The sequence below is a fragment of the Periophthalmus magnuspinnatus genome, chromosome 20 (genome assembly GCF_009829125.3).
Source record: "Periophthalmus magnuspinnatus isolate fPerMag1 chromosome 20, fPerMag1.2.pri, whole genome shotgun sequence".
NCBI lineage: Eukaryota > Metazoa > Chordata > Actinopteri > Gobiiformes > Gobiidae > Periophthalmus > Periophthalmus magnuspinnatus.
In genome coordinates, this window is record NC_047145.1 from 8,748,334 (window position 1) to 9,279,192 (window position 530,859).

Below are 530,859 nucleotides of genomic sequence, written 5' to 3' on the forward strand. Positions count from 1 at the left end.
GCAGCTAGGTAGACTTGAAGAATGACTTTGAGTGAATTTTTTCATTGAACTTTGCTTAAAGGAGTTGTACCTGTTTTAAAGTGGTTTGAAGTTACTCCTCACTTACCTTATACAAATCTTCACCACAAGTTTAAAACCACTTTTCACAAGCACTTCCTAATTCACAGAGGATACAACACTTTATAATTAGATGTAGACAGTTCGCTAAACAACAAACTTTTTTAACCTCAAGATTTTCTTATACAATATATATTCGTATGGGGACAAGAAATGTGGGTACAAGTCGTCTAAAATTCAAGAGAACTTTCCATTAGGCAAGTAAACCGAACGTATATTTTTGTGCTTTTAAATCCGTACATGTTTTCCTGGATCTTTCTGTGTAACCTCACTATTTGAATAATGAAGTGGAGCTCCATAGCTGGGAGGCAGGTCGGCCCCCTGTCATGTGCAGGGGACAGGAGCTTAGCCAGGGCTTCCTGTCGGGCTGGGGGGCTCCGCTTCCACCTCTGCTCTGAATTAGGCCCCAGACGGCCACAGTAACCCCCACGCCGCTCTGCCACTGCCCCGTACAGACCGCCACACATGGGGAGGGGTGAGGCTGCACTGTGGACAGCTATGGAACAGAGCAGAAAGGGAAATAAGCAGGGCATTCAGTTACATTCATGCACAGTCTACTATTTAAGTTGGTATAGTTACTCGTCCAATAACAAAAAACATTGGAGTTTAAGGCTCGATGGCAGCACGTTGTAATTATCGTTATTTCCTCACTCGTGGTAAATGAAACTCTGTAACTTTAAACACTGGATGTTGCTTGTTTCAATGGAGATGTTGCCTGGAATGTTTCACAGTATCGTTAAACATATTGCCATGGAAACACACAGGAGACATCATAGGTAGTTATACGTCAGATCTGTGAAGAGGCAATCCTGCTCACAAAAATAATAATGTTTACAAGGTATTTTTAGCAGTTATAATTGAATAGATGGAAGATAAATATGTTAAAAATCATACTGTGGAATCATCTTTGCAAAGTAATACAGGGTGTAATAAGTTGTATAGAACATAACCTTTGTTCTATGTTGACTGAAGCAGCAAAACCACCAGCCTTCTTAGCCTTTCCATCTTCTCCTGATAACCGTCCCCTGTCTCTAGACCCCTGGGAAGTTTTTCTGAAGGAGAATATTACTTGTTCCCTCACCTGGAGTTGTATCTTATGTTGATTGTTGAAATGTAGATGCCAAGATGACCAAAAACATGTTTAAAACAACATAAAAATTTCTGTTTGAGTCCCTGAGTCCCTTTGCTCTGGCCGCTAAGTCACCCCACCTTCATGAGCTGACCAAAAACATGTTCATGACCAAAAACACCTTCATGAGATGACCAAAAACATGTTTAAAACAACATAAAAATTTCTGTTTGAGTCCCTGAGTCCCTTTGCTCTGGCCGCTAAGTCACCCCACCTTCAGATTGCTATCACAACACAATCCCCATGCATCCCGCTAATGAAACTACTGCACATCGCATCAGGTTGGTCACATTGGAGTGTATTCTTTTCGTATCATGGGTTTCCGAAGCTTATGGGCGGAGTCTTGGACAGGCTCATATTGTTAACTGCAAGGAGTGTTCAAATAGGGCCCGAGAGAGATCGCTAGATTACTCAGACATGCATGGATCTAAAAGCTCTTCGGACATGTTTTTGATGAGGAAACAATGTTATAACATAGTGGAAAGCTCAACTTGATTTTGAATAACAATTTCCCTTTAAGAGCAAGTATAATGCATAATATGTTCACCAGTGTTTTGTCTCGTAATCACTGAGTCTCTGTCGAGGTCTAAACGCCAAAGTTTATTCATTCAATTATGTGTCTGTTTATTTCTCCTCTGGTTGAAATGCCTGGAACACAAGAGCTCTGTAATGTGGCAAAGTCTAGTCTCCTTACTGCTAATACTACACAGATGACCCCAGCCTTAGCGCCACCACGCAGGATGCTAGTTAGCCACAGAGTTAGCCCTAGAGTTAGCTAGCGTGTCCTGGAGCGAATGCAGAGGCACGCCACAGTAAAAGGTTCTCTGTCAAATCAAAGAGGGCCAGGATTATCACCAAGATCTCTGAAAAGGGCATGACTTCAATGCTAAAAGCCCCTGCTCTGCTAATGAAAGCCAGAGATCAGAAATCGCAGGTAAACGTAAGGTCTACTCAGCAAAGAAACTCTAATCGAATAGCAATAAGTAGCCTACTACACCAAAGTACTGAGTAATAGTAATTTTGATAGAAGGAGCCTATTTACTTTGCTAAATCTGGGCTAAAAATGAAGTCTATTAGAGTCTATTAGTCTTGTCTCCATGGAGATGTTAATTACTTTACCTAGAACAGTATGGCATTAAAAGTATCGTCATGGAGACAAGCAGATGACACCACCAGACTATGTTTAGATCTATGGAGAGGCGAGCCTGCTCACACTAAGAATCAAAGTTTTTCAAGATGATATTTTGATAATAAAGAGATAGAAAACAGACTTTTTTATCATAAATCTAAAGTAGGGTTGTCAAAAGTATCAAAAATCAGATGATACAAGATAGTAAAACTATTATTGAAACTAGATACTCATTTGAGCAACTATCAATACTAAAAAAGACAGCTTTAGAATGATCTTGAGCTGTATGAGAAAAGTGTAAAACTTTATACGCCCGTGGACCACTATGGAACCAACCTGGACGACTGAGGGATTACACAGATATATATTGAAAATCGCATTCTATTGTCTAAAGAAAGAGTGTTTTTGTCAAGTTTAAAATTTTACTGTCATGAAAACACTAAGAAATAAGTAACATAGGCTCAAATATATGTACAAGTTCTCCTCATTTCTAGACAGTCTTGTTTATTGTTTTAAGGCTCACCCAATCCACACCACGTGACATTTAAGCTGCCTCTCTCAAAGGGGAGTGAGCCAGCAGAGATGTGAGATAAGGACTGGCGCATGTGTGTGACAAGGGTACGACTCCCTGCCCTGGTGCCTTTGGGCAGGCTGCTGATACCATCTGCACTGTGCCTCTTGTGTGTCGGCTCTGGGCTCTGGAGCTACAATGGCTCTCCACACACACGGCTGTAAACATGTGCTGGGGCCTTGACCTGCAGTAAACAGTCCCCACCTGATGATGAAGAGCAGAGCCGGGCTAGAGCAGGCAAGGGGGGGGGGGGGGGGGCTCCGTGTGTGTAATGATGTGTGTTAAAGATACTACTGCGATTGAAAAAATACAAAAACACTATCCCGATTCAAACATTTAAAGGAGACATATTGTTCAAAATCAACTTTAAAGCGTGTTTAACCATATTATAGATGTTTCTGTTCTTGTTTATCCTCTCAAAGTTGTGTTTAGAGTGATTCATGCAGCTTTGAGTAATCTTTATTCTTCTGTTTTCAAGACATCAGTGCTCCGATCTACCCCTATTTTCGACACCACGGTATACACCTACACCTTCTGATTCGGCAGCGTTGCGTAACCACTTTGGCACTTTTTTTCTTTTTTTAATTCTCTCCTTGCTACGGTGATCAGCATAGTCCAGTCGAGCTTTGTTGTGATGACATTTATGACGTTGTAATTTAAAAGGGACATTTAAAAGGGTGGGTATCAACTCCTAATTAAACCACAAGTCTGCTTATTAGATTATAAGTGCATAGCAGACAAAAGTGTATGTCTTCTGTTCACTGAATACATGTAGTGTCACAGTTTACAGTGGTTGTTTTTGGTGCTGCACATATCATTCACGCTTACACTGACACTGTCTGGAGGCAAGGTGGGTGAAGTGTCTTGCTCAGGGCCATAACAGAAATTCTGTCTTTAGAGTTCATCGGGAAAGGCACCTTGACTGATATACAGGCAGAACAGGCGTCCATTTTGACAACTTCCAATCGGCTGCATTCATGTTGTAGAATTTGATGTCAGAATTTCACATAGAGGGCATGGGCATGTATAGTTCTGTGGGAGATTCACAGTTTTTGGAAGATATACTCCAAAATCCAACTCAATTTTAAACAACAGTAATTCTAATGCCGTGATGCTACATAAACGCAGACAATTCTGTTACATTACAAACAACTGCACCCTTACGATTTTGCCAACTCTATTTTGTCCATTCATTGTCATCAGTTACTTACCTGTCAGCCGCATAGTTGATTGATCTCAGGTTATAATCCCAACGCCTGAGAAGTGTTAACCACTACACTCCAACTCTATTTAGTTAATCCATAACCTACAAACTGTACCACACACATCCTACTCACATTTAAGAACACTGACCCTGAGAGCGTGCCCTGTGCAGCGAGGGAGTGAGGTGGTAGAGGAAGCCCGCGAGTGTTTGTTTGGCCTGACCTTTTCCATGGGCCTTCCCTCAGGACCCCCCCCCCCTCCCTCTACACCCCTCTCTCTTTCTCCCACTCCTCTCCCCCTCCCCTCACCCCCCCACACATACACTCATTAACCACCGCTCCGAGTGTTATCTACCTGTGTCAGCGGCTAATGGTACTCAAGAATGCGGTTGTCCATTTTGATTTACGGTCCCCTAAAGTCATCAGGTATAAGTATGCGTGGGTACAGAGAGAAGGAGGAGGAGCTGAGCTTAGGACAGGTTTATATGGACAACGTGATTCACAGCTATTACAGTGTAGTAATAGTAGCAAGTTACTAGTTACTCAGCACAAACAGGATTTAAAGCCTCTGTAGTTGATTTTTCCATGTATTTGAGCAAACTTTGTCTTCCCTAGTACAGGTATAAGCAGAAATTACTCTATAATCAGGAAGTGTGTGGTTAGCATGCTAGTTGTGGTTAGCATTACTGTGATGGCAAAACGTCTCATTGCCGTCTGAAAGTTGTGAAAAGTGTTTGTTTGGGGTTTTGTGCTATATTTTTCCAATCTATTCCTTAGTAGCCCTTAGTATATTTGTATATGATCTTCAAACATATTATTAATAACAGATGATGAAAAATAGGACTGTTGCCATAGCGATTAACAATTTAAAATATTTGAATAATTTTTGAATGGAGAAAAGTCCTCATAATGTTGCAGAAATGTAACAGGAAAGTGAAAACCTTTGAATATTCTGAATATTTGAGACCATGGGGGACACCGGATTGTCCAGAGGAAACCGACCCACACAGGAAGTACTTTCTGCTTTTCTGCTGTGAGGCTCTCAGCCCCTGTATATGTATTATTTTATGGAGTTTATGATTTTAGCATTTCATATTGTTTCATGTACTATTTAAACAGTTGGATTATGTGTCTCTATATAAGCGTAAGTCTCAAAACGCAGATAACTCATGTTTAATCAAGACTAAAACTAGTATCGAAATTAGATACTCATTTGAACTAGTATTGATACTTAAAAAGCCACATTCACAGGACAGATATTAACCTTTCTGAATAGCTTTAGAATGATTTTGAGTTGTATCAGAACAAGTATAAGACCAAATAGACTAGTATGCGTCTCCTGGACCACTATGAAACCAACCTGGACAACTGAAATTACACTGATAAAAGGTGCTATAAAAGAAAGTACTATGATTTAAAATGACATGTCTAAATAAAGAATCACACTTCTGGTAAATGACACTATTGCCAACCTATAGTTATGATTGTATTACCTTTTAAAAAACGTAAGAGCGCAGGTTGCATCCAGTTCCTTTAAACTCTTTGTCTCTTTTACTCTCTCCTGGTAGTAGTTTTCTAGTCATTAATGTGTTTATAATTTCCTGTTGGACTGACTGTAGGAGGCGTCCTGTGGAGACCTCCTCACTGGGGTCAGCTGGAGGTCACAGTCTTGAGCACGAGACCACTGAGCCTGCGGAGAATAACATTACTGCTACTACTGCAGAGGGGATACAAACAAACTACCTATGGAAACTCACATACCAGACCATGGCACGGGAAATCAACCATAAAACTGATGCGTATGAATGAGTGTGGGTATGATTGGGTTTGTTTTGCAGTATTGAAACAGTATTTTAGTTTAGTTTTAATCCACAAATACTGAGCTAATGTTAACAAATGCAAGATTAACTGTGTCTAAAAGTCTTTAATATGACATGAAACCAACCGTCATGTTTTAGCATTTGAATAATTCCACCAGTTTTTTGTTTCATGTGGATAGACCCAGTAATTACAGAGATATGAACCATAAACCAAGTGAACAAATCTGCAGTTTGACAGTTAAACAGTTAAACAGTCAGACACATGACTTGTCCTCCAGCTCAATTTTAAAGTGCATATGACATGTTAGACTCGTTTTCACATATATGTTTTAAGTTAAGGCCAAAGTATGTATTTTTTTGTGTTTTCATTATACATTTTTTAATTACACTGACAAACATGCGTCGTTACTTTAGAAAGTTACACATTAGCATTTTAACATGCCTGTGGTTGTTTGTCTGTTTTTTTGTTTTGTTTTTTTGTTATTTTGGTGAAGTTTATCATTTTACTTGGTGAGAGATGAACATCAAATATCACAATTCCATAACTGTTACCCAGAAATCATTATGTTAACAAGGTCCAAAACGTCTAGACTAATAAAAATAAATGACAACATATTTATTTTGTTAAAGTTTAAACTGCCAGAAAAATGTCTTCCTTGTGCGTAAATTGTCCTGCCTTTTGGATAGACTTTTCTGCGTTGATGACATAGTAGGTGGAGGTATTCTGGGTTCACACTCACCACTACTTCCTGTATTTTTGTACTTTTCTTCCCAACTTTTTTCCACAAACTGCCACTTAGCTGATGTAAAACTATGATAAATATTTACCACCGGCCCTATCCCGTCAAACTAAGTCATAATTAGAAAACCATGAAAACCTGTCAAATGCATTTTAAACTACGTAAAGTTTAAAATACCTCTTGAATCTAACCTATTGTTCCAAAATGGTGCGTGACAGACGTAATTACATTGGTGTGAACAGGGAGAAGAATAGGCAGTCTGACAGTGACATGCAGCTAATGATATGGTATGTTTTCACGGAGCACCATTAGCGTAGCCAGTTTGGGAGTTAGTCTTGACCCCTCACATTTGACCTCTGACCCCTGATCCCTATAACTTCCTCATAGTTTCTTTCATTTGTTATATGCGCTTTCTGTTACGAGCTGTTGTCAGATGTGTAAGTTCCATCTCCTCAGTTGTTGTATTTTAAGAGTAAACATTTGGAGAGTTTTGTCCAGAAGAAACTGATTTTTTATTTATTTTTATTAAGTTGTTTTAAAAGAATAATGCAATTTAAAAAGTTATAACATAATGATCCACAAGTGTCGTAGATTTTAACTGTATAGAAGCACAAGCACAAAATGTCTTCTTTAAAATGTACGACTAATATGACAAAGAGTTATTTAAAGGGTTATTTTAAAAGTCTGTGTACTTTGTCTTCCAAATACAACAGCACCTGTGAAAGTCCACTGATTCACCAATACATGTGACCAGGTGTTTTTGATGATCAGATTTCTCTTGTGCTGTAAACACACACTAAAAACCAGATCTAATTATGGCTTATCTGATTACTCGAGTGATCTGATTTTCGCTGACTATGTGAATATACCCCTTTAGCCAATAATAGCCGTTTACCTTTGCCCCTCAACCAATCAGCTCTCAAGACATTCATGCTTTAATCTCTACATGATCCTGCTATCTCCTCCGAAGCAGCGGGGCCATCAGCCTCCTCAGACTCTCCCTCTCCTCACTAATTGTCATTCTTCACTGTTGATGTCTCTACTTACCAGGGTCTATGCAAGTCTGAATTAAAATCATCCTTACTCTTGATAAAGGAGTTGTATTGTAAATGTATTTTTGATATTTGATTCAGCGTTTTTATGGTTTTTGAGACAGTTTGAAGGTTTTCTGGTATTTGGTATTGAATTATTAAGAAGATTATCAATTTATATTTTATCTAAAACGGGTCCATTGACTTCTGTAGCAACCGCCTGAGTTTATTTTACGCATTTTAGTGTTGAAAAGTGGCGACATGTCCCTATGTTTACTTAAATAATCACACAAGTATAGAGATGAGGGCAGAGACAGGGGGAAGATGAAAACAAGACGTATCTGAGCCTCAAATACATGACAACGCAAGATTGATCAAACAATGAATATAATGTTGAGTAAGCTAATGTGAGGGGACATTGATAAAACATGGTTCAAAGCTCTTTTCAGTTAACGTTGCATAATACGTCCCCTTTAAAACCGCAAGCAGTGATAAAGGCTTTCATCCTGGCACCCAAATACAAAACTGATGTATATTTACTCTCACATTCCACATTCTCACACTCACTCAGTGAAGCAGACTTGTGTATAATGTTAACAGGACTGAGCCTGGGGAGATGTTTAGACCAGACTCTAGTGAGTGTGTTTTTATCCACGCCGGAAACAGACCCGTAAACATGACATGGACTTATACAGAGGAGGTCTGCTGATAACTTCATTCTCCATCCGAGCATGCTAAGTGGTGCGTTTTATTTACGGTAAAAATCTGCCTTTCTCAGCTCTTGAACCATGTTATAATAGTGCCGCCTCACCAATTGTTTACTCCGAATAGTATTTAGAGTCATGGGGATGAACATTAGCTATTGTGCTAACGCCACTATATTTATATTGAAGCTCCTTGCTGACACATTTATTAGGGTGCACCGTCCTAATTCAAATAAATAAATAAAGGAAATGTTTGAGTAATTCTGTCTTGTCCAACGTTAGAGGCTTGAGTGGTCAGAAATGTTTAGTCTTCACCTATCCCCTATCCCCGCCCACTCCTCTGTACCTACTTACAATTAGTCAAAAAGTTTATACACGCTGGGATTAAAACTTTCGCATGGACTTTTGCAATAGAAAAAATAAACATAAAAAAATATTTCTGGAGGTTTGAACAGGAAGACAATGTAACTGGTTCTATTGAAGTTCAGTTTATAATTAACAAAATGTATAATAATGATCTATGTTACAGTTTACAGTTTAATACCAAAAAAAAAGCAATACTAAATACTAAAAAAAAAAGAAGCATAATATGTCTTTAAGTTTATTGTGGTTGGAAGGTTGCCCTGCATTTGACCCATCTCCTGGATTCTCAGTCAAGACTACAGTGTTGTGAATGTTTGAGGTACTTATAATTATTTTGGCTTTTAGTAATTAATTAAGCAATATATAAATGTATGCTATTTTTGACACAGTAAAAAGTAACACAAAATAAAAACAGAGATGTATAGAATATATTATAGGAACCAATCGTGCAGTCAGTTATATTTTTAGTCTAAATATTTGTCTTTAAAGGTACAGTATGTAACTTTCTGGTGGCGGCACGTCACCTGCATGATTCCAATAGAAAGTTAAAACGCAACAGTAGCTCAGTTGGAGTGTTTGTCCACTGATCTGAAGGTTGATGGTTCGAATCCCACTCTCGACATAAACATTATTGACCTTTACTAAAACAGAAAATGGCAAAAAAGAAAAAAGAAAAAAAAATATTACATACCGTGGTTTTGAGGCTAAAATTAGGCTAAAAACAATAGCTGAAAGATTCCAATGCATTTTATCTGTTGGCAATTTGAATCTTGTAAAGGTGCATGAACTTTAAAAACATGGAGGCGCAATTGTTATATTTGCTGTAGTACCACCACATAAACCCATTCTTGCCCCATAGAAAAACACTGAACCCGTAGTCACATGCACTGGATTTTCATACTTTTACATTTGCCAACTTAATCTAGCACTTCCACCCATGCATTTCTGGTCAATCATTGTCCAGTTTAAAGACTCAGTAGTAAATTTAAGCCCTGATCATAAAATGTCTGGAGTGGGGAGGACGCAGCATGGAGGAGCCTAGAACAAATTGCTGCTCTTTTGGTACTTTTTGTAGGAGATGTCATTTATCTGCATGAGAATGGCTCCAGCCCGACCTCCTGGGGGCAGACAAATGGCCGACACTGACTGGGCATGCTAGTACTGGAGGAGGAGGGCTTTTGTCATGGTGAAGAGAGTGTTTGTGTGTAGAGAGGGTGTAAGTGGACGACTCTTTAATAAACACGAGAGGGGCATAATTGGTAAAGCGGTCAGGAGTGGTTGACTTTGGAGGTTTCTATGGAAAGTCAAGAGGTTCCAAGTTTGATTCTGGTTTATGGTAGTGACACTTCGCACCTGATGTTAGCAATACTGTATTTCTTGGAGGGTGAAGCTAACTAGAGACACCGATCAGTCAAGTTAGACTTTAATCTGAGCTTCGTTTTAACACAATCTGACCAGAAAGAGTTAGTTACGGTCACCTTTTTAGTTTTAAATCAAACGCCTAAACAGGACCTTGCGTCAATATTGTTGTTATTTGGGATTTAAGTGTCTGCAAAAGGCACTGCAATGTAGAGACTTTCCTGGAAACAGTCTGGTCCATCCATTAATTCATTCATTTTACAAGACAACTCCGGTCCATCTGAAATAAAGACTGCGTTAAGAAAGGGTAAATAATTCTGTCACCATCAGACTAAAGAGAGCCAAAGAACTGGTGAGCCTTTGATGAACAGGAAAACACTAAACCCTCAGTACCACTAAGGTCCTGTCATTTTAGGATACACTCGTTTAACTACTCAAATGCCAAAATAAGCTGTCATCTTGGTTCAAATGAATTATGATGCACTGAAGTGGAGGGAGTCTTGTATAGAAACTATAGGGTCCTAATTAGGGAAGTGGTCAGAAGGGTTTGACTTTTAGGTTTCCGTGGAAAGTCAAGAGCTTGCAATTTGTTGACCATAAATGGAGTAGACAGGTCCGGATAGGCCGACAGGGAACAGGTGAGTCTTTGGTAAGGTGGAAAACACTTAACCCACAGTAACACTACAGTCCTGATACTTTAGGATAAACTACTTTAGCTGCTAAAATGCCAAATGACATGTCATCTTGGTGAAAATGAATTATGAAATACTTCCACATATCCTGATACATGTCTACGTAGGAGAGAGGGGTCTTTAATGGACACTGTGGGGCATAATGGGGAGGTGGTCAGGAGTGTTATTTGAGGTTTACCACTACCAATGTAGGGACGTTCCTTAAAACGCACTCTGGTCCATATATATTATTTATTTATTTGTTTATTTTTACAGTCTAGGTTCGCTGCTTAGCTTTTCTATTGGTGTATTACCTACTCCATGCAGATGTTTTGCTACAATTTTTCGAAGTATGGCATTAAATATATCTATCTCCATGGCGCCACCAGGCCAAGTTCCAGGTCAGATCTATGAGAGTAAGATTAGATACATATACTGTATTTAATGCCATACTGAGGAACATTACAAAGCTACAACATCTCTATGAAGACAGGCATGTGCAATACTCTCCATTACAAAAGTTACACAGTGAACCTTTCAAAGACAACTACTGCATTTCATTTCCCTCCAAAACTGCAGACGTCACTTATCATTTATAATACACTGTTTATCCATGTCGTCGTGTGCAGCCGCGCTAAAGCTAACTGTAGCATTAGCGGTCAGGCGATGCGACCATGCGGGGGACAGTGTTATGATAGCAGGCTAATCGTCCTGTGGGAGGCCCAGTTCACGCTAATGCTAACTGCTTTAAGTGGCTGTGTGCTAATAGTGTTTTCCTGTGCCACTAATGGAGCTACATAAGCCTCTCTCTCACACACACACACAAGCCTCTCATACACACACACACACACACACACACCCCAGCCTCTCTCTCTCACACACACACAAGCCTCTCATACACACACAAGCCTCTCATACACACACACACACAAGCCTCTCATACACACACACACAAGCCTCTCATACACACACACACACAAGCCTCTCATACACACACACACACAAGCCTCTCATACACACACACACACAAGCCTCTCATACACACACACACACAAGCCTCTCATACACACACAAGCCTCTCATACACACACACACACAAGCCTCTCATACACACACACACAAGCCTCTCATACACACACACACACAAGCCTCTCATACACACACACACACAAGCCTCTCATACACACACACACACAAGCCTCTCATACACACACAAGCCTCTCATACACACACACACACAAGCCTCTCATACACACACACACAAGCCTCTCATACACACACACACACAAGCCTCTCATACACACACACACACAAGCCTCTCATACACACACACAAGCCTCTCATACACACACACACAAGCCTCTCTCACACACACACAAGCCTCTCATACACAAGCCTCTCACACACACACAAGCCTCTCACGCACACAAGCCTTTCACACACATACACACACGGCTTAGACAGTTTAACTTGTTCGAGGTTACCATGGCGCCCAAACTTGAACTTTTCAATCCAAACTTCCTGTGTGTGAGGAATGAGGTGGAACAGTAAAAACATATTGCAATGATATTATTTGTAGAAGCAATAAAAGTATTTGTACCAGAGGGCTGTGGAAGAAGTACGTCTAGTTGGTGTAGTGTAATTTGTTACCAGATGTGAGTAGTACTCAGTTAGGCCTACATTTAGCTTACTCAAGTACATTTAGACCTACTTGAGTGTGTTTTTAAAGACTTTAAAGATTCTTGGAGTAGTTTTTTAGCACTTGACTTTTTTCTCATACTGTTTCCTCATAAGTGTTGGTTACTCTTCTCACTGTGATTTAGTCTATGTTGAGTTAGTAAGTAATGCTACATTTACTTGAGTACAGATTTGGGAACTCTACCCATCTAAGCCTATATCTCTCCAGCAAGAGTTTTATAGTATATACATTATGTATTCCTGTTTAATTTTGTAAGTATATTCATAAGAAATGAAATGAAAAATGAGAAATGAAAAAGAAACATTATCATTTATAATAGAGACCAGTTGGTGGTTATTTATCCAGTTGTATTTATCCAATTACACGACAAAATCTGCAAATATAGTCATCATAGTTACTACTACAGCTGCAATTATTTTAGCAGTTGAGTCTGACATTTTGATTTAATAGTCTTTGTATTATATAAAATGGATTTTGTATGCGTCTGTTGATAAAAATTATGATAATAAAAACTACTAGTGACAATAATACAATAATTTTTTTCATACTTGATTAGGCCTGGTTAGTCCATGAATTGTTGCAGTCCTACAAACCTTTGTATAATTAATAATAATTCAAATGTTCACAAACAGCACACGAGTCAACATGTTAAATAAAAAGTCACCTTTAATGGTTTTTCTCTCACACTCAAGCTTAAAGTCTGAACAGCACGCTTCATCAGACAAAAATAGATAGATCCACTTTTACAATACCCGAGGAGTGAGCTCTTCAGTCACAGCAATGGAGCTGTACTCCTCCTCCTAACAGTCTGTTTGTACCCTGGTCAGTGTTGGGGGAAAAAAAAAAAATCAAACAACTTTTTTTATACAAATGTGCAAATAAGACGACGTAATCCTTGCTTTCTGAGTCCTGGATCCCGCCTCAAGTTTAACGCTCCAGGTGTGTCGCGTTTCGCCGCTAATATTCAAGTAAAGTGCTCCACGAAATTCAGTCCTGCTTGGTCCGCAAAAACTTCCCGTAAATCCAAAACTGGGAATGTCTATAAGTCGGAATGCTCCAAAACGAAGCTAGGATCATACAAATTCCAGCTTTCCGTGTCCACTGTACATCCCCCAATGCACTAGTGATAAAATTTTGTCATTCCCTAGATCGGCTTGCCGCATTTTATCACACGTGAGGCAACAGTTTTCATGGCCAGTTACCGGAACCATGCATTCCAGATCGAGCTTGGCGATGTGTCCCTTTTTGGTGTGATGTCCGTGGAAGCTGTAGTGCAATCTGGATAACATCTGTTGGCGTTGGTCCTGGAGGCGTTTGTTTTCACTGCGAAGCATTCTCAGGGCTAGCATGATGAGGAGGACGAGGATGAGACCCCCAGCGATGGGCACAGCGATGACAGCTGCCCGGAACCACACCTCCTTGGCAGAAGCGAGCTCCTGGACTCGTGTGACCAGGCTGCGGCTGCTGTCCTGCGGGTAGCGGCTGTGGTCTGGACAAGAGAGGAGAGAAAGGGTTAAAATGTGGAATTGGTTAAATGATTAGGGAAACAATATCTAATTGCGACAAGTGTCGCAATTGGATTATCAATTTGTTTCAATAGGGTTGAGTTCAAAGTAAAGTTGTCAAAAGTATCGAAAATCAGATGCTAGTCAATACTAAAACTACTAGTGAAACCATATACTCATTTGAGCGGGTATCGATACTAAAACGTCACATTCATAGGACAGAAATGGACGTTTCTGAATAGATTTCCAATGATCTTGAGCTCTATCAAAACAAGTGTCAGACCACATAGACTAGTATACATCCATGGACCACTATGGAACCTAACTGTACGACTGAGGGATTACACAGATATAAGACCACATGCAATATAAAAGAATGTACTGTGATTTAATGTTGAAAATCACATTCTATTGTCTAAATAAAATTTTATTATTATCCTCGTGGAACTGGTAATGAGTATTGAGAAGAGATAGACCGATATGGGCCATAAACTCCAGCACTGGCTGGTATTCTGTTTTGGTGAACCAGCTGCCTAAAGAATACACACAAATCTTTATTTGAACACTTTAGTGCAAATTGATAACTGCAGAAAAGGTGATTACACTGCTTTCTTAAAGGTTTGTGGTAAAAAAAATGGGTCATGGGTAAGTTTGTAGTAAATTTACATTATATAAGTTCGGGGACACTATGAAAATTGACTCCAATCAAGCTTAAAACATTGGCAGAACTGCCATTGATCTCTCTGGATTCTAAACAGTCGGTATCGGCCATGAAAAAAACAAAAAAAACATCGGCCAATCTCTAGTATCACGTCTATTTCTTAGTTTTAAATTTTAGTATCGTGTCAGCACTAGTTCAAGGTTTACATTTTAAACACATCTACAAGAATTGACAAAAAGACTGAAACATGAACTGACTAAGATGGGAGATTTTGATGTTTGTGGAGGAAATTTTGGTACTTCAAAAACTGCAGCCTTTGCGATTCGCTGATTGCGCCCAGTCAAATGGAATTACCATTTGAATAATGGTGCAGCCCTAGAACATGTTTTATATTATGATAAAAGATCAATTTCAATCTTTATTTGTCTTTAAAGGTGCACTGTGTAATTTTTTTCTGGTGGTAGGTCCGTCACTTGTATGGCTCTCCATGGAGACAAGAAGGCGACACCATCATGCCAAGTTACAGGTCAGATTTGTGGAAAGGCAAGCCTGCTTATCGAAATAATTCATGTTTTTCAAGGTAGTTTTGAGTAACAAAGTAAAATGCTAGAAATATATTTAATGCAGCACTGAGAGATTTGGGTAAATAACATCTCCATGGAGTGAAGCTGAGTATCTGCCATGAGAAATGTTACGCATTGCACCTTTAAAAGAACCTAAACCATATAAATTTTGACTTTTATTTTCATAGTTGAGCATGTTTCCAATTATATTAACTGACTCATCCTTCTGAGAACACCGCACTGTAGCTTGTAGCTTTGTATCTTTTGTTAGCGCTAGCCCCTACCCTGTTATTATTACCGTCCCTTACACGCAATTTACCCAACAGCGCATGTCCAAACGTAAAACCAGCAAAGACACTCCAAGATCAAAGCGAGTGCTAAACAAATGAGTCACTGTGTCCTAGCCCGTAGCGCACGTATAATTTGGGCTAATAAAATGCTAGTTTAAAAAAAAAAAAAAAAAAACTTAAAATGGCTGCAGGGGGAGTTGCTTTCCTCTGCCTCCTGTCTTCTTCAAAACAAACCAGCATTAGTGACTCTACACAGCAACATTCCTGCTCGGTGGGAAAATTACATGGTGCAAGTGTAATAAAAAAAAAATACGAAAAAAATATGTGATGTCTTTCCAAGTGCAGAGGGAAGGGGAGAGGTAAGGTCCAAAAGGGTGTGAATTGGAGAAAAAGCAAAACAAAAAAGTGGTTTATGTACTTAAGTAATGTCACAGCCTTATAATATCCAATACAATATCTGTGTAATCCCTCAGTCATTCATTCTACCATCCAATACAATATTTATATGATATAGTGGGTAGGTTAGCTAGGTTTTGCAAATGCTAGTTTCAAGTCAAAATCCAATTTAAAAAGTGTTTAATGATAATAATTTATTGGTGGCACTGAAATGGAGCAACTGATTATGGGATATGAGCTATGAACTGCAGAACTACAACAATTATTACAGTAACTACTACAGCTACTACTACTACAACAACTAGTACAGCTACTTTTACTACTAAGCCTACAACTACAACAACTACTACTACATCAATCAATAGTCATGGGCTGCTAATTACTTTGTTACCATCTTGTCAACATTGGTCAACTATGATTACCAAGTTAGTATAATGAACTCCCAAGAAGTAAAAGTAAATTCAGCATATTAACCCTATGACTCATGGTACTTTTAACATACTTCAAAAGTACCAAATGCATGTGATTATCATATTGGCTTCAGTGAAAAGGACCAAAGCATCATTTTATGTGTAATTCCATCAACTTTTTTTTACCATATGCAACAAAATCATGCATTTTAGAGACTGAAAATTACAACTTGATCTTGAAATGTTCATGTAGGCCTATATACAGTAAGATTTATAATAAAGTCAATATCATTTATAACACTAAAACCAAAGTATTGTTTTTACCTGCTGAGTCCCTCGAATGCGCCAGGTCATGGAGGCCTCTGTAGTTGCACATATCATCATGGCAACACTCCAGTGACGTCGCCACAGCTCCGTTCAGAGGGTCCTTACTTCTGCTATTACTACTGCTGCTAGTACTACTGCACACATCGGCAGCGTTAGCCACCGGGTCGAGGCAGCCGTGTGTGAGGGGTGAGTTGGCGGTGTATGGATCCAGGACTTTAGTGAAGCAGGCGTTGAGTTCGGACTTGCACATGTATCCAGTGGCTACGCAGTGAGGTGCATCGCAGTAACACCGGATTTCACCTGCAAAAGAGGAGAAAAGGGGATTTAGATTTTAGATTTTTGTAATGAGTGGGAATTGTTTAGGGGCTTGTAGTTTTAGACTTGAAATGAGTAGGGTGTTATACATTTTTACAAGAATCAAGTTGGGGTTTTCTGGGTGTTTTTTGGCTGAAAATTGTATGTAAGTAGGTAAATATGTGCTGATATAAGAATTTATGGCAACAATTACCTTATATTTTTAAGTTGTGTAAAAAAGACAAACATAATTGATATCTGCCTAACTTCTAAACATAGAAAGAACATTTAAAATCAACCCATAAATCAGGTAAAAGAAAGCCTATTCCAAGACTAGCTTTAGCTTGCTAGGGTTTAACCAATAAATAAACCAGAGCTAAACAAGGCTCAAGTAAGTCAGTTATGAGAATAAACCAGGTTCAGTTCCAGTTTAGCCCTGACTTGGTTTGGTCTTGGTCTAGTCTTGGTTTAGTCCCAATTTTGAAGAGGGACGTGTGAGAGTGTGAACACAGCCTTAGACCTGATATACGCTCGCTTTAGTCCTGCTTTAGTCCTGCTTTAGTCCTGCTTTAGTCCTGCTTTAGTCCTGCTTTAGTCCTGCTTTAGTCCCAATTCTAATGAGGTGTGTGAACGTAACCTGTGCTAATAAGTATCACTAACATCCGTAGAACTGAAGAAGCGGCTTGGATGAGCAGAAAAATGTCTTCACTCCTCCAACATTTTGTCCAGTTGACAGATTTAACTTTGGCTTTTACTCACTAACATTAACTAAATACTGGAAGTGGCATTAGTAACAGCTCAGTAATGCAAAACAGCTTTACAACACTAAATAAAGTAATCCATGTTTTTTTCCATTTCCCTCTACACAATAAGTCTACACATAATACTTTTCTAACTAAATACCCTAAGTAACAACCATGGTGTTTTCAAAGACCCCATGGGAAAATACCCTGTTTTTAATTCAACAACTCCAAACTCCATAACAAAATTGCTCTTTCTTTCTGTCTCTTTCATAAAACAGGAACCGAGGAGCTTATAATTAGCGGTTTGTTTGCCAAAGTCAATTTCTTTCAACCCGAATGGAAAGTCGTAAAGAGCAGGAGAGAGGAGAGGAGAGGAGAGAGGAGAGGGAGGAGAAGCAAAGGAGAGGAGGGAGCAGAGTTTTGCACGCACAAGTTTGACTTGTGGTTCGGAGCAGGGCTGAGGGGCAGGGAGTACCCAGGTCCGTTTTAAGGTTATCATTAAGAATTTGGGGCATTTTGGGGTTTCAGACAGAGGTAGATATCAAGATGTGCCAAAATACAACTGGGTAGCCTATAGATATTTTTCTTTTGAATTTGACCCATTTTTGAAAAGGTACTGTTGCAAATTACCCGGGTCATGTTTAAGGTTATCCATTATGAATTTTGGGTATTGTGAAGAGTTTGGAATACGCATAGATATCAAGTTGCACCAAAACTTACGAAAATTGGATAGTGATATTTTTGTTCTGCATATGATCCAAGTAATTTACACGGAGTGACCATATCAGGTGATCCTTTGTCAGGAGTACCTAGGTGGAAGATTGGAGTATTCTGTCTTTAAACATGGTGACAGAAAGCGACTTGGATACAGGGAGAATGTGCCAACTCCACACAGGGAATCTCCTACCCATTCGCTTATTGGTTTTATGAGAATTTATAAGATTATAATGAGTGTTGTAAGTCTTAGAAAGAAAAAGTATTACAACACAATAAAATACCTTAGAAAACTTTCAGGACTTTCAAATCCAGCCTGAGCCAGGAAAGATGTGACAGAAACAAAAACTAACTAAAATAACTAGTCTTCATTGGTCCTGGTTTGGTCTTCCGTTAGAGTAATACTTTAAAGTCTATTAGCAGACTAAACCAGGACTAAACCAGGACTAAACTTGAGGCCAACGACAGGATTCAGTTTTTTATTAAACACCATCTTTGCCCAACAAGAACTACGACTAAACTGGAACCTAAAGACTATACAAGGATTACTATCCAAGGGCTAAAGAAGCACTAAACCAGGACTAAAGAAATACTAAACCAGGACCAAAGAAGAATTAAACTAGGAGTAAAGAAGAACTAAACCAGGACTAAAGAAGAACTAAACCAGGACTAAAGAAGAACTAAACCAGGAGTAAAGAAGAACTAAACCAGGAGTAAAGAAGAACTAAACCAGGAGTAAAGAAGAACTAAACCAGGAGTAAAGAAGAACTAAACCAGGACTAAAGAAGAACTAAACGACAAGATTCAGACTGCTATATTCTGCCACAAGGACGAAACCACAAACCATGAAGAAAGCGGATTAATTGGCTACAACACCAGAATACATGAACAAGAACTTGAACTAGAACCGAAATGTAGAGAATATACAAGCTCTAAACCAGGACTTAATCCACTGTAGCCCCCTAACTCCCTCAGCTCCAGGGAGCCAAAGCAACGCCGGTTCCCTCCCTCCCTCTCTCCACGGCAGCAGCGCGGTCATCAGATCAGTGTTTTCCCTGTGAATGATTGGAGCGGCGGGGCCCAGCCAGGTCATTTGGAGAATATTTCATTAGAGAAGAGGCCCCGCTGTGGGAGAGAGGAGCGAGGGGAGAGAGGGGAGGAGGAGAGCGGGCGCAGGAGCTCAGGGGCCGGTGCAGTCTGGTATGAACGGCTCGGGAGAGATAAGCGAAGCCAGAGGACCCGAGAAGTCTGTGGAGATGGTAGTTCTAGTGCTTGCTTCATTGAGAAACAAAATCTGGTAGTAGTGAATGCTATTTCAAATGTCAAAACGTATTACATACAACTAGCCTACCTGAAATCAGAAGTAGTTTAGACTTTGGGGGAAAAATTTAAAACAGAAAATTGATTTAATACTAGAAACTCCAAACTTTTACGCACGCACCCAACTAATAGAACCTTATGAAATAAAGTTTACTTTTCAGGTTTTCTTAACATAAAGTCTTTAGACTACCCCAAAATTAAATGTTATTGTAGTAGGACTATTACACTTGGCATAAGTACTTTTTTACCAGAATATTTGGATGTTTGTCTAGTTTCAAATAGAAACTTTCAATTTAAAAGTTTGTATTTTTGAACTTTTAGTGGCATATACTTTGTGCAATTGTTACAAATGTTAAAAAGTAAGCCTACCACTCCAAAATAACCTGGTTAAATGAAATATCTACAACCAGGTAATAACAGTAACGGCCAATTTACACGAACCGGGAATTCCTCAGCGAGTCTACGCCGCTTCTCCTGCGCTCAAGTCACCCCTATATGCCCCATCATCAATTCAGCAGGGCGAAGTCTAATGTGTTTTAACCCTGCGTTACCTTTAGTGAGGAGGATAGCCATGGCACAAAGTTCCAGTTGAAGCCACAGCGAAATGAAACTGGACTGTCGCTCCATTGACCCCCGGGTGGATGATTACGCACGGAGCCTTCGTCGTATCCAGTCGCAGCGGCCACAGTAGCTCGAAGAAGGCTTACACATGGAGCAGCCGAAAAGCAGCCATTTCGACTCCAAAACGACGACTGTTTGCAATCCGAAAGAAACCAAGATTTCCGAAAACACAGCCAAGGCGCTTCCTTTTACGCACGAACACAGGAAAAAACGTAAAAACTTGTCCGTGGTTAGAGAAGACGCGTAACGAGCACTTCACTTTCTTCAGGGCGAAAAAAAAACTGGGAAGAAGGTTATACTCCGAAAGACTGCAAGTAATCGTGCAAAAGTCGGTCGTTCCTCGTGATGTGGTCAGATACGGAGCGCTGCAGTGTCGCTTTTGTATTCCTGCGCGATGCAAAGTTTGTAGAAAAAGAGAAGACGACTCTGAGAAGACTGCAAGCGAACTCCGCACAGACAAGGGTTACCAGGGAAATAGTTGTGGTCGGACCAAGTACCTCCCACTGCGCTCTGATTGGACAGAGGAGCGCAGGGAAAGCACCGAGGGGGGAATAAAACTGTATCCGAAGCGTTTAACCAAAATAAAACAAGGCCAGTTTGATCTGCCTTATTTCAGTAATTCAGTAAGTGATTTAAAAACAAAATCACATTATTATTATTATTATTATTATTATTATTATTATTATTATTATTATTATTATTATTATTATTATTATTATTATTATTATTATTATTACTTCCCCACATTTCAGGGCAGGTATTTGTACTTTCTATTTATTTATTTATTTATTTATTTATTTTTTCTTTATTAAATAACATTTTACTTGTATAGTTTAGGTTTGATAAAGCATTTTAATTGTTTTCATCCTTATTGGGTCGATATGTTCCAGTCAAGTCTATAAAATAGTTTAGTTTAATCTAATTTTATCAAATCTTGACCAAATAAAGCTGCACTGTAACATTTCTAGTGTGAGAGCTGCTTGTCTCCGGAGCTGTTATTGTGTTTTCTGGAATGTTTCACCATATGGCATTATCTAAGACCCCAGTGGATCAGTATGTTATAATTTGAACATTTAGTCGCAAGTCGCAATATTCATCTAAAACGACTTAATAAAACAAACGTGTCCTGTCTTATGTGTTAGAAAACTGTGGTGCATAGTGGAAGCAGAGGTCCGCTTTTTTTTTTTTTGGTACCAAATGGATTATGCGATGCTGCTGAATCCTACATGCATCACTGTTTTAAAAAATCAAATTAGAAAATGAAGTAAGTCCGTCACAGTGGGCGTGTACCGGTGACGGTGAAAACGGGGTTGATCAGCACTATGGCATCTTGAAAATAAGCGATTAAAGATTGCTCAATGTTGCACAAATCACTCCAAATATAATTTTGAGAAGAGAAATGGAGATAGGCTAGAGACAGGCTGGATAAACTTCATGCTATACTGTGGAACATTTCAGGCAAGTGACCTAATGCGCCTTTAAAACGTTACATTTACTCCATGCTTTTATTTTCTGACCATTTCCGGTTGTATTCTGGAGATCTACATCGGGCTTGACACAGTATCTTGGAAAACACTTCATTCATTTCTTTTCAGGATCATAATACAGATCTGACTCTGTTCAATCACTGTGAAACTTGTGGTTACGTTTCATGTCCACTGCACATAACAAATAAAGAAACACAAACTTTACTCTACGACTTTATTGGCCCATTTCATTTTGGACTGGTCAGCATTTGTCACTGTTACCTGCCCCTGCCCTGCCCCACACAGGAGCCAGTCTGACGCCTCACTGACGCCGGGGCAGGTCCGCTTCCCTCCGGGCTACAGACTGCTGAAGAGGAGGAGGAGGAGGAGGAGGAGGAGGAGGAGGAGGGAGGACATGACAGGAGGACAAACCAACAATCAACAAGCGCCCGGACAGAGACACAGAGACAGCGATCATGGGACAGGCGCGGCACAAACGCACGAGGGACAAGGCGCCACGCTTCAGGACTCAGCAAATACGCGCCACGCCAAAACAAAACAAAGCGTCCAAATAGTCCTTCAAATAAATGAATATGTCTGCAGCTGTTGTCCATTCATCAGATGTGGGGAATAAACAACTGTTATGTCACTGTTAAAAATAATAAAATAAAAAATATAATAATAATAATAAATATTCTCATCCAAACTGATCATGTTCCAACTCCCCCTAAAAATAAATAAATAAATAACAATACAAAAAAAATAAATAAATTAAATAATAATAATAATAATAATAATAATAATAATAATAATAATAATAATAATAATAATAATAATAATAATAATAATAACAACAAGAAACATTGTTGGATAATGTGGATAATAATAATAAATGTTCTCATCCTAACTGGGCGTGTTCCAACTTAAAAATAAATAAATAAATAAATAAATAAGAATAATAACAAAATAAATAAATAGCCGGACATGCGTGTGAGAAGTCCAGCTCTTGCTTGGGGGATATTTGGACTAATGAATAGCATGTGTGGACTGGGAGTGCACATAGGGCACATAATTGTAGCGGGACAAATGAACAGACAGACAGCGGGATGGGGACAGTGCTCCAGGCTGCACTCAAAATGACGCTCCAGTATTTGCCTAATTATCAGCCATTCCACTGAGGCGCCATCCAGAGGTCGCCTCAGATCGCTTATCTGCGGCTGGGAGAGGGAGCACCCATGGGAGACACTGACAAACTGCTGCTACTGTTCAAACACGCTACATGGAGGCCCAATCTTAGGCACGTACATGAATGATAAAGGGTTTGGAGTGATTTTGAAGAGACAGTGAGGGAGAGGCTAGTCAAAGCTGTATTATGCACAATCCACCAGCGCCATCTGTCGGAAATATAGGAGATAACCTGTAAAATAAATCTCACCTTTGATGTGCAGGGAATTCGTATGTAATGCAATGTAAAATAGTAAAATATTCAGCTTCAATTTCAAATGTCTTATTGATTAAAGCAAGATTATTAGGGTATTCAAACAGTTAATTGTGATGATAAGGTCATGGCCTATTTCTGTAGATTAGATATTATATATAGGCACATAGCAGGGCATGCAATAACTGTTTTAGCTAAATACATTTTTCTATATTTGTTGTATAAGCTAAATCTTATTAACTATTTAGTGTGTATGAGCTATATTTTTTACAGCCAGTGGTCAGGGAGAGAAAAGGTACAGTGGCCAACAACAACAAACCCTGTATTTCACAAGAAATGTCCTAAAGGTCATTTGGAAAGTAGGCAGTGCAAGTTTATTTGTATAGCCCAATTCGTACACAAAGTATTTCAACGTGGTTTACTAGAAACATACTAAAATCACAATACAAACATAAATAATCATCATAAATTTGGCATTAAAACAGAAGAGTGCAGAATAACAATCTTTCAGTCATATGCACAATGACAGAACAGAACCGTTTGGAGTCTGGATTTAAACATTGTCAAAGTAGAGGCCATATCTTCAAGAAGACTGTTCCAGGTTTTAGCTGCAGAAAACTATTTAGTCCTGACTCTGGGCACCAGCAGGAGGCCAATCCCTGAAATAGTGATAATGTCCATGATCTCAGGTTATATCCAACCTAACCACAGGGCAGTGCAATTCATTACATTTGAATGGAAATCAAGATTCAGTAATGTCTAATGATCAGTCATCAACTTGGGGCTCTTTAGTTGAGAGGTCTACAGCCAATCCTGTCAGTAAAAGCATGTGGTTGGGATCATCCTTTCTCTGTTAACTTAATTTTGTCACATTTCCAAGCCTTACCATAAACTCTATAGATTAGCAGCAACCCCCAGAAAGTGTTGCTTAATTTTAATGTTTTTTTTATGTGCCCACTTTACTCTGTTCTCTCTGAGTTTCCACGATCTGCCCTCATTAGCAGCCCCGGCTCTGTAGTGGTTGTGAATATCCTGTGTTGTCTCTATGTAAATGATATAAGATCTACTTCAAACCCCAGTATCAGTATTGACTAAAGTGTGTCTTTTCATGCTGAGAGGATGAGCGTCTACGACAGTGTCCCGGGGGAGGGGGGGTGTCCCATGGGTGGAGGGTAGAGGGGTCCTGGGAGTATATTGGCCGTGCGGGGGTCATTAAAGGGACCTGGGTCGTCTACTTTGGCGCATTAGAAGTGTTAGCAATAGGGCGAGGTGTGAGCAGGTAGAGACAGGACTTATTTGAATAACAGAAGAGCCTCTCCCCCTCCGCTCTTTACTATCAGGACTAAAACTGCTTTGTGGGCTGGTATGGGGGGGCTGGGGTTTACCTGTGCCAACAACTTAACGATTTCATGGAGGTTGGAGATTTGTGCTGCTGAGTTACAAAATATTTAACTTTTTGTGGGGATAGTCTTCAGTTTGTATTTCAGCCACTGGGATAAGTTAAAGTGCATATGACACATTAGACTGGTCATTTCTAAAACATAGTTAACATCATAATAATTCAGATTTTACTACAAATGTTGCCTATTTTTGCTAGTTTTTTATTTCTATTTTGGTGAAGCTAATAAATGTACTTAATGCTTGGACAAAGGTGGCAAAATACATATCAAACATAGAGGTAAACTGTAACCAACAACCATGATGTTAACACCCTCCAAAATGTGACCAAATAGTTCTGATTAGACTAATACAAATAAATGATGTTAAATTGACATTTAAACTGTCAGAAAATGTGTACCTTGCGCTTAAATTGTCATTGCATTTTGGATGGAATTTTCCATGATAGGTAGTGGGATTCTATTTTAAAAATCTTGTACTTTTGTGTTTTTCATTTCTTATCCATGCATTTGTCTCCAGTAGGTCAGACTACTGTAATGGCCTGCTCAAAAAAAAGTGTTAACACAGCTGCCATACATCCAGAATGCTGCTGCTCGGGTCCTGATTAGAAGCAGGAAGTACGAGCACATACTGTAAGTCCTGCGCTTGGACTGCTCTGCTTGTGTAAAAGTCTCTCCATGGACCAGCACCAAAGTACATCTCTGACATGTTAGTGCCATATGAACCATCTCACACTCTGAGGACTTCAGGGACCGGCCTCCTGCTGGTGTCCAGAGTCAGGTACTACCCCATCCATCTGTTGCCCATTGTCCAGTTTGCACTCCATCTTATATACACAAAGTGGGAGAAGTGTCTTGCCCAAGGGCACTTCAAGAAGTCCATCCAATTGCCATCCACCAATGAGCTTTCATCAAACCTCCTCTTAACTTTGCTGAATCTTAACATTATTTTTACAAACTTGCCATTTTCATTACGACTTTAAGATCTATTAACTGACGACAATCACGTCTTTTGGAACTGAATAATGGCACCACTTTCTGAAGATGTTGTATTTTTTTTCTAATGACAATGAAAACATTTAACTTTGTCTTTCATGTGGATAGGCCCAGTGATTACAGGGAAATTAATCATAAACCAGGTCAGTTACAGTTACACAACAAATTCCACCATAGAACTATGACCTGTCTCCAGCTCAGTTTAAACTAGACAGATTCATGTTGTGATGTCCATGTGATCACAACCAGATAAACAGAAGAGACAAACGACAAACACACATGCACACACGCACACACGCACACACACACACACACACACACACAAGAAATATTTACTGTGAACAGTGGTGGAATGTAACGAAGTAAAAGTAGTAAAGTAGAGTATTTAAGTAGAAATTTTATGTATCTGAACTTTAAGTAAATTTCAAAGTGGATAACTTTTACTTCCCTTCATTTGAGAGCAGATATTTGTACTTTCTACTTTTTTGAAGAGGAGTGAAAAGTAAACGTATTATTTATTTATTATTGTTTGAAACTTGCTGAAAAGGCTGCGAGGTTTATTTTTTACACATTCGTAACTTGAGCAAACAAAAATATACAAATAAAAACTGCTATTATAACTATTGATTAAATTGTTTCTGTTGAGCATCAAAATGCAGTCTTATAAGACCTCAAAATTTGTGCAAAATACTTCTACTTTTTACTATTTGCATTTTTAAGTACATTTAAAAATATTTTTTACTTAAGTAGATTTTTCTTGTGATACTTTTACTTGAGTTTTTTTTTTTTGTTCCAGTATCTGTAGTAAAAGAAAAATTCAATTCACTCAACTAGAGAGTATCTGTACTTAAAAAAAATATGCTGAAAAAAGTGAGTGTGAAGGACCGGCCCTGGCAGACGCTCTTCCTCTGACACCTCCAGCTTCCTCCTCCTTAGGGCCTTTGAACTCCACTGAGGGCCCCATCACACACAGACTGACAGGCTCTTGGGCCTCAGACTGTCTGATAACATCTGACTGGATCAAACGTGTGCATCCTCGTGGGAAAGTAGGTCTACATACACGGCTTTAGGCAGTAACTTGTGTATTACTGGGTTTCAGATGACATCATAATATTCTATAGGGCAATAATATTGAATACAGAAGGGGGCAGCTAAAATTAATATTACAATCATATTACAAAATAAACAATTGAGAAAAAAGAAAGAAAGAAAGAAATTATCACGTTCAGCATGTGTGAATTTACCTTTGGGATATTTCATGGCAAATACAATGTAATTACTGCAAGAGGAAGCGTTCATGTTCTAGGATTTGATGATGTCATGATTTTAGATGGAGGGCAGAGGTCTATATAACTCTATGGGAAATGTACTGTTTTTGAAAAAAGTCTCAGAATTTTTAATCCACAAATTACTATTATATTACTAAATTACTATGCTTATTTGGGATTGGCTCCACAAACTTGCCATATTAATCTCATGTCTTAAAGTCCTTTCAGCTGACAACAATTATGTTTTTGGGGTTGAGTAATGGCACCACTTTATTTATTTAAAGTGAAGATGTTAAACTTTGTGCAGGTGTTTGTTTCATGTGGGTAATCTCAGTAATTAGATAGGAAGTAAAAGCATCACATAAAAAAATCTACTTAACTAAAAGTATATAAGTGTCCATTTAAATTGTACTTTAGTGTTAAATGTAGTGATATTAGTTTAAAAATACATATTTTCGTCAACAGTAACAGTACAAATCAAGTTCTTAATTTGTCTTACGAATTTTACGAGTTTATTTTTGTTTGCTCAAAGCCAAATCATATGAAAAGTACTTTTTAATTTTCAGCCCAGTTCAAAAATGTAGAAATGGAGAAGGAAGTACAGATACCTGCTCTCAAACATAGTGAAGTAAAAGTAAAGAGTATCCACTGTAAAATTTACTTCATCTCAATCATTACCAAACTAACAGGCCTAATTGTAGTAGTAAAATACAGACATACCACACCTTAAATAAACAAGTCAGTCTAAGAATACCTATAAATAATCCAATGCAATATAAAAATAACAATCATAAGTTACCTATTTTACCTTTGAACAGTTATGGCACAAGTTTATTAAAAAGTGGTCATTTTTTTGGGCTAAGAAAATTCCTCATGCAGCTGTCTCCATCTAGAGGCTGTCAGTGGAACAACAAAAACATATGTCCACCTGTGGCTATGGCGTGTACAAAGCTATTGCAGAGTATTGGCACAGCTCCTTACTTGGGAGGTGGCAGCTATTTATTTTACTGTAAAAGTAGATTAAAAATACTAGATGTGAAAGAGAGAGTGAAGGATTGTAATTTGAAAATCGTTCTAGAACAAAGCATGTGAATCAGTGTTGGAGAATGCTAAACTAGAAAACTGCATTGTTTTTCCTTCCATTTACTTTTATCTGCTCCTGAATTTCTACAATAATATGATTAATCACAATTACCTCATCATTTAAAAAGGGGGGCAGTTACTTCTTCACACAGGATCATGTAGGTTTGGATAGTATATTCTGTTAACAAATAAAATCATCATAGAAAAGCTGCATTTTATGTTTACTTGTGTTATCTTTGCTTAATATTTAAATTTGTTTGATGATCAGAAACAGTTAAGTGTGCCACACATGAAAAAAGGAAATTATGAAGGGGGCAAATACTTTTTCACAGAACTGTACTTAAACCAGCTTTTACTTTAACCTTTAATGGTGTATCCTGTGGAGGTCATTGTGTATTGGCATATATGTATTGAACTTGTATTTCTATAGTGACTGCCTTTGAACACTAACAATTTCATTTCCCCCATCATGCAATATTGGGTGCTCCACAAAAGAGGGCAGTATACACTACATATCACATATGAAGAGCCATCAGTGACAGCACGTGATCACGACATCAACTCATGTTTTAAACTAGAGTTTAGACTATGGTCAACTTGATAGACACCCACAAACCTCAGGTCCCAGAAAACAGACAGCTCACACATTAGTTGAATATGTTTATTACAATACATACATTTCACATTTGACCTTTGACCTCTCGTTGCCCTGCGGACTGTTGAGGCGCTTCTGCCCACACCTTGCCTGTGACTGAACTCTAACCTGTGTCATCATACTGCCATACGAAAGCATTCATGACAACTGTGTTCTGTCTGTACAAAGGAATGACCCAGATGCCCCGGCCAGTGGGGCAGGTGCAGAGGCGCGGCAGGTGCAGAGACGCTGCAGGGCGGAGAAGGCCGGGGTGGTCCAAAAGCAGCACGCCCAAACATCTCACTCACCGTTTAAAATCACTCACTCTAGCACACCACCAGGCACTGTAGTTTATTCAGACTGGAAATGCAGGGCCACCAGAAGCTAGAGCAGACCACTGAACCAGAGGAGCACCCAAGAGGACCTGTCCTGTGCTACAGCAGGACGCAGGGGCAGGAGTAGGAGCAGGGACACTCCTGTCTTTGTAATGCAATTCACCTGCTGTCAGTAAAGTCTTCATTCTGATGAACTTGGGCACTATGATCAAATGATTACAGTGCCCCGGTAAAAGCAGTATTTATGATGATCAACAGTAGTTGGTACTGTAATTGGAAAGTGCTCGTACCACATCTTTGGTACTAAGATAAAAGCAGGATGTGAACTCAGAGGTTTAGGAGCAGGACTAGCTTCTAGCTTTAGTGTTGAGGTGCAGATAAACAGCAGTATTGTTACAGGTCCTCCTTGTGCAGATAACACTGGTTCGGTGCTCCACTGACTGACAGCATGAACTCTCAACTGCAGACAAGTGAACATGAAAGAAAGGCTAGCTAATGAACGTAGCCGCCTAAGCGTTGATTAGTTTGGATGTCAAAAGCTTTGATAGACATGGCTTTCCATGGCTTCAATCTACAAAACATATTTACAACATAGATAATAACATCTACACAAATCTACAGGTTTCCGCCATTAAAGTCTTATGTCCCCTGGCCTCAGCAGCTCCTCGCGCTCTCCTGGATGCTCCCAGCCCAGCGGTCCAAAGAAGGCCAGAGCAGGCCTACTGCAGCTCCTGTGTGCGGGCTGGGCTCCAGAGAACTCAACAACTGCTCTGCCTCCAGCTCCTCTGTGCAATATTCTCCTTATACACGTCTACAGCCAACAGTCCTCAAACCATGAACGAATTCTGGTTCTTCAGCTTTTCAAGTTCTTTGATTTGCTGTCTCAAAAACAGTATCCTGTAAAAAAAGAGACACAGCTGAGTATATGTGGGGCATGCTTTTACCATGAATAAGAGGAGCACACAGTACCTCTGCTCTCTCAGCGTGGCCTGCACCTCACACACTCGGACCAAAGACCTCAGGTTCTTGAGCTCTGTGCAGTTGTCTGAGAGGCAGATGCTCCCCATGGTGTGGGCCTCTTCACGTAGTCTGGAGGCCTACACATACACACACACACACGACATGAGCACACGCTTTTGTACACAAATATACAGTGATGATATCATGCAGTAGTACCTGCTTCTCGACGTGCTCTGCGGGCCAGCCCTGCACATGCTTGATGAGGCTGTCGTTAAAGTGTGCAGATAGGGAAGGGGTGAGGGAGCAGGAGGCCCGAGAGCCTGTGGCAGAGGAGGACGTGCTGTTGGACAGCTGGTTAGGGCCTGGAGAGGGACTCCTCTGACTGCTGTCACACACAGGACAATATTCTGTCAGTGCACTCAGCCTTTACTCCAAGCATGCAATTACAACCATAACTATAATCTATGAAAACCACAGTTTAACGTTACTAAAACAACTTTTAGTAACTTCACTTCGCCTAGAGAGAGGCAGACAATGTAGTAGAAAGAGGACTTGGCCAAGAGACATTCCATTTTACACACTAGAAGAGGCGGTGGGCTCTTAGTTCAAGCTAGAGAAACCAAACAAATATCGTCTATGAAAACAAGCCTAGTTTAAAATGACCAAAACATCCCAAAAGATTACAGCGGCAAAACACGCATTTTCCTATGTTGGCATTTAGAAATATGTTCTATGACTGTGACAATTACAATTTTGTGTTAACTACAGTGTGCTGGTCAAGCTGTTGTCATAATACAAGCCTTACCAACAGAACAATATTCCTAAATAGCTATTTAAAAAAAAAGACTCCCTTTGCTGGCCACTAGATGGTGCCATAAGCCCATGATGTAGGGGGATGAACCACGAAAGCCATAAAGGACTGTCACTTCAACACATCTTGAAGCACAATATATTGTTACAGAGAAATAACACAATAAACAATTCTCTTTGTTACATATATGGCTCCAGCTTTTATATACTTAACAAGTTGATATAGTAATTATCATCACAGGACTATAGCCACACACAGTCCAGATACTAGTAGGGACTTAAATACAGTCATTATGTTTATATGCACAGAACTCTGACAAGTTTGGGGGCAAAGAACTGAATAGGTAGAACAGGGGCTACGAGACTAGTGATTTAGCATTGGGACTAAAATCTGCAGCCATGATAAAAGCAGCTAATAAAAATAAAATCATACATATAGCCACACTTTTGGCAAAAATGGATTAGTGACAGACAAACACATTGAATCTCCAGTAGGTTTTGCTTTCAGGCCAGAACAAAACATGTGCTAGTCCGCAGTGGAGACTGTAGTTTATCATCAGGGCTGGTCTAAAATGAGTGAGTAAAAGTCCACAGTTAAGTAAAGAGGGTTTGAAAAGCGTTGCTAAAATACTCCAACTTGCATGGATGACCTTTAAACCACTTCAGGCATGATTTTAAATGAGGAACAGCATTATGCAAAATCTACTTTTTTAACTTTCTACCATGTTAGAATTTTCCCTCTTTAAATTGGACTAGGTCAGTGACAGGGGTGATGCTGGGAGGACGTACCCCTGGCGCTGCAGTGTCCGAGGGGAGGCGTTTGTAGCATCGTGGCTGTGCTGCTTCTCACTGGAGGCAGACGGCTGTGAGGAGGGCTGAGGGTGAGACGACTGCTTCACTGAGGAGCTCACCTGCACAACACAACAACAAATATACATGCATGAACAGCTGCACTCTAAACTATTCAGGGTAGAAGAGGGCATATTAACATTATTCTGAATGAATGAATTTGAAGATATGCAACATTTTAATATCAAGTTTATCATTTAAAGGTGCACTATGTAACTTTTATGGTCAACAGTCTGCAATCTATTAGTATTAGGAACCATTATTGTTGCCAGTATTTGTATCAGCCGATATAGATTCTAATTTGTAGATTTTTTTGCACTGCTCCATTCACTGTGTGCCCCTTTTGAACAGCCTAATGAGTCAAAATGGAAACAGAAAAGCTTTATACGGTTGTATGTTTACACAATTACTTAACCCTATAGAGGCAGATGCTATCGTCGCCGATAGAGTGCGGTTGCGGACTTTCCATTACCGTAACTCCGCAACCAATTGTGCTTCATGTAAATTCAAATGGCATCTCAAAGCAGAGGCATTGGGCTCTTTAAATATTTTACTGTCATTACGGTGATCTGCTTCCGTTGTCCCTCGAAGATGACGAATGAGAGTGCAGGTGCCGTGAGGATTTTCCCAGTCAATTATCCATCCATATTTTTTCTTAGACGCAATGAATATGTAAAATAGAGGTAGTTGTGTGAAAAAATTGAGTACATTCTTCATACTTCCTTTAACATGATTTTTATGGCTAAAAAAAGAAAAGTCTAGGCGAGTCTAAGGCTCAGTCATTAAAGGGTTAAAAATAAATTATATATATAAATCGAACTATATCAAACTTAACATAAATTTGTGGTCCGTGCTTTGGATTTTACACAAAATATCAGTATCATACGGCTGCAGCCGTGATACAATTATTTTAGTAAGTGAGTAATCTATCATTATTTACTTTGATCAATCGAATAATCCATCAATTTTTTACCTTCCATAAAATATCTTTAAAAGCATACTAGGGTGCACTCACACTAGCCCAATCGAACCGTGCCCAGGCACGATTCTTTTGGGACATTGGTCTGGTTGGAGGAGATTGGCTGAAGCACGGCTCTGTTGCTCATGTAAACTCACACACATCATTTATGTTTACAAGCCCTGTTTTTTGCACAGAGGATGGAGGATAAGAGGAAAGAGTGAATGAACTCTGCTCCAAACTCACAGCAAATCGGGAAGATTTGAAGCCTCGTCTCCTGTTGTCCTCGCTGCTCCACCCTATTATTTAATCCATAAACTCACAAAGGAGAGTATCCCAAAAGGACTCTTATGTGCCTTGCTGTTTAAGAGGTATTTCATGCCTCTGGTCTTATATTTTCTGCTAAAGCGATAACAGGGCTGCGCGACACGTAAACAGTGCCGTGTGATGATGTCACCGGACTGTGGCTCGGTTCCGTTGTGCAGGTGTGAGTGCGGGCCATAGCACTTTACGCAATCGTGCTTGAGCACGGCTTAGTTCAAAAGACCTAAATTCACTTGTGGATCTAAAATACACAGCTCTCCACTGTTCTGCAGTCGGTGCCATGCAGGCTTTGTGCATTACCCAATTTACTCGATTAATTGCTTCAGTCCTATAGTACTGGCAAATATTGGCCACAACAAATTCACAATGGAAATCAGACTATAGAGGGAAGCATTTCATGAACAAATACATTATAGAAACCTTTTGGCACAACAAAGGGATACTACAAAAACATAAAAATAATCATTGCTAATAAATATACTATACAAAAAAGATCTTCATTTTAGTCAGCATGGCCCAGCTCTAGTGCGGCACTGTTACCTTCGCCTGTGCAATGACGGGCTGTGTGTTGAGCAGAGGTTTCAGGGGCCCGGCGTTGGTCTGTGGCGTGCTGATCCGAGGGGACACGTATGACCGTGGTGACGAGGCATCTGACGTTAATGACATTGGCGACTGGTTGGACTGCTGAGCAGCTGCAACACAGGAAAACACCATGTAACAGTACAGATTAAAGTGTATATGACAGGTTAGGTCATTTCGCTAAAACACAGCTAACAAGACATATCTAAGATATTACAAAAAATCTTGCATAGTTTTTTCTTTTTAATTTTGTTGAGGTTTATCATTTTACTTCCTGGTTGGACACAGGAAGAAGATGTGACATATGAAACGGTAATTCAGTAACTTACCTAGCAACCATAATGTTAACAAGGGCTAAAACTTGTCAAAGTTACACAGTAGTTATGATAAGACTACTAAAGAAATCTCTATATTGTTAAATCAAGGTTTAATCTGTTGTGTGTAAATGGTCATCAACACTGAAAATTCCATCCAAAATACTGAGACAAATGTTGGAAATAATGTCATTATTTTTTACCCGTAACAAGTAATCTACCTAATGACCCTTTCCTCTGCTGTAATGCCGTTATAGTTACTGTCAGTGTAACGGGGCTCATTATTTTGCTGAAAGTCTCAGCAGTGATGACAGATCAGACTTAACTCTGAAACAATTTTCCTTTGTTTTGGGAAGTAAACAAGTCCAAGACAAAGAAGAGCCAGTGATTGGTCCTTTACAGTCAATCTCTTACAATAACTAATAACATTTTTGAAGGCCCTTACCCTACTGCATTCTTAGTCATAAGATTTGGATGAGATTTATCTTGGGCTCATGATCCAACTATTTTATAACTAGATCGAATTATTTTTAATTGATCCGAGCGTTAGAGTTAGCATGTTTTGGTTGCTGGGTGACGAGAATGGCTCTGTGGGCCAGACCTGCCCCATTTTGGCACACCCTTTGTGGTCCATGGAGGCTACATGGAGGAGGAGCCTTCGTCGACTGGGTCCTTCGAAGGATACAGCTGTTGAATTGGGACACGACTGCAGAGAACCGCTATTCCATTTTAGAACTCAGCGTTATTTCCTGTATTTTTTAACCATCACTAAAACCGATGTAAAACACAAATACTATTCCACCAAACCAAGTCATAATTAGAAAACCTGTCAGATTCCTGCCTTTCTACCCAAAACCACAAGCTTTGACAATACTTCTGGAACAGCATCCTGTCTCCCAGATAGGACAAACAGGATTTTACCAGTAAAAAAAAAAAAGAAAAAGCAAGAAAACAGGACAGAGAAATGGTGTGGATTTCTGCAGAATAACCAGTCAAAGCATCACACTGTTATTCATCTCAGGTAAAAAAAAAAGTTATATGAATGTTACGAGAATATTCAGATGTATCATGTGTCTCTCAAATGCTCTCAAATTCGTGGCTGTGGTTGGACCATGCCAAAGTAGACAGAGGTTTGACGCTCTTTATGGTCCTGTTTCAGACCCTTATGCATTTGATATACACTGCTCAGGTAAATCATGTGCAAGTGCAGATCAGTTTGCAGAGTCTGAGTCTTACCCTGGCTGGAGAGCTGAGCCGCTTGCGAGAGGATAGTAGTGATGTTGAACGCTGAGGGTCCGGCAGTGAGGATCTTATGAAGCATCGACTGCAGTGACGCTTGTGTGACCGCAGCTGTGAGAACTGGACACAAACACAGACCATGATAGAGCAAAGCAACTAATGCAGGTACAACTAGTATCTGCCAGGACCAGTGATGTAGCAACATGTGTTTGTATAAACATTTATGAATCTAATTTAGCTCAAACAAATTACAAAAAGATCTCACATTAACTTTTAAACTATTTATAGTAATTGATATTCAATATTCTATTTTAAAGCTACAGTATGTAATGTTTTAGTCAAAATTATGCTTTCAAACGTGTTCTAAAATAAAAGCACGTTTTTGTTTATTTTATTTTAGTTGTATTTATTGCAATGAAAAAAGTAGAAAACTATGTATCCTTAATGGGTGGGCTTGCATCGCCACAAACCTGACTCTTGTTTGGCCTGCAGAAGAGCCTCCTCCTGCTTGTTTCCTTGGAAATGTTGTTCCTTTGGCTATAATCTTCCACAGAATGGCATTAATCCATGGAGAATGTTCTCAAATATGGTTTTAACTTTCCATTTCCATTGAATAATGCAGGTGTCATGCCACCTCCAGAAAGTTACATACTGTATCTTTAAAAGATTGGGTTGCTGAAATTCTGTACTGTCCCCCAAACTAACTGCATGACAGCAGTTCTGAAACTGCACTCTGCCTATGTCATAGATCTCTACACTACCTCTTCCCTAAATGGGTGCCCAAGTCACCTGAGCAAATTTGGGGGTCAATGCAGTCTTCAATAAAGAGGGTTTTGGCAACATAGAGACAAAAATATGTTCCCAGATAAATCATGAACAGTTATGATTATGCACAGCAGAAAGCCATATGTAGCTGTGATAAATACTGACAGAACTATAGCAGCTTCTGTGTGATGCATAGAAGTCTCCAGGCTCATGTTCATATGATCATGCAGACTAACATGAATGTAACCATTCACTTGTGGAGAATGCAATGTTTTAGGTGAAGTATAAGATGCTTATGAGGGATTACAACCATACAGATAAAATGTTGGTGTCCATGTCAGCTGATTATAAACTAGAAATAGACAACAAATTCAGTTGGCCAACATTAGCACTTTTTAATGCATCTGAAAATTCACATCATATTTTTTGTGAAAATTATCTAACTCTCTTCTACATATCAGCAGAGCTTATCGGCCATTGGCTGCTGCTGGATTCTAAAAAATTAGAACCAGCATAGGCCATGGAAAATAATGTATTGGTCAACCTCTATTGAAACTTGAATCGACATGAGAGGAAATCCATAAACCACACTACGTAAAGCTTTGGGGATTAGAAAAGCTGATGAATTGCTCAAGACTTGCACACGTGTCCAAGCAAACTTTACAAAATGCATGTTACCTTCGTTGATTTTGGCCATGTCCACACTGGTGTTGTTGAGCTGGAGGGCGGTTTGCAGGGCAGGGAGGAGCTGTCGCAGAAGGCTGGGGTCCTGGAGTAGTGGAGGGGTTGTGGATTGAAGCACGGGAGACACAGGGACAGTAGAGGCGGAGGAACCAGAGGGTGCGCTGGAGGGGTTCAAGGTCCCAGAGGCAGAGGATGAAGACTGGGCCGCTGCAGAGGGCTTCTCCCCCTGGGCAGACTCTGGCGGGACACACAAGAGGACGTGCGAGCTGTTAGTGTCAGAGCCCAGCGTTTCCCATAATTTTTTCCCTGACTTTTTAATATTGTATTGTGTATTCTGCTATTGTAAGCAGTCTTTCAGAACAGTATTAGTTACTTTTTATAAAAAAATAAATAAATACACGTTGCGATTTTGTTATGCCAAAGTGTAATTTAGGTTGTTTTTAGATTATGGGGAGAATTTTAGTATGGATGGGCGATATCTCAGATCCAGTATCGGTATGAGCCAATATTGATACGGATTCTTCAAAACTCTACAGAGATACTCAATACATGCACTGCCCCATTCTCTGCCCCAAGACCGTAATATGGCTGTATGTTTCCATGAACATGTAACAATTTTATATCCCAGATAAATCTTTATCAGATCTTCGGTTACTTACAATGGTGTCGGCAAATATTGGCCACAACAGCATTATCGATTATTGGTATCTGCTCAAATTATTTTTTTTTATAAAGAAATAAAAATCCATATTGTTCAATCCCTTAATTTTAGACTATGGTGGGCCATCACATTCTCCTTCATTAATCGGAAGCATTGAGAGCCAATAGGACTAATCTGAATGTTTGAATCAGCAATTTTTTGGGATAGTACAGACGTTATTCAGCAGTACCAAACTAAAACAAAGTGTGTACAGTTTTGTGGCATGGGTTTGCATAATTATGAAGAACTGTTGTGTAGGAGCATGGATGGCATAGACTTGTGGGCTGCACATTGGACGGAATCTTACTGCTAACTGTAAGGAGAGTTCTCTGAATCCATTAGCTTGGTGTAGCAGTGCTGATAGGTCATGAGACTGGGGGTGGGAATTCATCTAACTTATCTGGTTCATTTATCTAATTGTATTAAAAAGACAAACCTACTCTTAACAATTTAGGCCTTGGCATATTGCAGTAAGAGCTGACAAAGTTAACGCATCAACTCAAGCGATTTAACAGTCATTCACTGGTCCTCACATGCATGAGGTTAATTTTTACAAGTGCAGAGCAGTGCAGCACTGCTACAGAACAAAGACATGTCCAGTTAAATGCCTTGTGCTCAAAGAGGAAAATAAGGTAAAAAGGGACAAATAATTTTACCAAATTAAAAGATATCAGGACATATGCTACTATCCTTCTAGCCTGTCATGCATCTCACTGTGAGAGCCAGTTACACCTGCAAGCAACAATAACCCAACCAAAGCTGTTGCTAAATAAACCTGTGACCAACACAGATTCATTATGAATTATTGTTCAAGACAGTGGGGCTTATTTGTAATATTTTACAGAAACATACAAAAATACTTAGTTTAAATAATTACAGTAACATTTGATTGTAGGTTCATGACTTATTTATACCAACTAATTGCATTTCAAAAGAGTTTTTGTTAAGGTTTTTGTTTGTTTAATGGGACTAACTGAATAGACCTTTTTCTTTTAAATGAAGCCCGCTTTTGAACGGCACTCTGATTCTGAACTCTGACTAATGCAGTTAGTACATAGCATAGCATAGTACGTAGCATTCTTTAGCTGCAAAGCAAAACACCAAGTAAAAGTGATTAAAAAGTGATTCCTAAAATTCACCACAACCTCATACAAGTTCTCTCTCCCCATGCACAAAAGAATGTAGCATAACTCCCACAATATAGAAATAATCAATGAAAATATAAAAACGATAATAAGCAAATATGCATTGAATGGAAAGCGGGAGAGTCCCACATCCTGGTAAATCTTGACTGATTTATGAAACCTTCCCCTCTTCAGGAACTAATACCCAGTGAGAATGTAGTACCCCATTAAGTGACCCATTTGTTTGTAATAACCCACATCATGAGCCCCAACTTAAAATCACCATAAGTGAGCATTTAGAAAGTTCTCAACAGCACAATCAGTCACATACACACTTTGAAAACATTGACTAATTCCAGCACTGCAGTCAAAATGCACAACAGGGATTTTACCCACTCTAAGATAATGACCATCAGTACAGAAGCATGGTGATGAGACCTTTTAGCCAGACTGATTATGCTAAATTAACTTTCCAGAGCTTTTAACCATGTTATAGTTGTTTCCCCTCACCTGCCCTCTCGTTGTATTTGGAGTGATTTGTGCATGTTATTACCGACTTATTTTCAAGGTGCCATTTTGCTGATCAACCCCATTTTTAACTGTTCTTTCAACAAATTTCATAATCACTGATACGCATAGGATCATTTTGGTACAAATGGGGGAAAAAAATCCACGGGTCACTAGTATATGCGGCTATCCAATGGAGGTGCCGACAACTTTATTGTGTTGTGTTTACAGCAACGTCAGCTCTCACTGGGCACCGCAGTTTTCTAAACAGCAGACTTGCTTCTTTTTTTAAGTCAGTTCAGATGAATACTGCAATTTAAAACGTCCAATATATAACAATGATAGTTTTTGAATTTTCGAAATTAGAAAATTGCAATGGCTGCCATTTTTGAACCATCACAAGTTCTGCCTCAAACAACAATGCATCCTGTCTTATTCTGCATAAAAACTGCTTACCCTGTAGTTTAGATCTGTACAAACATGTTCTGAAATGTAATTCTTGTATTTTGTAGTTTGTCACTTCATATTTCAGTGATTTTGTCAATTTTTCTAGAAGCTTTTAAAATTTGAACTTTGAACAGAATCTTATTAAAACATAAATCACAAATCTAATCACAATCACAACACAGAAAATCTCAAACATTCACTCCGCTACTTCACCAGTAAGGGCCAACACTATGTAAAATGGACTTTTTGACCATGCTAAAAAGTTGTCTCCTCATCAAATACATACCTGGAGTTGAGGTTTTATTTAATTTGTGTGCCCCAATTCATTCCTTTGAGTTTTTACAATTCTGACAATAAATCTCAGTATCCCTCTGTAAATCTGATCAGCCAGTTGACCTCAGTTTTTAAGCTTTCTAAAATGTTGGTGTTATTTTATACTACTTACATGATACGCAAGGCCAACCAAGTGTTTTTCATGCACATACTTCTGAACTACAGGCAGTACCAGGGCTAGAGGTGTCCTTATTCTTTTAAATGGCTCATAAAAGCATGCAAAGTCACTGTTTACATTTACATAGCCAGTAAAATCAGATAACTGAAGATTTGATTATTGACACGTGATTACATTCAAATCAGACATTAGATGCATTTTACATACTGTATCAGAATGTAATCAGGTTACTCGGATTTAGATCTTTACGTGTCATTTAATAACTGACAATTCCAGAAACAAGATATTGATCAGATTATTGGTGTACAAGTAAACACAGCCACTGACCCACTAGAGCGGGGAAGTCTTGGCAGCATTGCCATAAGGAGTAACTATTAAAGCCAAATTGGTTTCTTGCCATTGATAAGTCACAGCAGAAAAACTCCAATGCCACTGGTATGATTGTTAAGTGTTTGGGAGGCCTAACTCTTGTGCATGGCCACGTGAGGCTGGTGTGTGTGGTGTGTACATGCACACGAGGCTGATGTGTAATGTGTGTGCGGTGCACATGTGGGTATGTGAGGTTGATGTGTGTTCGGTGCATCTGCTCATGTGTGTGCAGTGAGAAGAGACTCACTGGTTCCAAAGCTGGGGGCTGCTGCTGCCTGCATGGCCTCTCTCCTGTAATCTCTGTCTTTGGGAAAACTATTGACAACTGCGGTCTTTGTGGATTCCTTTTGTCTTTGCTCTCTGTCAAACACAGTAAAAAAGAAACTCAGTACAATGCCATTGCAGACTCACATTTGAGGGCAAAACTAAGATTTTGGTTACCTCTCAAGCCACTCCTTGGGCTTCTCCCACTGGGACACCTCTGTCCTGCAGTTGTAGTAGTACTTCTTTCCAGAGGAGCTGATGTGTTCGGACCAATCGTCGCCTGGTTCGTGAGGCTGGAGACAGAAGAGGCTTAGACACTATGGGCCACCACATACTCAGAGGTGAGGCTGTGCTGAGGCTCTGATGCAACTGCGTGCAACTTCATTTCACATGGACCACAGATACAGTTAAAGGGCACGCACACGCAGTGTTATCAGGCCTGTTTCTGACAGGATTTTAACTGCTTCTACCAAAAATAATGTTCTGATCACTGAAATGTGTAACCTGCTTTGGACTTCAGACAAGGTGCAGGAATAAATACATGAAATGATAAAAGAAGTTTCATAATAATGCAAAATTTCATTGAGAGGTGCAGAACACTTACTGTGTCTGAGGTTTTGCCAGGGTTTGTGTGAGAGTTGGAGCTATGAAGGGAACTGTGGTTGTGAGAATTTTCTTGTGGTGAATTACTGGTCCCTGGAAAACAGAAAGACAAAAAGATCAGCTAACATCTCATACAAATGATAGTTAGGCCCACTGAAAGACAGCAATTACATTAAACATAAAAGTATTTTCAGACACTGAAAGATTATTTTTAGCTTTGACAAAAAATAAGTAATCCAAAAAAATTCAGCCTCTTAGTACAGCGGTGGTTCTCATGCACCAAATGTACAAGTACATGAATGGTCACTGGTCAAAGGTAATATTTTTATATAATGCTTCCACCTTCAGCACTCTCAAAGCGTTTTTCATCAAGGAACCACTCACCCATTTACACACAAATTCATACACCAGGGGACAAGGTGGGTCAAGCGACAGTATTCATCTGCGGGAGCTGGAATCGCACTGACATCGAAATGACTAGTGAATAGTATCTTATCTTTGAGCATAGAACTGCAATAACCAAAATCACTGAATCAATATATGTGAATAAAACAGCAATTAATCACAGGAATCAGCCCTGTACTAAAGTGGTTGACGTGTTTCTCAAAATCTATGAACAACAAATATTGCTGCAGTAAATTGACACCCGCGAGTACAAGGTAGAGACTGGCCAACCGATATACCGGGACAATATTTGTCCTTTTTAGCGCATCAGCCATCAGCCATAAATCTCCAGCACAGGCAGATATTTTGTTTTGGTCAATCTACTGCCTAAACAATACGCACAAAGCTTAATATGAACCCTTTAAAGACTGAGCACATTATTGACCAGCATAGCTCGCCTAGACTAGACTATTCTTTTTAGCCATAAAAATCATGTTAAAGGAAATATCAGCATGTACTGCATTTTTTCACACAACTACTTCTATTTTACACATCCATCCATATTTTTCCTTTGACGCATCGAATAACTGACTGGGAAAATCCCCACAGCAACTGCTCTCTGATTCGTCATCTTCGTAAGCAGATTATCGTAATGACAGTAAAATATTTAAAGAGCCCCATGCCTCTGCTTGGAGATGCTGTTTGAATTTACATGATACCACAAGTTACGGTAATTTAAAGTCCGCAACTGCGCTCTATCGGCAACGATAGCATCCGTCACAATATAGTTAAAACGTTAGTGCAAAGAGAGAGCTGCACAAATGTCTCTGCTCTCTGACAGGTTTGTGGTAAAAAAAAAAGACTTGTTTGTAGTAAATTTAAATTACATAATTTGGAGAAAATAATTTAAATTGGCCCAAAAATATCGGCAGAGCTTATTGGCCATTGGTTGTTCTGTACTCTACTCTACAACAATCACATTGTTCATTAAAAAACCCATATCGGTCGATCTCTAGTACAAGGTGGTAGGTCTGGTATGTGTGGTGATCAACTGTGTATTCGATTCATGAATTTAATTTTTGTCTGAATCTCAAATTCTATCATATATATGAACTGAAAATATACAGCTGATTTCATTATAACTAACAAAGACAGAGACTTTACAATGGTACAAGCAAGACCAAACCTGTTTCTACATACTATTTAATGACAGGTCCAATGCCTTTTCCGGAAAAGGATATAATGATACAGCAGGAGGTACGGATTAACCGTCCTTCACAAGCAGCAAAAGAAAAGAATGACTAATACAAAGCACATGTGAAGGCATTTGTGGAGAATATAAACCCCCAAACAAGCAAATCAAGAGAACAGTTTCTACAGTACAGAGCATAGTATGGCTTTCTTTTGACATTATTCCCATGCTGGATCATAGTAATGGTGGTGCCACCAAAAACTATATTACTAGGTTATCACTGGTCATGCTTGGTAAATGTATGTACACAATACGTGTGTGTGTGTGTGTGTGTGTGTGTGGGGGGGGGGACCTCCAAATTAATGTACAAACAACTGAGCTAATGTCAAGAGCAGGATTCAAACTGCCAACCTTCAGATTAGTGGATGAACACTACCAACATAGTACCCATCTCGGTTTGGACATCCTTTCACACATCTGATGTGAAGTAGAGTTGACATGGCAAAGCAAACTACGGACCAAAAGTGATTTAAAGTAGAGCCGATATCCCATTCATCTCTCCTCTGTTTCACAGTCTCCTCCTCTGTGTGTGGTGCATTGTGCGTCAGCGCTATTGTCACTACCCCCCCCCTCCTCCCTCCTGTCGCTGTCGAGCTCCAGTGCACAGAGCCAGAGTCCAGCGGCACAAGATGACTTAAAACCACTACAACAACTGTTGAAACTGAAGTGCACAGAGCATGCAAAACCACTGCCATTTTAGCATGGATTTTATTTCTGCATGAAGCTTGTTTCTGCACAGTGCCTGCACCGCACTGACTGCAAACGTGGAGAGAGCAGTGTATTTTAGATCCATTAGCGAGTTCAGGGAGTGAAGTAGCTTAAAATGTACAGATTGTAGCTTTAAAACACCCCAAAAAATTGATTATTCACTTATTATAGTGTTATTATTAGGAACTTGTTGTTGTTTCACTTTGCTTGATTTTATTCCAGATATTCAGGACAGACGTCTTTAGGAATGGCCAAGTTATCGGTTCCAGTATCGGTTACAGCCAATATCAAACGGCCTATGTGTCATTCAAAGTTTGTCCTTGTGCATCAGATTTGTCTTTTTGAAGTAAAAATGGAAATACAAGAGCATCATATGGCTGTATATTTCAATGTTTCCCATTAATATATTAGTTCACGGCGGGCTGCCATAGTGAGTTTTTAGCTGCCATGGTCTTATTATCTCAAACTTTTTTTTTTTTACTTATGAAACTTAGGAGTGCCTGGAGTTGTCTACCGTTCCTATACACGTCAAATTCATTTTCCAAAACTTCAGTTGCGGGATTTCAGCTTTGCTCACATATCTGCTAAACATTTTCAGCCCCAGATACCCCGCCACAGGTAGGACAGGCAGGCGACAAATAGCACTGCTGCGCAGCTCATTCACGTCTCATCCCGCACTGTAACCCGCTCTCTCACTTCATCCCAATTTCTGCTGCGGGTCAAAATTGTATTTCTGGGAAATGTCCTACCTGCCTCACCTTACTGCATGTACGGTAGATTCTGGGCCCGAACACTATTTCTCCACTATGTTGACAGGCTGGATTCGGATTTAGTGCATAGGAACAGGCCCATCTACGTTCCTTTGCCATCATATGCACTGACCACAGTCTTACTTTTTGACAACTTGCTAGTAAATAAAGTGCTCAAATATGCGTTGTAAGGGGAGAAATAACGAATGAATGTGTGTGGCTGATACACGAGGAGAGGAGTGGAGAAGAAAAAGATGCAGACTCCCTCCCCATTGGAGCAAAAGAAAGATGCGAGGAAAAGACAATGTGGGTCAACGGCCAGGCAGGGACAAGTGCGTCTGGAACTGGAGGCACACAGGTAGACCACTACAAACATGTAGGTCTAAACATTAAGCCCCATCAGGCACAGCACGCTTTACTCTGCCCCTCCGCAGTCCTCATGGAACATATATTTAACATGGCTCCGGTTCTATGTGTGCACGGCCCAGACATGTAGGAAATAATTTGGATCAAGGTCAACTCTGCCGTACTGCTCCAAGCCTTTCATCTCCCTCTCATCCCGTAGCGTGCATATCTCCTTGCCACTTCTTTATGCACAGATATAAGAGCCTACAGGCCCCTGAACTTGAAAATATAGTGATCAAAACTAATGCTACAGTGTCCAAGCCTAGGACAGAGGGATGTGATGCAGAGTTTCCTTATTAAACATGCACAAAGGATTGTAGCTTATCCAAAAAGAGGTGAGATTGATTTTTGCAGAGACTGAGAAATGCTTGTAATTTAATAGAAATGCAGGTCTTTGGATGCATTGACAGCATTACAGCACAAACATGTTTCAATTACAGGGTGAAACAATTCTCATTAAAGTGCAGGTGAAAACTGGATTAGAGTATTGTTTCTCAAACTGTGGGTGATGGTTCAGAAAGGATTGTAGAGATCTTAGATGCAGCACAGTTCTTTAACTTTTCTGAACCCATATACTCCATTAATCAGATGAAATGATGCTAGTAGAAAAAAAATACATACAGTATATTTTTATGTCAAATGGTCTCATTTTATATAGCGGTTTTCCACCTTCAAGGCACTCAAAGCGCTTTACATCAAGGAACCACCCATTCACACACACATCCATACACCATAGTAAACAGATACTGGGAACTGGGACCTGGGACCTCACTGTCCCTCCTGCCCGTCTTATGGGGAGCAGAGCCTTCAGCTGCTCTGCTCCCCAGCTATGGAACTCCCTCCCCCATGACCTCCGCAACACACACTCACTCCCACACTTCAAATCTAAACTCAAAACTCATCTGTTTAGAAAGGCCTTCTCACCCTGACCACTCTGACCATAACTGCTCTGTCTTTTAATCTATATTTGTTTTTAAATGTATTTTTAATCATTTTACATTGTTCTATTTGTATTGTGTATGTGTGTATATGTGTACGGCGACCTTGAGAGCCTTGAAAGGCGCCTAACAAATAAAATGTATTATTATTATTATTATTATTATTATTAACAAGGCGGGTTAAGTGTCTTGCCTAAGGACAAAACAGTATTCATCTGTGGGACCTGGAATCACATCGCCAACCTGTGATTCAGTGGATGTGACTGCTCTACCAATGGTGTTTATGATGAGAGCAGGATACGAACTGCCAGCCTTCAGCTCAGTGGACAAACACACTACCAACTGAGCAACTGTCGCCCACTAAATGATAATACAATATAAGCAGTAAGAAATGGGATTTAAAGCCTATATGTTAATTCTTCGTGTTATTGTCACTGTCATATATCCATAGAAAAGTCTGCTCATGCTGTGCATGTTTTTCTGGAAATACTCCATTCAGCCATAAAATCTGTAGAAATGCTCCAAAATGCAGGAATTATGCGGTTTCCCCAAAAACATAAAATCTAGCAGCCCCTGGCCTCTAGTTTCTAGTAACTCAAATACATTTTCATTTTTACAAAAGTTAAGTTAATTTGCAAACTTTACCATCACAAATATTGTCAAATATCAGTCATCGGCCAAAGCAGCACACCAAATATCGGATCAAAAAATACCTCGTCTTTTTTAATCAGAGGCCAAAGAAATTGTTACATTATTATAATTTCTATGCTTATCATCTGTGCAAATAATATGTTTAGTTTGCTCTTTGGTTTAGCTATCAGACACAAAATAAACCCCAATGTGGACTCCCTCTTTTGTTATTTAAAAAAAAAAAGAAAAGAAAAAAAGCTTGTTTTTCCAACCATCAACATTTAGTTAACCAAAATACACTGTGGATCTGTGGCTGGGCTCATCACAGTAAAACAAAAATAGAGGCAAAGTTTTGTTAAGGCTCTGAGATTTAGACAGGGCCAGTTCAATCCTCATACATAGTTTTGATAGGGGACAGGAGCCACATGCTACTAGTGTGATGATGAGTTTGTTCCCATCAAATAATGTAGGTGACATGCCACCTTGACTTTTGGTACAGTTAAAAAAAGTTAAAACCATCATTCATTTTCTGCTATACTGTGGAAGATTATAGCCAAAAGGAACACCATTTCCATGGAGAGAAGTAGGAGGAAGCCCTACTCAAGGCCAGAGTCGGGTGTTGTGGAAATGCTAGTATAGAATGTCACCATAGACAAAAAATAAGATACGGTATTAGGTAGGTAAGACTTACATGACCATGAACATTTATATTGAGAATGTTGCATTAAAGATAAGCAAAAAAAAAATCCTCAAAGATTATAAACTTGTCATCCTTCCAAAAAGGGTATACAGTGATATTTCTGCATTGTAGATTTTCTGTGCCTTCACATTTATACCATACTGATATGAATAGCATATTAGATGCAGTTTATCTGTGTGTGTTGCTGTCGTAAGTAACCAATGTTAGTGTACTTAAGGAAAAACATATGGGGATGTGCATATTGAATTTCGGTGCAAATTTGGTTCTGGCTCAAATTGGGAATGGCAAGGCTCAGTGCGCTGCCACATGCACCAACATGTGGACTGTCCGCAATGTGTGCAAAGCATTAACAGTAAAAGACTGTTTTTTTAAAAAAAAAGGAGGGAGGCAAAGCCATGCACTGCTGGTGAAGTTGGGGACAATGCGCTTGCAGAAAGGTGCTTTTAGTTAAGTCTCAGCCCTATATGTTTAAAAAGGCAGTGGTTAAAGCTGAAATTTAGTGTGACAGCATTTCAAGTTTTAAAAGGCACTGTACCAGATTTTTTAATTTACTTTAATATAAAGATTTATGGATATCACATTTCAAGATATATATACAGGAATATAAACCTAAGAAAGCACAAATTCACACTGCAATGGTTCACACGATCAGCTGTGGCTACAACCAAAGTTTGTTTGGCGAATATCAGGCACTAAGCCTCATATGGGGAGCCACTGGTCCTCCACACAAGTCACTTTCTGCTTCGTTTCATCACGCGCCTTAAAGCGGTGTCTTTACTTGGCCAAAAATATCAGAAATGGCCCAAAACTTCGGAAAGGTTCATAGCGTATGATGCTATGTCAAGCCTTTGCTGACATCTAAGCACTTCCCATGGCCCTTTCAAAATAAAACCATATGCATTGACGAGCTACTCAAATGGACCTTATTGAAAAACGACAGTGCACTAAACAAAAACTTTCCGGTCCAGAGTGACAGCTGATGTCATAGGCAAGTATGCATTGGATTGAAAACATAATACTTTGAATGATAGAGTTAACGTTACATTTAAAAGAACAAGCCCTGGGGGTCCTGGATGGACTGGTAAATGAAAGAAATGGAGACAAAGGTCCACAGCTAACCCCTTCTGCTGTTACTTTGACAGTACACTCTTGTTTGCTGCTGGACTGGTTTGAAAGAGATCGTTTAGGGGCCCACTACTTTTTAATTAGTTTGATTGCAATATGAGAGAAAGCCTCATACATTTATATATCAGTCAGCCTATAAATATCTTGCATTTTGGCTTGACAAAAACTTATCCTTTCTTGGAATTATGCAACAGTTCAAAATTCAAAATGTTATTATGGAAACAAATATTATATCCCATTGAATTACAGAAAATAACTATTCAACAGTAATCTGTAACAGATTATGGAGATAAAATATACATAAAATATGCATCAAAACTGCACCTGTTTTAAATGTTTTAAATGTTTTAAATTGAACCATATAGTCATTTGTTTTGTTTGTAACGTTCTGCATTTTAAAATGCCGCTCATGAAAAAAAAAAAGTCTGGTACTCTCATTGGGCTCTCCCTCTATAAATAAAATAGGGCTGCAGCCATTGATTATTTTAGTAATGAGTAAACAATAGATTACTCATTAATCGATTGGTGTAAATAATCTTTTCCCTACTAATTTACTCGTCAACATAATCTACTGCAGTGTGAACTAGTGTTACAGTATCTATGACTTAATTTAAGTTTTACTCAAGTCACATAGCTTCTGCTAAGATAAGAGTCAACATCGACATGTGTTTATCCTGTAGATAGTGCTTTGAGCACAGCGCTAGCTTTGTGTGTATTCACTTTAGCCTCCGTGTCTTCAGCCCTTGTTGCAGTCATTTATTTATTAACTGGTTTGTTTTTGGCATTGCTGTCCTCGGTGCTCTTGTGCACAACTAAATTCTGCTCCCTCAACTGACTCGTGGATCTAAAATACACCGCTCTCTCCACTGTTGCAGTGCTGTGCAGACAGACACAAGCTCCATGCAAAAACAAGCATCACAATGGTTACGTACGCTCGGTTGCACGGACGCTACGTACGCACGGTTGTATTTTATTATGAAAATTAATCGAATCATCAAGGCAATATAATAATAATGAAAACATTTTTGTAATCAAATTAACTTGGTTACTTTGTTCCCATCTCACAGAGTACAGATCTAAATTACAGGGTCAGGGTTTTTGCACAGAATAAGAGGATACTGTATTGTTTGTGGAAGAAATTAGAATGCTTGTTCATTATGTCCATTCTATGTGATTTCTATTTGATTTCAATTAATCTTGCTGCCCTATTAACAGCGCAACAGCTTTACTTCCTGGTAGCAAAGACTTTTTTTTTTTTAATGCCATGAAAAATATGAGTCGGGTCCATCTAAGTAGTGTTGACAGTCATTTGACACACCTGAAATAAATTTTAAAAAGTGAACAAAAGCACATGGTGGAACGCATAGATCTTTGTGGGCACACTCAGACACCAGAGGCAGCAGCAGGTTTACACTAAAAAGGGCCAAAAATATCAATGCCATTAAAAAGCCACGTAGACAGAAGGGTCACACAAAACAAAAACTACCTGGCCGGCAGGGATGGGTTGACATACGATAATATCGCTTAATCCCAATCAAAATTTATCGTTTTTAATAATCGTGATCATCGCACACGATTCTAATTCTAAGTTTCAATACAATCTTAAGATGTTAGTTCTGGTGTTCGCCCACAAGGGGGTCCTCTATCATAGCAATGAAACTTGTTAGCTTCTGACCCTATGGCTCATGGCTAGTGGGCAGCCAGTGAATCGGCATCCGGATTACGCTACACATTTAAATTCTCCACTCCACTTAAGTTTGATGTGTGGAATTATTATGGCTTTGGAAAAACAAAACCAACAAGGTGATGAGCCACCGATATACAGAGCCTGCCGAAAAAAAAGTTGCGGCAACTTGCATTCACATTTGAGCCAAAACTGTCCATTGTAAGTAACATACCATGTGAAATAAACTACTGAACGTAGTTTGTGTTAGTTTAGGATTTGTATGAATAATGGTACATGTTTGTGTTAACTTTGCTATCGCTAGGTTAGCACTTGCTAAATAGCATTTTGCACAGCTGATGGCTGAGATGTCAGCATATCCTTTATCATATCCTTTTTCTGGGGGCTTTCTCAGGTTGGTTCGTGTGTTTTTTAATAGTCACACATTTATTATTCATTCATTGTTAATTTCACTTTCAAAAAAAAAAAAAAAAAGAAAAAACGATAAAAATCGCTCAGACACCTACAAATTGATCTTTTAGTGACTTTTTTTAACTGTAAACATTGCTTTAATAATTATCGTGATAATATCGTGAGTCTAAATTTTAATATCATCCCATCCCTACTGGCCAGTCAAAACCACATACTTTGACAACACTCCAAAGATGTCGGGGTCTGGAACGGGGTCCTGAATTCAAGATTTCCGACTGGTGTGACTTTAGTATCACCCAATCAGAGAAATACATGGTTAGTTTGAATTTCATCAGAATAAACAAGTGAAGAAGTAAACTCTTATGCAGCTGGTAAATAGTGTTATACATTTTGTTCAAAATAATACAAGAATATTCAGAGACGCATATGACAAATTAACATTGATTGGACAGTCCCAAGTTCAGACATTTATCATGCTCACTCTTCCCCTTCTACATTAGATCACAACGTAGCACAGACTAGTTGGACAGGTGAGCACAATCACAATATATCACAATCAAATCGAAATCACAATTTCAGCTGATGCAATTATCAAATCAAAATGATTGCAAGTCTTTAAATTGAAAAAACAAAATATTTCTTGTTACACCTGCGATTAAGACCATAAACACGTTCTAAAATGCATGGGATTCTCGTATTAGTTTAGCAGTTCTTATTCTTCTCTCAAAGGTTATTGTTTTTTGTTACCAATGTGCACTCCAAACCAACTACTAAAACATTGCAAATCTAAATGCAATACTTACTAGAATCGTGTCGTGCAGCCCTAGTAATCCACACTACCAGTCAAAAGTTTGGACACACTTTTTCATTTATTTTTCATCTTTATTATCATTGTTGATTCTGGCTGAAGGCAACTGGATGAACATATATGACATCTAACAAAATATAAATAAACTCAAGAGTTTAAAAAAATTTAAATAGCCACCCTTTGCTTTGATGACTGCTTTGCACTCCTGGTATTTCTTAACCCTGACAAGGCACATCTGTGGAGCAAAAATCATTTCAGGAGACTTTATCAAGGAGCTCATTGAGAGAAGGCCAAGGGTTTGCAGCACTGTCAACAAAATAAAGGGTGACTACTTTGAAGATCTGAATACAACATATAAAAAACTATTTAGTTATTTAACTTGTTTTCTTTGCTACATAATTTCATATACCCTGCATCTTAAATTTGATGACTTCTGAGTATACTGAAAGTAGAAAGTAGTAAACAAAATTGAATGAGACTGTATGTCCAAACCTTTGACTAGTAGTGTATATCAGTAAACTGAGTGCTGTTTAAAAATGTGTTTAAAGCTACCATCTGTAATTAGATTAGTTGACCCAGCCGTGTTGCATTCTCAGATATCATCACTAGATGCTATCTACACTACTCCTGTCTTAATGTGCCAGCTCTGGCCTGACAGAAGAGCAGAGAGCACAGGTGAGCCTGAACAAAGGCCAGGTGAGGGTGGGAAAATCTAATTAACAGATGTTGGCCCTTTAAAACAAAAAAAAGCTCAAAACTTGGTAGCTTTAAGACTAAATAATTGCTATGTATTTGAGTAAAATGTGTCTTACCCTAATACAAATATATTGTATAAGCAGCTCTTCGAGTCAAATTAAGTCTTGTGTACTGTCTGAATCTACATATAAATGTTTCATTGTCCAAGTACCAGAGTGTGTAGTTGGCATGCTAGTTGTTGTTAGCATTACTGTGACGGCAAACCTTCGCTCTGGTCTCTGTAAATTGTGAAACGCATAATTTACCATGGTGGATATCTGAATAATAAAGATGCTCAGAATGCACACGTGTGAAATAACTTTGGACCATTACAAACAATTAAAAATGAACTACTAATTTTTCACACTTGAGTGAAAGATAGTGAAAATCAGGAAGAGCGCCTTTAAGAAAAAAAAAAAAAAATCTGGACATTTTCACAGATTACTGCGCTTTGTGTGTGTATGGTAGATTTGGGTCGGACTTGTTCACATGCACAATGCATCATTCACCCCAAACACCGCACCATGAGCCCTAGCGCTATATGCAGTGGTCTTTTCTTCCACGTGTGGCTAAATACATCAGGAGGACTATGTGTAAAGACATTTTTTTTTCTGGACAGCACAGACAGACAAAGGCTTAGTTGTGCAGACAAAGACACGCCAAGAAATGTCTCACTTATTGAACTGATCCAGTTTACCTTATCAGATGCACGTTGGAAACGGACAGCTCTGCAGCACCAAGTCAAACATTACAGCCTTAAATCTGAGTGCTTTTACTTTCACTACGGACTGCGCAGTGAAGTAAGTCAGCTTGACGTCTGACATTACACCCGCTCCAGAGAGAGATGAACCGCCCCAGAGCGAGAGAGACAAGCCGCCCCAGAGCGCGAGAGATGAGCCACCGTAGAGCGCAAAAGGAGCCACTCCGAGACCTCCCATTTCAAGTGCTCTTGGAGCGGCCTTTACTGCTCATCAGAATGTAGCTCTGGCTCATAGTGGCTCAAGAATACTGCGCTCATAACAAATGCTCTTCTTTGTCAACCTAACTTGTGTGAAAACAACCTTTGCAATGGTATCTGTTGATTTCACAAAAAATAAAAACTTAAAAAAAAAATCAATACTAATATTGTATTAGAACTTAAGAGCAGTTCCTCATAACTGCAGCTAGTCATCAAAAGCATTATTTTTAGCCATCTCACCTTGTTGACTGACCCTTCCCTCTATAATGCTTTTAATTTTTACAGGGGGTACAAGAAAACTAACAGAGGCCAAGCCTCAAATTCAGGACTGATTACTCAAAACAACTACACTACAACTACCAATCAAAATCAATCAAAATACAAATCTTGAGTAAGCAAATGATGAGGGAGAACAATTATGATGGTTAAAAGCTCTTAAGCTTGAAAATAAGCTTGCGATGCTTTGCCTAAAAATCCTTTAATTATGCATTGACAGTATTTAAATTGCATTGCTAATTCAACATCCCAACAAATTTCCACTCTTTTTATAATAGATGAACAAAGCACAATTATGACAGGTTGGTAAAATCTTCTCATAATAAAAAATATCCTCCAGACTTCAGACAAATTGAGCCATATCAAATAATTCCACTTGTCTGTGGTCTGAGCAAAGTATGAAACCAGCAGCCAGAAAAAGTTCCTTCTCAACATGTATTTAACTATGAGAAGCACAATGTCTCACCTCCATCCCTTTCCCGGGCCCGATGTGCATGGACGGCCTTCCCTCTGCTGTGCCCGGTGCTGTCACTGTGTTTGTTGTCAGGGCTATCAGACCTCCGCAGCACTTTGCATGGAGGAGTGACATCGGAGTCGCTGCGCATCTTATCATGCCGGTGGTCTCCTCCTGGATGGCTCTTAGATGAGTATTTAAGGGTCTGTAAGCAGAATACACATTGTGTTTTACTTATTTACATAATATGACTTATTTGTATTAATAACTATTGAGGACCTCTACAAGTGGTTGTAAGGCAGTGTGAGCAATTGTTTAGTCAAACAACGTACTAAAAGCCTATAGGACACTTTGACATGTCTTGCTGTTATCAGATCTGATTGTAAATTGTTTGTGGACATTTATAATAATCATATATTAGATCTTAGTAGAGCAAAAAACATAATGTCAAAGCTAAAAGCAAGTCAGTAGAATAACACAATTATTGAAAGGGTTTACTTGTAATTGCGATAAATAAATAAAAAAAGACAAAATTACTGACTTGAATCATACTAGATTTTGAACTGGATTAATTAATATCTATATTAATTAGAGCAGTGAGGCCCTAATCGGCTATGCTAGCAAACGCTAATGCTAAGCGTAGCAGCAATAAAAGTCGTCACTACTTTTTCAAGCCGATTCAATTCGACGACTTTCCACGATTAAGATCAACTTTAAGCCGCATTATTCATTTTCAGGATCACTGAAACATCTCGGCTGCCAATTTTCTCCAATTAGCACGTTCTTGTGACTTTATTTTCCGCACTGCCTGGGGCCTTCTGCGCTCTGGAAGCCTCCACTACAGTGTCCATTTTAATCTGATTTGGTGCTAGCAAGCTAACTAGTGAGAGGCTAAGGCACAAACCTGATAGGGCTGAGAATCTCTTCGGTCGCACCTGCAAAGAAAGAAAACTGCGGTCAGACGAACTTGCACGTCATTGTTTGTTTAGAACAGAAGGCCCTGCAACAGCTGTACATGCAAGTTTCTACACTTATTTTGGTTTCGATAAAAATGGCGGATTGTCAAAGCGTAGCTACGAGGAAAGGAAATCGGTAGAAGTAAAGAGAAATGTTTACCCATCGCCGAGTCTCGGTTGTTTCCTTGCATACATTACCATCAATGCCGTGTTAGTGTGATTGAGTGGGATGTGAAAGACTAGTAGGGATACTAGGTTTTGTCGTGTTGGTAGCAGCCTGACATTCGTCTCTGATTTGACTGGAGCAGTGGGTATCTCGATGCTAACGGCTTGGCTGTTGGAGAGCGCCCTCACTCAGTCCATCTCCCACTCCGACACACAGCCGTGTCTCTGAGCTACTGAGAGAAAACCCGAGCCCCAGCGCTGCGGACGGGTTGCCAGGTTTGACTAGATAGGTATGGTTGTCTCTCACATAGACTTTGTCCAGACTATGGAGGCACTAATAGTTTCTGTATTCATAATTCTCATTCATAAAATTTATGGCGTTTGAATGTCTCATATTACATCAGTCTTTTTGAATAGTATAGTTACTTTTTATGAGATTGTGTTATGCCAATATCTAGTCCATGTTCTTTTTAGACTATGGGGGAGAATTTTAGACTAAGGGAGGGAAACCTTGTCTAGTCTGCTCTCCCATACAAGAATTACCACCAAAGTACGGTGATATGGTGAAATTAGGATTAAATGTATCTAAAATAACACAATTAAAACATGAAGCAATAATCTGTGTATGAAAGGATTGAACTTTTTAACATATCTGGCAACCATGCTCTCCTCTCAACCTCCCTCTTCCGATGGCAACATCCGGGACAGCAGTCGCGAGACAAAAAGTTTTAGGAAAACATTTATTTTTCTATGGCCATAGCCTACAGGTTCCAGGGACATGTGTCTGTCATTGGTGGGTGTCATTGCTCGCATCATTTGCTGACCCTGTGTTGTTCTGTCTCAGTCACAGGAAAGAACTGCGTCTGTCTGCACTATTCTCCTGGTCTCTGCTGCCATCTAGTGCGTTTGTTAACTCTACTGCAAGTACACTACATTAAGTCATAATTATTAGTCATTGTGAGTAGGATTGCTTAGAGAAAGCCTATAGTATCAATAAAGTATTTTAGTATTCATTTTAATAGTAGCAATAAGGAGGTATAACAATAATTAAGGTAGCGCTATAAGTATATCAACATCATCCATATAGTAGGCTAGTTTAAATGAGTGTAATACATGGTTTACTCTGCTGCATTGAAATAGGCTATTGTTTATATTGTCATTATCATGTGACATAAACTTTTGCATTGAGTAAATATGTGAATTTATTTAATGTGCGACTGGATGAACATCAACAGCGTGATGCAGCTAATGATAATAATGCCTAAATAAAGATGGATTTTCATTAATCTGTTAAATAGTCTATTTGTTTGTTTACCTTTAGCTACATTTTTGTCTTATTTCTTTATATTTGGCACAATTTATAGGCTATTAATTATTTTCAGTGTATGTCTGCTTTTGTCCAGTGCATGTTAATGTTAAAGGCCTTGTGGCATCACAAAGTCCCAGATCTGACTCCGATGCAGTGTGAAGCCTTCTGTTTGCGTACAGTACTCCTCATGCCGGGGTATGATAAAAAGGCTAAACAAGATTAAATCTACCAGATACCCCTAATACATAGATAGCCCCAAGTGGCACTGGAGGATTGGTCTGATTCAGAGGACTAATTCCCAAACATGTAGTATACCTTAACTCAGATCTGGTGAACTGGTGCCATGAAGCCTAATCTAGGATTGCTATTCTTTCTGTGTGACATTATCCAAATCCTAACCCTTACCTTAACACTTATTCTAAGAATGAGTCCAGCAAGAACACACTTTTTCTATTGATTTCACACAGACCCTAAGGCATAATTTCAGATTTTGTAAGAAGACCCTGGTTCAGGTATATACTTTTAAAAACGCCAGTAGTAGCCTTAGTAGACCCAGTCTGCTTATAACAGTTCATTGTTCTCAAATAATAGCCTATAATACAGAAGGACATTATAATACCAGACAGGGACAAAGATACTTTTGAATACAGTTAGTTTTTAATTTGTGGGAATGAAAGACTATTATTCATATTTCTGGAACAGGAAAAGAATTAGACCATGGAGGGAATAGACTTAAGATCAACTTCAATTTATGCTGCGTCACTGCATTTGTACTGTAGGGGGAGTTGTTTATCCAGGCTAGGGTCTGCGAGAAAATATAGGTAGCTTAGTTTGGTGACTGGTGAGTCACTTTAAATGTTTATGGCTTATGGTTATGTTTAAGGGTTCCTAAAACATTTGAATCTTTTTTTTTTTTTTTTTTTTAAAGGAATGAACGTGCCAATTTTTATTCTAGATAAGTAGGCACGCGTGTCTGTAGGCTAAAGACAGGAGGCATATTGGTCAAAAAAGTTTGATATTTTTGTGCAATTTAGGCTAGTAGCTTTGAAAACATAAAGGCTTGTTTTTTTCAACATTTTGTCAACCAGTAGCCGATTTAAACAAATACTGCAAAAAGTGAACGTCAAAAAGGATCTACAATTTAACTAAAGGAAACAGGCCTATTGATTAAAATATTCTATAATTGTGGTAGTTTTTTATTTTTCAAAATTTTTTATGTCTCGATTTATTATAGTCTCAGAATATATGTGATTGACATCTCTCTAAACCAATTACACACAAGCTTGGGCGCGCCTGCATGACAGTTAACCAATCAGCGAGCGGGATGGGCGGGGCTTAAAGGTGCTCGTGCCCGGTACAGATCTCAGACCAGTTTTGCTTCCTTTTAACCCGCTTAACCGCAGGTCTGCAATGTAAACACACTGTTCCCGGGTCAGCTCCGTGTCAGCGCCTTTATCGATCCTGGAGAGAGTGGCACTGCCGAGGTTTTCAAAGCTAGTTGTATTCGTTTCACAGACGCAGCGAGTGGGTATGACCGGAGGCGGGTTTACGGACGTGAATGTGGAGGGAAGTTGACAATTCGTGCACAGAACCTTTGGAGTTTTCGCTGACCGCAGAAGACGGATAAACTCGGACCTCCTGTGCAAAGTGAGTACGAGCACGTTTTGTTTGACTTGGAAGTTGTAAAGCGAAAGGAAACAAAGCTGCGTGTCAATGGGAATCCGATAAATACTTAAAAATGGTGGCGTGACAGCGGTCGAACGTCACGCAAACTCTGTGCTGTTAAAAGTTTACGGTAAAGGTAAGTCTGTTCAATAGTTTGGTGGCATGTCATAATTGAAGCACAGGTAAGTGGCTTTAAGATAGAACATGCATTTCAACGTTGTTTTAAGTGAAGTTTATCCAGTTGTAATTGGGGAAACTGACTGGCACGCGCTCTAATCACCCGCGGGAAAACACCTGGTGGTGCCTTCAGGTTGCTATGGAAACGGCTAGTCAATAGATATGCTATTATTTAATGTATATATTTTTGTCTTTAATCTGAGCTAAGTACCAGAAAGATTACCACTAATGCACCCCGTAAAAATAACTTTCCTAGTATTTAGCCAACAGGAAGGCCGATGAAGGTTCATAAAATGTTTACAACAAGTGCACATTGGGCATGGGATAATAGGGCACAAATTTGGGGATTTATATAGGGTGGTTAAAGTAGTGCCACAAAAATGGGCAAGTGTAGGCGTATACAGAAAATGACTAATTGAATAGAATCTAAAAAAAATGGTAATGGTTCTTGGCAAACTATAGTCCTAACAAATGTCACTCAAGCAGGCCTTCATCCTTCACTATGAGGACCCAAATCTAATTAAAGTCAGACGCCCTGCCTGATTTGATATTAGAGTAGCCTACAAACAACAACAACAAAAACCCCTATAAGATTGTCAGACTAGTTGCCCTTTAATACATGAACATGTTTTGAATTATGTTTACAAGTAACCTAGCCTTTTCAAGGCTAATATAGCAAAACGACATTTTCAACAATAGTCTATAATGCTTGCTATTACTAGGCTTATAATTAGAGCCGGGAGTAGACCTGATGTTGACAAGACGATACGAGATTTGAGACTGGATTCACGAGACAAGATGATACTTTGACATTATTGAATTATTAAATCAAAAATGGTGACCCAAAATTACTAACTGAACCACATCATTTACTTGATTAAATATTTTTGCTGTCATTGTAGCACTGCTTTTTGGGACTACCACTTCTCAAGAATCCTAACTTTGTCCAATCCAAATATAAACACATATAAAAAAATCTCTTGATCATTCTTCTCATGTGTGCAATTTTGTCTTGCAAAATATTGTGGCAAGATCTTGTCCCTAGGCCTTTCACAATAATTACAATATCGACTTACCGTTCAATATTTGAAAGCTAGAACAATGTATGTTGGGGATCAGTATTTATTGTATACATTTTCTTTGTAAAAGTGTGGAGATTTGGGAGATTTTAGGTATAATACAGTAAGATTTGAGCTGAAGAGGGTTGAATAACTAACTTCTATGGCTAATTATTAGTTCATTCTGCTGTTTATTTATTGCAGCTCAGGCCTTTTGAATGATACTGTTTATTTTAAAAATGGTTTACTGGGATTATCTTGTGTTCCTGTGTCAGTGGCATAAAGTAGCTTGAATATGAACATATGAACCCAAACCTCACAGACAACTTTTTGTAATAATAGTACCTACACCATTACATTATCACAGGAAGTTGTTGTTGTTATGAGGAAATATGGTGATGTTAGGGAAGTGCAGTAGGGTACACTCAGCTGTGTGGTGTGTAAGTCGGAGCTTGTCACCGGCCTGTACTGTACGCCCCTCTGAGCTGCAGCCCTGTCTGTGGGACAGTCAGCACTTGGCCCAGGTCCATGCTGTCCTCGCTCAGCCATTTGTCCACCCACAGGAGACCATGATGAGGCAGGACCCACGGGTGCTTCCAGTGCCTCCAGTGCCAAATGTTGTTTACATGTTTCCCCTCGGCTGTGAAAGTCAGACATTTTTGTATGATTCAAGATTTTTTTTCTTTGAATACTGACCAGTTACAAAGAGATCTAGACTAGCACATTAAAGGCCCTGTATTATGCAAAATTGACTCTTGTGAGCTTGTAGCCATGTTAGAATGTTACCTCATCAAAAACATACCTGGGGTTGTGTTTTTATTTCATTCAGGCATGTTTGACTAACCCTTTCTTATTACTCAGTGTATGTCTCCAAAGCTTAAAATGCCCTGTTCCACCATGTGATGTCATGAAGTGGTAGTTTTCACTTTAACAGCTACCTTTTACCTTTTTGTTTAGTGGAGATGGGAAATTTCAGGGCTGAAATTATCCAAATGATTCTAGTGAAGGTGAATGGAGTTTAAAAACACAATGGAGCACTTCCTGCATTACCACATGGCACACCTCCATATTTTGGCTGAAAGAAGAACTCGGCCTAAATATGCAGAGTGAATGAACCAAAACACAACCTCAGCATCATATCATCATGTTATGATGCTGTTTCCTCATCAAAAACAGCATCATAACATAGATCAGAAAATGGCATATTATGGGCCCCTTTACAGGACTTTACTCTAGGTGTGTTGAACAAAATTGATTTTTAAATGATTCTATGTCTTAACAATTCTGGATTGATTCCAAATGTTCAAAAATGGATTTTAAATTTAATTGTTAATATTGTTTCTGCCACAGTAAAATGCCCACCAGACATGACCTCTGCAGTTTACACATGTTTCACTTCATCGGTAAACTGGGAATAAGAATGTGTGTTGTAATAAATGTTTTTAAATTAAACACACTACTGTACTGTTTTAATGTTTTATGTCATTGTTTGCCACTCTGACATTGGCTTAATGTTACAGTTATGGTAAATCAATCTTTTTAGATAAAGATTGAAGATTATTTAATTATTAGAACAACAAGTATTTGTAATATAGTTTGTGTTGTTTTGAGACTGTTGTGTCCTTGGGCAAGACCACTTGCCTCATATGAGTGCTCGTGGTCAGAGTTGGTTTGGGCAGATGGTGCAGTGTGGCAGCCTCACTTCCGTCAGTCTGGCCCAGGGCAGCTTACCGAATAACAGTTAATGAATAATGCAATACAAAGCTTTGGGTGTCTTCAAAGGCACTAATCCAAATAAATCCAGTGCAGTATTATTATTTTATTTAAATTAACTTTGTTTGTTTTGGCTATTTTCTATTATGATGATGATGATAAAATCTTTGGACCAGTTAATACTATCTTGCAGTGGCAGTATATCGCGCACTATAAACCTCAGACATTTTTATTCCGTTACTGCGTCACAAGTCAAAGATCTGAGACAATGTATTTAATGTGACTGTTTGGTACTATTTAAATGTCAGGGCTACAGAGGTCTATTGTCCAAAATCATAAGTCAACTACAATGTAATTACTTCTGTAACTATCCACAGCACTGCAGTTGTGAATTAGCTTGACTGCATCTGTGTGAAGATTTCCTGCTAAAAAATGCCTCTCCCATTTAATAAGTTTTAAAATACTTCCATTCTACAACAGAAATCCAATAGGTTGCGTGGTCGTTAAAATTTCATGAGGTCAGGGGCTTAACTGTATGGAAGGTTCAGTTTTTGCAAGACCTATCCAAACTTAGAATCCACAAATGTTGAAACTTCTCATTATTTGTTAGGGATTGGCTCTATAAACCTGTGATATTAATCTAATTGTTTAAAGTCCTGTAAACTGACAACAATCATCCCTTTTAAATATGGAACCACTTTCAGAAACTATTTCCTCTTTGCTAATTTATGCTAACAGAGAGGGCGTTGAACTTTGACAGTTTTTGTTTCATGTATATAGGCCCAGTAATTAGATATAGATTGCAGATTTGTTAGTCTAGTTTATGATTACTGACAGTTAAAGATAGGGTATTTTACTTCTGTGAGGTATTAAAATGTTACATGGTGATCTAAATATGTTATATGATGGCAGTTATTGTTTTGAAAATGCTGTATTCACATATCAACATATTGGCATGTTTTATAAGTTTCACTTTTATTTTTGATTCTCTGAGTCTCCCCTACTTTTGCTCCTTGTGCATTTCCCATTCAGAGCACTATTGCCTCACAGAGTTCATCCCGCTAATGAAAGTATTGCACAATACATCAGGTTTGTCAAGTTTTAATGTACAGTTTTGTATCATGTTGTCATGTGGGAGCATGGATGATGTAGGCTTGTGGGTTGAGCATTGCACAGAATCTTACATCTAACTATGTGAGCCTGTGAGAGATCGCTAAAATACTCAAACATGCATGGATGACGTCTAAAACCTTTTCAGACTTGTTTTTGAAAGCTAAAAAAAATCTATTTTGCATAATACTCCCTCTATAAGAATTCTACAATGTTGTGATATCATGTGAGCACAAGCAATAGCCACTCAATATAGTCCTTGATGATATTTTTGCTCTATCATCCCAGGTTATATTGTTTCTCAGTGCAGAAGCAGCCATGAAGGTCAGTGTGGTGTGAGCCCAGACACACAGAGTCTCGCCCTGTGCTGACCGTCTCAACAGGTGTCTGCTCGTCGCGCCGTTGCTGCATTGCTCACATTCCCAGCTCCTGCTTCCTCCAGGGTCACAGACATGTTTGAGAATCCTCCTCCGTCAGACTGCTGATGGAGATGGGCTCTTCTTGTAGCCTCGTCTGGCCGGCCTTGTGTTTCCAGGCCAGGGGACAATGCTGAGAGTGGACTAGCATTACAGCGTGTCAGCACAGAGGCTATTTTCTTGAGGCTTAAGGCAGGCTAGAATACAGTGGCTTAGAAACCATAATCCAGGCTTTACAGTGGATCACTATCAGCTCTCATAGACTCATGGGAAAGTGCCACCGCAAGAAGTTGCCGACACTTATTAGTTCTAAGTTCTATAAACCATGATTCTGGTACTAATATCTCAAACCAATTATCCTTCTTGATTTTTAGGCTCTTGCAGTCTGGTCCTTGTGTTCTTCAATGTTTTTACCATGTTTTGCTCCTCCATCATAAATGACGGGAGGCCGCTGCCTTGTCATATTGCAATGAAGTTACTTTACTACCAATAGCTAAACTTGGCTGCTATTGAAATCTGAATGCAACTTTGATTTTGGCAACCGAAACCAGTTGTGTAACTTCATTCAAGCTGAGAGTGTGTTGCTTTTACACCATAGACCAGGGGTCACCAACATGGTGCCTGCGGGCACCAGGTCGCCCGCAGGGCCTACAAGAGTCACCCGCAGGCCGGTTCTAAAAATAGCACAACTCACTAATGAGCTGAATCTAAAATTGAATTTTATTCTGTTTTTATTTTTTATTTATTTATTTTTTATCACAGTTGCATTTATATAGATTTAAAAATGGCAATATCTTAAAAAGATATTCATTATACATGAAGTTTAGGTAAGTTAAGGTGAACTCTGACCTACTCGGTTCAAAGATTAGTACTGTGTGCTTGACAAAATGAGAGCTCAGTTCATGAGCGCTGTGAAGATGCACGCTGAATGCAGTTTCTTACAGCAAAAAACATGGTAGAAATGATCACTTTCACAACGAATTTTACAACTGTAAAAGAAACCTGCGTGTGTCTCATCTGCAGGGCGACTGTGACGACTGCAAGCGGCACAGTGAGAGGCACTTGACTACATGTCACAAAAGGTCCATGCTAACTACTCACGGGGACGCGCACTCCGGGCAGAAAAAGCCGTGAGCTAAAGGCAGTTTTGGGTAAGCAACAGGCTTTTTTTTTATAAGACCGGTGGAAAAAGTTACAAAAAGAAACTGAGATTTATTTAAAAATATGTAAGTTGACTTTAATTGAATATTGATATGTTTCCCACCTTGCTCATTATTGATAATTGTGATCAATGTCTTCACATAGATGATTATCATTTATCATTATTAATAATGTATAACTAAAGGCAAACTGAGCAAATTTGTTATTAAAGAGTGTATCAAACTGGTAGCCCTTCGTATGACTCATGAAGTAGCCCATGAAGTAGCTCTCAGTTTTAAAAAGGCTGGTGACCCCTGCCATGGACTGTATAATAGAAGTGAAGCAAAGGAATGCAACGTCATCCATAGCGTTCGGTTGCAACCAAATGAAGCCAATCAGTTTTTGCCACCTGCTGTGATATTGGTTCTATTTGGTAATGCAAACAAATGTAAACTCCAAAGGAAACATGCATTAACTGCCCAAATATCAGTTTTGAACCAGTTTTTAGGAAAATGTAATCTTTCCCGGTGTTAGATTAATGACCCCCTCTTCCCATTAAAGTCGGTGAAAAGCCATATAAAAACAGTTTGATAGAACAAAAATGGCGCCGACTACCCTGATATCCATGTGTAATCTGCACTGACTGTCCTGCATGATGTTAGTTGGCAAAAACAATCGAGGCTAGCAGTTACAGCAGCTAATCTGAAATTGGGGATGATGTTTGGAAAGCTGAACGTGAAACCAAAGAGCCAATCAATGGTGAAGATACTTGCCTCTTCTTGCCTGTCCTAATCAAACCTGTTGCTAATGCTAGTGGGATCTACCTTAGGGAAAGAAGGCCTCATTGGTCTGAGTGACAAAATGGTGAAGTAAAAGCCACAGGATCCTGTACAGCGGATTGATACAAACATTTTAAGGCCAGAATCAAAAGCCTGACAGCAGCAAAGAAAGGGGCAACCATTTTTCAAGTCGACTGGAAGCACAGCTTGCGGAAACCACTTCACGCCCATGCTCACTTCTCATTCGGAATGTGGAGGCTAGCTGGTTAGCTGTGTGCATTTATATGTATTCTATGATTTACACATTTCTTTTCTAGAGACTTGTCGCTCTGACTAATAAGTGTAATGTTGGAGCAGGGCTGGTGTCATCTCAAACTCACGGAGAAAAGTAGACTATGTCTTGTTTTGACAAATTCACTAGATCAGATATCATCTTTCAAATATCGGTTCAACTATTCATTACTCATAGTTGGCTCAGAAAGTATCGATCTTTGAACTTTTTTATATAATTTGTATAAATACAAAGTTGTTCAGCTACATGACCAATTTAGATCAATTTTGTCTTTTTGTTTTTTAGAAGGAAATAAATGCTGTTTTCAGTCTCAGCAATGGTATCGGTTGATATCGGGTATTGGCAGATACTTAAAGCTATAGTATCTAAATCTGCAATTTAAACTTGTATCCCTGCTATCTGTAATTCATGTCTCATAACACTCATAGACAAATGACAGATTCAAAGTTATGAAACCACTACACTACCACAAGATGTTCAAAAACCACACTATGAAACATTTGTCATACCTAACCATATTCCCCTATTCAACCAAATAATTCTTAATTTGTGTACTTGAATACCATCTTGCTAAATGCTCTCTAATCTTAGTGCAGTGGAGTCGAGCATAGTACCCACCCCACACAGGTATAAAGTGGCAGAGGGGCATCATACCCTGGTGCAGTGCAGTTTGCCCGGGCCCTGCTGCAGGGGGCTAGAGTTTCCACCACTCTCCAACACATGGCAGCTATCAGACACCACTGCTGTCTTCATTAAGACTCACTCAGCTTTACCAAGAAAGCACTGATTAGAGCCCGTCATCCCCTTACTAAACATGAAACTTTTCATTCAGAATTTGAAACAGCACAACAAATCTAGGGTTATGCAATTAATTGGATTTTATGATTGAGATTCAGTCATTTCTAATGGCCAGTGATCACCTTGGGTCTTGTTAATGGAGAGGTCTACAATCAATCTTCTGTTAGTAAAAGCATGTGGTTTGGAGCAGAACATTTTTTATGACAAATTGCAATTATTTCAAATCTGTGTCTTTTATGTTTAGGAAATTGTTTTTTTGTTGTTGTTTTTTTTAGAAGAGCTCGGGGAGGAATATTAAGGTAAAGATAAGGCGGCTGAGAGGCTCATCCTTCACAGCAAGAAGGTTCTGGGTTCGATCCCCCAGGTCGGCTGGTCGTCCTGACCAAGCCTAGGTCAAGATCTGGAGTAGCACTAGCACTGCTTCCACTAAGACCTCAAGTGAGTGTTGTGTCTTGAATCACAGCAGAGGCTTACACAACCTCCAGTGTGGCTTGTTGCTGGTGCTGCTGTCTGCCCCGTCAGCATGTCCCCTGTCAGCAGAGCTCTGTATTAGCGTCCTGTGAGAGGCTAATATTCCTGTGGCTTGTATAGATATTTGCCATGCTCGGGCTGCCGGTCACCTTACACCGGCCATGTGATCATTTCCCCTTTGCCTCCATCTGTACTGATGACAGAAGTGTAACCAGAGTACACTGCATAAAAAGCACGGCACAGTAATCACACAGTACAGTTAGGCTGCAACATAAAAACAAGGATCCCACTTTCTCAGAACTGTCTCAGCAGTAGGGATTAATATCACTGAAGACCTTGAACTGCCACTTTCAATTTGAGCTCGACTAAGATATTTTTCTGAAATCATTCAGCCCTATTTAATTGCATTTTCTTTCTGAAAAGTATTGTGAGTAGAATTGAAATTTAATAATGTAATTCTGTTTAAAATTCACGTTTCAAACGCATCCAAGAAATGACAAAAATACCTAAAATATGAACTTACAAACTAATACAAGAATCACATTGGTTCGTACAGGGGTAGCATTTTTTATTCTGAAAAGACTGCTGTTTGTGGAAGAAATTCTGATCGGAATTTGCTTATTGCTTCTATTCAAATAATGATTTTTGATTCAGTAATTTGTGTTCATTATTTTTTTCTGATTAGTTTGCTGTCTTTGACTGTGTTTTTTGACCAGGAAAGTCAACGGGCGGGGACAAAAATGTTAGGGGCCTAGAACTGGACCTTCCTCCTATTAATTTACATTAGACAGGCCGGTTTTTGACCACCATGTATTTCCCACAAACTACATAGATCCTATTTGAAATTGGCGACAAGTTCAACCACTAACTCAGATCCAGTGATTCACAGGAGATTCATCCCATTGTCTTCACTCATTAAATTTTGCCACATAGAAGAAAAAGCTAATTATTGCAACAACTGCTATACTTTGCACTGACATTTCATATTAGTTCTTCTGAAAAACAGGACTGGATGAAATAAAAGTCTAATTGTGACCTGAGCCAGGACAGGAAATAAGTTCTGTATGGACTTCAGAGCTGTGTTAAAGCCTTCCAGAGAACCTGAGCATTGACTTGTTTGTCACATGAACATTGTATATTTTACACAAATCAACCTAATGTGTGTGTGTGTATATATATATATATATATATATATATATATAAAATTTTACTTTCCATTGAAATGTAATTCCTCCTTAATTGGATGTGACAACTCAACGAAAGCAGGGTTTAGTAGCCTTTTAGAGGCAAAAGTGGATAAGGTGAAATAAGGGCGATACATACTAATTGGCTCTGTGCACAACGGTAACTGGCTAGTTCCAATCGGAGGGACAGCCGGCCTAACCATTTCCACCGTAATGTAACCCCTAGTTGTTATGTTAAACACAAATGCAAGTAAAACTTCACCAGAGGACACTTCAGTGTTTACAAAGGCACATCTTTTTGTGTCAATACTAATGCTAATATATAGAGCCTTATAAATATTTCAATAACACCACTGACTGAATTAATCTACACCTACAAATATTCAGGTCATCTTTAGAAATAACAATAAAATTTGGAGTAAACGCAGAAGTGTCCTCCAACAAAGTTTGAAGTGATACCATTTGCAGATCCCTGTTCACTGCCTGCTCTGTCAGGATTTATAGATTTTAGCATGACTTTAATATTTATATTCTATAAACATTACATTACAGCTGACCAGAAGTAGCCAACCTCCGCTGTGCACAGAACGAATTGTGCATGAAGCAAAAGTGTGATCAAGGCTCTGTGAAAATCCTGATATCATTCTTTTGGCGCATCTCCCACTGTTTTCTAAACTACAAAGTTCCCTATCGGGACTTGGGCATTGTGATTTTGTGTGCTTTTGCTGTTTTCAGTTGTCAGAACCTTTTTCAAGCACCAGCACTGGTTTCCTTTGACTTAAATCTCCTTTATTATGCAGCACCTGGAGCAGTGTCAGCTGTACTCCTTTCATTGGTGTCTGTCACCTCTGACACTGAACCACAGTTTGAAACTCCATTGCAGATTGTCTACTGTGAGTCATGTGTTTGTGAATGCATGCTTTTGTGTTCCCTCGGCCCCTCTCTCATTCAGACCAATTAGAGCAATTCTAGTGTGAATAGGCCTCCTCAAAACCCTATTAGAAACACTATACATGCCTTTATTCAAGGGCCGCCCCGTTCCAATTTTTTTGGCTCCCGATCCAATACCGATTTGAAAACAAAATATTTGCTATTCCCAGTACTGATCTGATCCCAATACAGATCTTCACATTTTTCATGATTTTATTTATTGTAATATAGTAAAATAATGTCTTCTCTACAGCAGCTCCAGAACACAGTGACATTAGGGGATGTTTTATCTCACTGTTTCTAAAGGCAATGTTTGAGGCCTGTGAAAAGATGAGAAGCGTACCCGTAGCACATGGCTACTTAACATATGTAAACAAGTTTGCATTTGGCTCTGCTCCTCTGCTGAATTCAAGTTTTGTTTTCACTCTTTTTTCACACAATGTGAAGACCGAGGTAAAGCAAATAATCATAATGTCATACATTTTTTAGCAGTTTTAGAGACTACTCAGTCACACACGGTGGCAGTTGAGGATGGAGGACTTTATTCCTGGTATTGCCCAATCTATTTACCAAATCCGATCCAGGCCTAGAGGAATGACCGATACCAGCATTGTATCCCGTCATTACAACTTTATTCTTCTGATGTCAATGTCCAATTCAACAAAACAAAGTGAGCATGCAGCCATGATGTGGGACGCTAAAGAATGCAGTCCGATTATAGTCTGATTAGATTTATTAGGTCTTCTTACATAATTAGGCCTGAGCGCCAGAAGCCTGCACTTCACTGATCAGTTCGGATGGTCCTTGTCATAGCTGATTATGACGCATGTCCAGCTCAGTTCCTAGGGGCATCCAACCAATTCAGATGGGGCCTACAACATCATGTAACACTTCTGAAGAAGGCAGCAGAGTGCAGCCGAAACTGTTGAAGTATGACGCAGACAGAGCTCTGTTCATAAGAAAATATAGTTTAATGGGAACAATGCATTATTTTTCAATTATAGTTTTGGCAAGAAAGCACTTGATAAATAAATAATGAATGAATGCAAAATGGATATATAAGTTTAATGTTACACATTCAAGTCAATGCTATAACAAGCAGGAGGCATGGAGCATGGAGACAAGCAGGTAGAGGACTCCCACCAGAAATGTTTCGTAATGCACATTTAAATGATTGATCTGTAAACACATAAGCAACGCTGTGAAGCAAATGTTTCAGAATATGAAGACTAAAAATAATGCATTAATTTTTTTTGTAGTGAGTCTTTGATTATATTAATCACAAGCTTGACAATTGTTTCATGTCCAGTGAATATGCCTAATGAATAGAGTTCAAAAGCTACATTTAGATGATTATAATGGAGTAATTAAACTGTACCATTTCCCCAGCAGTTATCAGCCATCCGCTCGACTTCCCCACTTGTGTGCATGGCTGTCACATGTTGCTTTGATATCAAAGTGCCACCCTCCTCACCAGTCAGGCTTCTCTGAGCTGACCACTAATTGCAGAGTTCGGAGGAGCACTGGGCTGTGAGCGTTTAGTTGTGTTCAAATGAGAGCCTGATATTTATAGTATTTGGACTGGGGCCTTTGATAGCAGTAGGCCTGTGCAGTGCAGTTTACTTTGTCTGAGGGACCATGTGGTTGGGACAGAAGAGGATTTGAATAGACTTTGAATAGGCTCTGGTTGGGTGGAGCTTGAGGTTACTCTTCAGAGTCAGTAGGACATATCGTTACTAAATATGGGTTTGTAACATTGTTTTCTTTTTTTAAGTTTAGCAGCTTGAGATTGTTGACAAACCCAATTTTGTCTGTTGAGCAAAATTAGTTTTACCCCCGTACATATATTGTATAAGCAGCTCCTAAAGTGGGCTTAAACACCTAAACTCCGCCCACAACCACATTTCAAATATAGCTGTAGTGCCTGTGGACTAAAGAAGAAAGTAAGTGGGCATCTGGAGGTGTGATTGTTCTTCACTACACTTTAAACTCCACCCCTGCAGTCAGGTGTTTGTAATTTTCAAGTACGTGGTGACATCAGCCAGGTGTTTCTGATCACAGAGGCCACTGAAGGCAGTATACACTTAGCAGTTTTCTGGTCAAAAACATGTACCGGTAATCTAATTGCCAGTGAGTATCAGTATCTGATTGGATCCCAAAAAAGGGTATTGGGACAACGCTAGTAAAGATTTTGCACAATAGGTTTGCTTTAAGGTATAATTGAGAATGTTGTGTGCATAATCATTCTAAAGAGTTTTATCCTCTGTGAATCAGGGAGTGCACTGTTGGCATGCTAGCCTTTATTAGCATTACCGAGCCTCTAAAGTTGTGAAACATGCTCATAAACTCATTGTGGTGAATAATTAGAGCGTTAGGAATGCATATGGTAAGTGAGAACTGGAATAACTTTGGACCACCGCAAACCATTTAAAATGAACTAGTTGTATTTGAAGTCAGTCAACATCAGGTACAGCCAAGTTGGATAGTAGTGTACATTCCAGAGAGTAGAGCTTAATAAAAGGGAGGCTGCCAGTGGAGTGTAGGAGAAGCAGTGTAATTATGTGGCACAGCGCTGCCTCTGAACTGCACATGACCCTCCCGTGTCCTTTTCTTCCACTTTTTAAAAACACAAGTCCAACAGGAACCAGCAACTAAAAATATTCTCTGGTAACAGTGCAGAACTATGACCACATTATGACTGAAGCAGGGGTGTGAATCTTCAAGTCCCTGGTGATTCAGTTTGGTTGCAATTATTAACATTCCGATTCGATTCTAAAACTCAATTCTGAAGCAATTTTTTTTTTCCAAAAACAAAGAACATTTATTTTACAGCGGTGAAGAGTCCAGCAGCAAGCAATGACTTAAAAACAACAAACTCAATTAATACAACACACAGGCTTATTCCCAGTTTACTGATGAAGAGAAACTTGTATAAACTCTGCAAAGGCATGATGTCAGGTGAATTTAAAGGGGGCATTTTAACATGTTGGAAACACTGTTGAACACTTGGAATTGACCTAGACTTGCAATTCTTTTAAGAATATTTTAAGAATCAAAAGACCAAAACACATTGAGTTAATGTAATGTATTTCGGGTTGTCAAAAGTATCAAATCGGATACTAATCAAAACTAGATACTAATTTCAGCAGCTATTGATACTAAAAAAGTTACATTCACAGGACAGAAAAGAACCTTTCCTGAATAACTTAAGAATGATCTTGAGTTTTATCAGAACAAGTTCAAGACCACATAGACTAATATACGTCCATGACCCACTATGTAACCTACATGGATGACTGAGGGATTACAAAGCTATAAGACTACATGGTAAAATGAAAGAAAGTACATTGATTTAGTGTAGAGTGTAATTATCATTGTGTTATCGGAATCAGTATTGAGTATCGAGTCTATTACTTTGTGTTAAATCCAGATGAAATTTTATCATCTGTACTGATGTACTACATCAGTACTAATACTTGCTGTAACCAAAACTGACAACATTATTTGGCAGTATTGGTAGTTTCCAGGTTCTTCGAAGTCATGAGAAACAGTGGTCTCGGATGATAGCCTACAGTACGGTGCAGTACAGAAGGGCGCTAGCAAAGCAAAATTTTATCTTCCCGAAATTTGATTCTTGCCTAATCGGAACTCACTTTTTATCTCAGTAACTGCAATTAAACCTACAAACCATGACCGATATAAAGGCAGAATGCTATTTTCAGTCTTCATTTTCATTCCATCCACCCAAATTCAGTAGAGCCTTGGACACAGCACATTGTTATTATTCAAAATCAAATAGATTAACCTAATTATTTGATGGCATAGTCCATTTTATATTGTGCTATAGTAAATCCCTACACCAGTGTGGGAGAGGTTTCTGGTACCCTCACATTTCCTGTCCAGTTTCCTGTCTTCTAGTGCAGAGAGGCTAAACTGTCACAAAGTGGCTCATTCTTTGTCTGAAGTCGTCCACTGACTCAGTATCAGAGCAGGCATCGGCTGTTTCCACACAGTGACAAAGGGCGAGGGGGTGGTGTCATAGGCCTGTACTGTCCTTTGGTGTGCACTAAACAGAGGAGCACTGTGTGCCACTGGGTCACCCACACTGGCTGTTTTAACAGGATAGATGACATTGTACTGTTTAGGGCTCAACCATTGCGGAATGTATATCTGTGTTTCTATACAGATATATTGTGATCAATATTATGATTTTGATTTGGTAATTGCAATCAAGTGAATCGCAATTTAATCAAAATCACAATTTAAATAGACACAATACGCAATATAGTAAAATCTGCTATTTTGTAAGTATTCTAATTATTCTGTCTTAAAAACCGCTAACATAGTTTAGATTTTTACTTATTCTGAAATGTGATTCTTGTATTAGTTTCAGTTCATATTTCAGCCTTTTTTCAGTTCTTCTGGATGTGTTTAAAATGTGAACTTAAATAGAATTATTTCATTTAAACATAAATTTCAGATCTAACCTCATCTGCAAAGTTCGTCAGCAAAATTGCAATTTGATATTTTTCCCAAATCGTTCAATCCTACATAAAATTAAACAAAATCAAGAATCACTGAACTCTGAACATGTTTGTAGAAGTCTTATTTACAAGCCACGGCATTTTTTTTCTACTCCTCTTATGGAGACAAGGCATTCTCTACAGAGGACATTATGATACCTACATGGTTCAGTCTTTGCGAGTAGTAATTGTAGTAATGATGACCATTGGAATTTAGATTTCAGCTACATTATTGTGGCAGAATCTTGACCCCTTTAACATCAGGACAGTTGTAAGACATCAGCCTTCTCCAAACAGGAAATGAGAGCTCTGTGTTCATCAGTCTGACACAGGAGACATGCAGAGCAGAAGTGGCATGTCCAGAAAGAGAACTTACCGGAAACACAGGCTAGTTGACTGCTAACCTGTTACAGACATAAGCTAATGCTTGATATTATAGTCCGTGTGCCTTAAGATGTGTCAGGGGTCAGCTAGGTGCAAGATGATTGGAACATTTTAAAAAGTTTATTAATGGACATGGCCGTGTTCTACATATCCAACATTGACGGAAGGTATGCAGAATGTTATTGCTAATAAAGTATTTTTTTAAATGTATTTATTTATTTGTTTTGTCTTCACTTTTTGTGCTAAAATCAAGACATTGCTGGCACATTGTAGTACATTTCTGTAGGATTGCAAAATTATAATCCAGTGATTCTGTGAGTAAAATGTTGAGCTATTCATATTTGTCACCATCAACAACCCTTACAAGTTAAAGATTAAGTAGTTTGAATTTCCAAACACTTCCCATGAGCGCTGACTTTATCCAAACAAACAGTGGCCCAACTGTGATTCCTCAGTGCTGTGGCTCAGGGAGGAACTAATAAACAGTGAGATTAACCACAGACAAGGAGAGCAACAACGTGCTACCACTTCAGGTCTGACACTTTAATCCTATCGCGGTTCACACAGCGGCCAGGGAGGCCCAGGTTTACAGCTGATGATTTGCTCTTCATGTGCTCAGGCTCTTAGTCCATGTCAGAGGAACAGGTGAACAAGGATGTACCTCAGGCTTTGAATTTGAAATATATCAGTGGATTAATTCTTTTCAGGTGTACTAAACTTTTCTAGTGGAGGTTGGTTGCTTGCTTTGACCCAACATTGTGCAGAAGGGTGAATGATATTTGTGACTTCAAACTCATGAGAGTTTGAAGTCACAGGTGGCAGATTCCCACTGGTGCCGAGCCACCAGGGCCCAGAGATTGGACCAATTACAGCACAGTATTGTGAGTCGCCCAATCGGACCAAAACAAACATGGCGGGGCTGATGGACATACTGCGGAGGAGAAGTTTTGTTTTCTCTCAACTGGATTTAGCAAAAGTTTGATTTCTCAGCTTATTCCACTTTTGTGATACTAGGCCTGTCACGATAACATATTTTGAAGTGTGATATATTGCTAAAGTAAATCTAGATGATAAACTATAATATGAAATTAACTTATGCAACTGACACAATCACCCAAAAGCAAATTTAAACCACAAAAACTATTCTAAATGAATAATATGGTTAAAAAAATCATGAGCTGCAAAAAATAAAAAATAAACAGCAGAGTCAAACCCTTTAGTACTTGTGTAATGAGTCATAAAAGTCTCAAATCTTATAAAAAATAACCAAAGATTTCCCAGCAGTGCAAAGAAAATGTACACACAATAAATAATGACCCCCAAAAAATATTGTTCCAGCTTTCATATACAGTGGTTCTTCGTTTATCACGGGGGTTACGTTCTAAAAATAAGGCGATACACGAAGTATCAGCTTTATTTTTTTTTACAATTATTATATACTTTTAAGGCTGAGAAAAGTGTATAAAGTGTGTGGTGAGGGGTTTTACAGACAGGCATTAACATTTTTTTCACATTTCTCTCTTTTAATTAATAGTGACTCACGCATATTTCAGTTCCTCAGACTGTGCCTGTTTGTCCAGGCGCCGCTCCATAGTGTTGCTCGAACATTTATACAAATTTTGCTGAACACATTCTGTACTGTACAGGAGACACAGCACGGAGGAGACTGATGGACGATGGTCTAAAGTCCCTCAGCCAATCAGCACAATGTGCAATCATACACTGTAAAAAAGCATGTAAAATTGCACACAAAAAAATATGCGAGACCGCGAAAGGTGAACCGCGATATAGCAAGGGACCACTGTACTGAATGATAGGCCGTGATGATTATTATATCAACTTATGTGACGCCTCCACTAGTGAGCTTGAAATATTCGTTAGAAAGTCCCAATTGTTTTTAGCGAGTCACCCCAGACTGATGATGTTTAGAACTCAACTCAGAGTGCTACACATGTATATATGGAATTAGCCAGGCTAGGTTTGACTATTGCATTTAAAAGATTTCAAAAACATCTGACTAAACCAATGGTGGACTACACCAAACAACCATTGTCCTAGCTTTTGTTTCAGATGACACTGTATAATTGTCAGTTGTTACTTGAAATGCTCAGTCTTCTTTGTTACCGTCTCTGTGGTTGCTGAACTGAAGAATGTTTTTCTCCTCAGTCAGATGTGTTCACTGCATTGGCATCCCATCTCTGCCTTCCACCAAGAGCTTACGTCCTCCTCCCACCTACCGCGCTATCTAAGCTGTCTCACCCTGAATCTGTTGTCATTTACCAGAATATCTTATCTCTCATATTCTCTAATAAGTAACATTACTCACAAAAGACAAAATACTGTGAGTTTGAGGACACCTTTGATAGACTGGCTTGTTCAGATTTCCCTGACAAAGCCTGAGGTGAGAGGCTGGCTGTGTGAGAGATAGTGATACTACTGTGCTCCAATGGTCACGGAAGTGCTGCTCATTTCCCTTTGTGTGCGTGACAAGTGGACAATGTGGTGCAGAGTGGGGCTCCTCAATATGAGAATCAAAGTGAAATTGTGTGGCTCTACTACTCAAACTGTAGTTTAGATATTGGCAAAGAGTAAACCTGCCACAACACAAATGGGAATCTAACCCGGAATCTTCTTGCTTTGAGGCAAAATTGCTGACAACTGTTTTTTACTAATATTTCTGTATGAATCATTGTTCTAGCATGTCTTTCGAGTGCAGTTTGGGTTAGCGGGGCATCCGATACTGATATCAGATATTGGCGCCGATCCTGTTGTAATATCAGCTTCTAAATATTGGTTAAGCCACTATCTTCGATATGTTGGACATAAACATTGATGTAATTTATTTATACAAAGCTCTTATGTAGCTGTAAGTTATCCTTCAAGTAACTACAGAACAAATTTGAAACAGATTTATCCGTCTCTGCACAGGTATTGGTTGATATTGGGTATCGGCAGATAGTTAGAGGTATATTATCAAAATCGGTATCGAAACTAAAAAAGCTGGATTGGTGCATCCCTAGTCTGAGTAAGACATATTGTCAAATCTTAAAAATACTCAAATGTTTTGACAGTTTCACGCCACTGTCCTCTTTCTTCTACAGGGCATGTTTTTACTCGACCAATAATGTATTTAGTTGACCGAGTTTGACAATATATTTTGCTGCCCGTGTGTAAAGAGTGAAGATCAGCCCCAGAAACTATACATTTCTCCTGGTATTTTCAAAGCCTGAAGTAAATTTCCAACAGTAACTCTTGCTGATGTGGCCTCAATGAAAAGCTCCACAATTTGGTCTCAGTAAAACCTTGGTGACACATTCATCCGCTGAGCCTCATCGTGACCCTTTTCAGAACACTGTGGCCCGGCACCTCTTAAAGACTAATGCTATTTAAATGAGGTGAGTGCATTTACATTTGGGGCACCACCCGGCCAGCCTTTGGACATCTCAATTAAGCCATTGTTCCACACTTCATGCCTCAGCGTTTGATCCTAGCAACCAGCCCGAGTGGAGCGAGTCAGGACCAGAGTGCTCACAGCTCTGTGTACCAGTGAACTAGTTTTCTGCACTGCTGTGCTGCCACATGGAATTTGTTAATTGGTGTTGTAGCTAATACTGGCTGATGGGAAGAACTAGAGAAGGACATGAAGAGTGGGTGGCTTGAGAATGCAAAAAAAAAAAATTAAATCGAAGAGCAATTAGCTTGACAAAAAAGTCGACTAGACCTGTCACGAGAACACATTTTGAAGCACAATATATCATTAGAGTCATATTGCAATAAGCGATAATGTTGAAACTACTTTATGCCACTAATTACTCCGGTTTCCCCCATCAACCAAAACATGAACGCCCTTCGAGACAACTGTTGTTGTGATTTTGGGCGTTACAAAAATAAATGAATTGAATTGAATTGAATTAAGATTTAAATAATGCACAATAAGCCCAGCAAACATTTAAATAGACTGTTGCATTAAAAGACATGAACTTCAACAAATAAATAACATAATGTACTAATTAGCCATAAGAGAGACTTATTCAACCTGCTTCAGCTGAAATGTATCTATTACAACAAAAAACACCCCAATTCTCCCCACTTTTGCAAATAAAAAGTACTCACGGTAAACACTGAGACCCAAAATATATTGTTCTAGTTTTCATATATTGAACAATAAATCGATATAGTAATTCTCATGACATGTATAGAAAATGTATTTGATGCAGAAGAACTATGAAACCTTCCCTAAATGCATTTTCAACAGCTTAATCCAAAATTTGAGCAAAGGCTGTGCAAGATGTCAAAAACATTTTATTTTTTTATTAAAAAAAAAAATCTCACTCTATCTTAACTTCCCAAACAGTGAAACAATTTAACAGAAGTGTCCAATGTCTGAAGTCATGGCTCTGACAGAGGGTTAGCACTAGACCTCTCCATTAAAAAGACTAAAGCTACTTTTAGCTACTTTTCAACTGAAACATTTGGATCCTGGTTTGATTAAAATTCTGTTACTAGTATATCCCTAATTTGATTAGAAAGTGGCTGGTATTTTTGAATCGGCATCCCGCAGTTCAAACACCTAACTATCCGATGATGGCCGATATGTAAGGCCAATATTTTGTTTTGGCAGACCTACTGCTTAATGAATGCCCACAAAGCTTTATTTGAACACTTCAGTGCAGAGAGAGAACTGCAAAAATTGTGACTACTCAGCTCTCTTAAAGGTTTGTGGTAAAAAAGGGGCTGTGGGTAAATTTGGTGTAAATTTAAATAACTATATATATATATATATATATATATATATATATATATATATATATATATATATATATATATATAAATAATAATCAGAATCGGCCCCAGCCATCGGTTTCTCTGGATTCCAAACGATCGGTCTTTGCATCCACCATGAAAAAAAAAAAATATATATATATATGTCAATTGCTACTTTTACTCTTTACTTTTCATATATTCTGTTCATAAAGTGAGTCTTTATTGAAGTCTTTTTCCTGTACACTACATGAGATGTCTGTTAGCTTTGTGTAAATAAGTGTGTTTGCTCATAGATTTTACCTGGACTGCCTGGGTGAGCCTGAGTGCTAATTGCATGCAGCAGCATGTTCTGTGTGTATCTCTCTCATTCTTGTGTGAACAGAGGAAAGCTGCCCAGGAAAGAGAGGCTTACGCTGGCCAGGAATGCTGTCTTGTCTCTGCACTTATTAGTAAGCCTCCATGTGCCTTCTGTGTGTGAGTAGAAATGGACGAAATATCGGTTCCGACAATGCTAATGGAGAATATCTGAGGGTTTTTACAGATATTGAAAAAAAGTTGTTTTTTTTTTAAATCTAGCAATATTTAGCACCAATATATTTTCAGTGCCAGCCCATTCTGTTTTCCCATACATTCACAGTTTGTTCTCTGTGCATGAGATTTGTCTTATGGTTACAGGTGCACTGCATAACTTTACTGAGAGTCCTTCATCACTTGTTTGTGTCTTTGGAGATGATTGCCTCTGTAGGGAAATTGTCCTCTGCATTTGACCCATCCTACAGTGCCGCTTGGGAAACCTGTCAGGAGCAGAGGGCACTACTGGAAATGGAAATATGTCTGTATGTTTACACAGTCATGGAATTATTTTATATCCCAGATTTAGTTTATTTTGCAAAAGTAAGAAGTTAGTGATCTTTATGTAAACTTAAGAAATTTGTGAGCCTTACTATCAAAATCGGCTCAAAAACCTGGATTCTGTGTATGAGAATTAGGGCTGTAGTCAATTAAAGACATTTTTGTTCAACCAAAGACATTTCCTGCCAATCGATTAGTCAAATAAAAAGAAGGCAAAAGCTCAAAACTATTATGCATCACTATGTATCTGGCCCAAACTGCACTCACAAGATTACTGCACAGGATTTCATACAAAAACAGCTATTTATGCAGTAAAAAGTACTAGGAAAAAATATATTTATATAAAGACAGATTAAACTTGTAAATCATATAAATCGATTTTTGTCGACTAGGACACCATTGACGGATTAATCAAACAAATGACTCAAGGCCTTTAGTCTCTAATATTTATACAAACAACACTAACAACTTATTGTATATCCCACATAAATACATTTGAAAAGTTTTATTTGTGATTTTTTATTTTTTTTGTGGCCCTTGATATGGATTTTAAAAGCAAATGTCGGTCATCAAACACAGCAGCAAGCTAAATAGCTGATTAATTAATTAATACTAAAAAAATTGCACTGTACCATTCCTGTGTGAGTGTGTATGCCACATAATTTTGGTGTCCTGGTGTGTCTTATCCCAGTAGCACAAACTATTAGACATAAACGCTGTGTAATTGCTCAAGTCCTGTTGAGGCAGATAAGTGCATCATCTGAGCCAAGTGTTCACATATAATCTCCCTCGCCTGCTCAGACAAGTTGTATTCAAATCTTCAAGTATCTCAGATTGCAGCTAAAGACTTATCTGATAAAACTCTGCTGACAAGAATCTGAACTGTACTTTCACACCACTGGAAACATTGCAACATCTCCACACAATAGTGGCCAGGGCCTCTCACTTTTTGCTCTAGTTTCAGTGGAATGCACAGTAAAATAAAAAAGTGCAGTTTGAATCCCAGATTAATCGTGAATGATGACTGTGGTAATTACCTGCTGTTATGTGATCTCTTGTTAGTTGTGCTGAAGTAAATGGAGCATGGACTAGTTCTCAGATCAGAATGATAAACCTTTGACCTGCCATTCCACTGCATTAACCTTAGTAAGAGTGATGCTGTGCTGATGGTTCTCTGCATTCATGCTCCTGGACAGCTCCAGTGTGACATTTCCTTCAACCTGCTCTAATACTCTTCTGTAGGTCACAGAAACACTTAACATCGTCTTTGTCACAGTGGAAGTACGAGGTGTGGCCTCCTGTATAAATCATTGCTTCCATGAAAACCTCTGAATTGTTTTTGCAAATATTCTTCTTGCTGAAAGTTACCACATAACCCCATGATACACTTCTAATAATACTCTACTTTATACTCTAATAAAGTCACTGTTTAAGTAGAGCTCCAGTTTGCCAATGAAATGACTATAAAATTTTATATATTTTCACTTCAAATTCAGTATAAAACTGTGTGTTCGTGGTCCCTTTTTCATTTTATTATAAGATTTGAACTATAGGCTTTTTTTTGGCAGATGCAAGCGAGAATGAGGGTTAAGAGTGGGATGAGACTTTTAGTAATTTTTTGGGAGATTTTGTTACATTCTTGTCCCCTCATCAAAAATATAACTGGAGTTGTGTTTCGCTTTATGTACGCTTGATTAATCCAATTATCCAAAGTTGTGACACAACAACCAAGCATTTTGAGTGCTCAGAACACAAGTCAACATCTTTTTGCAGTGTTTAAGTCCATAAACCATCACCAGACTTATTCAGAGATAAAATTGTGTTCACGATGAATGCATGGCTCTGATTCAGATATATACATTATTTAAGGGGAGGAACTACAGGCAAAACTTTTTTTTGGTTTGTTTATTTTTTTGGTCTCTTGTTATTTAAGCTTTAACGTGGAAGCAACAAAAATCCAAAATCCACTCTGCACCAAAAGATGTTCAGTTAACTTGCAGCCACTGAGTTATTTGGGACATCGTGTCTTCAATGGCTGTTTTCTCAAAATGCATTTTTCTCCCATAAAGACTTAAGTATAACCCCCCAAAGTAGCACCTACATGCACCAAACATTCCAATTTTGTACTTAACACAATTTTGATGAAGGACTTTCTGATAGTTAAAATATTGATAAATCAGACTTAGAATTAAATAATTTCTCACTTTTCACTGGGAGATTTACTTTATTCAAATACAAAATAAGCTATTTTAAGATGTAAATTACCCAAATATAAAAAATATAGTATTTTATGTGTAAAAACTACTAGAATTTACCATATGAAAACATTGCATGATGAAAAACTTGTAATACATGTTTTTCTTACATTTATTTAAGTAAACTACAGAAGAAGTTTCAAATTGCAGTGTCTCGCCATAAATTAGAAAATGTGAAATGCTAATCCCAAGGACACGCAAAGCAAGTTTAAAGGGGATTAAACACAAGAATGCATGATATGTGTCCTTTAAATCCGGCGTCTACCATGTCTTCATTCTACAATTATTATTAAGGATTTTTGAACAGCGTAATCCCTGAGTTTCTGCTTGGAGTCAGTCTTTTTTCACATTTTAAACCATCACAAATGCTCCCTCCACCACTGAGTTTTTATCTCCATTCACGTCTCTCATTTGTGTATGGAAGGAGGTAGTTGACGTCAGCCTGTGAAGGGTGGGCTCAGCTGCTCCGTACCCCCTGTCATCAGGCTCATGGACGTGGGTCTGCTGGGGTCATGTCTTATTACCCTCTGGAGGATCATATGTCCAAGTGCACAGAGGGGCAGACACATGAAAGGGGCAGGGAGGGGCGGTTATGTTTTGGAGTGGGGGAAGTGAGGAGATCTACGATTATTGGCCAAACCAGTAACTACACATATTAACCTTTTTATTTTTACAGGGCCCACTATGTATTTCTTATCTTTCTTACTAAAGCATAACAAATAATTTCTTTTTTTGGTCCAATGTGGGCTAAGGCTAAAGCCAATTCAATTTAATTGTGATTCACTCTTTTCTAATTGTCTCTGCTTGGGTGTTGATAATGTAGAAGTCCATAAAGATTTTTGGTTGAAATGGAAATGGTTTCTAGTCTCTATAGATATTGTTTATGACATTAATATTGAAAGCCATTTCTATTTGTTTTTATACAGGCAAAATAAAATTGACCCCAAAATTGTGATTCATATTGCCATGACCTTTACTTTGCTTTACTTTCAGATCTTTCAGATCTTTCAGATACAAGGGGTGAATGATTTCTGAATATCTAATTGCCATTTTTGTAAAAAGCATTGTGGTTAGAATTGTGATTTAGGTTTTCAAATCATGATGACCATAGAGGGTTAGAATTTTTGTCAATGTAAGTACATTTTGTTTGCACCTTTTGCTAAAAAATAGCTGCTGTATTTGCAATTCTTGATATTGGGAGTTTAATTAAATTGTGATTCATTAGTCATGCATTTTACGTCATAGTTTGCCTTGAACATGTTGAATTTTCAGTTTTGTTTAGTTTTGTTTAGTTTACTTTGGGCTGTGCCTCCTCTCAGTTGATATATTGCTGATGGACAATCAGAGTAGCAGCAGTGTGCGGTGGCTTCGGGAGGAAGTGACCCTTGGGTGGCACAGGGCCCCTATCCACACCAGGATTTATGAACTAGAAGAACTCAGCTCTGGCATTGTCTTTGTTTGGCATAAAATATAATTGTGTTTAGTCAGAAGCACTTTCACGTCCATAACCACAACCACAGGCCTCACAATAACATCCCTTTGTTTTTTGAACGCTTTGGATTGATCCCAGTTTTATAAATAAGTGGAGCTGAGAATTGCAGGGAATGACTGACCTGTTGCGTGGTAAGTCCAGAATGATACCTCATTGCATTTAGAGGGATATCAGTCTGGTCACCACTTCCTCTGTTGCGGCTTGAGCCAGATTCAGACAGAACCGTCTAATCAAATTTGTTTATTTCAGTGATGCGTGTGAATCGAAGGAACTAATTGGTCTCTTATCATTTTGAATAAAATGACATTTCTCTCATCTGAGTAACATTTTAGTGCAGGTGTGCCCAAAGTTTTTTCTTCGGGATGACAAAATGAATGCACATGAAGGAGTTAAAACCGATAATGAACATCTTCTGTAAATAAATGCATATTTAAATTGACTTTAAATATTAGGAAATAAGACAGAATTGGCCACCCATCTCCAGATATTCTTTACAAAATTGAACCATTGACATTTTGTAAAGACTGTTGAATTTTGGAAGTGATATATACTTACTGTAATCCCTCAGTCATCCAGGTAGGTTCGATAGCAAAAGAAAATTAAATTCTGTCAACCAGACAAATGTTTTGTCATCCAAGTGGCTTCTTATCTTATATCCTTAGAGTATTGCTGTCAAATTAGTTTCAGCTGTCCACTAAAGTATGTCACAAAATGCTCTCTATCTTTCCAGGTTTCTCCTATAAAAATAATTTCATATCCCGCCCAGATGGCAATGAGCCATCATTACAGCAGGCATCTAGTTTGTTTTGTCTGATAAGCAGCTTATGCACAGATCAGCACCCCACACTGTGCAGTATTTGGTGTCTGTGCAGGAGACATGGTTCTGTCATGTCAGAAAATTAGTTATTGAGATATTATCCATTGCAACATCCATATTACAACATATATCTTTCAACTAACAGTGTTGTCTTTTTATTTACAAAGCTGAAAATGCAAATTTACACTCACTTAAGCCTTGTATTGGATTAGTTTTATGTTGAGTTTTGATTATACCAGTGTTTGACTTAATTTTTATCAACAACTACCGACATCCACTAACAACGATAAGCGCTACACTGCACTGTAGTCATTATTCATTCACTGCACACTCTACTACTACTGTAGCAGCAGCTTTCCTGGGGTCCATGGCTGCCAATCTGCGCTATCAGCCCCTCTGATAATCACATGTGGGGTTTGAACCAGTGATCAGGTTGGTGCAGAAGTGCTCTTACAACCTGAGCCACTGCTTTCCCAAAATTTCACCATATGATCGTGCAATTTTATCATAATTATTGAACATTATATTTTTCGCATGTCTATTCTGTCCATTTGTGTCTCTTGTGAGTTTGTCATATCATCTTGAAGCCATCTTGTTATGTAGATGGGATCATTCTTTAGCCACTCTGCAAACAGTATCTCCAGGCTCAGCTCATGTGTGATACATGCTCTGACACAAAGAGCTTACATTTGACATATATCAGTGTGTCAAGTTGTATCACAGGTGTCATCTGTTTGCCTCTAAGGTTTTCACCTTCAGTCAGACTCGAGCTCAGATAAGCCTCCTGCGCAAATCTATTCACATTTCAATTCAATCCTTCAATCCTCTTGTTAATCAGAATCAGAATGTTTTATTGTCATTGCCAGTGAACCATAATCACAAACTAGAAAAAGGAGGATTCCTGGTAAATGTAGTGGCTTCCTATAGGCCTGACTCTCTCCTGTGTATCTGGAGACAAGTGAACAGTGGAATGTGCTGTGAGGATGTGCACTGCTGCTGTTTGTATCCATGGGAAGCACAGAGTGGCTCTTTGTGTGTGACCCACAATTGCATTCAACAGGCATTCTTCTCATTAAGTCACCCACACAGGTCTAAGCAATGCTATTTCCATTAGGTCTGGACCATTTGGTAGACTGAATATATAAGATGAAGGTAGCAGATCTTCACCTAAGTGGATACAAGATATCGATCATGAAGATATTGATGAAACAATTAAGCATGGAATCAGTTTCAGATTATAGTTTAGTGACACTGCTATAGTCCTGTCACAGTTAGAGGCTGATTGCAGCAGGATTCTGTGATGATTCTATGTAGCCTGCACATAGTAAACCACTCCAACATTTTAAAGAATACTGAAAGTTATGCAAAATTGATGGAATTATATATATATATATATTTTTTTTTTGAAGAGGGGGTGACTTAATACGGGGACCAAAGGGAGAGGAGACTCAGCGTCAAAAAAAGTAAAACTTAAAAAAAACATATCAATATGTTGTTTTTGGCATATAGCATTTTCAAAACAATAAAAGGTAGCATGGTGATGTCAATATGTTATGTGTTAGCAGTTAATACACCATAGAAGTAAAATACCCCGTCTTTTAAACTAATACATGAATCCCATGTATTTCAGAACATGTTTGTAGAGGTCTAAAATAACTACAGCCACTATAATACTGTTCCATTAAAACACACATATTTTGCTCTTTGTAGAGGACATTCTATTATCTAAATCTTTTTAAGTCTTTGATTTGATAATTCTGCCAACTCCAGTTTGATTGTGATGCAATTGTGATATATTGTGCAGCCCTAATTTGAATAATGATTTATTGTAGCTTCCTGAACCATGAACCACAACATAGCTCTGTATTCGTAGTGTCTGGCACTCTGGTCATCCAAGGATCACTTAGAGGCAACTGACCACACACATTACACAGCAAACTACAGAGACTGACCTCATTTGAAACTTTAGTGCCTTGAGTTGTCTTCGTGCCATACTACAGTGCCTCCATCTAGTGGACAGGCATTGTTACTACAGCTCAAGTGGACGTTTAATCAACTCAAAATATGCAAGCCGTTGTTATTACCACTCATTCAACTCCTACTCATATGACTATCCAAAACTTTCAGCAACCAGCGTTAATTATTTTTATTTTTTTTTAATGGATTTTTTAAAAATGATTACCTAAGCCATTTTTAATGTACTTTGCATGTTCAAGTAAGGCCTCTCCAACTCACTCCAAAATTAGCCTTGGCTTAAACAAGGTTTGGCATCCATTAGGGATGATCCAATACGGATTTTTTTTTTTTGGAGCCAATACCGATATTTGAGTTGCTGTAGATAGCTAATATTTGATGATACTGATATTTAGCTTTAAACATATTTTATTTGTCCTTGCTATGGATTTTAAGTAATTAAAGTTCACAAGTACATTTCTCTTTTGAAATGATAACAAATAAACCTATTAATCTAGGTCAATCATGCAATTTTTTTGCATGATCTTCTAGTTCCGTTTCCACTCATGAGTATGTTTAAAAAGACAACTCGGATGCACTGAGGACAAACTGGCACTGACACATGGGCACACACAGACTGGGGCAGTGCAAAACGAAATATAAGTGCCAAATATCGTCAAGAGTTTAATTATTAGGCTGACACCAATGTCTGGAGAAAGCCCTCTGATATCAGATATATCACCTATGAACCATCTCTACTGTCCATACTTACTCATTTTGTCTCATTTTATAATTATCACAGTATTCAAAATATACGTCTTTTTCACATTTTCACATATTTGCAATGTTCTTCAGGTCTTCTACTTCTGTTTAGATTTGTAATGTAATTTTAATAGATTAAGATTGTGCTTTATATTGCATTTGTACCACACTTTTGGCGGTGGTGGTTGTGTGTGTTTTATAAATAAATTTGAGTTGACTTTAATGATGAAGCTGCCAAGTCTGAACCTCCATCCTCCTTAATTTTCTATATACTGAAAAACTTTGCTTGCTAACCTCAGTCCTCCTCACAGCTGCTTGTCTTTCTCTGCAGAGTGAAGTGATTTGACGCTGCCACCGCCAGACCTGCGTTTCAGGTCTGTCCAGGTGAGCAGCTTGGGGGCGGGGTGCTTCCTGTTTCGGAGGATTTCCGTGAGAGCACACAGGGCCATACGGAGCTGTGGAGATCCAGAGTGCCAAGGTGGGAGTGCCCGCAGCTGGTGAAGCTAAGGTAAGACATGCCAGGTACTCTAATGTTTACTATTTGCACTTAAAGTTGTTGTTCACCATGTGGTTTTATCGTAAGGTTGGTCGCAAGTGGCAAAGAGCACAATGATGTATATGTGAAAGTGAAGGAATCACCTTACTGGGAGTGCTGTATTTGTTGTTTACTTAAAGGCACAGTATAATCTTTGCTCATATCTTTGTTCATATCAGCTATAAGTAGTAGGACTGAACGATTTGTGAATAATATCTAATTTGCGATTTATGTTTTAATAAGGATTCTGTTCAAACTAAGTTCACAAGAATTGTCAAAAAGACTGAAATATGAACTAACAAACTAATACAAGAATCACATTTCAGAATATATTTGTTCAGATCTAAACTATAGGGTTAGCAGTTTTTATGCAGAATAAGAAGACAGGATATTTTGTTTGTGGAGGAAATGTTGGTACCTAAATAATTGCAACCTTTACGATGTGATTATTATGTCCATTCAAATTGCAACTTTGATTCGATTGTGGTGAATCTTTCAGCAACCTAGTAGGTCAGATAAGTTACATAAATGTGACTAATTATAAATACTAACTACTAAAATATATCATCGAGCTGTACATTTATTGCAGTTCATATAATTACAATTTGGTTTATTTAGAAAAAGATTTGCTGGGATTACCATGCTTTAGGATTACAACATCAGGGTCAGAAAGTGGACTCCAACAGTAAATTTTATCACAATGAGGCATGTTGTATTGATTATCAGTTATTGGTTATTGCTGACATTGGTGATATTGGAGGATTTCCCCAGATATCGGTATTGAAAATTTAGCAGATATTTGGCTTTTTTTTTTTTCTGCACTGCCCTGTCTGTGTATGCTTATGTGATATTTCCAGTTTGTCCTCAGTGCATCAGATTTGTCTGTTTTGAACAGACTCAAGAGTGAAAAAATGAATTTATATCCCAGAAACACATTTTGTTATTATTTTTTACAAAGATGAAAAGTTAATCCATAAACTTCATTGTAACATAAATTGGTCTGTACTATATATTTGAAGTGCGGTATTGCAGTAATTAATAGCGGTATTGGCAAATATCGGTTATCAGCCACAAAAGCAAGACAAATATATCAGGTATCAGCTCAAAATATCCATATCAGACCATTTGTAATCATAATATCGTCTCTATCACATTTAAACATTTGTTACTGAGACATGCCTGGCTGTCAGGCTGCTGTCACATGGGGGAAACAACAGCCTTTTTTTTTTGTGTGATAAAATTGTTCTTCAAGTATTGATAGGAAAAAAACTGTAATAAATCAGCAACTAGAATAACTGTAAATGTAACTCCTTTTATCCACCACATTTCCCCCAGACGCTCCTTTTTGATGAGCATATTCAAAGCAAGTAAGGTACACGACCTGACAGCCTCTCAATAATTACGCAAACTATTCTTTCATACTCCTCACTGTACTGGCCTCTCCCCCATGAGCTAGGTTTGTGGCTGGTGTACAACAGGACAATAATAGAACAGGTTCACAAAGGGTTTGTTCTGTCAGATCCACCACATCAGATGAAACCTGAGCAGTGATTAAAGAAAGGATTGACTTTACTCACAGAGACACAGAGGCCTGTTTATGAAGTTGTATATGGAGCACTTTTTGTTGAATGGCCAGCCGATTCCTCATTATTAGGAAGCATTATTCTGGCTTTTCAAAGTGCTTTGGGCTTTTTTGTATTGATGTTTAATGTGTGAGAGGTATTAACCCATATCTTGATTAATCTGGTTGCCTGAGTCTAGAGCCAATAGCCAATTTTAATAAGCTCTCATCATTCTGCTCTCTCATGTCTACACTAATAAATCTTCCACTCCTCCACACCAGCTACTCTCCTGAGCCTGGTGGCCAGCTGTGCTTTCTGCTCTTCACTGTTCACCAGAGCACACTCCAGACCTTTGCTCTCCATAATTAGGCAGAACATGAATATGAATAAGAGGAGACCTTATGGCACAGCTCCTTTGTACTGTGACCTATGCTTCTTGATTTGTTTGACCATTTGGAGGTCAGGGCTCTGTGCTTGGATGTCATCACTTTTACACAAGATTTTATCATCACTGGTGGACTTTCTCCTTCAACTCTTCTGTTGTCATGTCTTGGTCTGCCAGTTCTTCTTTCATTTTGGCCACTGCATTGTTGGCATTGGCAAGGCCTTCGATGTAGCTTATTGAGAGCTTATAGCAGAGAGCTTATAGCAGGTCTCCTTGTGTTACAGTATGTGGCCCACTATACCATTAAAACATAACCTTGATTTTGTCCCAAAAGTGAAAAATTGCAATGCAATTGTATTCAAAATGCTAAATGTCATCATTTAACTAGAATGTTAAATTTGAATAAATTTAAGTCACAGGATTGAGTCTAAAATGCAATACAAATAAGATACAGCACTGTGCAAGTTTTGTCTTTTTGGGGCATCATCTTGGCCTCTAAAGATGTGAGGCCTTTCATTCTTTCCTGCCTCTGTAGACTCTATTCTAAAGATTTGCTAAGATGTACCTTTGAGCTGAACCTTCACTGTCCCCAAATATAGAACCTTTAAGTGTCTGACTGGTCAGAAAATCACTCACTCCAAATACTGGCTCAGTCCTGTGTGGGCCAAATGAACTTGAGTGAGTGAAAGTATATGCACTATATTGTTTGTGTTTCCTCTGAATGAGAAGTCTGCTCTGTGTCAGCACCGGCCCACTGAGCGTCACATTGGATTCTCCTGAGCTCCATATCTGATGTTTTCCATACCTGCTGAACGCACGGCCGCCTCACATCCATCTTTCCATTCTGTGTAAATGAAACCAATGGCTCTCCACAGCACTCAAACGCTCCATGCCTCTGTCTGTGCCTGTGTCTCATGGCTCTAAATGCCTTCAGATGTTTGGTGCCTGACCCAGATGCAGATTGATATCGGTGGACATTATTGTTATGTGGAAAGATTATAAGGCAAATGTGGAAAAGTCTCTATATTGTGAGTCCCACTTGTGTTATACAGAAGACGGTTCTGATTTCTCATTCTGTTGGAGTAGAGATCTATATGTTTTTACTTAGTCAATAGTCATCTGTATATTTGGCCTGCAAAATATAGGCAACGTCCAGCAGCTGCTAAGGTAAACATAGAGATTTACAAATTTCTTATGCCCTGAAATGAAAGTGAGATGGGACAAACTGATCATGGCTAAATGCCGAAAATGGCTTTGCTTGGTTACTGCTTATTCCTAGTTTTGATTTGGAAAGTTTTGACGGCTAGATCCTTTATTACAAAATCAGGAAACATACAATTTTGTCCCTCAATAATAACCTATATATTTCTTTGTACTGACAATATGTTAAGGTTATTGCTTAATTCAGAATCTGTCCTTTCATTTTTTTTTTTATGTATTAACCACACATAAGTCTTCGTTAATAATTTTGGTCCACTCCTTGTCATCACTTTGCTCTGCTGAATGGTATTTGGTCAGTGTTCATTCTACAGCTCCCTGACAACTGACTACCAGGGTAATTTACATTTTAAAAAGACATATTATGCTTATATCTGTTATATAGTCATAATCTATGACGCCTACTGTCACTGTAAACGTAGAGCGGCGAAGGTCCACTCTGCTGGACCATGTTCTGCAAATCACACTAGCAAGCAGATTTCTTTTGTGCTAAAATGACTGCATTGCTGCCGAATCCTACACATATCACTGATTCAGAAAATAAATTTAAATATATTAATTTAATAGCTCATTCTTAAATATCCTAATACTACTTTATGCCCGTATCGTCCTAATTGATTGATATTCCAAAATTGCTTTGATTCTAGTAGTCCTTTTGAAAATTCTGTGCTAATGCAACGTCTCTGTCCAGTCATGTCCTGGGCTGGCACACTTCTCCTTCCTAAAACCTGTGATGCTCTGACAGTGGGCAGAGGAACAAAGGAGCTAGAGTTTCCATACAGTTAAAGAGATGACAGGCTGAGTAGAGCTGGCATCCAAGTTTGTCTTTCCCTCTGCTCCAAACATGGTTTCCATTTCTACCATCATGAGTAGGGCCGAACAACGGGGAAAATATCAATTTATCTGATTTATCAGAGATTTATCTGATGAGCATTGGCATTGATTAGATTTACGATCCAGATCTTAACTACAGGGTTAGCAGATTTTTTTTTGCAGAATTATTATTTTTTTGTTTGTTTTTCAAAGATCACTTCTACTTGACCAGTATTATTCTGAAGTAACGTTACTCTTACTCTACCTCTGGCCATTTGGACAATCATTCTGTTAGACTGCTGTTTAATACTGTGCAATTCTACAGCCCTTCTACAGCAATTCTACAGCCATTCTGCCCGATGCAGATGGACATTGAGCTTCTCCACTCTGCAGTGGTATTCTCTGTGTCAGTTTGGGTTGTGTTTTTGTGGCTGTAACTCCATCTCCCATGTCTGCCTCACACTCTGTGGTTCTCAAAGCCTCTGCACTGCACAAAACACCACATACAAATTGATTTTAGATCCCATCTGTCTACACAGCTGCCCCATACTCACATCCCATCCAAGACGCTCGGCAATGAGCCTTAGGACAGGGTTTCTCAAAATGTGGTACTGGCTCTGATGGTTACTGAGGACCTCTGCATTTTGAATATTTGCTTCATCTACAGGCAAATGTTCTCAACTTTTTGTCCTCCTTTTTTAAAATGATCCCCAACCATGTCTCATTTTGGACCTGGTTTAGCCTCATTTGAGGCCATGTTAAGTGCTAATTTAGGCCTGATATCGTCTAGGCTTAGATCTGGTGGTACTTGGAAAGACAAATATTGTTACTTGTCATTAAAAGTTTGAGAAGCACTGCCTTGGGAAATTTGCCTGGAATCCAGAATACACCCTTCTTCAATACTTAACAAAGATGTGAGTCCGGTCACTAATGAATCTCCCAGAGTTTAGATGGGCATGATTGACAGGTGGGATAGCCAATCAGGGACACACGTGGTCCGTTCATATTAAGACTAATGTGGCTACTTGTGAGGAAAAAAACAGAAAGAATAACACAAGAGACTGGAAAACATTGTGTGTCTGCAGAAATACACAATGCAAAGGATAAAGCACTAAAGTCTGTTAATCTGAGAAGAAAGAAATTAGATTTTGCTTGTAAATGTTCCTCCTTTATGTCACATATGTCACAGAAATAAATAAATCTAATTGGACGACTTTATTTGAGCCTGACACAAGGTGTGAAAGAGAGTGCTGACTGGACTGATATCCTCATATGAAAAAAGTCTAGTAATTGTCAACTGCATTTTTTATTTATTTATTTGTATTCTAGACATTAATTGACACTGTCTTTTATTTATGGAAAAATCATCCACAGACAAAAATAATTTTTCTGGGTGAAGACCCGGCCAAAGTTGGACCTGTGCATTTACAATTCTGAATAAGGATTGGCAGGCAGTAGTTCTAATGGAGACCTATGGGATTAAAAGATTAGAAAGCTGTATTGTGTGAATTTAATAGCATTTGAGGGCCAAAGGGTTTTGTTTTGAGGCCAAAGATCAGACGACAAAAGCAGCCACAGTGGAAACCATAAAATGTGATCTCTTTCAATTTCCAAAAGGTTGTGATCAGTGCATGAACCCGGGTCTCTGCAGCACCCTCACAGAAGCAGAGCAGGTGTCATCGGTCTCCTAGTGGCTTTCCTCTGGTCCAGAGGAAGTGTAGAGCAGGGCTGCTGGATAGTTCTGGACCAGAGCTGTAACCAGAGAAGGTGCGAGCGATGTGGCGGTGAACCTCACGAGACGGGATCAGTGTCAGTCATGGTGGCCTTGTAAAAGTCCAGGATGTGAGGACCAGCGAGAATACAAGAGCCAGCACCTCCACTCGCTTTGGTGGAGGGTTAACTGCTTTTCCTTATACACTTTTAACATATTCAATCCTTTCAAGAATGTGTATTGGTTTCTTAATCTTGTGGCAACATTGAAACATTTGTGAATGTTGGAAATTACACATCATTACAGATTCCTCTGCCCGCAATCTAATGTTTCAAATACTTCAAATAAATTAGGTTTCAAATTGGGTTTTACAGTAAACCCACACTGAAGGATGGAGTGTATCTATTTAAAGGTTCACTATGTAACTTTTCTGGGTGAAGCTACACCTCTTGATTATCCATGGAGATGTTATTACTTTGCTTAGAATTTTACACAGTATGGCATTATACGTATTAAGTGTGGCTGGGCCAACTTCAGTCAGATCTATGGAGAGGCAATCCATTTACAATAAGAATGCATGATTTTCAAGGTTAAAAACGTTTCAGAGGTTGTCATCTGGACACTTTCTTAATTAAGATGCAAGATGCCATTGTTAATTAGATGGTACTGGTCACTAGGATTAGGTCACTAGGATTTATGCATACTGAGCTACCCAAGTCTTGCTCTTTGTAGCTGAGTATGCCTTTGTTTTTATAAGGTATTTCGTTGACGATAAACATTTGATTGAATAAATGAAAGATGGGTGAGTTTAATGATATATGGTGGAACATTTAGGCAAAGCAATAAAAGCTCCATGGAGACAAGCATATTGCAGGCCCTCCACCAGAAAAGTAACATTGTGCACATTTAACGAAGACATGGTGAATGAAATTGTGTAGGTATAAAATCATACTTATCACTGCTTTCCATGGCAATTGACATTTGACCAAAATCACTAATGATACTTGTTCTGAATTTTAAATAGGACTCTAAGATTCATCGCAATCGAATCAAAATCACAATTTTAATGGTATGCAGTTAGCAAATCACAAAGGCTGTAAGTACCATAATGTCCTCCACAAGCAATAAAATCTCTTGTCTTATTCCGCATAAAATCAGCTGTGCAAAATGCTATTTAGCTAGTGCTAACGTAAAGATAGCAAAGCCGACACAAACACGTACAAGCTTTTTTTCATCAGGCTCTACATATTGGTGGCTCATCGCCTTATTGGTCTTGTTTTTCAAAGCCATAATAATTCCACACATCAGACTTCACCTTCTGTAGTGGAGGATATGTCATGAGGATCAAGATCCACTACCTGCCTAGCCATGATGGTGACTGACGATCATGAAGAACCATCCTCAGTTCAGAATTGGCACAGAATCTAACAAGTGTCATCGCTATGATAGAGGGCCGCCTTGTGGACAAACACCAGAATTAACATCTAAAAAGTTGTATTGAAACCGGGAATGTGAGGCAGTCTTGTGCCGTAAAGGCGATTATAATCATGTGCAATGACCACGATTATTAAAAAATGCCACAAGCGATTAATTGCAGACCTTTTTGATCACAATTAGCGATATTGTCGTGTATCATCCCATGCCTAACCTTTAGTTCAGTAGACTGACAATTCCAGGTCTGAAATCATCCAACTGATTCTAGTGAAGGTGTATGGACTTTAAAAACACAGTGCAGCACTTCCTGTATTACTACAACATCACTAGGTGGAGTGTTTTTAGTTTGAGAGAAGAACTCCGAATACCCTAAATATGCAGGATTTGTGTCTTAAATATGTGTGAATGAAACAAAACACAGCTCCAGGTATATTTTTGATGAGGAAACATCATAATGATGCATAAAAAAATCACCGTAATTATAATATAATGTTGTGACTGATCTCTACTGGAAACCATTTTGTTCCGACTCCTCCCTGACCCGTGGACACCTTAAAGCGTGGTGTGTTTTCCCTCTTGTCTTTTCCCAAAAAGGATCACGTCTTCTGGCTGTTTCTAGACTGAGTGAACTCAAAGCATGCCTTCAAACTGCAGACAGGCCCGGTGGACATGTAGCGCGTCTCTGGGTGTTCTTCAATGTCAGTCATCCCCCTTGTAGCGCTAGCTAACGTGCTGAACCTCCAGCTGTGCGTGGAACCCTCGGCAGGTCAGACAGGCTTATTTTTGAACGGAGGAAGAATAACAGCCACGTACACTTCCTGCTTTTCATCCTCCCATCCATCACCCAGAGCTGTTTTCTTTTCAAATACAGAGCCCACCTCAGATTTCACTCTCGGCACGACTGGATTGGATATGGGAAAAATATCTAATTGCGATTTTCTGACAAGTATTGTGATTGCGGTTAGAATTGGTGTAGTCACAATAGTAAAATTTCAAACTCGATACTCAATTCAAGAGCATCTTTCAGAATAATAAAAAAAAATAAAAAATGTATTTAGACAATAGAATAAAATATAATTAAATCATGGTACTGTCTTTTATGTTACCATGTAGTTTCTGTGTCCTTTAGACATCCAGGTAGGTTCCATAGTGGTCCAGTCTGTGGTGTTTTACTTGTTCTGATACAGATCATTCTAAAGCTATTCAGGAAAGGTTCATTTTTGTCCTGTCTTTTTTTAGTATCAATACTAAGTACTCAATACTACTCAAAATAGTCTCTAGTTTCAATACTAGTTTTAGTATTTTTGACAACCCTCGTTAAAATTGTTTGTAATCCCTCAGTCACCGCCGGTAAGATCCATTGCAAATGAAAAATTAACTTCTGTCTGGACTGGACAGAACTTGTAAATGAGTGGCGAAATGTCTTCACTTTATATTTACTTACCACGTCAGAACTGAAGTAAATGTAACTGAGTTTTATCCACCTCTGCAATAATCATTGCATTGAGATGCTAATGATCTCATGTCAGCTGCATGTTGGTGTTCCATGCTTGACCACTAGATGGTGCCATGTGACTTCTAAAGCGGTAGTGGGCGCATATCACTTCTCAGCTCACCTCTTCCATCTTCTGTCCTGTAGCGATTGTGTCCACTGCCTCCCTCCTCTGTGTCCATGTGAACAGACCTGCTTTCTGTCCTGTCCTGTTTCTGAAGACGGTCCATACGACACTCCAGATGCCTGTAAAAGCTCCCAAGACACGCTTCCTGTCCTCCCAGAGCCAACGGAAAGACAGAGGGGACAGAGCAGAGCATGGCACCCTTTCACAGTGTCCCTTGTCTTTGCATTAGCCTGTCCTTCACATCAGCGCACCCTGACAAAATCAGTGAGGCGTGGCGGCTCGGGTCAGCTCTCCTGGCTCCAACACACTAGTGTTCACACAGGCCTGCTGGACACATTTGTGGTCTGGACTTGAAGAGCTCTAACCTCCTCTGCTGCTCCTCTTAACCTCTTTTATGGAGCCGGACAAACTCTGGTTTCATCACTTTTCAAAAACTCAGAGTGTTCACATGCAAACCTGAGGATGACGCATTCTTATCACAGCACACACTCCAAGAAAACATGGTTTCAAGGTTCAAGAGCTTCTTGGCCTTTAGACAGATTTTTTTACACACTTGGATGGAATGTATTTATAGTAAATACATTTGTTTATATTTCATATATTCAGGCATTCTGAAGAGAGCAGTACTAGACTCTGGTTTTTAATTAAATCAATTAATCCTCAGTTCACCCTGGGGATTTTTTATATCCATTGGCATTTTCACTTTTCTGCCATTGTGTGTGTTTTAATGAATGCTTTTCAAATCGTCCTTGGTCTAATCATTTTTGATGGCACTTGTTTTAGCTATTTCACTTCTTTAAAAAAAAAAAATAATAATATAGCTATATATCTATAGCTTAGATACAAAAAACCCTACACATTTATCCCTATGTTGAAGATGTTTTGTGTCATGTAATTTGAACAGCCACTACATTCATATTGTTTTCTACTTTTAAAAAGTCACAGAACCACTTCTGCTCAACACATACGTACCGAATAATTGGCACATGTTTATTATTTTTAACACTTTATTGACCAAAATGCAGCAAGGAAAAACTCCACAAAAGCCAGTTGGGAAAAAAAGAGAAACCTCGAGGAGAACTACTTTTGAAGGAGAGATCCACTCCTGTTGATGGGCTGAACCAGGACTAAACTAGGACTGAACATGGACTAAAACTAAAACAGCACGGACAGGCTATAGATGTGTCCAGGACAGACCTGTATCCATTTCCATCCTCTTTTAGCACACTCAGCTCAGGTGTCAGACCTTCAGTGTCATAAATACATTACTATGCCATGATATGTGTTAGTTGGTTGGTTCTGTAAAGATGAACTTCACTAGACTAGTTTCAGTTTCAGACAGTTTTAAATGTTAGTACTTTTTGGTAGCATGCCATTGACATTTGTGAATTGTCTGTCTGAGATCTAGGGATTCCAAAGTCCTGTTTATTGGAAAATCAATTTCATTCATTTCTATGTTGTTTTTGATGCATGAACCATATTTTGTGTATCTCACTCCAGAAGAGTGATGCTCTCTGCTTACTTCTCTCTCTGACATCTCTGGAGCTGTTTTTCCACTGCATTTCCATCAGTGTGTCAGACAGCCTGCAGGGAGCTGGTAGGCTACTCTGGTTCTGTCCATCCCAGCCTCATTGCATGTATTTGGGGGTGCAGGAAGCATTGGCTTCCTTGCTGCTGGCTCCATGGGGGTAGAGTTTATGGCCTGGTTCACACTGTACAGAGAACTCTCAGTTAGTCTGACTTTCACATTATTAGCAGAGAGTGTGGAGTGAGCCAGTTATGAGCAAAGGAAAGATACAAACCTAAAGTCAACTATGCTTTATGGGACCTGGTTTGGCTTTCCCCTATGTGTGCTACGGTTGTCAAAAGTATTGCAAATCAGATACTAATCGATAATATAACTATACATCAAAACTAGATATTAATTTGAACAAGTATACTGACAAATTCACATGTCACATGAACCTTTCCTCAATAGCTTTAGAATGATCCATGGACCACTATGGAACTTACCTGGACAATTAAGGGATTACACAGATATAAGACCACATGGTAATATGAAAGAAAGTACTGCAATTTAATGTTGAAAATCATATTCTATTGTCTAAATTAAGAGTTTTGCCTGAACCGAATTCTCAACAAAATTATTATTATTTTTTAAATCTAATCTCAAACACATTTTTTGATTGGAAAAAGGGTTAATAATAATGATATGTAAATGAAGGTACTATCAAACAAAATGGTTCTCTAGTGCGCTCTTACAATTTTAAGAAATTCCAACAACACAGTCTGTTTGTCATGGACTTGTGAAAAATTGTACCGAGGGCTTATTTGTGATGGGGAACATTAACAAAAAGTCATTTTTATTGGATTAATTAAAGTCTGTGAAATGTATTTTTTTTTATTTTGAAGTGACCTTTTTCATCATAGGCATATCTAAACCTGGTACAAGCAAACCATGCTAAGACAAGTAAAAAAAATGACATTATGACCCCTTCCGAAACCCTACAGGGGTGATTGTGGGCAGAACTCGCTTTTAAAAAAATTGAATACTTGAATACTTGGACCCTGGATTTTCATACAAAAGACTGGAAAATGGACTAAAATTTATTAGACCCATGTGCCATTACATTTTTGCATTTTGATGAGTCATAAAATGTACGTATAGCCAACCTTCAAAGAAAAAGTCCATATTTAAAAGTATTAAATCTTGGGTATTAAACTATGACATGCATTGGCCTATTGTCGGGCATTAATATACATTTTGTGCAAAATGATGACCTGAACGCAATGATGTACAATTGGTATAACTGTGATATTAAATTGCTCTGCAGTGCCCTCTTGAACTTTTTGAATGGGATCAAAAAAATGTGTTTTTCATAGACATTTTATTGGCAAATTCGGCATTGACATCTGTCTTGCCATACTGAACAAAAAAACAATGATAACATACCTCTATCTGCAACTGTGTTACCATGACAATGTCAAAAAATGTCAACATTTTGTCATTGAAATAAGTGCGGTTCAGACTACTGGACTTTGTTAAAGACTAAATAGATGCTTTAGACTAATCCAACTATGGCCTAAAATTCATGTTTCCCAAGATAAGCAATAATGAAAAAGCATAATTTAAAAAAAGACATGTATTACCTCAATGGAAGAAGAGTTCAAAGAAAGATAAAACTTGGCACAAAAATATTCCATGTCATGCCAAGTAAAAAATATGCTATGACCCCACCCTAAACCCAACAGCAAGTCGGCCATATTGGGCAGATTGTAGTTCTCTTACTTTTAATATCTCCACTTTAGATTTTCATTCAAAAAGGTTGAATTTTTTTTCAAAAAACCCCAGACCCATATGCAATTAAAAACTATGATTTACATTGTTGATAAATGGTCAAATGTGGCTGTGGCCAACCCGGAAAACAGTTAGTCTTTGAAAGCTTCTGATGCTTCTGAGGTTCGACATTTGTATAAACGCCATGGGAATGTCCAGTCATGATATCACTCAGGAAGAAACACTCTGTGTCCCAGAGATGAATGTGCTTTGGTCCAAAATAACCATATCAGCCTAAGAACAAAAGCAAAAGACCTTGTGAAGATGCTGGCTGATGTTAAGAGTATATCATTATTCACAGTGAAACAAGTACTGTACCCACATGGGCTGAAAGGCCACTCTGCCAGGAAGAAGACATTACTCCAAAAGAAACATAAAAAAGCAAGGTCACAGTTTGCAAATGCACACAGGGACAAAGACCTTAAATTTTTGTTTCGTCAGACCACAGGACATGTCTTCAGAAATGAACTGTTTGGCCATAATAAACTTTGTTACGTTCATAAGAAAAAGGGGGAAACTTGCAAGCATGAGAACACTATCCCAACTGTGAAATACGGGGGTGGCAACATCATGTTGTAGGATTGTTTTGTTGCAGGAGGGACTGGTGCACTTCACAAAATAAATGGAATTATGAGGAAACGACATTATGTGGAAATACTGAAGCAACATCTCAAGACATCAACCAAGAAGTTAAAGCTTGGTGCAAATTGGCAGTATGCTTTGGGTCATTATTTGGAAAACCAAAGTAGTTACAAAGTGACTTAAAGATAACAAAGCCAATATTTTAGAGTGGCCATCACAAAGCCCTTTAGGTTAGTTTCATGTCATATGTCTTTTTATATAGTGTATACAAACTTCTGATTTCAACTGGAAGTTTGCAGCATGTGAGGAATAACTTTGGACCACTGCAAACCGTTTAAAATGAACTAGTTCTCGAATCAGATACAACACCTTTTTTAATTTGGTTTTCTCATTTGTCGACTCACTTGGTTATCCAAGGGGGTCCTAATGAACTGGAAGGGACAGGTGCATGGCTAACTGTCAAAATGAGAAACTGGAAGTGGAAGTTCGGATGTGTAATGGCTGAGTCAGAGTTGGCCTCTTCTCACTCTTTTTAGCCTCAGAAGCTGTGGAGGAGCTGATGTTCCTCCAGTCTGGTGCAGATCACAGGACCCAGAGGCCTCTCTGTTTAGACGGTTGACTTTGGGCGGATGTTGCAGATGCTGTCCCAAAGGTACCAGGTGTTTACTGTGGTCCGTCCGAAGCACAGGCAGATGACTCACTTCAGCCCTTCAACAGCTGTGTATTTTATCGTCAGTTATTCAACTGTTACACATCCTTTCCTAAGGGTGGGATGTGAAGTTTTTTTTGGTTAATTGATAATGATAATTTTATGAGCCATCTCAGGTCGAGCCAATAAAAAAAAGAAATGTAAGGAGATTTTTGCGTGACAGTTCCTATCTTTGTTGGTGCTTTGTTTGGAAAGATTGAGAGCCACTGGCATAGATAGGTTCATTTGGTAGGCTACAATAGGAATCTACTTTTACAACTGCATTTGAAGAGTGATAAGCCATACCATATTATTTTGCTTACATTTTATCATATCATCTGGGGACTCTCTGAAATCGTCCCACTGTGAATGAAGGATTTCATTATTTTTTGGTCATGGTGTCTATAATTATAACTGAAATCACAGAGGCCTTCAATAATTTGCAATACAGTGTAGTATTAATAGGCTTTATTGGGTTCAGTGTTCTTATGTCTATACTAAAAGTTGTACTAACAACATTTACTTATCATAGATGTATGTTCTTTTACTTTATGAATTCATAACGATTAAACATGGAAATATTCATCTGTTTTCCACAAATTTGCTTTGTTATTTGATACAGCGGGACAAAAACAAGTCTGCTTTCATAATTACTGTGTTTAACTGGCCATTGACAATCATTCATGATTTACAAAAAAGATTGGACCTTCATGGCTGGTCCACATGAAAAAGCCACTCTTGACTTCTCCTTTAAGACTTTACTGTGTGCTACTGTGTATGTCTGATGCATGCAGTGACGCCAGTGGGACATTTAAATGAACCATAGGCCTTTTATTTGCGTTTTACATCACCTGGCTTCCTGCCCCTGCCCTATCTGGCTTTCCAGTTGAGTGCCATTATTTACGAAGCAATGCCTCTCCACGCTTGTTTGATTTCTCACATGCCCGCTCTCCTGCCTCCTCTCTGCGCATAACGTTCTCCTTGTTTCCGCTGTGATATTTGCCTGGGAGGTAGATTCATAATGGACCAGGTGATATTGGCTCTGATATAAAGGGATGTCCAGGCATTTCAGAGGAAAAGGGTTGGTTGTAAATGCATCGAGTCAACTCTTACCTGACTGTCAACAGAGGGCTGGCTCCACTACACTCGCTTAGATACGTTTGTTCCTCATTGCCATGGAAACGTGTCGCTCTGATATCCCAAAACATTCCTCAAACACAGCGGTGCGTTTTACAGTAGTGGCCCGGCACACACGAGCTCGCAACCGCTCTGCTGTTTGACAAGTGGTCTCTAAAATGTGTCTCTCCTGTAGGACTCTATGGCATAAATCTGCTGCGTGGATTCAGCTGGTGCTCCGCTCCTGACGCCCTGTCGCCATTTTCCACAGCCCCTGGGAGAGGAGGGAGAGGAGGGAGAGGAGGCTCAGGCCATGCCCGCCCTGTCCACCACCATGGGCCACGAACCAGGTACACACACACCAGGGCTATAGTCGACTAGATAAATTCTTGGTTGACTAAAGCCATGCCTACTGATTGATTAATCAACTAAAAAGGGCGTGTGCAAAAGCCCTTAAAACTATCTCTATGTATCAGACCCAAACTGCACTCACGAAGACTGTACCTGCACAGGAGTTAAAATAATATTTATGCAGAAAAAAGTACTAGGAAACATATATTTGTATAAAGACAGGTTAAACTTGTAAATTAAGAGTCTAATCTGCCTTTTTACCAAAAAATACCAAATCTTCAGCTATCTCACTCACTCCTTTCCTATATAAATCATCTGAATCAAATTATTGGTTGACTAATACAAAGTTTGGTCAGCTAAAACACCAAAACTGAATCAACTAAATGACTAAAGGTCTATAGCCATAAAAGCTCCCATATAAATCTACATTAATAATTGTAATCATGTATTAAGTTGGTATTGGCCACTCAAAGACACTTGCATTGCATTATTCACTCACTCCTCATGGTGATAAGCTACTGCAGCACAGCTTTCCTGGGTAGACTGACAGCCTTGCTTCAATCTGCGCCACTGGCCCCTCCAACCACTACCAACCAATCCCTCACATCATTCTACATTCTATTCCCTCGCTAAGAGTTTTAACTTGAATACATGTTTTTTTAAGTCTTTGCACCTTCATGGAACTTTCTTGGCATGACTGACTGTGCTGCCAATGAAGTCTGTCTTCACCATTACTAGCAGATCTGAATCTAAATGAATTTGTAAAGTGTAACTTGGACCTTGTTCACGTAACTGAATTTGGATTTTGTAAACTTACAATTTGTCCTCTTTGCATTTGAGTTCTTCTCAGTCTTCTGGAATTTTTTTATTTTAAAGTCCCTGTACCCAACTTGTACTTTAGCTAAATTAGTCTGTACCCCAGTGTCTGAGAGCTGTGGAAAAGGCCTTATAATTTTACAGTGAATAATTAGGATATGCGGGAATGCATAAGATAAGTGAGGAATAATGTTGGATTGCTTTAAATCGTACAAAATGGACTTATTGTTTTTTAAGACGGTAAAATAATGTACAGTACCTTTTAACTGTACACATTAAACACGCACATTAAACTTAAAAAAAAAAATACAAATACAGTTGATCAACAGTGAGTGAAATCTCCTCACCTGATACATGTCATTGTTCTGATGTATGTCAGTGCTGTCTGTAAGCGCTGTGCAAGGCTTGTCAACACCCAGGCAGCTGCTAGAGCTCTAGACCTCTCTGGGCCCAGGTTATGATTTAACAGGCCGGCTACATCACCCCAGACACATGTCCCGGGACTCCAGAGGACAGCAAGAGGACAGAAGGACACATGTTACCTCTGATGGACAAAGAGTGTGTGCACTTTAGACGTTTAACAGCCACCCTGGAAATTCACACAGACAAAGTAGAAAGCCAGATCGACAATTACGATTAGAGTCATTTGGGGTAATTGCCGGTGATGGTTTGTGTTTCCAAATAAAACAGTCCTGGGGCTCATCTCTGGTGTGATGGTCCTGTGAAGCTGCGCAGGTGAAACATGAAGACCTCACAGCTTCGGTGACTCACTGATGCTTGTGGACAGACTGGCACCAGCGCAAAAGAACTGGATCAGAACTCTCCCAGTGCTCCACCCACAACCAGATCAGACAGATACACATTTTCCATGCTGGTGTGCGTCATCTATATGAAGGACCTTTAAAGAGTTCTATGCTAGAGAACCTTGTCAATGCCCTCTTTGGAGCTATGCTTTGTCTTGGCCTAGTTAGGGTTGTCAGAAGTATTGAAAATCAGATACTAATCAATGCTAAAACCTGCTCAAATGAATATCTAATTTCGATACTAGTTTCAATACTAAAAAAGTCACATTAACAGGATAGAAATGAACCTTTCCTGCTGTATCAGAACAAGTATAAGACCACTAGTATTACTACTATTTTTCAATGTGGAAAATGACATTCTCTTGTCTTAATGAAGTGTTTCAGAATTAGTATTGAGCATCAAATCTATAAAGAAATTTTAAATTTCAACACTAAGAAATAGTGACAACACTAGCCTTAGTACAGATATATTGTATAAACAGCTTTTGGCCTAAGTGAGTCCAATCAGAAAGTGCATGCTAGTTATTTTTTAGCTTTAACATGACAGCAAAACTATGCTTTCTCAATCAGAGCTTAAAAGCATAGTCCACGCAGGTCACCTTCATATGTTTGTTTGTCCTTTATCAAGAGATTATAGTGCCCATGAGACATGATGTGACTGTGTCTGCCAATAAAATTCTGGCTCAAATGTAAAAACTGTCAGGAAATGAGCACGGTTTGGGTGAGTTTGGCCTATATGAATTGATTAACAGATGGGCCTATGTATATTCTAATTATGATGCGTGTTCTGATTGTGAAGGCTTCTGGCTGCAGTTTATTTGACATTATGAGAAAGAAACACAGTAAATCACTAGTGTTTAAATGTCAGTGATGCGACATTGGCTTTAAGACTTCCTATATGTGCAGTAGGAAAACTAATCTCTATACCACCAAACTGTGTTTTCCACAATAAAGGGCACATGGGAGATCATCAGACCACCTCCTCCCCAGACATCACTTCTTTCCATTTCCAGTATAACATCTGGCTAAATTTTAATATTGAATCCTGAATGTTTTCCTTTGACTATAACATGTGCTGTTAATTGATTGTTTTCAGCCTTTACGTCAAGTTAGACTTTAAAAACATGTTGAATAGGCCTTCAAGATTAATAGTAATCAAAATCGCAATTAGCAAATCACAAAGGCTTCAGTTTTTTGCATGTCAGACAAATCGCAATTACCCGGAATCTGGAGCTACAGCAACACAATATGTAAGATTGGGCCTAAAAAATCCAGCCCGACCCAGGCCCGCGGGTATTAAAGCCCGACCCAGCCCGAGCCCGACCAATTAACTTGATTTGCAGGCCCGAGCCCGAAGCAAACCCGAAATTTCATATTTTATTTGTGAGGATAAATAAAAAAAATAAAGAACCAAACAAAGTTAAACATGCATAAAAATAAGCCTACTAATAAAAAACCTTCGCCACTAACTACTGAAAATGGTCTAAGGTCCTGACAGCAAAAGTCCACGCACTTGTCCTGTGATGGCCTGCTTAGCGCGAAGAGGTGCGGTCTGTGGGACAAATGATAATATAGATGTTTGACGATCATCACTTTGCCAGTACAGCAGCTGTTTAAATGCCTGCCTCAGCATCGAGGTGCCAGTCTTTTTGCTCTCGTATGAAAGCAAAGCGCCACATTTACTACATTCAGCGAAGCCAACGCAAGTTTCTGTAGCATTTTCAACAATCAATTGAAGCATTTCCACACCTCACTCTTGCCGGTGCGTGTTTGCCTTTTCAGTTCCCCTGTCTTTAGTTTATCTTTACTTCTTGCTGCTCCATATCAGGGATACCAGAATAGATGCGGACTTGCGGAGGGGAAGATTATTAAGAGGGCGGCGTTCACGTGCGCAGAGTATGCTCTGGCTCTGCGGCTCCTGTTTAGTAGTTAAATAGCAAATACCTTACAACGCCTGCTCTGTTTTATCCAAATTATTTTTTTATAACAAGTATTCCTAAGTTTAGTATCCACACATCGTTTTAGTATACATTTTTTATAAACATATATTTATTTTAAAACATATATTTATTTTTTAAAAAGTCAGCTAGAGAGAAGCCCGGCCCGACCCGACCCGACCCGAATGTAATGATTGACATTTTAAGGCCCCGACCCGGCCCGAAATTCGGGTCGGGCTCAGACTCGGGCTTGGGCTTAAGATCTTACCTCTAAGCTGCATACAGACATATTTTTTAAAAGTGTCAATTTACATTCAGAGGCAACAGAGCTGCTCCTGCTACACTAGCCTCACGTTTAAGTGTCACACCATTTTAAATTGATTAACGTATTTTCTGGACTATACAAAAATAAATGCGTAATAATAAGAAAGAAGTCGCATTTTGGGTACAATTTATTTTACAAAATCCGAGACCAAGAACAGGCATTTTATCTTTAAAGGCTAGTTATAATAATAAACATAAAATAGACAACAACAGGCTAAATACAGCATGCTAATATAACACATAGACAACGACCTGGTATGTTTACGTAAGATATTAATAGTTAATCAGATACGCGAAACGCTAACGTAAACATATGCCAGCTTGTCCACATATGAGAGACATGAGAGTTATTTTCACTGATGTTTACTGTGATCTTATTTCATCACAGTTTGACATCCGTGGAACTAGCAAACGCATAAAAATATAACAAGCTCTGGCTCATATTACATATACATGCAAAATTGCATATGAACATATGGAAAATATAAATACAACTTTGGCCTGCTAGTAAACAAAGCGGTGAACCAAAGACTTTATATTTTACTTAATCAATTGGTCCTTAAATAGTTCTCTGTCAGGTAAGACTTCACATAGCCTGGAAGACTGAACCAGAAAAACAGGAAGTAGGTTTTGTGACATTAAGGTAAACTAAACATTTGCAATATTGTTCCAAATGAAAAATGATCACCTTTATGGTCTTATAAATGAAGGGGAAATAAATAAGGGGAAATTAAATATGAAATGTATAAAAAAACAGTCAAGTGAATTTTCTTACAGGTAAGTTTCGCCATCTATTGGTCAACAAGTGAATTGTAACATGTATAATCAACTGTTACAGTGAAGCATAGACAGCAAACTCAGTACGTGTACGTTAACGTAAGATATATAACAGTTAATCAGATAACTAAAGCATAAAAAACAACAGTTTACTCTCACTCCAAGTCACTAAATCCATTGAATTCTCATCCTCTGTGTCGCTCCTGAACAACTCTGCCTGCTCCGGAAGTAGATGAAGCGTCGCTACTGGAAGTAGATGGCTGTCATACTGGTGCACAAGTCTAGAGTGCCAATTGCAGAGTTATGTTGTGACCAGTAACGAAGATGTGAAATTATACATTTTAACAATTTCACATATAAGTCTCATCTGAGTATAAGTCGCACCCCCGGCCAACTATGAAAAAAAGTGCGACTTAGTTCAGAAAATATGGTACGTATTCATTGTTGATTGAATTAATTACATTTTAAAACTATACAAAGACAAGAGGACACTTTGCAGAGCAATTACAAGCTGTGGCTGTGGTGCTTGCATAAATTGGACTACTTACCATCTAAGTTTCTGTCTTGTAAAATTGCTGTTTGACATTTTAAAGGGTAGACAATTTATCCCACAAATATACAACTTAGTCCATCACAAGTCTTCCTGAGGTTCCTGGAGGCGGCACATATTGTTTACATGATTGCACTCAATGTATTTTGAAAAGGCCTCTGAAGTTTATTTTGACTGAAGATGGAAATTGGCCTCTTTACCTATAATCTTTAGATATTTACATTTTGAATGCTCATTAACTATGTGCTGTCCCTTTACAAATAAATAAAATTAGAAATAAGAAATAAGACACCATATGCTATTTCCTATCTTTCACCTGCTAAAAAACTTGGAGACGCTCCATTGATGCTGAAAATAGAATTCCAACCTAATTTGAGCGACGTAATTACACCTTGGATGCATGGCATGACATGATTGAAATGATTGCTGCGCGTAAGATATGTTTTCTCAAATTTATCAGCCCTAATGAGCTACATGGATACCCAAGTACCACTGGGATTGTATTTAGAACGAAACTGAGGGAAACAGTCTTACTATAGTTAATTAAAACATTTCTAAATTATGCATAACTCCAGTTTCATGTTTTATGAGAAGCATATGATTGTTTAGAAGCTCCAAAAATAATTTGACCAAATATAGGCCCTTTAAAGTGGCCCTGTGCTTTGGTTAGAGGCTGGTGTGTAGGTAGCAACACCTCGCCTGGAGAACATAAATCCCTGAGCGATGGTGCACCGGGCCAACACTCACACAGACGTTACGCCATGTTGTCAGTGCCTAAGCAGCCATCCACGTACACTCACCACACTCAGGCTTTACACCGGGACATAATGGCTGCGTTTTATCATTAATACAACTGCAGGAGGAGTGTGTGACTGCGAAATGTGAAGTGGTCATTACCCTGTGTTTAGTGAACAAACACAGCAGGCAGACAAATGTGAAATCAAATGCTTGGTCCGGGCCCAAATCAACAGCAGCCTGTGTGGTGGAATGAGAGGCTAATGAATGAAACCAAATAGTGAGAAAACAAACCCCAAAAACAGTAAAAAAGTTGGAGAGCTGTCTGATACGACCACAGGGACTGCAGAGGCGCTCACTGACGGGGCACCAATGTTTGTGATGAAATCAGAGTCAAGCTGTTGATTCTGGCAATCGTCCCAGAATCTTTAGAACAGGCCATGAAAAACAATATAACTAAGATTAACCAACATTTAACATATCTATGGACGGTCTGTGAACTAGTGTGTCACACATACTAAAATTCAATGATAAAACTCTAAATACTTTCTTTGACAATAGAATGTTAATGTGATCAACTTTAAGTCATAGTACTTTTACATTTCCATGTGGTTTTATATTGTAGCATGTTTCCATCACCTTGTTTTTTAATGTGCATTTTAAAGATTCACATAAGTGACTGGAGGTGGAAACGCCAAATATCTAATTTAGAACCTTAAGTCGCATAAAGTTTCTTCGCTCATGTGACAACTGGGTCTTTGTCCCTTAATTTTATTTATATTCACACATTGGTTAATTTCCTATATTTTTTTCAATATTCAACTAAATAACTAGACATAACTATCCCAGGTTGTTTTGTTTAGTCTTTTAGTTGTGTACCTTTAATTTAAACATCGCACTTACACCTTTACTTTAAAGAGATTTTATGTTGTTCAATTTATTCAGTTCAGTTAACATATGCATCCATGCTTACCTGAATCTCCACATGGTCCAGGGGGAATGTCCTATGTTGGCTATTTTTAAAGCCTTGGGTGGGGTCATGAGCCGGACCGTATGGAGGGGAGAACTGGTTAAGTTCCTTTTTTGTTTCAATGTTGAAGTGTTTATAGTTTTCATTTTTTTTAACACTTTTGGGTTAACAGGACTCTCAAAAGTACACAGTGGATTGTGAGATCCTGCTAAAGATCCTGCTAAAGATACCTACAGTACCTGTGAGTAAATGGTGTTTACCTGCTTCCTGTTTGGGAGGGTATATAAGCACGGAAAGCCAGTCTTTCTGGGAGAACATCAGTATAGCCTGGTACACGTGGGTTTTTCCTCAGTTTTGTCGTTTATGTTGCTTTTGCTTAAGTTGAGCACAGTTAATTTTTGTAAATATGTATTTTTTTTCACCCCCAAAGTCACAATAAATTTTGGGAATTTTTCTGAGTCTGCCTCCTACTTCGACCACATTCAGCCAGCTTCCCCACAGCTGGCTTCAGGTGGATTTTGATTTAACCTCTTAATAGTTAAATCCCATTTTGGTAGGTGGAAACTCATTTAGCTGAATTAACTCATGTAGCGAATATAAAACCCACACCAGACTACATACCTGCACTGTCCTGGAGTGAACACAGGTGATGGACAAAGCCAAAATAAATGGTGGTTGTTGTTGGCCCAAAGTCCTCTGGAGGGAGCACAACTAAACAAATGTCATTGCATCAAACAATTTTTGAGATTTGAGTTAAAAACAAACCTTGGCCAAATAATGACTTGCCCAGAGACACATACACATCTTATCTTCTTTATGTTGTCCTTTAAATCTTGAAAAAACATCCTATCAAGAATATGACCTTATTGGCACACAAAGATTTTCTTGCAAACTAGATGCATTGTTTTTTTTGTGGCCTAACCATATGGGAGGTAATAAATGGAGGATACGATGAGTTACCCGATCACTCCCTCCTCCTCTGCCCTCTCCTCCTCCACACATCTGCTGTTGTGAGCCTCTCCCCGTGCTCAACCGTGATGGACTTTTGTTGTGGGCTCGGTCTGGGACAGATAACTGCTTCGCCTCTGTGCGCCTTGGCTTGGCTCAGCTCGCTTTATGACAGCAGCGGCCCACAACTTTGTCTGCTGCACACCATTTATCTCCCGCTAAAGTACACTCACCACAGACTCACATACAAAGAAGCAATTACTTTACAACTGATGTAAGGGATTGTTCTGTTTTGTGATAGAGTAGCAAAAAATGTTACTCAAGAAAGAGTAACATTAATAAAAAAAAAAAAATACTAATGTAGAAGTACAAAGTGGTCAAATAAATCACTCGAGTGAGAGTAGAAAAGTATTTGAGAAAAGTACTACCCAAGTAACAAAAATTTACAGACTAACTGTTGTAACACAACATCTGATTTATGATACAATATTGAATAATGCACAAACATTGCGACACTGATGGACATATAGGCTCAAAGTAATTTTAATTTCTCATTTTTGTTTTGTTTTTGATACTAACTTTCAACTGTCAAAAGGAGTTGTCCTACATTTCTCCATAATATCCAGACATGCTCAGACACAGAGCATTGGTTTATTCTGAGGTCAGTCTGCCTCCTGGAGTGAGAGTGGGTGTTTATTCCTTGTAGTCCCATTTCCTTTCTCTCTGCACTTCTGTGATTGTATTCAAACTATCCTATTCAGCCGGATGCAGTTCACAATCAATGAGCGTCACAACACACGCTCTTATGTTATAGGTGACTTTGCCTTTGTTACAGCACACCTGTTATTTGAGTTTGAGTAATCTTTATAGTCCTGTATCCAAGACGTCATTACTCTGATCAACCCTCGTTTTCACCGCCACCGGTACATGCCCACTGCTGTAGTTAGTGATACACCTAGGATTCAGCAGCATCGCGTAGCCATTTTGACACAAAAACAATCTGCTACTCACTAGCGCGATGTGCAGCTATCCATCGTCCTCAGCTTTGCAGACTCTTGTTGTGGTGGTGTTTACTTAACAAACAAGTCTGCTGTCTAATGCAATGTAGTTTTAGATCACTATATGATCAGTATAATAAAATGTCCGAATTATAACATTTTGATGCATGTGTGTCCTAGATTATAACTACTAGACAAAATCACAGTACATCTTTAACATATTTAAGTATGTATATGTGTGTATGTGTATATGTGTGTGCATATATATATATATATATATATATATGTATATATATGTGTGTGTGTGTATTTATATATATATATATATATATATATGTATATATGTATGTATGTACAGATCTAAACTACAGGTTTAGCAGTTGTGAAATAACAAAGGATACTTTGCTGATTGTAGAAGAAATTGTGGTACATCAAAGTTGCTAATTGCATTCATTCAAATTGTTATTTTTTTTAATTTTTATTAGACTTAGATTAATCTTGCACCGCTACTCAGCACGCCCTCATTGTTTGTCTTGAGCATTGCCTCTCAGTATGGTGCCACTTAAGCCATGCCCAGTAAACCTGTCCCAATGCAGCCTGTCTAAGGTGCTCATGCCCTTTTATTAACCTCATTAAAGTTTACTATGTTATTCCAAACTGTACCTGCATGTCCTATCAGGGTTTACTGCCCCGGGACAGCACTTAAAGGTAAGGTTAGTGCGGCCGTGTGCAGCTGCATGCGGAGGAGGTGGGCGACGGTACGCGCACATGGAAATCTTTCAACAACCAACGATTTTACCAGATAGGCTAATAACTTATTGGCTAAGGCTGTACATGTTTGTGCGAGATAGACCAGATCCACGGTGTTCTGGCCCAGTCATTTGTGTGTCAACCAAAAATATGCAGAGTAGATTTGTAAAAGTCTGCAAACTATTGTATAAAAGTATTATTGCAATGTCTATGCAATGTCAATTCTCCAAACAAAAAAATTACAAAAATAAAATTAAATAAGGGCTAAAATAACTAAAATGTTAACCTGAACAATTTAACTATGCAATTTTCAAATCGTGGTTTAGTCCTGGATGAATCTGTTTAATCTGTTTGGTACGGCTCCCTCTAGCCGAGTTGTAAGCAGACAATTAATGTCCATTTTGAAATTTCAGAAACCAAGCTAGGCTGCATTTCCTCTGCATTTCAATACCCAAGTGTTTTCATCAGAGCTTAGGAGTAAAATGATGAGGGCATCAGGTGGTGGAGTCGTATGACCACAGACATAATTATCAAAAAAGAAACATGATGCACAATAAAAACTATTTTAAAAAAGCACACACCTCCAGGCAAGTGTCTAACAAAATATTGTTTTCAGTTGAATACAGCAACAAAGCCCAGACGATTAAAAACATCATCAGAAAATGGATCATCCTCTTTTATGCTTCATCCCTGGGTCCTATGTTTTCTGAGCCCCCCACATTTGCATTTAGACATGCCCCTACGCTTAAAGATAAACTTGTGAACAATTACTTGCTGCTCCTGCTAAAAAGCCCAGCACCTTCCTCAAAAAAAACAGAGAGATGCAGTAATTGCGGTACTTGCAATCATTGTAACACATCAATAAATCTATTAATTTCATGGATGCAGATTGAACAAAAACTTTTGCCACTCATTTGCCAATTGCAACTCTACTTTTGTAATATACAGACTAAATTGTGCGGCTGCTTCTATATCAGTCAAACCACTACAAATGGAGACTTTTTGTATACAAACTTTAGGTGGTCTCAATTAGGAGATAGACTTTGCTCCCTTGTTATGAATTGCTCTTCCATGGTTCTGAACTCTAGTCTCCCTTGATGATGTCTTTGCTCACTGTTTTAGCCACTTTATTTGTATTTACAGTGCCTCATAGTCGGGTTTAATATTGTCATTCTCTATCAAGTTTTTATTGTGTACATGATGCATGTTTCTTTTTTGATAATTGTGTTTTGGGTTTGCATTGGGTCTTTTGGGTCACATGGTCACATGACCCCTCCTGCCATTGTAAAAGGGAGTTACGCAGCCTCATCATTTTACCCCTAAACCCTGACAAAGACATTCAGGTGTCCAAACATGCATTCTGGTCTACACTCACCTGAAGGATTATTAGGAACACCATACTAATACGGTGTTTGACCCCCTTTCGCCTTCAGAACTGCCTTAATTCTACGTGGCATTGATTCAACAAGGTGCTGAAAGCATTCTTTAGAAATGTTGGCCCATATTGATAGGATAGCATCTTGCAGTTGATGGAGATTTGTGGGATGCACATCCAGGGCACGACGCTCCCGTTCCACCACATCCCGAAGATGCTCTATCGGGTTGAGATCTGGTGACTATGGGGACCATTGTAGTACAGTGAACTCATTGTCATGTTCAAGAAACCAATTTGAAATGATTCGAGCTTTATGACATGGTGCATTGTCCTGCTGGAAGTAGCCATCAGAGGATGGGTACATGGTGGTCATGAAGGGATGGGCATGGTCAGAAACAATGTTCAGGTAGCCCGTGGCATTTAAACGATGCCCAATTGGCACGAAGGGACCTAAAGTGTGCCAAGAAAACATCCCCCACACCATTACACCACCACCACCAGCCTGCACAGTGGTAACAAGGCATGATGGATCCATGTTCTCATTCTGTTTACACCAAATTCTGACTCTACCATTTGATTGTCTCAACAGAAATCGAGACTCATCAGATCAGGCAACATTTTTCCAGTCTTCAACTGTCCAATTTTGGTGAGCTCGTGCAAATTGTAGCCTCTTTTTCCTATTTGTAGTGGAGTTGAGTGGTACCCGGTGGGGTCTTCTGCTGTTGTAGCCCATCCGCCTCAAGGTTGTGTGTGTTGTGGCTTCACAAATGCTTTGCTGCATTCCTCGGTTGTAACGAGTGGTTATTTCAGTCAACATTGCTCTTCTATCAGCTTGAATCACTCGGCTCATTCTCCTCTGCCCTCTAGCATCAACAGGGCATTTTCGCCCACAGGACTGCCGCATACTGGATGTGTTTCCCTTTTCATACCATTCTTTGTAAACCCTAGAAATGGTTATGCGTGAAAATCCCAGTAACTGAGCAGATTGTGAAATACTCAGACCGGCCCGTCTGGCACCAACAACCATGCCACGCTCAGAATTGCTTAAATCACCTTTCTTTCCCATTCTGACATTCAGTTTGGAGTTCAGGATATTGTCTTGACCAGGACCATACCCCTAAATGGATTGAAGCAACTGCCATGTGATTGGTTGATTAGATAATTGTATTAAGGAGAAATTGAACAGGTGTTCCTAATAATCCTTTAGGTGAATGTATGTCTCAGTAAAGGACTTTTAATTTTTCTACATAGGAGTGCATTGGATTCTTTCACCTCCACTATCATTCACATTTTTATGTTGATATATGCAAAGCTAAATAAAATGTAAATCTTACCTGAAATATACTCTTAATCAAAAGGCCGATTTCAGCGATTCACAAAAAGATGTTTTGTAATTCCAAGTTTGTGGAACTTTTAGACGTGGCCACGTCTAAACACTATTTCCAGTTTCTTTTCAGCCTTTTTTTGCATTTATTTCACTTCTCTGCACCACTACACTTCATTTTCATCTCATGTCATTTATGTATTGCATTGGGGTTTGCTCCCATAGGATACATTATGTACTGGAAATATCAGATTTTTTATCTTTACATGAGTGTTTGCATCGCTAAATAGAAAACAGCTGTTGCATTCGTGCTAGCTTTGTTTTGTGAAGCATATCGGCTCAACACCAAAATCACATCACTGGAAATACGGTGGTGCATCACAAAATCAAGTCAACATTTCATGAAAATTTTTATTTAATTTTTTTCTTATTTTTCATATTATCTGTTTTGTTTGTTTTTTTGTCAACTTGTCCAGTCATCTCATTTACTCTTGTTTAGCCTCACCTTAGTGAAAGCGGTCAAAGAGCTGTATCTCACTGATCCCCTCTGGGAGCCCAAGTGCCCTCCAGAGTTTACTTCACACGGGGTATGGTTCACTTTAGACTGTGGAAACAATAGCGGGCCGAACTGATGTGCTCCAAAGTGAACCAGTGGAAACGAGGCTTATGAGGTATGTCTGGTCTCACCATGTACGTGACCCAACAGCACTCACAAAGACACATGCTTGTAGGAGTTCATGCAAGTTCATGCACTCCACTGACTATTGGCACTTTTTATACCCAGAAATACAGGGCATTTTAAATGTTGCAGAATATTGCAGAAATATTATTATCAAAATATTCAATGTGTAATGTATTGCATGTTTTTTCACATTACTCAGCCTTACTTCAGATAATAATGACAAATAGTGAAGTTTTAATGCGGAAATCAAGAATCCTTACAATCTGGTCTCTAACTGGTGGTTGAGAAGACTGTTGGACTAAAGGCGTATCTGGATCTGTGCCTCTGCAATACAGTACCAGAACAGAGATTTGTCACTTCTGTATCTGCACCCTGTTTCCAGTCATATCCCAACAAAAACCCTTCATAGTTTCAGTGTAAATTCCAAATTTAGTATGTGCAGCTGAAAGACAAAGAAATTGTGTTGGTTTGTTGAGACATTTTCTACTTCTCGCATCCAAAGAACACACTGGCCACAGAATTGGTCAATGAAAGTTGGACATGCTCACTCTGCTTGAAATAATATACTCTTAACTTGGAACTCTTTAACACTGATTTAAAATTGGACCTAGAATGGTGTCCTTTTCTCATATTTGTGTCATTTTTACTAGATCAAGCCTTACTTCCCCACTGTCCGATTATAATATCCCCTAAAATAAGCCATTTAGTTATCTTAAGTATTTTTAAAGGAAATTTATGTAGTCTGCACTGTTGCAGTTTGATTATAATCTTTGTTGCCAGTGCCTTACCCTGTGTATATATAGGACATACACATTTTCTCATTCTCAGTACTAAACAGAGAAACTAAACAGCCACTCCAAGAGAATGTACCAACACCGTCACAATAGCTCCTCTGGACCCCAGTCTGCCGGAAAATACTCCAGTTAGTTTAAGAGAAATAGTCCCTCAGTTTCCATACTGGCCTCAGACCACTGCAACACTGTTTTCTCATGTGACTTTGATGCCTTAAGCATTGTTTTATAAGTAGGCATAAGTAATGCTGCATTCCTGCTGGGGGGTATGTATGTGACACAGATGACTACATTCCCTTGGTAGGTAGAAGGGACCCACAGAAGAGCAAGCCACTCTTCAACAGTCATTTTTAATATAAACTCAATTTCCCCTTCTCTTTTGATTTCCCTGAAGATGCAGTTTTGTCTGCTCGCACTCAAGAAAATCCATCCACGTGCAACAGGTTGTCCGATATGTCCGGTCAGAGCTGTGTCTGTGTTAACACCATAACGCGTGACTTGCAGGGTCTCCAGGAAGATTAAGGTCAGCAGATAAACATACATTGTTGTTGTCTCACTTATACGTCACACAAAAACGTCATTTTTAAAAGTAAAAAAAAAACTACAGCTGCAAAGCAGGACCCCGGGTCATCATAGCGCAGCTCCTCTCATATACAGCATATACTCCAGAAGAGTCATTATGGGTTTAACCTAATTGGATTTCAGCGTGTAAACTGGCAATCCACATGAGATACTCGTATAAGGTACTTCTGCTTTCTGATTGGGTAATCGTCTTGAGAACAAAAACACCTAATTATAACAAACTTGGCAATCACTTCCAATGTTTTTTGTAAATAAGAATAAATCTGCAACTGTCATCAGCAAAAACTATATTTGATTTGAGCATGTCTACCTCATGACTGGGGACACAGGTAGATTACATTTATGAAATTTAAAATCTAAATCTTACAATTCCTTTTTAAAAAGGAATAAAAAATATATAAATAAAATGAAATAGGTGACATTATAATTTTATTAATAGGTTGAGCATTTCATTTTGGCATGTTTTAGAAAGTAATGTAAGAAAAATGTTGATCAGACCCCAATGGGTTTCATAGGAAATGCCTCCATTCTTTATTGTGAAGGTCTAGAATAAATGTAAACTAACATTTTAAACATACACATATTTGCATATGTTTTAAAAGAATAATGTGTACCCAATTGCCAATGGAAGCAAACTTGCAATATGCAGGTCTGTACTGTACCTTTCCAGCAAAAACACAACTTAATTGGGACAGTCTCATGTACCTCTTATGTAGGACATGCTCAATTGCATAAGGAGAAATGTATAGCTGTTTGGCAAGAAGGCAGCACGGTGAAGTATAAGTATTTGGAGTAAAAATCAAAGTGGTCTTTTCCACAAGTGCTTTTGTTACTGTAGGTCTGTGGATGACGTTTCTATGTGCAGCTCCGGTGAGAACTTGGCCATATCTGTGACCAGAGCTCTATGGTCTCTGTCTCTGGTGCATGGGCGCAGTAAGCAGAGGTGGCAGGTCATTTGAAGCTGGCTAGCTCCATGTAGCTCCTGCGTTTTGTCTAGAGAATAAAAGCCTCAGCGAGTCGACATGGACAAACTGTGCTCTTTCATGTTCAGCCTGGAAATATTAAGTCACATTAGGCTAAGTTGATTAAAAAATATATTTTTTTGTACTTACATCCATGTTACAATGTTCCTTCATCAAAAACACACCTGAAGTTGGGCCTTATTTAATTCTCATGAGTAAGTGTACTGAGGCAGTCTACTTGTGAACTACTAGCATGAGTTTTTTTTAAAAAGGAGCATGAGTTAAACGCGTTGTTTAACTTTTGATGATTACAGTGCTTTGTTTTCATTAAATTTGTTTCTCTGTGGTATTAACTGTTAACACATAACATTTACGGTAGATCATCATGTTACCTTTTATTCTTTTCAAAATGTTGTATTCGCTGAGTCCCATTGCTCTCTGCGCTAAGTCAACCCCCCTTCTGAGCGTTATCGCAACACAATATGCATTTCACTAATGAAACTACTGCACATCTCATCAGGTTTGTGATGTTGTAGTTGTTTAAGAAAAATGGTCATGTGGGAGAATGGGTGACGTAGATTTGTGGGCTGAACCTTCGAAAGATTTGTACTGCAAGGGTTTGAATAGGGCCCAGGAGAGATCCGTAGATTACTCAAACATGCATGGATGACATCTAAAACCTCTTCAGGCATGTTTTTGATGAGTGAACATTCTAATATGGTAGAAAGCGCCTTCTTAATAACCATAATACTTAAATGCCCAACTTTATTATTGCAAATGAGTAAATGTTGCTGGAAGAAATTCCTGTAAATGTGCTTGTTGTGCTGAACTCTTATTTCATGTGAATTTTCAAGTGAATTCTATGTGCAAAAGGATTTGTGAGTGATAGGAGCGAATTGGATATATTTAATTTACACCATTGTTGGTGTCATTTGGTTACATTATACTCCGGAAGCTATTACTATTATTTTTTGTCATGGGGCCTGCATTATCTGTCCTCCTGTGCTCTCTCCCCCTCCCCTACCTGTCTGCTTGGAGCTGGACGGAGTTCCTGACTCCTCCCGCGCACACCTGGAGCGCAGCAGCGCAATTACCTCCACCTGCTGCCGAGTATTTGAGGGCTTGACAGAAGACACTCGGAGCCAGACCGTCTGCGTGTCAACGTGAATGCTCCACCTTAGTTTTTGCATTTTGTTACCTGTCTGCCTGTTATTCATTGGATTTTTGCCACCTTCCAGTTTCCTGCTCTCGCTCATTCCTGCTCTTGCCTCTGCGCTCCAGCTCCGGTATAGTCCACCCTTCTGCCTTGCCTTCTGTCCCGTCTTGGTCTCCGGCTTGCTTCCCGTCTCCGGCCCTGGCTCCCGCTCTCTGGATTACTCCTGCTGGGTCTTCCCTGGTCCTGTCCCTGGTCCCGTCATGCTCCGGCCCTGGCTGTCTCCGTGCCCACTCCGGACAACCCCTGCTTGGCTTGCCCTGGTCTCGTCCTGATCCGGTCCTCCTTCCGGTCCTGGTTTTCCCGTTCCTGCTCTGCACTTCGCCCGTCTGGTCTGCCTCCCGCTCCCTGCTCCCTGTGTGTGTTAAACGAACTATTAAACTGTTTTAGCACAAACTGTAAATAAACACTGTCAACTTGCCCCGAGTCTGCACTCCTTGGTCCGCACCCGCACAAGCCGTTACGACATTTTTTCATTGCGTACACCTCAGGACATGACGGGTTTGGGGTCTTTTATTTCAACTTGGCCCCGTTTGATCTCAGGACCCCCAAAACCTCTTTTTTAAGACCAACCACGGGCGAAATTACATGAGTCTGTTAAAAGTCGTACTTTGGTCACATACAATGATTAGTCATTCAATTTGGAACAAAGAATACTGACATGATGAAGAATACAGCTATATAATCTTAGAGGGTTTTATGCATGTCGTTTTACAATTATTAGACCATTTATTGAAAAGCTCTAAAATGACCTTTCCGAGGACATTTCCCTTCCACATATTGTTACATTCTGTTGGACTGTAATTACTGTCTCATATGTGATCAGAAAATCTCTCCAATCATTTATCTTCAGAAAAAGACCAAAATTACATCTGTGTCTTAAACTGAACACTTGCCATAAGGGAAAATAGTCCACACACTTAAAACCAGACCTCTGGCAAAAGACTTTTTCAATTTGATTGAGTTGTTTCACTTAACTCAATCAGTATCTGGCTCAACACATGAGAGGACATGTCTTGCGATACCACTTTTTCCAAAACGAGTACAAGTGCTTCATTTTGAGTACCGGTACTTGCCGATACCAAGTACTGATACCAATACCAGACATTATTTTTGCGGGGGTTCTATTACAGTGGTGAATCTAATTAATTATTTCATTATCTTACAATATAATTATTATCCATTATTACATTATTACATTACATTACGTTATAGTATAGCCTACCTTTTGACAGGAATATTTATTTGAGTGAACACTGAGCGTCAATTAAAGATACTGCTGTGCACTTATAGTGGTATCAGTTCTTGGTATTGACAGCACATTGATGAGTACAAGTACTGACACCTGGTATCGGACCGATGCCAGTATCGGTGCATCCGTACTGGACTTGTTTTCCTTTTGTCTTCATGTATATCTGATGGAGATGTGCACACGTACTTTTCAGACTGCTGTGCCACGCTGTTCTCTATAACGCTTCCACAAAGTGAGGTTAGTCTATGCGTCCTAGCACGACAAGTGCGCACCATGAACTCTGACTGCCTCTTTGTTTTCTGGCATGTTCAATGCATCTGAAACTATGACTGTAGATGATTGGCAAACACCATGCTGAATGGTCTGCTCTTGTTTTATTGACATTTACATGGAGGTTTTTGCAGTGGCTCCAATAAGACTAAAGCACACAAAGTCGTCATCTGCACAAAGACTGAAACAGGTCCCATAATCCATAATTTTGAATGGCCATCCTGTACTGTGCCAATAAAATTGCTTTGACATGTTCAGTATATTTGAACATAAATAAAGCTACCTAGCTGCTAAGATTTTGTCTCCATCAAGAGTTTCGTATCAGATTTCATCATCCATCTATATGACATGAATAGTTGTACACAGCATTATTACTCACTGTACTACATGTATCAGTCTTCTATCTGAGACAAAACCACATGAAATTAAAATGTATTTAAATTAGTGTACATTTCGCTAAGTGTCACAAGATTATTTCTAAAATGATGAGCGAAGTGAAATTAAATTATTGATCTTGTCTCACAATTAGACTGATGTTGATTTATTTCATGTTAAATTGACTAAATCTTAAAATTTAAGGCATGTTGTCTAAAAAGACTTGACACAGTATAAAAAGTTGGAATAAAATATAATAATCTGCTACAATTGAGTGTATGGCTAAAGAAACATATTTTCTGCTAGGTCTGATATTAACCATGCTCCCATTTTAAAATCCCCCAAACTCCAACATTTTAAAAGATAAGACTCATTTTTTTATCACTTGGATAACATTTTATATAAAATCAACTGTGCCAAGTTTGCAGCAAATCCATTAAAGTTAAGGTAATTTTTTCTACTGAAATCTGTAACTTTTCCATGATCCCATATGCATTCTGTGACTAAATTACTTCTGTTCTTCTGTTCATTATAACAAATAGACCGTTTGAGACACAGAGATCATCTTGGGCTTAATTTGATGCTGATAAATTTTGATGTTTTCTATTTACATGTGAAACTGTAATTCCATGCCTATGTGTCACTATCAATTATTTTGTAGGAAGATTTGTCCTTGAAAATGCCTTTTTTTTATTTTATTTTTTTTTTTTTTATAAATGGTCTAATAATAGTAAACCCCTCTAAGGTTGTTGTTACTCTTGTCAGTATTTGTTGCACATTTCATGACTATGTAACACTGTATGCGACTATAGGACCACTTTTAACAGACTCATGTACTTTCGCAAGATTGGTCCCAAAAATGGGGTTTTGGGGGTCCGGAGACTAAATGGGCCGAGTTGAAACAGAAGGCCCCGAACTCTTCATGTTCCGAGGTGTACACCAATGAAAAATTATTGTAAGAAAAAGGTTGCAAAATAATTGTAGGGGAGGGGTCTCACTCCTGGACTACTAAGCCTTTATTGTACCCATAGGGATATTTGTCCTCTGTATTTGACCATCCCTCAATGCTGCTGGGGCAAGTGGAGCAAGAGCAGTGGGTGCAAACTCAATTTCATTGCTAAGGAATAGACTCAATACTCAATACCAATACCACGATGATCATAAAAAAAAACTTTACTTAGCCAACAGTTATTCATAGCATTTTCTTTTATATTACCAACTGGCCTTTATATTTGTGCAATCCTTCAGTTGTACAGGTAGGTTCCACAGCAATCCATGGACGTATACTAATCTTATACTTGCTGTTGTGTTGTACTCGGGGGTGAAACTCTTAGTTTGGTCTAGAGGGGGACAATAAATCAAAGTATCCTTCGAGGTTGTTGCAACTATACTTAATAAATTCAATAACTATGTTATTATGATGAGGCTATTATTAGCTTACTAGTGACTATTTGCCATTTGAACAATGAAAAGATATTTAGTAAAGACTTTAATTTATTTACAAATAACTTATGTGCGCAACTGTACAAAATACTCTTGTGAAAATATGGAAATTCAGCACGTTCTAACAACTATGTAAGACTTTCTATTATTTATTTATGTATTTTTTTTCTTTAAATTTAGACAAAAAAAAAAATCAAATATCAAAGTGGTAAAGGTTTTAAACACACTTTAACAGAACACAAAATCCAATGTGTCCGGATTATGGAGGCCCCCATAATTAAAATTTGAAAAAGTTGAACAATAGATGCTTATAGAGAGCCGCACAGCTGAGGCTCATGTGGACATACACACGCTTAAGTTTTATTTCTGTTTTCTCCTCTTATGTCGATTAATAACAAAGACAGCGCTGTGGAGCACGTGCTTTTTGTTTTTATAACTTTAAGATTTCACTCTGCGGTTTCCTGAGCGAAGGAGGATAATTATGGCGCTTTACGTGGACTCATTTGGCTGCATTTTTATGCACACATGCTACATGGATATACTACACCACATTTTCTTGGGAATTACGCTTTTACCAGGACCGAAGAGGAGTTTTTTGGCAGAGTTTGGTTCATATTATATGTTTGGCTTCAAATTTACGTGCGGACGCTGCAGACTGTGACTGAATGAGGATATTATTAAGCACAACACTTTGACTGTGAGACACTGTAAAAGTCCTGCACTGAAGACACTGTTTATTCAACTCTTCTCTTACTGGTAAGAAAATGCATTGCGCTTGTCACAGATGTTAAAACGCAGTGGCGAAAATGTCAGTGGTGCCATTTGTTGGCGCAGGCGCAGTTGTGATATGTGTTGTGAGCACCTGCACTGCAGTTCATTCAGTTGGAGCATTTGATGTTTTATGTCAGAACAGCCCAGTCACACTGACTGTCCAGAAGTATCTTACGAGTTCAGATAGTTTACCTATCAAGCATATTCATCGTTTCCCTCTGGTATTGTTTCCTCAATTTCACAACCAAAACTTATAAACTTGCGCGGCACAAGCGTGGTTAAAGTTTTGTAACGGCTGCCCCTCCTTTCTTTTCAGGGTCCTGTGCCTACGACATTAAGTTATATATATTCACTCTTCAAAGTCTAAAATATTATATTTGGCAAACCATGAAGTTTAGTAACTTACTCTGCATTTTGGCGGACAGAAATACGACCTAATATCTACTCGCCTTTTCGCCATGTTTGGACATTACTGTGACATGTGACACGTTTTACATATAGTAATGAAGCATAATAAGAAAACTGAGTTTCTGAATGATACAATGAGGCTTTATTGGCATTAGCGTAACATTTTATTGATTTTTTTGTCTCGTTGGCGTGAAAAATGACAGCAAATGTACAGCCCTGGCATGTCGCCGGAGCAACGGACTAAACCAATGTGTAACAACAGGGAGAGGTGATCAGTTTTTCATTTTCAGACTTATTTAAGACAGTGAATTGTGTGGAAACTGTATACATTCTAATATATAAATAGCTTTTACTATAATTCACTATTTGTCATAAAGCGTTAATGCAAGGGGAGGTGGGAACAGTAAGAGGGGAGAGGGGAACACTAGTCAGCAAAACGGGGGTCCGGACCCCCCCATCCCCCCTCTGATTTCTGCCTATACTTATACTTGTTCTGACATAGGTCAAGACCATTCTAAAGCTATTCAGGGAAGGTTCATTTCTGTTCTGTGAATGTGACTTCTTTTTTTATTATTGATACCTGGTTAAATGAGTGTCTAATTTTGATACTTGTTTTATATTGATTAAGTATCTGATTTTTGATACTCTTGACAACCCTACTACACACCCTTTTTATAGGTTTGATTGTTCACTATTGCCAGAGGTTTTTGCAACATGGACATCCAAAAATCAGACTGGCATAGTTCTCTACTCTTATTGACAGCTCATATATCTGTCTACAACACATCCTCTGTCAGCAGCAGTCATTCACAACCTCTGCACTCTGTTTCACTTCTCTCTCTCTCACTCTTTCTTTCTTTACACAATCGATCTTTCATTAGCTTAAAGGCTAATTTGAATCAAGACCCCTGTTTTATTCCAACAAACTTTTGGGACAGCTGCAGGTGCTTCCTCCCCAACGTCCTCAGTCTTCACCGTGATTGTTAAAAGTGGCTGCAAACCTCAAATCATAGCGACAGATGATATGCGTCCTATTACGTTGATTAACCCCGCGCTTTTGTCCGCAGTGCTCCTCTCATTGCGTTGACAGGTCTTTGAAGCTCAAAGGTGTGACGGAGCCCTGAGGAAAGCATGGGTGAGCTCCTCTGTGTTCTCCTGCATTGGGTCCTACAACCTGGAAGATCTGGACTCCTAATTAAAGTCTTGCTGCGCTTGATTGCACCTGGATGGCTCTGCACCACTTGAAGTCATTTTCCATGCCCTTATGTCTGACTTAACTATGCTAAGCAACTGTGGCATTGAAATTGGCCATTTCCACGCTCTGTAAAGGCCATGAAAACAGGCACCAGTTACTGATTTGGATTCATTAACTACTTGTGTTTATCATTAGTCCTCAGCTCCAGACGGACGTGTTGGCTCACATGTGGAGTATAGGCCTGGTCTGCGTACGGGGTCCAGGTACGTTAAGAGTACTGCCAGAGGGTTACATACAGAGGGTCCATAGAAATGAGCAACAGCAGTTTGATTTACCTATAGGGGTCGATTTATAGGTACACTTTTTATTGAGCTGCTTATAGAACTTGATTTAAAAATTTTTGGTTAAGGTACACTTAATTGCTCCCCTAGGAAAATTTGTCATTCCATCTTCTAATGTGATGCGAGTCATCTCCATGATCTTGTTGCTAGTTTTGGTCAGGACTACCATCTACTATTGTGCATGTTTTGGGTTGCTTGCTTGTTAGTTGAGTTTCTTTTCTCTTTTCTGACTGAACTATTAATTTAATTGAATTTACTTTTATTGATAGTTTTTCCTTGTGCAGTTTTCAGGTAAAATGATAAGACATTTATTTAAACAAATGAATGTGTTTGTTAATGTAGCTTGTTTGGACATCGGAAGACACCTTACATTGCATTATCCATTCACTCCACACACAGTGATGGAAAATTGGCTATATGGCTATATTCACTCGTGCTTACTGACAGCGAACCAATACCCAACTACAATCAATCAGTTATTACACTTATTGACATACCACATTCCTACAAATGGAAGATGGATGAGTTCTTGAGTGGGCAAGACTTCATCCAAGAACCACGGGCTATGATTGGAATTGAACCACCAACATGTAGATATGTAGACAGTGTATTGTGTAATGCAGGATCGGCTTTATTGTCTTTAAGGTAATATCATATACCATATAAGTCCATATTCTCTTCAATAGAGAGTGGTTTGGTGCTTAAATCTGACTCCATCTTGGCTCTGACAGAAAGCAGAGCTGACTGTTCTGTTCTCTGGCCAGCCCTCCACACTATATTACCTCTCTTCATGCTCCACCACTGCCATCCCAAGTAGAACGCTGTATTGGAAGTCATGTTTTCAGGTCACAGCATCTGCTCGCCTAATATATTTCGTAATACTCTATAATTCCACGTCTGGTCTGGTCTTGCTCTCCGTGCTGCCTCCTGCTACTGTAATGAAGAGCGATATGGTCGCAGGGGGCAGTGCATTCATGATGTGTGCTGTCTGAGAACATCTTCAAACTTCTACTTTTCTTTGGCACACTCAAAGCTTAAATCTTTCAGCCCACTCAGTGTTTGTCTGAGGTTTCTTTCCTCAGAGATTAACCTGTGTGCAGGACTAATGCAGGAACCATCAGCATTGGAGTTGTTATTTCTTCATGGTCGCTTCATAAAGCCATCACTACCTACTTTTTTATATGCTTCTTGTTATCTTTGTACTCAAATGCTGTACAGTGCTGTTTTGCCAAACCACAAAGCTGCCTTTCTACAATAAATTTCAATCTGTTCACTTGCAAAGTATTCTGTGGTTGTTTATTTAACCAGAGAAGGTGAATGTAACATGCTTAAAAAAAAAACCCACTTTTTTATCATGTTTGTAATCACTTTTTTGATCTGTCAGAAAGGTCACATTTTATATAGGTATTTGATCAGATCATACATGCATCTGCCACCAGTGCATAGTCTTTGAGAAGTTCTAGTTTTCCCAACTTATCCACATTATTGCCATGATTACATGTTTATGGCAATGGTTTAGTTAATAAAAATTAAAGCCTTGCACTTTTAGTAGTAATGTTAAACAATTGTGAACTTTGCTCTCAGTGTCACCAATTCTGGATCATAACTTTTTCAGCACCTAGGACAGGGCACAGCCCAGAGGGAACAGAGACTGCTCATTTCCTATGTTTGAACACGTTCATTTGTACCAACACACTTGACACTTCCATTAGCTTTAGTTACAGAAGTAGTCCCTCTCTTCACTACTTTACTGTCAGACAATAAATGAAAACTCTGTGTTAGGTTTAAACCAGTCCAACATTTCCCACAGAGGCCTTTTTTTCTCCAGAGTAATGTGTACGTAAACAAAGCTGGAGTTATGGCTAGGATCACAGCCCAGTTGTGTTGTAAGGCCTTTCCTTCTAATTTTCTTGTCTTACAAAACCATCTACGGTTGTTGACCGAGGCGAGTAGCAATTTGACCTGTATCATGTTTAATGTATTTCATTGTCTGGAACTGTTGTCATTTACATAAGAACTTGCCGCTAAAAACACTGTTATTTTGCTTAACCGCTGCAGGGGTGTGGGTGTGAGAGGGGAAACTCTCTGTGAAAAGTTAAGAGCTCACTTCCTCCTGACGGGAAGCTGTGAGGGACTTATTTGGCCTGCTTTGCCTCGGGCCACTCCACAACAGAACCTCCGTGGTCCGATGGAAGATGGTGCCAGCTCCACTCCAGCCGGCTCACAGCACACGAGAGGCCAAGAGACGCTGTCCAAAACAAATCACATCCACCCTTTAGTGGTACAGAGCTGGGCCAGCCCCACGTTCTTCCTCATGCAGACGTCTCTACTTGTGTCCATCCACACAGCAATCTGACCACTGCTGCAGTGCTGCAGTGGCTCATTTGCTCTGTCCGTCTCTGTAGCCATTTCCTTTCTTTGCTTGTCCAACAAAGCATATTGTAGATTGAATTTCAGCTCAGAGAAATCCTTGTTTGGATTCTGGCCAAGTTACAATACTTACAGCAGACTTAACTTTTTAGGTCAGAGGGTTCAGTTTGAAGCATTATAAAAGTTAATGTCTTTGCAATTAAATGGGGTTTTTTTTAGAGATTAAGCAAAATGTCTTTTTTCATGGTCGATGCCGATGCCAATTGTTTGGAAACAGATATGTAGGGCCCAAATGTTTTGAGCTGATATGTAGTGCCCAAATTTAAATTTACTATTAACTCACCCATAACTCTTTTTTACCACAAAATTATAACAGAGCTGTGTAGACACATTTTTGTGGAGAGTCCTCTTTGCACTGAAGTGTTCAAATAAAACTTTGTGTACTCTTTACCAGGTTGGCTAAAACTAAATATTGGCTGATTGTCGACACCCTATAAAGTTCAAATATTGATATATCAGTCTGTCTCTAATTATAGTGTTCTCTATAATTCGATTATCATCACAAGACCATTGTTTTACTATTCTACCAATAAAATTTAGTAAAAATAAGCTAAAGTTGGGGGTAGGGATGGGATGTTATATGATAATATCGTTAATCGTGATAAAAAAGGTCCGCAATTAATTGTTTTTTTAATAATCGTGATCATCGCGCACGATTATAATCGCCTTTACGGCACCACACTGCCTCATGTTTCCAGTTCCAATACAATGTTTAGATGTTAGTTCTGGTGTTTGCCCACTCTGTCATAGCAATGACACTTGTAGCTTCTGTGCTTATCTCTGTTATTGTTGATATCTGGCAGAATATAGTTCAGACAAAGTCTGATCCGTAACTCTCCACAGGAACGTGCCTGTGCGCGCCTCACCCGTGCGCACAGATAAGACACTAATGTATGTACATCTTATATTTTTATCTACAATAATGCAAACTGTAGAATAAAACAACACCTTTTAAACAATAGACATATGAAGTCTAATTCATACAGCTGAATACAAATGTGCCAGAGCGCATGGTCCGAATGTTAATAGCAGAATAAACCACGCTTACCGATCGAGAACAGCATCCAATCCATCAAAAAATAAGGTCCTTTACTCCTGAGTCCACTGTGGGATCTTTACTCTTTTCTATTAACAGCTCCAGGTCCGAGATGCCTCTAGTTTAACTTGTACAAACATCCACAGTGTCCTCGATCAAGTACTCCCTTTGGTTTGTCCGTTTCGTCATGTTTAAAACGCAAAACAACAGTGCGTAAAATGCGCCATTATGCACACATTTCTGCATCTACTCGTTTCCCAATTCACCAAAGTGCCTTAATTCCATCGTTCTAAGTGTTTGTTGACGGGTACTTCCGGCTCGACGAGGACTGGTCCATTTCAACAGCATGGCATTGAGGAGTACACATTTTCTTCTGGGTACATCTGTTTACAGAAAACCATGGCATGTGATACATCATCCTGTTCCGCTGCTCATTGGCTGTAAGGGGAAAACATCACTAAATGTGTGTGATGTAATTGGTTGATTCTACAAGGGGAAGAGTGGGGTGTAAACTTTCAGTCATCTGTAGCACTGATTCGCTGTCTGCAGCCTCAGTAACCCACAACCCCCACCTTATTGGCCAACACTGGTGTCAATCACAAGCTGACACGTGTGTTTAGCACTGAACAAAGTTGGCGCTGTCAGAAGTTTATTATGCTTGAAATCGACAAAAGAAAGGTAAAGAAGTGACGGAGCAGATTTCATATTTGGAGTACTTTCCTGCAGCAGATTGGACATGGAGGATCTTATTTTGTGGACATAATTTCTTGACTGGATTATATTCTCTGGACCTTTACGGAACGAATGAGACCAACTTTGTGTGAATATGTTGATGTTTGACAGAATCAGAGCGCTCAATGGTAAGTGAGGTCCAAATTCACACTTTGTGACTTTTCTGTAAAATGTCTTTCCTGTCAGCACTCTGGTGATTGCAGGTGAAAATGGTTTGCATATCCAGAAAGACGAGCGCCGCAGCTTTCATTTGATGTGTAGATTGTTTGTGTGGGTGACGCAGAAGTGTATGTACATTGCTGTAAAGTTGTAAAGTAGGCCCGGGCCGTCGGAACGTGAACAGGTTAATAATTATCGCTATAATATCGTTAATCATGATTATTTTGGTCACAATAATCGTGAGTGTAAAATTTTATATCGTCCCATCCCTAGTTGGGGGTTTGGATATTTGAACATATTTTAGCAAAAACTATCTTTATACTCTTTTTAAAAATCTGGTTTTACAACTTGTTTTCTTGCCACTTATTGAGAAGATTATCCATCTTCATGACTGAATACACTTTGGCTAAGTATTCTACCTCTGGGCTTGGTTCTCTCCATCGGCTCACTCCATCTCCACCTACTGTATTGTCTTTGCTTGGTGTAATGACATTTCCATCCCCCCTCCCTCCTAACTCTCATCTGCCCCCACCTCATCCCCTGTCTCTTTAAATCACCTTTTATTCAGATGATGTGAGATGTTCTGGTGGGGGTTCCAGGTTGTAAATGGTTAGGAGGCCAGCCGCCCTCAGGTGGGCTTGTCCAGGATAATGAGGACCCCAGGACTGTTGCATCAGACAGATGCATACCGAGCAAGTTATCCTACGCCTGGACAGGAACAAAGAAGCCATTGCCAGAGAATACTTTTATGCTCTCTTGTTCTAAGGATTTTAACATGGAGTGTCAGTGTCAAACTTTGAAATCCTGTCCTCAATCAAGGTGGTGTTCCAATCTCTGTACATTTTCTATCATTGGATAGAAAATAAACCAACTTTTTCTGACAACTCTCCCCTTTTTACTTTTGGCAATATGCCAAAAAAAAGGTTTTCTAGAACCTAAATCGGGGTGGGCAAACTTTTTGATACACAGTCCACAATGGGTTCTAAAATTTGACAGAGGGGCTGGGCCAGGATGGATATATATATATATATATCCATCCCTGTGTTTGTTGCAGTATTCTTGTGGACTCTCAATCGCATGAAGACCACTGTGCTGTTGCCATCACAGGCTATGAAAGCTGCACTCCCGAGATCCTGTGTTCACGCGGTAACCAACCATGTCTATAGGGTAAAATCTTGCAATGGGCCCTGGTGTCTGATTCTGAAAGAATCTGGACCACCACTTCACCTCCGCAGACACCACCTCAGTGCTATCTGAGCTTCTTTTGTTACTTTTAATACTATGAGCCTGTGGTGAGATAAGATTGATCTTTCATCCCACCAGTTAAATCCATCATGTCACTGACTCAGAGAGCTGCATTAAACAGAGAAACACTGAATCATGATAGGGTAATCTCAACAAAATGGTAAAAAAAAAACAAGTAAACAAATCAGCATAGAGGTCAGACCACAATTGGATTTTTATTGTGAGGTCCAAATGGGAATTCTAGCAGATGATGATTCTCCATTTGTTGTTCTGTACAGCAGTCACAGTCCATGTCAGGAGTTCAGTTATTGCTCTGCTACCAAACGTGCTTTTGTGCCAACTCACACTTCTACTGACCCAACTCCCAACCCAACTCTTCAGTCCTTATATCATCGTCAGTGTCAACTTTTGTTTACAGTCACTCATGATGAGTCTGCCCCTCTTGCCTCCATGGGTTTTTTTCTCTCTTCTCTTGGGGTAGGAGATCTCTCAAAAAAAAAAAAGGTTTGGCCATGAGGTCTCGAAAAGTCTACTGAAACTGTTAATATTTTCTCACTAGATCAAAATGCTTTCAATGACTTTTGAACAACTATTGGTTTTAAGGTCATTTTTATGCTAGTAGATAATGGACGTCTGAAACGCTTTGTACACAATGAAGGCCAGAGAAGGAACAGATATTGCTATGTGAAATTTGAAAGATCTTACTATTCCTTTGTTTACTTTTATAATATTATTAGCAAAGCTGTTTTGTTGTAGTTGAGAGCATAAAAGCACAGGGAACTTCATTGCCCATGATCTTTTGCTGGTAATCAATATTATACATAGTTTTCTCAATCCATTTGTCTTTTTGGGGCATTGTCAAATCTGTAGCCTTCAAAAGGTCATTTCCTGACAATACTGTGAGATATTGTTACATCCCTGTAGTAAACAAAAGGTTACTTCTGCAATCCCACAATGCATTGCTGCTATTTGGAAAGGACCCCATTCAGCAACTGCTTTTGTGATTGACTCTCCCTCTGCTTAATCTTGAAACCATCAGCTCCCAGGCCTGCTTCTTTTTCAATTGAATTTGAAATGGTTGTTCCCTTTTGTAAGCAGCTTTAGTAAACCTCCAAAGGCCTAGTGGATTTTTGAAGCATCGATTATTGGATGTGTCACAGCCCCAGGACTAGTTAAACAAAGCCACAGCTACTGCAAGTTAGCCCAAACAAGAAAACTAGCATTCTAATGAATATATTTGTACCAAGCACTTGACCTCTCTGGCAGTGGTCATGGTCTGGCTTAAGACATATTGGTGCTAACCCCATGAGCTTGTGATTGTCTTAATGTCTCCTCCTTTCAACAGTCTTGTGATAGTTGGAAAGTTTAAAAGTGTGTTTTAAGTTTAAAATGAGATTAAAATGAGGAGTTGAAGATGTTTCATGTCATTTTGAATTCTGACCATGTCTGATAATAATCTGCAAAAATGAATAAAAGTTAAAAGTACTTGAATTCAGGATATTAATCTTAACTTCAGTAGTTTGTAATACTTGAGATGTATTAAAAGGACTTGGATTTTTTTTTTTTTTGTTTCTGTTTATTTCATATAAGCAATTGAATTGAGTCATTTTACCAGAGACTACATATTATTTGATAGTAAGTATAACTTAATTTAACTGCTCCACACTAACCTTCTGCTGTGTTGTTGTGTGCAGGCCTGTATGAATTGTTGGCAGCTCTGCCCTCACAACTGCAGCCTCATGTGAGCCGGCCAGAGGACAGCAGCTTTCTCCAGAACATGTTCAGAGAGAGGAGTCTGCACTCACTCATCAAGGTAACCCGGGCTCAGGCCAATTGGCTCTCTGTACAACTAGTTCAGCTAGTTCCGGTCTGAACGAACAGTCGGTAATGTCAGTGATTTTTGCTGAGTTGTATTAAAATCAACACATCCTGGTGGATCAGGCGGTGGACAGGGAGCTGCGGGTTGATGTCACTGTAAACATGTTAAACACTTTACAAATGAGGTTAAAACTTCACCAGAGCACACTTCTGTGTGTCTCTAATAATACCATACTTTTGGTTGTTGAAATACAAACTTTTCCCCTTTCTGAAAATGCAAATTTTTTCTGTACATCGAGGAGTTTATTGTCATTCCACTGAGCACTCTTCCTCTCACTGATCCAGTGACAGCCCCAGTGCCAAGTCGCTGTGAGCTGCTCCATCAGATACTGTTATGTAGAGCAGAGGATGTGCAATGATGAGCCCAGCATGTGTCTTATCTGGACTGTGACTTTCTCTTCACTCGGCACCTGCTTGATTTCCATTTAAATACAAAATACTAACCTTTTAAAGTTATGCATGAGAATATAACCTTTTATTATTACGTTATTGCATTGTCAGATGTAGATGAAGATCTTTGGAAATTGTTTTAGTATTTAGCCTTTTTAGTTAGTTGCAGCCCTGCCAAAATTTACCAATAGCTCTAAAAATTATTTTTGCAACACTTTTAATAACTACACTATTTATAGTCTTGTAGTTACTAAACCTGAATCATTCTTTATACTATGACTAGAACAAGTGAATTGATTAATCGCACTTACTCGATCAATCAATCAAATAACCATTAACTGGTTTATACATACGCTCCAAAACATGTCATCTGGGTACAATTACGAAAAATCTTTCACGATCTAAACAACTAATCATTAATTAACTGAAATAGATTGGCAAAATAATCATTAGTTGCAGCCGTACTTTGTACATTATGAATTGAGGCTGGATTAAGATAAATTAAGGTGCAGTTATTGAAAGGGCTTTTTTTTTTTAAGTGGACTCATCAGTAATAATTGATTCCATTAGTCAACTAGTCAAATGGTTATTTCTATTGTACACTGATGTTTTTTTGAATACTTTTTTTTACCTGTTAAAGGAACTATTCTCACTAAAGGATAAGTGTGTTTTCCGTCTGTTTAGTCCAGATAACGATTATTAAAACAGTCAAGATTTATTTTAGTGATCCATTCATCATAATTATTTCTGTTAATCGTTGCAGGCCTACAATTTGGTCACATGAATGGAGTTGACATTTGCATTACATCTTCTGTGGCGCATACATGGAGGTTGTATGAGAACCATGTTAATTTTTACAGAATTGAATCTTGCTGCAATTGAAAACATGCCTCTAAGGTGTGCCTGTTTTTGTAATAGTTGAGGTTAAGATGTAACTTGTCTACACCAGAACCTTCTGTCTGGCCTGGGGGAAACCACGGGCTCTCGTGTTTGGACTGTTCTGAATGACTAAAGAGTGAGGATGTTGAACAAGGATAATGATGGGCAGGGCCTCCAAAAGAAAACAGTGTAGTATGGCCCAGATAAACTGCTGCTAATGAAGCTGGGATACAGTTTCTCTGATATTTCTGCACACGCTCACCTTCCACTAAACACCACTTATTATGGGGTTAATCCTGCCCAGGAATTCTCTGTCAGCAAATGTTTTTGACACAGACTTGTTCAGGAAAATAATAAGGGAGACTATATAATCTAAATGACTAATCTGCTTTTTATGTCTGTGACCTCCAGGTGAACCTTTAAAGGTCTTAGTTTAGACAAAATTAACTCATCAAAAGCATACCTGAAACTGTTTTTTTTTTTTATTCACCCAAGCTTGAGTAACTATTTTATTATTAGTCTGTTTATATCTCCAAAGCTCAAAATGCTCTGCTCCACCTTATGATGTCATGAAGTAGTTTTTTGGTTTTACTATTTTGTATAGTAGTGCAAGCCCATGGCTGAAATTAGCCAAATGATTTTAGTGTAGGTGTATGGAGTTTTAAAACACAGTGGAGCACTTCCTGTCACATTCAGCCTAAATATGCAGGATTTGTGTGTTAAATATGTGTGAATGAAATGACACACAACTCCAGGTATGTTTTGGAGATGAAACAACATTATAAAATAGATAAGAAAATGGGGTGTGGGCCCTTTAATGAATTCATTTGTATAATACACTGTTTTACAAAGGTCACAAGTCAATGCTATCAAATCCATAAGAGACTGAAAATGAGAAGGTGAATTTTGTCTTCAAACATCTTTGGGGAAACATTAGCTCAGATGCTACAATGAATCTGACTTGGCTCTTGAGCCAGAAAAGTCCTGAATAGTTTTCTTTGTAAAGGCTATGTCAGTATAATTCAGTATGTCTTACTGCTCCATCAGCGTGGTTAAAGTGAGCCCATTATACCTGCTCCTCTGTTACGGAGCAGCTTTTAGTGTCGCATTTTGTTAGCGAAGAGACATAAGTGAAAGTATCTGGGTCAGACAAAGTGAGGATGGTGTTTCCTGCATTTCTGCTGGTACTGCCACAAAGCAAAGCAAAGACCACTGGAACAATATATTTTGAGGCTCAATATTTATCATGGGTTATATTTTCTTTGCTATAGTGTGGCGAATTTTGTTATTTTTCTTGTAATACGATTTGAGCTGTAGAATAAATGACTGCCAAGGCTAATTTTTGGTTCCTTCTGCCATTTATTTATTGTAGCTCAATTTTATTTAATTAGGGATGGTATATTGGTATACTAGGTATCTGCGATATCTGTTATATTAGATAACTGTATCATTATCATACTATCATACCGAACATATAATATTATCCCAGATAAATACATTTTCTTATTATTCTTACAAAAGCAATACATTGATTTGTAAACTTCACTATAACTTCATGTAAATACTGTACTATAGATACACAATAGGTGATAGTGACTGATGCAATAATCTATAACGCAACATACACGATATGTCGCAACACCAAGGTTCTTGTTCTGACAAAAATGCACTGTTTATTTAAAAAAGAATGTTAAATAAATTAATAATTAATTATTTTTCTTTAAATCCAAATTTAGCCTTGGTTTAGTCCTGGCTTTGACTCTGTTAAGATTTTATTTTGGCAGTTTCACTAGTAAATTAAAGCATGTACATTTAGTTTTATTATAACTGAAAAGATTGAGTTAAACATATTAAAATATTGCAATAATATCTTTTGCTACTAAAATGTAAAACTAAAGCTCCATTTCGATACAAAGGAATAGAAAAAATACACTTGTGTTCCCTCATCAAAAACATGCCTGAAGTAGTTTTAATTTAGCCATCCCTCCTGGGCCCTATTCAAACCCTCCTTACAAGTTAACTCTAAGATTCTGTGCAATGCTCAGCTCACAAGCCTATCTTGTCCATGGTACCACAGGACAATTTTCTCCAAGTATAAAAAAGCATGTGCAGTTTCATTAGTGGGATGCACGCTGATTGTGTTATCAGGGGGGCATACTCCGATATCGCTCTGAAGGTGGAGTGATTTAGCGTGAAGAGAAAAGAGAGCGTCAAAAAAAAAAAAAAAGCTAAACATATGAAATATTTTAATACGTTGTTAGAGTATAGCATTTTCAAAACAATAAAAGGTAACATGATGATCTGAATATGCAGTTAATAGTAGTCAGTAAAAAAACCTTTTTTCAATAATAGTACTTTAGTTTATATTACAGTGTGGTGTTCTAGCTGTGTAATCCCTCGTTCATCCAGGTAGGTTTCATAGTGGTCATTAGTGTATACTAGTCTGTGGTCTTATACTTGTTTTGACACCGCTTAATATCGTTCTAAAGCTATTCAAAAAAGGTAAATTTCTGTCTCGTGAATGTGACTTTTTTGCATCAATACTTGCTCAAATCAGTATCTAGTTTTGATACTAGTTTTAGACTAGTTTTAATATCCATTAGTATATTAGTATATTGTATGCTTTTGGCAATCTTATCGTGCAGCCCAACACACGGCCTCTCTCTGCTTACCTGTACACTTGGCTCAAACATGGGTAACCTCAGTGGCACACTATTAATAACAGTCTTAATCGTCGTCTTCCTCCAAAGCCCAGGCGGCCCATCTCCACCTTTTCATTCTGAAACAGGGCAGAGAGAAAACCCACACATCATGTTAATCTGACAGGCTCAGAAAGCACGCGCTCATATGGAAACGCTCACACTTCACCTGCTGCTCTGTGAGAGAGGAGAAGGGAAAGCTATCAAATAACACACCACATTCTGAGGTTTTCTGTTGTCCTTGCACTTATACCATTTTACATTAGTGCATTGATTCACATATTAAAGAGGGAGTGTTAACACAAAATCAACTTTTTGGTGCATTTTACCATGTTATAATGTTGTTCCCTCATCAAAAACATGCCTGGAGAGGTTTTAGATATCATCCATGCATGTCTGAGTCAACTAGCGATTTCTTCTGTGGGCCCTATTCATACCCTCCTTATGCTTAGCTGTATGAGCCTATACAAAACTCAATCCACAAGCCTATGTCACCTATGCTCCCGCATGAAGACGATTTTCATAAATATAAAAAAAAATGATACAAAACAACAAACTACAACTTCACAAACTTGAGCCAATGTGCAGTAGTTTCTCTATGGGGATGCACACTGATTGTGTTATGTTAGTGCACTGAAAGGGGAGTGACTTAGCACAGGGAGCATGGGGGATACACAATAGAAGTATAATGTCCCCTCTTTAAGTTGTTTGATCACTCAGTTCATGAGTTAATTTTCTGTCTGTTACAGGAGATTGAAATTTGATTCTCCGAGATACATTTTGTTTTTGTGAAGTATCAACAAGAGCACATCTTTCAGAATATTAGGCCGACTCTTAATCGAAAGCAGCTGAACTGACTGAATGAATTACTCACAGTTCTCTTTTCTTGATTTCTATCAATTCCTCTACATACACTTTACTACTTGCTACTATTCACTCATAAAAATCTGTGGAAATATAATCCAATATTTAATTTGCACCTGCCTAACATTGAGCAGCATTTTGTCAGCAGGCTTTTAAATGGCCACTTAGATCTGTACTCTACAGACCGACATTTCTTTACTGTTGGTTGCTAATAGGGCTGGCATTAGACTCGATGTTACACAGAAAAATCATGTAGTGGTGCCAGTTGGTTTCTTTTAATGCCATGTAAAAGCTGTAGCCTGTGTCCAACTGGAAAGTGCTGGCAGTTGTGATGAATGGGCTCATTTTAGACTAACTGGACAGAATCCTCTTAGTAGCAGACTCAGTTCTCTGTAAATGCCTGGATCAGACTGGAGGTAACACTAGCTTATATTACTCAACCTCCATGTCAACTGACTTTCATTCAGGCCAATAACATATGTCTAATAGTATAACATAGTGCACCCTCTTTTCAATGCACAGAATTATTAGCTATCGCAATTTTTGATTTGAACACTGGACATTATGTGCAAACTATCTGTTGATTAATCAGCCCAGAATGTAATGGTCTCCGCATGTCTCACAGAGTGGTAGAGAGGTCTAGAACTGAGGTTCTGTCAAATGTCTGGCATACAAATGACATACATTTTTGTCAACTAAAGCTATGACTAGATCAGTGGTGAGAGCAGTGATCCCCCAACCTTAGGGTCGAAGGGTCGATTCCCGCTCGGGCCAAGTTCTGACATTGTCCTTAGGTAAGACACTTCACCCACATAGCCTAGTATGAAAGTGGTGTGTGCATGAATGATTGATGGTGGTCGGAGGGGCCAATGTGACAGATTGGCAGCCTTGTTTCCATCAGTCTGCTGTGGCTACAATAGTAGCTTACCCCCACAGAGTATAGAGTAAATGAATAATTCACAGAGAAAAGTTTTAGTCAACAAAAATATCTAATAATTATAAAAAGTAATTATTAAAGTACACAATATTTTTTTCAGTAAATTAACATAAATAGATCTAGTCTCAACTCGTCCTTTTTATTCAAGTTTATTCACTGTTCAATCCCAGAGCCCCAAATCAGACCATAAACTAACTGAAGGTTAGCATCATACATACTAATTATCAAAGTTAAAATAAAATAAAAAGTCTGGTTGACTAAAGTTATAATGAATTTTGTTGACTAAATTGGCATGACATTAACAGGGACTAAAACTAGACTAAAACTAAAAATAATAATAAAAATAAGTAAAATGTCTTGTCAGAAATGCTGGTAATCAAAGAACTCTTTGGAGTGGTTCCCTACCATTAAACCAGGTCTGCCCCATCTTACTACAGTCTTCACTGAAACCAGAAGGCCCAAATAAGACAAAGCCAATCTCTGTAGGACATGAGAAACAATGCACAAATGTGGAAAAAGTCTGTCACTTTGGTGTAAGTGCATAATATTTCCCAGTAGACCTGCCTGAGCAGATCGTGGGCTCAGCTGGACCAGTGACAGATGCTCTTGACAAATGTTGAACTGACCTGGAGTAGTTCAATTTCAGTCAGTGAGACTGTTGCCTTGGCTTTAGGGTTTACTCATTCATAATGATGCATTGTTTTCATGAAGTTCAATATTATGAAGTACAGCTGTAAGATTAAGAGTGATCAAATCAAAATTGTAATTTGAATGTACGCAATTATTAGGCTGCAATTTTTTTAAGTACCATTTTCTTCACTAGCAACGAAATATTCTTATTTTTCATAAAAAACGCTAGCCCTGAAGTTTAGTATAGTGTACAAGCATGTTCTAAAATATGATTCTTGTGTTAGTCTTTTTGTTGATTCTTTCAGACACAAAATGTGAACTTTGAGCAGAATATAAAATAATAATAAAAACAAATCGCAAATCTACTTTGTCAGAAAGAATGCAGTTAGATTTTTTTTTCCCCCAAATCCTGTTGTGAATGGGGTTGAAAGTCAATGGTTTCTATTGTGTGTATTTTTACATTTGCAGCGCATGGTACAGTTAAATTCTATTTTAATTTCTGTGTCCACCTGCATTGCTCTATGTTGTAGAATTGAAAATGCACTGTTGCAGTACAGGCTTTCCTCACAAAAGCCATGACATGACATCTTTGTCAAAGTGTCAGCTGTTTGGAAACAGTGGTCTCTGTGAACAATGACAATAAGTGACAATGACTTTGGTGTATCTTGCACATTGTGTCAAAGTGAGAAGAAAAAACATTTTACAATTAGAAAATAAATAATATGATGAATTCATTGCATTGCCTTATCTAGGGCTGGACTATGACAGTATTGATTGATCAGTTCAGGTTTACTTTGCCTTCTAAAAATGCTTAAAAAGGGGGTTAAATATTTTTGTGAACATAAACCATACACACTTTTAATAATTGCCAATTAACACAAAAAGTCAAATTCCTTAAAAGTTTGAACCATCAACCTGCTTTTACTGACTGAGGACTGGCTGTAGACATCGCCATTAAAACGACCCAAGCTGATAATTGACAATTAAAAATGACTGAATCTCAAACTCAGAAATTCATGAATTAATTGCACAGTCCTAGCCTCATCACTTCCATGTTCCAACCACTCAAATTAAAGAGGCTACAAATTACTGCAATTTTACGCTTACTCAGAAAAGGTACATGTACAACGACCATGCTTCAAATCACCAACCTTCTCCTCGGAAGACAGTGCCACAGTGGCAATTGTAAAACAGGAAACAAAGTACATTTGGAATTATGACATTATTCTAGCATATCCTTACGAGATATATGTATATCACAATGAACCAATGCCAACGTGCTGCTCGCTTTCAGAGCATTTGATTGATGAGTTTGGTGGTTCTATATGCTGCAGTGTTCGTCTGATTGTTTTAGCTTGTGTAAATGTCAGCTGAAAGGAAACTCCTAGCATCATCATAATGGTTCCCAGGCCGTAGCTCCTCCTGCCCCGGTGCCATCCCGCACCAGCCAAAGCACACATACTACAATTCGACATGCCATGACAGACCAGAAAAAACAATTCTCCTCTCTTGTTCTTGAGTCAACACATCACCTCACAGAAGCTGCTCTCCACTGTCTGCGCTTCCTCCGGCTCGCTCTGCAACCTGACGAAGAGATGGGACCCAGCGGAGGACACTAGATCCTCTCTGGAAGGTCCATGGAGAAAACATCAGCCCCAACCTGGGCCACATGAAGCTCTCTGAAACGTGGACGTTAACCAGAGTTCCTCGCCTTCCATGCAGGAACTGAAACCCAATCTGGCCTCATGATCTTAGAGCTTTGTCGGTCCATCAGAGCAGCTCTCCATCTATCAAACGCACTTCCTCTGCTGTAGCACTGAACATTACGAGGACTAGAGGATTTGGGAAACCTACATGAAGTATCTGGTTGTACAATTCCATAAAGGATTTTTGCTATCTGTAAGAAGAAACATGGGGCTATGTCATCCAACTCGACATCAAGGAAGAAAAAACACTCTATAGGGCAAACATCTTTGTATCAGTTGTTACCATAAATGGTTACAGTTACAGTTAGAGTTACAGTTTTGCAAATATTGCCATGGCAGTAAAGCATTTGGCCTTAAATAATCTCCAAGTGTGACAAAATGAATGCTTGAAGGCCCTGTACATGACTTTTTCTTTTTGATTTAGTGAAGAGCATTATAATGAATTTAGCCCTGTGTTTCTTCCTTATCCTGGTCATGTAATTTAGACTTGGCTGTTGCTGTGTGCTTTGATGTACACATGGCATTAACACCGTTTACTCTTTAGCCCTCTGATGTGTTTGACTTTTGACCTCATAGTGATCCATTGCCGTGGTTATGCTTCCTGTCTGCGCCCTGGTGAAGATGGATGTAGTGTTTTGGTTCCAGTCCATTCTCATTCACCTGTTTGGTCGCTCATGCGTTGTGTGTGTTTAGAGTCCACAGGGTATTTCTGAAGTGTATATCCTCTGATCCTCAGAGGAGATCAGCACACTGCTCCTTTATGGAGCAGGCATCAATGACGGTGCACATTCATTCTCAATGTGGGCCATTCCAAGTCTGGCACATTTAGAACAGAACATTCCCAACATTGATGGTGGTAGAGAATCTAGCTTTATAAACTAAAAATAGTTTTACCAAAGGTAATAAAGTGGTAAAATGTACATCAATGTAAAACATTTATACCCAAATCACATTATTCATTCACTGGTAAGCTACTTCTGTAGCTACATAGAGATGTCACAAATCTCACAGTACAATTTTTTTTTGGTATAAACCTTACTGTACAATATTTATTGCGATATTATGGGAACTCTCACAGTATTATAAAAGGGCTCATAATATTCTCTAGTCATCTAGTTGTTATTTTCCTTGTTTTTTCTGCTGACGCGAACTCAAAACTATTATTTTGGGCACAAATACATGCTGTTTAATACTGAGGCCACAATGATATTGAGGCAATTTTGCTATTGCGATATCGTCAATACCTTTACACCCTGTAGCTCAATCTGACCCTCCTACCTCCACCAATCACTCACACAGCTGCATTCATGCTGAGCAAAGTAGTTGAAATGTCTTGCCTAAGGACAATAGTTTCCACGAGAGCCACTGCTGCAGCAGTGGTATTCCTAGCAGTCTCTCATCCAAGTACTAACTAGACTCCTCTAACTTCTTTGATTAAAGAAGACCGGTCATTCTCAAGGATCAAATGCTTTACTATAATAATCATTGCATATTTACCAGTATATATGTGTGTGTGTGTGTCTGTGTGTATGTATGTGTGTGTGTGTGTATATATATATATATATGTGTGTATGTATATATATATGTATATAGAATGTATTATATATATGTATATATATACATATATGTATGTATATATGTGTGTATGTGTGCATATATATATATATATATATATATATATATATATATATATATATATATATAAATAAATATATATGTGTGTGTGTGTATATATATATATATGTGTGTGTGTGTTACTTTAAAATGGTAAAATTAAAAGGGCAAAAAGTACAATTTAATTTCCTTGAATAATATGTGGTCTTTTGGATGTCTCCATTCGGAGTTTGGTCTGAGCCCTGCTTGGCTACAGCACACTCCCTCTCAGTTGTGTATTTTTTATTTCCACCAGGCTGCTTGAGATGTTTGCCAAAGCGACACACAAGGCGCTATGCTAGCCCTGGTAATGACTTTAAAACACGTCACTTGGACACTGCCATGCACTGTAAATAAAAGCATTTCAATGGTACGCTCTGAGCATGAATTCCACAGTCGATGAGTAAGCTGAGCTGGTGGAGCACAAGTGCCTAAGCAGATGTCACCAGGAGCGCGGTGTGTCGGAAAAAACCAAAAAGACTGGCAACGGTTTGGTTACAAAGAAGACAAGGGAGGATTAAGTAACCAGAGAGCCTGCCTGTCCTTTTACGGTCTATTACTGTAAAAATAATCTTCACAGTACAGGCCTTTCAGAAATGCTAAATAACTGTTCAAATATGTATAATTTTATCGTAATGTCAACGCTAAATAATTACCACTGTGCAATGCCAATTTCTTAAAGGAGCTGTAACTGATTTTTATGACAATTTTATGACAAAGACACTGTTGGTCAACTAAAGACAAACTTTGTGTATTGATTAGTAGTCTAAAAAGTGCCAAGCATGGGGTTGGCAAAGCTCTCATTTATACAGAAAAGTGAACTTGGTATTTACATGTAAAAAATACAGAATAAATTCACAATTCAATCCCAAATTGTAATAATTCCCGTAAAATAATTAGTCGACTGAGACATCATTGACCGATTAAATGACTAAAAGACTAACAATCTACATCCCTACAATACAATGTTTTATAATTGGATGCAAGTAGTACACAGTGGACTTGTTTTGACCTTAAGAGGTGCTTATTCAATACATCTGTACTGAGGCAAGAAACATTTTGCTCAAATACATGGGAAAAAAATGGGTACAGGGCCTTTTAAGTGTATTCACTGCTTTGTTTTCGACAGTGGTGCAGTGGTGAGGTTGACAGTTTGAAACACTCTTATGTCCCTCGGCAAGACCCTTTACATGCCTTTCTTGTATAAGGTTTCAGTGTGACCGTCATGATTCCTCCACCATACAGAATAACGTTATCAAAATTGTTGAGTTTTTAGGAAAAAAATGGAAGACTAATGTATACTTATTGAAATGTCACAGCAAGAAAAGAATATGCGCAAAAAAAAGTATTTTTCCACAGCACTCCACTAGGAGGACAACTGAGTTAAGTGTCTTATTGTCTTTTTGTCTTATAATAAAGTATAAATTTGTGAAGTCTATAATGTTTGGTGGATCAGATGTCTGTTTATCATTCTCTTCACATGAAATATTAATCGCAATCGAATCAAAATCCCAATTTGAATAGTTGCAATAGGCTGCAATTTTGGAAGTACCTTAATTTCTTCTACAAACAACAAAACCCCTCTTACCATGTAGTTTAGATCTGTATGTGTTATGAAATACATTAGATTTTTGTATTAGTTAGTTTGTTTGTATTAGTTGTTGAACACAATCGGTTGTGGACACGGTCCATTCCGAGCTGACCTATACAGTCCACAGTGACAGTAAAAGTACTTAGAACACATTTATTACTATTTATTATTTATTTAGCCACAGGTGAGATAAAAAAAACAAAACAAAACTGCGTATAGGGGAAGGGTAACGGGGCCCTTTCCGCTTGAAGCACATTGCCTTAGAAATAAGTTTGGTGATCACCTCATATGGCTCATGGTGCAGTGTTTGGGGTGAATGATGCACGGTGTATGTGAACAAGGTCGACCCAAAAGTAAACAGAACTAAATGTAGTGCACACTGGGGTCGGCCCACAGAGTGCACGAACATATGTGAAAATGACCTTTAACTCCTGGTCCTTTCAACCCCACTGCAGCCTCTGCCTCATTCCTTTGGTCTGCAGCCTCTCCAGCCTCTCTCCAGCCTCCTCTGGATTACCCCCTGACACTCCTAATGCACTGTGTTTTATGGTGCAGCAGTGTGGGCTTTACACTAGGATTTGAACCTCCAAGCGGCCCAAGACACCACGCCACACTAACAGCCTCTGATTTATCACATCGCTCTGGACTCAGCTCCACCTGACGCCATTGTTTTAGAGTGCAAGATACAACATGTCAAACACACGGCCCCAAGGACTATGCTCATTTTTACATGTTAAACTGACCCAAAATAATAATAGGTTTGGAAACCCTAGATTGAATATTGACATTATAACTATATAGCAGACAAAAGCACAATTACATGTATAATTGTCTGGTTTATAGTTATAATCTATAACAAAATGCACTCAATCTAGAGTTTCCAAACATATTGTTATTTCAGGTCAGATTAACATGTATAAATATTTTTATTAGAATAGAAATGAATGTTTTAATGTCATGCATTACAAGATAGATTCGCTGCCATACAAACTTTAATTTTTGCAACTAATCAAACTGTAATATGAATGGAAATTTTACTGGTCATTCACTTCAAGTTATTTAACCACTGTTGAGAAGGACTCAACAGTGGGACAGGGTGAAAGCATGATTTTTTTATTTATTTATTTTTTTTTACTCTTAAATCTTGTGTTGAATACTGTGTGTTACTCACACTGAGGTGAACTTCTTTCCTAGTAAGAATGCGACATACTTATTTTAAGATGTCTACACTGGAACCTGCTGCTTCGGTTACTGGATACGGCTCATCATCTTTAGGTTGACAAGAGGTCTTGTAATGTATCTTTTCAGTGTAGTCTTCCTGTAAACAGTTGATGATATATCCATTTATGACCTTGTATGGCAGTATGTAAAATTAGCTTAAGTCCTTATAGGACCAGCCTTCTATAGATAGTACTTTTATAGATAGTACTTTTCCCAGGGTATAAGTACCAGAAAAGCTCCCTTGTAACGCATGTGCCTACTGTCTGTAGCTTCACTCATCTCATGAGATAAAACTTCTTTCAACTCTCTACTTGGTCTGCAATCGTTTACAGACTTTTTATCTTTAAAGGCAAGTTTTAATAATAACAAAAAAATAGAGAACAACAGGCTGAGTTAGCAGTACAGCATGCTAACGTAACACAGACAATGAACTGAATACTAAGAACTTTTCACTTTCAGATTTCACTCTGCGGTTACCTCAGTGAATTAGGATGATTATGGCATGTTTTATGCAGACTTATTTGGCTGCATCTTTACACTTAACACTTGGTGCAGGGCAGTTGTGACTTGTGTTGTGACCTGCACTGCTGTTAATTCAGTTGGCACCATTTGATGTTTTATCTCAGAACACCCTGGTCACACTGACTGTCCAGCATCTTACGAGTTCAGATATTGTACCTAGCAAGTGTAAACTCATCGTTTCCCACCAAATTGGAACAATATTGTAAATGTTTAGTTTATCATAAGTCTAGTTAAAGGTCATGAAAACGACTTCCTGTTTTCCGGTTCAACCTTTTACACTAATGTGAAGTCTTACCTGACAGAGCACTATTTAAAAAACAGCTGAAAAGTAAAATATAAATGTTTCGGTTCACCACTTTGTTTACTAGCAGGCCAAAGTCGTATGTATATTTTCCACGTTTTCATATGCAATTTTGTATGTATATGTAATATGAGCCAGAGCTTATGTTATATTTTATGTGTTTGCTAGTTCTAAGGTGTGAACTGTGAGGCAGTGAAAAGAACTCACGTCTCTTGTGTTTGTGGACAAGCCGGGATACGTTGTGTGTGTGTACATACGTATATGTATTATATTCAGGTGCGCTCCATAAATCAGGATATAAACATTAATAACCAATGAGCTGCCCTGCATCGCAGAGGTGGCTACTAGCATTATCAACAGGCTTGACAGTGTTGCTAAGTACCCACTGGCGAAAAGGGACATTACATTCTATATCCTTGATCTGGATTGGCTTTTGGGTTGCCATGTTACTTGCGGTCAGAATTCCAAATATGGAGCTCAGCTTCAAATGTGCCCCTCTAACTGCTAGCCTCAATGAGTGTCATTTGGCTGGAGCCAAACGCTATAGGGTGACATCACACTCACTTAGTCCACTTCTTTATAGTCTATGGCCTGCTAGTCCAGTCCTTCATGTGTGTGTGGGTCTTCAGCTCCGTTCTGACAGATAGCTTTTGTGGGCCTAAATGCTGCAACTTTCCATTTCACAAAGTCTCCCTGGAGTGGGCCCAGTCTCAGTGCATTGAGCAGTTGCAGTGCTGGAGTTGATAAGGAAGTGTACAGCCAGTGGAAGCAGACTGTTGGAATGATTTGGACAAGTCACAGGCCACTTGGGCGTATCAAATACAACATGGAAAAAGTTATTGTTTGTACAAAGGTTGAGTGAGCGTCTGTTAGAGCAGGTCAACCAACAATGTCAAAACAATCAGCAAATAAATTGCCACCTGTTTATGATTATTTATAGCCCGATATTATGCTTTATATATATATGCTTGTTATGTTTTTGATGAGAAAACAAAATTATATCTGGAGTTACATTTAGATTCATTCACATGTTTAACACATAAATCCTGCATAGTTAGGTTCTTCTCTCAAATTGTAACACTGTCTTCTTCCTTGTGAAGTTATGTGGTAAAACAGGAAGTACTAGAATCATTTGACTTGAATCATTTGGATGATTTCATGGTGGAACGGTGCATTTGAGCATTGGACATGTAGACAGACCAATAATAAAGGGTTACTGAAACATGTGTCTAGGTATGTTTTTGAGGAGGTAACAACATTATAACATGGTGTAAAGTTTGCAGAATATAGGCCCTTGAAATGCATCTCAACCCTAGGAGTCATACTCCTTGCATTCCTTTTAGAAATTGTGACAAATTTAAGTTCTGTCTAGTTTTTAAATGTTGAAGTTGGTCATTTTACATCCTGTTTGGAGATGGACCGCAGATATGAATATAAACTATTCTATAACAGTTATCTATCAACCATAATGTTAACATCGGAAAAACCTGTCTCAGTTGCACAATAGTTACCTTATAGTTTGTCCTTCATTTTTAGTAGTCAGGTCACATTAGCCATATTAACATAATTTTTTGTGTTGATGAGGTAGGTAGAGCTATTTAATGTGAAAATTATAAGTACTATCCCACCAAATCAAGTAATAATTGGAAAAACATGAAAACCTGTCATGCTTAGAAATAAACAGAAGCAACATATTTTTGTTCCGGATCTTTGCTTGCCTCAATCATGTGCCAGAATTGTTCAATAGATTACTTCTTTATTAATCTTACAATAAGAGAATTGTTGAATGAAACTGGCAAATCATAAGGCATATGTTTAAAATAGCAAATTGTCACAATTTGCATTTTGTGTTTTCAGATCCACACTCGACTCCAGCTCTATGAGGAGATCAGACCCCTGCCTGTGGTGAAGAGTGTGTCCTCTCTGGCCTCCCAGGTTTGTCACTTAAAAAGAAAAAAACGGAATTACTGATTTTAAAAATCCCTAATTTTAATTTAGGTTCTGTATCTAACTCCCCATGTATTTGAGCAAAATTTGTCTTGCCCCAGTTAGGGATGGGACGATATACGATAATATCGTTAATCACAATAAAAAAGGTCAGTAATTAATCGTTCATGACATTTTTTTAATAATCATGATCATCGCGCACGATTATAATCGCCATTACGGCACCAGACTGCCTCATGTTTGCCGTTTCAATACAATATTTAGATGTTCTGGTGTTTGTCCACAAGGGGGCTTAGCTTCTGTGCCTATTCTGAATTGAGGATGGTTCTTCACCTCATTCACCGTCATGGCTAGTGGCCGGGCAATGGATTTGAAGCCCAGTTGCAGCGCACATTTATATCCTCCACTCAAGAAAGTGAAGTCTGATGTGTGGAATTATGGATTTGAAAAACAAGACCAACAACATGAGTCACCAATCTGCAGAGCCTGCTGAAAAAAAGTTGCGGCTCCAAGGGCAAACAACTGCACACACATTTACGATACAACCATCTTGCATAGTTTGACAAACTTGAGCCAAAAATATCTATCGTAAGGGTACCATGTCAAATTGGATTGGTATAAATAATGGTATGTGTTTGTGTGGACTTTGCTATCGCTAGGTTAGCGCTAGAAATCGACCTGCCTGAAATTGACAAAAGAAAAAAAAAGTGACGGAACAGATTTCTTGTTTGGAATACTTTACTGCTGTAGATTGGACATGGAGGATCTAATTTATTTTGTGGACATAATTTCTTCACTGGATTATATTCTTGGGGCCTGTACTGAACGAATGAGACCAACTGAAGTCCAAATCCAAATTTTTGGCTTTTCTGTAAAAACTGCTTTCCTGTCAGCACTGCGGTGATTGCAGGTAAAAAAAAGGTTTGCATATTCAGAAAGAGCTTTGCCGTAGCTTTCATTTGATCTGTAGATGTGTTTGTGTGGGTGATGCATAAGTATTTGTACATTGCTGTCGAGTTGTGAAGTAAGCCTGGCCATTGGAACATTAACAGGTTAATAATTTTCGTTAATCGCGATTATTTTGGTCACAATAATCGTAAGTCTAAAATTTAATTTCGTCCCACCCCTAGCCCCAGTACAGATGTATTGTATAAGCGGCTCTTGATGCAAATGTAAAATTAGCTAAGCAAATTAACTAAGTCAATCACACTTGTCAGTAGTGTTTTAACTCTGTTTCAATACTAAGGAATAGTATCTATACTCAATGCTGATTCCAATACCATGATGATTAAAAGAAACACACTTTCTTTAGAAAATAGAGTGTAATTTTTAACATTAAATTATAGTACTTTATTTCATATTACCATGTGCGTTTAGATCTGTGTAATCCCTCAGTCATCCAGGTAGGTTACATAGTCGTCCATGGGCTTCTACTAGTCTATGTTGTCTTACACTTGTTCTGATACAGCTCAAGATCATTTTAAAGCTGTTCAGTAATTGTTCATTTCTATCCTGTGAATGTGACTTTTTTATTATTAATACTTACTCAAATGAGTATCTAGTTTCAATACTAGTTGTAGTATCGAATAGTGTCTGATTATCAATACCTTAACTTAACAACCCTACTTGTCGGTGACTGCATCAGAATGTTTCAGAGGGCTTATTGGCTCACCCTCTTCAGACCAGAATATAGACAATGAGCTTATACTTTGACATGACAGAACTATTTGACCCCTCTACATGCATGTGCGCTAGCGTCACTACCGCTGTGGTCGCCTCCACTCGCCCATCTAGTCATTTATTTGCTTTGCCAGGAATAACAACACGTAAAATAGGGGCAATAAAAGTCTATTTTGGTTGAACGTTCGCTGATTTAGGCACGCTGGTCTTAGTATGGTTTGGTGGAATTATGGAGACTTGTGTCATCTTTGAGTCTGGGGAAGGATCAGAAGCAACAGTCTGACTTTGTCTCGTGCCATCGTCAGACGGTCTCAGTACTAATTAGGATGATGTATGGCTGCGGGCTGGTGGAAGGGGCTGGACACACTTTGATTACAATAAACAGAGGGCTGCATTTCAAACCAAACCACACAGAGAGACGGACAGGCCGCTGGTGCCTGAAACGGTGCCAGGCTGCTGCTGTTGCTGCTGCTGCCGGGTTTACACAGGTGTGGGGTGGGTGGACATGAGCCTCATCTGCTTATAATACAGCCAATGTCAAACAGTCAAATCAATCATTTGCTTGTTTGAATAGAGTATGGTATATTCAGGGACTCAAACTCTTCTTTCTCAAAATGATAATTACTGTAATCGGCTGTCAATAATCAGAGATAAAGCTTAAAATTAATTCTGTAATTTTATTTTATTTTACTTTATTCAAGGCGCTGTATCTGATTTCTTAAACTAGTTCATTTTAAATGTTTTACAGTGCTGAAAAGTTATTCCTCACTTACCTTGTGCATCTTGTGCATCCTACTTATTCACAGCGGTGAGTTTACAAGCAGTTTTCACACCTTTCAGAGACCAAAGCGGAGTTTTGCCATGATGGTAAAGCCAACAACTTGCATTCTAACGCACAGTGCCTGATTGTAGGATAATAGAACCCATTCTAATTAGATGCAGACAGTACACCGTGGAGTTATTTTGACCTCAAGAGCTGCTTATACAAAATATCAGTACTGGGGTAAGACAAATTTTTTTTTCCCCATTTCTTCACAGTTTGACAGTATAATATAAAAAACATAATCAAATATTTCCTAAAAGTCCCCAAATATTGTGAATTTATCCTAATATTGGCATGCCTTTATAAACAAGTTAAAGCCAAGATTTCTGGGCCTGTTTGAATATAAATAGCATTAATAAAATACAGCATGTAAGTGTATACCACACAGCAGCAGGTGATGTCAGAATGGTGAAACGTTCTCCTCTTAAACCCAAAGCACCAGGAGACCGCTGTCTCCTTTGCCTGTGCTCTGCTACTGTGGGTTGTGACAGGACCCCCAACCTCCAGCCACTCTCATTCTCTTTGTCAAATTACACACTTTTAAATTTATGCTTCCTGCTAACTGCCCTGCCAAGCGTCTCCGCGGGATTATCAGGTATCGCTATAGGGCCCTCGGTCGCGTATCAAAGCGTCTCTCAGAGCAGTCCTGGTTCATGATTGGCCCTCTTAGGAAAAGCAAATCTACGAGTGGTGTGTTTTGAAAGCGGATGGGTTTTCAGACATGTCACCGCTCCGACTCGACGCTATTGAAGTGGTGCCTCCAGAATAAATGCAACGGGCAAAGATCTACAGTTGAGATGAAATTCATTTTGGGCTTGGGTTTCAGTAATGGAGCTCTAATTTATTGGCCCACGTTAAATAAGAGTTTTTGGCCCGCCTGCCCCCGCAGTTCTGTCTGGTGCACACAGCAGGTGACAGCCATTGCACCACTATAAGAGCTGAAACACTAGTCACCACAGCCCCAGCCAGGCCAGGGTACAGGTTACATAGACAACACTTAGAGGGATGTCTGTGGTCCTGATCACACTTTTACTGATGTACTCACACATTCAACTTTCACAACTTATTAGCTGAAGTAAGGAGTAGTGCTTTCTATTTCTAGACGCACTACAATTACTAAATCTAGAGACTAAATATTTTGTTATGTGTAATGTCCCTGGCCATTTCTGAAAATATAAGGGTTGGGCTTAACATGTATTCTGTATGGAAATTTGTCCCGTTTTTTACCCATCCTTGCCTGGCAAATCCAGAATGATATCTATTTGTATTTCTTATAGAAGGATCTCAGTCTGGTCACCACGCCATGTCATCTTAAGCCCACATCTTCATAAGAAGTGTGTATTCTGGATCCCAGACAAGACCCATCCCTCCATGCTGCTGGGGCAACCTCTTGGTACCTAACAGTGATGTTGCATAGCGACAAATGAGATCCTTTCTTTGAGAACGAAAAAAATGCCTCATAATTAGATACAGACAGTGCGTAACAATCCTATTTTGTCACAAAGTGCCATTTTTACAATATACTCTAAATTGACTTTTACAATAAAATTGACGCGCCACAGCTTTAATGTGATATTTTTACTTTGATCATTTGTTCCATAGAAATCAATTTCTTCCTCAACTACAGCCAAAATGTTATAGTTTATATATTACATACAACTATTAGCAGTTAAATTATGATCTAAACTGACTTGATCGCAAAGTATTTTTGTTTCATTTTGATGTAATATATGTGTAGGTTGTCCTTTTCCTTTATAACATTAGTCTTAAGCCTCAACTCTTTAAAATCTTTATATGCCCATAAAGTACAACAAAGGAAGTGTTCTCATGCGTAACTGTGTAAAATCAAATCAGAAAGCTCTATGTTAGCTGGAGGTTGATGGTTTACTGCCGGCGTATGTTGAATGTATTACCGATAGCTTACTCAATAAATCAGCTCTAATTGCTGTGTATCCATCTGACCTGATGGATGACTGGCTGTGATCTGATTTCTCAATAAAAGACTTTTATATTTTAAACATGATGTATATTGGTGCTATACATCTTCATAGTTTTTCCCGGGGTCAAATGAGCACCGTATGGTGACATGGCAGGATCCAACTTATCCAAACAACAGTGCAGCTCTAGCAGTGACGTTTAACAAATGAAACGCACCCTGCCTGCATCGTCTGGGTCTGTGCACATGGAAAAAATGAGATCGGGAGGCGCAGGTAGGCTGTCGTCAAACATGAGCCATCTGTCCGGCCCCTGAGTTATGGGACCAGTAGTTCTAATGGGACATTATGAGACTGGAAACTTACTGTCCCAGGCCCCTGTCAGAGAAGGAAGGAGAGAGAAGGAGAGAGGGAGGTGATGGACGAGTGCGATCACAGGAGGAGATGTTGCCTCACTAAAGATTCTGACCCCAACTCATCCTTCACTTCCTGTCTCCTCTGCTCCTTCTCTGGCTCTCCCACACTGTCTCACAAGTCCAAGAGTCTAAAGACCAGAGGTCGGTAGTATGCTTTCACTTGAGTAACTTTTTAATGAAAGTGTACTTTTGAATTAACAGTACACTAACTTGAGTTTACGTTTACATTATTCTTCCCACTGTGAGCAGGTCTACAAGTGACAAAAGCTTTATACTGACAATATGAAATGACTCGAACATTTGTGTTTCTTGCACCACTCTTGCAGATATGATTTTTGTGTCTATCCTTTGAAAAAAAACAGATTTTGTGCAACATTTAATGTTTAGTCCACCAAATTACATTCACATTCAAATTGTAAATCAGTTACTCTTACTTTTAGTAGTAGTAGTTGTCGTAGTCGTCGTAGTCGTAGTCGTAGTCATAATACGATTTTTGCAGGGAATAACAACATTAAACTGATTAAGCTAGTCTGAAAAGATTGCTTTTTGGTGAAACTTGAAAAGATGTAGTGAGGTCATTTGTCTGAGCAGCTGAACGCTTTTCTCCCATGGTGACCCAGGGGTTGGAGGGTACAGTGAGCTGTAGGGAGGACCTAAGGGAGCAGGAAGGAGCAGAGACATGGAGGAGACATAATATTGAGGGCTTTGAATGTGAGGAGAATGATTTCATATTGTATGTACCTTTTTACTCGAGTCATTTCTTGGCTCACTACTTTGTACTACTACTTTAAGTAATATTATTTTGAAGTAACGCTTCACTTACTTGAGTAAAATTTTTGGCTCCTCTACCCACCTTTGGTATCAAATAGAAGTGAGTTTTATAGTTCTTAGGGGGAAGTTTAATCTTCTGATTTTTCATACTTTATGTGATTGGTTAAATCAATCCATGACTCAGATGACAGACTGTACGAGACTGCACATAAGCACAGTATAATAAAAGCCTAAATTAAATCTGTCAACAGGACAAAAAGCTGTAGGAATGGAGACGTTTCACAGTTCATCCAAGCTGCTGCTTCAGTTTTGGTCATATTGCTGGTGGCCACTACCTTATATCTATCTGAAGGGAGCAGCTAACTACACTGAAACTGTAAACAAATCTTGTGTACAGTTTCTGCATGTAGGCTAGGTCCATTGAGCTACACTAAGTGTGCACTGAGCCTGAGACCTACTTAGCATAATCATTCAGCCTTAATGAGCTTACTGGCTAGCTCTATTGTTCTAATGTGCTATTGTTAATATGGCCTCTTTGCACAGCCTACACCTTGGGTCTTGTCTGGTGTGGTAAATCTGGGCCTCTATTGCTCTGGTGTTCAAGGCCTGCTCCTGTGCAGCCAGGATGAGTGCCTCTGTGCTGTCCTTCAGTCCAGCTTTCTTCAGCCATTTGTAGGATTTCTTGATATCAGCCACTTCAGTTATGTTTCGGTGGTACATCCCGTGCAAGGGCTTGTTCTCCCATGATGGTTCCTCCAGCACCTCTTCCTCTGTGCTCTACTGTCTGAGACATTTTGCTGAGCACGTCACCTGTTGGGGCATTGTCCTTGATGTACTTATGGATCTTGGATGTTTCATCCTGGATTGTGGCTCTCACACTCACTCGGCCTCCTTCCTTGCAGCTCGCGTACACTCAGGGTGCTGGATTTGGGATGGAACCCACCGTGCATGGTCAGAAGCTTTCAGGTCTTAACATCTATGGTCTGTATTTCCTCCTTTGGCCAGCTTATGATTCCTGCTGGGTATCTGATTACTGGCAGGGCATAGCTGTTTTTTGCCTGGGTCTTGTTCTGGCCATTGAGCTGACTCCTTAGGACTTGCCTTACTCGTCTGAGGTATTTGGCTGTGGCTGCTTTCCTTGTTTCCTCTTCAAGGTTGCCATTTGCTTGTGGGATACCAAGGTACTTGTAACTGTCCTCAATGTCTGCTATTGTTCCTTCCAGGAGGGAGACCCCTTCTGTGTGGGCTACCTTCCCTCTCTTTGTCACCATCCGGCTACACTTCTCAAGCCTGAATGACATTCCAATGTCTGTTCTGTAGATCCTGGTGATGTGAATCAGTGAGTTAATGTCTCGCTCATTCTTAGCATACAGCTTGATGTCATCCATGTAGAGGAGGTGACTGATGGTGGCCCCGTTCCTGAGTCGGTATCCATAGCTAGCGTTGTTGATGATTTGGCTGAGGGTGTTCACACCTATGCAGAACAACAGTGGGGACAGTGCGTCTCCTTTGATGTATGCCACATTTGATGGTCACTTGTGCAAGTGGCTTGCCATTGGCCTCAAGTGTGGTTTTCCAGAATCTCATTGAGTTTGCAATGAAGGCTCTTCATGTTGATGTTGTATAGCTCCAGGCATTCAGTGATGATAGGGTTTCTTGTAATCAATCCAGACAGTGCACAGGTTTGTTTTATGGGTTCTGTGGTCTCGGGCGACTGTTCGGTCTACCAGGAGCTGGTGTTTGGCTCCCCTGGTATCTTTGCCGATGCCCTTCTGCGCTGTGCTCATGTATTGATCTGTATGCCCACTTATCTTAGCTGCGATGATGCCTGACATGAGCTTACATGTTGTGGAGAGACAGGTAATTGGCCAATAGTTGGATGGCACTGTACCCTTTGAGGGATCTTTCTGGATCAGGATTGTATGCTCTTCGGTTAGCCATTCAGGGTGAGTCCCATCCATTAGCAGCAGGTTCATTTGTGCTACCAGATGCTCATGGACAGCAGTGAGCTTCTTTAGCCAGTAGGCGTGGATCATGTTAGGGCCTGGTGTGGTCCCGTTTTTCATACCTGAGACTCTTTCCTGGATGTCTGCCATTGTGATGGTAACAGATTTTATTCAGAGGTCTTCTCTCAGAGCCGCCAGCCACTTTGCATCACTGTTATATGATGCCTCCTTCTCTCATATACCTTTCCAGTACTGTTTGGTTTCCAGCGTTGGTGGGTCTGCTCTGGTGTTATTACCCTGCCATTGAGCGTACATTTTTGCCAGTTGTGTTGCGAACAGATGGTCAGTCCGGCTTCATTATCTCGTGTGTACGTCTTTAGGCGGGTGGCCAAGGCTAGGAGACTTCATTTGGCAGTTTCCAGTATTTCAGGTATGGGCATCTGGCTGTACCTCTTGGCTACTTGTTTTTTTTCCATCTCACCCCTCTGGGTCTCTGACAGTTGGCTCACTTCTCTCCGTACTGCCTTGATTTTAGCCTCTAATCTATATATATATACACACACACACACACACACACACACACACACACACACACACACACACACATATATATACATATATATATATATATATATATATATATATATATATATATATATATATATATATATATATAATATTACATTGGAGATTTGGCCTGTAACATGTAGGAAAGCATGAATGAAATGAACTTTGAACAAAGTTTACCCTTACCTATTTTAATATAATTTGGTCACGTTGGGCGGGCGGGATTAATAAGCCCAAAGGGTTTATGTGTGATTTTTGCAAAAAAATGTTAGGTGGTAAAAAGCTGCAGATGTTATTGAATGAACCTGAGTCTCTTATTTGGTTTGCCAGTTTCAATGCTGAAATCTAGTTGCTTTAAATATAAAAAGATATCTGATCTGAATCCCGTACGAAATCCCAGCACCTGCAGTCAATCATTAATCAGTGCTAGTGCAGCCTCTGCAGCTCAGTGAGTGAATTCTGGAAGTTCTGAGCTTTCACATGTGGCCGAGAATGAGAAAACCTTGTATGTGTCCTCTATATGCAGGTTTAAACACTGACACACCCTGTTTTTTGTTTATTTGTTTGTTTTTAAGGCTGCACACAGTTGGGTTGGCTTTCTGTACCAGACCAAATGCCCTCCTATTGTCTGTCTGTACCACATCTGTTTTGAAATGAATAAATCGTCTTATGAATCTGTGTTTTATCACTTATCCACCCCTCTGGAAACAATCCGTAACATCCCTTTAAACGATGGGGTTATTCTTTCCATTCTAATCACACTAATAAAATCCACTTGTGCTGCTTTGAATGACATGGACTCTCTGCCGACCCTGACCGCTGTGACTATTCATTAGAGCCCTCCATGTCTCTGGAGAGCCCAAAACTAATCCAGGACGTAAAAGACCTCCCCCGGGCTGAAGCACATGTTCCAATGCAGAGCTGTGGTGACACTGCGTCCTCCCTAACCCCGACATAACCCCTGCCGTGACCTCTCTGTGACCCCTTCCTGGCTCTGGGTTTAACTCTGAAGCAGTTAGTCAAACAAATGCTGTGCTTTTTCCAGCCTCTATCATCCTGGGCCAGGGCCTCACACTTAAGGAGGTGGATTTGGTGTTGGTCTGAACTGGAGATGTGTTGAAAACATGGGGCAGTTGTGATTCATACGATTCTCCATGCTCCCAGTACACTGGTATCATTGACAAGATAGAGGGAAGGTCTTGGACGAAGTAGCTTTGTCCTGTAGTTCGTTTACTCAAAGTTATGATCGGCATAGGTTTAAAGAGGAAACCAAGACGTAGAGCAAGACATTTTTTTAATATACACTACTAGTTGGGTTACACACAATTTTTGTGTCTTTGTTTACTACTTTCTACATTTTAGATACATACTGAAGCCAACAAATATATGGTTTAAGATGTATAATTATAGTGTAAGATGTGTAATTACCGATGTATAAGTTAAATAACTAAATATTTAATATTCAAATTCCTCAAAGCAGCTACCCTATCCTTTTTTGAGAGCAGTGCAAACCCTTGGCCTTCTGTCAGTGAGCTTCATGATGAAGTCTCCTCAAATGGTTTTCACTTCAAGGTGTGCCATGTCTGGGTAAAGGAAAGCCAAGTGTGTACAAAGTAGTGAAGGGTGGCCAATTTTCAAAATCTACAATCTAAAACACATTGAATTATTTTGACTTATTTTTGACTCAATTGTGTAGAGTCTCACTGAAACCATTAAAACTGAAAGAACGCATTTGAAATGTAGCAAACAAAAATTAATAGTAAAATAAACAAAGATCATAGATGAAAAAGCCACAAAAAGGTAGCTTAGACTAATGACGCTCCAGCACAAGGGTGTTTAAGCTATGGCCTGGGGCCAATTTTTCTTGGCTTTCTGGTGAAATGCCTCACATTATCCTGGTAGTTACTTTTTACAGCTAGTTTGAAATATTTTACCATGATTACCGAAATAACTGAGCATTTTGATGTGAAACAGACCTGATATTAAGGTTCTGAGACTGAAGTAAGTTGTGTTGTCATTTTAAAACCTCAGATAAAAGCTGCTTTATTGAAAGATTCACAGTATTGACCACCAATCTATGGCCCTCCACGTGGTCCATGTTACAATATAAAAAAAAAAAGTTTGGACATCCTTGCTTTAGCTTATTAACCTTTTATAAAAAATCATTCTTTCTAAGCTGGCAAAAATAAACATGGCGGCGGTCACTGTTAAACTATGAGCAAGAATGCCACGACATCACATGGTCACATTCTCATAGTTATTTCCATTTGAATGTGACTATATGTCATCTTTGGTGTAAAACATCCAGTGAGAGCTCAGACGTGACCTTTGAAAAGTAATTTCTCACTGGATGTAAAATTCTGTCACTACTTTGACAGGACTTTTTTTTCAATGGTTTCCACATTTTTCTTTAATTTAAGAACTGATATTGACTGGGACACAAAGGAGTATCACAGGTGCATGCTAGACTCATAAATATTGGAGAGGGAGATTTGAAGATGCTTCCAATAATCTGTGTTGAAAGGCGAGAAATCATCTGAAACAAGATTTTATCTCCGTGTCTCTGCTCAGTTTCAACTCGTCATTATGGCTTTGAAGCTTCTATTATCCTCAGCAGGTTTATCTTATTGGTATAGACAACTACACATTTAACTGGTCAATGTTATCACTTATACTTTTATTTCATTTTACTTTTACAGAGCATCGTAGATTCAGGTTGTAAAAAGTTATAACAAGACTCTTAAACCATCAAGTTTAAATCCAAACACATTTGATCAGGAAAAGGTAGAATGTTTAATTGAATACTTCAAGCTTCACAACAGCAGAGGAAGTTGATACTCTTTTAGAGAACCATATTTTCCTATATCATATGCAAACTGCTTTCTCTGCTCAATAAAATTAAATTAAAATTAAGTCAAAAGCAGCCAGCATTTGTCAGGTGGTGTCGACATGTTTGTCACAGCACAGTGGCTGAGTGGCTATCACTCATGCCTCACAGCTAGAACATTTTGGGTTTGATTCCCGGGTAGCACGAGCCGTTGTCATTTGCACGTTTCTCCCTGTGTCTGGGTAGATTTTCTCGGCACTCTGGTGTCCTCCATCAACCCAAAACATGTACAAGGAAAAATCCTGCAGTCAAGGTAATCTTGCCCAAGACTGGCTCAAGATCAGGAAATGGGTCCCCCGGCGCTGCACTGCAGCACCCTCTTCTTCTGACATTGAAGGATGGGTCAAAAGTGGCAAAATTTGATGTGGCAAAATGTGACAAATTTCCATATGTGGACAAAAGTGTACCTTAACTACAATACCACCCTGTTATTAAACAAATGGCTCAAATATGTGTAGACTCAATCCATACAACAGCTTGTGTAGAGGTTCAAGATGCATTTTTGCAAGTTTGAAATGAGAAATATTGTGAGGTAATTCTGTATGCATTCTGTATCTGCATGGTGTTTTCTAGATGGAAGTTAACCAAAAAATGCAAACTATTTATGAAACACAAGAGTCAAGACTTGGCAGCAGTCTTTAGCTTATCTCTGACTATATCTTCAACTTTGTTCTAAATCCTCTGACAAGAACATCACAGGGTTTACGAGGAATTTTTCACTCACCTCCTTAATATTATAAACCAAAATGATCAGTCTTCATGACCAATTTATCTCTGTGTTGCAGCTGTCTGAGGAGCTCCAGGGGAAGACGTCCAATGGTGAAATCAAAGAGCTGCTGGCGCTGCTATCCAGGCCCCATGTGAAGGTGAGTTCTTCCAGCTTTTTAGTGTAGAATAGAGTTGAACGATTTGACAAAAATGACAAATATTGGGATTAGGTTTTTTGCAATGTAGGTTTTAATAGCAGGATTCTGTTCAAAGTGGATCTAAAATTGGCCTTTGCGATATAGAAATAATTGAAGACATTATGAAGGACTGCCCTGATTATAGCCATTACAAACACCTGGTTGCAGGGATGGAGTTTGAAGTGTGGATACCTTTTAGACCAATCACACTGTTATACCCACAGACTCCGCCCCTCTCACTCTCTTGCTCTTTTTAGTCCACAGGCACTGCCCAGGTTAGCAACTCTATTTGAAATGTTGTGTTGTGGATGGAGTTTAGGTGTTTAGTTCCACTTTAAACATGTCCAACAGACTTAACAAAATGACTGAAATATAAACTGACAAACAGATACAAGAATCCCATTTCAGAACATATTTGTACAGATCTAAATTACAGGGTCAGCAGGATATTTTGTTGTTTGTGGAGCAAATTACGGTACTATAAAATCTGCAGCCTTTGCAATGTGCTCACTTGATTTTGATACTAAGGAATAGACTTGATATTCAATACTGATTACAATACCACAATAATTTAAAAACACCCTTTAGACAATAGAATGGGATTTTCAACATTAATTTGGAGTACTTTCTTTTATATTACCATGTGGTCTGTGTTATCCCTCAGTCTTCGTAGGTTCCTTAGTGAGCTTTTGGCGTGCACTAGTCTATGTGGTTTTATACTTGTTCTGATGCAGTTCAAGATCATTCTAAAGCTATTCAGAAAAGGTTGACTTTTTTTAGTGGTATTGGTATTGATTAGTATCTAACTTTCAATACTTTTGACAACCCTAGTTCATTCAAATTGCGATTTCGAATACGGTAGATTATCCTTGTAGCCCTAGTGAGAAATTGCTTATCACTGACCTGAACGTCCACCATCCCTGTCCAGATCCCGTCTCTTGGCTGCGCTCTGAGGCCTTGTTAGCCAGACACAGACAGCTACAGAACTAATGTACACAGGAGGATTGTGGACCATAAATCTGGCTGTGAGCACAGTGCAGGTGTCTAAAGCAGACGTGACGAGGGGATTGGCCCGCAGCTGGATGGATCCTCTGCTAAACTACAGTCGACATGCTTGTTTGGACTGTGCCAGGAACAGCAGCTCAGTTTAGGGTCTCGCAACACATGCACCAAACCTAAAGATGTCAACCCTCCAAGATTTAGAAATACTTGCATAAATAATATTCTTTTCCATTTTTATCTTAAATTCACGGGAATTGGCTGCTCCATTAGAGATAAATAAAGAAATATAGTTTCACCTATTAGTTATAAAGTTTAATGAAAATTCAGATTAAAATATATTTTCACTATCCAGAAGAATAAGAATAACAATAGCTCAAAACAACTTTTGGGGTATTGTGAGGTGCCTCATTGTATAGCAGTCATCATGATAATGTGAGGACTGCTGTACAATTACATGTAATGGTCAACAACAAAATTACACATTTAAATGCATGCATGGTGTGACTTTTCTGGAAATGTTAGGGTTTTGGCTGGAATGTTTCACCGCATGGCATTAAACCTATAATATACCTTCTTCCCGACAGTGGTGTTGCCTCTCCTGTAAGGGGTGGCTGACCGCCTCCAGAAAATTTACACAATGCACCTTTAAACTTTAACTTTTTATTGTTTCTTCTTTTGATTAGATGACATAACTTATCAGTAGGGTTACCAAGACATTGCTTATTGAAACTTCTGGACTCAATCAGGTGTTTTTGAATTTATTGCACATGAATAACAAACACGCGTCTTAATGTTTATAACGTGTGAAAACATAACTTTGACCCCAGTGATTCTCAGTAAAGCTCCACTTGAGGTCTTAACCTACATTTTGGAACAGAACAGCACTCAGAGGGATTTCACTAGAGAGAGTGTCACCTTCTAATGAGTTTTGGTTTCCATCACTTAGTAAAATTCTGCATGTTCAGACTGACACGCGCACAAATATAACCCCAGAGAAGTGAGAAAATGAGGTCACCAGAGTCCCTCATTACACAGAGGTTGGACTAAGCCATATGAGTCTGCTCTTGACAAATGAAAAACAATTACTGCCTCCACATACTGAAATTAAAAACTGGGGAAAGAGTTGACTTAAAAATGTATACCATTCAGTCTGCTCTAAAGGAGTACAATGTTGTGAGCAGTTTTTGTGAAATGCCTTTGGCATTGTATGGATGGTTGAAGATGAGCAATCATCAGAATGCAAAGTCCAACAATATCTTAATGTTAATACAATACATGAGTCCATCTGTTACTTAAAATAAACATCTGAGCCAAGATATGGGCTGGCAAAGATAAACTTGGCTATTTTGACATACCCTACTTTCATTTTCTTTTTGATGAGCATTAACTATAACACAGGGTAGTGGAGCATAAGGGTGAACTGTGGACACAATTCTTCTGACAACAGCCGATCGCTCAGAGTCTGAGCTACTACATTCATGGTGAAGTGTAAGGCGATATTTTGAAGCTTGTGATTTGTGGTGGACGGGAAGTACATGTAAAAGTGAAATAGAAACCTAAATGTTTTTACAAAGCAAATCTGGATAAGATAATTTTTCAACTGTGGTTAATCCATAAAACAAGACTCGTTAGGGTTCTGCCTAAGAAATCATAGCAATGTGTCATCTATGTTTATATGAAAGCAGTTCTAAAAACATTATTCCTCTATGCTATCCAAACCTGATCTATTGTGGCTCATGTTCAATGGACTGGATACAAATCTTATAGTTACTTATATACGGCCATTCAGTCATCCTTTGTTCCTAAACAAACCACTGCTGAGAAATGCCTGAGCTATTGGTCCTAAATTACATTTTCATGTAAGGAAAACAAGCTTACATGAACAGTGCTTTTCATTCAGCACACAGGAACTGACTGGGTATATGAGGACGCCCCAGCCCTGCTTTACACACTGGGCCTAGTAGTGGTGTCACAATACTAAAATTTGAAACTTGATTTTGATACTAAGGAATATACCCTATACTCGATACCAATTCCAATGCCCCGATGATAATAAAAACACTCTTTATATACAATGGAATATCATTTTCAACATTAAATAATAGTGCTTTCTTTATTTAACCATGCAACCTCATATCTGTGTACCCTCTGTCATCCAGGTATTTTCCATAGTGGTCCATGGGCATATGTTAGTCTGTGTCATCTTATACGTGTTCTGAAACAGCTCAAGATCATTCTAAATTCATTCAGGAAAGGTTTGCTTCTGTCACGTGAATGTGACTTTTTTTAGTAACGATAACAGCTCAAATTAGTATCTAGTTTTGTTACTAGCTTTAGTATCGATTAGTGTCCAACTTTTTTATACTTTTCACAACACTAGGGCCTAGTTTTGTAGTGGACCACATCGTAAACAGTACAGCTGGGGTTATATCCTGCGTGATCCCTAAATTATCTAGAAATAGAAATATATCCTTCAGTCTATTGTCATTTAGCTAACTAACATGGTTCTCACCAAGCTTTATACTGCTTTTGTCAGGTTGAAAACAGCCTAAGCTGTGACGTGCTATATTCAATCACCCCAAAAATTAGATTTTAAATAAAGCAACCAAAAACCTTTGAAGTATGCTAAGGCTTTAGCTAATCAAACTACTCTTGACCAGGATCTGGAAATGGGTCCTTAGGTGCTGCACTGTAGTCATCCTGTTGACTATAGTGCAGCTGAAGAATGGAATAAACTGGTCAAATGTAGAGGACAAATTTCCCTACAAGGACAATTGAGTCTAACAAACAGAATATGATAATATTTCTTTTATGAGTTCCTTACAGTGTTGGCATGAGGGCGTTTCACAGTGTGGTCTCCTGTGCCTGTTCTCCATGGATGACTGGAGTGGCCGGGCTTTAGTGTAAATGTGTAAAACACAAGCAGATGGCTGCTGGTGCCGTTGAATGGCACCTCTGTTCCATAGTAACTGTATCACTCTTAATTAGCCCTGAGGTGATCCATTCCTGGGCTATATGGATACAAACTAGCTTCTTTTACACTAACCTTTCTCAAATTTGTACTATTTAAACATGAAAAAACAACAGGCTCCTTCTGTGCGATTCTAATGTAGACAGTGATCAAAGTGCCTATTAAGATGGGCGTCTGTTTCCTGAAGGTCTACTGATTTGGTTGGAGGTGCTTCTCTTGCGGCTGTGCAGAGGTTCAAGGCCCTCAGCACAGTGTCACAGCAGGGACCCAGCGATCGGTGTAGCCACCCCACACGCACACCCCAAAACCCCCAAAACGTGAAACCCAGTCCGCTGTTTAATGAGCAAGCACTGCCAGGAATGTACAGCCGGCGTTTATTTAGCCAAGCCCACTGATCTGTTTTTCTAGGATCCTTATTATGGCTAATGAACACAAACACGCCAACCCAGAATGAATGGATACCTGCAAAACAAGGCTGCTCCTGCCTCTCTGACCCAGTCCACACGATTGTAGGGTATTTTTCAAACCCACCTACTTCTTTAGTGGATTATGGAGAAGGCTGAGCAAAACTTGGCATTACAAGCCATTCAGTAAAAAAAATGGTTTCTCAGTGCAAAGAAAATGAAGTTATGTTTCCTGCTGTTACTTGGTTGGGTTTATTCTTGTTCACTTCAGGCTGTTGAATGCTTATTACTACGCCTCCATCTTGGCCTTTTCAGTTTTATTTTATTATTTTAGTTGACTTTTAGGAGACGTGGGGGTCACATGTTTAAAATGTACTTGTAATTCTGTCTAAAATTGCACATACGGAAAAAACACTAATTTCGGCGTCACAGTGACAGAGTGGCTAGCACTCATGCTTCAGAGCAAGAACGTTCTGGGTTCCTTTCCTCCATTTTCCCTCATCAACCCAAAATGTGCAAAATCCTCCAGCTAAGGTATTCCTGACCAAGACTAGCACAAGATCCTGGAGATGGGTCTCTGGGTGCTGCTTTGGGGCACCCACTGTTCTTGAGGTGCTCCAGAGGCCTTGAAAGATGGGACAAATGCAGAGGGACAAAAAATTCTACAGGGACAGTAAAGTGTACTTGTAACCTTAATCCTCAAACTTGGCCTCTTAAGAGAGAATCACTCCATACCTCACAGGTTCTAGTAAAGTAGTATTTTTAGAAATCGTGAAGTCACATTACATGTGCTTAACATTTTTTAATGGATGCAAGCTTTAAAAATGGGACTCCTGGTTCATATGGATGTTAGCTTTGGTTCAAACATATTATACATGTACTATTATGAAAACGTATTAACTTACCTGTACCTTTCTTTCCATAATAATGTTTTTTTTGTTCGCCCTGAGCTTCAGGGTTAAGCCTATAAAAGGGAACAGGGATATAGTTTTAGATTTGATTATGCAGCTAATCCGCCCACACCAGCCCATAACAAGCCCCAGTGCCTCCCATCACCTCAGGAAACGGACCTCCATCCACATTTGTACCTGTGCAACCGCCCCAACTACCATGTGCTACCTATTAGCATACAGCTGGTATTGCTCCTTCCTCGAGAGTTTTTACAGGGAATTATCCATGGTGGTGTTCTGGGTTGTTAGGCACGGACGTGGGTGGGGGATGGGTGCTGATGGCAGGTTTAAGCGGGTGCCATAGACGAGAGCGATGCCCAGGTCAAGACTTGAGGGTGATGGATGGAGCTGAGAGGAAACTGTAGACGGGTTATGCGGGTTACACCAGGCAGATGGGGGAAACGGGGAAACTAGGCTAAAGTTTAAACTCAGGAAATGTCAGATCAGGCCTGTTCTGTGGATGCTAAATGAAATTACATTGTGTTTTGGAAAATGATCAGATATGGTTACAACAGAGAATAGCAGTGGCTTATGAGGAATTTGAAAGTGTTCTTGTTTTTGTAGAGATTATTTCTTGTTTGATGATTTTTAACAGCAACATATAAACTCATAAACTAAATTATTTTTCATTATGGTAAATTAGCTTATATGGGCCTGTGCACATATCTGTAATGACAATGAAATAAATGCGCTGAAAGATGCCTTTGAATGCATTTGTTGAGGTTTAAATGTCAGTCAAATTACTCACAAAATAAATACAGTGGGGCAAAAAAGTATTTAGTCATCCACCAATTGTTCACAAAAAGATCTCCCACTTAAAAAGACAAGAGATGCCTGTAATTTTCATCATAGGTTCACTTCAACTATGAGAGACAGAATGGGGGGAAAGAATCCAGAAAATCACATTGTAGGCTTTTTTAAAAATAAATTCATTGGTAAATTCCTCGGTAAAATAAATATTTGGTCACCTACAAATAAGCAAGATTTCTGGCTCTCACAGACCTGTAACTTCTTCAAGAGGCTCCTCTGTCCTCTACTCTTTACCTGTATGCAGACAAAATGCTATTATAGCATTTGAATAGTGAGTAAAATCATCAAAATGTCCCTTAAAAACAGGAAGTTGAAACCCATGAATTCATGCACATCTGTTTTTTGAGTGGCATTGCTGAGCTGAATTAAATTTAGCTTTTTATTAACTACATTTGACTATTCCATATTCAACCATGTGCAATTGGGCAGTTTCATAAGCAGTTATAGCATATTGTTTTTGTAGAGATTTTCAATTCTCTCTTCTGAATTGGCCCGATATTGTCAGGGGCAAAAATGAACCCTGAATATATTTATCCTGTCACTTCAGTCCCCTCCCCTTACCATGCTATCTGTCATCACCTCCCCACTGCACCGTGCTCTTTCTCTACACACTAAGTCCTGGAAGTGTCCCGCTGAGGCTGGGGCAGATTCTGGCTGACCCAAGTATTGTCACAACCCAGATCACGTTTTGACTGACATCCAATCACCATTAGCAGCACTGTAAATCCATAGGGCTCCAACCATACTTGTACTCTGATATATAATTATAATCTATGACACTTGTGAATCATTATGTTTTATGTTATGTTTCATTATGTTTATAATTTGGACATTTTAAATTGCAATATTTATCTAACTCAACATGATAAAAGTAATAAGTTTAAAGTGCATCTCTTCTGCAAAATAGACTTTTCATTTAAAGATATTATGGTAAAATCAGAATTTTGTATTCTGATTAAATTGCCTAAATTCCATGCTCAAATACTGCAATGTATTTCTTTTATTTTAGGAAAGTAACTATTCTTAATACTGCCAAATGAGTTAATATACCAGAATATAGTTATTCAACAGTAATATTGTAAATATTTATTTAGTTAGTTCCCAACACTGTCGGGCCACCTGGCAGTAGTGAATGTAATCCTATTCTCTCTGATAACGTATGTTTGATTTAGACGATGTTTGAGATCTTTATCCCTCTCATCTGCAAACTATTTTGAGTTCAGTCATGTCAGGAAAGTATTAGATTTTTTTCTTTTTTAATGACAGTTTCTAGTCCAGCCTTTTGTGTTTATGTATGTTACAGATTAAAGCCAGGAGCTGGAACGATGTACTTTGAAAATAGTGGTACAGCTTTGAAAATACTCAATATACTGAATATATCTCATGAAGGCAGGTATTTAATAATGCAAGTCCCGAGAACCTGTCTGTCCATGTTCTATTGGACATGGACATTGTTCTGGAGAACACTAAACTAGGAAAACTTGGACAACAAAACCAGTTTATGTTGGAAAAGGATTTTATTGGAAGAAAATAGAGCCAAATGTCAATCACACCATTTGTAATGCCAATCAATTGGTAACTGTTGGACCAAACTAGAACCATTTAATAGTTGGTCCCATTTGGTCCCATTGGACCTCAGGAAATAACATAACACTGTAGAACTTTACTGATTCAATTAATATGTATTTTGCGGGCTTACACCATAGCCTCAGTATTTTCTTCAGGATAAATTATTAACAATTGATTTACAAGTCTGTATAGTCCAGACAATATTTATGATTACCAAATTACAATCACATTTTTTATTTTTTTTTTTAGAATCGACTAGACACAAAATGCTTGATTGTTGCAGCCCTAACTGAAATGTGTAGTTTGAGAGAATACTTGATTCAGGAAGAACATGCAAACTCCACACAGAATATCACATGTTAACCATACTGACTTTACAACTTGCCTCTTTTACAGCTCGGTGAAAACACTGCTTTAGACAATAATCACACTTGGCATTGTCTCGCCTGCTGTAAGCTATCGCCTGTCTCCTCCTCTCGTCTGCTCCCAGTTAGACACATCTTGAGCGTTGTCATAAACCACCAAACTCCTCATATGTCCTCCTCTCTCCCCTTTGCTCTCCGTTTGTCTGACGCTCCAGGTACAAGGAGTTTTTCTCACTTCACACTCGGAAAACCACGGAAAAAGCAGCACGCGTCCTGCCGCATCTCAGGCCGCGCACACAGTCGTCAAATAGTTCAGAAAAGTGATGGCTTCTATGGCATCATTCTCGTCCATTTCTCATGTCTGCTCGTGAAAGTGTGAAATATCAGAGGAGGATGACAACTCCACTATTTTATGCCCTTGTTGTGTCCTGAAAAGCGCTTGGAACAGTAGCCAACTTTGACCCTTGCTTTAGAAAACTTGTAGTGTGCAAAGCAGTATATAGGTCTGGGGGTCTGGTTTTAATCAGAGAGATGGGTGGACTGACAATAGACATTTAATGACAATGAATGCATGTAGCTGCTATACTGGTCCAACTTTTGGTCAAACCACTAGCCAGGACCATGACAACAATATATCATTATCCTCCCTGTAGAAGCTTGTTATTGTTTCTACTATATAGAGTTTGTTATTAAAATATCTCTCTAAAGGAACTGTAAAACATGAAAACAGACCTAGGTCATTTTAAAGGACACTCATTATGCAAAAATGTATTTTTGTGACCATATTTTCACCATGTTATAATGTTGTTTCCTCATTGATAGCATATCTGGAGTTGTATTTTTCATTCAAGCTTGTTTGATGAATCCTGTTTAGTAAGTTTGTGAATTTCTTGAATTTCCCAGGATTGTTAGATGACGACCTAAACCCAGTTCCCAATATTTGGGGCACACCACAGACTGTATGATAGAAGACGACTAAGAGTGTGACATCACCCAGTGTTTGGGAGTCAGAGTTTTGTATTCTGATTAAATTGCTCAATTGCAGATTAGCCTCTATAACTCAATTAAGCTCATTGAGTTATAGAAGCTAATCTGCAACCAAGGACAATATTTCAAAATATGAGCATAAAACCAAAGAGCCAATCAGGAGCAAGGCTATTGAAGGCATACATCTCCTTGCACTCGCAGTGCTGGATTGGCTGGTGGTATGTTATAAATCTCAGTGGGATTCTCCTTGTTAAGACAGTAGATTATATCGTTTGTTGGTATGGGTGATACGCCACCTGGATAATACTGTACCTCATTTCTAAAGCTTGAAGTCCCAGAAATGTTTACAAACCTACAAATGCCCCAATGTGTAGCACATTTTTTGTATGTCATGTCCCTGATGCCTTATCTGCATTTTCATCAATCTCTATCTGTCCCCAAAAAGCACTTAATTGGTCGTCTACTAAGTTAATTGTACATTGTGTCTTCTCTCCAGAGTCTTCTTACAGTCCATGACACTGTAGCCCAGAAGAATTACGACCCTGAACTACCTCCTCTGCCTGAAGACCTGGACGATGACGAGGACTCAGTGAAGATCATCCGCCTGGTCAAGAACAAGGAGCCTCTGGTAAGTTCTGCAACCCTTAATGAAGGCATCTTACACCACCTCTGCAAAATATACAGCACACATGGAAAAATGTGGGGAAGTGAAGACATTGGACCATCTTCAGGCAAAAGTCATATATTTTACACTGTATCAAAGTCTGTACATTTTATCTGACACAGGGGTTTAACTCTATGGCTTTGGATATGTCGAGCCGCCCTTATGCTGCACTGATATTGAACAGATGTGAAAACCAAAATGATCTTCTAGGATTTTGGGCATTTTAACCTTTTTGCACATTCAGAATAGGGAAGTAGCAGTAGTCTGACCCAGTTTGTGATTAACTTTCTCATGTGTCAGTAAAAGTGCTGTACCAGATTTTTATAGTTTTAAATCATAACTAGTTAATTTATTCAGTTAACAGTGGTTGACCACTTTTCTTCACAAACCTTATCCATTCCAATCATCTTAACTGTTCACCATGATGAGTTTATAAACACTTTTCACAACTCTCAGACGGAAGTTTGAGAGTCACAGCACTACTATGCACTATAGTATGCTAGCGGTGCACCAGATTTATCCTGGCTTGTGGGCAATAAAAACGGTTAATTAAATGTAGACAACACAAAGCAATCTCATGTTAACAAGAGCAATATATTTGTACTGGGGCAAAACTATCTATAATATATCTGTTTAATCCCTCAGTGGTCCAGGTCTGACCCATGGTAAACGCCAGTTAAAAAGTTTAATCTGTCAACTGGAAAACTATAATAACTATAATATATTTTATTACATGAAACCTCTTTAGTGCCCCAGTCCTTCCACATTGTCAGGACATTAATAGATGACCACATCTGCCATATTTCTCTTTAAATCAGAAAACACTCAAGGCGGCTTTGTATAATCCCAAAAGTCCCAAATACCTCTTGTCTTTGTCACCAAACATGCGTTTGAGGTATTTGCTTTGTGAGAATCTTACCCTCAACCTTGAAGTAGTATACACCTCAAACCCGACCACAATTGCCATGTAGTTTGGCCTGAGTATTTTGAGCTGGTTCGGTTTGGATGCGTACAAATGTGTCCTCTGTTCTCTCCTGGTTAGGCCGCTCTCTCTCTCATGTCCGAGCTCCTAGACACTGACACTGGCCACTGGGTCTCCGGTTCATTCTCACTCCACCCGTCTGTGCCGTCCTGGTGCCATTCCAAACATTCTTCACTACAAACCTGATGCTTGCTGTTTTGACCACAACCACAAATCTTTAATTAGTTCCTGCACCATTATGTAATTATCTTCATAACTTCTCCCAAACCCAAACAATACAAATCTACAGATGTTAAAGGATGATGGAAAGTTTGGTGCACTATACAACTCTTTCCTAGTCTGGTCTGACACCTTCTTGTATCCATCGAGATTTTATTGTTCTGCTTGGAAAGTTCCGCAATAGGACATTAAACATATCTATCTTGCATTAATTCAATTTGCGTTGTTTGAAAAACATCCATTCTTAGAGTGAGCATGCTCTCCTCTCCACAGATCTGACCAGTAATATGGCCTGGTGCCATCATCTGCTTGTCCACCCTGAGGATAGATACATTTAATGCCATGTTCTGGTAACAATCCAAGCAAAGCACTAACATCTCCATGGACACGAGCTGGAGGCAGATGTTGAATAGTGCACCTTTAAAAAATACTGTAAACTGTAAATTTAAAGTTACATTTTAAAAACATATAATATGATATAAGCAAAGCCAATGACATAGTATGAGTATTTTGAGCCTCCTTTCCATCCCGGTGCCGTCATTCCACACATTCCCTGGTCGTGTCAACTGTGCGACCACACCAGACCTGATTGTTGTTGGTTTGGCCCGGCTCACCACACACCTGTCATTATTTTCCGCTTGCCGGCATCATTATCGGAGTGGTAATGCTCCCGTTCTCCGGAGTGACCTCAGCCTCCCGTTCTGCCTGTCCGCTCTGTGCCATGTATGAGTCCTGCCCTCTGTCATCAGGCCCTCTTTGTTGTGTGCCTCCCTTTGATCAGGCCCGGACACGTCCCAACCCCGGCTCCTCTATTTTCACTTTGTGGTTCAGTCCTCACCGCCATGTTGGCCCGGGCCACACCCCAGGGGACGCCAGAACACACCTAAGCCATTTTTGGGTCTCTGCCCGATTGTTGCATGTTCAGTGGAACTACACAATAATGTGGCTTAGAGGAATTCTGCACATTGTCGAGGCGGCTTCCTGGACTGGCCCCTGGACCGCTTTAACTCAAACCATTATGTGATTTATACAGGGCCCAGTTAGCTTAATCATTTGGCTGGCTATGGGTCATGACGTAAGCTGGTTGAGTGATTTGGCTCTCGGTACAACGTAAACGCACATTTACGATGTGTTAGATTGTGGATCACTGCGCCACAGCCCCTGTGTTAATTATAGATGTACACTATAGGGACCGCCATATATTCGACTTAGTGGGTTTAAGGCACAGTCTGTGTATTGTGTGCTCAGTCCCCAGTCGTATAAAAAGGATTTTGCTGAGGTCAACACAAGGCTAGAGCAAGTAGATATAATATAGATAGCTGATGTATAGTATCTGTGGTTAGATCCTAAAAAGTCATCTCTGCTATGTACATTATCTTCATCTATCTTTATCTAATGATTATACTGTAAAGTTGTGCCGCTTGACCTCACAGCAGACATAGTATGTAAAATAATGACTAAAACCACATTATCCTACTGTTACTCAAAACAACTGTAGTAAATTATTCAAAATATTGGCTATATTTACTACTCTGGTATAAAGCTTGACGAACAAATACTCCTGTGTTTGGTTGTGATTAATGCACTGCTATCAGATTTGTTTTTTTTTAAGTGATGCATGCTCATTGGTCACCTATCATTTATAAATGAGATAAAATTTCTTTTATCTCAGATTACAGAGTTGAGTGAGACAGGCCATATGTGTTCTGATTGGCTAATCCACCTGTCAATCACACCCACCAAACTCACATCTTTGTATCCTTCGTTAAAGAAGTGCGTATTCTGGATCCCAGGCAACCTCCTCCCTCTTGTTTCCATAGAAATGTTGTTCATAAAACATATCTATCTCCATGGAGAATGTTCTGAAGTATGTTTTAACGTTCTATTTCCATCGAATCGTGTAGGTGATGAGCCACCTCCAGAAGGTTTGCATACTGTACCTTTAAGTTTATTTTGACATTAAAAGGGGGAATTTGTAATTCATGTCCGATCTTTCTCAATAACTAATACGATTTTTAGATTATAAGAGCCAAGTTTTCATAAGTGCATCCATAAAAGGTTGTTTGTTGATGTAAATAATACTGCTCTATCAAACATAAATGTATAACACTTGAGCCATGTCACTCCCTCCACTACTGCCCCGTGTCTGCCTGGGTCTGGACCGGGCCTGGATTGCAGCAGGACATCAGCCATGCATTTGTTTTTACTTCTGCTTTTCTCTTCTGTGTAAACAGACGTACAGTGTAGTCACTCCTGTGGGAACGCAATATGTGTATGCCTGTAATTACATAGCACAAAGCAGTACTGCAGTTAGCCCCATTACAGGCTTTATTTAATAAGACACATCTCTAAAGGGCTTTTCTCTTGTGTTTGTACCCTGGTTTATACGCAAAACCTAAATCTTACTATTAACACCTCACCCGTGCCCACATAATACAGTCAGACTAACACTTGGGGACTATAGTTAGGACCTCTGGGAATGGAGCTGCTCTGGTGGCTCTTGGACTTTTACTGCTACTGCTGCTGCTCTGGACAATGTGAATATATGAAGGTTAGGTGGAACTGCTTCTATATACAAGTGCAAACTAATTGTCTCGGTATAATTGGTCTTTTTATTGTTCGGAAATGAATAGAAAGAATGTTGCCAGGAAAGTCCCCTTGGAACCATACCGTTTAAAGCATCCTCGTAAGGTCAAAATGAGTACGTTTGACCACTATACAAATGCTAGTGGAAAAAGCTTTGTAAAGACACGGTAAGTGGAGAGGTGGACAGTGACAGCAGTATAGTTAAAAAAAATTAATTAATAAAAAAACAAAATTGGTATGTATATATGGTATGGATCAGTCATTCACAAGTTTGGACAAACTTATTTTCATTTTTGTTGCTTCTTTATTTCCATGATTATTTACATTATAGATTCTCATTGAAGACATTAAAACTATGAATGAACATGTTTGGAAAGTGGTAAGCAAAAACTAAACTCGAAGTAACTCAAAACTTGCTTTAGATTTTTTTAAATGTCTTGATCACTGCTTTGCACTCTTGGAATTTGTTAACGCTGACAAGGAACGCTTCTGAAGTGAAAGCCTTTTTAGGAGACGTCATCAAGAAGCTCATTGAGAGAAGGCCAAGGGTTTGCGAAGCAAAGGATTTCGAGAATTTGAATAGATTTAAAAAAAATTTTATTTAGTTGGGGTTTTTTTGAATTGTTTTTTGCTCTATAATCCATATGTCTTGCTTTGTATATTTGACATCTTCCATATGTATTTAAATGTAGAAAGTAGTTAACATAAAGGGAAAAAAGCATTGAATCTGATGGTGTGCCCAAGCCTTTGACTGGTAGTACTGGTAGTGCTGTGCTTGGAGTTGTATTTTTGCTTCATTTGCACTTGTTTAATTAATTCATAATCTTTTCTGAGCTCGTAAAAATGTTCCTTTTGCATTTTACCCAGATCATTGCATCACAGGTAAAAATCCAGATGTCTTTTCCACAGTTTTAGTCCTCAGGATTTGGCTCTATTTGCATAGTGTTCACATTTCCTAATGGCTTCTTCTGTTTACTTTCTGATTGTTGATTCCAGTTGCTGACAGCAGAGGGAGCTCCAGTGCTTAAACGCCTCCTTGTAAACTGATGTGAAGATTGCGCTTTGTAGATATTATTTTGAATTAGAAACTATGATATGCAATATATTTTCTGAACAGGCACAATGTTTTGAGTCCTCTACCATTAATCTGTGTTGCACTAGGGGTAGGCAATACAGCTTTGACATTTTTTGGAGTTTTGTGATAATGGCAATTGGTAATCTGACAAAAATGTGCTAAAATGTGTCTTGAAAAGTATTTGAGGTTTAAGTATCAGACAAATGTGAAAGGACTGTAGAATTACCCATGAAGGTGCAAAAATATAACTTTATACCTTTGTTGGAAAGAAGACATGTGTTCATCTATATTTCAATCTGCTCTTTTCAATCTACACTTTTGAAGAATGTTTTGTTATATGATTCTAAGCAAAATACCCAATATTCAACATTTATTTGCATATCTTCAAGACAGCATTCATAATATTATTAATAGTTTGAATTATTTCCCACCTCTATGTTACATGAACTTTGGAATCAAAAAGTGAGACAGTTAAAAGAAAAAAAAAGATATATTTGTAAATCTGATCAAATGAATACTACATTTTCAGTCCCAGTCCCAAAAACGACTTGCTGTCTGTGAAAGACTGTATTGAGTTATTTTCCACTGATCCTCTGGTGGGTCAGTCCAAGCTTTGCCCACAGCCCTTTAAACATGGCACAAGTTGTCGTCCGGTTTGTCTTAAAGGGGAAATTGAGCCTAATGAATCCTAATGAAATGTGGATGGGAACATAATAATGCAGTCAGCAGGTCAGCTCCTCACAGCCATGTCAGTCACACAGCTCCAACATTCACCATGTTTATATGCATGGCAGGAAAACCAGGCCTAGTCCAGTGTAAAACGTTTTATTAAAATGTATATAAACCCTACAATCAAATTGTCCTGAATTGAATCTCAGACATCCCAAAACACATCTGTAGAAGCTGGCATGTACTGTGATTTCCACTCCATGTAACATTGCAGTCCGATTTACATTAGGCGCAGACTAGGAGCGGCATTCAACTGCACAGGGTAAGAAACAGCCAGGCAAATAGCAGACATGTGTTGGGACATTTACTTACTCATTTTAGATCAGCAGCAACCACAAACTATGGCCTCTCCACTGAACACTCACTGAGCACTTGTTTTGTTAGTCTGCTACGTTTTAGTGAAAACTACCAGTGCTTCAGTTTGTTTATTTGTACAAGAAAGAGGAAATGAGTAACCCAGTTTGTATCTGAAAATCAAATGCTCATTGTAAAGGAGATGCCACTTATCTATTTCTGACAAAAGTGTGGTTCAGACATGCTGGCACTCACGATGCGCGGCACAAATTGAAGCAGCCTTGCATCTGCACTGGGGGTTTAAATTGAGCAGCAGCAGGTAAACTCTAGAGAAACATTGATGCAGACGAGAGCGCAGTTTGGTCTTCCAGGCTGAATTTCCACTAGCTGCATTTTGAAGTAACGTTACTCTTACTTGAGTATTATTTTTGGCTACTCTACCCACCTCTACCCGGACTTCTCTGTGCTTGTACACGTAGTGAGTGCTTGGTAGTGATTAAGAAGTACTTTTTAACTCACCATATACAGTCAGACTGAGCAGTGACATCACAAGACTGTAAAATATCTGATTTCCCCTCTCTCACTCGTCCTCCATATTTCTGCCTTGTCCGGGGTTTGTGAGCACGCACACATCCTCTAAGTGACTCATTTGTTATGCTAATGGTGATTAGTGAGCGTTCAGCGGCTGATTAATTGCAGACATTTTTAATAGCATGACATCACAGCGCGTTACAATGAAAACCTGAATCTTCATCTTTTTCACAATTCCATGCTTTAAAAAATAGTCATAATAATTATTGAAGTGAATGCAGTGGTTAACAAAATAGTAATAATTTTGCATGAAGAATCTGTTAGTCATGAGAGCGCTAACTATAGAAAAAAATTAATGAAGACCTTGAAAAAAAATGAATAAAAGAAAAAAATGTCATTTAAAGGTTCACTATGTAACTACAAACAAAATATCCTATCAAAAAACCTGCTACCTCTGTATGTTTTATGGATACGTTTAATGCCATATTGTGTAACATTCTAAGCAAACCAGTAACACCTTCATGAAAACAAGAATATTGGCCTATACCCTCACCCTTAAAAGTTATACAGGGCAACTTTTAAATATTTCGAGGTCATGATACTGTTTGAGATGTATATTTTTACAGTGCATCGCGGGCGCGCTCCCAAAGCTTCTGATTTATTAACTCAAGTGTCAGGACAATGGAATAATTAGGTTTGGAGAGACGTGAGCACAGTCGTGTCCTTTTATTGGAAGAATGTGTTGTTTTGGATCGGGTTGCCTGCCGTCGTAGTGGGGGTTTGAGCTGGAGCAGAGTGGGCTACGTCAGGTCTACAGCTTGTGGCCTCTGGTGATAAAGGCTCACTAATAAGACACACATCTGCGCACCGGTCTTACACAAATGATGTCCCCAAGCCAGAAATATGGCTCTGAGAGGGAGGGGCCGGCACACAGTTCAGACAAACATGGAACAAGTCATCTGCAATCCATTTCAATGAGCACACAATGGTGGATGCAACAAATAAGAACTTGTCAACTTGCTTCAATAAATTACAACTACTTCAATGGTTACTACGGTAAATGTTTTACAAAGCTTTTGACCCTCAAATATGCCAGAGCATTTTTCTTTTTTATGTGATAAATTATCTCTATATTTGCCAGTTAAAGGTGCACTATGTAACTTGTTCTGACGTGGGGTCCATGACATGCTTGTCTCCATGAAGATGTTGACTTTTGGCTTAGAATATTTCACAATATGGCATTAAGAATAAGAAGGCTAACATTAACCTTTAAGAATCACTTTGTCTATTTGGCATCTTGACCTGTTTGAAATTACAGCTTCAAAAATCAGGCTCTTTGCAAACCACTGCATTGCATTAAAAATGTTATTTCACAAAGCTAATAAAGTGCAGTGCAATACGTCAGGTATTTGGTGCATCTTAAACTTTGTGTTTAGAATAATTGCCCTTGTGAATTCAAACTTTTTTTTAAATGTTTTATTTAGTATTTCTTTGCATTGTGAGTTAATGTCATTTTAGCTGACACTGAAGCCTCCTCTGCTCCTCTCCTCTACACTGCTCATCCCTGCTGCTCCTCTCCTCCGCTTCTCCTGTCCTCTGCTCCTCCTCTACTCCTCTCTTCGGCTCCTCTCCTCTTCTCCTCTGTTCCTCTACTCCTCTTCTTCTCCTCTTCTCTTCTCTCCCCTCTGCTCTTCTTCTCCTCTCCTCTGCTCCACTTCTACTCTCACCTTCTCTTCTCCGCTCCCCTCTCCTCCCCTCTGCTGTATGCAGATATGCTGCATTGATTTGTTTTGTTTTAATGAATGAAATAAAATATTAAATTGAAATTAAATTGAAATTGAAAATTGAAACTGCTCCTCTTCTCCTCTCCTCTGCTCCCCTCTGCTTCTCTGCTCTTCTGCTTCTCTTCTCCTCTCCTCTGTGCCACTTCTCCTCTCATCTTCTCTTCTCCTCTACTCCTCTTTTACTCTCCTCTGCTCCTCTCTACTCCTCTCCTCCTCCTTTCCCCGCTGCCCCTCTCCTCTGCTCCCCTCTACTCCTTTTTTCCTCTCCTCTGCTCCCCTCTGCCCCTCTCCTCCGCTCCCCTCCGCTCCTCTCCGCTCCTCTCCTCTACTCCTCTCCTCTACTTCTCCTCCCCTCTACTTCTCCTCCCCTCTGCTCCTCTTCTCTGCTCCTCTTCTCTGGCCGCTCAGATGCAGATGTCCATAGCAGACCCTCCTCTCTGTAGCCTGTCTCCTCCATACTGGTATTTACTTTACACACCTCATCTTCAGCCCTCCTCCCACTACTGCTCCATCTGCTCAGGACATTAAACCCAATTTCTGTTGTTGTATGTAATGTGTAGTGTAGATTTATGGAGGTACTAATGCTTTTAAGAGATTACAACTTCCTGTAAGTAAATCTACCGGCCTATAGTTGGACACTGTTTGAACATACTGTGAGTGAATCAAAGACTGCAGAGGAGCTAATGATTTCTCCGCCTTGTCATCCTGTGTGTATGCTAACTGACACAAGCATTACTTTCAACATATTAGATGTAAAACCATAGCTCAAAAATACATATATTGGAGAGGTGTGTAGCAAGAACATTTTCAACTCAATGTTTTAAGCAAGAACACTGAGTTTGTTTGTTTTCTTTAAGCACTTCATGTAGTTAATCTGAACTGATGTGTAGCTTTAATTTTTAACTTTGGGCCTTAGGTAGAGAGCAGTTACCAGTTATTCAAAAGAGACCTTATGTAAAATAAACATTTAACCATGTTATAGTAGCTTCTATTCTCATTTACTTGAAGTTGTATTTAGAGTGATTCATGCTTCAAGTTTGAGTCATCTTTATTCTCCTGTTCAAGACATCATTGCTCTGATCAACTTGCATTTTCACCGTCACCTCCTCTTTATTTACTTTATTCTCCACTTTTATTTTCTTAATCAGTGATATGCGTTGGCCAGGGTTGCGTAGCCAAATCTGCTACTTGCTAGGATGATCTGCAGCTATCCATAGGAGGGTCTGACCATATGCATCACTTTGTTGGGATGACGTTTATGGAGACGTACCGTAAAGATACAGGCGGCAATTGGTCATAATACCTCATTGGGCACAGCATATTTCAAAGTAATATACACATACAAATTCTGCTTAATCTCCCTTCAGGATAATAACTTTTGCTGTAAATGAAAAATAAGAATGGCGTTTATCATCCTGGACAAAAAACACCCATAAGCAGTGAATATTTAACAGGATCGGCTAAATGCCCACCACTCTTTGCTTTTGCCTCTGCTGACATGTTTTTTCTTCATTCTTACTGGATCCTCTTGCACAATTCAATGGAAAGTCTAACCACACAGTATATGCCAGGCCTTTCTAATGACATCTATGCAAGGCTCTCCCTGGCACTGGTTTGGACGGATCAATGCAGATGTACCCAGCCTGGCACGGCCTCCCAGACAAATCCACACCACTGGCACTACCACGAAGCGGCCTGGGCTTCCCATTAGACAACCCGGAATAACACAGGAACATCATGTCCAGTATTATGGTTTTACTCTTTGTAAACAGTGCTTTTATCCAGCAAAACACCCTAACAATATTTGGTTAGACAGAATAATGGTCTTGATTTGATTTGCAATGACCTATTTAAAGGTGCGCCATGCGTAGAGTTCGCCGCCAGCTAGTCTCCATGGAGATTCTTGTACTTGGCAGTTAACTTGTCTATCTCCTTAGAGACAAGCAACATTAGCAGGAAACGTTACAGGTCATATCTGAGGAGTATAAGAATGTATATATGTACCTTTTAAGGTATTTCTGGTACTAAAAACATCCAAGGTAACAACTTTTCCACAGAGACAAGTAGGTGACAGATGCTCCACCAGAAAAGAGACGTTGTGCAACTTAAAATCAGGCCTGGATTTCATCTTAATATTTCTGATCGATCTCGAGATCTATTTTATTTCTTAATTGAGGCCAATTTATTTGGGAGCATATATTTTTTCTCATTTCTAATGAAATATTTTACACTGGAAATACTTGAATAAAAAAAATTGAAAATCTGTTACAACTGGCAGGAAGGTTAAATAATCTACACATAATTGGTAAAGAAATTCATTTCTCATGAAATCAAGATTTATTTGTTTTTCCTAGATCTCACAGTTTTGGGAATGATTTGTTTATCAAGCAGCATTCCTTGAAAAACGCTCACTGGAATCATTTATTGGCAGTTTGACTCTTCACGCTTTTCTCATCTCCACACTGGGACGTTCTGTCATTCACTCTACCTTGATTAGAACTGTTGCCGTCAGTCTAAACATACACGCATAGCTCCTTTACTGTTGTTTTGAGTGTAGGAAAACGGATGGATCAGAATGTAAGAAGTGACTGGTCTATTGTCTGTTTACATCATGAGTGGAAAGAGGAGGCAGAGCAATGACACATGCGCTGGATTAATGCGATTACAGCAGACAGCACACATGGTAGCGTTTTACACATAGGCTCCTGCGCTTTAAAGGCAATATATCTTTCACTGATGGATTAAGCTGCAGCGTCCAGGGAGCGGAGCAAGATGGAGAAGAGCAGTGAACAGCTACAACAGATGAGAGAAGCAATGGGCCGACAGGATCTAAAATCAGAGAAAACAATATCGCAATGGGCTACTAATGTATTTATTTATTTTGCTCATGTTGATACATTTTAAAGGTGCTATAACTCATTTTTACTGTGTCAAAAATGTGAAAAACAGAAGTTTATTTGAAATGGTTTGCAGTGATCCTCGGTTACCTTATGCACTCCGAGCATACTAATTATTCACTACAATGAGTTTGTGAGGTTTTTTTCATAACTTTCAGAGACCAGAGTGGAGTTTTGCAGTCATGATAAAGTTGTCAACAATGATCATGCTAACTGTGTACTTCCCAGTTCTTGGACAGTAAAACACTTTATAATTTAATGCAGACGATACACAGCAGTCTTGTGACAATATATCTGTACTTAAAGTTTTCAAGTTTTCTTTCATTGTTTTATTTTTATTGCACATTTCCCAAACGTTCAACATGATTAACAGCTAATGACTATACACTGTGAATGTGTATTGGCCCAAATAGTTGGTAATAACTTACCATAGGCTTTCTGTAAAGTCTATTGTTGTTGTTCCGTGAAATTGTTACTGCCAACCCACACATTGCAAACCTTTCTTTTACTTTTCATTAAAATAACACATTTAATGCCAATGCAAGCCATTTCTTTTCTATTTTAAGGCATTTAGTTTTCACAGATAATGAATAGGAAAGTAGGAAAGCTCTGTTGAACAAAACGGTAGTATTAGCTGTAAGGTCAAGATTGCCTGCTTGTGGACATTTTGGCATTTACGTTTCACCAACCTTCAATCCGCACAGTTTTCTCACTGTCCATCAACAGATGAGGCATTGAAGAAGTCAGTCTGTTTTGTAGCTCCACTGTGAAAATGTAAATTTATCACACTTATGATTATGGGAAAAAGTATTCATCAAAATAATTTTGCCAAATTGGCTATTTGAATAATTGTTATCTGGGCTATATAAAGCCTTTGAAACCCGTACCAAATAATAAAGACTGTGGCAAGAGAAAATCAAAATTGCAAAAATATATTTATTTATTTATTTATTTATTTTTCCCAGTAGTATAAAGGCCCAGATTTTTTTTCTCCATGTATTTGAGGAAAATATGTCTTGCCCCTGGAGAGATGTATTGTATAAGCCGCTCTTGAGGTCAAAACATGTCAGCTGTGTATGATCTGCATCAAATTAGAAAGTCTTTTCCGTGATCAGGAAGTGCACATTAGCATGCCAAGTGTTGTTATTTTACTGTCCCGGCAACTCGCACTGGTCTGGTGAGTGAGGAATAACTTTGGACCACTGGAAACCATTTAGCATAAACTAGTTCTATTTTTCATATTTTAAGACCATAAAAATCAAATACAGTGCCTTTAAATTTGTAATTTTCTATCTAGAAGTTTTCAGTGAGCATATTTTTACCTTATTTGGTTAAAACATAACTTTTGAAAAATTTGAAAAATTTCAGTGTATACTCAAAATAATTGTTTGACTGATTGACTTATTTTAAAAAGTATCATTAGTTACTGCCCTATCTATGACGTAACCTAGCAGCTTGGTCACTGCCTGCCAGCACATTACAGCAGACAGATGACTATTTTTTGTCTGACACACTGAGCTGTTGCACCTCTCTGCTGTTGATTTGCAAAGGCGAAAACACTCTGCCTTCAAAACCACATGTGAACCTTTCTCCGCTCCCCATTCGCCTGCCTCTCAAAGCCGACCCTCTCCCTCTCATCCTGTGTAATCACCAACTTTACCAACACACACCCACATCCAGCCAGCCCCCTGCACAGCTGAATGTTCCCATTGTTACCCACTCGTACGCTACCCACAACGCTTTGCAAATGAGAAGTGACATGTGAAAGTGCTGTTTTCTCTGCTACACGGCTAACGCTAAACAATCCACCTAGTTTTCTTACTGTCCATCAAGGAGCCTGGCATTGATCAGAAGAAAAAAAAAAAAAGCTTAACATCTGTTTTGTGAATAGTGCTCCAGTGTGAAAATGTGTGAGAACACATCACAACATATCTATTCATCTGAAAAACTGACTATTAAAATAATTGTTGATTATTTAATCTGTACTATACAGACTCAAAAATGCATGATAAAATAACAAATTGACATTGGCTTTAGTAAAGATATACACTACAATACACTATAACTTCACAGACCTGATGCAATGTTCAGTAGTTTCATTAGCAAAATTTACACCAACTGTGATAGCTCTCTGAAGGGGGAGTGACTTAGTGTGGGGAGCAAAGGGAGGGGAGACACAGAGCATCAAAAACATATCCACAACTAATGAAATTTTTACATTGTTTTCTGCAAATATTACATTTTCAAAACTATAAAAGGTAGCATATTTTTCCTTTGTCTGGTTAAAAGTATGTTTGAAAAATCTCAATGTACAATAAAAATAATAGTTTTTGTAGCTGACTTATTGTCCTTCGTTGAATGTCCCCATTGTTACCTGTTCACCGCTTCCCACAACTCTTAGCAAATGAGAAGTGACATGTGAAGGCGCTGTTTTCCCTGCTACACAGCTAACGCTAAACAATCCACTCTGAGATGGACTACTTACCGTGACACAACTGTCTCTTTGTATACTCCCAGACACACAATGACTGCATACCTGGCACTGTCCACGATCTAGCGACGAGGCTGCAGTCAACACGGTGATTCATGTGCTCAGATGGAAAGAAAGAGCGGTTTGTGAGACAGCGTATCCACCTGTCTGAAGAAGTGGAGTTGTGTTTTTTTAGTCACACGGTAATGAGTGAGAGTTTGGCCCAGAAAGAGGAAGAGTGGGTGGGGAAGACAAATGGAGGTGCGCGTTGAAGTCACCTCTGCACTACATTACCTGGCAGCGATCCCGGGAATGGTCCATAATCATCGTAATTATGAGCCACCATTTCCCTCTTTCTCTGTATACTTGTTAATTACAGCTGCGGGGTCAAGACCAGGGTTAAAGAAATAAAGTTGAAACTGGAGACTGTGTTGGACAGACTAGGAATGAGGAAGCTGGGGGCTGTTAGCTGATTCTTTTGACTTGTAATTGTACTTTCTTAAATGGTACAGGTAGAAGGCATCACAGGGGGCAGAGCACAGCTTGGTATATGGTTCTGCAAATGATGTATGTATGGCAACATTCTACTATCATTCCAAATTTGTATATGAACTCGATTGCACATTAGTACAGATGTAAAAATAATCCCATATAAAGCTAATTTGAGTTTAAAAAAACATAGGTCCATGGATAAAAATTTGACCAAAGCAAAGAAACACATTTTGTCTACCCATAGTTCTGCCATTGCCAGACTTCCTAAATATGGTTGTCCAGGGGCGGAGCTTAGCGTTTCATGTCACTCAAGGCTAACTACCGTCATAATCAGCAGATATAATTACAGCAAATGTTAAGATTCAGCAACACTGACAGTATTTTTTGTGATCTGTGAAATACAGTTAACTAATACCTTTGTTAACATGTTTATTTTGTTGAAAAAATGATAGCTCAGTTTTGCCAAGACCCAGTTAGCAAGCCTATCACAAAGCACTAAACTTACCTGTTCATAAACCTAACCCCGATTCTACCTTAACATGATTGTGAAAAAAATATATTCAACATTTGTGAGCATTTTTTAGACCTGGCAACACAGGTGAGTAGGAAAACAAAAGATAAAATGCCAAACTTTAAGGTGTATAACCTCTATACTGACAAAAAAATTGTACATAAACTTATGATTATACAAATTACAAGACATAAAATAGATATCAATGGCCTGTTTTATTTGTTTTTGTCTGCAGTAGTGATACTTGCCCATTCCAAATGACAGTTTCAACCTTAACTGTTTGTGCTCATACCTCACCACAATAAGGTCCCGCATTTGAATCCCTGGCTAAGTGAAGTTCCAGCGTCAGTCGACTGAAGCAGGGGTCAAAGACAGAGGACAAGTTTTCCTATCGGGACAGTAAAGTTTACCTTAACCTACCTTAAGACGCTTCACTTATTGGGCTTGCTTAAAGAGTTTAAGACAACAATAACTACAGCACAGAGCTATCATATTAAAGTCAGGACAGCATAAGAAGGTATGATTGAAAGCAATTGTATTCGGAAGACCGTCGTTTTTTTCTTGGACATCTGGAGAAGAGTATGACATGTGTTTCTACTACCCTTGTCCTTAGAGCTCCAAACACAGCAGTCAACAGAGCCGTGGGCAGGAGTTTATTGTCATCGTCACACTTTGGCTGGTGAGTGACTTCATGCCAAAACAAATCAGCCTCGCGCTCATGTTTGTTTTCCCCTGTTGCTCTCAATTTGGAGGCTGAAATAATGTTTGTCAAATGCCACAGTACTTGCTCGAGTTCAGAGCCGATGTTTGGAGTAGCCCTCACTAGTTCAAGAGTAGACTGAAATGGAGCTACAGGCTTGTTTCCCTCAGTAGATTGGGGTGAGGAACTTTGTCTACAGTGTTGCTTCTGACCTCTTTCTTTCAGGCTACAAACAAAGTCATAACTTGTGATATAGTGGATTAAAGAAGTCTCATTTGTAACTGACTAACGTTAAGATTGTAAGTACACAATTTGATTATTTTTTATTGGATAAAGAAAAATACTCAAATTGGTGTTGATATGGGTACTATATGTTTTGTTTAAAATTGTAGCCTCAAGAGTTTGCAGTCATTTTAAATGCTTTTGACAAATTGTAATATTCCATTTTGAGAAGTGATGATAGAAATCAGTATAGTGTCATGTATCACCTGTCTAATATTGATCTGAACTGCTTTCACATATACATTTGTAACTGTGACACAATGGGATTGCCAAGTGATGATGTCATGACTTATTTTAGCTACTTTCACTTTTAGATCCCTACAGTTTGCAGTGTGATGTTTCATCAAATGCCGATGCAAACTGTATTACTATCATTGTTTGAAAGATTGTCCAGAGAATCTATCAATATCAATAGACCCGAATTAGAGATGGACAAATATGGTTTGATAATTTTCCTAAAATTATGATAAACTCAGTTACTGTCTACACAGTGCGCTCTTTACACAGTGCACTGCTCTACATATCATATTTGACATTGACATTCAAATCAGTGATTTGTTGACCCCCACACACGGATTAGAGCAGTGTAGTCACGTTTAGTGCAGTGCACTCATCTCACTGAAGAGTTAAAAGCCTTCATATATGTCCTTTTATTGAGGTTTGGCCCAAACAAAATAATGGCCTATGCCAACCATTAAGTCTGTCTTTATGATTTATAATGCAGCTGAGGACTGTTTGATATTGCAGAGCAGACATGGTGACTATCAATAACACAGTCTTGATTTGTGGCAGGGAGGGCCACACAGAGCTGCCCCGGCCTTGTGACGTGCACATGCCTCGCCAACTCCCGCCGCCAGCCTTCTCGTCATCTGCACAACCAGAGCCAGCCTCTATCCATCCATCCCATCAGCCAGAGGGCTCTGCTAATTGCCCCACCAAGCCTGCCAGACCATCACTGCGGCTAATTCCATCCAAGCTAACGGGACATTAGCGTTAGCCTCTTATCTGCTAAAGTTTCATGGCACTACCGTTTGCTGACAGTTCTCTGGATGGCGCTCGCTTTTCCATTACATTGTGTTTAATCTATGCCGGGCCTTAAACATGAGCAGATCCAAATCTCGGGCAATAGTCTGTAGACTCTATGAGGTGTGAGCCATTTGTCATCACATACTAACTGTGGCGGCCATGTGTTCTGCAGAGGTGATGGCGCGATATGGACACTCGTCATCAGAGCGAGCCAGAGCCAACCCAACAATAACAATCAAGGGCATCTGTGTGCTCGGAATAGCACTATGCAGTCTGCTGCATATGGAGCTGATCAGGTCAGGTTGAGAGGCTTGGATCGCCTTAACGATGACTAATTGACCGCAGCTAGAAAGCCCTGCTTCGACCAAGATGACCTCTTTCTTCTGATAATTTCCAATACCCACAGATTTCTGAGCAGATCTGTTCTATTTCTGCATTTCTTCATCAACTCAACCTCCAACTTTATTTTTTTATTCCTTTGTTGGATCATGGAAACCAATAGTGTAAATTTACAAAAGCGAGTCACTTGTTCTATGCTGAATATAGAAAATGGATTGCTGTTTTGTCTTTGTAACTTGTTCTACTAGGCAACTGATATGTGTTGCCCAGGGACTCAACACAGCATGCACTCAAGGTTTGAACAGTGAGAGCTCAAACCCTTGTTGTCGTAATTGTTATTTTATTATATATCTCTCTTAGGTCATTTTTACACATGTCACTGCTCTCTGTGGAGCAGCCCCAGAGCACAACAGATTTAGGTCTTTTAACTTCACTGTTGGGTAAGTCCTTTTCACCCCAAACGCCACATGCCAACATATGTCCATGACAACAGGCTTCAAGCAGACAGAGCCCCACAAATATACACACACTCATTTCCCTATTAATAAGCAGTGGTCTTTTCTTTGACATATGACTAAATACAACACAAGGGTGATGCACATTTAAGGCAGAGCAGAAAAAGAGCGGCACAGACAGGCCAGAGGAGATGTGTATCCAAATTTCCTCTTCAGGTGAACATTTCAAATGATCCACTCATTCATACAAATGTAGTCCGAGCTCTTTTTATCCAATTTGAGGTCAGTTGCATTCACACCACACTCGCCCTACGAGTGAAGCCACTCCACTCCTGTTTCAAGCGCTCTTGGACGTCCATTTGTATAGGTCCAGAAGGTGGCTGTTGGGTTCTTTTAAATCGACTAATCTAGTGGCAGTGTGAAAATTACCTTAAACAATTTAAAGTTTCAACAGTAAACATCATGTATATGTACTATGTCTCAGTTGTACTAAATGTGGAAGAGGGCATGCCACTTTCCCAGTATCTGCAGTTTAATCTGACAACAAGGCCACGCCATCCATCCCTAACAGCACAGCAGTGTTTTCATCATGTCATTTTCCATGTGAGCCCTGCGGAGGAGACACTTGATGGTTTAGTGGCGCGGCGCCTCGTCTCTAATTGTGAACATAGTGTGTCCCATTCATCAGGCTGAGCCACTGTCCAGTATCCATCATCCCGTCTGAGGTCTCCCGGGCCTGCCTGGCTTCAGCTCTGGTACAGGGCTCAGACACACACCTACGGCCACTCATACCTCCAGTCTGACACATCACACTCCTCCTGGGCTCACTGCGCTGTCTCCACACTTAGGCACAGCTCCAGGCACTGCCAGTGGGTAATGGAGACTCTGTGTACATGCACTGTTGAAGCTGTGCCATCACCAGGGACTATTGGTTAACACACTCATTTAGACTCAGACTCGGTGTATATATTGTACCACCACAACCCATCTGTAGATATTGTGGATTTGGCACTGTGGTTTCCAACAGTCTAATGACATCAATGCAGCATGTTTGACCACAGGCGTGCACAATGAGACCAATTGTTGTGTATCTTGTAACAAAATTGGCAGTAATGTTATTATCAAATACAATATCAAAATTCCACTATGATATTTTGCATTATACTAAAATCAGGTTTTGTTCCAGCAGTAAGAAGTGTCTAAATATTCTGAAAATTTAACTATAATTAATGGCATTACAATTCATGGTAAAAATGCAGCATCTGTACAGTAATTTCATCACGTTAATAAATTGATAAATATGTGTGCTGTAAATATTGTACAATACTAAAAACGGTGTTACAACCCAGCTCGACTATTGTCGGGGAAGTAACAAAAACCAACATGGAAAAATGGTAAAATAAAGAAGTAATTTAATGTACAAGATTGTAAAAGGACAAAGTAACAAAAGTGGAGTAAAACATTTACATAAATGTCAAAAACAAAAGAACCTAAACTAAGAAACCAAAAATAACTTGACTAACAAATAACTAGTTTTGTGTCTTGGAAAACTGGTCACGTAGGCCTATTAAAAAATGGGTGATAAACTAAGGGGCACATAACACGAAAAACAAACCAAAACAAAACACAAGTTGCATAGCCTGCAAACAGAATCGAGTGACAAAATAAAAAGACACAAATCTAAACTAAACTAGTGTCTCACACACAGAGTTAGACACAAGGACTAACAAGTGACTAACGAAACAAATTGAGACACATACAGAATGGCATACTGACCACATGCAGGACAGCAGCCCTGAGCAGATGTGCTGAATCTCCTAAAAGGTGGGGAGGTAGCTGCTGGTGAGCCACAGGTTTGGCCAGGTGGGAAAATGGTCCTCCAATCCACAGTGAGGGTTCACACAGCCAGGATTACATGGGGAAAGGGGAGAGATTCAAACACACACACAAAACATAGGGTCGATACTATAAAATGGAAAGAGCATCAGGCCTGGGGCTGTAACAACAGTGATTCTATTCACATTTGCAAATAATCTTACATTACAATCAAATGCACCTTATATAGTGAGGAGTGACAATTGTTTTCCTTAATGGTCTGTTTTGTACATCGGAGAAAACATTACCTCCAAGTATTTACATAGTGAACCTGGAACTCCCCTTTATCATTGCAACTGTTGCAATATGAACCACAATCAAATTGAAAACCCAATTTGAACCGACACAAGTATGCAACTACATGCTTTTCCAAAAAATTGCAATTCAATATTTTTCCCAAATCATTCAGCACTGACTACAGTATTAGTCACAAATTGAGTATGAATATTTGAATATTATGATAACTGTTACTTGCCTACATGTCATATAGAATGCCAATGTAAACTGAACTATTATAATTATTGTTATACGAAATAAGAATGGACCTAAATAAGAGATGGACCGATATGAGTTTGGAGCCCATAAGCACTGCCAATATCTGTGACTTTTAGACATCCACGGCCCTGTTTATATCATAAAAGTCCTTATTTAAGGTTTTTTGACCCAAACAAAATAATTCTTATGACTATCTACTAAGCGAATCTGAGACTGATTTGTAATACAGCTGGGAACTTTGTTTGATATTGCACAGCAATGTGAGGGTTGTCTGCTAGTGCTTGTATAAGTTTATAAGGCCCCCAGCAGAGGCTCACACCCCACCAGAGAACTGACCTAACAGCCTGCACATTGTAACAAACTAGAGGGATCATATAGAAGGAGTTAAGGTGCCAAAATAACAAACATGGGAATTCTGACTGGAAAAATAAATTGGAGCTTGATAAACTCTGGAGTTGACAAGAAATGTTCATTCAAATTAGTTTTTTGAATTATGTACAGTGTAGCGGTTTTTCCTTGCAAGTTAGACACTTATAGCAAAATGGTGCATGCTTATTGCTGCAGATTACTCTTTTTAATCTTTCTTTTGCAGTTTCAAATCGTTTTTCCTTTTTCCTGAATCTGTATGGTTCATGATCAAAATCAACCAACTAATGCAGTGAAAGCTGTACTCTGGTCTACAGTGCAACTGACTAACTTTAGACCATTTCAGTGTTTGTAAACAGAAGCCATGTGTTCCCAAGCTGGTACTGTTCCATACCTTAGCTCACATGGATTTTCACTGGGGGAGTTGGCGTTAGGGATAGTTGTCCAGAGCTTTGTTAAACGTTATTGCATATAGCACTCTTTTGTGTTGTTATTAACATTAGTGTTAGTGTCGAAATGAGCATACATGCTAAGGACTGTGCATTAAACATATCTTAAAGAGGGGATATTTTACTTCTATGAGGTATTAATTGCTAACATATTTAGATCACCATATTACCTTTTATTGTTTTCTAAAATTCTGTATTTGCCAAAAACACCGTATTAACATGTTTCACTTTTGTTTTGTTTTTTCGCATGGGTGACATAGGCTTGTGGGCAGAGCATTGGACAGAATCTTAGAGCTAACCATAAGGAGGTTCAAATAGTGCTTGGGAAAGATTACTGACACATGCATGAATGACATCTAAAACCTCTTCAGGCATGTTTTTTGATGAGGGAACATAATACCATGGCGGAAAGCTCGAAAAAAAAATTGGTTATCCATAATATTCGCTCTTTAAATTTAACTATATGCTGGACATTATTGCACCAAAAAATATAGGCCGCAGCAGTTTGATAATAAAATATTAGCTTTATTTCACCAAGCACCACAAATCCTGCATACATTAGTGAACATTAGAGAAACTGGAGCTGGACGTTATATTGACTGTTATTACTTGTTGGCGAATGTAACAAATAAATAAGAAAATCTATAGTGGGGCAAGCATTTAATAAAGCTATATAATATTCCCATTGGTGTATTTTAACAGAGGCCACATAAAAGTTGTAAAAGACCCAAGAAAATGGATGGGACATTTCAGTACAAGTTAATAACACAGCATGTATACACCGTCTGATGGATCACACTAGTCACCTCTATTACAAGTCCTGCTCTTTATTTCAGACCAGAGGAAATGAAACCTGAAAAACGATGAAATCCGATAACACTTCTGTACAACTACTCAGCAGCCTCATATTAATAGGTAGCATCACATTTACAAAATGGATTGTATTTTAAATGCAGTGGCGTATCACATTGCCTTCATTCATTTTCATCATGCTTTTTTTTTCTTTTTTTTTACTTGGTGATACATTTTATTTTTGGAGCTTTGTACCATGTTGTCACTTTGTTCCCTCATCAAAAACATGCCATCCTTACAGTTAGCCATATGACCCAAAGCCCCTTGTACAATTATCAGCCCACAAGTCTGCCACACTGACGTTTTTCATAAATACACAAACACATGATACAAAATAATTCACTAAAATTTCCTGATGCAATGTGCAGTAGTTTCATTAGTAAAATACATGCCAGTTGTGTTGTGATAGGGCTCCGAAGGGGGATAGACTCAAAATATTTTCGACTAATATAGCATTTTCAAAACGATAAAAGGTAACATGGTGGTCTAAATATGGTTTGTGTTAATACAGTTAATACCCCGTAGAAATGTAATACCCCTCCAGTGGCAGTTGTGGCATTAGTTGTAGTAGCAGCTGTTGTAATAGCGATAGTTAAGTACTACAGTTAACGCGTAGTCACAACATCACTTTTGTACTCAGTGTAGGGTCACTGATGTTGTTTTGAGACACTTTGACTCATTGATTTTCCGATTAACTTTTGTCGTTGTGTTTGAGTGTATATATTGTATAGAAACGTCCTATAGAAGATTTATTTTTATTAGTAGTATTAAGTATACTTTTTAAATGAAATCTCCTGTTTAAATACCCTATTATCATCAGATCTTTCATATATTTGAGTCATTGAGTACACATATCAACTTTCATCTAATGGATTGGCCCAGCAGCCACACTATATCCCCATGCAGCTATAGCTCATGTTCTTGTGGCCTGTTGGTTTTTCTTATCAGACGGAGCTCATTTGGCTACTGTACCGTTCAGGGTTCAGGTTGGGGCTGGCCAGCTTCACAAAGCCCTCCTCCCACTCTGCCTCCAACTTGGCTGGTCCACTCAGCGCTATCACATTTAAGAGCTGTGCTTTACAAACTGGTTCAATGAGTCCGGTGTCAAACGGGTGATTAGAATGAGTGAGGGGGTCCAAAATGTATGTTACACCATATGTTAAAAGGCATGGTTGTTGTAGACAAAACACATGGGTACAGAGTTTTACCTACACACATCACAATCCAAGTCCTTATTGAGTGCAAATGTGCAATTGTCTCTGTTGAACTAAAGAGATCACTTGAGTACTACATGGAACTATGGAAGAACCTTGGGCTGGGCAATAAGAAAAATATAGTCCTCTAAAGTTAGTACTTTGCTCCAAACAACATGCTTTTACTGACATAAGATTGGCTGTAGACCTCCTGATTAGAAAGACCCAAGATGATCATTGACCATTTAATACAATTTGATCTCAATGTCAATCACTTGTAAAGCTCTTGAAAAGGTAGTGAGGTAATCCATTTTCATTATTGCGATATCAATTTACTGATTTCTGATACTTCTAAATAACTAGATGTACCATGTAGATTTGAGACACCATTAAAAAGGGTATACATTTTCAAATATGAGATAAATTTTTAATAAAATACATTGCTCGAAACCACCAAATTCTGGTTGATACGAGCTACAGTCAGCCTCTCCTTCCCGTTGTTCGATTCATTTTTACAACTTGTATGGAAGGCTGGATGATTTAGGCAAAATATCTGCTTGTGATTTTTCTGACAAGCATTACGATTGTGATTTGATTTGCAATTTATGTTTTGATAATAGGATGCTGTTCAAAGTTCATATTTTAACCGCGGCCAAGAGAATAGACAAAATACTAATAGGCCTTTGAACTGACAAACTAATGAAAGAATTGCATATATTTCAGAACATGGTTGTTGAGATCTAAACTACAGGGTTAGCAGCTTTTGTGCGGAATGAGACAGGGTTTATGTTATTTGTGAAATTATGGTACTTTTTTCAATAAAAGTTTGATTTGTGATTAATTTTGTAGCCCAACTAGAAACCATAAATTTCTGGTCAACTTCATACCAGCTATGGTCAGAGTCTCCCTCCCATAAGCTGATTCATTTTGCAGACACCTTTTACCACTTGCATCTGTCTGAAAGCACTGAATCATACAGAGCTGCTTTAAGTCACTTCGAGGGTCCTGTCGTTGGTCTGACAACGCGGGTCCCCCTCCCCCGCCCTCCCGACCCCCTCCTCTCTGCTGCCTATTCTCACCTTTCCGTAATTACCCTAACAATTCTACAACCTCCGCTCAACCAGCCATTGACTTATCAGCACGTCACTCCCCGTTTCCCTCTTCCAAAGACCTTGAGGAAACCATTATCTGGGAGAGAAAAACCATTACGTGTAAACGGGTCATCCTAACTGCTGCCATGACAAGCTAAGTACCACAATCTCGCATCTTTGTTCTTTAAAGAAGTCCTTTTAAGACATCTCCCCCTAAAGCAAACAGGAAAGTGACACTCGATGAGGCATTGCTGCATATCCACTTTGACCTGGTCTTTGTTGGATTCGGACAGTTGACGCAAAGCATGTCTCGTCTTTGTTTTTTTGTCCCCAAGAAATGAAAACATTCTTGGGGAAGATAATGAGAAAAACAGGTACTGAAAGGTGGAAGGATGAGTAGCAGCAGCGGCGGCAAAAAACTTAACTGACCAGACGACCAATTTCTGTCTGGTTTGGTCAAAGTCGGGATGTGACGCAATTTTGACTTTTCAATATCCAAATTCCAAATGTTCACTAAATGGTGTTTGTGGGAGCACAATGACAGGTTGGCACTCTTTGAATAACTTGTTTTACTGCACTGAGAAAGACTGAGTTTACTGTTGAACGGATCATTGCCTTGTCTGAGAGATTGGGAATTCTATCCAGGTCCGAACGTGTCTTCCTGGCCACGGACCGAAAGAGAAGACAGGAAAGGCTGTGTGTTTTGGGGCTCACTGCATTAATCTCTCTGTCTAGACTCACTGTGTTCATGCCATGTGCCAGTAAAAAGTGTCATTTTCTTTAAGGGATACTACGCGAAGCTGACTCTTGTGAGCTTTAAGAAATGTATCTCCTCAAAAACATACCCAGTTTGTTTCATTCACACGTTTGAATAATCCATTATTATTGTGCATTATTATTACTTCTCCATTATTATTGCTCCATTACTCCATTATTATTACTTCTCCAAAGCTCAGAATGCCACCTTGTCATGTCATGAAGCGGTGGTTTTCAAATTAAGAGCTTCCTGTATTACCACATGACATCATAAGGTGGAAGAGAGTGTTTTTCGTTTGAGAGAAGAACTCAGCCTAAATATGCAGGCTGTGCTTTAAACGTGTGAATGAAACCAAACAGAACAACCAATTACAAAATTTGTGATAAGGAAACATTATAACATAGATCAGAATATTGCATAATATGGGCCCTTTAAACTCTTCCAGGATTATAATTAATACAATCAGCTTAGTATTACAGGCTAAAATCAACACGTGGAACAAACAAAAATGAACTAACAATAGCAAACTGGTGCCATTATTGTTGTATAAAGTCCATATGACAGGTTTTTATGTTTTTCTAATTACTTCCTTTGATGGAATAGTATTTGTGGTGAATAATTATTTACAATTTTACATCAGTCAAATGGCAGTTTGTGGAAAAAGTTTGTGTTTGGAAGACATTTTTCTGACAATATAAGCATTCATTAAAAAAATAATAATAAAGCTGTTGTCATTTGTTTGTATTTGTCTAAACGTAACTATTGAGCACTATAGACAAGTTTTGGCCCTGGTTAACAAAATGATTGGTAGGTAACAGTTGTGGAATTACATATGTGAGTGAGTTTACTGTTAAATGGATCATTGACCTGTCTGAAGGACTGAAAACCATATCCAGGTCGGAGCGTGACTTCCTGGCTACAGACCAAAAGAGGAAAGACAGGAAAGACTCCGGTTTTAATTTTTTTTTTTTTTTTTTTTTTTGGCTCATTGCATTTATCTCTCTGTCTAGACTCACCGTATTTATGCCATGTGCCACAACTGGAGCAAGGGAAGTTCAATCAATGGCAGTACCATACCAGACTATTTATAGAAAAGGAATGTGTACAGAGATGTAACCATAGTGGAAGTTGTTGAGTTTTAAGTTTTTTGTTCTTCCTTCTTACAGGGAGCGACAATCAGACAAGATGACCACACCGGAGCCATACTCATCGCTCGGATTATGAGAGGAGGAGCAGCTGATAGAAGTGGTCAGTTTTTATAAAAGTATTGTTTTTTTGTTTGGTTTTTTGAGCTCTCTACCATGTTATGCTCTCCTGGGCCCTATTAAACTCTTCTTATGGTTAGGCTGTAAGACTGTGCAATGCTCAGCCCACTAGCCTACGTCATCCATGCTCCCACACAACAATTCGCCATAAATCTCGAAATCAAAATCAATTCAAACCTAATGTGATGTGCAGTAGTTTCATTAGCGTGATGGATGCTGATTGTATTGTGATGGGAGAGTGACTTGGTGCCGAAACTTATTAAACATGAATACGTTGTTTTCAGTGAATATAGCATTTAACAATGAAAGGTAACATGGTGATCTAAATATGTTACGTTTTAGCAATTACTACCCCATAGATGTAAAATCACCCCTCTTTAAACCAACATGTTGAAAATGCAAATGATTGATGTTTGAAACACTGTGTTTAAATTGAGTCACACTTTTATCCTTATTATTAGAGAGAAAGGTATGAGAATTAGGTGAAACAGTGCTCAGACATTCTTTGAAAGGTGCATGATGTAACCTGCTTGTCTCCATGGAGATGGTATTGCTCTGCCTGGAATGTTCCACATTCCAGGCAAACTTGCCTATCTTACATTTGTTTTTATTGCTAAAATATATATAGTCACTGTCCACAGACTTGCCTTCAAACATATCTTTCCTATAAATGCTTGTCCCTGTGGAGATACATAAGATGAATGCCTTAAGATTGAACATTCTTGGCAAAGCAATAGAAACAAGCAGTTGGCATTAACCTTGCAAGCGATTTTTATGAGTTCACAAACTCTTGACAATCCATCTTGTTAGACTCCAGCTGAAGCGTTTGCTCGTGACAGGTCCGAGACTGACCAATCACAGGGCAGCATTGTGGTTTGGGCGGAAACCAGCACCAAACTAACCAAAACAATCATGGTGACACGTCAGCCTATTTTAGCAGAAATACAGATTTTGTTTTTGAAAAATGTCCAGAGGCAAGAGCGTTGTGCATTTGTGGACAGGTAAGATGCCTGTCCTTTTCTTTCAACTGGATTTAACTAAAGTTTTATTTCTCCGCTTGTTCACTGTGGTGAAGCTTTGTTCAATCAGCGTGAAGTGTTTGTTTGAACATGCCTATCGTTGGTGCCCATTGCTTTCTGAGAGCACCATCCCAGATGGATGTGTGGAAAAATGCTCACCTCCACCATAAAAGTTGCATAGTGCACCTTTAATATTTTAGTTGACTCTTAATTACCTCAACATCCCAGCAAAACATCCCAGCTTTTGGAACAAAAGCTAAAAATCTGCAGTCTGGGACAGACTGTAGGTGTTGTTAAACTGTGCAGCGTCTGCAGTCTGATTTACTGCTCCCGTGTACTGTAAACATAGAGCCTACATAAAACCCTGTGTTGTGCATACACACTTGTTCATTGTGTCCAATCTGTTTCACAGTTACCCAGCGGCACATTTCCACATGTGTCCACAATAACATTTGGGTTCCTTTCCAGTGGTGGATTCCAGCATGACCATAAACACTAATCTACTCCACTGTACACGGCCCCAGGCCCTCAGCACCACAGTAGCACACGCGACTGTGGATTATGGATCTTCTGATAAGTGCTCTCAGACCTCTCTCTGCTCTGTGTCTCAGGTCTGATCCATGTAGGAGATGAACTCAAGGAGGTCAATGGAATCCCAGTGGAGGACAAGAAGCCTGAGGAGATCATTCGTATTCTGGTGTGTGCCGTCCAAGCTCCTCTCCTTTTCCACTCCCTTTGGCTCTATTCAAATGTGTCCTTTTAACTCCACTCTGCTTTGCATGCACAGAGTAAAGAGTGGTATTTTCTTTAAAGGATTCAGAGATTACAATTAATACAATAAGCTTAGTGATACAGGCTAAAGTCAAGAATCGAACAAACTAGAATGATCTTGTAGTTTACACAGCACCAATGGCACCATTTTGCTATTGTTGAAATGCATATGGAAGGTTTTCATGTGTTTCTAATTATGACTGATAAATATTTACTATTAATTCACATCAGTCAAATGGCAGTTTGTGGGGAAAAAAGTGAAGAAAAGTACAGTAACACAAGAAGTAGCGGTAAGTTCTAAAACAGAATAACTCTACCTATATCATGAAGATGGGAAATTCCCATCAAAATGCATGCACAATTTACGCACAAGGAGGGTCTTTTTGACAGTTAAAATATACCGGTCAATGTAATTTGGCCCTGTGAACATAATGGTAACACTTGCATCTACGTATGTCATGTGTCTCACACGCACACCCACTCACACACATATATATGCACATTATATAATATAAATGATACATTTCTGTTTGATTAATTCTGATCTGTGACAAGTGGTCAGGGGTTATTTTAAATGGCAGTCATTGTAGAAACTTGTTTCTTATGAGGATTTAGGTGTCTGTTCTGAAGTATTTCCATCCTCCTGCTCCTCCTCCACCCTCTAACCCTGTTCTGTTCCTTCACATTCAGGCTCAGTCCCAAGGAGCCATCACCTTTAAGGTCGTCCCTGGAGCCAAGGAGGAAGCCCCAGTCAAAGAGCCTAAGGTACACTCTCGTCAGATTGTGCTAGTTCAAAGGCTACATGATTGAATGAGTCTTAAAAACAATTGCAAGGGAATAGGTTCCATATGAAAGCTTGATTATGGAAAAAATCATTATCCATGTTTGGTTCTTAATTGAAATCTTTGAAATGAATATCAAAGTTAATCTTTAGGGGAAGAATACACTTATTTATGGTCTAAGGCACTAGAAGATGGGCTTCGTTTTCAGTGGTAGGTGCATTTACAGTTGAAACCAGAAGTCTACATACACTATATAAAAAAACACATATGCTTTTTTACTCTAAACTCTTCCGGTTTTAGATCAATTAAGATTACCAAAATTATTTCTATTTGATAAATGCCAGAATAATGAGAGCAGAATTTTTTTTTAGACAACTTTTTATTACTTTCTTCAAAGTCAGAAATGTACAAACATTTCATTAGTAGTTTGTTAACAACAGGTAAAATTAGTAAAGAACTTGCCAGTAGAACTTGCTGATTAGAATCCCGCTCCCAGCTTTAATATTCTTGGTGGAGGGGTGAGATCCAATGGTCCACAGCTTGGTGATTCAATCGCAGCTTCCTTATGTGAATTCTGTTGTTGTGTTCTTGGGCAAGACACTTAACCTGCCTCAACCCCAGTGTATGTGTACAACTGTAAAGGAATGTCTGTGCATGAATGAATGAAATCCGAGCTTGAAACCAAATCTGGATCAAGGGTGTTAAAGATACACACCCCTTTTCCACCTGCACCGCTGGTTTGGCAGGGGGCGAGCACTTGGCAATGAGGCTGCCAATCAACGTGTTGCTAACTCGAGCGGGAGCACCCTTGGGGACACAGGCCCCAGATTGGTGTGTTTATTAAAGTTCATATCTTGATTTAGGGACAAAATAGTGAAAGAAAACACCAAGATCCTGTAGATTGGGTTAGTACGAATATTTTACCGTCAGTCAAAAGTTTGTGCAAATTTATTATGTATGTACCTCGTAATTTCTAAACATGAGGCCTGTTTTCTATGGTGCTTTAACTTATTGTGTCCATCCATTATGAACAACTTGAACTGTCACTCACCCAGTGTACCCCCCAACTCCCACTGTGCTCCTCACGCACTGTTTGTAATTTCTCATCTATCAGGAAGACACTCAGACTGGAGCTAATTCATGTTTTATGCTCTCAGGTCAAAGCCATTTTTCAGAACACTAAACACACACTTCATTATTGGAAAGTCATCCGAGTAAAAGTAATACACAGTGGTGCTGCAAGATTAATCACAATTTAATCAAACTCAGTCATTTGAAGATAGAACTGGCAAATCACAAAGGCTGCAATTTTGAAGTGCCATCATTTGCTCTACAAACAGGAAAATATTTTTTTCTGCATGAAACTGCTAACCCTGTTGTTTAGAACTACTTTTATCAAAAGTATTGAAAATCAGATACTAATCAATACTAAAACTAGTATCGAAACTAGAAAATTAATTTAAACAAATATCCATCTAAAGTCACATTCACAGGACAGAAATGAACCTTTCTAGCTTTAGAATGATCTTGAGCTGTATCAGAATATGTATAAGACCACAAGTATGGATGGGATGATATACAATAATATCGCTAATCAAGATCAAAAAGGTCCGCAGTTAATCGTTTGTGGCATTTTTTAATAATTGTGATCATTGCACATTATTGTAATCGCCTTTACGGCACCAGACTGCCTCATGTTTCCGGTTTCAATACAGTGTTTAGATATTAGTTCTAGTGTTTTCCCACAAGGGGGCCCTCTATCATAGCAATGAAACTTGGCTTCTGTACCTATTCTGAATTGGAGATGCTTCTTCATCATTGTCAGTCATTGTCATGGCAAGGCTGGATCTGGATCCCGATGACATATCCTCCACTCAAGAAGGTGAAGTCTGATGTGTGGAATTATCATGATTTTGAATAACAAGACCAACAAGGCGATGAGCCACCAATCTGCAGAGCCTGCCGAAAAAAAGTCAGCAAACACAAGCAACTTGAATGCACATTTGCAAGACAGCCATCCTGCATTGTTTGCCAAACTTGAGCTGAAAATATCTGTATTATAAATTTTAATATCGTCCCATCCCTAGCCACAAGACAAGTATACGCCAAAGGACCACTATGGAACCTTCCTTAATGACTGAGGCATTACACAGATATAAGAGTGACATGGTAATATACAAGAAAGTACTATTACTTAATATTGGAAATTTCATTATACTGTCTAAAGAATCAAGTTTGCAAGTATTTTAGTATTGTGACAACACAAACATGTTTCAGTTCATATATCAGTCTTTTTGTCAATTCTCCTGGATGTGTTTGAAATCTGAACTTTGACCAGAATCCTGTTAATATCGCAAATCATATCAAAATCGCAATGCTTGTCCGAAAAATTGTAATTCGATATTTTTTTCCAAATCATTCAGCCCTAATACACAGGTTTAAAGGCATAAAAAATACCCCTAAATCCATGTGTGGAGTTTGACAGCCTGATGACTCCCTTACTTCTCTTCTCAGCACATACAGATCTGTCATAGGAGCACTATCTCATCCTGACCTTTATTATGTTGGACCAGAGTCATAGCAGGTGTATTAGGCTGTGATTTGGGCCCAGAACAGGGATCCAATCTCTACTGAACTGAAGGTAAAAGGTGGTTGTTGAAATAAATAAAAAAAACACTACATGACATTAGAAGGTGGAACAAAGAATTTTGAGCTTTGGAGATGTAGACAGACTAACAGTAAAAGGTTACTCAAACATATCTGAATGAAACAAAACACAACTCCAGGTACATTACTCCAACAACATTATAACATGGCTAAAAGCTCTACAAAGCATACAAGTGTAGGATTTAGACTTTTTACTAATAAAATAAAGTAACTGTCAACTAAATGTGAAAATATGTTTACCTCGTAGTAGGGCTGTGTGATATGACTATTTTGGGAATATCGTCACATGGTGAATGGGCACTCCTCTGTCTAATGCAGGTCTAATGCCCAAACACAGGCACTTTTCCCCCCTTCACTCCTGCCAATGGAGCTCAACAGTCTCGCCCACTCCGAAGTCTGCTACGGTTCCGGGAGTAAATTTCCCATTCATTTTTCCCGTAGACTGTTTGGAACGATGGAGGCTAACAAGCTCTCTGGTAATGTCCACAAATTGGTTATTTTTTGTCCAAAAAACACAGTTAAACCTCACTTAAAAGAGGTTCATTTTGGTTTTCCAATATAATAACCAAACAGACCCGTGTGTTGTTTACACATACCATGACATGTTTCGCATGCCGTCTGCTTCAGAAGGGTCAGGTGATGTTGCAGCAATGTATTTTAAAACGTTTCAGAAACTGATTTTATATCACTTTTTCTTTCTTTTTTTTCTATTTATTTATTTGGTACACCTATGGGGAAAAATAAATGTGACTTTGGCTTCCAGAACCAAGTGGTAAACAGTCACTGTTGAGCTCCATGGTCAGCCTGCATCATGCTCAGATTGATTGATAGGTGGATTTAACTTATCACGATGAACAATTCATCTTTTGAACTGTAAAGTCTTCCAAATCTCAGGAACAGGAAGCAGAAAACTCATGAAAAACACTCTCATTATTGATGAGGACATATTCCTTATATTGTTTTTTTGGCTATAATTCAACAGTTCTATATAAAGACTAAGGAGGTGGTGGTACTTAGAAGGTGGCGGCAGCCCTTGTAGCTGAAGAGCAGACCGAATGAGTCAGACCCACTTGGCAAACCCACGGATATTCCAACTTCTGATTGCACTGACCTTTGTACAATAATCCCCTGAGGAGACGTCACAGTGCGCTCTGCCGCCTCCCCTCCTCTGTTCTCCACCTCTCTACCTCTCCACCTCTCTCTCCACACAGGTCTTCATGAAGGCCCTCTTTGACTACAGCCCTCAGGAGGACAAAGCCATCCCATGTAAAGAGGCTGGTCTGGCGTTCAAGAAAGGCGCCATCCTACACATTGTGAGCCAAGACGACCCAACCTGGTGGCAGGCCAAGCACCAGGGTGAAGCCAACCCGCGTGCCGGCCTCATCCCCTCCAAACAGTTCCAGGAGAGGTAAGGCGCAAGTCCCAAAACACTACTGGCACTACAGTCTTTGGCTTTGCCAGTCTTGCTGTACTCCAAAAGGATTACAACAAAATCCTGGTACTATTTTAAATGCACTGTACCTGATTTTTTTTCCACATATCTGAGCAAAATTAGTCTTGCCCACAGTACAGATGTATTGTATAAGCAGCTCTTGTTTTGCATGATTTCTGCATCTAATTGTAAAGGATTTAATCAGGAAGTGTATGTTGGTATGCTAGATATTGTTAGCTTTAGCATGATGGCAAAACTCTCCAAAAGCTCTGGTCTCTGAAAGTTATGAAAAGTGATTTAAAACACATCAAGGTGAGTAATAAGGTGAGTGAAGAATAACTTTGGACTACTTCAAACGTTCATGTTTTTAGGTAAAAATCATATACACTGCCTTTAACTGTCTCAACCAAAGTATGGACAGGATTAGGAATGAGTGTATCAGAGGGAAAGTCCATTTTGGAGGTTTCAGAAACTGTTTAAATGGTTTAGCCAGGTGCAGAGGAGAAGTGAGTAAAGGAAAAACGATGTTAGGACTGAACTTTAAACTGGCAGACATGAGGAAGACTCCAGAGGAAGACCTAAGAGGTGATTTATGGATGTTGTGAAGTAGGACACAAGGTTTACCTGTAATGCAGATAATGGGAGGGTGGTGATTAGATCTGGCCACTCCTGAAACAGCTGAAAGGTGAAGATAATGTTTTCTCATCTAGTGGGGAGTAGGGCTGGGTAATATGGTGACAGTCAATTGATGATATTGCCAGATCATGATTTAGACCCCACCCACTCCTCCTATTGGTTAGTCTCCTTCATGTCCTCCATTTGGGTGAACTGTGAAGTCTCAGAAGCAGCAGATTGCTTTAGTTACCTCTTAATAGCAGATAAAAATATACTGCATGAATTGTGAAAGTTCATGTATTTTATTTATTTTTTGGGAGGGATAATCAGACACAGTTGCTAAACAAGACTTGCAGCTGAGGCTTACAGAGTATAGCAAGTGCTAATTTTCAACTCCTATGCCTGATTAAGCTTTTCTACACAAGACATAATCCAAAATACATAAACATCATATAAATACAACAGTGCAATTATACATAGTCAGCGCTCATTCATTCACCCTCACACTATTTACATGTGGGTACAGTTTTGGTTTGTTTCAAAATGGCTAAATCACACTACTACTGTTATAATTGATATTCTACCGTACCGTCCCCTTATTGGCAGTCAATAATCCTACGAAAATTCTAATCTTTTCCCATGTCTCTGCGCTCTCTCCTCTCTGTTTATGAGTCCCAGTGCAGTCCTAAAGTCTGATGGCTTTATTGTGTCTGTGTTCTGCAGGAGGTTCGCAGTCAAGCAGCCTGTATCCACTCTCCCATCCTCTCTACGCAGCTCAACCCGACGATCATGTAAGCGTACTTTAGTACTTTATCTGACTCACAAACCAGACACTCACATTTAGTTATGGTCATTTCTGGGCTTACACCTCTGTATAAATCATGTTGGATGCTTCACTGTGGGTGTTTTGATAAATGACTGTCTCATTCCCACATAGCCATGCTCATTTGTAGTGTCTTTGCCGTCACACCTGTCAGCAGAGGAGCGTTGTGTCTGGGGCTTTCTCGTTCATGCTCCATGTTTCATTCTGTCTGTGTCTGTCGCTGAGTTCTGTTGGCTCTACACCTCTAATCACACCATATGTTCAATGTGCAATAAGTACAGTTAGACAAAGTCACATATCAAATGGAATGTCGCAACAGTTAGGGATGGGACAATATTAAAATTTAGACTCGATATTATCATAATAATTATTAAGCCAAGGCAGTATAATGTCCTCATATGTGGACACCAGGACCTTGTAGAGAAAAAAATGTATTGTGGCCTAGGCAACCCTAGACAGCGCCAGGTCCTAGGAGATATTCAGATTAATTGATGATTGTTGTAAAACTGTGCACCACTGCTAGCAAGCTGTGCAATCAGCTGTGCAAAATGCTGTTCAGCTAGCGCTAACCTAGCGATAGCAAAGTCGACACAAACATAGATTCATAAAAATCCAAACTAACACAAACTACATTCAATAGTTTATTTCACATGGTATGTTACTTATGATGGACATTTTCGACTCAAGTTTGTCAAACAATCCAGAATGGTTGTCTCATAAATGTGCTTTTAAGTTACTTGTGTTTGCCTTCGGAGCCATATCTTTTTTTGCCACAAATGATTAACTGTGGACCTTTTTTATTGCAATTAACAACATCACATATCGTCCCATCCCTAGCAACAATCCAAGGAGGAAGGTTCGGAATTCACAATTTGAATATTTATTACAAACTATTCACTGACAGGATAATGTCTGTAAGCATTGCCCCTGCAATCAGCTTGCATCTTGCTTTGCTCATTTCTGAAACATGAATACAGGACAATTGCAATAACACTAACCCTAACCCTACAGTCGAAAATTAGTGTCCTCCAAGACTGGCATCCATGGACTAGAGGCATGTTTGTTTGGAGATTACTGACCCAAATACCCAACTAAAATGTACAGTTCTTCAGCGTAGAACCATAGAACCATCCCTCTGACCGTGCATTCACATAGTTAATTTTTATGGAGAAAATAAAACATATAAATATATAAGCCGTGCATGTATCAAATGACTGAAATGTGGCAAATGACTTAATTTTTGTATTAATTTCACAAAAAGATGCCTCATGTCACCACTCACCAAATGTGTACGTAAACACATATTGTAAGCATACACAATATTGGTCACTATTATCTCCAAGCGGCTGCCAGGAGCGTCTGGCCTAATCCTGTTTAAACCATAACTGCTCCCTTCACCTGACTGGAGCCTCTTCAGAGGGATCTAACCTGAGGCTCACACACACTGCAGCCAGGATCCACTTTACACTGTATACATGAGGCTAGTCTGCGCTGAGGAGCTGGCACCAACAGCTCAATCTGATCACACAGGCCTGGAGCTGTCGGGGAGAGCTGCCAATGTGTGATGTAGGCCCACACACTACAGGCCTCCACACTCACCTCCCTATCTGACAACTCAATGGTAATAGCATATACCTGATTTGAAAAGTAACCATCTGAGTGTAGACGTAAACTTTATTTGAAACATATTTTTTAAGAAGTCAAAAAGTTTGCTTGGTATTTTAATGGTTTTGTCTTACTGTGGCTTCAGACATGCAGCCCTATCATTACTGCAGTTATGTGGCAACTCACCCACTTTGCCTGGTAGAGATCCACCAATGTTTTTTTTTCCCTTTTTTTTTTTCTCATGACAATACAATTTCATTTAATGTTAATAGTGTCAGTTTTTTGTTTTTTTTTCTAAATGATTATTTCCCAATTAACCGCTGCGCATCTGACATGTATTATAAGGAAAAGTAATAACTATATCAATACCAATGACTTTCGTTTTCCAATATAGTGCAGTTTCCCTGCAAACACTAACAAAGCAGAATTTCTACGCACAGCCAGGGTCCGGAGGGGGTCTGGGTTCGGGGAACCACAGGATCTCATCTCAGCTGTTTTCAGATGATGTTGTCCTGTTGGCTTCATCAAGCCAGTACCTGCAGCAGGCCCTGGGGCGGTTTGCAGCCGACTGTGAAGCAACTGCAAAGAGAATCAGCTCCTCCAAATCCGAGTCCATGGTTCTCGACCGGAAAAAGGTGGTTTGCCCTCTCTGGGTGGGTAGAGTCCCTGCCTCAAGTGGAGGAGTTCAAGTATCTTGGGGTCTTGTTCATGATTGAGGGAAGGATGGTGCGTGAGATTGACGGACGGATCAATGCAGCGTCTGCAGTGATGTGGTCGCTGTATCAGACTGTTGTGGTGACGAAGGAGCTGAGCCTAAAGGCAAAGCTCTCAACTTACCGGTCAATCTACGTTCCTACTCTCACCTATGGTCATGAGCTTTGGGTAATGACCGAAAGGACAAGATCACGGCAGAAATGTTTCCTCCACAGGGTGGCTGGGCACTCCTTTAGAGATAGAGTGAGGAGCTTGGAGAAGAGCCGTTGCTCCTCCACATAGAGAGGAGCCAGCTGAGGTGGCTCAGGCATCTGATGTGCCTCCTGGACGCCTCCCTAGGGAGATGTTCCGGGCATGTCTCACCGGGAGGAGGCCTTGAGGAAGACCCAGGACACATCGAAGGGACTATGTCTCTTGGATGGCCTGGGAATGCCTCGGGTCCCACCGGAGGAGCTGGAGGACGTGTCTGGGGTGAGGGAAGTCTGGGAGTCCCTGCTTAGACTACTGCCCCCGCGACCCGGCTCCGGATAAGCGGAATAAAATGGATGGATGGCAGTGTACCACATTTGGTGCAATGACTCCCTTTGAATGGTGCTGTAGAATAAATTGTAGCTGTAAGAGAAGAGGCTTGAGACTGGAAATGTTTATTTACCATCAGTTTAGGACCCAGCACCCCGAAGACATGAACCTTCAAGATACTGTGACAATGTTGTACCTTCCAGTCTAATGCAGTACAGTCTGCCTATGCTTCCATTGTATTATATCTCTGATGACATAAGCCAAGATAACAAAGACTGAACTGAACATAGGCCAAGATAACAAAGACTGAACTCAGTACCCTTGGTACAGCACAGCAGTGCACTTCTGTCAGATACACTGAAGAAAATTCAGCTCAAACAAAGCTTTAAGTAACTCTAGTCCATCCATACAAAATATCTGCTTGTGCCGCAGCTTTGAGGTGGACAGCCAGTATCCTCAATATTAATATATCTGGTATATCGGCTGGCCGATACTAACACATGATCAAATATACAGCCCAATGTCATACTGGGCAAGCTGGCAGAAAAGGTTTGAACCAGTAAAATGCATTTTTCCCCAATGACATTACATTTACCTCAACACCAATAAACAACTGTAATAAAGACAAGGTTGTGCCAATGTTCTGAATTTCAGCATCTAACCATAACCTATGTAGAGTTCCAACCTCAAGCGTACCGCGTCTCATAGTCTTTCATTGTGGATTTCCTCAAACATATAAACCCTCCTCAGACTACACTACACTACACATGTACTTGGCAGCTTTGCTCACAACGACCCCATTGAACCAAATCCCGTTTAATTTGGTCCATATTTTGACTGTAGATTACTACTTTGTCCATCCATTTGACGTTTTGCCTCAACATTGCAACCAGCCTTTAATGTGTCGTGACTTTTCCAATATAAAAGCACTAAAATAACCGGCAGATCTACAATGAGCACCGCTAAAGTTAGCAATATGCCCTGGTGAATTATGGATGTTGTCATTTCCTGGTTATGTTCGACCACATACTGGCATACGCGGTACCCGGGGCCAAAAATATCCCGTTCCAGAGACACTGCTGCACTGTTCTGTTGCTGGTTCACTTTAAGGGGCCAGTTCTTGTGTGAGATGTGGGGTTTGTGAGGCCGCTCTCTGGGTTGGGGGCAGGTGTAACTCTTAGTTCAATCTAGCCTGCAGTCTATATGCATAAGGATAAGTGCTGGGTTTCTGTGGCCAAATGTCAACATTAGTTAATTTACTTTTGAATAAGTTGAGTTTGAAATCTGATAAATGAGTTAACCCCTTGTCAGATGGGCCTATTGTTTCTAAAATGTCAACTGAATCTGTTTCTGAACCACAAAAAAAATGATTTAGGGACCTCTAAGTAGGTATAAAAGTCCTATTAAATTTTTTGAATGGGAATGCTTGATTTTGCAGAAAAGTGGGTTACAGCTTACCCTTTATGTTTTACATGTCCATGAGCTTGTTAGTTCACTTTTATCAGATGGTGGACAAAATCAATTTTAATGTTTCTATTTGTAGTGTTCAGGTGTAATTGGTGGTCTTTGGCTTTTCAAAGATGCAAATGAAGTATACACTGGAAGAAAAGGTTAGTTTTAGTTAAAAAAAAAAAAAAAAAGGCCCCAAATGAAGTTCAACACGCTAGACAATACTTCAGTTTACAATGGGTCTGTAGTCTGGGCCCTGTTCATAAACCCACCCAGACACAAAAATGTGACGGTCTGTGAGTCGAACCTGAAACTTTCTTGCTGTAAGACGAAAGGGCTAATCGCTCAGAAACGGCATTGCATATTCCTTATATTCATTTAAGTTCAGATTCCAATGAACTACATTAATATATTGTGCTAGTAATGATGTTATTGTTCAAGGTGGGCTTGAATCTGGTTTGTAAAAGGCTAGTCAAAAAAACCTGGTCATTTAAATCTGCCTCACTCTAAATCATGCTGTTCTTTGAGTAAAATGTGATTCACTGGCTCTATACGAGTTGCATTAAGCAGGTGTCTCAGTCCGACTAAGAATAATTACTGCTATTTCAAACAATCATACATGTTTTATACCTTTCCTTACACTGATTCTTCTCAAAGTTGGACAATATTTCAAACTTGTGTAACGTCACCATAACTGCTCTCACTGTTCGGATTAGCCACTGTAGTAGGAAGTCCCTCCGCGCGGCCCTCCTTACACTCGATGAATAACTGTCGGAATGATAACAATTCACCCTCTGTGCTCCGAAACCTCAATTAGAGAAAAAGTTGGCCCGGAAAGCCTTCTCCTGAATTTGGGGGGACAGGTTATGGATGGCTGTGTGTTTGTACAGAGGTCAAATCTAGTAGCACACAGGGCCCAGTGGAGCGGCTATGGCTGGGTCAGGGAGAGTGGGCCCGGGGCTATAAACTACACTCTAATTGGAGGATACCATGGAGACCCTGCGTCGCTCCCCTAGTCCGACCCAGGAGTGGTGATGGAAGCTGGGGGTCCCTCTCTCTCCACCTCCTCCTCTTCCCTCCTTCTCCAGCCCGGGAGCTCCATCGGCTGCAACAATATTGGTCTTGGCGAACAGTTGCGGCGCGCGTAGCTTAAGCGTGACCATTTTCACCGAGCACTCGCGAGGAATAAATAATGTCTTTGCTCACGGTTGCCATCACCGCGGAATGCCGGAGGAATTCAGCGGCTATTGGATATGCATTCGAAATGCTCTCCAATTTCTGCGTGAGGTAACACTTAATAGGCCAAACAACTGCTAGGCCAATCCTCAAAACAACTAGTCACTTTGTGCCATGTCCTTCAAAGAGATGGGGCTATGATAACTATTCCTGATTCAGGGATTTTAAGCTACTATAGGCTATTACCTGTTAGTTACAATACTTAAATGTCAAACTCCATTTTCAAATGAAGGAAACGGCTTAATACCTGATGCAGCTTTTCGTAGTGCAGTGATGATTATAAACATTATTTCTTGTATAATTATGTAAACATAATTTAATTTGCAACAAAAGTAATAGTTACCATGTGGTGGTGCAGTTCTGATATTGGGTCATTATTCCAAATAATACAGAAAAGCTCCAACTTCATTCGTTTTATGTAATTTTGTTATTAGCATGAATTAAAATCGATTAGAATCATTATTAACTACTGTTTAAGTTTACATTTGTAAAAGAGTTGTTTTGTGGTGTAGTAGCCTGGCTTTGTTTTGATCACTAAGAAATATTTTCATCACAGTCACCAATCACAAAATGTTTTATTTTTGAAATTGCATGTATAGCTATGTCATGTGACCTAAATCACATGACTTAATGCTCATTTAAAGAGCTACGTGTTCACTAGTGCTGCATTTTCTCAGAATAAGACTCTTTGCTGTCGAAGCATGTTGGTGTTTGTTTTGTAATAAATCCATACAGCTAACACCAGACATGCCTTTAATCTCTCTTTTCATGAACTGCTATTTTGCCCACAGTCTTCTGTTAGGCTACTTAACTCAACTTCAAATCCAGCGGGCAGTCCTGCCTTCCTCCTTCTCTGACAAAATCATGTTGGCATATTTTTACTTTGCGTAATAGCATAATTTCCCTATTACCAATGTTCTTATTTTGATTCTACATGATTTTAGACTACCTTAGAGAGCTTCTGAACTTCTATGAGATAAATAATGAATAATAGGAATGGACAATACATCTGTACCAATTTGATATGAGCAGGACAAGTGTTATATTTTATCTCAGGAGTGTACGCCACCTGCTTGTCTGTGCACCATAATGTTATTTCTTAGCTGAGAACGTTGCACACTATGGCATTAAACTCATGTATCTCCATAGATACAACCATCTGATAGAAATAGGCAAAGTTACTGGTCATATCTATTTAGAGGCAATCCCACTCACAGGAAGAATGTTTTATTTTTATTTTTTTAGGAATAAAATACTTGAATAAATAGATTTTGACTTTTTAGACTTTTTTGTTCCAAACGGGAAATGTAGGATAGATAAGTTCAATACCATGCTGTGAAACATTCCAGCCAAAACAATAACATTTCCATGGAAAAAAGAGGGACCACCTTTTAAAAATCTATTTCCTATCATTCCTAGAAAACGGCATTCTTTAAACATTTCCAAATCGATCTCTAGTGACTTGTACAAACGTTCACATCCAAACAAGTTAGGTCCTCATCCCCATCTGTCTGTTACCTGTCTCCCTGTTCCCTCGTAACCCCAGCTCTCCCCTCGGTCCCTGGCATCCCTCCAGCAGCCGCTTGACACCTGACTGGCCTTCACACAGCCACTCCGACATGCACGCCTCCCCGTCGGACTGTTTGGTTTGGTCCGTAGCCGGCCCAACACGTGGACATAGTTACAGCTCACCTTGGGGTCTCCCTCCATCTCCACACATTATGACAAAGCTCCTCTCCACTTCACAAAGTGACTGACGAAAAGGACGCCCGAAATTGTTCCGAAGTGGCCCTGAACCTTACCCCGCACTCAGTGTTTCTGTTCATTTCAGTTTTAAAGGTAAATGCTTTCAGACCAGAGGGGATTTGTATCATAAATGTTCAATTAAAATGACAAAGGTTATGTGAAAAAGATCCAGGGAAAGCTTTCATTATGGGCCATTATATTATGTATTACTAATATTACTTGTTCAATTTACTGGACAGTAAGTTAAAAGTTAAAAAGAAAGCATCTCTGTAAAAATGCTACTACAACTTTTTAAAAATATATTATTAAAGCCATAGTATATAACTGTTTTACTAAAAAATAGACTGACATAAGTGCATGTTTTTTCATTATGTAATGCTTTTATTGCAGTCATAAATGTTGAAAAACATGCATCCTTGTGGGCAGACTTGCATGTCCACAAATCTGACTCTTATTTGGCCTGCTTGTTTCCATGAAAATGTTGTTCCTATGGTTATAATTGTCCATAGTATGGCATAAAATCCATCTATTGCCATGGAGAATGTTCCGAAGTATTGGTTCAACCTTCTGTTTTCAGGCAGTTGTCTTTTCCCATCCAGAAAGTTACATACTATCACTGTAAGGGGAATAAAAGGAGATATTTTTCTTTTATAAAAGGACATGCATTATAGAGGTTGTCACTTTCTCAACTCATTTCTTACACTTTCCAGCTAGGCTTTTCAAATCAGTGCACCTGAGTGTTTTTCAGTATATACACCTTAACTTCCTAGAAAACATCTGGATGGATGGAAGTGGATTGGACAGGAATGCCAATATATGAAAATAAACATGCAGTAGTCAAGTAGTTATTCTGTTAACTCACGCCAGACAAGCCTTTAAGAAGATATTTACAGCGTTTTTTAACCCCAATCTCTTCTTATCTTAGATTCTTGTGTCAGTAATATACAGTCAGTGCTTTAAATAATCAAGTCCTCTGTGAGTTCCAGCAGACGCCTGACTGCGATGTGCGCGCGTGTCATGAGGAGGATCTACTGGCCCCAGGAGGCCCTTTAAGAAAGAGAGATCACAAGTCAAAGACAAAGACGCGTCCAGCTGGAAGACACCAGGCCACCACGGTGACATCATCCCATAACTCAGGCCCATTTACAAGCTGCAGAGAGGAGCCTAGCAAACCGCTGTTAGCGTTAGCATGCAGCGCAGCGGGAGCTCTGTGTCAGGTGTCTTCTACAAAAGCCAGGTGTCAGCTGAAGAGACCCAGCAAGCACGTAAAAGACAGAGAGGCAGAGGGTTAGGTCTTATTCAAACTGTCTTATCAGTACTGAGTGGATGACAGCGTCAGAATGAGTGAATAGGTCGCATCAACTGTTTCTTTCTTCACTAACCATCTACACCAACCTACTACTCTGATTGTACTGACCGCACTCCAGTGCCTGGAATAAAAAAGACTCCCACTGAGATGCCAAAAACAACCAGCTAGCATTGGTCATGCTATAAACCCTGACAGTGATGCTAACACAAGCTCTTCTGCTAAATTAAACTCTGTAAATGTTTCTAACATTTCAACTGAGACACTGTTAGAGTATATCTGTGGCTTTAGTAGAGGAATTAAAGTGCATTCCAAAAGCCATGAAAGAGTAATCTGATAATGACTAAATTGATCATTAATACAAATAAGTAGTAGCATGTAGAACTCAAATGGCAAGAGAAGGAAAGAAAAATAAATAAATAAATAAAGTAAAAATAACTGCAAATCTGCCAAGCCTTCACAGTGGTGATGGACCCCATTCTGTAAGCTGACAAAGCTCCCTAAGGTGTCCATGTTTTTCAGTGTCTCTTATATATTGGAATCCATATGTATATGAAAAATGTATGTGTACAGTACAGTATGCTGTATATAGCTATGCTATATATAATATTGAACATTGTGAAAAATGATTTGAATTCTCATCCAGACTCCTGCACCTTGTTGAAAGCAATTGACGGATTGATCGTGATGTCATTGAAGGCTGTGCAAATTTTTCCGTGTATGACAAATAAGAAAGAAAGTTGATATAAGTTATTTTAATCGCTTGACTTGTAAGACGTTTTTGGTAGATATAAAATATGAACTGGTTCATATTAAATTGTTAGCCGATGAGTCTAGGCTGCAAGAAACATTATGACAACCAAGCTATGTCTAAGAATCTGTGTGCAATATCTGTTACGCCAATCTACTTTTGGAATTGTTTATTGCACTTTTACACAAGTTTAAAAAAAAGTTGTATTATGTTATTATTTTTATTGTATTTATTTATTTTTAATAAAGAATGTTACAGCAATAGTGCTTTTTGGGGAGCCAATACACAATAATTAAGAATACAAATCAATACAAAATTACAAATATATTTTCAGTTTTTTGTATATGTTTAATCTTTCATCTTTCCATTTACCTTTTTGTAGAAAATATATATTAATGATCATAACTTATTGCTCTCGTAGGGCCCCGCAGTGGTCCAAAGTTATCCCTCATGCATTCTGAGCATCATAATTATTCACTGAAATGAGTTTATGAATACTTTGTACAACTCTCAGAGGCCAAAGCAAAGTTTTTGCCATCACAGTAAAGCTAAAGAGTAGGATGTTAACCGTGCACTTCCTGATTATCTGAGAATAAAATGCTTTATAATTGGATGCAGACAGTACACAGTGAACTACAGCCTCAAGAGCTGCTTATACAATTTTCCTTTACTGGGGCAAGATGCATTTTACTCAAATACATACAGGGCTTTTAAAACTATAGTATAAATGGCAAGACATAGGACATAGGACCCTTCCCCAATTGGTTGATTTTGCTTAAATCAAATGTATGACTGAAATGGGAACAAACTGTAGGAAAATTCTTATAGAGTGCCAGAACTTTTGATAGATATTATTTCTTGAGAAACTAAAATTAGCCATAATCTTGAACTTGGATGGAAAGTGACGTGTAACATTTAGTCCATAGCAGTTGTTTTGGATGGAATGCAGGCAACAGATGATTTACACATCAGGTCTCTGTTTCTGATTTGTGGTCGTACTCCAAGTGTCAGAGCTTCATTTTGATCTTGTCCAACTGCTCCTCACTTTACTTTTAAACTAACATTATTCAAACTCTTTTATTTGTCTTGTCCATCTCGAATCAGAACAAATAATAAGTCTAATTGTCCAGGTTGGTTTACAATTTCTCCAATTTCCATCTTACATTTCAGAATGGACTTTTATAATTGTCAGTTCACCAAAAAGACTATGGAACCCACTTTGTAACAGCCCTAAACAAACATTATTCAAATTACTGTTTTGCCTTGTCCATCTCAAATTTTAACAAATATTTAATATTTAATTGTTCAGATTTGTTTACAAAATACCCATTTGTCATGTTTGTCAAAAAAATTATTAAAAAAATAAATAAATAAATTGAATGTTCTTTGAACCTTCTTTGTAACAACCCTAAACTAACATCATGCAAAACTTTTTACTTTGTCTTGTCCATCTGAAATCAGAACAAATAATACATCAAATTTTCCAGATTTGTTGACAATTTCTCATATTTCCAGCTGTCATTTTGGACTTTTATCATTGTCTGACTTTTATCATTGTCAGTTTATCAGAAATTGGACTATGGAAACTAACTAACATTATTCAAACCAATTTTATGTCTTGTTCCTCTCAAATCAGAACAAATAATATGTCTTAACTGTCCAAGTTGGTTATACAATTCCCATTTATCATTGTTTATCAAAAAATGATCAAAAAAAAAGAATTTGTTTAAAAAAAAACACTGACCCACAAAAGCACTGGAACACTGCCCACTTATTTACCCTAAACGAACATTTAAGGCCAAAATGTTTTTAAAGTGAGGGTGAAGACGTTTCGCCACTCATTCAAGTAACGTCTTATATCTTATCTACCTGAAGGGAGGAGCTAACTGCACTGAAAGTAACACATCTATTTACATTTTCTCTTATTAGCTGTTGAATTATGCCAAGTGTGAACTTTACCTGCGTCAGAACTGAAGAAGCCAATTGGATGAGTGGTGAAACTTCACTCTAAAACTTTTGTATAATAGTACATCTAATTGTCCAGGTTTGTTTACAATTTCTCATATTTCTATTTCACATTTCAGAATAGACTTAAAATCATCAATTTATCAAAAAGAAATTGGACTATGGAACTTTGCGCCCACTTTGTAACAACCCAAAACATTTCTGATTCAGAACAAATAGCCCATCCTCTCATATTTCGGTCGGCGCGCAGTTCTGTACTGGCCTCACCTCCTCTGTCAGTGTCTGCGGTGTGTTTTGGGTAGGCCACCGACACACGATACTGCCCAGAGCGTGCGTCTGAGTCCTGGGAGACGTGAGCTCTGATGTCTGCTGTCAGGAAGGATAGGGACTGGCTCGCAAGGAGGAGAGGATTGTCTACTGCTCTGGCTTGATCTTGTGTTCTGAGAGAGCTGAAAATGTGGGTTTGTGGTTGCTCATGGTTTTGTAGTAGACAAATTAGTGAAGTGCAAGGAATACATTGATTGAATAAACTTCAGTGCTTAAAACACCACAGTAGGGGTACAAAAGTCTAAACCACATTGATTTTAGAGGATATTGATTTTCCTAAATTTACTTTTTGAGCTTTTAATCCTTTTATATTGTTGTTCCCTCTTCAAAAACATACTTGGAATTGTACATAGCTTCATTCACGTTTGTTTCATTAATTCATTAATCAATTGTGATCTTCTCTGCGCACTGGAAAATGTTCTGTTCACATTTTGCCCGGATCACAGGTAAAAATACAAACTTCTCTGCGTGGTTTTTAAGCCCATAAACCATTGCCAAACTCATTCTGCAGCTAAATTGTATTCCCAACAAATGAAACTGAGGTGTGTTTTATGAAGCATGTTTTCATTATTTAAGATTATTAGGTTACCATAAAGCATGTTTTAAAGGGAATTAAAGCCACAAGAATGCATTATTGCATATGCATTGCCCTTCAAACATGGTGGGCTTTGTTAGGGGGTTATATTTGCTATAGTTGTGTTATGAGGGAGTAAGTTTAGGGTCATTTGAAAACACACTGTACATATGCATCAGTAAGACATGTTATTCATTTTTGTCATTTTATTTAATGAACATCCAACTTGGCATCTCAAATTTACTGATTCTTAATTTGACTTTACCCTTGACCCTTGATGTACAGCGTTGCATACTTCATTCTCTCAATGCTTTACACATTTCAGATCCTATCTGACATTAGTGATTACTGTACTGTATATAAAAGCCCCATTAACATGAATGTATTTCTCTTGAAGTGGAGCCACCGCACGCCTGTGCTTCCGGCTGTGTACTTTCACTAGGTAACAATGTGTGTCAGCTTAACCAGTAGAAGCATAGAAGTCACACAGTAATGATAGTGCTTTAGTAGTAGTAGCAAAGTACTTTTGAATCTAGAACTATAGATTGTCCAATTGTAGTAGTGTTTTTATTGGTCCCCTGTTCATGATTGTTTTGTTTTTTTAATGTATATGCAAAATGTAATTGTTCTGATCTTTTTGTCTCCTGCTCCTCTAAAGACGATGTGGAGGTAGACTTTGGTAGGTGTCTTTTCTTTTTTTTCCCCCAGTAACTTTGATTAATTCTCTTTAACCTCCGAGTATACCTTACTATTGACACTACAGTGGAGTGATGCTACTCATCTCCCCATTGACCAAGATAAAATCTATAACTTGATCCTTCATAAATATGTGTGCGTAATCTGAAGTTGACCTCTCACCCCTGACCTCCATGCTTCCTGTTTCTATTTGACTTGTCCCATCACATCCAAGCTAATCACTCATACAGAGGATATCAGACCTCAGTATGAGCTTCTACTTTAAACCACTGGAGGAGAACCAAAGTGGAGTCCAATGCAATTCATGTCTTCCCCAATATCCTTTCATTGAACTTTGATTTTTTGGACAGACATTACTTTACATGTTTCCTCATAGTGTAAGGTACAGCCGATGTAACATATGTCCAACTACAACAAACTCAGAAACCAAAGAATACTGGACCTGTCGAGTGTTGTTGCTGGATTTGGTGAGCAAGTAGTTAATACATGTGCAAGTAAAGGTTTCCTGTAACTAGAGGTGTGAAATTGTAATCAATATTACACGAATATTAGATTTACATTAATATCAGTTCTGTTTCATCCCTTCTGACCACCAGAGGCCTGTGCAGAGTCTGTTCATTCAATCATGTTTAAAGCACTATTCCTTTGTCAGTCATCTGGGTTTCATACACACACAGTTACATTCATAACTTTCAATCGATTTCTAGTGTATATATAAAATGGTAACAACTGGATACATGTTTTATAATTCAACACATATATTCTCTATGGTCCTCTGTTATTCATAAAACGTGTATTTTTCTCTTCCCAAAAATCATTAGAACATTGCAACATCAATTTACAACTTTTGTTAAAATATGCTTGAATGGACGTTTAGTATTTAGGATCTTAAAATCTCTATTGGTTTAACAGATTGTAAAATGTGTGACGTACGACGACCTATCTTTCTATCTGTATATGAAGTAGTTACTACTTTTTAGGTTCAAATTCTTTAACCATCACAGTGGGTGCAAATGCAAACGTTAATGCTACTGCTAAGAGACATCAGCATCACCAGGAGTCTTCTAGTTTTATCTTGACCTCTCTTGTCTTGGTCCAACATCCCTTTCCTTAAAGTGGAAATGTAAAATACATTTTTTTTATTTTTAAAACTTGTTATGTCCGTTTCTTTTGGCTACCTGTCTCTCTTTTTCTTCACCAGAGGATGCAGATTCTAGTGGATTCCAGGTGGGAGGTGAGAGTCTTCTTCTTGTCCTCTGTCCACCCCGTTAGCTTCATCCATAGCTTTTGTCCAATGTTGTGTCTTCTCTTCTTAACCCTCCCCTTTCAGTCTGTTGCAATAGCCACCACTGAATTCCCATAATCCTATTGATATATTATGCTTGGATTTGACTTTCCAATTTAGCCTAGTGTATAGCTGCTATTTCTGCGTTAGCTTCCTGGCAATTGGTGTCACGGATTTGGCAAAAAGTAGTTCGAATTCCCGCTGTTCCTCTGCTGTGGGTCCCGGGACATGTTGTAGATTTGAGTTTGATCGGTGGCTTGTATTTGCGCTTTGTTCCTTAGGTCCAGCTGAGCGGTGGTCTCCTTCATGTGGCACTGGTCAGATTTAATGACAATGACCATTTGCTGCTGGCCGCTCCCAAAGAGCCGCCGTCAAACTCACCACTGCTTTCCCATGATGTTTTTATTACCGTTTTTCCTCCCCAAATCATAAGGTCCGCTTGTGTGTGTATGTCTTTCGTCTTTATTCAGACATGATGTTGAGTGTTTAGAAATTGTCACTGTACTAAACCATGTCCACTTGTGCAGATCAATGCAAAGTGACCGTGAGCAACTCCTCCTAGGATCAATCAGGGTCAGCTCATGGGATGTATATCTTTTGCATTTCTATAGATTTTTTTGGTGCACTTTTCTAGTCTTCCTCAGAGGTCGGAACTCGGATTGACGTAATCTCTGGGTTAAACATTAAATGCAGTTGTCAAGTCTGAAAAACAATGACCAGTAAAGACTCAAGTAATAAAAACTAGGAATGTGCTCAAATCAGCCAAACTGTGGATCCAATTAAGTTAATTTAGAAACTGAATATTCGTTACTACATTTACAGTTAATAAAGTAATGGTTGAAAGAATTTATGCTTTTGTTGACATTAGGTTCAGTTTCACAGAAGCAGGTGGACAGAAGGAAGCAACTAACGGGAAAATAACACAAGTACTATCGATATTTTAACTGTCGGGTTTTGAATTTTCACCAGTTTACTAACTCGGGCTCTAAGGACGACTAGAACGCACCATTATTGCCTGTTCATTGCTGAAACTGGTCATTTTTATCAGTGACTAGACCCTATAACTCGCCATATTGCAACAAAAACCTACATTTTAACAATATTCATTTTAGATGGCCCTCATCTCCTATTAAATATGAATAATAATATTAATATTGGAGTGCTGTGACAGACAGTCATAGCCATAAATCTGTGCAAAACACTGTGTAATACCATATTTAATTCTACATATTAATGCAAATGCAACTACTACTTTTATCCCTTCAACTCTCCTTTTTACTATGATTTTCTACTGTGATTTTTGTCCTTAAAGCCTGACCTCTCCATCAGCCACACCTCTCCTGCTCCTGCACTGCCCCTAACAATGTCCAGAACCGAGAAACCACCAGCTATTTTTGAATATGGCTGAAACAGGACCAACGTGAAACGGGAGGAGGAAAAGCTAATATATGAAACCCTTCTATATGAGTGCTCTCTGCCTGACTGTTGGATGTGGTGGTCTGATTTAAAGTAGTCTTAGCCATTTGAGTGTGCAGAGCCTTTTGCATGTTGTCCTTCATATTGGGTTTGTTTTCCCTCCATGCTTCTCTCAGTGATGCAACGTCTGCCGCGCGGCGCTGCCAGGAGCTAACCTTCACTGGAGTTGTACTCGGGCCCAGAGATCAGCTTTGAGCCAAGCCATATTTACAACTTAATATGAGGAGACCAGATTTGACGGTTTTCTACAGGGAATACAAATCACACATGTCACGCTACGACAGGACTACTTTGTTTGTTTGTGGAAGACTGAGGTCACTGGTGTAGCTTCAGATCAACAACTCCATAAGCATAAATAATCATATGAAGGGATCGTAAATCAGATTTTTTATTTGTTGGTATAAATGGATTAGCTATAGTCATTCTACCATTTGCATAGAAATACGGTTTCCATTTAAATCATAGTTAAAAAGGAGCAGTCCAAGTCTTCTCTCAGCACACAGACAGATTGCTTATAAAGTACAAGTGGAGAAATAAAACAATAATAGAATGATTTTTGGCTCAGTCAATAGAGAATACAACAAAGGAACTACAAAATTCAAATTTCAAAAGTCTTGGGTTAAAAAGTTATATTGCTTCAAAGAAATAGTTTGAAGTAATGTTAACATAAAATTAAAGAAAGGGTGTTCTAGTTCTATGAGGCACTAATTGCTAACACAACACGCTTAGATCACCATGTTACTTTTTATTTCTCTCTTCACATTCGTTTTAAAATTTTATCTCCAGATTGCCTTAAAACACACAAAATGTAAAATCCAATAATAAACACAAGAATGAAATGCAAACAAGAAACTCCAGTTACGACTGAGGAGAAGGCAGCTGGAATATGGATCATGTGTCACAACCAGTAACATCCAACTGATGGAAAAATGAACGGAGCCGGGACAGAACGCTCCAGGATTTCCAGACTAATATTTGTCATCTACTGCATGCTCCGATGAAGATGAATATGTTTATGTAAGAATCTATGCCCTGTATGTAGAATGTCCAATCTCTCAATCCGCTTTCTAGGCATTCCAGCTATAGACCGTTTGGAATCTCGTCTTTGCCATTATTTTTAAGCATCTTCTCCGGGCTGATGAGGGAACCAGGAAAGCCGGCACTTAGCTTCACAAATCCTGGCTCATTACTTGGCATGTGGATGGTAACTCCTAGGACTTATGGGAGAGGAATGTCGTGTGTATTTAAGTGGCTTTTTCACCAGCGTATTAGGATTCAGGCATGTAGACGACGTTCCCTAGCCCAGAGCGCAATGGGATGAGACGGAGAGGAAAAACAAGCGGACCTATCACAGCTCTGTTCCATGGTGTAAGCCTCTAACAACATGTTTGAGGACCACGTCTCAGCACTGTGGAAACTGAGCAAAGGCAGGGCTCTGAAGAGATGGAACCAAGTTGTCCACTTTCTTCTGTGTGTTAGGTTGTGTCAATATGCTGTCCTTCCATATAAGAAGAAAAAATTAAGATGATTAATGATTAAAGCCAATATGTGAGACCCATCCAGTTGAGCACTGAGTTCAGTTTTTGGTTCATACAGTTTTACAATTACAGAGACTACCAGTCAAACGTTTGGACACCCTTTTTCATTCATTTTTCTTCTCTATTTCCATAATTATTTACATTGTAAATAACATTGTAAGTAACTATGAATGGGCACATATGGAAAGACAAAAAGAAAAACTAAAAGAAAATGTAAAAATAGTCACTCTTTGAACCCTGGTTTGCACTTTTTGCATTCCTTGAACCTGACATGGCCCCCCTGTGAACTAAAAAACATTTCACGAGGCTTCAAGAGACAGGGTCAGGGGTTTGCAGCGCTGTCAACAAAACAAAGGGTGGCTACTTTGAGAATTTGAATATAAACTTATTTTTTATATTTTTCTTTGTTAAATAATTCCATACATCATACATGATATGTTACTTTTACTACTATTTATCAGGTCACAGCTCCAAAACCTCAAATCAGAAGGTTCCAACATGTTGGATATGGTTGTGTTGTTTGCTGTTGGTTGTCCACTATTGCAGTAGTCTCTCTGGAGTGTAGTTAGGTTTTCTCTGTGCAGGTTGCTCTATATTAGTCTATATTAGCTCAGTGTGGAAAGTGCCCTCCTCATCCACATCTTCATCCTTAAAAGTGTTACAGCATTAAACCACAGTCCCTAAAGCCGAACCTGAGGCTTTCCTAATCCTCAGCTGCCATCACCACTATATTCCACTGGAGTCATCTTTGTTAGGCCTCAGGCTATGAATGAAGTCAACCAAGATGGCATGCACTCCGGGCATAGTCGAACCAGGTGGTCACCTAGGACGCCATCTGGTGTGGTCTGGAGTGGATGACAAACTACTGTCATAAAAGAAAAAAGAATTTTAAAAAGAAATGTGTTTAAATAAAATGATTCCACATGCTTAAATCTCCTTTATGATAATTTTTCTCATAAAAAAACATGCAAAAATAAGAAACACTTCAGCAAGGAGCGGAATGACGTTAAAATCATAACATGAAATCAAAGACTCTGAAGCCAGAGACTCAGTAGAACAGCAATGTTTTACATCCCACAAGCTTTTATTCTTTATTTTTCACCAATCTCCCTCTTATTCACGGAGTTCCTAGCGCAAACAGCTGATGAGTGAATACATCTATAGATTCCAAAGTGCAAAAAATGTGACAAAAAGCAATACATTTCTCTCCACATTCCTATTGGATTCTTACAGAAGCAATGTAAAACGTGAAGACAGGAGTCTGAATAAAAGTTTTTGACTGGACTGTGACTGTTGTCTGGAGCTCTTTCCACAGCCCAGTGTGAGGCTATAGCTCAGACAGTGCGCTCAGTGACTGTGACTAGCATAGACAGTTGTGGTCAGTCATGGTCCATCATAAGAGTGAGAGAAGGATTCCAACAAACTAAACAAAACAGTTAAAACTGAAACATCTTCACACATTTTAATCATGGTTCAAAATTGGCTACAGATCATTTAGTGCACAATAATACAACATCTGTAGCTGTAGATAGACATGGCAAAAGACGAAGTTTAAATCTGTCAACTGGACAAATCGTTATAAGAGTTAAGACGTTTTGCTGTTCAACCAAGCCACTTCTTCAGTTCTGGTCAGATTGCTGGTAGCCAGAGAAAAGAAATGGTTTGAGAGAGGAGTTAAAGAAGCTATTTTTGTTAGGAAAGACAATCCTTTTTTAAACATGAATGGGGGGCTGAGACACAATTTCTCCCCCATCTATCACTCTATCCTCAGACCCAGAACAATGAGAACAATAGCAGGGTTGTTAAGGGTTGAATAGGGTAGTTTCAGCTGAAACTGGAGACAATAGATGTTTACAGTTCCAGTGTGGTTAGCCCCTTCCTTCAGATAGATATAATGAGCAGCGAAATGTCTTCACTCTTACAACGATTTGTCCAGTTGACAGATTTAAATTTCGTCTTTTGCTATGGATCAGACCTGGACGACTGAGGAATTACACAGACGCAGATGGACATAGTTCTGTTCAATGCTGGCCTCTGTGGTGTGTCTTTACAGCATCTTATTTGACTAGTTTACTACTTTCTCCATGTGCACAATTTTGATGGGACAGAAAATGTCCATCATTCCTTCCGGTCAGGTCATGTGACTGCCCACGCGTGGCGTCTGGTCTTCCTGGTGGCTGTACTGTTCCCAGGCATCTCCTTTTCCCCACTCTCTTCTTCCCAGCTGTCCTCTGTGCTTTTATGGACCATAATGTGCGCCGTGTTCTGTCTTTATGTTCTTTATGGTGCGGGTCACTCAGGATGTTAGTGGGCAGTTTATGCTCCAGTTTGCTCAGGCCCCAGGGTGCTGAGTTTCTGACATGGCTGTGACATTTTGTCTCGTAGGAAAGTGGGCTAGCATCAACACTACTTGTTACAGACCATTTAGTGTTTGTTGTCACAGCATGATCCTACAATGGCTTTAATGCACACAAATGCTTGGCAAAACGCTGTTGAATAGCTCAGGCCTGTTTCTACTACTCTCTGGCCTCTATAGTATACTTTGGTCTGGTGTAGTGACTGGGCATAAGTTGACTTAAGTTATGAGACTTAGTTGTGTGTAGTGTGAGTGCCTCTTCTGTGGATACTCGATACAAGGCATAGCATTGCTCCAGTCACCTCCAATAATATTAACCAGGTCAGATATCCGTGAAGATAAAACATTTCTGAAACCTAAAATGTTATCTGGCCCAGCAAGATAGATTGTCACATTTTTTTGACCTGAACAGACCATGGATCTCTCTGACTGGTTAATTCACCTGTCAGTTGTGCGCTCTGAGAGACAGGATATGGTTCCAGACCCATGCATCCTTGTAAAGTTTTGTTAAAAAGCTTGGTTCTAGCTGGTCAGGTAATGTTTCACCAATATCCCACTTGATGCAAGTAACTTTTTTTTTTAAAGCACAGTGTATTTGTTCATTTTTCGAATCAAAAGCATAGCATTTGAAGAAGGGACTCTGGTGGTCTTGACCTCCATAAAAGTATATTGTACCTTCTAAGTTCCTGAAAGCACCTGCTGCTTCTGTGAATGGAAACGGCAGACAGGAGGATGGATGACCCCGGCAGGATTAGTAATGCCCAATTAACCCGCGTCTGTTTGTCTTGTGATAAACGAGCAGCCATATCGTCCTGGTTTCTCTTGGACATGCCTGCTCTGTTTACTGCACGGATGCCATGTGGTCTGCGTTTGAAGTGTGCTTTCCACTGCAAGGAGGTGAGGAGCTGAGGGAGGAATAGCACAGAGACCTAGGGACGCGGCCGCAGTGGAACAAGCCCGCATCCATGGTAACACTATCCGCGGCGCGTGTGGATACGTGTGTACGGAATGATTCAGAGCCCTCTCCTCATGCCCGCATTCGTAACTTCGCTGCCTAGTACAGAACGTGTTTGGAAAAGCGAGACGCGCTAATCACAGCGGCGGAAAATGGGAAGGTACTAGTGTTTTGTCAGTGTAGTCATTTCCCCGTTTCTCTAATCCAGTGTGCCATCCGAGATTGTGTTTTGGAGCATTTTGGTACTTCATTTATTATTCATTAGGAAGGAAGGAAAACAGTATATAATTTATCATTAGCTGTAATTAAAGCTCGTATGATTCGTGTTAAATGAGGAAACCGGTTATACTCATTAAAGAGGGGATAGATTATTTGATCACACAAGTGGATCAACTTTTCTGAGCTTTCTACTATGTCATAACATTCGCTTACCAAAAACATACCTGAAGAAGAGTAATCTAGCGATCTCTCCCAGGTACTATTCGAACCCTCATTATGGTTAGTTGTACGATCCTGTACAAGACACAACCCCACATCAGTGATGCTTCCACAGGACAATTTTTCATAAATGTACAAAAAAAATCTTAAAAATTGTCCAAAGTTATATCTCACTTTCCTTTTACATTCTGAGCATCCTAATTATTCACCACAATGAGTGCTTTTCACAACGCTCAGAAACCAGAGCAGAGTTTTGCTGTGACTATAAAGCTAACAACAATTGGCATGCTAATGTGTACTTCCTGCTTCTCTGACAAGAAATTGCTAATTCGATGCAGACACTACACAGCCAATTTACTTTCACCTTGAGATCTGCTTATACAGTAAATCTGTACATTGCTCAAGTACATGGGAAAAAATGTGTACAGGGCCTTTAATGCCAAATTTAGTGATCTAGACACCTGCCTGCTTTTGCTTATATGAATACCAAATGAGTGTAGCTTATAGAGTGTGCTTGTTTTATGGATCAGCCCCCTGGACATGGCTCTGTTCTAAACCTGTAAATCTAAAAGAGCACAGGAGAAACGCCCACACAGCTGTGAAAGTGATGGTCAATCTGGAAGTGCGGAGAACAAATTGGAAAGTTATACAGCCATGGAATTGTGATTTTATTTGACCACCAATATTGTGTCTTGATTAAAAGTAATAAAAGTGATGAAAGGTTAGTGTGGACATTTCACAAAGCCTTTTCTCAGGCTTGTAATGAAATGTCACAAGGGAACTTGTGAGTAAGATGTTGGAAACTGTCAGTCTGTCACCTACAGCGAGGAGAGTTCTGCTGAAGCAGAGCAGCTCTTTGTGTTACGAAGAAAGATCAGCCAAGAGACTGAAACGGCGTAAATCTGCACAGCTGTGGGCCGCAGTGTGTTGTTGTGATGTATGGCGTTAGTAGTTGACTTGATTGATCGGTTGATGGTCTCTTGGCAAATCCAGAATGATATCTGTGCATTTTTTAATATAGAGGGATATCAGTCTGGTCACCATTCTTCTTGTCGTGTCTTGAGCCAGAACCAAGCATGTTCCTGCAATTTGGTTTTGTTTTTTTTTTTCCAGTGGTCATGGTTGCTGGCATATTTTGCGTTAAGACCATTAAAATGACACATGAACAGCAAAATCAAAAATTTTTTTTCTTATCATGGTCTTTCTGATTGCTCACAACAGATTCTGCTGTTTGCATGTCATTTAAGTAATCTTAAAGGTTCAGAAATTAGATTTAAGTGTGCATGTAACTAGAGATCGACCAATATGTTTGTTTGCGTTTTTTATGGCTGATGCCGATAGCAATTGTTTAGAATCCAGTGCCGACCGATGGCCGATACCCTCTGCACCCTCTATTTTTGGGCCAATATGTAAGGTGACTTTTGATTATTTTCCTCAAATTATGCTATTTAAATTTACTACAAACTCACCCACAGCCCTTTTTTACCACAAACCTTTAAGGGAATTGTCGTCACAAAGCGTTCAAATAAAGCTTTATTTGTATTCTTTAGGCAGCAGGTTGGGCAAAACAAAATATCTGCTGGTGCTTTAACCTTAAAAGTGCAAATATTGGCCTGATATATTGGCTAACCAATATATCGGCCTAGCTCTACATGTAACCACCGGCAGTGATGCAAGTGAAATGAAGGAGCTTATTGGTCATTTATCATTTTAAACAAAATGACAGCGTTTAGTGCTTTGCTCAATGATTCTGCAGAAATCTGCATTGTTTTCCAGTCCCATGTGATTTTTTACATTTATTTTTAAGAAGATTTATTTTTTAAGAAGTAATATTTAATATATTAAAAAATATTAATAAATTTAATATATATTTATTTTTTATATATTTTTTATTTTTATTTTTAAGAAGCTATATTTGTTTTATACGGACTGACTATGTATGCCCCCCCGTGGCTATTCCACATTACTAATCTAAGTATCAAGTGTGCATTCTGCATCTCAGGCTTACTTGATTAATCAATGCACAAGGCAAGTTTTTTGACTCATAATTGTTGTAAAAAAATGTATTCATAATAGGGCAGGAGTTGAGGGGGTTGATCGTTTGCCCATTAAACCAAAAGTCTTCGATTTGATCCCAACTTGTACAAGTGCATACTGTTGTTGTGCCCTTGGGCAAGACCTTACCTGTGTGTGAATGTGGTCTGTGTGTGATTGGTGTTCAGAGGGAGGCAGCCTTGCTTATGCATCAGCATTATTTTAAACACAGTGACTTGAAACCAATCTAATGGAAGTGTAATTGATAACACTGCAGAATTAGTTCTGTGGCTGGCCATGTTTGGGCTCTTATACTGTCTGAGGTTAATCAGTTCTTTGTTTCTGCAGCGGGCTTCAGGAGGAGCTTCCGCCTGAGCAGGAGAGACAAGAAGACCAACAAGTCCATGTACGAGTGTAAGAAGAGCGAGCTGTACGACATGGCTGACGTGCCCACCTACGAGGAGGTGACACAATACCACAGGCAGCCCGGGGCCAAGCACAGGCTGGTGGTGCTTGTAGGTAAGACCATGTTAGCTATCAGCCTCATGCAATGTAAGGCATTAGCATTCTTAGAAAGTCACAGGTTTGATTGCCAAAACAAGGCTGACCTTTTTGTTGGTGTTTGCATTTTCTAGTCTGTTTCTGGGTAAGTTCCTCAGTCGAATTAATTAGGTACTTTTTAGATTTAGAATCTATATATCTAGATATTTTATTTTCATTATAAATATGTAAAAGCCTGACAGTTTGCAATCTTGAAGGTCTATACATAATGTAGAAATCATTTGAAAACCAGTAATAGACTGTCTCCTAGCTGAAGATCCTGTTTCTGCACAGTTTGCTTGTTTAAATTGTTTTACTTGGCGTTGCTCCCTGCTTGCAATAAAGATGGCAGATTTAGTCAATAATGTTCAATTTATGATATTCTATTGTGATCTCAATTGGTTGCTATCATAGACTGTATATACAAATGGATATAGCTAACTTGCTAGCAGCTGCATTCCAAATAGAAAGTGAGCATGGGCTCTGGCTCCAATTCACTTTGTATTGGGAAAAAAGTGGCCCTTCTCTCTGTACTTGCTGCATTCTGACCTTAAAATGTTCATTTTACCCTGCTCTACATTATCATTTGTCTGGTAACGGAACAATTAAGTGCCTTCTTTCCCCAAGATCACTCCCACTAGCGTTAGCAACATGTTTGATCAACTTCAACACCCTCACTCATGATTGGCTCTTTGGTTTTGTGCCCAGATTTCTAAATATGGTCCGTGCTTGCAGATTAGCCTCTATAACTGTCAACCTTGATTGGCTTCATTTGGTTGCAACCAAATGCTATCACATTATATTCCTTCAGTCCACATGGTTGCAGTGTCTCTGTGTGTCTCTGTCAACTCTGCAGCTAAAAGGCCATTGTCTAAGTAAGTCCTTGATGTGCTTGGATTGGACACAGCCACAATATTAGAGAAATCATAGACACTTCAAGCCCCATTAGTTCTACAAGGTGACAACACAGTGTTCTTTCAATAGCCCAAACCCCCCAGGCCCTTTTCACTGCCCTGCTCTACTCTCCCTCCCCACCTACCTCACACGCAGCTCCCCACAGCCCTGGAACTATGCATCTGTCAGACTTGGCCCAAATGCAGCATACATTTTAATAAAAATCCTCCTTTCCACCGCGTTGACACATAGAATTTAATCTGGGATCCCAAGCGCTGCAGCCTCACGTGGCCTGGCCTTGCCCTGCCCCGACCCTGTCCCCCAATTGCACCTATTCAAATTTAGATTTTAATTTATCATTCTAATCATAGCCTTTCCATCGCATCATGATCTTTTCGTATTCAGAGCTGATAAAAATGTTAGCACTTGTTTAATAAGCCACCAAAGCCTTGAAATGTATTTAGTTCGGTTTCATTTGTTGCCAGTAGGAATTTCTATAGTCTCGTAGCCAGGTGCAATAGTCCAGGATTGTAACCCGTGTTCCTGGAAATAAAATGGGTCACTCAGTTTTTTTCAAAGTTTTAGGCAAGGCAAGTTTATTTGTATAGCTTAATTTGTACAAAAAGTAATTCAAAGTGTTTTACAGAATAAGAAAGACATAAAAATCACAATACACAAATCAAAACATAAATAATCACAAATAATCATAATAAAATTAACATTAAAGGAGAAGAGAGCAGAATAAAAACCTTTCAGTCATATGCACAGCTAAACAGAACCATTCTGAGCCTGGATTTAAGCATTGTCAAAGTGGAGGCCTGTGTCACATCTTCAGGAAGTTTTAGCAGCATAAAACTGAAACGCTTTAGAATTGCTAGTACTTCTCAATTTTTTATATGGGATATTTACATTTAGGACATTTCTAAAAGGAAAATTAGCAAATGGTTAGGCCAGTGATTTTGGAAATCCTGCTATAATTCATACCACACTACAAAATTTGAAGATTGAAGCCCCTGTGCCTTTTCTAAGTACATATACTAAGTACTTTCTAGTACATATATTGTGTATAAGCAGCTCTTGAGGTTGAAATATTATTTGCCTTCTGTCTCCATCTAATTAGAAAGCATTTATTGTCTTATAATCAGGAAGTGTGTGTTGGCACACTCTTTGGGATTAATGATTAGGATTCTCACAATGCATAAGTTAAGTGAGGAATAACTTTGGACCACGGCAAACGATTTAAAGTGAAGTACTATTTCACGATTTTAGGATGGTAAAAATCTGACACAGCACCTTAAATAATACTTTAGAGATTAACTTTTACATCTTATTATTATATTATATTAAAAATATATTATTACTGGACACGCAATATTTCTAGATGAAATAAGTACATGTTTTGACAGAAGTAACAAGCAAATACATTGAAAATTATCCATACAATTAAGAGTCCGCATCAAGACTACAAGATGGATGAACAAAGGAGAAGTCTTATTGAGTTACATGATATAGTTTTAACTTGGACTTCAAGGGTCCACATACACTTTTAGTGATATAAACAATGCCTTGAAAGTGTAGACTAAATAAAAATGTAACTTTCCACATTTCTGACATGATTCTGTTAAATCTCCTTTTGCTAATCAAGAGCCGAGTCAAGGCAAACAGCTCGTTACATATTCTATGCTCTAAACAAGCGTGAGTGTACAGTGTTCCGGTCGGCCTTGGTGCACTTAAACGCTGCATGGACTTCATCAGTGTATAGTAATGAGCAGGCTTCCTCAGAGGAGCCTGTTAGCCCAGTGTAAATATGCGCGATTGTCCAGTGAAATGTGGAGGACAGCAGATTGGAGTGAACTGCAGCAGAGGGACACTTCTGCTTTATGTTCCTCATTCTGGAGCTGTACTCACTCTCTCCCACATTGTTCCACTGTTAGACTAACTGCCACTGTGGGTATGTAAACAGGATCATTTGAAAGGTACTTGAAATGATCCTTTTTTTCTATTAGATGAAACTCAAACAAAACAAACTCAAGTATAACAAAGTCATGTGGTATGTTGTGTAAATATAATTCTGTGTGATTAATATATATTAATCAATCAATGCATTATTGAGCTTATAATGAAACGAATGAATAGAAGAAATTAAAGGACACACTTACCATGACTGAACATTAAATAATCATAATTCCTTGGAGAAATGGAGAAATTTGCCTTGAGCATCAAGGACACAATGGAAATAGACAACATCCAAACAAACTTTCATACAAGGTACAGTACTCAATACATTCCAATGATTCACACAAACTATTCACATTTCACACAAACTATTAAAGAATCCCTTCATGGCCTTAAAGTACAGTTCTTATTGCGCTTTTCCATATGGTCTAAATGTGCAGTTAATATTGCACTCCACCATGTGGTTACTATAGCTCTGTAGTTGTGTTATAGCAGTTTCTTTTGATTCATCATTAAAATGAACAAAGGAATAGCTGAGTACTTAAATTGGTTATGTTTACATTGGGGCATCATGTCTCCCAAAGACATTAAGTCATATTGGTCTGAGAGGATGTGGGTGGGATTGTTTGTTATTCTTTGGCCCTGTTTAATTGCAGCCTCTTGTATTAGACTTTTACAGGCTTGTCGAAGTCTCTCAAAGCTACATGGTAGTCATTATTCATTCACTCCACACTTAATGGGGGTAAGCTACCACTGTAACTACAGCTGCCCTGGGGCAGACCAATGAAAGCGATGCTGCCCCTTCGACCACTACAAACACTTGAACACACACCACGTTTTACCTCTCGCCTAAGGACAGAACTTGATCCATTGGCGGACAAGTGATCAAACCACTGTCACCCCAATATGCACTTATGAACATATTCTACATGGAAAAAGCTCCACCCATGGTGACATGTTCAATAAATCAAAATATTAACCTACATGTTTTTTGTATCGCATTAGGCAACATTTGACATTTTCACCTTGTAACAGTATTTATCAGTGTGATGTCAATGTTTTTTAAAGCCTGAAGTAACAAAACAAAAACCCTGATCATTATATCCAGTGATAGCTCTAGGCAAACCATGCGTGCAGCATCAGGTCATGAGGCAAGACGAGGCCATGGACTGACCACAAATGTAAACATGACAGAACATTACAGGACAGGACTGCACTGCGATGTGACCACATTTTAGATCCACTGAGCCGCCATAGGTCCTCTACTGCAGGAGGCCCTTTTATAGACACTCACAGGCATATATTAGCATACCACACCAACAGCACATCAGCACTTTTGAGTCGAGTCCAGTGAATCAGGTTACACGGAAACAGCATTGACGTGTCCCGTAATCACATTTCAGTGGTAAACTCAAATATGCGTATGCTGTGTTTAACTATAGAATATAGATTTATAATAGGACATATCAACAGTAATGGTCAGATATTGCTGGGTTTCAGATGACATCACAACATTCTGTACGCCGATAATGTTTAATACAGATGTCGGCAGCTAAAATAAATATTGGTAAAATACAGATAATAGAAATGATCAGGTTCAACATTTGTAAATTACACAAGCAGCACAATACTATGGGGAAAATGATCTATTGCCCCCAGACTGGAAGAATGCCATCATCACATTTTAATATTTGAAAACCATTAATACTCCCAACACTTAACAGCTGATGTCATTAACATTGCCTGGGGGTGTGATGCTAAATAGAGGCACTACTCTGTCTGAAGGTCTTTTAGACGTTAGTGTGAACTTTGTTTTAACACAAACTGAACATAAAGAACTGACTTAGCTGGAACTACAACAGGTGAGCTTATTTGTGCTGTTAAACAATTCTCTAACATTACAGTTACATGCCAGCTAGCATTAGCCCAGAGCTGTTTTTTTTCAGTTGGTCACTCACCTTTCTGTTGAACATCACCTAAACAGTACCTGCCGAACATTCCACCATAGACATGCATGTTTTGTCACAATTTTGATGTGATGTGCTTGGAAGTGTGAACCCAGCTTTAGTGTAGGTAATTTGAGGGTTGCAATTATGGAGTCCTTAGTGGGGTTTAAAATAAGGCTACTCAATATATTCCAATTAAAACAAAATCACAATTTAGATTTGCAATAAGACATTCCATTATCTAAATAATTGTAGCACCAACTCAATTGCAGTACTTGTCAGATTTGTTGATGAGCACTTTGTGGAAATACCACCTAATGATATCACAAGGTGGAACTAAGCAATTTTAACTCAAAAGAGATAGAGACTCAGACAAAACATGTAGGATTATGCAAACCAAACAATATTATAACATGCCTAAAAGTTCAAAACAGCTATATAACATTTAGGACCTATAATGAATAAAATAATGGAGTTTGACACTTTTACTGAGAGGTACAGAGACAGCAGTCGAAACACACAAACAACAGTAACTGCCAGAGCTTTGTAACAAACCAATGAAGTTATGGCTGCTGTAATGATGCCTTACACATTTATGAAGTAGCAGTTATAGCACAGGGCTGTTAATGCACCAAGTGTGGTAGTCTGAGGGTCAGACAGTACTCCTCATAAAAACCTGTTGATGGAACATAACATCACAGTGTTCAGGAAACCTCAACAGTTCAGGTCAGAGTTCTTTGGTGGAATTTGCTGTTTAACTGTCAGATCGCAGACTTGTTGACCTGGTTTATGGTTAACATCTCTGTAATCACTGGGCCTATTCACATGAAACAGAAACTGCCACGAAGTTTGACATCTTCTCTGTCAGTATGAAGTCAATTGAGATATTTTGTTCACAATAGCAAAGTGGTACCATTATTCAACCCCAAAGATGTGATTGCTGTCAGTTGAAAGGACTAAGCCATGATTCATATAGTGAACAAGTTGTATAGTTGTATTTTTGTTCATGCTAAATGTCCTCATGGCAATATTCAATTTTCCATTAAGCTGTTCTTTTATCTAACCCACCAGTCAGCTTTCATCCCACATTCTTAAAACTAGTCCAATTAAATGAAATGATGAAATGATGCTTGACACACTACACCACTAATTTACCCTAATAAATGACTGTCTTAAAGGTGCTTTATGCAACTTTTTCTGGTGGAAAATATGCCACCTGATTGTCTACATGGAGATGTAAATGCTTTGCCAGGAATGTTCCACTGTGTTTTATAAAATTTAGAATTTATTTATCTCCATGGAGATAGATAAGTTAAATGTCGTAATGAGAAAAATCTAGTCAAAATAATAACATCGCCCCAGCTAAAAAGTTGCATAGTGCACCTTTACCACACTGCAGTCCAGTTACAGTAGATTTGATGACTTCACAGTTGGTCTGAGGGGCCCTGCCATGCTTCACTGATACCACTGTTGTAGAGCGGGGCTCCGTACAAGGTGAGAAGGTTTTTACGAGTCCCACCAGAGCAGAGCGTAGGGCTCTCATTGCTCCCCTGTGTGTACCACCACACTTCTGACACCGCATGGATCAAACCAAACCAAATTGAGCCAGACCAAGCCACCCGCCCTGGCCGCTGTGCGATAGGGCTCATATAAAAGCACGTACTGGCATGCTCTGCCACCTCGGGCTCCTACAGTACACTGTAAGCCTGTGCTGTAAATAAACGGCCAAATTCCAACAGTATTTTACTGGTGTTATAGTAAACAGTACTATACTGTAATTTGCAGTGGATTCTGGGAGGAAAATGGGTGGGAGATTTGGAAAAAAAACATTACTACAATTATATGGTTGTATACAGTCAGCTTCAATGGGAAAATGAGCAATATCAAGACACAACTGTATTTTCACTCTATTACTGTAAATCACTCTGTGCATCCTGGAAAAGAAACGACTATGGAAAAAAAAAAGATTTCAAAGCAGCCATCTCTGTAACGGGACTTTATACTATAGTTAAATTAGTATTTTTAAAATTTTTTTGCAAGACTTTTTTTTTCACCCATGACAGTCTGCCTTTCTTTTATACTAGAAACATCAATAAATATGTAGAATTGTGGAATTTCTGTAGAATTTTTAAAATTTTTTAGACGTGCCTCCCTCAGTCACCACCGGACCACAGGCGTCAGCCTTTGTGGGTAAGTTGCTTAAAATTTTCAACTCTGAAATATTACAATTAAGGCAAAATATTAATTTGTTGGTTTTGTTAAATAGACTAGTGTTGTTTGGTTTAGACCTTATTTATTCCCATGTGCATACTTTAGCCCAGAGTTTTGGCATAAGCTACTATCTGCTCTACTTACTACAGTAAAGAAACACATGTAGTAGGCCTAATTGCTAATAGGTTAGTAGACTGACCTGTGTGGTTTGTAGGGCTGTATTTAAATTTTTTTTATTTTAAATTTTTAAATTTTGCTAATTTAGGGCCAGCACATATGCATCCCTCCTCTCTCTACTCCAGGGGCAGGGGAGCATGCTCTACACATGGCCAACACAGGGACAGACGTCATCTCACAATGGAGATACCAACAGAGTAGGAACCGGGCACGTTTAAAACTTTTCCCAAGTCAATATGAACTATCCTTCAGAACCATTTGGCTTAATTTAAGGGTATTTCAGAAACTAGTGCTAGCTTTTAGCTGTGAGCTACAGGAAAGCTAACTTGCTGTAGGTCCTTATTTCAGGCTGTTTCTGCTCGATGTCTGCCCATGCAGGGGGCTGTGCTTCACACCATAATGGTAAGGACATGTTTTGGATGCTTTTAAATGTGCACTATGAATAGTAATAACACTGTTAATTTAGTTTCAATACTGAGTTTTTTTGTAAATCTAATCAGTAATCTCCCTTTCGGGATGAATGACCACCGGGGCATATGATCTGTGGTTGTTTGAAACCAGACACAATTTGAATGAAGCAGTGTGTTTCTTAGCATCAGTTCATCCTCAGCTTGATGCTGCACATTTCACAAAGTCCAGAGGTAGGAGTTCTCTTTCACTTTTTAAAGTGGATAATATTGTGATGTTAAGTAACTTATTACATGCATATTTGTTTGTTTATAATGCGACTTATACTCAGATGCGACTCATATGTGAAATTATTAAAATATATAATTTCACGTCTTCCTTATTGCCACACTGACAACCGCGCATGGGCAACCCAAGCTTGTGTACCAGTATCTACTACTCCTGTACCATTGAAAATTTAAAATTTCAACCTTATGGTAATTTACAAGTCATCTGAAAAAGACTGAACAAAAATATCCCCTGAAAGAAAATCGTATTCTGCTGAGTCTGATGACAGTCACGTGGCACTTCATGTACCACGGGAGTTGGCGGAGTTGTTGTTCAGAAGCGACACCGAGGATGAAGAATTCAATGGATTTAGTGATTTGGAGTGAGATCAAGAGTAAACTTTTTAGCTTGTTTTTATGTTTTAGTTATTTGATTAACTGTTAATATCTTACGATAACATACTAGACTCGTATTCAGTTCGTCGTCTATGCTTCATGTAGCTGAATAAATATAATATATAAAGTGTGTCACATTAGTGTGCTGTACTGCTATTCAGCCTGATGTTCTCTATTTTATTGTTATTATTATAACTTGCCTTTAAAAATAAAATGTCTGTGTTTGGTCTTGTATTTTGTAAATTTTCCCAAAAAATGTTACTTATAATCCAGTGTGACTTAATTATTATTTTTTATTATGCATTTTTTGGCTGGTGCGACTTATACTCAGGAGCGACTTATCCAGTGCAGAAAATGTGGTAATTTGTGGACCCCATCCCAAGATGCAACTACACATTATCTGTAAGATATCACTAAATTCACTTTTTGGTGTTTTTTAATAAACTGATTTTGTCTTGAAATATCTAGTTCTGTGTATTATTGGTTTGTATGGGGCATGGTTTTGTCTAAACGGATAAAACTATATTTGATCCTTAAATTTACAATTGGATTGTGAAAATGGTCATTTACCAAGAAAATGAAAATCGCCATCTTTTGGTAAATTTACCTAAAAAGAGTTATCTACTGTATATATACTTACAGTCTATAGCTGTAGACATCTATAAGGTAAAATAGTTACTGTTGCTACCGTAAACAACTGTAAACAACTTCCAGGCAGTTTATCTGACTATAATTTACCATTAATACAGCCTTCCCAGTTTTACAGTGCACAGTTCAGATCACACCGCAGCATTCCTGTTTCTTGGTGCTAATAAATCACATTCTTTTCAGCCCCCGTGAGCTCAGAGTGCTACTGAGACAGGTGAAAAAGTGCTGTTGGAGCAGAGATAGATGGCTGTCTGCACTGGCCCTGCAGACAAGAATCAGTATAGAAGCAGAGAATGCAACACAAGTGAGAGCTTTGTGCACAGAAAACATATTTGGCATCATAATAGTCTATTTTATAGTGTATTATTGTAGTGCAATGTTTTATTTAGATTATGCATAATTTGTAAACACACTCCCACTCTATTAGTGGGGAGTGTGGATTGGCCAGCCTCTATTGTGCTCTGAATAAGTGCCAGGGGGATTTAACCAATCCCAGTGAAGTGTAAACTTTCATAAGAAGCTTCTTAATGCTTCTTAAAACAGCAATATACTGCAAGACCAAGGTTTTGTATATGATTTGAGTGATGTCTCCAGGCATAAAGAACTTGTCTTGTCTGTTTAAATTCCTAGTACCACACTGCGTATTTCACTGCACTGTTTGATGAGCAGGTCTTCTTTACACCTGTTACATAAATTCAGACTTTCTAACAAGAGCACACATTTCCACCTGTAGTCTCTATTATTCCCTGGACAGAGCTGATGAAATGTGGAGAAATTCACCAGAGAAAAGTGCACTTCTTGCTCTCCTTCTCCCCTCCACTCCCCTCTTCTCCTCCCTCTACCTCGCTGACTAAACCCATTGTCCAGTTGCAGGCTGTTAAACACATCTGTGTGCTCCAGTGGCTCTCCAACAGTTTGATGTGATAGTAGTGCCTGTCCAGAACGCTCGGCATGAGTGGAATCTTAGCCCTGCTCCTGTCCACACCAGCACTGCACATACTTCAATAGCACTGCTTAGACCTGATGATGATACGGCTTGCACAATATATTACTAAATTATAATTATTGTAGTAGCTAATGCAATATCCAGATAATACAAAAATCAAGATGGAAATACTGGTGCAGTCTCCCATTTGAAATTAAAACATTTTGGAGTTAAATTGTTTCAAAATGTGATTTTGTCATGACCTTAACTAAGATCCTATTTAATATTTTCATAAAAATGTCATAATTGTCATAATCCAATCAAAACAAACTTATCAATCAAAAGAAGTTAAAAAAAACAAAAATAGTTTTATCTTAAAGCCACAGTACATAACTTTATAGCCAACAATAGACTAAAATAAAAGCACAATATTGCACTGACACATCGTTATTGTGAGCGGGCTTGCATCTCCACAAACCTGAAGGAGGATGCCCTTTTCCTGCACATTTCCATGGAAATGTTGTTCCTTTGGTTGTAATCTTCCACAGTGTGGTATAAAACGTGTCTTTGCCCATGGTGAATGTTCTGAAGTATGGTTTTAACTCTCTATTACTATGGGATCATGCGGGAGAGTTGTCACCTCCAAAAAGTTACATACTTTAAAGGTGCACTATGTAATTTTTCTGGTGGAAAGTCTGTCACTTTGCCTGGAAAGTTCATTGTATGTATACCTTTTAAGACAGCTAGAGTGTCAGAATTTGTTTTACAACAACAACAACAAAAAACTTTATTTATAAAGCGCTTTTCATACAGAAAATGTAACACAAAGTGCTTTATAGTGCATTAAAAACAGTTTTAGTATAACCTAACCTATTTGCTATTAATTACTGTTAAAGGGCCCATATTACTCTGTTTAATCTAAGTCATAATGTTGTTTCCACATCAAAAACATTGCCGAAGTTGTGTTTTGTTTCACTCACACATGTTTAACACACAAGTCCTTAATATTTAGCTTGAGTTCTTCTCTCAAACAGAAAACACTCACTGTTACACCTTCTGATGTCATGTGGCGATACAGGAAGTGGTATACTGTGTGCTGTCTATACACCTTCATTAGCATCACATGAATAATTCCAGCCCTGGAATTGCCCATCTCTACTGAACTAAAGGTAAAAGGTAGCTGTTTATTTGAAACATGCTTCATGACATCACAAGGTGGAACAGAGCATTTTGAGCTTTGGAGATGTAGACAGACTAATAATGCAGAATTATTCAAATATGTGTGAATGCAGGATTATTCAAACATGGGTATGTTTTTGATGACATAACAACATTTTAATATGGCTTAATATAGGACCTTTAATGTAATGACTTAAACCAATCTTCTTATAATTTACTGTCTTAATATTGCTGCCAGATTAGCATGACGTTACACCCCTGATAGCACGCACCAAGACTGGCTTTAGGAGACTGTATAATTTGAGTTAAAGGAAAATGGACTGACACATTGGTCTGATCCCGAATCCGAACAGAACCACTCCTAATAGAATGTGAAGGCCTATGCTCCAGTGCAGTCCACCGCTCTGTAGAACTAATGCTCTAACCAGATGGAGCGTTTGTAGTGACACAAGTCTGCACACACTGTTCAGCCCAGAGCCAGTGGAAAAAGACTTAATCGATTCTTTGTGCTGGGGCTTTCGAGTGCTGCCAGTGCTTTTAATGGTACTGTAAATGAACTGTAAACTGTGGTAGATTGATTAGAATACAGCAAAACATTCATCAACATACACTGTAAAAAAAAGGGCAGAAACTTTACAGAGTCAAGCAACTACTAAGGAATAGAATCGATACTCAAGACAGATTCCAACACCACAATGATAATGAAAAGCACTTTATTTATACAATGGAATGGGACTTTCAACATTAAATTGTAGTACTTTCCATTATATTACCATCTGGTCTTATATCTGTGTAATGCCTCAATTGCCCAGGTAAGTTCCAGTGGTCCAGGAGCGTATACTAGTCTATGTGACTTATACTTGTTCTGATATAGCTCAACATCATTCTAAAGCTCATCAGGAAAGGTTCATTTCTGCACTGTGAATGTGACTTTCTTAGTATCCATACTTGCTCTTTGCTGTATTGATTAATATCGGATTTTCGATATTCTGTCAACCTTAATGCATATGACAGGTTTTCATGTTTTTCTAATTATGACTTGGTTTGGTGGGATAGTACCTGTGGTAAATATTTGTCATAGTTTTACATCGGTTAAGTGGCGGTTTGTAGAAAAAAAAAGAAAACAACAATACAGGAAGTAGTGCTACGTGTTAAAATGGAATACCTCTACCTATGTCATCAACAGTAAAAATTCCATCCAAAATGCAATAAAATAAAACTGTTAATGCTAACTAACCTGTCACATGCACTTCAAAACTTGTGCGATAAGTATAAGTCACAAGGCAATTACTAGACACACCTGAATGTCTCGTAGAACCCCATTTGCACCCACTTAGTTATTTGACCAGCTGTTGACTGGGACAAGTGGCCTGGGGCAAAGACAGTTTGGTTGACTCTGAGTTCTCATGTAAATGGAAACAGTGACTTAATCTCATTACATGTTTGTGTGTGTGTTGGCAGGTCCCACTGGAGTCGGGATGAACGCTCTGAAGAGGAAGCTGCTCATCTCAGACCCTCAGCACTTCAGCGTCACCATCCCTCGTAAGTCCACTCCACACATCTGACATGGAAATCAAGTGTGAAACAGCCATGAAGACTTAAGAAGACCAACCATCTCATAACATGAGCTACTCAAACATAGTTTGAGGCACTGCTTCATCCTTTATACTTCATTACATTTACCCTTTCCAATATCTTTTCACACACAGCACTGTCCATCATTCTCTCCTTCCACATTGTCAAAATGAGGATCATGTTACCAGTCCAGCAGTTGGTACTCTGAACATCTGAGTCTTAATATAATAAGATTTTTTTTTTTTACTTCCAGAGGTAGCAAAAAACAGGCTTAATAGACTCAAAACCTATGTAAAAGATGCCAGCTAGATGCCCCTAACAAAGCTCTGTGAACTAAAGAAGGATCCCAGATGATTGTATTTGCCGACAGCCCTCTATAGGTAACCCTGCAGTGCTGAAGGATTGGTCAGAGAATAAATTTTCTTCAAGCCAGTAGTCAAATGACTATTTTCTCAAAACAGAGTACCTTTTTCTATTACATTCAACTACCATGTTATAACATTGTTCTCTCATTAAAAACAGGAAGGGGAGGCTCAGGGCATCGAAAACAAAACTGAAACGTATTAAACATTTTAATTGTTTCGTTGTTTTCAGCAAATATAGCATGTTCAAAATAATAAAAGGTAACCTGGTGGCTTATAAAATGCTATGTTTTAGCAATTAATAACCCATAGAAGTGTAATCCTCTGTCTTTAAACATTTTCCGTCTCACAACTATTATTTTGTGCATTAAGGGCAATGAGTAACACAGGATGACATGTAGCTAAACACAACACAATAGGGTTGTTCTAATTGTATACAGTGTACCTTTAAGAGTGGGCCTGTTACATGTCTGTCCATACTGGCCTCCAGCTGTGTCGTCAGGGGAGTGGTGCTGACTGGCTCCTTGTCTACATCCGTTCACACTCTGCTTCACTTCCCCCAGGGACGCTCCCAACACTCTCCCACACAAGTGCGCTCCTCGCCAGATCAGATTCCAGCAGTACGGCGGCCCACAGCTAGCTTTTAGCAACAAATCAACACAAGCACTTTTACTGAATCGTGTTTAGCCTCAACGCCCTAGTGGAGCTCTCAAAGTGTGAGTGATGGTCGTCTCACTTACACACTTACACTTAGCATTATTTATTGGCCTTACCATAAAAAGGTTACAAGGACTTTTGCCGCACATCAAGAGGAGCGCTGAGAGAGGCTTTCTGTGTGGAGTTTACATGTTCCTGCTTAGGGTTGTTCCAATGTTCAAACACGCTTCAAATGACAGAAAATACATTTGTGTTACCTTTTTTATACCTTCGTTTAGCCTTTGAGGCATATACTCTGAGCATGAGCATCTACTTACAGGCGTCCTGCTGTTTTTTATGCATGCACTGTGGTACTTAAATCAGCACAATTCCTCATAAAAAGTACATTTTTAAAATGGTACTTTTATCCTTGTAGATCTTCTTTTGAGATATCCTTTTACTAGAGTTATTTTTTTGTGCTGTAATAAAATTGAGTAGCTTTAGTGTACTTCTTCAAACTATGCGGTATTGGACCGGTATCGGCACATACGCTGAGGCGAAAAATTGGTATCGGATGTGATTTTTTTTTAATGGTATCAGAACAACACTATTCTCCGTGTGCCTTGATAGGTTTCTGCTGGTTGTTTTCCTTGCCCCAATCCACTAACGTGCACAGCAGTCTAATCCTTCTGACCAAGAGCTGGAGAAGGTCCCCTGGTCGCCCACTGCTTCTGAAAGGCTGAACACACCATTAGTGCTAGCAGAGTGGTCAGAAGCAGAGGACAAGTTGGTCTACAGGGACCAAAAAATCTACCTTACGTAACTGGTGTAATGGATAGTAGTTGAGATGGGGTTGAATACTAAGCCCCCTCCTTCTCTTCCTTTGCCACATGCCGGAAAATCATATAAAAACAAAGATGGATCACATTCTTCATCTTATTTATTATTATTATTGTTGGTTTATTGTTAGCATTATTATTATTATCATTTCTGCCACTTTATATAAACTACATGTTTATTAGCTTTAGCAACAAAGAAGCACTACCCACTTTTAGCAACTCCCTGGGTTAGCGAACAAGTGTTAAACTCATCTCTCCTAATGGTGTTAACCCATTTCCGTCCATGTACAGGGTTTAAAACAATAATCCATTCTTTTGAGACTTGTTGGTACAGCTCACAGCGCACCATAGCAACTTCACTTCTCAAAATGGCAGTACCAACAAATGCGTGACTCCACTTCGGACCCAGTTTAATCAGTAGTTATTATAAAGTGCTACCATTTTATTTTTACTTTCTGGTTTTAGACCTACAAAAATAATAACTGCCATACAACATTCAAAGTCTATCAGAATCTATCTTTCCTCTGCAATGCTTAGTTTAAGCTTTAAATGTGTCCTTTCTCTATTATGCGATTTTCAGATAGGATCTTTCTAAACCATAAGTGGAGCAGGTGTACCTAATAAAGTGGACAGGTAACTCGAGCCTGCCTTTTGTTAGTGTCAGCCTTCTGATGGACGGACAGGCGCTTTCTGCCAGTCCACTGCTTCATTCACTGGCAACACTTGACTCTTCAGACTGCATTGTACTTTCGCAGCAGTAGCTTAAGCCAACACATCGAGACAAATAAATCTTTCACGCTCCGCACTCGAACCAGGCAGTGGCACATATAATTACATAGTTGCCATATGGGGCTGTGAGTCAAACTGTAAATAGGCTTAAGGAAATTTGGGGTCCCCTAATATTAATTATAGTGTTTGTAACATGCCATAGTAGACTAATGGATTTGTCCCATTCACGGAGCTGACACCCGCAGTGCTGCTTTTATTAAACTGCAATCTATGGTTGACTTTTTCCACCGCTGTGCTTAATTGTTTTCAAATGTGACCTGTGTAGGAGCGTTTAATGCAGCCCAGACGTGTTCTGACCAGTGAACACTTAAGATGATGTCAACTGAAAAACATAACTTTTAAAATGCCAAGGTTATTGAATTTTGTTGCTTTGCTTTTTTTTTTTTTTTGAAGGTTTCCAATCCTAATATCGCACAATTCTTAACATAGCCCTAATCACTAGAGGCAAATCCTCTACATACTTCAGACCAAGAGCTTAGCTAAATCTGCCCAGGACAACAGATGAGTCAAATGCAGAGTGCTAATATACTTAAAAAAAGTAAATAATTGCAAATTGACTATTGATATATTATGTTCTTGTCTACTATATAGGTATAATATATGACACCCATAGATAATTATGTTATAATGTGGACATTTTAAATGGCTAATATTGATCTAAAACAACTTGATAAAAGAAAGAAGTCCACTGACTTCCACATATTCAAATTGCGGAGCCCTTTACGGTACATTAAACGCATTAAACGTCATGTCTTTTGCTGTTAGCCCCCTATGGATAGCTGCACTTTACACTAGCGAGCAGCAGATTTTGTCTTTCATTTGTGTCAAAATAGCTGCACAACACTGCCAAATCCTATGTGTATCATCAATTAAGAAAATAAAACTGGAGAACAAAGTATGTTCAGGGCAGCGAGCGTGTAATCGTGTTGGTGAAAACGGGGCAAATCAGTGCATCTATTTTTCGAGAGCATTCTCAAGAGCAACATAATTATATGTCAGCATCAAGTTCATAAGACATAAACAAAATTGGTTTTGTTGGCTAAATTTTTGGCCCAGAAATGTCCACATCCAACAGTCCAACATTTCATTTGCTATATCTCAACATTGGCAAACACAGATTAAACTTTGATACAAGTTGTGATGACATTTCTTGGAACTGTCCCAAAACATCCACACTCGTATTGCTGGAAAGCTTGGACCATATTGCTGTGTTATCATACCTTACAAGACAGTGAATAAGTCCTCCAGACAGTGTTGTTCCCAGGCCTCCTCTGGGCATTGCTTTTCCTCTCAAACAGTCACTACGTTTACATGCACAGAGAAATTCAAGTGCACTAACAAACCAAAATCAAATTGCCTTTGCCAAAACTGTTAGACCATTCTTGTACCAGTCAAAAGAAAACAAATAGGTGTACACAAGTACACATCCAAACACGTGTCTGATATTTTCCTGTTTCTTACCTTGGGCAGTTGAATGCCTCTCCTAGTCTGCTCCTAATCTAAATTGTACTGCATTGTTACGTGCAGTAGGTTTCCAAGTACGTACTGGCTTCTCCAGATGTGTCATTGGGATCTTTGAGAGTCGATTCACAACATCTCAACCGTAGTTCCCAGGTTTACATGCATTTAGAAAAACCTGTTTAAATTGGATTAGGCCAGTTATCCAGTTTTCCTGGCTTGCATGTAAATGTAGTGTGTGTTGTTCCCAGGCCTCCTTTGGGCACTGCTCCTCCTCTCTAAACAGAAGACAGAAGTGTACTTTCTCTCTCTCTGGCCATGCCCTGTGGTTTTCCTCATGTTGTCTGCCTCCGATGACAGCCCACCATTGATCTTCGTCAGTGTCTTCTCCACAACATTTGGATTTACGGCCGTGTCTCCCCCTCAAGCCAGTGACACATCGGATAAATCACTCCAATGGTTTTCCATGAATCCCACAGGAGCAGAGTGGAGCAGGGAGGCAATGGTGGAAAGTAATAAAGTACACAATCAAAAGTACTGTAATTTTTGGTATCAGTGCTTAAAGAACACATATTATCCTAAATTGACTTTTTTGGCATTTTAACCATGTATATTATATTGTATTATGTTTCATTCACGCTTGTTTCATTAATCCATTAATTTAAAGTCATCTTCTCTGACCACTCAAAAATATGCTGTTTGCATTTCCTCTTATTGGTGTGACCTGCACATTTTTAAGCCCATAAAACACCATTCTGTGGCAAAATTATGTTCACAACAAACACATGGCTCTATTAGCATAGCAATCATGGGGATAAGGACTTCAGTTGGTTATTTTCTAAATGTTAATTCCCATTGCTGACAGCAGAGGGAGCTCCAGTGTCTAAATACATTGTTGGAAAAAGAGGTGATGTTAATAAAGTATACATTTTCCAAATGTAGCCATTATTTAAGTTAGAAAATGTGAAATACTTATCTCAAGGTGACCAAAGCAAGTTTAAATGGAATTAAAGCCACGAGAATGCATAATATAAGTAGTATTTTTACAGTGGATAATTTTTTATTTCAACTGAACTTAATTTTCATATGATTTGAATGGTTATTTTTTTGCACATTTTGAGTTCAAGTCCCGAATTGATTTTATATATATATATATATATATATATATATATATATATATATATATATATATATATATATATATATATATATATATATGACTTACTTGTTCTTTTCTCTTTTTTGGCTTTTGTATTTGTACTTTTACTTAAGTAACAAAAAGGGTCAGGGCCAGGCCTCAACAGTGGGAATTGTAGCACAGCAAAGGAAAGTCCGGCTCCATGGTTAAACTGTCAGGATGAAAGATTTAGAATAGGGAAAGTTGCATTGTCCAACCACTGACCTCTGACTTTTGTAAACTTCCAGTGCTTTCATTCAAGCACATGTCCCGTCCCTGTGCATGACCAAAGTGGGCTTATTCAGAAACAAGATCTATTGAACTCATAATACAGACAAGCCCAACAGAAGTGATTCAGTAACATGTAATTGGTTCCAAAATTACCTTTCAAACAGAACCCAGGCAGTGGTAGCCGACGGGTTTAAATCATAGACTGTATATATAAGTGGACATAGCTAACTTGCTAGCCGCTGTGTTCCAAATAGGAACTGCCACTGTCAGGCTCATCGCTTTGCTCTTGAAATGTTCTTATTAATCTGCATTACATGATCCTGGTGTTTGTATTTGACTGTTTTGTCTGTAAATCAACTTATGAACATTAGTAACAGACAAATCCTGCCAGCGTTTGCAACAGGTTTGATTGACAGCGTTACTAAGCACCCACCCCCTGTTAAACCAGCATTGTGGCCGGGAAGGGGCATTACATTCAACAGCATTGCAACTCTGGTCCAAATTCTCGCCTATAACTGTTAGCCTCGATGAGCTTAACTGGAACAGAACGCTATGGAATGACGTCACACTCCCTTACTCCACTTATTTATACAGTCTATGGTTTAGATCAAATGTTTTAACTTTAAGCAAAGGAGTGCCCCAAGGCTCAATTTTGAGCCCACTACTTTTTACTATATTGATTTATTTAATTTTGTTGCAATTGAAGAGAAAAACTCATACATTTTTTATATTATGTGATGTTTTGTATGATGTGTTGACGGTCTTTGGGTCTTGAAAGTCTCTCACATCACCATATTCAACCAAGGTAACAGTTTTATCATGGTCAGTGTCCAAAGTGTTTACTGCGGTCATTCACAACATACTGGTTTAGTTTGCCAGTGATAAAAGTTTAAGCAGTTTACTTTGCCTTGTCATTGTGCTCCTCATTGATTTCACAACCCCTGACCTTTGACCTGTGGAGCATGTCCCCTGGCCTTTCCTAGCTTCTTTCCTATCTTCTTTCTTACTTCTACCTCACACGTTCCCTACACGTGCTGACCCTCCTCTCTCTTTTTGCACACTTTCTGCTTTATAGCCACAGTAGCTTGATCTTAACAAGAACTCAATTACCTGCGAGAACCAAGCTCTACCTCTCTACACTGTAAACCTCCTGTCAGTTCAGAGTTGTATTTTATTGCACAATTACACAAGCACATATACAAGGGTTGGCACGCTGCTGCACGCTCCGCTCATGTTAATAAGGGGCTAAGATCACATGCGCTGCCCCAACACTGAGTCACCAGTCTGGGTTTGGACCTGACCACCCCTCCCCTCTCTTCCAGACACGAGTCGGCCCAGGAAGAACCAGGAGAGTGACGGGGTAGAGTACCACTTCATCGCCAAGCACCTCTTTGAGACCGACATTCACAATAACAAGTAAGGAGAGTTCGAAGCCACATTTGTATGCAGTTTCCAGTAAATTGACGGGTACAAAATGCCAGAGTACTGAGCAATGACCCCCATTCACACATGCACCAGTCCCAGAACATTGCCAGGTCTGCTCGGTTCACACATAACCTGGCATTTGGCTCCATAGGCATATAATTAGTAGTTCAATGCTCATGCTATCAAACACTTAGCAACTTGGCTAGTCCAGGAAGGTTTCAGAACACTAGAGCCAGTCCCCTGTATTTTTGGTTGTTTTTTTCGTGCAGCAGTTTGCATTAGCCTGCAAAAAATTGCTAATTATGAATAACCCAGAAAGTGTTGGCTGATGACAACTCACCAACCACATTTAGGTGAAATCAGGTGTGTAAAGCTTTTGCTTTCAGTTGAGATTTCTGAACTTGTGTATATCTGTCTAACATCTAGTGACCACTAAACCTCCTCTTTTACATGTTAGTGGTGAGGAGACCAGATATATAACATAAATATCGTTAAATAAACAATACATTTTCTTTAATATGGGGATTGGTTTCACCATTGATTTGTATGTGAAGGAGCGTTTGATTTTACAAAAGCTTGGACTAGCCAAGTGATCGAGTTGTAGCAACAGGCAGTGATGGAGAAATTTGGGTCTATGAATGTCTGTCTGGCTCTCTGCATTCTCTCACATAATAGAAAAAACACTGCTGCATCATGTAAATTGAATTGGAGCACAAAGCATAACCAGGAAATTATGCTAGTAGCCAGGAAACCAAGTTCTGACTTTATTTACACATGGCTAGTCCAGCCTTCCCTGCATATCCTTGGCTTATGTTTTGGTTTCTTGGTTTATTCATTTACCCAGGAAATTGCCAGATAAATAATACAGGGAAATCAGTTAGTCAGTCAGTCTGGCTTTGTTCACACATGACCTTGTTCTGGCAAAATGCAGGTAAATTCTCGGGTCAGGCCTCATGTGTGAATGGGGCTTATAGTGATATGGCCTAGGAATGAGCTGTGACTCTGTTCCTGATTTAGAACATAATAAAAAATAATGCGCTTGTTATGCGAACGAGGGGAGAGTGGAGCGATGGAAAGATGATCTCACTGTCTGCTGGAGGACGAGGTTGTATTTTCTCTTGTACATTCTGGGCCTTTGTAGTGGACTGGCATCATTCACATGTAACAGGCCACAGCAGAATGTGGCGTCAGTGTGCAAAAGGATGAGCACTCTGCAGATAGGAAAACCCTGTTGGAGAGGGGGGAAGAGGTTTAACATTGCCTTAAGTCAGGAAGAATATAGTGGCTTACTGAGATATTTCAAATACTTAGATGCAATATTTCTGTAAAAGTGTAAAACACACACAATTTTGGTCATTTGTGTCTTTGTAACGGCAAGAGCAGAGCAGGCACGATGGTGTTGAACGCAGAGCTGAGGTCAAACAGGACCCTGGAGTAGGTTCCTGGGGAGTCCAGGTGCTGGCCCTTCAGGATGAAGTGGAGGGCCAGGTTGAATGCGTCCTCTACAGACCTGTTGACACTGTAGGCAAACTGCAGGGGGTCCAGGAGCGGAGAAGTGATAGACTTGAGGTGGGACATAACCATACGTGCAAAAGCCTTCATGACCTCAGAGGTCAGAGCTACAGGCCTGTAGTCATTACGTCCAGTGATCCGCGGCTTCTTGGGGGCAGGAATGATGATGGATAACTTGAATCAGGCCAGAGCATGGCATGACTAGAGATCATGCAGACTGATCCAGCTTTTTCAGTTTCAATACCAATATCTTTACTTTGACTTGAAGTATCAGCCGATACCCAATATTAATACCCAATATTAACCAGTGCCAGTGCTAGGGATGGAAAAGGGCACTTATTTTCTTAAAACACAGTTAACTTATGAGAGATCCAATTGTTTTATGCAAGTGTTATTTATCCTTCAAATAACTACTGAACAGCTTCGTATAAATAAAAGTTCAAACACTATGCGACATTCTAGGCCAAAATCAGCCAACTGGTAAAATAGTATTCTTACATATAGTATCAGTTTAACCAATATTATGTAATTGATACCTGATTCAGCAATTTTTTTAGTAACGGCGCTAATATTTGATACCAGTATCCCTAGCAAACATGGAAATCAGCTCATCCGTGCAATGTCTCAGGAGCTTTATGCAGACTGCAGTGTGTTTTGGGCGCAAGTTCTCATTGTACATGGTGGTCTTGCTTCAACCCCAATGTAGCACTGATTCCTCCATTCTCCACATTGGTGAAGGCCTTTTAGCCTCAGTCAGTGATATTGTACTGCCACTAACCAGAGCAACTGACACTAACGCATACTGCTGTTGCATCATTCAGCAAGAAACTTCACCCAACTCAACTTCAACCATTCATGTGCAAATGAATCATGATGATAGTTGGAGAAAGACTACTGATGCTTTGCAGTTGGTGTCATCAACATTGCCTGCAGGTGTGATGCTAACCATTGGCACTAATTTGTCTGAGGCTTTGTTAGACTTTAATCTGAGCTTTGTTTTAACACAATCTGACCCGAATAAGCTGACTTGGTTGGAACAGGTGAGATGATTTGTGCTGTTAAAGACATCCTCCACACATAAAATTATAGTCACATACTAGCTAGGAGTAGTTTTTCACTTGAAAATCCAGTCTTGAGTCTTAGGACAATCTTAAAACTTTTTGTCAGAGTTTACTAATGTGTGCATTGTGTCTCCATGGTAACTGATGAACACGTAGAACACCCTCAGCATAATGTCACTGCAAAGTATCAATTATCTTTTTATTGTTTGGTTTGCACAGCTTATGTTTTATTACATAACAACAATTCATGTCTTAGAGATATATTTATGACATTACATAGTGCAACCGGTATGTAAGCTTTCCGGTTGACCTCAAAGCTGTATCACAGTGTGAGCATCTGACCAGCTTAGCCCACATACCTCCAGACAGTGGCTCTGCTCTGTCCCGGGCCCCTGCTCTGTGCTCCTGCCTGGGCCTCCTCTTCCGTGGCCTGGAGCTCTGATCCAACCTCACCACAGCCTCCCCCTCTGCGGCGCACCGTTTTTCTGTGGTAATGGTCTGGGGATGATGGATGCCTCTCTGCTCTCACACGAGCTCTGCGTCTGATGTACATGAGGTCACGCATACAGGCTCTGAACGCTCAGCAGGCCACAGGAGAGCGGAGAGTTTTATACAAGTTTACATCCTGCACAAGAGTTCAGAATGTAGTAGGGATGTAAAAATATCTCTGTGTGTACATATATATATATATATATATATATATATATATATATATATATATATATATATATATATATATACACATATATATACATATATATATACACACACACACACATTATCTATTATATTATATACATTATACATACATACATGCGCACACACACGCACGATATCTCATTATTATTTATACAGAACCATGTCTTGAGTCAGAACCAAACATGATGATCCAATCAGATGTGTTTATTTCAGCAGCACATGTGAAATAAAGGAGCTCCTTGGTTACTTGTCATTTTTGTTTTTCAATCTCCTGTAATATTTTGTCCTTTTTTTCTCGTAAACAGCCATACATGTTTTGATATGGATGGCCCATGCTTGTCCCTGATTAGCTAATTCACCTGTCAATCATGCCCATCTGAACTCTGGGAGATTCACCAGTCACCAGGCTTGCATCTTCATAAAATATTGAGGGAGTTTGTGTTCTGGATTCCAAACACAGCATATTCATAATCAATTATTCATCAGAAAACATTTCATACTAAAATTTCATGAACTTTGAAATTTATAATACCTTTATCAACTGTCTTCTTAATCTTTTGTTGTGTTGGTAGCAGTTTTATTTCAGTATTGGTGTCTCGGTCTCAGTATATCCTTCTTTAGCAAGGATTTTATTACACCATGTTGCAGAGCATTACTGTGAGGCTGCAGAGGATGGACATCAGGAGTGGGGATGTCCGCCGCTCCGTGCTGTGGTGCAGGTCCCAGGCATGCTATGTTTTGGTGGAGTCGGAGGGGCGAGCGAGGAGCTATGATGTGGTACTGCGTGGGACAGTCGGACTAATTACAAGGCGCAGAGCAGAGGAGAGAGAGAGAGGAGGCAGAGCGAGGGAGGGCAATGGAGAGAAGTGGAGAAAGGAGGATAGGAAGAGGAGGGGAGGAGTGAGAGGGAGAGAGCAGAGGAGAGGGAGAGAAGGGAGAGGGAACTTGTTTGTGTTGGGGCTGGTCGCATGCAGCAGGAACAATGCACAAACCGTGAAAAGGTCTGCAGGACTCACGCCATGACATGTGCTAAGCCCGGACTACTTTCCCAAGGGAAGTCCAACAGGCTGCTGACCACTAGACTTTACTGTAGTTTGTGTATGAGATGCATTTAAATTGATGTAGAAAGAATTGTTATAAGTCATGCTTCTAAGATTTACACAGTGGCATGGTAGTGGTGGTTAGAGCAATTATCTGAAGGTTGGAAACTTATTTCAGCTTGACACGTTTTGTGTCATATTCTTATGGGTCTGGGTTTGTTTTCTATGCATGCTCCAGTTTCTCCGATTAACCCAAAACATCAGCTAATCCTCCACTACAAGCATTGCATATTCTTGTGTTCTAGAGCATCACAATCAGCTTTGTGACTGTGTAATTGATGCTTATCATAATGCCAGCTATGTTTCTATTAGTCCTTACTAATAACTTAAAGAAACTATGTAAGATTTGATATGTGTCCCCAGATATGAGGTAAATATGTACAAATCAAATATAACTTTTACTGATTTATTCACTAGACATGTCTAAAATCATTAGTCATTTAGTTATGTTGTAATTTTCTGTTGTGTTTCTCTAGACAATTATCCAATCAGAACGCAGATTTGAATCCCTGATTTGAATCTTCACTACCTAAACCCCAGCACCTGCAGACAATCATTAATCTTTCACATGTTGCACTTGTAGGGGTCTCTATCTGCAGGTTAAGGCACTTGCAGCCCAGGTTGTGATTGTAGTATCTTTTTTTCAAACAGTCTACCTTAATAATAAACATGTATCGTTCCTCGAGAAGTGTGTTTACTACTAAATAAATGATTCTAACAGATTATTTCTGTTTTTTAAGGCCCTTTTTTGCATTTTCTATCATCACCATTTAGGGTATAATGTTTCAAGTGGTGTATAAAAACACCATGTGCTAAACTCTGCAATTGAGCAATCACTAATCCCTAGGTGTGCCTTTAAAACTGGCCACAGAAAAGCCTTTAAATCATTTTCCCTAACCAAATCCAGCTTTCATAAAGATTTGTCTCCCATTTACAGAGCCGTCCTAACATGGCCAATTACTATAAAACCTGCCGTACATAGCATTAGCCTGTCTGACACTGGTCTTGTAGCATGCTGCCTTATAACCACCAGAATTCTTTCCACTCCTCACGGCGCTCACCAACAAATTTTTCCCTCCGTGTTGTATCCCAAAAATCGTTCCTATTAGAGTGTCCCAGAGGCGGAGCGGTGTAAACGAGCAGATTATGTGTGGAAAAAAGTGAGTCTGCTGCGGTCCCTGTGGTCGCAGTGGGACAAACAGGTGGGAGGGGGCCAAGTGTAACTCATTATGTCAAATATACATGGTCTAAATGTCTGCAGATGAAGGGGTGATAATGAAGCTCTCCCCAGATATGTACAAAGAAGTATATCTATTTGTCTTTTTTTACAAGTTCATTTCATTTGTTCTCAAGGTATTACTACAATATGATACTAGATTGCTGCTGATGTTGCTTGCTTAGTTACTGGAGTTCGACAGCACTATTGGAGGTTATGATCTGCAACATCGGTGTCTCAGTGGTTGGAATGTTTGTAACGCCTTTCACAATAACACATTTTGAAGTGTGATATAATGCTACTGAAAATATTATGATAAGTGGTATTTAGAATCTATAAAGACTCATAGAAGTTTGTTTTGCAATTGAATAGATCTGGATTTAAGCCTTTAAATATACAACATGTTCATAATGGTCAAAGTTTGGCCATGGTAAAAGTAAGATAACACTCACTGCTATGCTAAAAATAGCTCTTGGGCATTTGGTGCAGAGCGTCAGTAGCAAGTATTTAATGTGCTTCTAAATGACAATGGAATTATAACTATAACGATTTCTGTAGAAATGTCAAACATCCACTAAGTATTAAGTGAAAACGCTACATAATAAAAAAACATTTAAATGAATTAGATTTACTACTGTATAAGAATCCTGTAAAAGTAATGGTTGGAATTGGTAAAAAGTGTTATCTTTGCATCCCTAGTTGTAGATTGTACTGATTTGTGTACATGCGTCAGTCCACTTAAACAAGTGTTTGTTGTCCAGGTTTATCGAGTATGGAGAGTACAAGGGAAACTACTACGGGACCAGCCTGGACTCCATCCGCTCTGTCCTGGCCAAGAACAAAGTGTGCCTCATCGACATCCAGCCCCATGTAAGTCTCGCACACACAAACAGCACCATCATGCAAGTTATGTCTAGAAATATGCTAATAAGCTTTTTTTACCCATCATTCTTTGCACCAAATATTATTAAATTACAATATGTTGCTAGTTCAACATAGCATATTTTTGTAACTGATGGTAGAAGTTCAGAAATGGGACAAAATTCATCAGATATGAACTCTTGCTGCATTGATACATTCTCAAACCCAGTCCATGATTTTTGGACAGCATCACTGTTTATTATGGTTTGCCTGCTCCTCCTATAGGTTTCTATTTACCACCGTCTCGCACAGTTCTATTCAGGAGGCCTTGGGTGCTTGAGTTACCCAAGCGAGCCTCAGAGGGGGCTGTTTTGAAGCAGCAATTACGGCTAATTTCCTCTATTTGAAGATTTCCTCTTTGGCTTATGTGTCTTGGGTGGTGGCGGCCATTCAGGCTCTTCTCAAACGACCAGTGGCTTGTCGCTAAGCCCCAACAAAGCAGCGAGCTGCGTTCCCATCCCCAATACTGGTCCCTCCTCTGGTCTCTGCTCTGGTCAGCCTGTTTGTTTTCACTCCCAGCGTAATGACCCAGGCACAAACACTGCATTATAGAGAAGGGGCTGGCGTGGTGTCAAGCGGCCCGACTCGGAGCTCCGCGTCCTGGGATCGGCCCGGGACAGAGTCTGGGGAGGATCAAGTGGCTGTACTGAGGTTCACATGTGAAATCAGGCCTCTTGGCACAGTATATACTGCTGACAGTCACTGCAGTGTGGGACTCTTAAAAGAATACTGTCAGAATACAAAAACTGCTACTTCTTGTTACTTACAAAAGCACAAGAATTAAAGAAAATATATTGCTTTACTTTTAGTCCATTTGATCATGGTCAAATCCTACTATCAACAACACTGGAGTTGTGTTCTTGGGCAAGACAATTCACCCACCTTGCATCTATAAATGTGTTGTGATTGGCAGTGGTTAGCATGGCATGGCAGCTCAAGAAGTGGAGACTGGTCCCTAGGTGCACTCTATCTCTAGGGGAGTGCCAACCTACCCTGCAGGAAACTAATTTCGACCCCTAGTATCCACAATCTTTAACTTTCATTCTGAAAGGACCGAAATATATTTATAATTTAATTATTTTTCACAGTTATTTCCTGGTCCCTGGTTGTAAACTTTGGAAAATGGCAAATCAATGAGACCCACGATCTCTTTAAACTCAAACAGGAGGTCTAAGCACTGCTGCTGTTTACTCACAAGTAAAATTAATTAACCATTGATATACGTATGAAAATATGTTTACGTTTAAGATTTAAAAGATCCAGATTACAAAGCTTTTGATAAGAATTTGGAGGCCTTCTCTTGGCTGTTGTTATTGTGGTGCATTTTTTGTGGGCCAAGCTAACTGTGTGTTAGCTCAGTGAGGGGCCTGGGTCTGACGCAACACCATAACCACCTCTGCCCTCCTCTTCACCTCCTCTTCACCTCCTCTTCACCTCCTCTAACTCTGTTAATGTGGTTTTAAGCAACTGTTGGCAACAAACAAACACAAACTGTGCATCAAGATCATACTCACGACACTCATACACTAACCAGAAATTGCGTTTAAACTCTGGGGCCAGAAATACACTTTTTGTCCAACTACTTGGCAACCGCCCATTCTCCATCAACATAAAGTGCTGCTAAAGTACACGCCATGGTTCATTTTTAGCAGCTTATATTGGTTCAAAAGCAGCAGGAGATGTTCAGTGGAAGCCAAGTTTAGAACAAAGAGCACTCAGACCACAACAAGTGTCCCACCACGGAGAAGAAGGCCTGTCTGCTGTGGATTTGTCACCTCGGGAGCAGAGGCCAAACTAGAGTGCAGTGTGAGAGTGTAGTCATCTGTCTGTGAGCCTAGCATAGCTCAGAGGGAAAAAGTATTCATTTTAAAGTGACAGACTTATAATGACGTAGTGGTTTTGGAAAGTTTTTATGCCAGATGCCCTTCCTGTCATAACCAGATATGCATTGTGAAAGTAGTAGGCAATGTGGTTAAGGTGACTTGCCCATTTACACATCATTCTGTGCTTGGTAAGTCTTGAACTGACAATCTTCTGCTAAACCCAGTGCACTCCCTATATGAATCAATTTGGTTAAAGCAGACCTGTTAGACAAAATCAACTTTTACAACTTTTAACCATGTTATACTTTAAATTGATATTCAAATTTATCTGAAAATTATAACTATATACAACTATACAACTATATACACAAGCACAATATGTATTATTTTTAGATATTACTTTATGGAAAAAAAAAACATTTCCTCCAGCTCTTCCAGGGGCATCCTACTGTGCAAGAGATTTAAAAAAGTAACTAAAACTAACTTAAAGGTGCACTATGTAACTTTTTGAAGGGTATGCCATGAAGATGTTATTGGCTTGTCTATAACCTTGAAAAAAATGCATTGTCACTGTAAGCGGGCTTGCTTTCATACTGTGGAACATTCCAGGCAAAGCAATAACATCTCCATGGAGACAAGTAGGTAGCGGACCCTCCACCAGAAATGTTGCATAGTGAACCCTTACATTTACAGTGGATTAAGTGTTTGCCCACCAAGAAAGGACTAAATGGTTCAAACCTATGCTGTTGTCGAGTCTTTGGAGAAGACACTTGACAGCACTATACTGAATCTAGCTGGATGTGAGAGGAAGGGCATCTGGCATAAAAACGTTTGTTAAAGACTGACTTGTGTTAGTGTTCTTTAACCTAACAGTGTACTCTCTCTTCAGTCGATAAAACACCTGAGGACAGCGGAGTTTAAGCCGTTTGTAGTCTTTGTCAAACCTCCGTCCCTGGAGAGACTGAGGGAGACCAGGAAACACGCCAAGTTCATCTCTGGGAAGGACGAGAAGGCCAATGGCAGAACCTTCACTGTGAGTGCACACCACATGTCCCTCATATCTCATATCTAGGTCTCAATCACAGGATGTACTTTAGTCTTAAAATTATTCTGATATGAAGCTCATTATATGGAGAATCCACTGTAAATGTTGAGATGAATTGAGTTTACAGTTGACTGACATTATTATAAATATCACAGTGCATACAAAGCTAACTACTGTATTTTCTGGACTATATGTTACTCCGGAGTACTAGCGAACTAATGCATAATAAAAATATGCATAATAATGAAGAAAAAACATAAGTCACGCAAGTTGAACTGGACTATAAGTAGCATTTTTGTGGAAATGTATTTTACAAAATCTGAGACCAAGAACAGACTTATCTTTAAAGGCAAGTTATAATAATAATAAAATAGAGAACAACAGGTGGAATATCAGTACAGCACACTGACATAACACATTTATATTTATTCAGCTACATGAAGCATAGACAATGAACTGAATACATGTCTGGTCTGCTGTCGTAAGATATTAACAGTTAATCAGATAACTAAAGCATAAAAACAAGTTACGTTTACTCTCGATCTCACTCCAAATCACTAAATCCATTGAATTCTTCATCCTCAGTGTCGCTTCTGAACAACAACTCCGCCATCTCTGGAGGTAGATGAAGCGTCACTTACTCTTCCACATGGCTGTCATACTGGTACAAGCCTACAGTGCCCTGGCGCGGTTGTCAGTGTAACAATAACCAAGATGTGAAATTATATATTTTCTATATTATATATAATTTCACATATAAGTCTCATCCTGAGTATAAGTCGCACACCTGGCCAAACTATGAAAAAAAGTGCGACTTATAGTAATAATACTGGAAAATACTGTAGTACTGCAACAAAGCCTTAACAATAAGCTGTCTACTTTTTTATTTATTCTATTAGTTATTTCTTATATATCATCAGTGACCGCCCGCTCTGGCTCCAGAAGTAAATTTTCCATTCTTCTTTCTCATAGATTTTTTGAAAAATTCTAATATTGAGTTCAAAGGCATCGCAGAAGCTAACCAGCTATGTGGAAAACAATATCCATAACGTGGTTGTTTTAACTCCAAAAAGCATGTTTATTACACAAGATTCTGTGCTTTAGTAACTTACTGTTTTTAAAGTTTCAGAAACAAATGTGAAATAAAATCATAGGTCTCAGCACATAGCTGATTTGCCCCGAGCAAACTTTCACATGTGTGTTAGAGTCTGCATTGTCCAGATAATGATTACTATTATCAAAATATGACTACAATTATTTTTTTGATAGTTGACCAGTCACAATTGATAGACTTCTTTCCCTTCAGCCCACCTCTGAATAAAGTTGGGTTGATAAGTTGGAGAATCTTGAAACACAGTCTACAAACTATTTTCTACTACATATATTACTGAATATGATTTGTACGGAAGGAGCATTTTATTTGCCCATAAAGCATGAGGTTCGAATTGTGCTTCTTAAAAATAACACCACATGTTTTAACTCCCTGTAGTGTAAAACAAACCTAACTGTAGCTTTTATTACTCCAGTACATTTATGACAGTGAAAACCAGTCTCTGCTCCAACCTCCTATGGGACTCTGGGAAACAATAGGCTCCAGTATAAGACACAATCACTATAATCCAAAATATTTTCTTTAGTAGCTCTCCCAAGTCTTACAAATGTACCTTTTCAAAGATGTGTTTCAGTGGCCATCTTTGTCTCATTAACAGAGCGTGTTCTGTGGTCTTGTACAGTGGCAGCAGACAAAGAAATTCACTGATGTACGAGAGAACGCAGTGTAAAACATGTGGTCAATAAAATCAGGGTGGGGCTTAAGTAAAAACTGTAATCCAACAACACGATAGACTCAAATGGGAAAATCTGTATCAGGGATATGGAGAAGAGAGAATTGGTCATAAGTCGAGCTCTAATCTACATTATGTATATGTGAACTGCACAACTTCTGGTGCAGGGCATGTCATCTGCTTGTCTTACATGTTCCTTGCCATGTCTGGGTGGGTTTCCTCTAGACACTAGTTTCCCCTCATCAACCCAAACGTGCACAATAGGTCAAACCCTCGAGCTAAGATAGTCCTCCTGATGAAGCGTTCAAGATCATGGCCCTGCAGAACCCACTGCTCTAGCGGAGATGCCCCAGCAGCATTGAAAGATGGGCCAAACCCTCCATGGATATGTTATTACTTTTCCTGAATTGTTCCACAGAATGGCATTAAACTACTTGGGTTTATTTAATTACATGAAATAAGATAAACCTTTATTTGCCCCACAATGTGGAAATTACATTGTTGCAACACAAAGGTCATGAACAGCAGGAAAGTAGGAACATGGCAATCAAAGTCAAGATCAAGATAATTTATACTATATAGATTTTACAATAAACAACACTATGTCAGCAGAGTAAAGCTATATATAAGGGTACAAAACTGCAGAATATGTGGCTCTGACTGTGGTTACGTACATGTATTTTTATTTCTAAAATATACCTTGAAAAACATGCATTCTTATTGTGAATGGGCTTGCCTCTTCACTCTCCACACATCTGGCCTATTGCCATACTATGGAATATTACAAGCAAAGCAGTACCAGGTATATAATATATGCTTTATTCAGGCATTAATGTACTTTTTGAATATGCTTTAATTATGTTTCATAATTGATTATGAATGTAGTGTACTGATACTGCAAAATATCTATTTTGACATGCCAAGGACTTTTTTGGTTACCGTGGGCAAGTGAACCAACTAACTCTACTGCAATTACATGATGCCGAATATATTTTTAAGCTCCAAAAATGAGGTCAGGTAGTGCAGGCATTTTCTGGAGAATGCGTGGAGACTTAAGTCCTACAAAAAGGTCTTACAATGAGTCAAAACATATGAATGATAATGTATGAATACTAAAAAAACTAAACAAAAATCATTCATTCATCTCTGTACAGTTCAGGTTAAGTGTCCCTTATATGCGAATCTGCAGCTAATCCTGTGCGAAGTGGAAAAGCCCCAGTAACCCCCGCTCTCCACAAACTGAGCATTCAAGTCGAACAGGGTTGTGTTTATGTGCCCAATCTGTCTATTTATATTTGTGTGTTTGGCAAAGAAGACACTACAGAGGAGACTATATCCATCCAGAGATCTACCCAAAGAGGCTTCCCAATGAAAACACGAGCCTAAATGTGATACACTGAATACATGGAGAAAGAGCCAGGACCACAATGCAGCAGTCGGACCACCTTCTAGAGATGGCAGGCTGAGTACTGTGTCTGAGAATACTACAACCTCACTAAAAGTACTCCATAGGAGAACACTAAAGTCTTGCTCAAAGTACTGTGTCTGAGAATACTACAAGTACTACAGCCTCACTCAACGTACTATGTCTCAGAATACAATAACCTAGCTCAAGGTACTGTGTCTGAGAATACTGCAGCCTCGCTAAAAGTACTGTGTTCCAGAATACTACAATATCACTCAAACTACTCTGAGTGAAATACTCACTAAGTACTTCGAGTTGTAAAACTTTGCTCTTTCTCAAAGTACTACGTCTCAGAATACTACAGCCTTGCTCAAATTCGGACACTGGTCTCCCCTCACGCGCTGCGGCTTGGCGTTTTACTGTACTCCTCATTTGCATAGTGAACTGGAAAACTCCAAACCAGTCAAGAAATGTTACATAACAACCCTGTTCTTTCACCATGTACTCGGTGACACTGGGATGAGGTTTGAGCTAAAGGTTGTTGGACAACGACCGTTAGGTGATTTTGTTTCATTTATAGACAGTAGCATTCTGTAAATGCTTGAGAGCACTGAAGGCTAATCAAGAGTTAGATTCCATCATGCTACCCAACAATATTGAAATAAGTATTTTATCATGCCATGTGATTCAGATATTTTTGCCTCCCTACAGAGTAGGATGTGACAGCAGTACATTGAAATTTTAACATTAATCCTGTTAAAGAGGATATTTGTTTTATTGTTAAAAACAATGCTTTTTTTTGCAATAAAACAAATACTGTCTTTGTTTTCTAAGACCATTTAGGAGTTCCACAGGGTTGTGTTTTGCTCCTTTTGTGTTTCTTTTTCACAGATCCATATTATTCAATTCAATTTTATTTATATGGTGCATTTAAAACATCAGTTGACCAAAGTGCTTCACATAAAAGTCAAAAACAAAAATAAAACAAATATAAAGATAAAGCGATACATGGGAAAGTAAATATTAGGGATGTCCAAACTTAAAATACATATTATTGAATATATTACTGCTTTTCTCGTAAAAGCTTGTCTGACAAAATGTATTTATGACAAAATAGTTTTTAATTACTGACTGTGCTATTTAGGCATAAAGCTGAAAAAATCAATAGCTCTATATTGTAATCAGTAATAAATGTAAATGTACAAATGGGTTTAAGTGAGGATGGAGTTGTATAGTTGCCGTCCCTGCAGATTCACACAGCAGCACTAGTACACTCTGTCACACGTGAGCCCAGACTGGCACTGTTATATTCTCTAAATGATGGTTACGTGTTGTCACGCTGCTTATTTTGAGGACTCCTTTATTTTCCTTGTGAATTGGATAAGTGCGTGTCCTCGCAGCGGGACATGATGAGAATTCCTTGAGGTCGGCGTTGGGTCCCAGGCGTTTGAGTCGGTCAGTAAGCAGGGTTCATGTGTGGGTATATGGACGCTCCAGACGCCTCGCATAGACGCTCTGTTTATTTGTGTGTTCAAGGCTGTGTAATTTGTGTTTACACCATGTGAACCCAAGTCTGCCCTTGTTTACTGCGGCCGAGCACCATGGTCTAACATACGTCTCAAGGCCATGCTTTTTGTTGTAGTCATCGAACATGTGCATATAATGGCAGTATGTGCATGTAAAAGATCTCACAGTAACAGGTTTCTTATAGATTTTACAGTGTATTGAATTGTAAGCTTTTTGAGTCTAAAGGTCATTGTTTTTGGTGGTTAATTAGAGGATAAATATGTCTCTTCACAATGTTGCAATATGGTATGAGTTAATGTTGTTATTGTATCTCATAGAAATTCATATTTTACAAGGTAGAAAACAAAAGTACAATCAGTCCAATTGCTTAATATTTTTTTCTGTGGAGAAGCATAAACTTGTTTCAAGTCACAGGGATCCAACTCAAATCCAAAGTCTTTTTTTTTAAAGCAGAGCCAAGGCTCTTATGACATTTCAAAAATATAAAAAATATTGTCTTATTGGCATGTTTATTGCTAATTTTCTCAAGTCATCAAAATAGTCCATCAATCTCTGACTATCATAAATCTTCAGTGATATGACCATAATATCACATCAAAATCAGATTTACAGAACAATATATTCTTGATAGTATGGCTAACTCATAACTAAATCATATAAGAGAAGCATGACATGTCATGATTCCTTTTAGATGACTCTTTTTGACACACACTTAAACCTTTGGTGTTTTGTGCAGGAGGAGGACTTCCAGGAGATGGTCCGAACAGCCCAGCTCATGGAGGCCCAGTACGGACACCTGTTTGAGAAGGTGATCGTGAACGATGACCTGTGCGCAGCCTTCAGCGAACTCCAGCTGGCTCTCCAACACATCGAGACGGACGAGAACTGGGTCCCTGTCAGCTGGACCCACTCCTGAGCTCCACAAAGCACAAACAACAATACTGTACACACGATCCGGTCTCACATCACTGCGCTGTCCAACGAAAGGGAATAGACCAACTGTAGAAAGGATCATTGGTTAGTCTGGGTCCAGATCTGGGACTTCCCGGGTCACAATCTGGATTTGTTTAGTCAGTAGCACAAAGTGGAACCAGCCTGGACTGTCAAAGTATGGACGACGACTCTGCCAGAACTGTAACTGTGACGCCAAGTTGTGTTTACGCGTTCAGACCACTAGAAACCAAAGGGATTGATCGATTTTTCTCTGTAACGTAACACAAGTCTTAAAGGGAAAATGGGCAGCAAAGAAAACACTTTTAACTTCCAGACTTCATCTTCCAAACAAAATATGGTCAGATACAAAAAGGGCATTGACTGTTTCTATTTAAAACAAATTAATATATTTTTGAAATGTTGTTTTTTCTACATATCTCTGACTGTAGCGGCATTTGACACATGTCTGCTTCATTGCAGTGTTTTCAATTCATCTGATTGAGTATTGATTTCACCCGTTTCAGTTGACAGAGGTGGGTAGAATAGCAAAAAGTAAGAGTAACATTGCTTCAAAATAATATTCCTCAAGAAGAAGTATAAAGTAGTGGCCCAAGAGATTAGTAAGAGTATTTCGGAAAACTACTACTGCAAGTAAGAGTAACTGTCTGATCTGATTTCTACTTTGAAGTGACTGGAAGGATAGAACATGAACTAATGCACAAAATCTGGTATTTTCAAGGGACAGACACAAAAATGAGAAAAACTAAATGATATCTGAAGAATGCAAGGAATAGAAATATTTAAATAATTTCATATCGTCAACATAAATCTTTTGACACTTGTAGACTTACTCACAGTGAGAAGAGGAACCAAAACTAGTACTGTTACTGGCAGCACAGTCGCTCAGGCTTCACAGAAGGTTCTGTGTGGAGTTTGCAGAGATGAGTCCCTGAGCAGTCTGCTCCTGAGGAGATGCCACAGAGGCACTGAAGGATGTGTCAAATGTGTACCTTAACCTTAAACTTACTTCAGTAAAAAATATTACTCAAGTAGGCATGTGCTGCTAGGAAAGTGCAGTTCCTTTAAAAAGTTGCTCAAGTATCTGTAACTGAATAAATGTCATTGAGTTGCCCAGTTGAGGTGCCCAATATAACTTGTAAAAGTCCATCCGAAGTAGTGGTCAGAAGAAAAAGTTCACAAGTGTTTTATGAGGGAGTGGTCACTAATAGAGACCAGTCATTCGCTCGAGATCCCACTTTCGAGAAATGCTAAGTAGCCGTTGGAGCTTTATGAGTTTATGGCTAACATGAGACTTCTATTCCAGCCATATTTCTATTCCAGTGTCATTTTTCACAGTTAAACATTTATATAGACCAGCCAGTGCAGTACAGATTGACCTTTTTTTTTTATTTATTTTTTTTTACTTAAAATCACATTGTATAACTTTCTGATTGTCTCCATGGCAGCGTTATTGCTTTGCATGGATTGTTCCACAGTATGGCACGAAATTATCTAGTGCTGGAGTAAGTAGGTGATGCTGCAAAGCCAAGTCAGATCTGTGGAAAGGCAAACCTCCTCACAGTAAGATTTTATTTTTATTTTTTTCAAAGGTAATTTCTGGCAATAAACACAAGTTTGCTTGAATTAAGTTGAAAGAGATGCGTTTAATGCCGTACTCTGGAAAATTCCAGGAAAAGTAATGTCAAGCAGATGGCAGACCCCTTTACCAGAAAAGTTACATACTGCATCTTTAATAATGATATAAATTGAAGTTATTTCACTATTATGTGGCACTCAAATTCAGATTAAGTTTTAGATTTTAAAATGATTATGACATTGTTTTACTAACTTAAATATCTGTTTTGTATGTACAGACATTGAATGATGGTAAGGTTTGAGCATTAACTGTGCAATGTAGTTTTCCATATGACTCTACTATAAAATCACTCAAACTTTTATTGGATTTTCTTAAATTTTCAATCTGTTATGTTCCCCTCAGAGTAATTCTATTTAATGTGTATCTGTTTTTCTTTCTACACTGCAGACAAATTTAGTTTTATGCACATTTTTGTAGATTTTGTTTAACTGGATTTTAAAGTAAACCACAATATGTGATTTGGGGCAGTACAGTCTAGTAAATGCTCCTATATCTATACATAATGTCTTAATGTCTTAAAACCAGTAAAAAGTCACTGTACATGTGTGTATTTAATTTGACATGTGGGAGAATTCACATTGACAAATCTATGTATCGTCCACTGTCACTTTGTGCTCGGGGCAGTATCACTTTAAAGGGACACTTTGCTTAGTTTGAATCATGTTGTTTTGTAAAGCCCTGTGGCCCACACCTGCTGTGTTAATAATCACGTTTGTACAGTCTGCACATATATTAGCTGTAAACGTGTCGATGAGGCACGCTTTATGAAATCACTTATTCTTGATAAGGCCCATGTTTTTTATTAAAGACACTCCATCTAGACTTTTCCGGTGTGTTGTGTGTTGAGTTGATGCTTATGGGTGCACTGGGTGAGCCCAGTATCGTGAGGCAGATCAGTCTGCATGCTGTGTCCCAGACCTGTGTCTCGGCGTACCGTCCTGCTGACTGATTCTGCACCAGAGAGGACTACTGCATTCAGATTAGTATCCATACAGGAGATGATACATTATCCCATAAGTCTGCCATTGTAATTAACCTGAAAGTGCTGGACATTTATTGGAAATCAAATTTTTAAAAATGGTTGCAAGGAAGACAATTATTCAGGTTATATTATTTCCTCTATATAGAAATACATTTTAAGGGTTTGCAGACAAAGTCATTTTATAGTAAATTCAAAAGGTTCATACTTTAAGAGACTTAAAAATATATAAGCTAAATGTTTACATACAATTTCATGAAATACCTTGATGATCAGATGTCAGAATTTTAAAAGGTAAACTATCATAATCTTTTGTATAAACTGTACAGTAGTGTACACGTGCAGTCATAGCATAAATGGACTCATGCTGGTTTTGTGTTGAAGTAATGCCAGGCCTGAACAAATATTTTAACAGCAATTTCTAATGAGCTTTGTGATTGAAATGACATCAGTCAATAGACTGTGCTCGTTCACTAGTGTATCCGCTCTCAGATAGGACAGGGGAGGGAGGGTGCAGTGGGGACGCTGTAACGGGGTCTGCACTAGGAGTGACCCACCTGAGGATTCCCGTTGCTTGATGAGCTTCCAGAACATTCCCCTGGTTCAGCCCATGTCCGCCAGAATTCCATTTCCTCTCCGCACATTGAACAGTGATGGTTGAGGGGGGAGAGGCTCTGGAGGAGGAGTGGGTGAGGTGGCACAGGGGTTAGGCAGAGGGCACTAGGTCTGCTTGTTTTTAGAACAGGGGTAAAATGGATTTCACCTCAGAGTAAAGGCAACAGAACTTAGACTGGTGTCACCTGATGTAAAAGTACTCAGTGACAGAAATACAGGAGCGTTTGGCTGTAAAGTCTCATTATTTCACCAAATAATATTTTCACGTCACTCAGTAGTTTTACAGTCATTTAAAAACTCACTTCTCAGAATCTTTAATTGAATGAATGAACCTTTACCAAAGTAAACTTTCCGATCTGACAAAAAGAATGGTTAATTTTAAATTTAAACTTCTCCATAGTTTTTAGTTGTGGCACAGATGATGACACCAGATTTAAACCAGGTAAATAACAGTACTTAACCAGGTCTAAAACTAGCCCCAAAATCAGGGAATGTAACTATGGTTCTATGAATCCCTAACTGACCTTACTGACTGCGCATGTACAGGGAATCATTCAGTGCTCTCATAGGACTGCTCATTCATAGGAGATGTATTATACAAAATGCTTTAAAATTATATTTTTTTTTTAGTGCAAACCCCATATGTGACGTTTCCCTGTTTTTACGACGTAGCATTGTAAAACAGTCTGGACATTCTTCACTTCTCTTTTTGTATTATTAAAATCTCTAATTTGCCTTTTAAATATAACAGTCTCTACTTCTCTTTCATATACTTCTACTGAGATGCCTGTCTGAGACCCCTGACTGAGTGACTATTATACTGACTCCAGTTCATCTGTCTGCGTCATGTCTCAAACTCCAACAATGATTTAAACAGCATTTACTCCCGATACACGTCTATTCCAAATGTTCAGAGGGGCATGAGTCCTGGCATGAGTCTTAACAGGGTCTATCTGAAATATCACTCACTCTTTTCATGTCTTTAGTTTGGCTCATAAATTTTAAGTCATACATTGTTGTGGGGGGAATGTGGACATTGGTGATCATCAGTCTACTTCTAACACTTCCACAGTAGTTCCACTGCTGATTTTATTCCAACAGGTACTTTAACTATTGCTAGGAACATTATTAATTTCACTACGAGTAATGCCACTAATTGCCATTACTGCGTTTTTCAACTACTTCTATTACTGTTATGAAGCATGCATCTCGTAAGTACAACTTCAGCTATTCAGCTACTCTCACTGCTGCCAGCTATGGCTGCCACGCAAGTGCAGACTACTGCTATTACTACTAATACTACAACAACGACTACCACTTCTTTTATTAATACATGTGGAGATGTATACATCTTTTTTTTAATTATTCAAACTTTATGTATTTCCTTTCCTTCTCTGTATGTAGTTTTGTTATGACGATGCCACCACTGGGGCTATTACCGTTACTGCAAACACTGCTACTATGTGTACTTATACCACTGGTAAAGCTATAAGGCTGCAAACACTACTTCAATTTCAGATAGTTCTTCCTGTACCATCACAACTGCTACAACTACTACACTTGCAATGCCTATAATTACTGCTACTGCTACTACTGCTGCTTCTATGACTATGAGTACTGTCCTGGCTTAAATTAGCTGCATTTTAATGACATCACAGCCAATATCGTGCACAGTTCTAGTCCCAGCCTCTTGTACCACGCCATAGTACATTATAGAGAAATGAGGCAGAGGGGAAGGGGGCAGCCATCTTGTTCTTGAATCATTCTTAAACCTGGTGCCACAGACGATCTGCTCTGTTCCTCTCACACTGTCCTGGGCTGGAGGGACATGGGCCAGACACACCGGTCTGTAAGCCTGATGAAGCCTGTATTACCTCATGTCTGCAGGCACTGGGCACTGGAGGGCAGGGGGGCAAGGGGACAGGGGCAGTGGGGGGACAGAGGCAGACTTTCCCCTCCCCAGACTCTTCCTGTAGATGCTCAGGTTAAGTACTAAAGACTGCTGAATCAGAAGTCCTTGTTCCTGTACATTCTAATTTGTTTCTAAAAATGTTCACACCAAGTACCACAAAACTTTTTCTTTCTGAGTACCACCAAATCTAAACCAGGTCTACAGTTTATCAGTCCTAAAAATTAGGGCTAAAATAGTCTTAAGTAGTAGTAGTAGCAGTAGAATTAATCTGCAACAAAACTGTTGTTTATGTTTCTCTTATTAACTACAAATTTGGAATACTACAACAATATAGGACCCTGCGGACCTGAGCCACAGTTTGACATAACGTAACACACATAATGCACTAAAACTGGATACATATGTTACTGAGCAGGATGGTGGGATCAGTGGTAGTGGGAGCTCGCTGCTTCTTGCTGCCAGCTGAGCTGAATCGGGCATTTTTTCTGGATGGAGAAGACTTAGAGGGATGTCTCTCAGCCGGCCTCAGAACACTTCTGTATTTCAGAGAGAGATGGAGGGGGTGTGCAGGGTGTGGAAAGTTAGCGCTATTATTAGTTAATAAACATAATTGATATACAAGCTGTAAACAGGACAGATTGTAAGAATGGGCTACTTTCCATTCATTTTGCCTCCTCTCTCCCAAACTCTTATTCATACACTAGTGAACTTTAACAAACAATGGGTGAAGTGTCTTGCCAAAGAACACCACTGTGTGCACTCTACCCACTGAGCTACTGCTGCCCCACTACAGCTACAGACCAGAGGTCTCCCTTCCAGAACTAACCAGGCCCAACCCCGCTTAGCTTCTGAGATCAAGCTTTCTCAAGGTGGTGGAGCAGTACGATCTTTGTCTCGTCCATCCGTCTTTTGGCTTTATGGCTGATAATGGTCAGAAAAGTGCAGCCATATCTCTGACAGTCAGACCCAGGGCAGCTGTGGCTTTAGAAGTCGCTCACAGTGAGGAGAGAGAATGACTAATAGACTTTAGCTCCATGGGAAGCATGTCAAACTCGTAAAACGCAATATTAATCAGAGCACATTTTCTCCATTTTAATATATGGAAAAATACCTATTCAACCCTGCATGTTTACTGAATGTAGAACCAGATGTCTGGCCAGTACAGGATATAACTATGGTTCTATGAGTATGTATTTATCACAACTATCTCTCACATCCAGCTGCGTTATGGTGATGACTTTCACATTAGCTCTGATGGCCAAACTAAACAGATACGTCCATAGAAGATCACTCCTGAGAACCACACGAGCATAAAACCTACATCAGCCCTATATCATCCCATACAACGCTGCTCTCCAGAGACTGCATTTCTGTAACACGTCTCACGCTTCGGCCATGTCCGGGGAAGCTAGCGACTTGTTAGGAACTCATGGCATGTCCATATAAACAGAGCAGGGTTCCAGAGGGGACGGATCCTCCACACGACAATCACACAGATCCTTGGTGTGTTCCTCCAGACTAAAAACAACAGTGCAGAGGCATGTTTTGACACCTCGTCCTCTAGAAGGCCAAAAGACTGATGAAGCAGAGGTAACAGGGCGTCAAGAGGTCAGAGATGTTTAAACATGTGCTACTTTAACTTGTTTCTCAGCTGTTTTTGACACATTTTACTCTGTAGAGCAGCCACTACATTAGCAACATTGCAAAAAGGAATGTTTGTGTTATTTAAAGAAGACAAGATAATGCTTATGTCTGCTGTTCAGTTATAATCTAACCATGGATTATTATATTATAGTTTGCACATTTTAAATGGCAATAGAAATAAAATAAATAAATAAATAAAAATAAAAACTTCATAAAAGAAACAAGTCCACTGACTTTTCGGTCAGAAAACTGCGGTGCCCAATGTGAGCAAACGTCACCATAAACATCATCTGATCGGATGGATAACTGCAAGCTAGCGAGTAAATGGATGTTTTTTTTCTACCAAATGACACTACGCTGCCAAATCCTACATGTATCTCTGATTAAGAAAATACAATTTAAGTACAGAGCTGTGGCTGTGTACCATAGGCAGAGAAAAGGGGATTAAAGAATGCTCAAACATGCATGAATCACTCCAAACACAGCTTTGAGATTAAAAACACTGATAAATCGATTTTGAATAACAGGTGTGATTTAAATTAATTCAAATTTACTATGAATCTTAGTTTGAGCAGATTTGACTGGTTTGGATATAGATATTGGAAGATATTGTAGAAATGTTTAAATCAAATTCTACTTTCATTGATAATAGTTGTGATGGTGATATATTCTTAATTCCAAAAACATTGGACATGATGAAGTTATGTTTGGTGTTTTGATTCTCAAGGCAATTATGAGCCTCACGAGTCTCTCTTGGGTTACCAGTTTCACTGCTAAAATCCAGTCATTTTAAACCTAAAAGGACTCTCTGAATTGTTACTACCTAAACCCCAGCACCTGCAGCTCATCATAAATCAGTGCTAGTGCAGCGATTCTGAGGTTTCACATGAGGCGCAGCCCGTCCATTTTCTGGTGATGAAACTTTAGTTTGATGAAAGCAACACATATGAAGAGGCAACATGAACATTAGTATACACTACCAGCAAAAATGCAGTTACAAGTAAAAGCTAATCTAAACTAAACACACTGAGATGGCAACAGCTTTATGCATCTTTTGCTTAATGACCAAACTGAAGAACAAACTTTGTAGAGATATGTGAAAGGAGGAAGATGAAGCTACACAGGCGATAAAAAGACTTTATGAATATTTCCCAAAATGTAGTCCTCCTTGTTAGCTAACATGAGACAGTTCTTCCACTGTGCTAGTCCTGTGTGAGCAGGTGTTGATGGCTCTGAGGACGTTTGGCTGTGGGCAAAGGCCTTTAATGACTGATGTTCCACAGACTCAACTTAGCACAGGAACGGAGCTCACTTTGACCTAACTCAAACCACCTGGAAGAGTCAAATCTATGTTTCACCATTTTATCCAAAAGTCTTCAATAGAGACCTGACCACAAGACCACAAAAACTGGAGTCTGGTAAAAGTACAGTTACTTCAAAATATTGCTCAAGTATTAGAGGCACAAAGTAGTGCTCCAGAAATAAAGTAAAAAAGTATTTAGTCAGTAGAGAAATGTCAAATCCAGTAAGAGTAACTGTCTGCACATAACATCTGAGTTATAATTTGAAGTTAATATATTTGGAACAACAAAATGTGGTATTTTCAAAGAACACAAAAATGAGAAATGAAATCTTATCTGAAGGAGCGGTGCAAGAAACACAAATCAAATAATTTCATACTGTCGCCATAAAACTTTTATCACTGGTAAACTCACAGTGGAAAGAGTAGGTAGCCAAAACTTTTACTTACGTTTAAATAGTTACACTATTAAAATAACTCAAGGAGGAGTAAAAGTATGGTATCCGAAAACTACTCTTTTACTCTACATTTTTATCAAAAAGCAGAGTAAAATTCTACCCACTTCTTCTGACCAATGGCCTTCCAGTTTGAGGCCGTAGCTGTGTTTGGTAGACAGCCTGATTCTCCCTTTGAGGTTTGTGATTACTACACATTATTAACATTGGAACACTTACCTTGTCTTGGCTTGTTAGCACTTTTAGAAAAACATATAGAGTTTCCACAATTTTTCAACTTCTATCACAAAAGTAGTAAAAAGTACTCCCCAGGGGACGCAGTGAGCAGCAGACTACTGTTTAGGAACAACGCGTTCATATTGTCCCGCTGGTTTGGCACTTGACGGATAGGCTGTAGAAGTGTATTTGTGTTGGAAGAATGAGATCCTTCCTCTTACTGCTATAGGTCCCAGTGGTGGCATACAGACGTCAGTCAAAATCCGATATGCCCCGAAAAGTGTAAGTGGTGGTAATATTAGCGTTATAAAACAGTCCATCATTTTATTCACCGTTTTATTGCTGTGATTTGTTGTAAGCACACGACTCAAAAGCTGAGCACAGAAAATGTATCTAGAGTTTTTTTTAAGTGTAACTCAGGAACATTTTATGCAACTGTTGTATACGATGGTTGCCAGGTACAAAAGTATTCTGGTAGTCTAGTCAGCATACAGACATATTTAAACAGAAACACTTCATCTGTTTTTTTTTCACTACTAAACAGTTTATTTGGTGTTTTAATAGCAACTTAAGTGCAAATTAGATACATTTGCAGCTTTCTGGTCAAAATTGTGCCAGCCAGGTGTTACTAATTACACACACCTGGCTGCAGGGGCGGAGTTTGAGGTGTAAATACCTGTTAGACCAATCACACTGTTCCTTATACGTCCAGACTCTGCCCCTCCTCCACGCTCATTCTCCCCTTTAGTCCTCGAGGAACTGTCCAGTATAGCAGCTTTATTTGAAATGTGGTTGTGGGCGGAGTTTAGGTGTCTAGTCCCAGTTTAATGTCTCTCCCCACTCTTCATTCCATATTCAGGCTTAAATCTGTCCTGTTTAAAATACAAAAAAAAAAAAAAACACATTTGCAATGTTAATGCTCAGAAACTACCTTTTTATTCTGAAAATGACAAGAAACTTTTTTTTTAAAGAGAAACTGGGGTTAAACTTGTCTTGCTGTATGTTAGTGCATTAGTTGAACATAAATAACATCGTGTTACAAAATCAAGTCAAATGCAACCAAATACATGCTTATATGATTGAATAAATATTTGAAAAATGTGGATTGTGATGACAAACACTGACAGTTTGAAAGTTTGTGTTTTCATTGTGTTTGTTTTAACTTAAAATTATAGAAATGTTGACAAGAATGAGTGAAATAAGAGCAGACTAATGTCATTTAGAAAAGAGACTTGCACTGTCTGGGCAACACAACTGAGTCATATTTCTTTTGCTTCTTGTTTAGTCTCTAAAGCCTATTATGGCACTAATGTTGTACAAACAAGCGTGTGGAAGTTCAGCTCAGCGCTTTGGTGACGGTTCAACTGCAACAACAAAATAGGCCCGAAGACACTGTCAAGTCTTTCTTCTTAAAAACAGGAATTTACACAGGGAGAGATGTTCCTTCACTGTCAGACAAACACAGTCTACCTGATATTGTGCATTTTCAACCCATCACCATTAATATAGATTCACTCTCTCTCACATGCTCGCTCCATCTCCTCTTCACACCCTACCAGTCTATTTAATTTTCTATATTTAAATGGCTGTACCCAAGTTTTGGTTATGTATTAAAGCTTATGTAATGAAGTAAAATGTTGACCCAGTACAGATATATGGTCAGAGCAGCTCTTACCACGGGCTCAGACTGCACATGCTGCAACCCCGGTCCAGTGGTTACTGCTTATAAAATCATTGGCGTGAATAATTAGGATCTAACATTAGGAAGTGCTTAGGAAGTGAGGAATAACTTTGGACCACTGCAAACCATTTAAAATGAACTAGTTTTGTTTTTTCACATTTTCAAGATGGTAAAAATCACGCACAGCACATCTCTCTAATGAAAAAATAAACTCAGAAACTAACTACTCAAAATTCAAAATCGCTGACACTGGAAAAATATACACGACTGCTTTCTTTGAAACTATCAACAAAATCAGCAAAATCATAGGCTATTTGTATTTTTTCAGTAAATACTTCCGCTTCTTGCCATGGAGTCTTGTTCTAAATATGAAAGAGCATATTCAGTCTAATTTCAGAAGACGGCGAGCTTTTGAGTAGCCTGAACCATGGGCCTCTGTTCTGTCAGGATGTAGTGCTGCCCCCTGCTGTGCATTTACATGAGGACCCAGTAGGGGGCGGTCTAAGGTGCGATGGGTATCAGGGTGGGCTGGAGTGACTGGCACATGTCAACAAAACTGGAGTGTACCACAAACAGGAGGAGAACTTTGAGCGCAGGATGAAACGTTGGGTAATACAGAGAGTTTGGTTCATACATCGTCTCCAACAGAAATATAATTGGGATTCATATTTCTTGAGTGGAAGTGGACCTGCGATAATATCCTGCTGTAGTAACCCATTTAATGAATAGTGATCATTCAGAATACAGGCCAAAAATTAAAGATTTACTCCAGAGATTGTAGAAATAGACTGAGGGAGTGTGATATCAACCAGCAGTTACAAAGAGAGAGGGGTGACGATTTTCAACAGAAATTGAATTGGAGTCAGAGTCGATAAAGCTGAATCCATTCATATATGGAGTGTGTGGCTTACACATACTGTTGTTCGTGGTATGGTTTGGTGGTATTCATTCTTATGTTACACACTGTATACATACACATACACAGGCACAGTGCCTGAGTGGTTACCACTTTCACCTCACAGCAAGAAGGTCCTAGACCTGTTGATTAGGTGTCTTTCCTCCAGGCACTCTAGCACCCATCAACCCAAAATATGCATAATAGGTAAAACATCCAAGCCAATCCAAGGTAGTCCTGCCAAATACGACCTCAATATCTGGTGATGGGTCCTCAGGCCCAGCACTGTGGCACTCAGTACAGTTTTACTTTAACTTCTTAATTTTTGTTACGAATATGGAAAGGTAAAGATTATAAGAAAGATGAGTGATCTTATACATAGGGGTCTAAAGAACTAGTTAATATTAATAATTTATGCAGGACATTGAGTCAAACATTTTAGTTTGCATTATTCATTCACTCTCCACACTTAATGGTCATAAACTATTACTGCTGTGGAGCTGACTGAAGTGCTGCCAACCTGTGCTGTGACCTCTCCAACTGTCAGAGGTGGGAGTCCCTGTTGTGCAAGTCTCAATTCTTTGGCCTCAAGTCCAAATCAAGCCCCAAGTCAAAGACAGGCAAATCCAAGTCAAGTCCCAAGTCCATGGTCCAAGTCGACTCCAAGTTCTCTGCTTTGAGCTTCAAGTCATTTCAAGTCTTTAAACCAAAGTACTGAATTTAGCTCGTATTTTGGAAATTTATATGCATTTTAAAATAAATTGTACTACTTAAAAAGTCATGGTAACAAATACAGATCTAACAGTATCCAAATCTCAGATATTATGAGAGGCTAACAGAATTGTAGATTTGGTACATTTTCCTTTTAAATGCCTCAACAAGACCTTAGTATGAATCATTAATGTTATAATCCAAAGAATTAAGATTTAAACTATTTAATAACAGTTATTGTACCTTTGTTTACTACCACCACTTGCTGACATATCCCATTCACACACAGGAGGCAGGGTGATTTTTTTCTTCCTCAAGGACACAACAACTAAGCCATAACTCGAATCAAATAACCAACCTTGCAGTTATACAATGCAAAGCCACACTTTGAAATTTTGGGGAAATTGAGCAAAAACGCAACAAAAAAGTGATGGTATGCTTCTTTAAAATATCAAACATAATTTTTGTCTTACAATAAACACATATTGAACAGTTCTGCGGTGATCCGGACAGCCTGATTTCTCCTTCCATCCCCAGACAGTGCAGAGCGGGAACACAGCGGCCATGATGTCTTCTTGGAGCGCTCTAAAAGTCAAACTGCATTAGCGCTCGCTCCGCCGATGTTAGCGACTGAGTCTGAGCCAGGCAGCTAGCCGGGCCCTCAGACCGCACTTTCCAAATAATAATTACAGCATTGGACAAGAAGCGAGAGAGACAGGAGTGGAGAGGTGAGGAGGAGGAGATGTGTTTTTACTTAGGCTCAGAAGAGTAGAAGCATGTGCTATCTGCAGGCTTGGACAGGACGAGTAAAGTGGTGCGTTCTAGTTGATCTGCGCTTGCCGAGCTTGGGGCTAAGCTAGCCAGGTCAAGGTGGGGACACGTATCCTAGAATGAACCCACCAAGGACACAGCAGTGATGGGGAAGAGAAGAGGACAAAGGGATTCTGGGTAAGCTCAAAGTGTCGTGGGGCTGTTTGATCAAAGTGAGTAAGTCATGAGTCATTTCACGGAGAAGCTTTCAAATGACTTGCTAAAGCTAATTATAAAGATAGAACTTAAAGATACAAGGAAAGCATGCTCAAATAAAATATAGCTTTTACTGATAATAATTGTAATGCAGATTTATTCTTACATAAAAAAGAAAAAAAAAAACACTGATATTTTGGATTATCCAATCACAAAGCAGAATGGGGCTCATATAAGTCTCCGATTTGGGTTGCCTGTTTCAGTGCTGAAATCCAGTTGGTTTACAGCTTAAAGGACTTTCTCTGAACTGAATCCTCACTACCTAAACTCCAGCACCTGCAGCTAAGCATTAATCAGTGCTAGTGCAGCCTCTGCAGCTCAGTGAGTGAATTCTGGGGGTTCTGAGCTTTCACATGAGACATAGCCTGTCCATATACTGAGAATGAAAAAAACTTGTATGTGTCCTCTATCTGCAGATTAAGGCTCTGCCAACCGAAGTTGAGATGTGATTGTAATACCTTATTTTTAAAACAATAAGAGCACAGGCTACATATAGTTCCTTTAACGCTATACTTCTACTGCCCAAAACCAAAATTGCAATTACATCTTTCTGGTCAAGCAGGTTTTGGCCTCACATACAGATTTTAAACCTCTCAAGCACTTGTTGTATAGAACAGTGTCTGTATTGTACATGCTCCCCTGGGTCAGAGCTGCACTGTGCTGATGCTAACATGACTGCTCTATTGTCCCTATTTATACATGAAATCACAAGGTGCAGGACCACAGGAAGGAGGGGTCGAGGGCAGGCAACTTTATGATGATAGAATTTTCTCAGAGATAGAGAATGTTTTGTGCTCAGTCAGCCTTTTTGAAAACATTCAAAACCTTGTTACGTTTGTGAGACAAAACTGGGTAACTCTTTGCACAATTGTGAGCTAAATAAAACATGTTTTACTGAGCGTACATGTCCACTTTGCTTCTGGTTTTCTTCCCAGGCTCTGCAAATTTAAATGCAGAGTTTTTGCTAAGGCATGCACAGAGATTCAAACGGAGCATCACACTACTTTACAACTATCCATAGACTTTTCCAGGAGTGGAAAGAAAAGTGGCAGACACAAATTCTGGTACCAAGATAAACTGTTTTCACATTCATATTATATTATATATTCAGCCACATAAAAAAACAAGCAAAAATTGTTTTAAATGAATAGTGTGTAGCCTGCGTTCTTTTATGTGTTTTATGTACTACAATCACAAATGAACCTGGGTTGCCAGTGCCTTGTGGTACAGATAGAGGACACAAACACATTTTTCTCATTCTCAGCATATGAACAGGCCATGTGAAATGCTCATGTGAAATCTCAGAACCTCTTGAATTCACTCTTTGAGCTGCAGAGGCTGCACTAGCACTGAATAATGATTGGCTGCAGGTGCTGGGTTTAGGTAGTGACCATTCAGATCAGAGAGAGTCCTTTTAGATTTAAACCAACTTCATTCTGTTTTCTGATTGGATAATCATATTGAGAACCAAAAGACTAAATTATAACACAAACATCTTGACCATTACATCCAGTGTGTTTGTAATTAAGAATAAATCAGTATTACAATTATTACCAGTAAGAGCAATATCTGATGTAAACATGTTTACCTCGTATCTGGGGACAGAGTGAGTGTATGTAATTTGACATACTTAAATATTGCAAATTAATGATTCATTGTGTTGTAGCCTACTAAGCTTCCAGATGTGACTCTCTATTTCTATTAAGTTAAAGTGGGATCATTAAAGTCAAAGTGGGATCATTAAAGAGCTGTGCATATGACAATTTCAACCTGAGTAAAAGACTTGTGGAAAAAGAACACATCAGCAGCCAACTGCAGAGCACTTTCCCTGCTTTAAGTTTCTTGGGACCTGGGGAGACGATTTGGAGGATCCAAACACCTCCAGCCTGGTGAAGATAGACTGAAGAGGGTAGAGTAGTCAATAATTGTATTCAAGTAAAAACAACATTATTTCAAAATAATGTGGCTCAAGTAAACGTATAAAGTTGTGGTCTAAGAAATTGCTAAGTAAGAGTAAAAAAGTATTTGGGAAAACTTCTACTTCAGTAAGAGACTGAAAGAGTAACTGTCAGGATGTGACATGTGATTTATAATTTGAAACATTCACCAAAACACATAAAGTAATGCACACAATTTGGTATTATCAAAGGATAGACATAAAAATAAGACAAATTAAATCATGTCTGAAGGAGCGGTGCAAGAAACACAAATGTTCAAATAATTGAATATTTGTGAACATAAAGCTTTTGTCACTTGTAGATTTACTCACAGCAACCAAACTCAAAAGTTCTCTTACTCAAGTAAGAGGACTGTCACTTTGATTGAAATATTACTTAAGTACAGATAAAAATATGCAGCTTTCTTTAAAAAGTAAGTCAAGTCAGTGTAACTGAGCATCTAGATAGATGTTTCCTAATACTGGTAAAAGACTACAATTCTGCCTCGTAAGCTGAAATACTGTCAAGTGTCTGATGTTAAGAGGACATAGTGGTCATTTCATTTATCTTTTTGGCACCACTGACTTCGTGAAGTCACTCCATGTGCTTTTTGTATTGGTGACTCAAGATAACACTATTAGCTGTAACCTACTTCCACATGTTCCCCATAAACTTCTGTCAGAACAAACTAAAGTGTCATGAAGTCATCTTGTCCATCACACGTCCACAGTCACTACGCCTGACCCGTTCCAAAGCACGGGATTATGGGTAATAGACTGACGTGACGCTGTCGTTTTTACAAGAAGACAAGATGTCTGCTTATCCCTCACACTGACTCTATACCTCCTGCATGTTTGACAGGTCCACATGAGCAGATATTAGGAGGATATAAGGGGTCAGATAAAGTTCACACAGTTATATTATTGTGTAGAGGATCCACCATCTGATTGCATTAATGTTCCACAGTATGACATGAAACTTTACTTAAACAGGAGGTATTATGCTTTTCCTTTTTTTTTTTTTTTAGCTTTCTATCATGTTATAAAATTGTTCCCTCATCAAAAACCTGCCTGAAGAGGTTTTATATGTCATCCATGCATATTTCAGTAATTTAGCGATCTCTCCTGGATCTCCGATCTCTCCTATTCAAACCTTATGTTTAGCTGTAAGTTTCTGTCCTATGCTCAGCCCACAAGCCAATGTCATTTATGCTCCCACATGACAATTCTCCATAAATATACAAAAACATATGGTCCAATAACTGCTAACACATAACATATTCACCATGTTACTCTTTATTGTGTATATATATATATATATATATATATATATATATATATATATATATATATATATATATATATATATATATATATATATATATATATATATATATATATATATATATATATATATATATATATATACATACATACATACATACATACATACATACATACATACACATATACATATATGTGTGTGTGTGTATATATATATGTATATGTATATATATGTATATATATTATACAAAAACAACTTATTAACAAAAATGTCACTTTTGATTTTAACACTCTGAGTCATGCATTGAAACATGCATTTCACTAATGAAACTACTGCACATTTGCATCAGGTTTGTCAAGTTGCTGTGTCCAGTTTTGTATCATACCATGCAGGGATGACATCTAAAACCTCTTCAGGGATGTTTTTGATGAGGAAATAACATTATAACATGGTAGAAAGTCAAAATTTTTAATTACCCCTTCTGTAAGTTAAATGTAGAACACTGCAGGACTGGACAGAACAAACTGGTAACAGACCCCTCACCTCAAACTTCCTCAAATTTAACGGCAATAAAACAGAACTCCTACTCATCGGCACCAAATCCACCCTAAGCAAAATAAATCCTTTTTCCATATCCATTGATGGCTCCTCTATCTCCCCCTCCCCTCAGGTAAAGAGTCTGGGTGTCATCCTCGACAGCACACTTTCCTTCACCTCCCATATCAACAACATCACCCGGTCCACCTACTTCCACCTCAGAAACATCCACCGCCTCCGTCCCTCACTCACCCCACACACCACCGCCATCCTCATCCATAGCCTGGTCACTTCCCGTATAGACTACTGCAACTCTCTTCTGTTTGGACTCCCACAAAAATCACTCCAAAAACTCCAACTGGTCCAAAACTCAGCCGCCCGCACTATCACACACACACCCTCCCATCACCACATCACACCTGTCCTGCACCAGCTCCACTGGCTCCCCATCACGCACCACATACACTACAAAATCATACTCCTCACATACAAAGCTCTCCACAACCTGGCCCCTCCATACCTGTCTGACCTCATTCACATTTCCACACCTGCCCGCTCCCTCCGTTCCTCCTCTTCCCTGCACCTCACTGTCCCTCCTGCCCGTCTCGTCACTATGGGGAGCAGAGCCTTCAGCTGCTCCGCTCCCCAGCTCTGGAACTCCCTCCCCCATGACCTCCGCAACACACACTCACTCCCACACTTCAAATCTAAACTCAAAACTCATCTGTTTAGAAAGGCCTTCTCACCCTGACCACTCTGACCATAACTGCACTGTCTTTTAATCTATATTTGCTTTATTCTATATTTGTTTTTTAATGTATTTTTAATCATTTTACACTGTTTTATTGTCTTGATGTACGGTGACCTTGAGAGCCTTGAAAGGCGCCTAACAAATAAAATGTATTATTATTATTACACCCCACCAGAAAAGTTACACAATGCACCTTTTTTTTAAAAAAAAACAAAAAATAATTTTTGGTTTCCTATTGCACTTGCATAAACTTACTTTGTGTGTGATTTGTGCTTTACAAATAGGCTTTGCTTTGCTTGTCACAGCAGCGTGGAGAACTGCACTCATTCCTAAATACTTTAATTGAAGTTATTTAGAGTTATTAGTAACAAGCAATTGCCAACTAACCACATTATCAATGGCCTGTGATAAATAGTGCATGTGGCATAAAATACTTACTCAAACAAACTGAATTACTCTATATTTTAAGAGAAAGACATGGCTGGAGATATGGTCTGACCTTGTTTCCAGTTGAACAGTAGAGTCCTCATTACGTTGTATAATCCTGCTCTTAATGGAGTGTTGGACACGGATGTAATCAGTGTAATGTTAGCCGCACCAGGCTCTCCCTTCACTGTGCCATGCCTGCGCCTCCCGCTCCTCTGCCCCGAGCCCACAGGAGCAGCCTGTTTACTCTGTAGGATAAGGTTTGCTCCATCTGAGCCGGAGCAGGTGCTGTTTGTTTTAGTTTGTGTTGGGCCGAGTCGTGCACTTAATCACATTAAAGAGCTGTAATAAGGCGCTAATGAGGCAGTGGGATGTATTAGACACACTCACTCTTCTCCTGGTTTCATGTGAGCGCAGACAGAGTCACTGACGTCAGAAGGAGCTTCTCACTGCAGTCTAAGGAAATATAAGAATGAACGTCATTTAAGTACAAATATGTACACAGGCTTCTTCTGTAGTATTCATGAGGAGTGTCTCACGACAGTATTGTAACGTCTTACAGGCTGTTCAGTAAGACAATTGGCAGTAAGTCAGAATTGTTCCCAGAACTTGTTGGACTGTGCCAGGGCTGCCCTTTGTCACCGGTTCTGTTCATTGTTTTAATGGACCGACTGTCCATAAACAGTCCATGGACTGCATGCAGATGATGTCGTCCCGTTGACATGATCAAGGATCAGTCTTAAAAACAGCTGCAAGAGTGTGTGAGAGCTTATAAATTTAATGTATGATTGTTCGCATTATTTATTACCAGTCTATGTGTCTATGTTCTCGTTTCACCTATGGTAATGAGCTGGGTGAGCTGTGTCATGAGTAAAAAGACAAGATTGCGGATATAAGTGATTTAAATTAGTTTCTCTGCAGGGTGACAAGGTGATTCCTTAGAGATAAAGTGAGCACCATTAAACATAAAACTTTTCTACATTCTACATAAAATAACCCTTCAGTAACATGATAGAATGTTTACAGAAAAGCTGTTTCACTCACAAAAGTGGTCCTCAAGCCAAAATAAGAGGAAAAATACACACTGCACTGCATTCTTGATTAAATATGTAATAAATATTTTGAGTGGTTGGAATAAGTCTTAACATAGGCCTGTGTGTAAAGCTCTCATTTAAACCTGAATGTGAGTGTATGTATCACTCTGTGTGAGTGGTCTGCTCATGGTCTGCTCATGGTCTGCTCACCTCCTCATGTTTGTCTCGCACATACAGCCAAACCAGGAGCGTGGCACCGGGAGCATGGCAGGAAACAGCCTCTCAAATATGTGGTCGTGTGGACGCACTGCTTTTATTTTTCTAACAACATTTGACCAGACGCCTCTGCTCCTCTGCCCTGGGACCGGAGATTCTTCTGGTTATACACAGAACTAAATAAATACAAGCTTGCTCATTTTAGAAAAGACAACAAAGTTACTAACCTGGAGAATAAAAGTGTGTTTAGTAATACATTTAAGGTCCTATATACATTATTTAGGCTTTTAAAAACCATTGTTTGACTGCTACTACATTTAAAAGCCCAACTAAGGAACATTTCACCCAATAAATAGAAAATAAAAAAAATAAAATGCAAATAATTATTTCATGACAGATGTTTTGTCATTGAAAAATACACTGAAACTTAGTGTGGGCACTCTTGCTTCTCTACAGCTTTGTTTTTGCTTTAGTTTATTTTCTCCTGACATTTTTGATTAGCTGTTCCCTTCTTCCCACACTCTGATTGGCTGTTTATTGATTGTCCTTTGCCCCAAACTCTCTGATTGGGTGTTTAGGGGTTGTTACAGTCTAAGTGGCTGGTCCTTGCTCCACATAGTGTGATTGGCTGTTCTTTGCTCCTCACTGCCTGACTGCACCTTTGTAGTTTCTGAAGCTCTGATTGGCTGTTCTATGTTTCTCACTCTCTGATTGGCTGTTCTATCTATGTTTCTCACTCTCTGATTGGCTGTTCTGTTTCTCACTCTCTGATTGGCTGTTCTATGTTTCTCACTCTCTGATTGGCTGTTCTATGTTTCTCACTCTCTGATTGGCTGCCCGGTTTACCTGACTCTGATTTGTTGTTCTTAGCTCCTCATTGTGATTGGTGTTCCTTTGCTGTTCTCTTTCCATAACCCTCTGATTGGCTGTACTGTGTTCCTTACTTTCTGATTCGCTGCTCCAGAGTCCCTGATTGGTTGGCTCATGACTCACGCCGTAAACATATAGACTATTGTGTAATCAGTTTTTGCGCTGTGAGCTAGTGTCTGCCTGTCAGCTTCATACGCTGTAACATCCACGCACTTCTTTCCAGACTTCAGAAACATGTCATTTGTTTGCTAGGCCTATTTCCTGCTTTGGTAATTGGACGACATAACAAATCACCTAAATAATGGGTCCCAGCTGTGGCCTGCTCAAAAGATGTGATTTCTCTCCTTCACACCGCTGTTTGTAGGAAAAAGTGTCATCACGACTGCTTCTGGGGCTCACAAACATCAGCCATTATTCACTCACCGAAAGATGCTGTCTTCTGTTGAATTCTGTAAAGAAAAGAAAGGATACATGAGTGAAAACGACAATTCAGGATTCATCATTTGCCTAAAGAGTTGTCAGTACTTTGGTGAGAATATCTGAAATGATAAGTGCACTTTTTGAAAAATTTTAATAAATTTTTTTGTATCAAATTTACTGTTTGAGATTTTAACCATGTCATATGGCTGTCTCCTCATTAAAAACATACCTTGATACATTTTTTTTTTCATTCATACTTGTTTCACTGTTAATCTGTTAATCAAAGTCACCTTCTCTGCACCTAAAAAAAAGTAAAAACTGACAGATTTTTACATTATAGGTAAAAGTCCAGACTTTTACACAGTTTTTAAGCCAATAAGCATCACCAGACTCGTTCTGCATGGCTCTATTAGCATAGCACTCATGGGGGATCATTTGTTTACTTTATGAATGTTCATTCCAGTTGCTGCCAGCAGAGAAATGTAACTCCTAAATATTTAATTTGAAAATGATTTTGTACATTAATTTAAAACGTTTATTAGTTCAGTTAAAACTCATAAATACTAATCCCAAGGTGACCAAAAGCATGTTTAAAAGAGAATTAAAGCCACAAAAATGCATATTAGTTTTTTGAACAGACAAAAACGGTATAAATTGCTCAAATTATAGGTGGCAAGAAGCTTATGTCAGAAGTCGGGATGGACAATATTGACAAAAAGAATAACTTGATGTTTTTGCATTATCTTGATCAAGATGTTCAGTCCATTTTAACAATGCATCAGGATTGTGTTAAAGTGTACCTGTAAATGTCTTGGTTGAAGAACAAAAACATTTACAAAAAACAAACAAAACATCAACAACAAAAGTGCAGAATATCACTCTATAACCTTGTATGAGTGATTACACTAGACATGTCGGACACTTTTTGAGGACATTTTTATTAACAACAAATGCAATATATCTTCCACGTCTAGTCAGTAGATGCTGTACTTTTTTGGCCATGCTTGTCGTTTTTTTTTATCATTATCCATATCATATACCTTCACTTTCAATATTTCAGGTCTTGTCTTCCAAAATGTTAACCTTACTTAAACTGTTTCACTCCCATTCACGCACCCTTTGCTGCCAACAACGGTGATTTGTATGCACAGAAACAAGGTATGAATCACATGTGTTTTCTATCATTTTATGTTATACATAAAGCTGCTGTGATCGAAAGTTTAAAAAGCTTGAAATAAAAAGGTTTGCTTTTTTGTCTACAGTATTTTATCAATGCTTCTATGATGTAAGGTGAGCAGGAATTCTTGAGATCATGAGCTAGAATCATCTGGGTCAGGAGAACCTCACTGCAGGAGTGGCTTACTGTGCATATTTCAATTTAATTTTAACATGAAAAAAGTATACAAAATTGACTTTTTGGAGCTTTTTACCATGTTTTTGTTGTTGTTTTTTGTTGTTTCCTCATCAAAAAACATGTCACATTAGAATAATCTAGCGATCTCTCCCTGGCACTACTCGAACGCTCTTTACAGTTAGCAATACGATTCTGTCCAATGTTTAGCCCATCAGTCTACGTCACCCATGCTCCCGCACGACCATTTTCCATAATTATACAAAAGCATAATACAAAGCAATACTCTATGACTTCACAAAGCTGAAGATGCAGTGGTTTCCTAGTGCTAAATGATAAATGCATGCCGATTGTGCTGCGTTAACAATAGTGACAGGGAGGGAGATGAAAATGAAACTTATCAAACATGTTAATGAGTTGTTTTTGGCTAAATATGTAATGTTTACTCTGTAATACTCCACAGAAGTGTAATGCCCCCACTTTAAGAACAACTGAAGAAACCCACCCAGACGAGAAGAAGATGCAATCTCAGAAGGGCTGACCCTTGTTCCTGTGAGGTGACAGGCCTAACCACTTAGTATTTTGTGATGTTAATATGTCAAATACACTGATCACAAATGTCAGCTTGAATGGCATAATCCCATATGGGGCTTTAATGTTTTATGCTTCTTCACATTTGGATGTGTAAAAGTGACAGACAGTTACAGTAAAAGCCCCCATGACCCGTGTGCCTGAGCTCAAATCACTGTCAGTGGTATTTTAACACAAATTCCATCAACACTTTGAAATCACTTGTGCAATGTCTTATTATATAAAAGAAAGTTCAGTCTGTCCTATCTTATCCTTCTGTCCCTCTCAGTCATTCACAGCACTCTATATTTGTGTCTCAACCAGTCACCTCTTTAATTCTGCTACTCACTCCTTCTCTCACCCATCTAAACCACAACAGCAGAACCACCACCTTCCTCAGTCTCTCCATCTTCTTCCCTTCCATGTTCGTGTTTGCATCATGATGGATGATATTTAAGATCTGTTACTGAATTGTCTTTTTTTTCCTGCTAATTTCCTAGCCAGTTTTTTTTTTTTAAGTTTGGATGTAAATGAAAGGGATGGAAGTGACTTAAATAAACTCAACTTGCGGTCTCCTATCCTACTGAGGAATCAAGCACTTTAAAAAGCACTTAAAAAAAAAGACTATTGCACGCTAATTTATATGCAAAATTAAACAAACAAACAAGAAAAAAACAAGCTACCAGCTTCAAAGTGGCAGTTTGAACATGGAAATGATCATAACAAGTGAACTGGGAGCTTAAGCTGTGGAAAGTAATGTAAGTAATGTAAGATCAACTCATTTTTATGAGAAAACAACATAACATATATTGTCTAAAGGTCCAAACAGCAAATAAATACAATCTTTAAAGTACCTATGAAATATTTTCTAATTATTCCTTGCTCTGGTGGGATAGTACGTGTGGTAAATATTTATCATAGTTTTGCATTTGAAAACATAAAAAAATATATATACCTCTCTACCTATGTCAAGAATTAATTTAGCAAAATAACTAGTGCAAATTAAGCAGGTTTTGGCCCTTGTTAACATTATGGATGCTTGGTAACAGTTATGTTACCCATGTCCACTCAGAAAGTAAAATAATAAACTTCACCAAAATGTTCAAACTACTGAAAATTAGGTATGATTTATTTTTTATTTTTTGTATTATTATTATTTTTTATCAGATCTTACATTTTAGTGAAACATGTGGTCTAACCTTTCATATGCTCTTTAAGTCAGTCTTTAAGTGTCCATCTCTTCCTGTTCCTCACTCACTGTTGAACTCCCATTGAGCTTTCCCTTTGGCTTGGATCTGCTCTCACTAAACACAACCTATGGAGGCGCAGACAAATGATAGACATTCTTAAAGCGATCGCAACTCGATATCACAAAATGACTTTTCCTGTGAACTGCAAAAACAACTGCTCGTCCCACACACGGAGATCTAACCTTCAGACTTATCAAGGTCTGCAGAATGGAGGAGCTGGGAGAACAATGCTAAAGAGCTGGAGGGGTCATCACAGTTAAGCCCAGAAGAAACGCAGATGTCTTTGTTGAGGTTCCGGACACTTGGATGCCTGCACAAATTAGGCACTGTGGAGCAATGAAACGCTCTCAGAGCAGACGCAGGTCCAGGTACAGAGAGATTGCATTTCCAGTAGACATCATTAGAAGGAGAGAAGAGAGGAGGAAGAGAGGAGATGAACGTAACAAGGCAGCACAAGCTTTCAAACGGCAAGATTTACTAAGTATTTGAGCATGTGAAAAATGGATAGTGCATGTTAATTTGGAGGAAAAGATCCAGGTGAGATTTCTGTCTATAAATGTGAAAGGAACGCAGCTCATGGGACCTGATGAATATGTAAAATTAGGCTATTGCCAAAGTGCTCAAAATTTGAGACAGGGTGTTATTTTATGTTGGCAGGTACTTTTAAAAATGTAACCTCATCTAATGTAAACCTATGTTATGAGCAGTTAATTATTACTTGTATTATTATTTTTACTCTTTGACTTATAAGCAACTCCTTATGTTTGGCACAGCTGTCCTGATGGAAGCATTGCTGCCAATCTGCACCATCAGCCCCTGTAAACTCTACCAATCCCTGACACACATACCACAGTCACACTAAGCAGGGTGGTTGAAGTGTCTTGCTGAAGCACACAATGACAGCATGCACTGGTCTGAGCGGGAAACAATGCTCCAACCTTGGCTGGTGGATAAAAGCTCTTAGCACTAAGCCACTGCCGCCCACTGCGTATATGGTCATTTTACAGTAGAACCAACTAATCGAAGCCACAGGTTCCATCTGGACAGTTTGTTTCTCCGTACAAACCATGCATCAATGAAAACAAATGTATATGATTTGTTGCAGGACAGAATATACAATAAACCAAGTCTCGACATGGTAGACAGTGTATTTCTAGTGGAGACCATTAACAGAGGACAGGAAGATAAAGGAGCTTTCAGAATCCGTCTCAGGATCAGAGGCTAGGATTGTGTGTACAGTGGCGGAGGTGGACATAGAGACAGATGAGGTGAAGGAGGAGAGAGTTTTACATAGGTTTGGTTTAAAGTGAACCGAGTTTGCACTATGGTCAGTTCCATTAGTGAACTCATGTATCCAATCTGCCATTCACACTGTAGCACTTTCATGAATAAGTTCTTTAGAAAGCTACAACAATGCCAAGTGTATTGCTAATGATAGAAAAACTGTCAAATTTCTTCAAAAAATTCAAAAGTAATTGAATTTAAAGGTACAGTGTGTAGCTTTCTGGAGATATTAAGTCACCTGCATGATTTTAAGGAAATAGAAAGTTAAAACCATACTTCAGAACATTCTCCATAGAGGTAGATCAGTTTTATGCCATACTGTGGAATATTAGAACAACATTTCCATGGAAACAAGCAGAATGAGACCCTCCACAGGCCAAATAAGAGTCGGGTTTGTGGTGATGCAAGTCCACTCATAGTAAGCACTTTATACATGTTTTTCAGTGCAAAAAAAACCCAAAACACTAAAATATAAATAACATGCTTTTCTATTTTCTTCTTTTTTTTCTGTACATACACTGGCTTTGGAAATAAAAAAGCAAGAATGAAAAGAAAAGAAAAACGCAGTGTAAACTTTTTCAGTCCAGTCTATTCACTTTTGGTTCAACACGTGAGTGCATTGCTTGCCAAAAAGATTAAGTAAATACAAATAACTTTTGTCAATATTTCCTACCACTATCCCTAAAAGCAATAGGTATTTTTATACTAGGCATAAGTGAGTTAATTCATTTGTTTTCCTGGCAACTCTGTTTTTATTGAATAGTATTGTCAAGACTTGAGCTCTTGACTTGTGCATGTTCGTCTGCATGTGCTCTGTGACCTAACCCCTTAAACCTTTGTCCAGCACAATTATTACTACACACTACTGTTTCTGATCTCATAGACTTTATGTAATCAACAACACCTCTAAACAAAGCCTGGGTTTAAAATGCTATTAGTTTTGCTTCATTAGGTTTGGCTACAGTGGGCTTAAATCTTCACAGTAGTTTATTGTTCGGGCTCGATGTCTCAGCTCCTGTCTGCTTGCTAAATTTTACTCGTTGCTGTGTTTTGTTAAGGTAAAATCCTGCTTATTGCCTCTGACACAGTACATTTCATTAGGTTACTCACTTCTACACTGTTGCAGACTGTTGGACAATTTTCTGTTGCTTACCAGCACTTTCAATAAATGTTTCATGCTGTGTTGAACATAATAAAATATACAGTTTAGAGCTCTGTTTCCAATAAAATCATTTAAAGTTATTCCGATAAATGCAATCTATCTCCCCTCCATCATACTATTATTGCAGTGATCACTTCTTTATGTTGTTCATATGTTTTACCACATTTATCCAGTTGTTTCTCAGTAACCGGGTGAACAAGTGTGTATCGCAGCAGAAGAACCATCAGCCACCTCAGCGTCTTCATCTTCCACATTTCCTCCATTTACTGCCTCTGTAGTCTAACAAATCTAAATTCAATAGAGGGTTAATAATGCTATTAACTCTGGTGCACCAATTACTTTCCTGAGATGTTTTCCTTAAGTAAGCGTGCACGTTTAAACTCTCTCCTGCTCGAGAGCCAAAATCAAACTGTTCCACCATGTCAGACAATCTTTCCCAGATTTTCGGTTAATTGCTGGTTTAAAAAGACATCTTTACCATATTTACTATGAAAACCTTAGGCCCCATGTTGCCTTATCATTACTTTTTCTTTCTTCTTTTTTTTTTTATCAGAGCTACTTATAGAAGACATATTGTACCACAATTTTAAAAATCTTTTGGCATGTTAAGACAGGAAAGGCAAATTTGTATAGTACAATTTGTACACGAAGTAATTCAAAGTGCTTTACAGATTAAGAAATACATTAAAATCACAATACAAACACTTAAAAGCATAAATAATCATCATACATTTAACATTAAATAAAAAAGAATAGTGCAGAATAAAAATCTTTAATTCACAACAGAGCCTGGATTTAAACATTGTGAGAGTAGAGGCCTGTCTCACATTTTCAAGAAGACTGTTCCAGGTTTTAGTTGTTTAGTCCTGACTCTGGACACCAAGAGAAGGATGGTCCCTGAAGTCCTCAGAGTGTGAGATGTTCATATGGCACTAACATGTCGGAAATGTACTTTGGTGCTGGTCCATGGAGAGACTTGTTCACAAGCAGAGCTGCTTTAAAGTCTATTCTCTGAGCCACAGGAAGCCAGTACTTTCTGGTTCTAGTCAGGACCCGAGCACCAGCGTTCTGGATGTACTGCAGCTGTCTTAATGCTCGTTTGGAGAGGCCAGTGAGCAGGACGTAACAGTAGTCTAACCTACTGGAGACAAATGCATGGATAACTCTCTCCAAGTCTAGTTTAGACAGTACACTTTTTGTAATGTTTTTAGATGGTAAAAAGCTGCAGATGTTATTGATTTGATGTGGCTGTTAAAGTTCAGGTTTGAGCCCATTATTACCTTATTTCTAGCCTGATTTGAAGGTTTTAGAGAGAGAGACTGGAGGAGACTGCTGACACTTTCTTTTTATTTCTGAGGGCCAAAGACGACTTCAGTCTTGTCTAAGTTTGGCTGGAGAAACTTGTTTTGCATCCACACACTGATCTGTTGGATGCAGTGGCAGAGTGAATCCACTGATCCATATTCACCTGCTGCCAGTGAGACATAAAATGTCATCTGCATAGTACTGGTAGGACACATTATTGTGTCTATGTGATTTGAGACACAGTTACCAATTTCAACCAAGTACTTCTTATCTGCTAGATAGGACATGACCAGTTTAGTGCAGTACCAGAGATGCCCTCCCAGTCCTCTATTTTCTGTAAGTGAATTCCATGATTGACAAACTTCAAAAGCAGCGCTTAAGGTGGTAAAAAAAAAAAAAAATTGACTTACAACAGTTACTCCCAAACCGATTACTTAACTGTTATATCACCATTTGTTTTTGATGATTTCAGATTTCTTTTGAACATATAAACACATGTCAAAAATAATATGTAATTATTTTGTGGTTATCTGCTTGTCTTAGTTATATGGCTTCTTATAAATCAAAAAACTAAACTTGCCTCTCCGCAGGCCCACTTTACAACAGTTTACCTCCACAGCTTTGTCTCAGCTCTTGTCTGCTCCTTTAAACCTTCTTTAGTATCTGTGTACTGTTACCACTTTCCTGCTTATTCCCCCTGACACGGGACAACTCATTAGGACACTCACTCTCCTCCTCTGTCTGGCCTTCTCTCTATCCTCTTGTTTACCGCTGCTTTTCATTTCCTTGAATCGCTTCCCTCCCTTTCCCTGTAATGATATGAAATAAATGCCATTATGCCGGCTCCTATTTTGGAAGCGATTATTTCTCCGACATAATAGTTGCTTAACAATCCCAGACAAGGGCTCCGTGGGCATAAGTCTTTTTCAAGGCAGTTTGAATGCTTTCATCCCAAGCCAGTCTTCTCAAATGGGTAGAGTTATCAGGACTCACAGCTGCAACAGTTCAGACCACGCTCCATATTTATCAATCACAGAACATGTGCGAGAGATTTGGGCTTTTCTGTTTGGGATAAAACACTTTCCACACACAATTGATTCACTTAGATTTTTTTTTTTTGGAAGATGGAAAACGCAAAAATGTAAGAACAGCTAGAAACATGTATTTATGTTGACGGCTACGGCTATACTCAATATGCAATCTTTATATTATAGCTGTCCTCTGCATTTGATCTTGCCTTTTCCAGGTCCATTTTGCTTGTTTCCTGTGAATGTTGGTTAATCTGCTTGTCTGTTAATGACTGATGACTGTTTCGCTGTTTCATTTTCTAACTGTCTGTTGGTTAGATCAACAATTTTGTTAAGCCCCGTGACTGCTGTTGTGATTTTTGGCTAAATAAACTGAACTGAATTGGAGGTTTAGCCTGTTGCGCATGTTTAGGTCAGTGAGGGAAACTGAAGGAAATCAACTTTACTTTGGAAAAATGTGGGCATATCTGCTTGACAATCCACAATCTTGTCAGAACTCGGAAGCTAGGCAGGGTTGGCCTGATTAGTGCTTAAATGGGAGACCACTGGGAATACCAGGTGCCACAGTAGGGCAGCAGTAGCTCTTGTGGAAACTGTTGATGTGTTCTTAGTCCAGACACTTAACTCACATTGCCCATGTTGGTGAATGCGCTGGTCAACTAATGGCTCAGATTGACAGCCTCATTTCAATCAGTCTATCCTAAGTAGAATAAGTACAATCAGACCCAAAGTGATCTAGTAATTAAAGCCATGACCTTACTACTGTGACGCATGAGTGCTTACCACTGGATAAAATGATGAGGATGATGGCCATCTGGTCAAAGCATGTTTTTTTATGTTTTGTCAATTTATCCCAAAGAGTACAGTCAAGGATGGTGTTATTTTATGGTATCCAAAGACATAAAAAGACTCTCATCAAAAGGATAGTTTTGAGAGTGATGTAACAATATTGGCAAAATCATGACATTGCTTTATCAAATGCCTTGAATTTTTTTATCATGGACTTAATACAGGCTCCACGATCTGTTTTTGGTAAATGAACAGACAAAACACATGCATACTGCGGCCTTATTTCATTTTAGCACAATTAGGTCAAGTTACAAATATGTCTGGTTAAAAAAGTAAAAAGTATTATTGTCATTCTTTGAACATATTCATGAACTTCTTCAGGGACACACATGGTCTGTCTGTCAAAACAAATAGGACTGCTAAAAAGAAAGGAAAAAAAATAACACAGGGGACTGAAAAACATCACGTATTTCTTCAGAATCAATGAGCGATGCACTAAATTCTGTTAATCTGAGATGAGGCAAATGATTTTGTTTATAAATGATAGACCGGTACCCAGTGAGCTCCTTTGTTTCACATGCATCACTGAATTAAACTAATAATCAGCATGATTGGTTCTGGCTTGAGACACGGCAGAGTGTGTGGGAACCACACTGATATCCCTCTGTTTCAAAAATACAGAGGGACATCATTTTGAATTTGCCAGGCAATAAAGCATGTCCAGGACCTTTTTTTTCCATGATTTACCCCAATACTCCAATTAGTGTTGAGACATATTACACAAAGGCTTTTAAGATTTCACCAGCATAAAAAGCAGATCAATATTACGTACCCATGCCAATGCTAACACACTCCCTATAGAACACATAAAGTTCTCATAGTGCTGACTTTATTAGGTTAGAAAATACTTATGTAAAACTATTTTTGCCCAAGAGTAAGTGTGGCTTTTTTGATAATTAGCTCAACAATATCTCAAGTATTTTGTCCTTGCACGCTGCCACCCTAAACCTCTACAATTGGCACACACAAAATACTGCTTTTGTGTCACTGTTGAGTTTTGAAGGTCTTTTCAGAGACTTTACAGCCTGTTCACCGAGCCAACAGGACACATGTGGAGGGAGTGGAGCATGGTGTAATCTCACACACCTGGAACTGCATGTAGTGTTTTTGTGCAGGAAAATAGAATTAAGATGGTAGAGATTTGAGCCTGGCATGCCCAGTCCCCTCTTGAAGTTTTACAGAACATAAATTAATCAGCTATTAAAATACAACATATTAGGGTTTATTTGGCTAACTGAAAAGTGCTAATGCTGAGGGAGGGTGAAGATAAAGTGGACAAGGCTAGCAAATGTTATATAACCATTGTTTAAAAACGAAAAGGCCCAATTAAACTGAGAAACAAGAAAAATGACATTGTATTCTTTATTTGTATTTTGAATTAATTAATTTTTTTCAACCGATCATCTAGATAGACCTGAAAGATGGGTCAAATGCAGAGAATGTATTGTGAATAACGTAGTCACTAATAATGTAAACTTTATCTGAGAAGTTCCTTAGATCTGCCAATGTATGGAAAAAAGGATGAAATAAATAAATGGGGAGTCAGCTATTCTTTTATGTTCCTGTGGGCCATTTGTTCACCTAATTGCTTCCACTAATGTCCCTGTTCAACCTGCCAAGAGCAGTGGGCAACTACTTTCAGTAGTGAAAACTTTCAGAATGTAAAGATCTCAGACTTCTTTGTAACCTAAAAAGGGACAACAGATGGAAATTAGGCATCCTTGCTATAATCTGGCATATTTACACTGACTGTTACAGATGCGTATTAATATGCACTGTCCATATCAAATACATAAATAAGGACTGCTTAAAAGATGTTAACCCTCCATTATACTTGTGTTTATACTTGTGCAAGCACAGACCCGCACTTGATAGCATTTGACATCACTTCCACCTATCACTGCTACGTGAAGAACGGAGAAGTGAGATATCAGAGAATCCAGTTTGAAGTGGTTCTTTGCAGGATGCTGTTTGGCCGGTGTGGTGGATTCCTATTTTCTGACACAGCCCTGGATGGTTTTTACACAAGCCCAGGCTCTCTGACAGGAGCACAGCCTCACCGCACCTCACCGCACAAGCATAAAAATGAAGCGCGCCTCTAGTGGCTTTGACAGGGCATATGGGGAAGATTAGCGTGTCAAAACAAGCGCACACATCCAGACTAACTTGGCTAACCACTCACTGGACACTGTTATCTGTTAGCTGGGCGCTATTAGCAGGACAGCTGTGGTAATCAGGCACAATCAGACCCGAGCTGGGCCTCCGGGTGCAGAGCTGAATAACACTGTCCACTTCAGACGCGCTTTGGTCGGCATACACAGCTGGATGAGGGCCAGAGAACTAGGGCTGTTTCGTATCAGAAGAAAAAGAAGTGGAAGACAGTGACTTCTTACAGTGATAAGATGATTAGCAATTTCCACTGTCCTATAGAATTGTAGTGATAGGCAAAAAGACAGTTGTAAAAAGTAGTTGTAAAGTTCCTATTTTTAATGTAACTGTACTTCTCATATGGCTGAGCAATAATGTGGATTCAATGTTAGGAATGAATAAATATGAGCTTTGTTTGTGTTATATACAATACTTATTCTACAAATGGATTGTTAAAAAAGTTATTAATATTAAAGTGGCTGTACTTTTCTGCACCTGTTATGTGCAGCGTATTTTCCAAAAGTTTTGATACTTATGCAAGATAGCAGACCAGGAGTAAACTACGTCTACAATATGACAAAACTGGGCTCCAACCAGGACTAAACCAGGACAAAATCAAGCCTACTTCCTAGTAATTCCCACTTTTTTCTGGCAACATCATAGTGACAAATTAAACACTAGTTTGAACTAGTGACCATATGGTTGGTATCTGACTTTTACTACTTGTTGATAACGAAAACACTTTTCTTTTACTCCATACAGTGCAGTGTAAAAGCCTGACAGACTGAATAATTGCCAACACATAAATGCATTATTATTAGATAATACAAACAGTAAATAAAATTGAAAGTGTTTTATCATGATCCTTATTATTAATATTGCATTTTGATTTCCATATAACTCACTAATGACTGCTGAAGTTGTGGCAGATATTTTTAGCTTTATCCAAATAGAATATAATAGAAGGAAATTCCCTGCAGTCTAAAATAGTCTGGAACAGACCAAACTGTAGATGTAAACGATATGAAAGACGTGGTTTATGTTCTTCATATTTTCTGGTGGGCTTGTGCTTTTGGGTTTCAAATGGATGCAGGTCCTTCTGACCAACTTGTCCTGGGTTCTCTATCTCTCTGCTAACCACAATACAGTTATTTATGGGGCTAGTCCAGTAGTCATTTTTATAATATCATTACCATCACAAGCCCCAAACGCAACTGTGAGCCAAACTAAATATCTGCTTTATTTTAAGATCACATTTTCCCTCTCTTTCTGCAGGCTTGTCTCACATCACAGGCAGACATTTGTACTGAGGAAGTTTAACGCATCACTAAATCGGATGTTCTGTTCTGTGTTTTAATGATATTTACGCGGGAGTGTTTGAATAAGAGTTTCATGAGTTTGTTTTGGTAAAATTGATGAGTGGAACTGCATAAAAAGTGCTCACAGGCCTCCATATGGTGTTCAAATACTGGATGTATATTTTGAAAATGTGGAAAACTAGTATTAGCATAATGAGCTTCATTCATTCCTCTCTGGAGTGTCTTGTGACCACAGAACATTTGGCAATACATCGCGTGGGACAGTTTATGAAGATGTTAGCATTGTGACATTTACATTATGTTTAGACTGGAGCCCTGTACTATGAAGCTAATTAGAGGGTTGAACCTGGTTTAGTAGTACAAAGCTCGTTCACTTTTTATCAGAGTAGATCTCTATGGTAACATGACCTGAACTCATAACCTGCTCCAGACCAGGTTTCCCAATAAGATCAGAAGATGACCAATCAGAGAGGAAAACCCAGCAGCTGTAACCCGAATGAGTGAGTAATATAGTACCAATAATTTAGTAGGGATGCGCCAATACTGGCTGAGCCATTTATTGGATCTAATAAGACTATTTATTGTCTAATGATGCCCTAGAATGTTTTATAATGTTTGAAATTTATTCATACAAAACTGTTCAACAGTTACTTGCTGGATAAATAACACAATTAAAGTTAACTGTGATTTGATGGACATAAAATTCAGTATCAGAACTGAAAAATCTGGTGGATCAGTGCGTCCCTAGTACTAGATAGAGTAGTGCAGTATTAAGCATAATATATCCTCCTTAAAACTGACATCTGTAAGTGAAACCTGTCCCTTCCAACCCCCTCACCCATCTGGCCTTTGCTCAGGATCACCTGTCACTCAAACACCCCGCCCCTCACTTCCCTCTTCACCAGTGTCTGAAATCAAGTGATGAGGCCTGATAGTTTTAAGAGGCCAATACTAAAGTCTCTTGTGGCATATATTGCAATACAAACAAATTTCAACTCCAGCTGCACCTGCAGGTCCAATGCTTTAGGAGCTAACAATTGTTTCTAAAGTCTTCCCTGAAAATGCTGAGTATTGTAATGTTTTTACTTACTAGCTCCTATGTTGCTTCTAAACAAGGGGTTTGTGTTTATTTTGCATCCCACGTGTGTTGACAGTTTGTAGATTTAGGTGAAGGGTATAAGACTAGGGGAATAGGGTACAGGTGGGGGGCGTACATGTTTTGTTCTTGTTTCTATGGGGCCAAGCTGGGACAATGCCAGATTGTGGTAACATCAGTCACATCTAGTGATTTTAGGTGAAAATACAACAGAATGTTACAATTGAGGGTTTAAAGCTGCACTATGTAACTTTCTGGTAGAAGCCCTGTTACTTGCTTGTCTGTATGTTGTTACTTTCTCCAGAATGTTCAACAATATTGCATTAAACATATCTATCTCAGTGGAGACAAGCTGGTGATGCCATCAGCCTGAGTTACAACGTCAAATCTGTGGAGAGGAGACCCCACTCATAGTAAGAATGCATGTTTTTCAAGGTACTAATAACGTGTGATTGAATAGATGTGTGATAGATGAGCTTAATACCATGCTGTGGAATATTCCAGACAAAGCAATAAAATCTCCATAGAGACAAGATGGTTGCAGACGCTCCACCAGAAAGGTTCCATAGTGCACCTTTAAACTGTGACAATGACAAGTTATTGTGTAGTCTTCTTCCCTCCAGCCAGAGAGTAGAATCTGCTTCTTGTTGTCGGTTTTGGTCAAATGAAGTCTGTAAGCACTTTCTCTTAAACCCACGTCATCTTCGCTGTGCATGGTAGATGACAACATTATAGTGTCACTACTTAAGTGCCATCGCTACGTTTATGCTCGTAACCTCTAAATCCAGTCCTGGCAAAGAGAGACGATGGTTTTAAGATTATCTGAATGCCTTTCTTTCTTCAAGAATTTCCGAGGTTTTGTTGACAGACCATGCACTTTATTGTTGCCAGATAGTGTGAACAGAAGTTAGCTGCTGTAATACAAGCTGTCCAAAGAGTCCACATCTCCTGGCCGGTGAACAATCAGAAGTTGCGGTGGAGTTTTGGAGGGGCAACAGAAAGATTTTTCTCTTAGTGGATTCAAGGCTACCTCACGACGCCCGGGACGTTATTAGTTGCACACTTCACCAGTAATTTGAAGTTAGGGTCCATCGTGAAGAGATTATCACAAGTGAGCACAACAACATGAGTGACAACATGTGAAGATGGTTTTACATGTAGCCAACTTAGAACAATGAGTCTTTGAAATGCACCATGCCAAACACACAGGCTGTACGCGAGAAAAAGTAAAAATACAAAGAAGGTTATTGTCACAAACACAGAAGCTCAGTTCCCCATAACATTTTCAGACATAAACATTTGCTTTTTCCTGAAAATAATGACAAGTCCCATGCAGTTTTCCAACTTAAACCAAATTATGATTAAAGATAAATTTGATACAATGATGTATTTACAATATGTGTCTCAACACTACGTTCACCATACTGACATTGCTTCTGGTTGGATTCCAACCATTTCAACAGTTCAACAGTTAAATGAAAACATTTTGATCTGGTCCTGGATTCGGATTTGGGCTCGGCTTGAACATCCCCTGTATGTGATAGAGCTTTATGTCTATACAAGTTTCAGTGTTCTACCTGCAGTTGTCAAAAGCACTTGTCCCACACAGCACCATGCTATCTCTCTCCGTCATTCCTTTCACTCTATCAGGACATTTGACTTTCTCTCCTCTTCTTCATCACTTCTCTCTTTTCTGGGTTGTGCATCAGGCACATGCTTTCATTCCTGTGTCTTCTACAATAAATTGATGTTGTAATATTGTGATAAAGCCCTCTTATTAAGACTATTGCCAAAAACCTCACTATTTAGCCACTTTATTCAATTTTTTGTTAAACGTGTTGTCTTAAGAGAAGACTTTAAGGCGGAATTAAACAGCCCAAAAAGTTGGACTTTTTCCTGCATTTGGTCTATTCTGAAATCAAACCTAGAGTCTTCCTTTTGTAAGGAAAAAAGTTCTAACAAGTATACCATCGTGCCTACAAGTAAACAATACAAGGTTTGAGGATGTGCAGAAACCAGTGCTCCGACATATTATCCCATTAGTGTAGGCCTGTATATTGAACTATATCCCTCACAAAGATGGCAGCCACATGTGTTCTCCATATCACCACTTTCTCGCCCCAAATCTGAAACACTCCCCATTAACCACACTGGATCTACTGCTTCCTCTGTCTCCTCCGACTCTCTTCAAAGGAGTCTTCACGCTCGCTTCGTACCTTGTAAAAACAGCAGAAAAAAAAAAATCATTTCACTGCTATAGAAAGTTGAACAGAACCAGATCATGTGCTTTCGTTTTGTTAGCTTTGGTCTTGGAGTACTGGAGACATTCTTTAAAACATTTTTTATGATGAACGAACTCAGGCGCTTTTTGAACATGATCAGAGCAGATGCTTTAAGTGGAAACGCACTCCGAACAAGAATGTACATTTGTTCTAAAGAAGCAGGGCTGTGCACATACAAGCTTAAAATGAGATTGTGACTATTTTTTTCTTGGAAAATAAAGTAAAAATGCAGAGTTTCAAACATTCACCAAACATGTCTTCTCCAAACTCTCCTCACAGCTCCTCTCTGCTCTCCTCACCTTTGAGCTCTGTTTCTGAAAAGTGCATACAGCATACACCAGCTCCAGACTTTGCGTGGACATCCGCAATGTTTCACGTTCACGATGTTAACCAGGTGACAGGTCAGATCTGTGGAGAAGAATATTATGTTTTTATGGCATTTTCAGCCGTTACGTAGTGCAAATATTTTCACTTTTTACACCTTACTCTTGATCATACACATTCAAATACTACACATAAAACATGAAAAACAAACTTACAGAGACCTTATGTGAAGGCGCAAGGACTTTAGCAGCTGATACACTGAGGAGTGAAGCTGTTTATCACTAAAAACACCAGCTCAGGTAAAAAGACAACATGCACTTCTTGGCTACTGAAATTTGCACAAATGAAACAAAATATAAATAAAAGTGTGTTTTTGATCAGGAAACAGCAAAGTAACATACACTACATTAAAATACAGGGTTAGCAGTTTTTATGCAAGTTAACAAACAATACTTTGCTTTTTCTGGAGGAAATTAGGGTACTTAAAAAAACTGCAGCCTTTGTGATTTTCAATTCAAATTATGATTTCTATTTGATTAATCTTGCAGCCCTAATGAAAAGATAACAAAATGTAGGACAACATTTGTCCCATGGTTAGTTTATGGATAGGGCTTTAAACTGCTTGGATGAGTTTGCTGAGTCTCTGCTCTGTGCTGCAGGTGTCTGGGCTGAATGGAGGTTTTATTCTAGTGAGGAGCAGATAGTCCAAGCCCAGGCCCATAAATCCCACCGGAGCAGGCAGAGCTGCTTTGGTGAAGCTGATACTGGGCTGGGATGGACTACTTTTGGACTTGTCTGTTTGACTCAGATGGAGAAGGATTGCTGGCTGAAGAGTTGGACTTGTACCAACCAGTTTACTAGGGCTGCAAGATTAATCTCAATCGGATGGATGAATGGATGCAATCAGCAATGGCGTGCGGTCAGGGCAATCAAGGGAAGCAGAGCTCGTCCAATAAAATCTAGCATTATCTTGTGTCAAAAGTATAATTAAATAGTTACGAATATCCAAATAATCCTGTTTTTCCTTCACTTCTGCCTGTTTGTAGCATGGTTGTGGGCACGGTGTCCTTAGTACACCCTAATGGCCACTGAGCATCAAGCATTGTTCCAAAGGTCTCAACAACATGTGCTTTTACACAGAAGAAGATGGTAGGTTATTTTACAGGCTTGCACATGCTACTGAGGACAACTGCAGGCTGCTGAATAAAGCCCATGATAAACCCATTGAGAATTGCACATGTGAGGATAATTCTAGTAGTATGTGCCACAGGAAACGACAGCAGCAGCACCAACTTTCAAGACAAGTATTGAAAAATAACTTGCTTTTAGTGACAAGTCATTGTTTGTGGCTTTGCGTTTGTAATGATTAGATCTTAGAAATTCAGCAGTCATTTAATCAAACAGTGAGCTAGTTTCAGGGCTAGTTTGTGTGAAATGGAGGATCCGGACAGAGCAGTGGAGTGACAGCGGCTGGAGAGGGGCTCGTCAGGTCTGTTTATGAAGCAACAGCATTAGTGCAAATGTGTGGAGGAACATGTGGCTGTTCTGGACCTACTCCGTTTCTGAGAAATAGAGGATGTTTCTTCAGGAAGGACGTAGCTTTGATTTGCATCTGTGAGTTCAGTGTGAGCTCACTGTTCTAATGCAGCGCTGTGTTTTAGGGGACGTTTGTGACATATGAGGCCGTATTGTAAGTGCACCTGTCTGACCAATGCACCTGTCAGACCAGTGCACCTGTCAGACTAGTGCACCTGTCAGACCAGTGTATCTGTCTGACTAGTGCGCTGTTGTTGTTAGTATGTCTTCATGAATGTACATTTTGTGTGGCAACTGTGTGAGGGCACTCTAGGCTTGTGTACATGGCATTTTTCATTTGCAACAATGTTTAGTTTATGATAAACTAAACATTGTAAATGTTTAGTTTATCATAAGTGTAGTTTAAGGTCGCAAAAAACCCTCAGAGCAAGAAGGTATTGGTATTTTCAACAGACGTTTTTGGAGGAGACAGTTGTTTCTATAATAAACATCACCATTATCACAGAAGAAAAAGACCAAACTTCTGCTGTACAGTGGACATCAGCACCAGTGTATTAAATTAAGTGTAAGACCTACAATATCCCTGAAAGGATTCAATCCTACCTAAACCTGAATATGGGTAAAATCCTTGTTAACCTGAGACATTGTTCGCTGTTTTTGGTATGACCAGTGAGTAATTTGTCAAAGTCACTCTCATCTATTAGGCCTAATTACAAACACATATTCAAGCTGTCTGCAGGTTCAGTTCCAGTGCTTTCTCTATGTGAGGTATGTCCAGATATGTGCACTGATGTGGAAGTCCAGTCCGATAATGAGAGAGACCGGGCATTCACTGTTACATTCTTCAGGCTGAGGGAGCACTTCCAGATGGCTGTGTCGCTGTACTGTCAGGCTAAACCCACAATTGAAATGGAGGTGGTTTAAAGGTACACTACATAACTTTTCTGGCCTAAGGTCTGCTTGTCCTCGCAGATTGTTGTAAATGTTCCACAGTATATGGCTAGGTCTGTCACAATAATTACTATGACACATGACATACATGTTCAATGACATTGTGGGTACTTTTTCTTAGTGCTAGTGGAGACCTTTTAGCTATTTGTTCTACACTGCGGTAAAATTGGAGCTGTAGAGGGTTGAATAAATAACTTCTTTGGCTCATTAAGTGTTTCATTTATTTATTGCAGCTCATGTTCATTAAACGAATACTGCACATATAGAATATTTATTTGGCAGAAATTAGTACTTTAGGGTTCAGAGACATAATGCTAGACCTGTAATGTCAATCATGACAGGTCTAGAAATGGCAATATATTTATCAATCTCTATTGTATGAGTGTACCACCTCACAGTAACAATGCAATGCAATGTTTATTCAAAATAGTTATTTAGCAATAAAAGTTGAATAAATACCAAGATGGTTTCAGTTAATAAACTATTATCCAAAGCAATGACATCTCAACGAGAATGGGTGGACCACTCCCAACCATAAAAAGTTGCGTAGTTTACATTAAATGTGGATACTTCTGATATAAAGTGGTGATGTCTCTCGTCTAACAACAAGAAAGAACCAACTTCTTACCCTTTCTTTACATTTATCATTTGTGTTGTGATAGCACTGTGAGTGAGTAAAACAGGGAGCAAAGGGGAGGGGGGACTTAGAGCATCAAAAACAAAGGTGACCATTTAAACATGTTGTTTTCAGGAAATATAGCATTTTCAAAACAACAAAGTAACATGATGATCTAAATTTTATTGTATAAGCAATTAATACCCCATAGAAATGTAATAACTTCCTTAAATCTTCCAGGTTACCCTGTCACCCTAGCTTTGTACTGCTCAAGAAGCTACCGCTCACAGGTAGCCCCAGTGTCTTTGCACAGGGCACATTTCCATATGGAGGATAACATAACTTGACACAGTCTATAGTAACTGTTAGTCTGAAGAAAACTCTCTCAATCGTTTTCCCAGTTGTGTTTATAAAGGCGACACACTAATGACAAAAACAGCTCTGTGCTTGAATATTGCCCTGGCTGGATACATCTACATCTCATCACTTTGCATGCATACATTTTGATCATGTCCTCACAGCTGGGATCAAATGGACTGGGTGTGTTTGTGTAGTCCTTATTATAATCACAATCAATAGATGCAGGGTTTTGGCATTTTTTTTTCTCTTTGAGATAGATGACACTATAATTATTTTAGTAATCATGACTTAAATGATCATTTCAGTAATCTTGGCGTATGTTGTGCGATAAAAGCTTTGCCTGGCCAGCCAGTCCCTTCTACATTCTGCTCGAATCCAGAAGGGTCTGGAATTGAGGGACGATCCAATCACATCTGCTAATTTGTATGACATGTCGTTCAAATGCAGAAGACATCTCTTCTTGAAAATTCTCATATCAGTCAGAAAAAAACCAAAACTTCTTTACCTGAGAGAAATGAAAGTTTAGTGCTTCGCTTGTTGATTCTGTATTCTGATTTCCCCCTTTTTTATGTGTAAGCCGCCATGTTTGTTTTGCCATGAATGGACCATGTGTCTCTCTGATTGGTTATTCTGCCTGTGAATTATGCCCTTTAAAACGAGAGAGAAAAGATGCGGTTCCAGACCCACACGTCTTTGTAATGTTTTGTCAGAGCGTGTGGTTCTGTGGACCTGGGCTCTCTTTCTTCCCCACCAAAACCACTTCTACTCTATTTTGGTTCTTAAAACAAAACATCACAATTTGGCAGTTCAAATAAATTCTACTTATTGTGATTTATGACCCATATTATTATCTTTTTATAGATGAGATGCCCTGACACAGAGTTGTGTGTTGCAACACTGTAATTTCCTCATTGTGGTACAAATAAACAATCTTATCTTATATAAATTGACCCTCAAATTTATGTATTAGTTGGTACTGCATTGTTAGTTGCTATACTCCTGGTTAACTGAAATACAGCAGGGAAAAAAATCATACACAATAAAAGTTCAAAGAGGTTTTACTTCTATAGGGTTTCAACTGCCAGTGCATAACATGTTTAGATCACCATGTTACTTTCTCTTTAGGCATGTTTTTGATGAGGAAACATTATAACATCATATACAGCTGGTGTAAAGCAGGAAAAGTTTCATACACTATGGAAGCTTTCTCTGTTCAGGCAGACAAAACATCATGTACAATTCATAAACAAAATCTGCAGACAGACCACACATGCTTCTTTCAAAACCTCCATTGCCGGACTACAAAAACCTGATCAGCTTCACATAAACTCAAAACTAATTCAAGGTGATAAGCCTGTAGTAGACACCAGACGGAAATATTGAGATGTGGTTGTGATTAAAACTGCAATTAAAGTTCTATCATGGCTGGGCCTAGTGGGATAAAAAGCCAGAGATGGAAACTAGCCTCCAAAGCCCTTTCTCTGGTCATCATTCCCACTTGTAATTCATGGTCTCTATACGCTTTGAGACATAGCAGGCAAAGCTATTTAACCACGTGCCTTCAGAGGTGGTCTCGTGCCGTAGCGTAAAATGCATCTGCTTCCGTAAACCAGTGACGGCGTGCTCATGAGCAACATCCGATTCAGCCGGAGCAAAATATACACTGCACGGAAGCTTTAATCACAGCACACTACGACAACAAACACGGACGTGGGTCAGAGACGAGGGACATTCTATCTGCTCAGCTGTTGGCAAAGAACCTGCAAAACAGGATGGACTGGCTACTGTCGGGTAACATTGCAATGCATTTATTTACTGTATATTTGGGGATTGAGTGTAGAAAAAGGTTCATGGAAGAGTATGCTATCATTCATTCAAAATTTGCATTACTTCACAATGTTATTATCTTCAGCACAGTAATCCCTCTTTATACACCTCAAAATGTCGGATTTGGCTGGTTTAACACATCATTAGGTGGTAGGGACTGGTCAAAATCTCATGCCATTATGAAACAAAATTGCCACAAGATTGTGCACACATGAGAAAAATGATCTTGTGAGATTTCTTAAATGTGTTTACATCTGGACTAGACAAAAAAGACTTAAGAAAAAGAGAGAGAAATTGTAGTTAAAAAAAGCAGTGCTACAACAGTAAAAAAAATATATTTTAAATAAATAAACTAGATTGTATAGCGGAAATTTGGAACTAAATAAAATGTACTTATTTATTATTTATTGTAAAAATCTTGTCACTTCTCAGGTCCATTCTCGTAGAAGCTGTGTCTTGTCCCACCCTTATTAGCTGGTAATCTGTGAAGTACACCTTCACTTTATGCAATTTTTAGGGTTAGGGTTAGTTTAAAAACACAAATTAGAGTATATAATACTTCAAATTTTTTTTACATATTATTTTTGCTTTGCTTGGTATCCATTAAATAAATGAAACTCAGTTTGGCATGGAGTTTAATGATATAAATGTAAAACAACAAACACTACTGAAAAACATACATTTTCACTTTGAGTGGAGTTCCCTTTCAGCTGACCTGACCTGTAACTTGGTTTGGTGCTAAAATCTGCTTGTTGCACCTTTAAGTTGTAAAATTAAGATTTAAAAAAATATTCAATACTGTCTGAATATTTCATAATATGGGATGTAAGGTACTTCACTATGCCCAGGGGCCATCTATAGCCAGCTTTGGCATAGCTCCTCCTATGCATTTGATTTCCTGTGTCTTCAGAAGACTGAGGAGGACTCTAGGCCCATCTAAGTTCAGGCTCTCGCACTCTTTCCGGGCTAAATCCAGCTAAAGGACATTGTTCTGGAGGTGTTGGGTGGGCAAAACAGAGACGTTAGGAATGGGCAATATGTCAGAAATAAATAAATCACATCATGACTTGATCATAGGCAATTTCATTTCATTAGATTCATGTGGTTACTTTCTTTGTACATCACAAAAAGATAACTTAGCCGTGACTTAACAAGACTCTTGTGAGGCTCATTCTGCTTTTTGATTGCATAATCATCTTGAGAACTAAAAACAATCAACAACTTGGCCAAATTAACATTACAATTGTTATCAGTAAAAGGTATATTTGATTTGAACATGTTTACCTCATATCTGGGAACATAGATAGATCATGTTTGTGAAATTTGAAATAACAATACTAGATACCATACCCTTGAATTTCATAATGTTTGGAAATACATTTAATTTGAAATTTGTATTCTATGCCTATTTCTTCTTTTTTGTTATAATTTGGAGTAATATTATAAGTAAAATTACACAAAAAATGGTTATTTAGCCCCAATATACTGCTGTGGCCTCTCTGACTATATGATTTTAGAGTACAGAGATGAAGCAAACATGTAAACTCTACACACTCTGGTCTGGGAATCCAACCCAAGATCTTATGGCTGTGAGACATCCATTTGTGCTTAAAATTCTGGAGACGGTAGAACACTTAATAATATTAAATTATTACTATAAAGTCTATAAAATCCACTTCTTAAAATAGTGTAAATTGTTTAAAGTGATTATCACCCCTTTTACGAGGGCATTGGATCATTTGCAGTTTTCCATGTGCCCATATCTCACTCTTTTTACTGGGATGTCTGTGTGGAGTGCTTATTTGGCCAAAATGTGTGCTTTTTTGAAGGACTCCATTAGCTCTGATCTTTTATGTGACTATCGCCGTTTAAGTCCACCCTTAAAATGTGTTGATTTTACAGCCTGGGGTAATTTGTTGCTATAGGCTTGGCAGTATTAAAACGCATGCCTTTTATCATGTATTATATACGGCATATGTTTATTTGAGCATCATTCACTCCAGTTCCCTCGACATTTTTGGAATAGCTTTGGACTTGCCACGTTCAGATGAATTTTAGATTAGTAATCTTACCTCAAAAATAAATACTTACGTTATGTGCTGGCAGAGTTAAAGATTTCCATTACTTGAAATAGATTTTTGGTTTATTTATTGTCTTATTCTATATGCCAAAGAGTCTTTCACCAATTTCAATATCTTTGCACTTAAGGTTTGGTGTTTGAGTAATTCTTCATATTCAGGCCATTACCCTTTCCAGAGATGAAAACTGTTCCACTTATGATGTCACTATAGGTGGTAATCCAGGAAGTACTCTGATAGAGAAATGGCACCAGCTCAGTCCTTGTTATCTTGGCCTAAGTCATCAGATGTATAATACTCCCTACAACTTGAGCACAGTGTGACTAGATTGGACTGGAATGGACTGGAATACTATCACCATATCTTAATAGTTCCATATGGATGGTAACTAAACTTCTCTTGCGTTAGAACGTCAGAATCATGCCTCTTCTTCCAACTCTTCCAAGCCTTCCAACGCATCCTCTGGGAGTCTTTTTTTAATTCACAGATTTGCTCAAGAATCAGAGCTCATACATTATATGCCATAAAATGGGAAATACTAATAAAGGTGTGTTAAAAAAGTAACTCAACTAGCCTGAATTATATAGATCACATAAGAGCCCTCAATTTGTGACTTCCCTTGTGGTAACTGAGCTAAAGTTTGATTCTCAAAGTCAGAATAGTTTAGTTTACCAAATAACATAACTTTTGGTTAAAGTTCTCTTCCAATTTTCCATTTTCGTCCTTATGGAGCATTTATTCTTCATCTGTAATATTGAATACCAGCATGAGTCCAAAAATAACCCAACGTGTAGCAGTAGCGCTCATGTCAGTCTCCTCTTACTTCATAAATGTGAGCTGACACACAGATATCCTGCAGTAGGCTTTTCAACTGGAACTGCCACGGTGAGTTAAGCCCGGAGCCACTGAACACAAGCAAAGCAGGAAGACGTTACTGTGTTATTGTTTCAAGCGCTACTGTGTGAGTAGGGCCAAAACATACCAATGTTTTTATAATACTTTGGAATTTTGCACATTTCCCATATTATAACTTTAAATATATATGTATGTACGGTAAGTAGAAAACGGAGCCACATTGTTCTCTGTCCATTACACTGACTTGTCTGACACCCTCTACACATGTTTAAAGTTGGTTCAGATGACTTTGATTTGGCTGGTACATCAGACAACCTCAAATGCAAACTAAATGAAACTCTAGTTATCAATAAGCTAAAAGCTGCAGGAATGCTGCACAAGCATTATGTTTCAAATATCTTCACCCTGGTGGTCTTCAGATTTGGGATCAGATTCAATGTAAAGCAAAAAAAGGTCTGAGACACTCAAGGGATTTACCAAAAATATTAAAAGCTCAAAACTTTTAACATGCCCTGATGCAGAAAGGCTGAAACGCACTGGTGTTTTTTAAACAAATGTAATGAGTTAGTAAAAGCTTTAAATATTATTGAAAATCCCTTAATTTTTTTTTTTTTTTTTTTCTACGTTATGTTTTGATAAGGAAAACTTGCACTTTGGTAAAGAGTAAAAAGACAAAAACTCAATTGTTATAAATACATAAATAAAAACATTGATACCTAGATATTACATGCTATCTAAAGCTGATACATACATGAGCATAGTGTAATTACAAACAAACGTGGCTGTTTGGTGTTTCATTTAGCCTACACACAGCTATGATAATACATGTGTAGGGATGGGACGATATACGATAATATCGCTAACTAGGATAAAAAATTAATTAATCATTCATGGCATTTTTTAATAATCGTGATCATTGCACACGATTATAATCACATTTATTATTCATTCATTGTTAATTTCACTTGCAGCAAAAAAAAAAAAAAAAACAAAGCAAATTATACACTTTTTTAAACTGTAAACCTTGGTTGGGTAAAATTGTTAATCGCAATTATTTGGTCACAATAATCGTGAGTCTAAATTTTAATATCGTCCCATCCCTATACTAAAGCTAACATCTGTAATTAGACTGGCTGACCTGCCCCTGTTAATCTCACAAAACACAACTAGCCTCTGTCTAGACTGACAAAAGAAAACCAGAGAGCACAGGTGAGTCTGAACAAAGGGGTGAGGGGAGGGGTGACAGGTTTCACATCTCCCATCTGTTAGTAAAAAAAAACCCCAAAAAACAAAACAAATGAACTTGCAGATGTGGCGGTATTTAAAAAAAAAATCGGTGAAGAAACTAGAAGACAAGATAATTTGCCCTAAATGCATTTCCAAAAGTTCTAGCTCCTCTGACAAGATATGTTTTAAATGGCACACAGCCTGAACTGCCGGTGCCATATTACTCATGGCAGTTAAATTGTTTATGCCAGGTTTAAGTCACAGTCTTGCTCTGTTCAACAATCCTAACTCCTACTGATAATAACACTAATTATACTGACGGTATTATTCATTTATGTAAGGAGCATTAGTGACAGGACATTTGCAAACTGAAAACACTCCGGTGGCTAACACTAAATTTGACAAGTCACAGCTATGCCACAAATTTTGACATGGCAACATTCAGATATGGCTTTCACTTCCAAGGCTGTAAATGCCGTAAAGCTGCTGACACTGAGGCGATTAGTATTTCAAGTCTAATAAGATGAATAGCCGTTAGTCTATCATGTTTGTCTGACAGTTTGTGGATCATTTTGTAGCATAGCGGGCAATGAATAAAATATTCCAGATGAAAAAATAGATAAATATATAAATAACTGAAATAGTCTTATTTCATAATAATGTCTAATGTCAATAATGGTGTTACATTGGTAAAAAAAAAATTATTAAAAGAAATGATACCTAAACCCCTCCCTTTGTTCTTCATCTTTCTCCCTTCAGAGCCCTATCACAACACAATCAGCGTGCATCCCACTAATGAAACTGCACATCTCATCAGGTTTGTGAAGTTGGTGTATATATGGAATAATTATATGGAAAAATTGCTATGTGGGAGAATGGGTGATGTAGGCTTATAGGCTGAGCTTTGACTAGGATTGTACTGCTAACCGTAATCAGGGTTCGAATAAGGCAGGAGAGCTTGCTAAAATTACTCAAACATGCGTGGATGACATATAAAACCTCTTTGATGGGGGAATGTTATAACAGGGTAGAAAAGCTCTAAAAAGTCAATTTAGCACCCCATTGTTAAAAGAGTTAGGCGAGTAAAATGGGTTTATTTGGCCAAATCTAAAATTGGCCAGAATTGCTTTGAAATTCATAAAAATTACTGTATGTCACATCCACATCTGTAGCAAAAATGTAACGTAAATAACATTGGTAACACTTTATAATAGTGATAACATGAGTTAATACATTAGTCAGTGGCAACTCAGACCAAACTGACTGAGGGCAAAGTACAAAGTCTGTACTGGTTCCATTAAGTGTCATTATTTCTCCCGCCTCAAATGAGGGTGCAAACCTTGATAGATAGGTTGCAATGCACCCTTTTCCCCTCCGTAGACCCTGGCCTGGCATTAGTTTGTGTAGCAAAGCAGTTTTGGTTCTAGGCCTTTGCATTTGCCCATTGCCATTTTAGGATGGGTCAATGCAGAGGACAACTTTTCTATGAGGACAATAAATAACTTGATTTAGAATGTGTTACCAATTCATTCTTGTGGTTATGCAATAACCCGGGGACGTGACAACTGCATGTATCTTAGTTGCCAATGGAAACAGCTTCCCTTAGGTTAATGGGTGATTGTTTTATCTTCTACAGACACGTAGAAACCCATACCCTTCATTTCATACCCATTCATATTGTGATCAATCAATCTAACATATTATTTGGAACCTTTTGAGTTGCTATTAGCTACCACTCAGTACACCAATGAAGCGTACAGTACCTGCTTCTATGTGCCACTGCTAAACTTAGAATCCCCCTCATGAAAAAACTCTAGTGTGTGGCCAGGCTAATTTACCTGCCTATTTAGCGGTTTAGCGTTCTCTTCTTTGGCTAAGACTCGGTGCTGGAGAACGTGTCACACTGCCACCCCCCTCTCACTCCACAGGAAGGCAGCGCTGTTCCATGCCAAATGTTTTTAATGCACACTTAAATCTGTAAGTGGATTTGTTTTCTCTTAGTCTCCGGGGCAGTTTTGAATTGCTTAAAACATCTGCACTTGGAAACGAAATGACCAAACCATTACTGTCAGGAGGAGGGAATGGTTGCTAATGTTAAATGGATAGGGGTATGAAGGCATTTCAGAATCAATCATAATTTGAGCTCTTGCAGAGAAAAGCAAATTATTTTGGATCATATTTACACAAGCAGTAATGAAAGGCACACAGTCGAATCAAACCAACCTTGTGGCCAGTCGCATGTTGTTTTTCTTTTTACTATTTGTAGAACAGTAGCAGCATATGCAAGTTATTTTCTTGATTAATGGGGCATCAGCATGAGAAATGATGCATGCCTGCATAACATTGTATTCATAACATTTGTGTGTTTGTCTAAAGACCACACTGTCATAAGTAGCATTTCCAATATTACAGGGCAGAAGGTAAGATCAAGCCACAGATGTCTTAAGTAAGCATGTAAGACTGAACAATATGGTTTTGAGTATATTTATGGGTGTAGCTAAATAAGACTTGTTTAGAAAATTGCTGCATAAAAACCTAACCTAACAGCTTTTGAAAGTGAAATTGTTATTGTCAATGCAATAGTATTTTTTGGGTCAAAGGAACTGGACTGGATTCCATTTTCAATTTTGAGGAGTGGGTGAAAATAAATTATTTTCATTATGAGTTAACAGCCTACATAATTATGTCAATTTTATCATAATTAATGTACACTATACCTTTATAGTGTTTTTTAAAGAGGCAACTGTCACTGTCTGCTCCTTCAGAGTTACACTTTACTTTGATTGGTTAAATCTATCAATGTCATGATTTGAGAGAATGACTTAAACAGACACAAACACAACAAATGACAAGAAACAGTAATAGGAAGAGATTCGTATGAGCACAAATGTTTTCTCCCTGGATGTAAAGTCATTTGGGTCATTTGGGGGACGCTACATTATGTGTGGTTTAAAAAAAATCTCATGCACAATTAGTTTTTTGCATTCAAACTCTCAAAACTATGACATAAAAACAACTGTTATCTCAGTTTCCTCCATTTATATGAGCCTGTGTTTAATCCATCAGCACATAGTTGGACATATGACTAGTGCTGATGAATGAGGATGGGAAAACATCTCCATCAATCACACTGACGGCTACAGGCCTGATGTGGTTGTGTGGCCACCGACAGGCTTCACTGTCTCTACTGGTGCACAGCCCACTGGCCGCTCAGGGCAGCCACGGAGAAACTAACTCCAATCACCACATGTGCCCTCATCTGGGATCTGGATGCAAAGATAGAAACAAGCTAACCATTTATCAAAACTGTGATTAGAAGTTAATTCTATGGCAGCACAGTGGCTGAGTGACTAGCATTCACAGCAAGAAGGTTCTGAGTTCGATCCTCAGGTCGCTCGGGACTTCTTCTGGGTACTCTGGTTTCCCTCATCAACCCAAAACATGCACAATAGAACAAATCCTCCAGCTATGGTAGTCCTGACCAACACTAGTTCAAGATAGAGAGCCACTGCTTCTGAAGAAATGCCCCAGCAGCATTGAAGAATGGGTCAAATACAGAGGAAAAATTTTCTCTACAAGGAAAATTACATGTATCTTACCCTCTATTACAAAATACTGGATTTGGAGTTTGCATGTTCACATCAGACACTCTCATCTCACTCAAACTAAGAAAGTCACATTTCCAGTCTGGGTGGATGGGTTTTCCTCTGGTAGCAAGCTCTACTTTCAGCTGTAGATAAATGTGACCAAGGTCCTAAAACAGGTGTAAACACTGCGGTTTCTCACTGCTCCTAACAGGTTGCTCTGAGGCAATCCACTTATCTACATGTGGACAAAATTGTTAGTACCCTTCGGTTAATGAAAGAAAGACTCTAAATTCTATGAAATTTAACCAATGAAAGTCAGACATTGCTTTTCAACCATGCTTCAACAGAATTATTAAAAAATGAACAAACTCATGAAACAAGCCTGGACAAAAATGATAGTACCCTTAACTTAATATTTTGTTGCACAATGTTTTGAGGCAATCATCGCAATCACATGATTCCTGTAACTGTCAGTGAGACTTCTGCACCTCTCAGCAGGTATTTTGGTCCACTCCTCATGAGCAAACTGCTCCAGGTGTCTCAGGTTTCAAGGATGCCTTTTCCAGACGGCATGTTTCAGTTCCTTCCAAAGATGCTCAATAGGATTTAGGTCAGGGCTCATAGAAGGCCACTTTAGAATAGTCCAATTCCTCTTAACCATTCTTGGGTGTTTTTAGCTGTGTGTTTTGGGTCATTGTCCTGTTGCAAGGCCCATGACCTGTGACAAAGACCAAGCTTTCTGACACTGGCCAGCACATTTCTCTATAGAATCCCTTAATAGCCTTGAGATGTCATCGTACCCTGCACAGATTCAAGACACCCTGTGCCACATGCAGCAAAGCAGCCCCAGAACATAACAGAGCCTCCTCCATGTTTCACAGTAGGGACAGTGTTCTTTTCTTGATATGATTCATTTTTCCGTCTGTGAACATAGAGCTGATGTGCCTTGGCAAAAAGTTCCATTTTTGTCTCATCAGTCCATAGGACATTCTCCCAGAAGCTTTGTGGCTTGTCAACATGTAGTTTGGCAAATTCCAATCTGGCTTTTTTATGATTTGTTTTCAACAATCGTGTCCTCCTTGGTCGTCTCCCATTAAGTCCACTTTGGCTCAAACGACGACGGATGGTGCGATCTGACACTGATGTTCCTTGAGCTTGAAGTTCACCTTTAATCTCTTTAGAAGTTTTTCTGGGCTCTTTTGTTACATTTGTATTATCTGTCTCCTTGATTTGTCATCAATTTCCTCCTGCAGTCTCATCCAGGGAGGTTGGCTACAGTCCCATGGATCTTACATTTCTGAATAATATGTGCAACTGCGGTCACAGGAACATCCAGCTGCTTGGAGATGGTCTTATACCTTTACCTTTAACATGCTTGTCTATAATTTTCTTTCTAATCTCTTGAGACAACTCCTTTGGTTCCTCTGGTCCATGTTGAGTGTGGTACACACCATGTCACTAAAACAGCACAGTGACGACCTGTAGCCCTGTATATAGGTCCATTGATTGATTACAAGATTGTAGACACCTGTGATGCTAATTAGTGGACACACCTTGGATTAACGTGTCCCTTTGGTCACATTATTTTCTGTCTTTTCTAGGGGTACCATCATTTTTGTCCAGGCCTGTTTCATGAATTTATTATTTTTAATAATTCTGTTGAAGCATGGTTGAAAAGAAATGTCTGACTTTCATTGGTTCAATTTCATAGAATTTTCATTTATTATTACTTTTGTTTTTCTTTCATTAACCGAAGGGTGCTAACAATTTTGTCCACGTGTATAAAATCGTCTGAACAGGTTGTTCTATCTACACTGAAGTCAAATATAGAGAACATATTTTTCTACATCGACAAGTATCTGAACCATATCTGAGTTATACTGGCATATAAAAAATATTGCAAAAAGTATCTGTATGGCATAAATCAACATAGTTACTTACATAATTAAATGTTTCTGAATAGATGTAGATGAGTATAGTTAATCTTTTAAAGTTTTACTGCACAAATTTTAACAAATTATAATAATTATATATAAATTATATATATAAATAAATAAATCATTAAGGCAATACAATTGTAATCAAATTACTTGATTTACTTGATTAAGCGTGTCAGACCTACTCCTGTTACTGTTGGCAGCTTCTCCATTCATTAGAGTGTTTGTGCTCACAAGAATAGTCCGTCTTTGAGTAGACCTTGACCAGAAACCACCTGACCTTGGCCCTGGACAATGGGACAACACTGCCAGCAACCGTAACTGTGAATAACAGCTGTCACAAGAGCTAACTGAACATGAGAAGTTTGTTGAGGTCTTTCCCGACCGCAGTGTAGTCCTAGTGGATGTTTACTGTAGTTTACTCACATTATACCACTGGCAAAGGCTCACTCTCAGTGAAATGACAGGCAGTCCATCCAAGCCACAGCAAAGCCCTGGTGCAGCGAGTACAGTACAGAGCACGGCCGTGGGAACAGGCTTTGCACTATGAATGTCATTGAGAGTCATTGACAACTTTCTCTGCTGCTCATGAGAGAAGTTTTAAACATTTACAATGTAATACATAAGTAGTATATGGTTATGGCTGTCAAAGTATGGATGATGGTGGCTGAGGGGCTAACATTTTCCCCACAAGAAAGTTCCAGGTTTTCTTCCTTAGCTAGGTGCTAATTTCTGTATGAGTACATGTTCTTTGATTGGATTCAACTCATCACTGAAACCAGTACAGGTTAATTCTACAGGAAGGTACTCCTGACAAAGCAGCTGACTTAAAGGTACACTATGTAACTTCTGCTTATCTCCATTTTGCTTATATTTTAATATAAGATTTTCATTACTAAAATATTTGCGAAAAACACTCTTCTATCCTCTCCACAGATCTATCTTGTCCCAGAGACGTCCACTACTGGTCTTCATGGAAATAGAATGCTTTAATGCCCTACTGTGGACCATTTCAGGCAAAGTGATATCATTAAGCTGGATACAAGCAGGTGGTGAAGTCTCCATCGAAAAAGTTTGTGCACCTCTGAGATCTGGACACTGTTCTCTAATGAAAGAGGCTGGGCAAAGATAAATTATTTGATAGCAAAACACTAAATACACAGTTCTTCAACTGATAAAAAAATGTTCTGAAACAAAAGTACCTGCTATTGTATAGTAAATTCATACAATGTGGACTTCTGTAACTGTATGCTTTTATTTTCTTGGATTCCCCCATTGGCTTATTGTCATTCTGTAGAAATGCCTACAATAACAAAACTGATTATAGCTCTCATTATAGACTGCTAACACTGTACTGAGGACTTGTCATGTTATGACAAAAGCTTAAATTGACTTTGACTAAATGGATGGGCACCAAATGCTGGTAAGCAAAAAAGTAAGCTCTACTGATTACAAAAAGCAGCGGGGAATATTCAGGTAGTATGGTAAACATGTTATCAATTCAGTACATTCAACATAAAATACATTATGAAACAAGTTTGTCAGAATTCAAAATAAAATGGAAAAAAAAATGCAATATGCAAATTGATGCATAACAACAGTATTTTCACATGACTTTGACCTATCATAGGCACAATGGATAAATAGAATGTTCCCATAGAAACAAGATCTCTCTTTGGGTAAACTGTGTTTCCCCCAGACTAATACCCCAGCCAGGTAGCTAGGTCCTGATCAAACCTAACTAAATATCTGGTTTGATCTATGTTATAATGTTGCTTCCTCATTAAAAACATACATGGAGTATAGTAAAAGCCAAAGTTAAATCTGTCAACTGGACAAAGATTTCTTCAGTTCTTCAGAACTGAAAACAACAGTGGACCTCAAACTGAAAACATTGTTCCACCTTGTGATGTCATATATTCATACAGGAAGAGGTCCACTGTGGTTTTAAACTCCATAAGATAAAGGTAGCTGTTAACTTGAAAACTACCACTTCATGATATCACAAGGTGGAACAGAGCATATTAGAATTACTCAAATATGTGTAAAAGAAACAAAATGCAACTCCAAGAAGGTTTTTGTGGAGGTAACAAGATTATAACATGTCTTAAAACTCACAAGAGTCACTTTTATGTAATATAGGACCTTTAAAGAGCCTGGTCCAGATTCGTCCCATGTATTTGAGTAACATCTGTCTTGCCCCAGTACAGATGTAATGTATAAGCAGCTCTTGAGGTCAAAATATGTCTGCTGCAAAAAAGCATTTCATCAGAATGTAATTGGGATGCTTGTAAGTGAGGAATGACTTTGGACCACTGCAAACTGTTTCAAATGAAGTAGTTCGGTTTTTCATGTTTTAGAGACAGTAAAAATCAGCTACAGCACCTTCAATGTTAACATTCAATCTCAATACATATTCCACTGAAGCTAATTGCACCAAATGGACCTGTGCTGCCTGACCTGTACACAGCCCAAGCAAACCAGTGGAAACGGCGTAGCACATTCTGGGTCTGGTTTACATGAGGCCATTTGGGGCGTCTCTTCCAACATACTCAGCCTTCATGTTACTGCCATTACAGAATTAGCTCCCCTCACTTTCACCCATGCTCTGATGTCATATGTTTAGCCAAGAGCCTTACACGCTATCATTACGCCTGTCCTAGCCTGATGCTTCTAGAAATCTATGTCTTTTTAATTGGCTATTTCAGGTAATGGCTTCACTTTTATCCTCAATCCAATGACTGAATTTAGGGCTTTTGTTTATTGTACCTGCTGTGTTAAATAGAGCTGTGGTTTAATTCCCAGTGTTTTACTATGGCCGTGTGGTTACTGGTCGGATGAGTCGAGAAGTGCAAGAGCTTGGGAAAGTACATCTAACCGCATCTCCCAAACGTCCTTTTGTTCATTTAACACTTCAGCAGAACATTGGGCCTCTTCCATTGCTTTTACAGGGCAGTTATAGACTACAAGCGCTGGACTTCGCATTGTTTGCTAGCTGTTAATGCTATCTTACGAGCTTGTTACATTTGGCTTCCATAAAAGGGAATTGTGTTAAAACTAGGCCGCTAAGTGTGGTTAACTTCACACATGTGTTCCAACATGTTTTGTCACAGAATGTATATATAGGCCAGACGTTATAACTAAACGTTCATTTGGGCATGTTGTGTGTGCATGTTTTGCGGTGCAGGGACTTATTTTGAGTTGTGTACATACGGTCATTTGCGAAGTAATTCACATAATTCACATGCAAACAGAATGGCTGATCCTAGCAAACAGCGCCAGATCTGTTTTTCACATTTGCACTGATTAGATGTGTACAGGGAGATGACATGTCAGAATGGATTGTTGTCCCAATGGCTTTCTTCCAGAATCCTACACAATCACTGTCCTGTGTTTATTCCAGACACTTGTTTCAACAGATCCTATGTCATGGATTTGCTATCCTCCCAATTAAATGGTGAAGTGGAATTTGCTGAATATACAGAGCAAGCGAACATTTTTTGTCAGAAGCAGCTAAATGGGTAAATGTTAAAGCCATTGTAAGCAACTTTTTTTTTTTCAAAGCAAAAAATAGGCAAAATAAAAGCACGTTTTTTCATATTAGTTGTGTTTATTGTACTGAAAAAATGTGTCCTTACTGTGAGCGGGCTTTCGTCGCCACAGACCTGGCTCTTGTTTGGCCACCTCGTTTCCATAAAAATGTTCTTTTGGCTGTAATATTCCACAGTATGGCATAAAATGAACCATGAAGGATGTTCTGAAGTATGGTTTTAACTTTCTGTTTCCATGGAATCATGCAGGCGACGTAACACCTCCAGAAAGTTACTCTACCTTTGAGATTGGAGTGGATTGCAATAGCATCTCGGTCCTGGCATCTCAGCCTGAAGTAACACTGGTCTGCAGTTTTGTATTGAGTTGGACCTGGTTTAGTCCTGGGTTAGACCAGGTTTAGTGCCACTCCAGAGGTATTCCTGGTTTTCTTTATTTATTCTTTATTGAACCTGAATAGTCCCACTGAGATTGGAAACAGTTTTCATTTTCCAGTGATCAGGATAGATCAAAGGTACTTTAGCCCTGCTTTTGTCCTGGTTTAGTCCTGCTTTAATGCTGCTCAATCAAGTCAAACAAAAAACTGTGACAACTGAAGTCATGCATTTCCAAACCTGTAGCCAATGTGAGTTCAAAGCACAAAATAACATCACACTCTTAGCTATTCAATGACATCCTCCGATAGTTCTACACCGTAACCACATATATAAGCAAACACTTGTCCTTTCATGTCTTCTGGGTCTGTAGCCTCCTCCTTGCATCTATCACTGTCAACTCCAACTTCACGTCTGATCTGTTTAAAAGTGCGCTCCAGGAGAAGATGGAGCAGATTTGGCAGCTGAAATGACGCTTCACTTTTGTTGTTCGTCCTAATTTCCAACCCTCTGTGGACTTGATTCTGATCCTTCCAGACTGATTAATGAGGAAACAGAAGACATATGCTCCAGCATGGGTCCCTGGTGAGAATTAGCCTGTTGCGAAGAGTCTATGATTGTGGAGGGTTAGATGCAATTCTTTTTTTTTTTTTACAAATTTGACAGTCCTTGTTTCTCAGGCTGTACGACTTAAAATCATATATATGTATGGAAAACAAGTTGGTTTTCCATCATTTGAGGATATGCCTGGACTCAAGAATACACACTTCACAAGATGAGAGTCTGGGCATTGGTGAATCTCCCCGTTTTCAGAATGGCATGACTGATAGGTGGATTAGCCAATCAGGAACATGCATTGTCCATCTGTATTAAAACAAATATGGCTGCTTATGAGGAATAAAAAAGGACAAACTGTAAACCCTGTTAATCTGAGGAGAGAGAAACTTTATTTTGGGGTTATTTTGGGCTAATTTCCACTTACTGTCCAACATTCACTCTCACAAACACACTCATTCATGCATAAGCATACTTCAATGCTGGGGACAAGATGGGTGAAGTGCCTTGCAAAAGGACACACCAGCAATATAGAAGAGGAGAACAGGAGGAGCACTTTTTAATTAACCTCAGATGACGCCAAGAGGTGGGATGAACCTTTTGAGCTTTAAAGAAGGAGACAGACAAAATATACTATTCAAACAGTACTCGAACATGCAAGAATAAAACCCAGCACAATTCCAGGTATGTTTTTGATGAGACAACATTATAGCTTGGTGAAAGTCTTCAAAAGAAGTCAGTTTACCAGAATGGGTACTTTAAAGGGTAAATGAAAGTCATATGTCCCTGATGAGAAATTGCTAGTCTTGAAGATTTTTAGATTAGGGACTGTTTAAGTAATCATGACAGCACTGAATGCAGGTCTTGTTGGTGGAGGGTAGCACACATGGAGAACACGTTTTCAAGTTATTTATTCCAGACAACAGTGGCGTAATTCTTCGCTTCCTACAGTGTACAGTGGAGTGTAGGACATGAAATACTGCTCACGCTTAAGTAAACTTCACCCATGAAATATAGAGCGATCTGTCTCAGGCTGTGTTTGATTTGGAGAAGGGGCCTCGAAAAACAAACCACCAACATACAGGGTAAGTTTGTCTGTGGGCTATTTTTAAACTAGAATAAGGAACAGGGCAAAGTTGCATGACGAAGAGAGCAGCATCCCTACTGATTGTGTATACACGGTTTATGTCTGCAGAGGAGATGGGCATATAGCAACTAGTAATGTAAAACTACCCAAGAGTATAATGTAATAATCTAATCTGTTGTCACTTTTGAGCCATGAGTGAAGAACACGTTTTAGTTTTACTCAGTTCCCCTCTAACACTAATATTGCACCATGGCAAACAAATAAGTGTCGTGTTTCCACCTGTTTTTCATCCAAGAACCAACTACAACCAAATTGAATAAAGGAAAAAATATCCTTGGCAGTGGATTCTACATGTTTATCACTCAAAAAAATGCCTTTCAAAATACAGGTGATATTCTTCAGGTGATATTCTTCAGTCTTTCTCAAACATACATAGACTGCGTAGTAAAACAAGGTTGAATTCTGTGGACTGGACAAAAGATTTTAGAGTCTATTCATCCAAGTAGTTCACTTAAAAAACTGTCAACTTGACCGAAGTTGAAGTTGATTTCAATCTTCTTTTTCAACAATTAGTTTGACTATGCAGTGGGTATAGATTCTAGTATATCAGGATTAGGTCAATTAATTATTTACTTAACCTGTTCAGAAAGATGAATTCTGGCAATATTTGTGAGTTCACAGCTCACAACAATCCGGGCTACCAGTAGTACAGACTAATCACAGGACATCATTGTGGTATGGGTGGAAGCCAAAGTTGAAGTTGACGAACCAAAACAAACATGGCGACGCTGAAGGACATATTGGAGAGGTGTCTGTGCTTTTCTCTCAACTGAATTTAACAAAAGTTTGATTTCTCGGCTTATTCCACTGTTGTGCTGATTAAACCAATCAGCTTCGTCTTGTCCTCCTTTCTTTTGTTGAGTGCAGCTTGACGTGTGCAGCGAGTGTGTAAATCCAAACGGCCTGTGCTCCCTGTGTTTTTGGAGAATGGGGTCTTATCTGTGTGTGATTTGCCTCTCGACACCAGAAGGCGGCCTGCTGTCTGAAGCTGCTGCACAGGGGTGAGCAGGGCCAGAGCCGTGTCAGAGCAGGCTTACATGAACCTCAGGCTAATGTGAACCAGAGGAGCTCCCTGGCAACGCAGACAGAGAGCCAGTAATATCCTGTGGCATGGCTTTTGATTTCCCCACTCAAAATCCTCTCTCAACATGCTACTTGTTAGACACACGATGTACGCAGGCAACCGTCTTCTACAAAACATTGGGTTGAACCATGAACTTGAGCAGGGTGCGATTTATTCAAAAAGCTGGAGGGGGGGTGATTTTTTTTCTTCATATTTAAACATTTATTCAAGCTATTGGGCTATTAAATAGGGGCACAAACCTGTGCCATGAGTCATGACCATAACTCCAGCACCTCTCCAGCTCTTTCTTTGAATATATCATATGTAAATATAGTAGCTAATAGCCAACAACAAATTATCAGCCCTGCCACAGTTCACTTAATCAATAAGCTCCAGCCCTACATGCTACACGAGCAGTCATGTAAATGTCATGCAGTCAAATACGAGCACAAACCTTTCCTCCTTTCATAAGATCCGCCATATGCCACCTGTCAGTGCCGCTTTGACCACGCAGCATGCGCTATGCTGTATCGAATCCATAAATCAGATCAACTAGTTGATCAACCCAAAACATAGAGCTGAGTCCCTGGGTACTGTACTACAATAGCTCACTGAATCTCAGAGGTTGTCTCAGTGACACTGAAGGATGAGTCAAGTTTCCCTCAGGGACAATAAAGAGCAGGTTAACACTTGCTTATCTGTCTGATTCCCAGAATAAGGTATATAAATAGTGCTCTGTTTTACAGCAACCAGTGACATGTAAGGGTAAGTTTAAAAAAAAAAGAGAAATAAAAGAGATACAGCCTCTTCAGTTTGTTGATAAAGTATCAATATTGCAGGCTTCTATATTGATAAATATTGATATATTGAATTGTTGCACCACTACACTTTGTTGCTTATTTAGAGTTAGTAAATATAATTATACAATGCAGTGCATATAGTAGAATGTCTATTGTTGTAAAAAATGTGCTTTTAAAACAGTGATATTCCCAAGAAAGTAATATGACATATTGAATGTCATGTATCACTCTATGGAAATATTGTTATGTCATTTAGTGTCTGTGATGTAAACTTATCATAGAGAAGCTAATTTTCAACTGTAGTCCCTGGGCAAAATGCATAAAACAAAGCAGCATAAACATGAGCAGTTAGTGCAGGCCCAGCATTTTTTGCTACACCCCTAATCACTGGAACTAACTGGCTTCTTTGAATATACATAACAGTTGAAGAGAATAACTGAAGGATATAGACTCTAACTGTGACTGGGCAACGAATAAGGAAATGACTGACATACTATTTAACACATTGAAATGTAAATGCAATCCAAATGTGCTAATAAACTGGTCCTTCTGACTGTTCCTGCTTCAAACATGGGCTGCCTCCTCACTGAACGTGCCTGTGTATCTATGCCAGAGGATGAGCCGAGTGTCTGACCCCATTGCACACAGGAAGCCCAGCCGCAGAATACTGATGTGTGTGGCTCTGTGGGCTCCAGCTGCGGCAGACCAGCCCTACGATGAGCCCCCATATCTAAAACCAGGGCATTACCAAGCTGTGCACGAAAGGCCCCTCTCTCCATCCCAGCCATCCCTGAACTTAGCAGGGATGAAGCAAAATAGAAAACACATTATCCCCTATGCGTGATGTGTGTGGTGGTGCAGAGACAGGCAAGAGAGAAGGGAAGACAGTGACCCTTCATGAGGCAATCAGACCTCCACATCCTGCAGATTCTAACATAAGAACAAAAGAAAATACATCCAAATGCCTTAAGTAATAAATGATACACAGGGACTGTGAGGAGTTGTGTACTTGATTAAAAGATAACAATAGCGTAATGACTCCAATGTAGTTGAGACACTTAAACAGAACAATGGTGCCTCAAATGAGGGAGGAAATGGCTGAATTGTAAGCAATTAAAAAAGTTTCTTTTTTTTTTTTTTGACTTGGTTAGCCTTGATGTGTACAGATTATTTGGTGCAAAGGTACCTAGGAGGGAGGTGAAGATTTATGGGAAATGGTAAGCCACTTTAAGACATAAGCAATGCGGCTGATGTGTCCAAGCTAAGATCAAACTGAAGACCTTCAGGTTATTTGGAAAATTAACAAGTTACTAAGTCACTTCTGGCTATGTAGAATTGTACCAGGGCAGGCTCTCAGGATAGGCAAAGCAGGCAGTTGGGAAGGGAGAGGGCAGATGGGGAGGTGCCAAAGTCCATGTTTGCCAAAGGCAAGTCCACTTGCCTAGAATCGCTCTGACTTATATTGCCAGCTCAACTCATAACATGACATGACATCACAACAGATAGTCAATTGTCTGAGGAGACAACATATACCATGCCATTCTCTTAAGTCCAGTATGGAGCTGCTACAGTAAATCAAACCACATGAGGCCTCTATCTCAATAACTACATTAATAAAGCTGTGACTAGAGTCTTCACTCAGAGGAGAAAGACAGTGGATGTCCTGTTATTGGCTGTGTCTCTGTTCAGGACACACTGATGTACAGGCAATCACTGTTAGACTGTGGAACATTTACCTGTGGGTCTGCAGAGCCCCATACCCCATGTGGTCACCAGGCATACGTCTATGTCTGAATCTCATCTCATGTCTGAATTCCAACCAGCAAAAAAATGGGGGCTTCACTCGCAAGCCACCTGCCCAATCCAAATACTGTATGTTTAAACAGAACCAGACTGTGCAGCTAACGGTCACTGCTATTGAATCATAGTGGTAAGCTAATAGAACAACACAACATTTAATTTACATGTAAGACACATAGGAAAACACAAATAAACTATAAAATTATTAGTTGACTAATACAATTTTGGCTGACTAAGAAATTCACTATGCGGCAAGCTGAGTTCGCCTCAGAGTTTTTTGGGTTTTTTTTACTTCTTGGCCAACTTTTGAGCAGTCCAATGGTGTGGTCATATTATTGTATTGAACAGTTTTGCACATATGTGTGTATGAAATACAATATGCAAATACCACTCAAGATTGATAAATAATGTTGATTGCATTTTAATTAGTATAACGAAAGCTCCAAATCAATGACACAAAACAAAGCAGAATATGTTTTGACAAAACTAGTAACTAGCAGCAGAGCAGAAGTAGCTGGCCTCCAAAAATCAATAATTCCAAATGCCAAATGTTGTTTTGAGTATAGACATAAACTGTGAATAATTTCTGCAGAATTGAAATCATATGTGCTATTGTAAAGTGTCTGGATTTGTAGGGTAAACCATGACCCATCAATCAGTGCAATCACAACTGGGCACTAATAGCACCACCATGTTTATACTTTCTACTCTCCATCTCTTCCCAATCTCCCTTTGCCCCAGGACATGCAGGAATCTATGTACTGCCCTATCTGTGGAGTCCAACTACTTATTAAACTGCTCAAGTCTACATACAATAAGGTGCTGGCAAGTATCTCCATTATGGGGTTTTCTAAGTCTGTGCTGGAGTCTAAAAACACTGCACTTACTGTCAGTATACGAATGACCGTCTTTACAATGCTGTTTACCCGTGCTGCTCAGCTTTATTGCAGCATAAATTCAGGTAATGAGAATAGCATTGCCAGTGTCACTGCAAGGAATAGCCAAAAGTCTGTAATAGAGCTGCGTTTGAGCCTGTTAGTCAATAAATAAGACTAACTGTGTGTGTTTGCCAAGTCCAAACAGTTGAAGTAGGGTCAGTCTCATTAAAGCTGGCACCCACAGACTTCCATGTAAGCTTGATGTTTATTTCTGATTTCACAGTTCTTCAAGAATACACAAATACCCAGTAATAATTTGAATTATTTTTCCATCTCTCAGGACACATACTACACAAGAGGTTATGACAGAAAAAAGACATCATGGCCACTGCTACAATAAAAATGTCCGAAAGCTAAATTAGCAGAGAAGTGATCTGCACATTTGGTCTCCACCACAATCACACACACTTTAATTGTCTTGCTCAAGGACAAAATAGTAGTTTGCAATACTGCCAGAGATTGGTGTAACAACCTTCCCGTTAGAGGGTGATCAGCTCCACCTTTATTGCTAACCGAGAAATGCCTAACTTTTTATAGACTTTTATGTTTTGTGGAATGTTTCTGACTGCAACCAGTAAAGTCAGTCAGAATTTTGTTTGCTATCCACACAACTATTGTTTTAAGCTTTCTGCTCCCAATTAGATCTGTCATGATGAATATTATAAAGATTTATCATTCAATATTTATTATCGATATATTCTCTTTGCACAAGAAAGGGAAACTTTTTCTGTTCTATGATGACATTTGAGTTGAAGAAGGTTGAATTATGAAATACAACTCATTATAGATACAAACCAACATTCTGTCATTTATTTAGTGCAGCTCATATTTTTTAACGATATTGTACATTTAAATTTGTTTTTGAGGGATAATTCTGCTTTATGGTTTCGTCAGTATTAGTGTCTATATTTCCTTCAGCAAAATATCACACTTGAAAATTTGTTATTGTGACAAGCCTACTTCCAATGCAAAATGTGTCCAATGCATTTGATCCATACTTCAACATTGAAGAAGCAACACCTCAAGAGCAACATGGAGAAACATATGCAGATTTAGAGCCAGGATAATGGCCAAGAGTACCTAGCTGAAGCATTAGCCTGTTTCAAGTTGATAGGGAGTAGCTAAAGGAAAATGATTAAATCAATGATTTAATTTAAGGCCCCATGTTGTTGGGGAATCGAACATGAGACCTTCTTGCAACATAATACTGCTCAACTGAAAATTCAAACTTATGACTGCTCCCTAACACCAGCGTATATTCCCGGTATTTCACAAAGTTGCCATTTTGTTTATTTTATTTGGTGTTTTTGAGGTCTAAAGGGAAAAAATATATTTAAAAAAGCTCTTTGGCCTTCAACCGCCCTTGTTTTAGTGATGTGTGAAAAACCCAGCGTAATAAAGTTTGAAAAGCTGTGCCTATTTTCAGAGCCTTTGACCGACGGAGCAGAAACAGAGTGGCTTTTTATTCGCCAGCGGAAACATGACTCCACACTCGAGGCGTCATGGGAATCCACCAAAGCAAACAGCTCAATGTGCAAAGATGTCTGCTTCTCTCTACTCAACCCGGGATGCCACTGCTGCGAAAGTCAAAGGGCTGTTACCGCGGGTGACCGTTGCTAGTGGCTGTTGCTAGACACGAGGGTAGAATGTAAGTGCCAATGCTCTGGGGTCACAAACTCTAAAGGAACAATGTTGGGGTCTTACTTCCGCCAGCCGACTTGATTAGCTCTGTATTGGTCCAGAATGAAACAGGCTTTGTGTTGTCTTGCATTTAGGCCTGTCTTTCCACAAAGCTCTCCAGAAAATGTTTATGTTTGCCTCTGATAATTGCAGAAAGGATCGGTGCTTACAGTTTACTGCGGTTGATGTCCTGTCAGAGATAATCATGGGGTAATGTTTAGGAAATTATTACTTATTAGTCTAGGCTTGTAGGGGAAAAACAATACATTTGTGAATGAGTTTAATTATGTTAGACTGACATTGTCTACCTCCCACTGTGCAAAAATGCATAAAAGAATTTGTGTATTTCATGTCAACCCTACAGCTAACCAACTAAACAAATCCTGGGCAAGAACTTGTGTATGACTGCATAATAATATATGAGAGCAAAATATTCCTAAACACTGCAATGTTATATTTTTGGGAAAATTTCAGACAGTGAAATCAAAGTCTAATAGTAAGGTACAGTCCCAGTATGAACCTCTCAGGACAATGCACATGTAGTAATAGAGTGGAGTACTGTAGATAATAGTTTTATTTATATGAACAAGCCCAGATGTCAAGCCTTTAATGAAAATGTCCTATGTCAAATGATTAATTAAGATTACTAAGTGTTCAAAACCAGTTATTTCTTCATTTTATTTGAGGTAACAAAAATACACAAATCTCCATGCTTTTTTCTACCTAAACACAACTATGCATTTAGCCAAAGAGGCATGCAATTCATTATTGTAAAAGTAGTATGATGAGACTTTTAATCATGTCAGATCACAATATTATTTAGGGCTGTGGTCGACTACAGACATGTTAGTGTACTAAAAAGGGTGCATTTGTAAACCTATTACATATTTCTATGTATCTGACCCAAACTGCACTCATAAGACTACAACTGTACAGGAGTTCATGCAAAAACAACTATTTATGCATGAAAAAGTACTAGAAAACAAAATGTATAAGGACAGATTTGCGTGCAAATGTGTATATGTGTGTACACAAATACCAAATCTTCAGATAACTCATACACTCGTCCTTAAATCCTTATAATCTGAATAAAATTACTATAATGATAGTCAATATATTTTTGTTGACTAAGACACCATCAACTGTTTGACTAAACTAAAGGCCTGCAGCTCTTGAATCTTACAGTTATTGTTACATGTCAAAATCAACAGAATAAACCAGGACAAACGACTGTTACTTTGACTGGTGTTACAAAACAAGCAAGTAATTGTGCAATACTTTGCACAGCTGTCCTTTTACTCGGGTTGCAATTGTAAAAATGGGCACTACATTGCCGCCAGATGATTTTTCTCCCATGTTCATTAAACGCTCTTGATCTACCGTCGGGGTGAGTGCGGTTCTACACAGGCCATAATTGTCAGCTGGACGGGGCACTGACTGTTCCGAAGAGTTATGTTTAATTTGCAAAAGTCGTTAAGCTCATTTCTTTTTGTAGTCCTGGCCACGGCCCTGTTCTCACTGTAGAGTTGTAGGGAAAGCACAACATGCCACCCCTTTTTAATCTATGTCTGCGATTGCCCTCATTAATGGGGCAGTTAAGGGTTGCAACACTCCTCCATGGTGTATTTTGGGACGTTTAAAGAGCTTAATTATACCAAAGGCCACGCAACTGCAGTGTTTCATTTGTGCTTAATCTCAGATGTGGAAACACGCACAGGCAGGCTCATTGTTCCCTCTGGCCCGTGCCAGCTTTAGCCCTAAAGAAACATTACCGAACAAGAGCTGGGAAATTTCAGCTTTTAGAGGACATGGAAAAAACTATACACAATAGTGCCTGAAAAAAAACAAAAAAAACCCCAAACCTTTTTATATGCGGATTAAAATGTTGAACATGAAAATAAAAATAAAAAATGTATTAGATTTAAAAAAAAATAATTTATTAATCAACATTTCTGTACATTTATTGCATTATTTAACCAATATTTAATATTATATAATTTTTTAGATCAAAAATTTCTTTTACAAAAGTATCTTAGCCAAATGGTTCTGGCTTGCCTGTGATCAAGAATACACACTTCAATACTTTACAAAGATAAGAGTCTGGTCTAAATCTGATTGATGCCTGAATGGCTTATCCATGAGGCCTGGGGTGTTGGGACCAGACTAATATCCATTTGTTGTTACTTAGTCCACTTGTGTTTTAATAGAATTAACAAAATAATGAAATATAAATTATATCAAAATCGTACTACTCATTGAAAGCTTTTGACACTGCACTGACAAACTACCATCATGAGCTTGTCAATTCTTGGTTCTTCATTCTGTGAAATCAACCACTTTCTTCTTCTATCCCTCAGAATCCATCAAACCACATACTGTACATACCAGCAGACTGAGAGAATGTCACTTTGAAATAAACGGCTTTGATTTGACATGTGGTCTTGGTATCTCACAGCTTCACACAGCTATACCTCATCTATGGCAGGTACTAAGTCAGCACCACTCTGCCCACTGCTACTGTACAAAGCACTGGCGACTGTTTGCCTAAACCATAAATCCATGTAGACAACTTCAGACAGCTACTGGAATTCATAAGGGAGACAAATATGAAGGATTGTACACTGCAAATGTCAAAATCGTGTCATAGTCTTGAGAATATAGTTGTTTACACATACCTGGGTTCAGTATATTTTATTGAGTACAATATATCTTCCAGCATTGTAAGAAAGTGGCACTAGAAATGAGAAAAAAATGTATTTCTCCATGAGGAAATTTTCTTAGCTTACCATTAATGGTAAATTAAAATTAAAATCCAATTTGTGGCACGTTGCAAAGACCGGAATTTTTTAGGTAATATTGTTATCTCTGGTTGGTGTGAAGGTGGTGTTAGTTAGTGTTTTCTCTCAGACCAGAACCAATTCATTGCAAGTATTGTTGCTGTGTCCCTAGGCAAAGCACCTCACCCACTTTGGCCACTCCAGTAACAGTAATGTTTTTTGCAGTGTAAGCTTGTTGCCAGGAGAGCACCCGTCCTAAAGCGGTTTTATTTATTTGAACAGCGTCTCTCGAACATGCTCAGGAGAGTGTTTACAGGGAGCTGTGTGGATATGAGGGAGGCCGTGCGTACCAGGTTTACATGGTGCTTCCTGTGGCTTGTGTGAAACATGACTTCAGGTGGAGAGTGTGGGAAGCAGATGATACAGCAGCCTTTGTTATGACTACTGTGTTTTTAACATCCCTGGAGTTCAATGTTTAGTGAGAAGCCTCCTATCCACCTCACCCACTACAAAAAAATGGAGGAGCGAAAAATAATTTTGAATTCAGAATATTACTGTGGTTTTAGTGTTTTTTTTTTCCCCTTTATTTAATGGAAGACAGACCAACATAGTGACCATACATATACAGTAGTGACAAGTGGTGATAAGACATGCCAAGACATACAAAGACATCACATGGTTTGTAGATGTAATAGCTATTTACAATTGTATGTGACAAGTCTGTGTTGTGTGTGTGTGTGTTGTATAATAGTTTTGACTATGTTAGAATGAACTGCTTTTGTGAATAAACAAAATATTACACTGGTTACTAACCTTGTGAAAAGAAAATAAATTTGAAGATAGGGAAAGTAAAATTTGGGTTGAAATGGGGGGCTCACATAATGCACGCTACAGGATAGACATACTTTTTTCGCCTGCTCGCTAGGCTTGTACAAACTATTTCTGAGACAATTCATTTGCCGTGTAATTTGCCATAGTAACTACAACATCTCCCTGGACAACGTTTTTGTAAATCCTGCGTTGAATAAAAAGAAGGGAGTGAAAACAGGAGGACGAAAGGCTAATGCTAACACTAGCATTGGTCAACCTAGCCAAGATGACACTGAGACAGGCGGTGAGAATGATGTCGATAGGGAGGCTGGACAGATGGCTAATGGGTTTGAAGTGAAAAATGTCAAGTGGATGTGATAGCATAAAGAGTGACAAAGAACATTGAAGAGATGCTTGACAAAAAAAAAAAAACTTGCTACTGTACTCAAGCCAGTTAAGGAACTTTCCTGCAAATTTGACGCAGTGACCCAAAGGTTCGTTGATGTGGAAAAGTTTGTGTCCAACCTGGAGGGCACATCTGTGCCCACTGCACCAAGGCTGGATGTCATTGAGATATTTCTTAAACGAGCACTGGAGCGACTTGACAGCTATGAGAATCAAAGTCAGCGCCAAAATATAAGGATTATTGGACTCAAAGAAGGAACTGAGGGCAGGGACCCAGTGACCCTTTTGTCAAGCAGTGGATTCCTGAAGTTTTGGAAATGCAAGAGAAACGGATCAAGATCAAAAGGGCACACCTCACAGGCCCACCGACTGGACGAGGCAAAGACGGGCCAAGGGCTGTTCTTGTAAGGCTACACTGATAAGGGAAAGATCCTTTACGCTGTGATGAGGAAGGGAAGAGTGGAAGTGGGTGAGAGGCAGATCTGCTTTTATCAGGATTTCTCTGGTGAAGTGGTTAAATAAAGACAAGAATCGGCTACTGCACGATTACGCCGTGAGTGGGTCAAGTCTGTTTCTCATTTTATTCAATAAATAAAAGGGGAGTGATGATATTAATAAATAAAAAGTTACTGTTTACAGTTACAGATGCATTTAAGAATACAAAGCGTAGGATCATTTTAATCAAAGGTATTTTATATACAGAAGTTATTTTACTGGGTAACATCTATAGCCCTAATGTACAGGATGAGGACTTCTATGTCTTACTTCTCAACCAACTTGCAGAGATGAACTCTTCAAATATTGATAGGAGGTGACTTAAACGGCTTTTTATGTCCTGTAATGGACAGATGCCTCCCACTAATCACTCAATCAAAACAAACAAGGGCAGTAAGGAATATTTTAGACAAATTTAAGTTAGTGTCTGGAGGCATTTTAATCCTACATTGAAGAGCTTTACATTTAATTCACTGCAATGACACGCATTGACTACATATTTTTGTCAAGACACTTGACACACCTGGTTTAAGAGACAAATATAGGTATCATTAGACTTTCTGATCACAGTCCTGAAAGTCTTGTGATACAACCACCAAAGCAGCTAGAATGTTCAATCTCCTGGAGGATGAATGGTTTACTTTTTTTAGATGCTGTCTTTATTAAGCTTACGGAAGAGCAGACTGGCTCTACGTGTTAATGATAATGATGATGCTGACCCAAGGGTTGTATGGGATACCTACAAAGCTTATAAGTGGGGTATAATAACCATATTCAAGTTGTAAGAAAAAGAACGATTAATAGAACAAACTAAACTTGAAAATTTGGGCTGAAATGTAAACAATCTATAACAAGTCAGGAAAATCTTGGAAAAAGTAAAATGATCAAATGACTGGAATTTAGCCTGTATTCAAAAGGTTTTTAACTCCTCTTGATCTTCATTTTTGCAGTGCTTGAAAATCTTAATAATATATGCCATGGATTGTCTAACACGGTGTAATCCTCATTCATCCAGATGAGGTTTAATATAGAGAAGATTTTAGTGGTCTGTTTTTACAATCAAGACGTTTCAGCAGGTGATTGCAAAAGCAGAGTCTAGATGACCACCGTTGAAACATTCTCTCTAAGGCTTGTGCAAGTTTACTCACGTAAAGTAATGTTACAATGTTATTGTTAATTGCAAAACTAGATAGAATAAATAGCTATATTAAGTATTTATGGTGCTATAAGTTATAATGTTTTTTGCTCCTCCATATTATTTATCCTTTCACTCTTGAGTAGGATGACCAGATGGAAGTAAACCAAATGTGGGACAGCACCTCTGTTTAAGTGGGACAAAGCATGAAAATAAGGAAACTTTGAACAACACGCCTTAATTCCTGTATTCTGCTGTATTTTGGCCAATATTTTGTTCAAGTCCAGGAAACAAAGCAATAAACTATTCTTAAATAGAATGTTGGACTGGATGTTGGACTGCTGTTTGCACTGTTTGAGTCAGTGTTTTCACAATAAGGCCTGCTCTGCAGTAGGTAAATGCAAAGGGTTTCCATAAATGCAGAGAGGTACGGGAAGTCTTATGTTGTTATATAAGCGGCGGCGTAACATGCATAAACGTTTCAAGAACTTTTCTGAGCTTTATCGGGGTCACTTATGAATAAACAGAAGAGTTGATAGCAGCACTATGCGGCCCACGTTTGAAGAAAGAGATAGGTGCTCATAGTCACATTGCATTTTCATGCATTAATGATTCATTCCGCACAGTGATGGTAATCTACTATTGTAGCCACAGCTGCCTTGCTGCAAACTGATGGACGCAAGACTCACAATCTGCACTATAGGCCCCTCCAACTAAGTTTCTTGCCTAAGGACCCAACAACGACAGAATGGAGAATTTTCTTCTCCTAAATTTGGTCCATCATTCAAAGTCTAAACCATGACAATCATCTAGCTGTAGGATTAGCCTATAGTCTATTTTGAAGTCAGTAACAGGAAATCTTTTCTCATGATTATATACAATCTTCTATTTAGAACAGTTGCAAACAGGTTGATTTAATCTTTCCTTAATACAGTAAGTGGCCTGTTAACACAACCTTACCCAGAATAGCATGCCATTTTGCTGTCTAATTAGGCTGACTGAACTACTATTACACAATTGTACATTACACTGAACTGTAATTATGTCGTTGTACTGACAAAAATTAGCAGGTGTTTATGTTATGTTCGTGGCAACATTTCCATTTCTACACAGTCTAACTTCCATACAACCACAATGACTGACTATAGGCTGAGGTTTGAACATGGCAAACCATCAGTGACGTGACTGGAGCTATGCCCATCTCTTTTATAAGGTCAAAGGCTTAAGGGGCTTAGAGGTTAGAGTTGAAGAGGTCCTGTTGCACCTCCTGTGTCTCTGCTGGTTCACTGGAGGCTGTCGGGAATGTTGTTTACCTACATAAATGTCCCTCAACTCAGCAAAATACTGCTGTCTGAAGACACTGGGACCTAGGACATGCAAACACCTTCCAGGCACCTTATAAACCGATAAACCTTATAAATTCATACAAGAAAATTGTAATCTGAAATTGCTTTGATTAAACCTGGGCTACCCAATTTCTGAACAATGAAAGAAGTAAGTGGGCATTTAAATGGAATTGTCCTAAGATCTCACAAGTCCTTAGTTTGACACATTCACATACATGAATGTTTTTTGCATGTGCACAGCTTTAAAACTACTTTTTCAGTTGTAAGTGAAGCAGGGGTGGACAGCCAACACACAGTTAATACTTAAGATAGCTGCTTCTGTGTTTGCAACCAATAACATATTTTTTTAAACTGTAGAACGTGAGCACATGCAAATCTTTCATTATAAGATGCAGACAGCACACAACAGTCTAATTTTGTCACACAGTGCTGCATTTTAAGGGGAAAAACAATTTATAATAATAACGTTGAGGACACAACAGGTAAGAATTCTGACTAGTGTACTGTTTGGATCTACGTGGTTCTCATCCAACAATGTCTCTGATTGGATAAAACAAATTCTATCCCTAGCAATTGCTTCTCATCCAAATAAAATGTATAGACAATATCTTCTGTATTTTTTTATTTTCTTGTCTCACAAATAGCTGCTTTTAAAATATACTGTATGGAGTAAACTCTGTTTTCCTAAACTAAAAGTCAGGTACAGGTTCTTGAACACTTGAGCATTCATGTTAACACAAATTACATTTTTGTTTGATTTCACATCACTTTCTCTTTATTTATCATTCATGCAGTGTGTGTTTACTGTATGTACATTATTGATGTGGCTCTGTTACATGGGAGTACATATGGAGGCCTCTCAGACTGCATGTTTCTATCCCTTCTCGGAGGTCAGGGCGCATAGAGGTTCTGTGAAGTATGCTAACCTCAAAAACTCACTCAAACGTGGGGCAAGCGTTCACATTACCACACTCAGGGAATATCCAACAAGCAGCGTATTATATTCTCGGACATCCCAGCTGGGAGGGAAAGAGAGTGAGAGAGACACGCACTTATCTAAGCCTAGCCGCGCGCTGGGAGAGCTTATTTGGCCCCGGCTGAATAACATGCTACGAGTTTGGCAAGAACGTGGCCCCTGGCACTCTTCAAGCATCCTCTCTGTTCACAAAAGGGACTTGTTTAGTGGGCATGTTTTCAGGGGATGTAGGTTTGCTCTCAGTGGTGTTTCGGGGCTATTTTAAAATCCAAAGTCAAATGCTTCTCATAGACTAGCTGACACTGGTGCTTTGAGATTAGCTGACACATCGGCAAAGCTGCATTTTTCTATTACATAAGTTAAATCATAGTGAGTTAATGTATTTTATGATCTTTTAACAAGATTACAATGTTTATAATTATAATGCTTTAAGCAAAATGAATATTTCATGCATGTTTGGTGATGTTTTGTCCTTTTTGAACAGGAAAAGTCAACTTTCAACATAAGAAACTTGCATCTATTCATTCTGACCAAACTGATTCAGATAATTGTAGCTTTTCAACTGCTACATCAAAAATATTGACCTGTCAGAACAATGTATAGTTAGCTTTGTTGCTTTTTGCCTTTTTAACATGATTTGTCACTGTTGCCAGCTCCTATTCAGTAAAAGGTAAAGGGCTGCATGATACGAAAAAAAGATTATATATTTGAGAGCTATGTTTTCTATTGTGATAATAATATTATTGCAAAATTTAATATAGTTTTTGTCAGTTACGTTCAGTTAAATTAAAGCACAAAAAGCACATGCCTCCATGTATTAGTCAAACTGAGTCAAAATAAAATCTTAAGAAACTAAACCAAGACAAACCCAAGTCTGAAAATCAGTTCATTTTTGAAAATGGAGACATTTGTGTTATTGCCATATATTTATTTCCTTGTGATTTTTTTTTTTATACTTATATACTATATTGTGCCACTTCATTTCCTATACACCTATACACTATATATCCTAGGTGCCATAACATATGAAATAACAATTCAAAGGTATCCATAGAGCCACTATATATGTGTGGTGTGATCTATCTTATGATGATATCTGTAATTTTGTGCACAGTATGTCGAAAGCATTGACAGACACTGGCTAAACTCATCTCTCATGTGTTTATCCTTTCACTGACAGTCCTGGGAATATGTCCTGAAGCTTCTTTGGCTGTTTGCTCACCACACAGCAGAGCTTTAACATGGAGAGAGGTCGGGGTCAGCCTTTGGACTGCTGGAAAAGAGAGGACTCTGCTCAGCTGTTTCAGATTATCACAATTGAGAAGAGTGTAAATATTACTAAGTCTAGACTGGGCTATTAGAACGACACTACAAAGACATCAGAGGATCATCATCAAAGGTTTAAAGAGGGTGTATTTTTTAGCACATATAACACACAACATACTTACCATGTTACCTTTTATGGATTTGAAAATGCTAAATTGGCTGAACATGTTTTATGTCACTCAGCACTTCACAGCGCGATCACATTACAATGTGTGGGTTCCACTAATGAAGCTACTGCACATCGCATCAGTTTTGTAAAGCTGTAGTGTATTGTTTTGTATCATGCTTAAGAATATTTATGGAGAACTGTCACGTGGGAACATAGATGACGTAGGCTTGTGGGCGAAGCATTAGACAAATCTTACAGCTAACTGTAAGGAAGCTTCGGATAGGGCCTGGGAGAGATCGCAACATTATCCAAACATGCACAAATGTCATAAAACCACTTCAGGCATGTTATTGATGGAACAACGTTATAACATGATAGAAAGCTCCAGAAAGCCGATTTTGCACTTGAACACAATCCAGGAAGAACAAAAATTTCAAGTATAGTCAGAAGGTCTATCAAGGGCAGTCTCGGATATTGCAAAATCACATGTCCAACAACATCTTCATCATAACATATAACAACAGAAAAACTCTTTGCATTACTGTTGTTAAATGTTTGGATAATAAGGGGACTAATGGCTTGTCAGAACATTTTAGAAAGTCCCCATATTAAAAATAATGGTTAAAGATGCTGATGTAATATGTTGGAATTTCTGGACAGACATTGTTCCAAACAGGCAAACACAAGAACCCCTGTCCAGCAGATTTTCCAAAACAATCACTGTTTTGAGATGCATTCTTAAGGATATTTTGAAGGTTCTCTCTCTTTCTGTTCCAGCAAAATGAAAATGCACAAAATATGTTGGTTAGGACTAGGAGCCATATGTTTCATTTGCAATTTTAGTAATATGTAACTAGAACTGTTCACTATGGAAAAAACTGTTAAAAATCATCTTTTTTTTCCTCATATTGATCTATTGTGATATTTGATTACATTTTAGTTTGTCTTAATAAAAACAAATACAAATGAGTTTTGATATAAATTATAAACAATACTGACTTTTAATCAGCGCCATTTAACACAAAATGTAATGAAATAACTTCCTCAAAAGTCTACATTCTGCTCCAAACCACATGCTTTTACTGATAGAGATTAGCTGTAGACCTCTCTACTAAAAAGATCAAAGCACATCACTGACTATTAGAGATGACTGAATCTCAATCTCGATTAAAATTTGATTAATTGCACAACCCTGCCAGGAACCACTATCCAAGATCTAGAGTTACTAGCTTTAGGAAGAGCCTAATGTGCATGTCTTGTAGATAGAATGAAACTGTAACACTAGCAGTTTCACTTGTGTGAAATAATCATAGGATAGAGTGAGATGAAGGCCGATTAACAAAACTTAGCAAAAAGTGTTATTTATTACACTTGTTAAATCTCACAATATTAACCACACCACATTAAGGCAGAACGTTTCTTCCATGGAACAAGAAAAACAACACAGCCCATCAACACACTACTAGTTGTCACAACCATCTTCGGAAAGCTTTTTTCATCCAAAAACAACTCTGTGGGCTTTAGAAGAAACTGCAATGGTTCTAAAGGCTGCACAATGTTTAGAAACAGCCTGTTTAAGTGTTTACTGAGGGATGTTCTGTAGCCGTTGGTTCATTATAGACGTAAACAAGACCTTCCTGAATAATTGCAAATGTGGCTTTGGAAACCTCAGTGGCACACCATTGTGTTTTCCTGGAGCACACATTGAACAAATTTAGATCCATCACTTGCACCCGACTATTTATACTTGCATTAGCCTGTTTTGATTCACAGACGGCCACAAACATAATGGAGTGATTTTGCCTGAGAGAAAATTCAAAAGGCTCGCGCTGCTAATCCTGTGTGTCTTTTACAATGGAACAGGACCATTTTGGAAATATATCTTTTTTTTTGTTTGTTTGTTTTGCAAATATTACAAAATTTCAAAGTTTTTAAAACAAGTAACAGCTAACAATGTACACTTGGGAACGTGTCAGGAGCATTACTTTTGCGAAAACACTAAAAAACTTTTACTTTTTGAACGTTTCATACTGTTTTTTTGTCAAACCTCAAAAATAAGCAAAGACTTATCTGCACTACATACTGCATCTGTCTCACTTTTCTTTTCAGAACAGCACATGTTTGGCTTTTGTTTTAAGATAACTATTAAGATAAAACCTGCAATTCCAGCATGTTAAGATTGTTTTTGAAGCCAGAAGACTCTGGATATTCCTCTGTGTTTTAGGTAAGCCACACTCTGTTTAAGACCCCATGTTTCCCCAAAGGTAAACTAACTCTGTTCATGCCACAGAAACCAGAGTTCAGCTCAGACTTGGTTCGGACATCATCCCCAAAGTCAGAATACACCCCTGCTTTGCTCCATTCCAGGGAAGTGGTCCTAGATGTGATCCCTAAACCTTCCCACAGCCTGTGAAAACCCTCCTTTAGCTTGTCAATGAGCATACTGTCTAGTGAGCTAAGCACTGTCACAGTGGGACTGACATACTAGTCTGGACCAGGTCATCAAGAGGAACTGAAGATTATGAGGAGAATCCTCTATGTTCCCTGAACATAAACTGGAAGAACCCCTCCGGTCCTACTCTGTTAGTGTGATCTGAGCGGTCCACATCATCAAACCTGAGGAAATCTGCGGGCTGTTCTGAGATTCCGAGTTCCATGCACCAATAAATAATAGTTTTTACTGCTCCATTTCAGCCTGAAGTCTGAGTTATAAAATTTTATAGAAGTACAAGGAGGCCAAAATATTTTTTTACTTTGTGCACCATCCGTACATTTCTAAAAATTGCATATATTGTGCAAACAAACATACATTACCAAGTATTGAGTTCTGAAAACCATTACCAGTAAGGGATGTTCTATTCATTTGATTAACTATTCAACCTACATTTAAAGTCAATGCTTCAGTGCAAATCTGGAACGCTGGAAATTTCTGGAAACACATTCAGAAACAAGCTCTAACAGGGCCCATTACACAAGCTGCTAATAGAGGGATGTAGTGTGACCTTTGGAGCTGCAGAGAAACTCAAAAGTGGAGTTGTTCATGCTCAGGTTTTTAATGTGGATGAGCTCAAAGCATGTGTGCAGCTGGAAGGCTTTAGCTGAGCCACGGTTTAGACACACAACGAGACATGTGCGCCTGTGTTAGCAAAGACGTGGTGCACAACTTCAAACATGCATTGTTTTACGGACTGTAAAATGAAATGAGTACCTGAAACCTATTGTACTTTCTGATTGATTTATATTTTTCACTTTGCATATTACAGTTGTGCACATGTTCAATTTTTACCAGCTCATAAGACAATTAAAAACCTAATAATACACTCTACAGACGTTTTAAAAATACATTTGGACACCTCTACATTGGTCTTTAAAATATAAAAATTTAACAAAATAAAAAAATCCCAAAAAAATCTCATGCACTTATGCATACTTTGAGAAGGACAGAAACACCCCTGCAGGCAACAAAGGGGAGTGAACAATGCTGAAAAAACAAAAAGCAGCACAGTGAATAGTAGCAACATAACACTAGCCGATAGATGCCATTTAAGCACTGAAATGATCAAGTCAAGTTTACTGTAGGTCTATGGAGTATGCCTTTATATGGTTTATGAATTGTTTATTAGTTGAAGCTAAACTACTTGAAACAAAATTCAATGGCAGATAGATGGATGGATGTGACATGGTCAATGTGACATGGTCAAAGCTCAAAAGAGTTAATGGATAAAAGAGAATATAACAGTGTTTGAAACTAGACACCAACTTTGATTAAAGTTAAAACTTACACTGGTATTATTTTAACATGATACAAAGAGTGGATGTTTAGTTTTTTTGTTTATTTTTCACTTTTCTTCTCTTGTAGATGTTGTGCAGCCACATCAATGACCTCATCAGGAGTAGTTCCAAACATGAGGAAGCACGCCTCTCTGCAAGCGTCTTCTCTCCAGTGTGACGTGCGTTAAATACATTCATATTTGTGTTTGATCCAGAGCCAAACAGCCTATTCATGCCAACAGTCACCTTCTCCAAACCTGACCGCAGTCTCTAAACACAAGCCATATCTGCTCTGATACTGGGCCTCCTAAACTGTTTGTATATGCCAACATATGTACATAGTGCATCTTAAGATCAACAGGAAGGTCCTAGGTTAGACAGAAGCCTTTTTTTTTTGTGGCCATTTTTGTCATTACAATTTAAAATATTTTCTAGCCAACAATCAGTTTAGAGCTGAAGTGTTATTTGGGGCTGCAGGCCTTTAGTTCCTTTGTCAATTAAACACTCAATGGTGTTTTAGTTCATCAATTATTAATTCATTATTTTATTTAGATAATATTGGTGGTTTTCAGATTCTGAAATATGATGATATAATACTCTCAAATGGGGGAGGAAAGCCCGAATTTCCCACTTTGGCATGAAATGTCCAACAGGTAAATTTACAAATGTTGAACCTGATAATTTGTAATAGCGACTATACCCATCAACTCGCTATATAACCACAGGAACCTGCATATTAACAATATTCATTTTATTATTCATTTGCTCCCCATCTGTATTAAACAATATTGGCCTGTAGAATGTTGTGATGTGATCTGAAAACTAGCAATATTATATATATAAAATACATTGTTTCCTAGTACTAGTACCTAGTTTTTTCTGCATAAATAGTTTTTGCATTAACTCCTGAGCAGTTGTATTCTTGTGAGGGTAGTTTGGATCAGATACATAGAGACGTGTAATAGTTTTGAGAGCTTTTGTCACGCCCCCTTTTTAGTTGTTAGTGTGATAATAATTAATCCTTTCCATGCCAAAATTAAAACTCTTGGAGTGGCACATGCACATCGAGACATACAAAAGTATTGTATATCGTAACTCAGGATTGTATTGACTGCTAAAAAAAAAAAAAGAAAAGGGAAAAATAGCTATAAGAGTCACCAGGATTGACTGTGCCCACAGCTGCTTCTGTTTGCCAATGGATTAGTTATAAAACTATAGAGGTTTAAAAATGTACTTACTTCTTACACAAGTTTGAAAACAGGCTTCCCCAGCTTTACATAATGATTAATAAAAGTATATATAAGTTTTGCCAGGCGTGAACAGCGTTGTTTATTGTGGCAGCGCCCTGAGAGGACAGTAGTAATTTTCAGCGGTCTGTGGATGGATTTTGTTCCCCTTCTTATCACCTCATAAATAACAGATGGTCGCTGTTACAATGTATTCAGGCAGTCATAGCAATCAATAGTGAATGTGGCCTCTTGCAGCTGATTTGGACATGTCTAACCCATTGTCCTCTGTTCATATTTATTACAAACAGACATGTCAAGCTCATTCCCGCACATTTCTCCGCACGCTGCTGATGTCTCCGTCTCGCTCTGACAGGCCGTGTGTCTCCATGATCCCTCTGTCCTGGTCTTCGTTAGCTTTCATGCACTATGCTCAACCACCGAGACTGCCACAAAATCTCTGGGGACTTTCATCATTAATATCAGCCACGTGCTAAAATAGAAAATTAGCAAAACATTGAAAATATGCGGCCCAAAATCTGCATCACTGTTTGAAGTTTAAATGCTCCCAGCTGCTAGAGAGGGTCAGCGACGGAGCACGGATGGAGAGTAGCAAGGCGAACGCTAACTTGATTACTCAGATAAGCACCAAAAAATAAAACTGGAAGCTTGTGGAAGTCAAGAGTTCTAAATCCATTCCAAGCAAGTGGATTGATTAATAGCATTGTAATTCTGTGGAAAAAGCTACAAAGCTTCTGCAACACGCTTACCTAAATTGATTCAGAGGAGGTGATTCAACACTTTATCAACATCCTGGTTAGTTTTGGAAATGCACTTTTGACAGTGAGCTCAGTTTCTAGCTTCCATTGCATATTTACAACATCCCCTGTTATGTGCTAATATTTTCTATCAGCTGCACTTCATTTAGTTTTTGGCACTGGATTATAAAGGTTCAGTTTATGGTCACTGGTTTGTCCCATTCATTGCAATTAGAAGCACAAGCTTCTACCACTAGGGCAACCTGATAAGAAGTCTTACAAGTGTCCTTCTTTTCTTCACATGCACTGCCCCTGCCCATCACATCCCCACTTTAAGGACATTTTTAAGTTTTACTCCATATTAACACGTTTGTTATAATGTGTTTAGTCCATGATTTTAGAGACTGAATTTTGTCTTCACTATGCATGACAAAATTATAACAAAGTGTCTTTTTTTTTTTTTTTTTTTTTTTTTTTTTTAAAGGGACCTGTTTTGCAAAAGAAACATTTTAAAGCTTTAACCATCTTATAATCATTTCTCCTCATTTAGACTCAGAATCAGAACAGAAGACTTTTATTGCCATCATTTGTGAACACAGTTCACAAACTAGGAACTTACGTCGGTGATAAAGTGCAACATAAAACACACTGAATAAATAAAAATACAAATAAGGGCATGCACAAAGTTAAAAAAGATATGCTTAAAAAATAAAATACTTATAGGTAGAAAATATATACAACAGCAGCATCAGAACAACAGTGCAAACATGACTTATTAAAGTGACCGCTGTTATAAAGTGTCCAGTTTTGTGCAAATATTATAAAGTGTTCATGAGACAAACGGTAGAGGGGAAGAAACTGTTCTTATGACGAGAGGTTCTGGTCCCAATGGACCGTAGCCTCCTGCCAGAGGGAAGTGGCTCAAATAGTCCATGTCCAGGGTGATAAGTGTCAGCTGCTATACGGCCTGCTCACCCCCAAGTCCTGGAGACAGGTCCTGTAGAGATGGAAGGCTGCAGCCAATCACCTTCTCAGCAGAGGCACAATGCGCTGCAGTCTCTGTCTGTCCCCTGGCAGTGGCCCCAGCGAACCACACAGTGATGGAGGAGGTGAGGATGGACTCAATGATGGCCGTGTAAAACTGCACCATCATCTGGACCGGTAGAACATCCTGTGCTGGGCTTTCTTGATGAGAGAGCTGATGGTCGGCTCCCACTTGAGATCCTGGGAGATGCAGGTGCCCAGGAAGCGGAAAGAGTCCACAGTGGTGATGGGGGAGTCCGTCAGGGTGAGGGGAGGCAGGGGGGGCTGTGACTTTCCTGAAGTCCGCGATCATCTCCACTGTCTTCTGGGCAATAAGGTCCAGGTTGTTGCTGCTGCACCAGGACACCAGCCGGTCCACCTCCCTCCTGTAGGCAGACTCATCGCCGTCCGGGATGAGTCTGATGAGGGTGGTGTCAACCGCAAACTTAACCAGTTTGACGGAGTCGTGGCTGGAGGTGCAGCAGTTGGTGAACAGGGAGAAGAGCAGGGGAGAAAGTACACAGCCCTGTGGAGATCCTGTGCTGACAGTCCGAGTGTCCGAGACATTCTTCCGCAGCCGCACGCACTGCCTCCTGTCCGTAAGGAAGTCAGTGATCCACCTGCAGGTGAAGTCAGGCACATTGAGCTGAGCGAGCTTGTCCTGGAGTAGAGCAGGGAGGATGGTGTTGAATGCAGAGCTGAAGCCCACAAACAGGATCCTGGCATAGATTCCCGGGAATCCAGATGCTGGAGGATGAAGTGAAGGGCCAGGTTAATGGCGTCGTCCACAGAACGATTGGCTCTGTAGGCAAACTGCAGAGGGTCCAGGAGGGGGGAGGTGAAGGACTTGAGGTGGTGCAGGCCCAGGTGCTCAAATGACTTCATGACTACAGACGTCAGTGCCACAGGTCTGTAGTAATTATGTCCAGTGATCCTGGGCTTCTTGGGGACGGGGACGATGGTGGACAGCTTGAAGCAGTCTGGGACGTGACATGACTCCAGGCAGGTGTTAAAGATGTCCGTGAAGACAGGAGCCAGTTCTTCAGCACAGTGTCTAAGGGTGGAAGGAGAGACACCGTCTGGGCCCGCGGCCTTATGGGGGTTTTGCTTCCTGAAAAGCTTAGTCACGTCCTGCTCCAAAACTGTGAGGGCAGTGGGGGAGGAGGAGGGGTGTCAGGTGGGTTTGGCTGTATTGTCCATGGTAGTGAGGGAGGAGGGGGAGGGGTGTGAGACCTCAAACCTCGCATAAAAGTTATTTAACTTTTCTGCTAGTTGTTTGTTGTCCACGGCGGGAGGGGCTTTGGGCCTGTAGTTCGTGATTTGCCTAAGCCCTCTCCAGACAGAAGCAATGTCGTTGGCGGAGAAATGCTGTTCTAGATGTCTATTGTACTTTGCTTTAGCCTTTTCCACCTCTTTGCTAAATGCATACTTGCAACACCTGTAGCCTTCACGATCTTCTGCCCTGTAAGCCATCTCCTTTTCCCTCCTCAAATGTCTCAGTCTGGGTGTGAACCAGGGTTTGTCGTTGTTAAAAGTCACCCTGGTGCACGATGGAATGATGCTGTCCTCACAGAACTGAATGTGTGACATCACAGTGTCTGTGTACTCATCCAAACTGTCTGTGGCAGCCTTGAACACATCCCAGTCTGTAAAGTCCAAACATGTGCGAAGCTCCTCCACAGCCTCACTGGTCCACTTCTTAGAAGTCCTCACAGAGAATCCTAGAGCAGCGTGGGGCACGGCTCTGTAGGCTCCACTAACCGTTGTGTAACAATGATCCAGCATCTTCTGCTCTCTCGTCGGGCATTTAATAAACTGCTTGTACTTGGACAGTTCCTGGCTCAGATTTCCCTTATTAAAATCCCACAGGATGATTAGTAAAGAGTCTGGGAAGGTTCACTTTACATTCAGAATCTGCTCCGCGAGCACGCGCTGGGCCTCGTGCACGTCCGCACATGGAGGGATGTAAACAGCGGCCAGAATGAATGAAGCGAACTCACGTGGAGAATAGAAAGGCCTACAGCTAATGAACAGATATTCCACGGCGGGAGACCAGTGTTGGGAGATCACAGTCACATTGGTACACCAGGCGTTGTTGATGTAGAAACAGACACCTCCACCTTTCGTCTTTCCCCCGGACAGTCCCCGTTGTCTGTCCGCGCGTAGGAGCTGGGAGCCCTCCAGGTGAAGCACGCAGTCCAGGATACTCTCGTTGAGCCATGTCTCTGTGAAGCACAAGACGCAAGAGGAAGAAAAGTCATTGTTTCTCCTCATCAGCAGCGCCAGTTCATCTGTCTTCTTGCTGAGTGAGCGAACGTTAGAGAGGAAAATCCCAGGCAAGGGTGGGCGAGCGCCGCGTCTCCGAAGGCGCACCAAGGCCCTTGCCCGCTTTCCCCGTCTTCGGCGTCTCACTCTTTTGGCCAAAGAGTGAACAAAATCTACTGCAGGCACTAAAAAACTGGCAGTAGATCAGCAGGAGTGGTAGTTCTGATGGATAAGAGCTCTTCACGGGTGTAAGAGCACGCTGACACAGGACAAACACACAAAAACAAAAAACACACAGTGCACCAAATCACCAGGGCGACCGTACGTGGCGCCATCTTGGGTTTTGCCCTCTTTTACCCTCTGAAGTTGTATTAACAGTGATTTGTGCATTTTTGAGTAGTCTTCACCTCATTCAAGACATTTGGTTGCTCCGTTCTATCTTCATTTTCACCACCTCCTTTACACGCCCACTGCTCCAATTTAATTTTCTTAAGTAGTGATACACGTAGGATTTGTCCAAAATATGTAACAATATTGCATAATGATTGATAGCATCATCGATTATAATTACAGAGCAGACAAAAGCACAATATATCTTCTTTAGTATATGTTTATATTTTGTAGTCTCTTTCTGCACTTACTACTTCAAAGCCACAACTGCCCTTGAGTTGACTGCCAGGGACTTAGCTGCCAATCTGCGCCAACAGCCTCTTTGACCACTACAAATCACTCACTCTGTGACCACCACGTGCACAGTAGATTGAGCTGGGATAAAAAAAAACAAAAAAAACAAGACGTCCAGTCATAAAGTTCCAGAAAAAAGTGAGCCTGTCTCCAACCATATACTTTCCCCCTTTCTTATTTAAGGTGGTAATGAAATCCCAATTCAACAATAATCATCAACAGAAACCTCACTGTTGTCCATAGTTGTGCACAGAGATGTGCAACTTGTTAATGTGGACATGACATAGTGGAAACCTTATGTGCACTGGCTGGAGGCTTAGGAAAGTTACATGAAATCACATCCAATTGTTTTACACATATGTAATTGCAATACTTATGTTGTAAAGAATAAGGAGTTAATGGTGTGCCTGACTGTGGACCTGTTGGTGAACCTGGTACTGAGATGGGAGCGGCTGAGGAAGTGGAGACTAGCACTTAGGCTCAGTGCTCATAAAGAGTGTATTAGCCGGGCCACAAAGCCTCTGAGAAAAGCAACCTTTCTGGCCCACTGTCTGAAGCGGGGACATTATTCATGGGAAATTAGAGGTTCTACTCACTACAGGCGGCAATTAAGCCCAGATTGGGTCACCAGTCAACATGGCATGCTTCTCATCACGTAACAGGATGGTGCTGAGAATAGTGCGGGGATATCCCTTGTCCATTGACGCCACACCCGTTGGACCCAAGCCGGTGTCCCCCCTTTGGCCTGACCTTCACCCTATCCACCTCAGACATGTCCCTCTGTCCCGCTGAGAGATGTGACCGCACCAACGCTTTATTACAGATTACACAAGGCTGCTATGTGGAAAAATCCCATGCAACACTTGCCTAGTGTTTTGGGTGGACATAAATACACATCTCACTTATTTTACGGTGTGACAGGCTTCGTAGTGACAGCTGCATTGTGATATTAATTGAACTGTGCTTTTTGAAGTGTTCCCCGTGCTGCTGTGGCTATGTTTCATAATGAACAGTAAAAGTTGTTTCCAAATATTAGAAGTGGCTTTCCGTCCCCTAGTGAGTGTAAAGACTGCTTTTTAATATAAAGTGTTACCACAGCCGCATGGTTTGCTTGCAATGCTGCCATTAAAAACACGCATGTACACAACAGCTCCTCACAGGGCTGAACACGGCTTCTGTTCGCAGAGGCTCTGTGCAGTGTGTCCTCATAACATCCCCCGCTCCATGTCGGGATATTTTTAAAAACTGTTTCATAGGACTCATTAATCCTGTCGGGCGCATTTCACAAGGGTAAATGCAAACTGGCATGACAACAAATATATGCGTGTATGTTAGAACTGTGTGCAGAAAATATTTTTAAAGGGTGTTGTTTTGTTTTTTTGCCTGTTTGATTTTTAAAAGTACGTCAAGGGTTTTTATGTCAATCTCTTTCTTTATTGGTGTAATTTATGGCTTCTATCTATAGATAAAGTTTTAAATTAATATGAAAATACTGAAAAAGTCCTGTTCACCTCACCTGCGGTCTCGCCTTAATAACCGCCTTGCTCATGTCTGCTTAAAAGCATTAGGATTTTCACTGGAAGCCTAAGATCATCTAAAGGTTTGAAGAGTGTTAGCTTGTTGAACCACATCTAATGAAAAGCTTTACACCTTCTCTGAGCTGTTAACTCTAAACTTAAGCTCTGTTTGGTTTAAGATTTGGGAGACTAGACTTTTATAGACGTCAAAGGCCAGTGTGAAAAATGAAACATATGCATATTTCTAATGGATACTAGACAAGATCTCAAGTTACATTGTTGTGTCCCTGGATACAACTCTTGCTAAATGAAAGGAAACTAAGTGTTCTAAACTAATTAAAGTGGTAGGGTAAATACATTTTGGATTGATTTAAGTATCCATCATACCGATCTGCCTTCGCAAAAAGCTAGAAGTATGAGTATTGTCGAATATTTATCCCTGTGGCCTAAGACAATAGACCTGGTCGTTAGTCAAATGACAGTGTCAAAGCATACATAAAGTACAAATATGCAGAGGAGAATGTCAAGGGGGTGAGGGATTATGATGGAGTGAAATGAGAACTAAGGAATAGACTCGATACCGATTCTGATACTGCGATGATAATAAAAACACTCACTGTATTTAGACAGTAGAATGTTGTTTTCAATAAATAACAGCGGTTTATTTTATATTTCCATGAGGTCTTATATCTGTGTAATCCCTCAGTCATTCAGATATATGTGATCTTATACTAGTTTGGATACAGCTCAAGATCATTCTAAACCTATTCAGGAAAGGTTAATTTCTGTTCTGTCGATGTGACTTTTTTAGTATAGATACTTGTCCAAATAAGTATCTAGTTTCTATTCTAGTTTTAGTGTTGATAAGCATCTGACTTTTTATACTGATGACAACTCTACTTGTTTTGGTTTCATCAAGACTACAGTTTAATTCTTTGACAATCACTCTTTAAATGAGATCAGGTTCTACCCCCTTAACTGTATCATTGACTGTATCTTGTGCTGCATACCTATGACATGAATAAGCGTGTCTGGATAGAGAGCAGAACTCTTTTCTTGATTACTCATTTGGGCTCATCTTGAACTGTTACGGCACTCAACATCAGAGAAGACTTAATGAACAATGCAAAGTCTGCAGACCGACCTCTTGCATGTGCACAACTATCAAGGCTCTGGTCTGTGGGCTGTGTCTGTCAAACATATCAATGGATCGTCAACTTGTTTTCCTGAAAATTTAGGACATTGAGAAATCAGATCCACTGTGTTAGGATTTGTCTTGACGCTAATATTCAAAATTGCTTTTACAATAATCACAACTCACAAAGACTCAAAAAATGCAATCAATTAAATAAAAAATAGGTAATTTACTCTGCAAACAATAGATATCACATTTTATTATCTATAAAACCTGCTAACCCTAGTTTAGATCTCTACAAAGCTGTTCTGAAATACATATCTATAATTAAATGTTCTCACTATATGTGCAAATATCGGTCAGATATATTGGTGCCGATATTTCTCTATTTCTCACAAACATTAAAGCTTCAGGATGATTTTTAATTGTCCAGAAAATTGTAGAGTGATTCCAACGTTTATCAAATTGGCAGAAAAAATGCAATTTTTGGAAAGTAGCACAGCCCTAATTGTTGCTTTAACGGGAAAGTACTCACAATGAGAATTCAAAATACAACATATGTGGCTGGTTGCAACAGCCAAGGAATAAAAAAAAACCCTTCCCAAATCATGTGGGCTTCACTGTGGCAAGTCGTAAAAAAATGACATAACATTACAATTTAATGTGACATGAGATAATCTTATGTTCACAGGATTTGCCCATTGCCTCGCGTTTCTGGACCGTTCCATTTCACAATTGCACAAATGAAAAGAGGGCAAGCGATAGCCAGCAAGCGCTCTGGTTCATTGGCAGATGGAGGATAATGTCTAGTAAAGATTCTCTGAAATGCCAAGTGGCTAACGCGGCAGACAGTGATGAATTGGCACTGGCTCAGATCTACACAGCTGCGAGCCAGAAGTCATGCCGGGCTTCCCTCTCGCTGGACCCACAACCAACCTGAACTCCCCACATGGCGCCGCACCAAAAATGATATTATCCTACAGTTTTCATCAAGCTCTTTTCATCAAGTTATCACCGGTGCGGACCTGAGGGGAGACGGGGAATAGCAGCAAATCAACAAATCATCAGCAAGGCATTACGGGATGTCCGATTTGAACCTGCGGCTGATTGCAAGCTGCGAGACTCCAAGCTAAAGGATTGAGTTTCTTTTAGATTCAAAGTGGATAGTAAGATGTTTAAACTACAGGTTGTACAATGTCATTTAACCATAATATTCCTGCGTGGATTTGCACTTGTATATTATGTACAAATGACATATTCTTCGAGCATGGAATATAATCACAAAATTATGAACTAGTTTGTAATTTAGCCTTCTTCTAGGCAGGTGTTAGCAAGCCGATTAACATTTAGCCAGTTACAGTTGCTAACTCGTTTATAGTAATATGGCTGTCAAGTTAAGCATCTGTTATCTGCTATAAATCTTTAGATTGTAATTCTACTGAATATTTAAAGGTACAATTTGTAACTTTTTGGAGCTGGCTTGTCACCATCTGGATTCCATGGAAATAAAAAAAACAAAACAAAACAGACATAGATACATTTTGGAAGATTATAGTTAAAAGAACAATATTTCCATGGAAACAAAGTGGTGGAGGCCCTCTTCCAGGCCAAATAAGAGTCAGGTTTGTGAAGATGCAAGCCTGCTCACAGTCAACACATGTTTTTCCTGTTTTTCATTGCAAAACAACCAAAATGAAAAAACATGCTTTTGGTTTAAGCAAGTTTTCGATAAAAAGCTACATATTGTGGTTTTAACAATTTTTGCAGCAAAATTATCTCTTGATCTAACTTTCCCCTTTGTTATGACACAGGGAGTGACTGTTAAAAATGGGGACCTGTCTAGAACTCTAACCACGTTACCAGATTAGAAAGTTATGAAAAATTATATGGTTTGATAAAGATTATTGCAGAATGCCCCATTCTTTAACAAAATGTGGTTACTATAATTCAAGACATTTCTACTTGTCATCCATTTTTTTTTAATCTCCATTTCAACAATAATGAATGATGTTTCTCTCAGCACCATTCAGACATCATCCGTCCGTTCCAGTCTAGCTCTCCTCTGTCTGTCTCTTTGCCCAAACACATCCCTATACTGTCCACAGCCTCGCAGACAGTAGGAGCAGACTGATACCAGCGCTGACAAATGGATCACTGGAACGTTCGCACATGTTTTACTGACTGAAGGATTTGGAAAAGCTGATGTCCGTTCAAGTCTAAAGAGAAGACAACAAGACAACTGCCCCCCCCGGTTCACTATTTCAGCTTGTTATTTTACTTTTTTTTCCCTTTGAAGGAGCAGCTTTGTGGCGCACTGCTTGGCAGGAATCAAGACTAAAACAAATACGTTAAAGAGTAGGAATGCACCGTTAAATCTTTTTCTGTTCCAATACCGATTCCGATATTATAGCTTTAAGTATCTGCTGATACATGATACCAGACTGATACCAAACTGATACCAGTGCAGAAACTGACGGCATTTATTTTCTTAAAACATAAATACAATAAGACAGAAGTGATTCAAATGTGCTGTTATTATTCTCTCAAGTAACTACAAAACAGCTTTGTATAAATAAAAATTCAAACATTATGAGGATTTCTGGAATGACTATGACCAGTAAATAGTCTTAATACATCAATCTATAGGTCCAACCAGGATATCGAATGAACTGATATTCAGAAGCCGATATCTGATCCAGCAAATTTCTCAGTATCAGAGCCGATGTTCAATACCAGAATACAGACTTTTCCAATAAAAAAAAGCAAACATTTGCCACTGACTATTTTAAAGTTGTTTCTGTTATTGTGCAACACTCCTTAATGATTAAATAGCTTATTAAAAATAATTGCGGTTTAGTAATCACTTAATTAATTGGTAAGAATAAGGAGTTAGAGTTAGGGTATTGATTTAGTAGTTCCTAAACCTGAATCATTATTAATAATTAATTATGAATTATGGCTGCAAGATTAATCACAATCAAATCAAAATTTCAATATGAATGGATGTAATTTGCAAACACAGAGGCTGAACATTTTGAAGTATCATAATTTCCTACACAAATGACTCAATTTACTGTCTAATACTGGATAAAAAAAAACACTAACCCTGTTGTTTAGATCTGTACAAACCTGTTCTGAAATGGGCCTGTATTACCGTAGTTTGTTATTTCATAGTATTATTTAAATCTTTTTGTCAGTTCATCCTATTATTAAAACATAAATCGCACATCACAATGCTTGCCAGAACAATTCGATATTTTTCCCAAATCCTTCAGCCCTATTATGAGTTAATTCTTTGCCTTCTTGATAATGTTCCTTAAGGGTTACAGCTGAGATGTTTTTTCCAAGCAAAGGCAAAAGAGCATTCAAACTTGGAATCTTTCTGTCTTCTGTCATCCAAGTTTATTGAATCCCCTAAAACAGTAAATCTCTGTTTGCTGTGTATCTGTGTATTCTTAGAAAGCCATACTTAGACCAGCAAGGAAGAGATAGTTACAGAGCAAATTACTGCCCACTGTACCTCACATGAACAGCCTCAGTGATGCTTAATGGCACTTGATTACTTGGAGTAGACAGACAGAACCCCCCAAAAACAGTAAATGGGTCATTTTAAACAACCTGTAATTTTTCTTCTCAGTCACTTTTTCCACTAAAGCTGGCAAAGTAATGAACAAATATGTATGTGGTTTACAAGTACGCTGCAACATATAATTCAGACTTGGTTTACACAGCGGTATTAGGCGCAGAACCGGAGTGAAAACACTGAATTGAACAAGCAACGATTATTGTGGCTCAGGGTTTTAAAATATAATTTGGATTGTAATGGAGCGAGGTGCTGACACGGAGCAATTGCTGTCTCATAAGTAATGACTGCCTATCAAAAGCAGTTATTTTAATGCACACTGAATGATTGGCAGTCCAATACCAAGTCTATTTAAAGATGGAGTATCAAACATTTTGGTTGTAGGTTAAATGTGTTTTTGTTTTTGAGTGTATTGTAAATGTGTGGAAAAAATATATATGTATATTTTACATTATATTAAGAAGCATTTTTATCAATTGAAAGTCCAGAAGAGTATGTTTTTTTGGTATATGATGGTTTGAATTGGGAATGTGATGAATCAGCACAAACTGTACTACATCATGCAGACCATAGCTATTACACCATAGCCATATGATGTACTCTGCATAACCTTAGTCAGTATTGTACATACATTTTGTAGCCTTATAGCTTTACTCTGCTGGTATAGTGTTGTGTTAGTTTTTTATATCTATTGTTATGTTTTTATAGTTATTTCTCTTGATTTTGATTTCATTTTCTTATTCTCCAACTATTCTTGAACTTTGTACTGCAACACTGAACTAGATGGAAGAGTGTTTTGACATCGAAAGAGTAAATTGACAGACTTTTAAGACAAAAAACAAGATTTATAAAAATAAAGGCAAAATGTCTTATAAATGTATTTGTGATAAGTCTTGAGGATTCACAGTGCAATGTGAAGGTTAGCAGGGGCATTATAATGTTGTGTGAATTAACTTTTTTTTAACTAGTTCATAATATCAGAGTGGTTGTGATTGGTTTAATGTCACTGGGTTAGTAAGTTTTCCATTATGTAATGTGCAATTGAGTTATATGTTTTCCAGTTCATTGTAATGAATTTTTGGACATAATTAATGCAACAATTAATGCAAAAGTTCCCTAACTGATGTGTGGAGATCATCTTCAGATAGACAGCCTTGTAGGCAGAAGGATGGCACTAGTGAGACGTGGCAGCCCAATAAGTTGGCAAACGAGTTGGTGATGTGATGTCAGAGGGTGTCTACAGTGTTCTGTGTGCAGTTTGAGCAAATGAATGAGCCAGTGTGAATATTGTTGGCCCTATTGGTTGGTTCAAATGTACTGTGCAAAGAGCCAGGTGCAAAAAAAAATCATATGACAATTTTCTGTGAGTCATAATTTTATCACGATTCATGTTTTTTTAGTATCTTTTATACAGTCTTTAAGAGGTAACTAACACTATATGCTGTTTCTGAAAGTTTACTTTTCACTGTGATTGGTTAAATTAACCTGTCACTCACTCAGAGCATGATGGAGGCTGACTAATAAGAGGAGTGGGTGGTAGAAAGTGTCTCCCAATGTTTTTGTTCATAGAACTGCACTAATCCAGCCCGAACTGTATGTAGTCTATCTATGATACAAGAGAGAAAATAGACAAGCATTTCCACTATTTTAGTACTATTATTATAACTACTATTTTTATAGCCTACATATTTGGGGCTGAAGCTAAAGTCATTAGTCTGTACTTCATAACGTACACATGCAACGCTTACCTCTGCAGATCCCTGTGACTCACCATTGGGTTTCGCTGGATATTTTCACTTCCAGCGTCTGTGGAAAACTGTGCAGTGTAGAATGTTGGAGCTCACCACTTCAGAGTAACCCTGGGCCATCTGTCAAACTGCTCCTCTGAAGGAATGGAGCGTCCCACAATCCCTTGAGAGCCGCTCAGGTGACCACCACTTCCTCTGGCTTCTCTGACATCGTATTGCACCTAAGAATAAAAATGGACAAAGCCACTTAATAATATGTCACGTGTCACTGGTTTCCTGATACAGATTTTTCTTTTCTGGAGTCACCAAATGAATTAGTCCTTGTACATGTGAAGTGGTGACTGCATTGCCCAAGTGTTTACACTGTTTTATAGTAAAGGTACACAAAGTAACCTTTCTGGTGAATAGTTCCCCACCTGCTTGTCTCCATGGAAATGTTATTACCTTGACTGTTTCACAGAATGGCCTAAAATGTATCTATCTCCATGGAGAGAAGTACTATGACACCTTACAGGTCAGAGTTGTGGAATGGTGAGCTCACTCTCAGTAAGAATGTTTTTTAGCAATACCTATAATTGAATAAATACATGATAAATAAGTAAAATGCAACACTGTGTAACATTCCAGGCAAAAAATAATATCTCCATAGAGACAAGCAGGTGATGACTCCCCACCAAAAAGTTACATGATGCACCTTTAACATCAAGGTTAGCTGAAATCATCACTGCAGTCACTGAGTGTTGACCCAATTTAAATTAGCAAACAGATACATTTTTTCTTTTGGTTTAGTCCTTGTTTGCAACTATTACAGCACCATGCTCTGTTAAACATAGGAACCTTAGAAAGAATGAATGTATTTGATTCTGATTGCAATTTGATATTTTTAAGGAATTTGTTAACAATTGAGAATGTGTAAATAATATTAACAGGTAAACTAACACAAGAACAACAAATTCTTTCAGTAAATGTCTTTATATGGCTACCCAATTCTAAGGCTAAATCAACACATACTAACCTTGATCCAAAGTTGTACTATGTAGTGTCTCATACCTGTGGAATCAAATCAGAAAAAAATAACATGTAAATTTCAAAGATGTGTAACACAAGTACAGTGTAGGCTGGAGGAGTAACCTACATATTAACTTAACCAGCAAAACTCTCCAGCCTTAATTAAAGTGATTACATGACTGGGCCATTCATAGCATGTTTGCACGAGCTGTTAGCGAAAGTCAACTTCCCCTTTTAAATGAAAATAAGCGCAAATAAACAGTAATTACAGCCATGTCTTAGTCACATTGGGCGAATCACTACCTTGGATAAACCTCTGGTACATTGTTAGAACACATGAGTCAGAGGCCATAATGCAGCTTAACACTGCTGTGCCCCAATGGCAGGGTTCATGTGAGGTCATCGGCTGTGGCAGGGGACGCTGGGTGTGCTGCTGCTTCTCTGGCATCTAATAAAGGGAAAGAACAAGAGACAGTAGTTAATTTGTGATTTCAACTTATATAAACGGTTTTTGGTCTTCCATATGCCACTGTAAAAATATTGTCATATGTGACCATGAAGCAATTTTAACCTGGAGATAAAAAATGTAAACTATTAAAATCTTAAAATACAGCATAATTACTTCAATAAAAGTAAACGGTGGAGTTGCTATCCTGAGGCTTATACTACAAAGCTGGCTGAACTTATCTTGGATAAGTTTATGGCATGCGGATAGATTAACCCAGACATGAGTATCTTTGGATAAGTGGTCAGTGCCAGCCAAACAGCCTCATAAAAATGTGCATAGTTACAATTTAGGGTCTAAATCTTTACAGATTATAATTGAGTGTATTCAGTGTAATGCAGTATGACACAACAGTGCTTAGTCAATCCAGGCAGAATCTGCATAAACTGAATCTGTTTAAGTATCATTCCTCCTAATAACCATTCGGGACTTGGCAAATCCAGATGCACTCGAGTGAATGGCCAGTCTGCGTCTGATTTGTTTTTGGCTATGATGTTGACATGAAAATTAAAGGGATCTTTAATTGAACCATGCAACCTTTCTGTTGAAGGATCTACCACCTGCCTGTCTTTATGTTGTTGTTTCGTCTGGAATGCTCCACATTATGACATGAAGCAAACCTGAACATTGTTGCAGTCAGCCTATTAGTACTTTTTATAGTCCTTGCATTCTTCAGTCTCACCTCTGAAACATGAGAGTACTTTCCCAGAACAAGTCGGAAAAGTCAAAATGTGGCTAAATGCTTCTTAGGATTATGATACGTTTCGAACAGCTTCAGACTGATTAGGTTGGGAATGGCAACAGTATTTGGGTTGTCTGGCTGTGGAAATAGTAAAAACAGCTTATAGGATTTTTGCACCTGTTTTACAATTAGTTTGATTTCCTCTGTTTTTCTCAGGGTTCAATGTCCAATATAGCGTAAGAGGGTTGTAGGATAAATAATTATTAGGCTATTCATTCACTTGTTCAACTGATTTACGTAAGAATCTTGGGGGTGACCTGATAAAAACACGGCTATAAATGAACTGCAGACTCTATAAATCCAGTAGTTTGTCTATAACTCTATCTACAACCCCTGTCAAACATTATATACACTTCCACTATTCTTCTGCTATTATTCAAAGTCAAATTTAGTTATTTGTATTGTATTAAACATTGTTTTATGCTGTGCCATACTGCTGAAGTAAGTTCCTAGTTTATGAATTTTGTTCACAGACAAGGGCAATAAAAAAATTTAAAAACCGTTTTGCCTAGAATGTTCCACAAAATTGCATAAAACTTAGAAATCTCCTTTGAGACTCCACCAATTGTCTTTTTTGTCAACACATGTAACTGAAAAAGTGCAGGAATAGATAAGTTCATACTGTGGAACATTTCAGGCAAAGCAATAGCCACACCATTTTTGTGAGCAGTGTTGGGTGTAACTTTCTTACTAATAGGCTATTTTTTTAATTTTTTTTTTTTCAAAATAACATTGTCTGTGATCTACCCTCCACCTGAAATGTTTTGGCAAAGTGCACCTTTAACTTAGCTAGAAACTGTCAGAAGAAGGTAGGCAAAAGGTAGTGTGTTGTAGGAGGATAAAGTTTTGACAGCACTATTTTTTAAGGTTATTCTTCGAGTTATTAGCACTCATTAGCACATTAGCAACGAGTACCCTATGGATCCACGCTACAGGCTACACCAGCATCTAGTTCACTCACTAACAGCCGTGTATCAGCCACTTGTAGCAGCCTCCACCGCCTGCCTCCTCCTCCTCCTCACTTTCTCTCCCTCTCTCCGTGTCCTCCTCTCTCTCCTCTCCCCGGTCGGTCCCCAGACTCCCCGCCCCTGAAACGGTGTAAGACCTCGTCGGTATGTTCGGAGCCTGGGCCAGTGCAGCGGGAAACACGGCAGCAGCGGGAAGCACGAGCGCGGAGCCTGGTTCAGAGAGCGGGGCGGCGCCAGCGGGACATCAAAGCGCACATCAGAGGGGCCGCGGTATAAAGAGCGCGAGGAGACGGCGGCGCGTGCGGTACGGGCTCGAGCTCCAGATGTGAGCACGCGAACATGCGAACAGACGCGGGATTATTGCACGCACTCACAGCCACGGTGAAGAGGGGGGGTCCGGGACAGGTACGGCACCACGCACCCTGGCTCCAACACTATCACTTTTGAAAACTTTTGTAGATGTTTTTTTTGTTTTTGTTTTGTTTTTTTTAGGCTAAGGGGGAAACGCAGGTGTAGTGTAGGCTAAATGCTAAAAGCTTTTGAAAGGTGAACAAATATGATTGATTTTTATTTATGATTATTTTTTATTTTATTTTTTTGCATTTGAACTTGGCAAATGAGCTATCTTGCCTATTCATGGATTAGCAACATTTTAAGGGTTTAGCATTCAGATGATAATTAGTTTTAATTGTTAGTTGCTATGGCAATCGTCCTAATTTTTCATAATTCTGAACCCCATGGATAGGTAGCAAACAGTTTCTTGTGTTTTTTTATGACTGACTACTGTTGGAGTTTACTTTAGGACAATAAGGAACCCATGTCCTAGTATTAGTTGTTGGTTGGGCCTAATAACGTGACCCCTGTCCACTTAGCGTTTATTCAGATCGATCCACTGATGGCATGTAGCGTGCTGGGAATAATGCGTTTGTTTTTGACAGTAGCCTGAGCAATGTCTTGTAATTGTAGGGTGTTTAATTGAAGTAAGCTAGTGAAAAGTTTAAATGTCGCACACATGTGGAAGCAGCCGGCGTGTACGGTTTGTTTTCTCTGTAAAAAAGAAGAGAGCTAAAGCGAGGCAAGCAAAATAAACAGCTCCGAGTTTACAGTGACAGACCGCAGCGAGGAGACAGCGAAGGAGGCAGCGAGGGCAAGGAGGCAGCGAAGGAGGCAGCGAGGAGATAGAGAAGGAGGCAGCGAGGAGACAGAGAAGGAGGCAGCGAGGAGACAGCGAGGCCAAGGAAACAGTGAAAGGAGGCACCGAATGAGTAAGCGAGGGCAAGAAGACAGCGAAGAAGACAGCGAAGGAGACAACGAAGGAGACAGCGAGGGCAAGGAGGCGCGTGCGGCAAGTGTGCGCGCGGTAGCATCCTTCGACGTTTCATCCTGCTCTGCGTGGTGTGACGTAGTCTAAAATAAATTGGCTTAGAGTAACATTTCTTTAAATAAAACCAAACAATTTAATAGGCAAAAACGAGCTTTAAACGAAACGAGCTTCAACTTAAGCTAGAATTTGATTAAATGTATTACCTGGTTTTGAGTAGCCCACATTTTCTAAAACTAGGCTACTTAAACTATGTCACTATTACTCAACTGGCCTGATAATAACATGAGAAAGTACTATAAGACGTAGGCCTACTTCAAAGTGGCAAAGTGTATCCTACTGTAGACCTAATAGCAGGTTAGTAGTACTCTGATAAAGTCTTAGTAACCTTGTAGTTGATAGAGTTTTAACTGCACTCTACCATTCTTTACCACATTCACTTTTCATTAATTCCAAACTTTTTTTTTTTCTTTCAGGAGTGACTTGGGAACGCTTCGACACACAACAAGGACTTTTATTTTATTTTTCATCCTTATTTACTTTTTCGGCCCCAGTGAAGACCAAGGACTATTTACACAACCATGAATACCATTGTCTTTAACAAACTGAGCAGCCAGGTCCTGTTCGAGGAGAAGGCTCAAGAGGTGGAGATGAGCAGCCGAAATTACCTGGAGGTGATGGACGGGCAGCATCCGGACCTGCTCTCTGTAAACCCGGGCATTCGAGACAGCCAGGCCAACAGGCACAGGCGCAATGGGTATGTACTGAAATGCCAATGGCTTTCATATGGTCTAACAATATTCTGTAGGCTTGTATTGTTTAATTGAGATGAGACTGGTAAAATGACAAAGATAAGATAATGATTTGACCCATGCTCAGTTTGAAGGTTACAGTGTGAACAGTGAAATACATTTTTGTGTCTGTGTCATAGTTGGATGTAAAAAATGGAATAATCAAGCTAGTTATTAATTAATTAATTATTAATCCAGTATAAATTATCCAATTATGGCCAATTTGGAAATGCCAGTTGACCATAATAAACTACTGTTTCTGTCCCTGTCTGAGAGATGGGGATTTAGAATATAGAATTTACGATAAATAAATAAACTAAAAGTAAATCATTTTTGCTTTTTTGCTACTGAAACATGGTGTCCTTGTCTATGCAGTGATTAGCCAGCAATGTAATTTCTCAGTTTTGAAACAGCCAATGGATAAGTAAAAAAAAAAAAAAAAAAGGTTATTGTTCCTGAAGTAATTACTGTGTTGTAATATTTATTTTCGATATTGGTTTTAGTATTGTTTGATTAGGTTCAGATTTTCAATACTTTTGACAAATTTATGTTGTGGTGAAATAAATATTTTTCAAATCTATTATTGCTGTCATCTTCACATTCATATTTACAAAGAATTCTGAAGTCAAAGCCATATCAAATGCAAGAGTGATCCAAAGCCCGTCATCACCAGACTTTGTGCGTAGAAGTAGTGCATGATAAGAATAACTAAGCAGACAGGGCTGACGTCATACAGTATTTCTGAATAAATATTTTGCTCAAATCAAGTAACGGATGTACTCATTGTCAAAATAAGCTGTGCACTGACGAGATGACAGCCGTTCTACCTCGCAGCTGGTTCCAATAGCCTCCTCATCGCCTGCTTCTCATTTAGGTGTTGTTGTTCGCAGCTAATCTTTGAAATTAATAAGTGGGTCAGAAATGTGCGGTAGCTTTCTAAAAAAAAAAGTCCATCTGGATCCAATGACTGAGTTTGTCCTTCAACCTTGTGTGTGGTCGAGTCCGTCTACGCTGTAATAGTTTAGTGACAAGGAACAGGTGTAGGGGGCTGTCGCAACTTTAGTGTTAGCAAAAGTGTGCAAGGTCTAGTGGGATATCTAAGCATTGGGAACGCGGCTGTGCGGGGGAAAGTGCAGTGAAATGTCCTCGAGGATGTACACAGACTTTCAGATTACAAGGAAAATATTTGTAGAACATGAAGCCGAGGCAGAGGAGGTACATGTGAAGGAGTGAGGAGAGCAGCGCTACACTGACATCTACAGGAGAGCAGACTGGGCCAGGTGCATTGCAAAATAGTCAATACTAAGTAAACAACTCTTTTCTACAAGTCAAGATTATGAATCCAACTTCTTTTCTTTTATGAAAAAAAAATGATAATAATGTTATTGACAATAGGGATGGGAATAGCAGGATATATTTTTGAAGTATCCCATTAACAATATTCAGACAATATTATGCCCAAGATAACATGAAAGAAAAGTCCCTAAAATATGTCTATGAGTTGCTGTTTAGGTTTAATATGGAGCATTAAAATTGACCTACAAAAGTGCAGACATTTCACTTTATACATTTATTTAGTTTACAACAATCATTTTCCCCAATTTTATTTTTCATCTGCTCATTTAACTGCATTTTTTTTTATTATAAGCAATATACTTGATATAAAAATATCTTCAAAGCCATATTCACAATACTATCAATATATCAATATGTTGCCCACCTCTATTGGTACCTATGGAGTCTATTAAAGCTGGCATGTTATATGGAGATTATCTGCTTTCATAGCTCAGGCTTAGAGAGCTTGCTACGTGCTTATCTCCATGGAGATGTTATTGCTTTACCTGGAATGTTCCACAGTATAGCATTAAACTTGTTTAATTTCTTGTCAGTGGTGACAACATGGCCGCCAGGTCAAGTTATTTTTATGTATTTTATTTATCTATCAGGGACAGTGTACATTAATCAACATTGCTGTAAATGTACCAGAATTTGTCAGAGAGGTTGTTTTTCATCTGTAGTCCCTGGATAAATGGTAAAAGTTACAGGTCAGTTCTGTGGAACATTTCAGCCAAAGTAACATTTCCAGGAAGACATGCAGGTGGCTTACACATCAAATTGAAATGTACTAGTCATAATAGTCTTGTCAGTGACTCATTCCATGTAGTTGTTTAGATAAGCACATGTTAAACTGACTGTTGTCGAGCCATTTTTGATAAATTGCTCTGTATTGTTAAATTATGTTAAAGATCAGATAATAAAGGTAGGTCTGGTCACTACTGTTTTAAGCTACAGCAAAATAACAGATTGGAATAGTACTACAAACACCTTGTGACTTGATGAGTGCATAAATACTGTTATTATAATGTAAAGATAAATCATAACATTTATAGTGAAAACCAGTCACATATTTCACCTTCCACACTTACTGTACCCAAGAATGTCTGTGTGTTTTGTGTAGCCTCAGCTGGACTTGCATGTTGTTCTGTGAGGGAAACCCAGCAGTATAATTTCAGCTGCCTTGTGTGAAAGCCTTGGCTCGGATGCTAACCCTGTTGCTACATTGTTCTGGGCCCTTCCCTCTCCGCGTATACTGGGGACCTGTTTTTGCTGGCGGTCTGCGGGGCGGCCATTGTAAGATAAACTTCCAGCGGTCTCCCTGGACTGGTGCCTCATTGTTGCGACGTCTCCGACTAATGACAGTGCTCCGAGCAAGAAGATTACACAGCTGACACCAGGCTCATTCTAAGTGTCACAGTGAACAAGATTCACTGACAAGACCACACGCTGGGAAAGTTTGCTTCGAATTATAATTGAGATTTTAAGTTGCCTTTTTGTTGATTATTGCAAATGTCCAGTTTAAAAAAGTTAAAATGTTGCACTATGTAACTTTCCTGGTCACCTGCTTGTCTCCATGACGACATAATTACTTTGCCTGGAATGTTCCACAGTATATGAAATGTCATCAAATCAATCTAGCTTTTATGTTTTATTGGTGAAAAAATACCTTAAAATCACACATTCTTAAAGCGAACAGGGTTGCCTTGTCTCCACAGGTCTGAGCTATAACTTGGCCTGGTGCTTGTCTTCAAATTAGAGATAAGTTTAATGCAATACCTTCTAGATAAAGCAATAACATCTCCAAGACAACAAACAGATGGCAGATCCTATGACAGGAAAGTTACTTAATGAACCTTTAAAATGGCCACATGTTTGAAATATGCAAGACTTAATCATTTTGTTGTGTTTAAAAAGAGTGGCTGATGGAGAGTCAGACATAATATTTCATCCTAATTTAGTCCACAACGAAATGACAAATTTTACTATTTTACTTAAAATCCATCAGTCTAAATGATTTGTCAGAAAAATAGTCAAGATGACAACATCACTCACCATTTTACTTTGTTTAGAAAGTCTCTACACTCTTGTAAATGTCATTTGTTAAGTTTCTCCTATTCTTTTGTCTCTCTCTCTCTCCAGCGGGCGCCCGAGTGGAGGGAAGGTGCGGCACAAGCGTCAGGCGTTACAGGACATGGCTCGGCCGCTCAAACAGTGGCTGTACAAGCACCGAGACAACCCCTACCCCACCAAGACCGAGAAGATCCTGCTGGCCCTGGGCTCACAGATGACCCTGGTGCAGGTCAGACGACACACTTCCAGCTCCACACGTCCAAGTCAATAGTCTTTCAAAGAGCCATTGGCAGACCATACTTTTCCCTATAATTTTCATAAATGTGGAAAAGCAATTGTAAAGTCGGGTGGATGGTTTATTTTTAGATCACTTGGTAGAAGCCAGATACAGAGATGAGTGTTCATCGGTCACGTTTGATTGTACTTTTAAAATAAATGCAGGCTTTTCATCAGTTTTCAATGTGATCAGTAAAATATAGTGGCTGGCAGTGGTGCCGTGAATTTTTCCAGTTGAAGTGTTTCTGAAGCAAACAGTGAGAGTGTGCAGTCTATGTGTCCTTGGACGCAAAGATCTCTGTGACTCTGGCCCTGCTGTCTAGCCTGAGTGAAGGTGCGTCACATGACATTTCTGTTGCTGTGATGGGGACCACCACCTGTTTGTTTGTCTCCATGAAGATGTTATTGGTTTGTCTGAAATGTTCCACAGTATGGCATTAAAGTTATCTAACTAGCTAACATATATTTAATTAGGTGTTTTTTTTAGGCACATATTCTTTTTAAAATAATTTGTAAGTTCTGACTAATTCATGTGTATTGTCCTTAACCTTTGTTATTTCTGTTTCTTTTTTTTTTTTATTTTATTTTTTTAATGGTGGTTAAGTTTCATTTGCTGTCAAGATGAAAACCTTAACATTAGTACATCCCCATTGCTGCATCACTTAGAGCTGCCTGTTGCTAGCGTAGCCTGTGGCATGTGCAGCTGTGTTCTGTATTAGGCTGGTGATCTCTGCACTGGGCCTGAGAGAGTCTGCAGCAGCGGAGCTTGCACAGACTCCTGATCTGCTGCTGACATATCACACACTGTGTTTGTTTTTGTGCGGGGCTGAGCATAGACAGACGGATGCTTTGTGTCGGACCTCAGGGTCAAAACAAGTCCGAGATGACACCCAAACAGCAGACTCGAGTGTCCAGGGTCAAAACAGCAACAACTTCCATCACTTCGACTCGACTGTGTTATTTTAAAAACTTATCTCCCATCTTGTGTACACATCATTACCGACACATTTGGAATAACATCCGAACTGGAGATGGAATGAAAACACACAACTGGTGGATTTGTTGCTTATGAAGAAGCAAAAAAAATGTACAGTGTAATTTTTATGACTATTTGAGCATATTTCTTAAGATTTACCTGTCAGACGCAGCCATTTTACACAGTTAGCATATCAATAACAGGCTAATGACTCTGCCCCGAGCGGCCATCAGCTGACAGCCTGAGTGACGGCTGGCTTCCTGCTGCCATTTCAGAGACGTACTCTTAGACTCTCTCGGATCCAAATATAATTGCATTGAATGGGCCGCACTGTGCTACTGTAGCTGTGGTCAGGCTCCTATCCAAGTCTGACCTTCTGTTAAGTTGTACTAACATCGCCACTTCACTGGTCATTAGCATCAGTTGCTATTGCTAATTATGCAGGGGTTTGTGCCAGAATGACTCCACCAGAGATGTGTGGCCGGCTATACAGTATTATTGCTTGAAGCTACAGATACAAACAATATAATTATAGCCTACACATTTGTCTGTGATTTGAAATTTATAAAATGTAGTTTGCATCATTTAGTCAATTTAATGGTCAATTGTTGATAGCACCAGACAGAAGCACCAGGCTCTCTTCACTAAGAATCATGCGTAATAACTGCCTGACACTATCCTAGACACCAGTAGAAAGGACTAAGTGGGCAGGGCTGAAAGTTCAACCTAAAACATGTTTCTCACCCATGGTATGAAATCAGGTACAGGCCCTATTTACTTTACTTACTTTACTTCAAAACAATGAAAGATCATCATGTTATCTTTCATTGTTTTGAACATGCTATATTTGCCAGAAACAACATATTAACATGTTTTACAAGTTTCACTTCCGCTTCCTTCAGAGCATTATCACAACACAATCAGCATTCATCCGGCTAATGAAACTACTGCACATTACATCAGGTTTGTGAACAGCTGTGTACAGTTTTGTATCATGTTTTTGTTTATTTATGGAGAATTGTTGTATGGGAGCATGGGTGACGTAGGCTTGTGGGCTGAGCATTGGACAGAATCTTACAGCTAATCATAAGGAGGCTTTAAATAGAACCCAAGAGAGATAAAATACTCAAACATGCATAGATGACATATAAAACATCTGTTTCTAATGAGGGAACAATTTTATAACATGGCAGAAAGCTTAAAAAAAAACTATTGTGCATAATACTCCATATTTAAGCCTTGTTCTTTGGTCATTCATAGTCAGATCATAGTGACGTCTTTCCCTCTCCGTCCCCACACCAGATGTTCCACAGGTCGCTCCAGCCACTCTCATGTCCTTGCTGCCAGTTAGAGCGCATCACTTCCTGTGCTTTTCCCCTGGCTGCAGGTGTTCAAGTGTCTAAATCCGTCATGTTCTGCAGCCCGACCCACTTGTTCCATGTGTATTCTTCACAGTTTGTACTTGTACACTGTTCCGTTTCTCCATTATCGAGCATTAGGCGGTTGCGCCGTGGCTCCTACAGTCTCCTCTACGGTACACAGCACAGACACGAGTCATGTAGTTCAGCCAGGGCTCAGCAATCTGGCAAAAGATCCTCAAAGCGACATCATCTGAAACCGGAGGGATCATTATGTTATTGTTTAACACTGGCTGTGCACTGAGCGGAAATATCAGAACTAACACTAGAATAGTTTGGGATAGGACATTGTAATATAAGAAGTGGAAATTATGGAGAGAGAAATTTGAGCAAATGGTCAGAGTTTGAGTGAACTAGGAGAATGACACAATGATGAGCACTGGATGCTCTACCAACTGAGCTAAACCCCACTGTACATTATTTCACATTATGTATAAAAGCTTTTATTAATATTTCTGCCTCCTCTGTGGCTTCTCTCCAGAGTGGGATCTCATTCCAGATGTGACTTTGCCAGCCGCCTGTCACAGCCTGTGCACTCAGGCACTATCCCCTGGCCCTGTGTCTCACACAGAGCATGTGGGATGGTCTTATTTAATGAGAAACCTGACACAGAAACGCACATCAGAAAATAAGTACTCTAGCATAAGTCCTCTGTCCCAGGCCCTCAATAAGCCGCTTGAAGTCTGTAGAGCATGAAAAGTTATTCTAGTATAACATCTAATGGTCTCCGTTCCCAGTGAAAGTGAGAACACCAGCTCAAGTGTCCTTTTTATTGCATCTTCAAGGCCCTGTTTGGAAAAAATCTATTATTCCAAGAAGGCAGCAGGCTCCAGAATAAGCAGCAGGGATGTGCGTCTCGGTCGGAACGTCGGTTAATGGAACGTTGCTTTCGCTGCTGCATTTGGAAAGTGTTAAATATTTCTACATGGCCACTGATGCAAAGAAGATGCACTCTAGGGTGTCTGGGATGTTTCTCTAAGTTTCACTTAGATAATTTGTTGTAACCCAACCCATTTCCCTTCACTCTTGTTTTTGTGAATGAGACAGAGCATACCCAAAGCACACACTCTCATGGAGGACAGTCTTTGCTTTGGCAGTGGAGGTGTTTGGACACATAATCATATTGTGCTGGTGTTGTGTGCAGGTCTCAAACTGGTTTGCCAACGCTCGGAGGCGGCTGAAGAACACGGTGAGGCAGCCCGACCTGAGTTGGGCTCTGAGGATCAAACTCTATAACAAATACGTCCAGGGCAATGCCGAGAGGCTGAGCGTGAGCAGTGACGACAGCTGCTCTGAGGGTACGGCACATTCTTTTTACACACTATTCAATCAAAATAGCCACAATGTATGCTCTACTACAGTTACACACCTGACTTACATTTACCCAATCTGAAGGTACACTGTTCAAACCCTGCTCCAACACACACTGTTGCAGATTTAGCTTGTTATTGGTTTAGACACTCTGCCTACTCCCTGCTTTATTAATATTATTAGTGACAGAAACTCATTATAGGTCAGGTGAAGTATCATATCAAATATACTTTATTCATGGAACATCTGCAAAACACAGAGTACACAATAAGGACAATACAGATATGTTAAATAGAATGTTAAAAATACACAAGTTTAGCCAAAGAATAGTTGAAATACATATCCCTTAGCATAGAAACATGCATTCAAAAGACAATTAAGGTGTAGCTATAGTTATGAAAGTACTTTAGTGCATCAGAACAAAACAGACAAAACTGCAGAGCAACACTCGCCCTGGTTGCCAGCAGTGCAGAGCCCTTGCTAGAATGTACAAAAATAAGTTAAAAATGTATATCAAACAACCTACTTATAGTGACATGCTTAATTATCTTTACTTGTTGACACAGCATTTTCAGGTTTTGCATAAAATTCAGTGAGAATTATGCTTGCCAGACTTTGCTGTCATGTATAATTCAATCTTCATCCCTGATAATGTGGGAGAAGTAAATCTTGTCACATAAAATATATCATGTTGAAATAACCTGACACTGCTTGAGAGGTAGGACGTCTGTCAATTCTGTGCAGTGGCCTCACATCAAACTTTGTGCCCCAAAACTCTAATTCAGGGTAGTGAAGTGAAAGCAGGCCAAAGGTGGTTCTGGTTTGGGTCTGCAGTTCTAACGCTGCTCTGATCTGTGGAGGTTGTGTGGCCCAAAAAGACTGCAGGCTCCACACACTGTCATTAGGACACCCCACGGAGCCAAGCCCGTCTGCAGCCTGCAATTCAACATGACACTGTGTATTTACTGCAAAACACACTGTACAGATGAGAGTTATACCATAAGAGAGAAATACAACTTTATATTAGATAGCTGAGTATGTGGAATGTTGCAATAAATTAGTTTTTACAATATGCTATTATGTGGCCGTAATCTCACACAGAGTATGACTAAAATAAGAAGATCGTGACTAAAATTTGACTTTTGAGGTAGTGTTGAACAATTTGGAAATAATATTGAATTCAGCTTTTTTTTTTTTGACAAGCCCTGCGATTATGATTAAACTCCAGAAAAATTGACCGAATAAGACAGGATATTTTTTTTGTTTGTGGAGATGAAATATATAAATATCGTACTTAAGTAATTGCAACCATTACAATTAGCTAATTGCCTTCATTCAAATTATCATTTCAATATTTTTGGAAAGAATTGATGGAGGATTTTATTGTTATGGTGACATATTTAAGTCTTCGCAATGTGATTTTGGCATAATTTAATATTGCAGTACCTGGTATTTATAATTAGGGTTGTCAAAAGTATCAAAAATCAGATACTAATTGATACTTAAACTAGTATCGAAACTAGATACTAATTTGAGCAAGTATTGATACTAAAAAAGTCACATTCACTGCAAAGAAATGACCTTTCAATGAATATCTTTTAAGTGATCTTGAGCTCTATCAGTACTAGCATAAAACTACATAGACTAGTATACGCCCATTGACCACTGTACAAATGAGGGATTACATAGATATTACATTACATAGATATAAAAGAAAGTACTATGATGTTGAAAATGACATCAGCATTTTTTAAATTATAATTGTAGTATTAGGATCGTTATTGAGTCTATTCTTTAGCATCAAAATCGAGTTTGAAATTTTGTATTGTGACAGCGCTAATTAGAACTTTGTGATATACTATGCAATTCAAGTACACTACATGCTGATTCTCCAGGGAGGAGAGCACAGAACATGATCCACCAGAGACATAATATCCAACACATGCAGTCACGCTCTGAAAGATGAACAAAGATGAGCACCTCTTTGGTGTGAGGAGTCTTTAATTACACTTCCCAGGAGGTGAAGCTGAGCGTGTGGCTGCTGTGGAATGCATGCGCACTGTTTGCATTGTGTCTGCCGCAGGCCACCGTACCACCAGGGCCTCTCTATATCTGCCCGACTCCTCTCCTTGTCACATTATGGTCATGGAACTGCTCCCACTTCTGTGAGGGTGCCAAAAAGAGCCCTCCATTATGTTTGTAAGCCTGTGTGCTTTTGTCTCTCAGGCTATTTCTGGGGCCCCTGTGACCCCACTGACCTGCAGAACATTCCTCCTACTGTCCTCAATGTGCTCAATGTGTTTGACACTTACAGTAGGGCAGCACTAACTAGAGTTGATTGAACTGGAATTAGTCACGGTACTAACATTTCAAACTCGATTTACATACTAAAGGGTTATTCTTTCTTTCTTTAAATAAGAGAATGTAATTTTCAGCATCAAACCATAGCACTTTCTTTTATATTACCATGTGGCCTTATATCTGAGTAATCCATCAGTCGTCCAGGTATGTTCCATAGTGGTCCATGCGTGTATACTAGTCTATGTGGTCTTATACTTGCTGTAAATGCAGGTCAAGATCATTCTAAAATTATTCAGGAAAGGTTCATTGCCGAGGCAAGGCAAGTATATTTGTATATTTATAGCACAGTTCGTACATAAAGTAATTCAAAGGGCTTTACAGAATGAGAAAGACATAAAAATCAAGAAAGACGTAAAAAATCAAAATTTAAAAAATATTGATAATCGCTCAAAAGAGTACTTAGTTTCAATACTAGTTTTAGTATCGATTAGTATCTGATTTTTAATACTTTTGACAACCCTAACTGGAATTAAACTTATCTGGTTCTGAACTGTGGCCTTCAAAAGGATTTCCTCAAGCCTTATTTTATTGCTACTATATCTTAAAAGTAAAACTGTTACAAAATAACCTTTCCATTCCATCATAATTTTCCAAGATACATCATTTTATATTAGATTTTTTATCCATTATAATGTGTCTGCAAATGGTGTTCCTCAAGGCTCCATTTTGGGACTGTTGCAATATAGCCAATAACTTCTCCATTACTGTGTTTGATTACTATGTATTGGTAGTTATAAGTGCTGCAGGGCACAGCAGGTTGTGTTTTCAGTAGGAGGGTTTTATTCAGCTCTGTGCTGCGACTAAATGCCCGATCAGCTCTATTATTATTTTACAGACAATGTGGTCAAGATCCAGACGTACCCATTCAGTCAGACGATCTTCCCTCAAATAGAAAAGATGGAGAGGGAGCTATAAGGCTACTACATGTGGTTTTGATATGTGGGAGCTATAATTCTAATTCGGCCCAGACTGAATCAAATGTCCGACCTGCCTAAATTACTAAATTACAGACTTGGCAGCGACAGAATCTGGAGTGAACTTCTCCCTGATTTTGCTCTGCCAGGGGAGATGTGTTTTTTCACTGCAGTGTTTTATCTTTCCCCTCTCTTTCATCAGGTACAGACCTGTGTTCACTTCAATATCGTCAACCACAGAGCTCCCTGGAAATTATTTATTTCTGCAAGGGCACTTAGATGGAGAGGAAATGGACTACCATCCGTTATGGTTTGGTAATATGTCTCAAGTCTCGACCCAGCTCTTTGTACTTGAGACAATGCCAACTGCAGGGCAAGCGTGCCTGCTTGAAGTTTTCCTGCCCTGGGATTTAGTGATTAGTCTAAAATAACCAGAGCCAGTTTAAGTAGCTACGAACATGGAGCACTGTGGGAAATGAGATGAGGTGTATTTCATTTAAAAGGGAAAATTAGAAAATTGCAGTTCAAGTATTGTTTCAACACATGCACATTGTTGGAAAGTGATTCATGGTAACATTATTACATTCTTTAATCAAACAGGAACTGATTATGATTTCTGAGAGAAAATATGTATGCTTTTTATTATGTCTTGATTCATGGGACTCTATTCTGTTCAATGCAATTTGCTTTCATTGATTTTTTTATGTTTTTATGTTAGATGTGGACAACCCTCAGAGGACACAAAGCAGCCCCGAGGAGCTGAACAAACCCATGTACCCGAGCGTGATCAAGAAAGAGGGCTCCTCCAGGGTGGGCATGGCCATGGGGATGAGTGCAGGGCTCCGGGCCGCTGCAGAGCCAGAGGACTATGTGTCTCCCCCTAAATACAAAAGCAGTCTGCTACACCGCTACCTGAACGACTCGCTGCGCCACGTCATGGTGGCCAACGCCGTCATGGACGCTCGCAGGAGGAACCACTCTGGCTCCTTCAGCTCCAATGAGTACGATGAGGAGCTGCTGTCGCCCTCCTCCTCTGAGGCCGAGGCCAACTTTGTTTATCGCGCTGGTAAGACGCCACATTTCTCACATTCTTTCCCCTCCACAATCTACATTACACACGACATCCCTCACTCGCTGCTGTTTGGTCCCTCACATCTGCACTTTTGTTTGAATTCCTCTTCGTCCTCCATTATTTCCAGCTGTCCTCTGTCTTTATGTTACACCACCTCTGCCAGCTCACACTGTTCTCTCCCACCTCGCTCCTTTATTTAACAAGTGTTTGTGCTGCTAAATGTGCTGCTTGTGACACCCTCACACACACGAACTGTAGTGGAGGAATTCCCCCAGCCGGCTGCTCTGACCAGGCCCAGTGTCCAGACACAACACACTCCTGTAGGGCTACTGTTTGGCAGGCTTCTGCTCCTGCTATAGTCCTGCTGAGAGTCCAGGAACACCATGTGCATGTTATGTCAAAGCAAACACGCTATTTTAGGATCACACTTTTTGTACTTTTGCTGAGGGAAACTACATTTACAGTTTAGTAATACCTTATACATCATGTGCCTGGTGTTATATTTGTTTATTTATAGTAAAATATAATATAGCTAAATACTTAACCACCAGTGTTTCTGGTAAAACCCCTCTGTTGATGTAGAATAACATAAAATTATGCTTTTAATTTCAGTTTAGTTAGTTAAAAAAAATATGCTTCAATAAATGTTTGTTTTCTCAAGAAACATCACAATCTGATCACGTGTAGTCCTGCGAAAAACGTTATTCCTCATCAAAATTTGACCCCTCCAGACTGATAACAATAGATACAACATATCTCATGTTTAACTGCCATTGTTTTAGTTTACAACCTTGTATCAGTGCTGCTCACATGTACAATTTGTTCTATCATGTTTCTCAATGTTTGCAGATTTCAGGGTTGTTCAAGCTCCTCAGGCTATGAATATTTAGACCTTTTTTCAACTCCTTACATGTTGTTTTAAGCTTTTCACTGAGGACCCACTCTTTCTTTCACATTATTTCCAAAGTTTTCACAAAAATTCTCTCAACTGTTTTGACAGAGCAATATTATAACACATTGTTGACAGCCAAGCCACAAACTGCCTTGACTAAACTTTTTTTTTTTTTCTACAAGTTACATTGTTTAGATATACAATCTAAATGTACACATTGTTGCGGTTTGTGAAAATGAATTCAGTCTCCTCTCCTGTGGCACAAGTCAAATGCAAGGTCAAGGCAACGACAAATATGTTTCAGCTTCTCAGAGCCAAAATTCTTCTGCGCTGCTTCACCGACAGCGACAGTTACAACTCTTTGCATCCAAATACTTCAAACCTTGTGACCGGAGCCCATTTTTCACAGCAAGGCACCTGCTGGGAGCCACAGATGGTGACGGAAACAGAGAAACGAATGGACCAGGAGAGACTTGTAACTCCTCTCCAAGCACACTTTAATAACCTCCACCCCAACGCGACTCCATCCATGTACCAGGCTGGCCTTGTGTTTCCAATCCACTCTAACAGTTTTATCTCTACGCTTCATATCTTTCCCTGGCCCTGATGTCTTTGCCTCCATCTTGGATTTCTCGAGCAAGTGTTACTGTGTTACATCCACACATGGAAATTTCTTTGCGGCACTGTTGACTCATGGGAAAGAACACCTGCCTCGCCACTCCCATCCCGTCGAAAGCAGGCGAAAGCGAGCAAAGCAAAGCACTCCAAATGAAAAGTGGATTTGTGGACCTCTTCTGATCTGGCCCACGCACACACCAGTAATTATGTACTCAGGGTGACTTCATTTCCTCAAAGGGCCTTGCACATTACAGATACTCCAGTCTGGAAGTCATTCGTCTTTGATTTTCTTTACATTTTTTTGGAACGACTGAATTGTACAGCAATAGCACAATCTATAGACATCAGTTTTAAACTTTGACGCTCCAAATATATCAAATATCAACCTGCTGCTCTCATTGACAAAAATTCCACATGACTTTATATCATTTGTATTTATAGCCATTTTTTATGTTTCATACAAACACAAAACATATCTGTTTTCAAAAACAGATATGTTTTAGAAATCAGAGGTTTGACTAGTTGTCTTGATTTCGATAGAAATGAATTCATTCAATACTCAATACCTCTTACGATACCACAATGAAGATAAAAAATGCTCCTTTTAGTAATGGAATGTAATTTTCATATACAAAATAATATTACTTTCTTTATCTCAGCATGAGCTCTTTCAGATAAAGCTCAAAATCATAATAAAACTGTTCAGGAAAGCTAAAATTTTGTCCTGTTAATGTGTTTTTTGCAGTATCTATACTTGCTCAAATAAGTATCTAGTCTTGATATTAGTTTTCGTTTGATATCTTTGTATTTTCAAAAGTCAAATCTATTTTATTGCAATAAAAATATTCTATCTCTCCTTTATTAAATCCACTCAAATTTATTTCCATTGATAATAGAAATGAATGTATCCGGAAGTAGAAAATAGAAACAGAAAGGACAATATATTAAGAGTTTTTGCAAATGCACTCTTTATATGCAATATGTGTAATAATGTATCGTTGCAAATTGACTTGCAATATACTCCTATTTGGCACAGCAAGCTGCCAATGTGGCTGTCTTGCCATTGTGAGGTTGGTCTCCCCAGATTGCTGCCCCTGTCCTAGCATATAAAGCTTAATTTATCAGAAAACGCAACATATCTTTGTGAAACAGGCATTGTAGCTGTTTAATGCATTAACAGTAAATTGTAGTTCTCATTTTGGGCAATTTGAGAAAAACACAATAGAGTTTCACTGCACATTAATTTGCCCGATCCCCCCATGTGTATTATCACTCCCTTTTGGCCTGTTGCGGTGTGTCTGCCAGCTGTGTGTCCATTGGCTGTGTCTCCTTTGCGCTGCTGGGCTGTTGTTATCTGGGGCCGCAGAGGGCAGTGAGACGTGGCAGGAGACGCAGAGAGGAGATTTACCCTGATGGAAACTTCACACAAATGTATTCAGGTCCACACGCAGCGCTCCAGTCCAAACACCTCCACCAACCCCAGCCTGTGGGGAATGTCATACAACAGAAGAATTCCAGCGCACATGCCAGAGGGTTGTGCCAAATTAGCCTTTAATGGGATATTAAATGGCAGGAATCTGGCGCAGTGTTTTGTTTCTCGCTCCGTACCGCATTTGGGCCCATCGATCTTCATATGGATCACTATGTACCAAATAACTTATAGCATTTTGTGGACAAGCCCTGAGGGCTTTCAACCAGACTTTTTAATATGCCACTTAGCATGTTTTTTAAATATATTCATTAGACCCAGTTGTCTAAGCTGCTTATTGCGACTGGAAAGAGGTTCATTCATGTACTTTTATCCATATTGGATAATAAATTAATAATATTCAGAGCAACACTTTTTTTCTTTCTTATTGGCTGAGATAAATGCTTTATCAGACTGTCATCGATAGTTAGAAATGCGTTGTTTGTATGAGAGGTGTATGGAATAATGTAATAGTTGTTTTTTTTTTTTTTTACTGTAGATCTTGATAAGTTATATTTAGGGATAAGAAATATTTGTTTGAAATAAAAGTAGCTCAAGAAGCACAAAAATGCAAGGTGGTCTGAAAGCAGAAGCCAGTTTCCAATGATTGGCTTTTTACAGGGCTCTGAAAATCCATGGATCAAAACCACCTTGTAAATATTTTCAGTCACTTTCATTCTCTGCTACTCCCGATGTAATTTCAAATGCAATTTATGTGTCCAATTTGCCCAAATATTTGCCCGTTACTACATTTCATGGCTCTCCCCGTATACTTCTATCTGCTGTTTTTGGCCGCGCGTGGCAGTGAAGTCACCATCATTTTACAGCCTTCAAGTGACTTATTTCTTGAGAGGGCCATGTTTAACACATAGTTTTCTCAGAATCAAGTTCAACCAAAACAACGGCACTTGACGGCAGCTGTTGAGATCCTGAGGGCCTTTCAAACCAGGTCAGAACCAGACACTTTGGATCTTGAAGGGTTTTAGTAGCACTTATGGAATAGTTATTGTAATGTGGAAAAAGAGGCCAATGTTTAACTTTCTTGTCTCAGTGTAAAAAGTTAAGACAGATTTGATTGTCAGTTACTATAATGTTAGATGTCGATCACAACTGTTTTTATACCAGACTAACAAGATGGCTAGATTTCCGTACCTTTATTAATGTTCCCCTTGTTTTGTCTCCAAAGAGAAAACCTGCTGTGATGATTTATACAGCAGCCATCTTGGAAAATATTAGAAGTATCCAGGTTGGGGCCATGCATTTCACCAAAGCAATATACAAGAATCCAGGACACTCCCAAAACTTGATGAATGCAATCTCCTTATACAGTCAGGAATGGGAGCAGTGGTGGCTTCTTTCTGCACTGAGTAGTTAGGACCCCTCCATGGCTTTAGCAATCAGCCTTGAGAGGAAGTGTAGCATGGGGTGACAGTAGCTCAGCTGGTTTGTGCAGAGTGTTTGCCCACTGATCCGAAGGTTGGCGGTTGAAATCCTGCTCTCAACATAAACAACATTGCTAGAGCTTGGTCAAATTAATTGACTAACAGTTTGGCTTTGTGATTCCAGCTCCCACATGTGAATATTGCCATTATGTCCTTGGGTAAGACACCCACCCCACCCCCAGTATCTGTGTATAATGCTGTGTGAATGTGGGAGTGGTTCCTTGATGTGAAATGCTTTGAGTGGCTTGAAGGTGGAAAAGTGCTATATAAAAATATGACCATCTTACAATGCACTTGTTCTGAAGGTAGTTTTTGAGTAGATACTAAGAGAAGATTCAGAGCATCAAAAACAATAAAAGGATCAATATGATATTATGATGATATATAAATATGTTATGTGTTAGCAGTTAATACCCCATAGAAGTGTAACACCCCCTCTTTAAAACAGTAAAAAATCTTTCTAATGAGAAATAATCACCAAAATAGATTCACGTTTTAATTTATGGACAGCAAGGTGGCAGAGTGATCAGCACTTCAACTTCACAGCAAGAAGGTCCCAAGTTTGATTCTTGAACAGGGGTTTTGTTTCTTATTTGATGTTCTGTCTGTTTCAGGCCTAGGTTATCTGTGGATACTTTCCTCCACCACTAGAATATGTACTATAAGTCTCCCTTTAAAATTAGATTTCTAATCTCATTGAGGCTATTGTTGTTAAATACACCTTAAATACAGTCATGTCATCAGATTTGGTAGGCCGTATTTCCTTAGGGTACATGGAATGAGTGACCATGGGCAGAATGTAGATGAAATGAATGGACTTGTACTGCACGCTCCATTTCTCCAGAACAGGCCTAATGAATAGCTCCTTCTACAAACACCGATCTGTGCTATGTTTGTCCTCTGCCTTTCACATGACATTCCTCCTAATAAAGCCCATTCAAGTCATTGCCCTGCTAGAACATTGGAGCACAGATGGCATTTGAGTTTGTTCACTTTCCTCACCTTACCTTTCCATTATAATCCTATGAAGGTAGAAATAACAAAACAATCAAATAAAATATTAGTAATGCTGTATTTTAGTGTAGGGAAAATGGCACTTATTTAATGAAAAAACAGTGAAGTTATCCTTCAAGTAACAGCTTCCTGTGAATATAAAATTTCAAACATTATGAGACATTCTAGGTCAAAATTAGCCTGTAAATATTCTTATTACATACAATTAAAGGCCCAACCAGGGTATTGGATTATACAATATCATGGAACTGATACCCGATCCAGGACATTTTTCAGTACTGGCAGCAATATTAGTATTGGTATGGTACATTTCTACTCATTTTGTAAACTATACCTTACCGTATCTAAATCTTATTTTGTTGAAAGATCTTATAAAACCTTTCGTATCTACTCTAGTTTGGACATCTCTCATTATGTCCTTCCACTGCATTCAAATTGGAATAAGGTCTAGACTTCTGCTAAGCCTCTCCAAAATCCTGATACTTTAAAACCAGTTCATTATGTGTGGATGAACCTTGAATGATTAGCCTATTGCGTGAGCCATTTTGGACAACAATGGCCGAATGTTTCCCAACGTTTCCCTGTGGATATCTGCTATTTCTATAAAGGGTCTGGGCGTATGCTACAGTGGGAACAAATGAGAGTTGGCAAAGTGGAGTATAATCCTGGCATTAACGTGTGGTGAATGCAAATGGAAAGGTGGTGCTGAGGGAGAGATGGGAAAGAAAAGAGCTTATTGGAAGATGAGAGGTTGGCTCCTGACCACTACAGAGGGACAGTTAAAGGGGATCATTGACTGGACAAGTGTGAATGAAAAATATCAGTGTGAATTAGTTATATGCACTTCCTTACATAGAAGAGAGAGTGCAGAGAGACCTCTCATCACAAGACTCCTAAGGACACGCAATCAGGCACATACACTCTCTAAAGAGGTTGAATTACAGATAGTGTAGAATAACTAGGGTTGTTTGAATAAATTCCAAAGTATTTATATTTTTTAAACCACTTGATGCTGTTCAAGTAGAAATATCCATCTGTAGTTGATACCTTTGTTATAGACAAACACTCCTGGCCCGGGAGCTGAACATGGGGCATTCTTGTTGTGAGGCCTTGAGTGCTAGCCACTCAGCCATCAAGCCGCCATAGGAGCAAGTGTTATGTTTCTGTAAATTCTGTATTCAAATTATTAGTACCAACCTTGGTATTAATCTATATCAAATCAAAAGTAAAAAAAAAAAAAAAAGTACCCAAAACTAATCTAAAATAACAACTAAATTGAGTCCAAACCAGCTTGGAATGCAGAGTTAAGGGATATGAAATTAGATTTTTACAAAAATAAAGATTCTTTCCAATAAACAATGTTTTGCGCAGTGTAGCACTCCTCAAGTATAGTATTTGGGTAATCCTCTATCTGGACCCACAGACAGACACCATCCCTGCGTTCCCACGGGATAAGCCTACATACAGGCCTTAATAACAGAAGTGAGGTGAGTACGGATCCACATAGGGCATCCCAGGCCACTCCAGCCCACCACTGTGAAGAATGGGAGCATAATTGTGCTGTGAATGCAGCACAAACATATCATTTGGCCTTGAGCTCCCCTAAAAAGGACATAACCAGGCTGAGGAAAACACTTACAAATTTGAATAATGTTTACTTGTGGCTGGTGTCGTCTTCTCTAATGTGCACCGCAGACAAGAGCCCGAGGAGCTGGGAGAACATAGACAATAAGCTGTGATGTCACCCGTAGAAACCAAAATGAGCTCGTCACGGAGCCAGAAGTGATTACCATATTTGGGAAACAGTCAGAGGATTCCAAGTACGGATATATGAATGGAGAGAATGTGTCTCAAAGATGCAACAAATATTTAGTACACGTGTTTTTGTTATACATACTGTCATATATTCTGTAGGTTCTGCTTTTATTTCATCTAATAACGACTCAACCAAGAGATTTCATACAGTACATCTGATATAATAATGACACATTTTTTACAAATTCCTTTGCAAACTACAGCATTCACTCAGCAGTGACTCATACAGGTGCGCACAGGTATTCTCAGTCTTTTTAAGAATGCCAGTAGATGAGTTATTTGAGATGTTCACCAACATCTCAAATAACTCATCTACTGGCATTATGTCCTTATGTCCTTGTGTGCAAAAGAAGGCAACCTTTTTCACCCATCAAACAATAGAACTAACATTTTTGTATAATATAGTATCATTTTGTATGAAGTGACTGTCTGATTTATGAATTATGGTAAAGCGAAAAGGCAGCAAACAGCATCAGTCATTGTGTGTACCTGTGTGTACCACCATGTAACCAACTGACATTAGCAAGAGTCTTATTTGTAAATTTGTAGCTATTCAGCTCATTCCTGACGTTGCCGTTGGCACCGCCACCATCAGGGGAGTTGTATTATTTTACATGTGGCTGCCAAGCTTGACAGAACATAAGTTCTATGCTGACTACAAAGCCATTTTAAAGCCTCCCAGAGAATCGATGGAGTGTTGACTAGGTGCAAATGAACATTGAACACACAAATCAACCTACTTCTATTTTATATTTTAGTGGTGAAACCTTTCTCAAATTCTCCATTGGATTCCTGTTTAACCAGCAGTGCCACCACTAAAGAAAGCACAGTTTAGTAGCATTTAGAGGCAAAAGTGGGCGGGGCAGAATAAGGTCAATACTCCTAAATTCCCAGTCCACCATGAGTCACCCTCTGTCGTCTTCAGCTCCACAGTCTAATCTGGTAATGATGCTGTTTGTTCTTTTTAAGTTTGTTTGCGACACCCGTCCACAGCGAGACGCTCCACTCATTTAGGCTGATTTAAGCCGTACTGATTACTCTCCCTGTCTGTTTACTGATGCTGGTAAACACAGGACAAACTGGCACATCCATACACACTGTTATTATTCCCCCATCCAGCAAAGTGGAACCTCTGACGCTGGGCTGTGTTATCGACCACAGGCCAAACCACTGTGTCATCTGATGTGAAGAGACAAAACAGATGCAATTCTCTATCTGTTGACTCTTTCAGATACTGAGCTCATGAGGTTTACTTAAAACTTGTAGTTCACTATTGCTCGTCACTGTTTATGACAAATGAGATGTAAATGTATGCAGTAATAGCACTCAGCTAAAATTTTAAGTAAAGGGTTGAATGTTGAGTTACACAAAAACTAGGTCTGCTACTCTTACTGGAACTGCAACGCCTGCTATAGTTGCTTACCATTCACCCATCAACCAGAGAATTTCTGGTTTAAATTTAAGCACCAACTGTTGTTCTGTTTCTGGGATACGCTTCATTCACTCCACTCTTTATTGGCGTGATTGTGGTGGTTGGAGTGTCTGTATGTGTAAAATGGCCACCATGGTTTTGGTTAGGTTGACAGCTGTGCTTAAAGATGAAGCTTAACATAACTGATCATGAATGTGAAATAGATGAGCATTTTATAAAACATCACAGAACTAGTACTACTGTTGATATTTCTGATATTGCCACTAGTCCTTCTACTACTAATTCTAGTTTTCCCTTACAGTTCCAAAGTACTAAAAGTCATTGTTTTTCCTTGATCCTTCATTAATGTTTTTATTGGAAAATACACCCAGAAATTAAATATATTATACATTTTTTGGATTAAAAGGTACTGCGCTACCATCCCCTGTGGTGTCAGATAGCTAAAAGTGTTGTCAGCGTGAATGGAGAAGGCATTAAATTCACACCGTGGATGATGTCTTTGGCGAACATACTGAAATTGACAGTTTAGTTATATGGGACCTCAGAACGTCTCACCACCCGAAGAGACAGGGAGGAGGGTGATCCAAACCCTGGCAACACACAGGCCAGCTGCAGTGCCAAGGCAGATCAGAGTCCGTTTCCAGGCCTGACACTGTAAAAAAGCACAGATCTTTCAAGAAAAATATTACAAGAGCGATCGTAATACTGCGCCAAACCCAGTGGCGAGTGATCACTTTTACACCCCGGGCCCTAAACTTTAGCTTGGGCCACAGTCAAGCAAAAGATTGGAAGACAAGAAGAGCTGGGACAGTCCAAATGTATACGTGTCCCCATTTTGAAGTAGATGACATTAACCATTTTGCAGAGTTAAATAATTTTGTCCAGTGACTAACCTGCTGACAGTAAACTTTGATTCATTTTCAGCATTTGCTTTGCTTTTATAGGAATCCGAGAACTTATTAAATGATTCATGCTTCCAGTGTTTCCTTAGGTCAGCAGTGAGAATTTGTGAAGTCTGACAAACCACTCTGCATTTTATCAAAGGCAGTAGGCAGGACCATGGTAGATTTTTGAGGTTTTTTTTTTTTTTTAGTTTAACAGGTGATAAAAAAAAAACATTGAAAAAATGTGTTAACAAATACACCAAATTATAATGTTACGAAGTTTGTCTCCTGCAAAAAAACCTTCTATACACTAAGTTTTCTTCTTAAAGCCACTGTACTTGAGTATTTCTGTCTTAAAATCTTGAAAAACAGAACTAGTTCATTTTAACTGGTCTGCAATGGTCCAAAGTTACTCCTCACTTGCGTTATGTATTCTGAAGATGATAATTATTCACCACAATGAGTTTATAAGCGTTTTTCACAACTTTCAGTGACCAGAGTTTTGCTATCACAGTAAAGCTACTAGCATGGTAACGACACATTCTTGATTCTCGCTTTATAATTAGATGACAGTACACAGCAGATTTATTTTGACCTCAAGAGCTGCTTACACGGTATACAGTTGAAAACAGTTTATATACATTATATAAAGACATAAAATGAAAAGAAATGTAATGAGAAAAAAAAAAGAAAAATTGTCTACAAAAAAAAAAAAAAAAAATCCCCCCAGTGTTCTGGCATTTAGCAAATAGAAATAATTTTGGTAATCCTAATTGACCTAAAACAGGAAAAAATCTTTTTATATAGTGTATGTAAACTTCTGGTCTCAATTGTATCTGTACTGGGACAAGACAAATGTTGCTCAAATACAATGAAAAATTGGTACAAACCCTTTACGAGCTAGTACACACTGTTCCACCTGCTGATGTCATTGGTCGCAATCATATTTTTCCTTAAGTCTTTAAACCTTCATCAGGCTTGTTCTGATCATTCTATTACTCAAATGCCATTGTTTTGTCAATAACTAGCCGCTTTGGTTTTTTACTTATTTGAACTAGTATCAAATATAGCTTGGTCCAGATTGCCTGATCTAAATGAGAATTAATGCTCATTTCTGAAGGTCCTTTTCCAAATTATGGCTTGTTTTTCTTTGTTATACAGATGAAACAATTGTGTTTGTGAGGTCAGAAGTGTATTTTTGAACTTTGGAAAGAACCAGAGAGCCTCACCCTCGTCTACACGCTCACATTTTACTAGACATGGAAACAATGATTTTCTTTTTAGCAGTCATGATAATATTGTAAACAGGTTTCACTTTTCCTTAATATATAAATGCTGCTGATGATTGCAACCTACAGCCAAGTTATATTATGTTTTTGTTTATCTTGCCTAATTGAACCCGGCTCATGTTGTACACGGACCCTCCTTGTTTATTGCTGCACGTTGCTAACAACAACAACAGCTCCAGACGATAATGATGCTAGCTAACCGCTCGCCGATCTTAACAGGTGGAATCGTACTCCCTCTCTAATTTATCAAACCAAGCTCATTTTCTCTCATCTAAACCAAACTTGAGCGTCTCTTCTTTTTTGGTCTGATGCCATCATTACCCCGCAGTGACGTTAAGTGAGCTAGTATTTTAGTCCCTCTAGAGCGACGCCAGGAACTTTCAGACTCCTTCTCCCCTCTCCCCCTCGGCGGTCCGTGAAAGCCCGCGGTCAGACGGGCCCAAAGGCAACAGCGCGGCGGACGCAGTGTTCGGTAGCAGAAATAATGAAAGCTCCCCGTGATTTATGACTGATTTATAGAGTCCTTGGCACGCCACTTGTTTTCAAAAATCCCACTTTGAGATGTTTTAGGCACAGAGTGGTGGAAATGTCGTTTTTGTATGCGCCCAGGCATTTGCTTATCCTGGTGGACGAGAGTTTTGGGTTCAGCATGTGGTGCCCTGATCCCGAGGGGGTTGGAAGTAAAGCTGCAGTCATTTGTCATGGACTTTTTCTTTGTACTTAGCATAATAAATGGAGATCAGTAGAGAATTTTGTGAACTTGGTCGTCATACTAGTCAAATTTATTTTTATTCCACTCAAAAATTTAAGTCTGATGTCATTTGGTTTGGTCTTGATTCTAACTAGGAGTAGGGAACTAGCTTGGCTTGGCTAAAACGCGCCTGTAAATGTATTAGTTGAGGTTTAAATATTTGTTGTAGACAATACTCAATATGCTAATTTTTGCAACTCTTCAAAACAATAATTCATTTGAAGCCACAGTTTGTAACTTTTGGGCCAAACAATAAACTACAATAAAAGCATGTTTTTCATTTGCAAGAAAATGCTATAAAAACATTGTCATTCCACAAACCTGACTCTTATTTGACCTGGAGGACAGCTTCCTCCTGCCTGCTGCCATGCAAATGTGGTTATTTGACTATAATCTTGTACAGTACGGCATAAAATATATCTATCTCCATGTAGAATGTTCCGAAATATAGTTTTAACTTTCTATTTCCATGGAATCATGCAGGTGACGTGACATCTACAGATCCTGTACCAGTAATCAAAGTTACATACTGTATGGAACTGACATAACAATGCAGTTTTAAAATATTGTCTCCAACCAGAGAAAATCTGTATAGTAAGATATTAGTTTTAAATCCTATTTCAGATAGGTCCATTGTCTTGACGGTGGTCTGTACTCTCTGGACACTTTTGTTTGAGAAATACTGGTTTTGTTGCCGCTATAGTAGACTTTTGGAAGGGCCTGTAATTGACTCCATTAAACAGTGATTATCTGCACGTGCTGATGCTATTGTCTAGGTGGCCCATCTGGACAGTGGCAGGCGCTCACAGAGCCTGGAAGCACTTTAGCCTTTAGCATGGAAAGTCTCCACACTGACAAGCACAGTGACCTCACAACACCAGGCACTTAGCTCTCTCGTTGTTTATCTTTGATGCCAGTGCTGTGAACAAGTCTGTCACCAGCTAAGGACTGAGCTAAGAGTATCTACAGGGAACTTAAAGTCAGATGAAAACAGTAATGAGAAAGTAATTATTGCACTGGCTCAAAGAATTGAACTCTAATATACCACTGGCAATGAATTAAAAGGAGAAATGTGTTAAGATTGCGGGTAGTTTAACATTGTTTAGTAAAGCCAGTCATTGTAGTATGCACTTTTGCAAACCTTAAATTGGATTTAAAGTGCTTTTTATATTTTGCTAAAGCTGTTAATCATCAGTCATCTGTAAATGGATTTGGTTGTTCTTAATTTTAGCTATTTCCACTCTACTTTTGAACTTGTGAATTCAAAATAGATTAAAGTGGACATTATATTTTATTAACTTCTTAGCATTCCTGTTATAAAATGTGTTAATGGTTTTTGCACCAAAGTCTCTGAACAGCTGTATCAGTAGGATCTGCAGAGCTGTGGCAGGTCCACCAGAGCAGCCTCATATGGAGACACTAAAGTGCTTTTTCATAAAACTTATTGTACCCAAAGAGCCGTCTCTGTGAGGGGGTCTAGTTTATAGAATATCCTCACTGTAGTCTGCACTCAATTTTAGGTTGTTTCAAATGTGTGTCTCAATGTCCAATGTTCACTGTCATTCCATTCCTCTGTTCTTTGTTATGCCTTAAATAACACATATTGTACAAATTATATTATATTATTTGGTTGTCCCCTCATCAAAAACATACCTGGTGTTGGATTTTGTTTCATCCATCCATCCATTTTCTTCCGCTTATCCGGGGCCGGGTCGCGGGGGCAGCAGTCTAAGCAACATCCATGTCCAGTTTCATCCATGCTCGTTTAATTAGTGCATTAAACGAGCATGGATGACTTCTCTGAGCACTTCTCTGCTTGGATTTTGCCTGCATTGTTGCGTCACAGATAAAACTGGACTTCTCTTCCCGTACGCCATAAAAGGAATCGTTATGCTGTCAAATTGTGTTCACAATGAAAAATGGGTCTGTTAGCATAGCATAAAGTGGGGATATGGGGCTTCATTTGTTTACTTTCTAAATGTTAATTCCCATTGCTGACAGCAGAGGGAGCTCCAGCACCTAAATGCCTCATTATAAACTACACCCCAGTTTCCAAAGTATATTTTCCAAAAGCAGACATTATTTTAAGTTAGAAAATATGAAATACTTATCCCAAGGTGACCAAACGCATGTTTAAAAGGGAATTAAAGCCACAAGAATGTGCAATAAGTGTTCTTGAAAAGCCCTTCTCGAGACACGTAATACAAATTATCTCCAGGTATAAGCACTAAGTTTTATGACTGCTGTGGTTGGTGATACTGACAAATAAATACCACAATATTTTTTGGGATTATTTTGATATTATGGCAGTTCATCAGAAATGTGATGAGTGCGTGCAATTTAACACAATTAATCTTTGGAGCTCTATTTCATCTATTGCAGATTTAAAATGCCTCATAAAATGTGTCCTGTAAACTCAGACTTCGCAAAATTTCACGCCAAGCACCACACAAGGAAAGATTTGGTTTTCCAAGTGCCACCAGAACAAAACCAAGTCTATAACAGGACAATTCCAGGTCTGACCTAGGGCTAAACCAAGTCTAAAAGTGGACTACTTGAAAAGTTTGGGTATCTTCAAAACACTGTGTTTTGAAAGAACCAAAACTTTTTCAGTTAGTAGTTTGATAGCTCTTCAGTTTGTGGGTTTGCCTAATTTAGAGTCCAAACTATCCACTTTTTTGTCCTCATTTGGATAATTTCTTGTTTAGAAAAATGATGTAGTAGACTTTTACACCTGGTTTAGCCCTAGATCAGACCTGGAACTGTTTTGTTATAGACTTGGTTTAGTTCTGATGGCACTTGGAAAACCAAATCTTTTCTTTGGTGGTGCTTGGTGTGAAATATTTAAGAACCACTGCCTTTGAAAATTAAGAACACTGACTAAAAAGGAATGTGTTTGAATGGAGCTTCAGTGGAGGGTATTCCTTTAAACTGCACAAAGTTCACCTTTCTGAAAACACATATACGGGAAGCTCTGCATTTACTTTGGCCTGGTGAAATCTGAGCGGTCATTCACTTTGTACCAAGCTCAGCGGGTATCACCACAAACCCTTTCAGCGGAACACAGACGACCAATGACCTGTGAAATACTAATAATGGAAAGTAAATATAATATCTGATAAAGCAGGATAAAAGTTGAAAGAAACACGTCTCTGGTTAGAAACATGGCCAAACCAGGAGGTGAGGATTTTGTTGGAACAGATTTGCATATTCAAATGGGAAATCTCCAGTCTGCGGTTTGAGATTCTGGGTTATCAAGTCCTCATCTTACTCTAACACGCGCACACACAATCTTTTCAAAGAATTGTGTAAGTTAAGAGAAAGTTTCTGTTGCCATCACACAAAAGTACAGGAAATATTTGAATTCATGTTAGCCTGGAGAGGCATAAAGTCGAGGGTGTTACCATGGTTAGGATGCACTAGAACATTTCGAGAAACAAGGGAGGAAGAGCAAGAGGTGTCTGGGGTAATTAAGAACTCCTCACAAATGGTCCAATGCTACATCCAGATCTTTGGAAGGAAACATAACACTGATAAAGAATGGGGGAGATTGTAGATGTTTTAGCTGGAGTTACACCCCTGAAAATGGTCCATATTCAACCCTACTCTAAGTCTTCATTTTCCGTTAGGCTCCAATTTAAGATAGACGCACTTCAGAATGACCACAAGGAACCAGCCGTTTGGTGATTTGGTATATATTTATCTCAGATACCCTTGTTGTTGTAATGCTAAGGCACTGATGAAGTGTCTTACCCAAGGACTAAATGCTGTAGTATTTTCTATGGGTGTGATTTGAACTGAACAACTTTCAGAAGAGTTCCTCTTTTACTCATGTGTGCATCTGCAGTTGAAAATTCCATATACAGTGCGTTGTCAATTTTGTTAATCATTAAGTTCCTTAAATATAATTAGTGTATGCACACCAGTTGCATGTAATAATTAAGGCCCTGTATCCAAGCCCACGTATTTGAGCTAAATTTGTTTTAGCCCCAGTACAGATATATTGAATCTCTTGAGGTCAGAATATGTCAGCTGTGTGCTGTTTTCATTTAATTGTTGTTATAGTATTTTATTGTCCGATAATCAGGAAGAGCATTTTAGCATACTATTTGTTGCTTACTGTGCCTCTGATTTATGAACAGTGCTTTAAAAATCATTGCTGTGAATAACTAGAATGCTCGGAATGCACAAGATAAGTAATCGATAACTTTGGACCACTGCAAACTGTAAAATGAACTGGTTTTGTTTTTAAGGTGGTAAAAATTTGGTACAGTGTCTTTAAATATTTTTACTCATTTTCTAAGTAAAATGTGACTGTTGAAAGTAAACAGATTTGCTCTATTCCGTGTTTCTATTCTCTTGATGGTAGTGTAAAAGTCAGCAATATAGTCCTTTATTCTTTGTCCTCAACATTTAATTTATGGTTTGAAAGTTGGCAAGTTGTGTAAGTCGTCATATGTTAAGTGGTGCATAGAATAAGTCCAGACTTCTAAATATACCATAAATCTTATGATATAATTCCTAGCAAGAACAATATACGTCTTGATAAGAGTTGCGTGACTATGCAAAAATGTGTGTCCCAATTGCGATGCCAGATGAGAAGAGCTGGCTTTCCTTTAAGTTAACAAAATGAACTAAAACTGACAAGTTATAACAAATATTCGAACACTCAATATATTGTTTAAATTCTCTACTAGTTTGGCAGTTTACTTTTTAGAATATGTACTTTTAATTCTGAAATTTCCCCACTGTGGGACAAATTAAGGTTTCTCTTATTTTTAGTTGATGTGTGGATCTATATGTTGTGTCTTGTTTAGATTTTAGCTTTTTTTTGCGTTCTTTCAAAATTCTCTATTTTACAACAATTTGACCATGATTAAATATTATTGGATAGGATTGTCAAAAGTATCAAAAGTCGGACACTTTCGTTTCGATACTAGTTTTAGTATAGAAACGAAATACTAATTTGGGCAGGCATCAATACTAAAAAAGTCACATTCACATGACAGAAATGAACCTTTCCTGAATAGCTTTAGGATGAGGTTGAGCTGTATCAGAACAAGTATAAGACACACAGACTAGTATACACCCAGGGACCACAGCAGAACCTACCTGGACAACTGAGGGATTACATTAATATAACACCACATGGTAATGTAAAAGAACGTACTAAGTGTTATTTATTATCATTGTGGTATCTGAATCGGTTTTGAGTATCGAGGTATTCCTTAGTATCGAAAATTTGTTTGAAACTTTGGTATCATGACAACAATAATATTGGATGACCCCTCTGTCAATCCTTGGTATTTTGTGCAAGGAGAAGATCTCTCTCTTTGAACCAAATTCAAATTTTGCTGGAGTCCAGCATCTGTGAAGTCATTGATTTGCCCAGACTGAACTTCTTACCAGCTCAGCGGGCCTTAGCGGGCTGTTTAGCTAGCTTAGTGCCTTGTAGTAGGCCATAGGGTAGGGGAAATCCAGATGCCTTGCCCAAATGCCAAGCTTTTGTCATGGCTGGCAGGCACATCTCATCTCACAGCAAAGGAGACACTAGACAGGTCCAAAGTACACAGAGCATACCCCCACACTCTGCTCTGTCTCCTCCTCCTAACCATAGACACGTTCTATGTTTAATGAGCAGGCTATTCCAGCTAATGCCTTTCATATGAAATAGGGGGTCAATATTTATCGTGTGTACCTTTTCTTTGCAGTGGTGGGAAATGTTTCTTTATTTTTTGCAATGCGATAAGATTTGACCTGTAGAAGGTTGAATTGGTAATTTTTCAGATTCTAGGATAAGATCATGTCATACTCCCACATTTCCCTATTGATTACATTATATTTGCCATGAAATACCCAAATGATAAATTCAGAAATGTTGAACCAGATCATTTCTATTAGTGACTAGATCCTAAAACTCACTGTATTACTACAAACACATGTCATTTTAACTTTAGCTGCCCCCATCTGTATTTGATATTTCTGCCTATAGAATGTTGTGATGTCATCTGAAACCCAGGAATGAGTAACTTCTGACTTCTGTGACTCACTGTAGATACAAACTAACTAATAACTACTATGTTCATGCTCATTGGCTTTGGCTGTCAATACTCAATATTAGCCATTACCAGTATAGGGGCTGAAAATGTCTTTTTTCCGCCTTAAAATGCATATAACTTATTACAAAATGCATCCAACTGTGTTATGCAACTGTTACTTATCGTTCAAATAACTACGGAACAACTTTGTAGGAATTAAAGTTCAAATATCATGAGACATTCTGGGCCTCAGCCTGTAATTATGTGTATTAATATGTCTTAATACATTAAATTAAAGGCTGAAACAATATCACAGAACTGATATCTGTTTCATTTTTCTGTATTATGATTATCAACATATAGCGCACTTTAAAATTGGTTATTGTGACAGGTCTATAACCAGCTATCTCTGCCTTAGCACCATTACCATTAGCATTTTTTGGGGGGATGGCTCAGATCATTCAACTGTGCTGGCCGGGGTTCATTTGTTTTCCGACTAAATATTAGCGCCCGGAGCTTGTGAGTCATGAGGCACATCTTTCATCTGCATCTGATTCGTCACCTACTTTCTCGACGCCATTCTTTGCATTAAAAGTTTAAAAAAAGTTAACGCAGAGACAAAGCAGAGACAAAGCAGAGACACACATGTTTGCACGGAACACGCAGCACTCCAGCCGACATGATCTGAGAATGTGGATACATCAAGTTTGAGAAATTAACATTCTTTTTCCCTCTTGTATTTTTCAGAAACCACAGACCATGGATCAAGTAAATGTGACAAGTAAGTCGGCTTTTTCCAAATATGTGATAGGAATTTCTAAAGGAGTCTGCACTGTATCCACCTGTTATTTGAATTTACCTATTATTTTCCATTTATAATTTAGATGTTGTGACACCAATGAAAGCCTATTTTGAAAGAACTTAACTGAAAGAGTACACTAAATGAATTCCAAGTTTAAATTTAGGGCAGTATATACATTTAATTTTAAACGTTTAGCATCCGCAGTGTACAAATTGCTAATATCATTGTTTTATTCTGTTTTTAACATTATTAAAGGTGCACTATGTAGCTCTTCTGGTGGGCAAGGTTGCTTCTCCAACAGATCTAACTTGTAGCTTGGTCTGCTTGTCTCCATAGAGACAGACAGGTTTGATTCCATTAAACCTATTTAGGCCTGTCACAGTAAAACATTTTGAAATGTGATATATTGAATATTATGATAATATTAAAACCAAAACATAAAGCAGAATTATTAAAAAGTATTCTAAATGTACAATATTGTTAAATAACATTGAGCTGTATAAATAAATAGTAGAATGCAACACTTTTTAGTTGGTGTAATTTTAGTTCATAATTCAATCTTCTACAGTGCAAATATTATCATACTGCAGAAAAAAAGAACCAAAAATTTCTCACTATCTACAAAGAAAAATTAACCATGATAAATATTGACCCCATCCCCAAAATATTGTTCCATTCAACATAAATTGAGCAATAAGTAGATATAGTAATTCTTGTGACAGGCCTAAACCTCTCTAATAGAACATTGTAGGAAAAGCAACAAAATCTTGACAAAAGGGTAGGGAAGCCTCCACTAAAAATGCAACATAGCGTAACTTTAAAACCATATTTTGTTGTTTGTGCAAAAACAGCAAAATGTTGTTTTTTTTGTTTTTGGTCTCTCTGCCATCTAATGTAGAAACCAATTTCATAGCCAGGCAGAACACTCAAATCGTCTCTTTTCCAATTGTTCCAAACGTCGTTTCTTCTGGTCTTTTAGTTGTACCACAAAAACGTTGATATCATAGTACCCTTTTTGTATAGCACATGAAATATTGTTGTTACAATAATATGACTGCCAATTTAAAAGTACAAACACGTAAATGAAAGACATATAGAGTATGCACAGTTATATCATTACATACAACAGTTTGAGTGATGCACATTGTTGAAGGTTACAGTCTGTTGACGTGTGCGGCTGTGTTCACACCCACAACACTAATCACTAGCACACTTTTTCAATCCTGTCTTCTCTAAGAATGTGTTCCTCTGTGTGTGCAGTAGCAGCGGCAGCAGTGGGGGGGCGGTGGTGCACAGGCACCGGGTGAAGGGCAGAGACGAGACGTACTGGAGGGAGATGAACGCCGCCATGGCCCTGACCAACCTGTCCCAGAGCAGCAACGACAGCCCCCCAGGGACCACCAGCTGCATCATCCAGAAGTCCTCCCACATAGCAGAGATCAAGACTGTCAAAGTGCCACTCATGCCCAAGTACTGACCCACAGTTTACTATGCAACGACCGGGACCAAAACACCAGTGCTGAGGAAAGACTCTTTTCTAATGTTAACTTATTTTCATAAGTTTTAGATTTCATTTTTTTTGTACGCTATGTATTTGCCGAAGTGCCTTGGAAGTATTACTGTGCCCAATGTAAACTCTATGTGCCTATTTGAGAAATATGAGGTTTTTGAAAACTACGCTACAGTTGTGCCTTAAAAATGTAATGGCTCTACAGACAGTTGAAGTCAATATTGAGCAATCTTTTTAACTTCTCAAGTATTCAAAATAACTTCCAATCATTGTCATTTTACGAATGTTCTGCTCCAAACCACGTACTTTTACTGACAGATGATTAGTTGTAGACCTTTCCATTATAAAGACCCCAGCTGATAACTGAACATTTTAAACAATTGGATCTTGATCGATTACATTTTGATCAATTGCACAGACCTAATGCTACAAAATTATGTGACTGGTCTCCACTCAGGCTTTGAAGTGTGCATTCTAGGCATAATTGTAAAGCTGACAATAGTTTGGTTAATTTCAAAATATAAATTGAAGCCATGCGTTACAACAAAAGAACATCACTATACTGTATAACACATCTGACAATACCCACAAAATTCTTCCACAATTTAAAATTCAAAATCAGACATTCAGAGCTACATGTAAATAGCAGGTGTCCACAGAACAAGATGAACTGGCCTCCAGTTGAAATGCAAGGTCTTAGGGCCCAACCTGCTTTTGCGAACAGTCCCATTGCAGTAACACAGTCCTTGTTTAGGCTGGACTCTCCCCTTTGATTGAAACCACAACACTGTTTTGTCTCCACCGGGCTTCCATAGTGTCCAGACATCATGTACAGAGCAGATAAGCATCCACTCTTCATGGCCTTTGCTAGTTAAATAGTTTCTTACAGTGCAAAAAGTCTTATTAATGTAACTAGGTAAGTTAAATTACTTAAGAGGATTTTACTTTGACTTAACAAGTAAAACATCTGCCAATGTAATATATTATGAAAGATAAGATTTTGTTTCAAAATGCAAAGTGCAGCCATTTTTTTTTATTTAAGAATGGCCAGGTGCTTTTTTCTTATTTTAAGTCCAAAAGCTCATGTTCCAATGGAAGATAATTTTACTTGCCAAGTTGAATCTACTCTACGCTCTATTGTGTTTCATTCACACTTGTGTCCTGAATCCACTAAATTCAAAATTTTCTTAAAAGTGCACCATTCACATTTTGCCCAGATTGGTGTGTCACAGGTAAAACTCTGGACTTCTACACTGTTTCAGTGCATTAACATGACCTGACACATTCTGAGATCAAATTGTGTTTACAGCGAACACATGACCCTATTAGCATAGCATTCACAGGGCATAAGAACTTAAATTGCTTACCTTACTAAATGTTAATTCCCATTGCTGACAGTAGGGGGAGCTCTAGCGCCTAAATGCTTCACTGGCTGTAGTTTATAAAGTATATTTTCCAAATGCAGACATATTTTCAAGTTAGGAAATGTAGAATACGTCTCCCAAGGTGACCAAAAGCATATTTAAAAGAGAATTAAAGCCACAAGAATGCATTATATGTGTTCTTTAAGTGTAATAAGTACCAAAACTCTTGTTCCATTGGCAGATAATTTACTTGAGTAAAATATTTCTTTTTTTGATTCAAGTAATTTTAACAGTTAGATTAGACTTTTTGCATTCTACACATTGACACAGTCTGCTGGAACAATGCCATGGCCTTAAAAGGGATGTTTTGATGAAGTTTCATATGTTTGCGCTGAATGTGAGATAGAGCCGCTCCGCCCCTCCCCTCCTCATGTCCTTCTGCCTTTTGATCCACTGCCCTTTCAGCTGTTCAGAATTATGTTCAAATGAGTGTTTACAAGAGCCCAAAGGAGAGACTTAAGAGTGCTTTTCTATCAGAAACTTTCAGTATTATCTCAAAAGCCAGTGTTCAAAGTGTTTGTGTATGGGTGGTCTGTTTGTAGTTGATCAAAACTACAGATTGCCCCATATGGATTTTTATGTTGATATTTGACTAACTGCTCTGGCCAACAACCAATATTTGCCAATACCGATATTAAAATGTTATAATACAGCAAAGCCCACAAATGTATGTTATAGCAAAGTTCACTATTTACCTTTTCACCTTTGTAAACTGTATACCCTTTGGATAAAATGATTTGTTGCATGATTATTTTAACATACAACCATATTTTTCTCATATGGGTTTTTTGAGCCAACATCCGATATTTGTCTTGCTGTTGTGGCTGATCTATAATTATTTTAAGTTATAGTGAAGTTTACAAATTAACAACAAAATGTATTTATCTGGGATATAAATTCATATTTTTAGTCTGTTCAAAAAGACAAATCTGCTGCACTGGACAAACTGGGAATGACATAGAGACACACACAGACGGGGGCAGTGCAGAAAAAAGATTTTAAATATTGGACCGATACCAATATCTGGGGAAATCCACATTGTTTTTTGTTTTTTTTGCGTTTCTACTTTCACTTTAACTCTGTAGTCTTTTCAAAAACAAAAATCGGATGCACTGAGGACAATCTGGGAATGACACAGCCACACAGAGAGAGGGCAGTGCAGAGCAAAACAGTGGTCCTAAAATATCAGTAAAATTTTCAGTATCGGACCTGGGAGACCCTCTGATATCACCGATACCAACATTGGAACCAATATTGCCAATCCATTATCAAAACTCTGTTGGGCTGTGTGTTAGTAAGGGGCTCTTATGTCATCTGAGGGAAATAATCTCTAAAACTGAAGCAATTAATGCTCATTGTACATGTTCTGTTTGCTTAAATGTGCACTATGTAAGTTACCTGGGGGGTTAATATCCATGGAGACGTCATTATTTTGCCTGAAAATTTCCACAAGTATGGTATTAAACGCATCTGTGTTGTATCTTGTGGCCTATAGACATGTAGCCCACAAACTGGTGTAGGTATGTAAGTTTAATGCACTGTGCAAGCAGGTGGGGGACTCCCAAGAGTTGCATAGTGTACCTTTAATTACAAGGTATGTTTAAATTTCAGTATGAATGGCATCTAATCAGGGGTTTTAAATTTGAATGCATTCTTACAAATTAGTAAATATTATGACTTTGTCTACCTGAACGGAGAGAATGTTCTATTTTATATTGGTATTAATCAGCAGTTTCAGCACATGTTACCTTATAAACTAGTACTAAACGTAAAGAGGTTTGAAAATCTTAATTTTGGCAGGGTAATATTACAAAGCAAGTACAGCAATGTTAAACTTGTCAAACTATCTAGCGAAATCAATGGTAGCAACTTTTGTGTAGACAGCAGTATATTCTTTCCCAGCTGTTTGACTGTATGGGACACAAAAATCCTTATCAGTATTACCTGTCACCCAAGCTAATATTTGTACTGTATTTTTATTTTTGATCCAAATGTTGTATTGTGTTTGACTGAGCTACAGAAAGAGCTTCTTTTGTCATCGATGGAAAGAATCTCTTTTATAGAAGTGCACTAATGTTCTGTGCATATGTTCAAACGTAGGTTGCCAAGTTTTCAAGCAGGGGAAATCAAGTCGGACTTATGGAGGAAAGTCAGGCTGGCTACGTGCTCTGACTGTTTCATTTATACAGTAGCCTATAGATTTTGAAGGTACGGTTTATACGTGTCAAAATGCGCACTTTGGCGTAAATTCTATGTTTTTTGGACAAACCCAGACTGCGCTTATGGTCACAGACTTTGGTGAAGCTGCACAATGAGAATTTTGGACATATCTGTCTTGAACGTGCGTATCTTACAAGCTGCACTTAAAAAAACAAACTGAATATGTTTGGACATGAAGGACCTTGTTGGAGATAGCGTGCCGATGGAGGCGTGCTGAAGTGAAGCGCTCCCCAGGCTGTGTTTGCTCTGCAGCGGGGGTCACACGTGTTTCTGATTGGGCTGTAGCACCAGCCCCCCTCCTCCTATTTCCAATCACACTCTGAGGCTTGGACACCTCGCACCTCCAGGACCACGGGAGTCTCACAGTCTCCCCAGTCACTCACTAGTTCTACTGCACAGTGCAGAGACAGTATTAACCTGGTGCTCACCACAGGCCAGACCCACTGGTTTGGTTGCCTTTTTCAGCACAAACCCTGAATTCACAGCCTTTCTGAAAACAGGAAGCAAAGGCCTGTATTTCAAAAAGCCTTTAAATTATTTTGAACTTTGTCAAACAAAGACATTAGGTTGTTTTTTATTGTTAAGTTATATGAATTCAGATTTGTTTCTTTTGACAGAGACTGGATTTACAATCCAATGACCAAATGCATATCTCTTGTATTGTCTCATTTGCTTTTATGTACTTTGTAATTTGTTTTTTATTAAGCTGTTTTTGTCAAAGCAATGAATAAATTTAAATGAAATAAAGTTGTTGAATTTATTCCTACATACCATTGCTTGCATAAAAATCTTTACAATTATTTTCACTACTTCTACAATTTAAAAAGATGCATTTCATCTTTGAGACTACATACACTTACTTGCCATACATAACAATGTTTACATCTTGGTCAAAGCTGGATGTTAAGTATCTTATTTTGCTAGATCTGGGTTATTACGTTTGGTAGCACATCAAATAGTGTTGGTGTTAAGTGGGATGATTTAGACCTACGTTATTTCATGTAATAAAGTTCAAAAATTAGAAATGAACAACCCAGTATAGACCGTAAAAGCATCTGTTAGAGTTTAAATGAGACTGCTGTGTGTTGTCTGCATCTAATTATAAAGTGTTTTTAATGAATCACTAATGAAGAAGTAACAGTGGTGTGCTGTTAGCATGCTAGTTTTTGTAAACATTACCGTGACAGCAAAAGTCCACACTGCCCTCTGAAAGTTGTAAAACATGCTTATAGACTGAATTCGTATGATAGGATTACGAGTTCAGTGAGGAACAAGTTTGGACCGTTGCAAACTGTTAAAAATAAAAAAAAAAATTTAAAAAACTATTTCTGTTTTTCACATTTTAAGTAAAAATCAGATACAGCACTTTTAATGTCCATGGTTCAATACACAGGGTTTCATTACAAGCGCATTTTTACTGTTTTGCAGTTTTGGAGATGTGTTTATTATTCACAAGGCAGTGCGGTTGTGAGCGCTAAACAAACTAATCCTGACCAAAACACTAAAGGAGTTAAATGTATACAACAGTAGGCTGCATCGACCACACGGCACACATTAGCGGTCTGGGCCCAGCTGAGTCCTGCCTCCTGAGTATTTCTAGTTTCAGAATGTTGGCGGTTTTGTTTCAGCAAAAAAAAAAAAAAATCAATATCTGACTGTACAGAATGAGGGAGTGCACTGGAAGGCCAACAACTAACTTATCTAAATACAGGTGAGATCGCAGAGTGAGAAGCATGCACTTTATTTATTAGCGTCACCTTTAGCTGTAGCTATCCAAGGTCCAGCTGAGGTCTATTTAAAAAGACCTTACAATTTATTTTTTCATACTTATCTTAGAAATTATGAACAATATAAATGGAACTAAACAGGCTATAACGCATAATATGTTTAGGCCTGTCTATACATTTATTTAGTTAATTAAAACAAAAATAAAATATATCAAACGTAAATATACATTAGCAGTTCATCATATATTACATGTTTGTTAATAATTTCGTAATTGTTTCTAAAACTAATTTCAACGGTAACTCAAATGTGGAGAGAATACATACCTCCAGCTATTGTCAAGCACTGCATGATGTCATAAAAACTGCCAGCAGATGGTGCTAGACCTGTGTCTGCTGACCTAACTGAAATCAAAATGGCTCCAGACGTTTATTGCTGGAGGTGCTAAGGGGTTGCTAAGGTCTTCCATGGGGATGGTCACATGACATTTATAGCTTTTTTACAGCAAAGTGTGCACCCCAAACCCCCCATCATATTTGTCTGGTTCAAGTTTAAATGTAATTAGCACTCTGATTAAGTAGTGATTTATAAAAACGTAATGTGAAATCCCTTGATATACTGTAGCCTTAATTGTGAGACTATGTGGTTGCCATTTAAACAACACATTGCTAATGCTACACTTCTAATGCAGATTAATTTAAGGTAAGATCAAAATAACTTGGGATAAATATCTTTGAACTATAAAAAGTCAAGACCTATGTGATGTAGCGCAGTCAGGGGTAGGTGTTTTTTGGCTTTAGAGACATGCCACATTACAGAAACATTTACAACAAACATTTTTAACATGATTAAAAGCTCAAAAGAGTCAAAGACAGACCTTTTTTCATTTATAGGTTTATGCAGGCACAATGTACATACAATATGAATAAAAATAAAACACTCATTTTTTATTTTATGGTGTTTCCTAACTGTTGACATTTATAAAAGTCTTTTGTAACACAAACATTTTAAAATATTAGTTTGCCAATAGACCAATCCACTTCACTTTTTTATTCTTTTTGTGAACATGCCACATTATTTGATGGAGTGACAAAAACAGTTTTCTTCAAAAATTGTACTTATTTCCTCTCCAATTTCCCCAAACTTACTTTTAATTAATAATGGCACGTCAATGATCGGAATCAGAGTATGTTTTATTGCCATTGACAGTGAACAAAATCCAAAATTGACGATATGATGCAACATAAAACAATTAATAATAAAATAAGTATAGACTATGATAAAATAAACCATAAGGCATACATTAAAATAAGGTAAAAACAGACTTTGATATACAATTACAAAATATACAGTATGTAGAATAACAGTGCAAAACTATCAGTGCAACTAGTCTTTTTAACGTCTATCTTTTGAGATTTAATGGGTGACTCATCTTATTCCAGTCTGCTAGTCCTCTAGATATAATCTGATAAGGACATATGAGCCCTTCTCCCTATACTCCAGCCCTGCACTACTTCTAATACTTATTTTCCATCCAGTATCTTGTGTAATTCCACGCCACCTGTTCCACTCAAACCACAGAACGCACACTGTTATCTCGGCAGACCTGACAAGTGGAGATTCTCGTTCAGCCAAATCTGCTTCTCCTTGACGATCCCCAGACATCACCGTGGCAACTCGGACTGCCAGAAAACCCAGCTAGCTTTGCCGAAAAACTGAGTAAGAAAAAAAAAACCACGCAGACTGAAACTCAATAACATAGACGTTCCGAAAATCATTTCCCATTTGATGAGGAAACATGACTCCACTGGCATGCTGAAGTAATTAGCCCTACCTTTGCTGTGAAGGATGCTAGCTTACCCTTGGATGCAAACATGTGGAAAATTACACCAGCTAATTGTATGATTTAGATGAAAAAAATGATCTGTTTTTGCAATTATTTAAACAATTTGCATCACGGGTGACGTACACAGGTCACTTGACAAGAGCGGAGATAATCGTACGGAAGTTCAACAAAGCGTCATTTCTTAGCTTGCAGACAGATTACAAATTAGCATGGTGCGCTAAAGGCTATGTCTGAAGAGAATCGGCTAAACTTGCACTAGACCATCTGCTAACACGTTACATGACATTAGCTCACAGTAAAATGCTAGCTAAATTGTCCGTAAACTGCAAACATTATTAGATTAAGAGGAAATTGTAATGAAAGAGAGGGGCACTATGGGAATTTCAGTGTGTTTTTGTATTCAACTTTAATTTGTTTCTACTTGGCGAGACACTGAGAGGATTGAACCATGTGGAAAATACATATGAAGTTTAAACTAAATGAGGCAATTATCTTTGCTTAATTTGGCTAAACTATTTTTGGACGCTCTAGCATTTCTAAATCTTGTTTTACAATTTGGAAGAGTGTGGAAGTAACACTGGCTTTGGAGCATACAGTGTGCTACAAGTGCCAGCAGAGGGCACACAGACTACCTCTGCTGGCACAGCGAGGAATGAAGTGTAAATGAGGCTAAAAACTATAAGTGATAGCATCAAAGTTGAGAGGCAGAAGAGGCACCACATGTCTTTGCTTAGATTAGGCTCTAGCAAACATGAAGTAAAAGGACAGGCTACCATTTTTAATTCTGACATATTAAAGCAAGTATAATAAGTAACATTTTGACTTTATTATTCGTCTCTGTAAGTCCCTGTGATTGTTAAATATGTATTTTCGAGGTGTTTGAAGAGTCTTTCATCTCTGGGTAGAAAAACAGCCTTGTAATATGGCCGATACAACCCGAAGAGAGTTATCCTGGGAGACTATGGCTCTTTAAAAAAAATATTTAGCAACATTATATGTTTTTTATGTGACTATACTGCCTTATTTAAAAAAAGAGAGAGAAGAAAAGAAAATGCTTTTGAGTCTGTTACCTGGCAGGATCAGACTCAATTCCTTATTTTTTCCCCTTAGTTATTCCTGACAATTATTTAGTTCTGCGTTAAGTTACACTATGTAACTTTTGTGTCTCCAGGGTGATGTTATTGGTTTACCTAGAATATTCTAGGCAAACATCAAACATTAAACTTACCTCAGTGGAGATGAGCAGATGACTGACACCTCCAGGCCTACTCAGATCTGTGCAGAGATGAACTCACTCACAGTAAGAATAAGCTTTTTTTTCAAGGTGTGTTTTTTCTTTCTTTCTTTCTTTTGCACTACACACCAGTAATTCAATAAATTTAAGATAGGTCAAGTTAATGCCATACTGTGGGACATTCAAGGCAAATCCATAACATCTCCATGGACACAAGCAGGCGGTGTGCCCTTCACTAGAAGGGTAACATACTACACGTTAAATGAATGCCCTCTTGAGTGGACTTTTTTCCTCCTCCTTAGACCTAACCATACCCTTTGCAATGCATAAAATAAACTGCCTGGACAAAAAAAAAAGTCGCCACCAAAAAAAAGGTCACACACTCGTTTGCATTTGCTGTGGCATTGTTTCGATTTCGCTTCTGCAATATCACAAGATTTATTTCCATCCAGTGTTGCATTCATTTTTCACCAGGATCTTGCATTGATGATGGTCGAGTCTGACGCTGCACAAAGCCTTCTCCAGCACATCACAAAGATTCTCAATAGGGTTAAGGTCTGGACTCTGTGGTGGACAATCCATGTGTGAAAATGATGTCTCACAATCTGAGCCAGATGAATCCCGGCATTGTCATCGTGGAATATGCCCGTGCCATCAAGGAAGAAAAAATCCATTGATGGAATAACCTGGTCATTCAGTATATGCAGGTGTCAGCTGACCTCATTCTTTGAGCTCAGACTGTTGCTGAACCTAGACCTGATCAACTGGAGGAGTTTCGTACTTATTTGCTTAGTTAAATCCAGGTGGTGACTTTTTGTTTTGGCCATTGTGATAAACCTACATTGTTAGACTTTTCTGGTCTAATCTGATTTATGATTTACTTTGATGACATCATTTCAAGGCTTGACAATATTCACTCAACTGGTAACGTTATTCCTACAATATCTATAAAAACACATTCATTCATTCAAGTCTTTGCGAACAAATGACGTCAAGTCTCTTCTAATTCATCCTAAGACTGCATTACTGAACTCTCTTCAATCCTGCACTTACCCAAAGCCCTCCCAAACATTTCCTGCCTCCTTCTCTCCAAACAAACTTCTTTCGAAACCACCAGAAATGAGCAGTGATGTCCAGAACCACAAGTAAGCGCCGCATTTGGCCAGATGAGGACATGCGGCTGTTATTGCAGGTGGATATCATCTCCTCTTTGTTTTGGGAGAAGGTTCCGATCTTCCAAACGAGGAGGAAAATTGTGATGCGTGCCAATAGTTGAACAAAAAGGGTCAACTTTGCATGTTCGAACTGTCGCTGGAGGTATGTACGTTGTTCTGACCCTGAAGTGATGGGAAATGATTCAGAATCTCGTTGTTTTGTTGCCAAAGAAAGCCGACAGTGAGATGAGAGAGAGACGGTGTTTTCATGAGCTACTGTTGACGCAGAGTCAGATTTGTGTTTTTGGCGACATCACTGTATCAAAATGATCTAGATAGACTTCAATCTCTGCGCCATCTTAGTGCAGCTAACATCATGGAATTAATTATCAGTTTGTGAAATGTTTGAAATATGAGTATTGTTGCTCTCAGACTTTTTTTTAGAGAATACTTTATGCAATACTGGGAGGCTTCACAGTGTGTTCCAATCTTTTGTTCCTTTTATTTATTTAGTTTCCAAGACAGAGGTGTCTAAACTTGTATTTGAAAAGTAGGGACACAGACCAGCGATCAATAGAGTAAAACATTCAGATGGATTCTCACACAGCTTTGACAGAGACATCATATTAATAGGGTTGGAACATACATTTTAAGCCTGTATCTGAATGCAATGTGATGTTATTGAGGTTATAGTGGTAGAACTGCTTACATTTGCAATAAAACCTGCCCGCTGTATGATCATTTGGGTCAATTTAGCAGGAGGCCTGGGGTCCAACAAAAATTGGTCTGAGGGCTGCATTTAGTCCCCAGGCCATAGTTTGGACGTGCCTGCTGTTTTTTGCCAGAGCCAACATAAGTATTAGGTTAAGAGGTTGTTGTAGGTTTATGATTAGGGCCAGGGTGTGGGTTAGAGTTAGGACAGTGTTTCTCAAACTATAATGGGTACTACTGTGAGCTCCTTAAGGTGGCAATCTGCTGCAAGCTTGTCTCTATAGAGAAGATATTGTGTTGCATGGAACGTTCCACAGTGTGGTATTACACTTATCTATATTGCTTTTGTTCAATTACAAGCCTTGCAAAAACAATCCAAAACTTACTGTGTGTGGGCATGCCTTTCCACAGATCACACCTGTAATTGACCCTGATACTTTCTAAGGAAACACACTGTGAAACATTTTAGACAAAGTAATAACATCTCAATGGAGGCAAGTAGGTGGCTGATCCTCTATCGGAAGTTTGGTAGGGCACATTTAATAAACACATTTCTGTCTTCCTTTGGGTCAGTCCTTGTTTCTCTCTGGTAGATCTGGTTGTCCTGTCATCGATGTTTTTATCTTATGTGGTACTTGATTTGCATGTTTTGAGAACAATCAGGTAAAAAGCCTTTTGAAATCTAGCATAGAAGTTTGGCAATGAGAACATAAGCTGCCCCTCCGCATAATATTATAATTTCATGCTATTGCAAAGATTTGGATACCAATACATCCCCATGTTTTTCTCTCATAATCCACTGACTGCCCCTTTGCATGTTCTTGTTGGTATATTATTATTCTTACACAAACTTTATCTGCTTAAAACTATTGCCTATTTGCCATATACTGACCATAATCTGTACAGACGCTCACCGCAGCACGTCTCCTGTTCTCCGGCCGTTTAGAGTCATTTCAGGCTTAAATGGAGCATATCCTGGATCTCTGTGTTTATGGGGGATAATGCCGAGGAATTAGCTCCGTGGATCCGATGTCTAAGTCAGGCTAAGGTCAGTGCAACTGGGCCTCCTGGATGGTTCTACGGAGGAGGAGGTTGGGCACATTTGGATTCAGAACTTCAGGAATGTTTGAGCACAATCAACAGTTTGGTTATTTTTTTTAAAAGGTAAAGTACTTGATTCTTATGTGAAAAACAGAACTAGTTTTAGACTGTTTCTAGTGATTCAAAGCCATTTTCGTGATATTATTCCGAACATCCTATTTATTCACAGCGATGAGTTTATAACAACTATCAGAGGCCAGATCAGAGTTTAGCAGTCCAGGTATGTTTCTAATGAAAAAACATGTCAGTAAAACATATAGTTTAACATATAGTCGGACCTATTGGCTGTTGGCACATGTATAACAACACACATGATCTAAGGGTGAGAACGTAAACAAACGTAACGACAATGATCTATTTTCTTACACCAAATCTGTAGATGAAAGACTCACAGTGTTTAGAAATCAATAAACTCTGGGCTGGCTCCAAGACAAAGTCCTGTGCCAGTGTTCATGCTTCATCAAAATGCACTCAACAAGAAATATGACTGGTTAATATACAAAGAAATATGTATGTGCAGTCTATAGAGGCAGCACTCACAATGTGCAGTCACTTTTACTCTTAGTATAAATGTAGAACAGTATAACAGTATATAAAGACAATTTCATCATTTTAGCTAATGGGCCAATCAGGTTCAAGTCCGACATTCAAATGTTCGTAAGACGTTCACTCAGTGGAGTTCTACACATTATTACGATGGGATTACTCTCACCTCTTGCTGAAAGGATTCTGAAAAGGCATGTTCAGTCAGGGCTCTTTTTCAAAAATAAAATTCAGTTTATGATTTGGACACTTTGTTTTTAGCTTCCGCACAACCACAGTGCTGTCCTGTAGGGGGTTGTACGTCTGGATTCTCATGAGTATGTGAACACACAAATATTGTGAGAATTCATCTAGTTGGCCAGGTTACAAGACTCATATATTTACTGCTAAAGTGCAAGTCAAACAGTTTGTTATGCAATATTCAGGCTTTTTAACCACTTTTGGACACCATGGCCTTGGTCTTTTATGTTTTACATTTCATACGCACCTAGTTATTAGTTTGAACAACCTGTTGATTTATCTGTATATTTGAGGAAAGTAAACACACTGTAACACACAAGTTAAGCAGTTATAATTCATGTAGTTCCTGTAATTGAGTCTAGGCTGACGTCAACATGATGGACTGTTTTCGGCTCAGCTTTGCGAGACAGATTCGCTTTACTGAATGTCCCTTTCACTCTTCACCCCCCCTTTCATGCTACACTTTCAATAAAGATAAAGATTACATGCACAAGTATACTAGCAATCAACAAGTCTTGGCGTGCTTTTTTGCTACTTTGGTTGAATGAATCACCAAATTCCCAACCTCATTTGAGACAACATTTCTCTAAAGTGTCGTGATCCTGGGTTGTCTAACTGGTCTGTGACTCTAGGAGCTAAGGGCATAATTACGCAGTGGTCCCCATGTTTCTGCACAAAGCTCTTTTTACTGCAGCAGCCCTAGCATCAGGGTGTTATTTTAGCCACGCTGATGGGACAGAAATAAGATGCAGGCCTGTCGTGATTGCTGTTTTGGCATTTTGTGGTGTCACCAGAACAGTTTGCCCCACTGAGAACATCCTCCATCGCCGGGAGATGTTTGGTTTCCAAGCTGTGGGGGAGCACTCCAAAACCAGGGTCTGAAATGTGGCTTTGGCCTGATAGATCACACCAGGGAGGACAAAGTAGGATCATGGAATAGTCAACTCATGTATACGAGTTTGGTTTGTGTTTAAGTGAGCAAAGTAATCCAATCTGGATTTAATGTAAGCTTAAAGCCCTTCTGTGTAATATTTTGGACAATAAATTGTGTAAAATGGCCAAAATAGTTTAAAAATACCTTGGAATATTTTGCTGCTTTCTGAGGTCATGCGTTCCCCATTAGACCCGACTTTTACTTGGTTGAACTTGGGACTTTTATTGAGTTCATTGTCCGAAAAAAAAACAAAATACAAAAAAACAAACTTTCCAGCATTTGACTCATTCTTCAATTTCCCTCAACATCCCTGGAAGATCTTAAAGTACTCCTAGAGAAACCTTTGCGATTGGCTGCCATGATACACATGACCCCTACTTTACTCTATGCAGCTTTATTAAGTAAGACACTATGCTTTTTCTGGTTATTTTGTTTTAGCTGCATTAACAATGTTATAACATGGTTAAAAGCTCATAAAACCCAATTTACTCAAGTATGTCCTTTAACTAAGGGTTTAGGAGTTTGTGTGTTCATATGTTGAAGTGTAGTTATTATAAAGTGTTACCTCCTGTAAACTCGCTGTACACCATGTCCCCTTCACCAGAGCCATGACGTGCTATACTAGCCCATTATTTGTAGCATTGTCTCCAGTGTTTTACAGGCTGTGTAAGTTGTAGCAGCAGCTCGCAGACAGTCCAACAGAAGCCACTCAGGATTTAACGACCAACGGGGGGACGCAAATAAGAGACGCGCGGGGCCGGCTAGCCTCTGCGCAGTATTTCATCACACTAAAACTGAATACATTTGTGCGTAGAGTGGAGCAGATGTGAGAGAGGCAGCTGCCGGAGGAATGCAGTCTGGCCCACAGTGACTTTGGCTGGCTTAGGCTCTGTGCATGTTAATGTTTGGTGATTTTAATGCAGCCGTGTTGACAGATTGGCAGACATTATGGTGTGTCTGATGTGTGAGTGCATTTATTTAAAACAGTGAAACTACATAAAAAATAAACAGGGACATTGTTAAAAGGAATCGCTGGTATTTGGATGACATCATAAAGGGCCAGATATAATGGCTCTTGTTGATATGCTGATTTTGTGTTAAACTTTGATAAATAGAGTGAAATAATGTACAATAATGTAGTATGTCCCATGTTTGTGTAAAATAGCAAATAATTGCTGACAAAAAAGATTCAGAACATCAAAGGTGCACTAACATTTCTGGTATCCATAGTGATGCTGTTGCTTTATCTAGATTAGAATGTTACACAGTAGAGCTGTTAACTTGTATATTGGCATACATATAGAAAAGCAGGTGATGTTGCCATGTTACAGGTCAGATGTGTGAGGAGGGTCACAGTAAGGATGTACATTTTACTCTTGTCTACTTTGTATATAAAGAAAATCCAGAATACTACAACTACTATAGCCACAAGAACAGTAGACAAACATGTTAGGGGGTCTTAGGGCCCTCTGCCCGAAGATTTTTGAAACTCTAGATATTTGTTCCTGGTTTATGATGGATTTTAATGTGTTCCCATTGGTTACAGTGGGCTTACATTCACATTACAAAATGCAGAGGTGGGTAGGGCAAAAGCCAAGAGTTGTACTCAAGTAATAGTACACTTCAAAATCATTTTGGCTACTCACGTAGAAGTACAAAGTAGTGCTTCAACCAAACCTTTTACTCAAGTGAGAGTAAAAATCAGTTACAATTTAATTAATAAATAAATACCAAAAAAAACACCTCTGACAAAAAAATTACTGTGGTCACTATATTATGACTACAGTGATCAGTTGAGTAATGCAGCATACATTTGCATACATAATTAGTTGACAATTGCGGTAAATGCACATATTAATTAGCCTATACAATACGAGTCACGATTCGTCCCCAGGCCATTCAGTTGTCCAGCAAATGTGAGAGTGGTTTATCGGTGTCACTATTTTGACAAAAGGAACAACCTGCCATAGCCTAAACATTCACACAGGTCTAGTTGACGGCTGATAGCGAAAGAAAAAGCCCAAATCAAAAACAGACAACTGAATAAGCTGACTGACCATGCTCTGTTCATGTGGCTCAGATATATATCCTTTACGTATTATATAAATGTCCCGCTTCACTGTTTTATCTGGGCACATAATGTCCATTAGAGTAATAACTTATTAGCTATTTGGAGTCCTCTCACTGTCTTACCCAAAACAATCATCTTCTTGTGTTATTGATGCACTGCACAAGATTTCAGATAAACTTAAGATCACTAACTTTCAGTCTAACTTGTGAAATAGCCATTCAAATGTAAGTCACGGGTGTATCACATTTTTGGGAAGCAAAATAACCAAAAGCTTTTTTCAGTTCTAGTGCAGCCAGTTTTTAGAGTTTTTAGATGTAGACAATCATGAGATTCATCTATTAAAAGTTACCCTATAAAAGTACAAGCAAGTGAGACATTCAGGCAGTCTATCAAGTAGTCCCTTATAAATACATTGTATATAGTGTTGTTCTCTTATGACAGATCCAGTGCACAGTGATGGGTGTTAAATTGATACACTCTTTCACTCAGACCTTCGTTTCAAAGTAAAGGCTGAAGTCTGCATATATATTATATCTTCAAATCTAGTATAGAAAGAAAGATTGTTTGAACTTCTTTCTATAATAAACTTATCATTTTAAACTGTATTTTCAAGATGTATAAGGATAAGGATAAGTTTTCAAGCCAAAACCCAAGATATTTATTAGGTAGTGACTCATTCACCCAATCCATTTACCATTTACAGTATAAAGACGTGTAGCTGCACCTTACTCGTATCATATTCTTAATTTGTGTCCAATGATAATTTAAGATTCCTGAGGGAATTTGGGATTTCATTAAATTCTTGCTGCAATGTTAAAATGATCTGATCAGCAGAGGGAGCACTTGCATACACAATGGCATCAACATCAGAAATGTTTTTTTTTTTTTCTTGAATTGCAACCAGTCAAATGAATAAATATAGTAAAAAGCAGCATGCCCATTTTTAGTTGCTACACCTTTATGTAACGGTAAAATGTGTGTTGTTTTCCGTAATTCTAATATAACTGCCATTTGAATTGATAAATAAAAAATATGTAATAGAGGAAATTTTGACGTTTCAGCGCCCAGAACATTTACACAAGTCTGTATATTAACACTTCAATATGAAGACACAACTGCACAAAACTCAGCCACAGTCGCAGTGGAAACACTCCTCCCTGTGCCGGCCCGTACCGGCCCTATGGAAACAAAGCTATAAAGGTCCATGGCAAAAAAGGCGCTGTGGGTGTGTCTGAAGAAAATTCAAATGACACAATCTGGGGAAAACAATCCAAACTGGCCCAAAAATATGGGCAGAGCCCATTGCCCACTCTGGACCTTAAATAATCGGTATCACCATCGGCTACGAAAAAATCCACAGTTGATCTCTAGTCGTTTATGCAGTTTTCCAGGCAGTATTTCTTTCTCTAATTAAACTTGCAATTTCTGTGTTGAAGCAAGGATTGTGACAATTTTTCATCCAAATTTTTCTTTTAGGTTAAGAAAAAAGTTTAAGGCTATATCGGGGTCAGGGAATGCTGACGTTAACCCGATATCACTAACAAAGGTTAGAGATGAAGGTCTGCTCATTGAAATGTTTACATGATCTTTTCGCTTTACACATGTATGTATCTTTTTAATTCTCTCCAACAACTTAATATTTATATCGCCTTTTATTTTTTGGACCTCGTCTCAGTGATTTTCTTATCACTTATTTTATTTGATAACTCCAGGGTGGCACTCGGGCTCAGACTGTGGGATGGCTACATGGCGTATCACAGACAAACCAATGAGAAGCCGGGGGCAGGTCTTATTCACTGAAGGACACTGTTCTCTTACCAACCAAGGCTGAGCTGATGGATGATTAATCACATGTTGCAGTGGGGACTTTTTGCCTTCTTTTCCATGTTTTATAGTATCTTTATGGACATGGGAATTACTCAGATTACTGCCCTACTGTGGAACATTCCAGGCAAAGCAATAACATCTCCATGATGAAAAACCTTGATTTAACTAGTTTATTTACATTGTTTCAGGTTTGCTGTTGTATCATTAAGCAATACACTGAACTTACCTAAAATGATTTGATTGTTACCAACACAAACTGCCATTGTGTCCTTGGGCAAGACGTCCATCCATACATTACAACAACACATGGTGATATCTGAGGTTTTAAGATGATGTATGTGCTCATTTGACATAAATTGGTAAAATGGAAAAAGGAGATACAACTTTATATATATATTTTTGAGTGAACACATTCAACTTGTATTTACAGTAAACAATTTCTTCAGTTTTCATCCAAAAGTTATATAGCAGTTATGGGCCTACTACTACTGCTACTACTACTGCTACTACACCACAGCTTTAGTACTGCAATTGCCTCCGTAGTTACATTACTTCAGTACCAAAATAAATGACAAAACTTAGAAAAACACACAATTTTTTTTTAATAACAAAAGTAAATGTCTTCTTTTTTTAAGTACTATATTATTTTTTTTAAAATACACATAGACAGTCATTACTATCCAGTATTTGCCAGACAGAGAGGGCACATTGTGGGTCACTTCTTGTTCTGTATTATTTATTATATATTTAACAAATTTCATGAGCTGGTTGTAAAAAATAATCATCTTTAATGGCGTCAGTTTAAATCTTGGTTCTTCTACGTGCTAATGTGTTTGGACATCACCACCCAATGCCAGGCAGTTTTTTACTACCACTACAGAATTATAGCCCCGTGAGAGTAATAAAGCAAGAATAACCATTTGTTCAGATTAATGGACATGTAATACAGTTTATCTTTGTTTTCATTTGTGTTTTAAGTTTAAATGCAGCCTGAGTAATGCTGAGATCATGTTGAATGCTCAGACTTGCGGTGGTGGGACAAGCCATTTTATGTCGTCACATGACACTTACATTCATCTATTTGTGCTCAGCTATGGCAACAGATTTATAAGTGGTATATTAAAGATTATATGTTATAATAAATCTTTAAACCATGCTATAATCATATATATGGAGTATTTTTTGGTTTTATTCAAGCAAAGTTAGCCCTAGAAAATACAGTAGGCTGCTTCTTAAATGGATTGCATAAATAAAATCAGTACAAATATATTGTAAAAGCAGCTCTTTGGGTCAAAATGAGTCTGCTGTGTGCTACTTATAAAGCTTTGTTATTCTCCACGAACCAGGAAGTAAGGCGGATGCAGCATGTTAGTTGTTGCTAGCAACTCCCCTCTGGCCACTTAACGTGTCTATAAACTCATCACACTGAAAAATTAGGACTGTGAATGCATTAGCAAACTGTTAGTACATCTGTTTTTCATGTTTTTAGGATCTGGTACAGTACTTTAGACAACTGTGGAGGAAATAAAACATAATACTAATGCTTCTCCAATACTACCACTTTGGATAGAGTTTGATTAATAATATGCTAATAAAACGCTACGGGGCGGCAGTAGCTCCGTTGGTAGAGCATTTGTTCACTGATTCCCACAGACGAATGCTAACATTGTGTTCTTGGGCAAGACTCCCCACCCCCAGTGTTTGCGTACAATAGTGTATGAATGTGTGTGTGAATGGGTGAGTGGTTCCTTGATGTAAAACACTTTGAGTGCCTTGAAGGTGGAAAAGCACTACCGGTATATAAAAATGTGGCCATTTACCATATGGGATATTACTCAATTTGCATACGTGCAGATAATTTGCAGATCAACATGGCATGGCAACCAGTCTGTGCCAATGCCCTCTTTCACCTCCACTCACCACTCACACATCAATATCAAAAATACGAAGGCATGTTTTTCAGGCAATAAATGCAGCTTTATTGAAACAAGGGCGTTTATTTTTCTCTTCATTGGCTGCAGTGTTGCTTTAATATGCCATCCATTAGTTTGCAGGTGCAGTCTGTATGTTATGGATGTTGCTGCGACACAAAGTAAATATTGTACAGAGCACTCACCTGAGACATGAGAGAGCAGGGGTCGTCCATATTTCCAGACTCAAGAACATGTGCTGTTCCTCTGTGGACAGCACAAAGCTAATATCCGGTTTGAATGCAGCTTCATAAGACGAGAGCAGAGAGAAGACCTTAAAATTTTCCAATAGACCTAATAGATGCTCAGTGCATAACCCAGTCTAAACACATATAAATAAAATGCCATGCCGTTACTGTATTATCCATATGACCATCCCATTATCATATTTTTTTACTTAATTCACAAACTGTTCAGCTTTAAGTCACGTTAGAACATACCCCGAGTTGTGTTTTGTTTCATTCACGCATGTTTGAGTCAGCATCTATTATTAGTCTGGCTACATCTCCAAAGCTCAAAATGCTCTGTTCCACCTTGTGATGTCATATAGTGGTAGTTTCAAGTTGACAGCTCCTTTTACCTTTTATTCAGTAGAGATTGGCAATTCCGGGGCTGAAATTATCCAAATAATTCTGGTGTGTATGGAGTTTAAAAACACAATGGAGGTCTGGTGAAACAGAGTGTTTTCTGTCTGAGAGAAGAATTCAGACTAAATATGCAGGATCTGTGCGTTAAACATGTGTGAATGAAACAAAACACAACTCTGGGTATGTTTTTGGTGAGGAAACAACATTATGACTAAGATAAAAATAAAAATGAGTGTAGTTTAATGCACTCTCTTCTCCTTCCTTCATGCTGTTTAGATTACACTGCAAGCCCCATTTTCATTGCAGCAGCAGGAACATGATCCACCTCAGCCTCTCCCTCCTCTCCTCTTTACCAACAGGGCCTAGACATTACTTGAGGTAGATATTTTCTCAAACAAATCTATCATAGTTTCCATTCATTCCTCAATCGTGTTTGAAAAATCTCAAACCGTTGTTACGGTTTATTTTTTGTGCTAGCATGTGTTGTTAGCTTAGCCTGATGTAAATATTGAAGTTACAAGCGCTACCTGCAGAGTAAGTCCACTTTTCAGTTCAGTGGGTGGCTCATGTTGTGATGAAAGGCAACCTCACTACACTGTTACATCTCCGCTACCCTATCTGTTCACAGCCCCAGGGAGCCAGCAGGGGGCGCAGGGCTGATATTAAAATCCCAGCGTGAACATGAAGTTTGTCAAAGACCAGGTAAATAAGAGAGGTAGGAGGATCATAACCTGGGCCACACTGTCAGCGGGGGTCAGAGGGGTAGACTAAACAGGCACATACTACTGTAGATAGCATTACAGCGCTCAAACTGTGAGATATACAAACAGCCAGCACACAGGAATGCAGCTCAATGCCACTAACATGTCCTTAAAGAAGGGGTATTAGAAATGAACGTTTTAGAGCTTTCTACCATGTTAGAATGTTGTTCTCTCATCAAAAACATGCCTGAAGAGGTTTTAGATGTCATCCATGCAAGTTTGATTAATCTAGCAATCTCTTCAACCCTATTCGAACCGTTCTTAAAGTTAGCAGAATGATTCTATCCAAATCTCGGGCCACAAGCCTATGTCACCCACATGGCGAGTTTCCATAAACAAAAGCATGATGTAAAACAATACACTATAAACGGTGATTGTGTTGTGAAAGTGCTCTGAAGGGGAGTACTAAAAACAGAGGTGGCACCATAGAGACCTTGAGGGGGCCCTAGTCACCCTTAGAATGGCCAATGCCACTGGAGCACCCCTAATTTATACCCCAGGAAACACTGGGCCCTAGTATATAAGACCTACTTCCACCATCTCCTCGCTCTCTCTGTTATGCTCCATCCACTGACTCAGCACATCGCAGTACTTTCTTTTGTTTTTTGCACATTACACACAACACTTACATGCACAAAAGTTTATCATATTGACTATCATTCACACACACACCTCATACACTGACAACACATGGTTATTACTGTTATTTTTTTTAAATAAATGTCCAACAAAGGGTTTAAACATTGCTGCCTGTGTCCTCCCAGTATTTTTGTTGCGGTCTGTAGAGCCGGGCCGTAACTTGCCAAATTCCAGATCAGAATCAAATCTAATCCACACTCTGGAACATCTCAGGATTCACTGGGAGTACAGTTTGTCCTGGAATTTTTTAGTTTTGCCTGGTCCTTGTTGTGAGACCCTATTTGGATTCTCCTGCTTCTGTTATAACCACTAAGTGCATCCAAGCTGAGTGCATGACATCACAAAGCAGACATGGTTTGGTGTTAAAGGCTGCAGTGATAATCCGGACAAATCATGACCAAACCATGGAGACTCACCACAGCAAACATCTGGAACATCTCACAGACACAACAGCACAGAGCCAGGACAGAGCAGTGTGAGAAGAGTTTCAGCTGCCATATGCTTACAAAGCCGGCTTCTACTGACATCTACACTCAGTTCATCTTTATTACTATTCAAAAGACAAAATATAGGTTGGTAGATTGATTGGATGTTGGATATATTTGGACAAATTTACTAATGGATTGGCTGTGATCATGCAAAAGTGAGGGTTGACTCAGACTCCTGTTTTGATAGACATCAACCAAATAGTTTCATATTTCTTATTTTTCAATACATTTTGTACATTGTGGTAAAAATTATGACTTGTCCAGACACGTCTCTATATCTTGTCCAAATGCCCTGCCAGAAGATTGGGTCCAGGGGCCAAAAATCTTCCAAGAATAATTTGAGTAACTCTTTTCTTTACTCCGGTGCTTTAATGGGTATGGTATTAGACTTGCACGCTGAGGATCGATGTTCAAATCCTTGTCAGAAGAAGCTTTTGACTGTTACAGGTTTTATTACTCAGTATGTCGTGTCTTCACAGCATACATGAGTTAAACTCGATTGTGTGAGCATAGAAACCAATTGGAAACCAACAGTCTAGTCTGACCTGTGTGAGCAGTAGTCTAGTCGATCACATGCTTTTGAATCCTGAGGTTGGTGGTTCAAGACCCAACTCTGGGACTATGAAATCGTCATTGTCAAAATATCGGTTAAAAAAACATTTTTTCATCATCATTTCAACATCATTTCACATCTTCGAGAGAGACGGTGCAAGGGCAATCTAGGCTTGTGTGCATGTCATCAAGAACAGGCGAAGCTGTTTAGAAGTGACACCGAGGATGAAGAATTCAATGGATTTAGTGATTTGGAATGAGATCGAGAGTAAACTTGCTAGCTTGTTTTTTATGCTTTAGTTATCTGATTAACTGTTAATCACGAATGTTAAAATACCAGCACAATTTAAGAAACAATTGAAAAGTAAAATATAAGGTTTTCGGTTCACCAGCTTGTTTACTAGTAGGCCAAAATGGTATGTATATTTTCCATGTGTTCATATTGCAATTTTGTGTGTACAGTATATGTAATATGAGCCAGGCCCAGGGATGGCCCTAGTCTCTAGAGGGCCCTAAACTGAATTTACCCTTGGGGGCCCTCGTCACTTCAGTGCCACATATTCATATTTGACAACATTAAGACATCATCACAACCAGCTATAAAAACCTGCAAATTCTAGAGGCTCACAACAGCAAAAAATACAAGTATAACAGTATAAACATGTAAGGAAGGGGGGTTTGCCAAAGAAATTTTAAAATTCTGGACATTTTTTTCTTGGTTTCAGGTGCATTTTAATGTGTTCCAGCTGACTAAAATGGACTTACATTTATTAAAGCAGAAATGCATTTTATGACATAAAGAAGCTAAATGATGTGCTTAAGCAAGACTATACTTTCAAAATCATATCACTCAAGAAGTACAAAGTAGTGATCCAAGTTAAGAGTTGCATAAGAGAAACAACCTGGACATAACTTCAGATTTATAATCATCAGATCATTATTTAAGAACTGAACATTAAATAAGAGAGGATTTTAGGATCATATTATTTTTATGTTTATTGTCAGGCTTTGGATCATGTGATTTCACGTAAATGTTCATATTAATGAGTAGGGATGCACAGATATCGATACCAGTATCGGGTGCCAGTACTCGTACTCGTCAATGGGCTGCCTATACCAAGAGTCGAAAACTGCAACCCTCGTTTGACGCTCACAGCTCATCTTTCAAAAGAGTGAGCTCTGGACATAAAGCTGCACATTCACTGTTCTGCACATTAAGCACAGCTGTAATCATATGAGACTGTCACATGAAATATACAAATATTTAGGACTAAAAGGTTTTTATAGTTCACAGATGATACCAGCGCAGTGCTTGTGTTTACAATAGTAGCAGCTAACGTTGCTAAGTGGCGCTGGAGATTATTTGCTCGTGCTGCATTTTGACTTATTGTAATTGACAAACACATTTAGCGACTGAACAAAGCGAGTTCAGAGCTTTTCAAAGACGTACAGCATGAACATATTAGTCAGAGTGTGGCCCTGGTAAAAGTAACACAACACTCACTGTTATGCTAACAGTAGCTCGTTAGCAGTTAGCTCGTTAGCAGTTAGCGCGGAGCGCAGTCTGCAAAGAGGAAGTGGTAAATATTGCTGCTAACTATGCTAACTATAGTGATTTCATTAGATAAGATAAGAATTCTAAGATGAAAAAGTAGCTATACTATAAAAATCCTATGAAATTAATTAGATTTACTACTATAATCAAACACCAGTAAAAATAATGTCTGGAAACGTATTTTTACTCGTACTGGTTTTGCAAAACGTGGTATCGGTGCGTCCCTATATGAGCATTCACAGCACATTTAGGAGTCAGGAGCAGTGACGCTTTAACTACACTAACATCATCTGATGTTTAGAGACAAAAGGAGGAGACACAACCAAAAACAGCCAGGGTAATAAACGGACTCACCTGCTGTCCTCTGAGGTGTGTCCTCTGTCCCACTGAGGTGTGTCCTGTCCTGTAGAATTATACACGTCCAGCTTCACTGTTTTATCTGCAGGTCCAATGATGTAAAGTGGAGACATATTTCAAGTCTTCTCTGAAAAGTCCTGTCCCCAAAACGATCTTCCTCTGGCTCTTCAAACATTGTCCAAAACTGTTGATAAACTATACATCAAACCTTTAGTCTTTTAGTCTGTAAAACACTCATTCAAATGTCCCTCTGCTGTCTCAGTGCTCCCAGAATGCACCTGGAGGGGAGGGGTCCCTCACACAGGTGTAAACACAGAGCTGTCCACACCACTGTCTGATTAAAAAACAAATGTAGGCAGCACATATCTAGTTACTGGAAATAAAACACATCTGATCATTTGAGAAGTATATTTAGACTAGTATAAACACCCAAGTGACATTTAGTTTTCAGAAAAAAACTTTCCAATCATTATTTTCAATATAAATGTATGGGAACAGTAAACATCAGTGAAAAGAACTCTCATCTCTCTCGTGTTTGTGAACATGCCGGCATATGTTACGTTAGTGTAGTATCTGAATAACTGTTAATTTCTTACATAAACATACCAGACAGTTCGTTGTCTATGTATTATGTTAGCATGCATCATTATAGTGGTTCCTCCTTTATTGAAGAGGTTACGTTCTAAAAATAACCCGCAATAGGCGAAATCTGCAAAGTAGTCATCTTTTACAATTATTAAATATGTTTTGCAGCTGTAAAATCCCCCACCACACACTTTATACACTTTTCTCAGACAGGCATTGACATTTACTAACATTTTCTCATATTTCTCTCTTGTTTAATTAATTAATATTGACTCAGGTGTGTTTCACAGTTCCTCTGATCGTAAATGTGGCTGAACACATTCTATACTGTACAGGAGACACAGCACGGAGGAGATCGATTGATGGTGGTCTGCAGTCCCTTAGCCAATCAGGACGCAGAACACAATGCACGATCATACATTGTAAAAAAGCATGTAAAATTGCACTGGAAAAATCCAGGAAACAGCCTGACCGCGAAAGTTGAACCACAATATAGTGAAAGACCACTGTATTATGCATTTTTTTTGCTGGTGCGACTTATACTTTGGAGCGACTTAGAGTCCGGAAAATATGGTATACTCTGGGCAGTTATGAGGTTCTTTCCATAAAAAAACCCCCAAAAAACTAACTAATACACCTCCAATCTAAATCTAAATAACTCACTTTCAATCAAAATGTAGAACCCCATAGTTAAGGGGATAGTTAACTAGTTCAATATCTTCTCTGTCTTATACCACGTGTTCAGTGAACTAACATAACTGTGTTCATGTGCAATTCAATATGGGTTTAATTTTGAAAAGATTGCACTGCATTTTGTCCACCAAAACTATTTCTGTACAGTCTGGGATTGAAAGTATTCAGCTATTGGCAAAATCCAACTTTTCTTTGGCAACAATGCAAAACGTCTACAGAGATACATAGAACAACCCGATACGCTGCTGGGCCACTAGTGGTAAATACATTCATCTCTATAGTGTCAGAATACTTGAAGTTTAGTATTTAACACATTAAACTCTCCATTGGTTTAACAAAAAGCTAACTGAAAATCAGCTATGACGATACAATCCTGATCTCTATTAACTTTATTATACCACTATATCTAGACTTACACGTGAGCTCGAAGAGGTCAAAACCTCACCCCATCTTCAACACTCTTTCCTGGGCTTCATCTCTTGGGTTACCCCCTCCACAGTGCTGCTCTGTCCATGCAGGTGGAGCTCTGATTTCCAATCAAACTGTTTACTCTCCGGCGCAATTTCAGGAAGGGCTTCTGCAGATCTCACGTTCTACGCACAAGTTAACCCCCAGGACCTTCTGTGACTTCAGTTCCTTAGGTTCTTCTATTAGATCATTCAGTCTTTGCAGTTCTACAGAAGGACCTATCAGTCACTGCCAGCGCCCGGGGTTACGTTGAAACTGGTCCCCTTGTTTGGTGTTGAACCTCTAGCCGCGCTCCCCATGTAAGTCAATTCAGGAGGTTGTAATGGAGCTTCCTCGTATTTGATACTCTGTCAATCTAATTTGGGGCTAAATGATTGTGTTGTAACTGACACTGTTATGTGGAGAAACAGGGAGGTGGAGGACAGGGCCTAGGGGGGAGCAGAGCAGGGGAGCAGGAGAAGGGGCCCGGCCATGGGAGGGGGTCTTTCATCCAGACTTGGGTTACTAGGGCAATAAGCAGAGGGTCCCAGGACTGATGTGTGGAAGGAGGCCGGATAAGCATGTGTCCAGGATGCAGTAGTCAGGCATTCATAAAATCATATACAATACATTTAACATTTAGCCTTATAGCATAATCATTAGGTTTTGAGGAAAATGCAAAAAAAACAAACAAAACCCCAACACAAACTGCCTTTGTCAATTAGACTTTTAAAAAAAAATCTTTTAATATTTTGTTTTCTTTATTTTCTGATTGGCCAAGGACAGAGCCAATGACACGTACAGATGCAGAAGGGGCTCAAGATTTTCAATTATAAATCACTGATCCTTAGACTGGTAAACCAGCCTAGTAACTTCATGGGTGTGTTTAATCTGACTGGACCACAGACCATCTTTTAACTGTCAGTTGCGAGACGGGCCCTGAAGATCATCAGAGAACCCTCTCATTCCTTTATGTAAAAATAACAGGTGTAAAAACTTGTTCGTGCCCTGGTCCATAAAACTGATTAACCACATGGACTGTGCAAATGTGTGAAGCCTAAGTGAGTGTATATTGTCCAGTTCTTTCTGTCTTTCGTTATGTCATGTCACGTCTAGTATGTTAGTGCTACTGCCCCCTAATCCAAGCCAAATTTCTCTATAAGGAGATGAAAATAAATGAAACCTGAAACCTGAGAGTCGAATGGGACTGAAAACTCACAAAACTCAATTTGACCAAAAAATGACTTGGGCAGGTATGGTATGAGGCAGACTATTTTAAACAAGTAGAGCAAAAGGGGGTAGCTTAAGTTGCTCTAAATTAATTAAAATATATAAAAATGTGTTCATTTAGGAAGATGGCCAAATAGATCCGTGGCTGAGCTCTTTAAGTTTGTTTATAAAGTTTTCATTTTTGAAAACATTAAGTTAGTAGTTGGCTTCAGGGCCTTTCTGCTGTAGGTGCAATAGCCCCGTCTTGATTGAACTGTATCACATTTGTGTTTTTCTACTCATACAATATATTGTATTTAATTGTTGTGCAGAAAAAAAAGAAAGAAATTTGTGAGTATGTATTACACATAAATGTAATAATATGTTTAGGTGATATTAAAGGAGACATGTTAAAGTCAAAGTTTATGAGTTGTCAAACATGTTATAACTGTTGTATTTGTTTAATTCATGTTGTTTTTTAAGTTGTTTGTTTTCACCTACCCCCTGTCTCCGCCCACTTTTCTGTACTTACTAGAAATTCCTCAAAAATTTTCAGAAATGTCATGTAGCCATTTTTCAACAATAAAAACACATGTAGCCTACTTTAAAATAATTTAGAGATGGAGCAAGCCAATATTCAGGTATGAAATAAACCCAATGTAAAATAATTATCCACATTTGTGTAGTTAATTGCTAAATACCTTACCTGAGAAAAAGCATGGCGTGTCTTCTTCAAATAAGGTGTTATCTAAAATACCAAACTGAAAAATGATTTTGTAACCCCCATACCATATTTTGACCAACCTGGTGAAGACCCCTGCACTAAAAGCTGTTATGAACTAAGCTCAGTTGTGAACCTACCACACCTCCATCCGGTGGTGCCCTCCTGTGAGGCACATGTGACCCTTCCACGCCTCTTCACATTTGGGCTGTGTACGTCATGCTGCGTGTCAGGACTCTCCGGATGTCACCGCTCTGAGCTGGAAGCGAATACCCATGTACCCGGCCACTGCTGCTATAATAAACTAATCACCCTATGTCAACACGCGTGGGCTGGCCTTACCACATGCCCCTAACACTGTCACGGCCTGCTCCGGTTTGGTGTACATCAGCGTCAGGGCCCTCCTCTCGGGCTACTTGATTGGCGTGTGTAGAAACAAATTGATTATTTTGTGTAAATAATCCATCCCCCGTGTTGTAATTGCGTGGCTTATTTTTCTTTGACAAACACGTCTTGATTTTGGGGTGGTAGAGGTAACAGACCGCACACTCCAGACCAGGACAGGACAGTGGGGTTTGTGAGATGTATTTTATTGTGAAGATTAACTGCTATTGTAATAATTATTGACGCTGGATTTTAGCATCTCTTTAATGTTAAAAGGTTACATTATTCTACATTAACTAAGGAGGTCTAAAAGCATGTTTTTTCACTTTTCCATAATTGTACACAGGCATATTCAGGCCCTCTACATGTTGGCTCGTAACACGTTGGCTCATAAGACTTCAGCAATTGCTAATAATACAACAGCCCAAACATTGACTATTTTGTTTGTGAAAAACATGCAGAGGGAAGTGCTGTGTGGATTTGTGGCCTTTCACGGTTTGCTATTCAAATACCTCAGATTTAAGCCTTATTTAAACTGAATCAATTGGGTGTGGTATGTCAAAATGTGGAAGTCTAAGGTCTTGGCCTGTACATGTCTGATCTGTTTGTTTTTACCCCTAGTGCTTCGCTGTAATGTAACCCTGCCGGAGTTTATTACTGCAGCCACAGGGAGCGGCGGTACAGTGGACAATTGAATTTAAACAGCCTTACCTTGTAGCCGTGCGTCTCCCTCCGGTGCGCTCCAACCCGGGTCACGCAAACAATAGCTCCACTCAAACATGGCTTTCATTTAGTTCCCTCTCGTTTTGGTTCCCCTCTCCACTTTGTCGCAGGAGTTGTTTTCAATTTGATTAGTCGGAATAACAAAGGCGTGACAAGTGTGAAGGACGCGCACAGGGAGAGAGTTTTAGCCGAGTTCAAGTTCAGGTGCTGTCTGTCTAATGGAGCAAAGACCAAACCTGCTCCACTGACCCTTAGATAACATCACCAAGTTCAAACCAAATAAACCAAAGAGTGTTGTTGCTAGTATGCTACACGACAAGTTAAACCTGCTAAAAGGGGTGATGGGAAAAGATGGCCTTTCAGGTAAAGTTCACGTGTCATTGCAGTTTATGTTCTGATTAACAATGATGATAGAAAGACCAGAACACTATAAATACATTCACATAGCCGATATTTGACATATATAGGTCTATTCAAGGTGTAAAACTACAACCTTCTTTGAAACTTGCAACATTTTTGATTAAACTGATTAGTTGTATCCAAAGGGAAATTCCTTTCTCACTAACAAAATATACTTAGCTAATTAGTATTAGGCTACTTGCACATTGGAACAAATCATTTCTGTTAATCTTTCTTTTTTTATTCGTTATTTGTCAGGAACCATATACAAACTCATTAATCTCACAAAAGAAAAGATGATTTGTACCAGATTTTGCTACTGCTGCTTTCCATGTGCAGTCCCTGGGCAGGTGAACACACATTAAAAATACACATTTCATTAGAATTACATTATAAGACTATCAGTTCATCGTTAACATTAGCAGTTAAATACAATAAAATGTCCCCATGTCCAACACATAATGTTTATACAGTCCAATACCAATATAAAAAAATCATTATGTGTAGGTTTTTACAGTGGAACAGAACAGCACAAATTAACTAGACTGATCTGGACACATTTGATTATCTAAAATGTACTTTCTTAAAATTTCTAGTAAAATTATTCAAATCTACAGACAATGTCAGACCAAAGGCTTCAGGTGGATTATAATGACGCTTTACAGGTGCTCTTGAGGAGGCCACGATGGACTAGTGTGACCGAGATGTTTGTCACTGCACGAGCGAACACGTTGGAAATTGTACTAAGAACTTTAATGTACAGTTCTATTTGCAGGCTGAATAAGTCAGAAAATTAAATAATAATGTCACTCACAAACATAAGATTCACTGCAATCCACTATCAGTCCAAGATGTGGAGACACTGGTGTGGTTGTCTTTTTAAAACGTAAATGTTACTGTTTGTTTTGCCACTGTCCTTGTCTGTTTTTTTTTTAAATGGACCATGAGTCTGGAATAAAGATTAATTGAAATTGAAATGAATTGTCCCAACAAAACAGGCTGTGTCACTTACAGTTTTAGCTTAGTTACTTGTTGCCTTTATCTTGCATCTTTTCCTGATTTCTTTCAAGCACAATCCCAGACTGGAAAATCAACTCACAGTGATACACACGAAGGAAAACCATCCAAGAGTCAAAAACACATGATCAAGTGCAACAGCCAATATAAATTATACTTATATCACTAAATGTCTATGTATCTAGCTTATGTGTATGAGTGTATTGGTGTTGTAAATACTGAATTGCAAATTTTGAGGTAGCTACCCATTCCCAACACCAACTAACAATGTAAGCTAATTTAAACTCTTGCCTCTCACAATTTTTGGAGTTTTTAACAATAGTAGAAGAAGCTAGATGTTGTAAAATGCTTAATTAGTTTTTTTCTAACACTGGAATAGCTAAAACTTATGCTGCTTCTCCACAACATTAATTACTCTGATGTATTAGGGCAATTTGTTTTCATTGTCTTGAACTCCACTGGTCCAGACTTGTCCCAGAGAAATGAGGCTGTCGTTATAATATCAAATCCACATGTCCCTTTAGTAACTCACTGGCCCTCTGTCTTCCTCTTGTTCTTTTTTACTTTCCTGAACAAACTGTCACTTGTCATCATTTCATATCTTCATCCCTCCAATTTTTTCTCGACTCCTCCACATGATTTATTCTACTTTTCCTCCGTCTGCTCTTCAGAATAGCTACTGGCACAGGCTGGTCCGATCCATCTTCAGTCACGTCACTGCCGTAGGAAAAGTGAATGAGAATCTTTGTAGACACATCCGAAACACATCCGAGACAGTGGAATACGTCTGATGGTAGTAGACTGTGTTGCAATTGGGAGAAAGCTTGTGTATTTTTGGAAAACCATACAACGTTCCCAATGTGTTCTGAAAGTAGTCTGGTTTTCTGCTGTTTGGTTTGGAATGCAGAATCTACTAACATTTCCATTAACAAAATAGGTGACGTAGTCTGATATGTGGAAATATTTCACCAGTTTAATGAGTCAATATCCTACCATGAACTATTAAAGAAGATTGCGTATTATGAACATAAATCCCCAGGACATTATAATTATTCGTATTTAGGGTGATTTGTGCATGTTTGAGTAATCTTTATTCTCCTGGATTCAAGACCCCATTGGTCCAAAAATCCTGTTTCCCCCTTCCCCCCATTTACCCACTGGTTTTTACTTACTTTGAGCTTCAATTATATCTTCTTAAACTATAGTGCACTTAGGATTCGGCAGCCATTTTTGCTCGCTATTGTTAACTGCAGCTATCCGTAGGAGGCGATGTCGACGTGATTTGGCAAAGAGGCATTTTGTTGTGGTGACATTTACAGTGACGTAGTGTTATCACGATGCTAAACTGTGAAATTTGACTTTGAATCTAAGGAATTCACTCAATAGTCAGGACTGATTATGATGCCACAATGAAAATGAAAAAAATGTTTCTTTTTTAATTATATAATGTCATTTTCAAGCACAAAATAATAGATGATAAATGGCACTAAAACTATTTAAAAAGCTTAAATTATGTCCTGTTAGTGTGATTTTTTTTGCAGTATCGATACTTGCTCAAATGGGTGTCTAATTTCGATATTAGTCTTAGTATGTGGTAGTGATGTATCGCAAGGCAACCTAGAAATCAGCGGACACGTTTTTTTTTATTACGGTGTTTAAAGCAAAAGGTGAAGTTTAAATCTGTCAACTGGACAAATCGTTGTAGGAGTGAAGATGTTTCGCTGCTCATCCAAGCCACTTCTTCTCTGGTCATTATTATTTTTGTTAGGAAAGACAATCGTTCCTTAAACAGGAATGGGGGCCTGAGACATAATCTCTCTCCCATCTATAACTCCATCCTCCATAAAAAGAAGAGAACAATAGCAGGGTGATTAAAGGTTGAATATAAGGCAGTGTCCACCAGCAATCTGACCAGAACTGAAGAAGCGGCTTGGATGAGCAGCCAAACGTCTTCACTCCTACAACGATTTGTCCAGTTGACAGATTTAAACTTCGTCTTTTGCTATGGATCAAACCTGGACGACTAAGGGATTACACAGACGTTAAGCCGTTTAGATAAATATTGCAATTTAAAATGTCAAAAATATAACATAATGATCCACTGTCATAGATTATAACTATATAGCAAGCATAACACAGTATGTCTTCTTTAAATCTTATGAAAATTAATACAGAAAAATATAGACTTCCATTATTATTTGACCGAGAAATATTTCCTGAATTACTACAGGAGATGAGGTATTGCTGCTCTGCCTTTCTCAGCCAACCTCTGTGCTTTTCTTTCATAGTGACCCAGGAATTATACCCATCCTGCCGCTGCTGTGAGCCCTAGTGACATGACTTATGGGCTCGGACTATTTCCTGAGACGCCTGCCAGAGAGATGATTTAGACGGATCACACTTCGGAGGTGTAGGGCTTCACGGACACTGTTCAAACTCGAGACTACGACAGAGGAATTCAACCTGCACCAATCACCTAACAGCGACATTTCCAACATGGCAACCGCAAGTTTTCAATCACCTGTTGTGGAGATGGACTGTTTTTCATGGCAAGAAAAGGGAGAAAGAAAGAGAGCGAGAAAAAAGGGAGAGGGCGAAAAATGACAAGTATTGCTTTAAAGGAGCATTGTGTAAAAGTATGCGCTAGTAGAAGTACACTTTTACATTGGCTGGTTTTGGAAAAATATGTAAAACTCCAAGCTCTTGTGGCAGATGTGGTTTTCACATTAAAATGTTTGGAATAAAAGTTAAATGGGCTGTACCCATTTTTTTCATGTAATAAAGTCAAATTTCTTTCCCCAGTACCGTGATACTTGTGTGGCAAATCCAAACTGATTTCTCTGTATTTTTTTATACAGATTGATCAGTCCAATCCTCATGCCCGATCAAACATAATCATACAATTGTCAGTGGTACTTTTATTTTATCCCCATGCATGGAACGATTGCAGTTCCAGCTCAAACTGATTAGCAGGCCCAGCCTAGACTCAGGCCTTAAAAGCATAAATGAGGGAGGAGGAAGAGGCGAATGAGACTCACATCATACAATCACAGGAGCATAGGAAGATGACAGGAAGAGGAAGATGGTGCAGGGTACAGACGGAGCCAAGGTGCAGTTGTGTTTTGATAGTGTACTATGCTCACAAGCAGGTAAGTCGGCTGCTTACAGTAACTTGCTGGTGTTTGGAGTGTTACCACTGGCTGAGAACTACACTGTTTTTTTCACAGCCTACAGCAGACACCCCTGGAGGGCAGGAGCCACGCCCTAACAAACCAAGTAAAGGAACATGACTAACGATATGCTAACTTGAACTGCGTCTTTGGTCCTGCTGTTTGAAGCTACTTCTTTATCCAGTGTTGATGCCCTGGAAGTATGTAAATCACGGAGGACCCCCAAGGAGACTTTGACCAACATGCACAATATGTGGAGTAAAGGAACCTGTCCATAATTAGCCCACCAGCAGTGAGGGTGGGAAGGGGCGAGTTCCTCCAACAACCTCACTCCTGATTGGTTCCAAAGCTGCTATAACTTGTACCATTTGTTTTAGTCCTGGCAAATGGAAACACAAGGTGGCATATAATGTTTTGTATTTAAAAAGAAAATGCCTAGAAATGAATCCTTAACATATTCCAAAAATATACAAACAAGACATTAATAAAAAAGAGAAATGTATTAATTTTAATACATCGGGCGGTTTGTAGTGAATATACATTCAGCTTTACAATTCATACAAGAGGTTTCCCACCATGTTTTAAAATACACAAAATGTACAAGGTTTACAAGTTTTCACATATCTCCCAAACTGTTCCATAAGTTAATACGCCTACTTTATTTTGCACCATAGCATACAATGTTATCCCGGTGTTTCTATCAGCTAAGTATAAGTTAAAAATATTATAGATTAAAGGGCCCATATTACGGCATTTTCTGATCTATGTCCTCATCAAAAACATACATGGAGTTGCATGTTGTTTTCATTCACACAAACCCTGCATAACTGAGTTCTCTCATACAGAAAACACATATGTTCTAATTTGTGACATCATGTCATACAGGAAGTGCTCCACTGAGTTTTTTAATTCCATACACCTTCACTAAAGTCATATGTCTACTGAACACAAGGTAGAATATATGTTAACATGAAAAATACCACTTCATGACATTACAGGGTGAAACAAAGCATTTTGAGCTTTGGAGATGTAGACGTGTTAATAATGAAAGGATTACTCAAAGATGTGTGAACGAAACAAAACACAACTCCAGGCATGTTTTTGAAGAGGTAACAACATGGCTACAAGCTCACAAGAGTCTATTCTGCATAAGATAGGACCTTTAAGTAAACAGCTCATTCATTTAACACACACAAAATGGCACAAAGATAATTCCATGCAAAAAAAAATAATAAAATAAAAAATTGAAACAATTCAATTTCCCAGATTTTCCAAATTCACTGGAAACACCAAAGTGACTCACCAGACTGGAGAGTTCTAAACATTTTTCCAGACCCAAATATTCATGACCCAATATTGCGGTACAGTTACAGAGAGACGAATGAGGCCAAGTTGTTGAAGCAATCCGTTATAAAAAGGCAAATAAATTTTAGTTTGGGATTTTTTTTCAAGTGGAGTTGTATGTGGTGCTCTGTGGATAGAAATTTGGGAATCATAAAAGGTTTTAGAAGTTCATAAAGAGCAAAATAGGCTATTTGGTGCAATTTGCGCCTATCATTTTATTTTAGACTTTGATTTTGGTACAGGCATGGTTTCAAAAATAGTTTCAAAAGGAGTAAAAAATGTGATATGTCATTTTTTCCTTTTTTATTTATTTTTTTGTAGCTGAACTAAAGCCATCCTAGTACAGCTAAGAGTCCCACCTCCTTCCTGGGTTCTGGAAGTAAAATTCCCATATTTCTTTCCATAGACTATTGAAAAAAAACCAAACATCTCTGAAACTCTTTACTGCAACATTTTAGCCAAATTTTAGGTTTAAAAATGAATGGATACAAACAGATATGTTAAACACCACATTGTGTAACATTCCGTCATATTGTCTCTGTGGATACAAACAGGCAGCTGATCCTTCATCAAAAAAACTTATATAGTGTACCTTTAACAAGGTATTCCTGCACATTTTATAGTTTTAATACTTAAAGGCCCTGTAGCTGAGTTTTTTCTATGTATTCTTGAGGCTCTTGAGGTCAAAATCAGTCAACTGTGTGCATCCCATTATGAAACATTTTACTCTCCAATAATCAGGAAGTGCATTCACAGGCTAGTTGTAGTTAGCTTTACTGTGGCAGCTAAACTGTGCTCTGGTCTTTGAAAGTGCTTATAAATTCATCACTGTGGATAATTAGGATGCTCAGAATGCATAAGGTAAGTGAGGAGTAACTTTGAGCCACTGCAAACCGTTTAAAATTAAGTACGTACATTTTGGACTATAAGCTGCTACACTTTTTTCCCCACGCTTTGAACCCTGTGGCCTATACAACTGTGCGGCTAATTTATAGATTTTACTGGCTACCGGCCACAGGGGGGCACTCTCTAACAGTAATTACAAAAGTGAGACAGACATGGGGAAAGATTATGCGCTGAAGATACACTAGTTTTGATTTAGTTTTCATTTTGCTCATCAAACACACAAAGAAATCCATATGATCCAGCTTTTAAGTTAAAGGCCATTGATCTGGCCATCAAAGAAGGAAATGGAGCCACTGCACACAAGCTTGGTATTAATGAATCAATGATGCAGCGTAGGAGGCGGCAGTGAGAAGAACTTAGTCAATGTAAAAAGCTTTCAGAGGAAATAAATGCAGATGGCCTGTGTTGGTGTCGTTTCATTTTCTAAACCTGCAGGTATGTTCTTCCCGTGCTGATAGCGTGTTGGTGCCGTACTGACGATTTTGAAAAAAAAACCATGAAAACCTGCGGCTTATATTTTAAAAATTAACGGGTGCAGCCTATATTCAGGTGTGCTCTATAGTCCAAAATTTACGGTAGTTCAATTTTTCACATTTTTAACAGTAAAAATCAGATACAGCGCCTTTAACATTATGAGCATGTATTTTAAATGAAATGTCAGATTACCAGATACAACTGCACATTAAAAATACCAAAACTTAACAATAGTGTTCCTAATGTCAGCAATAAGATATAGAAAATTTTAGAGCCAGTCTAACAAGTCATTGTAAACATCAGTCAAAGTCAAATGAGGCAATAAAAAGACATACAGAAAGATACTGACAAATTACATAAGTGTCTCCAAGCAGCGATGCAACAAGCAGAACCAGCACAGGAGCAGATAGTGAGGAGTGTGTGTGCTTTGATATGTTACCATTTCCAGAGTCAGAAAGATACATTTGGTTATGTACAAGCACAACATACGCACAGCTCATACAAGGGTTTACATGCAGGAGAGACGGCCTCTATATAGAATAAACTACCTTAAGTGGTCCAAGTATTCATCAGTATGTAGCTTTAGCTAAAATTAATGTTGATGTGATTTAGGCGGTGGCAAAGTGATGAGCTATTTTGCCTCATCACAAGAAGGTCCTGTGTCCAGTGTGTGTAAGGCCTTTCAATGTCGAATCTGGATGTTCCTAAACCTAACCTAAAACTTCCATAGTAGACCAATACTTTAGTTGGATACTCCAGACCAGAATCTAGGCACAGATCTAGCGTCACAGTTTTTAGCACCTTATTTCAGATACAATATGTCAATTTGTTTCCATGGAAATACAAAGTTAACACCATATTTAGGAACATTGTCCATGGACATTTTACTGTCGACGATTATAGGAACATTTCAGTGGAAACAAGCAGGAGGCTGATGCACTGTTAGCATGCTAGTTGGTGTTAGCAGTGGCCAAATTTCACCCTGCTCTCTGAAAGTTGAGGAACTATTTTTTTGAAACGATTACATATTGTGGCTTCCAGATTTTCATAATAATATTCAGAACAGAGCAACTCCAATTCTATGTTTGTCTTTGTAATCAGACTATGGCACTAATTAGTATATCTCCTCTGCATGTAAACGTTAACTACTGCACAAACACAACCGAACAATCTCACTCAACTGAACAAGAAGGATATCGAGCAGCAGAGTTATCCCAGGTGTGCAAACAACAGCGAGTTTGTGTGTGTGCAGGGGGCGGAGTCTTATATTGGACAGAGTGTAGGGGGGGCTTGCAGAGTCATTCACAGTTCCTGGATATGCGTGTGCTGAGAGGTGGCAGTCACGGGTCTAGAGCAGGGAGCAGTACCCCCCGCATCCACCCCCACCCGCGTCCTCATCACTCAGGGTCACGCTACGCCCATGGGTGTCGCTCTGCCACAGCCCGGGCGTCTGGATGATCTTCTCCACCAGCTCTTCAAATGCACACTGCACGCCGTCTTTGGTCTTGGCGCTGGCCTCTGCAGGGAGAATGGGGAAATGTGACCGTACAGTGTACTCTGGTCTGTGGACAAGTGTTTTGGAATGAAGGAGGATATTGGTTGGTTTAAGAGAGTTTTACAATATGAGACACTGCCGCTGACATGCAGGTGTGCGCAAATAAAACACTTTGACAATAAATAAGGAGATGAGAGCTGGTTTACGATTTGAGACGTTAATCTGGGTTTAGTTCTGGTTAAGTCCTGGTTCAGATATGGTTTATAAGTCGAGGTTTAGTCCTACTTAAAGAAGACATTTTTTCTCAAGTACCTTGCAAGTATAACCTGGAATCTGAGTGTTTTTGAAAAATTCCAAGTAAATACAGAGCAGTGGGCGGAGTTAGGGGATAGGTGAAAACAAACTTTATGAGCACTCTAGTCTTGAATGCAGAACAATATAGGATTACTCAAACATGCATGAATCAGGTAAAATACAGCAGCAATATATATAGTAAGTTAATGATGAAGGAACATTGGGCTAATTTACCTCTTGTACAAGCATGTATGCAAATGACTGGACACTAAAACAAGTAGCTCAGTCTGGATGCAGAATGACCACAAGATAAGACAAACCTATCCACATAATCCTGGCTTCTACAACAGTCATCTGGTTTAGTAGTCCAAGGCCGGGCTAGCTTAGTTCAATTAGTCACAGTAAAATTCAGGTTAAGTCTTGATATAAACCAGATTCTAATGTTGGCTGAGTAAGTCTGGTTTGGCTATCTAGAAAGTCAAGTCTGATAAGTTCACTGACAATTCACAGTGCTGTGGTGTAGTCCTGTGTAGCTGATGCTGTGGTACGGGGAATCCTCACTCACCTATAAAAAGCATGGAATGTTTTCTTGCAAACTTGAGTCCTTCGGCTCTGTCTAGTTCGTGGTTTTCCTGCAACAAAAGAGCAGAGGGAATGACTTCTTCCTCTCCACAGACAGAGACCAGGGCACAGTAAAGCCATAATGCGGTACTTTGTGGGCACTGACTAGACTGGGGACATTGCCAGAGAGGAAGGGTCTGCTCTAGTCGTTTAAGCTGCTCATTCATCAAGTGCTTTTAAAAGGTCCAATAATTATTCAGGACATAACTATTTTGTACTGTGGCATTCTGGAGAACTTAATACTAGGACTGCACAGTATATACATATAGTAATGTTGGCTAACTCAATAATCAAAGTCATAACAAACTCAAATATCAGCGTAAAATCAATGATGTAACAGTGCAGTTTTTTATGGAAACAAAAAAGTAATTTTATTTACAATTTTCCATATTAATTACTAAATTAGCCTTGATTGGTCTTGTCTTCTAGTTTTGTCTCTCCATGTACAGTCGTTTTAAAGTGGGACTAAACTTTGCTCACAACCATATTGTCATTTCAAATAGAGCTTCTAAACTGGGCTGTACCTGGAGGAGTAAAGGGAAGAGTGACGAGGTAAAGGGGGGAAGGGGTCTGGAGGGATAAGAAACATTGTGATTGATCTAACATGTATTCACACTTCTAAATCCACCCCTGCAGCCAGGTGTTGCTGTAATCAGATCTGGCTGTAATCAGAGCGGTCCTGTGTGATGTTACGACAGCTCACACAGTTTTTGACTTTGTCTTTAAAAAAGCTGTAAATTGACCTAATGTGCACTAATATTGCCAAAACAGAAATAGAAGATAGTGCTATTCAAACACCATATAGTAGCAAAAAGAAATAGATTTAGAGTTTAGTTCCACTTTATTGCAGTTCTTAACAACATATTGCAATGTTGTCCAGTGCTGTGCAGCTGTACTTAACACTGCCCTAAGTATGTAGAGAAATTACCTGAAACTATCCCATACAATTGTTTCTTAGTTACTTCTCTCACCGATGTTGTACTATGACAAAGTGCCAACACGTTCTTCACTCATGGTTCAAAATTAGGTACTGGCCCTTTTAGTGTCTCCATGGGATCTTATTCTTTATAAAAGCTGCTAATGCTGTAGTTGAGACCTTTACTGTTCTGAAATGTATTGCAACTGATTTTTCCCATGTGTATGAGCAGAATTTGTCTTGTCCCAGTACAGATATATTGCACTTAAACAGCTCTTGAGGTCAAAATATGCCTGGCCGCTATGTGTCGTCTGCATTTCATTTTAAAGCGTTTTATTCTCCGGTAAGTAGGAAACGCACACTTAAAATGCTCTGGAAAAGTGCTTGTAAAAAATTCCGAATAATTATGATGCTCAGAATGCATAAGGTAAATGAGGAATAACTTTGGATCACTACAAACCGTTTAAACTAGTTCTGGTTTTCACATTTTTAAGACAGTAAAAATCAGGTACAGCTGTTCATATTTCAGTCCTGAACGCTCTGACACATTTCAAGCAGAGCACTAACTGAATCTAAATTTAGAGTAAAAGTATATTCAAAAGTATATTTCAAATCTAATGTTTTCATTTGTCTAGCTGTAGTCATCGCTTACCCTGTCGATCTTGTTGCCCACGAGCATCTTGACCAGATCGTTGCGGGTGCAGTACGTCTCCAGTTCATTGAGCCAGTTCTCGAGCTTTGTAAAAGTTTCCCTTCGTGTCACATCATACACTGTGGAAACAAGAAATGGAACTTGGAGAGATTGTTTTGACTGATGGTTGAATTCCTTAGTACAGTATACGGCTATGCAATTATGAACCTCACAGTTTAGTTATACTTCAAGATTTTGAACTACGATTTAGGTACTGTCAAAGCTAACCAATTTAGAGTTTTTCTGCAATTATTAATAGAAGTTTTAGAATTCATGCTTCTAAAGATTACACAATCAATTTTTTGTTTTGATGGGCAGCATAAATAAATGTAATTGTCCCATCTACTTAGGCGTGTCATTATTACTACATCGACTTACTGTTTAATACATGAAAGCTGGAACAATATTTTTAGGGTCAATATTTATCGTGTGTACATTTTCTTTGCACTACTGCTACGTTTTTGGTTATTTTTGGCAATACAGTTAGATTTAAGCCGTAAAAGGTTGAAATAGGAACTTCTGACTCATTACAGATGACTGTTTATTTATTGCAGTTCATGACTTTTTTTTTTACAGTATTTGTATTATTTTTGTAGTTTACATCAGCTCTTAGGTTATTGTGTCAGTGGTATAGATTTGTTTCAATATTATCATTTATCGTCTTCATTTACTTCAGCGACATATCAAACTTATGCTAAATCTACTATGCTTTTTTGTAATCAATAGGATCTTTTATACACAAATACTATTGAAAAATGATTATATTAAATATGTATGCTTACACAATGATATAGTGATAAAATATTATTTCAGAATCTATAAATCAGAGATCTTTTAAAGATGCACTGTGTAACTATGTTTCTGGTTACCTGTTTGGTTCAGTTCAATTCAGTTCAGTTCATTTATTTACCACGAAAACGTTACGATGCTTTTATCAGATAAAGGCTTTGGAGGCTAAAAATATTCATACATGCATGTCATTCACTCAGACATCCTGCCTATAAAACTTTTATCACCACACCAGTGCATCTTCATGAAGATGTTTTTGCTTTGCCTGGAATGTTCCACAGTATGACATTAAACGTATTAATGTTGCATTTATTCAATTAGGCTACCTTGAAAAATATGTATTCCTACTACTACTCCACAGATCTCACTTGTATCTTGGTCTAGTAGCGTCATTTGTCGTCTCTATGGAGATAAATATGGTTAATGGCATATTGTAAAAGATTCCAGGCAAAAGCCGTAACGTCTCCGTCTCCGTGTCCGCAGGTAACGGACCCGCCACCACAAAAGCTACATAATGTATGTTGAAGACTTAATATATCATATTTAACCTATAGTCTGTTTTTGCTCAAATATTTCCAGTGGGCGAGCGAGCACAGTGACCGGTGTGGGGAGGAGAGAGAGGAGCAGTGCGTGTGTGTGTGGCGCAGCATGAAAAGCCATCAGCCCCTTTACGACGTGGCGCTGGAGCATGTTAGCATACAGGGCATTGCAGTCTAAGACACTTACCCAGAATGACTCCTTGGGCGCCGCGGTAGTAACTGGGCGTGAGTGTTCGGAAGCGCTCCTGCCCGGCTGTGTCCTGGGCAACATAAAAAGTATTAGTACTACAAGATTACTACAACAGGAGTACTACCTCTTGTCAGCCAATCACAACCTGGTACATTTGCCACTTCATCAATCACCTCTAAAGGCGTTCATATAAATACACTCTCCTTCCCTTCTAAAACTCATCTAGAACGACTTAAAACAAACAAGTCCTGTGACTTCTGTGTTAGATAAATACAGTGCCCAATGGGAGCTGACATTGCCATAAACACCATCACAACAAAGCTGTTGTCGGCACCTCCGATGTATAGCTGCAGATTACGCTAACGAGTAGCACATTTGTTTCCATTTGTACCAAAATGACTACGCGGCGCTGCTGAATCCTACGAGTATCATCGATTAATATAATTAGAAGAACGAAGTAAGTACAGAGCAGAGAGTGTGTAGAGGTGGTGGTGGAAATGGAAGTCGAACGGCAATATGGCTTCTTGAAAATAAGCGAGTAAAGATTGCTCAAACATGCTTGAATTACTCAAAATACAATTATGGGCGAGTAGATGATGAGGGAAACAAAAAAGAACATTGTTAACAGCTCTAAAAAGTAAATTAGGTCTGGCTTAAAAATGCTACAGAACTACAGAAAATTGTCAAAACAAAAAAGAATAGTTTCAATTAATGTTGAAGTGCAATCAATAGTAAACTCACTTTGGTTGAAATGTTCACTTTTGTTGTGAACTGTACACGGAAAAAACTTAAACGCAGGATGGAAGGTAAAAGCAGCTAAAGAATGTGATGTTACTACAGTATTACATTGAAAAGTGATCATAGTGATCAACTCCAGTAAGTTATGTCTTTTATGGAAACACGCTCTTCTTAGCGCGCTGCCCTGCTGTTTACACTGAATTTCCATTTCAAATGCTGAGCTACTGAAGCCCAGAGGAACAAATAAAGGTGTTAAAAATGAAATGAATTCTCTTTCAGATAAATCAATGTGAATTAAAAATTGAACTCAACTGTTTTAATTATATTATAAAAGTGGTTAGCCAAGTTTTAAGTCAATATTGATTTATCTATCTTATATAAACAAATCCTATCAAAAATAATAAATTGTAGTAACTATAATTGGTGGTGAACAACTCTAATCAAACTTATTACAATACTCAATCACTTATTTTTCTTGTAAATTATAACTTGAAATGAGCTAAAGGGACTTGACTGAATACTGGCCACAGCATTGATTTTTTTTTCCCCCTGACTGCTTTTGAGTACAATCATATGACTCTGGCGCCATCTTCTGGACACTTAATCAAATAACTATAAATAACAAATTACCAGCATCTCTAGTAGAATTCAGTTTAATAATTTCTTCCAAAACAGAACCCACAGAATTCACTAATGAAAACACTTGAAAAAGAATAATGCATTGCTTTCTATGGACATCTCTCACGATAGACATGTAGCTCCCCAAATAGAAATGTTCAGCAGTTACCAAGGTGACACAATACACACATTAGCAAACGCAGCCTGATAGTTTTTGGATTGTTTAAAAAGGCAAGAAAAATACGAAATGGATTTAAGCAACGTGGTACAAGCTTTCATGATCCTTTTTATGCGTTTGATTTTCAACAAAAAATGTGAGTGACAAAATGAAAAAATGTTGGCTAATGCTAGTTAGCTTGTGACTGTAATGTTATTTGAGACGGACTTGTTTAACCGTGCAAATCAGATCGCCTAATGTAGTTCCAGCTAAGTCAGTTCTTTACAGTCAGATTGTGTTAAAACAAAGATGAGATTAAAGTCTAACTTGAGTAACAGAGCCTCAGACAGAGCAGTGCTTCCAGTTAGCGTCACCGCCCAAGGAATGTTAATGACATCAGCTGCAAAGTATCAATTCATTACATCATTACAGACCCAAATTTTCACTTACCCATATTGCTAGCTTTGCCTTATTCCCGTCCACAGTAATAGTCTTGACCTTAAAGTCCACACCTACAAAAGAAAAAGCAGAAGAATTCCATCAAACAGTGTGTCTCTATCACGGTGACCTCATTTTGGTGAGATGTTTCTTACAGGACCCTCCAAGATTCCGCCAAACATCTCCATTGGGCCTATAATTACCCATGATGAATTGTCAAAACATCCTTTACCACACAATACTTCAGAACTTCCTCTAACTCTGCTTGAAATGGTAAATTATAGTGACTACAAGCAGGAAAGAGGGGGACTGAAGAATCGATTGCGAGAATGCTAATGTTCCACCTGTAAAATGCGTCAGTTAGCTAGCATCCATAGAGTTACATGGGGGACGTAGCCAGACCGCCCAGAGCCAGAGACTGCATGACGTATTGGGTTTAGCAGACGGATTTAGCAGAGAAATGTGGGCTTCTGATGTGGTTGTTTTTACATGTGGTGAAACAGGGGAAAGTTGAGGGAGGACAAGATGGCTGACTGAAGATAGCAAGGGCTAGCTAGCACACACTGATATGAAAATGGTATGTTTGTGAGGTCACTCTCCAAAACTGTCCCTCAGGCCAATTTTACACTCAAATATTTCATTCCACAGCACCATCGTCACAGTTAAAAGAGCAGTGTTCAGACTTTAGAGGAACAAATCTGTTTTGTTTTTTTGTTAAATGAGAATTATTGAAAGGTCTGTATTGTGTATGGTCAGGTAATTTAAATTCAAGGACGTTTTTATTTATGTTAAATAAGATAAAAAAATCAAGATTGATCAATTTGACGAAAAATATAGTTTTAAAGAGGGGGTATTACACTTCTTATTTGGTAATAATTGTAAACATAACACATTTAGATCACCACGTTGCCTTTTATTGTTCTGAAAATGCTATATTTGCGAAAAACAACATAATAAGCTCCACTTCAGAGTGCTATGACAACACAATCAGCATGCGTTTTGCCAAATAAACTACTGAACATCACATCAGGTTTGTGAAGTTGTGCTGTATCATGCTTTTTTTTGCACAAGCAGGGGTGACATAGGCACGTAGGCTGAGTCTTGGACAGGATCATACTGCTAGCCGTAAGGAAGGTTTGGATAGGGCGTGGGAGAGAATGCAAGATTACAAAAACATGCATGTCAATTTTGCATAATACCCCTTCTTGAATATTTGGGTCATATGACCCAGCCCTAAATTGAAGGTAATAATCACATTTATTTATAAAAAAAAACCAAAAAAACAACCCATGACTATCTAGACCAGGGGTATCAAACTCAATTTCATCGAGGACCACATCAGGAAAATGGATGACTGTGTAACTGTGTATCTCCTGATAAACAGACATTTAAAAACAGTCATACATTTTAATTTACCTTATCGCGGGCCACATAAAATGGCGTGGTCGGCTGCATTTGGCCCCCAGGCCTTGAGTTTGACACATGTGATCTAGACATATCAAGCACTAGTATGACACTATGATTAACAATAATAACACTAATAGTATAATTTAATTTATACAATAGCACCATCATTGGCCATTGTTTTTTTTTCTCATTCCTTCACAACGTCCACGAGGCAATTTTACAGAAGATTTTAATCTAGGACACAAAAATACGCAGTTTGAACGTAGCTGAACTGGTTTGTTTGGGCTGATCGTCTCTTTACCTCACACAGCTGTTTATCTCTGCAGTGTGGCTCATCTTCTGTCTAACTACCTCCACATGCTCCTAACCCTGCATGAACCAGGCCTGCGCCGTAATCACCCACCTATTGTAGCTGATTGTTCCGGGTCGAATGTGTCGTCTGTGAATCTCAACAGGAGACTGCAAAACAACAAGAATGGAAAGAATTACGCAACACACTCAAAAACATTTTAATGTGTTGTTTACTTGCATTAGGTATTTACAACACTGTATTCCTGTATGGGATGTGGCCTGCTAATTGCTTTGTGTTTCTCTGCCCAGCATAACCAAACAGTAATAATGTATATCATATGAACACTTTTCAGATAAGAATTCCAGGTTGTTTTTGTTAAGAAAAAGTCCTGTTACATTAAATCATGGTATTTTTGGTCAGTTATCATAGTATGGAAATTTCACGCTCGAATATTTTTCAGTCCATTCCTGTAATAATAACAACAATTTATGTGGTTTAAAAACATGTGAAAAAATACAAGGCTTTATCAATGTGAATACACATTACCAGTAGAGGGCAGACTCTTAAAATCATCTCTACAGGAAGAATGAATAATAATATAAAATTTTACAATCTTGTTTTCATAATTTATTCTGAAGACTTTTTTGAAGCCCTATCTTTTGGTCTTTCCCTAACCCTTCTCCTATTGATACTTTGCAGTGACATCATGCTGGAGGTTTCTGCATGTATGTCTATGATGGAATGTATATCAATTACCATGGTGACACAATGCACACATTATTGAGCACATCCTAATAAGTTTTAAGGCCTAAAAGTCACAAAATACTAAATGGTTTTAAACAACACATTTTCAGGAGCCTGTGATCCCTACGAGTGTTCGCGGTCCTGTTTACGTGCTTGATTTTCAGTCAAAAGGTGAGTACGCCAAACTGAAAAAATTTTGGCTAATGTTATTTGAGAGGGGCTTGTTTAACAGTAAAAATCATCTCACCTGTTGTAGTTCCAGCTAAATCAGTTCTTTTTGGTAAAATTGTGTTAAAATAAAGCTCAGATTAAAGGCTAAAAAAGCCTCAGAGCAGTGCCTACAGTTTTCATCACTTCCCCAGGGAATGTCGGTGACATCATCTGCAAATATCGATTGGTGGTGACATCATACTCCCAGATGGGGGGCAAAGGCCAGTGTTCCACATTTGTTTACATTGTACTTTGCCATGAAATATCCAAAAGTTAAATCCACACTGTTGAACCTGATCATTTCTATTAGACTACACCCAAGACCTCACTGTATCACAGCAATGTCCATTTCAGTAATGTTTATTTTAGCTGGTTGCCATCTGTTTTAAATATTATTGGCCTACAAAATGTTGCAGTGTCATCTGATGGGGGGCATTGCATTTCCCCAAATATCCAAAAGGTAAACCCACAAATGTTGATCTTGATCATTTTCTATTTGTGACTGAACCACTTATATTGCAATAAATGATCATATTAATTTTAGCTGCCCCCCATCTATATTAAATATTAATGTCCTAAAGAGCGCTGTGATGTCATCTGAAATCCAGTAATAGATCTTGATCACATGACATCAGTGGCTGACTAAGGTGAGGACAGCGTTGGTTTCCTCTATGAGTAATCACTAGCACAGGCTATAGCTCTGATGATGATAACCCTGCTCCCTGACCTGGACATAATTCTGTAAAAACCATTAGCTCATTGTTTGTTGTATGCATGCGGCAGATGAGGTAACCAGGAAGACATTAAGTCATTATTATGAGAGAGATATTTTAATGGGTTTAGCACATCTATGGATTCAACTTAACTTAAGATTTATGCTTAAAAATAAATAACTTCAAAATAACTAAACTTGGTTTTAGTTTTGATTAAATTTTAAGCAAAAGTTTTAATCTTACTGTGACGCTATATGAAGTCAAAGAGTTACATCCACTTCTTGACAAAGTCCAATTCCAACTCACTAATCACAAGTTGGCTAAATCTCCAACTTTATATTTTTTGGCACCTTTTTCACATTTTAAGAACAAAAATACATAAAGCTAGCTCCTGATCAAGTCATGAAGAAGGTTAACAGTGGATGTTCACAGTCAATGTATTAGAGAAAGTGAAACAAAGCAGCACTGTACCATAGACATTATAATAATTAGCCTGTGATCTTATGGTTGTTGCTTGTGAATAGGAGTGTGTGTAGTCCTCATATACTAGGACACAATTTAGCTTAAAAGTGTAGCATTAAGCTAATTGAAATTGCATGACAGTACAGTACTTGGCCTATAGGAATATGAAATACTCTCTTCTTGCATGCTATATTCTATGGAGAGTTGAAGATGATTGTATCTACAGCTTAAAGTACATATGACAGGTTTTCATGTTTTTTTTTCTAATTAGGACTTGGTTTGGTGGGATAGTACCTGTGCTAAATACCTCTACATACCCAAAATACAGTTGAAGTGCATATGTTATTTTTTCTGGCAGTTTAAACCTTCATATAACAAAATAAAGGTGTTGTCATTTACTTTTAGTCTAATCAGGGCTATTGTATATATTAGTTTTAGCCGTTGTTAACGTAATGGTTGTTAATGTAATGGTTGCTAGATAACATCTGCTGCATATCAAGAAATACAATTATAAACACAATTATATTAAAATAGAAAAAAGCAGGCAATTTTTTGTAAAATCTTAATTATAAATATGTCAACTATGTTTTTGTGAAATGAATATTCTAAGTTGCCATATACGCATCAAATAAAAATCTTAAGAATGGTTGCCTACATGCAAGCTAAGATCACTTTTGGACAGCTGATTATTTATGGCTTGATTTGTTTATTGTTCTGATGTGATGGTTGATGTCTGCTAATTCTTCCATATTGTCTGTGTAATGATGTTCAGACAGTGGTATGAGCTAGATTAGGCCAAGAGTAAAGTAAATAAATTCAATTTCATCACCAATCATTCAAAAGACCTGTAGGGTTTAGCATTTCATAATATTTAAAGAGAGTCTAAAATAGACCAAATATGCAAAATTGAGCTTTTTAACCATGTTATAGTTGTTTCCCTTCTCATTTACCCTCTCAAAATTGTAGTTAGTGTGATACATGTGCTTGAGTAATCTTTACTCTCCTGTATTCAAGACATCATTGCCCCCCTACATGCCCACTAAGTCTGTCACAATATGCCAAATTCTTAAATGTAATACATTGCTGAAGTAAATATACACAATAAACAGTAACATTGAAACCAGACCATAAAGTAGAATTATCCCCCCCAAATATTCTAAATGTACAAAATTATTATAAATAAATAGAAGAATGCAACACTTGAGTAGTTAGTTTGTATCTATAATGAGTCATACCAGTTCATAATTCAACTCTCTACAGCTCAAATCATCTGCTCCAATTGGGTACTGCAGCTCTCTGAGTCAGCAGGCTTGTTTCTTTTATTTAGTCATTTTAGATGAATATTGTGATTTAAAATGTCCAAATTATAACATAATGATCCACGGGTGTCATAGATTATAACTACATAGCAGACATGAGCACAATAGGTCCATAAAACTAAGGGGGAGGATACGTAGACTGTATCTTATTACGCAAATGTTACGACATGGCTTAGGGTTATATTTGTCGTAGGGCTGCAAGATTAATCATAATCAAATCCAATTTCGCAATCTTAATGGAAGCAACTAGCAGATCTCACAAAGGCTACAAATTATATTTTTTGGCAACGTTTCAAGTACCATAAATTCACCTGCAAACAAAATACCCCGCCTTCTTCTACATTAAAAACAAAAACAAACAAACTGCTAAACCTGTAGTTTCAATCTGTACAAAGATGCTCTGGAGTGTGATTCTTGTATTAGTTTGTCATTTATATTTTTTAACTATTTTTTTCTTTTTGTCAATTATTGTGGTCAGATTTAAAATATGAGCTTTGAACAGAATCCTATTATTAAAACATCAATCCCAAATCTAATAGCAATAAATATTTGATATTTTACCCAAATCATTCAGCCAGAATTTGCAATTACTGGAACTAGTATTCATATTTACTGTGGTTCCCCATCTGTAATTTTCACATTTTTCTGAACTCAGCCAAGTAAAGATGCATTATGTAACTGCTTTTGTTACTTCTTTGACTGGAATTTTCAACAGTATGACATTAGACTTGTAATATCTCTGTATATTAATTGCTAAAATAAAACACCTTGAAAAAATATGCAGTCTTACTATGAGTGGACAAGCCCCTCCACAGACTTCACTTGTAACTTGCTCTGATGGCGCAATTTGCTTGTCATCATGGAAATAGATACATTTAATACCATATTGCAGAACATTCCAGGCAATGGAATAATAATATATTAATGAAAACAAGCAAGGGGCATCTTTATAGACTGATTTCATGAGCAAATTGGATAGTGTTACATTGTAGGACACCAATATTTCTTCAAGCTCCACATGTTTTTATTTTATTCTAAGTAAATAATTATATCTTTATACCCTATAATCAACACTGAAAAATACCTCGACCCCAACTGAGAGAAAGAGTCATTTTATACAAGGCTAAAATTGCTTTCTCGTGATTGCAACATCTTTAACCATACGTGCAATAACGTGATGCCATGACAATTTGTGGCTAGCTGGGATTATATACGAGCTACACTGACACGTTTACACCAAGCAAAAGGTTAAATAAACACCTAAAACGACAATCCCTGACAATAGTAAACATATGGAGAGCAGTGGGGTGATACAGATCGTTCTAGCACGCTAACACTAGCCTGAAGCCACGACACCAGTTTCTTAAAGAACATTCCCCATTTACCTGCTTTTTCCAACGCCGCTTTCTCCAATAATAAGTATTTTCAGAGTGGTCAACACGTCGTCCTCCATGTTTGACTTAGCGATCGCGGTGTTATGGGCGAAAACAGCGGCGTAGATGCCCTTTTTGTAGAGGAAACAGCGCCCGTGTTGTTTACAGCAGAGATAGGGGACAGTGTGAAGAGAGGGCTCATTGCAACAACTTCCGGTGAACGCGCTGGCACTTCCGGTCTGACCGCGTTTCTGATTACATAATAAACTAAGTATGTGAAATATTTTATACTTATAATGCTTGTACAAAATATTAATGTGCCTTTATATTATAATTTTAAGGGAAAATGTTATTGGATTTGTGCCGTTTTATTAGTTAGTTAAAATGATATATGTTTTAAATTAATATTAATATAAAAAAATGTCAGTCTAAAGTTAAATAAAAATAAATATAAGAATTCAGATAACATGCGTATAAAGAGCCCATTATTACAATTACTGTCAGACATCTGGCTGCTTATTCACTACAAATACACAAATATTTTTAGTTTAACATTGTTTCCCTTTTTATTAACCATGCTATGTTTTTTTTTCTCTTTTTTTCCTTTTTTTCTTTCATTTTTCTACTGTGTGTATTGAGTTGTGGTCAAGTCAAGATTTTTCAGAGTCAGTCCAAGTCATGATCCATTCACGTCCTCAGGTTTCACAGACCAGTCCGACTCATCATGGACGACTTCCAAGTCAGTAAATAAAGTAATAATAATAATAATACATTTTATTTGTTAGGCGCCTTTCAAGGCTCTCAAGGTCGCCGTACACATATACACACATACACAATACAAATAGAACAATGTAAAATGATTAAAAATACATTTAAAAACAAATATAGATTAAAAGACAGAGCAGTTATGGTCAGAGTGGTCAGGATGAGAAGGCCTTTCTAAACAGATAAGTTTTGAGTTTAGATTTGAAGTGTGGGAGTGAGTGTGTGTTGCGGAGGTCGTGAGGGAGGGAGTTCCAGAGCTGGGGAGCAGAGCAGCTGAAGGCTCTGCTCCCCATAGTGACAAGACGGGCAGGAGGGACAGTGAGGTGCAGGGAAGAGGAGGAGCGGAGGGAGCGGGCAGGTGTGGAAATGTGAATGAGGTCAGACAGGTATGGAGGGGCCAGGTTGTGGAGAGCTTTGTATGTAAATAAAGTATGAACCTGAGTAGAGTCATTAATCAAAAACAAGTACAAGTCCAAATTACAAAAATCTGCTTCAATGGGTCAGCCATTAAAGCTGATTTTTTTTAAGTAACTATCCTTATCCCCGCCATGGTAATTTATTTAACTTTGAACTTAAAACTGTCATTTAAATAAAACATTTAAAAGTTGAACAACAAGAATCGGCAGACCTGAGCTACATATCTGCTGTGTCGTTATATTATAGGCTAACTGATAATGAATTAGTTTCACAATTTCCTTCTTATTGTAGTAGGCAAAATGCTAACACCATTTGAATTTTCTAAGAGACAAAGGTAGAAATGAATAATGACTTGAAATCAGAACTTTTGGTAGTTTCTTTAATAAATAACCATTGACAGCATTGGGAGAGAGCATGTTGGTGAAAGAAAAGGCACTTTGAAAACAACTCGGTGAAGGCTTGGGTGTGGTCAAAGAAAGGCATTCTGGTGGAACATATCTGAGGTTATGCGCGTTTCTTCAAAGCCCTAAAACAGTTCACAATCACGAACTCTCACTGACAGGAACATTTTTGGTGTGGCGAAAAAAACACAGGAAGAGGACCTGAGAAGCATAGTCTTACTGCACATTACAAATACAATAATACTTCAAAAACAAGCGTGGGTGTAGTAGCCTATATTACATCTCCATTGATTGTTCAGCATCCAAGTGGTTTACAGTCCCTTTGTGTGAGCAGTTCAATAGGCCTAAAACAAACTGTAAAATAGTGACTACTTCCTTTAAAATTAAAATCTTTGAGTACAATTTTAATACATTTTGTTCAAATTTACTTAAAAAAAAAAAAAGAGAAAGTAGTGGTGGGTGGAATTTTGATGAAATATACAGTAAGTTAATGTAATTGTTTAAGCTTTTCAAAATGGCTGCTGAGTCACTGACAGCGAGCCTAGCGTACTTCCAATTTCCCAAACACAATTATTATCCAAAAGGAAATAAGTTATAGCTAATAATTACACCAGTTTACATAACGTTAGTGCATTAGTTGAAAACGGTGTTAGCCTTTTTATATAGTAGGCCTTAATCATGTTTGTACAAAGGGTACTTCTTAACCTCATTTTATCCAGCATAGTATGAAATCAGTTACGTATAACATACACTGGTAGCTAACCTGTATTAGCCTAATTATAATATCTGAATAAATTAGCTACATATTTAGCCCATTGCTAATATTCTTAACATAGGCAACAGTACGCTCACATACGACACGATTTGGCAACGTAAACTTTCCATATTTCTATTTTCAGAAAGAAAAGTCAATCATTAAAGATGAACTATGTAACTTTTCTAGTGGATGGTTTGCCACAAGCTTGTGTCCATGGAGATTACTTATTACTTTGCCTGGAATGTTCCACAGCACTGAACATATCTCCATAAAAACAAGGAGTTGACACTACCAGGCCAAGTGGCAGGTCAGATCTATGGACAGGCGAGCCCGCTCACAGTAAGAATGTTTTTCAAGGTATTTAAATGAATACACCTGTAATGGAGTAAATGCAAGATAGATTCATGCTATACAGTGGAACATTCTTGGCAAAGCAATAACATCTCCACAGTGGACCCTAGAAAAGATACATGGTAAATCTTTAAAGTTGCAGTTTAACAGAATTGCAACTAAATTATGACATGTGTGAACTGTATTGAAATGTTTTGCACAATTTCATATTATTAGCCTGTGTAGCTATTTTGTGAATTAAATCTGCTAATGTTAACTTCAGAATCCATCTATCCTACTATACTTCCTTAGCCTACTATTTCTACTGCAGCTTTAGTTTCAACTCAGGCCCGGCTTGTCATACACAGAAGGTCAGTGCACGGAGAAAAAAGGAGTGATTGACAACACAGACACAACAGTTGTGAAAAACCATAATCCACAAATATATATATTCATACATCCAACGTGTGCACAATGTAAAATCATTATCATAATATCTGCCCATACCAGTCCTGCGGCAGGAAAAAGCACCTTCAACTTCAAAGTATATACACAGAACGCATTGTACAGAGCAAATTGGACAAATGCATATAACTCAATGGTGTTAGTAGAAATAGCCGCAGTGAATTGATGCTATATGGAAAGCAACAAAATTAAAAAAATACAAAGTTGATGGATTCTGCCTGTTTTTTTTTCCATCTGAAGTGTTGTTGAGGTGAAAAAGTCCATATTAAATGCTTTCACTTTCCTTCGTATTTGGGGTTGACAACGGTTGTCACGGCACTTTTGTAGATGGGATTTTCACCCTGGAAAAAAAGGGAAGTGTATAGTTAGTTATGTAAAAATAGGCAAAAACTGGACACACCTTGAATAGGCAGTTTATATCACACTGCAATTATAAACAAAACCATGCATTTTAAAATTTGACAAATTTGTAGTCTTTAACGCTGGTGCCGGTAGACTCTTTAGGTCATGGTTATTTTATTGCATAGGCTGCTAAATATCATTTCTGCTGATATCCTATACACATCCTATACATCCTATACACTGTTGTAATAAGACTATTTACTGAAATGACCCAGAAAGTCTGATAATGTTCAATGTTTATTTATACAAAGCCATTTATAGTTAGGTGAGGAATAAATAGGTAACAACTACACAACATAATTAGATAAACAGTTTCCTCTATTTTTCTTTGAAGAAAACAAATTCCATTTTTAGTCATTGCACTGGTACAAGTTATAGGGTATTAAAGATATAACATCAAAAACAGTACTGGAAAAAGCTGAACTGGTACATCCCTATTCAAAAATTGGTAAAAACAAAACAAAACCCTAAATAAAAAAAGTATATTGTATCTATGTATCTTAAAAAAAACCCAGAAAATTATATAATATACCAGTAGTATAGGTAGGCCTATACAATCCTTGATAGAATTACTAATAATATATTTAAAAGGCATTTTCAATTTCATTTTTTTAACAGTACTGTTTGAGCCTCCTTTGTCATACATACTTTTCAAATACATTTTCAAATATTTCCAAACCAGGAATATATTTCTGTGAGGTAACACTACAAACCTTTCAACCACTGTGGCGCCATATTTGAAAGACCTTATTTCCACTAGAGCAATATTATTTTTAAGTCGCAAAATGGAATACAACTTAGCGATCATTTAACACAACACACTCATGCAATTATTCCACCAAATTCATCTAATAGTGTTAAGGTTATTTGCAGTTTAATAATTTATTTAGAAAGGGAAATAAGGCATGAGACAGTCCAAACAGGAGGTGCAGAGTCATGCAGGAAACACAGAGATACAAACTTAAAGGGCTGCAGCTTTACGGCCGTAGCTCGGGTTCTGGAACTGGTTTATAGGGCTCTTGTAAATGGGGTTGTCTTGCTAAACATACAAAAGTGTCATGGTCAAAGAGAGACAGAAACAGAAACAAGTAACAGCACAAAGCAAAAGTAAAGGAATATTCTGAAGGACATGTGTGACAAAAGGCATGTGGTTGAAGAAGTAAAAGTACTGATACAGGAAAAAAAAAAAAAAACTTGAAGTGGAACTAAACACCTAAACTCCGCCTACAACTGCATTTCAAATAGAGCTGCTGTACTGAGCTGTACCTGGAGGACTAGAGAAAAAGGTGAAGGGGGAGGGGGGTGGCTAGATGTACAAGGAAGAGTGTGACTGGTCTAACACGTATCCACACGTCAAACTCCGCCCCTACAACCAGGTGTTTGTAATCAGAAACACCCGGCTGTAATCAGGGCAGTGCTGTGTGATGTCATATAATACTTGAAATCGCAGAGGACACTGAAGGCGGTACACACTTAGATTTAGGAGTTTTTGATCAGAAAGCTAGTGTGCACTCAAGTTGTCAAAAATTACTAGGAACAGTAGGCAATACTATTAAAACACCAAAAGGCAGATTTCCACTTGAACTAAAACTATCAAATAAAAAAAAGTGAAGTACCCATTAACATTTTTCATATAGTAGTGTGAATAAAGAATTGGGTGTTTTTTGTTATAGCTTGCGTGTTTGGTTTAATCAGTACAATAACAAAAATGTCAAATTAAAATGCCAACCTCCACATTTATCTTTGCAAGGCAACTCACTGATACTGTATTTAAAATCCATGTATAATATGAATGTATTATATCCTGCCACCACTAGAGGGAGGCAAATCATTGTTACTGAAGTCCATCATCTTCTCCACAGACAATGGGCTTTTTTCTTAAAATGTCACCGCTGCATTTTAAACAACAACATTTTTCCTCAATAACTATTTACAGTTCCCAACAATAAAAATGGGTGTATCCGTTATATTGTAATGATCTGAAATTTTGCATTTAGATCAAAGTTTACGCCTTTTGTTGTTCTTATAACTGTTTGTTGTTAATGTAACTGCTTTAATATGTGACACTTGGTTGCTATGTCGACAAGTTGACGTGAAGTTTCTATTGGTCAGTTACTGGTCTGTTTTGGAGACTGGCTCTAGTGAACTGAGACCGCTGCTGTTTTGCTCTAGTTTTGGCACGAGTTATGGCCAATAGTAGCCCTTGTGTTAAGAAAATAAACAACCAGAAGAAATTTGGCGTGTTTCCTTACACCAGAACGCGACAATATTAACAAAATATATCTGAATTTTAAACCTGTTATTTTTGTTTATATGAGTTTGTTTCTGGAAATGTGGAATTTGGTGCATTAAAAAAAAATAATTCCTACCATAATGTATAAGATCAACTTGTTTTTCCAGAAATGTATTGCTTTATATTCTGCTATCATAAGTTACGCTCCCTCATTGTTCTAACAGATACTACATTTGAATATAGCGCTTGTTCCACTTTCATCTACTGACCGTGTCCCACTTGGCGTTCATCTTCTCCTTCTCAAACTTGGCGAACTCTCTGCGGTCGTGGATGATCATGAGGAGCTTCCAGATGAGGAGCAGAGCCAGACCGATGAGCACGATGCCAGCCACCACGCCCGCTACAATGGGGATGATGTCAGGGCCAGCCGGGCAGTCTGCAAGGCACACACACACACACACACAGGGGTAAAAACTGATGCTACTGCTAACACTTGTACAGTCATAGTTGTCAAATCTGAAAAGGATATGGATAATTTTAGATCTGGCTTAGTGCTGTCTTCATATGGATATTTCAGACTCAATTTAAATAAGTTTGATGCAAATTTTTATACCATGACACACAACAGAACTAAACCAGAACTAAAATAACCCTAATAACTTGCAATCAGGGTCATCATTACTGACACAGCTATCAGTTGTACAGTGATTTGGTTGGTTTTAAATCAGGTGCCCTTCCAGCTCCAACTAGTCTAAATGGGCAGGTGTTTTACCCAGGGAAACATGACAAACTTTGAAACTTCAACTTTTTTGTTAGTGACTCAAACTCTCAACCTACTTTGCCACTTACGCCCTCAAGTGTGTAAAGGGTCTGTAGTATTTTTATTTATTTTTTTATTTGAGCAAAGTTTGTTCAGTACAGATATATTGTATAAGCAGTTCTTGAGGTCAAAACATGTCTGTGTTTCAGTGTCCAGAATCAGGAAGTGCTGATTATTGTGATGGCAAAAGTCTACTTTAGCGCCTAAGACTAAAGAAAAATGCTTATAAACTCATCATGGTGAATAATTAGGATGTTCAGAACACATAAAGTTAAGTGAGGAATAACTCGAGATCACTTCAAACCATTTAAAATGAATAGTTTCATTTTTAAGACAGTAAAAATCAGGTACAGCCCCTTTAGTAAGTCGATGAATAATGGGACAGTGTACTTCTGCTTTAGTACTTGTGTCAAAGTTATACAAATCTACCAATAGACCAAAAGTGAATCCCTTATTATGGCTCTGTTATGTCAGGAATAGTAAAAGCATTGGGGAAACACTGGTTTGGAGGTCCTAAAATAACAGCCCTGCCCCTCTGTGCTCACATGTGGCACTGTGCACCCCGCCCCTGTCATTATAGAGCCTTTCCACACCCTGCTGCAGTGGGCTCACACACTTTCACAACTCAGTGTCCCAACAGCAGGGAAAACAGAGACGGGTACTCCAATACAATACAGTTTCATTTGGTTAAACTACGATGATAAGCTATTCGTTAGGGTGATGTGCAGCTATTCATAGGAGGAGCCGACAACTTCACGGTTCTTTGTTGTGATGACGTTTACACCTTCCATTGGTCACTGCAGTTTTTTAACACAGAAGTCACGGGTGGGTTTGTTTAATGTTTAAGTTACAGAGAAGAGGGCAGATTTTTCAACAGAAAGTGTTAATAGAAATAAATGTTTGGCAAAGTGCTCGTTAAACCACGCATTACTAAGAATTATTGTGACTATTCTTTTACTATGTTTATATTCTCAGATCTGAAACTAATAATAAAGTCATAATTCTCACATACCAAGTCATTCTCACATGGCTTGCTTTTGTTTGTATGTCAACACAAAACTCCCCATAATTTTCTTGTATTCCTCCTCCTCTTCCCTTTCTTCCTCTTCCTCCTGCTCCTCCTATACCTTCCCCTTTCCTCATCTCCTCTTTCTCCTCTCCTTCTGCTCTTCCTCCTACTTCTCCTCTTCCTCTCCATCCTCCTCCTCTGCTCTTCCTCCTCTCATCTTCTTTTTATCTTTCATTTCCTCTTTCTCCTCTTGTTCCGGGCTCCTATCTCCGCCTCCTCCACTCCTTTTTCTTTTTCATTTTTTCCTTCCTTCCCTCCTCCTCCTCCTTTAGCATCTCTCCTCCCTCCTCCTCCTGCTCCTCTCTCCTTCTCCTCCCCCACCTCCTCTTTCTTCCTCCTCCTCCTGTTCTTACCGAGCGTGTCGACGACGTGCACCTCCTTCTCGGTGTTGTTGTTGACGGCGTAGGTGTAGTAGAACCAGCAGTCGTTGGCGTCGCGCTCCTTACAGTGCATGACGGGGTAGGTGGCGTCATTGGGCTGGGGCAGTTTGTCTCGGGCCTTCACTTTGATCAGGTTAAAGTAGCTGCAGTCTCTCTCACACGTGTCCTTCTTCTCACCAGTGCCAAACGTGCGGCACTGCACACACTCCCTGGAACACACAGAGGTTAGAAAGTAGTTTAGACAAGGTCAGAAAGTATCGGCAGCTGTGATGAATTATGAAACACTTGTCGAAAAGTATATCATTTATCCTAGTTTGAAAGTGGTTTAGTCCACATTAAGTCCTGGTTGTAGCTCGAAAACACAAATATTTCACCTGAAATATTGGAAACTGAAAACCGTTGTAAATTATTGATGAAATTTATATATATATATATTTATATATATATTTATATATATATTTATATATATATATATATATATATATATATATATATATATATATATATATATATATATATATATATATAAATATATATATACCTCATATATATATATACCTCATATATATATATATATATATATATATATATATGTGGTAGTACAGATACTTAAAAATTTTACTTAGGTGCAGTACTTTTACTTTTCTACTTTGGTAGTTTCCACTACTGTACATTTAGCTAACAATATTGTTTAGTCAGACCGATAAGCAATGACAATGTAATTATTCTAAAAGGTGTTGATAGAGAAACTGCACTGCTGTGCTGTACTGGGGGCTCGCACTGCCAGCTCAGTTCTTCTTATCTGTTATCTTGGCCTACGTCATCAGAGGTATAATACTCCCTACATTATCAGCATATACTCCCTTCAATAGCAGCATATCCAGACTGGACTGCACCAAACAGGAATGGACAACATTATCACAATGTCTTAAGCTTTTATGTCTCCAGGTGCTGGGTCCTGTACTGATGGTAAATAAACTTCTCCCGCTTCATGTGTCTTCTCTTCAACTCTTGGGCTACTACAACAGGGGTTTATTATGAGGAATACAGATTTAAAATACAATTTTTGAGAAGATTGTGGGCAATTGTGCAGGATTTCTGGGCAAGACACCATTTTGGGTGCAATAGCTACACCTAATCCATACTAAAGAGGTACTAACTGAATGCTGGTAACCCCTGTCCTCCTGTCTCCAAACCCGTGTTCCCCAGCCCAGTGGTGTCTCACTTGTGCTCGGTGCAGACCCCGGGGCAGGTGGGGCAGGTCTCACACGTGGGCCCCTGGAACTTGGGATCGGTGCATTTGCAGGTGCCACACTCACAGGTGCCGCGGCCGTTACAGATCTGCTTGTTACTGGCCATACACGTGCTGTTGTCCAGAGAGCAGTCACACGCACTGCCCGTCCAGGGGTGGTCACAGATGCACACACGGCACTCACAGCGCCCGTGTCCTGAGGAGGAGGGAGGGGGGGTGGGACAGAAGAGAGAAGAGAGAGACAGTGTTTAGATGATGGGGCAAATGTGACTTATTATTTGTTAACTGTTTATTAATTTGTTGACATTTTATTTAACCAGTTACAAAATACTATTTTAGATATTTGTCAGTTACATTTCTTCTATGCGTTTACTTAATAAATAATAATAATGCATTTTATTTATAAGTGCCTTTCAAAACACCCAAGGACACTGAACAAGATAAAAATTAGCTAAAAACATACAAATACAATAAAACATGACAAAAACTGATAATCCACGTGGAACCCGCATCAGTGTGTCCCATATTTGATTAGTAGGTTCCCGACTGAAGCTGGATTAGAAGGTTAACAAGATAACACCAGGTTTAACCCTGGTTTATACCAAAGTTGGATAATTTACTGCTCCAGATCATTAAGGTTGCTTAGGGACAACAGATGGGAAGAAGCATGTTGCTACAATGTGGGACTTTAATTAGAGGTATGCATTAATATGCACTGTCCCTATCAATCAAAAACATAAATAAGATCCTGTATTATATAAGGGTACAAGTCTCTGACCAGTTAGAGCAAAGACTGGATCTGTTTGAATATAGCCCACATATTGCCCTGTCACATTATATCACCTGTAGGCATTTTAAAGATCATAAGTTAATCTATATAATAAATATTTTAACATTTAAATGTTGCATTTCTCATTCGGCTGTGCATCTTAATGGTCTGCTTTGCACAAAATTTTGTTGAAATGTTATAGTTTTGTTTAACAGTTATTCATATAATTGTCTATACAACTAAACCAATTATGTAAGATTTTAAATCTTAGTTAGTTTAGTTGCTGAATAATACATAACAAAAATATATTTATATGTGTAATTCGATGCAATATGAAGTCAAAATAAAAAAAATCACCTTTTAAAAATTCACCAGCATTTAAAATTTGAAACTTTTTGAAAGAGTAATTATCCTCTGTTATCCTAGTTTGACCCTCCCCTCCCTGCCCTCCTTTAGCCCGTACCTCCACAGAGCTTGTTCCCTGATCGGTCGCAGTTGAAGTTGTCACACTGACAGTACTGCCCGCTGTAGCGCTCCTCTGGGTTCTCTCTCTTCTTGCACTCACAGGTCCCACACACACAGTCTCCGTTGTTGGAGCAGATGTCGGTGCCGTTGTCTTTGCGGCAGGTTCGGTCCATGTCCTCTGTGGCCACATCATTACTGCTGCACTCACACTGCCTTCCCACACGGCCCTCGTTACACCTGAGAACACAAAACAGTCAGGGTTAGTTTGGGCAATATGTTTCAAATTGGTAATAGATTCAGTGAAATAAGTTAAAAAAAAATTTTTATATATACAATCAAGACTTTTCTGTGACTGTGAGTTAAGTTCATAAAGCAAAAAATAAATGTGTAATATAGACGCTCTTACTTGCAGGCTCCGCACTCGTAGGTGCCGTTGCCGTGGTGACACAGAGGGCTGTTCTTGATGCCCTCCCGGTGGCACTCACACTCACATATGAAGTTGAGGACGATCTCCACCTCCTCAGTGAAGCCCAGAGGTTTGATCTTTATGGTCTCAGGTTTGCCTTGTTTGGGACAGCCCTTAGACGTGATGCTGATGTTAAATGTCACCTGAGACATGGAAGAATAATGACAAAAAATACTGATCATCCTTTAGATATAAGAATCGTAAGCGGGACTAAACACCTAAACCTCCGCCCACAACCACATTTCAAACTGCGGTGCTAAACTGGGGAGTACCTGGAGGACTAAAGAAGAGAATGAGGGAGGAGGACGAGTGGGATCTGGTGGGACAAGGAACAGTGTGATTGGTCTAACAGGTATCCACACTTCCCTGGCTGTAATCAGGAAAGTCTTTTGTGATGTCACCAACTACTTGAAGTTGATTGCATTGACCTATTTTGCACTAAAGATGACAAAAATGACTAGAAACTGTTAAAATGCTGTTAAAAGAACATGTACATAGTTTACTAGTTAAGAAAAGTGGATTTAGTGTTTAGTTTCACTTTAAAATAAGAAAAATCTGTATCTATATATTTCTTCAGATGAGCTATTCACTGCCATAAATACAATATTCACAATATTTTGATAAAAAAGAAACAATTTTCACTTCCACAACAAGGGGGTTTCAAAAACTTGTAGAATCAAGAACAAACTATGTAAATTAGGACATAGTAAGTAGTAAATTATAAGAGTACTGTACTTTAAAACAATATTGCTGAAGCTGAAGTACAAAGGTCTAAGAAATTAGTTAAATAAAAGTAAGTAGAAAAGTATGAGTACATTTTTTTTTCAAAAGATAGACTGCAAAAATTTGAAAAAAAATAAATCATATCTGAAGGAGCGGTGCAAGAAACATAAAACATTTCACATTATCAACATAAAGCTTTGGTCACAGTGGGAAGAGTAACCCAAACTTATACTCAAGTAAGAGTATTATTACATCAAAATATATTACTCAAGCAGGAATAAAAGTACGGTGCCAGAAAACTACGATTTTACTACCAAGTTACTCAACTAAATATACCTGAAAATAGATACAAAAGGCCTTCCCCTCCTACTTTGTTTTTGGGAGGGGAGTATATCGAAAATAACAACTTTAAATGCCAAATAAAATAATGAAAGTAATGCCTGTTTGACTTAGTAGAGTGAAGAGATATTTTGTAGACAGTTTTAGTCATCTGAAGCTCACCTCGTCCCCTATGGAGATGTTGGAGCACTTGCGTCCGTTCTCGCCCTCGTTGACCACTCCGTTCTTGCAGCGTGCCGTGTATCCGATGGTCACTCCCTCTGGAAGTTTACTGTTCTCCAGGATCACCTCGGAGGAGAGCGACTGAGAGCGACAGGAGAGAAAGCACAAATGTTTTTATTATAACCCCCATGTGGAATGTGTCTGCTGGCTTTGTTTAGACAGATCTCTGTGCACTAAGTCAGGGGTAAGAGGCAGATTTACAAATATGCTAATATGAATAAAATGTACTGTCTTCAGATAATACTCGCACACAAATTATGCACAATACAGACGGTAAAATAGTGTCATAATTTGGTTTCATAATAGTAACACAATTCTGTTTCCCAGTCTTCGAATCATAATCATAATTGATACACTAATTAAATCTATTATATACACATAAATGATCACAGCTATAATCCATTTAATCCATTTAATTATATGCTTTTTCAGGCATTCAAAATTGCTTTAACTGTATTTTTAAATATTTGTAAAATGAGGAATGAGGTTTTAACTGTGGCAACTGTGTAAAATGGACTAGTTATTTTCAGTTTCTTAATACAGCCATAAAGTTAAGTACAGCACCTTTAAAATGCTTATTTTTCTTACTTACGTTGTATGCATCTATGATGAGGTTGATCACGTTGCTTGAGTTGGCTGAGAGGGTGCCCACTGCAGACTTTGGTATTAAATTTTTCAGCTCCTAAAAAAAGAGAATCAAATGATTTTGTTGATCTTATGATCAGAGGAATTCAAAGGAAAACAGTGGAGGAAAGTGGTAGGAATTTGGTACTTTTTTGCATCCAATTTATCATCTAATGACATTGGAGCAGCAAATTATTTAAGATGCATCACACTAGTCCAAAACTAAAGCAGGACTAGAACAAACCCCTAAGAAAAGTACATTTAGAATAATATAGGACCTTAAAGATAGGGATGTAACGATAACTGAAATATCGTGATATTGTATCATCAAAAGTCTCACAATAATATTGTGGGCTGTCACAATATATCAAATCACAAGGTTATATAACGTGCAACAACAATTTTATGGAAGGCTGAAACTTCTGTAAATTGCATAGTAGTTATTATAGACTAACAAACAAAACACCCGTCTGGTGTTAAATTCATGTTTAAATTGGCAAAAAGAGTTTTCAGTGTTGATGACATAAAGCTCAGTTCAGTTCAGGATGCAGCGCTATTTCCTGTTTTTTGTATTTTTCTTCTCAACTTTTCCTCACATACTGCCACTTAACTATGATAAAACTATGATAGATATTTACAATAGGCACTAGCCAACCAAAGTAAGTTATAATTAGAAAAACATGAAAACCTATACACTTCAAACTCTCCACCCGGGTTCAAATAGTGCCCGAGAGAGATCACTAGATTACACATGCATGGACAACATCTAAAACCTCTTCAGGAATGTTTTTGATGATGGAAAGTTATACCATGGTTGAAAGCTTCAAAAAGTTGATTTTGCGTAATACCCCCTCCCCTTAAATAAATCTAATACTTCTCTGTCTCCTGCTTGTGCCTTGGCTATTTTAAATCAGCCCTAAAATTGTAGTGCTGGTGTTATTCTTTGTGCTTCTGTGTGGAGACATAATAAAAAGCATGTTTATCAAATTCAGCTGTGTGAGAGTGACCCGGAGAGGCAGCTCTGGTGAGTTTAGCTCTGCTACTGTTAACTGGAAGCAGATGTGAGGGCGCTGCAGTCCAGGTGGAGAGTGTTATAATGGAGCACAGGTTTAAAGTGCATGTGGCAGGTTAAACTTCTCATTTCACTTTACAAGGGCCCATATTACGCTATTTTCTGATCAGTGTTATGATGTTGTTTCCTCATTAAAAACACACCTGGAGTGTTGTTTTCTTTCATTCACACATGTTTAACAGCATATTTAGGCTGAGTTCTCCTCTCAAACTGAAAACTGGTAATACAGGAAAGATCCACCATGTTTTTAAACTCTCTACACCTTCACTAGAATCATTTGAATGATTTCAGCCCTGAAACTACCTCTTTTTACTGAACTAAAGGTAGCTGTTGACTTGAAAACTATCACTTCATGACATCACAAGGTGATTTTGGAACACTAGAGTCAGTTGTATTTTTTCCTATAGCCGTTAGCATTAGCTCAGGAAAATCTCAAATGCTGTATAATCCAGAGTGTGTCAGGTGGTACCAACCCATCGAAAACATTTATGTGAGCTCAGAGTCTTATTAAAAGTCATTGCTGAGGGTGTAAACAGATTGCATGCTTTAATAAGGGCATTGTCTTCACATTCTCTGCAGTGGTGTGTGGTGAGGTTTACAGCTGGTGAGGAAAAGTGCACTGGGCTCAAAAATGTTGTTAGCCACTGAAATGCACTACATTTTTATATTTGCTTTACAAATGTATAAGAATCATGTTTTCAAATAAAAACACAGAACATTAATTATTTTGTTTATACATGAAAAAGGGAAAGAAAAAATCTTTCAGAATCTTAATACTAGGCTATAGTTAATGTGTTACCTAATTATTTATTTTGTTAGTAAAAAGGCTCAGTTAAACCGTGTAGTGAAATTTGACACCGTCTGGTTTAAACTTATAGTCCATATATTTCCAAAGACACTGCCCTGCACAGAGACAGACATTGATTCTATGTCTATTAATGTCCATGGGTAGAACTCAGCACTACTTCCTGTAGTTTTATACTTTGCTTCTCAGATTTCTTTCTCCACAAATAGCCACTAAATCTTTGATAAATACTGACCACAAGTACTATCCCACCAACCCAAGTAATAATTAGAACTACATGAAACCCTGTCATATGCAGTGTGAAGAGCAGAGGAGCTGACCTGGTACACAGGCTGGAACTCCTCTGTGACGGCGAAGATGGTTTGGATGTTGTTGTCGCTCAGCTTCTGCACCAGGTGAGCGATGGAGGGGTAGTCCTGGAGACAGGAAAATCATAAAATTATAAAATACATGAAGGTTAAAGTGTTTTGGCAATAAAGTCTGATCAATTTATTTTTAGTTTTAGTCAAGATTTAATTAAACTTAGGCTAATTTTAGTTGTAGAAATGCCACATATAGTTAGTCAGTTAAATCAACTGCAGTACATTTAGTAACCAATCAGAAAAAAAAGGTTTTACTGCCCTTGTTGGTGAACGAAATTGATTGCTCCAAGTGCTAAGTCATTCTCCCTTCAGAGTGCTATTACAATGCAGTCAGTATGCATCCCGCTAATGAAAGTACTAAACATCGCATCAGGTTTGTGAAGTTGTAGTGCATTGTTTTGTATCATGTTTTTGTATATTTATGAAACACGGCTGTGCAGGAGCATGAGTGATGTAGGCTTGTGGGGTGAGTCTTGTACAGCCCCGGAGAGATGGTAAGATTATTCAAACATGCATGGATGACATCTAAAACTTCTTCAGGCATGTTTTTGATTAAATTGATTTGGCATAAACCCCCCTCTAAATATTATTAATGTGCTGTTTATAGTAATTTCAAAAATGTTTAGTATTTGATAGATTTCCAAAGTATATGCTACAGTATCGGGGTTTGTGTGTGTATTAGCTTAAGCCTGGTAATGAATACAGCGCCTAGCACTTAGCATTCCTCTCACTAGCTCCATGCAGTATTTATGTTTGAATAATGGGTCCCCAGCCACACTGTAAATGTTTACAGTGAGCAGATGTATTTGTACTGCACATCATGTTGCTAAGCTGCTACCATAATATAATCTAACAACTAAAACATGTTTCCTTATTTGAATAAAAATGTGATAACAATGAGCAATCTTTAATTACATCACTTCAACAATACTTCATCTACTGTCCATACTGTATATTTATATTTATGTTCAGTCAAAGTCTATTTTTATGCTAACACCTTATTTCATGCCTCTTCCTATTGATTGTTTTATGTTCACTGACAACGATTCTGAGTATATTTTTAAACATTGTGTTAGTGCGTGAATACTTTTTAAACTTGTTTTACAAGTATGAATTTATTCCACAATAATCACAATTAACACACAATTAACCCCATTTAATTTATGAAAAGAAAATTGGTAACACTTTATAATCTTTATAATAACTTCACTTAAGCTTTCATTCACGCAAAACAAGATTGAGGCTTAGTAAATACTTAATTAACACCCAAACCTATTATTTAAATATTTTACTGAGTCTTAATTACTCCCTCCTAACCCCTTACTTCCGTAGTTACTAAGGCAAGGCAAGGCAAGGCAAGTTTATTTGTATAGCACAATTCGTACACAAGGTAATTCAAAGTGCTTTACAGAATAAGAAAGACATTAAAATCACACAAGTGAAAACATAAATAATCACCCAATCTGCAGCTCTCTCACCCACTCGTTTGCACCCTTTAAAAACTCTCTCTCGCACTCTTTAAACACTGTCTTGCTCAGTTTAAGAACTTTCCCATTACTTTACAAAAAACTTTCCTGTCACTTCTCAAATACTTTCCTGTCACTTTACTATGTCTAATATGCAGCATTGAGGTCCAGGACCTTGGCATTTTTTCTAGACCAACTTCTACTAACAAAAAGCCATTATTATTAATCTATTATTATATTTGTTTGTGCAAGTGGATTAGATTAATATGTAGTTGGCCTGTGAGCGTCTCTTGTGTCAGTGTGTGTGCAGGGAGAGGAGGACACACTGGACACAGGAAGCATCAGCCGAGAGGACGGGGCCGTGCTCTCATTGACAGCAGATACTGAGAAGTCTAGGAACACTTTAGAACCCATAATGATGTTTCATACCGCACAAGCTTTTAGTCACTTTTTATTTTGTGACAATCGACTTCTTAATCACAGACCTATGAGTTTTTAGACAGTAGTGGAAATAATTACATTTATGTTCAATTATTGGCAACTTTGAAAAGTCTTAGACTCTAATGTTGCCTGAGTGACACTGTCCATTCAGTGTGAGGTTAAAGGTTGACACAGCGATGGAGTTGGAGAGCAGGGACAGAGCTCAGGGGGGCAGCAGACGGTTGGGGGCTCTACTAAGATGTGAGCAGAAGCATGACAGAAACAATTTCAAATGTGTAGGTGTTACATAATGGCTTATTGCCAACAACAAAGTTAAATCTGTCAACTGGACAAATCTTGTAGGAGTAAAGATGTTTCGCTGCTCATTCAAGCCGTTTCTTCAGTTCTGGAGAACAGAGTTAACAGATTTAACTTCATTGTTGGCTATGGATCAGACCTGGATGACTGAGGGTCTACACAGACATAATGGCTTATTATAAAAACTAGAACGAATCATAATTGATACACTAATTAAAGACATGGAATTGATCATATGCCCTCCTTATATTTATTATTACTGTATTGATACTGTAATAATATTACTGTAATTTTCTATCAAAATTAACCTCCAGACCATCCACCTACAAGACTAGACCTGCACCACCTGCTACAAGTCAATACACATAGTCACTATTCAGCATAATATTCAGGGAGTCTATCAATGAACGGCTTATAATTATATCCAAAACAACAGTCATTATTTTAACTTACGGTAATATTAATTAAGTCTTTGTTCATGATTAATTAAGGTGTAGTTATTATAAAGTAGTAGCACTCACATAGTAGTGACTCATGGTGTAGACGTTGTTCTCCAGGTGACACTTTCCGTCGTTGGGGAGGACGATGCCGCCGAGTTTACCATCTCCAGCAAAATGGAACCCGGCGTCTGTGGAGAAGACCAGCAGGCGGGTCACATTCCTCCAGCCAATCAGGTCCTGCAAAAGCACACACATGACACAACATGGTCAAATACTTCATACAGAATGTTCAATTATTTATTCAACTCACAAATGTAAATGATTTTGAATTGAGATGAACACTTTTTTCATTTGAGTACTCTGGTTTCACAGATGGAATAAAGTACACATTTTCTTAAACTAAATTATTATAGTATTGATGTTAATTTAGTTTGAAAAATAAAAAATAAAAACACTCACAATATTAGAAACAATTAAAATAATGTCAAATTTAGTTACAACTACTGAAATTTGATTAATAATTCTGAATGCAAGTTGTTTTAAAGGTACAGTATGTAACTTTCTGCACGAATTCCATGGAAATAGAAAAAATTCCATACTTCAGAACATGGTGCATAGAGATGGATACATTTTAAGCCATAATGTGGAATATTATAGCTAAAGGAACAACATTTCCATAGAAACAACCAGCTGATTTCACTGCAATAAAACCAACAAAAAATTTTAACTCGCCTCTTGTAATTTTTTTTTCCAGTGAATCCAGATAGTGCTGCAAAATACTCATAAAGGTGGATTTTGCATAACAGGTCACATTAAACTTTCAATTTAATAGACCTACTCCACAAATCGGCTTGTAAATTCTCTCATAAAACACCTCGTATAAACAGTTGCTCTGAGTTAAAACAGTTAAACATTTTTATAGCGCTTCTTACCCCACACACGGCCACTTGCATGATAGCATCAAAGCCTCCTTCTGGAGAGTCCAAGTTTCCCGAGATGTGCTGCTGTCCCACCAATGTGTTGAACTTCTTCCCGTCGCTAGTTAGCTTTAGCACGTTCTTGTAGCTAAAGGGGCTAGTGCAGTTCTGGTCTCCTGTGCATGGATTTAGCAATTTAGCTGGTGTGGTGCTAATATAAGGCATGACGGTTTTCTCCACAAACGAACCAAACCCTGAGAAGAAAGACAAGATTGTAAGAAAACTGACACCCAAAATGCTTCTGGAATGTCTAGAACAGAGCAAGATCAGTCAACTTGGGTGGCAGTGAGCAGGCTCGGGCCTCAATAAAATTTGACACCTGAGAATGGTGAAAAGTGATTTTCTGCTGGTTGAGTAATTGTCCTCTGACCCAAAGGTTGGCGGTTTGATACCTGCCCCCACTAGAGCACTCTGCAAGACACCTGATAAATAAGTAATGGTAAGCGTCTTTAAAAAAACAACATTTTACATCAAGTTTAATCTCTAATTGAAGATACAGTATGTACATTTCTGGAGGTGGCATGTCACCTGCATGATGCCATAGAAACAGAAAGCCATACTTCTCAACAATATCCACAGAGGTATATAGGTTTTATGTCATACTGCGTGTGGAATGTTACAGCCAAAAGAACAACACTTCCATGGAAACAAACAGGAGCAGGCCCTTTTCCAGACCAAATAAGAGTCAGGTTTGTAGAGATGCAAGCCCGCTCACAGTAAGACAGTAAGTTTTCCTATATTTTTCAAAGTTATAAAAACTATCAAAATGATTAAAAAAATATATTTTAGTTTAATTTATTTTTTGTTAAAAAATGAAATACTGTGGCTTTGAAATCACACAATTTGCCATGTGGAAGTCATACTTTTTCCTGCAAGTCAACTATGTAACCTTTGTGTCAATACAAATAAAATCGGGGGCGACAGTAGCTCAGTTGGTAGAGTGTTTGTCCACTGATCCGAAGGTTGGCGGTGCGATTCTAACTCACACAGATGAATGCTGTTGTTGTGTCCTTGGGCAAGACACTTAACCCACCTTGCCCTCAGTGTCTGCGTACACTGGTGTGTGAATGAGTGTGTGAATGGGGTGGTTCCTTGTTGTAAAGCGCTTTGGGTGCCTTGAAGGTAGAAAAGCGCTATAGAAAAATGTGACCATTTACCAGATCATGTTAGAAAAACACATGTTTTGTCAGAGTAGGCCCTCACCTATTCTGAAGTCTGAGGTGATCTTTGACATCTCCAGCATCAGGCTGGTGCCCAGGTTCTTAACATTCTCCAGATCGTCCTTCATGGAGTAGGACAGGTCCATGAGGTAGTACAGGTCGATGGGGTAGTCCTCCGCACGCTTGAACGTCAATGTAAACGACTGGGGCTCACCTAGACAAAGAAATTCTATTAGAGATATGTTCACTCACAGAACTAACAACTATATTTCAAGTGTTACAGATAAAGATTTTATGAACTGTGGAAAGAGTTGCATATTTCTGATTCTGCTTATATTAACAATTATATTATTATTAACAATATGTACATTTGTGGAGGTGGCATGCCAACAGCATGATTCCATAGAAATTAAAACCATACTTTGGAACATTTTACATGCATATAGGTAAGTTTAATGCCATGGAAGATTATAGTCAAATAAAAATAAGCAGGATGTGGTCCTCTCATAGGCCACATCCTGATGCCAAGACACCTACTCACACTACAGACACATTGTATGGATGTTTACACGTCCTTACTGTGAATAAGGAGTTGTTATTTTAATTCTGCAAAGACATGTTTTTGGTGTTCATACGGGCGAGGACTGCATGAGTCTGGACACACCTGGTGTCAGGGTTATGTTCAGGGTTAGGTCAAGTACATTTAAATTAGGCTATTTTGGCATGGAAGTGGAAAAAGAGCATACACAATGTTTAACCAGTGTTCCATCCCAATATGAGCATTAGAAGAACCAGTGTCGTACCAGAGCGCAGGAGGAGGTTGATCTTCTGTGGCTGTATTTGTGTGATGTCTTCAGGTTTGAGTTTCTTCTTGTCTGGGCCCTTGCCCCGGTTGGTCACGGCCTTGTTTTTGAGGATGTTCTGGTCTCCTCGTGGGTTCTCGATCATGTCCTCTCTGCATCCTTTGTTTCGGAGCGAATGGATTTCGTCACAGCGCGTTGACACAGTTTCGCCTTGTTTCAGGAAGTCCTACAGACAATGAAGAGCAATTAGAGCAAGATTATAATCTGATTACCAGAAAAACAGTTTGGAATACTAATTTAAAGGCCCTGTACCTGATTTTTACTATCTTAAAACATGTGAAAAACATAACTACTTAATTTTAAATGGTTTGCAGTGGTTATAAGTGCTTTTCACAACTCTCAGACCCCACTGTGGAGTTTTTCTGTGACAGTAATGCTAATTTTACTCAAATACATGGGGAAAAACAAGTACAGGGCCTTTAATTTACAAATTCAACATATTTAATACAACATTTTGGATTTCTGAGGGACAGGGTACCATATTTTAAGTCCTTTAGTTCAGATTAATGTTTCTAAGTGCAGATACAATGTATTAAAGCATGGACCTAAACTGAACAAGGACTAAAACAGGAACAATCCAAGACAAGTGTGAATTTTATTGCAAATCCATTTTAAAGCATCATTTAAACTTCTATACAGTATGACAGCTGTGTTATAAATACATACAGGATCTTTACACCAGCCGCACTTGGCCCCAGCCTGGATGCACTCTCCACAGTACTTGGCGTTGGCGCTGATGCACTCGTTCCCCTCTGGAAAAACAAAGAGAGGAGGAGAGAGAGAGTGAGAGTGGTGCAGAGGAGGCAGCCTATAAGCCCTCCATGTTTATACATCACTGTGCCTGGAACGCAATAGGAAACAAGAGACACAGGCGGAACGTTCTGGCTTTTCCATTAGCCAATTCAAAGGTGGAGCTAGCTGCATCTCTGCCCGCTAACATCGTAATACAGAAGGAGACATGAGAGTGTTCTGCATGTAGGCTTTGTCATTCAATGGGGTAGGTAGTAATGTTGCTATGATACAAAAATTTCAAACTCGATTTCGTTACTAAGGAATAGACTCGATACTCAGTACCGCGGTGGTCCATGGGTGTATACTGGTCTATGTGTCTCAACATCATTCTCAAGCTATTCAGGAAAGGTTCATTTCTGTCCGGTGAATGTGCATTTTTACTATTGACGCTTGTTCAAATTAGTATCTAGTTTAGGATCAATAAGTATCTGATTTTTGATACTTTTGACAACCCTAGTAGTAGTAGTATTGTCATGTTACTAAAATTTCATACTAAGAGATTTGTATACATAATTCTCAAATACTCTTATGATAATGGGGCTAACCACTCTTTTTTCTGTCATATTGATTGATCATGTTTTTTGTCGACAAATGAAAACCGGTAAAAATGTTTGTTTTTTTCATAATTCCCTGTACAGCAATACTTTTTTCCCTCCAAAGTCTGAACTCCAAACCATATGTGACTGGCCTTAGACCTGTTGAATAAAAAGATCCAAGCTTATCAATGACAATTAGAAATGACTGAATCTCAGCCCTATATTGTCATTTTCAACACAAAATAATATAAACGACTTCAATTTTATTTTGTGATCTACCATTTGTGGTCTAAACTATTTCTGATATACATTATTACGCAACATCTCAAAACATACCCAGAGTTGTGTTTTGTTTCATTCACACAGGTTGGAACAACACTTTATTATTAGTCTATCTACATCTCCAAAGCTCAAAATGCTCTGATCTACCTTGTGATGTCATGAAGCGGTGGTGCTTAAGTTAACAGTTACCTTTTATGTTTACTTCAGTGGTGATTGGCAATTCCAGCCTGAAATTATCCAAATGATTCTAGTGAAAGTGTATAGTGTTTAAAAACACAATGGAGCACTTCCTGTATCACCACATGACATCACAAGGTGGAACAGAGAGAAGAACTCATATGCAGGGTTTTGGTGTTAAACATGTGTGAATGAAACAAAACACAGCTCCAGGTCTGTTTGTGATGAGGAAACAACATTATAACATAGATCAGAAAATAGCGTAATATAGGCCACGCTTCAGGAAAAGTCCGGCTTCATACCACTGATGTGATTTCTTCTGTATCAATTATTGGTTTGGTATAGAGTTTTTGAGCCCTCTAAGTAACACCATGGTGATGTGTGATGTGGGTTCAAACCATGTATGAAAGGCAGATATTGAAATGCATGACCACAGCATAAAGTTGGGCGCCTCATTGACGTGGAATGTATGTCAGGGTCACAGCTATTAACTGTCGTCCACAGAAACAAGACTGTTAGGACATGACAAATACATGACATTTAGTCCAGTTAGGCTTTAATCCAAGTAAACAAATCGTGAAAACCAGCTACCAAAAAATCAAACTTTTTTTTTTTTATTATTTTAAAGGTGCATTTGTAACTTTTCTGGTAGAGCATAGATTGTATAAACAAGTGAACTAAGTGAGTGTCACCTGTAGCATTCAAAATCCAAATGAAGCTCAGCAGGGGTAGTAGTTATAGGGGTGAATTTGGAGCCGAGTTTCATATTTGGATTTCTGACCATGAGTATCATAGCAACCAAATAGCCGAGCCGAAGCGCTGCCAATCAAACCTGTTGCTAATGCTATCGTGAGCAACCTCAGGAAAAGAAGGTGCCTCGTTGGTCTGTTATTAATGTTCATATCTTGATTATACAAATAAAAAAATAAAAACACCAGAATCATATAGCACGGATTAATCTGAACATTTTAAGACCAAAATGACAAGTCTGACAGCAGGAGTTACAAAGAGAGATGTGACAGTTTTTCAATAGAAAGTGAATTGGAGCCAGAGCTGATGGAGCCGAAAGAGCGCCCATGTCCACTTCCTTTTTGAACCACAGCAGATTAGCTACATCCATTTCTATATACACTCTATGTGGTAGAGGGTCATCTGTTTGTGTCCATTGATTTATTGCTTTGCCTTGAATATTCTAGAGTGTGGCATTTAACTCTAAACATCTCTACGGAGACGACTGTCTGACGCCACCTTATCAAAGATCAAACCTGTGGCGAGATGATTTTGCTCACAGTAAGAATGGCTGTTTTTCAAGATATTTGTGACATGTTAAATGAAGAATGTTAATGCAATACTGTGGAACATTTCAGGCAAAGCAATAACATCGCAATGGAGACGAGCAGAATTATTACACAGTGCACCTTTCTGGACTTACATTTAGTAAACAACATGACAACTACCCAAACTGCTTATTTAAGTCTTATATTAAGTTATTCAAAAGATTTAGCACCATTTGAGCGTGGTCCAAATGATTTAAAATGTCTGTGAGATAGATAAGTAATTGTTATGAGGTTTTTTAACTCTAAATTGAATATAAGACGTCAGAAAAATTCTAAATTAATTAACTAATCTATATCAATTTAGACTAATATTGACAGGTTAGCAGATCGACCTCTGTCATATCATTGCAGGCACTTTCCCCGTATGAATGAGCTGCTGTATTTGGAGACCTACAATGGCCACCTTACCTTTTTGTGCACTACTATAACAGAACACTCCTAATAATGTGGATATCAACAGCAACTTCAGGTCCATCTGCAAAATACACAAAAACATGATTCATTAGGTCAAGGTTGAGGTATCAAACTTTTCCTAGTAGGTGTAGAAAAACATCTGTGGGATAGAGGGGAGGGAGATGTCAAAAAAGTGTGAATGGATTATTTTCTACAGAGAGCGTAGGCTGCATCAGGTATTCAGATTTGCACAATAGCAAAAGCAGAAATGTGACAGTTAAGTCCACTGTCCCATTTCTACTTATGTTATTGTGCAAAACTGAACTCCATAAAAAAGTGTATTACTTGGAGTTAATCCTCAATCTTTCAAATAATCACAATTACGTGCAAGAATGTGGGTGGAGATAGGGGATAAGTGAAAAGAGAAATTTGACAGTCACTCAAGCCTTGAATGCTGGGTAATACGGGATTATTCAAACACACATGAATCATCGTTGAAATATTAATTTGTGTAAGTAGGTCATTAGGTTTTTTAGTTGGTTTAAAGTCAGTTATGCATAATATGTGTCTTTTAACAAGTGAAGTCTTATTTGATATACACTTTATATATATATACTCAAGATTCAAATTTTTATATCCAAAGCAACAATTGTGATATTATTCATTAATTACAATCTCTTAAACAGTTTCATAACCTTGTCTTTTCCTGTCAGCATACAGTCACCTCTCACAAAGCACAAATCTGATTCAATAATCTCAGTCATATATTATCACAGACCATAAATACTCCTCGTGCTTCTGCGCTATTCTATTTTGGGTCGAGGCTAACAGGCTAACGGCTAATGGCTAACTCAATTCCAACCACTTTCACATACACGGCACTGTACCATTTCCCACAACCCCCTTTTACTGTAAATAGCAGTAACGGATTCCACCCCCTTTGGTCCCATATTGATCTCTGGTCTTAAAGGCTTTCTGGTCAAACCGATCGTAGCGTCTGACCCTTTTCCAAATGTGCAGCTCATGACTTAATAATGATGTGGCCAGTGAAAACCTCTTATGCAAAAATAGCCTATTAACTACAGCCCGCAGATATGCTAACAGCTATGTTGTAATTATAACCAAGGATGCTTTTAGGGCTAGGTTTAGAAGCTACGTGGCTAAAGATGAGTTTTAGTTAGCCAACTAAATTAATAGGCCATCGATTTCTTGCCTACAAAATTCACCATGTAATAAAATAACTTAACATTGATATAGTATTGGAAATGTTTTCATAGGTAAAAAGCAACTCATTCATTCAACTCATTCATAATTTGTCACAGCTTGTTATGGTGGCTAATGCTATTATCGGTAATATAAAGATTGTACTGTTCCACATTGCTATTGAGAATAAGAAGGATATTGTAAGTGCTCAACTGCCCACATTTGAAAGTTTTATGGCTTTAGATTTAGGGTGAGGTTGGGTTGAAACATGCCCCATTTTTGCCCCCATTAGACTATCTGAAAATAGCTGTTCGTTAATGATGATATCTCTTTAAAAAGTGGTAACACCCTTTATGCAATAGGCCACAGTTTGTACTAAAAGGGATGGCCACTGAAACGCTGTAATACGCAAAAGAAAACTGGCCAAAAGTGTTGTTTATTTTTTTAATAGTGAATATGTTGCCTCATAAGCTGCAGAGGCGACACTAGCACTAACTAATGATGCTGCTGAGGTTTAGTTCATGACCGCTAAGATCAGTTGGGAGTAATTTAAATTAACTGTATGTCATTATTCCATAAACATGACCTCTCCTCAGACACATATATGTTAAAATCAAAGTTTTAACAATTCTAACGCAGATTTATTCATTACAAAGTCATTGGACATGATGGCCAAGTTGTTTATATTATTAATTTCTCAAGAATATTATCCAATCAGAACGCAGAATGAGCCTCACATGAGTCTCTCATTTGAGTTGCCAGTTTCAATGCTGAAATCCAGTTAGTTTAAACCTAAAAAGACTCTATCTGATCTGAATTGTCACTACCTAATTAATCAGTGCCTCTGCTGCAACAATATACTGTCTATATAGACCTTATTCCGCACACTTTTGCCATCAGGTGAATACTGAGGATGAGGAAAAAAAACTTTGGGTGCTCTATCTGCAGGTTAAGACTCTGACAACCCACAATCAGTTGTGATTGTAATACCTTTGTTAAAACTGTAAGAGTACAGGTTATATACAGAACCTTTCACTAACACAACCTGTATTGTCAGCATCTATTTCCCTGGAGAACAACATTCTTTACTTCTTTACTTCAATCTGTTTAATAGTCAATAACACAACTTAAAAACAGTAGCATACTTTTTCTTGTCTCATGGTCAACATTTGTTCTGTGGGCTTATGCACAGGTCACTTACTTTACTTGAAGCTTCAGTGTGCTATCTTTACAGTTCAGACCATGCTGGGCTAACGGTCTAGTCATCCAGTGAAGATATGGGCCCACTGTCAACAAAACTAACATGACTGCAAATAATATTGACACTTTCCACCACAAAGACAGGGGATTTTCAGCTCCTCATATGATAATGCTACTTAGCTGCTCCTTTAGCACTGACATTCTTCTGGGATTCTCAGCACACATTGGCACGTTTAATGGCTGACAGCTGGCAAAGCTACTACAGAGAAGCACAAATCAATGGACACTATTGTATCACAGTGGACTGACTAATGCAGATAGGAAAAAAGGGAGATTTAATCAGTGTGTGGATCTTAGAAAGTCCTACTCTGCTACATTTCACAAAGTCACGCAACATCAGCTATCAGTGTTTAAGTATGCTCACATTACTCAACTGTTTGGGCATTGTATTGTGAAGATTGTATTTCCTTGCAAGCAACAAGCTACAGTACGTTGGTTAAAATGTGACTACAACAATCATCTTTTTCCAAAAATAAAGTTGGATTTAAAGAGGACCTACTGTGTAAAATTTACTTTTAAAGGTTTTAAACATGGTATAATTGTTTTACCCATCAGAGTTATAGAGATTCATGCATGTTTGAGTAATCTTTATTCTCCTGTATTCAAGATGTCATTGCTCCTGTGCCATTGCCACCGGTATGAAGCTCGGTGAATGCTTGCTCCGGTTCCAGAAAAACCCCCAAACATGTTTCAATAATTTTTCCCATATTCATTTTGAAAATTTCAAATGTAAAGAGATCAAAGGCATTGTGGAGGCTAACCAGCTACGCAATATTCATGACATATTTGCTTTAAGTCCAAAAAGCACATTTAAAACAATAGATTGGGTGAAATGCTTTAATAATTTGGCTGTTTATAAAGTTTCAGAAACTAATTTTAAGTAAAATTATAGGCTTCGTGGTAATAAGTTACCACATAGCTGATTAGCCCTGAGCAAGCCCATTTTTTATCGGAAAGTCTATGGGAAAAATTTATGCGACATTTACTTCCGGGACCCAGGACTATTCATAGAGGGGGCCGACAACATGTGTCACTTTGTTGTGATGCATTTATGGCAACATAGTGTAAATGGAGAGGTGTAAATCTGCTCCCACCGAGCTCTGCAATTTTCTAACCTGTAAGTCAGTGGATTTGTTTCTTTTATTAAGTTGTTTTAGATCAATATTGCGATTTAAAATCTCTAAAATACGACATAATGAAGGCTAATACACTTTTTTCAGGTTAAAGTTATCCTAAACCATTTTATGACATAGCCAACCACTATTTTGACTACTCAAACCAAGATAATTAAAATGAAAAAGAACACAACAGTAGCTCTGAGATAGCAAAGCATGAGGTTTGAATTAGCCTGACGCAGATAAGGCAACCGCACTTTTTTGGTCAATGCTAGCTCTCCACTGAGGCTGCATTCCCTTCCACTGCAGCGCTAAAGGAAGCTCTGATGTTGCACTGTGTTGAGTGATGCATTCCTGAGTTACTCCAGTAGCTGTGTGTGTGTGCGTGTGTGCGTGTGTGTGTGTGTGTGTCTGTGTGTTTGTGCATGTGAGCTTGCATGAGGCTGTCCGTTTATTTAGACACACACAGCTAGACGGTCTGTCTGCAGCCCCCAGATTAGATCAGCTGGAGTGGATCTTCACTGCGTTAGAAGTTTTGATACTCTTCAGTTTGAATTACGACATATGGAATAAATACCATATGTGAAATATATTGGGATTTTATGATGCAACTGTCAAATTTCAAAGGACTGATTATGTTTCTTTATAGCTGTCTGCTGTTTGCCAATGTCTTATGTGTTTCTTTGCCATGTTATTGCAAAAACACAATGCATTCAGTCTTATCTTAAAGGCGCTGTACCTGATTTTCTGTCTTTACTGTCCAAAGTTATTCCTCACTTACCTCATGCAATCTGAACATCTTAAGTATTCCCTGCAATGAGTTTATACATACTTTTCACAGCTCTAGACCAGTGCGGAGGAAAGTTAACAATAACTAGCATGCTAACAGTGCACGTCCTGGTTATCTGACAGTAAAACGCTTTATAATTAGATGCAAATAATAAAAAGTGGACTTATTTGACCTCAAGAGCTGCTTATGTATCTGTCTCTTCTTGAAATTTTGCTCCAATACATGGTAAAATTGGCCACAGGGCTTAAGGGTTTTGGATATACAATGACCTTTACATAACAATAATGTTTGCTTTTTGGTTATTTTCTTTTTATGATGACATGTAACACGATATCTAAAGCAGTAACATAAACTTAACCAATGATAATGGAAGCCACTTTGGAATCATTCAAATGCAAAAATCCCAATGTTGTCTTTACAGTGATTCTTAGCAGCCGCACACTGGAATGTTCAGTATAAAAAATGCAATAAAATACAGACCCAAACCCAGCCAGGACTATGAGCAGAGGTTGGGATACATTCCTTTTAAAGAATTAAAAAAACAGTCTCTCCCAGCTTTAGACGACAAGGCTCTTTCATATTTGGATTTTATTTCAGTATTATTCTAGTACAATTCTGTCCAGTTTTGTGGTCTTTTCAAACAGATCGATGATAAATCTTGTCAGGGCCCCTCACAGCACAGTAGACATGGCTTTATATGGCAGCTATATACGTGTGGGTGAATCTGCTATGGTAACAGGCCAGACTATGAGCTTTTATTAGACTAAATGGGGTCTCTGGGTGGGCATGGGCAAGAACCAGAGGAGTAGTTAAAGGAACTATATGTAACAGTTTGATTTTAAATTTCATATAACTGTTACAAATAAGCGGTAAACATGTTCAAATCAAATATAACTTTTACTGATAACAATTCCAATACTGGTTTATTCTTAGTAACAAAAACATTGGACATGATGGCTAAGGTTATTTTCACACATGTTAGTGCACTCTGTGGACTGACCCCAGTGCAAACTAGATTTAATTCTGTTTATTTTACTTTTGGGTCAGCCTTGTTCACATACACTGTGCATCTTACACCCCAAACACGCACCATGAGCCACGAGAGACCTAAGTAGTGGCAGTGTAAAGACGAGTTGTTTATGTTATAATTGGGTTTTTTAGTTCTCGAGAAGAGTTTCGATGCTGACATCTAGATGGTTTAAAACATCACTACCTAAACCCCAGCACATGCAGCCAATCATTAATCAGTGCTAGTGCAGTGTCTACAGCTAAGTGAATGATTCTGGAGGTTCTGAGCTTTCACAAGAGGCCTGGGCTGGTCATATATTGAGAATGTGAAAAACCTGTGGGCCTAGGGGTCCTCTATCTGCAGGTTAAGGCAATGGCAACCCAGCTCAGTTGTGATTGTAGTACCTATTTAAATAAATATCTGTAAGACCGCAGGCTACACACAGTTCCAATGCACCAAACTCATATCCTAAATGTGTTGCTGCAGCAGTATTGAGCAGAAGGGACTCCAGTGACAACACTATGAATATGTCAACCTTACTCTTACTAAAATCTTGATTCCCTTTAACTATAAGACCTGCTTTTACAAAATATATGTACTGGGGGAAAATTACATGGAAAAAAATGTGTACAGCCACTTTAAGATGTCCAGATAAAATATAATTACAAAGCAATGTCCAGGAAATTTTTAACAGGCTATTTTTGACTTAACGAACATAATATCAGCTCATGGTTTCCGGGTTTAATCTCGACATCAGTGTTCCAGTCACAGTGATTCACAGCCATAGTCCTCTCATGTTTGACAGGCTAAAAGTGTCCTGCCCCTCACACATTCCTCTGGCACAGTTAGCACAGTTAGCGAGTGACCTGCTAACATTGGCAGCCATGACATCACATAGGGCTGCCAGATTTTGTTTGTGGGCTCTGCTAACCGGATGTTTGTGAGAGTCACGGAATGATCTATTGGCTAAATATTGATAGATTTAGTCATATCTTATAAAGACCTGGTTAAAGGTTAAATATGTATGGTTATATTTATTTTTGATGATGATGAGTATGTTTACATGCACAACTGAACTCTGAGTGACAACCAAATTCAAATCGTTTTGGCAAACTGTCAGACCACTCCTGTCCCAGTTTGCAGCAGGTCAAACAATGAAGTAGGTGAGAACATGTGGCTACAAGATGTTCAGGAGCATCTAGTAATTTAACATTGCCACTACAACTTTGCAACACTAATGAATTGCTTTAAAATGGCTATACTATATGTAACCTCACTTTTGTCAGAAATAGAAGCGACATCTCATTTACACTGAGAATTACATTTTCGTGGATGTAAACGTAGTGAGTGACAAATAGCTCAAACCAACACGAACAACGTTGCCTTAATGTTCCTTCATCAAAAACATGTCTAAAGAGGTTTTATATGTCGTTTATTCATGATTGAGTAATCTTGCAATCTCTCCCGGGCCCCATTCAAACCCTCCTCACAGTTAGCTGTAAGATGCTGTCCAAGAATCACATGCTCCCACACAACAAGTCTCCCTAAATATGCAAAACACGACACAAAACAATACGCTACAACTTCACAAACCTGAGGCGATGTAGAGTAGTTTCATTAGAGGAATGCAAGCTGATTGTGTTGTGATAATGCTCTGATGTGGGAGTAACTCTGAGATTTAAAAATTGTTAATATGTTGTTTTTAGGTCTGTCACAATAATTACTATATCAATATACAACAGTTGGAACAATATTTACTCATGTGTACTTTTTCTTTGCACTACTGCGACATTTCTGGTTATTTTTTAGCTTTAAAAATGGTTGAATTAATGACTTCTATGACTCATTACAGACACAAACTAAGTACTAAAGTGTTTCAGTCTGCTGTTTATTTATTGCAGCTCATGATTTTTTAAACGTATTGTAGATTTGGAATAGTTTTTGTGATTCAGTATTATCGTTTATCATCTATATTTACTTCAGCAATATATCGAATTTCAAAATTTGTTATCGTGACAGGCCTAGTTGTTTCTGACGAATATAACACGGTTGTCTAAATATGTTATGTGTTCGCAATTAATAAGCCATAGAATGTAATACTCCTTTTTATCTTTCCTCAGTTCAAGCCCCTTCAGTTGTGTGGAGTGAGGAAACATTATACCATGGTTCAAAGATTTCAACAACTGCATGAAACCCGCTGCAAAAAGTTTCAACAAGAACACTACAACACCCATCTCCAGTTTCTTTAGAACTTTGATTTGGAGCATGGGAACTCAACTCTGCCGTCACTGCCTCTCCCCCTGCAGCCCACAGCAGCATGAATCATGTTTGGAACCTCCGTGCTGCTGTAAAACTCCACACAACAGCCATAAAGCCACTGTGTTCTATAGGCCTCAGTCTGGAACGCCGTGTCTGAAGAGGGGGATGGAAAAACAGGAAAGGGTGGTACTCACAGGGACTTTTCAACGTTTTTGTGTGTTTTCAAGTCCATCCGCTCAAAGAATGTTCAAAATGTGCCACTGAATCTTACTCGACCTTTAATCTTGCTGCTGACATTCCAACCTGCCTTCAATAACGTTGTTATTTTAAATATGCACAACAGAAATATTGGTAGAAGGTAGGCCTGTCCCAATAACTACTATATCAACTTGCCTTTCAATATGTGAAAGCTGCAACAGGATACTTTTTCTTTGCAAAAGTGGGGAGATTTTTGCCATTTTTATGTAATAACCATAGACTGTATATATAAACGGCATAGCTGCTAACCACTACGTTCCAAATAGGAGTGAGTGGGCACACTTTTGGCTCCATCAACTCTGGCTCCAATTCACTTTACATTGGAAAAGTGTTGCCCTTCTCTCCGTAAATGCTGCTGTCAGCCTCATCATTTTGGTCTTCAAATGTTCGTATTAACCCGCTCTACATGATCCTGGTGTTTTTCTTTTGCTACTGTGTCCATCACTCAAGGTATGAACATTAATAAGAGCCAAATCACCTGCCTTGTTTTCACAAGGTCGATTGACATCATTGGTAAGCGCCCATCCTCTGCCAAACAGCAGTGTGGGCAGAAAGAGGCGTCACCTTCAACAGCTTTGCTCCAGATTGACTCGCTCTTTGGTTGCTGTGATATTCGGAGTCAGAATTACAAATATGGAACTCGCCTCCAAATTTGCCCTTTAACTGCTATGGGCAACGTCCCTTAGTTCACTTCTTTATACAGTCTACGGAAATAACGTAAGATTCGAGCTGTAGAGAGTAGAATAAATAACTTCTATGGCTGATTATCGGTTCATTCTGACATTTTCTTGTTGCAGCTCAGGCTTTTTAATGAGACTGTGTCATGATGCCTGCATTATCTGTCTCCCTGTGTGCTCTCCCCCTCCCCTCACCTGTCCGAGCCTGGAGCTGGGCGGAGTTCCTGGCTCCTCCCGCGCGCACCTGGAGCGCATCAGCGCAATTACCTCCACCTGCTGCGGAGCATGAGTGGAGCCAGGGCCAGACACTTGGTGCGAGATCGTCTGCGTATCAACATCCTGTTCGGTGCCGGATCCTACGCGTGTCTTCATCCTGCTTGCTGGACTGTCCCTGCTCCAGCACTCCCTTCCCTGCTCCGACCCTGCTCCGACCCTGCTCCGACCCTGTTTCTACCCTGCTTCCCAGCCCTGGTACTGTCTTGACTTATCTCTGCACTCCATGTCACTGGACCCTGGCTTGCACTCTGCTCCCTGCCCTGGTGCAACCCGCATCGTTGTCTCTGCTGCACTCCACATTCCGCTCCTGGACCCTGGCCTCCTGCTCACCACCAGATCAACCCTCGTTTCTGTAATATTGTGTCACTTCTGTAAATAAACACTGTAAATCTGCCCTGAGTCTGTATTCCTTGGTCCGCTCCTGCACCTGCCGTTACGACAGACTGTCGTAAAATTGGTTTACTGGGATTATCTGGCTTTGTCTCAGTGGTATAAGTGTTTTCAACATTATCGTTTATCACAATATTTCTCTGTAACAATATTGTGCATCAAAATTTGTTATCGTGACAGGCCTAGTAGAAGTTGCAATAGTTGGATAGCTTAGTCGGCCTATATTAGTTGAGTATGCTCTTTTAGTAGTAATTGATTGTTAGATAGGTTGTACAAGTACTGACTGGAGGAGCAAATCAATGTTTTTTGTCCAACAACTTTCATTAACTGTAACTGGAGTAATAATATTGGCTGGAGTAGTAATATAATAAATAAAAAATAACACCTAATGGACAGAACTAGCTTATTTGTTATGAATTAAGTTTTCCATGGTTTAATAAAGGTGCTGTAGTTGATAACATGAAAAACAGAACGGGTTAATTTTAAATGGTGTGCAGTGGTTACTCCAAGCATTCAAATTATTCAGTGCGTTTATTTTATCAGTGCTTTTCACAAATTTCACAGGTGAGAGCAGAATTTATAGTAAATCGAACTAGAATGCTAACAGCCCACTTCCTGATGATCAGACAATAAAACACTTTATAAACAGACAGTACACAGCAGGCTTATTTTGATCACTAAGAGCTGCTTATACAATATATTTACTGGGGCAAGACACATTTCGCTCAAATACATGGGAAAAAATTTAGTACAGACTCTTCAAGACTAATTAAGGAGTAGTTATTATTACGTTTTGTTTTTGAGGCACTAAAGAGGCATATTTTGGTGTCCTTATTATTTTTCATAGGCTAACAATGAGATTAGTCTCATCAGAAGTAGCCTATGGTAGTATGGTCAGAGTTATTGACACTAAAATAAGTACTAGAGTGTAGTAATCGAGACAGTAGGCAAATGAAAAGATGACGTAAAAAAACAAAAAAACAACTTGATTTATTTGACTTTATTGGAAAACCTTTGCCTCTAAATCTAAAGTTGAATCTTGCAGCCAACATTCCACTCTCTTCACTCGGGCTTTGCTATCTCTGGCCCATCACTGGTATTCCTACTCCCGTCTGCCTCTCTGTCATTTCCTTCCTCTCCTCTGAGCTGCTGTGTTGGCTGCTCCGCCCACGCCCTTCACTCCCTCTCAAACCTTATGAACACGCTGAGATGGTCGAGCTGCCCGAGAGAGACTGAGAAGAATCCCAAATGTTTAAATGATGAGATTTATTCAGTTTGGGTGTTTGGGGGAAGAAGCAGTCCAAACTTATTCCTCACTTTCCTAACACGTGCCTGGGAAACTACTTATTCACTGCAATGAGCTTATAAGCGCTTTCCACACCTTTCAGAGGCTGGAGCAACAGTTAGCATGGTTAGTGTCTGATTAAAAACTATTTATAAGTTGGTTTTACAATGTTTGATTCTACTTGGTGGCTTCTGTAGATATCTGGGAAAGAATGACAGAATCAAGGCTGTCAATCTGCACCATTAGCCCCTCCCACTGCCACCACTCACATCATATTATTACAATCGCAAGGTGAGTAAAAGACACAACAGTACGAGCTGGAATCAAACTGCTGATCTTTGAGTTGGTGGGCAAACACTAACGACTAAGCCACTGCTATCAGAAGTAAATGATGTGGCGCATGGACCCATTTTCTAAACAAGCTCTCTGTATCTCTATATATCACAAACTCTCTCTATCAGTTCAAATTCTTCTGCATGCCCTAGCACGGCGACACGAAAACGTTGGATTTTGTGATTAGTCCCGGGTCTGTGTTATGTTATTAATACACCCTCATATTCATTATGTAATTTTAAACAGAACTGAGAGCCAAAGTAAACAAACTCACAGTAGCCCTATCCATCATTTTGTGATTGTTTTGAATAAGGAACTTTAACCAATTAGCTTGTGCGCTTTAGTGTGATGCTAATCTTTGCACAAACAAGCACACACACACACACACACACACACCTACACACACACACTAGTGTTGAAATGATACTGAAATGTCAAACTCAATTTCAATACTAGGGAATAGACTCAGTACTCAATTCTGATTCCAATACCACAATGATACTTTAAAAAAAAAAAAAAAACACTGTATCTTTAGACAATAGAATGTCATTTTCGGCAATTTCTTTTATATTACCATGTGCCGTTATATCTGTGTAATCCCTCAGAAGTCCAGGTAGGTTCCATAGTGGTCCATGAGTGTATACCATTCTGTGTGTCTTATACTTGTTCTGATACAGCTAGAGATCATTCTAAAAATTCAGAAAAGGTCCATTTTTGCCCTGTGAATGTGACTTTTTTAAGTACCAATACCTGATCAAATGAGTATCTAGTTCTGATACTAGTTTTCAGATCTCATTTGCAATACTTTTGACGACTCTATAAGGAACTTCAATTAATTGGCTTGTCTGCTTCAATGTGATGCTAATCTTTGCACAAAACAAAAAAACATACACACAAATACACTTTAAACAACAGCAGATCTTAGGAACACATTTTTACTTTCCTCTTGCATAAATTCTGTATAGAAAAAAAAAAAAAGATTTAATAACCTTAGTTTTATGATCCTACTCTATAATGCCAAGAAGACAGAATTCCGGGAAACAGTCCATCTTTCAAGAGTCTAGCTTCACATAGAGACATTATGTGTGACGAATATTACCAGGGCACATCTATTTTAAGCCTAGTACCAATCTTATGAGGTGAGCGTTGAAATTTTCCATTGAAACAAATCCAGAGCCTGAAGAGCTTCACCATAGTTTCCACTTTACTAAGGCATTCCAGCTCCGAAGATGTCTTGGACTAGTCACCTTGAAAGACAAGGAAAACACACAAACCTTATCATTTACAGCTGAGCTTACTTGCATTTTTCCTATCTTCTCCAAATTTGGTTCACGGTTCTGTTTCCTGTTCTTGACTAGAATAGATAAACATGCTGGCCAGCCACAAAAATGTTGACGGAATAACGAATTATGTATTGTCAATATCTAGAGGGGCCTCTATGGGGAACGCCAACGATGAATCCAACTCACAAATTCAATAAGGAAGACTGTATTGCCTTCTCACACCCCATCTACACCGCAGCAGCAGAAGTGTCAGCCTCCTCAGCCTCTTCATCTCCTCTTTCTCCACACAAAATATCTATAATTGAGATGTTGTGCGTTGTACAAGTTTAAGACTCTACAATAGCTCTTTTGCCCTTAAGGTCGCCACACCACATCATTAGATTCTCAAGGGAGTCTTTTGACAGATGTTTTTACAATCTCCAAACTATGGATTTAGTTTAAATAGCATTTTTGGACACTCAAATACATTTTACATTGCATTATTTGTTCACTCCACACCAGGTGAATGAACAGTGAACAACTAGTATCTCACAGTTGCCCTGAGGTAGACAGAAGTGAGGTTGCCAATCTGCGCCACTGACCACTCCGACCACCAACACTCAGGCACCACATTCATACTAGGCAATGTGGGTGAAGTGTTTTGCCTAAGGACACAACAACAGTATTCACTAGAGCCAATGTTGCCCCACCTTGTCTTCCCAGCGGTCTCCTATCCAAATACTAACCAGGTCAAATTAGCCTCTGAGATCAGACAGGATTGTGGAATGTCTCACAGATATTTTACAGTTGATTAGTGTTTCATTCACATGTTTCAGTAATCCTTTTTTTGAAGTTATGCTCTGAATAGGTCATAAAAACAAAAACAAAAAATCACAATGAAAAGTAAACGTTTATGCCACTGATACAGAGAATTAGCAGTGCAAGTCCACAGCATAACAACTATTTATGCTTTCTTATGGCCCAATGCATTTCAAATCCTCATCTTCCATCATAGATCATAACAAATCTTTATTTTAACATTTTAATACCTTCTCCAAAAGACATTGTTTAGGTAAGTGTCTGAATCCAGCCAGACCAGCATCTAGCTTTATATTCGCTTCTTAAACAGCCTGCCAACCCATAACACAAGCCCTCCATTATGTAACCGTTTAATAGAATAATCGGGCTGCTAGCTACAATGTAAATAGCGGCTAAGCTAAGTTAAGTAGCTTATTGTTGGCCTTCTGTGCTTTCTCCTGCAACTACTGGCCACATATGTTGGCCTGCTGCCTCGTGCACATTCCCCCAGAACCCTCTTCAAACCCCCCACCGCACAACAGTACTAGTGGTGGTCTAGTTTGGCTTGGAGACTAAGCACAATTGGAACTAACTCACAATTTGAAAGGGCACAGTTAGGAAAAATCGCAACAGATGTAATTATTTAAGAACTGTAATGTCCCAAGCAAATGGCAAAATATATCTCCATGGATTGTGTTATGTAAAGCCAAAGTTTCAACCATTGAAACATGTACTGCAATGCATGTGATTCTTGTATTAAGGAGAGACTCTGGAGGTGAATAGGAAAAACTCTAAAATTTAGACATATCAGTTTTAAACTTCTTCTGTCGTTTACTACAATAATGTATTTTTCATGTTGTGATATAAAAAAGGCATTTTATGTGTGAAAATAGTCAAAATTTAACATATGAATCTCAAAAATATGCTGCTAGGTTAAATTCCTTTTCTAAAAAAATATGCAGAAGGGTTTTGGGATATTGTATTTAGTATTTGAGTAAACTAAATCTCACTGAAAAAGTGCCTGAAAATTCAAATTTCCCACATTTTTTTGGTTTAAAACTTAAATAAATCAGGCTTGGAATTAAATAAATACAAGATTGGAAAGTTTGGTGTATATAGGTGCTACTTTTAAAGACTGATCCTCATGTCCCTATGGAAGAAAAATGCATTTTGAGAACAATTTGAAGTCACAATGTCCCATATAAAACTATGACAGTTAAAAATGTAAACACCAAAAGTTCACCTAAAAACATAATTCTTATTTAGTGCAGCGCTATTGCCACACGTGTAAAATGTACCTACAAATATGTTTCAGTTGTTATAAGATATGTTAGAGGCCATAATGTTTGACCTGTATGATAATCACAAATGTTAATTTATTAAATAGCGTCAAAGCCAAATGAGCATTTTTGTACAATGTAATGTTATTGTATAAATGTATGCACCACAGCTCACAGTAAAAATTAGGACTGTATTGATATTTAAGCATTACATTACATTAGCGACTACAGGTGCCATAATGATACCTTCTCTGGAATGAACCAATATTGCCAATTTATTCTCTTCTCTCAAGTTTGTCATATTGCATGTGTTTAAATTGTGCAATCTGAACTGAATCTTGATTTCAAAACCTCAACCACAAACTCCTTCCGCAAGACCTTCGAAGTGAACTTTTCGCGAGCATAAAATCAATCTGATTTCGGTGGATTAAGGGAGGACCGTAGACTGGATTAGCGTGATCAGACATGTCCTTCCTCAGCAGTTCAGTCCAGTCCATAGTGTATCAGACAATGGGGGCTACGCAGAGGCCATGGGACCGTGCCAGCAGTGTATGCACTTCACGAGTATGTGGTGAAAATAGCAGAGTGGTGCTGACGAGTTATTCCGAGCTCTGCACCACCTGGTCTGAGCCATCACAGACAGACCAAACACATGGAGCTATAGGTGCTGCTTTGTGGTGTTTTACATAGTTTTAGCATCATGTGAAAGAATGTTTAGGTTCTGGTTTAGTCCTGGTTCAATCCTGGTCTAGAGAACTAAACTGGGACTACTCTAAGGATCAAACCTCTAGCCTACATCAGGACTAAACTGGGGTCAAACTAGGACCAAATTATGACGTATCCTTGGTCCAAGTTCAGCCCTGGTTAGGTTCTGGTATGGTCCCCAGTCTGATTCAGTCCTGGTTTACTTCTGGTTTAGTAATGGAGTCCTGATGTAATCCGAATAGAATCCTGGTTTAGTGAAGTCCTGGTTTTGTCCTAATTGACCCCTGGTTTAGTCCTGATCCAATCCTGGTTTAGTTCCAGATTCGGCCCTGGTTTGGTTCTGTTTTAGTCCAAAGTCCTGATTGAAACTAAATCAGGACTTGGGACTAATCCTCTCTGTAAATAACTCTTAACTGAATCATGATTGAGTCCTGGAGTAGTCCTAATTCATTTTTGTTATAGCTGAGACCTGGTTTAGTCATAATTGAGTCCAGATTTAGACCCAGTTCAGCCCTGGTTCGGTTTGTAGCCTAGTCCCTGGTCCTGACATAATCCCTGGATAGTCCTATTTGTGTCCTGGCATTGTCCTAATTCAGTCCTGCTTAGTTGGGTCCTGGTTTAGTCCTAATTGAGTCCTGGTTTAGTCCCAGGTCAGCCTTGCTTTGGTTCTGGTTTACTTTAAAATCCTGATTCAATGCTTTCAATTCAAATCAGCCCTGCCGGGTTCAGCCATAGTTCAGTCCAGGTTGAATACTTTAGCCTTAGTTTAATCCAGACCCAAACCTGGTTTAGTCCTGGGTCAATTCTTGCCAATGAATAAGTCTAAACTCCTAGTATAGTCATAGTACAGCTCTGGTTTAGTCCTGATTTAGACTTGGTTCATCCCTGGTTTAATAAAGTGTAACTAATGATACACTTTAACTGAACTTGGACTAAATCTACTAAACCTCAGACTGTAGACAAAATCTGGACTGAACAATTTTTTTTCATGAATGCCAAAAAGCTGTAGGAAGAACATGAGCAGAATATAACACTAAACAAACTCCCAAAACAATCACCAGTAACAAAGTTGAGTTGAAAATGTTGAAAAGGTGAAATGACTTTTTCGTGTTTCTGCTGGGTCGTCTCACACATTTCCGGAGCATCTGGTTTTCCATTTATAGAGCTCGGATAGTAAATGCAGCTTAAGACAGTACACTGAAGGTCCTATAATGCATTGTTCCGACTCTTTCAAATACTTTTGGACATCTTAGTACTGCTATTTCAAATTATGTATGGAAAACGTAAACAACAGGCCAATAAACTAAAAAGTGCCGCAATATAAATAAGGCTGAAATAATAGCTGCGAGTCTAGGCCATGGTAGAATGTGGTGATATAATAGGTAAAAATAAAGATAAATAGAACTCTGATTGTTGAAAATGACTGAATCTTAATAAAAATTTGGTTAATTGCACAGCCCTAAGTCAAGATATGTTTTCGACTTAGTTTTGCTTAGCATTCTTTCCTGATGTGTTTGTGGGATGCTGGCTGCGACACTGACATTGGCTTATCATTGAACTTATGGCGTAGAGAGCCTTTTGAAGCTGAGTAGCTGTACTCTATAACCCTATCTGTTCCCCGTCAGCACTTCCTGTGGACAAACACAGGAAGTGGGACACATCACACAGGAAGTCTGGATCACAGGGTCGGGAGAGCAGACATGGGACCGCCCCAGAGCTGTGGATGCATGGGACTAACAGGAAGAGGTGAGGGAAGTAAAAGACCTTCTGCTTGTTCAATAGACAGTATATGGGACAATTAGTTTGAAATGCATTGTTGGAGAATACTGTATATCCAGCCTTTTCTATTACCAATATTGATATTTTGGCTTTTGGTACCTGCTAATACTCAAAGTTAATCGATACAGACTGAACATTTATCCAGCAAGTAACTACTGAACAGCTTTGTATGAATAAAAGTTGAAACATTCTGTGATTATACGCCACTAAGCCACGATTACATCTAAAGCTGCACTGATTCAGCTTTTTCAGTTCCAATACTGCAGCTTTAAGTACCTGCCAATACCCGATGTCAGATTGGAAGTAGCATTTATTTCCTTATTTCCAAAAAGAAAATAAGACAAAACTGATCCAAATGCATTACATAGCAGTAATGTATACCTAAAGTATCTACAGAACAGCTTTGAATAAATACGTTCAAACATTGTGGTCCAAATCTCTCATTACATCAATTATCTGCCAAACCACGGCACTGGCTGAAAGTGATATTGGGAGGCTGATTCCAGCTTCAGCAAATTTTTTTGTATCTGCACCAATTACATCTAATTAAAGGCCCAACCAATCGTATGAATCATGGAATTTGGATTGCTGCCGATGTTTGACACACAGCAGTAAAATGACACAAGGAATCTGTAAAGTTTTGTTTTAATTAATCAGTTTTGTTGTTGTTGTAAATATAGAGATGGTCTCAAATTCAAGTTGTCAATTTCGGTTAACTCTTGACTCTAATTAATATTATCAAAACCTAATTTCTGAACTAAAACTTATAAGCAGATGGCAAATGGCAATAAACACATAATATAGCACACACTTGAATGTTTATTATGAATGGTACACAGCCCTGTCCTTCTTCAGAACCATTACAAATACATTACTGTCACATTGTGTCATTTGTCAGCCCAATTTGGTGAACAACAGTCATACTATCTGAAGTGGACAGAGGCTGATAACACCCCAGGGTGCAGGACCCCAGGGTGCAGGCCACATTACCCCAGGCAGAAAACAGAGCGGGCTTTGTCCTCTCGATGTGAGGTAATGCACAGGGAAAATACCATAGGGGCAGGGGAAACCCATAAATGCCTTTACACAAATGGACCAATCAGAAAGCACCAAAACACCACAAATAAAGAATAGTTCGTTATCTATCCATCCATTTGCTTCTGCACATTTTAAATTAAACAAATAAATAAATATTCCACTGCTTGAAATATGGAAAGTACACTGAAACTAGTTACAACAACCCAAATCCATTTTCAAAATCTGAATTTGAACCATTTGGATTTGCAAAAACGAAACAAATTGGTCACAAAAAAGCTAACCTATATTTTTAATTTAAGTTTTTTCAAAACTGCTGTAGAAAGCCAAGCATTGTGTGACAAAATTACTCAAACATGAATGAAACAAAACACAACTCTAAAAGTGTTTTGGATGAGACAACAACTTTACAATATGCAACAACATTCAAAAAAGTCGAGTTTACGTGTAGTAGCTATGCAAAGAAAGTAACTAAAAAAACATCATTTGAAAATTTGAAAACAAAAAACAAATTTGAATTGTATGCACCTCAGAGGTAGTGGACATTCTTGTAACAGCTGAGTGATGTTCCGACACACATCACAGTACACCGTGGGTTTAGCCAGTACACTCAATATTTGTGGTTTCCTCTTGTGGTTCACTGCAAAATGGCATATTGTGCACAGCAAAATGGCATCACTTTTGAAAACAGCTGCATTAACAGTAAGTTGGTTGGTCACAATAATTACTATATCTATATGGAAGCTTATTTAGAAAGGGCATTGATTATCTTGCTTTAGGTCATGGGCATTGGGTAGTTTCAATAGTACTGTACAGGTATCTCTATACTGTCTATTATTTAGACAATAGACTAAAGTAGTACTTTCCATATAAACATGTGGTCTTATATCTATGTAATCCCTCAGTCATCCAGATGTGGTGGTCCATGTCTATGTGGTCTTATAGTTGTTTTGATACAGCTCAACATCATTCTAAAGCTATTCAGGAAAGGTTCATTTTAGTATCTATACTTGTTCAAATGAGTATCTAGTGTGGAGTTTTAGTATGGATTAGTATCTGATTTTTGACAACCCTACTACCAACAGCAAGCATGTTTTATCTGGCACTCCTAGTAGAAGTTGGGTAGGTAGGTCAGATTCACCCATGTGGTTGGTCCTAAGTGTGAGTAGACCTGTGTGTGGTTTTTAGAAGCACTATTCTCCCTAAAGAGTAAAGAAAAATAAAACCAAACACCCAAGAAGAGATCCAACTTAAAGAGAGGGAAACATGTGCAAAAATAACTGCAGAGATTATAGACCAAAACCATTGAAAGCAACCACCCCGTAATCTTAATATGGAAATAATTCTATAGAATGTTGTTTACGGGAAGTTCATTGTGTTAGAGAATGGGGCAGTAATGTATGTTAAATGTTCAACTGATTATAGTAAAAGAAAAATCAAATCTGTCAACTGGACAAAACGGTGCTGAGGGAAGACGTTTCTCTGCTCATCCAAGCCGCTTCTTCAGTTCTGGTCAGATTGCTGGTGGACACTTCCTTATATCTATCTGAAGGGAGGAACTAACTACACTGAAACTAACTCACCTATTGGTCCTATTGGTTACAAATGGGACATAGATGATGTCTAAGGACCCCATTACTGTTCAAAGACAGATTGGACCTGGATGACTGAGGGATTACACAGACACCTGTACAACTGATTAGTCAACTAGACCTGCCCTTAAAAAGACACAAAAACGTTTACACATTTATTTGGTATTGGTGCTGACTTACTGGTGCAATAGTAAAGTGCCCTGTCCTGCTGTTCTGTACATGCTCTATGGATGGGTTTCAGCTTCCTGTTATAAGGTGCCATTTTAAGATAAGATAAGATATGCCTTTATTAGTCCCACAGTGGGGAAATTCCAGTATTGCACTGCACAGTTAAAGAACAGAAGGAAAATTGTACATGCAATAAAACAAGATAATAGATAAATAGCTTAAAATAATTTTAAAAAAGACTTAAAAATAAACTAAAAATAGACTCTAATATAACATCTCTGTAAAGTGACTTGAGTATTGCACATAGGTATGGATGAATGACACATGTTCAGTGTTAACAGTGTTCACTGTACAGTCTGACAGCAGCAGGAAGGAAACCTCTCCTTCACACAGTGAGGGTGAATCAGTCTGTCACTGAAGCTGCTCTCCAGGGCAGACAGAGCGTCCTGCAGAGGGTGAGACTCATGGCCCAGCATAGAAATGACCTTAGCCAGGACTAGGGATGGGACGATATACGATAATATCATTAATCACGATAAAAAAGGTCTGCAATTAATCGTTCGTGGCATTTTTTTATAATCGCGATCATCGCGCACGATTATAATCACCTTTACGGCACCACACTGCCTCATGTTTCCAGTTCCAATACAACGTTTAGATGTTAGTTCTGGTGTTTGCCCACTCTGACATAGCAATGACACTTGTAGCTTCTGTGCATATCTCTGTCTGAACTATATTCCGTCAGATATCAACAATAAACAAAGTCTGATCCGTAACTCTCCACAGGAACGTACCAGTGCGCGCCTCACCCGTGCGCACAGATGAGACGCTAATGTGTGCACATCTTAGATTTTTACCTACAATAATGCAAACTGTAGAATAAAACAACACATTTTAAACAATAGACAAATTAAATCTAATTCATACAGCTGAACACACATGTGCCAGAGCGCATGGTCCGAATGTGCACTATATGCACAGAAGCAAAGCTAATGATTATACACGGTATATTTTACCTACAATTAAGTTAATAGCAGAATAAACCACGCTTACCGATCGAGAACAGCATCCAATCCATCAAAAAATAATGTCCTTTACTCTTGAGTCCACTGTGGAATCTTTACTCTTTGCCATGAACCGCTCCAGGTCAGAGATGCCTCTAGTTTAACTTGTACAAACATCCACAGTGTCCTCGATCACGTTCTCCCTTTGTTTTGTCCATTTCATCATGTTTAAAACACAAAACAACAGTGTGTAAAATGCGCCATTATGCACACATTTCTGCATCCACTTATTTCCCAATTCACCAAAGTGCCTTAATTAAAAAAAATTAAGTGTTCGTCGACGGGCACTTGCGTCACTTCCGGCGCAACAAGGACCGGTCCATTTCAACAGCATGGCATTGAGGAGTACACATTTTCTTCCGGGTACGTCTGTTTACGGAAAACCGTGGCATGTGATACATCATCCTGTCCCGCTGCTCATTGGCTGTAAGGGGAAAACGTCACTAAATGTGTGTAATGTAATTGGTTGATTCTACAAGGGGAAGAGTGGGGTGTAAACTTTCAGTCATCTGTAGCACTGATTCGCTGTCTGCAGCCTCAGTAACCCACAACCCCCACCTTATTGGCCAACACTGGTGTCAATCACAAGCTGACACGTGTGTTTAGCACTGGGGAACAAAGTTGGCGCTGTCAGAAGTTTATTATGCTTGAAATCGACAAAAGAAATGCAAAGAAGTGACGGAGCAGATTTCATATTTGGAGTACTATCCTGCAGCAGATTGGACATGGAGGATCTTATTTTGTGGACATAATTTCTTGACTGGATTATATTCTCTGGACCTTTACGGAACAAATGAGACCAACTTTGTGTGAATATGTTGATGTTTGACAGAACCAGAGCGCTCAATGGTAAGTGAAGTCCAGATTCACACTTTGTGACTTTTCTATAAATACGTCTTTCCTGTCAGCACTGTGGTGTTTGCTGGTGAAAATGCAGCTTTCATTTGATGTGTAGATTGTTTGTGTGAGTGATGCAGAAGTGTATGTACATTGCTGTAAAGTTGTAAAGTAGGCCTGGGCCGTCGGAACGTTAACAGGTTAATAATTATCGCGGTAATATCGTTAATCATGATTATTTTGGCCATGATAATCGTGGGTCTAAAATTTAATATCGTCCCATCCCTAGCCAGGACCCTCCTGTCTCCCACCTCCTGCACTGAGGTCCAGAGAACAGCCCAGGACGGAGCTGGACTTCTTGATTACCTTGTCCAGCTTCTTCCTCTCCCTCTCTGTGATTTTGAGGATAGCTGTCAATTATGACCACTAAAAAATTGAAGAACATCCAAAGACCTCTCGTTGTTATTGGGACAAGTATCCAAGGTCCTCTCAGAAATGATTATATTCTATATGCCCCTCATATATAAGTGAGAACAGCATTGTTTTCTTTTTGAGAAACAATTACACTGTATTATATGAACTGCAAAATCTGTCAAACTGAAAACAATCATTTCTTAATGTTAAAATACCATTAAAGATAAATGTGTTCACAATCTCAGTGACTAAAGTCAAAATATAGAGTATTTTTTACACTCAGTTGATCAAAAAATGTTTTATGGCACCTTGAATTCATGATATGTGACCAACCATAAAACTCACTTTAACATGCACTTTTGATCATTTCCATAAAAAATAATTCTTGTTCATGCCAAGGTACTACAAATGGCAAATACATTTCATAATTGGGCATTAATGGGTTAATATTTTGTCAATTTCCATGGCAACGGTTCAAACTTTTTCTTAATTTTGCAACCCCTAATGACAGGAAACCACAAACTAAAAACTGTTAAATTGTTACTTAGTTTTTGTTTTTGATTATATATTTAAAGATGTCCCTTTAAGGACGACACATTGCGCATGTGTCTGCAATAGAGTTATAATCCATGACACGAGTGGATCACGATATTGATCTAAAACGACTTAATAAAGTACCGTGACAGAGTAATGACGTCTTGATTACATGAGAATAAAGATACCTCAAACATGGATCAATCTAAATACTCTAAATACAACTTCGAGCGGGTACATGGTGAGGGGAAACAATATGGCTAAAAGCTCTAAAAAGTCAATTTTGAATAATAGGTTCATTATTCAAAAAGGTGTAGTTGTTATTATTCTTTTTCACTTAGACCATAGTTCAACATTTCCCTGAAGCTCATGTGAGATAAGTGTTCTCCTGGGACCAATTTACCAGGCCCTTTCTATCAGCCTTTTATGTGCCTAACTAATCCTCAAATCTCCCCATCAGTTGCCAAAAGCTCCATGTCACCAAGGGGCATCCAGGGTCATCCATCAACCCACCCCAGGAACCATGCCACCCAGGCGAGGAGAAGCGCGGAGACCTGGGTGTGGCTCGCATAAGTGGGGGTTGTAAATCAGATGCTACAGCCTTAACCTGGCAGCTGCTACGTGGACGATGAGCGGACGTGTAGTCAGCTGGTTTGGACCACCACCCTCTCCCTCAAACAACCACCCAACCATACAACCCCCCCCCCCCCCCACACACACACACACACACTCCCTCCTCCTCCCCAAACCCTCCTTCCATTAGCGTGATTAAAGTCAAAGTCCATTTATAACGCCAAGGGAGAAACAGGACGTCCCGGTCAATGAGTCCTTGGTTGGAATTGAGACAAAGCTAGCATCGCAAATCTGCAATACTGGAATTTTGGAATAACAGTTTTTTCAGTAAGAATCTGCAGTTTGTCTTAATCACAATAGCAAAAAAAAAAAAAAAGCACTATTTGGAATTTTAAGTATGGCTCCCGAAAATCTAACTATGATTTTTGTGACAAGCATTGGTATTTTGTTTTGACAAGATTTGGGATTTAGTATTTCACAGTGCACATTGAAACACGACCGGGGAGTTAATCCTTTTAAGACAAGACTGAAATTTGAACTAATACAAGAATGCATTCAGAACTTGTTTGAACGAGCTTGCAACTATATAAACTAAAGATTCAGCAAGGCTATAACACCAAATCACACAACAAATGTCATAAATTTGTACCAGCTTGCAGACAGCGTATTAAAACTATTAAAACTTACAAAAGCCAATCATGAGATGCAGACACTAACACATGACTGTACTGTAAACCTATAGTATACATAAGTTGCCTGGCGATATTTTTTGGTCACCGCTGCCTCCATCACGCCTCAAGCCAGGTTCAAACACGGTTGTCCAATCAGATTTGTTTATTTCAGTGACACATGTGAAACAAAGGAGCTCATTGGTCACCCAAACTTCACCAGAGCCCAGCAATAATTTGATGTTTATAAGAGTTTATTCTGGCTCCCAGGCAATCGCATTTGGACTTCCGATACAAAATTCCCAGAGCAGCTTGATCCATGCCCCTAACATGCTTTCTCTGTTGGCCTGGTGAAGGGACATGACCCCTGGACACTGGTGCATCATGGGACTTGTTGAATATGTTTAGAATGTAATGAAGTACTGTGGCTGATCTAATGATATGAATATTCTTGGTATTTTTATGTTTATTACAATCGAAGCATTCACTGTTTTGATTTTTACATTTTTTACAATATGTAGTATTCCAAATTTAGAGGTTTAACAAAAAAACAACAACCCAAAAATACCAAGAAAACTGCAAAATATCACGTATGATATTGAAATCTAAAGGACTTTGTGATGCCTAACCCAATGTGAACGTCTACAACTTGATACATTTTGAAACTAACATGGCTAAATAAAAATCACCGCTGCATTCAAAGGTCATGAATGGATATAATTTGATTCAGCGGAACATATACAAATACATATGGTGGAAAGTCTGAACTTCCTCTTGTCTATTTCAAGACATAGAGATGAATTTCCCACAGAATTTGATCCTCGCTTGATATGTGTGTGTCTTTTTTGGTCTAGTCCAGCGCAGTGACCTCTACACAGCCTGTGCATCACATGACCACACCGGTTAAATGTGCATTGAACGTATGGACCCAGCAAAAACAATGAGAGTGACTTTGAATCCATCTAAACATACCGGTGGATAGTAATGAGTATTGTACCTACACTTGGCGCTATGAAGAGTGTCTGGGAAAGTTAGAATTAACCATATCGTGATGAAAACACCTTGAGTAATTACATATAGAAATATTTTTAGACGTGGAATTCTAGCTACAAATAATAAGCCTTTTTACTATTCTTTTAAATTAGGTCATACATTGTAGGGCTGCAAGTAATGATTATTTTAGTTGAATTATTTCTGTTGTATATGGATATTCAGGGAGTTTAACCAGATAATGGCAAATGAATACTGCAAAAAAGAGAATATTTACAAATAGATTAGCATTTTTTTGACATTTTGCTTTAACAATGCCGCTCGCTATAAAACATCTTTTGGTATGGGTCCGTATAGTCATGATTATTCCGATTAATTGTTGCAGCCCTAATAATATTGACTGAAATTTTAGCTTTTACCATTTTAACAGCCATTTAACTTAACCGTGTATAGACCTGTCACGATAAATATTACATCAACTTATCATTCAGTACATGACAGATGGAACACTCATTTGGTGGGCCAATATTTATTGTGGGTACTTTTTCTTTCTTTTTCTTTTTTCTGCAGTATAATACAATTTGAGCTGTGGAAGATTCAATTATGAACTTCTATGACTCATTATAGATACAGACTAGCTACTTAAGAGTTGCATTCTGTTATTTATTTATTCCAGCTCATGTTTTTTTGTTTTTTTTTGTACAATTTGGTACATTTGGAATACTTTTTGAGATAATTCTGTTTTATGGTTTGGTTTCAGTATTATTGTTTATCAAAATGTGTTATTGTGATAGGTCTAATCATGAGTCTACACACTGCACTGTCTGAATAGTAGACCTAAAGCTTGAGTGAGCAAATTACATGGCTGCACGGCTTCACAGGGGAACATGGGAGTCTATATTGTAATAAGCCTATTATTATAACACAAAGTTGTTTACAGAAATGCTGTTATTTTGGGACAGTTAACAATAAGATAATTACTTTTATACCACCAGACTGCAGTTGTCTTATAGGTGTTTTCACTTTGCAACAGAGTACATTACATAAATAGCTGCAATGCAATTCTTTAATTATTGTTATATTATTGTCAATTGTAATTATTTTGTTGATGATAATAGTGGATAGGCTCGTCAACAATCAGATACTAATCAATACTAAAACGAATCTAGATACTCATTTGAGCAACTATCGATACTAAAAACGTCACTTCCACAGGACAAACTTTGAGCTTTCCTGAACAATTTTTGTGCGATTTTGAGCTTAATCAGAACAAGTATAAGACCTAGTGGTAACATAAAGAAAGTACAAGAACAAACTACAATTTGTTTTGAAAATTACATTCTGAGTCAACTCCTTAGTATCGAACACTAATAGTGACACCATTAATTTCACATTTCAATATCATACCATGTCTGTATTGTCATTAACCTACGTCAAAGAATCATAAAAAATCATCAAAGTTGTTTTCTTATCATCTCTGTTGTCTGGACTCTACAGATACTAAAACACATACAAACACATAGAGAGGCATTATTCAGTCTACATGTCAAAACAGAATAAACTATTTCTGATTTTCACTGATAGTAGCCTGCTCTTTATTCATAAATATTGATGGAAAGACTACTGCAAATGTGTACTCAAGTAAAAGTACAGTTACATGGCTAAAAATGTAGACCTACTCAATTGCAAGTGCAAGTACTGCTTCCAAAACTGTACTTAAGCCAAGAAAAAGCAAAAAGTACACCTGAAAAACACTACTCAAAGTACAAGTTACAAGTTACTGTGCTGTATTCACAACTCATTTCATTTTAAATTACAATTGCATGGCTAGAATGATACTCAATTATATTTGGCTACAGGTTTAAAAATCTACTAAATAAAGTACAATTAGCCAGAAATCTCCTCAGGTACATTAGTTATTTTCAGTTTCCACCCCTGTCTATTTAGCATCCATCAGTCAAAATATTTCAGTCTTTATTGGGTTGAAAAGGTGTTTCAAAACTCTCCGTGTGCAATAGAAATAATCGTTTGACAAGTCGAATAATCGGAATATTAATCACTGACCAGTCGACTAATCGAAAAATTAACCGCCGACTAGTCAACTACTAAAATAATCGTTAGTAGCAGCCCTACTTAGAAACACTCTGGGGATATGGAAGGCCTTTTGGAGGAGCTTAAACGCGGCTGCTGTTTTATAGGGCAGTTTAATTCAATCTATGCGCAGCGCTTTCCCTCTTTTCCAAATCGGTATCCAGCAGTATACTACACAAAGGCGACAGAAATAGCACGTAGAGCGCAGACGAGCTACTTTCTCACATGTTGATCCATTCAGTTCACACACGCACGCGTAAAAAGCCGGAAAAGTCAAACCGCGCAGAAAAACACCGCTGTTTACCTTCACTGTGTGCTGTTATGTCCTCGTCCACATAAAGAAGAACCGATCCTTTTTTCCCTCCGGTGCTTCTGATGAGTAAAACCAAGCTCTGCCCTGTTGGCACAGAGCGAGGGGCCACTTTCTCCCGTATCTAAAGTCACGCTAGATTTCTGTTTCTTCTCATAGTTCGTTAGTTCCACCCGAAATCCAAAGAGTTCAATCGGTACCAAATGTGCGTAAAAGAGGAAACAGTATCCCGGTGTGAGACAGAGGACAGAGGGAGAGAGAGAGAGGCGCCTGCGTGGTCCTCTGCGTCTCGGGCTAAATCAGGAGAGCGAGAGAGAGAGAGAGAAACAGAGAGACAGAGAGGAGAGGAGGACCGCTACAGTGGATGGGACAGTGCGTAAAGGCGCACGGCTTGGAGACAGACACTTCCGCTCACCGCTTTCAGAATAAAGTCCAAGAGGGTCAGTAGCCTTGGAGTCACGATTAGATTTGCAAATAATTAACTAAGCCTACATTAATGTTCATAAACAACAAAAACAACAACAATTAATCTGTCTCATACATATTCACTGTGACAAAGGGCATACACGCTAATCATATTTTGTGACGCTTTAAACCTTGGCTACAGTACCAACAGCAACCACAGTGAGCCTAGTTGTTACAGAAGGCTATGTTTTTAAATCTGTATTAATCCCTGTCTGAGGGACCCGTTCCTGAGTTCATTTTCTCAGTCTTTTCCGGTCCTTCTTTTTCTTACTTCCCTGGTTTCCCTGCAGCTGCCGCTCATTGTGCTCCATGTGTTGATTGAGTGATTGCTGGATTGTCATTTTATTTCATTTGTTCTATCAAGAGAGACCCTGTTCCTGTTTCCTGAATGAACCTGTTGAATTCACTCAGACTAAAAGTGTGGCGTTATTTCTTTACGTTGCATTTGAGTCCAGTTTAACCTGTGTGATAATGTTAAAGTAATTAGATTCACACAGTAAAACTCACAAGAAGTTTAAAGGTACTATATAACTTTTCTAGTGGCCTGTTCATCTCCATAGACGACATTGGACCACTACTGGATGAATGAGGGATTACACTGTCTCCATGGAGATGTTATATATAATGTTTTACTGCTCAAAAAAACCCCATGTATTCTTATTGTGAACAGGGTCGCTTTTACACAGACCAAACTTTTAACCTGTGGCACTACCTGCTTGTCTCCGTGGTGATGGATTTGTCTGATGTAATACTGTCTAAAAGTAGGTCGTCGACTTCCCACCAGAAAAGTTACACAGTGCATCTTTAACATACATAAAACAAAATGATAAAAATTACAATGTGACCAAATCGGTGAGTCTGTAAAACAATAATCCCAGGACAAATCTGTATCTAAGGAAAATCTGCCTAAATAAGTGGGTTTTGCAGGCACTCATGTTGCAATGCTGTACTTTTATAGTTATATAAAAACGTGAATTATGTCAGTGTGACGTCACCCATAGTGTCCGGCACCAGTCAGAATCAGAAGACTTTTATTGCCATTGTCAGTGAACACAACTCACAGACTAGGAAGTTATTTCGGTGATAAAGAGCAACATAAAAACACTGAATAAATACAAAGAAGGACATGCACAAAGGTAAAAAAAAGATATGAACCTTATCGAGGGGGTAGCAGTTACGGGGTGAGTTTGGACTCGAGTCAAGCAGGAGTGACCACGGGGAAAGGCACCTCATTGGTCTGTTATTTTTTATTTTATTTTTTTTCAATAGATAGTGAATTTGAGCCAGGAGCGCCCATGCTCACTTCCTATTTGGAACGCAGCAGCTAGCAGGTTAGCTATATCCATTTGTATATATAGTCTATGGGTAAAACACTCAAATAAAAAAGTTTTAAGCAAGTTTATAAAATTTAGGCATGGCTATTTGGAAATCAATTTTATTCTACAAAGTTAGACAGACACAATAATTCCTTTTCCAATAAATCAGTGTTTTATTTTGAAGCATCTGTGTGTTTACTTCCTGTTGTATTGACCTCACCTTGACACTTTCCAGGCCATGTGTGAAATAAGACCCCCTCGCCCTCCATTAGGCCCCACCCTCACGCATGCATTACTTCCTCTGAATTCAGATGTATTTCTAGAACATGATTCAAAAAGCAAACAATCTGATGACAAAATAGGAAGATGCATCACCAAAGGCATTATGGGAGTGTAGAGTGAGGCATGACAGGCAAGTATCAGGGGGCAAAATGAAATTATATCAGCGGGAGTGCATCTTTGAACACAGTTTGGAATAAGTTTATTGCCAAATTGTAAACATCATTTGGTAATAGTGTTGTCACGATACTAACATGTCAAACTCGATTTCGATACTAAGGAATGGACCCGATACTCGAGTCTGATACTGACAGTCTGATACAGCTCAAGTTCATTCTAAATCTATTCAGGAAAGATTAATTTCTGTCCTGTGAATCTAACTTTTCAATATTGATACCTGCTCAAATGAGTATCTAGTTTTGATACTAGTTTTTGTATCAATTTCTATTTGATTTTTGATACATTTGGCAACTCCATTTGGCCATTTATCTGAAGAAAACTGGAGAACTCTGATTACTCTGGTAAAGGGAGACTATAGATGCTTATTTTATGTTTCCTCTTTCCATCTCATAATTGTATGTGTATCCTAAGTAAATAATTTGAGTTTTGTCAGTGACATCCACCCGCAGCTTCCTGTCCACTGTCTGATCTGTCAGGATTGATTGATTTTAGTGTGTCTTGGCAAAAACCTCATAGGGATAGAACAGGAGCGGAAATGCTCACTCGACCCTGCGTCTGACTGTAAGTAGCCAGCTGCTGTGTTTAGTCAATTTATCTTAAATTATTGAGATGAAAACACTCTGTTCCATGTTGCGAGTTAATGTGGTAATACAGGAAGTGCTTCACTGTGTTTTTAAACTCCACACACCTTGATTTCAACCCTGGAATTATAGATCTCTACTGAACAAAAGGTAAAAGGAGCGGTTAACTTGAAAACTGCCATTACATGACATCACAAGGTGGAACAGAGCATTTTGAGCTTTGGAGATGTACAGACTAATAATAAAGGATTACTCAAACATGTGTGAAACAAAACACAACTCCACATATGTTTTTGATGAGGTAACAACATTATAACATGCTTAAAACTCACAAGAACCCATTTTGTGTAATATAGGACCTTTAAATTACCATCACAAAGCAGCTGTCCGTTATTTTGTGACATGGGGGCCACATCCGGCTCCCCAGCAAGATGTTGATAATAATACCTATAGCCTAGTAAGTATTACAGTGGGCTATATTTTACAGACATTTCCTTATTGTTGCACTAATGATCTCGTTGGTCTGGTCCTCCGCTACATGCCTGGATTCAAATAGGGCCCTTGGGAACTGTCCACCCTTGCATCAGGCTCATGTGGACATTAGCTGCTACTTTTATTTATAAATGCTTCACTCCTCATTGATGCCAAAAGGGAGCCACACCTATTTGAAAAGTGAGACCATGCTTTCCATAATTTTCTGACATAAAATGTTAAAATTCCATGGATCGGTAAAGCTAAATGCATATCTCCCCTATTACATCTGCAGGACTAGTAGTTTTGGAGAAGTTATAATAAACATGGCTTAGTGTTGTTTATGTGTGTGAAGTGCAGCAGTTATTTTTGTTACACTCACACACTCACAGTCAATGGAAACTCATGACGTGTTTGGACCTCTGAGCTCACAGCTGACCAAGTTTGGAGAACATGGTGCCCAACAACCACCCACCCACAAGAAGGAGCCCCACAACACTGCTGCTGGTAAGGATGTTTTGTCACGTCATTTTGAGAGGAATTTGGTGGTATAATTTTATAGATTGCTCAAACATGCACAAATCACTCCAAATACTACTTAAATGGTGAGTGGAAATAACTATAGCATGGTTAAAAGTTCTGAAAAGTCCATTTTGTAGGATAGGTTTGCTTTGAATGAGATCATTGTCAAAGAGAAAAAAAAAACTTGACATATTAAAAAACTTATATAAAACTTGACATATTACTGGTTTAAAGACTTTTAATAAAGCACTTTCTGTCTCAATAGGAAATACACATCATAATTTACCATATTTGAATTGTGTTGACAGAGAACAACTAGTTTTTGTTTCATGAATTTGCCCAGTAATTATAAAGTTAAAGACCCTGTACCTGAGTTTACTGTCCTGGTGAGTTATTCCTCACTTACCTTATGCATTCTGAGCATCCTAATTATTCACTGCAATGAGTTTATAAGCACTTTTAACAACTTTCAGAGACCAAGGCGGAGTTTTGCTGTAACAGTAAAGATAATGACAAGTAGCATGCTAACAGCACACTTCCTGATTATTGGACAGTAAAATACTTTATGATGCAGACAGTGCAATGCAGACAGTACCCTCCCTTTGCTCTCTGCACTAAGTCACTCCCCCTTCAGAGTACTATCACAACAGAATCAGCATGCTAATGAAACATCTGCATATCGCATCAGGTTTGTGAAGTTGTTGTGTACAGTTTTGTATCATGTTTTTGTATATTTATGGAGAATTGTGCGTATGGATGACGTAGGCTTGTGGGCTGAGCATTGGACTGAATCTTACAACTAATTGTAAGGAGGGATCGAATAGTGCCCGGGAGAGATCACAAAATTACTGAAACTTGAATGGATGACATGTAAAAATTCTTCAGGAATGTTTTTGATAAGGGAACATTATTATAACATGGCAGAAAGGAAAAAGAAATCTATTTTGGTTTAAAACTCAAAACCATTCCCCTGGTAACTGCCTGCATACCCCTGGTGAATGGGGTCTATGCTATTTTAAGAGAATAACTTGCATATTTTTCCCTGTAAATCACCATTATTGACTGTATGAAATGTCCCATATGGACCGGCTGTTTTGTAGTTCATGAGCCTTTGCCATGTGATCAGACTGTCCCCAGTTTAAATCTCATGAACTGTGTTTGTAGTTTTTCCTCCTCGGACACATGGTGCTCCACGCTGCAGCTCTGAACCTCTGTAGCCCCTCCCCCAAGCCTCTCTGACCCCTCCCCTGTTCTTCTCTGCCCCCTCCCCTGCTCCTCTCTGGCCCCTCCCCTTTCCTCCCACCACTCTGTGAAAACTCCACGTTTCCCTTCAGAGTAGAACTGTTCTTTTCTCATGCGATGGTGGTATAGTGGTGAGCATAGCTGCCTTCCAAGCAGTTGACCCGGGTTCGATTCCTGGCCATCGCAGTCAATTTCCTTTTGCATTTTACACTTAGGCAGGAATGTATGACGCAAATTTTAATATAAAAACAAATGCAGTGAAAAAAAGAAGACAGATTAAACAAGAGAAGCACATAAAGTATCTTTCTCAAACCAAACTGAATTCAAAAGACTGTCCCCTCAGATGAGGATTTTAAAAAGCTCATATTACACTGTTTTCTAATCTATGTCATAATAAATAATAAAAACACAACTCCAGGTATGTGTTTGATGGGGTAGCAGCATTATAACATGGCTTAAAACTCACAACAGTCAATTATGTGTAATATAGGACCTTTAAACAAATGCATTATGTGGACTTAATAATGCATTAGGTGAATATAGCACCGACAGCTGTTTACAGTGCATTACTCATTATTTCCACACTCAGTAGAGGTAAGCTACTACTTTCACTCTGCACCAACACTCATGCACACACCACATTCATACAATAAGGGTGATGTGTCTTGCTTAAGGACACACTGACAGTTACAGGTTTCAATTACAGGTGCTTTTACTGCTCAAACACGCCTTGAAAAACATGCATTGTTACTGTGAGTGGGATTGCCTCTCAGGTCTTTCCTTCCTGCTGCTGTCAGACGGTACAATGAACACTGTTAACACTGAACATGTGTCATTCAACCATACCTATGTGCAATACTCAAGTCACTTTACGGAGATGTTACACTAGAGTCTATTTTTAGTTTATTTTTTAAGTCTATTTTTTAAAGCTATTTATCTATTATCTTGTTTTATTGCATGTACCACTTTCCTTCTGTTCTTTAACTGTATGGTGCAATACTGGAATTTCCCCACTGTGGGACTAATAAAGGCATATCTTATCTTATCTTATCTACAGATCATTTATATATTACTCTATATTATCTAGTCCAGCGTGTTTATTGCTTTGTACAGTTGAAAGACAATCCAGCTCTACCAGACCACTTTACTTGCGGCAGAATCCTGACTGATCCAACTTTTTTCTTCCAACAAAAAAAAAAAAAAAAAAAAAAAAAGACATGCACACCACTACACCACCATCGCATGAGAAAAGAGCAGCTCTAGCCTCCAGTGAAACGTGGACTTTTCACAGTGTGGTGGGAGGAGAGAGGGGAGGGAGGGGTGGAGCGGGGGAGGGCCACTGAGACTCAGCTGAAGTATTTTAGGGTTTGCCGAAGTATTCCTTTAAAGGCACTGTACCTGATTTTTAAAAACACGCAAAACAAAACTAGTTGATTTTAAACTGTTAACAGTGGTCCCAAAGTTATTCCTCACTTACCTTATGCATTGCCATCGCAGTAAAGCTAACAACAACTAGCATACTAACGGCGCACTTCCTGATTCTCGGACAGTAAAGTGCTCTATAATTACATGCAGACAGTAAACAGACTTATTTTGACCTCAAGAGCTGCGTATGAAGTAGATCTGGGGCAAGACACATGTTGCTCAAATACATCACATACAGGGACTAACTGAAATACTTTAAATACCGGTATATTATAAAAGAAACACTTTTTGAAGTTAAAGTTGTGGACTTAAGACAGAAATGTCTGAAACAAAATAAAGATGATGATGATGATGATGAGTTTGGTAGACCCCCTCCCTGCTTTACTTCTCCATATTTAAAAAAAAAAAAAAAGCTGTACTAAAGTCATGCACATGGCTTAAAATCCATGTATGTGAAATAAAATCATATACTTAAAGGTCTGTGAGAGATCAGTCATATAGAAATACCCACTTCCTCCTTTCAGCAATGTGTGATTAATGATGTGTATGTCCACTTTGATACATTTAGCAATTCAGCTGTTTATGGGAGATACAGTTTATATACTGTGTCTTCTATTTATGAGCTATGTTTACAAAAGTCAAGACTCTGTGGCGCAACGGTAGCGCGTCTGACTCCAGATCAGAAGGTTGCGTGTTCAAATCACGTCAGGGTCAGAGCTTTTGAATGTATTCTAAGGGGAGCAGCAACAGTCTTAAAGGGCCCGTTATGATGTTGTTTCCTCATCACAAACATACTCAGAGTTGTGTTTGGTTCTATTCACACATGTTTAACACACAAACCCTGCATGTTGAGGATTACTTCTTTTCTCAAACTGAAAACACTCTGTTCCACCGTGTGATGTCATGGGGTGCTACAGGAAGTGCTCCTCTGTGTTTTTAAACTCCATACAGTGTTACTAGAATCATTTTGATCATTTCAGTCCAGTTGCCAGTCTCTGCTGAACTGAAGTTAAAAGGTAGCTATTAACCTGAAAACCACTTCATGACATCACAAGGTGGAACAGAACATTCTGAGCTATAGAAATAGACAAACTAATAATGCAGGGTTACTCAAACATGTGCGAATGAAACAAAACACAACTCCAATTATGTTTTGTTGAGGTAAAGGCATTATAACATGACTTAAAGCTCTCAAGAGCCAAATATAGGACAGATTGAAAGATGTATAAGTTAAGTGTTTAAGTAAAAGAGTAGAATGTAAAAGTATTTCACGCAGATTTTGAGATCTAATAAATCTGCAAATGTAGTGATTTTGATAAAGGTTTGTGCTGAATTTTGTTCAAAAGAAACAATTACATAATTTTTTTCTGGCTGTTTTTATTTGTATATTTCTGTTCTGATGAATTTGTACTTAAGGACAGTATTTTACCATTTTTACTTTGTTACATGCCACCACCAACATGTTCAATGGTATGTATTGTTTGTACTTTTACATCATGTATTATGTGCAACATGACTTCATACAAGTTGAATCTGTCATAAATATATAGCCAGTGTTTTAGTCGTGTATCATTCTTCCATAGGAAACTGGATGGATGCAGTTATTCATTTGATACGAAAAACTATTGAAGCATGACATAGTTGTTTTATACATCAGTTTAAACCAATGACAAATTATAGCCTGCATGTCTTTAGTTTGTTTTTAACATATGTCAAATGTGTGATTTTACTCCAGTCTTGTCCCACACCCAATCCAAAAGTACAGTCTCACTGCCCCCCCTCTGCTCCACCCCTCCCTCCTCCCACCACACTCTGAAAAGTCCACTTTTCACTGGAGGCTAAAACAGCTCATTTTTCATGCGATGGTGGTATAGTGGTGAGCATAGCTGCCTTCCAAGCAGTTGACCCGGGTTCGATTCCCGGCCATCGCAGACAAAACAGAGACCTTTTTTATGCTACTATGAGTGGAGCATCTGGATAATGTCATACACCAGGGGTGTCAAACTCAATGTATATACTGTACTTGTATATATACAAGTGCTTCCTCCAAAATGGTTTGACATGCTGGTTCTCCTTGTTGGAGCTGGAGGCCTGAATGGCGAAGGCCCTTCTCAGTCTGGAGAGGAAGCATGACAGGGCAGACTTCTTGGTCTGGAAGGCTCTCAACTCACTGTTTAGATGTTTCACAACAGCTACTTCCAAAGCTGCAGTGTCAGCCTTATCCATAGCCCTCAGCTCTGCTTCAGCGGAGCCATATTCCTCTGTCAGAGACTTGGCTGTTCTTTGGCCGATTTGAAATATGTCATCCAGTTTGATTTGACATTGGCTATCCACAATAAGGTGGCCCTGGATCTTCCTCAGCAGCCACACACTCATGAGGCCAATTCTGTGCCGCTCCTCTGACCCAGCCATTTCAAAGACTTCTTCGACCAAGGCAGACGACAAGTCCAGAGCTACTGGACATGCTCTGGGATGTTTTCTCTGGCCTTCTGGTCTAACTGAAGTCTGGTTGGTCGTTGTTGGCAGATCAGTCACAGGTTTCTCTCCATCAGTGTTCACAGCAGTGGCTGGTTCATTGATGCTCTGGTGTCCTTGGGCCAGAGTTTGAAGTGGGCTGCAAACATCTAGATAATGCTCCTCATCAGCATGCAGCACCAGGTTCTCTAATGCCGGCAGGACTTCTTCCTCCCGCTCTGGGGATGGGGTGACCTTGGGGATATCACCTATCTGCTGATGGGTGTCTCCTACTGTCACCTCCTCTTCTGGTGTCTGGTCCAGGGAAACATCTGGCGCAGATGTGACTCCCACTGCAGCCAACATGGGCAGGGCATCTGGATTCAGCAGTTGTGGCAGGTCCGTTTGTGATAGGACCTGTTGTGCTGCAAGATTTTTATCTTCACTTGGACTTGTGCTGTGAAACCTCCTACAGCCAGCTCAATATCCTCTCTCACTGCATTTTTGTAATTCACGTTGCTCTTTTCCTTCAAAGACATGGTGAATCCTCTATCAGTGTTTCGGTTTGTCTTTAGTTTGCACTTAGTTCAGTACCTGGGCTGTGCTTGTGTAGCTCGTCTGTTAAATGCGTCTTGTCTCTTGAGAGAGTTTGACTTAATGAAGGGTCTAGTGAATGATCTGAAGGTGAGACCCAGGCTGTGACGTGTCTGCTGCTCTGTTGCATCATTATATATGGAGACTATATATAACTGCAAAATAATGGAGCTGTTTTAAAGTGTTGGGCTGTACATAGACTTTAAATAAATACATATTTTTGTTGAGATATAAGTTTTTAAAAGTTTCACAAAACAGGTACTCCCACTGTTAATGTATATTTTATGAGTAATTTTGAATAAATTCCTCATAGGATTTGTCAAATGCATGTAAACACTGAACTTAGAGTGAGGTTTTGTCATGACTTGAACCTCCCAAACCACAAACATAGAACATGATTGTACATTAAGCAGTGCTGCATGAATTGATTAAGCTAGGAGACTGCCCAGCCATGTCCACACTCTTTTACAAAAACATGGTCTGGAACTGTATCCCATCTCCCTGTTTTCAAGTGGCCGTGATAGAGAGGCAGAGAAAGGCATGGTCTGTGTCAAAACAAACACGGTGGCTTACGAGCGAAGAATCATTTAACACAAAGCACCAAACTCATGATACAAATTAGCAGCTGTGATTGGAATGCCCCTATCACTCTACGCACTCCTCCCCTCTCTCCTCCCACTGCAGTGTGAAAAGTCCACGTTTCACTGGAGGCTAAAACTGCTCTTTTCTCATGCGATGGTGGTATAGTGGTGAGCATAGCTGCCTTCCAAGCAGTTGACCCGGGTTCGATTCCTGGCCATCGCAATTGTAATCTTTTCAAATATGACATTACCAGGGTCAAGTCTGGATAATGTGAACCTTGAACTCTACCTGCCCCCCCTTTGGGATTCTGTTGGACATCTACAACACTCATCCCACAGTTTTAAAGTAGTTTTTCATACACTTTAGCTCTTTAATATCTTCTGTAGATTCTATCAAGAATTTCTAGTTTGGTGCAGAGTTGTGCTACATCAGTGGTCAAAAATTGTAACCTAAATATGTCAGAACTACCCAGAATGCAAAATGAACCCTATAATTTACTATGTTTACATGCCAGCAAAACCAAATCTTGAGCCTAGTCCTTTTAGAACAGGATTTGTAAAACTTCATGCAAACACTGAACTGTACTGTATAGTTTTGAAACATAATTCATCCAACCATCATTTAGTATGTAAGCAAAATAAAACGGTTTGTTGTTTATACGTGGGAAGATACACAAGGTAGTGTATGGGGTAGCTCTGATGCCTTTGGTGTAAAATGATTATTTAAAATATATATGAAAATGTATTATGTGTCAGTGTAGCTCCAGGTGTAAATTCCAGGTGAGCCTTTAAGAGAAGAGGTGCTGTTAAGGAACTCCTGTCTCATACCACGGTGAGTAATGTACTGTTCCTCAGGGTACTGTCCTGTCTCCGTTCCTGTTCATTCTGTACACCTCTGATTTCCAGTACAGCTCCAAATCCAGATCCTTTTGTATTTTTTTATACAGTGGATATGTCTGGTCCCCGCTCCCTCCATTGCACCTTGTACCATACTCCAAACACGGCTGTGCAATCAGATTTGTTTATTTCAGTGACACATATGAAACAAAGGAGCTTACTGATCATCTATCATTTTGAACAGAATGAAATTTCTTTTATCTCAGATTAACAGAGTCTAGTGCTTCACTCTTTCATTCTGCAGACGTTCATGTTTTTCAATCCCTGTGATTTTTTCCCCATTCTTTTTACCACATAAGCAGCCATATTTTTTGATACAGACAGACCATGCCTGTCCCTGATTGGTTAATCCACTTGTCAATCACTCTCATCTGAACAGTGACCAGACTCACATCTTCGTAAGGTATTAGAGAGGTTTGTATTCTCTGTATTCCAAGCAAAGTTCTCTGATGACTCTTCAGTGGTGTCTCAAAGATGGACAGGACATTGATTGCAAATGTTATAGAACAGTCCCGATTAAACAAGACAAAAGAACTGTTAAAAAAAACAAACAAAAAAACCCCAAAAACCCTCCAATTCCAGAGTTACAGCATCATTACAGCGTCATGGAGGAGTTGAGGCACTCTTCCCTCCAATGTCACTGCCCCTCCTCTGCTCCACCCCTTCCTCCTCTCACCGCTCTGTAAAAACTCCACGTATCTTTCCAGAAAATTACTACCGGTAGTTTATTCTCATGCGATGGTGGTATAGTGGTGAGCATAGCTGCCTTCCAAGCAGTTGACCCGGGTTCGATTCCCGGCCATCGCATAATTAAGCTTTTCTTTTCAGCTATAACCTTATGAGTGGAACATCTGAATAATGTCATGCACTGTGAAACTATTCCTGCAGGTAAGCATAACAATCTGACAGGGTTAGAAGCATGAGGATAAACAGAGCATGCAGTTCAATACATTTTTTACAGTTTGTATTCATTGTTGTAAACCTTGAACTCTACTTGACCTCTCTCTAGGATGCTGCTGGACAAAGTCATTTACAATAGTCCTCATCCCAAAGTTTTAAGGTAGTTTTTCGTACGCATTAGGTCTTTAATATCTTCTGCATCATATCAAGAATTTCTAGTTTGGTGCAGAGTTGTTCTACATCGGTGGTCAAAAATTGTAACCTAAATATGTCAGAGCTACCCAAAATGCAAAGTGAACCTGTGGGGAAGCTGGCCCGAGTGATCAAAATAGGAGGCAGACTCAAAAGAAGTCCCATTAAACACATTTATTACCCGTGCAGTGGTACACCGTGGATAAACAAAAATATTACATATGTACAAAAATTAACGGTGCTCAACAAAAACTAAGCAACCAAACTTAAGCAACTGAAACAAAAGCCACGTGTACTCTGGCTACCAGGTGTTCCCTATCTGGCTAATTGGGCAGACTAATATACTTCCCTGTACTGGAAGCCCCTCCCCCGGTCTACTCCATTTCTTGTCCAGGGGGTGGTGGGAGTATCATAAACACTATATTGCATAAAAACAGCTCTCAGGCCCGAGTCCTTTACCAAAAGTGTTTAACTAAACAAAATATAAAAATCATAATACTATTAAAAAGGGACAAAGGCCCACTTTGTCACACACCCCCCCCCCATAAGACCGTTACTCGTCAGAGTCACGGAACAGGAAGTCCTAAAATCGAGACATTAATTAGAGGCACTACAAGACTAAATTTAACAGTCTTTCCCAATGAGACAGGCTACCGCAAAGTGTCCAAAAGCTCCTCTTGTATCAAGAACATTTTCTTCAATGACAGTACCTTCTCAAAAGAGTCCAGTTCCAAACCGTTCCCAGTCTCTCCAGCAGACCATCACCGGCCTGTTGAACCCTGAGCTGGTGAACCTCTACCCACAGCGGGTTTCCGGAACCTTTCCTGAAGAACATCACCGTTCTCCAAACACCATCTGATTGCCTGCTCCAGCTGCACACAGCTACAGTTGGGCATCAACCAGACTACATCTCCAGACAGCAGCTCCTGGCCGCCACAGACGTTGCACACACTGCAGTCATCCGCCACAATGTGCCACACTACAACATCCTGCAAGCCCCAAGCAGCTCTGTCCGGTGGTGGACCTCCGCACGAGACACCATCCTCACTTCAGGGGCGTTCTCTGCAGTCTCCACTTCACAAGTCCTCTGTTGCCTCTTAAGTTGTTGTAGACTTCTCCATTGTCCCAAGCTTTTCACCTGTGGTTCTCTGACTGGGCTCTGCTTATCATCAGGTACCCCAGTTTCTCCATCAGCCTCAGCACAAGTCTTCTTAGGGGTCTGTCTTGTGGACTTCATCTTCACTGCCTCCTACTGGCCTGGATCCCACCACTGCCACCAAATGTGGGGAAGCTGGCCCGAGTGATCAAAATAGGAGGCAGACTCAAAAGAAGTCCCATTAAACACATTTATTACCCGTGCAGTGGTACACCGTGGATAAACAAAAATATTACATATGTACAAAAATTAACGGTGCTCAACAAAAACTAAGCAACCAAACTTAAGCAACTGAAACAAAAGCCACGTGTACTCTGGCTACCAGGTGTTCCCTATCTGGCTAATTGGGCAGACTAATATACTTCCCTGTACTGGAAGCCCCTCCCCCGGTCTACTCCATTTCTTGTCCAGGGGGTGGTGGGAGTATCATAAACACTATATTGCATAAAAACAGCTCTCAGGCCCGAGTCCTTTACCAAAAGTGTTTAACTAAACAAAATATAAAAATCATAATACTATTAAAAAGGGACAAAGGCCCACTTTGTCACAGAACCCTATAATTTACCATGTTTACATACCAGGAAATCCAAATATTAAGCCTAGTCCTTTTAGAACAGGATTTGTAAAACTTCATGCAAACACTGAACTGTACTGTATAGTTTTGAAACATAATTCATCCAACCATCATTTAGTATGTAAGCAAAATAAAACAGTTTGGTGTTTATACGTGGGAAGATACACAAGGTAGTGTATGGGGTAGCTCTGATGCCTTTGGTGTAAAATGATTATTTAAAATATATATGAAAATGTATTATGTGTCAGTGTAGCTCCAGGTGTAAATTCCAGGTGAGCCTTTAAGAGAAGAGGTGCTGTTAAGGAACTCCTGTCTCATACCACGGTGAGTAATGTACTGTTCCTCAGGGTACTGTCCTGTCTCCGTTCCTGTTCATTCTGTACACCTCTGATTTCCAGTACAGCTCCAAATCCAGATCCTTTTGTATTTTTTTATACAGTGGATATGTCTGGTCACCACTCCCTCCATCGCACCTTGTACCATACTCCAAACACGGCTGTGCAATCAGATTTGTTTATTTGAGTGACACATATGAAACAAAGGAGCTTACTGATCATCTATCATTTTGAACAGAGTGGAATTTCTTTTATCTCAGATTAACAGAGTCTAGTGCTTCACTCTTTCATTCTGCAGACGTTCATGTTTTTCAATCCCTGTGATTTTTTCCCCATTCTTTTTACCACATAAGCAGCCATATTTTTTGATACAGACAGACCATGCCTGTCCCTGATTGGTTAATCCACTTGTCAATCACTCTCATCTGAACAGTGACCAGACTCACATCTTCGTAAGGTATTAGAGAGGTTTGTATTCTCTGTATTCCAAGCAAAGTTCTCTGATGACTCTTCAGTGGTGTCTCAAAGATGGACAGGACATTGATTGCAAATGTTATAGAACAGTCCCGATTAAACAAGACAAAAGAACTGTTAAAAAAAACAAACAAAAAAACCCCAAAAACCCTCCAATTCCAGAGTTACAGCATCATTACAGCGTCATGGAGGAGTTGAGGCACTCTTCCCTCCAATGTCACTGCCCCTCCTCTGCTCCACCCCTTCCTCCTCTCACCGCTCTGTAAAAACTCCACGTATCTTTCCAGAAAATTACTACCGGTAGTTTATTCTCATGCGATGGTGGTATAGTGGTGAGCATAGCTGCCTTCCAAGCAGTTGACCCGGGTTCGATTCCCGGCCATCGCAGATTTAAGCTTTTCTTTTCAGCTATAACCTTATGAGTGGAACATCTGAATAATGTCATGCACTGTCAAACTATTCCTGCAGGTAAGCGTAACAATCTGACAGAGTTAGAAGCATGAGGATAAACAGAGCATGCAGTTCAATACATTTTTTACAGTTTGTATTCATTGCTGTAAACCTTGAACTCTACTTGACCTCTCTCTGGGATGCTGCTGGACAAAAGCATTTACAATAGTCCTCATCCCAAAGTTTTAAGGTAGTTTTTCGTGCGCATTAGCTCTTTAATATCTTCTGTAGATTCTATCAAGAATTTCTAGTTTGGTGCAGAGTTGTTCTACATCAGTGGTCAAAAATTGTAACCTAAATATGTCAGAGCTACCCAAAATGCAAAGTGAACCCTATAATTTACCATGTTTACATACCAGGAAATCCAAATATTAAGCCTAGTCCTTTTAGAGCAGGATTTGGATTTATAGAATTGCATGCAAACACTGAACTTTGATTGGGGGGTTGTCACGACTTCAGTCTCCTAAACTCGATTAACACATATTTTAAACATAGTACATAGAGCAAGTAAGCAGCTTGTTTGGCCAGCCAGGACCACACTCTTTGACAATACTTTACAAAGACATGGGAAAAACCGGAACTCTACCCATCTCCCAATTTTTGATGGGAGGGATTAAGAGGCAAAGTAGCCACAGTTTTGTTCTTCACAGTATTGTCTTGTCTCTGTCCCTGTTCACTATGTACATCTGTAATTTCCAGTACAGCTCCAAATCCAGAATCTTTCTATATTTTTTGCAGCTACCTTTTACCTTCAGTTCAGCAGAGACTGGCAAATCCAGGACTGAAATGATCAAAAATTATTCTAGTGACGCTGTACGGAGTTTTAAAACACAGCGGAGCACTTCCTGTATCACCCCATGACATCACACGGTGGAACAGAGTGTTTTCAGTTTGAGAAAAGAAGTAATCCTCAACATGCAGTGTTTGTGTGTTAAACATGTGTTTATAGAACCAAACACAACTCTGAGTATGTTTGTGATGAGGAAACATCATTATAACGGGCCCTTTAATACTGTTGCTGCTCCCCTTAGAATACATTCAAAAGCACTGACCCTGACGTGATTTGAACACGCAACCTTCTGATCTGGAGTCAGACGCGCTACCGTTGCGCCACAGAGTCTTGCCTTTTGTAAGTCATAGCTCATAAATCGAAGACACAGTATATAAGCTGTATCTCCCATAAACAGCTGAATTGCTAAACGTATCAAAGTAGAAATACACATCATTAATCACACATTGCTGAAAGGAGGAAGTGGGTATTTCTATATGACTGATCTCTCACAAACCTTTCAGTATATGATTTTATTTCACATACATGGATTTTAAGCCATGTGCATGACTTTAGTACAGCTTTTTTTTTTTTTTTTTTAAATATGGAGAAGTAAAGCGGGGAGGGGGTCTACCAAACTCATCATCATCATCATCTTTATTTTGTTTCAGACATTTCTGTCTTACACAACTTTAACTTCAAAAAGTGTTTCTTTTATAATATACCGGTATTTAAAGTATTTCAGTTAGTCCCTGTATGTGATGTATTTGAGCAACACGTGTCTTGCCCCAGATCTACTTCATACGCAGCTCTTGAGGCCAAAATAAGTCTGTTTACTGTCTGCATGTAATTATAGAGCACTTTACTGTCCGAGAATCAGGAAGTGTGCTGTTAGTATGCTAGTTGTTGTTAGCTTTACTGCGATGGCAATGCATAAGGTAAGTGAGGAATAACTTTGGGACCACTGTTAACAGTTTAAAATCAACTAGTTTTGTTTTGCGTGTTTTTAAGACAGTAAAAATCAGGTATAGTGCCTTTAAAGGAATACTTCGGCAAACCCTAAAATACTTCAGCTGAGCCTCAGTGGCCCTCCCCCGCTCCACCCCTCTGGGATGCTGCTGGACAAAGTCATTTACAATAGTCCTCATCCCAAAGTTTTACGGTAGTTTTTCGTGCGCATTAGCTCTTTAATATCTTCTGTAGATTCTATCAATAATTTCTAGTTTGGTGCAGAGTTGTTCTACATCAGTGGTCAAAAATTGTAACCTAAATATGTCAGAGCTACCCAAAATGCAAAGTGAACCCTATAATTTACCATGTTTACATACCAGGAAATCCAAATATTAAGCCTAGTCCTTTTAGAGCAGGATTTGGATTTATAAAATTGCATGCAAACACTGAACTTTGATTGGGGGTTTGTCACGACTTCAGTCTCCCAAACTCCATTAACACATATTTTAAACATACTACATAGAGCACTGCTACATGTATCAGTTAAGCAAGCAGCTTGTTTGGCCAGCCAGGACCACACTCTTTGACAATACTTTACAAAGACATGGGAAAGACCGGAACTCTACCCATCTCCCAATTTTTGATGGGAGGGATTAAGAGGCAAGGTAGCCACAGTTTTGAGACATAAATCATCCAACCATCATTTAATATGCAAGCAAAATGAAACAGTTTTGGTGTTTATACGTGGGAAGATACACAAGCCAATGTATAGGGTAGCTCTGATGCTTCTGGTGTAAAATGACAATTTAAAATATATATAAAAAATGTTTCATGTGTCACTGTAGCTCCAGGTGTAAGTTCCAGGTGAGCCTTTAGGAGAACATTGCTTCCCTGCACATTCTCACACACAGGTGCTGCTAAGGAAACACTGTCTGGTACCATGGAGAGTAATGTAGGTGTTCTTCACAGTATTGTCTTGTCTCTGTCCCTGTTCACTCTGTACATCTCAAATTTCCAGTACAGCTCCAAATCGAGAATCGTTCTATATTTTTTGATACAGAGGAATATCAGTCTGGTCACCACTGCCTCCGTCACACCTCGAACCATACTCCAAACACAACTGTGCAATAAATTGTTTTAGTTCAGTGATACAAATGAAACAACAGCTCATTGGTTATGTTTTTGAACAAAATGGAATTTAGTTTAGTGTTTTTCAGTCTCCTGTGATATTTTTTCCTTTCTTTTTAACACATAAGTAGCCATATTTTTTTGATGCAGATGGACCATCACATCCATCTGAATTCGAGGAGATTCACTCATGACCAGACTCATCTTCTTCAGGTAGTGGATAAATTTATATTCTCTATCCCAGGCAAAGTTCTCTGATGACTCTTCAGTGGTGTCTCAAAGATGGACAGGAGCTGGAGTACAGGAGACTGAATGGAAAGAACTGATAAAAAAAAATAAAATCCTCTAACTCCAGAATTACAGCATCATTACAGCGTCCTATGGAAGAATGATACACGACTAAAACACTGGCTACATATTTATGAAAGATTCAACTTGTATGAAGTCATGTTGCACATAATACATGATGTAAAAGTACAAACAATACATACCATTGAACATGTTGGTGGTGGCATGTAACAAAGTAAAAATGGTCAAATGTTGTCCTTAAGTACAAATTCATCAAAACAGAAATATACAAATAAAAACAGCCAGAAAAAAAATAAATGTAATTGTTTCTTTTGAACAAAATTCAAAGTAGGAGACACCCATCAGCAGATAGGTGATATCCCCAAGGTCGCCCCATCCCCAGAGCGGGAGGAAGAAGTCCTGCCGGCATTAGAGAACCTGGTGCTGCATGCTGATGAGGAGCAGTCTCTAGATGTTTGCAGCCCACTTCAAACTCTGGCCCAAGGACACCAGAGCATCAATGAACCAGCCACTGCTGTGAACACTGATGGAGAGAAACCTGTGACTGATCTGCCAACAACGACCAACCAGACTTCAGTTAGACCAGAAGGCCAGAGAAAACATCCCACAGCATGTCCAGTAGCTCTGGACTTGTCGTCTGCCTTGGTCGAAGAAGCCTTTGAAATGGCTGGGTCAGAGGAGCGGCACAGAATTGGCCTCATGAGTGTGTGGCTGCTGAGGAAGATCCAGGGCCACCTTATTGTGGATAGCCAATGTCAAATCAAACTGGATGACATATTTCAAATCGGCCAAAGAACAGCCAAGTCTCTGACAGAGGAATATGGCTCCGCTGAAGCAGAGCTGAGGGCTATGGATAAGGCTGACACTGCAGCTTTGGAAGTAGCTGTTGTGAAACATCTGAACAGTGAGCTGAGAGCCTTCCAGACCAAGAAGTCTGCCCTGTCACGCTTCCTCTCCAGACTGAGAAGGGCCTTCGCCATTCAGGCCTCCAGCCCCAACAAGGAGAACCAGCATGTCAAACCATTTTGGAGGAAGCACTTGTATATATACAAGTACAGTATATACATTGAGTTTGACACCCCTGGTGTATGACATTATCCAGATGCTCCACTCATAGTAGCATAAAAAAGGTCCCAGTGTAGTCTGCGATGGCCGGGAATCGAACCCAGGTCAACTGCTTGGAAGGCAGCTATGCTCACCACTATACCACCATCGCATGAAAAATGAGTTGTTTTAGCCTCCAGTGAAATGTGGTATTTTTCAGAGTGTGGTGGGAGGAGGGAGGGGTGGAGCAGAGGGGGGGCAGTGAGACTGTACTTTTGGATTGGGTGTGGGACAACACTGGAGTAAAATCTAAGACACATTTGACATATGTTAAAAACAAGCTAAAGACATGCAGGCTATAATTTGTCATTGGTTTAAATTGATGTATAAAACAACTATGTCATGCTTCAATAGTTTTTAATATCAAATGAATAACTGCATCCATCCAGTTTCCTGTGGAAGAATGATACACGACTAAAACACTGGCTACATATTTATGAAAGATTCAACTTGTATGAAGTCATGTTGCACATAATACATGATGTAAAAGTACAAACAATACATACCATTGAACATGTTGGTGGTGGCATGTAACAAAGTAAAAATGGTCAAATGTTGTCCTTAAGTACAAATTTTCATCATCAAAACAGAAATATACAAATAAAAACAGCCAGAAAAAAATTATGTAATTGTTTCTTTTGAACAAAATTCAGCACAAACCTTTATCAAAATCACTACATTTGAAGATTTATTAGATCTCAAAATCTGCGTGAAATATTTTTACTTTCTACTCTTTTACTTAAACGCTTAACTTATACATCTTTCAATCTGTCCTATATTTGGCTCTTGAGAGCTTTAAGTCATGTTATAATGCCTTTACCTCAACAAAACATAATTGGAGTTGTGTTTTGTTTCATTCACACATGTTTGAGTAATCCTGCATTATTAGTTTGTCTATTTCTATAGCTCAGAATGTTCTGTTCCACCTTGTGATGTCATGAAGTGGTTTTCAGGTTAATAGCTACCTTTTACCTTCAGTTCAGCAGAGACTGGCAAATCTAGGACTGAAATGATCAAAAATGATTCTAGTGACGCTGTATGGAGTTTTAAAACACAGCGGAGCACTTCCTGTATCACCCCATGACATCACACGGTGGAACAGAGTGTTTTCAGTAATCCTCAACATGCAGGGTTTGTGTGTTAAACATGTGTGAATAGAACCAAACACAACTCTGAGTATGTTTGTGATGAGGAAACAACATCATAACGGGCCCTTTAAGACTGTTGCTGCTCCCCTTAGAATACATTCAAAAGCTCTGACCCTGACGTGATTTGAACACACAACCTTCTGATCTGGAGTCAGACGCGCTACCGTTGCGCCACAGAGTCTTGACTTTTGTAAACATAGCTCATAAATAGAAGACACAGTATATAAGCTGTATCTCCCATAATCAGCTGAATTGCTAAATGTATCAAAGTGGACATACACATCATTAATCACACATTGCTGAAAGGAGGAAGTGGGTATTTCTATATGACTGATCTCTCACAGACCTTTAAGTATATGATTTTATTTCACATACATGGATTTTAAGCCATGTGCATGACTTTAGTACAGCTTTTTTTTTTTTTTTTTTTTAAATATGGAGAAGTAAAGCGGGGAGGGGGTCTACCAAACTCATCATCATCATCATCTTTATTTTGTTTCAGACATTTCTGTCTTAAGTCCACAACTTTAACTTCAAAAAGTGTTTCTTTTATAATATACCGGTATTTAAAGTATTTCAGTTAGTCCCTGTATGTGATGTATTTGAGCAACAGGTGTCTTGCCCCAGATCTACTTCATACGCAGCTCTTGAGGCCAAAATAAGTCTGTTTACTGTCTGCATGTAATTATAGAGCACTTTAATGTCCGAGAATCAGGAAGTGCGCCGTTAGTATGCTAGTTGTTGTTAGCTTTACTGCGATGGCAATGCATAAGGTAAGTGAGGAATAACTTTGGGACCACCTTTAACTGTTTAAAATCAACTAGTTTTGTTTTGCGTATTTTTAAGACAGTACAAATCAGGTACAGTGCCTTTAAAGGAATACTTCGGCAAACCCTAAAATACTTCAGCTGAGCCTCAGTGGCCCTCCCCCGCTCCACCCCTCTGGGATCCTGCTGGACAAAGTCATTTACAATAGTCCTCATCCCAAAGTTTTACTGTAGTTTTTCGTGCGCATTAGCTCTTTAATATCTTCTGTAGATTCTATCAAGAATTTCTAGTTTGGTGCAGAGTTGTTCTACATCAGTGGTCAAAAATTGTAACCTAAATATGTCAGAGCTACCCAAAATGCAAAGTGAACCCTATAATTTACCATGTTTACATACCAGGAAATCCAAATATTAAGCCTAGTCCTTTTAGAGCAGGATTTGGATTTATAAAACTGCATGCAAACACTGAACTTTGATTGGGGGGTTGTCACAACGTCAGTCTCCCAAACTCCATTAACACATATTTTAAACATACTACATAGAGCACTGCTACATGTATCAGTTAAGCAAGCAGCTTGTTTGGCCAGCCGGGACCACACTCTTTGACAATACATTACAAAGACATGGGAAAGACCGGAACTCTACCCATCTCCCAATTTTTGATGGAAGGGATTAAGAGGCAAGGTAGCCACAGTTTTGACATAAATCATCCAACCATCATTTAATATGCAAGCAAAATGAAACAGTTTTGGTGTTTATACATGAGAAGATACACAACTCCAGGTGTAAGTTCCAGGTGAGCCTTTAGGAGAACGTTGCTTCCCTGCACATTCTCTTGATCTGGATGCCACAGGTGCTGCTAAGGAAACACTGTCTGGTACCATGGAGAGTAATGTAGGTGTTCTTCACAGTATTGTCTTGTCTCTGTCCCTGTTCACTCTGTACATCTCAAATTTCCAGTACAGCTCCAAATCGAGAATCGTTCTATATTTTTTGATACAGAGGAATATCAGTCTGGTCACCACTGCCTCCGTCACACCTCGAACCATACTCCAAACACAACTGTGCAATAAATTGTTTTAGTTCAGTGATACAAATGAAACAACAGCTCATTGGTTATGTTTTTGAACAAAATGGAATTTAGTTTAGTGTTTTTCAGTCTCCTGTGATATTTTTTCCTTTTTTTTTAACACATAAGTAGCCATATTTTTTTTATGCAGACGGACCATCACATCCATCTGAATTCGAGGAGATTCACTCATGACCAGACTCACATCTTCTTCAGGTAGTGGATAAATTTATATTCTCTATCCCAGGCAAAGTTCTCTGATGACTCTTCAGTGGTGTCTCAAAGATGGACAGGAGCTGGAGTACAGGAGACTGAATGGAAAGAACTGATAAAAAAAAAAAAATCCTCTAACTCCAGAGTTACAGCATCATTACAGCGTCATGGAGGAGTTGAGGCACTCTTCCCTCCAGTCTGCTCCTCCTCAGCTCCACCCCTCCCTCCTCCCACCACTCTGTGAAAATTCCACGTTTCCCTCCAGAAGAGAACTGTTCTTTTCACATGCGATGGTGGTATAGTGGTGAGCATAGCTGCCTTCCAAGCAGTTGACCCGGGTTCGATTCCCGGCCATCGCAGGAGTCATTTCCTTTTTACATTTGAAAAACATACTAATAGTCAGTTTCCTGAATAAATTGGCAACCATTGTCATGTAACCAACTTGTATGTAGTTACTGTAAGAAAATGTCTGTATAATCCCTCATTCATGGAGCATGGAGGTAGAGTCCATAGCAAAATTCTGTCAGCTGGACAAAGTTTTGTACAGAGTGACTACATTTTTAACAGCCAGTACATTCACATGCACAGAATTCTGAGAGCACGAAACAACTGAATTAAAATCAGCAGCTCAAAGAACTGAATAGGTGCGAATGAAAAGCATTCAGGGGCGTCTAGTAATTTAACAATGCCACAAATGCTCATCCTACATATAACCACAGAAACAGATATGTGGTATCTTATTTTCTTTGAGATTTTGATTTTCAGACATGTTAGGAACTCTCTGATGCACAAATAAACACGTTGAGGCTCTGGTAGGTTTTACTTTCACATAGCGGAACAAAACAATAAAACAACTGATTGTTGCTGATCTAAAATGAGTAAGTAAACAAACACATGTCTAGTATTTCCCTGGCTGTTTCTTACCTCGTGTAGTTGAATGCCTCTCCTAGTCTGCGCCTAACATGCAGTGCAGTGGATATCTGAGTATGTACCGGCTTCTCCACATGTGTTATTGGGATCTGGGAGATTTGAAAAAAACGACACCTCAATCATACATGGATTTTAAAAAATCTAATTGGACCACTCAAATTACCCGTTTTCCTGGCATGCATGTAAAAGGAGTGATTGTCTCCCAGGAAAAAAAATCTCTATCCATTTCGCTACATTATACATGGTAAGAAAGATCCTTTTTGCAACATATTGTAATGGTCTGATATTTTGTGTTTAGATCAGAGCTGACGCCTTTTGTTATTCTTGTAACTGTTAATCTGTTGTTAATGTAACTGCTTTTGCCGGATACTGGTATTTTTATTTTACTATTGTGTCTGTAAATCAAGATATGAACATTAATAACAGACAAATTAGGCGCCTTCTTTCCCTGACGTCACTCCCATTAGCGTTAGCAACAGGTTTGATTGACAGTGTTGCTAAGTGCCCACTCTGTGCTAAAGCAGCGGTTCAGGCAGGAAGAGGCGTTACCTTCATCAGCCTCACTCTAGACTGGAACTCACCTCCAAATTCACTCCTATAATGTTCTCCTCGACAAGCTTCATTTGACTGGAGTGCAGCGCTGTGGGTGACATCACACTCACTTTTTATACAGACTGTGTTTTGGAGACTGGCTCTAGTGAGGTGAGACTGCTGTTGAAAAAAACAAAAAAAAAAACAATAAAAAAAAAACCAACAACAAACAACCAGAAGAAATTTGCCATGCTTGCTTACACCAGAATGCTACAATCTTTACAGTAAAAAACTGCCTCCATGGCTGATCTTCACATTATAGTGATGTGTTGTGATATTATAGCATCTTTCCTTTTTAAATATTACAGCACAAACCACAAAAATGTAGCCACAAATTCTTTTATCTGCAGGTAAGTTCCATAGTGGTCCATTGTACTAATTTATGTGGTCTTACACTTTCTCTACTAGTTTTACTATATCGACTAGTATCAGATTTGTGCTGCTTTTGATAACCCTACTTCACCAAACCTTTTTTTCAAAATACCTGACCCTGACGTGATTTGAACACGCAACCTTCTGATCTGGAGTCAGACGTGCTACCGTTGCACCACAGAGTCTTCTGAGAGGTCTCTGACCTCTGCTTTCAGGGGAGTGGGGTCTTTCACGTTCACATGCACAGAATTCTGAGAGCACGAAACAACTGAATTAAAATCAGCAGCTCAAAGAACTGAATAGGTGCGAATGAAAAGCATTCAGGGGCGTCTAGTAATTTAGCAATGCCACAAATGCTCATCCTACATATAACCACAGAAACAGATATGTGGTATCTTATTTTCTTTGAGATTTTGATTTTCAGACATGTTAGGAACTCTCTGATGCACAAATAAACACGTTGAGGCTCTGGTAGGTTTTACTTTCACATAGCGGAACAAAACAATAAAACAACTGATTGTTGCTGATCTAAAATGAGTAAGTAAACAAACACATGTCTAGTATTTCCCTGGCTGTTTCTTACCTCGTGTAGTTGAATGCCTCTCCTAGTCTGCGCCTAACATGCAGTGCAGTGGATATCTGAGTATGTACCGGCTTCTCCACATGTGTTATTGGGATCTGGGAGATTTGAAAAAACGACACCTCAATCGTACATGGATTTTAAAAAATCTAATTGGACCACTCAAATTACCCGTTTTCCTGGCATGCATGTAAACGGAGTGATTGTCTCCCAGGAAAAAAAAATCTCTATCCATTTCGCTACATTATACATGGTAAGAAAGATCCTTTTTGCAACATATTGTAATGGTCTGATATTTTGTGTTTAGATCAGAGCTGACGCCTTTTGTTGTTCTTGTAACTGTTAATCTGTTGTTAATGTAACTGCTTTTGTATGTGACACTTGCTATGACGATAAGTTAATGTGAAGTTCCTATTTGTGAGTTACTGGTTGGTTTTGGAGAATAGACTGTATACATAAATGCACTTAATAAACTCCAATTCACTTCACAGTGAAAAATTGTCACTCCTCTCCCTGTAACTGCTGCAGTGAGTCTTGTCATTTTGGTCTTAAAATGTTTGTATTGACCCACTCTACAGGATCCTGGTATTTTTATTTTACTATTGTGTCTGTAAATCAAGATATGAACATTAATAACAGACAAATTAGGCGCCTTCTTTCCCTGACGTCACTCCCATTAGCGTTAGCAACAGGTTTGATTGACAGTGTTGCTAAGTGCCCACTCTGTGCTAAAGCAGGGGTTCGGGCAGGAAGAGGCGTTACCTTCATCAGCCTCACTCTAGACTGGAACTCGCCTCCAAATTCACTCCTATAATGTTCTCCTCGACAAGCTTCATTTGACTGGAGTGCAGCGCTGTGGGTGACATCACACTCACTTTTTATACAGACTGTGTTTTGGAGACTGGCTCTAGTGAGGTGAGACTGCTGTTGAAAAAAACAAAAAAAAAAACAATAAAAAAAACCCCAACAACAAACAACCAGAAGAAATTTGCCATGCTTGCTTACACCAGAATGCTACAATCTTTACAGTAAAAAACTGCCTCCATGGCTGATCTTCACATTATAGTGATGTGTTGTGATATTATAGCATCTTTCCTTTTTAAATATTACAGCACAAACCACAAATTCTTTTATCTGCAGGTAAGTTCCATAGTGGTCCATTGTACTAATTTATGTGGTCTTACACTTTCTCTACTAGTTTTACTATATCGACTAGTATCAGATTTGTGCTGCTTTTGATAACCCTACTTCACCAAACCTTTTTTTCAAAATACCTGACCCTGACGTGATTTGAACACGCAACCTTCTGATCTGGAGTCAGACGCACTACCGTTGCGCCACAGAGTCTTCTGAGAGCTCTCTGACCTCAGCTTTCAGGGGAGTGGGGTCTTTCACGTTCACATGCACAGAATTCTGAGAGCACGAAACAACTGAATTAAAATCAGCAGCTCAAAGAACTGAATAGGTGCGAATGAAAAGCATTCAGGGGCGTCTAGTAATTTAGCAATGCCACAAATGCTCATCCTACATATAACCACAGAAACAGATATGTGGTATCTTATTTTCTTTGAGATTTTGATTTTCAGACATGTTAGGAACTCTCTGATGCACAAATAAACACGTTGAGGCTCTGGTAGGTTTTACTTTCACATAGCGGAACAAAACAATAAAACAACTGATTGTTGCTGATCTAAAATGAGTAAGTAAACAAACACATGTCTAGTATTTCCCTGGCTGTTTCTTACCTCGTGTAGTTGAATGCCTCTCCTAGTCTGCGCCTAACATGCAGTGCAGTGGATATCTGAGTATGTACCGGCTTCTCCACATGTGTTATTGGGATCTGGGAGATTTGAAAAAACGACACCTCAATCGTACATGGATTTTAAAAAATCTAATTGGACCACTCAAATTACCCGTTTTCCTGGCATGCATGTAAACGGAGTGATTGTCTCCCAGGAAAAAAAAATCTCTATCCATTTCGCTACATTATACATGGTAAGAAAGATCCTTTTTGCAACATATTGTAATGGTCTGATATTTTGTGTTTAGATCAGAGCTGACGCCTTTTGTTGTTCTTGTAACTGTTAATCTGTTGTTAATGTAACTGCTTTTGTATGTGACACTTGCTATGACGATAAGTTAATGTGAAGTTCCTATTTGTGAGTTACTGGTTGGTTTTGGAGAATAGACTGTATACATAAATGCACTTAATAAACTCCAATTCACTTTACATTGAAAAATTGTCACTCCTCTCCCTGTAACTGCTGCAGTGAGTCTTGTCATTTTGGTCTTAAAATGTTCGTATTGACCCGCTCTACAGGATCCTGGTATTTTTATTTTACTATTGTGTCTGTAAATCAAGATATGAACATTAATAACAGACAAATTAGGCGCCTTCTTTCCCTGACGTCACTCCCATTAGCGTTAGCAACAGGTTTGATTGACAGTGTTGCTAAGTGCCCACTCTGTGCTAAAGCAGGGGTTCGGGCAGGAAGAGGTGTTACCTTCATCAGCCTCACTCTAGACTGGAACTCGCCTCCAAATTCACTCCTATAACGTTCTCCTCGACAAGCTTCATTTGACTGGAGTGCAGCGCTGTGGGTGACATCACACTCACTTTTTATACAGACTGTGTTTTGGAGACTGGCTCTAGTGAGGTGAGACGGCTGTTGAAAAAAACAAAAACAAAACAAAACAAAAAAAACAACAACAAACAACCAGAAGAAATTTGCCATGCTTGCTTACACCAGAATGCTACAATCTTTACAGTAAAAAACTGCCTCCATGGCTGATCTTCACATTATAGTGATGTGTTGTGATATTATAGCATCTTTCCTTTTTAAATATTACAGCACAAACCACAAAAATGTAGCCACAAATTGTCCTTTTGTGTTGAAATAAAACACCAGTACAGTGTTTTTCAGCCATTTTAAAGTCCTGGCATACTTTTTTGATCAAAGTCACAATGTGTAACTTTTCAGCCAAAAATAGACTAAAACAAAAACATGTTTTTAATTTATTTATTCCAGTGAAAGAACAAAAAGTTACATACTGAGCCTTAACCTAAACCATGAGGTACTATGGCTGCAGTGATTATACCTGATTTTTACAATCTTAAAATGTGGAAAAAACTACTATTTCAGTTTTTGCAGTGGTCCAAAGTTATTCCTCACTTTGGAGAGAAATTAGGAAGCATTCTGAGCCAATCTATGCTGAACAAAAGGTAAAAGGAGGTGTTAACTTGAAAACTACTGCTTCATGACATCATAAGGTGGAACAGATCATTTTGAGCTTTGGAGATGCAGCTTTGGAGAGTTACTCCACCGTGTGAATTAAACAAAACATTAAACTGAATATGCTTTTGATGATGACAACACTTTAACATGTCTGAAGCTCACGAGAGTCTATTTTGCTAAATATAGAACCTTTAAAAGTTACTCAAGTAAAGTAACTGAGTCCTACCCACCTCTGTGTATATGTATAACTATGTGATGAATATATAGATATATACAGTATATATACATTTGGCAGTGATGATTGTTTTGCTTTCTTTCCTTTGCAGATGAATCATTTGAAGTTTGAAGATTTCCTGAACGGCACATAACGCTTACCCTATCAGTGCTGTCACGACACTAAAATTTCAAACTCAATTTCGATACTAAGGAAGAGACTTGATACTCAATACCGATTCCAATTAAAAATGCTCTTCGTTTTGACAATGGAATGTGATTTCCAACATTAAACCATAGTACTTTCTTTTATCTGCAGGTAAGTTCCATGGTAGTAATTTATGTGGTCTTACACTTTCTCTACTAGTTTTACTATATCGACTAGTATCTGATTTGTGCTGCTTTTGATAAACCTACTTCATCAAACCTTTTTTTCAAAATACCTGACCCTGACGTGATTTGAACACGCAACCTTCTGATCTGGAGTCAGACACGCTACCGTTGCGCCACAGAGTCTTGCCTTTTGTAAACATAGCTCATAAATAGAAGACACAGTATATAAACTGTATCTCCCATAAACAGCTGAATTGCTAAACGTATCAAATGGACATACACATCATTAATCACACATTGCTGAAAGGAGGAAGTGGGTATTTCTATATGATTGTTCTCTCACAGACCTTTCAGTATATGATTTCATTTCACATACATGGATTTTAAGCCATGTGCATGACTTTAGTACAGCTTTTTTTTTTTTTTTAAATATGGAGAAGTAAAGCGGGAAGGGGGTCTACCAAACTCATCATCATCATCATCTTTATTTTGTTTCAGACATTTCTGTCTTAAGTCCACAACTTTAACTTCAAAAAGTGTTTCTTTTATAATATACCGGTATTTAAAGTATTTCAGTTAGTCCCTGTATGTGATGTATTTGAGCAACATGTGTCTTGCCCCAGATCTACTTCATACGCAGCTCTTGAGGTCAAAATAAGTCTGTTTACTGTCTGCATGTAATTATAGAGCACTTTACTGTCCGAGAATCAGGAAGTGCGCCGTTAGTATGCTAGTTGTTGTTAGCTTTACTGCGATGGCAATGCATAAGGTAAGTGAGGAATAACTTTGGGACCACCGTTAACAGTTTAAAATCAACTAGTTTTGTTTTGCGTGTTTTTAAGACAGTAAAAATCAGGTATAGTGCCTTTAAAGGAATACTTCGGCAAACCCTAAAATACTTCAGCTGAGCCTCAGTGGCCCTCCCCCGCTCCACCCCTCTGGGATGCTGCTGGACAAAGTCATTTACAATAGTCCTCATCCCAAAGTTTTACGGTAGTTTTTCATACGCATTAGCTCTTTAATATCTTCTGTAGATTCTATCAAGAATTTCTAGTTTGGTGCAGAGTTGTTCTACATCAGTGGTCAAAAATTGTAACCTAAATATGTCAGAGCTGCCCAAAATGCAAAGTGAACCCTATAATTTACCATGTTTACATACCAGGAAATCCAAATATTAAGCCTAGTCCTTTTAGAGCAGGATTTGGATTTATAAAACTGCATGCAAACACTGAACTTTGATTGGGGGGTTGTCACGACTTCAGTCTCCCAAACTCCATTAACACATATTTTAAACATACTACATAGAGCACTGCTACATGTATCAGTTAAGCAAGCAGATTGTTTGGCCAGCCGGGACCACACTCTTTGACAATACATTACAAAGACATGGGAAAGACCGGAACTCTACCCATCTCCCAATTTTTGATGGGAGGGATTAAGAGGCAAGGTAACCACATCTTGTTTATATAAATTTGAGACATAAATCATCCAACCATCATTTAATATGCAAGCAAAATGAAACAGTTTTGGTGTTTATACATGAGAAGATACACAACTCCAGGTGTAAGTTCCAGGTGAGCCTTTAGGAGAACATTGCTTCCCTGCACATTCTCTTGATCTGGATGCCACAGGTGCTGCTAAGGAAACACTGTCTGGTACCATGGAGAGTAATGTAGGTATTCTTCACAGTATTGTCTTGTCTCTGTCCCTGTTCACTCTGTACATCTCAAATTTCCAGTACAGCCCCAAATCGAGAATCGTTCTATATTTTTTGATACAGAGGAATATCAGTCTGGTCACCACTGCCTCCGTCACACCTCGAACCATACTCCAAACACAACTGTGCAATAAATTGTTTTAGTTCAGTGATACAAATGAAACAACAGCTCATTGGTTATGTTTTTGAACAAAATGGAATTTAGTTTAGTGTTTTTCAGTCTCCTGTGATATTTTTTCCTTTCTTTTTAACACATAAGTAGCCATATTTTTTTGATGCAGATGGACCATCACATCCATCTGAATTCGAGGAGATTCACTCATGACCAGACTCACATCTTCTTCAGGTAGTGGATAAATTTATATTCTCTATCCCAGGCAAAGTTCTCTGATGACTCTTCAGTGGTGTCTCAAAGATGGACAGGAGCTGGAGTACAGGAGACTGAATGGAAAGAACTGATAAAAAAAAATAAAATCCTCTAACTCCAGAATTACAGCATCATTACAGCGTCCTATGGAAGAATGATACACGACTAAAACACTGGCTACATATTTATGAAAGATTCAACTTGTATGAAGTCATGTTGCACATAATACATGATGTAAAAGTACAAACAATACATACCATTGAACATGTTGGTGGTGGCATGTAACAAAGTAAAAATGCTCAAATGTTGTCCTTAAGTACAAATTTTCATCATCAAAACAGAAATATACAAATAAAAACAGCCAGAAAAAAATTATGTAATTGTTTCTTTTGAACAAAATTCAGCACAAACCTTTATCAAAATCACTACATTTGAAGATTTATTAGATCTCAAAATCTGCGTGAAATATTTTTACTTTCTACTCTTTTACTTAAACGCTTAACTTATACATCTTTCAATCTGTCCTATATTTGGCTTTTGAGAGCTTTAAGTCATGTTACAATGCCTTTACCTCAACAAAACATAATTGGAGTTGTGTTTTGTTTCATTCACACATGTTTGAGTAATCCTGCATTATTAGTTTGTCTATTTCTATAGCTCAGAATGTTCTGTTCCACCTTGTGATGTCATGAAGTGGTTTTCAGGTTAATAGCTACCTTTTAACTTCAGTTCAGCAGAGACTGGCAAATCTAGGACTGAAATGATCAAAAATGATTCTAGTGACGCTGTATGGAGTTTTAAAACACAGCGGAGCACTTCCTGTATCACCCCATGACATCACACGGTGGAACAGAGTGTTTTCAGTAATCCTCAACATGCAGGGTTTGTGTGTTAAACATGTGTGAATAGAACCAAACACAACTCCGAGTATGTTTGTGATGAGGAAACAACATCATAACGGGCCCTTTAAGACTGTTGCTGCTCCCCTTAGAATACATTCAAAAGCACTGACCCTGACGTGATTTGAACACACAACCTTCTGATCTGGAGTCAGACGCGCTACCGTTGCGCCACAGAGTCTTGACTTTTGTAAACATAGCTCATAAATAGAAGACACAGTATATAAGCTGTATCTCCCATAAACAGCTGAATTGCTAAATGTATCAAAGTGGACATACACATCATTAATCACACATTGCTGAAAGGAGGAAGTGGGTATTTCTATATGACTGATCTCTCACAGACCTTTCAGTATATGATTTTATTTCACATACATGGATTTTAAGCCATGTGCATGACTTTAGTACAGCTTTTTTTTTTTTTTTTTTAAATATGGAGAAGTAAAGCGGGGAGGGGGTCTACCAAACTCATCATCATCATCATCTTTATTTTGTTTCAGACATTTCTGTCTTAAGTCCACAACTTTAACTTCAAAAAGTGTTTCTTTTATAATATACCGGTTTAAAGTATTTCAGTTAGTCCCTGTATGTGATGTATTTGAGCAACATGTGTCTTGCCCCAGATCTACTTCATACGCAGCTCTTGAGGTCAAAATAAGTCTGTTTACTGTCTGCATGTAATTATAGAGCACTTTACTGTCCGAGAATCAGGAAGTGCGCCGTTAGTATGCTAGTTGTTGTTAGCTTTACTGCGATGGCAATGCATAAGGTAAGTGAGGAATAACTTTGGGACCACCTTTAACAGTTTAAAATCAACTAGTTTTGTTTTGCGTATTTTTAAGACAGTACAAATCAGGTACAGTGCCTTTAAAGGAATACTTCGGCAAACCCTAAAATACTTCAGCTGAGCCTCAGTGGCCCTCCCCCGCTCCACCCCTCTGGGATCCTGCTGGACAAAGTCATTTACAATAGTCCTCATCCCAAAGTTTTACGGTAGTTTTTCGTGCGCATTAGCTCTTTAATATCTTCTGTAGATTCTATCAAGAATTTCTAGTTTGGTGCAGAGTTGTTCTACATCAGTGGTCAAAAATTGTAACCTAAATATGTCAGAGCTACCCAAAATGCAAAGTGAACCCTATAATTTACCATGTTTACATACCAGGAAATCCAAATATTAAGCCTAGTCCTTTTAGAGCAGGATTTGGATTTATAAAACTGCATGCAAACACTGAACTTTGATTGGGGGGTTGTCACAACTTCAGTCTCCCAAACTCCATTAACACATATTTTAAACATACTACATAGAGCACTGCTACATGTATCAGTTAAGCAAGCAGCTTGTTTGGCCAGCCGGGACCACACTCTTTGACAATACATTACAAAGACATGGGAAAGACCGGAACTCTACCCATCTCCCAATTTTTGATGGGAGGGATTAAGAGGCAAGGTAGCCACAGTTTTGACATAAATCATCCAACCATCATTTAATATGCAAGCAAAATGAAACAGTTTTGGTGTTTATACATGAGAAGATACACAACTCCAGGTGTAAGTTCCAGGTGAGCCTTTAGGAGAACGTTGCTTCCCTGCACATTCTCTTGATCTGGATGCCACAGGTGCTGCTAAGGAAACACTGTCTGGTACCATGGAGAGTAATGTAGGTATTCTTCACAGTATTGTCTTGTCTCTGTCCCTGTTCACTCTGTACATCTCAAATTTCCAGTACAGCTCCAAATCGAGAATCGTTCTATATTTTTTGATACAGAGGAATATCAGTCTGGTCACCACTGCCTCCGTCACACCTCGAACCATACTCCAAACACAACTGTGCAATAAATTGTTTTAGTTCAGTGATACATATGAAACAACAGCTCATTGGTTATGTTTTTGAACAAAATGGAATTTAGTTTAGTGTTTTTCAGTCTCCTGTGATATTTTTTCCTTTTTTTTAACACATAAGTAGCCATATTTTTTTTATGCAGACGGACCATCACATCCATCTGAATTCGAGGAGATTCACTCATGACCAGACTCACATCTTCTTCAGGTAGTGGATAAATTTATATTCTCTATCCCAGGCAAAGTTCTCTGATGACTCTTCAGTGGTGTCTCAAAGATGGACAGGAGCTGGAGTACAGGAGACTGAATGGAAAGAACTGATAAAAAAAAATAAATCCTCTAACTCCAGAGTTACAGCATCATTACTGCGTCATGGAGGAGTTGAGGCACTCTTCCCTCCAGTCTGCTCCTCCTCAGCTCCTCCTCAGCTCCACCCCTCCCTCCTCCCACCACTCTGTGAAAATTCCACGTTTCCCTCCAGAAGAGAACTGTTCTTTTCACATGCGATGGTGGTATAGTGGTGAGCATAGCTGCCTTCCAAGCAGTTGACCCGGGTTCGATTCCCGGCCATCGCAGGAGTCATTTCCTTTTTACATTTGAAAAACATACTAATAGTCAGTTTCCTGAATAAATTGGCAACCATTGTCATGTAACCAACTTGTATGTAGTTACTGTAAGAAAATGTCTGTATAATCCCTCATTCATGGAGCATGGAGGTAGAGTCCATAGCAAAATTCTGTCAGCTGGACAAAGTTTTGTACAGAGTGACTACATTTTTAACAGCCAGTACATTCACATGCACAGAATTCTGAGAGCACGAAACAACTGAATTAAAATCAGCAGCTCAAAGAACTGAATAGTTGCGAATGAAAAGCATTCAGGGGCGTCTAGTAATTTAACAATGCCACAAATGCTCATCCTACATATAACCACAGAAACAGATATGTGGTATCTTATTTTCTTTGAGATTTTGATTTTCAGACATGTTAGGAACTCTCTGATGCACAAATAAACACGTTGAGGCTCTGGTAGGTTTTACTTTCACATAGCGGAACAAAACAATAAAACAACTGATTGTTGCTGATCTAAAATGAGTAAGTAAACAAACACATGTCTAGTATTTCCCTGGCTGTTTCTTACCTCATGTAGTTGAATGCCTCTCCTAGTCTGCGCCTAACATGCAGTGCAGTGGATATCTGAGTATGTACCGGCTTCTCCACATGTGTTATTGGGATCTGGGAGATTTGAAAAAACGACACCTCAATCGTACATGGATTTTAAAAAATCTAATTGGACCACTCAAATTACCCGTTTTCCTGGCATGCATGTAAACGGAGTGATTGTCTCCCAGGAAAAAAAATCTCTATCCATTTCGCTACATTATACATGGTAAGAAAGATCCTTTTTGCAACATATTGTAATGGTCTGATATTTTGTGTTTAGATCAGAGCTGACGCCTTTTGTTGTTCTTGTAACTGTTAATCTGTTGTTAATGTAACTGCTTTTGCCGGATACTGGTATTTTTATTTTACTATTGTGTTTGTAAATCAAGATATGAACATTAATAACAGACAAATTAGGCGCCTTCTTTCCCTGACGTCACTCCCATTAGCGTTAGCAACAGGTTTGATTGACAGTGTTGCTAAGTGCCCACTCTGTGCTAAAGCAGGGGTTCGGGCAGGAAGAGGCGTTACCTTCATCAGCCTCACTCTAGACTGGAACTCGCCTCCAAATTCACTCCTATAATGTTCTCCTCGACAAGCTTCATTTGACTGGAGTGCAGCGCTGTGGGTGACATCACACTCACTTTTTATACAGACTGTGTTTTGGAGACTGGCTCTAGTGAGGTGAGACTGCTGTTGAAAAAAACAAAAAAAAAAACAATAAAAAAAACCAACAACAAACAACCAGAAGAAATTTGCCATGCTTGCTTACACCAGAATGCTACAATCTTTACAGTAAAAAACTGCCTCCATGGCTGATCTTCACATTATAGTGATGTGTTGTGATATTATAGCATCTTTCCTTTTTAAATATTACAGCACAAACCACAAAAATGTAGCCACAAATTCTTTTATCTGCAGGTAAGTTCCATAGTGGTCCATTGTACTAATTTATGTGGTCTTACACTTTCTCTACTAGTTTTACTATATCGACTAGTATCAGATTTGTGCTGCTTTTGATAACCCTACTTCACCAAACCTTTTTTTCAAAATACCTGACCCTGACGTGATTTGAACACGCAACCTTCTGATCTGGAGTCAGACGCGCTACCGTTGCGCCACAGAGTCTTCTGAGAGCTCTCTGACCTCAGCTTTCAGGGGAGTGGGGTCTTTCACGTTCACATGCACAGAATTCTGAGAGCACAAAACAACTGAATTAAAATCAGCAGCTCAAAGAACTGAATAGGTGCGAATGAAAAGCATTCAGGGGCGTCTAGTAATTTAGCAATGCCACAAATGCTCATCCTACATATAACCACAGAAACAGATATGTGGTATCTTATTTTCTTTGAGATTTTGATTTTCAGACATGTTAGGAACTCTCTGATGCTCAAATAAACACGTTGAGGCTCTGGTAGGTTTTACTTTCACATAGCAGAACAAAACAATAAAACAACTGATTGTTGCTAATCTAAAATGAGTAAGTAAACAAACACATGTCTAGTATTTCCCTGGCTGTTTCTTACCTCGTGTAGTTGAATGCCTCTCCTAGTCTGCGCCTAACATGCAGTGCAGTGGATATCTGAGTATGTACCGGCTTCTCCACATGTGTTATTGGGATCTGGGAGATTTGAAAAAACGACACCTCAATCATACATGGATTTTAAAAAATCTAATTGGACCACTCAAATTACCCGTTTTCCTGGCATGCATGTAAACGGAGTGATTGTCTCCCAGGAAAAAAAATCTCTATCCATTTCGCTACATTATACATGGTAAGAAAGATCCTTTTTGCAACATATTGTAATGGTCTGATATTTTGTGTTTAGATCAGAGCTGACGCCTTTTGTTGTTCTTGTAACTGTTAATCTGTTGTTAATGTAACTGCTTTTGTATGTGACACTTGCTATGACGATAAGTTAATGTGAAGTTCCTATTTGTGAGTTACTGGTTGGTTTTGGAGAATAGACTGTATACATAAATGCACTTAATAAACTCCAATTCACTTCACATTGAAAAATTGTCACTCCTCTCCCTGTAACTGCTGCAGTGAGTCTTGTCATTTTGGTCTTAAAATGTTTGTATTGACCCACTCTACAGGATCCTGGTATTTTTTATTTTACTATTGTGTCTGTAAATCAAGATATGAACATTAATAACAGACAAATTAGGCGCCTTCTTTCCCTGACGTCACTCCCATTAGTGTTAGCAACAGGTTTGATTGACAGTGTTGCTAAGTGCCCACTCTGTGCTAAAGCAGCGGTTCAGGCAGGAAGAGGCGTTACCTTCATCAGCCTCACTCTAGACTGGAACTCGCCTCCAAATTCACTCCTATAATGTTCTCCTCGACAAGCTTCATTTGACTGGAGTGCAGCGCTGTGGGTGACATCACACTCACTTTTTATACAGACTGTGTTTTGGAGACTGGCTCTAGTGAGGTGAGACGGCTGTTGAAAAAAACAAAAACAAAACAAAACAAAAAAAACAACAACAAACAACCAGAAGAAATTTGCCATGCTTGCTTACACCAGAATGCTACAATCTTTACAGTAAAAAATTGCCTCCATGGCTGATCTTCACATTATAGTGATGTGTCGTGATATTATAGCATCTTTCCTTTTTAAATATTACAGCACAAACCACAAAAATGTAGCCACAAATTGTCCTTTTGTGTTGAAATAAAACACCAGTACAGTGTTTTTCAACCATTTTAAAGTCCTGGCATACTTTTTTGATCAAAGTCACAATGTGTAACTTTTCAGCCAAAAATAGACTAAAACAAAAACATGTTTTTAACTTAGTTTTTGTTTATTCCAGTGAAAGAACAAAAAGTTACATACTGAGCCTTAACCTAAACCATGAGGTACTATGGCTGCAGTGATTATAGCTGCTGTACCTGATTTTTACAATCTTAAAATGTGAAAAAACAACTATTTCAGTTTTTGCAGTGGTCCAAAGTTATTCCTCACTTTAGAGAGAAATTAGGAAGCATTCTGAGCCAATCTATGCTGAACAAAAGGTAAAAGGAGCTGTTAACTTGAAAACTACCGCTTCATGACATCATAAGGTGGAACAGAGCATTTTGAGCTTTGGAGATGTGGCTTTGGAGAGTTACTCCACCATGTGAATTAAACAAAACATTAAACTGAATATGCTTTTGATGATGTAACAACACTTTAACATGTCTGAAGCTCACAAGAGTCTATTTTGCTAAATATAGAACCTTTAAAAGTTACTTAAGTCAAGTAACTGTGTACTACCCACCTCTGTGTATATGTATAACTATGTGATGAATATATAGATATATACACTATATATACATTTGGCAATGATGATTGTTTTGCTTTCTTTCCTTTGCAGATGAATCATTTGAAGTTTGAAGATTTCCTGAATGGCACATAACGCTTACCCTATCAGTGCTGTCACGACACTAAAATTTCCGATGCTAAGGAAGAGACTTGATACTCAATACCGATTCCAATTAATAACACTCTTTGTTTTGACAATGGATTGTGATTTCCAACATTAAACCGTAGTACTTTCTTTTATCTGCAGGTAAGTTGTCCATGGTACTAATTTATGTGGTCTTACACTTTCTCTACTAGTTTTACTATATCGACTAGTATCTGATTTGTGCTGCTTTTGACAACCCTACTTCACCAAACCTTTTTTTCAAAATACCTGACCCTGACGTGATTTGAACACGCAACCTTCTGATCTGGAGTCAGACGCGCTACCGTTGTGCCACAGAGTCTTCTGAGAGCTCTCTGACCTCTGCTTTCAGGGGAGTGGGGTCTTTCACATGTAAATAAGTGACTGACCCGTCTGTGAATACTGTTTATTCTCCTGGGAATGTGAGCTTGGGAATACGGCTGCTCCCATTTCCTGTGTTCCAGCATACTATCATGTCGTCTGATCTTTATTTTATTTTTATGGAAGTATTACAATTATAAAAGTGTCTTGGCAAAACAAAGTATCACTCATATAAAGATGATTGGTCTGAAATGAAATAAATAAAGGTAAACTATGTAACTTTTTTGGTGCTTGGCTTTGTCTCCATGGAGATGTTGTTGCTTTTCCTACAATGTTTGACAGTTTGGTATTCCATGGATACCTGAAGGTGAGTATACTAGGCCAAGTTACAGGTCAGATCTGTGGAGAGGCGAGCCTGCTGGCAGTGAGTATGTGAGTATTTATGTTTTTCAACGTATTTCTGAGCAATAAAAACCTGTAATTGAATAAATGCAACAAATAGTTCATTGCCATACGGTGGAACATCCCAGGCAAATTAACACAATCTCCATGGAGAAAAGCAAGTGGCAGAAAAGTTACACAGTGCGCCTTTTAAACATAGCCTATTTTTATACAACCCCAATTCAACTGAGACTACGTAAAAACATAACATCGATTAAAAGAACAGCATGAAAAAGTCTTTGCAGGAACTGGGAAGAAAGTGGTGTTTCTTTTGTGTATGCTGTCACCTGGTGGGCCCTTTAAGTAACTGCAGTCAGAGGCGATATTGACATTTTCCATTTTGATGCAAATATTTTAAAAGTGTTTTTCATTTTAGGTGCTGCAGCTGCAACAGTTTGATTATTAAATTGAACTATTGTTGTAGAAATACCATTAATTTAGCAGATGACAATACATTAAGTCATCAAAGGCAATCAAAGTAAATCAAGCGTACATTTTCTGTTTTATCATTTAAAACTATAATCTATTTGTATGGAAAACAAGTCAAACTAGTTTAGCACTAGAAAGTATTACAGGGGATGCATAGACTGGAATGAAGCTACTAACAAGCTTAAGTCATGTTTTAGTGCTGGCAGTTTGACTACTGAAATTATCAAGGGAAGGTTACTAACTTTAAAAACATGAAGAAGAACAAAGAAGAAACCACCTAATGACATCAGCAGGTGCTCAGTGTTTTGAGCCAGATTGAACATGATAATGTGTGAATGAAATGGAATACAACGACTTTCTTAAGAGGGGACAACATTATAGCATTCAGGAAAAGTTAAATAAATAAATGCACAAATTAACTAATATTGCATGTATATTCTGTGATAATAAAGGTTAGAGCAGTTTGTGCATCAAATATCCACACTAGGTTTCATTCAGTGCATCAAGCCTCTTGTTCACCACGTTTCCTTCGCTGTACACCAGGAACACCCTGAAAGAACTGATCCAAACCAGGACTCAACCAGGTCCAACAGAACTTTATCAGGTTCTAAGTACTTTTGGATGACAAACACAGTACTTTGGATGATACATACTGTCCACTGCAGACAGAATACTCAAATACCCAAATACCCCCCAGTACACAGAATGCTCCTACGTAATTATAGTCATCTCATTTTGGCCTTAAGAAAAAACTTACACATTACAACGCAGAAAAAAATACCTTACATTTGGATCTACGTATTTGGAGAATAAATTGGATTAAAACTGCTTTTTGCTATTATCTTTTTGTTTGATAACATATTAGCAATTAACAAAATAATCCTGAAATCCCTAGTAATACCACCAGAAACGCTTGAAAATGAGGCTTATGTTCTCTGTGTAACTGTCCGTGGTGAGGGTGTGTGAGCTGTCATCATTCTTGTCAATCATAATGTTTTGGTTTGGAGCGACTTGTGCGGTGCATGGATCATTTGGAGTGCAGGGCTCCTCGTCAGACTAATATGTTCATGTTGGAGCTGTACAGTACATTGCTCTGAGGGAAGGGGACACCAGCAGTGAGTTAATTGTGTGTGAATGCTACAGAGCCAAATAGTTTTATTAGCCCCATTTACTTGTTAATATGATAATGTGTTGAGATGGGTAAGTGCAATATGCAGTTTAAAAATGAAATATATGAGTTTTTAAAAGAACGTCTGATGCATTCTTGTGACTTTAATTTGCTTTTAAACAAGCTTTTGGTCACCTAGGAGAAGTAGTTCACATTTTCTAACTTGAAATAATGTCTGCATTTGGAGGATATACTTCATCTCTGTTTCCCATGAGTCATTTAGGCGTTGGGGCTAAATGAACAATGGGAAAGTAAACAGTAAAAGTCCCTATCCCTTGTGAATACTATGCTAATAGAGCAATGTGTTCTTACCACAGAAACCATGAGATAGTTTATGGGTTTAAGAAATAGACAGCATAAATCCAGATTTTTACCTGCGATGCAACAATCTGGGCAAAATGCTCAGTCAAGGTGATTGGCTGCAGCCTTCCATCTCTACAGGACCTGTCTCCAGGACTTGGGGGTGAACAGGCCGTATAGCAGCTGACACCTTTCACCCTGGACTTGGACTATTTGAGCCACTTCCCTCTGGCAGGAGGCTACGGTCCATTGGGACCAGAACCTCTCGTCATAAGAACAGTTTCTTTCCCTCTGCAGTTTGTCTCATGAACACTTATTTGCACAAAAGTGGACACTTTATAACACCGGTCACTTTAATAAGTCATGTTTGCACTGTTGTTCTGATGCTGCTGTTGTATATATTTTCTACCTTTAAGTATTTTATTTGACTTTTTAAGCATATCTTTTTAACTTTGTGCATGACCTTATTTGTATTTGTATTTATTCAGTGTGTTTTATGTTGCACTTTATCACCGAAGTAAGTTCCTAGTTTGTGAACTGTGTTCACGAACGATGGCAATAAAAGGATTCTGATTCTGAAGACGAGGTGGATTAAAGGATGACTGAAACAAGCGGGAATGGAGCAAAAATACAACTCCAGGTATGTTTTTGGTGAGCGGACAATATGACATGGTTAAAAGCTTAAATTTTTTTTTGCATATGTCAGGGCCGTCCCAGCCTATAAGCAGACTAATGCCACGTTTATTTTGAAAGTAATGACTGGAAAGTTTTTTTCTGAAAACTAAATAGTGCTCGTGTGTTTATATTAGTCTACATATCCCTCTCAAATGATCAGATGTGTTTCATTGCCAGATATTGCTAGATATTTTATATTTGTATATATTTTCTACCTTTAAGTATTTTATTTTTAAGCATATATTTTTTAACTTTGTGCATGCCCTTATTTGTATTTATTCAGTGTGGGTTTATGTTGCACTTTATCACCGCAGTATGTTTGTAGTTTGTGAACTGTGTTCTCAGACGATGGCAACCTGCAGTTTTCTGATTCTGATTTTCTGCCTACATTTGTTTTTTAATCAGACAGTGGTGTGGACAGCTCTGTGTTTACACCTGTGTGAGGGACCCCTCCCCTCCAGGTGCACTCTGGGAGGACTGAGGCAGCAGAGGGACATTTGAATGAGTGACTAAAAGTTAGTGAAGTTCAGTTTATCTAGAGTTTGGGATAATGCATGAAGAAACCAGAGGAAGATCGTTTTGGGGAAAGGACTTTTCAGTGAGGACTCGAAATAAGTCACCATTTTACATCATTGGACCTGCAGATAAAACAGTGAAGCTGGATGTGTATAATTCTGCAGGACAGGACACACCCGAGGACACACCTCAGAGGACAGTAGGTGAGTCTCTTTATTACCCTGGCTGTTTTTGGTTGTTCTCGTCCTTTTGTTTCTAAACATCAGATGATGTGAGCGTAGTTAAAGCGTCACTGCTCTTGTGTCAGATTAACTTTGATTAAGGCACCAACCTCTGTTACATCTGTGAACGAAAGAACGACCTGTAAACGACTCCTAAATGTGCTGTGAATGCTCATATAGGGACGCACCGATACCACGTTTTGCAAAACGAGTACGAGTAAAAATACGTTTCCAGACATAATTTTTACTGGTGTTTGATTATAGTAGTAAATCTAATTAATTTCATAGGAGTTTTATAGTATAGCTACTTTTTCATCTTAGAATTCTTATCTTATCTAATGAAATCACTATAGTTAGCATAGTTAGCAGCAAT

At 38.8% G+C, this 530,859-nt stretch overlaps 6 protein-coding genes and 17 non-coding genes across 27 annotated transcripts; 10 read left to right on the top strand and 13 right to left on the bottom strand.

Moving 5' to 3' along the window:
• Positions 1 to 13,183: 13,183 nt before the first annotated feature.
• On the bottom strand, positions 13,184 to 20,850 carry bambia (BMP and activin membrane-bound inhibitor (Xenopus laevis) homolog a). The gene is made up of 3 exons (XM_033986007.2): positions 20,310 to 20,850; positions 16,685 to 16,987; positions 13,184 to 14,024 (listed from the first exon to the last, which is right to left on the bottom strand). Exons 1-3 carry the CDS (start codon positions 20,383 to 20,385, stop codon positions 13,609 to 13,611), a joined length of 795 nt encoding a protein of 264 aa, XP_033841898.1. The 5' UTR covers positions 20,386 to 20,850; the 3' UTR covers positions 13,184 to 13,608.
• Positions 20,851 to 28,674: 7,824 nt separating this feature from the next.
• Positions 28,675 to 54,518, bottom strand: waca (WW domain containing adaptor with coiled-coil a). Of its 2 annotated transcripts, none has more exons than XM_033985699.2 (13): positions 54,277 to 54,518; positions 54,065 to 54,095; positions 53,173 to 53,365; positions 40,945 to 41,036; positions 40,518 to 40,633; positions 40,324 to 40,436; positions 36,473 to 36,715; positions 35,027 to 35,149; positions 33,438 to 33,589; positions 31,556 to 31,677; positions 30,173 to 30,338; positions 29,966 to 30,093; positions 28,675 to 29,893 (listed from the first exon to the last, which is right to left on the bottom strand). In XM_033985699.2, the coding sequence occupies exons 1-13, from the start codon at positions 54,315 to 54,317 to the stop codon at positions 29,824 to 29,826; spliced, it is 1,590 nt and encodes a 529-aa protein (XP_033841590.1). In that variant the 5' UTR covers positions 54,318 to 54,518; the 3' UTR covers positions 28,675 to 29,823. The 2 variants fall into 2 exon arrangements, with proteins under 2 accessions (XP_033841590.1, XP_033841589.1); XM_033985698.2 differs by having other exon boundaries at positions 30,173 to 30,341.
• Positions 54,519 to 57,003: 2,485 nt separating this feature from the next.
• Positions 57,004 to 261,876, top strand: mpp7a (MAGUK p55 scaffold protein 7a). Of its 2 annotated transcripts, XM_055230120.1 has the most exons (19): positions 57,004 to 57,237; positions 62,753 to 62,880; positions 85,457 to 85,633; positions 100,322 to 100,475; positions 130,365 to 130,483; positions 145,799 to 145,876; positions 157,698 to 157,778; positions 167,372 to 167,503; positions 193,156 to 193,237; positions 194,885 to 194,970; positions 195,735 to 195,809; positions 199,705 to 199,901; positions 201,264 to 201,331; positions 224,682 to 224,852; positions 237,341 to 237,421; positions 244,269 to 244,362; positions 250,721 to 250,829; positions 253,593 to 253,736; positions 259,201 to 261,876. In XM_055230120.1, the coding sequence occupies exons 4-19, from the start codon at positions 100,439 to 100,441 to the stop codon at positions 259,378 to 259,380; spliced, it is 1,734 nt and encodes a 577-aa protein (XP_055086095.1). In that variant the 5' UTR covers positions 57,004 to 57,237; positions 62,753 to 62,880; positions 85,457 to 85,633; positions 100,322 to 100,438; the 3' UTR covers positions 259,381 to 261,876. The 2 variants fall into 2 exon arrangements, with proteins under 2 accessions (XP_055086095.1, XP_033841797.1); XM_033985906.2 differs by lacking the exon at positions 62,753 to 62,880 and having other exon boundaries at positions 57,010 to 57,237.
• A 93,129-nt stretch (positions 261,877 to 355,005) lies between these two features.
• On the top strand, positions 355,006 to 387,169 carry mkxa (mohawk homeobox a). Of its 2 annotated transcripts, none has more exons than XM_033986266.2 (6): positions 355,006 to 355,201; positions 358,713 to 358,872; positions 362,458 to 362,611; positions 366,618 to 366,965; positions 385,362 to 385,395; positions 386,677 to 387,169. In XM_033986266.2, the coding sequence occupies exons 1-6, from the start codon at positions 355,026 to 355,028 to the stop codon at positions 386,891 to 386,893; spliced, it is 1,089 nt and encodes a 362-aa protein (XP_033842157.1). In that variant the 5' UTR covers positions 355,006 to 355,025; the 3' UTR covers positions 386,894 to 387,169. The 2 variants fall into 2 exon arrangements, with proteins under 2 accessions (XP_033842157.1, XP_055086007.1); XM_055230032.1 differs by having other exon boundaries at positions 386,680 to 387,169.
• Positions 387,170 to 420,694: 33,525 nt separating this feature from the next.
• Positions 420,695 to 437,149, bottom strand: LOC117388078 (ras-related protein Rab-18). Its single transcript, XM_033985540.2, has 7 exons — positions 436,956 to 437,149; positions 432,234 to 432,289; positions 430,436 to 430,497; positions 428,470 to 428,542; positions 426,916 to 427,034; positions 425,292 to 425,358; positions 420,695 to 424,455 (listed from the first exon to the last, which is right to left on the bottom strand). Exons 1-7 carry the CDS (start codon positions 437,021 to 437,023, stop codon positions 424,286 to 424,288), a joined length of 615 nt encoding a protein of 204 aa, XP_033841431.1. The 5' UTR covers positions 437,024 to 437,149; the 3' UTR covers positions 420,695 to 424,285.
• A 1,341-nt stretch (positions 437,150 to 438,490) lies between these two features.
• On the bottom strand, positions 438,491 to 488,519 carry itgb1a (integrin, beta 1a). Of its 2 annotated transcripts, XM_033985537.2 has the most exons (17): positions 488,192 to 488,510; positions 461,258 to 461,324; positions 458,392 to 458,477; positions 457,666 to 457,891; positions 456,906 to 457,076; positions 455,658 to 455,896; positions 454,807 to 454,962; positions 452,040 to 452,135; positions 449,811 to 449,900; positions 449,159 to 449,299; positions 447,875 to 448,077; positions 447,467 to 447,705; positions 446,208 to 446,430; positions 444,956 to 445,191; positions 442,983 to 443,149; positions 441,442 to 441,519; positions 440,341 to 440,419 (listed from the first exon to the last, which is right to left on the bottom strand). In XM_033985537.2, the coding sequence occupies exons 2-16, from the start codon at positions 461,322 to 461,324 to the stop codon at positions 441,442 to 441,444; spliced, it is 2,418 nt and encodes an 805-aa protein (XP_033841428.1). In that variant the 5' UTR covers positions 488,192 to 488,510; the 3' UTR covers positions 440,341 to 440,419. The 2 variants fall into 2 exon arrangements, with proteins under 2 accessions (XP_033841430.1, XP_033841428.1); XM_033985539.2 differs by lacking the exon at positions 441,442 to 441,519 and having other exon boundaries at positions 438,491 to 440,419; positions 488,192 to 488,519.
• Positions 488,520 to 493,367: 4,848 nt separating this feature from the next.
• On the top strand, positions 493,368 to 493,439 carry trnag-ucc (transfer RNA glycine (anticodon UCC)). Its single transcript has one exon. It is a non-coding gene; the product is annotated as a tRNA-Gly (tRNA).
• Positions 493,440 to 495,320: 1,881 nt separating this feature from the next.
• On the top strand, positions 495,321 to 495,392 carry trnaw-cca (transfer RNA tryptophan (anticodon CCA)). Its single transcript has one exon. It is a non-coding gene; the product is annotated as a tRNA-Trp (tRNA).
• Positions 495,393 to 496,537: 1,145 nt separating this feature from the next.
• On the top strand, positions 496,538 to 496,609 carry trnag-ucc (transfer RNA glycine (anticodon UCC)). The gene has a single exon. It is a non-coding gene; the product is annotated as a tRNA-Gly (tRNA).
• A 1,849-nt stretch (positions 496,610 to 498,458) lies between these two features.
• Positions 498,459 to 498,530, top strand: trnag-ucc (transfer RNA glycine (anticodon UCC)). The gene has a single exon. It is a non-coding gene; the product is annotated as a tRNA-Gly (tRNA).
• A 1,409-nt stretch (positions 498,531 to 499,939) lies between these two features.
• Positions 499,940 to 500,011, top strand: trnag-ucc (transfer RNA glycine (anticodon UCC)). Its single transcript has one exon. It is a non-coding gene; the product is annotated as a tRNA-Gly (tRNA).
• Positions 500,012 to 503,150: 3,139 nt separating this feature from the next.
• trnag-ucc (transfer RNA glycine (anticodon UCC)) lies at positions 503,151 to 503,222 on the top strand. Its single transcript has one exon. It is a non-coding gene; the product is annotated as a tRNA-Gly (tRNA).
• A 1,111-nt stretch (positions 503,223 to 504,333) lies between these two features.
• trnaw-cca (transfer RNA tryptophan (anticodon CCA)) lies at positions 504,334 to 504,405 on the bottom strand. The gene has a single exon. It is a non-coding gene; the product is annotated as a tRNA-Trp (tRNA).
• A 3,181-nt stretch (positions 504,406 to 507,586) lies between these two features.
• On the bottom strand, positions 507,587 to 507,658 carry trnag-ucc (transfer RNA glycine (anticodon UCC)). The gene has a single exon. It is a non-coding gene; the product is annotated as a tRNA-Gly (tRNA).
• A 1,145-nt stretch (positions 507,659 to 508,803) lies between these two features.
• On the bottom strand, positions 508,804 to 508,875 carry trnaw-cca (transfer RNA tryptophan (anticodon CCA)). The gene has a single exon. It is a non-coding gene; the product is annotated as a tRNA-Trp (tRNA).
• A 2,155-nt stretch (positions 508,876 to 511,030) lies between these two features.
• Positions 511,031 to 511,102, top strand: trnag-ucc (transfer RNA glycine (anticodon UCC)). Its single transcript has one exon. It is a non-coding gene; the product is annotated as a tRNA-Gly (tRNA).
• A 1,647-nt stretch (positions 511,103 to 512,749) lies between these two features.
• On the bottom strand, positions 512,750 to 512,821 carry trnaw-cca (transfer RNA tryptophan (anticodon CCA)). Its single transcript has one exon. It is a non-coding gene; the product is annotated as a tRNA-Trp (tRNA).
• Positions 512,822 to 514,491: 1,670 nt separating this feature from the next.
• On the bottom strand, positions 514,492 to 514,563 carry trnaw-cca (transfer RNA tryptophan (anticodon CCA)). Its single transcript has one exon. It is a non-coding gene; the product is annotated as a tRNA-Trp (tRNA).
• A 2,546-nt stretch (positions 514,564 to 517,109) lies between these two features.
• trnaw-cca (transfer RNA tryptophan (anticodon CCA)) lies at positions 517,110 to 517,181 on the bottom strand. The gene has a single exon. It is a non-coding gene; the product is annotated as a tRNA-Trp (tRNA).
• A 2,909-nt stretch (positions 517,182 to 520,090) lies between these two features.
• On the bottom strand, positions 520,091 to 520,162 carry trnaw-cca (transfer RNA tryptophan (anticodon CCA)). The gene has a single exon. It is a non-coding gene; the product is annotated as a tRNA-Trp (tRNA).
• A 2,161-nt stretch (positions 520,163 to 522,323) lies between these two features.
• Positions 522,324 to 522,395, top strand: trnag-ucc (transfer RNA glycine (anticodon UCC)). Its single transcript has one exon. It is a non-coding gene; the product is annotated as a tRNA-Gly (tRNA).
• Positions 522,396 to 524,039: 1,644 nt separating this feature from the next.
• On the bottom strand, positions 524,040 to 524,111 carry trnaw-cca (transfer RNA tryptophan (anticodon CCA)). Its single transcript has one exon. It is a non-coding gene; the product is annotated as a tRNA-Trp (tRNA).
• A 2,554-nt stretch (positions 524,112 to 526,665) lies between these two features.
• Positions 526,666 to 526,737, bottom strand: trnaw-cca (transfer RNA tryptophan (anticodon CCA)). Its single transcript has one exon. It is a non-coding gene; the product is annotated as a tRNA-Trp (tRNA).
• Positions 526,738 to 530,859: the final 4,122 nt, after the last annotated feature.

What these genes read in the sequence shown, in the direction of transcription:
- bambia (XM_033986007.2), bottom strand. Translation starts at nt 20,385, where the DNA reads ATGGAGCGACAGTCCAGTTTCATTTCGCTGTGGCTTCAACTGGAACTT. An exon ending in GGCTATCCTCCTCACTAAAG is followed by an intron (nt 16,988 to 20,309) that starts GTAACGCAGGGT and finishes CCTCTTTTGCAG; the next exon opens with GTGAAATCCGGTGTTACTGC. An exon ending in GCATTCGAGGGACTCAGCAG is followed by an intron (nt 14,025 to 16,684) that starts GTAAAAACAATA and finishes TCTCTTGTCCAG; the next exon opens with ACCACAGCCGCTACCCGCAG.
- waca (XM_033985698.2), bottom strand. Translation starts at nt 54,317, where the DNA reads ATGGTAATGTATGCAAGGAAACAACCGAGACTCGGCGATGG. An exon ending in CAACCGAGACTCGGCGATGG is followed by an intron (nt 54,096 to 54,276) that starts GTAAACATTTCT and finishes CTTTCTTTGCAG; the next exon opens with GTGCGACCGAAGAGATTCTC. An exon ending in GAGATTCTCAGCCCTATCAG is followed by an intron (nt 53,366 to 54,064) that starts GTTTGTGCCTTA and finishes TTCTGCTTACAG; the next exon opens with ACCCTTAAATACTCATCTAA.
- mpp7a (XM_055230120.1), top strand. Translation starts at nt 100,439, where the DNA reads ATGCCCGCCCTGTCCACCACCATGGGCCACGAACCAG. An exon ending in CAGCTCAACCCGACGATCAT is followed by an intron (nt 201,332 to 224,681) that starts GTAAGCGTACTT and finishes TTGTTTCTGCAG; the next exon opens with CGGGCTTCAGGAGGAGCTTC. An exon ending in ACCGACATTCACAATAACAA is followed by an intron (nt 244,363 to 250,720) that starts GTAAGGAGAGTT and finishes TTTGTTGTCCAG; the next exon opens with GTTTATCGAGTATGGAGAGT.
- mkxa (XM_033986266.2), top strand. Translation starts at nt 355,026, where the DNA reads ATGAATACCATTGTCTTTAACAAACTGAGCAGCCAGGTCCTGTTCGAG. An exon ending in TGACGACAGCTGCTCTGAGG is followed by an intron (nt 362,612 to 366,617) that starts GTACGGCACATT and finishes TTTTTATGTTAG; the next exon opens with ATGTGGACAACCCTCAGAGG. An exon ending in GGATCAAGTAAATGTGACAA is followed by an intron (nt 385,396 to 386,676) that starts GTAAGTCGGCTT and finishes CTGTGTGTGCAG; the next exon opens with TAGCAGCGGCAGCAGTGGGG.
- LOC117388078 (XM_033985540.2), bottom strand. Translation starts at nt 437,023, where the DNA reads ATGGAGGACGACGTGTTGACCACTCTGAAAATACTTATTATTGGAGAA. An exon ending in AGGCAAAGCTAGCAATATGG is followed by an intron (nt 428,543 to 430,435) that starts GTAAGTGAAAAT and finishes TATGTTGCCCAG; the next exon opens with GACACAGCCGGGCAGGAGCG. An exon ending in ACATTCCATGCTTTTTATAG is followed by an intron (nt 424,456 to 425,291) that starts GTGAGTGAGGAT and finishes TTCTCCCTGCAG; the next exon opens with AGGCCAGCGCCAAGACCAAA.
- itgb1a (XM_033985537.2), bottom strand. Translation starts at nt 461,324, where the DNA reads ATGGACCTGAAGTTGCTGTTGATATCCACATTATTAGGAGTGTTCTGT. An exon ending in TCATCATAGATGCATACAAC is followed by an intron (nt 449,300 to 449,810) that starts GTAAGTAAGAAA and finishes TGTCGCTCTCAG; the next exon opens with TCGCTCTCCTCCGAGGTGAT. An exon ending in GCACGTCGTCGACACGCTCG is followed by an intron (nt 443,150 to 444,955) that starts GTAAGAACAGGA and finishes TGTGCCTTGCAG; the next exon opens with ACTGCCCGGCTGGCCCTGAC.